This window comes from Diabrotica virgifera, chromosome 1 (assembly GCF_917563875.1).
Source record: "Diabrotica virgifera virgifera chromosome 1, PGI_DIABVI_V3a".
NCBI lineage: Eukaryota > Metazoa > Arthropoda > Insecta > Coleoptera > Chrysomelidae > Diabrotica > Diabrotica virgifera.
The window spans coordinates 242,445,850-242,908,717 of record NC_065443.1 but is presented as its reverse complement, the minus strand read 5'-3'; the positions used below and the strand labels follow the sequence as shown (position 1 = coordinate 242,908,717).

Genomic DNA, 462,868 nt, shown 5'->3' with positions numbered 1-462,868 from the left:
GTTCCCTTAATTTTCCTAACTGTCGAGTTAGTTGGGTTGAATTTGTCTGTCTGTAGTAAGTTGCATGTCGTAAGCTAACGTATTTCAACGTGTAATAATCATGTTTCAACAATTTTTTCTTTAATTCTGGATCGTGTTACGGGGGAATTCCCCTATTTCCCAGTAGTTTTCTAAAGATAACGTGGAATTGCAGCTATGCTGGTATTGGATAAATGTGAAGAATTCATGAAAATACGATAATTATTGTTATGTCACTTTTCTGAGGACTGTTCGGAGGTTTTCTGAAGACTAAAATACGATGCTTCTATTTTGATCACGAATTCATATGCAACACGCAAAATATGCATGAAGAAAATGAGTCTGTCTTCTTTCATTAATAGATATTTTCATTCACTTGACCGTGAATTATAGTGCAGCCGATATGTGAAACAATTGTGCATTTAATGATCTTCTTCTTCTTCAAGTGCCATCTCAGCGACGGAGGTCGGCAATCATCATAGCTATTCGGACCTTGGAGACGGCTGCTCTGAAAAGTTCGTTTGATGTACATCCGTACCATTCTCTCAGGTTGCGCAGCCACGATATTCTGCGTCTCCCTATGCTTCTTTTTCCTTGAATCTTTCCCTGCATAATGAGTTGGAGCAAGTTGTATCTCTCTCCACGTGTAATATGTCCGAGATATTCCAATTTTCTGGTTTTAATTGTATTTAAGACTTCCATTTCTTTATTCATCTTTCTCAGAACCTCTTTGTTTGTGACGTGTTCTGTCCACGATATTTTTAGAATTCTTCTATATAAGTACCCACATCTCGAATCATTCCAGTTTTTTCATTGATGCCGCATTCAAGGTCCAAGCTTCCATTCCGTAAAACAGAGTCGAGAAAACGTAGCACCTAGCCAACCTTATTCTTAGCTCTAACCTTAGATCTCTTGTGCAGAGCACTTTTCTCATTTTGTTAAAATTCACTCTAGCCTTTTCTATTCTAATTTTAATCTCCTGGAAGTAATCATTTGTGGAGTTGATCATTGTTCCAAGATATGCATGTTGGTCTACTTGTTCGACGTTGGTTCCGTTTATGAGGAGATTCTCGTTATTTTTTGAGTTTTAGATATTCTCATAAATTTTGTCTTCTTGATGTTCATTGTTAAACCGTATTCTTGGCTATATGTCGCTATTCTGTTAACCAGTCTCTGAAGATCTTCAATATTTTCGGCTAAGACGACAGTGTCATCCGCATATCTAATATTGTTAATGGGAACTCCGTTCACCTTTATTCTAGCTGTTTCACCCTCAAGAGCTTGTTTTAGGATCTCTTCCGAGTAGGCATTAAAGAGAACTGAAGACAATACGCATCCCTGTCTCACCCCACGTCTAATTTCAATTTCATCTGACAACTGTTCGTTAACACGTACTTTTGCTCGCTGCTTATAGTATAAATTAGATATGATCCTGAGGTCATTGTAGTCTATCTTCTTTAATTTCAGGACATTCATTAATAATTGTTCATGTCGTACTTTATCGAAAGCTTTATTATAGTCAATAAAACAGACATATATATCTTGATTGACGTCTAAGCACCTTTGTATTAGGATATTAAGTGAGAAAAGAGCTTCACGCGTTCCTAGGCCTTTGCGAAACCCAAATTGTGTATCAATAATATCTATAGTATTTTTACTACAAAAACGTTATTACGTAGGTCAAAATTTTTGACGTAAGAGAACTGTCAAAACATTATAGTGTGACTTTTCATTATTGCTATGTTTATTATAAACACGGCAATAATGAAAAGTCACATTCTAATGTTTTGACAGTTCTCTTACGTCAAAAATTTTGACCTACGTAATAACGTTTTTGTAGTAAAAATACTATATGTCAAATTTATGATATATTCGGTTATGGATGACTTTCAGTAGCAACTTCAGCACATGGGACCAAACAAAGATCGACGTTAACCATTCTTTGCCTTTTACAAAAATGGCGGGGATTCAAAATGGCGACTATACATTGTGACTAATAGCACGATAACTTTTGAACGAGACTTCAGATTTCAACCAAATTTGGTATATAGGTTCTTTTTACTTTATCGTACTATATACGCAGTATAGTATAATGGATAAAGTTATAGGATTGTGCAAAAAAAAAATTCAGATTTCACTTTTTTTCGACGTTTTGAGTTCCCCTGAGTCTAAAAAGCAAATAAAAAAAACATGTCGGAAGTATGTACGTACAGTATTTCTCATGATCATCTTTCAGTGCGTCACAGTTTTTCGATTTCTTTCTAACGCATTAAATTGTATGTGACAGAAAAAAAGGCACGTCGGTGATTACATTTCGTCGGTGACATTTTTATAACATTTATTCTAGTTATTCTAGTTGTCGATAGATGGCGCCATAATAAAAAAATAATTTTTGTTTAATTAGATAATAATATTACAAATATAATCTGTATAATTTATAAGACTATACAAATCAAAGAAAATACCATTTTATAAATGCAAGAAACACATTTGATTTGTTTTTATATATATATATATATATATATATATATATATATATATATATATATATATATATATATATATATATATATATAGTGGCTAAAACACCCCCGTGGGGGTAGCGCCGCCTTTACAGGCTCTCTTCTCTTTATTAAACTGCATTACATATCCGGTTCCAGCTCCTTCTGTCTCTTGCTTTTTCTTCTGCATTTATAATACCCATGCCCTCTAGATCTCGCTTCACCTCTTCCAGCCATTTGGACCTCGGTCTTCCTCTTCGTCTCCTTCCGACCGGAGACCACTTTGTCACTATGTTTATTATCGCTTCTTCTCCTGCTCTCCATACATGCCCAAGCCATCTCAATCTTTGTCTCTTTATTCTCCTGACCATATCTTGCCCCTTCAATTCCTCATTTATCTCGTTATTTCTTCGACTCCTGCATTCACCCTCTGCTGTTTTTATTGGTCCTAATATTGCCCGAATTATTTTTCTCTCAGTTTTTCTCAAATTTTCTTCTGCTCCATACATTAATTTCGGTCTAATTAACGTTTCATAGAGCCTTAATTTAGTAGTTTTTGTTAATATTTTGCTTTTTATCATTTTTTTGTTGGCTTGGAATGCTCTATTTATTGCCAATGTTTTCTCTTTTATTTCGTTTTCTCTTGTTCCATCACTTGACAGCATGACTCCTAGGTACTTATATTTACTTACTTCTTCAAATTTGTATCTTCCCACTTTAACCTCTCTATTGGTAGGATTTTTCCCTAATCTTAAAATTTTTGTTTTGTTTTCGTTAACGCGGCACCTGCCACGTGGCTTTGCAAGGCATCAACTGCCACGTGGGTGCTCACAGCACCCCTTAAAAATTTTCTGTGATCTACTTGTTTATAAACAAAATAATGTGTTGAGTTACACAAGAATATAAAAAAACATGTTTTATTAACTTATTAGCTACTAATATATTATAAAAGTTAAAAAATAAAATTAAAAAGGTGTTATAAGCAAATTAGCAAGTACCAACCCCTAATAAATGAAGTGATGTAAAATATCTAAGATAATTAAAATTTATTGAGTATAGAGAATATATTAATAATTTAGATCAGTTATTACAATAAAAAATGTAGATCTGACCTGTTTATCAAAAACATAAAAAAATTTTACTGCCAGATGATGACACCCCAATTCGAATTTAGAGCTACAATTTCAGAATGACACTAAATAACCACTTCAAACACAAACAGATCTATGCTATATAATATTATTGAAAGCTACTATGACGCACAGGACGGTTAACAAATTTGAAATACCAAATATTTGATGAAAATGTGTTATGGGGTGCTGGTAGCACCCCACGTGGCAGGTGCCGGGTTAATACTCAGACCCACTGTTTTTCCTTCTTGAATGAGTTCCTCTACCATTTGCGTTAATATATCTCTTCTCTTTGCCATTATCACAACGTCATCGGCATATGCTACAATTTGACCTCCTCTATTTCTGAGTGTACCTTTGTTCATTTATCTGGTAATATATTCTATTGCCATGTTGAATAGTGTTGTGGATAAACCATCACCCTGCTTCACTCCTTTGTTTGTTTCGTATGTATATCGTATCTATTGTGGATTTTCCTTTCCTGAATCCACATTGATATCGACCTATCTTATTCTCTGCTGCTTCCTGTAATCTTCTTTGTATTACGGTTGACAATACCTTATATACTGTACTCAGTAATGTTATTCCCCTGTAATTTTGACATTCTTGTTGGTTTCCCTTTTTATGTATCGTTATTATTTGGCCTGTTTGCCATTCTTTTGGCATTTTTTCTTCTTTCCAGGTGTTTACTATCAGTTTGTGTATTTCCCTGTGCAACTGTTTCCCTCCTAGTTTTATGAGTTCGCTGTTTATGTTTTCTTTCCCGGGTGCTCTTCCGTTTTTGTTATTTTTAATTATTTCAATTACTTCTTCGAGTGTTGGCTCCTTCATTCCATTATTTTCCCACTCTTCTTCCATTTCTGTAATCTCTTCTGTTTCATTTTCTGCCAGTAACTCCTTGAAGTGTTCCATCCAGACTTTCATATATGGTTGATCTTGTGTTACTATTTGCCCTTATTCATTTTTAACTCCATTTACTTTTGGTTTGAAACCTCTGTTCTGTTCTCTGATTTTTGTGTAGAATTTCTTGGTGTTCTGAGTCTTACTTTCCGCCTCAATTTCCTCCAACTGACTTTCCATGAATTTTCTCTTTTGTTCTCTTATTACTTTGTTGCTTGCCTTTCTTTTTGCTCGTACATGTCTCTATGTTCATTTTTGTGAGTCCGCATCCACTGATTTCGTGCTTTTACTTTTTCTTCAACTGCTTCTTTAGATTCTGTATTGAACCAGTCCTTCTTTCTTGTAATTTGCTTCGTCGATAATGTAATCTCAGCCGTGTGGTTAACTGCTTTTTTAATATCACCCCATATTTCTTCGACATCATCTCTTTCCTTATTCAGTGCGGCAATTCTTTTACCTATTTCATCTTCATACTTTTGTATCTCTTTTGCTTCCTTCAATTTTTCGGTATTCCACCTCTTGTTCCTCTCTTTCTGCCTTCTCATTACTTTCATCTTTTGTCTCAGCTTTGCTACCACCAGGAAATGGTCTGAGTCTCCGCATGCACCTCTGTAGCTTCTCACATCCATTATACTTTATTGTCTTCTTTTCGATATTAATATGTGGTCTATTTGTGACTCTGTTTTTTGGTCTGGAGAAACCCATGTGACTTTGTGTTTTCTTTGATGCTTGAACATTGTACTGCTGATAGACATATTATTTCCTGTCGTCATATTGCATATTCTGTGCCCGTTGTCATTCGTTTTCTCATGTATTGTATGTTTGCCTGCTATTTGCTGTATATAATCCTCCTTTCCTATTTGTGCATTAAAATCGCCCAATATTAATATCACATCTTCTTTTGGTATTTTTTCTAGCTCTTCTTCCATAGTGTCGTAGAAATGATCTTTTTCCTCCTCTTTCGCATTTTCTGTCGGTGCATAAACATTTAGTAGGGATATGTTTGCCTGTTTAGCTTCAATCCTTAGGTAAGCTATTCTTTTGTTTATTAGTCTGACTTCCATTATTTTGACTCTCATATTTCCAATTAGTATGAATCCTACCCCATGTTGTCCTTGCTTTTCTTCCCCTGAGTATATGAAAGTACTATTCGGTTGATCTATTTGTCCTTTTCCTTTCCATCTAATTTCCTGCAGTGCTGCTATTTCCACCTTATACTGTATCAGAACTGATGTAATTTCTTCCAGTCTTCCTGCTCTAAGTAATGTTCTTATATTCCATGACGCTATTCTTATAACACCTCCCTCTCTTTTTTTCTTTTTTGTATTACCCTTTCTTTCTTTCTTTCTTTTTGCTAATCTTGCTTGTTCTCATATCCTTTTGTATCATTGCCTTGTCCATTTTTCGTGCCGTTGTCGTCATAATGTGTTTCCGTTCCAATTCTAGTTTTTTAATGTTTGATTTTCGTTTACTTTCTTTATTTTTTCTCTTGGATCTAGTTCTGTGTCTACGTTTGGTGATCTTTCACTCACTGTTCTCGTTTCAGTTTTATTCTTTGTAGTCTCTGCCATATTATCATCTCTAAAATCTTCGGAATCGCTGTTCCATCTTTTGACCTGGTCTATATCGTACTCGTCTCCGTTAATTATCAACTTATTATATTTTATCTTTGCGTTGTACCCTTTCATCATTGCCTCTTTCATGTGTTTTAAAAGTGTTTTGCGTTGTTCGATTATGGTTTTTGGATAGTCTTCATTAACAAACCATTTCGAGCCTTTTAATTTCCATGTAGCTTTAAGAATTTCCGTTCTTGTATTCCCACTTCTTAGCTCTACCAGGACTGGTCTTTCAGAATTTCTAGTTTTGTCTCCTATTCTTCTAATTTCTGTGACTTCTTGGTTGGCTTTGCAAGGTATTTCCATTTTGTTGATGATGTCTTGTACTTTGTTTACCAGTATTTGTGTGTCCTCATCGCTTGTTTCTTCAATGCCGTGTATTATCAGGTTTTTTCTCTTCATATCCCTTTCTATTTGTGCTATTCTATTTTTATGTTGATGCAGCTCTTGTTTGAGTAGTTCATTTTCATTTTTAAGTTCCTGATTCATATTTTTTAGTTGTTCCAGCTCACTTTGGATCCCATCTAATTTTTCTTCTATTCTCATTCCTCTATCTTCCATTCTATCTAGTTTTTCCCGCAGTTCCTTTATAAATTCCTCCATTTCTTCTTAGTGAGGGTTTCCACAAGTTCCGCGTCTCCCGTACAGTTCGTGTTAAAGACCTGCTCAATCCAGCCCCAACCCGTACGAGAGCTAGCTTACCTTGCTTCTTTCTCACTTTTCTTTATTTCGAATAATTCTGGAGCCGCCTCTGTATTTTGGCGTTTGCCCTGTCAGCGACAGTTCTTATCAGAACTTGTTTTTGTTCTCGAATTAAATAAAATATAGATGTAAATAAATGGTATATCCTTATTGTAGAAATGGACAATATATGGAAATTAATTAAATAGTCTATTAATTTTCAGAACTTACTTTGGTAATCACTAATCAGAAGCCTGTTTGTTCACTTAAACACTGGTGTTAATCACTTCAATTAAATGACTTTGTTTTCGCTAAAAATAGCCAATTTATTACGAGTGTAACTTACGAGTTTTTATTCCAAATTGAAAATAAAATGTAACAACTGTCAGATTTAACTAAAATGTCATGTTAGAATAAATGTCATAAATGTGTATTATCACGGACTTCCCTTTTTCCTATAATTTGTTACGCACTGAAAAATGATCATGAGAATGATAATACGTACGTACGTATGTCGCCACCGTCCAGCAAAAACTACCGGACCGATTTTGATGAAATTCGGTATGAGTAAGTTTAAGAGAATTTTTGTCGAGAAACAAAGCTTTTAAAAAAACCTCTCAAAGGCGGGCCGAAATAGGGGGTTATTTAGGGCCCATTTTTGCAAATTTTGACCGAAATGAATGAAATTCAACTCAAAGTAAGCTAATTGATAGGTAAATAAAAATACGGAATTTGACATTTTCAAATTCAAAATGACGGCCAACATGGCCCCGACCGCCCACCCGACACATTTCCGTACCTATCTAAAAACTTGTTTAAGATAAGTTTAATTTGAAAAAGTCGTTATATAGCCTAAAGATGGGGCTATAAGAAGGATGTTATCGTTTTTCATAAAAAGTTACGGGCTGCTTATATTTAGGGGGTCAAAATTTGACATAAATTTGAACTAGACTTTCTCAAAATGGCTCCAAGGAATTTTTTATTTTTTGATATATTTTTGATATCCTATCAGTAACTTGAATGGCATTAGTCAGATTTCTTAACTCGCCATAGGAGGGGAGTTATCAATTTTTTATAAAAAAAATATTCGAGTGCCCGTAACTTCCTTCTTAATAGAAACTAAAGTTTGAAATTTTGCAGACATACATCGTACTTTATTATCTATTATCACAATAAATTTTACCAAAAATATGGCTTCCGGTTGAACCGGAAATTAATAAAAAATCTTAATTTTTTTATACGCCCTATATATTTTTACATATTTTGAAAGAATGCAAAATTACCTTTCCAATGACATAAAATTCATTGCTGTAGCTCAAAAACTCGAAAAGTTACGGTAAATAGAAATTTTGCTATAATCTTATGTGTGTCCTCTCTCACGCGATCATAGCAGAGCATTATTGTAGGGCAGTCAATGTTTGGCTCCGAACTCCATCCTACTACATTGATGTACTTGATATTTTCACAGTAAGTAGGGAATAGCTCAAGAAACAAAATCTACCCTATGGCGCTTTTTATCATGGGGTGGTTCCGACTTCTTCAAGGGGGTGGAAAATTTGTTGGTCAAAATAAACACGGAAGTGGCTAAAGAACCTATTTCTAAGCAAAAACTGGTCTATACTTTTAAAACTGGTTCTATGCGTAGTTGAAAATTGGCCATTTTCATTGAAAAATGACACCTTTTAGGACGGATTTTTTGTGAATACCTTAAAAACTATGCATCGAACTAAAAACACTATATAAAACATTTTTCAGATTATAAATAATAAAGAGATTCGTTCCTTCGTAAATGTTCTATTTATAATACAAAAAGAGATACGGTAGGTGAAAATAGTTTGTTTTTTGGTGCATACTCAAATTGGTGTATTCAACTTGAAATAACAGAGGAACGGTAGGTTTTAGGTGTATAATGGTACCAACACCTTTTGTAATGTTTGAAAAGGCCTTTAAAACGAGCACCGTTAAATGTCGGTTACATACAAACTAAGCGAGATATGGTGCAAAAAAATATATGACTAATGTACTTTAAGGAAAAATTAAAAGTATATACATTTAACTCCCCATCCACCATAATTTAAATGCATTGTTTTTCTTTTGCAATACCTTGTGTTATTTCTACGTTCAAAAAGTTGAACGGGTTTAAAATGAATGGTTTTTGTAAAAAATGTGATCAAATTATAGAATGAATTTTTAAATTTTCTTAAAAATCTTCCTTTTTCTCCATGTAATTCGAAAATAAAAATATTTCACCCCTGAGAAGTGGTGGGAACCTCCCCCATGATAAAATCGCCATAGTATATAGGATAGACTTTGAATTAGGAGATTGGGCTACTCCCAAAATTTCATTAAAATCCATGCAGTAGGATAGAATTCGGAGATAATATTTTATTCTCAATCTCGCACATTGACTGGCTTAACAATAATCTATACATCTATAGTGTGTACCCGAAATATGGCATCGAACATTTTCTCAAATGCAGGAATTAATGATGCGTAGAACCATAAAATACTTTCAAGTACAGAAGGTGTTTCTAAAATATCAAAATAACGAGTAACTTTGTTATTTTTATAGAATGCCAGTATCTAGTACTATAACGATAATAGATCGGTACGATAAAGTTCCCGGGCGGCCCTTCCGTCCAGCGTTTTTGATGTATAAGATCGAGGTCTTGCACCGGAAGAATCGGTTTACCAGAAGTTGTGTTTTTCTTGATTTTTATGTGAAAATATGCTGTTTTTTTTCAATTCTTTCACCCTGTACGTATTAACTTTTCAAAAAGTTAATACCGCCATTGAAAAGAGCAGAAAAATATTTTTTAGGAAATATTTTTTTTTAGTTATGTTAATTACCATTTAATAAATGCAAAACGTATCTTCACATGTACCTATATGCGGCAGATTCGTGCAAATATTATAAGAATTATTGTGCATTTAATGGTAGAAGCATATAATTTGGACCACATAATACTACACATAAAAAGGTTCAAATTTAAATACGAGGCCATCTCAGTTTTTGTTCCTTTTACAAAAATGGCGGGCATTCAAAATGGCGACTATACATATGTGACTAATAGCACGATAAATTTTGAAAGAAACGTCAGATTTTAACCAAATTTAATATATAGGTTCTTTTTTTGATGAATAATATCGAGGTCTTAAACCGGAAGAGTCGGTTTACCAGCATTTGTGTTTTTACTGTTTTTTTTTTATGTAATAATATGTTGTTTTTTTTTTCAATTCTTTCACCCTGTATATATAAATTTTTCAAAAGGGTAATAACGCCATTGAAAAGAGTGTAAATATATATTTTAGGAAATATTTTTAACTTTTCAGTTGTGTTAATTACCATTTAATAAATGCATAACGTATGTTCACATGTACCTATGGGCGGCAGATTCATTTTGAATGCCCGCCATTTTTGTAAAAGACTAAATCTGAGATTGCCTCATATCTAAATTTGAATTTTTGTATGTGTAGTATGTGTGGTCCAAATTATATGCTTCTACCATTAAATGCACAATAATTCTTATATTATTATTTGCACGAATCTGCCGCACATATGTAGGTACCTACATGTGAAGATACGTTAAGCATTTATTAAATGCTAATTAATGTAACCAAACAGTTCAAAATATTTCCTAAAAAATATTTTTACGCTCTTTTCAACGCCGGTATCACCTTTTTGAAAAATTAATATATACAGGGTGAAAGAATTGAAAAAGAAACAATATATTTTTACATAAAAAAAAACAGTAAAAACACCAATTCTGGTAAACCAATTCTTCCGGTTCAAGACCTCGATATTATTCATCAAAAAAAGAACCTATATACCAAATTTGGTTGAAATCTGACATCTCGTTCAAAAGTTTTTTTTTGAAACGTTTATTCAACAATCTGTTAGTTATAAAAATTCTAACAATAAGTGTCTTTGGGGTTTGAATTAAAAAATATTGACGTTAAAGAGGTCAGTCCAATGACTGGACCTCTAGTATGGAACAAACATGACATTCCGATAATATGCTACATACATACATACATTTTACATTTTTTACAAACAATACATATATCTAAAATATAAACACAATTACGGTGATGTATAAAACTTATTTATAAATAAGGTCTAGTGGATTTTTACGTTTTAGTCTGTGAGTTTGTTGACTATTATCAAGCAAGTTTATTGCCAGGGCATTTGGATGGCTTTCTAGGCGTTTTATGTACCGAACACTGCACTGAACTATCACTTCACTGATCGTAGGTACTTCTAGATCACAATAAATGTCTTTGTTTGACACGAACCATGGGGCGTCTGTTATAGAGCGTTACACTTTGGATTGTAATCTTTCCATTATGGATATGTTGGATTTTGCTGCTGTACCCCATAGCTGGATCCCATAGGTCCAGACCGGTTTGAGTATTGTATTGTATACCAACAGTTTATTACGTATAGACAACTTCGATATTCTGCCCAGTATCCAATAATGTTTACGAAATTGTAAATTTAACTGTTGGCGCTTTTTCCATATATGTGTTCTCCATGTCAAAGTTTTGTCCACGTGCATACCAAGGTATTTAACGCTTTCGGCTTGTGGACTTGCTTTGTTATTTATTTCTATATTAGGCGATATTTTACGACATTTTGTAAATATGATATGTTGTGATTTTGATTCATTGATCTTTATTCTCCATTTCTTTGTCCACTTTTCAATGTTCCTAATATGCCTTTGAAGAGATTCGGTAGCTGTTGCGGGATTTTCATCTGTGACTAATATAGCTGTGTCATCTGCGAATGTTGTAGTCGTTACATTTTCGTTTGTTGGTATGTCGTGTGTAAATATGAGATAAAATATAGGACTCAGAACACTACCTTGAGGGACTCCAGATCGTATAGGGTAGATTTTTGATGTATCTGCTTCATGCTTGACACGGTAGTACCTTTCTTCTAAATATGATTTTAGTATAGTAAACATTGAATCAGGAACGTTCATTTTTATTTTGAAGAGCAACCCTTCATGCCAGACTTTATCAAAAGTCTGACTGACGTCAAGAAAAAGTGCAGAACAGTACTTTTTTTCTTCAAAAGTTTTATTTACTATATCAACGACTCTATGAACTTGTTCTATTGTTGAATGCTTCTCTCTGAAACCAAACTGGTGATCCGGAAAAAGATTATTATCAGCTATTATCTTCATTAGCCTGGTCGCTAATAGCTTCTCAAATAGTTTAGCTAGTACCGGTAAGAGACTAATAGGACGATAAGAGGTATGTTCGTGAGGTGGTTTACCATGTTTATGGATAATTATTATATCAGCAATTTTCCATTGCGTTGGTACAATTTTGAGCCTTAGTGCGGCGTTGAATAGTTGTGTTATCATAACTACACCTTTATCTGGCAACTCTTTTAAGATAGTTCCTGTTATAAGGTCATAGCCAGGAGCTTTTTTGGTATTTAATCTATATTGAATAGTATTTTTTACATCTCTTTTTGTTACTGGTTTAATTTGCTCACTTGGCTGTTGGATTGTTGCTAGACTTTCTTATATAGCCTCATCTTCTTCAGCACTGACAGAGGGTAGAGGTTGAAAAACTTCTTCAAGATATTTTCCAAATGCCTCTGCTTTTTCTTGATCTGTTCTGGACCATGAGCCATCTGGGTTTCTTAATGCTGGTATGTGTTTACTGGGTTGTTTTAATTTCCTGGTGGCCTTCCAAAGTGAATAATCGGTATCTGCTGCTGGTGTTAAATTTTGAAGATAATTTTCGATGTAGGAGTTTTTGTGCTGTAGTATTGTATTTTTCAGCTGTCTTGCGGCTCTATTGTAGTTCATTTTGTATTAATGCTGTCTTGTGTTTTGCCATATCTTTCTTAGTCTCCTCTTTTCTTTAATTTGATTTCTTATATTAACAGGATTGTTTCTTTTATTCTGTGTATCTTTACATTCTGCAGTGGCATTCCAAGCAGCTTCTTGAAGAAGTGTTGTAAATTCGTATACTGCTAATTCAAGTTTATGTTTTGTTTTGAGAAAAGTATTAAGGTTTATTTTTTTATGTATTTCTTTCCTGAACTCATTCAAGTCGGTTTTATGATTGTGCAGTTTTGCTGGACGTTCCTTCTCAACAAATCTTGAATTTAGCGTCGCTATTACGGGGGTACGGTCTGAAGCGATTTCATAATTTGGTACAATATTTAGATAGCCTTCTCCAAAACCTTTGCTTACAAAGAAGTCAAGACAGTCCGGAAGTCTAGTAGGGTCAGTGGGCCAGTAAGTAGGTGTGTAACTAGATAAGTGTTTGAGATGTAGTTCCTGCATCACTTGAAAGAGGATTCTACCTCTACCTGGTGGAGAAAGTCGAGAGCCCCAACTCACATGTTTTGCATTATAGTCAGCACCGGCAAAAAATCTATTACCTAGTGAATTAAAATAATTAGTAAATTATTCTTTATTCGGTGGATAGTTTGGTGGAAGATATGCTGCAGATATTGCTATTTGTCCAAGCCAATCTTCTATGATAATACTTGCTGCCTGCAGGTGTGGCTCTTTTATGTTACCAAGATGATAGTGTTTAATCCCTTTTCGAATAATAACGGCTGCACCTGCTCTAGCATGCCTTTCAGCATCAGGGTGTGGTGCATTATAAATTATATATCCATAAAACTTAAGGCTGTGGTTGCTTGTTAAATGTGTCTCTGATATTAGCATTACGTCAATATTGTTTTCTAACAGGAAATATTGCAATTCGTTTTTATGATTTGCTAGTCCATTTGCATTCCAGAGTCCTACGTACCTTAAGTAACTTACCCATTTGTTTTCAGAGAGAGTGCATGTTTGAGTTCTTCTCAGTTCTCTGATTTCGTGTGTAAGTTCATTTATGGTTTTTTGCTGTTTTTCCAAACTTTATTGAAGAAATAAATTTTGTTGTTGCAGGTATATGTTTTATTGATTTAGATATGAATAGATATAATTTGTAGCTATATTTTTTTATGTAGCTTGTGCATATGTTAATCCAGTTTTTGGTTGGTTCGGGCTTGACGTAGGTCTAGGGCCAATATATTGCTGCGATGTAGATGGATAAATTGATTCGGTTTTTTGGAATTCATTTTTATTATTATTGTTGTTCGTGTTCTTTGGAAATCTCTTATTTAATAATTCAACGTAGACTTGACAGCCTTTATAATTCGCAGGAGGAGCGCCCCCACATAGAATACATTTTCGTAAGAATACATAGAATACGTTCAAAAGTTATCGTGCTATTAGTCACATATGTATAGTCGTCATTTTGAATGAATGCAATTTTTGTAAAAGGCAAAATCTGAGATGGCTTCCTATCTAAATTTGAACCTTTATATGTGTAGTATATGTGGTCCAAATTATATGCTTCTATCATTAAATGCACAATTCTTATAATATTTGCACGAATCTGCCGCACTATTAGTGAACTTAACGTAAACCTAGTACCTGAATTTAAGAACTTCAGAGGGCTGTAGCTCGAGAATAATAGATTTTCATACCTAGGTGCCATGGACTTTTTTAATCTACTCACTGAGGACTATCATTGACCAAAATTTCGTTTTTGACCGAGACCACTTTTCCATAAGGAGTGTTGCGGGGTCCTTTTTCATACACATTTCCTAACTGAAACCTATCTGAAATTAAAACCCTATATCAGAACATGTGAATCGTCGACAATAAAAAATAAAGTGTGTTTATTTTTTGTGCCCAATAAGGGGAGCCCTTTTGTGCAGGTGAGTGTATATTATACAGATGAAAAAATTGTGTTACAATATAATAGCTTATTTAACAAAATCATATAAAGTAAGATATCTATATAAATCTGTCAACATGGAAGTAAACCACAGGAGAAACAACAGGCTTTACTGTAAATTGTAAATTTTCTTTAAGTATTCCATCGACGTTCGTGGGTATCGTATCGCGCTACTGCATCCTCACCAGTCCGTGAACGATAACGTGTAATGTACTTACCGCTACCGTTAACATTTTTACTTGTTCTTTTGTTTTCTATTCTAATTATCGACTTTTGATATTAAATATAATGCTACTTAACGTTATTCTGAAATGACTTGTATGTGATTGTTAACAGAAAGGAATACGTGACCTAGTCTTAAAGGTAAAGTACAAGGCTAGTTTTAACTAAGTTGTTGTTTGCTAGGTTTATGTTTTTAATTATTTGTTTTGATCAGTACTACATCAGTTTTTATTATGAAAAGTGCAAGAGAATGTATGATACCTTAATTTGGGTTTAAAATTTTGTAGCGCCAAAACGGCGCCTATATAGGCAAACATTTTTATTAAATAGGCAGAAATCTTAACAAATAGGTAATTATAAAAAAGCAAATAAAGTATACAATTAACTTGTAAATACAATGCTAAATTAACAAAAATATTATTTACCCAAAATAACATTAGCAACAGGATAAATAATTCACTAAATAATTATTAATTAAAAAAAATTTAAGGCATTCGGGGGAGTATCCCGACAGAAGTGAAAACTTCTGGCGAACTAAGCGCCTTCGCCTTCGGGTACACACTCTTTCTAATTCAATACTTTTACTCCATCCAAAAAGTGCACAACGCCCCTAAAGAAGTTTTCATTTCAAAAATTTATTTCGTCGAAGAGATGACGGTCGCTAATTAAATACTTTCGACCCATCCAAAAGTGCACAACATACCTAAAGAAGCTTTCAGTTCAAAAATGTATTTAACCAAAGTGATACGGTCGCTAATTTAAAACTTTTTTCCCATCCAAAAGTGCACAACATCCCTAAAGAAGTTTTCACTTCAAAAATGTATTTCGCCGAAGTGATGACGGTCGCTAATTAAATATTTTGCCCATCCAAAAGTGCACAACGTCCCTAAACAAATTTTCACTTCCAAAATTTATTTTGTCGAAGAGATGACGGTCGTTATGACGGTCGCTAATTTAATAATTTTTACCCATCCAAAAGTGCACAACGTCCCTAAAGAAGTTTCACTTCCAAAATCATTTATTTCGTAGAAGAGATGACGGTCGCGATGACGGTCGCTAATTTAATACTTTTTCCCCATACAAAAAGTCCACAATACCCCCTATGTGGTTCAGTGGTAAGAGCGCCTACCTTGGGATCGAAAGGTCCGAATGGTCGTGAGTTCGAATCTCACCAGGGTAGAGAATTTTTCGTTTATAAATTAATAAATGAAAATAGTTTCTATCCTTGTGGGATCGGTACTCACCGGAGGGACCGCAGACGTTCGGATACAATTAGCGTCTCTTTGCAAAGATAACGTCGACTTTGCAAAGTAACAAGACACTTACTCAACACACAAACTACACATTACACTTGGTATCTAATTGTAAAAATCCATACAGTACCATCACCATGCCAATGGTCATTAGTTGTCGAGGCGTTAGCTAAATTAAAAAATTAAAAAAAAAGTGCACAACGTCCCTAAAGAAGTTTTCATTTCAAAAAATGTTTTTTTCGTCGAAGAGATGACGGTCGCTAATTAAATACTTTCTACCCATCCAAACGTGCACAACGTCCCTAAAGAAGTTTTCACTTCAAAAATTTATTTCGCCGAAGAGATGACGGTCGCTAATTTAATACTTTTTCCCCATACAAAAGTGCACAACGTACCTAAAGAAGTTTTCACTTCAAAAATTTATTTCGCCGAAGTGATGACGGTGGCTAATTAAATATTTTCCCCATCCAAAAGTGCACAACGTCCCTAAAGAAATTTTCACTTCAAAAATGTATTCATCGAAGTGATGACGGTGGCTAATTTAATACTTTTTCCTTATCAAAAAGTGCACATCGGCCCTCAAGAAGTTTTCACTTAAAAAATTTATTTCGTCGAAGAGATGACGGTCGCTAATTTAATAATTTTTATCCATCCAAAAATGCACAACGTCCCTAAAGAAAGATTTCTTCCAATAGATGACGGTCGCGATGACGGTCGCTAATTTAATACTTTTTCCCCATACAAAAAGTGCACAAGGTCCCTAAAGAAGTTTTCACTTCAATAAACAATGTAAACATTTCAAATGTTATTATTAATATTTATAACTAAATGTTTTTCAATCTTTTTGATCTTAAAACTATGTCTTCGATCTCTTACAAGATAGATCTCGAATAAAAATTTGATATTTTGCAATTATGTATAACTTTAGACACTCTATCAAGATAGCTATCAAAATGACAGTGTTGCCATTGAAGAAAATCAACGATGACGCTATATCTCTAAATTGGGACACCCTGTATACATTATTATTTTATGTAAAAAATTTCGATTTGGAATACTAATTGACAGATCTAAGCATTTTTCAAAAAAACAAATAATATTTGAACTATTGAATTTATTCCAAATTACAGACATAACTTTGTTATTTTTTATTATCTTGTAAATGGTAGGGAATAAAAATTTGATATTTTGCAGTTATGTATAAATTTACACACTCTATAAAATACCTATCAAAATTACAGTGTTGCCATTTAAGAAAATCAACAATGACCTCATATCTCTAAATTGGGACACCCTCTATACATAATTATTATATTTAAAAAATTTCGATTTGAAATAGTAATCGAGAGGTCTGAAAATTTTTCAAAAAAACAGTTAGTGTTAGAGCTATTGAATTTATTCCAAATTACAGACTCACTCTGTATTTACACAACAAAACATTAGTAACAGAGTAAATTTTCAACATTAATATCACGAGGGAGTGAGAATAAATTGGCAATAATGCAACAATTTTTTGAAAACTTGTTAGCTAGCAATAGACACGAGAATGGAAACAAGATTCAAAAACAAATTGGGGCATTATTTTCTTATTAATTCTTACTATTGTATGATATTCGACAGATTATTTTTTAATACTTACATGCAAAATTCAATTCTTTGTAAATAAACATTCAGTGACATTTATCCCAATTAGGTGACACACATTTATTTATTAATTGTTTAACTTATCAAAGTGAACAGCAGAGTCTAGCAAATATTCAGACGAAGATATCAATAAAGTATTAGTTAAAATTATTTATACATAAGTACAGATTTATTCATGAAACAATCTTACCAAAGTAAGTAAGTAACACTCGAGCGCTTAAAACGGTATAATAATAATCTGATTGGACAGAATTAAACAAATTATGAAAAATCTTACTACACGATTGAAAGTTAAAATCATTAAAAAATAACCAGTATAATAATGTAGGTAGAATATTCCCGGTATAATAATAATCTAATTGAACACGTGATACACGTGATGAAAAATCTTACTACACGGTTGGAAGTTAAAATCATTAAAAAATAACCAAATAAATAATTGTTAATTAAGAATTAAATATCGTAAACACTTAAAATTTTATCATTAATGCTTTTCAATATTTTCGGTCTTAAAACTATGTTTTCGATTATTTATGGTAGGGGACACAAAGCGGGGATTTTTGTAGTTACTCGAGCGCGTCAGATTATCACATGGGGACAAACCTTGTACCCTGTAAAGATACCTCTACCATATATTGGCTCTTCATACAGGGGAGTTCGTTAAGGGGGTCCGAAAAAAAATATATCCTTAGAAAAGCTCGCAATCGTCAGATTAAGATAATCTAAGTTAAGTACATGCAAAACAGTGTATATTTCAAAATCCTAACGATTTGAGCGGGGCGTAAGGAAATGGGTGAGTCACAAAGTTTCACAAAAAAAGAGAATATTTCGCGAAATGAACGTCAGATCGAAAAACTAAAAAATACGTGCTTAATATTTTTTTAAATCTTCGAATGATACCAATCACGACCTCCCACGGAGAGGGGTGGGGTAAATTTAAAATTTTAAATACGAACAACGCGATATTTCGCGAAATGAACATCAGATCAAAAAACTGCAAAATAAACGTATTCAATATTTTTGAAAAATCTCTCGATTACTACGATACACGACCCCCCACGGAGGTGGGGTAGGGGGTTACTTTAAAATCTTAAATAGGAGCCCCATTCATTACTGTAGATTTGAATTACTTGGGTAAAAATAAGTAACTTTTATTTGAGAAATTTTTTCGAATTATGGCTAGAATGCGCTATAATCGGAAAAAACGATTGTTGGAAATGAAAATTAAATTAAAAGATGGAAAATCCCCCACTTTATGTAAAACTTAACTTTTTTGGTTTTAGGACCTAATCTGCAGTATCTGCAAATTTAGCATACTTTCCTACCCTACTATTAAAATTAATTTGCACTTTGGAGATGGATTTTCTAGATGTAATTCGGGCATATTTTAGGCCGGTAATTAGTCCTGTCGCCAGGGGGGTACAACGGCCTCCTTAATTCAGATGGACTTACCCAAGTTTTTTTATGTATTTTGACCCGTAGAACACAAATTTTTTGGGTAACAGTTGATCCGGATGTCGATAAGATTGTTATATACAAAGAACTTGAGGAATTACATAACAGCGATTTTTCACAAAACAAAACATTTTTTGGATTCTTTGGGTGATTCTCAGCAAAAAATAGTCTTACAACTTTTTTCATAGGATGCATAGTTTTCGAGATAACGCGGGTGAACTTTCAAAAAATCGAAAAAGTGCAATTTTTGAACCCGAATAACTTTTGATTAAAAAATAAAATAGCAATTCTGCTTACTGCATTTGAAAATTCAAGTCAAATTCTATCGGCTTTGATTATTTGCAGTGCTAAAAATTTAGTTTTTATTTGTTAAACATAAACACATAGTGTTTCCAGTGCCCAATGCATGCGTTTTAATGTACGTACGTCGAAAAAATGAAAGAATACCCATGAACGAACATATAAAACAAGCTGTATTTTCCTGTCACCGTGTCACAAAGAAAATTGTCCAGTGCAAGTACATGTAACAATAATTATTACATGTACTTGCGCTGGCCAATTTTTTGTGTGACACTGTGACAGGAAAATACAGCGTGTTTTATATGTTCGTTCATGGGTATTCTTTCATTTTTCCGACTGTAATCTACGTAGAAATTGTATGTATGCCCGCCTACTCGTTCGATTTCAAATGAGAAATGCATTGAAAACACCATTCAATCACTATGTGTTTCTAGCTTTGTTTAAAAATAAAAAAATTAATTTTTAGCAATAAAAGTAATTAAAACTGATAGAATTTGACTTGAACTTTCAAATTCGTTAAGCAGAATTGCTATTTTATTTTTCAATCAAAAGTTATTCGGGTTCAAAAATTGCAATTTTTCGATTTTTTGAAAGTTCAACCGCGTTTATGTCGAAAATTATGCATTCTATGAAAAAACTTGTAAAAACATTTTTTGCTTAGAATGATCCAAAAAATACAAAAAAATGTTTTGTTTTGCGAAAAATCACTGTTATGTGATTCCTCAGGTTCTTTGCTTATAACTAGAGTCCGGATTTCTAAGCATAATGCTTATGGTAAATAATACAAGCAGGACTATTTTCTTTTTAAATATGAACGAAATATGCAAAAATAAGTCATTTTGACAGCCCTTTTTTATGCTTTTTTTGCTTTTTTTTAATTTTATGCCTTTTTTGAATTTTTGTGCTTATTTGGTGCTTTTTATATACTATTATCATTTTTTGCATTTGCGAACAGCGTAAATTTAATTTTGATCTATATAGTACAATTGTGGACTCTGATCTCCCATTAAATAAATTGCAAAATGAAAGTTTTAAATCATTTTTGGAAAAGCAGCTACTATCGATGACATGTGCCGGATGAAAGTACTCTGCGAAAAAATATGTTAATTGCATTTACAATAAAACCACAAAAAAAAAATAAAAACACTCGTGGAAACAATTACACCTGCTTTCCTGTGGACGAGACTACGTATATTTTTGGAAGATACGTGGCTAATTTAATTATAGGCGTACTTCACGAAGAAATATTGACGAAGGGTTATTTAGTGTGCAAAAAAGAACTAGAAGCAACAAATAACAATACAGTTCCAAGATTCGTAAATGACGCTTTAACAAATTTTTATCTTCCCGAGGCTGTGCCCACCAACAAAATATTATTAATGCTTTTCGACGCTGTACCATAATATTTATGATCAAAACAGAATCAAATCTTAAAGTGTTATATACAAATCTAATTCATTGTACGGCCTGAATCGTGTTGCTGAGACTATACGGCTGCAATTTTCACTTGTTAATGAGTTGATAAAAAATGAAAAAAAAAAGAATGTGTGTGTACTTTGTACGCACGTAAGAAGTTCTTCTACAGATACTTCTCAGAAGATACTTCTACTACATATTATGTGATTTTTAAGACAATACCAAAAATTTAAAGAAATAAAAGAATAAAACGCACACAAACCATTGAAAAATGCCACAAAGAATAAATGATTTCTGAACGATAATAATTGTTGGCAAAAATTTTAAATACGCATTTTCTGAAAAAAAAGTTATATAACAAATATACTTACAATCATAAAATGCATAAAAAAATAAAAACTTGCACCGGGAATCGAACCCGTGAATTTCGTGGCGCTTTGATTCGTACTAGACTCACTCGTCCAATTCCACATTATTTGTCATGTGGAAAAATAGGGTAACTGAACGTTTCACTGTTTGACAGTTTTTTTGAATATAATTAAATTATGTAGTTTAAATTTTGTGGAAGAAAATATTAAAATGTAACAAAACAGTAAGAAAACAATATATTAGATGAAGATTGGTAGAACTTTTGTTGGTAATCAAATTAAGTATGTAAATCAAAACATTACATACCAACTAAATAAATAAATCTACGCCAAAAAATCATAATTTAAAAATAAAAATCGGACCTAATTTGGGATTTCTCTCTAAAATCCCCATTCTTGAGAAAATAAATGTACAGTAGAGCGTCGATTATCCGAACGTCGATCAACCGAACTACCGCTTATTCGAACTATCGACTCCCGCGTCCCGCACTCGAATACCGAGCAAGCGTTAGTAATTGACGCTTAAAATATCTTCAATTTTCTTCAATATTTTATCCAAAAATAATTATGTTGTTGCAAAGACTGCACTTTTTTGTTTAGTTGCTAGTTGTCATTATCAAGATATAAATAAATATGTAAGTAGGTATATAAATATGGCTTTTATTCACTTGTGGATAAATATGTATGACTATATGTGTCAATATATTGTAGTTCGACTATCCGAACAAATCGGTTTTCCGAACGCCCATGTCCCCCAATTAGTTCGGATAATCGACGCTCTACTGTATTTCAACCTAATCCAAATGTATAATTACAATATGATTATAATAAAAACTACTTACCAAATTAGAATGAGTTTTCCGTGTCCAAAATAGTCCAAAAGTTCAAAAATATAGGTATATGAAAACTATTTAAAAAGGCAGTATAACTATTAACTAACTTTTGTTTGTTGTTTCTTTTCACACAAATTTTAAAACGCAACAACCATAAATAATCTAACTTCAGCTGTGCCACAGCCGCCATATTCAATAATTTTTGACATGTCATTTGAACATCCAATCAGAACAAAGTTATAATGCGCATGCGCCGGGATCATAGGTTTTAACATATAAAAATTCACCCTCATATCGCCGGTAAAGAAGTATAACTTCAAAAAATCATTAAAGCTCCTTTAACGGTGCAACTTTTTAGAGACAGATTCCCTAACACTCCATTACCATCGGAACTAGTGCTAATTCGGTGGGGTAGATGGCTAGATGTAGCTTTATACTACGCCGAATATTTCGAAAATTTTAAAAGCTTCGTATTGGAACTTAAAGAGACTGCTAGCAAATCGATAAAATATTGTCAAGATGTTTTAGGTGAAACATAATTACAAAACAATCTTGCTTTTATCAAAAGCAACTTTTGTTCTGTGAGTGAAACAATAAAATATTTGGAGAAACAGTAAATGTCATTAGTTGAGTCGATCCAAAAATAAATAGTTTTAAAAAAAAGATGGAAGGTATCCTTGGAAAAATTGGTCAGCTAATATAAACAAAATTCAAAGATGTAAAGATGTATTAACAAAAAACGAAGGATTTCAAAAGATGAAGTAAATATTTTCAAGACTAAGTTTTCACTCTAATGGCATATAAAAAAACATAATGCTATTATACACTCCACCAGAATGAAAACAATGGGAACCTTCTCTGGTTAGAATGGTTGGTGGGGTGTAGAATAGCATTATGTTGTTTTATATGCCATTAGAGTGAAAACTTAGTCTTGTTGTAGCAGTTGCCGCTAGGGCATCTATGCCATTTCGTTCGTTGCAATCCGGGACTGCACGCTGGGGTTTGTTTTGGTTGGATCGGGGAGAGCAGCATATGTGCCTCCTGATGAGAGACTAATAAGTTTCGAAACCGGTAGAGGTGCTTGCGGCACTCTCTGATTGGACTAGAATATGGTTCGGCTGTATTTTCGTTTTGCAACGAAATTGAAAATGGTTATTCATTTTTTAAATATTTTCAGTTTTAAATTGAGAACACGTTGAAGATATAAATATGGATCCGACAGTAGTTGCAAAGTATATAATACAACCTGCCATATCCGGACCTGTCATATCCGGACCTCCTCATATCCGGATGGTTCTGCCGTCCGCATCTACCGAAATCTACCGAGAAAGGCAGTCCTGCTGTTGGACAACGCACCCTCTCATCTTGACCCAAAAGAACTAAAAGATGGCGAAATAAAGTGTCTTTTTTGCCACCAAATGCGACATCCCTCTGTCAGCCTATGGATCAAGGTATTATAGAATCTATAAAAGGTGCCTATCGACGAAAATTATTGACAGCGTTTATTACTGGAATGTATAAAGGAGAAAACGTTTCAAAGACTATAAAATAAGTGTTCTTGATATCCGGATTTTTTCATATCCGGATCGGTCTGTCGCCACATTGATCCGGTATTGACAGGTTTTACTGTAGTTGCAACGATAACCAGTGTGGACGTTGAAAAAAGCTTTTAGATTTTTAGATATACAAAAATGTTTTAAGTTATAGGTGCCGAAACTTTGCGATGGAACATTTAAATGAGTAATTAGTTATTTCATGTTTAAAATAAAAATGATATATTTTCCTTCATCTAAAGCGTACCGATAAAAATTAGGTTAAAGGATTTTTGTTTCAGTTATCTATTTTTGTCTGTCAAAATTTATATGCTTATTTTCATGCTTTTTTTGTATAATTAAATGCTTTTCGTAAAACTTTTATGCTTTTTAAGCGCTTTTTTTGCGTTTCTTTATGCTTTTAAATCCGAACTCTACTTATAACAATCTTATCGACATCCGGATCAACTGTTACCCAAAAAATTCTTGTTCTACGGGTCAAAATACATAAAAAAAAACTTGGGTAAGTCCATCTGAATTAAAGAGGCCGCTGTATCCCCACTGGCGACAAGACTAAATAGATTGGCTTAATTTTTAGTTCTTAGGAAATTGTCCGATCCGAACGTTTAGCAACATTAGATAAAACGAAAAACCTTCATTCTTCTCAAAACCATATTTAATTTTTCTTTAATTAATTGCGATAAAATCTTTTTTCACAGTTTTCGTTCAAAATTGCTATCATGAAATTGTCTCGGTACCTGCCGCCTACATCTGTCATTAAATTTCATCCACAATAATATACTAGAAATTGTTGTTTAAGCCAGCTTATTTTTTAAAATACATTACACATAGCAGTTTTGCTTAATTTGTTGTCTGAATGTAATCTCCTTCTGTAATATTTTTGTTATTTACAGAAATATACCCGCATCAACCACTAGTTGATTTCTGATACCTGCGTTAATCTATGGTTCAGTTGAACCGGGTTCACGGGTGACTCCGGTTCTGTTTGGAATGCATTTCTCATTGCGCGTTGATGTCAGTGCTCGTTCTACAGCTTTCGAGAAATGCCAATAGATGGCAAAAGGTAAAAACTGTCGCCATTTTGAACTACCCTTTTTATGCTGTTTTTGAATAAAGTTAAATTTAAGTATTTATAGTCAAATAATCATTTTAATAATTATAAATAAATATTATAAAAACACAAATAATGTTATCGTTTATCGTTAGGCTTAATATAATAAAATAGGATATATTTATATTATGACAGCGTTTCCTGTTAATACAACGCATGCGTAGTCCATGAAATCATCTGACTGAGTTCTGAAATCTTTGAACGGCCGAATTCCACCGTTCAAGCCACGGTTATTAGACTTTATTACGGTTGTCTTGTCCGACGGTGGTGGGGAGACTTATATTTTTGACTTTACGTCACAAGAGTTTACATTCCCATATTTTTAAATGATTTTCAATCATTGAATGTGTGTTATTGTGTATATATGTGTATTATTTGTGTTATTATGAAATAATTAGACAAAGAGTACACATTTTATCTTATACCGGGGGTGAATCTTAAAAAGGGCCATAGGAAACTCAATGTAAAATTCTGAATTGTAGAATTCCTGCTTCCCTAATTATTTTACATCAAAAGTCATGAGAAAATACTTGTAGAGAATTAAAATCTGTATTAAAATCAAAAGTTAAAATTGTTCTACGATTTAAATGCATTCCAAAATTTTGAAAAATATGATACATTTGCCACAATAGGTATGCGTGTAAAAGTAAGGCCACACGTTACTATTTAACTGACAGTGCTCACACCATTGACTGAATAAAAAAATCTTTATTATTAATCCTTTCTCCGCAACTGAGGGTATCTTATCAACTGTATTGTTTGTAAACAATAGATGATAAAATAAAAATATTGACAGTTCAAAAATGTGAACATTATTGCATTGTGTGTAGCCTAAGTTTGGGCTGAAAACTAAAATGTACCTATTACATTTTTACAAAATTTTGGAATATGTTTAATTACGTAGACCAATTTTAACAGTTATCTCCAATACAGATTTCAATCCTCTACAAATAGTTTCTAATGTGTTTTGATGTAAAATAATTTTTAGGGAAGCTGGAATTCAACAGTTCAGAATTTTACATTGAGTTAATGCAAAATTTTGACGCATGTCAAAATTCTCAATGTGTTTTAATTGTATTCATTTTTTTCGAATCCTGAGAAAACTAATAAATATTTTTGAAAAATTTAAACTCAGAATGAAAGACTACATTATTACCGAGGGCTGAAAGTCCCTGACAACTTGTATAATGTTTATTTTAATAAGTTACAGGGCTGAAAATAAAAGAGAAGTGTGATATTTAATTTCAAATATTTCATTCAATAGAATATGCTTGTTTATTCTAAGGGGCTTTCCGCCCTCGGTAATAATGTAATCTTGCATCCTGCGTTTAAATTTTTCTAAAATACTTGGTTTTCTCAGGATTCGAAAAAAATCATATTACGATTCAAATGACAGTAAATTCTCGTGACGTAATCTCACCCTTAATGTTCATTGGTTAGTCGATTTAGGCAACCGTAGTAATGTCTAAGAACCGTGGTTCAAGCATCGTTCAAGTTTAAACTGCCATCGGTTGAACGGGAATTGAGAAAGACGATTTTGACTTTAAACTGACGTTTACTAGAAGTTCAGGGCCCGGATTACGTACACTCGATACGCATCGTATCCGCCATGTTTTCCCATAAGGCGCTACAGTAAAACATGGCGGATACGATGCGTATCGAGTGTACGTAATCCGGGCCCTGGTTAAACTGGAGTTGAACTCGATATGAGAAATTGGCCCTAAGGGTTATTAGTTTGGTCTGATAATTTATTCTTGTTATTTTTCTTTTGATTCTATTGATCTTTTTATTTTTTCTTTTGTTTTCTATTCCAATTATCCACTTTTGATACTAAATATAATGCTACCTAACGCTAATCTGAAATGACTTTTATGTGCTTGTTAACAGAAAGGAATACGTGACTTATGTAGTTATTAAAGGTAAAGTAGAAGGCTAGTTCTAATTAAGTTGTTGTTTGCTACGTTTATGTTTTTAATTATTTGTTTTAATATTTCTATCTAGTATACATCCTACATAAGTTTTTATTTTGAAAAGTGGAAGAAAATATATGAAACGTACAATAATTTAAGTTTGAAATTTTGTAGCGCCAAATAGCATAATACCAAACACACACCACATACTTCCATAATAAAGAGAGATTGATTATAAAAGATTTGAAACTATTATAATGTTTAAGTCATTGAAACTTGCGCAAACTTGCGAAACACCAACTTCCATAATAAAGTTGGACGGATTATAGAATAAATAACTTCGATTTTTAAGCTCGAATTTATATGCAACAAAAATTAAAAAAGAGTTGTATACACGTATGGCCAAAAATTTTAATTAAAAAGGCACACATCTTTACGTATGGGCAATATAGACAAATTGCAAAATACACATGGTAGGGGAGCAAAGTGTGCTAAATGTGCAGTCACTCGAGCGCTTTGGGGACCTATCGGGTTGTGAAGAGGGGTCCTAAAACCAAAAAAAGTTAAGAAAAGTTTTCCATTTTAGTGGAAACTTTCCATTTTTAATTTAATTTTCCATTTCCAACAATCGATTTTTAGATTATAGCGCCATCTATCCATAATTCGAAATAATGTCTCGAATAAAAGTTACTTATTTTTATGTAAGGAATCCAAATCTGCAATAAAAAATAGGAGATCCCATTTAAGATTTTAAAGTAACCCCCTACCCCAACCCCGTGGGGGGTCGTGTTTGGTGCCATTCGATAGATTTTTCAAAAATATTGAATAAGTGTCAGTTTTTCAATCTGATGTTCATTTCACAAAATATCGCGGGATTCGTATTTCTTCTTCTTCTTTCTCGAAACTCCTTATGCCCCTCAGGGGCGTCGGAGGTTTTATTCATCCTCTATCCATATCTTCCATTTCTTGCGGTCCTTTCCTAACTCTTTCATTTGTTGAAATGTTTTTCCTTTTTCCTGTCCAATTTCTACAATCTGATCGATCCATCTCTTCCTTGGCCTCCCTTTCCTTCTTTTACCATATCTTTTTGATTCCATCACCTACTTTGGTAGTCTTCCTTGGTCCATTATGTTAATCTGTCCATACCATTTTAATTTTCTTTTTTGGATCTTGGTTATTATCGATTCCTGTTTCAGTTTTTGTCTAATAACTTCATTCCTTATTCTGTCCAATTTCGTTTTTCCTGCTATTTTTCTCAGCTGCTTCATCTCCGCTGCGTTTATTGTACTGTCTATTTTTGCATTGTGTACCCATGTTTCACTTGCATATTAAAGTTGGTACAGATATTGCATTGCATACCTTCAGTTTTATTTCTTTATCTATTTCTTCCTTTTCAAATATTGTTTTATTTAGTGCATAGTACATCTTATTTGCTTTTTTCGTCCTGTATGGGATTTCTTGATCTAGCTTTCCATCCTCTAATATTATTACTCCCAGGTATTCAAACGTCGCGTCGAGACTGTTTCTATTATTTCGTTTTTGCACCTAAATATCGTTTGGTTTACTTTTTCCCTTTTTTTTGGGCTACTATCACGGTCTTCGTTTTCTTTACATTTACCTCCATTTTCAAATTTCCTATTTCTTCCACCCAGATATCGATTAATTTTTGCGTTTTCTTTTTATTGTCTGCTATTATTACTGGGTCATCTGCATATACTAATCCCTCCTTTCTCACTGGTACTAAATTCCTGTACCCTATTGTTGACTGTAATTGCCTTGCCTTTCTTTTAGCGCTCTTCATTACTCTATTAATAATAGGTCTGGATCCCGCGTATGAAAAAAAAGTTGATTAATAGCAAGCTGAAAATTTGTTAATAGCTTAAGGGTGTCTAGTTGGACAAACTTTGATATATGGAAACACTGGAACAGGGGAAGTTTTAATTGTGGAACAGGTTAAAAATTTGGAACGGTCAGACCACGAAAACGGCACATGAATTTTGTCCGACAGAACAGACTTAAACTCTTCGAACAGAGATTAAACTCTCATGCAAAAATCAGACTGCTATTTATCACCAAATGGGCGTTTTAATGAGTGGAACATGTAAAATATGTCAAATGACAGGAATTGTGACAGGCGATAAATAGCAGTCTGATTTTTGCATGAGAGTTTAATCTCTGTTCGGAGAGTTTAAGTCTGTTCTGTCGGACAAAATAAATGTGCCGTTTTCGTGGTGTGACCGTTCCAAATATTTAACCTGTTCCACAATTAAAACTGCCCCTGTTCCAGTGTTCCCATATATCAAAGTTTATCCGACTAGACACCCTTAAGCTATTAACAAATTTTCAGCTTGCTATTAATCAACTTTTTTTTCATACGCGGGATCCAGACCTATAACTCTATCCACTACTAATATAAACAAAACTGGGCTGTCCCCTTGTTTTATTCCTCTCCTTAGGTTTCTTATTGGCGAACTGTTTGCATTTATTTTTACTTTAGCAAGTACGTTTCTATATGTACTTTTTACCACGCTTACTATCTTTTGCGGGATTTGCAGGTCTTCAATTACTGACCATATTACTTCTCTATTTATAGAATCAAAAGCAGCTTTAATATCTATAAACGTAATATATAAGTCTTCTCCTATTTCGTTTTTCCTTTCAATTATATTTCTCAGTATGTATATATTATTTGTTGTTCCTCTTTCCTTGCTAAAAGCAGCTTGTTCTTCTTCTAGTTTTCCTTCCAGTTCTTTCCTGAGCTTCCTTTCTGTTATTCCGGCGGGATTCGTATTTAAAATATTAAATTTACCCCCCACCCCTCTCCGTGGGAAGTCATGTTTGGTATCATTCAATAGATTTTTGAAAAATATTGAGTACGTACTTTTTAGTTTTTCGATCTGATATTCATTTCGCGAAATATTCGCTTTTCTCTTGTGAAACTTTGGGACTCAGCCATTTCCTTACGCCCCGCTCAAATCGTCAGATTTTTGAAATATACACTGTTCTGCATGTACTTAACTTACCTTATCTTAATCTGACGATTTCGAGTTTTTCTAAGGATACATTTTTTCGGCCCTCCCTTAACGAACTCTCCTGCATTAGGAGTCAATGTATGGTAGAGGTACATTTTCAGGGTACAAGTTTTCTCCCCATGTAATAATCTGACGCGCTCTAGTAACTGCAAAAATCCCCGCTTGGGCTCGTCTACCAAATAAATTAATAACTAAATGCCTGTTATATATCTAATAATTAAATCTTATAACCGGATTTGTTTGTTAATTGATGGAAATTCGTTATATCTAACAATAAAACACTGAAAACGTTTGTTTTCAATACTTCGACAAATAAAAATGTATTTCAAATTAATATCACTACAGCTCTTTCGGCAGAATGTTTTTCTCAATTAAAAAGTATAGTAAAAACATATGACTTGCTGCAGGTATAATTTTTTGTATTTTATGTATTTAATCAAAAACTGTATTTTTAATTTTTTACAGATTTTTCTGTAAGGTGCGCCACATTTAAAAACCAGAAAAACTGCGTTTTGGGAGTTGTTGAGGATCAGCCTTTTATCCTGTTAAGGTTTTTCTTATAGATTATATTAATTTGAAATAACTGGTTCCTTTAGCATACTTAAAAGTTAGGTGAGACACGTTCAAACCCCCCAAAAAACCAAAAAAACCCATAAAACACCCACTTTTCAGGTGGTTTGAAGGTGTTTCTTCCATTTCTGAACATCACAAAGGACTGTTACGTCAAATAAGAAAAACCTTGACTTGATTATGTTCAAGTCTATAAAATGGAGAAAATCCCCAGAAACCTCTAAAAAACATTTTTTTTCTGGGTTTTAAAGGTGGCGCACTGAAAGGAAGTGAAGAAAGCCATGAAGGTTGGAGTGTAAATTGCGCTGGTTTGAACTTTTCGAAGTAAAAATTAAATACGTGTTGACAGTTTGAAAGAACAATTTTTACTACTTTTTATTGACAAATTTGCCGTTTGCAACGTAATTTAAATGTTTAGAATTCAGACACGCACCTTACGCAAAAATCGGAGAAAAATTAAGAATATAGTTATAGTATAAAGTACAAAAAATAAAAAAAATTAGACCTGCAGCCTTTTCCAAAATAAAGGTATACGCTTTAATCAAAAAACTTCATTTTATATTTCAATAAAAAAAATTTTAGGTTATGTACAGTACACTCAACGTACGGTTTTATAAAAAATAAACATGTTTTATAAAAGTAACCTACGCGTGTACATTTTTTGCAATATTAAAATTAATTGCATCCCACCTAAAAAAAATAAAAACGAAAAATGACGTTTTTGACGGTGGGGAAGGGGGAAGGGGTAATGGGTTATAATTATGCTGAGTATTATTTTTTTAATGATATAGAATGTAAAAAAAATGTTTCTGTGAGTGAGTGCATTTTGACTATCTTAACGGGGGATACCCTTAAATTTATTGGACAGCTTGTATATTAGTGCACCCTACGTAACCTACATCTGAATCTTATGTTTGTGCGTCACAGTGTTGCCATACTTTTTTGTTAATTTCTTTCATAATTTTAATCACCGGAACTAAAGATTTAAACTCGGCTTTTCAATACGCTGCGATTGATGTGTCGATTTCTGCGACTATAATATAGCACTTCCGGTTAGAACCTTTTAACCGGAAATGATATAAAAACCAAAATTCTACAATTGTTCTCAGACGGACAGACAGCCTAGGTCAAACTTCTCACCTTTAGTACCATCCTTGGATTATAAGCTTTCATTTGACACCTCATTTGTCATTCTACCTGGTATAATGACGGGGAAGTTGAGTTTACAGACAGACAGACAGACAGACGGACGGATGGACAGATGGAGGTAGATAATTCAACGTTTTTACATTGTTTCTCAAAATTAGTGAAAACAACAACATAAAAAATTTTACTTAATTGGTATTTCGAAACTATTATTTTAAATGCAACTTTATACAGGGTGTCCAGAAACTCTACCCACAAGCGAAGACAGGAGATTTCTCAGATAATTTTAAGACAATTTAACCAAATTCACCTTATTCGAAAATGCTTCCTAAGGGAGTTAGAGCTCTTTGAAGATGGCGTCTTGTCATTAGTTTTTCTTAAATACCTCCAGAACGCTTCCAGTTAGAAAAACGAAAATTGGTAAACATATTTATCTTCCAGAGATAAATCAATTCGATCCATTGTGAATTTCTAGTACCAGTCATAGGCGTCCGTTTTGGGAGGGGGAACGGTTATTTTATCGCATAACTTTTTTATCTTTAACATTGAAGCATTTTTGATACTAGATTATTAAATTGTGAGGTGTTCTAGTACTAAAAGGTACTCTTGCTTTAAGTAGATAGGACACACCGTTTTCTAGAAAAATCGATTTGAAAATTTTTCGTTTTCTAAATTAAAAAAAAATTTTTTAATTTTTTTCAAAAAAAAACGGTGTATTTTACCAATTTAAAGCGAGAGTAACTTTTAGTACTAGAATACCTCATAATTTAATAATCTAGTGGAAAAAATTTTTAAAAATTGAAGACAAAAAATGTTTTGCAATAAAATAACCGTTGAGCTACCCAAAACGGATGCATATGACCGGTAATATCAATTCGCAATTAATGAAATCGATTCATCTGTAGAATTTAAATAAAATGACCAGTTTTCTTTTTTCTAAATAGTTTTTTTTTATTTTTTTATTGATATTAAAAAAACGAAAAATTTTAAAATTGATTTTTCTAGAAAATGGTGTCTCCTATCTACTTAAACTAAGAGTAACTTTTAGTACTATAATACCTTACATTTTATTAATCGAGACTCAAAAATACTTAAAAATTAAAAACAAAAAAGTTATGCGATAATATAACTGTTCCCCTACCCAAAACGGAGGCCTGTGACCCATATTAGAAATGTGCATAATGTGCAATGGATGGAATCGATTTATCTCTTGAAGATAAGTCTTCTTCTTCTTCTTTTTGTATAGACATGACTCCGTCTGTTTTTTCAATGTGCCTCTAGTAAGTTGTCGTTCCATCGCTTTCTTGGTCTTCCCACTGATCGTCTTCTTATTGGGGAACCGTCTCTCGCTGCCCTGACTATCCTATTTGTTGTCATTCGGCTTATGTGGTCATTCCATTCTATTCTTCTGTTTCTTACCCAGTTATTAATGTTATACACCTTGCATCTCCGTCGTATATCTGTACTCTGTCCCATATAGTCTTACCATCGATTTTTCGAAGGGTTTTCATCTCCGCTGTTTCGAGCAATCTTTTGTCCTCTCTGTGTCGGGTCGTGTTTCTGCCGCGTATGTCATTATTGGTATGATGACTGTTTTGTAAATTCTGCCTTTCATTTCTTTTCCGATATTTTTATTTCTCCATATTGTGTCATTCAGGCAACCTGCGGCTCTGTTTGCTCTATTCACTTGATCTTCCACTTCTGTTTCGAGCTTTCCGTAGCTAGATAGTGTGATGCCTAGGTATTTAAACTCCATCACTTGTTCTATTATCTGACCTTCCAGCTCCAATTTACATCTTATTTTATCTGCTGTTATAACCATGCATTTTGTCTTTTGTGAGGAAACTAACATGTTAAATTTTCTTGCGATTATGTTGAATTGGTGCAACATACGTTGTAAATCATCTTCACTTTGAGAGATTAGTATTGCATCGTCCGCATAGCAGATAATTTTAAGTTGTTTTTATCCCATTTAGTATCCATTTTTAGTTCTTATTTTTTATTATTTCGTCCATGATCATGTTGAACAATAAAGGACTCAAGGAATCCCCCTGTCTTATCCCATTGCCGGCTTCAATTGGGTCAGTTAATGCATCGTCCACTTTTTTGGCGTTCTGGAGATATTTAAGAAAAACTTATTACCAGACGCCATCTTAAAATAGCTCTAGCTCTAGCTCTAGCTTCAAATAGCTCTAGGAACCATTTTCGGACTAGATGAATTGGCTTAAATTGTCTTAAAATTACCTCAGGAATCTCCTGTATTCGTTTGTCGGTAGAGTTTCTGGACACCCTGTATAATGTGATAGTATGAAAAAATAGAGGATATGGCAACGGTGTTTCATGTCAAGCTCGGATCCAATGCCAAAATACGCACATAAATATTAGGGTGCACTAATATACAATCTGTCCAATTTATTTATCCCAACCATAAGTGGAAAGTTTGATTTTCCACTGTCGACTTATGTGTCATGTGTCACTTAAAATTGATGGCATGGTGCTCATGCGTTTTCTTTAAGAGGATCGGTACGTATTTTCGGCTGCAATGCTATTCAAATGGGGATTCATTTTTGTCGAATCCTGAGAAAACTAATAAGTGTTTTTGAAAAAGTTAACCGCAGAATGAAAGATTACGTTAATAGCGAGGGCCGAAAGTCCCTGATAACTTCTATAATGTTTATTTTAATAAGTTACAGGGGTGAAAAACTAAGAGAAAATTTAGTGTGATTTTTAATTTCAAATATATCATTCAAAATAAACTTTTTATTTATTCTAAGGGACTTTCGGCCCTCGGTAATAATTTAGTCTTTCATTCTGCGTTTAAATTTTTCAAAAATATTTATTGGTTTTTTCAGGATTCGAAAAAAATAATCACAATGTCGTGGTAATATTTTCCAAATCTATCTTTGTCTTACAACGCACTCAGCCGAATATAATATTGTCAGCATATGCTAGTATATTGTCAGCAGCTGTATATTTTCAATCAGACACAGACAATCAGTGACAATTTTAAATATTTGACATTGCATCGGGAATATGTTGAGTTTTGATTAAATATTATTGATTTAAGACGTGAACTTAATAAAAAGTTATTTATTGTGTATATTATTTGTGGATGATCCAATACAAGCAGATAATACATCAGGATAATATATTCTGTGATCCAAGTATTTTGTTGTTAAAGATGTTCCAAATTGTAAGCGTTCCATAACAATATATTATTAAAAAATCACTTTAAGGCCGGCCATTGGTAATGTTACAAGTATAGGCGATCCCATCACCTTTATAAAGTACACCACTCATAATCTAGAGCATATATGTATACCGAAAAATGCTTAACCTACTAACAATATATCTCGCTAATTACAGCCATATTTTTGCTACCCTACCTGTTGTGTATTGTTTATAAAAAAATGTGAAAGTTTTGCTTTTTTCTCAATAAATATAAGAGCGTTTATATCTAAATTACTCAAGTATTTAAATGAATTTCATGATAAAAGTCCGTTTAGCACTAGCCTATATGTAACGGAAGGATGTAACGTTAAAAAAAGGTGAATTAATAAAGTACTTTTTGCGTGGTGTACTTTTAAAATAAATTTCTGGAATTAATAGAAATTGGCATGTGAAACGTAAATCTTGTACATATAATACACAAAAAGTATAGGAATCTGTAAGAATCTAAGCTCTGTTAATGTAGCAATTATGTATAAGATGGCGCTACGAAAAAAATTAAATAAACATCAAAAATTCAGGAGCGTAATGGCCCGTTTGAAACTTTCCTTATTAAATTTCGGTACTTGACAAATATGAGTTTATTAGGGGGTCCGGACAAATAATCCCCGGACAAATAATCCCGGACAAAAAATCCCCACAAATTATCCCCGGACAAAAAATCCCCACAAATAATCCTCACAAATAATCCCCACAAATAATCCCCGGACAAATAATCCCCACAAAAAATCCCGGACAGATAATCCCCACAATTTTTTTTTGACAAAATATCCCCGCAAAAAATCCCGGACAAAAAATCCCCAAGAAATATTTTTGCCCAATAAAGTTGTCAAATGAATGCTTATAATCCAAGGATGGTACTAAAGATGAGAAATTTAGACTGTCTGTCCGTCGGTACGTCCGACCGCGCATATAACTACTCCGTCATTATGCCAGGTAGAATGACACATGAGGGGTCGAATGAACGGTTATAATCCAACAATGGTACTACAGATGAGCAATTTGGTCCGTCGGTCTGCTAGACCACGAATATAACTCCTCCATCACTGTACCAGGTAGAATGACAAATGAGGTGTCGAATGAAAGCTTATAATCCAAGGATGGTACTAAAGATGAGAAATTAGACCAAGGATGTCTGTTCATCGGTCCGTCCGACCGCGAATATAACTACTCCGTCATTATGCCAGGTAGATTGACAAATGGGGTGTCGAATGAACGGTTATATTCCAACGATGGTACTAAAGATGAGCAATTTGGTCCATCGGTCTGCCTGACCGCGAATATAAGTCTTCTGTCACTGTACCAGGTAGAATGACAAATAAGGTGTCGAATGAAAGCTTATAACCAAGGATGGTACTAAGGTTGAGAAATTTGACCAAGGCTGTCTGTCCATCGGTCCGTCCGACCGCGAATGTAACTACTCTGTCAATATGCCAGGTAGATTGACAAATGGGGTGTCGAATGAACGGTTATAACCCAACGATGGTACTAAAGATGAGCAATTTGGTCCATCTGTCTGCTTGACCGCGAATATAACTCCCCCGTCACTGTACCAGGTAGAATGACAAATAAGGTGTCCAGTGAAAGCTTATAACCAAGGATGGTACTAAAGATGAGAAATTTGACCAAGGCTGTCTGTTCATCTGTACGTCCCACCGCGAATGTAACGACTCCGTCATTATGCCAGGTAGATTGACAAATGGGGTGTCGAATGAACGGTTATATTCCAACGAATTTGGTCCGTCTGTCTGCCTGACCGCAAATATAACTCCTCCGTCACTGTACCAGGAGAATGACCAATAAGGTGTCCAGTGAAAGCTTATAACCAAGGATGGTACTAAAGATGAGAAATTTGACCAAGGCTGTCTGTTCATCTGTACGTCCCACCGCGAATGTAACGACTCCGTCATTATGCCAGGATTAATGACAAATGGGGTGTCGAATGAACGATTATAATTCAACAATGGTACTAAAGATGAGCAATTTGGTCCGTCGGTCTGCTTGACCGCGGATATAACTCCCCCGTCACTGTACCAGGTAGAATGACAAATGAGGTGTCGAATGCAAGCTTATAATCCAAAGATGGTACTAAAGATGAGAAATTAGACCAAGGATGTCTGTCCATCGGTCCGTCCGACCGCGAATGTAACTACTCCGTCATTATGCCAGGTAGATTGACAAATGGGGTGTCGAATGAACGGTTATATTCCAACGAATTTGGTCCGTCTGTCTGCCTGACCGCAAATATAACTCCTCCGTCACTGTACCAGGTAGAATGACCAATAAGGTGTCCAGTGAAAGCTTATAACCAAGGATGGTACTAAAGATGAGAAATTTGACCAAGGCTGTCTGTTCATCTGTACGTCCCACCGCGAATGTAACGACTCCGTCATTATGCCAGGATTAATGACAAATGGGGTGTCGAATGAACGATTATAATTCAACAATGGTACTAAAGATGAGCAATTTGGTCCGTCAGTCTGCTTGACCGCGGATATAACTCCCCCGTCACTGTACCAGGTAGAATGACAAATGAGGTGTCGAATGAAAGCTTATAATCCAAAGATGGTACTAAAGATGAGAAATTAGACCAAGGCTGTCTGTCCATCGGTCCGTCCGACCGAGAATGTAACTACTCCGTCATTATGCCAGGTAGATTGACAAATGGGGTGTCGAATGAACGGTTATATTCCAACGATGGTACTAAAGATGAGCAATTTGGTCCGTTGGTCTGCCTGACCGCGAATATAAGTCTTCCGTCACTGTACCAGGTCGAATGACAAATAAGGTGTCGAATGAAAGCTTATAACCAAGGATGGTACTAAGGTTGAGAAATTTGACCAAGGCTGTCTGTCCATCGGTCCGTCCGACCGCGAATGTAACTACTCCGTCAATATGCCAGGTAGAATGACAAATGAGGTGTCGAATGAATGGTTATAATCCAACGATGGTACTAAAGATGAGAAATTTGATCCGTCGGTGTGCCTGACCGCGAATATAACTCCTCCGTCACTGTACCAGGTAGAATGACAAATGAGGTGTCAAATGAAAGCTTATAATCCAAGGATGGTACTAAAGATGAGAAATTAGACCAAGGCTGTCTGTCCATCGGTCCGTCCGACCGCGAATGTAACTACTCCGTCATTATGCCAGGCAGAATGACAGATGAGGTGACGAGTGTACAGTGAACGGTTATAATCCAACCATGGTACTAAAGATTCACTCACGCATTTCGTTTCCGAAAGTTGCACTTTCACGCACGACGTGCGGGAAAGTAAAATACCTTGTAATATTGCATTATAATATATTATAATACATGCAATAAACTAATATTGAAAGTTTGTTTTTAACAACCTTGTCAAATAATTGATTTGTGTATTTTCACTTCTAAATAAAAATCGATATAACTCTATTTTTTGTGGCTTTTTCCAAACGTACGGCCCTAGAATAAATATTATTCCTAACTCGTGCGGAAAGTGTGTTCCTCGCACTCGAATGCCTGCCCGAACTCCGCTATCGCGTCGTTCGGGTCAACGGCAGTCTCGTACGTGAAATTATCACTTTCCGCACTAGTTAGGAAAATAACTATTTTATGATGTCGATATTTTCCAAGTTATGGGGGGAAATAGTGACAGTTAGAGGTTAGAGTTAGAGCATAACTATTGAATTGTCTCGTTAATTATGAGTTTTACGACAAAAATGTAGGTACCTATAATACAAAAATAGAACTTAGTAGATAGAATTAACTTTTACATAATTTTGAATTTTGATCTCTTTCATTTTTTTACGAATATTTAAAATTGTTTCAAATATAATTTCCTACAATTATTTCTTTTTGACAATTTTTTTCGTGCGGTTGATATTTTCCGAGTTAGCGGGAATATATTAAAAAGGGGTGGGGGAGCATAATTATTGAATTGAATCTTGTTTCCGAGCTGCCCCAAATTTTATAATTCTAACCTTTAGGGGAGGTCAATAGTGGTGTAAATTTAAAATTGCGACTGAATTCCGCTGAAGGGTTAGCCGTCATATTGATTTTAAAGGAGAACCGTTGATGCTAAATGCCTCCACCATTTTCAACTTTTTTGCTCTACTGCTCATTATTTATAATAGTTCCCAGGTAGCAAGACTGTTTAACGCGCTCTATCTGAATCTGCGTTCCATTAGTGTGCAGATGGGTTATAGGTATAGATAGGGCTATTATAGCAATCGCTATTAAACCGGTTTTTGGTACGAAAATAGTGATTAGCAATTAAATTTAAGCATGAATTGTAATTTCGATTACCAAATATCGATTTCCAATTGTGAGTTCTTTAAAAAATCGTGCATGCAGCACTCTGCTTTGAATAACCCTGTTCAAAACATCCTATTTGTGATGATAATTGCTTGTCCTGAAAACGATAATCTTGATTGTAATACAAAAAAACCTATTCATTTTTGTAATTTCAAAAGTATTTGGTCATCATTATCATCAATGGCGTTATAACTCTTCGAGACTCTGCCACATTTTTTATTATTTAAAATCAATACAGCTGCCCACGATGTGATATTTGATACCGTTCACGTTATCAACACCAGTAATAAAAATTTAATGTGTTTCTCGGTCGATGATCGAAATGCCACATCAGCGACTTGTTAATTATTGTGTTTTGACTGGAATAAGAATGTGAATTTTAACCGAATTTAACGTGCATACAAATTGCACATACAATTTTTTTTGTTTATGCTTATTTTTTATTATAATAAATATGTTGATTTTCACCCATTCTTGAGCAAAAATTTGGTTGTTTTGACTTCTGAGTAATACCAAAAAGTCAAAAATCGTTATAACTGAAAAAACTCGACAGATTTATGCTCGATAAACTCATAATACTCATAAAGCTAATAAAATATTTTTGATCTTTTCGTTTCACATGATTCACTGAGCGTTGGCTTATTTTTTAATATTTTTCCTTATTTTTTTTTAATTCATTGAATTATAGCGTTGATTGAGATATTAGAGGCCGTCCAATATATCAATCAACGATAATAGTGAATATGCTTATTTAATTTAAAAATAAAATAATTCTATCCTCTTCTTCTTGCTGTGCCTGTCCGTGACGAATGTTGGCGATCTCCATGGCATGGCAATCTTTATTTTATCTGCAGCAATGCAGGAAAGCTTCACATATGTTGAGTTGAACCAGGTTCTGAGGTTCTTTAACCAGGATGTTCTTCTTCTTCCTGGACCTCGCTTTCCAAATATTTTTCCTTGGAGAATGGCTTGTAGGAGGGCATATCTGGATTCATTTCGCATAATGTGTCCAAAGTATTCCAACTTTTGAGATTTGATGGTCTCGGTTTTTCCCCATTCTTCTGTAAGGACCTCCTCATTTGTGACCCGATCAGTCAATGGGATTTTAAGAATTCTATTATAAGTTCAAAAAAAATTCAAAAAAATATGCTTTAAATATTTATTTCAAACTCTAAGCTCACCCCACCTTAAGGATAGCTATGACACGAATTTGATAGGCAAGCCATGCAAGTCGTTTTTGTCTATGTATGAAATTTAATAAAAAAATGTCTCATCCGGAAAGCAGATGGGTGCAGGTCGACCTATATTCGGATCTTAGACTATAACGTATATATAGTTTCGTAGAGTTTTGCTATCAGTCGTTGATGATTTGCTGATGAACGCTACTCGTGTTATTTCTTTCCGTTCATGTTCACAAGAGCATGTGTTAACAAGTAATTAGACTTCGTAAGTCCTAGGTTTTCATCCAAAGTAATCGAAAGTAGAACTGGAAGTCGATATTTTAACTCTTCGTGTAACTTTGCGTCGATTCATATACGATTTTACTAATTTTGGATCATATTCATTTACATTCATACCATACTTTGAGTCACTTTAAAACAGATACTTGCGGTTGCAACTCTAAAACTGAAGTCCGATGTTAAATTACTCATCTTTAATACCATCCTTGTGTTATAATCTTTTATTCGAAACCTCATTATTTGTCATTATATCTGTATTAATACGGAGGAGTTGTATGTAGGAGGACAGACGGAAAGACACTCATGAAACCGGAAGTATATATTTGTTCTCGCCTTGCGAAGGCTCGTCGAATAATATATCACTTTTACTATTCCGGTGACTTTAAAACAGTATTTCCGGTCCCATTTGTAAAACCGGAAGTACTTGGTCAAATTTCTCACCTTTAGTACCATCCTTGGATTATAAGCTTTCATTCGACACCTCATTTGTCATTCAACCTGGTATAGTGACGGAAGAGTTATATTCGCGGTCACACGGACCGACGGACAGACAGCCTTGGTCAAATTGCTCATCTTTAGTACCATCCCTGGATTATAAGCTTTCATTCGACACCTCATTTGTCATTCTACCTGGTACAGTAACGGAGGAGTTATATTCGCGATCAGGCAGACCGACGGACCAAATTGCTCATCTTTAGTACCATCGTTAGATTATAATCGTTCATTCGAAACCTCATTTGTCATTTTCCCTGGCATGATGACGGAGAGAAGTTACATTTGCGGTCGGACGGACAGATGGACAGGCAGCCTTGGTCAAATTTCTTATCTTTAGTACCATCCTTGGTTATAAACTTTCATTCGACACCTTATTGGTCATTCTACCTGGTACAGTGACGGAGGAGTTATATTCGCGGTCAGGCAGACCGACGGACCAAATTGCTCAACTTTAGTACCATCGTTGGATTATAATCGTTCATTTGAAACCTCATTTGTCATTTTCCCTGGCATAATGACGAAGAAGTTACATTCGCGGTCGGACGGACAAATGGACCGACAGCCTTGGTCAAATTTTTCATCTTTAGTACCATCCTGGGTTATAAGCTTTCATTCGAAACCTTATTTGTCATTCTACCTGGTACAGTGACGGAGGAGTTATATTCGCGGTCAGGCAGACCGACGGACCAAATTGCTTATCTTTAGTACCATCGTTGGATTATAACCATTCATTCGACACCTCATTTGTCATTCTACCTGGCATAATGACGGAGTAGTTACATTCGCGGTCGGACGGACAGATGGACAGACAGCCTTGGTCAAATTTATCAGCTTTAGTACCATCCTTGGATTATAGGCTTTCATTCGACACCTCATTCGCTATTCTACCTGGTACAGTGACGGAGGAGTTATATTCGCGGTCAGGCAGACCGACGGACCAAATTGCTCATCTTTAGTACCATCCTTGGTTATAAGCTTTCATTAAATGTTCTAAACATTAATTACATTTTCATTCTAAATTAGACAATTAGACAAATTTGAGTGATATAATTGTTCTTCCCTGGTATAATTTTATAATATTGGGACATGAGAAGTAGGTAACAAACTATGATGAACCAATATGCGAAATAGATTTTTCCAATACTTTTGGTTTAGATTTTACCACGAGATACGAGCACAGTATTTATCCGAGTAAAATTTTCAGCGAGAACCCGTCCTTAAACCTCCTAGAAAATGAAAAGTTCGCACCTCATATATAAAACGATTTCGAGTCATCTTAGCGAGACCGCACCTGCATACCTCTCTGTACTGAAACTAAACTATCAGCTGACTATAAAGTCTGGAGTCCGCGCTTGGCTTAGATATCTATTGCGTTATTTCTCCGATAGAGGCAGCATCTCTCGGGAAAGAATCTTTTCTCTCTGTTGCACTGCGACTTGGGGACCTCTCTTTCATACAACGGCCGGCCTTAACACTTTTCTTCTTTTCTCGATTGATTATTAGTCTTTGTTGTACAAATAAATTATTACAATCACTGAATACATAGTTAGTGAAAAAATTATCACATTTATTAAGGGCCAGTTGTTCAATCAATGGTTAACTCATGGATTAAGTAAACCATGATTAAATTTAATTCGAAGATTATTTCTAATTAAGTTGTTCAATGCAGGTTAACTTTCGGATTTATTAAACCCAAATACTGAAGCAGTGGCAATGATACTAGTTATTAATTAACGGCTTGGAACAAATTTTATCATGAAAATTGTACCGAAAATTGTGTTCTGTGGTATAAACGGTGGCGTTCATGACTTTTGACGCAGTGACGCTCCCATGTCAGTGATTATTTTCGTGTTTTAAATTTAAATTTCAAAAAATGGTATAAAAACAATGAACTGTCAATACGGATGGAATAGGCAGGAAGACAATTACATAGAGTTATATATTAGCATAGAGAGAGTGTCATTCAGAGCGAAGTGACGACACCATCTTTTTTATTTGGATTAGTGCTGTTTCACTCTTACGCATAGTAAAGCTGCTACAGTTGTCCTCCTCTTCCGTGCCTATATTCACACTGAATGTCATCATAGATTTTCGATACAATGTGTTAGAAAGAGATGCAGCAAACCAGTCCATGAGATCTTGTCGTCAGGAAGCGCGGAAGGTAGGTTCCCTCTATGTTAATATATACCTCTATGGACAATTAATGCAGCCACGATACAAGAGAGAGGTCCTAGAGAGAGACAGGCAAGGTGCTGGAGACTTTGACAGCCCGTGTAATTTGAGTTGCCTATATCAACTTAAACGGGGAAATATAAAAGTAAAATTCTAAATATAAAAAAAAAGTAACATAAAAACATAATCAAGGACTTCTTCACTTTATATAAAACAGTCAGTAATTTAGTATTTAAATAGTTTTAAAATTATTTAACTCCCAAATACTTTAGGAAAGTAGGTATTTGTTTTGATAAATACAAATAACAATTCTGAAAAGTATTTAAACTGATTTAAACACCAAATATGGTAATCTGTACTCTATTTACTCTGTAAATACAAAAAGTATTTAAATTTTGAAATATGTACTGCCAATCAGCCCTGAAAATTAAAATATGAGGTCCATTCAACGAACTGTCAATACTGATTTAATCGGGTCCATTTATATAGGCAACTCAAATTACACGGCCTGTCAAATTCTCCAGCACCTTGTCCGTTTCTCTCTAGAACCTCTTTCTTGTATGTTGGTGGTAATCTCGCTTCACTATTTGAATGGGACAGGGCCATTCCATCCGTATTGACAGTTCATTGTATAAAAATAATAAAACAAAGGGAAATATTAGAGCCATAGATAAATAATATATTAGTATTACCGGATTAGAGCTTTACGGCTGATGAAGAAGAAATATTAATATCTTTTGTTAAAAAATATAAACATATTCTCGAGAATAAGAAAGTGATGCAGTTACAAATTACGGGAAAAAATAGCCCAATAGGCCAAACTAGTTTGTCCTAAAATCGGGTTTGGCCGGTAATTTTATATATTTGTTAATTAACTATTATAAATAGTTTGCCTATTTGTAGGATGAGCTATCCTGTCTCTTATACGATCAACAATCATAAAAACTGTTTCCTTTGCTACACGAAATCTATTCAAAAACTCATTATCTGACCACTTATGAAAATTATTTTCTTTTACTCGAAAAACAGGATTTTTTCGTAGAGGAAAAATTTTATTAACAACAGCTAAGAACTCTTCGTCTTTTGTGATATCTCCATCTTCAAAATCAAAGACACCATTATTAGCAATAGCCAAAATTATGTTTTATGTAGACACTAAATTATAATAAATTATTTTAAATCTTATCCACGATTTAAAAGTAGCAATACCAACACAATATAGTACAATAACTATGGTTGTTTTAATCTTTAATTTTCTTGACAATATTTAATTTAAAACCAGAAAATAAGGTTACAAATCTCTAGGTAACACCGTTAATCCTTCGTTTTTGGACGATTAAGATAATCTCTGGTTAACAGATGGTTAAGTGTTAAACTTGCATTGAACAACGCAATATTACTTTTAATTGAAGATTATTTTTAATCTGAAGATAATCTCCAATTGAACAATCGGGCCTAACTGAATTAATAATTTCCAATTATAAAATTAACAGTTATCCAAGAACATTCAAAACCCATCTCTTTAAATTAATAATGACATTTTCAAGTAGAATGACATTCTAGTAATGTTTACATATCCATACCAGTGTGAATTTTACTACATGTAATTTGCCGTGTAAAGACAGAAAAATTAGGGATACACGTAAAATATTTGCGAATTATGTACCCATAGCCTTAAGGTTCTTCTATTTAAGGTACAAACTCATACAGTGCCTAAAATGATTAGCAAATTTTACCAATATCGGCTCTTAATTTACCTCGATTAAATTTAAAAAAAGTTTGCGTATAAATAAAATAAACTTACCTATTTGTTTCCCAGTGGAAACATTAGCTATTACTCGAATCTATCAACTACTCAAAATTGAAAATAATATCGTCATAATAATAATAATTTGAAATGTTTGTCTCGGTAGTGGCGTTCGTGGTTGGCTGATCTTTTTTCTTATGCAATTATATAACCGTTGTTTTTTCCTTGCTAATAAAGATAAATACCAGCCAGACCGTACTAATAATTACTTAGGTGGTTATAATTAGTGCAAAAAGTCTGGGTATATCTATATAAATCTGTGCACTTGCTTTTGAGACGCCATTATGATTATAATTTTAAATGAAATCAGAATATGCTTAATTACAGCACTTAATATATACCTAGGATCTAAGTTTTAAGAGAGAACCCGGTTTTATGGATTTTTTAGTTATATCACGCAATAGGGAACTTGCACATTTTTTTATTACATAATAATGTTCAGTTTTGTATAAAAATGAGATTTCCAAAATTTCACTCTTCAAAACGTCATAATAACTTAGAAGTACAAATTTAAAGTCTTCGGTATTTTAAAGTAGTTCGAACGGCCCGTGACGTCACCTAGTTTTACATTAGTTATTATTATGGTTATATTTCGCTGTGTCTAGGTAAACGCTAACGTGTACGCAAATAAAAAAGTTAGGTACATACACGCGAATTAAACTTCATCAAGCCAGTGACGTCATTATTTAACGTACGCAGTGACTGTATATTTTGGTAAATACATGCTATTTTGATATGTTTAGTGTTTGTTTGATAGAAAAATATTTGTTAAGAGGAAACAGTTGCGATCAACAGGTAGCGAAAACGCGTTCCAAGATTGCGGCTGTAATTTTGAATATTTTTTCGAGATATTTGGCACACGTATTCGTAATATAATAAAGAATGGCGGTACAGAGCCCAATTTGAAAAATATATTAATATGTGGAAATTACTCTGTAATTAAATACAATATTAAAAAATCGAGCCTGTACCGCCATTAAAAAGAACAAAAAATACACTTTCTTCAAATAAACTTTTTTATCCGATGCCTAGATTTTGTGTCATTTTGGAACTACTAAAAATTTTTATTTCATTAGAAGTTCCAAAATGACACAAAATCTAGGCATCGGATAAAAAAGTTTATTTGAAGAAAGTGTATTTTTTGTTCTTCTTAATGGCGGTACAGGCTCGTTTTTTTAATATTGTATTTAATTACAGAGTAATTTCCACATATTAATATATTTTTCAAATTGGGCTCTGTACCGCCATTCTTTATTATATTACGAATACGTGTGCCAAATATTTCAAAAAAATATTCAAAATTACAGCCGCAATCTTGGAACGCGTTTTGGCTACCTGTTGATCGCTACTTTATCACCTTAAGGGAAGGGAAGCAGAACTATTCACATGTTTCAAACTTACTTGTAATAAATCAATGTATATAATAAAAGTATATATTTAGGTTAGCAAAATAAATATATGTATTTAGTTGACATGACACGTACAAAATATTGCTAAAATAATTTTTATACGAAGTTAATTATTATAATCAACTATTCTAAATGGGAAATGAGCCACAATTTAACTAAAAAAAGATTTTATTAACGTTTCGACGTCCAAATCGGATGTCATTGTCGAAATACAAAAATTAGTCAGATTAAATAAATTATTAGAAAAAATTTTTTACTAAGCAAGAACATTTTTGTTTAATTTAATAATATTTTAATATTTAATATTTAATATATTATATTAAGCTTTAGGTCTTCCTTTTATTTTAATTTTGGACGGTAATACTAAATATTGTATATACTAAATTGTAACATATTGTACTATATTGTAATACTAAATACTGTATTTCACTTATAACTACAAAAATATATATTAATTTATAGTCTCTTAACTTTCTCATACTGTTTTAAAATTTTGTTAAACTCATTAAAACAACTAAATAATTGTCCACACTGCATAGTTAATTTAAAAACAAACACTAAACAAATAAGAAATAGGAAATCTCTTTACTAATCAATATTTAAATTAAAGTATAAACACAACGCAATTAAACAAATTCCAACACTCTGACACTAACTTTTTTATTTGCGTACACGTTAGCGTATACCTAGACACAGCGTTATATTTAGGTATATTCTTCTTTGCCTTCTTTAGTTTATTGGGCTCCACCTACTTGGGTATTTGGCCAGCTCGTCGCAGGGTAATAAAGGAAAAATATTTATATTCTAATGACATTTATCGTATGTCGTTGTAATAATATATACCAGTTTGTTGAGATTGGAGTTTGATACAGTTTTTGAAGGAAAGAAAAGAAGGTTTACTATTGAAAATAAAACCATTTTGTAAAAGTAAAAATTTTCTATGAATAGTTCAAAGGAACAAAAACACTTTTAACGTCACATAACTGTATTTTTTACTGACGTTTATAATGTCTAATTAATTTTGTTTACTTTTTGGTGTAAAATGTAAATGCAAAACCATATGACGTCACGACGCGTTTCTTGCTGGCTGGAATAATTTGAATTTTGAATCGTCTTTAGGGGAAAAACGAAAGACAAACAAAACTTTTTTATCATTGATACATGTTTTAAATTATGTTCTGTTGTGATTTATAACATTTTTTTCCAATTTTAAATTTTATGCAAGTTCCCTATTATACAGTGAGGGACAAATTATCGACTAAATTCATTTTTTTCGAGAATAGGCCACTTTGGAGAAAAATCCAGAAACAGATTGATTATATTTTTATAAATTATGATCGTTTGTCATACACAGAGTGTTTCTAAATAAGTGTCACAAACTTTAAGGGGTAATATACATGAATATAATATAATATACATGAAAAAGTAGTAAAAGTTTGCTGGAATAACGTATGTCCGCAAGTGCTTCCTTTCCGAAATACGGGGTGTTTAAATTTTTCTTACAAACTGACGATTTATTTCTTGCTCTAAAACCTGTTGAGATACGAAAATGAAATCTGGTGGGTTTTTAGAGGTTATTGATCATTTTGGACATACAATTAAGAATTTTATAATCACCATTGGCGCGCATAAGGGTAATGGGTTGAAATTAAAAAAAGTAAGCCTCTGAGATATTGCAACTTAAAAATCATTTCTGAGTTCCTCGTTCAATTTATGATCTTTCCTTCCCAATGAAAACCTCACTTATAAAGTACTCGACATAAGTTTCGGTATGGAAACTTATTTCGAATACTCTGTATATAATACTAGTGACGCCAACCATCTGGGTGTGATGACTAAACTGGTGATTTTTTAAATGATCCTTTTTAAATGATCAATTCTCTACCAGTAATATAAACAGTAAGATAATTATTTATATAGGGTGGCCAAGAAAAAATAAGACTGCCGTTGACCCGAACGACGCGATAGCGGAGTTCGGGCAAGCAGTCGAATGTTGGAAAGACACTTTCCGCATGAGTTAGGAACAATAATTTTTCTAGTGCCGTACGTTTGGAAGAAAGCCACAACAAATAGAGATATATTAATTTTTATTTAGGAGTGAAAATACACAAAAAAATAATACGTTCTTTAACAAAGTTGTCAAAACCAAACTTTCAAAATTGGTTGCCATTATTGGTTTCGATGACGACGATTTAAAACCAGTGTTATTGTCTACTGATTTGACTTTTGAATATACGCTGTGAGCTCGTACGTAGAAGGGATATTTACAAATTCGCGAGCGCCAGTAGTGACAAGTCTGTAAACGATTACTGGAAATTTGACATAAATGTCAAAGTGATTAATTTAAAATTAAAATTAAAAACATTAATTATAAAAAGTATTAGTTTGTCAAAGTTGTGTTATATATTTTTACCTTAAATATACAATACGTTTTAAATACTAAATTTAAGTTTTTTTAATGTTCCGTAATATCTAATTATAAATTAATATATTAATCTTACCGCCATCTATACGATAATTGTGAAAGTATCCGAAGTAAGAAATTCATATTTTATCAATAGAACGTCAATATGATTAGCAAAATCTTAAAAAAATCGATTATAATTTAATTACTTTTTTGCGTTGTAAATATTAAGCGATAACAATTAAATAATAAATTTAAAAATTACCAGTGAAAGTTGATTAGTAATCCGCCAGGAGCGACACCAGCGAAGCTCACAGCGTATAATGTCAAAGTAATTTTATCTCATCGACTTATCAGTAGTAATTGCACAAGAGCTCTAAAATTATTGAATTTTTCCGGAGTGACACTTTGACAGTTTTAATTTCACGAGCCAAAGGCGAGTGAAATTATGTCAAAGTGTCACGAGGTCAAAAATTCTATATTAATTTTAGAGTTCGAGTGCAAATTGTTGCGATTATTTCATGAATAAAACTGTTCAAAACCAAAATTTGATTGTAATTTATTTATGTAAGTACCAATTAGTACAATTAAACACAAAGTTATTATTTTGACGATTGAAAGTCATCACTTTTATAATTTTTAAAACATTAAATTAATTTTCATTAATGTCACTGAATGTATTTTTTCGTAGCAACGAAGGGCATCTGACGTAATATACTTAACGACGGGCAATTATCAAAAATTATCGATTTAATTCAGATTTCTGTAGCTTTCTATTGGTCAGAATCTCCTATGAATGAAATAATCAAAAATTATCAATTTAATTCAGATTTCTGTAGCTTTATATTGGTCAGAATCTACTATGAATGAAATAATCAGTAGTAATTTCACAAGAGCTCTAAAATTATTGAATTTTTCCCGAGTGACACTTTGACAGTTTTAATTTCACGAGCCAAAGGCGAGTCAAATTATGTCAAAGTGTCACGAGAGCAAAAATTTTATATTAATTTCAGAGATCGAGTGCAATTTGTTGCGATTATTTCATGAATAAAACTGTTCAAAACCAAAATTTTATTGTACTTTATTTATGTAAGTACAAATTAGTACCATTAAACGCACAGTTTTTATAAATATTTGACGATTGAAAGTCATCACTTTTATAATTTTTAAAACATTAATTGTCATTAATGTCACTGAATGTATTTTTTCTTAGCAACGAAGGGCATCTGACGTAATATACTTAACGACGGGGAATTATCAAAAATTATCGATTTAATTCAGATTTTTGTAGGTGAGAATCTCCTATGAATGAAATAATCAGTAGTAATTGCACAAGAGCTCTAAAATTATCGAATTTTTCCCGAGTGACACTTTGACAGTTTTAATTTCACGACCCGAAGGAGAGTGAAATTATGTCAAATTGTCACGAGGGCAAAAATTCGATAATAATTTTAAAAATCAACTGCAATTTGCTGCGACTATTTCATGAATAAAACTGTTCAAAACCAAAATTTTATTGTAATTTATTTATACAGTATGTCCCTGTAAGTTGTATCCATATGGAAAACTTTTTTATTAATAATTTTACAGAAAAAAGTTATTCTTCATAAAAAGCTCTGCGTGGTCCAAAATCTAAGATTTATCCATCAAATATCAATTTTTTTAAATATTATACGAAGTATGTCAAAAAGTTTGAATTTCACTCAAGAGTAAAGTAGCTTTATTTTTCACAATATTGAAAATTGCTATTATGAAAAGTTGTTTGGAATTAAAAACTATATTCTAATATGCAATTACATCCTTCTAATTCTTCTAATTGAAAAAAATTTTTTTTTGAAAAATTATGGATAATCAACATTATTTTCAGTTATTTCAATTCTGATAAATCTTTTATTATTAATTTTACGAAAAAAAGTCACTCCCAATAAAAAGTTCTGGATAGTCTAAAACCTAAAATACAACTATCTTATATGAAATTTTATCAATTTTATACGAGGTATGTCAAAAAAGATAAATTTAGATCAAAAGTAAAGTACCTTTATAGTTCAGAATATTTCAATTAAAAGGATGTAATTACATAATGAAACATAGTTTTTAATTCTAAATAGCTTTTCATAATAACAATTTTCGCTATTGTGAAAAATAAACGTATTTTACTCTTGAGCGAAATTCATATTTTTTGACATACCTCGTATAAAATTGATAAAATTTGACATAAGATGGCTGTATTTAAGGTTTTAGACCAAGCAAAACTTTTTATTAAGGATCACTTTTTTTCGTAAAATTAATAATAAAAGAGTTATCTGAATTAAAACAACTGAAAATAATGTTAGTTATCCAAAATTTTTCAAAATTTTTTTTTTTTCAATTAGAAGGATGTAATTGCATACTAGAATACAGTTCTTAATTCCAAACAACTTTTCATAATAGCAATTTTTAATGTTGTGAAAAATAATTCTACTTTACTCTTGAGTGAAATTCAAACTTTTGACATACCTCGTATAATATTAAAAAAATTTGACATTTGATGGTTAAATTTTAGGTTTTGGACAAAGCAGAGCTTTTTATGAAGAATAACTTTTTTTCGTAAAATTAATAATAAAAAAGGTTTCCATATGGATACAACTTACAGGGACATACTGTATAAGTAAAAATTATTTATGTAAGTACACACAGTTGTTATAAATATTTGACGGTTGAAAGTCATCACTTTTATAATTTTTAAAGCATTAATTGTCATTAATGTCACTAAATGTATTTTTTCGTAGCAACGAAGGGCATCTGACGTAATATACTTGACGACGGGATGTTACCAGTAGTAATTGCACAAGATCTCTAAAGGCTATAGCGGGATAAGATGGTCAAAAATGCCCCCGCACCGATCAGCTCCGCTACTTATTTTTTCGATAAAGGATATAAAATTATGCCCTCATGCAAATTTTTAGCTTCCCAGAGGTCCTAAAACGTCTTAAATCAAGAAAAGAAGAATTTTTAGGTTTTATTTTTTTGTGAGCGCAATGTTAATTCAAAAAATTTGAAAAAATTCAAGAAGTTGTCTCTTTCGAATACAAAACAACCTAATTTTTTTTAGATTTTTGTAATGAAAAATGAGCCCAGGAAAAATTTTTGAAATTTTCAAACAATTTTTAGGTTATGATAATATGATTTGGCCAACGTTTAAATAGTATTTTTTTGTGTACTTTTTGCCGTTCTTTTAAATGGCAGAGGCAGAATTTTTAATATCTGAGCGGAAAGAACGAAAAAATCGAAAAAACCGTTTTTGGCTGTCTCGAGATGCGTCTCGGGACAGCCAATTTTAGGATTTAGGATCCTGACCACAACAACTGAAATAAAACTAAAATTGTGAATTTTGTCATAAAATTTGGTATGTGGGGTTATAATAATATTTGGAACAACTTTTCCAAATAACTTTTATCGATATCTGTAACGCGAAGCAAATCGAATCGCATATCGAAAATTCACCCTGTTTGTAGTAGGTCGCGTTTAAAATTTAAAGTTCAGTTGACTATTTTAAAAATTGTGAACCATCACCCTGTATGACTGTGCAAAATTTCAAATCTGTATATATTTTTATAGCCGAAACATAGAGGTGTCTTCATCTTAAATGCGACACACTGTATCTTATCAATTTGATAATTTATTGCAACTAATATAGTCGTATTATTTATATATTCAAAATATACAATCAAAGTACTGACTAATTCACTAATTTTATCATAAAAAATTCAAATTGATTGCATTGAAGTATTGAACCAATTATTAATGTGTATTAATAAAAAATAATGTTTATATAATTATGTGTAATAATATAATATAATATCCTAAGTGAGTTTTATGTATGGAAACCCTCAATTATCTCGGAAATAGCTTGCACGATTTTTATGGATTTTGGTGGGTTGGGGTTTTCTAATGTGGCCGATATTATAGTAATACTTACATTGTTGTCAGATCTTCCGTTTTTCTGAAAATCTAATTAACTTTCTTATTTCAAATAAAACACCCTGTATATTTTTTGCGTTTTGAAGTCCTTAAGAAATACTGATTATTTTCCATGTTATATTCCCTATACCTAAAGGCCGTAATTTCGGAGTTATTGCTACATTTATTTTAAAAAACTTTTTAAACAAATTATAAAAATCAATCTTTTCGGCCTGCGTAGACATTATTTACGTTCTTTGGACCATTGGGAACAAAAAAGTTCTCTTGTAATTTTTCTATAAAGTTTTCATTTTCGAGTTATAAATAATTTAAAACTGAAAAGAAATCGAATAATTACGATTTTCAAGGTTAAATAACACAAATCAAAAATATTATTTTTGAAACTGCCAAGTATAGAAATTCAAGCTAAAGCCTTATTTTATCAGTTACCAATAAGTAATTATTTAAGCTAGTTTTATTCTAAAATATTGTTTTTTAGTTGTTAATGCATCCCGATCGCCCGTCCTCTCATATGCGCTTCATTAACATTTAAAAATCAATGTTTTAGAATAAAACGTGCCAAAAAATTTTATAGCGAGCCCCTGGAAGAAGGGTTTTGGGTACTCCGCAGTTTCAAAAATAATGTTTTTTATTTTTGTTTTTAAAACTTGAAAATCGTCATTATTCGATTTTTTTCAGTTTTAAATTGTTTGTAACTCGAAAACGATTAACTTTAGAGAAAAATTACAAAAGACTTTTTTTGTTCCCAATGATCCAAAGAACGTAAAATAATGTCTACACGGGCCAAAAAAATTGATTTTTATAATTTCTTTAATTTTTTTTTAATAAATGTAGCAATAACTCCGAAACTATGGCATTTAGGTATAGAGAATATAACATAAAAAATAATCAGTATATCTTAAGGACCTTGAAACGCAAAAAATATACAGGGTGCTCTATTTGAAATAAGAAATTTCATTAGATTTCCAGAAAAACCGAAAATCTGACAACAATGTAATTATCACTGTAATATCGGCTGCATTAAAAAACCCCTACCCACCAAAACCTACGAAAAACGTGCAAGTCGTTTCCGAGATACTTAAGGATTTTTAAAACTCACTCTATTATAAATATTATAATAATTATTATAATAATATTATATTAATAAGTATTAATGGGTTCAATATTTCAATGCAATCAATTTGAGTTTTTTTTTTTAAAAAACTGTGCATCGTAAACTACATTAATTGAACAATTTGATTATCCAGTGGCGTAACATCATACCAGGTAACTGTTATTCTTTTATCACTTTATCCACAGAGTCCTACTAGGACGTCTGTTGCATTAATAAAATTTACGTGTAGTGGTTTTGGCATCCAGGACCACTCACAAAAATGACCTCAAATAACTCTCAAATAAATTTACAAACTAACGTAACAATGAATAAGTCTTATGTCGCCGCAACCTTAACTAAACCTGCACCTCCATCGTTTCCTCATAAAAATCAAGCCCTTGTCTTACATGCACTTGCATCTCGAATTTCTAATAATCGTATTTGTATTTATTTAACCTCCGTTGCAGTAGTCGACGAACTTCTGAGTACCCACCAAAGTATTACCATAAACTCAATAGTTGTCCCTATCAGACGACTTATTACTCCAGCTAAACGTATCCTCATATCAAATGTATCGCCCACAATACCGCACCTTATAATAGAAAAAGCACTTAAAGATATCGGATTACAAATAGCTTCTCCTGTATCATTCGTGAAATGTGGCTCACTTAGTGATGATTATGCCCACATAATGAGCTTCCGAAGAGTCTCTTATGTTATTCCTGATAACGAAAACTTTTCAATTCAAACCTCTATCTTAATAACTTACGACAACACGCCAAATAGAATATTTGTGTCTACTGACAAATTAGAATGCTTCTTATGCAAACAAGCTGGCCACACTGCTGACGCTTGTACAAATGCTCCAATCACAGTAACTCATACCGAACTTTCTACACCCGCTACCCCCGTATCTCTTCCCACCGATATATTATCTCCAACGGAAAGCAGTCATATTGAAACTAATTTACTAAATGCAACTTCTTCCGAAATTCCAAGTACTTCAACACAAACTGACATTACAGAGTCACCACCCCTCCTAACACACGGCCATAAAAGACCCATATCTACTGACAGCAATGCAAGCACCCCACTTCAAATTTCTCCGGTCACTACACCGGATCTAACTAACAACCAAATGCCTCCACCCTTGCTTGTCAAAACTAATACTCCCTGTAAACGCAAAAAGAAAAAATCCAAAACAACAATAACAGAAGAACATAAACTAACAGTCAGTTCACTTAATGCAGTTCAAGGCATCTACAAAAATAATTCATCGGAACTAACTCTTACCGAAACTCAGTTTACAGCTTTCCTAGAAATTACATATGGCATCCCAGATCCACTTAAAGAAGCTCTTAATTTCACTTCTAACATTGAAGGATTACTAAACGATTTATCACTTCTCCATTCAAAATCAACTGAGAGGTCTTTTAAAAACCGCATTACTAGACTACAAAAAAAAATTAAACGACAACTTAATCCTGATGACAATGACAATATGAGTGCCTCGTCTGACTACCAAACTGAAGATGAAACCACCTTTCCTATTTCTGAACAAGCTCTTCCATCTTCACAGTTTTCTACCTCTCAAGCTAACTAAAACTCGCTTTCAAAATAATTCAATGGAATTGCGATGGATTTTTTCCTCGCTTGGAAAGAATCCAGCAATTAGATGCCGAAGAACAACCTGAAATCATATGTTTACAAGAAACTAATTCCAAATTATCCAAACTTCCTAAACTAAAAAATTTTGAAGACTATCACTATGTTCGAACTGACTACAATAGAGCCAGTGGTGGAACCTCAATTTTTGTTTCCAGCGAACTATTTTCATCTCACCTCTCTCTCACCACCGAACTTGAGGCTATCGCCATAACCGTATGGTGTCCAAATAAGCTCACTATTTGTAGTGTATATATTCCACCCAACCACTCACTAAAGGAAATTGAACTTCTAGACCTTATTTATCAGCTTCCTACACCGTACATTCTAGTAGGCGATTTTAATGCTCATAATTCTATGTGGGGATCCAATCATACGTCAAATAAAGGCAAAACTATCGAGAATGTAATTAACTGTACAGGCTCTTGCATATTAAATACAGGTTCTAATACACATTTAAATTTTTCCTCTGGGACGTTTTCTTCGATAGATCTTAGCTTTAGTGATCCCAAATCTGCACCTTTACTAACTTGGAAAGTCTCTGATGACTTTTATGATAGCAATCATTATCCTATCTTTATATCATCTAATATTCCCAATACTGAACAAACTCTGCCCAGAAGCTACTGGCGACTTAAAAATGCTGACTGGACAAGTTATACATCCCAAACAGATATCGCATTTCCTTCTCTCATACTATCAGATAATATTGATAATAACATATCATTAATCACAGACATCATACTTTCAGCTGCCAATTTGCACATTGGCAAAAGTACTATGTCACATAAACAAAAAAGAGTTCCTTGGTGGAATACCTCATGCCAAAGCTCTGTAGAACAACATAAAGTGGCACTAAAAAATTATCGAAAAAATAAAAACCCCGAAAATCTCACAACATTAAAAAAAGCTAGAGCCAAGTCACGGTTCATTATAAAACAAAGTAAAAAATCTTCTTGGAAAAACTATGTATCTTCTATTAACGAAAATACCAATCCTACTGATCTCTGGAAAAAAATACGCCAAATCCAAGGCATCAATACAAACACTAAAATCTCTAGTCTTATCTCAAATAATATTACTATCAGTGATAATCAAGAAATTGGCGAAACCCTAGCAAAACACTTCGATACAAAATTTAAAAGCAAAATAAATTCTTCTTTACTTGAGCCATTAGTCAACACCCTTCCTCCATGCTCTTCCGAAACAGTTAAGGATATTACTTATCTGAATTCGGCGTTCTCTTACGTAGAACTTACCTCGGTCATTAACACTTTCAAAAACACTGCTTCTGGCCCCGACGATATTCCCTATATCTTTATAAAAAAACTATCCAACTTAGGTCTCCTTAAACTTCTTGAAACGTTTAATTTAATCTGGTCATCCAACAAATTTCCCAACCAGTGGCGAACCTCAATTATAATACCCATTAAAAAACCTAACATAGCTCGCTCGTCACCCAGTGCTTATAGACCAATATCACTCACTTGCACCATGTGCAAAATCTTAGAAAAAATGATTAACAAAAGACTTATATGGTTCTTCAACAAATATAACATAATTCCCAAAGAACAGTCAGGTTTCCGACGAAATCGCTCGACTCAAGATAATCTAATACTTCTCCAAAGTCATATTTCTGATGCTTTCAACAAAAGTCAGGAAGTCGTCGCTGCTATATTTGATATCGAAGGCGCCTTTGATACTATTAGCAGGCAATCTATACTGAACAAACTAACCTTTTATAATATTAAGGGTAACATATTCAATTTTATACAAAATTTCTTATCACTTCGATCGTTTAGAGTGTCTGTCAATGGTATTTTTTCATCAGTTCACACTCAAACCGATGGGGTACCACAAGGATCAGTATTAAGCCCAACTCTTTTTAATCTAGCAATAAGTGATTTATGCTCTAATATACTTTCCCCCATTAGACATGTCTTATATGCAGACGATCTAATAATTTACTGCCACGGACGATCTATCTCTACAACTTCTAAGCTCATTCAATCCGCAGTAGATATCCTCATTAAGAAAACAAGCTCCATAGGCTTATCATTATCATATACAAAATCAAAAATAATAAAATTTAGTAGACGACCACCATCACCATCTCCTAGTATTACGATTGACAAAGCTTATCTTCCCTCTGTCAGAGAATGTAATATACTCGGTTTAACGTTTGACTCACGACTTACCTGGAAGCAACATATATTAGAAATAAAAGGTGAAGCTCACAAAAGACTAAATATTATCAAAACTCTTTCACACTATCAATGGGGTGCAGATGAAAATTCTCTTCTGAAGATATATAGATCTGTTATTCGTTCCAAACTGGATTATGGTTCTTACATATACATCTCTGCTCCTAAAACATATATTAACCTCCTAAATTCAATACATAACACAGCTCTCCGCATTTGTATAGGAGCTTTCCGATCTAGTCCCGTAGAGAACTTATATTGTGAAGCAAATGAACCCCCTCTTTGGATTAGACGGGAGCAGCTGCTGCTGTCCTACGCAGTATCTGTTTCTTCTAATCCCTCTAACCCAGTATATCCTCTTTTTGTATCATCCGCGAATAAACTGCATGACCACTCTAAATTACCTTCGATAAAACCCGTCCCACTAATTTTGGCGCAGTTACTTGATGACATTTCTCTATCACAAATAATTCCACTTCTCCCAACCCCTTATCCTCCTTGGTCTATAGTCATTCCTCATATTAACACATCACTCTCAAGATACGATAAATTTACAACTCCGAGGGAACTCATTAGGAACAGTTTTAAAGAAATAATCTCTACAAAGAAATACGACTTAGTTCTGTATACTGACGCTTCAAAAAATGATACAGGGGTAGGCTGTTCTGTTACAACGTCACATAATCTTATCACGGCATCCCTTATCCCCCCTTTTTGTAGCGTTCATACTGGCGAATTATTCAGCATACTTCAAGCTATCAAAAACATTTCTCTATCAAATAAGCAAGTTGCTATATGCACAGACTCTCTAGCCTCAATCCAGTCTATCCAAAACATATTCACTGATCATCCTATCGTCCAAAAGATCCATGACCATTACCAACGTATCCTTTCCCAAAATATAACAGTTACTCTGATCTGGCTACCATCTCATATTGGGATAGAAGGTAATGAGCTTGCAGACCACCATGCCAAGATTGCCTCAACATCATCTGTTATCGCCGATAACATCCAAATTAGCAAGGATTTAAAAGCTTACATTAAAAGAAGAACAAGAGTCCGATGGCAACAACACTGGGACACCAACTGCTCAGCTTTACATCAAATTCAACCGCTAATCGATAGTCCTCCTATTTTTGGACCTACAAGTTTGTCTAGAAGAGATCTTGTCGTGGCAAGACGACTCCGTATCGGGCATACAAAATTAACACATGGTTACCTAATGTCATCCAGCAACCGACCTAATTGTGAAAGCTGTCAATTACAACTGACAGTGAATCATATTCTCACCGAATGCCTCCAATATTCTGCCAGAAGACTATTTTTTCACCTCAAAGACAATATACGAGACATACTAAATAATGCGGATCAAATCAAGTGCGCCATAAAATTTCTAAAAGACATTCAGTTGTATTATAAAATATAATTTTCATTGTACCATATTTTTTTGCATTTTGTAACATATTATTTATTGTAATATTGTTGTAACCGTTCTTGTGCAAGTGGCCTTAGTAGCCGAGCACATTAATTTTAAATAAAAAAAAAAAAAAAAAAAAAATCAATTTGAACTTTTTATGATAAAATTAGTGAATTAGTCAGTATTCTCATTGTATATTTTGAATCTATAAAAAATACGACTATATTAGTTGCAATAAATTATCGAATTGATAAGATACAGTGTGTCGCATTTAAGATGAAGACACCCCTAAGTTTCGGCTATGAAAATATATACAGATTTGAAATTTTGCACAGTCATACAGGTTGATGGTTCACAATTTTTAAAATAGTCCACTGAACTCTAAATTTTAAACGCGGCCTACTGCGAATCCACAAACAGGGTGAATTTTCGATATGCGATTCGATTTGCTTCGCGTTACAGATATCGATAAAAGTTATTTGGAAAAGTTGTTCCAAATATTATTATAACCCCACATACCAAATTTTATGATAAAATTCACAATTTTAGTTTTTTTTTTCAGTTGTTGTAGTCACGATCCTAAATCCTAAAATTGGCTGTCCCGAGATGCATCTCGAGACAGCCAAAAACGGTTTTCTCGATTTTTTCGTTCTTTCCGCTCAGATATTAAAAATTTCGCCTCTGCTATTTAAAAGAACGGCAAAAAGTACATAAAAAAATACTATTTAAAAGTTGGCCAAATCATATTATCATAACCTAAAAATTCTTTGAAAATTTCAATAATTTTTCCTGGGCTCATTTTTCATTACAAAAATCTGAAAAAAATTAGGTTGTTTTTTATTCAAAAGGTACAATCTCTTGAATTTTTTCAGATTTTTTCAAGTAAAATTGCGCTCACAAAAAAATAAAACCTAAAAATTTTTCTTTTCTGGATTTGAGACGTTTTAGGACCTCTGGGAAGCTAAAAATTTGCATGAGGGCATAATTTTATATGCTTTATCGAAAACATAAGTAGCGGGGCTGATCGGTGCGGGGGCATTTTTGGCCATCTTATCCCGCTATAGCCTTTATCGAATTTTTCCCGAGTGACACTTTGACAGTTTTAAGTTCACGACCCGAAGGGGAGTGAAATTATGTCAAAGTGACAATAACAATTTGATAATAATTTTAGAGATCGAGTGCAATTTGCTGCGATTATTTCATGAATAAAACTGTTCAAAAACAAAATTTTATTGTAATTTATTTATGTAAGTACAGATTACTGCAGTTAAATACACAGTTGTTATAAATATTTGACGGTTGAAAGTCATCACTTTTGTCACTTTTAAAACAGTAATTTTTATTAATGTCACTTAATGTATTTTTTCGTAGCAACGAAGGGCATCTGACGTCATACTTGACGACGGGATATTATCAAAAATTATCACTTTAATTTTTATTTCTGTAGCTTTCTATTGGTCAGAATCTTCTATGAATGAAATAATAAAAAATTATCGGGTATAATATCACAAGGCAGTGAGAATAAATTGACAATAATGCGACAGTTTTTCGAAAATTTGTTGTCTGGCAATAGACACGAGAGCCCGCAGGGCTCGAGTGGCTAAATGATAACAAATTTGAGAAAAAATGAAGCATTATTTTCTTATTTATTCTTACGGTCGTGTGATATTCGTAAGATTATTTTTTAATACTTACATATAAAATTCAAGTCTTTATATAAAAACAGTCAGTGACATTTATCCCAATTAATGTGACGCAGATTTTTAAACTTGTCAAAGTGAAAAGCAGTTAAGCAAATAATTAGGTGAAGATATTAATAAAATATTAGTTAATTTATTTATAAATAGAGTTTTATTCATGAAATAATCTTACCGAAGTAAATCGAAAGCTAAAATTTGCCTATTTGTGTTCTCCTCGTGAAAATTTGACATTAGATGCAGAACTAAAAGTATATTATGGATATTTTCTTAAATGTGACAGTTGTCAAAACTAAGAAACTGGTTGTAATTAAACAAAAACAATCTACTTAAAAAAATTCTCACTGTAATTTTCTACAGTAGAAAATTACCGATGAAATAATGATCTGATTGGACAGAATTAAAAACGTGATCAAAAATCTAACTGTACGATTGGAAGTTAAATCCATTAAAAAATAATCAGTAGTAATTGCACAAGAGCTCTAAAATTATTATCGAATTTTTCCCGAGTGACACTTTGACAGTTTTAATCTCACGACCCGAAGGGGAGTGAAATTATGTCAAAGTGTCACGAGGGCAAAAATTCGATAATAATTTTAGAGGTCGAGTGCAATTTGTTGCGATTATTTCATGAATAAAACTGTTCAAAACCAAAATTTTATTGTACCTAAGTTTATTTATGTACCTAAGTACAAATTAGTATTACAATTAAACACACAGTTATTATAAATATTTGACGGTTGAAAGTCATCACTTTTATAATTTTTAAAACTATATTTGTCATTAATGTCACTGAATGTATGTTTTCGTAGCAACGAATTGCATCTGACGTATTATACTTGACGACGGGATATTATCAAAAGTTATCAGTTTAATTTTTATTTATGTAGCTTTCTATTGGTAAAAATCTCCTATGAATGAAATAATCGCGTTAATTTCAATAAAACACGAACACAATAAGATACGTTTGAAATAAGTTAGTAAATAATATATAAATATTAGTTTGTTGCATGTATTATAATATATTTTAAAGCCATATTGCAAGGTATTCTACTTTCGGAAAAGAAATGCGTGCGGGAAAGTGGCTGTTTTAGCATGGCCGTAGAAAAAATCATTTATTTTTTAATCCCATACAAGCTGTAGTCAAGAAACGCCTGCATATTTCGTAAAAATCGTGTTTTAATTAATCATCGAAATCATTAAATTTTACGTCACCCCAATAGGTACATGTTATTAATGCTGACCAATTTTGTAATATCTTGAGGATCAATATTGTTTGATCAAACATAGGTGGTAATAAAGTTCCTATTCCAATTCATCCATTTTATTTATCTTACGTTATGTTGGGATGCTGAAATGTTTGTTTTTATTCCAAAGTTTATACAGGGTGTTTCTAAATAAGTATGACAAATTTTAAGGGTTAATTCTGTATGAAAAAATAATGACAATTTAATGCGATAATATTATGGGTAATAATGCTGGAAAAATAATGCTGGTATCTTTGTTAGTATCTTTTACCAATTTTGTAATAAATGCCATAAAAAGTTTCCGTGTAATTTGAATTCCAGTGGCTTTTGATTAAAATTCAGTAATTCCCAGCCGTTGTTTAAAAAATCTATTTAATATATTTTTTATTATTTCAGATGAGAACCACTAGAAATTAGAATGTAATAAACTAAAAATGCCGCAAACTCTTCTGAGGGGAGTTGCTCATCAGAACTACCAAGAGTATAATAATTATCCTTGTACTAAAATCCACAATGGACAAAATGGGTTTATACCCAATGGCAAGGCTGGGCAAAACGGACATTACAACTATAAAGCATATATCAAAAATCACAACGGCTATGCCAACGGTTACAACAACCTTAATGGTCGTACTATTCAAAAAGGACCCATAAAAGAGAATGGACTTAATTCCAATGGATGCAGCTCAATTTTTCAACCACATAATTATTCAGGTGAGATTGATTTTATAGCTTATTTATTGATTTATTGTACAATAAATAATAATACTGTATAATAGTTATTTATGAAACAGTTCGTGAAGTATGCTTTTTGCGAACGCACGCGATGTTTAGAGCACGAGCGACAACGGAGCGAGTGCTGTACATCGCGTAAGTTCGCAAAAAGTACTTCACGTACAGTGTCATACAATATTGTATCTACGATAAACAAATAAAAAAACTGTAACTCTTCGTCACTGGAAGTCATTTCTATTCTACAATTTTTAGAACTTTGACATTTAAAAATTCTAATTTTTTTCAAACCACAAAACTGTCAAAATTGTTGGTGTAATTTATTGCTCATTATGTCATCACCATGACAACGCGAAAGTTAAGGATATTTGATTATATGAAAGTGTGTCAAAAACAGTGCGAAAAAGTAAATTCCATTTAAAACACATTGTTACTTCACGCACACTTTAAACCCTTCACGTACTGCTATCTATAATTGCAGTTTTCACAAACTAAAAACTTATTCATAATATTAAGGCATAGAGTAGATAAAGGATATTTTAGTAACCAAAGTTTACGTATTTTTTTGGCATGGGAAAACAGCACCAAATTAACAAAATACTGGTAGTTTATGGCATGTGGCATGCAATTTGATTAGGATTTATTTTAAGGTTTATACCATTTTCATATTTTTTCTATGCCTTATTGTCATAATATACCAGGTGAGCAAAAGAAGCGTGACGGTAAAATATTTTGCGAAATTTACATCGGATCGAAAAGTTTCTTCTTCTTAAGGTGCCGAGACCGTTTGTGGATCGTTGGATCTCATGTTGCCCAGCATATTAACAATCATTGTCTTATTTACAGCCATACGAAATAGTTCAGTGCTAGTTTTCCCAAACCATTGGCGTAGGTTTTTGAGCCATGAAGTTGTACGGCAGCCCACACTTCTTTTTCCCATTATTTTACCTTGCATGACAAGGTGTAGTATGTCATATTTTTCTGGGTGACGCATTATATGACCAAAGTATTCCAATTTGCGCCTTTTAACCGTGTTCACTACTTCGCAACTTTTATTCAAACGTTGTAAAACCCTTTCGTTTGTGACTCTTTCTACCCAACTGATCTTCAGAATACGGCGGTAGACCCACATCTCAAATGCTTCTAGGTTTTTCAAAAGCGATTCTTTCAGGGTCCATGCTTCAACCCCGTAAAGTAGTACTGGGAATATATAACATCGAACCATTCTTATGCTAAATTCCAAATTTAGATCATGACTGCACAGGATTTTCTTTAATTTCATAAAACTTATTCTTGCTTTGGAAATTCTACTTTTTATTTCTGTACTAGGGTTCCAGCTTTCATTAATATGAGTACCCAGATATATAATATTACTTACTCGTTCAATTGAGTCATTACCGATTGTTACGTTATAGTTATTAGTATTTACGGCTGCCTGTTTACTAATAACCATAAACTTTGTTTTTCTTGCGTTGATTTTGAGTCCATATATCGCGCAGAATGCCACCATTCAGTTCAATTGATCCTTCAGTGATTCCTTGAATTCAAGAAGATGTTCAATTGATCCTGTCAGTATCAAGGTGTCATCTGCGTATCTGATATTGTTCATAAGCATACCATTAATGAGTATTCCCTCTTTTGCGTTTTCCAACACTTCATTTAAGATTGTTTCAGCGTAAAGATTAAACAACATTGGTGACAATATACAGCCTTGTCGAACTCCACGCTTGATTTTTACTTCTTCAGAGCACTGATTCCCAACCCTAACACATGCAGCCTGGCCCCAATACAAATTTGCGATTATCCTAATGTCCATACCGTCCAGACCAGTAGTTTTGAGAATATGTAGCATTTTTTCATGACGAACTCTATCAAAGGCCTTTTCAAAACCAATCGCGCACATGAAAACGTCATGATTTATATCTCTGCATCTTTGAATTAAAACTTGGGTTGCGAATAGTGCATCACGCGTTCCAAGGCCACAGCGAAAACCGAATTGAGTGCTTGAGATTCTTTCCTCAATTTTTCTATATGTTCTTTGATGAATTATTCTGAGAAAAGTTTTCAATACATGACTCATTAGGCTGATGGTGCGATAGTCGCTGCATTTTGTGGCTCTGTCTTTTTTTGGTAGTACAACAAATGAGGATTTAAGCCAATCTTTAGGAATTTTTCCGCTTTCATAGATTAAGTTGAATAATTTCGTATGTATCGTAATGCCCTCGGTACCTAAAAGCTTTAGTGTTTCTACGTAAATACCATCTGGTCCGATCGCCTTGCCGTCTTTTGCGTTCTTTATAGCGTATTTCACTTCTTCCCTAGTTATTGGAGGACCGCTCATGTCATCTAGTTCGCTTCTTTCATCATCGAATAATTCCTTTATATATTCTGTCCATCATATTAGTTGACCTTCGATATCGATTATAATTTTTCCATTTTTATCTTCGATTAGTGGAGAATTACATTTTTTATTCAGTGCTGCAACTTCTTTCAGTTTTTTGTGCATATTGAATGCGTCATACATACGCTCGTAGTTCTCAATTTTTTTACATTGTTGTTTATGCCACTCTGATTTAGATGATCTTATTTTTCTTCGAATCATACACATAGCTAACACATAGCTAACAAGTCAAAGAAAAAAAGTGATATTGTGCCGATAAGTGCTTTTGCCCTGGGGGTGGTTTTCACCCCCTCTTGGTGGTGAAAAAATATTTGTCCAAAGAAAGTCAGGAAATGGATAAACTGGCTAATCTTAAGTAACTTTTGTTCTATAGAGTTTTTTCACTAAGTCAATACTTTTTGGGTTATTTGGCAGTGAATATGTTCATTTTTTCAACAAAATAACCACGCTTTTAGACGGTTTTTCGCAAATAACTCAAATAGTAACTATTTTGTCGAAAAAACGTTTTTAGCAAAAATATAACCTGTAAAAATTTTTAAAAAATGGTGTATATATCACATATCCACACCTAGTAGAAGCAGAGTTATAGCTAATGAAAAATAGGTTCATATTCGTCAAATTCCAAATGAAATAATTTAACGTGAAATAGTAAAAAATGAAGCACATTTCGGGGAAAACTTATTACAACTTATTTAAAGTGATTAAAAATAGCTTCATTTTTGTTTTATAAAAAAAATTTCTAGCATCAAAATTAAACAAGTTACGCTCAAAATAAAGTTAGTCCCTTTTGGTTTTGGTAAAAAAAATCGAGAAAATCCCCCCCTAATTAGTATCTTAAATGAACTTAATCGTTACGACTTCACAAGTTTCTTGACTCGTGTATATATTGTTTATATAATCTGTAAGTTTCATCGGTTCAAAGTCCTTATTATTGAAAGGGCTGTAGTTAAAAGGGGTTGAACGAGTCACTGATCACGAATCTATGCAAATTTAGAAACACCAAATCTTAATCAATTTTTGTCTAACAGAAAAACAAAAAAATACATGATATTCAGAAAAGCAATGCTGACTTTTTTTTTCGAGATTTTTGGTATCTCTAACAATTTTTAAGTTATTTTGAAAAAAAGCATATTTTTCAAAATTTAAATTTTTAAAAATTTTATTTTGAAACCAAATTTTTTCAAAAATAAGCACTTTGAATCGATGAAACTTACAGATCATATAAACACAATATAAGTAAAATAATTTGTGGAGCGGTAACGATTAATTTCATTTAAGTTGCTAATTAGGGGATGGTCTTCCCGATTTTTTTTTTGCAAAAACAAAAGGGACCAACTTTATTTTGAGCGTAACTTGCTTAAATTTAATGCTAGAAACTTTTTGTAAAAAGAGAAATAAAGTTTTTAAACAGTTTAAAAAAGTTAAAATGGGTTTTCCCCAAAAAGTGCTTAATTTTTTGGATATTTCACGTCGAAATATTCTATTTGAAATTTGGTGAATATGAATCTATTTTTCATTGGCTAAAACGCTGGTTCTACGAGATCCAGAGACCTAACGCGTACACCATTTTTTTACTTTCTTATAGGCTATATTTTTGCTAGGAACGTTTTTTTCGACAAAATACTTACTTTTTGAGTTATTTGCGAAAAACCCATAGAGGTATATATTAACATAGAGGGAGTGTAGCGATCACGCTACCAATTAAATTACTTTAATTAAAATTGGATTAAAATATACCCCTCTACAAAATCCTTGGGTGACGCCCGCGAAGATCCAACTACGATTTTTCGGTGCACAGGCGCGCCAATAGAAAGAAAATCGATGATTGTCGATTTCTAGTTGAGTTGGTCACGAACTCACAAAGAGGCAACACATCGTCATTACTTAGGTGACGGAGTTTGGGCAAAATTGGGAAAATATATAACTAAAAGACCTCGAACATCAGCCAATAACCCATATTTAGCAGTAGTTATATCTGGAGACTTATTTACAAGAAAGGAAAAAGGTTATAATACCGCCGATGTGTTGCTTTGCTCAAGTGAGTATATTGATATATTTCTCTTTATTTCTTCATTATAAAATCAAATTCACCATCCTAGATATCTCGTTCGTTATCTGTAGATATTAATTTCAGTTAAGAAATAATTTAAATGTCACATTATAAGTTATATTACCGTAAGGATATTCATTTCCATTTGCAAAGGAACAGTCAAGGCCATATGTTTTAGTGCTAAAGTTAAATTCCAGTTTCTCATTAGACTTTTTGCTCTAGGTTTTTTTTGAGGTAATAATATAAAAAAGTTTTAACGAATATCAGACATGTCATGCGCATGTCCCTGCCATGTCTGATTTGATGATTTGGATTAGTTTCAGTTTGACATGACATATGTATACCTAACCTGAGTTTTTTTGTTTTGGTTTCCAGTGCAGTGACTCTGTGCTGTCTACACATAGTGTTATAAATAATGTAATTAAATTGATAAAATTTATTTTAGATTCCGTCCCGTAGCTACTTGTCACATAGACACTTAGCCTAGTCAATTTATATAGATTGTATCATCATTTAATGTGCCATCATATAAATATGTGCCAGTTACTGTAAGCAGCTATGGTATGGGTTACCCCTAGAGTTACTTTTGATTGGATTGGATAGTACCTATTTCACAACATCCAGGATTGGATTTATCACCACAGCAGCCCACTAGTTTTTGCCGTGCCAAGAGGAAATTCATTCCTATCTGGACCTTTTTAAATAGGACTTGTGGTTAAGATAAGTTGTTTAATCTTATTATTTACATATTTTGGGTACTCTATAGTTGCTTGCACTGTAAACTTCTTGTATGCATACAATTGAGGTAAACTAGGTACATATTTCTTGATAGATAGGGTTTTAGGTCGTTGGTTTTTTTTTAATTTAATAGAAGTAGTAGTTTCCAATAAATAAAATTAGGTCTTGTTCAATAATCATTATAAATAATAATTGTAGCTTAAAAATTTGATAGGGAAGGGGTCGTTAAAGGTTTGTCGCGGATATACATTGTATATAAAGAGTAACTGACCAACTCATTTATACAACTCATTTATATCACTCATTTATAGAACTCATTTATATCACTCATTTATATAACTCATTTATATAACTCATTATATATTTATTTATTAGTGTTTTTGCTAGGTGAGATCTTTATTATTTTTGGTAACCGTAGCGTTCTTGTTGTGGATCTCACTCTAGCGTAGTTCAATTTAGGAAATAATTACTAACTTTTTAGTTGTAAGGACTTAGTGCTATTCCAACGGACTTTTGATTTGGATTTTGATTTTAATACTTTTGCTTGGCCAGTGATAGTGGATAATTGCTTGTTGAGTGGCCTTTGCGGTCCTATTTTATCTTTTCCCCATCCACTATCACTGTAATTACGTTGCGTTATATGTAAAGTGTTAACATTTAATATTTATTATTAATATATTTGTATGTATTAAGGTTGGTGTTTTATTTCAGTCTGTATTACCAGTATATAACATAGCAAGACAAGATCAGTATTTAGTATTTTGTATTTCAGGTGGTTGTAACCAGTGTCATAGAGTTCCCATTGTTCATTACTTCAAAATCTCGAACCTGTCCAACTTCTTGGTTCTGAGAGCCGAGTTGTTCGTTCGAGTTGGCGCCCTTTTTTCTTCTTCTTTCTTTGTTGTAACTCGATATTATTTTATCTCTAGCATTCTTACCTATTTTTCTTCCATTTTTGTATTAACAGTCTCATTTCCTTCCTAGTTACTATCATTTCATTACCAAATTTTCTTCTCATATCTCTAAAGCCAATATTCGGTGTATGGAAGCTAGCCCGAATACTCATACTTGAGATTTAGTGTCTCTCTGCCCTTTTGATTTTTTTTCCTTCCTGAGCTAAGCCCCTCTTCTTGTCTTCTTAAATCTCTTATCATTTATTTTACCCATCTTTATTCAGTTCTTCTCTTCAAAAATCTCTATACCCAGAGTATAGAGGTTTCAATTGGCGCCCAACGTGGGCGCGATATTATCTTGATGATATTCTAGTCATTACTCCTGATTTCGACACTCATATCTCTGTATTGCAACAGTTGTTTCAGCGTCTCAAAGATGCAAATTTGACTATTAACTTAGATAAAAGCAGCTTTTGTCGTGATTCTATTAAGTTTTTAGGATATGTTGTAGATTCTCATGGCTTACATACTGACCCTGACAAGGTGTCAGCTATTCGTGATTTTCCTGTGCCTAAAAATACCACCCAGGTCCGTCGATTGTTAGGAATGGTGGGCTATTATAAAAAGTTTGTTAAGTCTTATTCTACCTTGTTGTCCCCTATTACTGACTTACTTCAAAATAGGAAAAAGGGACAAAATATTGTGTGGACTCCTGAAGCTAATGGAGCTTTCATTAAAATCAAGGAGGCTCTCACCAACTCCCCAGTTATGGTAGCCCCAGATTTCACTAAGCCTTTCTATTTGATGACTGATTGTTCAAACACAGCATCTGGTGGTGTACTCTATCAAATTGTCGATGGAGAGGAACACCCTATAGCCTATACAAGCAGGAAATTAAACAAAGCCCAGAAAAATTATACTACAACCGAAAAAGAGTTGTTAGCTATAATTACGGGCATTGAACATTTCAGATATTTTCTGGAAGGTCGTTCGTTTACGGTCATAACTGACCATAGTAGTTTGGTGTGGTTACAGAGTATGAAGAACCCATCTCCTCGTTTGGCTAGGTGGATTTTAAAATTGGCACAATATGATTATAAAATTGTTCATCGTAAAGCTGCAGGTGTAGTAGTCGCTGATGCACTATCTAGAACTTTTGATATTAACTTGTTAGATTTATCTACTCTACAACCAGATGACTGGTATCGAAAAATGTTGTATGATGTCCAGAATGTTCCAGGTAAATTTCCTGATTTTAAAGTTGAGCATGGTGTGTTGTATAAACATGTGTTAAGTTCTATGGATGCCCTTACTGGAATGTCGGAATGGAAGATAGTCGTTCCAACAGCAAATAGGGCAGAGGTTTTGGCCACTTTTCATGACTATCCTACTGCAGCTCATTTTGGCTTCTACAAAACTTTCTGTCGTATATCTGAACTGTATTACTGGCCGAAGATGCGTCAGACTATTCGTAGTTATCTCGCTCGATGCAAAATTTGTGCTACGTGTAAGTCGACAAATCTTCCACAACCAGGTTTAATGGGTAATTATCGACGGATTGATTTTCCATTCCAACTTATATCTTTAGATCTTATTGGTCCTTATCCTAGGTCGTATAAAGGTGCTCAATATGCCTTAGTAGTTGTTGATTACTTTACAAAATTTCCTTTGGTGCATACTATGTCTAAAGCAACTACTTCAGCCATTATCAAGTATCTAGAGAATGAAGTTTTCCTAATTTATGGTGTTCCACAGATCGTGTCTTGCGATAATGGACCCCAGTTCACAGCCAAGGCTTTTCGTGATCTCATGTCTAAATATAATGTACAAAAGATCTGGTACAATGCGAACTATCATCCTCAAATTAATCATACTGAAAGAGTAAACAAATCTATCGTTACTGCTTTAAGATCATATTCATTTCCTGATCAGAGAGCTTGGGATACTCATATCCACTCTATAGTACAAGCTATCAGGACTTCTTCTCACGAAATAACCAAATGTCCTCCATCGTACTTAATGTTTGGTCGTCATGTTCCTCTTTCTGGTGATTATTTTGGTAAAATCTCAGAAAATGCCACTAATTTTCCTGCAATATCAGATAAGTTACACCGCTTAGAAGATATTCAGCATCTTCCTGACATATATACGGATGTTCGCAAACGTTTGAAAGCATCTTATGACAGAAATAAGTGCCGTTATGACCTGAGAAAGCGAGCCTTATCGTTCAGAGTCGGAGATTCCGTTTTGAAGAAAAATTTTGTCAAGTCAGATAAAGTGAATTTCCAATCTGCCAAGTTGTGTCAAAAATACATACCTTGCACTGTTATTAAGGTTATCTCCCCTTTGATTTATGAGTTGAAGGAAACTTCCACCGGCAGGAAACTAGGAAGGTTTCATGTCAAAGATTTACTTGAGGATAAGACTGTAGGTCCACATAACTTGTCTGACAATTCAGATGGTTCATCTTCAGATGAAGATTAAATTGTGAGGGCCAGTTTGATATTTATGATCTGTTTATCTATTCTGTTTACCTGGTTAACATCTGTTGTTATGCCTTTTATCTTATTTTATCTTATATTATCTTATCTTAATGTTGGTTAATATCTTAGTTTATGGACTTGTTCATTTTGCTGTTGGTTGTCTCTTGAAAGTCCAAACTATATATCATAGGAGTGCAGGATGGATAATGGGAATTTTCCCCATCTTGAATTCTGGGTTAAATAGATATTTATAGGGATAGTTAGGAAACCGTTTCTATAATATTTTCTTTGATTGACGGTTGCATGAGCTCGTGGACCATGGCCATAAAGCTTATGCATTCACTTACTTACTGTGTCAGGGTTTAGCGTGGGTTCAGGACTGATCACCCTGGACTTGGGCATTTCACTTGGCTCAAAAATATATTAATATCTATAAGTTGTTCCTAGAGTATCTCTTAGGTTGAAATTAGAATGTGTCATGTAGAATTGGATCGTTCTGATATTCAGCAGTAAGTCAGTTTGTTTAACTTGGTTGTCATCTCCTATGCTGTTATCTTTTAAATGATTTGAGTTTTAACATATCTTATTACCGTAAGTTTGGTTACCTGTCTCTACCACTTGCTTGGATTAGTGGCTGTGAGTATGTGAGTTACCTTATTTGTCTCCCTACTGAGCATTATGTTAGTAGATGTTCTTCTGCCTTAAATATGAAAAGGTAGATGTGAGTTTATCTTTACCTTTACCTGAAGTGAGTTTATCTTTACCTTTAGTTTGAGTTTATCTCGTACCTTTACCTTGATGCATTTATCTTTATCTTTACCTTGAGTTTATCTCATACCTTTACCTTGATGAGTTTATCTCTTATCTATATCTTGATTGAATGTATATCTTATCTTTATCTTGATTATTATAAAGTCCTAAGAATCTGTCCTTCTCTGTGCTTGTCGTGAGTAAAGAATTGGACCACGTCAATAGTACAGTTTAGGTATTACACTTAGGATTTTTATTACCTTTTACCTTTTGTGCATACCCTCTACCACGAGTAGATGCGGGCTTGCCAGTATTTTTACCTTTTAGCATACCCTATACTATGCGTATAGTGCGCTTGCTAGTATCTTTACCTAGATTGTGTCTTCCTATCGCTACGAAAGCAAGTAGACGTTATGAATTATCTTTTACCTTGAGTTTTAGATGTTGATATCCGGAACCATATCATATATGTTTAGGTTTGTAGTAATGTAGTTTCAACTAGTCCTGATGAATTCGTCCCTCATTGAACTCTTGGGTGATTAATAGAATCTGTTCGCTCTAGTGTCAATGTTGGGTAAAGTTAATAGGATGCGTTTAGGTTAATTGTTGTTTATGGTTCTTAGTTATATTGTGTTAAGGGTTGTTAATACACACCTGTAATTTAGTTTTAATCATGGGTTTACTAACACTTGAGAATGTAGATAGTAAGTAGTGTTAAGAGTTAACTTACTCTATAAGGTTGTATAATTATATTTAGAATGTTAGTGATTAACGCGTAATTATTTGTTTTTCTCTATCTTTGGTTTTACTAAATTAAAGTAAATTATCTTGTAGAATAACTTATGTCAGTCAGTTACGTATGTCGGTTAGTTACACATCCTTTCTATGTTCTATACTTTCTGCAAATACCATTAAAGATATCTCGCGTGGCCTCTATACTGTCTGTATGACTTCGTCCTGATTTTTGTTCTGTCTCCTCAGCAAATAGTATGGCTGTTGAGCCTACCATAATTATGGTTTTATACCACAACGTTTCTCCTTTACCGTGTCCATCCTCAGGTTCGCCTAGCGTCAGTTAGTTCTGGAAAATAAAAAAAAGGAAACTTGTAGAGTTTTCCTTTTTTTGCTGGAGAAGAGGGAGAATGTAGCGATCACGCTACCAATTAAATTACTTTAATTAAAATTGGATTAAAATATACCCCTCTACAAAATCCTTGGGTGACGCCCGCGAAGATCCAACTACGATTTTTCGGTGCACAGGCGCGCCAATAGAAAGAAAATCGATGATTGTCGATTTCTAGTTGAGTTGGTCACGAACTCACAAAGAGGCAACACATCGTCATTACTTAGGTGACGGAGTTTGGGCAAAATTGGGAAAATATATAACTAAAAGACCTCGAACATCAGCCAATAACCCATATTTAGCAGTAGTTATATCTGGAGACTTATTTACAAGAAAGGAAAAAGGTTATAATACCGCCGATGTGTTGCTTTGCTCAAGTGAGTATATTGATATATTTCTCTTTATTTCTTCATTATAAAATCAAATTCACCATCCTAGATATCTCGTTCGTTATCTGTAGATATTAATTTCAGTTAAGAAATAATTTAAATGTCACATTATAAGTTATATTACCGTAAGGATATTCATTTCCATTTGCAAAGGAACAGTCAAGGCCATATGTTTTAGTGCTAAAGTTAAATTCCAGTTTCTCATTAGACTTTTTGCTCTAGGTTTTTTTTGAGGTAATAATATAAAAAAGTTTTAACGAATATCAGACATGTCATGCGCATGTCCCTGCCATGTCTGATTTGATGATTTGGATTAGTTTCAGTTTGACATGACATATGTATACCTAACCTGAGTTTTTTTGTTTTGGTTTCCAGTGCAGTGACTCTGTGCTGTCTACACATAGTGTTATAAATAATGTAATTAAATTGATAAAATTTATTTTAGATTCCGTCCCGTAGCTACTTGTCACATAGACACTTAGCCTAGTCAATTTATATAGATTGTATCATCATTTAATGTGCCATCATATAAATATGTGCCAGTTACTGTAAGCAGCTATGGTATGGGTTACCCCTAGAGTTACTTTTGATTGGATTGGATAGTACCTATTTCACAACATCCAGGATTGGATTTATCACCACAGCAGCCCACTAGTTTTTGCCGTGCCAAGAGGAAATTCATTCCTATCTGGACCTTTTTAAATAGGACTTGTGGTTAAGATAAGTTGTTTAATCTTATTATTTACATATTTTGGGTACTCTATAGTTGCTTGCACTGTAAACTTCTTGTATGCATACAATTGAGGTAAACTAGGTACATATTTCTTGATAGATAGGGTTTTAGGTCGTTGGTTTTTTTTTAATTTAATAGAAGTAGTAGTTTCCAATAAATAAAATTAGGTCTTGTTCAATAATCATTATAAATAATAATTGTAGCTTAAAAATTTGATAGGGAAGGGGTCGTTAAAGGTTTGTCGCGGATATACATTGTATATAAAGAGTAACTGACCAACTCATTTATACAACTCATTTATATCACTCATTTATAGAACTCATTTATATCACTCATTTATATAACTCATTTATATAACTCATTATATATTTATTTATTAGTGTTTTTGCTAGGTGAGATCTTTATTATTTTTGGTAACCGTAGCGTTCTTGTTGTGGATCTCACTCTAGCGTAGTTCAATTTAGGAAATAATTACTAACTTTTTAGTTGTAAGGACTTAGTGCTATTCCAACGGACTTTTGATTTGGATTTTGATTTTAATACTTTTGCTTGGCCAGTGATAGTGGATAATTGCTTGTTGAGTGGCCTTTGCGGTCCTATTTTATCTTTTCCCCATCCACTATCACTGTAATTACGTTGCGTTATATGTAAAGTGTTAACATTTAATATTTATTATTAATATATTTGTATGTATTAAGGTTGGTGTTTTATTTCAGTCTGTATTACCAGTATATAACATAGCAAGACAAGATCAGTATTTAGTATTTTGTATTTCAGGTGGTTGTAACCAGTGTCATAGAGTTCCCATTGTTCATTACTTCAAAATCTCGAACCTGTCCAACTTCTTGGTTCTGAGAGCCGAGTTGTTCGTTCGAGTTGGCGCCCTTTTTTCTTCTTCTTTCTTTGTTGTAACTCGATATTATTTTATCTCTAGCATTCTTACCTATTTTTCTTCCATTTTTGTATTAACAGTCTCATTTCCTTCCTAGTTACTATCATTTCATTACCAAATTTTCTTCTCATATCTCTAAAGCCAATATTCGGTGTATGGAAGCTAGCCCGAATACTCATACTTGAGATTTAGTGTCTCTCTGCCCTTTTGATTTTTTTTCCTTCCTGAGCTAAGCCCCTCTTCTTGTCTTCTTAAATCTCTTATCATTTATTTTACCCATCTTTATTCAGTTCTTCTCTTCAAAAATCTCTATACCCAGAGTATAGAGGTTTCAGGAGCCTACCTTCCGCGCTTCCTGACGACAAGATCTCATGGACTGGTTTGCTGCATCTCTTTTTAACACATTGTATCGAAAATCTATGATGACATTCAGTGTGAATATATGCACGGAAGAGGAGGACAACTGTAGCAGCTTTATTATGCGTAAGAGTGAAACAGCACTAATCCAAATAAAAAAGATGGTGTCGTCACTTCGCTCTGAATGACACTCTCTCTATGCTAATATATAACTCTATGGAAAAACCCTCTAAAAATGTGGTTATTTTGTTGAAAAATGAACATATTCACTCGCAAATAACTCGAAAAGTGTTGACTTGGCGAAAAAGCTCTATAGAACAAAAGTTACTTAAAATTAGTCAGTTTACCCATTTCCGGACTTATTTTGGACATATATTTTTTCACCCCCAAGAGGCGGTGAAAGTCATCCCCAGGGCAAAAGCACACATCGGCACAATATCACTTTTTTTCTTTGACATGTAAGCTATATGTTTGCCAAATTTCATGTCAATCCAAGCTGTTCTTTAAAATTTAGAGCAAAAACCGTGAATGAATGGACTAACTGTTTAGCTTTTTGTATTCTGTCAGATTAGCATTCTTATATTTTCTTCTTGCATCCATTAAATTCAATATCTCTTCTGTCATCCACTGTTGCTTATTCCTACGCTGATTTTCCATTAAATGGTCTTCTTGGACTTTTTCCAATGTTTCTTTTCATGACTGCCAAAATTATTTTTCTGAATTTTTATTTCCCAATTTCTGAAACTGATCTTCTAATTTATCGGTTACTATTTCTTTCACTTCCGCATTTGAAAGTTTATCTTTGCTGATCCTAGGAGATATTTTGGGTTTTTTAATCTTTTTAAATTTAAGTAATACTTTAGCTGCTAGTAAGTTGTGGTTGGAGGGTACATCCGCTACTGGATATGTTTTGGAGGATAAGATAGCATTTCTATATCTTTTTGATATACAGATATAATCAATTTGATTTCTTACTATTCTTCCACAAGTGTCCATAGGAGATTTCCAGGTGTAAAGTCGTCGCTTAGGCAAGTCAAAAAAAGTGTTGGATATTACTAATTGTTTTTCTACGCAAAATCTAATCATTATCTTTGAAATCTAATCTATCGAAAAACTAAAAGCTACTTAATAACGATTAGGTATTAATCTCGATGTGAAAACACAAATTGTAAAAACAATTTTTTTAAAATTTAATTTATTACTTCATAAACCACATTAGAGAGGTTACTTCGCAAATCACAATATGTTTTAAAAATCTATAGAAAGACATGGTAGGGGGCTCCCCTACCATGGGAGATTATCTCCCATGGTAGGGGAGCTCAAGCGGGGATTTTTGCAGTTATTCGAGCGCGTCCGATTATCATATGGGGAGAAACCTGGTACCCTGCAGATGTCCCTCTACCATATATTGTCTCTTAACACAGGCTCGTTAAGGGGGGCCGAAAAAAAAAATCTATCCTTAAAATTCTCGAAATTGTCAGATTCAGATAAGGTAAGTTAAGTATATGCAAAAGAGTGTATATTTCAAAAATCTGACGATTTGAGCGGAGCGTAAGGAAATGGGTGAGTCAAAAATTTCACAAAAAAAAGCGAATATTTCGCAAAATAAACATCAGATCGAAAAACTGCAAAATACACTTTCAAAATGTTTTTGAAAAATCTATCGAATGATACCAATCACGACCCCCCACGGAGGCGGGGTGGGGGGTTACTTTAAAATCTTAAACTGGGCCCCCAAATTTTTATTGCAGATTTGGATTGTCTACATAAAAATAAGCTACTTTTATTCGAGACATTTTTTCGAATTATCGATATATGGCGCTATAATCGGAAAAAACTATTGGTGGAAATGGAAAATTAAAATAAAAAATGGCAAGCGCCATTTAGGAACCTAAGGAAACTAATAATCACAACCCAATAGGTCCACATAACGCTCGAGTGACGGCAAATTTAGCATAATTTGCTCCCCTACTATTACACGACCCCCACAACGACTTTCTAGGGGTGGGACGGGAGCAATTTTGAAATATTAAATGGGAACCTTCATTTTTTTTGCTGATTGCAAATGTTATTTAGGACATTTTTTTTCGAATTCTCGAATTAACTTCTGAACATACTTCATTTTTACAAATTGAAGAGTCTCAGATGCAGAATCAACCAATTTAATAAAAATTAAAATGGTAAATAGTAATTTAAATCTGAGACTTTTAAAGTTCTTTCTGGTACATCCTTAATCTGCGACTTTTTCAATTAATAAGACCGCAGACGACGAATATAGAAAACGAAAAGGAAACGATCACATTTCGCTTTCATTCGTCTAGGAAGAAAGGACAGAAGAGGAACTTTCAGTACTCAAATCCGAGTAAAGAGAGAAAAATAAAAATGATAATTGATGGTTTTGCTTGTTTTCGATTCAGAGGGTTGCACACCAGCTAGACAGGCACTGTTTCTACCATTTCAGGCGTCCTCAGCAGCGTTCGTTAGCGTGCATTCCTCTGAATCGAAAAACAGCTGGACCATCAATTTAAAGGGAATCTGAAAGATAATTCAAATTCCCCATTAGGACGCGATACAGCGACATCTCCTAACAAATTGAAGAGTCTCAGATGCAGAATCCACCAATTTCATAAAAATTCTGCATCTGAGATTCTTCAATTTTTTAGGAGGTGTCGCTGTATCGCGTCCTAATGGGGAATTTGAATGATCTTTCAGATTCCCTTTAAATTGATGGTCCAGCTGTTTTTCGATTCAGAGGAATGCACGCTAACGAACGCTGCTGAGGACGCCTGAAATGGTAGAAACAGCCTGTCCAGCGGGTGTGCAGCCCTCTGAATTGAAAACAAGCAAAACCATCAATTATTATTTTTATTTTTCTGTCTTTACTCGGATTTGAGTAATGAAAGTTCCTCTTCTGTCCTTTATTTCCATGACGAATGAAAGCGAAATGTGATCGTTTCCTTTTCGTTTTCTATATTCGTCGTCTGCGGTCTTATTAATTGAAAAAGGCGCAGATTAAGGATGTACCAGAAAGAACTTTCAAAAGTCTCAGATTTAAATTACTATTTACCATTATAACTTTTATTATATTGGTGGAATTCTGCATCTGAGACTCTTCAATTTGTTAGGAGATGTCGCTGTATCGCGTCCTAATGGAGAATTTGAATTATCTTTCAGATTCCCTTTAAATTTATGGTCCAGCTGTTTTTCGATTCAGAGGAATGTACGCTAACGAACGCTGCTGAGGACGCCTGAAATGGTAGAAACAGCCTGTCCAGCGGGTGTGCAGCCCTCTGTATCGAAAACAAGCAAAACCATCAATTATTATTTTTACTTCATTTTTACTAACGCTGATCTTGCTTTACTTATGCGTTACTTTATGTCAATAGAGTGGTCCCAGCGGCGTGCTGGAACTTTTCAAGCGGCCCGGTGATTTTATAGAAAAGCGGCCTCCCATCCTCATTTTACCTTCTATTATCAGGATGTTTTATTCGTTATTAAAAAAAAACAAAAATATAAATTATTTTTGAATCAAACATAAAACTTCGAATTCAATGACGTTTTTAATTTGCTATATTTTTTCATTTAAGAATAACAATCTTACAAATAATAAATGGCATGTATGACAATATTGTATGCAGTAACGCAGAAACCATAATTTCCTGAATAAATATAATATGAATTTGATGTAATTAAGATAAAAGTAAAATAAAATTTTGAGAATTTTTCAATTATGTATTAAGCTCAATTTTAGTAAATTAATTATACAAGAGAGTTCAAGTGCAAGTAGGGTGCAAATACTTTAATTTAAAAATATTTAAAATGTTAATACAAAGCAATAATCTAAATATTATTTTGCGATTATTTTATAAAATAATTACTTAACTCTTGATCAATAATTTCCGCATTATAGTAGATTTTTGAGCAAATACGTCGATTATTCCATCATTTTTAAACTCATACAAAGCTTCTTTTTCTATAGCCATTAGCATAAAAGTGATCTTGTGTTAAAGTACTTCTTAACCGATTTTTTTTATGTATTTCAATGTTGAAAAGCTTTTTTTGCAAGATACTGGTGTCACTGAAAGAGTTAATAAATGCTTTATATTATACTATTTAAATTTGGATAAGCACACAGCACACTGATATAAGTTGTACTTATGCAAAACAGCGTAACAGCAAGCTATTCAATCTTTAAACTTTTTAGTACCACACGGAGGTGAAGTTTTCACGATATCAACATTGTCATTTGTTACTTCATGTTCATTACCACTTAAATTAATAATATCATATTATCATCCTTCATATTTTCTGTAGACTTAATATATTCATCATGAACTCGATCTTCTATCTATAATCTCATTATGTATTTTGCAAAATCCTATTTTTAATACAATCCATTCATCAGAAAAATCCACGAGTTCTTCTCCAATTGCAGTCGCAGATATGGTAGGATAAAAATTTCTAAATTTTTCAGTATACCATTTTTTATTGTATCAAAATTTTTAGGATGTAGAGTACTTAGATCATAATAAAACGATTTGATTTGTCTTGATCAAATCGTTTTTTGATACTTCCAATAATTCAGTCAAAAATGTGCAAGACGTTTTTCCATTTTTTATTCTGCAGAGTACATACCTACATGTTTGAAGGGAATTGGAAAACAATTAAATATACTTGTAGGTATGTATGAAAATCAGTAATATTATCTGTAGCAATCTATTTATGTATATAGACTGTAGAGTCTTATTCATTTACTTAAGCTGTATTTCACAATTAAAAAAATATTTTTTATTATTAATTTTTTTTTAAATGTTTTATTAATATTATTAGCAAAATTGACATCCGATTAGAAATTAAAAAAATATTTTTTTTATTACATCTAAAAATTTTTGTGAAAACCTATTTGACCGGCCTCAAGAAGCCGCGGCCTCTCGGTGATTGCACCGATTCATTTATATGGCCAGCACGCCACTGAGTGGTCCCATTTGCTGCTTATGTTGGTACTAAGGTATACGCAGCTGTTTGCCCTGGCAATTGACTGGTGATTAAACACAAGTCGTGATTTTAATATTTTCCGTTTAACCCTAGATGGACCAAGGAGGGTTAAAAAGTATCCACAACATTACATTACATTCGATTTTCTAAATACCTTTATTCCTAAAAATCTCAAATAATTAATAGTTATCAGCGTACTACTGCCCTATTAGATGGCACAATTATTATCATTTCTATAATTTAATTCATTTCCTCATACTTTTATAAAAACTTGATTGACAGTGGACTATAAATAATCCTCTTGAATACCTTCAACACCGTCCCAAAATGGAAAGGGACGATATCATTCATGTGTCAAATTACCAAAGTCTAAAAGAAAAAAGGGCAATAAATGGGCAAAAACAACCATAGCTTGTTCAAAATGCAAGTATGTATGCGGTAAGCACAGCAAGAAGTCAAAAATGTTTCTGTATCCTACGATGATGCCAATTCCACTGAAGCCGAAGACTCCGGGTAAATTATAAATTCGTATCTTTTAACTGTTCCACTAACGACTAGGAATAATATAAAAGTGTTATTTTTAAATTAGTTTAAATAAAGAAGCACGTTTTTGATTAATTTATGTGTGGACATTTATTGACCCTCCTTGGTCCTCGTTGTTTCCACTAAAAGATTGGTGCTGCGGGTGTTAGGTACCATGTACTTTGTATTTGTCGTATTTAGATCCAGTCCATATTCTCTACTTATATCTGATACTTCTTCTTCTTCTTTTTTTAATAGGACTATGTCCTGTTTCTTCTGTTACAGTCTCTGCTGCGATCCGGAGCACCAGCTCTCGTACCATCGTTTTTTGGGTCTTTCTATGGGCCGCTTGGTGTTGGGCTTCTGTGTCTTTGCCCATTTCGCCATACGCTCAGGATCCATCCGACCTACGTGGTCTCTCCACATGAACGCCTACGTCTTGAACGCCTAGCTCTCTCAATGTGTTTTCGTTTCGTATTCTATCTCTGAGTGTGATACCTCTTATGGATCTTAGGGTTTTTATCTCTGCTGCTCTCATTATTTGTTTGGTCTTTGTTGTCTCAGCCCTTGTCTCAGCTGCGTATGTCAGTACGGGTCTAACGCATGTCTTATAAATACGGACTTTTCTTTCGGTGCTCATATATTTATTCCCCCAGATTATATCCCTCAGGAAACCAGATATTGTCGCTGATTTCGTTGCCTGTTATTTTGTTTCTTATAACAGATGCCTGTCGCTAGATATTTCCACACCCAAGTATCTACAATCCATTACCCGTTCGATTATATGGTCCACTACTAATTTACATCTAATTGGGTTCTTGGATATTACCCAATCATCGATTGGGTTTTCTCTGTGGATAGTATCAGGCTATAATTTTCGGCGGTAATTGTAAATTTTTGTTGTAGGCCTTGTGTACAGTAAGGGAAAAAACCCTTACTGTATAATATAATATGAATCGAAAAAAATGTATATAATTTTAAGTAATTTAGGTTGTTACAAAAGATATTGTTTCTACATACACAAAGCGAAGGTTGATTGACGAAGTTTGTTTGTGTAGCCTCGCAGAGACTCACGTATAGCTTACTTCCAAAGTCCGAGTTGGAAGAAGAGATAAAAAGCCCACATAGGGATTAATTTCAGCATTATAGTATTGTCATTATTCATAGTAAGATTAAGATCGTTACTATGCTAGTGAGCCGTCCTACGAGAAGGTTGTCCTGAAAGACTACCCCGCGAAACAACATCTTAGTAACCTTATGTTGATGGATTTTGTAAATCATAAATAAAATTATAAGTTAGAGTCGGTGTTTCAACTCGACATACCAACCCTGCAACGTATCATGGCAATCTACCAACTTAACAGTTGTAAGGCATCTTCGTTTTCGGCTATTAAGATTGCATCATCTGCGTAGCAAATTATTCTTGTGGTTCGGTTACCCATTTTGTATCCTTGATTCATTTTGTTAACACTACCTTATAACTTCATCCATTATTAAATTAAATAGACATGGACTGAGGCTGTGCCCTTGTCTAATGCCGACATTGATTTTAATTTCTTCCGTGAGCCCGTGTGTGGTTTATATCTGATACGTGCGACATTATTATTTGTAAACAATCCAAGCTATCTTCAAAAACTGCTGCATCATCGGCATATCTAATATCGTTTAAACGCACTCCGTTGACTAATCCGCCTTCCTATAGTTCTCTCAGTGCTCATGGGGATGAGTAGATATGATATGGAGATTGTGCACCATCTTTGAACCGAATTGAAACATAAGCTGTTTTTAATTTTAATTTTACTCATATTTTTAGTAAACGGAATCAACATTAGTTGGAATTTTTACTATACGAATAGACAGAATGTGACTGCATATTGTAGAGTCTCTTTCGTCTTCTTTGTTTGTCGTCTCCTTGCATTAGAAATTGAAAAAAGCAGAGTTTAAGAATGTTACCAGAAAATGGTTTCACGGGGCGCGCGACTTTTCCCCAACACGACTCTACCTTATCGGCAGAGTTTACGAGAAATGTACGGTAAATTAAAGCTGTAATTACAAAGAAAGAAATATGTATGTCTGTGTACTCACTTTATCACGCTTAAAGAATTACGGGATCTGGATTTCAATGCATATTTTTTTTATAATTCTCGTATGAAAGTTACGCGTGAAGTTAGTCGTATTGATGACAGTTGGGGAAACGTCCGCGACCCGTTTCACGAGAAGTTTAAGATTAATTGTTTGTTTCACGAGAAGTTTCAGATTAATTGTTTAGATCTGGGACTTCTCAGTTCTCTTTAATAGATGTCGCTTATTTTTGCTTAAATATACAACTTGGTTTCGTTCGATTCAGAGCAGGCTTGCCATGTGTAGGGATTTTTCCCGAATCTAGGGATTTTTGGAGCTTAAGTGAAGAAAGGGATTTTTCTTGATTTATCTTTGAAATCTAGGGATTTTTAAAGTTTGGCATATTTTTAATTTTTATTGCTGCCGCCACCTAGCACACAGTGGTTAAAGATGTAGAATTCAAATTTAACGATACAGTTTTCTTCCTTTTATAGGTATATATTTGGTTAAATTGACTGGACAATCCAAAAAAATATAAGAAGAAGAAGATAGGGGTTATTTGACAGCTGACAAATGACAAGTTCTTCTTTTTCCTGACGTAACTGGGTAAATTGTCAAGGACATAGCCCCAAAAAAGAATAAAAAGAAGAAGAATGACGTCATATAATATTAAATTGACAGCTGACAAATGACAATTTCTTCTTTTTTTGTTCTATCACACACGGAATAGCAAACTATTCTTTGTTCTGTGCTTGGGAACTGAGCTAGGGATTTCTAGGGGAATTTGAAGCTCCCGTCTAGGGAGATCCAGAAATTTCATCTGGCAACCCTTTTCAGAAGTGTTCATGTAGCCCCACTGAAGATGTCTGGAGAGACAGAAACGTACGTATGGGACGGTGCACCACCTCTGAACCGAACCCAACTTAAGCTGTTTTTCAATTTTAAAATAAAAAATCTAATGTTATTATTGCATTATTGCAACATAGATATTTTTTCATATTGATTGACGCTAATAATCAAATAAGTTAATAAACCTTAAAAAATTAAAAATAATATACAGGGTAGCGAGAAAGTATAGAAATACGGTAATTTCTCGGAAACCGCTAAAACGATTTTTATAGGTTTTGGTCGGTAAGGGTTTTCTAATACGGCCGATATTATAGTGGTAATTACTGTAGGTTTTCTTTAAAGACAATCGTAATAAAAGTCCGTTTGATGTTTAACAGTTTTAATTAATAAAATAGATGACTAAATTATTGATACTATTAAATTGACGAAATTTAAAAGTGTAAAAGTGTGTAATTGCGACCAAAATCTTGCGTGTTCTTATTCTTACAAAAAAGAAATGTATTTATAGATAACTTGCGTCTAATCAATATAATACCGTCTTAATAGTCTTAATTAGTCTTTTTACGTCTTATTAACCCTAAGAGCACGTCCGTCGCCGATGTGATGTTATAATCGACTGCCTGTATTCATTCTAGTTCCCTACGCTAAAACCAACCCTCTTAGGCTAATCTCTTTTTTCCTGTGAAAGAGCCCAATTAAAATTGGTTCAAAGTATGTACCGACCCGCCGCCGTCTTTTTCCAATAAACTAAAACTATAAAGTTAAAAGTAGTCCGCCACCGTCGCCGTAATCCCCAATTTGTTCTGCACATCTGGGCAACGTCCATATGTGAGACCCTTACCCCGTTCTCGTACTAATAATTAATAAAAATGATATACAGGGGAATTTAAAATATAAGGTAAACTATTTACAATCCTACATTACGTTGTTATCAAATCTTCCGTTTTTCTTGAAATCTAATGAACTTTCTTATTTCAAATGGAACACCCTGTATATTTTTTGCGTTTTGATGTCCTTAAGAAATGCTGATTATTTTTATGTTATATTCCCTATACCTAAATGCCATAATTTCGGAGTTATTACTACATTTATTAAATACAAATTTTTAAACAAATAATAAAAATCAAATTTTTCGGCCAGGCCAGACATTATTTTAGATTCCTTGGATTATTGGGAACAAAAAAGATCCTTTGTAATTTTTCTTTAAAGTTAATCGTTTCCGAGTTATAAACAATGTAAAACTGAAAAGAATCGAATTATTATGATTTTCAAGATTCAATCAAATACACACGTAAAATTTTTTTTGAAATTACGAAGTACGTAATTTCATGCTCAAACCTTCTTTTATCAGCTCCCTATAAGAATTTTTGGCACGTTTTATTCTAAAACATTGTTTTTTTTAATTGTTAATGAAGCACATAATATGAGAGGACGGGATTAACAACTAAAAAAGAGTGTTTTAAAATGCAATAAGCTCAAAATTACTTATCGGTAACTGTAGTCCTGTCGCCAGTAGGGGTCTCCTTAATTCAGATGGACTTACCCAAGTTTTCTTTATGTATTTTGACCCGTAGAACACGAATTTTTTGGGTAACAGTCGATCCGGATGTCGGTAAGATTGTTATAAACAAAGAACTTGAGGAATCACATAACAGCGATTTTTCGCAAAACAAAACATGTTTTTGTATTCTTTGGATCATTCTAAGTAAAAAATTATTTTACAAGTTTTTTCGTAGGATGCCTAGTTTTCGACATAAATGCGGTTAAACTTTCAAAAAATCGAAAAATTGCAATTTTTGAACCCGAATAACTCTTGATTGAAAAATAAAATAGCAATTCTGTTTACCGCATTTGAAAGTTCAAGTAAAATTCTATCGGTTTTGATTATTCGCATTGCTAAAACTTAATTTTTTTTATCGTTAAAAAAGCTATAAACACATAGTGATTTAATGATGTTTTCAATGCATTTCTAATTTGAAATCGAACGAGTAGGCGCGCATACAGAATTTCTACGTATATTACGTCCATTAAAACGCATGCATTGGGCCCGGGAAAAACTATGTGTTTATAGCTTTGTTCAACAAATAAAAACTTAATTTTTAGCAATGCAAATAATCAAAACCGATAGAATTTGACTTGAACTTTCAAATGCAGTAAGCAGAATTGCTATTTTATTTTTTAATCAAAAGTTATTCCGGTTCAAAAATTGCACTTTTTCGATTTTTAAAGTTCAACCGCGTTTATCTCGAAAACTATGCGTCCTACGAAAAAACTTGTAGGAACATTTTTTGCTGAGAATCACCCAAACAATACAAAAAATGTTTTATTTTGCGAAAAACCGCTGCTATTTAATTCCTCAAGTTCTTTGTTTATAACAACCTTATCGACATCCGGATCGACTGTTACCCAAAAAATTCGTATTCTACAGGTCAAAATACATAAAAAAACTTGGGTAAGTCCATCTGAATTAAGGAGGCGGTTGTACCCCCCCCCCCTGGCGACAGGACTACTGATAAAATAAGGTTTGAACGTGAATTTAGGCCCTTCGTTGTTTCAAAAATAATATTCTTTACTTGTGTTTTTGAGTCTAGAAAATCGTCATTTTTCGATTTTTTCAGTTTTAAATTGTTTTTCTACAACCGTGTTAAAAATGCAATTTTTAGCACTCCATAGGAGCGTCAAAAATGCTACTTTAAGGCACTAGTGCTTTAAAAATTTTAAGGCACTGCAGTTAAAAGTGAATTGTCAAATTGTGAAACGTCAAAATATTTATATTTCATTTATTAACAATAATATTAATAGAACAACTTGCGCAATTTGAAAAAGGTGGTTTAAAAGGTTTTTTAAAATTTAATTTAAACTGTATTATTGCATTTTTAACACGTTTGTAGAAAATAGTTATTTATGAAACAGTTCGTGAAGTATGCTTTTTGCGAACGCACGCGATTTTTAGAGCAGGGCCCGGAGCACGCCAAATCGAATTCTATTTTGCTGACGTCACAAAATAGAATTTCATAATGGGAGAATCGACGGTTGCTAGGCAACCTGACGTCACTAAAATAGAATTCTATTTGGCGTGCTCCCATAGCAGAAGCGACAACGGAGCGAGTGCTGTACATCGCGTAAGTTCGCAAAAAGTACTTCAACGCACAGTTTCATAAAAATTTTTATCTACGATAAACAAATAAAAAAACTGTAACTCTTCGTCACTGGTATTCATTTCTATTCTACAATTTTTAGAACTTTGACATTTAAAAATCCTAACTACTTTCAAACCACAAACCTGTCAAAAATTGTGTTGTAAGTCATTGCTCATATTGTCATCGCCATGACAACGCCAAAGTTAAGGATATTTGATTATATTAAAGTGGGCCGAAAAACCCATTGAAAGTGGCGAAAAAGTAAATCCTATTTAAAATACATTGTTACTTCACGCACACTTTAAACCCTTCACGCACTGCTATCTATAATGACAGTTTTCACAAACTAAAAACTTATACATAATATGACATAGAGTAGATAAAACAAGTTTATGTAACGGTATAATATTTTCACTAAGAATTTTTAGACATTCCCCTCGAGTGTAGACAACCAGTTCTACCTTTTACGGGTCATAGGTTTCATGGTTTCAGCAATTAACGAAAATATTGTATTTTATAAATTTATAACGTTTGTAGAAAAAATATTGTATGGTATACCTGTTAAAAAGTACATTTTTAAGGCACTCATATGAATTTTCACATGCGTGCCTTAAAATTGTACTTTTAACACTTATATCATAAATAACTATTATAACTAGGAAACGATTAACTTTAGACAAAAAAAAGACCTTTTTTGTTTTCAATGATTCAAAGAACCTAAAATAATGTCTATCCGGGCCGAAAAATTTAATTTTTATAATTTGTTTAAAAACAATTTTTGAAGTTATACTTCTTTAGGCGCGATTGAGAGTAAAATTTCATAATACTGCGTGCATGCGCACACAGACAGTATGACGGTTAGTTGCTAAATCTTTTAAGTTTTGTATAAATATATCAGTGCAAGAAAAGATGTGAAAGGATATATTAGTGTTTCTGGTAAATATATTTAGTATAATTTTTGTGTCTTTGGATTTGTCTTCCTCAGGAGTAAGATGAGAAAACATTTTATTGTATATTTATTATACTTCACCTTGTCTGTTTGTTACCGTGAATTGTCATTAGGTACGTCCGAACCGATACAGACACAGTCCTCGTAGCGTATTTGGTATAGCATTCGGCTAGAGATCGAGAGGTCTTGAGTTCGAATCCGGAGCAATCCTATACTTTTTTTTATTTTTTTGAAAGCGGTAAGCACAAAATTAGTTTTGTGTGTAAAAAAAATAAAACAAACTGTTTAAAGTATATTTATTTTTAAGAAATCATATAATAGAAGTATAACTTTTTACGTGCGTACAAAGTACACACACATTCTTTTTTCTTTAATAAATGTAGCAATAACTCCGAAATTATGGCATTTAGGTATAGGGAGTATAACATGAAAAATAATCAGTATTTCTTAAGGACGTCAAAACGCAAAAAATATACAGGGTGTTTTATTTGAAATAAGAAAGTTCATTAGATTTCCAGAAAAATGAAAGATTTGACAACATTGTAGTTACCACTATAATATCGGCCGTATTAGAAACCCTTACCCAACAAAATCTATAAAAATCGTTTCAGCGGTTTCCGAGAAATTACCGTGTTTCCATACTTTCTCGCTATCCTGTATATGACTACCTTGCAGTAGGTATCATATTTTTTATTAAAGTTGCCATAAAATTATTTTTATGGTAAGACGTCATGACAATTCTAGTGTGACCGCTCGTTATGATTCTAAATATAGTTCATGTACTCACGGTTTTTTCTCCAAATTTTAAAGAACAGGTTGAACTGACGTGACATTTTGTATACACATAGCTAACATGTCAAAGAAAAAAGTGGTATTGTGCCGATGTGTGCTTTTGCCCTGGACGTGTGTTTCACCCATTTTCGAAGGTGAAAGAATATACGTTCAAAATAAGTCCGGAAATGGATAAACTGACTAATTCTAAGTAACTTTTGTTCTATAGTTTTTTCACTAAGTTAATACTTTTCGAGATTATTTGCGAGAGAATATGTTCATTTTTCAACAAAAAAAACACGGTTTTGGACGGTTTTCTCAAATAACTCAAAAAGTAAGTATTTGGCTAAAAAACATTTTTAACAAAAAATATAGCTTTTAAAAAAGTGAAGAAAATGGTATATGTGTAAGGTCCATAGACCCAGTAGAAACAGAGTTGTAGCGTTTGCAGCTAATAAAAAATAGGCTCTTATTCTCCAACTTCCGAATCGAATACGTCAACGTGAAATATCCAAAAAATTAAGCACTTTTCGGGAAAAACTCATCATTACCTTTTTAAAGTGTTTAAGAAAAGCTTTATTTTTGTTTTTTAAAAAAGATTCTAGCATCAACATAAGCAAGTTACGCTCAAAATACTTCTTACGTGCGTACAAAGTACACGCACATTCTTTTTTTAATTTTCAAATTTGAAAAGAAATTATTTTGTTCAAAATAACTTAAAAATTATTAAAGATACCAAAAATTTTAAACAGTAAAACATGTAGGTTTTTTTTGAATATTTTGGATCTTTTATTTTTCTGGAAGACAAAGATCTGGCGGTTGAAAATTGGCATACACTCATGACTCGTGACTTCTTCAAGCCCTTTCAACTGCAGCCCTTTCAAAAATAATAAGTACTTTGAACCGGTGAAACTTACAGATCATAAATATTATAAACAATAGATAAGTAAAGTAACTTGTGAAACGGTAACGATTAATGAAAAAAAAAGGACCAACTTTATTTTCAGCGTAACTTGCTTATTTTGATGCTAGAAACTTTTTTAGAAAACAAGATTACACCTTTTTTTAAACATTAAAAAACAGGGTACTAAACTCTAAGAAGGTAAGTACCACAAAATTTATTAAAAAGGTAAATATTAAAATCTGTATTGGACGCGTTTTGGCCCAACACGAGCCATCATCAGCCAAGTAAAGGAAAATACATCAAAGAACTGACCCAACAGGAAGAGGAAAGAAGCGATTAAGCCTGGATAACAAATTGTACATATACAAACATTTAAAATAAGGTCGATGTTACATCGATGTTACAATCGATGTTACAAAAATTTATATTATATGTTTGTGTATGTATAATTTGTTGTCCAGGCTTAATCGCTTCTTTCTCATTCCTGCTGGGTCAGTTCTTTGATGTATTTTCCTTCACTTTGCTGATGATGGCTCATGTTGGGCTGAAACGCGTCCAACAAGGATTTTAATATTTAACTATTTAATAAATTTTGTGGTACCTTCTTAGAGAGTACTTTGTTACCTCTAGGCCACATTTGTGAACTATGGTTAGTTCCTTTTATAGTTCATTTTAAAAAACTTGTAATGAGTTTTACCCGAAAAGTGCTTCATTTTTGGTTATTTCACGTTGAAATATTCGATTTAAAATTTGACGAATAATAGCCTGTTTTGCATTAGCTACAACTCTGCTCCTACCAGGTATATGGACCTCATACATTCAACAGTTTTTTGCTATCGACAAGCTATCTTATCGTTAGGAATGTATTCTGGATAAAATACTTACTTTTTGAGTAATTTGACAAAAACTGTTTAAAAACATTTTTTTTTTGTTGAAAAATGAACACATTCACTTGCAAATATCTCGGAAAATGTTGACTTAGTGAAAAAACTCTTAAAAACAAAAGTTCCTTAGAATTAATTATTTTATCCACTTCCAGACTTATTTTGAGCGTATATTCTTTCACCACCGAGAAGGTGTGAAACTCCCCCAGGACAAAAGCACACGTCGGCAAAATATCACTTTATTTCTTTGACATGTTAACTACCTGAATGCCAAATAACATGTCAATCGAAGCAAGTTTTTAAAATCTGAAGGTTTTGCAATATTTTACCGTGAGTGAATGGACTATCATGATAATTCTAGTGTGACCACTCGTTATAACTCTAAACTAGTAAAATGTGAAATTAACAACGCATCAACTGTTTCTGTCCAGCGGAGCTGAAACGTGGAAGCATTTTCCTGGCAGCAAATTTGATTAGAAGTTTTCTACAGTAGAGATCAACAATTATCGTCGATAATAGTTTGATGTACCTATAAAATTACGCGTTAGATTGCAAATTACACTTACTCAAGCTACTTAAACGAATTGCTTCCTATTTGAAGCAATTAAATATAATTTTTAATAAAAAATAATAACTTCGTGTCAAATCAACGTAATATTCGTTAAAAGCTAAATTATATTTATATCTAGCAATTATTTACTGGCGTGTGGGTAACCTGAATGATAGTTTCTTCTTTCTCAGATTTCACTCAACAATTAAGTTAATATCTTTCTAAAAGTAATTATTTGTGGCTCCCAGTTTTCTTAGAAATATCCGAAATTATAAAACAATACGGTATAATACAAACAATAAGGCCGATGCCACATTATGCGTTTTGACCGGATGCGGTGAAAACGCACCCGTTTCCAACGCAACCGGACCGACCTGTCACACTATGCGTTTAGTCTGGTGCAGTTTGTAAGCGCGTACCGATGATTCAAAACGCATCCGTTTCCAACGCAACCGGACCGATCTGTCACACTATGCGTTTAGTCTGGTGCAGTTTGTAAGCGCGTACCGATGACTCAAAACGCATCCGTTTCCAACGCAACCGGAACGATCTGTCACACTATGCGTTTTCACCGGATGCGGCGGAAACGTATCCGGTCAAAACGCATAATGTGGCATCGTGGCACTAAGGGGTGTCAAAATTATTAATTTTGCATCCAAAAAACAAAGTTTGTGGAAGGATGAAAGTAATTCACTCAGGGCTGGACTGGCTCCCAAAACGGCGCCAACCCAAATTCTAAAAAAAGGCGCAACCTTAAACAAAGACGCCAGATCCCCCCTCTTAGGTTTTTCACATCAATCTTTTCTGAAATTATAACGTTTATTCTTCCTACTATTGATAAGCAATTCTCCGTAGGTACTATTTTTATTTTATTTAGATTATTTAATTTATTTTTTAATTTATTTAATTTTATTTATTTGATTTTTTTATTCCATAATCAGTCAAAACATTATTGTTTAAAGACAGGCATCGGAAAGTTTGAGAATATTTTGTGCTACAAAAATGAATAATTCGAACAATATTTGGTTTATACGCTTTAAAGACAGTTGTCGACAATGTTTTAAAAATAATAATATTCTTACGCTTGCTTCAATATATTATACAGTGCATTCGTAAAGTTTGGAAACGGTTTATTATCTCATGACTTAATTATTTTCAGAGTTAAAGCTCGAATAGGTCGATTTTTATTTTTAAATTTTGATTTTTTAAGGTATATCCCATAATAGTGACGTCATCGATTTGGGCGTGATGACGTAATCGATGATTTTGTAAATGGGAATAGAGGTCGTGGTAGCTCATTTGAAAGGTGATTTAATTCTCTATTCAGTAATATAAACATTAACATCATTACTTAAACAGGGTGGCCAAAAAATAACTTTCTAATTAAATTAATTGACGCAAAAAGAAGAATGTGTGTAATTTCATAAATAAACATTGCTTTTCTCTTATATTAATGTCAAACAGCCACCCACCTGCCTCTTAGCAGTTTGGACATTTAATTTAAGCCAAAAGCAATGTTTATTTATGAAATAAACATTTTTTTACATCTTCTGGCACAAGTAAAATATATTTTGAGTTAAATAAATGACATACATTTTTCTTTTTGCGTCAATTAATTTAATTGAAAAATGATTTTTGGGGCCACCCGGTATAAGTAATGATGTTAGTGTTTATATTACTGAATAGAGAATTAAATCTCCTTTCAAATGAGATTACCACACGTCCCCTATTCGATGACGTCACTATTATGGGATATACGTCAAAAAATCAAAATTTAAAAATAAAAATCGACCTGTTAGAGCTTAAACTCTGAAAATAACTAAGTCATGAGATAATAGATCATCTCCACACTTTACGAATGCACTCTATTTATAGATTGTTTTCACACACGTTCACTAAATTAAATGATCTTAAAACAGCAACTGACTTACACGCGTATGACACAAGAAATGCCGGGATATTTTATCTTCCTCGTCATAATTACACTAATTTCAGAAAATCTCCTGAATATGCAGGCTTAGTGATGTAAAATTTCCGGGAAGATTCAAACCCCGGAAAGTTTCCGGGAATATTGGAAATTTTTGGAAACTTATGGAAATATTGCATTTTTATTAAAATTATTATAATAAATTATACAAAGCAGTAGTTATCTTTACTTATTGTTGTGGTATTACGACTACAGAAAAAATCTGTTAAAAATTAAATGTCCAAAAATACTAAAAGTGTATTTAACTTAATTAAAAAAATACTTTGAATATTTGGTACTATTCATTATAATTTAAAAATAAAAAAGTTATTTTATTAAAAAATATTGTTCTGAAGCTATTTCCTTGTGGCATTTTTATGATTAATTATTTATATGGGAAATAAGCCACAATTAAAATGAAAAAAATAATTTTATTAACGTTTCGACGCCCAAATCGGGTGCCGTTGTCAAAATACAAAATATTACTAAAATAAACTAAAGTGTTGTTGCTAAGCAAAAAAATTCTTCTAATAATTTATTTAATCTCACTCATTTATATTGGCAATTCAGACATATATTATACATTTTTAAAGTAGAAGACTTTAAAATCATATTGCCAATATTTATGAGTTGCGTTCCTGGGACGACTTACTGAAAGATAGTTCATTCGATTACATGAAATTAACCCCAACTCAAGAATATCCGTCATAAAAAATTATAGCATGTGATATGTCTTTAAAAAGACAACCAAATGCAACGACAGTAAAATTCTCGCGTTAGAGACTTCATAGTAAATCACAAGGAAAAACCAGGAAAAACCCTGTGATACTATCCCGACATCGTAAGTATTTGGTCTTACATTAATTTACTCTCAAAAAATAATACCAAATTCTGACTTGTAACATGTTTAAATTATAAATAATATTAATAATACTAGATATATAAGTAATACTAAAATATAAAATATGTACTAGCTCGATATTATTGACTTACTAATCTTGGTATTTTCTTTCTATTGACTTCCTCTTTCAGTATGGGTAGCCACATCCTACTGCATTCTACCGAGGAATTTGCGACACAATTGGTTTCATTTAGCATAATTAGAGCCGCTTCTTTGATTTTTCTCTTTTTACTATCTGATTCTTTCAGGACTATACTTGAATCTCTCCACTGAACTCTATGTTCATTATCCCATGCGTGTTGACATATTTGAGATCTCTCAAATTCTCTATTTTTAATATAAGATTGATGTTCACTTATTCTAACGTCTAATGGTCTTGATGTCTCACCTAAATAAAATTGTTCGCATTTGAGGTTACGGCCAGCATACTCAAGCAGAAGACTCCAAAATATTCTACATAGAGCCAGTTTGTCGATGATCCGGGAAAGGTTGCAATTTCACAGGTCAAATTTATTTTTTATCGAACAAGACATCGTAAGTATTGAAGATTTACTTTTCGGAATGATATCAAATTCTGATTTTGATGGAATTATTTTTAGTTTACACATAATTTATGAAAATTCATATCAGAAACAAAGAAATATACATTTAAATAAATTTAATAATCTTTTAGAACAAAATAGTTTACATACTTTTGATAACCTAAATAGAAATAATGACATATTAGCGACAGTTGTCAAACTATCAAATAGACATTTAAATGCAACGGAAAATTTGGTATTGTCAAAAGGTTTAAACTATGCTGTTACTCATCCATCTATTCCAAAATTAGACATAATCAGCTCAGTGGAAAAAATATCCCAGTGTCTACCAACTCATGAAAAAGAACAATATAGGGTACTATGTAAACTTGAATTGGAAAAGTCTAATCAAATTGAACAGAACATCAGCAAAGAGGAAATGAAAGCTTTAAAAACTTTAAGAAATGATGACTCCATAACAATCCTACCAGCGGATAAAGGCAATGCAACTGTAATAATGAATAAAATACAATATGAGGACAAAATTACAGATCTAATTACAAATGGACCTTACAGCAAATTAACGAAGGATCCAACGAAGACACTGGAAAACAAAATATATAGAACTTTATTCAAATTTAAAAATGATCTAACATACTATCAAAGAAAATTAATGACACCTCACTACAGTAAGACACCACATTTTTATGGAGTGCCGAAAATTCATAAAGCGAACATACCACTTAGACCCATTTGTAGTACCATCAATTCTCCTTGTAGTGAACTATCAAAATTCTTATTAAACATTCTAAAACCATTTGCTAATAATGATGACACTTTTATAAAAAATACAAAACATTTTTTAAACAAATTATCAACTATTGAATTTAATCCCAATAATATTTTAGTAAGTTTTGACATAAACAGTTTATTTACAAATGTACCATTAGATAAAACTTTAAACATAATCAAAACGAAATTAGAGAATGATAATACATTGGCAACTAGGACAAGACTAAATGTATCAGCTATAATGGAGTTATTGACATTATGTACCCATAATACCTATTTTCAACTAAACAATGAATTCTATAAACAAAATTTTGGTCTAGCAATGGGCTCTTCTTTATCTCCATTATTGGCTAATATATTTATGGAGGATTTCGAAACTAATATTATTTCTAAACAAAATTTAAAACCCACAGTATGGTGGAGATATGTAGATGATGTGTTTTCAATATGGCCTCATAGATCAGAATTGTTGGATACGTTCCTGAATATTATAAACGATCAAGAAGAGACAATAAAAATCAAGAAGGATATTGGATATGAGACTCAAGTGTATAGAAAACCAACACACACCAACAGATATCTCAATTACAAGTCAAATCACAACATCAACGTTAAAAAGGGAATAATTAAATCCTTATATGATAGAGCCAAAATTACTTGTTCTAACGAAAATTTCTTTTTAGCAGAAAAACAATTGTTAACATCTGTTTTATTAAAAAATGATTATCCTTTATCGTTTATAAATAAGGAATTGTCAAGATTGGATCGAATGGAACAGAACAACTTAGAACGGGATCCTACAACATTCACCAGAAATAATACGAGGAAAATATCAATACCATATATAAAAGGACTATCCGAGAAACTTAAAACAATAGGAAATAAATTCAACATTTCAACAACATTCAAAACAACAAACACATTGAGATCTATTCTATCTAAAACTAAACCTAACAATGATCAAGAAAGAACAAAGAATTGCATTTATAAAATACTTTGTGAATGCGAACAATTTTATTTAGGTGAGACATCAAGACCATTAGACGTTAGAATAAGTGAACATCAATCTTATATTAAAAATAGAGAATTTGAGAGATCTCAAATATGTCAACACGCATGGGATAATGAACATAGAGTTCAGTGGAGAGATTCAAGTATAGTCCTGAAAGAATCAGATAGTAAAAAGAGAAAAATCAAAGAAGCGACTCTAATTATGCTAAATGAAACCAATTGTGTCGCAAATTCCTCGGTAGAATGCAGTAGGATGTGGTTACCCATACTGAAAGAGGAAGTCAATAGAAAGAAAATACCAAGATTAGTAAGTCAATAATATCGAGCTAGTACATATTTTATATTTTAGTATTACTTATATATCTAGTATTATTAATATTATTTATAATTTAAACATGTTACAAGTCAGAATTTGGTATTATCTTTTGAGAGTAAATTAATGTAAGACCAAATACTTACGATGTCGGGATAGTATCACAGGGTTTTTCCTGGTTTTTCCTTGTGATTTACTATGAAGTCTCTAACGCGAGAATTTTACTGTCGTTGCATTTGGTTGTCTTTTTAAAGACATATCACATGCTATAATTTTTTATGACGGATATTCTTGAGTTGGGGTTAATTTCATGTAATCGAATGAACTATCTTTCAGTAAGTCGTCCCAGGAACGCAACTCATAAATATTGGCAATATCATTTTAAAGTCTTCTACTTTAAAAATGTATAATATATGTCTGAATTGCCAATATAAATGAGTGAGATTAAATAAATTATTAGAAGAATTTTTTTGCTTAGCAACAACACTTTAGTTTATTTTAGTAATATTTTGTATTTTGACAACGGCACCCGATTTGGGCGTCGAAACGTTAATAAAATTATTTTTTTCATTTTAATTGTGGCTTATTTCCCATATAAATAATTAATCATTAAAAAATATATTAAAAAGCAGCTATACACTGCATAGCTAATATGCTCTTCACCAGTGAAGCTTTGTCCTGTTAAAGAAGAATCAAGTAAGTTTGCAGCATAGTACACAGGCTTCACTGCCATTTTTTTTTCTAAATTAGATAAGCATTCCTTTTCCTCAAACTTACTGATTGGAAGTCATGGAATATTCTAGGTAAAAATATTTTCTGTATCCTTAAATGCCTCAACAACCTGGGATATTTTAAACATACTGCCTTCCAATAAAGTACCTAATCCATTTCACAATTATTGTTAGAACAACTGCTACTTTTTGCAACTTTATCCAAAATATTTCATTTTCCAGACAGTTCTGTTTAAAATTCCGTGAAAATTTTAAATTTTCTCCCTCTATGATCATAAATATCGGTAAAGCACTTTTAGATGCAATAATGTTTTTTATACAATTAAGGATTAAACCCAATCTAAGTAGTTTTTACAAGAAGTTTTAATGATCTTAGTGTATTGTAGTTTTGAATTTTTTCTTTTTATTTATTATTTTTCTTTTGAAATATTCCCATGCATTATACCTATACTGCAATCACAATAAAAATTCACTAGAAATAAACAAACATTGAACGTTCGAGGAGGACTTTGATGATTTGGAAGATTGTTGGGAAATTGATGATTTGGGAAATCATTATTTACAATATGTATGTATATTGTAAATCCCAAATCATGATTTGCGAAGTTTATACATTGTAAATCATGATTCGGGAGTACTCCTTTTAACATTCAACGTGTCTTAGTTTGTTTATTTCTAGTGCATCTTTATCGTGATTTTAGTATAGTTTAGACATTTTTAGTATAAAAATAATGAAGGTAATGATCAAAACAATGTCCACTTAGCAGTGGTATAGCTTCGTCGGCCATGTGAATTAAATAGCGCTACTTCTATGTAAATTCAAATTACGGCACTGACTCTTATGTCCAAAAGGCTCTTGGAAATATTCTCAAAAGTTCTCGGAAATATTATGGAAAGGTCTCGGAAACATTCTTGAAAATTCTCGGAAATATTCTCGAGGATTTTCCATTCAAAGTTTCCGGGAATATTCGCGGTCAGGAGAATATTTCCATTTTTTATAGGCGAATATTCTCGGAAACTTTCCAATGTTCGCGAATATTCGCTTGGAAATATTCTCGACTCACATCACTATGCAGGCTCCCTACTTTTTAATACACTACCATCTAATTTTAAAAATTTTAATTCTCTAGTAACTTTTTAAAAAAACTTAAAGCAATTTGCCGGCATTTGCATGCCTTTTATTCAGTACGTGAATTTACAGAATGCTTAGCTCAAATTATTTAGAAGATGTCCAATCTGTGGGGCGAATTTTAATTTTTGTATTTTAATACGAGTTATACAATAATTGTTAGAAACTTATTGTTCATTTGTCTTGTACTGTATATTACTTTCGATTGTAACTGTATTATTGTAATGTTTTATTGGGATTTTTCACATACCTAGGCATACCTACAAGTATGTAACAAAGGGTCAATAAAAATATCTATCTATCTAATTGAGGATAAGCCACAATAATTTTACTTTAATGTAAGTTATTTTAAAATAATATTGTGGCTTATTCCCAGTAAAAATAGTAAATTATATTAAGGTGCCACAAAAATAATAGAACTGAAACTTAGAAACTGTGAAACTGAAGCTATTCAGTTTCTAAATATTGTTATATTCTTCTGTACTTCAGTTTCAATAGAAACTGAAGTTACGGGTGAAGTTTCAATAGAAGTTGAAGCTATTCAGTTTCTAAGTATCCCTTTAACTCTGTTGTTATACCTATTGTTTTTTACTTCCTGGACACTCAAATAATTTTTTAAAACCTGAGAAATTTTTCAACTACTTCTATAAAAGAATCTAGTGGTTCAAAAAAATTTAAGAAAAATCATTGTTAGTGGCCACATTCTAATTTTTTTCAAATTTGTAGTGCGCTCTAAAACTCAACAAAATACTTTCGAAAATGGGAGTATTTTAGTTAGTAATTTACGTTATACGAAAATAGCTTTTATTGATGTAATGGTATTTTCTTGAGATAATACTTTAATTTACGTGTTGGTAGTATCAAAATTCGAAAATATAAGTTAAGAGTAATTTAAGAGTAAAAAAAGACATGTTTTGGTTACATTTGTTACTCTTAACTTATATTTAGTGACAAAAAAATCAACTGCTTTTGATTTAAGACCCTTCAATTAGTTAATTCAGGTTATGTGGATCACTCTTTTATAGATTATTCAATGTCATAAGTAGTGATGGTTGAATATCTGTGTTATTGGAAATTTAAAAGTTGTAAATATTGTTGCATTAACACGTTTGGGTTGAAACACGGGTTGATTCAAAGTCTTACAATTTGACCCCGACACCCAACACTGTTTGTTGTACCAACTGGCTTCATTATGTAGAATTCTGGGGCGCAACAATCTCACATGTGTAATGTAGTGAAGGAGCCTAAAAAACTACACTCGTATCTATAGTATAGACCCATTGTTGGATGTATCATTTTTATACTATAACAGATACGGCGGATGTTGATACTTACTAAAGGCGCCCGAATCGTAAAAATGGTCTTCGAGGGTGTCTCACGTCGCATCTAAGCTGTTACCCTGGGTGCCCTTTTCAAACTCCTTCTTTTTGTATAGACATGACTCTGGCTGTTTTTTTCAATGTGGCTCTAGTAAGTTGTCGTTCCATCGTTTTCGTGGTCTACCAACTGATTGTCTTCCTATTGGGAACCGTCTGTCGCTGTCCTTACTACTTTATTTGTTGCCATTTGGTTTATGTGGTCATTCCCTTCTATTCTTCTGTTTCTTACCCAGTTATTAATATTGTCCACCTTGTATCTCCATCGTGTATGTGTACTTCTAGCTCTGTCCCATAGAGTCCTACCATCGATTTTTGGAAAGGTTTTCAACTCCTCTGTTTCGAGCAATATTTTTGTCCTCTCTGTGTCAGGTCGTGTTTCTGACCTCTATGTCATTATCGGTCTGATGACTGTTTTGTAAATTCTGCCTTTCATTTCTTTTGCTAAATTTTTAATTCTCCATATTGTGTCATTCAGGCAACATGCGGCTCTGTTTGCTCTATTCACTTGATCTTCCACTTCTGTTTCGAGCCTTCCTTAGCTAGATAGTGCGATGCCTAGACCTTTAAACTCCATCACTTGTTCTATTATATCTGACCCTCCAGCTCAAATTTACATCTTATTTGATTTGCTGTTATAACACTTGTTAAATTTTCGGGCGGTTATGTTAAATTGGTACAGCATACGTTGTAAATCATCTTCACTTTGAGAGATTAGTATTGCGTCGTCTGCATAGCAAATTATTTTAAATTGTTTTTCTTCCATTTGGTATCCTTTTTTAGTTCTTACTTTTTTTTATTATTTCATCCATGATCAGGTTGAATAATAAAGGACTCAAGGAACCCCCCTGTCTTATCCCATTGCCAGCTTCAGTTGGGTCAGTTAGTTCGTCTTCTACTTTTACTTTTATTATGTTTTTCTAGTAGATGTTTTCGATCGTTTTAATTATTCCTAGATGTACACCTCTTGAGTATTTGAGGTACCTCATTTTCGAACTGTATGCGCTAAACTTTGATTATCTGATACCTGATCATCATCATCATCATCTTGGTGCTACAGCCCTTAGAGGGCCTCGACCTTCTCAAGCTTTCTACGCCATTCTGTTCTGTCCCTTGCTTGCATTTTCCAGTTGCCAACTCCGATCTTCTCGGCATCCTGTGTTACCCCGTCCATCCATCTGATATCTGATACCTGATACCAGTTGTATTTTTTGCGCCCACTGGCTTCGATATGTAAGAGTCTGGGGCGCAATAATCCTATATGTATAATGTAGTTAAAGAGCGCAGAAAATTTCCCCTGTATCTTTTAGGCCAATTGTCGGATGTACCACACTTAGGTACATATATTATAAACAGAAATTGCGAATACTGATACCTACAAAAGGCGCCCGAATCGTGTAAATGGTCTTCGAGGGCGCCGCACGTCACATCTAAGCTATTAACACAAAACCATGGGTGCTTTTTTTGAGCTATGTGATATGAGTTACTTCACATAGTTGGCCTTTAATAATTAATGTGATACCTGATATGAGTTGTATTTTACAAAAAAATTACTTAGGAGAATGTTAGCTGCATTATGTATCTTTGGGTAAAGGGTCAAAAAATTCTTCAGCGTTACGTTAAATGTTTAACAGGTACCTATTATAGATGTTAATGAAGGCAAATGGCGCACCGGCGGGCCAGTCCAGCCGCTTGAATGCACTCAATAAACAGGTACCAGAAGCAATATAAACTGCTCGTCAAAAGTTAAGGATATTGTTATCATTCAAATAATATAATATCGAAAAAATTAGGTTAGTTTTATACAAATAGAAGTAAACAATCCTATTAAATTATTTTTTTGTTGACACAACTCCCTCCAGGCCGAAACCAGATTTTTTGAGTAGTACGGGCATCTATAATAATAACGTATATGTTTCCTGCAACCGATTTTGATGATATACATAGTTATAAACAAATGAAGATCAAAAAACGGTAAATTTTCGCTTTTTTCGTCTATTACCAAAAAGTTAAGCATTTTAAACAAAGAGAGTAAGAAACTCATAAATCGTATAAAAAACTTCAATATGGCGTTCGCTGAATATGTCTACTCTTATTGGTTGCTAACAAAATTGCAAAATAAATAATAAATTTTGAGTTTTTATAAATATTCATAACTTATGTAAAACTTAACTTAGAACCTTCTTATTAGTGCAGTCACTGAAGGTGGATATGAGCTATTACCTCCGATTTCGTTGAACGTCCATCGATTTCCATGAAAATTGGTGAGTGGTAGAGGATATCTCAAGGAACAAAGGTGACATGGTGCCAACTTGCGCTTTTACCCTGGGGGTGAATGCCACCCCTCCTCGGGGGTGAAAATTATTTTATTAAAAATATCCCCACAATTCGTTAGAGCAACAAATTATAAGCAAAATTTGTTATATAAAGTTATTAAAATAAATCAAAACTTTTTGAGTTATTAAAGATTAAAAATTTTAATTTTTCGTGAGAATAATGCATGTTTTTAACCGATTTTTCATAAATAACTCAAAAACTATAAGTTTTTAGAAAAAAGTTATTGTTATCAAAATTGAGGCTAATAAAAAATTAAATAAACTCCTTACTAGAAAAACCTTTCAATGTTAAATATAAGTGAGTTATAGGTAATTGAATGTATATTTCTTTCGTCGAGTACCCAAATCTAAGTATTCAAGCTTAAATACCGGGAAAATGATGCATTTTATAACATAAACTTATTAAACATTTGTCAAATTTCATAGAAATATCTATCAAGTAAGCCCTCGAACAAGTTGAAAGCATTAAAATTTATGCACCAAAAATGTTTCAAAATGTATCTTTTAAAAATTTTTCAAAAAATGTTATTGTATTTTTGTAAATACCTCCGTTAATTTTTAAGATATCAGGTTCACCTAAAATCTAGTTAAAAGTTGATTCCAAGAAATATAAGAAAACGTCAAAATTAATCTTTTAAACGTCTTACTTTTTTAGGAATAAAAGGTTAAATGGCCCCGGTTACATGGTTCTCGCAGCAAAATTGAAATTTTAAACGTTTTTATCTCGGTTATTTTTTATTCTATGGAAATAGTAAAAGGGGTAAAGTATTTGGAACTGAAAAAAGTTAAATTTTGTTATTTTAGATTTTTTACGTATATTGATTATTTTTGGAGTTTTTTCTGATTTTTTTAAAATTCTGATTTTTTTAAATTATATCTTTTTTTTTCAAAAATATGCATTCTAAACCGGTCAAAATTGTTGAAATCATTAACTATGTTAACCTAAAGAAATTCTTGTGAGGAATACTACAAATTGTAATTTTTGTGGAAATGGCATATGTTTTATTTTTCACTTTTTCCTAAAAAAATCGAAAGGGTTCTCTTATTTTCATCATAACTTGCTTAATTTTGATGCTATTAACTTCTTCTGGAGCTCTTTTGTTAGGTATTCCAAAGTACTTTGACAAGTGTTTAACAAATATATTCTATATACTTAATGCATCGTTTTCCCGTTATGTAAGCTTGAATACTTAAATTTGAGTACTCGTCGAAAAAAATATACATTCAATTACGCATAACTCACTTTGAAATAACATTAGTTTAGTTCTTTTAGTAATGAGTATATTAAATTTTTTATTATCTTTAATTTTGGTAATAACAGCTTTTTTACAAAAGCTTATAATTTTTGGTTAATACGTGAAAAACAGCTTCAAAACATGCATTTTTTTTTAAGAAAAATAAAATATTTTATATTTAATAACTCAAAAAGTATTGATTTATGTTAATAACTTTATATAACAAATTTTGCTTAGAAGTTGCCCCTCTATCGATTTCTGATATTATTTTTAATAAAAAAATTTTACCCCCGAGAAGGGGTGGCATCCACCCCCAGGGTAAAAGCGCAAGTTGGCATCATGTCACCTTTGTTCCTTGAAGTATTTTCTGACTACTCACCAATTTTCATGAAAATCGATGAAGGTTCAACGAAATCGGAGGTGAAAACCTTCAGTGACTCCACTAGTGCAGTCACTGAAGGTAGATATGAGCTATTATCTCCGATTTCGTTGAACCTCCATCGATTTTCATGAAAATTGGTGAGTAGTTAGAGGATACCGCAGGAAACAGAAGTGAAATGGTGCCAACTTGCGCTATTACTCTCGGGGGTGAAAATTATGTTATCAAAAATAATCTCATAAATCGATAGAGAGACAAATTCTAAGCAACATTTGTTATATGGAGTTATTAAAATAAATGAATGACTTTTGAGTTATTAAAGATCAAAGATTTTAATTGTTCGGGAAAAAACTACATGTTTTAAAGCTTTTTTTTCATCAATAAATCAAAAATAAGATATTACAAAAGAGTTTTTTTCCTAATTAAGTATTTTCTATAGGAAATAAGTTATTTTCCTAACTAATGCGGAAAGTGATACTTTCACGCACGAGACTGCCGTTGACCCGAAGGACGCGATAGCGAAGTTCGGACAAGCAGTCGAGTGCGGGAAATAAACTGTCCGCATGAGTTAGGAACAATATTTTTTCTAGGGCCGTACGTTTGGAAAAAAGTCACAAAAAATAGAGTTATATCAATTTTTATTTAAGAGTGAAAATATACAAATTAATTCTTTCACAAAATTGTCAAAACCAAACTTTCAATATAATGGGTAACCATGACGACGATATTGGTTTTCATGACGACGATTCAAAACCGTTGTAATTGTCTACTGGTGCGGGAGCACGCCAAATAGAATTCTATTTTGCTGACGTCACAAAATAGAATTTCATAATAGGAGAATCGACGGTTGCTAGGCAACGTGACGTCACTAAAATAGAATTCTATTTGGCGTGCTCCCGCACCTGATCTGACTTTTAAATGTTATGTCAAAATAATTTTATTTCATCGAATTATCAGTAGTAATTGCACAAGAGCTCTAAAATTCTATATTAATTTTAGAGATCGAGTGCAATTTGTTGCGATTATTTCATAAATAAAACTGTTCAGAACCAAAATTTTATTGTAATTTATTTATGTAAGTACAAATTAGTACTGTTAAACACACAGTTGATATAAAATATTTTACGGTTGAAAGTCATCACTTTTATAACTTTTAAAACGTTAATTGTGATTAATGTCACTGAATGTATTTTTTCGTAGAAACGAAGGGCATCTGACGTAATATATTTGACGACGGGATATTATCAAAAATTATCACCTTAATTTGGATTTCCGTAGCTTTCTATTGGTCAGAATCTCCTATGAATGAAATAATCGCGCTAATTTCATTAAAACATGAACAAAATAAGATAAATTTGAAATAAATTAGTAAATAATATATAAATATTAGTTTATTGCATGTATTATAATATATGTATTATAATGCCTTATTACAAGGTATTTTACTTTCCTGCACCCCGTGTGGGAAAATTCACTTTCACACACGCCGTGCGGGAAAGTGCAACTTTCGGAAACGAAATGCGTGCGGGAAAGTGACTCTTTTAGCACGGCCGAAGAAAAAAGTTATTATTAACAAAATTAAGCTAATAAAAATCGAATAAGTTCGTTACTCAAAACACCTTTTAATATTAATAGGTAAGTGAAGGTATATTTTTTTTTTTTCGGTGAGTACCTATTTAAATATATCTATAGTCGGTTCGCTAAACTCAGACGCAACTGGCTAGATATTTTAGTCAATAATTTTTTTGTTTTTTGCCAATTTTGCAAAAATTGGCAAAATTACTAACTATTTAGTGATTATTAACTATTTAGTAAGTATTTTTTGCCAACTTTACTAAAATTGGCAAAATTACCGACTAAAATATCTAGAAAGTTGCGTCTGAGTTTAGCGAACAGACTATAAGTATTTAAGCTTTAATAACAGGAAAACAATGAATTTAACAGCATATCCTAAACACTTGTTAAAGTACTCAAAAATACCTATTCAATGAGCTCTAGAAATAGTTGATAGCATCAAAATTTATGCTCCAAAACTTTTTCAAAATTTATGCTCCAAAACTTTTTACAAAAAAATGGTATTTGTTTTTTTTTTTAGAATAACTAGGTACGTAAATTTTTTTGATATCAGCTTTATCTAAAAACCATTTTAAAGGTAAATTGAAGGGTTATAAAATCGTATTAAACCTAATCTTATAAATCCCTTATTTTTAAAGATTAATGTTAAGGGGCCCCGGTTCATGGTTCTCGCTGTAACATTTAGGCTTTTAACGTTTTTATCTCTAACTCTTTAGGCATTTATTTTTATGCAGTTGTTTTTGTCACAATTTTACATTTTTCATACCATTTTGTTTTCGTTTGCTTCTTTTTTACATGTTTTTTTTTGTGATAGATGTATAACATCACTATCGCTTCTGATTTTACATTGTCTAAAGGGAAAATCTGACAACTTAATAACACTTAATTGTTTTGGACTATTTTAAACCATAATTAGAATAAAATTAGAAAATATTTAAACTAAACCTTAATCCAAAAATAATATATCTAAAAGATAAGATATTTTATACACAATGGCCATTCCATAGATCTTTTTCTTGGGAATATGCCATCTACACAAACAAGCAATTTATAGTAATTCATGGTGAGACTGAGGTATTCAGTTATTACTACCGCCTGCTCTGATTACTTTCGAGGTCGTGTGTAAATAATCCATCACACACACACAAGATACAAGTTCACTGTTAGATGTATCATTTACAACGTGTTTTAATTGTTTAACAAGCAATGGTGTGCGTCTATTGTTTCAATTCTAATCTTTTTCTGTAACAGTTGAGCGCCACTCTGCTATTTTAGTATAAATACGAAAGTGTAACACTAATGATCAGTGTCCATAATTAAAAAATCATCATATTTGTTACATTTACCTAGTAAATTTATGAATATATGAATGCGGAATTTTTATTTGAGCTAAATACTCAACACTGAATTTTCCCAAAATAATATTAGGTCAGTAAAAGAACTTGAATTATTTACTATTTTACTATTTATTCAGAATAATATAAAGAAAGTGAAATACGGCGATACCGTGTAATTTACTGTGTCACCATCGAATTCCATCAAAATTTGGATTTAGGTTTCTCTTACCACCTACTTCACTTTTAGACTTACGTCCAGGGTGGATTTCACTTGAGGGGTGAGAGCCATTCCTGCTCAAGAGTGAAATTCCAATATTTCAACGTGAAATAACATTAAAAATAATATTCTTTATTTGTGTTTTTATAAAAGTTACTAGCATCATTATAGTTACACTCAAAATAAAGTTGGTTCCTTTTTTTAGTAAAAAAAAATCGAAACAATCACCCCCTAATTAGCATCCTAAATGAAATTAATAGTTACCGCTTTAAAATTCTACTTATGTACCTATTGTAAGTATGATCTGTAAGTTTTACTGGATCAAAGCAGGTTTTGAAAAAGGGTTTTAGTTTAAAGATCTTGAACGAGTCATTAATCACGAGTGCATTCAAACTTTGGACAGCCATATCCTAACCAATTTTTGTCTTACAGAAAAACATGACAACAAAATATAAGAAAAGCAAAATCTACATTTTTTTACTCTTCGAAGCTTTTCGTATCACAAATACTTTTTTAAGTTATTTGAAAAAAGACAATTTTTTTTGGGATGCTAGGTGGTGATTTTCACGATTTTCAATTACAAAAAAAAAGAATTAATAATATTTTCACTAATTTAGTTTTATGCAGTAAATTTTATACAAAAAAATAGAACAATGTAAAAATGAGTTCTCCGAGAAGTGCTCCCCCCTTCCCCTGACAAATAAAAAAAAGCCCTGGGCTTGAATCCAAAAGTGAAGTAGATCAGAAAGTGTTCTATTCGCGGTGTGCAAGTACTTGGAGGGGGTACGAGAAACGATCGTGAGCGAATAGTGGAGAAATCACCCGTGTTGAGCTGCCCCCCCCCCACTTGCAAAAATCAAAAAACCAATAGCCCTGATTTATGAGCTATTTATGAGCTTTCATATTCCGCAAACTAAAAATTTTGAGCTCGTTCCACTGAGCAGGAATTTAATACTTTAGTGGGGGGGCTGACTCAGCCCCCCCCACTACTTAAAATAGGAGAGGCAGAATTACGAGCTATTTATGAGCTCTTGAAATTATATAGTTTCGATTTTTGAGCTCATCCCCTTCACCCCCAAACAACCCTTTAATTGATTTAACTTAAGAGAAAACTGCTGAGAAAACTTAAAATATATCGTATTGCGGATATAATTCCTATAGCTTATATAATCTAAGAATAAACTATTAAATCACGTGCATTTCGATTATTGAGCTAAAACCCCTTCGCAAGAAAACTACCCTATCTTCCCGGCTTAAGAGAAAGTTGTACTTAAATTGCATTAAATTAATTATTTGGCGATTACATATCATTTAATCATTCATAAGCTTCCAAATTACGCGCATTTAGATCAGTAAATTGCAATTTATTTTGTATAGTGCAGTCACTGAAAGTAAAAATTAACGATTACCTTCAATTTCGGTGAACCATCATCGATTTTCACGAAAATTGGTCAGTGGTTAGAGGATACGTCAAGAAACAAAGGTGACATGGTACCACCTTGCTCCTTTACCCTGAGTGTGGATACCGCCCCTTCTCGGGGGTGAAAATTATTTTATAAAAAATAACTGCACAAATCAATAAAAGAACAAATTAAAAGCAAAATTTATTATATAAAGTTATTAAAATAAGTCAATACTTTTTAAGTTATTAAAGATCAAAGATTTTAATTATTCGTGAAAAAACTGCATGTTTTGAAGCGGTTTTTCGTAAATCACTGAAAAACTGTAAGTTTCTACAAAAAAGTTAATAGTAGCTTAATTCGTATAGCTTATATTCTAAGAATAAACTCTTAAATCACGCGCCTTTAGATTATAGAGCTACAACCCCTTCGCAAGAAAACCATCCCATATTCCCGGCTTAAGAGTTGTACTTAAAATAATTTAAATTAATTATTTGGCGACTACATATCGTTTAATAATGTATGAGCTCGCAAAATATACGCATTTCAATTATTGAATTGCCATTTTCTTTCTATAGTGCAGTCACTGAAGGTAAAAATCAACTATGACCTTCAATTTCGGTAAATCTCCATTCATTTTCACGAATTGACAATAACAACTTGCGGTTTTAGCCTGGGGTATATGTCACTCCTTCTCGGTGGTGAAAATTACTTTATTAAAAATAACCCCACAAATCGAGAGAGGGACAAATTGTAAGCAAAATTTGTTATATAATATTATTAGTAAATCAATACTTTTTGAGTTATTAAAGATCAAATATTTTAATTTTTGTGAAAGAAAATGCATTCTTTAAAGCGATTTTTCATAAATAACTCAAAAACTGTAAGTTTTTACAAAAAAGTTTTCATCACTAAAATTGAAGCTAATAAAAAATATAATAAATTGCTTACTTGAAAAACCCTTTAATGTTAATTTAAAGTAAGTTATTGGTAATTAAATGTATATTTTTTTCTGCGACTGTTCAAATCTAAGGATTCAAGCTTAAATAACGGGAAAGAGATGCATTTTATAACACTTAGGACTTGTCAAAGTACTTAGAAATACCTATCAAAAATGAGCTCCAGAAAAAGTTGATAGCATCAAAATCCGCTCATCAATTTTCGTGAAAATGGAGATTTACCGAAATTGAAGGTCATAGTTGATTTTTACCTTTAGTGACTGCACTATAGAAAGAAACTGGCAATTCAATAATTGAGATGCGTATATTTTGCGAGCTCATAAATTATTAAAAGATATCTAGTCGCCAAATAATTAATTTAAATTATTTTAAGTACAACTCTCTCTTAAGATTGAGTGGTTTAAGAGTTTATTCTTAGAATATAAGCTATACGAATTAAACTACTATTAACATTTTTGTAAAAACAGTTTTTCAGTGATTTAAGAAAAACCGCTTCAAAACATGCATTTTTTTCACGAATAATTAAAATTTTTGATCTTTAATAACTTAAAAAGAATTGAATTATTTTAATAACTTTATATAATAAATTTTGCTTATAATTTGTTCTTTTATAGATTTGTGCAATTATTTTTTATAAAATAATTTTCACCCCCGAGAAGGGGCGGTATCCACCCTCAGGGTAAAGGCGCAAGGTGGTACCATATCACCTTTGTTTCTAGAGGTTTCCTCTAACCACTGACCAATTTTCGTGAAAATCGATGAAGGTTCACCGAAATTGAAGGTATTCGTTGTTTTTTACCTTCAGTGACTGCACTATACAAAATAAATTGCAATTTACTGATCTAAATGCGCGTAATTTGGAAGCTTATAAATTATTAAATTATATGTAGTCGCCAAATAATTAATTTAATGCATTTAAGTACAACTTTCTCTTAAGCCGGGAAGATAGGGTGGTTTTCTTGCGTAGGGGTTGTAGCTCAATAATCGAAATGCACGTGATTTATTAGTTTATTCTTAGAGTATAGAAGCTATAGGAATTATATTCGCAATACGATATATTTTAAGTTTTCTCAGCATTTTTCTCTTAAGTTAAATCAATTAAAGGGTTGTTTGGGGGTGAAAGGGATGAGCTCAAAAATCGAAACTATATAATTTCAAGAGCTCATAAATTGCTCGTAATTCTGCCGTAAAATGCGATTCAATATTCCTATTTTTAAGTAGGGGGGGGGCTGACTCAGCCCCCCTCTAAAGTATTAAATTCCTGCTCAGTGGAACGAGCTCAAAATTTTTAGTTTGCGGTATATGAAAGCTCATAAATAGCTCATAAATCAGGGCTATTTGTTTTTAATTTTTGCAAGTGGGGGGGCCAGCTCAACACGGGTGGAGAAATCTTGCAATTTTTTTAAATAATTCATATTGTCAATTGAAATTGCCAAATTGACGTATATTTCATACCTAGTGTCATTTCTACACAGAAGAAAAATTATATGTTGCTCATAATATTGATATGATAAGCGATTATTATATACAAGTATTTTTAATTAATTATATTTTGCTTGCAGTACTGCATTTTAATAATTACTTTTATTTACTACATACAATTGTTTACCCTTTAATAACATAACCTAAATCTTAATTTTTCTTCTTATATTTTTTTTGGGCTCTGGCCTTGACAATTATCGAGCAAAAAGGACTAATATAATTGGCCAATATAATTAAAAGTGCGAAGAATGTTGCCGAGTTATCAAACCAGGTGTCGCTTTTCCGAACTTGCACGGTCCCAATAAGTAGAAGTATGTCAATGTTAATATTACTAAATAGAGAATTGAATAACCTTTCAAATGAGGTAGCACATGACCCCTATTCCGAATTTAAAAATAAGGGGCGGGGGAAATAGAAGGGAGGGGTTGACAAATGACAGATGTATGTACCGTAAAAATGTGTCCCCGTTAGATCAAAAATCGGCCTGTTTCTTCATTTGCTTAAAATCTAATAAATACTATCAAACATCGAGGTGGGCTGTTTTCTTTGGCCCACTATGTATAATTATAGTTTCCCGTTTTATACCGCTAACGCTGCTTTTGGAATTATAGCATGGTAGTCTGCTATATCTAGGGCCTACGGTATTCAAGGAAGGTAGCAGGGCCAGTGCTACGCTTCAACCGCCTATTATTACCCCTGGCTTTACCCAAGATACTCATTTTTATTAAGGCTGAGTCGACCTGTGGCCTAGAGACATTTTAAAAATGTTTAGATGTTCTCGCCGGCTTAGACGAACCCCGGCCTTCCTGCGTGGAAGTCAGACTTGCTATCGCTTGAGCTATGCGGGCCCTATCCAATGATAAGGTAGAGTTTATAAGGATTTTTTTCATTCTTTGAAAAGCGGACCTAGATCGGATCTAGATCGTTTATTATCCAGAAACCAAGATACTGGAATCTTGGTACGGGTTCCAGATCCGGATTTAAGGCAGTGGTGGCCCCTGGGCCGAATTGGCGAGGGGCCCCTGGGCAGAATTGGTGTGGGGCCCTACCTCCTACCATTAAACAAATTGTTGTTGTGACTATGGTATGGTTAAAGTCCGGGTACTTTTCGAGATTTTTTAACTGAAAATTCCTTGATTATGTCGGGCATGTCTAGTTGCTTTAAGACATTGTGTTCAATGCTCATTACAAAGAGATGGTTCAAACACTCTTTTCCTATCATAGACCGAAGTCGATTATTAATTAACTTCAATTTTTAGAATGATCTCTCTCCACTGCAGTTAGTTACCATCAGAACTAAATATAAACAAAGTGTCACTACAACGTTTGGAACTGCAGCATTCACATTTTTCTCTTTTAACCGTCGGTACATTTGAAGTTCTTTACTTATATTTGATGAGCCGATTTCCTCTTTAAATGAATTGAAAAATTCTACAAATTGTACTAGTTCGACACCTAGTTTTTTTATCTAAATCATTGCTATAATTGTCGGTAAGCTTCAGTGAGTGAGCTTCAATTTCATTGGGAGCTAAATTTTCCAAATAATGTAAAAATCCAAAATTGGAATGAATGGATTCATATGCCGAAAGCCTATGACTTGAAAAGGAAATGAAGTGATCTATAATAGCTATAAAATTTTGAGTCCTAAATTTATCTGATGATGTCATGTCAGTCTCTAAAATATTCCTTAAAAGAATATAAATTTTTTATTTGATTTAAGTGCCGCCACTCCTGAATTAAAGTCAATACTTGGATCTTGGTGAATACGACTTGTGTTGTTTGTCCTCTTTAAGATTTCATTCCAAAATATTGCAAATATTCCTGTTTTCAGTAAACACACTCGATTATACAAACCATTTGTATCGCTACGAGTTTCAAATTGTTGCCCACCGTCTTTTGAAATTTTGGATAATACTCCTTTAATCTGATTATAACCTTTAACTAGTTCTTTTGCGGCATCACTTCTAGACGACTATCTAGTAGTATTTACTCTTTTTTAGGAACAATAATATTTCTGCCATGGTCGGCGTTTGCTCTCGTTTAAAGACGTTTTTAAACATTCGATTAACAAGTTGTATCTATATTATGTAGAGGAAGTGAAAAATACATAGGGTTCATATAGTCCTTAAAAAAATCAAAGAATTCTATGGCAACAGGACAACACTTAGCTGCAGCTTTAGCAACTAAATTTAGAGAGTGGGCGACACATGGAATCTACAACGCCAAGATATTGTGTTATGTAAATTTTAGCTGAACACCATTGTATTTTCCACTCATAACTGACGCATTATCGTAGGACTGTCCCCTGCAGCTTTTCAAATCAATATCATCTTCTTGCAAGAATGTCTTAAATATATCTTCTGCTTTATGACCGTAATTTGCCAAAAATTCATTTTTAATAGGAGAGAAACCTTCCATATAACGAAATATTACAGTTAATTGATCGACAAAAATTATTCTATGTGAATAATGTGCTGTTTTTTTAAGTTTGGGGATTTGTGGGGGCCCCCAAAATGTGGGGGCCCCGGGCAGCTGCCTAGCCTGCCCTCCTTTAAATCCGGCCCTGACGGGTTCTATCTGTTTGTTATAGATTCGAATATTTGTCGAATATTTGTCGAATAATATCGACATTTGGTGCACGTGTAACAGCCATTACTTTTGTTTTATTTGTATTTATATTCATCCCCAGGCTATCTCCCTCTCTGATTACGACATTCAAAAGTCGTTGCAAACCCATTTTGAAAGGCATTTTGAAAGATCTTTTCGGAATATATATTAAATAAAAATGAAGAAGAAGAAGTACACAGCCCTGACGAACTTTATTGACATTTCTGTTGTTAGACGATTGTCTATTTTGATCGACGCCGTTTGATCCCAACATAGGTTTTTAATAAGGGCCACATTGTTATCGACTATACCATTTTGCGTTGGGGTTTCTATGAGTTATGTATGTTTTACTCGATCAGACGCTTTTTCGTAGTCGATAAATCAGAGAAACACGTCTTTTCGCTGATCACGGCATTTTTGTAGTAATATCTGGAGGCCAAATAATGTCTCCCTCGTACTAAGTCTCATACGAAATCCAAATAGATTGTCGCTCAGGTTTGAAAATTTGGAATTAGGTTCTACTTACCCTCCACTTCAAAGTTGAATTTGTGCCGTTGGTTTGCTTTTACTTGGGGGTGACAGTCACCCCTTCTCGGAGGTGAAAAAACAAACGTTCAATATAAGCCCGGAAATGGATAAACTGACTGATTATAAACAACTTTCATGCTATAGAGTTTTTTATGTAAATCAATACTTTTAGAGATATTTGCGATTGAAAATTTTTATTTTTCAACAAAAAAACTACGTTTTCAAACAGTTTTCCGCAGATAACTCAAAAAGTAAATACTTTATCGAAAAAAATATTCTTAGCAAAAGTGTAACTTATAAAAAAACTAAAAAGATGGTGTATTAGTAAAGACTATAAACTGAGTAAAAGCAAAGTTGTAGCTCATGAAAAATACGTTCTTATTCGTCTAATTCCAAATCGAATATTTCAACGTGAAATCACCAAAACATTAAGCACTTTTCCGGAAAAATCCACTTAAACTTTTTTAAAGTGTATACAAAAAACTTCATTTTAATTGTTTATAAAAGTTTCTAGCATTAAAAATAAGCGAATTACACTCAAAATAAAGTTGGTCCCTTTTTTTGGTAAAAAAATCATGAAAATCTCCCCATATTTAGCTCCCCAAATGAAATTATTCGTTACCACTTTACAAACAGTTAACTTTAATTTTCTATTTTTTATATGATCTGTCAGTTTCACCGGTTTAAAGTGCTTATTTTTGAAAGTGTTATATTTATATTAATGGAAAGGGCTTGAACGAGTCAGTATACACGAGTGTGTGCACACTTTGAATAGCCATATCTTAACCAATTTCTGAGTTACGAAAAAGCAAAATGAAACTAGCGTATTTATAACAGCAAAACCTACATTGTTTTACTCTTTGAGATTTTTCGTACCACTAATAATTTTTAAGTTATTAAAAAAAAAGGAAATTTTTCCAAAATTTTTAGAGGAAACTTTTTTTACTATACAACCAAATTTTTTCAAAAAAAAGCAGTTCAAACTTACAGATCATATAAACAATATACATAGACTTAAAGTAAATGGTAAAGCGGTGACGATTAATTTTATTTAGGGTGCTCATAGTCCATGTGGTGAGACCGCTCCCGTCTGAAAAAAATTTCTGATTCGGTTCCTTTGTGGATTCCTATTCAAAAATGTCCCCTTTAAACAAATCTGAAGGGTGCTGGGCGGAATTTTTGGGCAAAAATTGTTTAAATAATTTTTTTAAACAAATACAAAAGATCATTTTTTTTGCTCTGGAACATTTTTTAGTTTTGGATTTTTAGATTTTTTGGGTCAATCTAAACAAGAAAGGTATCTTGTAATTTTTCTCAGAAATTGATAGTTTTGGAGTTATAGGCGATTTAAAATCTGAAAAATGCGAAAATACGCATTTTCGAGGCTTGAAAACTCATATTTAAATTAGTATTTTTGAGGTTCCCAGATACTTAGATTGAAGACTGAACATTCAGCTTCAAGATTCTGAGGAGTGATCGCGTCTAACTTTAATTAATACCGTTGTTTTTTAATTGTTAAATAGTCATGTTTATCCGATTTTATTGCCGGTGCGGCGCGCTCCATTTCAAAAATCTCCTATATTCCCCCGAAAAATATTTTTTCTAGATTCTTTGTGATATTCTAAATAAAATAAGTTTCTTGCCATTTTTCTCAAAAGTTAATAGTTTTTAAGTTATAAGCGATTTAAAATCCGAAAAATGATAAAAAACGCATTTTCGGATTTTCAATCGCTTATAAATTTAAAACTATTAACTTTTGAGAAAAATGTCAAGAAACTTATTTTATTTAGAATGCCCCAAAGAATCTAGAAAAAAATATTTTTCGGAGGAAAATAGGAGATTTTTGAAACGGAGCGAGCCGCACCGGCAAAAAATCGGATACACACGCATATTTAATAATTAAAAAACAACGGTATAAATTAAAGTTAGACGCGATCACTCTTCAGAATCTTGAAGCTGAATATTTAGTGTTTAATTTAAGAATCTGACAATCTCAAAAATACTAATTTGAATATGAGTTTTTAAGCCTCGAAAATGCGTATTTTCGCATTTTTCAGAATTTAAATCGCCTATAACTCGAAAACTATCAATTTCTGAGAAAATTTACAAGATAACTTTCTTGTTCAAAATGACCCACAAAACTCAAAAATATGTATATGTTCCAGAGCAAAAAAACGTGATCTTTTGTATTTATTTAAAAAAATTGTTTAAACAATTTCTGCCCAAAAATTCCGCCCGGCACACTTCAGATTTGCTTAAAGGGGACATTTTTGAATAGGAATCCACAAAGAAACCGAATCAGAAATTTTTCCAGACGGGAGCGGTCTCACCAGATAGACTATCAATAGAAGAAGATTTTCACGATTTTTTTTTACCGAAAAAAAGTGGCCGACTTTTTTTCAGCGTAACTCGTTTATTTTTGATGCTATAAACTTTTATAGACAACTAAAATGAAGCTTTTTTAACACTTTAAAAAATGTTTATTAGTTTTTCCCGAGAATTGCTTAATTTTTCGGCGATTTTACGTTGAAATATTCGATTTGGAATTAGACGAATAAGAGCGTATTTTTCATGAGCTACAACTTTGCTTTTACTCGGTTTATAGACGTTACAATTTTTTTAGTTTTTTTTAGTTTCACTTTTAGTTTTTTAATTAGGTAAATTTTTAATTGCAAGCATAATAGACGAGCGGCACACCTCTAATTTAAGGCTTAGAAATCGAGAAAGCGACTATGATAGGTGAATGGCACATTTTGGTCACTCTTTATGTTTTCGAGATCGAATCCGAATATGAAGTTTATTTTTATCTAGAATTGGTGGAACATGTTCAAAAATTAAATTTTATGCAAAAATGCGAAAAATCAATTTTGATAATTTTTCATATTTACCTCGCTGTATCTTTAATCGTTATAAATATTTCCTTTTAAAAATTTTACTGTGTCATCTTTGAAGAATTTAGGTAACAATGAGATTTGTTCGAGATGTTTAAACAAATTAAAGGAGAAGTTGTTAATTTTTAAACAATTTGTCGTCAAATTTCGTTTCTGATGGTTATATAATAATCATACTTTATGTGTCTGATGGTGCTGAAAACGAAAATGAGGTTTATTTTGGTTTTTAGATGGGGGAACATTGTCAAAATCGCAATTTTACCCTAAAAATAAAAAAAATGAAACCACGTGTTTTATAAAATTAAAAGTTGCAAACATTTTGTTCTTTCTACTCTATATTTTTAACATAAACTTGATTAAAGAGCTAAATTTTAAATTTTGTTGCTTAGTTTTTGCGATTAAACTTTGCAATTCGGGAATCTGCACCTTTTTTTAACAATTCATAGCTTTTATTATAATAATATAGAAAGATTGAGACAGATCCCATTATCGTTAGAAAGGTAAGAAATATTATACTAAAAAAATTTCAGAAAAAAATATTAAAATAGAACATAGTTGTAGCGAGTTAAACGCAAAAAAACGTGATTTAATTTTTTTTATTTTTAGGGTAAAATTGCGATTTTGATAATGTTCCTCCACATAAAATTCAAAATAAACCTAATTTTCGTTTTCAGCACCATCAAAAACATATTATAGTTTGATCAAAATTAGCCATTCACCACACCATGGTCAATTTCTCGAGAAATAAGCGTTTTCTTTGGGGTGTGCCACTCGTATATAAAGTCACATAACTTTTTTGCTGTTGATTGTTTAGAATTAAAATTTTTCAGAAAACTTCTTCATGAATTATACTTTATTACTGTCTTCTTCTTCTTCTTCTTCTTCTTCTTCTTCTTCTTCTTCTTCTTCTTCTTTTTGTATAGACATGACTCTGTCTGTTTTTTCAATGTGCCTCTAGAAAGTTGTCGTTCCATCGTTTTCGTGGTCTTCCCACTGATCGTCTTCCTATTGGGGAACCGTCTCTCGCTGTCCTGACTACCCTATTTGTTGTCATTCGGCTTATGTGGTCATTCCATTCTATTCTTCTGTTTCTTACCCAGTTATTAATGTTATCCACCTTGCATCTCCGTCGTATATCTGTACTTCTAGCTCTGTCCCATAGAGTCTTACCATCGATTTTTCGAAGGGTTTTCTTCTCCGCTGTTTCGAGCAATTTTTTTGTCCTCTTTGTGTCGGGTCGTGTTTCTGCCGCTTATGTCATTATTGGTCTGATGACTGTTTTGTAAATTCTGCCTTTCATTTATTTTCCGATATTTTTATTTCTCCATATTGTGTCATTCAGGCAACCTGCGGCTCTGTTTGCTCTATTCGCTTGATCTTCCACTTTTGTTTCGAGCCTTCCGTAGCTAGTGTGATGCCTAGGTATTTAAACTCCATTATATTTGTTCTATTATCTGACCTTCCAGCTCCAATTTTCATCTTGGATCTGCTGTTATAACTTGCATTTTGTCTTTTTTTAGGAAATTAACATGTTAAATTTAATTTTATTACTGTGTTGGTTAAAATTACAAACTAAAAAGTTTGTCACTTAACTGTTTTAAGTAAACATGAAACTAACGAAACCTGACGACAAAATGTTTAAAAATTTACAACTCTTCTTTTATTTTGTTTAAAGATTTTGACAAATCTAATTGTTATCTAAGTCCTTCAGTGATAACACAGTAAAATTTTCAAAAGGGAATATTTACAGCGACCAAAGATACAGCTAGGTAAATTTGAAAAAACATCGAAATTTATTTTTGGTATTTTTGCATAAAATTTGATTTTTGGACATGTTCTACCAACTCTAGATAAAAATAAACTTCATATTCGGATTCAGCGACCTCAAAAACATTAATAATGACAAAAATTGGTCATTCGCCTTAAAGTTTATTTTCGTTGCCGGTAATTTTAGGAGTTGCTGTATTTCCCGTATTCACTGTATGTTTGGAGTATTTCCCGCATTAATCTCCTTTATGACTCAATAAAACCTTTATCCTACCCTTAAATTATTCCTTAAGGTAAATATCAATTAAATAGCAATATGTATTCTAATATATTACATCATAAATTAACCTTACAGTTGACATTGGACGATTATAAACAAACACGACAACATCGGAGTTGAATGTAATTGTTTGCAATAATAATAAGCACTTAATAATGTCGTGCTCCGAAAATGTATAAGTTTTAAAATAAAATATTCAGTGGTGTGTGGTCAATACATAAGTGCAGTTAGAAACGACATGCTGTTTAAAAATCAGGAAGATTCGCTGGTCATCAAAGGTCGGTAAAAGATTTACTGTTATTATCGTTTGTTTGTGTCTGTTGTGTTTATAATGTGTGTCTACTTAGATATCTAGACCTCTTCCTTTTAAATGTTCAGCTATTGTATTGTTATATAATTTTCTTAGTGTTCCGATTTTTCGCTTTTTAGTCATAGGCATAGGCTAGTAAATGATCGTTTGTGAGTGTAATTTTCCACGTTACGAAGGTTTTGCTTGAAAATTTGGATCTACAATTCTTATCTTATCTTATTCTTGATCCTCTTATCCTCTAGGTGGACCTATATATGAAGTCTGTAGACCCAGTAGAAGTAGAGTTGTAGCTCATGAAAAGTAGGTTTTTCAAAAATATTCAATATGGTGTCACAGGGCCGCGTTTAGGTCAATTGACGCCCTAGGCAATTCTCTAGTAGCCGCCCTTCAAACATGTACCATTTTTGCCAAAAAAAATTGCAGAAATTTTTATTTAAATAAGAATACACTAAAAATGGATTTAAACTACGATTTTTATATATCTATAACAGAAAAATTGTCATTCCAGTTCGATCACATCAGAGACTTCTTTTCAAAAAAAATTTTTTTTCTTGACAAAATCTACAAAGTGTTAACACGTTCTTGGGTCATACTTGATGGGAAATTATTTTTAATTCTTGACATTTTCGAAAATGACCTTTCAGCGGACACGTTGGCAACTGGGATGCACAAATAAATGTGCAAAGAAATGTCAAAATTAGGGAAAATATCTTTCAGTCCACTTAGTGCAGTTACTGAAGGTTTTCACCTCCGATTTTGTTGAACCTTCATCGATTTTCATGAAAATTGGTTAGTAGTTAGAGGATACCTCAAGGAACAAAGGTGACGTGATGCCAATTTGCTCTTTTACCGTGGTGGTGGATGCCACACCTTCTCGGGGGTGAAAATTATTTTTTTAAATAATACAATAAATCGATAGAGAGACAAATTATAAGCAAAATTTGTTTTATAAAGTTATTAATATAAATCAATATTTTTTGAGTTATTAAAGATCAAAGATTTTATTTTTTCGTAAAAAGCTGTTTTTTGAAGATATTTTTCACGTATAACTCAAAAACTATAAGCATTGACAAAAAAGTTATTATTACCAAAATTGAAAATAATAGATAATAAAAAGCTGAATACACTCCTCAATCAAAGAACTACTAAACTAATGTTAACTTAAAGTGAGTTATGGCTAATTAAATGTATATTTTTTTCGACGAGTACTCAAATCTAAGTATTCAAGCTAACGGGAGCTATATATAACGGGAAAACGATGCATTTTATAAAATATACCTGTTTAGTACTTGTCAAAGTACTTCGGAGTACCAGTAGAAGTTAATAGAATCACAATTAAGCAAGTTATGATGAAAATAAAAGAACCCTTTAGAACTTTTTAGAAAAAAGTGAAAAATAAAACATACGCCATTTCCACAAAAATTAAAATTTATAGTAATCCTTAGAAGAATTTCTTTATATTAGCATAAGTAATGATTTTAACAATTTTGACCGGTTAAGAATGCATATTTTTGAAAAAAAAAGGTATAATTATTTATAAAAATCAGAATTTCTAAAATTATCGTAATTTTCGTTTTCTTTTAATAATAACTCCAATATGTATAACCATATTTTAGTTTTTTCTGTATCAAATATTTTACCTTTTTACTATTTCTGTAGGGTAAAAAAATAACCGAAATAGAAACGTTTAAAGCTTAAATTATGCTGCGAGAATCATGTAACCGGGGACATTAACCTTTTATTTTTAAAAAAGTAAGGGGTTTAAAATATTAAATTCACCGTTGTTTAATAGCCATTAAAATTAACTTTCAAATGGTTTTTAGGCAAACCTGTTATCGTAAAAATTAACGGAGTTATTTAAAAAAAAACATTACTTTTTAAAAGATAAACTTTTAAAAGATAAACTTTGAAAAATATTTGGTGCTTAAATTTTAATGCTATCAACTTGTTCGGGGGCTCATTTTTTAGATATTTCCAAGTATTTTGAGAAATGTTTAATAAGGTTATGTTATAAAATGTATCATTTTCCAGTTATTTATGCTTAAATACTTAGATTTGGGTACTCGCCGAAAAAAATATTAATTCAATTACCTATAACTCACTTTTAGTTAACGTTAAAAGATTTTTCCAGTAAGGAGTTTATTTCATTTTTTTATTAGCTTCAATTTTGGTAATAATTTTTTTGTAAAATCCTATAGATTTTGAGTTATTTATGAAAAATCTAAAAACTTTATGTAATAAATTTTGCTTAGAATTTTTATAGCTCCCATCCACCTTCAGTGACTGCAATAACTCTTCTTTAAATATTAAGATACGTATGCCAATTAGTGATTCTATTGTGGTATCCAAATGACCCTTTAAGTGAATGCATTCGAATGAATGATGTATCTTGATCGTCTTTATTTTGTATCAGATTTTCAGTTTCTTTAATAATTTTTTCATTGCTTAATTTTGCCAAATCTGTTAATAACACGAAAACGTTGATAAAAAAGTCGATAAGATTCCAGACGTCTATTCAGGTCTCTTATCAGAGATTCGATTATAATGAAGAATGTGTGGATGTTCATCTTATCACTAGCTGAAAAGTTTAGTTCATCATCGGCCCACTCGTCAAATTGAATTTTTCTTTTTCTCTTTCTTATTTCTTTATATGTTTTATTTGGGCCCAATTTTTTAGCATCCTTGCGGTAAAGTAATTTGAAAGAGCTTCATACTCTTTAATGACAGAACCCGGATCCATAATTTTTATATACAAATATTTTTTGTACAATATTTTTGTCGCCCTCTCATAATGTGCCGCCCTAGGCAACTGCCTATATTGCCTAATGGATAAATCTAGCTGCCCTGTATGGTGAACAAAAAATTCAAAAAGATTTTATTAGCATAGAGCTGTCGAGTTTTTTAGTTTTATTGACTTTTGACTTTTTGATATCACTCAGAAGTCAAAACAACGAATTTTGTTTGGAAAAAAGCGTGTTAATCAACATATTTATTATTGTTAAACAAAAAATAAGCATAAAACAAAAAATATCTCCACAACGTTACCTCAAGGATTGTCTAAAGAAAATATATACGAAACTCCAGGTAGGTCGGTCAAGTAGTTTTTGAGTTACAATGTCTGCAGCCTTTGAAAAAAACAGTTTTGAGGAAAACACGTTTAAGTATTATCAACTTTTATTTTCAATTTCTTTTTTGTCTGTCAAATCGTAAAGTAGTGCACACCGGAATATGTTTTTGAATCGCGGAGTAATTTACAAAAGAAAATGAGAACAGCTGTTGACCGTTTCTCACTACGCTCAAGCGTGCTGGCGCGAACTTGATGCAAAGCTAGTCAAAGGTGGGGAAGTAGGGAGATAGTGTTGAATATCCCTAGCTTCGACTCGCTTTTTAGAAGGTTCACGCCAAAGCGCTTGAACGTAGTGAACAACGGTCAACAGCTTTTCTCATTTTCTTTTGTAAATTACTCCGCGATTCAAAAACATATATAGGTCTGCAACAATTTACGATTTGACAGACAAAAAAGAGATTGAAAATAAAAGTTGACAATACTTTTTTGTATATATTTTCTTTAGACATTCCTTGAGGTAACGCTGCCGAGATATTTTTTTTATACTTATTTTTTGTTTAACAATAACAAATATGTTAATTTTCACCCTTTTTTTTTCATTGTTTTAATTTCTGAGCGATATTAAAAAGTCAAAAGTCGATAAAACTAAAAATCTCGACTTAGTTACCTCTAGAAACTTATATACTAATAAAATCTTGAATTTTTGTTTACCATGATCCAATGATGAGTTCTGTTGTCCACCGCAAAATTCATTGTTTTTGAGGTGTCTTTAAAAATTTGCCACTGGCTTATTTTTCAAAATTTTTCCTTGCATTTTTTCTTGAGTAATCTATAAATTATACTGAATATGCTTATTTAATCTAAAAATAAAATAATTCTACCATACTTTAAAAAAATGTGCTTGAAATGTTGATTTCAACCCCACAACCCCCCCTTAAGGATAGCTATGACACAATTTTGATAGACAACCCATGCAAGTCGTATTAAATATAAATTTTGTCTATGTATGAAATTTAATAAAAAAAAATGTTTCATCCTGAAAGCAGATGTGTGCAGGTCATCAGGTCAACCTATATTCGGATCTTAGACTATTATGTTTAAATATTATGATCTGTAAGTTTCACTGGATCAAGGTGAATATTTTTGAAAAAAAAATTGATTTCAATTAATTTTTTTTTGAAATTTTGAAATAAAAATGTTTTTATTTAATAAGGTAAAGTAAAAGTAGGTAATCCTGATAAGTAGGTCTTTGAGCAAGTACGTTCATCCCAAACAATGCCCATCTTGCTCCAATCCAGTTGCTCCACGCCATGTAGATTTATCGACGTTCCTGTCTGGGGAATGGGATAGGTACTATACATAAGAATTTCATGGAATCAAGTATTGGGACTATTTCCCACTGGGTAGTAGGACGTAAGAAACAGCATACTGAAATATTATGTTGATTTCTTTTTGATAATTTTGTAACTATTGAAGTTAATACGATATAGCAAATTTTATAGGAACCCTCTCTGTGGCTCAGTGGTAAGAGATCCTACGTTTGAACCCAAGGTTTCGAATTTCAGCTGGGTGGGAAATTTTCCTTAAAAATTTAATTAACAAAAATAATTTCCACCATTGTGAGATTGGTACTCACCTGAGGGACCGCCGAAGTTAGGATACAATAGTCGTTTCTTTGTAAAAACAATGAAGTCGATTTTACTAAGTAACAAGACATTTACTCAACACATACATTACACTATTATCTGATTGCGGTTGACTAAATGATTAATATCTATGCCATTAAACAAAATTGTAGAAAAATACGTTCTAAATGGTATATCCGATATTTTCAAAAAGCTTGTAAGTTCTCTTTCTGAAAGACAATAGCTCTTTAATCTCTACGGAATTTAACCTTCCAAAACTCGTGCGCAGACTCTCGCTACGCACTTTTAAAAATTCGACCATAACTCTCTAATATGCAGTCAAACGACTAAAGTCCCCTAAATGTTGATTTGCATTAGTATAAAAGTATAAAGTTTGCCCTCGAAACGTTGGCTTGTTCGGTAGTCGGTCAGTAATCGTTTATGCGGAATGACAGTCCACGTGCGAGCATTTGTGTACCAAGCTTGTGGTCCAAGTAATGAAGCTTAAAATAGGAAAAAAAACTTGGAATTTTTACAGAATGGATCGATTTGCTTGAAAATTTTAGAATAAGTTGTGGATAGTCCAAGGATCAAAATATATATCATGCCGATAGGCGCTCTTTCCATGCTCTCAGGAGTGGAAATTTTTCATTATATTTTAGTCGCAAGAGTTGGTAAAAACATTTATTCTAAGCAATAAACGTTCTATACATTTTTTTGATAAAATTGATAGTTTTCGATTTATTCGCTATCGAAAGTGTTAGTTTTATATAGAAAAAATCAATTTTTTTAATAAGTTTTCTGCTAATAACTCCAAAAGTTTACGTTTTATCAAAACAACTTTACTTAACAAAAACGTACCTTTTGAAAAAATAAACAAAACCGTTTTTTTAATTTTTTTTTCTTAAGACCAATAGTAATCGAGCTATACTTTATTATATGTTGGCTCTTCTTCGTCAAATGCTAAATATTGTAGTTTCAAAGTCAAAATACTGGGAAAACTATGCATTTTTCGAGGACAACTTGTTCTAACTAATTTAAAGTACTTAAAAATATCTATCCTCAGAAATAAAAAAAGTATCTAGCTTAAAAATTAAGTGACTTGCAATGAAAAGAATTTCAGTCCCTATTTCTTTCAGCGAAAAAGTGATCGCAAGCAACCCCCTACCTAATCACCACTCTAATTAAAATTAGTCTTTGACCTTATTTGGCCTTTTTTGTTTATGTATTATTAATGGGTTCTAGAAGTTTGACGGGCTTAGAATGATCAGTTTTTAAAAAAAAAGAGAGTTAAAAGCGAATAACTAATTTTTGTAGGGTGGAAAAAATGGCATTCTCTTCAGAATAGCAAGATTAGCATCAGAGATGCGAAAAAAAAAATGTTTAAATATGAAATTTTAGCTTATTTATTTCTCAAGAACCTGATTTGCAAAAATTTTTTCTACAGCAGAAATTGATTGAGCTATTGACAATTAAATCTTGTAATAACATGCTAGAACCACCTTTACCAACCCTTTCAAAGTCACCTCTTTTTGCGACTGAGGATTTTAAGAATATTTAATATTAATAGGCTTATAGATCTTGTAAAAAACTACAAAATTATTTTTTACCAAACTTTCTAAGATAAAAATAAAAAAGTTTAGGTTAAAAAATCAATATATTTTTTGAAAAAAAAAACAGGATAAATCCAATTGGAAGCATAATAATGTAAGTTAGCGGTGTTTTTAGTCATTGAACATATTGATTCTTATTTATTTGTGTATTGCTAATAGATAATTAAAATAATTAGTTTAAAAAAAACTGGAGTTAAAAGCGAATAACGAATTTTTGTAGTTCGGTAAAAATGCCATTTTCTTCAGAATAGAAAGATTAGCATCAGAGATATGAAAAAATGTTTTAATATAAAATTTTAGGTTATTTAATTCCCAAGAACTTGGTTCGAAAAAATTTTTTCTACGGCAAAAATTTAGTGAATCTTAAATGAGTATATCGAAAAACATTGATTTTTTCTTTACAAAACTAACACTTTCGATAGCGAATAAATCAAAAACTATTAATTTTATCAAAACAATTTTTGGAACATTTTTTGCTTAGAATGAATGTTTTTATCAACTTTTGCAGTCAAAATATAATAAAAAATTTCCACCCCCGAGATGGGGTGGCAACCACCCCCATGGTAAAAGCGCCTTTCGTAATCATATAGATTTTGATCCTTGGACTATCCACTACTTATTCTCAAATTTTCAAGAAATCGATCCATTCTGTAAAAATTTCGAGGTGAAAAGCTTTGTGGTTCCTGGCCTATTGTGTTTTGAGGCGAATATTGCATACTCTTATATTAGGGTGATAAGGGATATTATAACGTTTTAGAAGGTATTTATAATATTTTTATTTAGAAATAATTTGTAAAAAAATACTATGCGTTCTTGAAAACAGTGATACAAATATAGAAACAAAGATAAGATGCAGAAGGAATATATGTAGGAAGAAGGAGATTGTCAAGGTTGCAGAATATAAGGGACTGGTTTAAATGCAGTTTTATAGAACTCTTCAGAGCAGTGGTAACTAGAGTAAGATAGTGATATCCAATCTCCGATTGGGGGACGGCACTTAAAGAAGAAGTTCTTGGAAAAAGGAACAATAATAGTTAGAAAAGCTTATGTTGGAATTCTTGGCTGAATATGATATTCAGGAACCAATTGAAGAAGAAGATATGGATGAAGTTGTAGTCGACATTTCTGATGATACGGAGCAGGAAATATCTGAACTTAATAAAAGATCTGCCTGGACAAATTTCACTAAAGAATTTAAAAACGGAGTTAGAAATTTGGATCTACTTTTTTTCTGATACCATGTTGAATAGAACTATTGCCGAGTGCACAAATAAAACCATTCAAGTAAACCGGGAACACTATCAATGTGAAAGAGATGCAAAAAACACATATAGAAATGAAGGCTTTTAGGCTATTGATTATGTACTATAGAAAGGAACTACGACGTTAACGGGGTTTTATTATTTCATATAGTCAATGAATCTCTATATATGAAAAAACCGCGGAGTGCTACCATTTAAAGAGGTGAGCTCCCTGGGCACAGGTTACATTAGGGTGAGTTCTCTGCACTTTTGGTACAAACACGTCTACATTAAAATTGTTCCTGGTTAAATTTTCTATCTAAATATAACCTTTTTAAAGTCAACATACTTTTTTTTTACAAAAATACATTCAAAAGAAAAAGCACAAAGAAACCCAAAAGAAAGAAATTTTGTTTTTTGCCCCATAACTTTTGTTCACGGCGATATAGGTATAGACATTGCTTCATATAAAAATACTAACATATTTTCTCTTTAAAATGATGTTTAGAGGTCATTAGGAGTTATAGTTTTCGAAATATGATTTTTCAAATTTCGCTACTCACAGCAATTTTGGGCAATCTTCCTTGTTATTTCGCAAATATTGTTCTGTAACTTTTTTCTACGCAACTGTCGGCATATGCAATGGTATATGTAAGAGGAACAGAAATCCATTACCTTTAAAATGTTCAACTGTATAATGTTGTACGACTTCTTTTATAGAGGTTATCTTTTCAAGATTTTATACTTTTAACGAGTTTTTATATTTTTTACCATTATTTTTTAAATTTCCCATTATAACTTTTTTTCTACATTTAGGTATATATTATATAATAAAAAAGAAAGCTTATTCTGTTTAATTTAAAATGGTGTATTATAAAAAATTCTAGGATTATTTTTGAATAAGATATGCTTTTTCAAAATGTAATAAGTACTTGCAACGAATTTTGATTTTAGGATTATTTTTTTAAATTTCTCATTATAACTTTTTTATGTGATTGTGTGTTATGATTGAATCTTATTTTTTATAGGTAATACTTTGGATCCACTTTACTCGGCCGGGCAAACTTCAAAATATGGATTAATTCCAATATTTACTGTCAAAGCTCCTGCACCACAAGCTTTGCTTGAAAAAATAGCATGTAAATGTACCAATGGATGTACAAAAAACTGCGGTTGTAGGAAGATAGGAATTAGCTGTTCAATATTCTGCAAAGGGTGCATGTGCATGGGTACTAATTGTGGGATCTCTAAGATAACTGAGGTGTCAGAGGAAGATATTGAAGCTAATGCTAACGAAGAGATGGATTTTGATTTTGAAATTTTTTTAAATGTCAACGTTTAAATAATTTTAACTAAAGTGATGATTTCTAAGACTAATGTTTATGTAATTTTTGTAAAAGAAATAATTTTAAATAATACAGGTAAAAAAATATCAAAGAATTACTCGGTTTCCATTATTTAAATATAGATTTTACACCATTCTAAAGAACAGAAAGTAAGCCCTCTTATTGAGCAATATATAGTATATTCATGTACAAGAAAAAAAAGTTATAATGAGAAATTTAAAAAATAATCCTAAAATCAAAAATCGTTGCAAGTAGTTATTACATTTTGAAAAATAATATCTGATTAAAAAATAATCGTAAAAAATGTAAAAAATAACATTTTTTTATATTAGGTATTATATATAATATATAATATATAACATAATATTATATTATATATACTATATAATATAATATTATATAATGTATAATATAATATATAATATAGTATATAATAATATTATTTTATTTTTATATTATATTATAAAAAATCGTTAAAAGTATAAAACCTTGAAAAACCATAATCTCTTTAAAAAAAAAGTCGTACAACGTTATACAGTAGACCATTCTAAAGATAATGGATTTCTATTTGTATTACTTGTACCATTGCATATACCTAAAGATACGTAGAAAACAGTTACAGAACAATATTTGCGAAATAACAAGGAAAATTGCCCAAAATTGCTGTGAACGGCGAACTTTGAAAAATCATATTTCGAAAACTGTAAATCATAATTACTTCTTCTAAACAACATTTTAAATAAGAAATATGTAGATTTTTTTCTGTACAGCAATGTCTATACCTATATGCTCGTGGACAAAAGTTATGGGACAAAAAGCAAAATTTCTTTCTTTTGGGTTTCTTTGTGCTTTTTCTTTTAAATATATTTTTGTAAAAAAAAAGTATCATTGACTTTAAAATGTGATATTTAGATAGGAAATTTAACCAGGAACAATTTTTATGTAGGTATGTTTGTACCAAAAGTGCATAGAACTCACCCTAATGTAACCTGTGCCCAGGGACTAATTCACCCATTTCTCAAAAACGCACCCCTTTAAATGTAGCACCCCGCGGTTTTTTTATACATAGATGTCCATTGACCATATGAAATAATAAAATCCCGTTAACGTTGTAGTTCCTTGTAGCTATCGTATTTTGAATATAATCAATATCCTATTTGATTGGTTTATTATATCAATTATTTATTATAGCAAGCAATTATGTATTAAAACTGGAAGCGAGCATCGAAAGGTTAAACTTGGTGTTTTTAGTGGTTAATAAGAGACATAAATTAAAGAGAGTGGAAATATAGCCTAAAGTCATTATAGTCCAGGGCGCATCTGTTTTGAGAAGGACGTTGAGAGGAAATATTAATATTTGAGTTATCCTCCCACTAAAAATGGTCCGGAACATTGTTTAAATAATCAAAATGTCAAAAGTTCTACTAAGATAAAAGTTGCGTAATTAAATTTACTACAATATACAATTGGCTAAAAATTTAAAAAATAGTCACCCTTGTTGCAAAATAGCAATAATTGCGAAAAAACCATACAAAAACAAGTATTCGCATTTTACGTTTTTCAACCATTCATGCTACACTTAGGACCTTGATATTTTACCCAGAAAAACTTTATGATATATTAAAACAATACTGTAAATTTCATTAAGATCGGTTTAACAAATTTTGCAAAATAAATTTTGCAATCCAGCTTTCGCAAAAAAATTCATTTTTTTTAATGTTGCAGGACTGAAAATAAAGCAGATAGCAAGTTGAATTTTTTTTTGCTTATAGAAGTGTACTGTACCTTTCATTTTCAATTTGCAAAATTAAAATCGATTAATTACCACGACGTCAGGAAATTTTTTAAGTAAACCTTAATTTTTGGTGCTACGCGTAGGGCAACGGTGTTCGATTCACACAAGTTGATTTTCACCAAAATTTCTTCCAATCTTTATCTAATATATTATTTTCGTACTCTATATTTTGTTGTATTTTAATATTTTAATTCCACAAAAATCAAACTAATTTTATTATTGTTTGTAAAATATTGTTTAAACGATTGCATATGTTTAAAAACAATAACCTTTTATTCTCTAAGTTAAAATATATGAACAAAGAAAGTTTTTGCTAAAAAAAGTGTTATTTCAAAGGATAGAGTATGTGTTTTTATTTTGCAATAAACAAATTTATTTATTTATATCGAAATGTAATAAAAATTAAAATGTATCAATCATTATCAAAGGTCACTGGAATGCCCAATCAGAGCAAACTATCCTCTGTCCTGCGCGTAGCACCAATAACTAATGTTTATTTTAAAAAATTCCTGACGCCGCCGTGGTAGTTAATCTATTTTAATTTTGCAAATTGCAAATTAAAGAAACAGTACACTTCTATACGCAAAAAAAAATTTCAACTTGCTGTCTGCTTTATTTTCAGTCCTGTAATATTTTGAAAAAAAGGAATTTTTTTGCGAAAGCTGGATTGCAAAATTTATTTTGCAAAATCTATTAAACCGATCTTAATTAAATTTACAGTATTGTTTTACTGTATCATAAAGTTTTCTGGGTGAAATATGAAGGTCCTAAGTGTAGCATAAATGATTGAAAAACGTAAAATGCGAATACTTGTTTTTGTAAGGTTTTTTTTCGCAATTATTGCTATTTTGCAACAAGGGTGACTATTTTTTAAATTTTTAACCAATTCTATATTGTAGGAAATTTAATTACGCAACTTTTATGTCAGTACAACATTTCTCGGAAATGAATACTTTTAAGGTTATAATCAAAAACCAAGAAAAAAATCGAATTTTTTCTTCATTTTTTGACATTTTGATTATTTAAACAATGTTCCGGACCTTTTTGAGAGGGAGGATAAATCAAATATTATTATTTGAGTTATTTTCAAGCAATTTCTGTAACAAAATTTGAGTCACCTCTCAACGTCCAAATGTACTAATATTTTTACAGATGCGCCCTGGTCTATTAATTTTGTTTAGATACTAATACACATAGTCCTGTCGCCAGGGGGGTACAACGGCCTCCTTAATTCAGATGGACTTACCCAAGTTTTTTTATGTATTTTGACCCGTAGGACACGAATTTTTTGGATAACAGTTGATCCGGGTGTCGATAAGATTGTTATAAACAAAGAACTTTAGGAATTACATAACAGCGATTTTTCGCAAAACAAAACATTTTTCTGTTTTTTTGTTTCATCCTTACAAGTTTTTTCGTAGGATGCATAGTTTTCGAGATAAACGCGGTTGAACTTTCAAAAAATCGAAAAAGTGCAATTTTTGAACCCGAAAAACTTTTGATTAAAAAATAAAATAGCAGTTCTGCTTACTGCATTTGAGAGTTCAAGTCAAATTCTATCGGTTTTGATTATTTGCATTGCTAAAAATTTAGTTTTTATTTGTTAAACAAAGCCATAAACACAGTATTTCCCGTGCCCAATGCATGCGTTTTAATGTACGTAATCTACGTAAAAATTGTCTGTATGCGCGCCTACTCGTTCGATTTCAAATGAGAAATGCATTAAAATAGCTATTTGTATAACAAGGGAGGAAAAGTCACTTTACTCCCATGTTATACATATGGTTTTTCCACCTTCCTCAAATAACAAGTAATTTTTTCATTTTTACTTAATTTATTTATTATGTAACTAAGCAACAAAATGTATTAGAACTAAAACTAACAAGTAGGTACAATATAACTGTCAAATATAAGTCAAATTATTAATGTAATCAAAATAACAATTTACTGTTCTTTGCCATTCTGCAAAATACAGGGTGTTTTATAAATAAACGTTAAAATGTATAAGTAGATACTTAGAGTCGGAAAACTGAAAGAATACCCATGAACGATCACATCAATGACTTATTTTGTATTTGCTGTCTTTTTCTATAACAAACGTTTGTTATTTATAGAAAAAGACAGCAAATACAAAATAAGTGATTGATGTGATCGTTTATGGGTATTCTTTCATTTTTTCGACTGTACGTAATAGAAAATAGATATTGTATAGGGCGTCAATAAGTTATATTTTTTCATGAATGAAATACCATAACGTCACTTTTACTTTTCCTCCCTAGCGAGGAAAAGTACAATTTTGCTCCCGACAATCAGGTCCGTAAAAGTATACTTTCGGTAGAGGTAGGTGGAAAACATCATTCAATCACTATGTGTTTATAGTTTTGTTTAACACTAAAAAATAGTTATTTATGAAACAGTTCGTGAAGTGTGCTTTTTGCGAACGCACGCGATGTTTAGAGCACGAGTGACAACGGAGCGAGTGCTATACATCGCGTAAGTTCGCAAAGAGTACTTCACGCACAGTTTAATACAATATTTTATCTATGATGAACAAATAAAAAAACTGTAACTCTTCGTCACTGCAATTTATTTCTAATCTAAAATTTTTAGAACTTTGACATTTAAAAATTCTAACTTCTTTCAAACCACAAAACTGTCAAAACTTTTGTCGTAATTTATTGCTCATTATGTCATCACCATGACAACGCGAAAGTTAAGGATATTTGATTAATATGAAAGTGTGTCAAAAACAGTGCGAAAAAGTAAGTCCCATTTAAAATACATTGTTACGTCACGCACACTTTAAACACTTCACGCACTGCTATCTATAATGACAGTTTTCGCAAACTAAAAACTTATACATAATATCACATAGAGTAGATAAAATTAATTTTTAGCAATGAAAGTAATCAAAACCGATAGAATTTGACATGAATGCGGTAAGCACAATTGCTATTTTATTTTTCAATCAAAAGTCATTCGGGTTCAAAAATTGCAATTTTTAGATTTTTTGAAAGTTCAACCGCGTTTATGTCGAAAACTATGCATCCTACGAAAAAACTTGTAAAAACATTATTTTCTTAGAATGACCCAAAAAATACAAAAAACTGTTTTGATTTGCAAAAAATCGCTGTTATATGATTCCTCAAGTTCTTTGTTTGTAACGATTTTATCGACATCCGGATCGACTGTTACCCAAAAAATTCGTGTTCTACGGATCAAAATACATAAAAAAACACTTGGGTAAGTCCATCTGAATTAAAGAGTCCGTGTACCCCCACTGGCGACAGGACTAACAATGTAAAGCTGAAATTGTTTCATTTATTGTAATAATAATTACTTGTTCACATATTTTTCTGTAGATATACAAACTTTCAATTTTTTTATAGGAACTAATGGACATGCAAAGGCGTATATGAATGGACTTGCTACAAAATTAGAAGAAAAACAATCCACGCTTTCCAGGTAAGTTTCTTAAACATTTGTACATTTTTAGGAAACTTTCCACTTTATGTCTTTGTTTCTTCTGTAACTTTTTTAACTACGCTTATGTCTGTTATTCATATTTCTGCAGTTTTGTTTTTAATCACAAATTTTCATTTTATTGGCTCTGTAGCAATAGTCAGACGCTTTCGTATTAATGCTAAACTGTAGGTCCTGTAAGTATCTGTGTACACTTAATGATAAACTACAATATAAATGTAGAGTAGCCTTGGGATATAGTACTGCAAAAGAACAACTTTTCATGCCTTTCATTAGAGATTAAGAATGAGCTTCACCGAGGGCTAAGACACCCTCTCTTATCATACTTAAGGCTAATTTATGTTAGGACGGGACATAAACGACACGGCCCGTGGAACAACCGGGCTCAGTACGGGGTCTTGATTACGCTACGACGCGACGCGACGGCTCGCTACCGGCTTCTGCTCGATTTTTTTAATTCGTTTTACTTGTGAGTATCTGGAATGGGCTTAAAATTAATTTTCAAACATGGAATTTGCTAGCGATAACTGTAGCTTTGATTGAAGATTAAACAATGAGAAGTCAATAGACAGTCCACCCAGCATGGATATCATAAATAGCTGGATATTGCTCACACACTCAATTAAATGTTCGTTATTGGTTGTAGAAGTTTCTTCTTCTTATTATTTAGCAACCTCTTCTGGTTTAGTCCTAGACATAGACCTCCTCTTGTGTTTTCCATATTAGCCTGTCTTATGCTACCTGATGCTAGTTTCTTCCTGGTTGTCTTTAATTTCGTCGATCCATTTTTTGAGATCTTGCTATGCCTCTTTGTGCACTTCTCTTCTTTTCACTTGCCACACATCCTGCTCATTTCCATTTAGATTTTGCGAGAGCTTCGATAAGATCATTTACTTTGGTTCTTCTTCTTAAATATTTGTTTCTCATATGATGTGTTAAGCTCTGAGTTGTTCTAAGTCTAGAGAGAGTGGTTAGTAAATGTCATGGTCTACATTTCATAAGTCATGGCAGGAATGATACATATATCAAAATTCTTTCGCTTTAAATTAACTGAGAGTTTTGTACTTTTATACTTTTTTAGAATTTTGAATATTTTAGAATGTAACTATAATATAAGTATTAGTTTATATGGCATTTGGCCACAATTGAGGAGCTCAGAGCAACAGTGGCCTAACTCCAAAAACGAAGTTTCGAGATAAATGCAATCTTTGCATTCGTATTTTCGTTATGCTTATAGGACGGCGGCGTTACAAATTATGTAGCGCCATTTAGCCAAATATAGAGCTGTAGTCCAAGTAATGAAGCTTAAAATAGGACAAAACCTCGCAATTTTTACAGAATGGATCGATTTGCTTGAAAATTTGAGAATAAGTAGTGGATAGTCCAAGGATCAAAATCTATATCATGCCAAAAGGCGCTTTTACCGTGGGGGTGATTGCCACCCCTTCTCGGGGGTGGAAATTTTTATTATATTTTGACCGCAAGAGTTGATAAAAACATTCATTATAAGCAAAAAACGTTCTATACATTTTTTTGATAAAATTAATAGTTTTCGATTTATTCGCTATCGAAAGTGTTAGTTTTATATCGAAAAAATCAATTTTTTTAATTAGTTTTCTGCTAATAACTCAAAAAGTTTTCGTTTTATCAAAACAATTTTGCTTAACAAAAATGTACCTTTTGAAAAAATAAACAAAACCGTTGTTTTTTATTTTCTTTAAGACTAATAATAATCGAACTATACTTTATTATATGTTGGCTCTTCTTCGTCAAATGCTAAATATTGTAGTTTCAAAGTCAAAGGACGGGAAAACTATGCATTTTTCGAGGATAACTTGTTGAAACTAATTTAAAGTATTTAAAAATATGTATCTCCAGAAATAAAGAAAAATCTCTAGCTAAAAAAATTAAGTGACTTATCATGAAAAGAATGTCAGTCCCTATTTTTTTCAGCAAAAAAGTGATAGTAAACAACCCCCTAATCACCACCTTAATTAAAATTTGTCATTGACCTGATTCAATTTTCTTGATTTATGTATTGTTAATAGGTTCTAGAAGTTTGATTGGCTTAGAATGATTAGTTTTTAAAAAAATGGAGTTAAAAGCGAATAAGGAGTTTTTGTAGTTTGGCAAAAAATGCCATTTTCTTCAGAATAGAAAGATTAGCATCAGAGATACGAAAAAATATTTAAATATGAAATTGTAGCTTGTTTAATTCCCAAGAGCTTGATTTGCAAAAAATTTTTTTACGGCAAAAATTGAGTGAGCTATTGACAATTAAATCTTGTAATATCATGCAAAAACCAACTTTACCAACCCTTTCAATGCCACCTTCTTTTGTGAGTGAGAATTTTAAAAGGACTTAATATTAATAGATCTTATAGATCTTAGAGATCTTGTAAAAACCTACAAAATTCTTTTTTAACGAACTTTCTGAGATAAAAAATAAAAAAGTTCGGTTAAAAAATCAATATATTTTTTGAAAAAAAAAAAGGAGAAATCCAATTGAAAGCATAGTAATCTAAGTTAGCGGTGTTTTAGTCATTGGACTTATTTATTCTTCTTTATTTATGTATTATTAATAGATTCTAGAAGTTTGACTGGCTTAGAAAGATTAGTTTTTTAAGAACTGAAGTTTGAAGCGAATAGCGAATGTTTGCAATTTGGTAAAAAATGCAATTTTCTTCAGAATAGAAAGATTAGCATCAGAGATACGAAAAAATGTTTAAATATGAAATTGTAGGTAATTTAATTCCCAAGAAATTGGTTTGATAAAATTTGTTCTACGGCAAAAATTGAGTGAATCGTAAATGAGTACCTACACCATCGAAAAACATTGATTTTTAGATACAGGGTGTCCAGAAACTCTACCGACAAAGGAAGACAGGAGATTCCTCAGATAATTTTAGGACAATGTAACCCAATTCACCTAGTCCGAAAATGCTTCCTAAGGAAGCTATAGCTCTTTGAAGATGGCGTCATGTAATTAGTTTTTCTTAAATACCTCCAGAACGCTTCCATTTAGAAAAGCGAAAATTTGTATACATATTTACTTTCCAGAAATGAGTCGATTCCATCCATTACGAATTTCAAGTACCGGTCATAGGCGTCCTCTTTGGGTAGGGCAACGGTTATTTTATCGCCTAATTTTTTTGTCTTTAATTTTTAAGCATTTTTGACTCTGAATTATTAAATTGTGAGGTATTCTAGTACTAAAAGGTACTCTTACTTTAAGTCGGTAGGATACACCGTTTTCTAGAAAAATCGATTTAAAAATTTTTCGTTCTTTGAATTTCAAAAAAGAAGATTAAAAAAAAATTATTTAGAAAGATGAAAACTGGTACATTTATTTATATTCCAGAGATTAATCGATTTCATTAATGGCGAATTTCTAGTTCCGGTCATAGGCGTCCGTTTTGAGTAGGTCAACAGTCATTTTATAGCATAACTTTATTATCTTTAATTTTTAAGTATTTTTGACACTAGATTATTCGATTATGAGATATTCGAGTACTAAAAGTTACTCTTGCTTTAAGTTGGTAAAATACATCTTTTTTTTTAATTTTTTTTCAACTTTTTTTTTTCAAATTCCCAAAACCAAAAACTTTCAAATCGATTTTTCTAGAAAACGGTGTGTCCTACCGACTTAAAGTAAGAGTACCTTTTAGTACTAGAATACCTCACAATTTAATAATCCAGTATCAAAAATGCTTAAAATTTAAAGACAAAAAAGTTATGCGATAAAATAACCGTTGCCCTACCCAAAAGGGGCGCCTATGACCGGTACTAGAAATTCGCAATGGATGGAATCGACTCATTTCTGGAAAGTAAATAAGTATACAAATTTTCGTTTTTCTAAATGGAAGCGTTCTGGAGGTATTTAAGAAAAACTAATTACATGGCGCCATCTTCAAAGAGCTCTAGCTCCCTTAGGAAGCATTTTCGGACTAGGTGAATTGGGTTAAATTGTCTTAAAATTATCTGAGGAATCTCCTGCCTTCGTTTGTCGGTAGAGTTTCTGGACACCCTGTATAAAACTAACACTTTCGATAGCGAATAAATCAAAAAGTATTAATTTTATCAAAAAAATTTATAGAATATTTTTCGCTTAGAATGAAAGTTTTTTTTAACTTTGCTGTCAAAATATAATAAAAAATTTCCACCCCCGAGATGGGGTGGCAACCACCCCCATGGTAAAAGCGCCCGTCGGCATCATATAGATTTTGATCCATGGTCTATCCACTACTTATTCTCAAATTTTCAAGCAAATTGATCCATTCTGTAAAAATTGCGGGGTGAAAAACTTTGGTTCCTGGACTAGTAAGTTGTGTAGACCCTTGTTAATCCGAAGATTTAATGTTGCTGCTTTTATTGATATATTAAGTAATCTAAAAATGTTCAATTTGTGCTTAGGCCACTGTTGCTCTGAGCGCCTCAATTATTCATTCATTCAGACAGAAGTTGGATCGTGTGCGCACCGTTTGTGTGTCACTTGAAAACACGTACTAACGCGTACTAATCTAACGAAACCGCCACGAACGCTTACCGCACACACGGCGAGAAGTGTTCGGAGCGCATATCTATATGACACGTACCTTTACCAGTGGCGGCTCGTGGCCTTGGAGACAGGGTCGGCAAGGTTTTTTTTGTCTCCTCATATAGGTATACCATCAAACTAAAAGGCTTAAATCATCATAGGAGGTTTTTGTTGTTTTATGTTTTTTTTATTTGATGTACTTGACATTCTCTCTTGTTTCATGGTGTTTCGACAATACGTGTTGATTCTTTTGAGACAAGATTAATCCCGTTTATTTGAGGCAGAAATTGGTGGTAATAAGAAAATTAATGAACAGTTTGATGTAATGAATTGCAGTACTTACTGCATAGAATTATACATACATATTTTGTAACTTATCCCACTCTCTGAAAATATTTGGATCGGTATAATTTTTAAGTAACTAACTTGTTATAATAAATATCTTGGAAATTCTTTGGCGAAGGTAACTTTTAAATTTTGAATCGTCAAAGAGGTCAAAAATTTGCAAACCTTCAAAATTCGGAAATATCAAGCGAATCCAAAACGTCACTGCGTATATATTGGAAACTACTATCATTACGAAAATTTCTGAGATTTTGCACCAGCTTTCGTATTCTATTTTTGGAATTAATAATGTCAGTTGACTGATTTTGAACAACAATGAATATCTTGGGCAAACTTTGTCTTAAAAATATTTAAAAGAATATTAAAAGAGTAATTATTTAATAAAGTTCTCAAGGATTGCTTCACGGATCGAGGTATCGCCACTTTCAAAATCGTTGCCTTCGATAATAAAGTCAAAAATTGCCAAAAGCTGTTCACGAAAATCTGCTACAGATACTAAAACTACAGATATGAGATAATCTGCTTAGATAAAACTAACCGAGATTTAAAATTTCATCGCGTCTGACAAACTGTTCGCTTTTTTTTTCGAAACAAATTTGTTCTAAAGCAGTAATCCGTTTAGGTGAGCTAAACTGGCAAGAAAAGACGATGGTATCATGCAAAACTAAATTCATTTTATGCGCATAATAGTGAGTAAATAAAGCTTGTGATGCAATAGTTTTAACTTTTGCCTGAAGACCATTCAATTCACCACACATCACAGCAACGCCGTCATAAGATTGCCCCAGTTACCCGTGTTGAGCTGCCCCCCCCCCACTTGCAAAAATTAAAAAACAAATAGCCCTGATTTATGAGCTATTTATGAGCTCTCATATTCCGCAAACTAAAAATTTTGAGCTCGTTCCACTGAGCAGGAATTTATTACCCTACTGAGTCAGCTGAGTCAGCCCCCCCCCCCACTACTTAAAAATAGGAATATTGAATCGGTTTTTGCGGCAGAATTACGAGCTATTTATGAGCTCTTGAAATTATATAGTTTCGATTTTTGAGCTCATCCCCTTCACCCCCAAACAACCCTTTAATTGATTTAACTTAAGAGAAAGATGCTGAGAAAACTTAAAATATATCGTAATGCGAATATAATTCCTATAGCTTATATACTCTAAGAATAAACTATTAAATCAAGAGCATTTCGATTATTGAGCTACAACCCCTTCGCCAGAAAACCACCCTATCTTCCCGGCTTAAGAGAAAGTTGTACTTAAAATGCGTTAAACTAATTATTTGGCGACTACATATCATTTAATAATTTATAAGCTTCCACATTACGCGCATTTAGATCAGTAAATTGCAATTTATTTTGTATAGTGCAGTCACTGAAGGTAAAAATCAACGATTACCTTCAATTTCGGTGAACCTTCATCGATTTTCACGAAAATTGGTCAGTGGTTAGAGGATACGTCAAGAAACAAAGGTGACGTGGTACCACCTTGCGCCTTTACCCTGAGGGTGGATACCGCCCCTTCTCGGTGGTGAAAATTATTTTATAAAAAATAACTGCACAAATCAATAAAAGAACAAATTAAAAGCAAAATTTATTATATAAAGTTAATAAAATAAGTCAATACTTTTTAAGTTATTAAAGATCAAAGATTTTAATTATTTGTGAAAAAAATGCATGTTTTGAAGAGGTTTTTTGTAAATCACTGAAAAACTGTAAGTTTTTACAAAAAAGTTAATAGTTGTTTAATTCGTATAGCTTATATTCTAAGAATAAACTCTAAAATCACGCGCCTTTCGATTATTGAACTACAACCCCTTCGCAAGAAAACCATCCCATATTCCCGGCTTAAGAGAGGGTTGTACTTAAACTAATTTAAATTAATTATTTGTCGACTATATATTGTTTAATAATTTATGAGCTCGCAAAATATACGCATCTCAATTACTGAATTGCCATTTTCTTTCTATAGTGCAGTCACTGAAGGTAAAAATCAACTATGACCTTCGATTTCGGTAAATCTCCATTTATTTTCACGAAAATTGGTGAGCGGATTTTGATACTATCAACTTTTTCTGGATCTTATTTTTCATAGGTATTTCTAAGTACTTTAACAAGTATTTAGTACCTAAGTGTTATAAAATGCATCTCTTTCCCGTTATTTAAGCTTAAACCCTTAGATTTAAACAGTCGCGGAAAAAAATATATATTTAATTACCAATAACTTACTTTAAATTAACATTAAAGGGTTTTTCAAGTAAGAAATTTATTATATTTTTTATTAGCTTCAATTTTAGTGATGAAAACTTTTTTGTAAAAACTTACAGTTTTTGAGTCATTTATGAAAAATCGCTCTAAAGCATGCATTTTCTTTCCAAAAATTAAAATATTTGATCTTTAATAACTCAAAAAGTTGATTATTGATTTATTTTAATCACATTATATAACAAATTTTGCTTACAATTTGTCCCTCTCTCGATTTGTGGGGTTATTTTTAATAAAGTAATTTTCATTCCCGAGAAGGGGTGACATTTACCCCAGGCTAAAACCCCAAGTTGTTATTGTCCATCCGTGAAAATAAATGGAGATTTACCGAAATCGAAGGTAATAGTTGATTTTTACCTTCAGTGACTGCACTATAGAAAGAAAATGGCAATTCAATAATTGAGATGCGTATATTCTGCAAGCTCATAAATTATTAAACGATATGTAGTCGCCAAATAATTAATTTAAATTATTTTAAGAACAACTCTCTCTTAAGCCGGGAATATGGGGTCGTTTTCTTGCGAAGGGGTTGTAGCTCTATAATCGAAAGACGCGTGATTTAAGAGTTTATTCTTAGAATATAAGCTATACGAATTAAACTACTATTAACTGTTTTGTAAAAACTTAAAGTTTTTTAGTGATTTACAAAAAACCTTTTCAAAACATGCATTTTTTTCATAAATAATTAAAATTTTTGATCTTTAATAACTTAAAAAGTATTGACTTATTTTATTAACTTTATATAATAAATTTTGCTTTTAGTTTGTTCTTTTATTGATTTGTGCATTTATTTTTTATAAAATAATTTTCACCCCCGAGAAGGGGCGGTATCCACCCTCAGGGTAAAGGCGCAAGGTGGTACCATGTCACCTTTGTTTCTTGACGTATCCTCTAACTACTGACCAATTTTCGTGAAAATCGATGAAGGTTCACCGAAATTAAAGGTAATCGTTGATTTTTACCTTCAGTGACTGCACTATACAAAATAAATTGCAATTTACTGATCTAAATGCGCGTAATTTGGAAGCTTATAAATTAATAAATGATATGTAGTCGCCAAATAATTAGTTTAATGCATTTTAAGTACAACTTTCTCTTAAGCCGGGAAGATAGGGTGGTTTTCTTGCGAAGGGGTTGTAGCTCAATAATCGAAATGCTCTTGATTTAATAGTTTATTCTTAGAGTATATAAGCTATATGAATTATATCCGCAATACGATATATTTTAAGTTTTCTCAGCATCTTTCTCTTAAGTTAAATCAATTAAAGGGTTGTTTGGGGGTGAAGGGGATGAGCTCAAAAATCGAAACTATATAATTTCAAGAGCTCATAAATAGCTCGTAATTCTGCCGCAAAAACCGATTCAATATTCCTATTTTTAAGTAGTGGGGGGGGCTGACTCAGCCCCCCCCCCCACTAGGGTATTAAATTCCTGCTCAGTGGAACGAGCTCAAAATTTTTAGTTTGCGGAATATGAGAGCTCATAAATAGCTCATAAATCAGGGCTATTTGTTTTTTAATTTTTGCAAGTGGGGGGGGGGCAGCTCAACACGGGTGCCCCAGTTTGCCCTACCAATTTATTTTTGATATCAAAAAATTTTAATCTGTTCTTTAAAACACCAAAAATCTATTCTGCCTTATTGCTTTTACTCACGTCTCTAAAACCTAAAAACCTATCATAAATATTACCACGTAACGCGTACCGAACAACAATAATTGATAATTGTGGATGACATGATAATCAGAAGTTTCGTCTACTTCCAACGAAAAGCAAATGGTTTTCTAAATCTCAGATTCAATAACGTTACCTATTCAAAATGTAACTATTTTATTATGTATATTAGTTCATTCTGTATTACGAATACACTTCGAATCAGAAAGTAAATATTTCTAAAACAATTTTATTAATTCTCTATAATTACTTTGATTTTTAACAAATGCTTCGATCCATCATGTCCACTAAATGATAATTCCTGACAACTTAAAAAAATTACAATATCAATTAAACGACGTAAAACGGCGTGATTATTTTTGACAATTTCTGCCGATGATTCTAAATGAAACACCGACCGGCAGACTTAAAATGTGCCGTACCTGCCGCTTATGCCTACGGAGAGAATGTATGTTCGCTTGCTCATCGACTTGTTATTTCGTTGAGTTTTACGTGTAAATCGTATGGATGAGTTGGGTACGGCTAGCCGAAAAGTCAGATCATTTTTTGAGAAGTCTGTTATGCGCAGGGATCGCTTAACGCTCGGATTAATCAAATCCTTTTAAAAACCATGAATAAAATTTAGTCTGTATTATCTGACAGATTTTTTTACTTCACAGATACAAATATTAAAAAAATCTATATCTATAAATGTGTGGGTCGGCACTGCCGAACCTGACCGGCCGCCACTGACCTTTACGATCACTAGGGATTATACCTAAGGCAATGGCGTTTAAAATCATATTCTTGAGGGAGGTGGATTACTCCTCTGTCATTTATAGCTTGCTCATTGCTTGCTTGCTGATCACATATCTGATTGTGGGCGTCAATGTACCTATATGTCCCATTCATTCTAAGGGAAGAGATTTTATGTATCTGACTATACTTTCTCTCTTGAACCCTTCTTCAATACCGTCAATTGTTTTCATTCTTATTTCTCACTCTCATTATATTGTGGCCCAGTATTGTTCTCATTATTTTTCTTTCAAATTTCAGAAAGCTATCTTACTCTTTCTTGTTAATCATCGTTGTTTCCATGTCATATGTAACAACAGGTTTTATTGAGTTCTTATATAGGTTCATTTTTGTTCTCTTACTTATAGTCTTGCTTCTTAGCAGATTTATGTTCATTCCATTCATATATTTTTATGCCTTTAGGATTCTTTTATCTGTTTTCTCTTTTCCAGTTTTCCAAATAGTCACTCCTAAGTAACTAAAGTTGGATACAGTTTCAAATTTATGGTTCTGTGTTATTAGATATTTCTGAGTTGTGTCGTCCTTCCCTATCGCCATGTATTTTCTTTTGTGGTGGTATATCTCTATCCCTATTCTCTTCATTTCCTTATCTAATTTTTCAACTGCTTTTATAAGAGTCATCCTCGTCTTCGCTAAGATAACTAGATCATCTGCATATGCTACTAGTTGAAGTTGATCTGTAATATAATGTTTTTGTTTGCAAATTTTGTCGTCCTTATTATTACTTCCAATGTCAGGTTAAATAGTGGCGGTGAGATAGGGTCACCTTGTTTCATACCTTTGTTTACATTGATCTCCTTTGAAATTGTTCCGTTGGAACTTTTGGTGTGGTGTTCTTTATGTTCAATTTTAGCATAAGTATATGTCTTAATTTTTCTGGAATTCCAAGACTCACTAGCTCCTCCATCATTTTCGTCCCATTGATTCTGTCAGAAGCGCTTTTGAAATTTATGAATATATTTATTAGTAGCCTGATTAAGATTCTATTTTTAATTAACTAATCTTTTGACATTTCGATTTCCACTCCAGAAATCGTTCTCAAAGACAGGAATAAAGAAAATCTAAATCGAAACGTCAAAACATTAGTTAATTAAAAATATAATTGCCATTACACCAATAATTGTGGCTAAATCCCATATAAATATAATACTAAAATAAACAGTAAATACCACCAAGGGCGCCCATATAAAAATTTTTAGGGGGGAGGGCACATTACATTTTGTATATTTCGGATGACAATATATACAGTAGACTCTCTCTATAACGAACACGGATATAACGAGGTTTCGCTTATAACGAGGTACACTAGGTGTCCCATGAAATTCCTATTGAACTATAACGCTCTATAACGAGGCATATTTGGTTAAAACGAGGAAAATTGAAATCGAAGAATACGTGTCTTTACCTGTTTTTAGCGTTGTAATGGTCATAAATAAATAAATGCCCCAACTGCCTGTACATAGAAATGCACAACATCTCTCTTATTATCGAGGCTAGTGCTGTAATAAACTCAGCCACCATAAACTTCTGCCTGTCTATCGACCGATATTAAATATTATAGGAAATTTACAATTTATGACGGCGAAGTCTCATTGTTCACTGTTCAGGTTGACCATCGACACCTAATAAACTACGTAAGAGGCATCAAAACATTTTAATATTATTGTTGATTGATATCACGAGATCCGCTTATAACGAGATAATTAGTCCACCATTTCAGTTCTCGTTATAGAGGGAGTCTACTGTAGTTTAAACTACCTAAAAAAGCTAGTTTGAACCCTGTTTGAGAAATTATTCATACATTTAAATACTAGACCAAGTTTTTAAATGGGAATGTCGTGGGTACCACAAAAGTTGCGCCTCTCTTTAAAACCCGTTTGAAAGGAATACAATCTTGCAAAGCCCTGCCTTCAACTTTGGCGAGTAGACTAACCATGAGTATGTGTCGAACCAAGTTTGTACTTTAAAATCTTAAAAAGAAGCCCCCTTTATTTTTGCAGATTTAGAATCCTTCCTTATGAAAAATAAGTCACATATATTCCAAACATTTTTAGAATCGTTGATAGATGACGCAAACAAATAGCATTTTCCGATTATAGCGCCATCCGTCAACAATTCTAAAAAAAGTTTCGAATAAATGTTACTTATTTTTTGAGGAGGAAACTCAATCTGCAATAAAAAACGGGGATTCCTATTTAAGATTTTAAAGTTAATTCTCACCCCACCTCCAGAGTGTGGAATGAAAAATCCTTTTTGGTGTCATTCTATAGATTTTTGAAAAATATTAAACACGTGTTTTTTGTTTTTCATTTGGAAGTATATTTCTCGAGATATTAGACCGTTTCTATAATTTTGCTATGGTATCACGATATAACGTTTTTTCCGATTATAGCGCTATCTATCCACAATTCGCAAAATGGCTCGAATACAATTTGCTTATTTTTACAAGGAAAATCCAAATCTGCAATAAAAATTAGGGGTTCCGTTTAAGATTTTAAAGTTACCCCCGCTCCACACCCAGGGGTTGAAGTGGTGGACTTGTTTAGTGTCATCGCATAGATTTTTGAGAAATATTTAACACATATTTTTCAGTTTTTCGATCCGATGTTCATTTCGCGAATTATTCGACCTTCCCGCTACTTTTGGGACACCCTGTATATAACACTCATTCGTCATGAAAGGTCACCTGTTTTTTATTTAAATTAAATTGTTCTGTTCATCATAATGTACAATTTAAAAATAATTTACTTACTAAAAAAATACTATTGCAAACTAAAATTTGACTAACTACCTATGTTCAATAAATTTTAAAAATTATTTTTCAATATGAATTTATTTCTGCTTATGAAGATGGTTCTATTCCGTGTACACAAAACTTAATGAAGAAAACAAATATAATCACTTCACAGATTTTGCACTTTATCTTTATAGTGCCAGTTCTCAAAGACAAATGGCTCATTAGTGATTATCGGTCAGAGATCGGATTTCTTGCTGATATGAATTTCTTTGCAGTATTATAAATGATTCATTTAATTTGTAATTTTGGGTGTCGATTACAGTATATGTATATTAGGTTCCCACGTTTCTAATCTCTTTCAATGTTTTCGTTAATAGCATACCGTGACTGTGCGAAATGTGTATTATGCACATTCCATATAGACCGCTGTCGCAGACACAGATTTTCTGTTAAACTATTAATTACCCAATATGTGAATTTTTTTATTAATACATGTTGTTTCCAATTTATCTCTCAAAACTATCCAATAATTTTGTGACAAAAATACGTTTATGTAATATAAATTTAATTTTTGTTCTTTCTCGAAAAGCTAGGGGGGCCACGGCCCCCCCTGCCCGTGTGTATGGGCGCCTATGAATACCACAAGAAACAGTTTCAGAAACTTGCTAACTATAATATAATAAACACACCGATAAGCCGGACGCGTATTTACGTTTCCGTGTTCATTTCAAGACAGGGTAGTTTTGAAGTGCGCACTGGTTTGTAAATGAACTTCGCGCGTAAAATTATTACAAATACGTGTTAGATTGATTGTAACGTTATTTTATTTTATTTGAACTGGTTATCAAAAATGGCTCCTATCTGCAGAATAACAAATATCATTCGTTGGATCTGTCGAAACAAAACAATTTTGTTGCCAAAGTTTCCTTCTATTTTTCTTTATAAATTTTCAAAAAACTCAAAGTAGTACCAAAATATCCTGTAAACTATTATGATACGTATACATTTTTTAGTAATGCACAATAAAACTTTAGCATTCTATTAAAAACATATTTTAGTTTCAGCTGAAAAATTATTGTTCAGCTGTTTGAAAAGCAACAGTATAATTTTATTATGTTGTGACTGACTTGTATATAAAATTACAGCTCTAGGTAATGCACCAACCTTAGTAGCCGTGAATATTAAAGTTACGCACGTGTTAGTTTGATCACATGAATCCATTTGTATCAATGAATCCCATTTCATCACCTAACCCAGCTAAGCAAACTCTTTGCATTTTTGGAGTAACCAAAACACAAATAATAGGATCTTCCTTAACAATCTAATGTTGAGTGCGAGAAGTTCTATCTGTTTTATTTTTAAAATTTCTAATATATCCATACTGTCTCTGCTACCGTAATTTTTTATACAATATCGCCATTGTTAATACAAATAACTTACTTGACGATCAAGAGGATTTTTTTGAGCATTAGCTAACATCACATAAACATTTCCTCACAATTTTCGATACTACTGAATTGATGATATGATTTTGCTGCTGCAGCTGTCATGCCAGCCTCAAAATATGATATAAATAACTGTTTTGTCTCGTCACAGCAACGCAGTAAACTTAAAGACTGAGCCACATTTCTCTATGTAAATGAGTGAAATTAATGTCTATCACAACATTTAAACCTCTTTTTAATAATGGTGAGGTCTTTAAAGCACAGCTTGTTGCTTTCAAAAATTTAATAGATTATACTTATATTTGCCTTACAATTGAAGATTCTAGTTGCTCCTTTTATTCTGTTTTTTGACTTGTTCTTTCTGCTAGCGTGCGAAACTCAAATCGTATATTTATGTAGGATAGCGCCTCTTCATTATCCAATTTGTTTTGGTTTCTGCAGAAAATTTGTTAATAATATAAGTACAAATGTCATCGTAGTTACTGGTATAAGATAACGAACAGTGAATTTTGGATTTATAGTTACTGTTTTCTTTAAATGAGTTTTGTTCAAACAACAGAATTTCAAAATCTTGCGAGATGTTAGTAAAAACACTTTTAAACTGCTCCATCACGTTTAAATTAATTTAAATACACAACAACCCAACCCTCAAAGCCAAGCTGATAAACAGCACTTGCAACGAATATACCTAATTCTATGCACTTGTTTGTAGCATTCCAATGACACATGTTTCGGTACAAACCCGTGCACATTTCGGAGGTTGGCTCTTTCAAATCAACACCTTTTTGGGACTAAATATGTATTACCGTTTCGGTGTCGATTTCAAAACCGCACTGTGTCGAAATGAACACGTAAACGGAAATACGCAAGCCGGACGGGTCAAATCAATTGAAATACACTAGTTTCCCGTGAATAGCATGCTGACAAGTATTTTACTATTTTAGTTCCATGTTGGGAGGAAACGGAGAGGGCACGGGAAGGATACGGGAAAAGAATAGTCACCGACGCGACGAGGCGAGCACGGCTGGTCGACGGGCCAGTCTCCGTCGGCCCGCTCTTTGTACTATAAACTACCCAATGACCTTTATATCACGTGCCCCGCAAGACAGCCGTTTCGTACACGACCCGTCCTAACATAAATCAGCCTAGCGTACTAGTTATTTATGAGCTAACTAGAGTATTCACTGATTTAACTATTGGTCACTCACGTGGTTTAAATCAACAGAAAATGTCAAATAAAATTTCAGTTGATATATCTGTAACAGTTATTTTATTATTGTCTTAAAATGGATCAATTACATATTTACTTAAATGTGCATTTCTCAATCGGAACATGGGCTTCCAAATCAGCAAACCTGTTAATTTTTTAACAAAAATATTCTTATTACTGAAAGTACCTACGTACATGTTAAATCGTTTTTGAATCCGTGTTTGTTATAACTGTGAAATTGTGCCAGATATCTATCAAACAGTGTTACAATTATAAAGAATACTGAACAGGCAATACATGGATACAATATAGGTAAAACCATTTTGAAAACAAATACAAAAATTTGATAAATAGATGTGATTGACAAATTATCTGTGACTTATGAGTGACATAATCAGCTTTCTTCTTCTTCTTTTAGTTTTATGGCCTCCACCTCTTAGGTACTTGGCCACCCACGTATTTGACTGTAATTGGAAGGGAATGCTCTTTTCAAAGGGTCTGGATTTTTCCATATTCCTTTCTTTAAATTCATTGTGATATGATTTTCAAAAAACTATTTTATATTTTAATTTGAAATATTGTTAAAAATTGATTGATCTTTCTTAAGGTTTGTCATTAATATTATGTAGGAGATTTTTAGCCCAGTAAATGAACAGGAAATACGGCGATACCGTGTAATTTTCAGAGGCAACTCCGAATTGCATGAAAATTTAGATTTAGGTTCTACTTACTCTCCACTTCAAAGTTGAAATTGTGCCGTCGGTTGCTTTTACTTGGGGGGTGAGAGTTTCCCCTTCTTGTGGGTGAAAAAACATACGTTCGAGATAAGACCTGAAATGGATAAATTGACTGATTTTAAGCAACTTTTGTCCTGTAGAGTTTTTTACGTAATATAATAGTTTTTGAGTTATTTGCGATTGAAAATGTTTATTTTTCGACAAAGAAACTACGTTGTTTGACGGTTTTTCGCAAATAACTCAAAAAGTAAATATTTGGTCGAAAAAAATTTTCTTAGCAAAAGTGTAGCGTAGAAAAAACCAAAAAAACTGGTGTATCAGTAAAGTCTATCATTCGAGTAAAAACAAAGTTGTAGCTCATGAAAAATTCGTTTTTATTCGTCTAATTCCAAATCGAATATTTCAGGTGAAATCACCGAAAAATTAAGCACCTTTCGAGAAAAACCCATTTAAACTTTTTTAAAGTGTTTATAAAAAGCTTTATTTTAATTGTTTATAAGAGTTTCTAGCATTAAAAATAAGCGAGTTACGCTCGAAATAAAGTTGGCCCTCTTTTTTTGGAAAAAAATCATGAAAATCTCCCCGTCTTTAGTTCCCCAAATGAAATTAATCGCTGCCGCTTTAAAAACAATTTACTTAATAATCTATTTTTAATATGACCTGTCAGTCTCACCGGTGTAAAGTGCCTATTTTTGAAAGGGTGATAGTTGAAAAAGCTTGAACGGGCCACTAATCACGAATGTATGCAAATTTTGAACAGCCATATCTTAACCAATTTTTGTCTTACGCAAAAACAAAATGAAACTAGCATATTTATAATGGCAAAACGTATATTTTTTTACTCTTTAAGATTTTTCTTATCACTAATACTTTATAAGTTAATTTGAAAAAGGAAATTTTTCAAAAATTTTTAGAAATTTTTTTGTACTATAAAATCAAATTTTTTTTAAAAATAAGCACTTCAAACCAATAAAACTTACATATCATATAAACAATACACAAACAGTTAAAATAAATGGTAAAGCGGCAACGATTAATTTTATTTAGTGTGCTAAATAGAGGGAGGTTTTCACGATTTTTTTTTACCAAAAAAAGGGACCAACTTTTTTTTCAGTGTAACTCGTTTATTTTTAATGCTAGATACTTTTGTAAAAACAAGTATAAAGCTTTTCTTCGATATTTTAAAAATGTTTTTCCCGAAAAGTGCGTAATTTTTCAGTGATTTCGCCTTGAATTATTCGATTTGGAATTAGACGAATAGGAACTTATTTTTCATGAGCTACAACTTTGCTTTTACTCAATTTATAGACTTTACTGATATACCAATTTTTTCGTTTTTTATGTGCTACACTTTTGCTAAGAATAATTTTTTCGATAAAATATTTACTTTTTCAGTTATTTGCGAAAAACGGTCTGAAAACGTGTTTTTTTTTTGTCGAAAAATCAACATTTTCAATCGCAAATAACTCGAAAAGTATTGACTTATTTAAAAAGCTTTATAGAACGAAAGTTGCTTATAATCTGTCAATTTATCCATTTCCAAGCTTATTTTAAACACGCGTTTTTACCCCCCGAGAAGGGGTGACTATCACCCCCCAAGTCAAAGCAACCAACGGCACAAATTCACCTTTGAAGTGGAGGGTAAGTAGAACCTAAATCCAAATTTTCATGCAATTCGGAGTTGCCCCTGAAAATTACACTACAAAACGGTCATTTATTGGGCTATTTGTATTGAAATGGGGGTTGGACTTCCTATATTAACAAGTTCCTGATACAGGTCAAATTGATTTGTTTTGTTAATTGGACATTCAAGTAACACACTAACACACATAATCAGCTTTTTTAGTTTGAAAATTGTTAGAGTCACATAAAGTCAATTAAATCCAATTAAATTTCCCAGTGACAAAAATACAATGTGAAAATGAAACAAGTCAAATGTGCCAGAAGAAAGCTAAAGTAGTATATAATTTTAAAGGAATTTTTTAAAATAATACCTAAAACTTTGAATTGTAACTAAAAAAATTAGATATTACCAAACCAATACTAACTCATCTACTTATCTAAAAAACACTTTAATGATTACAAATCGGATCTTCAAGTGCTACTTTCTAACCCTAAATGTATTGTACATAATCAATAGTTTTAAGTACCTGGGATCGGTATTACAGAGTAATGGAGAAATAGATGGAGATGCATGCAGTAGAATTAGGGCTGGATGGATGAAGTGGAAGGAAGCGAGTGGTGTTTTGTGTGACAGAAAAGTTCCAATGAAGCTGAAAGGAAAATTCTATAAAACAGCCATAAGACCGGCTATGATGTACGGAATTGAATGTTGGGCAGTGAAAAAGAAAGAGGAACAACGAATGCATGTGGCGGAGACGAAAATACTTAGGTGGATGAGTGGAGTGACAAGAAAGGATACAATTAAAAATGAGTATATTAGGGGAAGTCTAGGTGTGGTACCAATTGATGCCAAAATGAGAGAGCATAGGTTGAGATGGTTTGGTCATGTTCAACGTCGAGACGTTAACCCTGGAACTGCACACTGGGGTCTGAAAAACCCAGGCGCATGAATCGTTCAATGTAACTTGCACATGTCTGCGTCTTTTGGCGATCCCTTGTACGTAAATTCAGTTAAGAGCCGACTACGTTGAGAGACAGTGGCTGCACCCCTTAAGTTTGTTGTGTAGTTTGCTGTGGCGCTTTTAGTGGAGCTGTGGATACTTCGGACCCCAGTGTGCAGTTAAAGGGTGTTAAAATTTTAAGGTGATTTTTTGTTATTTGCTAGTAGGGCAGGTTCTAAAAGAAAATATTAGCGTCCACTGACAACAAAAGAATTAGAGTGGGAAGCTGAAAACCTGTGGGCGAATGAAGATGAACCTGAGACCATCGAAGATGATTTTGGAGACTCATCAGATGAAGACGATGATTATGTTCCTGAACATCAGTCTGATACTGGTAACGAACAAAGTGACGACGATAATGAAGCCCAATACCTCGCAAGGAAATATCTCCAGTAGACTGGGAAAATTGTTTAGAACATCTTACTGTTTAGAACATCGAGCTCAATTATGTTATGTGTGTCAGAACCAAAGTTGAAGTGCCTGGCTAAGATTAAGAAATAGATATCTTGTAACAACGTTTATGTTTTATTTTAGTTTAAACACAAGTTTTATTTCGCTGGAATTTTGTTAAATTTTTTTGGTCATATCTCCATCTTTTTAAAAAAGTGTAATAAAAGCACAAGTTTATGTTTTTTCACGTTTATCAGATCTAATGAGAAATGATTTTTTTTAATAAACATGTTTTGAAAATAAGATGTTGTTTATTGTTTTGTACTACATACCGCAGAAAAAATAAATAAATAATATTTATTACTAAAAAAAAAACAAATAGGGTTTTCGAGACCCCACTGTGCAGTCTACGTTAGATGAACGAACTATGTGCTGTTCTAGGGTTAATCATCCAATATGAAGAGTAGCTGAAATGCAGTTTCCTGGAAGGAGTAGGACATGTTGGTAAAGGGGATTAATATTGATATGAACCACGATAGAATTGTGTGGAGAAATGCAATTAGAGAAGCCGACCCCGCATAGGGATAAGGCAAAGATAATGATGATGATGAATTATATGATTGTAATTCTTAATTATATTGTCCAATTTTCATATTCTAGGCTCGATCTTTAACGTTTTCAATTTCTCTTCTCGAAAATTTAATTATGAAGATTATTTATTTACACTTAATAGCCATTTAATTAATCTTCTTGAGACAGTCTTCCTGACTAAAATAGACCACCTTCAGTATGTACAAAATCACTGGGGGAGTTATCAGAAATTAGGTATATACAGAAGGTTCAACAATGGAAGGAAAAGTTGGATATTCTATATTGTACCCTCAAATAAGTAGAAAGATAAACAGCAGATTACCTAATAAAATGACAATTTTCACATCGCTGAACTCATAGCAGTCAAAGCCACCTACAAAATATATATATATATGGATCTAAAAGAACTAAACTATGTTATTTACAGACTGCCACAGCGTTGTAAAGAAACTGAAATATAATGTACATAATTTTGCAGAAAATTATACATATCATCAGTTACATCATAGCAATGAAGAGTGAAGATTTGAAATCGGGCAAAAATTTAATATTGTGGTGAATAAAAGCACACATTGGTATAAAAAACAACGAAATAGAAGACGATCTGGCTAAAAAAGCAACAATGAAAGAATCTGCTTTGCAACACTATCAAGGTCCTATGGGAGATTTAATATCTGTAATCAGGTCTACAAAACGGAAAAACGGGCAGGGACCAAACAACAACTTTAAGTACACAATACAACAATATACAAGTATTTAAGTTAGGTTCTTATAAAGTTTTTGGTTATAGTTTTAAATCGAATCTAAACTAGATATTCATTTCTCCTTTTCAGGTGTTGTACTGCTGATCGGCGAAAAAAAGCTTCAAGTTTTTACGATATTAAACGGTCATGTAGGGAGCAAGGTCGTCTTTATGAAGATCTTGATTTTCCTGCAAGTTCTAAGGCACTTTACCACCACAAAAAACCATCTTTAAGTCCTATTGTCTGGATGCGTCCACATGTAAGTTTTTTAGTTTACAGTTTAAGAAATTTTATTTAAATGTCATTTCAAATTTACGCACATGATTTTAAAATAGAATTATGAAACTTTTGAGTATAATAGTTATTTATGATATAAGTGTTAAAAGTACACGTTTAAGGCACGCATGTGAAAGTTTGCAGAATGAGCGACAGTGAGTTCTGCAATTCACATGAGTGCCTTAAAAATGTACTTTTTAACACGCATATCATACAATATTTTTTCTACAAACGTAATTACAGGAAAATATCTACAAAAACTTTTACTTGAACTTGACTGACATTCCATTTTTATATTTTTTTGACATTACATCAAAATTTCATATACGGTCAATACGAACTGCAGTGCCTTAAATTTTTTTTAAAGCACTAGTGCCTTAAAGTTGCATTTTTAACGCTCGTATGGAGTGGTAAAAATTGCATTTTTAACATGGTTGTAGAAAAAATATTTAAAAATTATGCAATAATTATTTTACTATCTTTATTAGAAACTAACCACAGTTTCAATTGAAAATAGTTTTATAATAACATTCAGTACAATTTTAACCCACCACCACTCCCCCGTTACCCTACACCTCAACACGTTATTTTTTCGTTCTTATTATTTTTTTTTTCGATGGCAATCAGTTCGAAATTTTCAAAAAATTCACTCGCATAGCTTTTACAAAACGTGCGTATTTTTTATCAAATCGTAGGTTCAGTGTACATAATATCCTGAAAAAGCGTTTTTAGAAAAAAGCCTATAACTTGTTCTGAAGATGGCTGCAGGTCTATTTTTTTTTAGTTTTGAGTATTTTAAAAATATATATATTTCTGATTTTTTCAGGTGTTTTTTATGGTACCTACATTCAAAAATCCGAAAAAAAACTGTTTTTTGGAGTTTTGAAAGATTTTCTCCATTTTATTCACTTCAAAACATATATAATTAATGTTTTTCTATAGGTTATACATATATAATTTGAAGTAAATAAATTATTTCAGTTTATAGGTGTTTTGCCCAATTCAGAAGTTGTTCAAAACACCTATAAACCCCTTAAAAATCATGTTTTTTCGAAACTCGCAAAAGTATCCCGCACAAACCTTATGGAAATTAGGTCCCAGTGGATTTAGTTCATACTTTGGGAAAATATTCTTTGAAGCATCCTGATAAAAAGTTCTCATGGGCACATCTCGATCGTACGGAGGATTTTCAAGATATAGAGGCACAAACTCGGAAAATTATAAGATTTACCGGTATTCCAATTCCCTGAGTTACTGGTTATCTGGCAACATGTAGAAGTTTGGATTAAATAAAAGTACTAGTAGTCTACGATTTCTTCCTGGCTATACAATGGCGACCTTTACTTTGACCTTGACCTTCAATGGACGTCATCTTCTAGAGTTTCGGAGGTTTTCAGCATTAAAGTGATATAAACAGAATAATCATGGGTTTTTGGGATCGCTAAACACGAATATGCCATCAGAATTGACCTCCGGAGGACGTGGTGGCCAGGGCCACTGCAACGGACGTCATCTTCTAGCATTTTGATGGTTTTCGGCATTTAATTGATACAAATGAAATACTGGAGGGTTTTTGAGGTCGCTAAACACGAATATGCCACCAGAACCGACTTCTGGAACACATGGTTTCCAAGTAAACGGATTATTCATAGGTTGTTGGAGTTGCTGAACACGAATAGCCTATCAGAACAGACATCGGAGTACTTGTTGCCCAAGGCATGTCATGCTTTGGAGATTCGATAGCTTTCGGTACTAAATTAATTTAAACTTATTACTTACAGGTTTTTGGAGCTGCTGAACGTGAATACGTTATCAGATCCGACCTATGGAGCACCTGGTGCCTAAGGCATGTCTTCTTCTGCAGTTTCAACAGGTTTCGGCATTAAATTGATGCATGGGTATTACTCATGGGTTTTTTGGGCTTCTGAACACAAATACGCCATCAGAACAGACACTGGGGTACCTGGTGCCTAAGGCACGTCATCTTCTAGGGTTTCGGGACTTTTCGGTACTAAATTGATGCAAGCGGATTACTCTTGTCTTCTTGGGCTTTCTGAACATAAATATGACTTAGATAAAAGAATCTATAGTATCTAGTGACCACTATGAATAACACTATCAAAATAGAATATAGTAAATCGATCTTAAAATAAATGAAGGAAAAACATTGTCAGATATAAATTTTAATAAAAATCTACAAATAGCAAAAATACGCTTTCTTTGAACAGCAACTCAGAAAACCTTCGAGTACTCGGTGTGTACCAATCCGTTTGCATCAATTTTGTACCGAAATTTAATGCCAAAAACTATCGAAACTCGAGAAAATGAATAACCTTAGGTACCAGGTGCTCCATGGGTCAGATCTGATAGCGTATCAGCGTTCAGCGACCCCAAAAAGCGATGAGGAATCCGTTTTTATAAATTTAATGCCGAAAACCCTCGAAACTCTAGAAGATGACGTGCCGTAGGCACAATGTGATTCGTGGGTCGGATCTGATAGTGTGTTCAGCAACCCCAAAACCCTAAGAGTCATCCATTTGATTCCTTCATTTGATTCATCCGAAACTCCAGAAGATATCTTAGGCACCAGGTGCTTCTGTGTCAGTACTGATCACGTGTTCATGTTCAGCAACCCCAAAAAGCTATAACTAAAACGTTTGTATCAATGTAGTACTGAAGACCCTCGAAACTCCAGGAGCCCCTTTCATTGCCCTTGGAAACCAGGTGCACCGGGAGTCAGTTCTGGTGGCATATTCGTGATTAGCGACCTCAAAAAACCCTCCAGTAATTCATTTGCATCAATTTAATGCCGAAACCATCGAAACTCTAGAAGATGACGTGCCTTGCAGTGGACCTGGCCACCACGTGCTCCGGAGGTCAATTCTGATGGCATATTCGTGTTTGGCGATCTCAAAACCCATGAGTAATCTGTTTATATTAATTTAATGCGTAAAACCCTCGAAACTCTAGAAGATGACGTCCGTTGAAGGTCAAGGTCAAAGTAAAGGTTGCCATTGGATAGTCAGGAAAAAATCCTATACTACTAGTATTTTTCTTTGATCCAAACTTCTACATGTTGCCAGATAACCAGTAACTCAGGGAATTGACATTTACTAACATTTATCATGGAAAGGAATATAAGAAGCATCATCATTATCAGAGAATCATCAGCTACAAAATACATCGGTCAACACCGGCCGTGGGAATACCAAAATATATTCGGTCAAACACATAGCAAAATTTATATTGGACAAATGTACTATGTGCTAGTAGGCTAAAATACTACAGAAAGAAGAAGGAATCAGCTCAGAATCATCTTCTTCAGGTGCCGTCCTCGTTCCGAAGTTTGGCTATCATCAAGGCTATGCGTATTTTTGATACCGTAGATCTAAATAATTGGCAGCTGCTGCACTTGTACCAATCTCTTAAATTCTTCAACCATGAATGTTTTCTTCTGCCAATGGATCTTTTACCTATTATTTTTCCCTGAATAATTAATTGTAGTAGCTGGTACTTTTGTCCCCTCATTATATGTCCCAAGTATTGCAGTTTGCGCTTTTTAATAGTAAGCGCAAGTTCTTTTTCTTTCTGCATCCTTCGCAACACTTCCATGTTTGTCACTCTCTCTGTCCACGATATTCTCAGTATCCTGCGGTACATCCACATCTCGAATGCTTCTATTTTCCTTGTATCGATCTTTTTCAGTGTCCAAGCTTCCATTCCATAGAAAAGAACTGACAGCACGTAACATCTCATGAGGCGAATTTTAAGATTTAAACTTAGCTCTCTTCCGCATAAAACTGTTTTCATTTTGGTAAAAGTAGCTCTAGCTTTTTCTATTCTGATCTTGATTTCTTCAGAGTTGTCGTTGTTTTCATTAATAACAGTTCCCAGGTAATTATATTTTCTAACACGCTCAATTCTTTGATCATGTACGGTTATGTCAGAAAAATTTTGTGGAGATTTCGACACCATCATTATTTTTGTTTTTTTGATGTTAAGTGATAAACCGAACTTTTCGCTGCACTCTACTATTCTGTTTATCAGTGTTTGGAGATCTTCCGGGGTGTCTGCTATTAATACTGTGTCATCAGCGTATCTCAAATTGTTTATTAAAGTGCCATTTATTTTAACCCCTATATCTTGGTCAGCAAGGGCTCTGTTTATAATATCTTCTGAATATAAGTTAAACAAGGTTGGTGAAAGTATGCATCCCTGCCTTACGCCTTTTTTGATCTCGAGTTCCTCGGTTGTTTCCCGTTCTACTCTAATATTCGCCTTCTGGTTATAGTAAATATTGAAGATAATTCTGACGTCCCTTTTATCCAAGTTTTTCTCTACCAACAGTCTCATCAGGTGTTCGTGGCGAACTTTATCGAACGCCTTGTTGTAGTCAATAAAGCACATATATATATCCTGGTTAACATCCAGGCATCTTTGGCACATGATATTAAGTGCAAATAGTGCTTCCCTTGTTCCAAGCCCGTTTCGAAACCCGAACTGAGTATCACTGATGTCAGCGTCTAGTTTTTTGTGAATTCTTGTATGTATCACTTTAAGAAATACTTTTAGTGTGTGTCCCATTAAGCTTATTGTGCGATGGTCGGTGCACAGTTTTGCGTTTGTTTTCTTTGGAATAGTTACAAAAGTTGACAGAAGCCATTCCTTAGGTATTTCTCCTGTTTTATAAATGCAGTTAAAGAGGTCAACCAAAACATTTACTGTTTCATCTTCCACAAGCTTAAGAAGTTCCGATGGAAGTCCATCTGGACCCGGTGATTTGCCATTTTTCATTGTTTTTATAGCATATAGTATTTCTTCTTTAGAGATTTTTGGTCCTTCCTCACCTTGTATGTTACCAATATCATGATCCTCTCTTTCATCGGCAAAGAGTTCTTCTATATAATTCTTCCAGGTTGTAAGCTTTTCTTGTAGGTCAGTTATTATTTGTCCATTTGCGTTGTATAGCACATTGGGATGCTTCCTTTTTTGTATACCTGCCAATTCTTTTACCTTTTTATGTAGGTTAAACGTGTCATGTTTTAATTGCAGTTCTTCAATTTCTTCACATTTTCTTTTGTAAAAGTTTTCTTTCGCTGACCTTATTTCATCTCTAATTTGCTTGTGTATCTCGTTGTATTTTTGTTTGCATTTTCCCTTAAACTGTCTTCGTTCCTCCATGAGACTTAAAATTTTCTCTGTCATCCATTCTTGTCTTTTTGTCGTATTTCCTCTGCTAAGGATATTCTGAGCGGGTTTTATTAGGGCTTCTTTTAAGTCTTGCCACTTGTTTTCTACGTGCGTGTTTGGTTCCTTTGTAGACAACATTCTTAGGTTACCGTTTATCTGTTGCTTTAATTCTTCTTTGATTTTTGAGTTCTGTAAGCGGCTGGTATCTATGTAATCTGGTTTTACCCTTTGTGAAGGTTTCTTAAGTTTAATGCTTACACGCGCTATCAAGGGATTGTGGTCCGAGGAAACATCTGCGCCTGGGTACGCCTTAACCGATTTTATGCCGTTTTTGTATCTTTCATTTATCAACACAAAGTCTATTTGATTTCTAACTATTTTCTGTGCGTTATGTTGAGGTGATGTCCACGTATAAAGCCTTCTTTTGGGGAGTTTAAAAAATGTGTTTGAAATAATCATATCGTTTTCTTGGCAGAACTGTAACATTCGGTCTCCTCTCTCGTTCCTTAACCCGAGACCATAATTTCCTACATATTTGCCGCTTTTTCCTTCCCCAATTTTGGAATTAAAATCACCAAGGATAATTGTGACGTCTCTTGGCTTTATAGATTTTAGAACATGGTTAATTTGTTCATAGAATTCCTCAACCTCTTCATCTGATTTTTCTGCAGTAGGAGCATAGACCTGTATTATATTAAGATTTACAGTTTTTGTATGAAGTTGAAGGAATATTACTCTATCAGACACTGGTGTAAAGTTAATAACAGACTGCATCATTTTTTTTGATACAACAATTGCTACTCCATATCTGTGGTGTGGGTCATTATTTCCTGAAAAATATATCATTCCGTTGTTTGTCGCGAAGCTGCCTGAACTCGACCACCTTGTATCGCTGATACCTAAAATATCGATATTTAACCTTTGCATCTCTTGTATAATATTGTTCATTTTTCCAGGTTCATACATACTTCTGACGTTCCACGTACCAATATTTATTGCATCTTTAAAACAGGGATTTCGCCGGGTTACGACCTGAGAGGCCCTGTTGTCATGAGAATTACCTCTCCTGCCGGATCTTGTTTTCCGATGTCCATGATCAGTACCAGAATTTATTGTACGTTGTACAGCCATGATGATTGTACTAGAGATATCCAATTGGATCTTTAATACAGTGGTTTCTCCTTGCCTTCTGTATCCTTATGCCGTTGATCATTTACTTGATTCATTCGCCTTTGGTGCCAATTTCTTAGCGCCAGGACAAAAGAGTGCCCTTCCACTTACCAACTCATCCGCCCGAAGCCGTTGGTCAGTAAGTGTGGGATTGCTTATACCGGCAATCGCTCGGTGGAGTTTTCGCCATATCTGACTACCCTCACTTAGTTTAGCCTGCAGACCAATGCAGTTGCCCGGGGTGTGGCACGTGGAGCCATAAGTGAGAGTTAGTTGTCTTATGAGGACCAGTTATCAAGAACCATCTCCCGTCTATGACGCTCGATGTGGTCGTTCCGATAAAAGGTGCTACCTCTATAACACAACTTTACACCCCTCAGAATCATAACAGGCTTTTAGTCAAAGGACAGTTGCATACAATGGGACTGTTACTTGGAAATTTGAGCTACAGACTCTGTAGCAGAGAACCTGAAACAATCGACCATATCTTGCATGACTACGAGGCATTAGAATTTAATCGGCGACAGCTTTTTGGAGACTCCAAGTCACTCCAAAAACCTAATGGTGCCCATCCACTAAACCTGTAGAAGCTGGTACAGGTTCCAGAATTCTAGAAGGGGTACCATAAAGAAATGTAAGATGTATAATAAGCCAACTGACTGCAGTAGGACCGGTTTTCAAACGGCTTCCAGTAAAAAAAATAATTTTGTAATATTTATCTGAATTATTGTCAATATGAATGAGATAGGAAAATTATATTATAAGGAGAGTTTTTTTTGTAGGTACTGCCAAAACATCAAACATTTAGCACTCCATAGGAGCGTTAAAAAATGTTACTTTAAAGCACTAGTGCTTTAAAATTTTTAAGGCACTGCAGTTAAAAATGAATTGTCAAATTGTGAAACGTCAAAATATTTGTATTTCATTTATTAACAATAAGATTAATAGTACAATTTGCGCAATTTGAAAAAGGTTGTTTAAAAGGTTTTTTAAAATATAATTTAAACTGTATTATTGCATTTTTAACACGTTTTTAGAAAAAAACTATTAAAATTTGTTAGAATATACAACAATAAAAGTAAGATGTTATTCTATAGTTATGATTTACGTATTGACAGTATAGGTAGTTTTGATGTAATGTCAAGAAAAATAATTATAAAAATGGAATGTCAGTCAAGTTCAAGTAAAAGTTTTTGTAGATATTGTCCTGTAATTGAGAATGAATAAATTATAATTGTTGATATATCAGACGTTTGTAGAAAAAATATTGTATGATATACGTGTTAAAAAGTACATTATTTAAGGCACTCATGTGAATTGCACACAAACTTTCACATGGGTGCCTTAAAATTGTACTTTTAATATTTATATCATAAATAACTATTAAACTGAAATTGTGGTTAGTTAGGCAGGCCGCACATCAAAGAAACATGAAACGTAAATCACGTTTCATGGAAATAAAACACTGCTAAACAAATATACGTCCGGCCATTTATGAAACTCTCCGAAAATAAAAATGTTTTATGAGCATGAATCACACTCGTTTTATTGGTAGGCGGACTTCAAGATTTGTTTACCTGTGTTTTATTTTCATGAAACGTGTTTTACGTTTCATGTTTCATGTGTCACGTTTAATGTTTTTTCGGTGTGCGGCTTGCCTTTTAGGATAAATATAGTGAATATTATTATAATGTGAAAAAAATAGTTTCAGAACAATAGTATGCAATAATTATTTGTTTACAGCATGGTTGTATACCACTAAGTTTGCTGGTTTCAGATTGACGCGTCAGTATCTGCACAATTTGTTATTTATTAATCTTTTATGAATAAATTATTTTTTAACGACCGAAAGTTTTACTCTTAATATTAATAATATTAAAAATAAAACTTTATCAGAAATAATCATCTGGTTACACCATACGTGGCTTCTAAAATTTGCAAGTCAACGAATCGCCGGAGCTAAAAACTAGTTTCAACTCTTGTTAGAGTCTCTTTAGAGAGCTCATAAGTGTTAGTGGTTTAGAGATAATCAAATATGCGCTCTGACAAAAGTTGAAACTAGCTAGAGTGTTTTTGGCGCTCTCTGAACTAACTAAAATAAGACGGCTCTTGTTTTGATTCACAACGAAATGAATATTTATTATTTTTATTAGTTCTACTCCTATTCTGAATATTGGAAACCAATTAGACAGGACGAAAACAACGGGTTCGTTAGAAAAAACATTTCCATGAGATTTTTTTGCATAATTACATTCGTGAGACATCCCAAAATAAGGTTCAAGAAGTCGCCCACAAGAAAAGTGGTCCAATTTTTTTTTACAATTTTTTTTTAATCAAATTGCAAAAATCAATATTTTTGGCACGTACAAATTGTTTTTAGGTTCTTTGGACCATTCTGGACAAAAAAGGTCTCTTGTAATTCTTCTCTAAATTTGATCGTTTTCGAGTTATAAACAATTTAAAATGGAAAAAAACGAAAAATGGCAATTTTCAAGGCTTAATAAATTGGTTAAAAGTTATTGTTATGAAAGTCAGAAAGTGACCAAATCAAAGTTTAAAGCCCCCCTATAAGATCCTAAAAAAAGTGTGTCATTATTTTTTTACTAAGCTGTTATTTTTAAGTACTAATAATGAGCGCCTGCACTTATTAGGCGGCCGTCTATGGTGAGTGCGAGAGAGATGCCATTCCGGCAGTTCAATGGGGAATCTTACTCGCACTCACATTTACAGCCGCGTCAATACGATCTTAGGGTTTATTGTTAATAATTAAAAATAACAGCTTAGTAACATATTTCTTCATATACAAATACTTGGGAACTTTAATAAACGAAACTGGAGACCAAAACAATGAAATAAAAAGACGTATCGAAATTGCCAGGGCCACCTTCATAAAGATGAGAAAATTCTTCTGCAACAGAGATATAAGCATCCCTCTACGATTAAGAATGCTAAGAGGCTACGTATTTAACACGCTATTATACGGTGTAGAGGCCTGGACTCTCAAACAGAACAACATAAAAAATATTGAAAGTTTCTTGCTGTGGTGCTACCGTTGAATGCTGAAGATAAGTTGGGTTGAAAGAATCACAAATCTTGAAGTAATACGAAGGATAGGAAGAGACCCAGAAATTTTGTTAACGATAAAATGAAGAAAACTCGAGTATTTGGGTCATCTGATGAGAGGTCATAAATACGCATTACTTCGGAATATAATGCAAGGAAAATAGAAGGAAAACGGAACCCAGGCCGTAGAGGAATGTCATGGTTACGGAATTTGAGAGAGTGGTTTGGCTGCACCACTAATGAACTTTTTAGGTCAGCTGTAAACAAAGTCAGGGTAGCCTTGATGATTTCCAATCTCCGATAGGAGTGGCACAAAAATAAGAAGAACATATTTCTTCAGGATCATGTAGGGGGGCTTTAAACTTTGATTTAGTCACTTTCTGACTTTCATAATAATAATTTTTAACCGAGTTATGAAGTCTTAAAAATGGCCATTTGTGCGTTTTCAAATTTTAAATTGCTTATAACTCGAAAACCATCAACTTTAGAGAAAAATTACAAGAGACCTTTTTTGTACAGAATGGTCTAAAGAACCTAAAAAGTTTGTCCGGATCAAAAATAATAATTTTTGCAATTTGATTAAAAAAAATTGTTAAAAAAAATTGGGACCACTTTTCGCGTGGGATTCTTGAACCTTATTCTGAGGTGTATTACAAATGAGATTATGCAAAAAAATCTCATGGGAATATTTTTTCCAACGAACCCGCCGTTTTCGCCTTGTCTAAATCTTTGTTGAAATTTTACCGTGCTGTACAGGCGGGTAGTGAGATGCAACCTGATAGATCTCCCTCGGCCTTCTTAGCTCCGGTGATTCGTTGGCTTACAAATTTTAGAAGCCGCGAGTGGTGTAACCGGAAGATTAGTTCTGATAAAGTTTTATTGTTAATATTAAAAGTAAAACTTTCGTTCGTATTTAGCAGATGCGGCCACGGCATCCATTTCATCATAATCTTTCGTTTGTGGATCGAGGCTGACGGCCAGAATTTTAGTGGTTCAGAGAGAATCAAATATGCGCTCTCTGAAGAAACTCTAACAAGGGTTGAAACTAGTTAGAGTACTTTTGGCGCTCTCTGAACAAATAAAAATAAGACGGCTCCAGTGGCGGCCGGTCAGGGTCGGCAGGGTTGGCAGTGCCGACCCACACATTTATATAGATAGATTTTTTTAATATTCGTATCTGTGAAGTAAAAAAAATCTGTCAGATAATACAGACTAAATTTTATTCATGGTTTTTAAAAGGATTTGATTAATCCGAGCGTTAAGTCATCCCTGCGCATAACAGACTTCTCAAAAATTGAATGATCCGAGCCATTTATCTGACTTTTCGGCTAGCCGTACCCAACGCATCGGTAGCTGACGATTTACACGTAAAACTCAACGAAATAACCAGTCGATGAGCAAGCGAACATACATTCTCTCCGTAGGCAGGTACGGCATATTTAAATCTGCCGGTCGGTAGTGCATGGCCAGATCGCATCGGCAGAAATTGTCAAAAATAATCACGCCGTTTTACGTCGTTTAATTGATATTGTAATTTTTTTAAGTTGTCAGGAATTATCATTTAGTGGACATGATAGATCGTAGCATTTGTTAAAAATCAAAGTAATTATAGAGAAAATAATAAAATTGTTTTAGAAATATTTACTTTCTGATTCGAAGTGTATTCGTAATACAGAATGAACTAATACATATAATCAAATAGTTACATTTTGAATAACGTTATTGAATCTGATATTTAGAAAACCATTTGCTTTTCGCTGGAAGTAGATGAAACTTCTGATTATCATGTCATTCACAATTATCAATTATTGTTGTTACGTAGTTACGTGGTAATATTTATGAGAGGTTTTTAGGTTTTAGAAACGTGAGTAAAAGCAATAAGGCAGAATATATTTTTGATGTTTTAAAGAAATTTTTTAAAATTTTTTGATATCAAAAATAAATTGGTAGGGCAAACTGGGGCAATCTTATGACGGCGTTGCTGTGATGTGTGGTGAATTGCATGGTCTCCAGGCAAAAGTTAAAACTACATATTGCATCACAAGCTTTATTTACTCACTATTATGCGTATACAGTAGAGCGTCGATTATCCGAACGTCGATCAACCGAACGACCGGTTATCTGAACTCCTGACTCCCGCGCTCCGCACTCGAGTACCCAGCAAGCGTTAGTAATTAACGCTTAAAATATCTTCTTTCTTCAATATTGTATCCAAAAATATGTTGTTGCAAAGACTGCACTTTTTTGTTTAATTGCTATTTGTCATTTTCAAGATATAAATAAATATGTAGGTACTTATGTATATAAATATGGTTTTTATTCACTTGTGGATAAATATGTATGACTATATCAATATATAGTTCGATTATCCGAACAAATCGGTTTTCCGAACACCCATGTCCCCCAATTAGTTCGGATAATCGACGCGCTACTGTATAATGAATTTAGTTGTGCATGATACGTGTAAAAAAAATAAAGAATATCGTCTTTTCTTGCCAGTTTAGCTCACCTAAACGGATTACTGCTTTAGAACAAATTTGTTTCGAAAAAAAGCGAACAGTTTGTCAGACGCGATGAAATTTTAAATCTCGGTTAGTTTTATCTAAGCAGATTATCTCTGATAGTTTTAGTATATGTAGCAGATTTTCGTGAACAGCTTTTGGAAGTTTTTGATTTTATTATCGAAGGCGAAATTGGCGATACCTCGATCCGTGAAGCAATCGGTTTGAGAACTTTCTTTTAAATTTAAATTCTTTTAAATATTTTTAAGACAGATTTTGTCCAAGATATTCATTATTGTTCAAAATCAGTCAAATGACACTATTTATTCAAAAAATAGAATACGAAAGCTGGTGCAAAATCTCAGAGATTTTCGTAATGATAGTAGTTTCCAATATATACGCAATGACATTTTGGATTCGCTTGATATTTCCGAACCATTCCAAAAAAAGACAACAACATGATACATATCTCGAAAAACGAATAGGTATATCTTGAAATTTTGGATACCCACTAATATATGCAAATAGATAAGTACTCGTTTTCCGAATTTTGAAGATTTGCAAATTTTTGACTTCTTTGACGATTCAAAATTTAAAAGTTATCTTCGCCAAAGAATTTCCAAATTTATTATAACAAGTTAGGTACTTAAAAATTATGCCAATCCAAATATTTTCAGACAGTGGGATAAGTTACAAAATATGTATGTATAATTCTATGTAGTAAGTACTGCAATTCATTATAACAAACTGTTCATCAATTATCTTATCACCACTACCACCAATTTCTGCCTCAAATAAACGGGATTTATCTTGTCTCAAAAAAATCAACACGTATGGTCGAAACACCATGAAACAAGAGAGAATGTCAAGTACATCAAATAAAAAAAAACAAAAAACAACAAAATCTCCTATGATGATTTAAGCCTTTTAAATGAAAGAAGTGAAATAAGTATATTAAAGTGTGTAAATGTATTTTAAATTTCCTTAGCTAAGCGCTTTCGACATAAAAGTCATCTTCAGAGCTAATGGTCAATATATAAAAAGTACCGGCTACTTAGGATTGTATTTGCTTGCATCGCATTAAGAAATTTGGAAGTTTGGTCATCTGTACAACTCCGGCTGATGAAAGTTATGTTTAAATTTTTAATTTTTCTTTAGTAAAACAATAAGAACAACCACTGAGACGATACATACATATAAAATGTTGTCATGGTACAGGTTTTACCCAACCATTTTTGAGTGATAAGAGCTGGCGACTTCTCTTATCACTCAAAAATGGTTGGGTAAAACCTGTACTATGATAAAATTTTATATGTATGTATCGTCTCAGTGGTTGTTCTTATTGTTTTACTAAAGAAAAATTAAAAATTTAAACATAACTTTCATCAGCCGGAGTTGTACAGATGACCAGACTTCCAAATTTCTTAATGCGATGCAATCAAATACAATCCTAAGTAGCCGGTACTTTTTATATATTGACCATTAGCTCTGAAGATGACTTTTATGTCGAAAGCGCTTAGCTAAGGAAATTTAAAATAAATTTACACACTTTAATATACTTCTTTCACTTCTTTCCTTTATTTCAAGTGTGTACAAAACCTATCAGTCTTTCAACCCCTTAAGCCTTTTAGTTTGATGCCATACCTATATGAGGAGACAAAAAAACCTTGCCGACCCTGTCTCCAAGGCCACGAGCCGCAACTGGACGGCTCTTATTTTGATTCGCAACGGAATGATTATTTATTATGATTTTTTTAACCTTTATTTTATAGGAAATCTGTCAGCGACCACGTTTTATCAATAATACCTCTGACGAACCTCACAGAAAGTGTTCCATTGAATCTGGAGAGGTTGGAGACCAAAGATTATTGGCTGCTGTATCTTCTTTAGCATTAACACCAAAGTTGCTGGAACGAGTAGTTCCACCTGATCAAGATTTTGATACGGCTAACTCATATTGTGGAATTTTTCGGTAAGTTCCTGCACACTGTTGTAAATTCTTAGCTAACTATTGACAAATGTTCGATGGAAAGGTCATTATCATTATCATGAGATTGCGTTACAATCTTTCTTTAGTTTTTTCCTGCCTCAAGCCTGTTGCAAATTTCCCTGTCGAATGGTTTTTCCATCACCTCACTCTAATATATTTTAAATCTTCCTCCACATCGTCAAAGATATCTGAGCTTAGGTCACTCCCCTTCCATCTCCTTTCGATCAATTTGTTTAGCATATTCATTTTAGTAGGGTCACTTCCAGCTGTTCACATCAGGTGATCCACCCATCTCAGAAGATTAATGTAATAGTTTTTTTGATATCTGCTAAAAAGTCTATAGAGTCCAAAATTATACACTCCTGGCCAAAGAAATCGGGACACCTTAAAAAGGGTCATATCTGATGTCTCGAATCTCCTAAACCTGTTGTCCGATTTTAGTAATTTTTTTAATAAGTTATAGCCTTATTCTCTAAGAATATGAATGTAGTAATAGTATTGCTGAAGAGGTAAATGTCACTGTATACCGGGTGTAACATTAATACTGTGTTTTTTCCTGAAAGTTCGTAAGACCCTATGGAATATTCTAGCATTTAAAAAATATTGAAATTAAAACTCAATTGCAGCCTTAGCCTTTCTTAACGTGCTGCTTTTTGACTCATTCGGTTATGTTGGATAATGAAAAAGTTAGGTACTTTGACAACTAACCATGTTCTTCATCAATACAGGGTGTTTCTAAATAAGTGCGACAAACTTTACGGGGTAATCTGCATGAAAAAATAATGACCGTTTGATTTATAAACATATGTCTGCAAATGCTTCGTTTCCGAGATACCGGATGTTGCATTTTTTCTTACATACTGAAGATTTATTTATTGCTCTGAAACCGGTTGGGATATGCAAATGAAATTTGGTGGGTTTTAAGAGGCAGTTATTGCGAATTTTTGACATACAGTTATGTATTTTATATTCACCATTGGCGTGGATACGGGTCATATTACCCGGTCATATTACCTGTATGCACGCCAATGGCGAATATAAAATTTTTAGTTGTATGTCAAAAAATTTGAAATAACTACCTCTTAAAACCTACCAAATTGCATTAGCATATCTCAACCGGTTTTAGAGAAATAAAGAAATCGTCAGTTTGTAAGAAAAAATTCAACATCCCCTATCTAGAGATTTAACATATCGCAAAGAAACGGGAAACATTGGGAAAAAAACTGTTTTTTCCGTTTTTTTTCCAACCATTGGAAAAATTGGAAAAAATGGGAAAATTTAAATATTTTTTCATAGAGACTTGAAACGTGAAAAGTATCAATTTTAAACTCGTTTAAATATATTTCGAAATAATGATACCTAAGATATAAGTACAAACATGTATATGGGGTCAAAAGTTATAATTATTATCTAATAATTCAAAGTATGAAAACCGAAACTTCAAACGTAGGAAGCATGTTATTTAACCAAAGCGCTCAGTAGAATATTTTCATCTGAGTCTGAATCTTCAGAAAAAGCATCTGATTCAGACTCGATCTCCGCCTCGTCATCCTGGACAGATAAAACAACATGATCTTTGACAGTCTCTTCTAAAAGTGGATCTGGTCTCGCATCATAAATGAATATCTGTTTTTCGTTTATAACCAAATTTAAATGAATAGCAACAACTTCTGAATTTTATTCTGTGATAATTATATTTATTTTGCTTGTATGTATACAAGTGTAAAGACCAGTTTCTTTCTGAAAAGGCGGAAGATAGAGATCCATTTAAAATTCGGAAGGCAATTGGCATAAGTGCCTGCGATGTACACAAACCTTGTCACCATATAAGGATGAGTACTATTCGCACTATCCCATAAAGAATTTCGATCAAAATAATCCAGTTTTTGTTCTAAATTGGGCCAGATTTGCCACCACCTTCCCTACATTGGGTTTAGTGAATGAGCCATTTCAGAAATATAAGCCTATAGCTTCCATTAGTTGGTCTTCATTCAATTGTTCTTCTTTAAAGCGAGCACCAAGAAGATTGGCTGCAAAATGAATCGGTTTAGAACAAAATTCGTAGCGTTCTACAACATATTTTAGCAAGCTTTCAGTAAGAGAACTAGTCTGGTCAACTTGTTGGGGAATATTTAATATAGTTGGTTCGCTAAATTTAGACACAACTGGCTAGTGATTTTAGTAGGTATTTTTTTTTGTTTTTGGTCAATTTTGCCAAAATTGGCAAAATTACTAACTGTTTAGTAATTATTAACTATTTAATGATTTTTTTGCCAATTTCACGAATTTGGCAAAATTATTTATTAAAATCACTAGCCAGTTGTGTCTGAGTTTAGCAAACCGACTATATTGTGTCTTTTATATACTTAGAGACAAAAGGCACTTCTAATAGATGTATCCGATATTACTAAATTTATCGATGTTGATACGTTATGCAGAATTTGTTTAGTAGGTATATGTAACAAATTTCAATTTTTCCGTATTTTTCCTTTTTTTTTGTTTTTTTTTCCGGAAAAAAACAGGTTTTTTTCCTGCACCCAATTTTTCCGGAAATTTTAAATCTCTACCCCTATCTCGGAAACGAAGCATTTGCAGACATATGTTTATAAAGCAAACTGTCATTATTTTTTCATGCAGAATTAAACCTTAAAGTTTGTCGCACTTATTTAGAAACACCCTGTATTGATGAAGAACATGGCTAGTTGCCGTACCTAACTTTTTCATTATACAACATAAGTGAATGAGTTTTCAGGAAAAAACACAGTATTATTGTTACACCCGGTATACAATGATATTTACCTGTTCAGCAACACTATTACTCCATCCATATTCTTAGAGACTAAGGCTATATAAAAAAAATATTCAAAAAATCACTAAAATCGGACAACAGGTTTAGGAGATTCGACACATCAAAAATGACCCATTTTTAAGGTGTCCCATTTTTTTTTTCGCCAGGAGTGTATTACCTATTCCATTTTTCTTGATGTGCCTATCCGTGACCAATATTGGCAATCATCTTGGCAAACTTCATCATCTCTACAGCAGCGCGAAAAAGCTGCTTAAAAGTTGTGTTGAACCAGGTTCTGAGGATTTTCAACCAGGATGTTCTTCTTCTCCTGGACCCCGCTTTCCATTTATTTTTCCTTGCAGGATGGCTTGTAAGGCCATATCTGGATTCATTTCGCATTATGTGTCCGAAGTATTGCAACTATTGATGGTGGTCAGTATTTCTTAGTTCTTCTTCATTCTTCCGCGGATCTTCTCATTTGTGATTCAGCCATTCCACGGAACTTTGAGTATGATATAGCCACATTTCGAATGCTTCCAATTTTCTGCACATATCTTCGTTCAAGGTCCACGCAGGGCCCCCGTAACCGGGCGTGCAACGCGTGCGTAACCCCAAAGGGGCGCCAAACCAAAGGTTTGGTAAATAAGAAATATTTATTTTAAATGATATAATCATTTTTTATATACAATTTTAATTATTTTATGAACAGCTAGAGAAATCGCAAAAATCAAATATTGTGCTATTACGGAAAAAATAATTATTCCCGTCCTGAAATGTTGAAATTACTCCGTCAGAAATATATTTTGTTGTTCCTTCCTAATTTTTTTCTTTGAAGTAGATTGAATTACGCTTGGCATACCATCCAATGGATTTTATGTTGTAAACTAAAAAGCCACACTCAAAATAGTCAAATAAACATCAGATCACACTCTTTGACGAGTAGAAATATAAATCATTAACACCCATAAAACGCAACTTAGCAGTTTACTCGTACAAAAAAAACTTGCTGGATCAAGCAGGTTACTCCTATAAAGTGCATCTTTTACTCGAATTTATGATAATTGCCCTTAAGTAAACAAACACTCTATGAATTATGATTATGTATTTGATAATACCTTTTCCCTTCTTGTATATTAAGGCCGGTTCTCATTAGTCAACCTCATTGATCAATATTCTTGATTCTATGCTATAGAAGAAAAATAGATTTATATGAACATCAATTCAGCGATATTGTTCTATCATATGGTATTTTAATAAAACTGAAAAGCCTTCCTACTTTTGATAGATCAATGGAAATGATTCTATCAAAGAGAACAATGCTTGACAGTGAGAACTAGCGTTCAGTTGCGTTGACTTGTATTTTGTGGAGTTAAATAGTAAGCATATGATAAGATGACGTTAAATTCTTTGTGAAAACCATGGACATATTATAATTTCGTGAACAATGTCAAATTTTAAATGGAGAGACAACCATATCTGCAAGTTTCTAGAACTATACCAGAGAGAGGAGTGAACTATATAAAAATATAATAAAGCGGGAAAAAAGCTATAAAGCTAATCGTTTTGGAATGGAAATAGAAATCCTGACTCTAAACGATATTAAAAATAAAATTAAAAGTATTCGGACAACCTACAAAGTTGAACTGAATAAAATATTAAAAGCAAATAAAAGTGGTACAGGAACAGATGATCTGTATAAACATAAACCATCATAAACCAAAACGTTTAAGAGGTGTTTCCGTATTTCCGTTGCAAAAGAGAGTCAGAGATGTTCTTGTTTTCCTATTTTTAAGTATGTTTTTTAAATATTTACACCCAATGCGAACGCCAGCATGCACAATTTTCTTCTTTACAGCCATTATTAAAGTTAGCACTTTGTAGACTGAATTCAATATCCTTGAAATAGTGTGAATTTGAATTCTATGTTCAGTTGCATAGAATCAACGCTATTGATCAATGAGGTTGACTAATGAGAACCCGCCTTTAGGCACAAACATTATTTACTGTTACTGGTGAACGGGTGGTTTCCTGCAGTGAAACGTTTAAAATTTTATTTTATATTGAAATTAATAATAATTACGACTATTATTGCAGTATGCGTTGGGTTTATTCTGCCCTGATTTTAAACTTTTGTTTTCGTGTAAAAAATATTGGAGAATCTTTTTTATTTGTTGTTATTTTAAGTGGTGTGGAAATTAAATTAATAATTGTGAAAATGGTAAATGTCATAATCGTTGCATAGAATAATAATAATTCGTTTTAAATATAATCGGGTTTCCTCTAATAAAATCCACAATTTACAATTTATTTTGAAAAAAAAAAGAAAATTAAGACATTATGCCTGCGTAACTTGAAACCATATGGGAAACTTTTTTTTATTAACTTTACGGAAAAATTTATTCTTCATAAAATGGTTTGCATAGTCTAAAAACTAAAATACAACCAAATATCAAATTGTATCAATCTTATACGACTACCTATCAAAAATATGAATTTCGATCAAGAGTACCTTATATTTCACAATATCGAAAAGTATTATTATGAAAAGTTGTTTGAAATTAATTAAAAACTATGTTTTAATATGCAATTACATCCTTTTAATTGAAAATTTTTTTCTCAAATTACAGATACCCAATGCTCTTACGAATTACGCCCATTAATTACGAATAATGTGATAACTGTTTTATTATTAATGATTAATTAATTAATAATAATAAAATAGTTATCACATTATTTTGTAATAAATGAAAATGGCTAAGTATTAATAATAAAAGACTTATCACATTATATCTAATAAACGAAAAGGGCGTTGTTGAAAAGTACAATTATTGTACGATAAAAAGTTCTTTATAAAAAGCTTTGCATGGCCTAAGATCTAAAATTCAACTATTAATCAAATTTGATCAATTTTATATGAGATAGGTGTAAAAAAATACGAGTTTCGATCAAGCGTAAAGTGCCTTTCCAGATCACAATATTTTAATTATAAGGATGTAATTGAAGTGAAAAGTAAACGTACTTTGCTCTTGACCGAAACTCATATTTTTTAACATACGTCGTATAAGATTCCTAAAATTTGATATTTGATGATTGTATTCTGAGTTCTAGATAATGCAGATCTTTTTTGTAAGTATAACTTTTTCTCGTAAAATTAATAATAAAACAGTTTCCCTGGTTCCTAGTTATGTAGACACCCTACTTATATAAAATGTGTTTGAAAACTTTGAAATGACAAAATATTATTGTTTATTTACTTAAATGTACATTTTTAATTTAATATAGGTACAGGTGCTTTATTAATGTAGCAAAAAAATTTAAGGGGAAAGGCGCAAAATGTCGCCTGTCAAAATTTTCAGTGTGTTAATGTATTCATTTTTTTCGAATCCTGTGGAAACTAATAAGTAGTTTTAAAAAATTTAAACTCAGAATGAAAGATAACGTTATTGCCGAGGGCCGACAGTTACTTAGAATATATAAAAAGTTTCTTTTGAATTAAATATTTGCAATTAACCCGGGAACAATCGCGCACTTTTCTGTCTCGTAATCGGTCGCGCGTTAGATTTTATCTAAGAAAACGAATTTAAATGCGAACTTACAACAAATTTTTAGTTTATAGTATTTTTATTTACTTGTTATGTTAGAAATATAATTTCTAACAATTATTAAAGATAATTAATTCTCACCAAAGCCATACATTCCAAAAAAAGAAGATGAAAAAAAAAGAAAAAATCCCAGTGGAAAGTTAGGTTGCAAAATTTTTCATCGAGTTATCACGAAAAAGAAAAAAATGTTAGATTTTTTCTAACGGCGCGACTGCTCCCAGGTTTAAAATCACACTAAATTTTCTCTTTTATTTCCACCCCTGTACGTATTAAAATAAACATTATATAAGCTTTCAGGAACTTTCCGCCTCAGTAATAACGTAATCTTTCATTCTGCGTTTAAATCTTTATATAGTAGATTTAAAGGGCGCTCAAATATGTCCCGCACGCGGGCGCCAGTCAGCCTCACGGAGGCCCTGGGTCCACGATTCAACACCATAAAAAGGGGACAGAGAAGACGTAGCTTGGCAGCATTCTTACTTTTATACCAAGAGAGAGGTGCAAGGTTGTGGCCGTTAAAGAAAGCTACCATCCTGTTCAAGGTGGATCTAGATTTTCCGGTGCGCGCTATTATCTCTTGGTTATTGCCGAGTTGCTTTAACTCTTTCTCCAGGGATTTGGTTGACCTTCTGTTAACTTTTTCTTGCTAATGATCATAAGCTTTGTCTTCTTTACCTTTATATTGAGTCCATATTTTTGATTGTAATACGTGATTTTGTTCATAAGGACTTGTCGGTTTTCTAGGTTGTCCGCAAATTAGGGGTCGCCAAATTCTTGAAAATTTCAAGATCTTGTCTTGATCTTGTCTTGATTTCAAGACAAGATCAAAACAAGAAGTAATTTTAGATTTCAAGACAAGACCAGAAATTTTATGTCAATACCAAGATTTCTTGTCAAGAAAACCAGAAATCTTGAAATATCTTGACTACCTAATAATAAAAACTAGATTTTATTTTAAATAACAAATTTAGTCCATTTTTAAATCGGAATTGATAAACCATGAATTAGGCAGATAACACTTGTTATGGAGTCAACGCCTAGCTGATTTCTTGGCTTTGTTATTGTTAAAGTTGTTCTTGAAAATAGCCTTTCAGCAGGTACATATTATTATTATGTTGCTGCAGTGCCGGATTAACCATTAGGCGGACTAGGCGGCCGCCTAGGGGCCGGGCACTTGATGGTGCCCGCATCTCACACAAATACATTAATTAATATTGGATTATTTAAGCTGTAATTAAAAAAAATTAAAATGTTAAAAAATTAAATAGGGCTAACTGAGACAAAAAAAGAGAATGGTTGATTTATGATTTCCAATCAAACTCAATTTTTTGCTTTGTCTTCTGTCAAATATCAGGAAAATACAACCGACTTCAAGACAAATTAAGCAGTTATCTTCAAAGGCATTTTTATATTCCATGTTCTAATCATTTCCTAATTTGGTAATCAATTTTTCAAGCAAATTTTGCTTAGAAGCTGGTAATTATTTTGGTATGGTACGTTTTTTTTTCAATTTCTACCCACCGATGGGCCTTATAGTCAATTCACTCACGGTAAAATATTGGAAAATCTCCGGATTTTAAAGAACCTTTGGATTTGAAACAAGAGCCATTTGACATGAAATTAGGTATAAGCATAGCTAACATGTCAAAGAAAAAAGTGATATTGTGCCAATGTGTGTTTTTGATCTACGGTTGAATCCACCTCTTCTCGGGGGTGAAAAAATATACACTCAAAATATGTACGGAAGTGGATAAACTGACTAATTCTAAGCAACTTTTGTTCAATAGTTTTTTCATCAAGTCAATACATTTCGAGTTATTTGCAAGTGAATTTCTCATTTTTCAACACAAAATAACACGCTTTTAGAGTCAATACATTTCGAGTTATTTCAAGTGAATTTCTCATTTTTCAACACAAAATAACACGCTTTAGACGGTTTTTCGCAAATAATTCAAAAAGTATTTTATCACAAAAATATCCTTAGCAAAAATATAGCTTTTCAAAAATTGAAAAAATGGTGTATGTGTGCAGTCTGTTGACCGAGTAATCAGTAGAAGCAGAGTTGTAGCTAATGAAAAGTAGGTTCTTATTCGTCAAATTCCAAATCGAATATTTCAACGTAAAATAATCAAAAAATGAAACACTTTTCATGGAAAACTCATCATAACTTGTTTAAATGTTAAAAAAACATTATACTTGTTTTTAAAAAAAAATCTAGCATAATTCTAGCATAAAAAGTAAGCAAGATACGCTCAGAATAAAGTTGATCCCATTTTTTGGGTAAAAAAAACTGGCGAAAATAACCCCCTAAGTAGCATTCCAAATGAAATTAATGCTTACCGCTTCACAAGCTACTTTACTTATGTATTGTGTATATGCTGTATGAGTTTTATCGGTATAAAGTGCTTATTTATAAAAGGGCTGTAGTAGAAAGGGATTGAACAAGTCACTAATAACGAGTGTATGCATTTTTTTATTTGGCTTAATGTCTCGACAACAACTAATGGCCATTGGCATAGTTCAATGGAATTTTCCAATCAGATACCTAGTGTAATGGGTAGTGTGTGTGTTGAGTAAATGTCTTGTTACTTAGCTAAGTCGTACTCCGGTGAGTACCGATCCCACAAGGATAGAAACTATTTTCATCTATTAATTTTTAATAAATGAAAAATTCTCAATCCACGATATGCAAATTTTGAACAATCATATCTTAATAAATTTTTATATTACAAAAAAGCAAAAATGGGAAATATTCAGAAAAGCAAAACCTACATTTTTTTACTCTTTGAGGTTTTTGGTACCACTAATAACTTTTAAGTTATTTTGAAAAAAAGACATTTTTTTCAAAATTTCAAAAAATTTATTTTACTTTAAATTACAATGTTTTGAAATATAAGCACAGTGAACCGGTGAAACTTACAGATCATATAAATACTATAGGCACTTAGAAGTTTTTTCAAGATTTTCATAAATTTTCAAGATTTTTTTGCCAAAAAAAAGGAATCAACATGATTTTAAGCTTTACTTGCTTAATTTTTATACTTGAAACTTGTATAAAAAAAAAAAATTTAATACTTTAAAAAAGTTGTGATGATTTTTCACCGAAAACTGCTTCATTTTTTAGTTATTTAAGTTGAAATATTTGCTTTGGAATTTGTCGAATTAGAATCTACTTTTCATTAGCTCCAGTTCTGCTTATACTGGGTCTACATACTTCATACATACACCATTTTTTTTTAAATTTTGTATACGGTATATTTTTTCTAAGAATATTTTTTCGATAAAATACTTAATTTTGGAGTTATTTGCGAAAAACCGTCTAAAAACGTGTTTTTTTGTTGAAAATGAACATATTCACTCGCAAATAACTCAAAAAGTATTGATTTAGTGAAAAACGCGATATAACAAAAGTTACTTAGAATTCAGCAGTTTATCTATTTCCGCACTTATTTTGAATGTATGTTTTTTCACCCCCAAAGGGGTGGCACTCATACCCAGGGCAAAATCACATCACAAAGACACAATATCCCTTTTTTTGAGAAGTTGTTGCGAAATGTAAAAAAAAGGAAAATGATCTTTTTTACATTGTCGTAATTTATTTTTGGAGTAACTACTTCCCAAAACAACATAAATATCTGTAACTTTGTTTTAAGTAAATGGTCGCTACAAAGCGGCCTACTTCTTATGGTCGCCTAGGGCCCCATGATGCCTTAAACCGTCACTGTGTTGCTGGCGTTCCGAGAAAATCCTTGGCCATTTTCGATAATGATGGGTAGATATTTTCCTGTCTTCTCCACCAATCAAGTATGTATATTCTCAGAATCTTTTGACCTAGGCTCATTTAAGTATTTTTCAATTTCATACTTCCACGATTGTAAGTTATCATAATTAGCTTTTTTTATAAATAGGTAAGTAATATCTAAATCATTCGTTATCTTCTTTTTTCAGACTAAGTACTGGCTCTGGTATTGGATTCTATAGATCAGTGATTCTCAATCTGTGGTACATGTACCACTGGTGGTACATTTCATTACTTGCGGTGGTACACAAAACACAAAAAAAATTAAAATAGTAGTACTTAGTAAGTCTTCATAATACACTATAAAAATACAGAGTGTAACAAAAAAACAGGTCATAAATTAAATCACATATTCTGGGACCAAAAATAGTTCGATTGAACCTAACTTACCTTAGTACAAATGGGCACATAAAAAAAGTTACAGCCCTTTGAAGTTACAAAATAAAAATCGATTTTTTCCAATATATCGAAAACTATTTGAGTTTTCTTATTGAAAGCGGACATGTGAAAATCTTAAAAAAATATATGAAATTTGTGCACCCCATAAAAAGTTTATGAGGGTTTTGTTCCTTTAAACCCTCCCCCCCCCCCAACTTTTGTGTGCGTTCCAATTAAATTATCATTGTGGCACCATTAGTTGATGAATATTTGTCAAATCCACCACATATTTTTTGTATAATGTTAAGTACGATTATTATATAGAGACCCGATAATAATATGAAAATTTATTTATAAATTTCAGATTGAGGTATATTTTTAACCATATTAAAAAAGAATCCACATCTCGATAAAAGGTACCTTATCGGAAAATACTAAGAGGCAAAAAGTTTTAAAAACACTGTGTTCAACTAATGGTACCGCAATAATAGTTTAATTGGAACGTACACAAACATTTGGGGGGTACAAAGGCACAAAACCTCCATAAAATTGTTATGTAAACACATTTAAAAAGAAGCCGCATCTCGATTAAAACTGGTTTATCGAAAAAATACTAAGAGGCAAAAAAGTTTCAAAAACATTGTATTTAACTAACGGTACCACAATAATAATTTAATTGGAACGTACATAAAAGTTTGGGGGGGGGGTTAAGGGAACAAAACCCCCATAAAATTTTTATGGGTGCACAAATTTCAGTATAATTTTCTGTCATAGTAATGCCACATGTCCATTTTCATTAAAAAATCTCCAATAGTTTTCGATATATCGGAAAAAATCAATTTTCATTTTGTAACTTCAGAGGGTTGTAACTTTTTTTGTGTGCATATTTGTACTAGGGTAAGTTAGGTTCAATCGAACTATTTTTGGTTCCAGAATATGTGATCTAATTTATGACCTGTATTTTTGTTACACCCTGTATATGTGGTACCAAAAATAATTAAAAGAACTGTAGGTGGTACATGACTTAAAAAGTTTGAGAACTGCTGCTATAGATTATAGATAATTCTGGGATTTATTAAAGTAGTTCTTTAAATATTTGTTCAAATTTTTGTACTGGCTCTGATTATAGCAGCTTTTCCCAAGATGAAGAGGAAAATACCTCTACTTTATGGCGAGGATTCAAAATAACAACAATAAAGTAAATTAATTGCTCATTGGTAGCGTTTCTATCAATTTTATTATTAAGTTCATGAGCCGATATTTCCAGTTTGTCCAAAAGTAACTTTACTCGAATTACCACCAATGGGAGTGCGCAATATTTTTCCGCTTCGAGAATTGAAGAAAGTGTTTTAAACCTTCTCAGATACTGACAAAATTTACTGATAAGAACTATTCTTTATCTAACATTTTACAATTATTTAGATTTTGGTTGTCATCACAAAATATAGTTTTAAGCATTTTTTCCACTTAAGCCCCATGTTAGCATGTCGAAAGTTGAATGCCATATTGTAGGCACATCTTAATTCTGGCATAGTCATCTTACAATTTATGGCCTCGCAAGCACTGTTAAGTTTAAGTTGCATTTGCCCTGAGTTTTTACTTTTTCTTACAAGGTATTTAATTTTACTTACAGGAGAGTTAAAATTTAAAGTAGTAGAATTTATAGCATTTTCTACTTCAATCTCATCCTCCAAATAATCAAAATCCTTTTCGATTCTAAACTGTTTCGATTTGGCTCAGCAATTTTTATGTAATTCTGAACAGCTAAGCTTAGAATACGTGCGAAACATACAAAATGCTTATTGTAAGCATGCAACTACACATCAATTTTGGGTTCGTCAGGAAACAAATGCAGATCAGGTTCCAGGGCCCCCGTAACCGGGCGTGCAACGCGTGCGGCGCACGCGGGCGTAACCCCAAAGGGGCGCCAAACCGAAGGTTTGGTAAATAAGAAATATTTATTTTAAATGAGATAATTATTTTTTTATATACAATTTTAATTATTTCATGAACAGCTAGAGAAATCTCAAAAATCAAATAATGTTATTACTGAAAAAATAATTATTCCCGTCATGAAATGTTGAACTTACTCCGTCAAAAATATATTACATTTTGTTGTTCCTTCCTAATTTTTTTCTTTGAAGTAGATTGAATTACGCTTGGCATACCATAAAATCGATTTTATGTTGTAAACTAAAACGACACCCAAAATAGTGAAATAAACATCAAATCACACTCCTTGACGAGTAGAAACATAAATTAACACCCATAAAACGTAACTTAGCAGTTTTACTCCAACAAAAACACAACTTGCTGGATCAAGCAGTTTTACTGGTATAAAGTGAATCTTTTACTCGAATTTATGATAATTACCCTTAAGTAAACAAATACTCTATGAATTATGATTATGTATTTGACTTAAGTATCTTTTCCCTTCTTGTCTATGCGTTTATTAGGCACAAACATTATTTACTGTTACTGGTAAACGGGTGGTTTCCTGCAGTGAAAGGTTTAAAAGTGGTGTGGAAATTAAATTAATTGTGAAAATGGTCAGTATCATAATCATTGCATAGAATAATAATAATTCATTTTAAATAGTTATAATCGGGTTTCCTCTAATAAAATCCACAATTTACAATTTATTTTGAAAAAAAAAGAAAATAATTAAGACATTGTGTCTGCGTAACTTGGAACCAAATGGGAGACTTTTTTATTATTAATTTTACGGTAAAAATTTATTCCTCATAAAATGCTTTGCATAGTCTAAAAACTAAAATGCAACCAAATATAAAATTGTGTCAATCTTATGAGTATCAAAAATATGAATTTCGATCAAGAGTACTTTCACAATATCGAAAATTATTATGAAAAGTTGTTCGGAATTAATTAAAAACTATGTTTTAATATGCAATTAAATCCTTTGAATTGAATTTTTTTTTCTCAAATTACAGATACCCAACGCCCTTTTCATTTATTACGAATAATGCATTATTGATTAATTAATTAATAATAATAAAAGATAATAAAATAAGAAAATCTACGGTTTCGTTTTAATTCGAAATTCATTTCAATAATAAAAGAGTTTTCACATTATTTGTAATGACTGAAAAGAGCTAATTATTAATAATAAAAGACCTATCACATTATTTCTAATAAATGAAAAGGGTATTGTTGAAAAGTACAATTAATGTAAGATAAAAAGTTCTTTCTAAAAAGCTTTGCATGGTCTAAAATCTAAGATGCAACCATCAAATCCTATCAATTTTTTTTCAGTTTTATGTGAGACATATGTAAAAAAATAGTTTCGATCAAAACTAAAGAGCCTTTCCAGATAACAATATATTTCAATTAGAATGTTGTAACGTACTTTACTCTTGACCGAAATTCATATTTTTGACATACCTCGTATAAGATTCATAAAATTTGATATTTGATGGTTGCATTCTGAGTTCTAGACAATGCAGAACTTTTTATGAAGAATAACTTTTTCTCGTAAAACTAATAATAAAACAGTCTCCCATATGGTTCCTAGCTATGTAGACACCCTGTATAAAATTTGTTTAGAAACTTTGAAATGACAAAATATAATTGTTATTTATTTAAATGTATATTTTTAATTTAATATGCAGGGTGCTTCATTAATGCTGCAAAAAATTTAAGGGGAAAGGCGCAAAATGTCGCCTGTCAAAATTTTCAATGTGTTTTAAATATATTAATTTTTTTCGAATCCTGAGAAAACTAATACTAATACTAATAAAAAAATTTAAACCCAGAATGAACGATAACGTTATTGCCGAGGGCCGAAAGTCCCTAAAAAGAAATAAAAAGTTTCATTTAAATTAAATGTTTGCAATTATTAAAAATCACACTAAATCTTCTCTTTTATTTTCACCCCTGTAGCTTATTAAAACAAACATTTTAGAAGTTTTCAGGGACTTTTGGCTTCAGTAATAATGTAGTCTTTCATTCTGGGTTTAAATTTTTCAAAAATATTTATTAGTTTTATACATATTATAGTAGATTTAAAGGGCGCTAAAATATGTCCCGCACGCGGGCGCCAATCAGCCTTGCGGGGGCCCTGTCAGGTTCACACCCCAGTGGCAGTGGAGGCCGTGTTAGCACGCAACGCAATAAAACGGTCGCCGTCGACTACGAATATCGGGTAATCAAGAAAACGTCAAGACAAGATTTCTTTAAATTTCTTGATTTTTTTTTTTCAAGACAAGACAAGAAGTTGTCAAGACAAAAATTCTTGCCTTGTCGACCCCTACCGCAAATACTATGGTGTCATTTGCATATCTGAAGTTGTTTAACCGTTACCCATTTAGTGAAATACCTTTTTTAGTTTCGTGCAAATATTCGATAAATCTTCTTTCAAAGTAAAAACTAAAGATTGTATAGGAGACAAAATACAACCTTGCCTCACTCCACACATGATCTTCATATAGTGTGTTCACCTTCAACTCTGAAATTTGAGATCTGATTTCAGTAAAGGTTTCTAATTATTTTCAGATCTTAGTTGTTAATTCATGCTTCTTTTAGTATTTGCATCATCTTGGCGTGATAAACTCGATCAAGCGCTTTCTTGTACCTAATCAACCAGACATGTGTATACGTCGCCATTATACCCCAGGCTGTGGGTGAAAAAACGTGATATATTTCAGGAATTTTTGAAACCTATCAGGTGTTGTAAAGGACGATGCCAGGAATAACTTATACTAAAATGTAACCAAAAATTTTGTGCGGTTTTTTTTATTGCGATTTTCATTTTTTAAATTTGCAATTTTTAAAGATTTTTAATTTTGCAGCTTAGGATATTGATTTTAGAGAAAAACTTTTTAATAGAAAGTTGTAGTAAATTAAAAACCTACAATTTGAGCTATGGTAAGTTTAATTTCGTTTATTGCTTATTGCAAAACAGCCTGCGAAAGGTCCAATAAGGCCGTTTTTTACAATTGCAATATTTATTGTACAAATATTTTTTTTTATTTTTTAAAGCTTTAGAATGAAGATCTTTCAATTCCAAACATAAAAAAAAATTGTAAAGCCAGATTAACTAATTTGTTGCTTAGATATTATAAATTGTTTATCCCAAGAGGTCAAATGTCGAAAGCTATAACTTTTTGAAAAAATCGTGAGAGCTGGTGAAACACCCAATCTCCTTCTTCATATTCTAAGTTATATTTTCATATTCTGATGTAAATAAATGCTTAAAACATTTTTTTAAACCTCTAATTTTTGGGTTTAGAGCTGAAGCGGCCCTGTAATTCCTACGAGTTTTTAACTTAGAGATTATTGTTGCTGAAGACGAAACGGTGATTTATAAAAAAATAAAAAATTTCTACGACCAACTGAAGCTGAGATAATTTTTGGTATTGAAAATAAGGGGGCAAATTTCGTTATAAACATTTAGAGCTGAAGCGGCCCTCTACATCCTATGAGTTTCTAACTTACAGATTATTGTTGCTGAAGACCAAACGAAGATTTATAAAAAAATAAAAATTTTCTACAACCAACTGAAGCCGAGAAAATTGTTTTTTTTTTCTTAAATGGTAGTGCCTTTAGCTATAACAATTAAGAAATTATTTTATAGTCATTGACTAAAGAAAGACTTATATTATCTTAAAATAAAAATTATTATAAAATATAAGTACATTTAGTTATTAAAAATTATTTTTAAAATCGGTGCTTTTGCGAGCGGTCGAATTTTGCAATTCGCCCGGCTCGCTTCAAATCCGCGCGCTGGGAAAATTTTTACGTAAGTTGTATTAAATTTTGACAGAAAACAATTTAATAATAATTACCATTATAATATACAGTCTATTTACCACTGTATTTGTTTTTCTTGATACACTTTTACATGTGAAATCTCATTTCTGAAGAAATAATATTACAAAAATGATAGATATATATGAAATATATAACTTTATTTTTAATTTTTTCATTGTTATATAAATATAATAATAATGTTACTTCTTATTATACAATATAAAACTTTTTCTTTTTGTAGTGACTATCCGTTTTGGATGTTGGCGACCATCATGGCAATCTGTACTTGCACATTATATCGGTACTGCTGCTCTAAAAAGATTTGTAGTTGTTGTGTTGAACGACGTACGTAAATTTTCTAGCATAGTAATCCTTCGCCTTCCTGATTCTCAGTTTCCTTCTACTTTTTCCTGCAAGATTAGTTGCAGCAGTTCATATATTTCGCTGTTCCTCATGATGTGACCGAGGTATTCGATTCTGGCTGTTTTTATTATGGATAACGGCTCTTATTCTTTTTAAATTCTCAACAAAGCACCCTGATTAGTAACGTGGTCGATATACGAGATCTTCAGGATTCGACGATAAAGTCACATTTCAAAAGCCTCAATTTTCTTGTGGGAGGCGTCTGTGAGAGTCCACAACTCAACTCCATACAACAGTATATGAAATATATTATAACATCGTAATAACCTGATTTTTGTGGGTATTGATAAATCATAACATAATGAATAACTTAGCCAATTTTTTGAATGCAGATGTTGCTTTCTCTATCGTACCTTTCATTTTTCTATGCAATAGTCCCAATTTTCATTGACGTTAGTACCAAGGTGGTGTATGTTTTTGTTCTTTCTATTTATTGACCGTTCACACTGGTTCGTCCAAATTGCTGTTTCTTCTTAGAGATCATCATATATTTTGTTTTCTTAGTGTTTAGTGAAAGTCCGTATCTCTGACTGACTTTTGGGATTCTGTTCATTTACTCCTAGAGTGTTTTAGAACTGTCAGCGAATACCACCGTGTCGTCTGCGTATTTTATATGTTCTTGATACATTCTCCGTTAATTCGAATTCCGCCGGCATCAACGTCATCCACTGCTTTTTGAAAGATTTACTTAGCGTGTATGTGAAACAGCAGTGGTGATAGTATAGGTATATCCCTGAAGGACCCCTGTATTTTAAGAATTATCAGTAATCTGTATTGCAATCAAACAGCGTATATCCAAGCAGAGGCAGGAGAATCCGACGTCATCAAAATAAAAGCTGGGGTTTGCCAAATTGCCATGATGGTCGCCAACATCCAAAACGGATAGTCACTACAAGAAGGAAAAGTTTTATATTGTATAATAAGAAGTAACATTATTATTATATTTATATAACAATGAAAAAATTAAAAATATAGTTATATATTTCATATATATCTATCATTTTTGTAATATTATTTCTTCAGAAATGAGATTTCACATATAAAAGTTTATCAAGAAAAACAAATACAGTGGTAAATAGAATGTATATTATAATGGTAATATTTTTAAATTGTTTTCAGTCAAACTTTAATACAAGTTACGTAAAACTTTTCCGAGCGCGCGGATTTGAAGCGAGCCGGGGCCTCGGTTTTTGACCCTTCGCTTCGTTATCGAACGTATTCGCTTCGTATCTGGTTTAGTATACGTAGCGAATAGTTCGATAACGAAGCGAAGGATCAAAAATCGAGGCACGGGCGATTTGTAAAATTCGGCCGCTTGCAAAAGCACCGATTTTAAAAACAATTTTTAATAATTAAGTGTAATTATATTTTATAATAATTTTTATTTTAAGATAACATAAGTCTTTCTTTAGTCAATGTCTGTAAAATAATTTCTTAATTGTTATAAATAAAGGTACTACGATTTAAGAAAAAAGAACAGTTACCTCGGCTTCAGTTGGTTGTAGAAAATTTTTATTTTTTATAAATCTTCGTTTCGTCTTCAGCAACAATAATCTATAAGTTAGAAACTCATAGGATGTACAGGGCCGCTTCAGCTCTAAATGTTTATAACGAAATTTGCCCCCTTATTTTCAAACCCAAAAATTATCTCGGCTTCAGTTGGTCGTAGAAATTTTTTATTTTTTTATAAATCTTCGTTTCGTCTTCAGCTACAATAATCTGTAAGTTAAAAACTCATAGGATATACAGGGCCGCTTCAGCTCTAAATGTTTATAATGAAATTTGCCCCCTTATTTTCAAACCCAAAAATTAGAGGTTTGAAAATGTTTTACGCATTTATTTACATCAGAATATGAAAACATAACTCTTTAGAAGGAGACTGGATGTTTCACCAACTCTCTACGATTTTTTTTTAAGTTATAGCCTTCGACATTTGACCTCTTGGGATAAACAATTATCTAAGCTAAATATCTAAGCAACAAATTCGTTAATCTGGTTTTACAATTTTTTTTATGTTTGGAATTGAAAGATCTTCATTTTGAAGCTTTAAAAAATAAAAAAAATTATTTGTACAATATATAATGCAATTGTAAAAAATGGCCATTTTGGACTTTCGCAGGATGTTTTGCAATAACCATTAAACGAAATTAAACTTACCATAGCTCAAATTGTAGGTTTTTTAATTTGCTACAACTTTCTATTAAAAAGTTTTTCCTTAAAATCAAGATCCTAAGCTGCAAAATTAAAAATCTTTAAAAATTGCAAATTTAACAAATGAAAATCGCAATAAAAAAAAGCGCACAATATTTTTGGTTACATTTTAGTAGAAGTTATTCCTGGCATCGTCCTTTACAACACCTGATAGGTTTCAAAAATTCCTGAATTATATCCTGAAATCGACCTATTTTTCACCCACAGCCTGGGGTATTAATGTCTCTGCATTTTTCGAATAAGACTTTTATTGAGAACAAAGCCTCTCTGGTACAAACAGTATTTATGAACTCAAACTGGTTGGGGAAAATTTGACTTTCACAGAGTTTGTAAATTATATTTAGGAACAATTTTAGAAGATGAGCTCATGACACTTATCATACGGTATTCTTCGTATTTTTGGGCTCTTGGTTTTGCCTGTTCCATAGACCCTGTTAATTAACTTCTTCGTATAGTTCCCGGTATTTCTCTTTCAAATATTCGCAACAACTCCTCCTCTTGCATCGTCATTACCCATGTAAGTTTCTTATACGTAAGCGACGCAATTTACTGTCTAGGATATGCTGAAAATATTGCAACCATCGCCAGGGACAAAGGCTATAGCGGGATAAGATGGTAAAATCTGCACTCGGCTGGATTCTTAGTTGGGGTTGGGCAATCGAAAGTACATAATTCAAAAACCCCCTTACCAAATTTTTAGCTCCCTATGTGACCCCAGGTGTCCCCTATCGAAAAAAATGTGTTTTTTCGAAAAACATTTTTTTGGAGCGATATTTTGCTTTAAAAAATGTGAAAAAAATTGTGAATGTTCATTATTATACCCTAAATCCCACTGATTTTTTTCAGATTTTTGGATCAAAATTGACGCCAGAAAAATGTTTTGAAGTTTTCAAAAAATTTTTAGGTTATGTAGGTAATTTTTGGCTAGCTCGGACAAAAATTTTTTAGTGTATTTTTTTCCGTTCTTTTGAATGGCAGGGATAATTTTGCCATTTTCTCGCCGGAAATTACTCAAAATTCGAAAAAACCCATTTTTTTGGTTACCCCCCTCATATTTTTAGTGTTTACTGAGCGATCTTTTCTTTAAAAAATCTGAAAAAAATTATGAACATACATTGATGCCCAAAAATATACTATTTTTTTTTCAGATTTTTTGGATCAAAATTGAAAAATTTTGAATTTTTCAAAAAATTTTTAGGTTATGTAGGTAATTTTTGGCGAGCGCCGACATAATTTTTTTTAGTGTATTTTTTTCCGTTCTTTTGAATGGCTGGGATAGTTTTGCCATTTTCTCGCCGGAAATTGCTCAAAATTCGAAAAAACCCATTTTTTGGTTCCCCCCTCATATTTTTAGTGTTTACTGACCGATCTTTCCTTTAAAAAATCTGAAAAAAATTATGAACATACATTGATGCCCAAAAATATACTATTTTTTTTTCAGATTTTTTGGATCAAAATTGAAAAATTTTGAATTTTTCAAAAAAATTTTAGGTTATGTAGGTAGTTTTTGGCGAGTGCCGACATAATTTTTTTTAGTGTATTTTTTTCCGTTCTTTTGAATGGCTGGGATAGTTTTGCCATTTTCTCGCCGAAAATTGCTCAAAATTCGAAAAAACCCATTTTTTTGTTCCCCCCCTCATATTTTAAGTGTTTACTGAGCGATCTGTTCTTTAAAAAATCTGAAAAAAAATTATGAACATACATTGATGGCCAAAAACATACTGTTTTTTTTTTCAGATTTTTTGGATCAAAATTGAAAAATTTTGAATTTTTCAAAAAAAATTTAGGTTATGTAGGTAATTTTTAAAGAGCGCCGACATAATTTTTTTTAGTGTATTTTTTTCCGTTCTTTGGAATGGCAGGGATAGTTTTGCCATTTTCTCGCCGGAAATTACTCAAAATTCGATAAAACCCATTTTTTTGGTTACCCCCCTCATATTTTTAGTGTTTACTGAGCGATCTTTTCTTTAAAAAATCTGAAAAAAATTATGAACATACATTGATGCCCAAAAATATACTATTTTTTTTCAGATTTTTTGGATCAAAATTGAAAAATTTTGAATTTTTCAAAAAAAATTTAGGTTATGTAGGTAATTTTTAAAGAGCGCCGACATAATTTTTTTTAGTGTATTTTTTTCCGTTCTTCTGAATGGCTGGGATAGTTTTGCCATTTTCTCGCCGGAAATTGCTCAAAATTCGAAAAAACCCATTTTTTGGTTTTCCCCCCTCATATTTTTAGTGTTTACTGAGCGATATTTTCTTAAAATAATCTGAAAAAAATTATGAACATACATTGTTATGCCCAAAAACATACTGATTTTTTTTTAGATTTTTTGGATTAAAATTTTACTCAGGGAAATTTTTTGAATTTTTCAAAAAAAATCATTTATGTAAGCCATTTTTGACAGACTTCGAAATAATTTGTGTATTTTTTTTTCGTTCTTTTGAATAACTGGGTTAGATTTGCCATTTTCTCTCCGGGACTTCCTCACAATTCGAAAAGAGCCATTTCTTTGTGTCCCCCTATGTGTACACATAAACTCAATTGCATGTCAATAAATAACGATTTTTGATGTCAATAAATAACGATTTTCCGTTATTTTGAATAGCGTGATCAGGTTTTTTGAGAAGAGAAGGTAGCCATTTTGAGAAGAGAATATGCATAAAATACGACAACTCCCTTTGTTGATATTTTTCCTATGGTTTTAGTAGACAACCTTAACCCTTAACTATAGGTACATGGCTACCTTAATTACATTATGTATAGATCAATTCATAGATATTTCTTCGTCTTAGTTGTGTTTTCCGATTTCTCAATTGAAATTACCATATTAATATTACCTTTTGCGTATTTATTAATTAAGTTAAGGTAATTGAAAGTTAATTTTTTGATACGCTAGAGTACCTATTTTAAAAAATATATCAATATTAAAAATATTTAAATATATATATATATATATATATATATATATATATATATATATATATATATATATATATATAGACATTATTAATGTTATTAATAAGTAATTATAAGTAATTAATAAGTAATTAATAAGTAATTATTAAAAACGTTTTCACAGCATGAAATATGCCATACAGTTATAGGCAAACGTTTATTTTCAAGTTAATTTGATTTATTAATTTTACTTTTCAAAGGTGTAAAGTAAATAAAATTATTCGTTAAAAGTTACATTTTAACTAAACACTAAAGTTACTCGGTCAGTAAACACTAAAAATATGAGGGGGGAACCAAAAAATGAGTTTTTTCGAATTTTGAGCAATTTCCGGCGAGAAAATGGCAAAACTATCCCAGCCATTCAAAAGAACGAAAAGAAATACACTAAAAAAAATTATGTCGGCGCTCGCCAAAAATTACCTACATAACCTAAAATTTTTTTGAAAAATTCAAAATTTTTCAATTTTGATCCAAAAAATCTGAAAAAAAAAATAGTATATTTTTGGGCATCAATGTATGTTCATAATTTTTTTCAGATTTTTTAAAGAAAAGATCGCTCAGTAAACACTAAAAATATGAGGGGGGTAACCAAAAAAATGGGTTTTTTCGAATTTTGAGTAATTTCCGGCGAGAAAATGGCAAAACTATCCCTGCCATTCAAAAGAACGGAAAAAAATACACTAAAAAAAATTATGTCGGAGGTAGCCAAAAATTACCTACATAACCTAAAATTTTTTTGAGAAATTCAATAATTTTTTCTAGCCTCAATTTTGATCCAAAAAAATCTGATAAAAAAAACAGTATGTTTTTGGCCATCAATGTATGTTCATAATTTTTTATCAGATTTTTTAAAGAACAGATCGCTCAGTAAACACTAAAAATATGAGGGGGGGAACCAAAAAAATGGGTTTTTTCGAATTTTGAGCAATTTCCGGCGAGAAAATGGCAAAACTATTCCATCCATTCAAAAGAACGGAAAAATACACACTAAAAAAAATTATGTCGGACCCAGCCAAAAATTACCTACATAACCTAAAAATTATTTGAAAAATTCAAAATTTTTCAATTTTGATCCAAGAATCTGAAAAAAAAACCAGTATATTTTTGGGCATCAATGTATGTTCATAATTTTTTTCAGATTTTTTAAAGGAAAGATCGGTCAGTAAACACTAAAAATATGAGGGGGAAACCAAAAAATAGGTTTTTTCGAATTTTGAGCAATTTCCGGCGAGAAAATGGCAAGACTATCCCAACCATTCAAAAGAACGGAAAAAAATACACTAAAAAAAATTATGTCGGCGCTCGCCAAAAATTACCTACATAACCTAAAAATTTTTTGAAAAATTCAATATTTTTCAATTTTGATCCAAAAAATCTGAAAAAAAAATAGTATATTTTTGGGCCTCAATGTATGTTCATAATTTTTTTCAGATTTTTTAAAGGAAAGATCGCTCAGTAAACACTAAAAATATGAGGGGGGTAACCAAAAAAATGGGTTTTATCGAATTTTGAGTAATTTCCGGCGAGAAAATGGCAAAACTATCCCTGCCATTCAAAACAACGGAAAAAAATACACTAAAAAAAATTATGTCGGCGCTCTTTAAAAATTACCTACATAACCTAAATTTTTTTTGAAAAATTCAAAATTTTTCAATTTTGATCCAAAAAATCTGAAAAAAAAATAGTATATTTTTGGGCATCAATGTATGTTCATAATTTTTTTCAGATTTTTTAAAGAAAAGATCGCTCAGTAAACACTAAAAATATGAGGGGGGTAACCAAAAAAATGGGTTTTATCGAATTTTGAGTAATTTCCGGCGAGAAAATGGCAAAACTATCCCTGCCATTCAAAAGAACGGAAAAAAATACACTAAAAAAAATTATGTCGGAGGTAGTCAAAAATTACCTACATAACCTAAAATTTTTTTGAGAAATTGAATAATTTTTTCTAGCCTCAATTTTGATCCAAAAAATCTGATAAAAAAAAACAGTATGTTTTTGGCCATCAATGTATGTTCATAATTTTTTTTCAGATTTTTTAAAGAACAGATCGCTCAGTAAACACTTAAAATATGAGGGGGGGACAAAAAAAATGGGTCCAAAAAATCTGAAAAAAATCAGTGGGATTTAGGGTATAATAATGTACATTCACAATTTTTTTCACATTTTTTAAAGCAAAAAATCGCTCCAAAAAAATGTTTTTCGAAAAAACACATTTTTTTTCGATAGGGGACACCTGGTGTCACATACGGAGCTAAAAATTTGGTTAGGGGGTTTTTGAATTATGTAATTTCGATTGCCCAACCCCAACTAAGAATCCAGCCGAGTGCAGATTTTACCATCTTATCCCGCTATAGCCTTTGCCCAGGTAATGTCAATACCAATGCTCAAAAATCACAGATCATCAACTTTACAAAAAAGACGTATTACAAGGTGCAAGGGATATATTTCCCGGTAAGTATATCTAAGGAAGTTACAATTTTCCAGGAAATTACGACAATTCATCACTGCGTGAAAGAAATAGAAAGACAAAAAAGATCGGACTGTTCGATTTACATCTTCAAAGACAGCCAGAGAGTGCTGATGATACTTAATTTTGTAAGAGTCAATTCTAAGCTAGTATGGGATTGTGTGGGGATCCTAAATAAACTAGTTGACCGTAGCAAGGTACAATAGCCTGGTTACCTTGGCACGAGGGTCCAGTAACAAAAACGGCTAGAGGTAAGGAGAAAGCTCACAAATTTCTTGAGTTGTGGGACAATTCACCAGGACAAAGTCAGGCGAAACAGTTTATTATCGAACATTCGCCAAAATTTACGGCAGACCTAATAAGAAAAAACAGGAACACACTCAAAGCTATAGTAGGTCTGCTAACAATGCACTGTAAGCTGAATAGGCAGTTAATTCTATTGAGATTGGCAGATGATGACTTATGCAGATTCTGTCATACTGTGATATAGGGAAGAACAAACAGAACAGCACATTTTATGTCAGTGTGGCAGCCTAGCAAAAAATATGCGGTTCTTTCAATTAACTGTCAATACGGATTGACAGTATTGTCATTTCATTGGGTCCGTATTGACAGTTCATTGGGTTCTTTGCATTGGGCTAAAAAAGCCCATAAGAAGAGCTGCAAACGTGGAAGGCTCAGTTTCGAGGTTATTAGACCTTTTAAAAACGTTCAGGATAGAGAGTTTAATATTTTATAAAGTTTAAATTTTGCTGCATTTGACGTACCTATATCTAGCTTTTAACTGCCGAGGTTCTAGAAAAAAGTATATAGTAGCAATTAACCACGCATATTTACTTTTTTATTTCTTTGAAAGTATTGTTCTTTTTGACGCTTGAAAGCTTTAATTTTGATGTTAACTCATTTGTAAAATTTTCTGTATTCGTGTTCTCTATTTAAGTTTGCAATTGATTCACACTATATTCATTTATTGCTTCTTCGTTTGTTTCGTTTTTTTCCTCTCTTCTTTTTAATCGATATCCTTCAACATCGCTCCTAGTTCTCTTATTGTAGCTGCCAATTTACATTCTTCATCAAATCAATAATTTCGTTCTCGTTTGGATACCTCATCTAATATTTCTTCTTGAAGCGTGGTTTTTATAAACTCTCAGTTTGTGTTACGATCAGTGGAACCTGCCTGAGTTCTGGCGGGATCTCTTAGTTTACTATCTCAGCATATTTGAAATCTTCTTAAGACATCTCCAAATGTGCACACTTTAATTTTTCAACGGTATATTTATTTTTGGTTTAATTGTTTCTTACTTGGTTTATATGGTTAAAAGCCTTACCATGATCAAACTTTTTTAACTTATTTTGTGTGATAGACTTTGTGCCGTTATAGATGTTTTTTAAATAATTTTTGCAAACTTCCAATTAACTCTAGATGTTTATAATTTTACACACAACTTTTTCAAACTTAGAACAATTTTTTTTATAATCAAAACTGCATAATAAAATACAACTTCTTTTTCAATCATATATACATGGATCCCTCTATCTTCATAGTGGTATTTTGAAACTATTGACTATAGCTCTGAAGCCGAAAGGGCTCGCTAGGAATGAACTTTTACACACTTCAAAAATACTTTTCTTTCCTTGTCGTTCAGTTATTACTAAATTACTCATTCAGTTCCTCACCACAGACATACCCCAAAGATGTGCTGCGTTTGATGAGAACTGCAACATGTGGTTCAATCCTTCTAGATTCTATACTTCATCTAGACAGAACAGACGGAGTTATATATCTTCAAAATATGTACTTTGACTCACGCCCTTGTACACAATGTCGATAACACCAATACCGAATACCTTTTTATCGGTATTGTGTACAAGGGCGTGAATTAAGGTATTCTGAAGAAATATTGTGATTTATTCACTTGATTACTCCGTCTGTTTAGTAGACGGAGTATAGGATAGTTCCTGACCATTTTCAGTGTATTTCTTGTATTGCTGTTAAATCTAGATTTTACTTATCTCGAAGTTATTTCATCGCTTAAGAGGCTACATCAGACCGTCATTAATAATAATTCGAGAGATAGTAGTTGAACAGTTTTTCGAAAGTTCTGCAAACCTTTGGCAACAATGCGTCGGCAGTACATGACACTACCAAAAGACGAAGGCACATTATTCTGATAATCATAAATAGGCGCGCTAAATTTTGCCAACTCAGTCATGTAAGTTGGATTTCATAAGATAAAAAAGTTTATTTGAAGAACGTGTATTTGTTGTTCTTTTTAATGACGGTACAGACTCGTTTTTATAATATTTTATTTAATTATTGAGTAATTTCTACATACATTTCTCAAATTATGCTCTGTGTCGCCATTCTTCACTATATTACTCATATTATATATGTGCCAAATAACTCAACAAAATATTAAAAAGTAAACTAATCTAAAGACTGAAATAGTTTTTGTACACACTTATGAATACAGGTAAATAGGGAGAAGTGTACTTTTGAAGTGTGTAAATTAAATACTTCCTAGCTGAGCGCTTTCGGCTTATAAAGCCATCTTCAGAGCTATGCTACAATAAAAAGGTCTCTAATGAATAATTGATTTTGGAATTCAAAAGTTTAACTTACCTCAAAAGGTTCAAAATACCACTATGAGGAGAGATGGATCCCATGTATGATATAAAAATACTTCTATTCTTTATGCAGTTTTTTAATTGATGGAAAAAATTGGAAAAAAACCTTGTCTGCTTGTTGAAAGATGTTCAACCCAGTTATTGTTTTTGGTGGGAAAAGTTAAAAACATCTATTACAAGCACAAAGGACTTTCACACGAAAAATTACATTACATAAAACGAGTAAACTGCAATTTTGGAATGCGTTTTCCATCTTGATGACGAGCTGATGTAGTCTCTTAGGAATCAAAAGTTTTTTTGTTTTCCCGGTTGTCCGGTTTTTTATTTCAGTAGCTCTCGTAACATATTTTTTATTAGGTAGGGTTGGCGAACCTACGCTTAAGAGACCAGCAACTCCTCTTCTATCCCATGGGTAGGAATCTCTAGTGTCATCTACATTATTAATATGAACATGAGGATTAGTAGGCATTTATAGACAGCTTCTACTGGATATGAATAATATTACCAAGGCCCAGTCACTAGCCATTTACGTTACCCTGTTTCTCTCTCATCTGGGATTGGAACCGGCAATTCGCCTAAAAGGCCATTAAACATCTTATTTTATCAAGATAATCAATTTCTTTTATTTTTCAGTTTCAGGTTCTGGTGTTTTGGTGAATGGAAAGACGTATTTATTGATGATAAACTACCAACTTATAAAGGAAGGCTGGTTTATTTACATTGTGCAAATAATTCAGAGTTTTGGGCGGCTCTTTTAGAAAAAGCATACGCAAAGTAAGTATTTATGCACCTACTACTAAAATATTTTTATTCATAATTATTGGGTATTAATACATATAATGTATTTCTCATTTTAACATAATCCAAAAGCGATTTATTAACTCACACAGCACTGGCGAAGCGTCCATGTAACCACTGTTACCATTGGTAACAGTTAAAAATCTTGCAAATAAATATTTTATGACGATGAATAATTCTATTTACCAATAGAAATATATTATGTGGTAATAGTACCTAACTCAGTAAATAGCCAACTACTCGTAGACACGAAAATATTGGCGAGTTTATGTGACTCAGTTGCACTTTATTATACTGTGTTACCAGACTCATTTCTGGTTACAATAGTTATATACCCACGCTGGCGCTCGGGACCGGCTAGTGACTGAAAATTTTGAAGAAGCGCCGGCATACGCGCGCTGTGTATCAGTAGCGCTCTTACCACATTTAAAATTGGTGACAGTACCTATAGAAAGTGTGCGTGCAGTTAACCATGGATGAGTGTCGCTTCTTAATAGATCAACTACTTGAAAAGTAATTCTCCTTGTATAATTTTGAAGAAAAAAATGAGATTAAAAATGAAAGACCTATTTTAAATAATTTAAAAAAGGAATCAACCAAAGTACTTCGATATTTTAAATTTAGTTGGCACAGTGAAAATCCTTGGTTATATTATGGTTGCAAGAAAAATATACTGTATTGTTGGCCATGTCTTCTGGTTTCTACAGAAAAATGGGTGGACCAGGTTCACGATTTAAATAGTGTTAGATTTTTAAAAAGGAGACATGAACTTTCTCCGTTACCTACATGTAAGATGTATACCCAATTTGATTCAGTTTGGCAAAACAAAAATCAAAAGTTCTCAACCAAGCTTTTAAAGCAAATATTGCTAAACATAATGAGTTTGTTAAAAAAATAGATAGGTATATCCTTAGCACACTTATAATATATACTGTATGTTTTTGGGCCAAACAAGAACTAGCGTTTCGTGGTCCTTTTGAGTGCGACGACTCTGACAATCGAGGCAATTACAGGTAATTGTTAACATTAATTGCCAAAGAAGATCAAAAATTTTGTCAACATCTAGAAACATCTGTTTTTTTCGAGAGTTTCAAGTGATATTCAAAATGATATTATTGAAGCTACACTCACCGGCACAAAATTCCGCCACCCAAAATTTTTGATTAAGTTTGACAATTTATAACTTTATTATTTGCTCCGATTTTCAAGACTCTTGCACCAGTTTGTAGATACATGTATTCATATTGTTTGGTATTATTCCGGTAACAAAAAATTTTGCTTGCATGTCATTGTACAGGGGTGAAAGAAGGCGTTGTATTTTCTCCTAATTTTAAAAAATTCTGTGGAAAAATGGAATAGCTGATTTTGTTTCATAGTCCTGTCATATTTTCCCGGAGGTATCACCAACATTTTGTTTTTTGAATTATCCGAATATCTTTTTTCTTGTCAGAGCTGTACCATTTTTTGTAAATAAAAACACTGATTGACTCATACAATTGAGGTTGGATTGATAAGATTAGAATGGCCCGCATGCAGCCCAGATATCAATCATAATGAGCATTTATGGGATGAATAAAAAAAGCTATTTGCCATCATCCTAGGCCTCCAGAAAATTTGGTACAGTTATGGCCCTGGTAGAGGAATATATTCCCCAGGCAAGGAAAACACAACTTTATTAGATGCTAAACAGATTGCGAGCAGTCGTTGCTGCAAGAGGTGGACATAACCGCTATTGAATTGTTTTGTTTTTTTGTTGAATTTGTATTGTTTTGTTAATTTTAGTGCGTTTGATATTTTTAATTAAATAAACCTTCAAAGCAGTGTTTTTAATTACAGCTCTTACAAGAAAAGAGATATTCAGATAATTCAAAAAACAAGACCTTAGTGATACCTCCAGGATAATACAAAAGTAGTATGAAACAAAATCAGCCCTCCAATTTTTCCACAGAATTTTTTAAACTTAGGAGAAAAAACAACGCTTACATTCACCCCCGTATAATACCATATAAGCAAAAAATTTTTGTTACCGGAATAATAGCAATTGACATCAATATATGTACCTACAAACTCGTGCAAGAATCTTGAAAATCGAAGTACAAATAATAAAGTTTTAGATAGTCAAACTTAATCGAAAATTTTGGGTGGCGGAATTTTGTGCCGGTGAGTGTATATATACATTTAGCCATATTTATCTTCATTTTTTTAAATAAGATTTTTTGCATCTGGTTTTGGTAACACTTCAGAAAAAGTCACGCGTCGCCACTGTCACACAGTCTTCAGTGCCACTAGGTTGCTAGTGTGTATTGAACACAAAAATCTATTGCTAGCAGTTCTGCTTGAAAATTTATTTGAGTATCCATGCAGTGCTGGATTTACATACAGAGTGAGTTTTATGTATGGAAACACTCAATTATCTCGAAAACTGCTTGCACTATTTTTAAAACCTTTTTATATACTTGGGTTGGTTGGTGTCACGGACTCCGCAAATTTTGTAATCCATTTTAAAAATAGTTCTAGGCTACCTAGACACCTGAAATTTTCAGGATAGCTTAGAACTATCTAACAATGCAATATTTTATTGCTATTATACAGGGTGATTAATAATTAGTGGGGTGAAGCTCCGTAGATCCGTTATAGTAATATGTAGCGATAAAACTTAATAACAAAAATTGTAGCGAACTTTGAGCTTCACATTACAAAATTAGTTAGAATGTTACAAGATGTTCGATAACATAGTGGCAGACCAAACTTACGTTTTTTGAAATAGAACACCCTGTATTTTATATTATATTCGAAATCTTCGTAACTTTTCAATTACAAAAATATAAAGGTTTGGTATGTTATACGGGGTATTTACAAAGTTATAACCAATTTTATATGAAAATCGTAACAAGTTTAACTACCTGTATAAATAAAAGCAAGCACAAGGTCAATGGTTTACTGACGTCATATTTTTTTATTTATTGTCAAAATTTTCGTAAATCGTTGTTTTGCTAATTTTCTTTATATTGAATGAAGGGTGAGTCAAAACGCAAGTACATTATTTTCTCAGTACAGTAGAACGTCGATAATCCGGACGTCAAAAATCCGGACCGTCAATAATCCGGATTTGTATCTAGCAAAAATATCTGATTCTTTTAAAATAAATTAAGAACTTCGCTGCGAAAAACCAACTTTTACCGCATTTCAAAAATATTTTACACATTTTTTTACAGCCCAAATAGTGTTTGAATGTTTTTACTGTACATATGGTGCTATTATAAATTAATTACAATACAGTGTTTAAACATAAAAAAAAGTTTTGATTATTTTCACCTCTAGACACTTTACTGTACCTACAAGAGAAAATATAAATTTTTAAAACGTTTGTTGTAGTTTAATGGTCCCAATTAATCCGGATTATTGACGTTCTACTCTAATTTTAAATAGAACACCCTATATTTTATATCATTATCAAAAAGTACCATTACCATACTATAATTTTTGTATAACATTCCCTATGTGTAAATTTATCAGTTTTCGAGATATTTTCATTTTTTAGAGCAAAATTATTAACAATTACGGGTGTAAATCTTTCCAAATTTTAAGTAAGCCATGACTGAATAATTGTCTAAAACTTACAATTTACGATTACTGGTTATCAATCTGTAATCAAAGTTGGCTACAATTTTTGTTATTAACTTTTATTACTATCTGTTACTTATAACGGATCTACAAAGCTTTACCCCACTGACCAATTACACTGTATGGGTAAATCGACTTTTTTTTAATTTCATACTATTTTAAAAATTTGACTAATGCAATGATATTTTGAAGTACGTTAATAAATCGATATCTACAAATTGATGGTGCCTCAGTGGCATTAGACTGCAGATCGAGAGGTCCCCAGTTGGAAACCGGCTGTTGCGTATCTTTTTTTAATTGTTTTAATAACTAAATAAAAGTTTATATTTAAAATTATAATATACCATTTTAAACAACCGTGGTATTATAAAAAATACTATTTTATACTAGAGTAATTTTTGGAATCATAATAATTATAAATAACAGTTAATACACCTACTAAAAATTCATATTTTATAAGTTAATTATTCTTTCCAAACATGTTGTGTCCTTTATGTACAATAACAAAACCGTGATATTATAAAAAGTACTTTTTTATTAGAGTGTAATTTTTGGAATTTTAAGCATGTTATCGATAAATCGTTTATCGTTAAATTATTTTATGTTCTTTCCTATAAATAATAAAAAGGTTTTATTATAAAAAAGTTCTTTTTTATAAAAGTGTAATTATTATAGATTTTGGTAGGTAGGGGTTTTCTAATGCGTTCGATATTATATTGCTAACTACATTGTTGTCAGATCTTCTGTTTTTCTGCAAATCTAATGAACTTTCTTATTTCAAATGGAACACCCTATATACTTTTTGCGTTTTGAAGTCTTTAAGAAATGCTGATTATTTTTCATATTATATTCCCTATACCTAAATGCCACAATTTCTAAGTTATTGCTACATTTATTAAAAAAAAAATTTTTAATTTAAACAAATTATAAAAATCAATTTTCTCGGCCCAGGTGGATATTATTTTAGGTTCTTTGGATCATTGGGAACAAAAAAAGTCTTTTGTAATTGTTCTCTAAAGTTAATCGTTTTCGAGTAATCAACAATTTAAAACTGAAAAAAATCGAATAATGACGATATTTAAGGTTCTAAAACAAAAGTAAAAAATATAATTTTTGAAATTATAAAGTACCTAAATTCAAGCGCAACTCTTCTTCTGATAGCTTGCCATAATATTTTTTGTCTCTTTTTATTCTAAAACATTGATTTTTAATTTTTAATGAAGTGCATATGAGAGGAAGGGCGATCCTGCATTAACATTTCAAATTACAATATTTTAAAATGAAACAATCTCAAATTACTTATCGGTATCTGATAAAATAAGGCTTGAGGTTGAATTTGGGTACATGGCAGTTTCAAAAATAAAATTGTTTATCTGTGTTCTTAAACCTTGAAAATCGTCATTATTCGATTTTTTTCAGTTTTAAATTGTTTATAACTCAAAAACGATTAATTTTATAGAAAAATTATAAAAGATCTTTTTTGTTCCCCATGATCCAAACAACCTAAAATAGTGTTTACCCGGGTCAAAAAAATTGATTTTTATAATTTGTTTAATTTTTTTTTTTTTAATAAATGTTAACTCCGAAATTATGGTATTTAGGTATAGGGAATATAACATGAAAAATTATCAGTGTTGTTTAGGGACTTCAAACACACAAAAAATATACAGGGTGTTCCATTTGAAATAAGAAAGTTCATTAGATTTCCAAAAAAAACCCGAAAAATATGACAACAATGTAATTAGCACTATAATATCGACCGCATTAGAAAACCCGTACCTACCAAAATCTATAAAAATCCTGTAAGACGTTTTTGAGATAATTGAGTGTTTCCATACATAAAACTCACTCTGAATGGGCCCAATGGAGTATAGCCCAGGGCGGCAGAATTCAGGAGGCGGCAAATTTTGGTAAAAACATTACATTATTCGTAATATTTATTAGTTTCATTTCACATTATAAAAATTACAACTCAATTCATTATCATCCAGAATTTCATTTTTTCCCGTTTCCTTTTTATTATTTAAATTTGTATTTAAATAATTACAAAATAATAAATTGCAGATGACCTAAATCCCAAATCTAAGTATTATTAAAATCAGAGTCAAGTTATTGTATTGTAGTTCCTAAATATATCTTCTTTAATTTGATTGTTCTTAATCCAACATAAATTTTTCAACTTTCTTTTCATGAATGTTGTGACATCTCATATAGTAAAAACAATAATAGCCCAATAAATGACCGTTTTGGAGTGTAATTTTCAGGAGCAACTCCGAATTGCATGAAAATTTGGATTTAGGTTCTACTTACCCTCCACTTCAAAGTTGAATTTGTGCCGTTGGTTGCTTTTACTCGAGGGGTGAGATTTACCCCTTCTCGGGGGGTGAAAAACGCGTGTTTAAAATAAGACCGGAAATGGATAAATTGACTTATTTTAAGCACCTTTTGTTCTATAAAGTTTTTTACGTAAGTCAATACTTTTCGAGTTGTTCGCGATTTAAAATGTTGATTTTTTGACAAAAAAACTACGTTTTCAGACCGTTTTTCCCAAATAACTCAAAAAGTAAATACTTTATCGAAAAAAATATTTTTAGCAAAAGTGTAGCCTATAAAAAAATGAAAAAAATGGTGTACCAGTAAAGTCTACAAATTGAGTAGAAGCAAAGTTGTAGCTCATGAAAAATACGTTCTTATTCGTCTAATTCCAAATCGAATAATTCAACGCGAAATCACCCAAGAAAGAAGCGTTTTTCGGGAAAACCTTATTAACATTTTTAAAGTATCAAAAAAAAGATTATTATTTGTTTTTTACAAAAGTTTACAGCATCAAAAATAAACGAGTTACACTGAAAAAAAAAGTTGGTCACTTTTTTTGGTAAAAAAAATCGTGAAAACCTCCCTCTATTTAGCACCCTAAATGAAATTAATCGTTTGGCTTTACCATCTATTTTAACTGTATGTGTATTGTTTATATGATATGTAAGTTTGATTGGTTTGAAGTGCTTATTATTGAAAACATTTGGTTTTATGTTAAAAAAAGTTTTCTAAAAATTTTTGAAAAATTCCATTTTTTCAAAATAACTTAAAAAGTATTAGTGATAAGAAAAATCTTTAAGAGTAAAAAATGTAGGTTTTGCTATTATAAATATGCCAGTTTCATTTTGTTTCTCCGTAAGACAAAAATTGGTTAAGATATGGCTGTTCAAAATTTGCATACACTCGTGATTAGTGACCGATTAAAGCTTTCTCAATTATAACCCTTTCAAAAATAAACACTTTAAACCGGTGAGACTGACAGATCATATAAAAAATAGATAGGTAAGTAAATTGTTTGTAAAGCGGTAGCGATTAATTTCATTTGGGGAGCTAAACACGGCGAGATTTTCATTTTTTCCAAAAAAAAGAGGGCCAACTTTATTTTAACCGTAACTCGCTTATTTTTAATGCTAAAACTTGTGTTACCAATTAAAACAAAGCTTTTTATAAACACTTTAAAAAAGTTTAAATGGGGTTTTCCCGAAAAGTGCTTAATTTTTCGGCGATTTCACCTTGAAATATTCGATTTGGAATTAGACGAATAAGAACGTATTTTTCATGAGCTACAACTTTGTTTTTATTTGATTGATAGACTTTACTGATACACCATTTTTTTGGGTTTTTTATAAACTACACTTTTGCTAAGGATATTTTTTTCGATAAAATATTTACTTTTTGAGTTATTTTCGAAAAACCGTCTGAAAACGTAGTTTTTTGTCGAAAAATCAACATTTTCAATGGCAAATAACTCGAAAAGTATTGACTTACGTAAAAAACTCTATAGAACAAAAGTTGCTTAAAATTAGTCAATTTATCCATTTCCGGTCTTATATTGAACGTATGTTTTTTCACCCACGAGAAGGGGTGACTGTCACCCCCCAAGTAAAAGCAACCAACGGCACAATTTTAACTTTGAAGTGGAGGGTAAGTAGAACCTAAATCCAAATTTTCATGCAATTCGGAGTTGCCCCTGAAAATTACACGGTATCGCCGAATTTCCCGTTCATTTACTGGGCTATAACTGCAACTATGAGAAGCGTAACTATAATGTTCACAATGTAACTTCAATGTTGACAATTATTCTACCTGACGTCGGCGTCAACCCACCGCAGTACCAAGGTAAGCCACCATGGTTGGAGGGGAGCAAATTGGGAATAGTCCAGTAGCGGCAAATCTTCAAATCCGCCTCTGTATCCATGGAGTACAAAAGATTAAAATGGGATATAAGCAGTGGCGTAGCTGAAAGGCCCGCAAGGCGGGGGCCCCGACGTTAGGAGGGGCCCCTTAAAGCGTTCAAGCTTAATACTTCTTCTTCTTCTTCTTTAGGTGCCGTGTCTGTAGTCAGACGTTGGCCGTCATCATGTTTACAATTTCCTGAAATCTCTCTCTATCGGCTGCTACGCTAAATAATTCTTCTACTGTGCAGCCACACCATTGTCTAATATTACGCAGCCATGAAAGTTTCTTTCGACCAATCCATCTCTTTCCCTCCACTTTTCCTTGTATTATAAGGCGAAGCAGATGGTATTTAGATCCTCTAATTATATGACCGAAGTATTCTGTTTTTCTCCTCTTTATGATGCTTATGAGCAGACGTTCCGAATTCATCATTTGAAGAACATCTTCACTGGAAGTGTGCGAAACCCACGATATCTTTAGGATTCGTCGATAACAGCACAATTCGAATGCTTCTATTTTGTTTAGCATTGTGGTTTTTAACGTCCATGTCTCACAACCATACAATAGGATAGACCACACATAACATTTCAGCACCTTCTTTCGAATATTCATCGAATATTTTCCTTGTATTATAAGGCGAAGCAGATGGTATTTAGATCCTCTAATTATATGGCCGAAGTATTCTGTTTTTCTCCTCTTTATGATGCTTATGAGCAGACGTTCCGAATTCATCATTTGAAGAACATCTTCATTGGAAGTGTGCGAAACCCACGATATCTTTAGGATTCGTCGATAACACCACAATTCGAATGCTTCTATTTTGTTTAGCATTGTGGTTTTTAACGTCCATGTCTCACAACCATACAATAGGATAGACCACACATAACATTTCAGCACCTTCTTTCGAATATTCATTGACAGGTTTCTATTACATAAAACTGGTTTCCAGTTCATAAAAGCCTTCCGTGATACTTCGATCCTAGTTATTATCTCTTCATCAGAGTCACAATTTACATTTAACCAGCTGCCAAGGTACTTGAAATGATTTACCCGTTCTAACCCCTCTCCATCAAGAGAAAGCTGACCTTGATCTATATTAATCTTTCCAACTGCCATCCACTTTGTTTTTGAAATGTTGATTTTAAGGCCTCTCCGATAGCTTGCTTCACTGACTAGATTTAGTAGTGTCTGAAGATCTTGTAAATTTTCAGCAAGAATGGCTGTATCGTCAGCGTATCTAATATGGTTGATTACTTCTCCGCCTAGCCTTACTCCCTCTTGTCTGTCATCCAAAGCCTCCCTAAAGATTTCTTCAGAGTACAGATTAAAAAGGGTGGGTGATAAAACGCAACCTTGTCGTACTCCACGTTTTATCGGCAGTTTTTCAGTGCGACTGTCTCCAATTTGGATAGAGGCTACTTAATTGTAATATAAGTATTTCAGCAGTCTTATATCGTAGTGGTCAATTCCTGCTGCCTGCAGGCAATCGAAAAGTGTATCATGTTGCACTCAGTCGAATGCCTTCTCGAAGTCGATGAAACAAACATAAACGTTCTTTCGGAATTCACAACTTTTTTGTAATAGAACGCGCATACAAAATAGTGCTTCTCTAGTTCCTAGACCATTTCTAAATCCAAATTGCTTATTACCCATTCTAGTTTCGCACAGAAGGAATACTCGGTTTTGTATAATACGTAAAAGTATCTTAAGTGTGTGACTCATCAAACTGATTAGTCTAAAATCGCTGCATTTGGTGGGCCTGCTTTTCTTTGGTAATGTTATAAACAGTGACTCCAACCAATCATCTGGTATTTTTCCTTCGTTGTAAATTTTGTTAAAGAAAGTAGTCAAGTAGGTAATGTTTTCCTCATCCAAAAGTTTAAGTAGCTCAACAGGGATTTGATCTGGTCCAGGTGCTTTATTGTTTTTGGCTTGTTGTATTGCTTTTATGACTTCTGACTTCAGTATACTGGGACCTCTGTCTAATTGGTTGTCACAGGTAGTATTTGGAGCATTTTCTCGAGAAGCATCGTCAAAAAGGTCACTGATGTGTCTCTCCCATTCTTTGCACTGTTGTTCGTGATCACAAATTTTTCCGTCTGCGGTTTTAAGTACGTGAGCATTTTTCTGTTTTCTAATTCCGGAAGTTTCTTGTGGAGGTTGAAACTGTCATGCTTTTTTTTGGAGCTCTTCTATTTCTTTACATGAATTCTCGAGCCAGGATTCTTTGGCCTGTTTAATTTTTCCTTTTATGAGTTTGTTAATTTCACGGTATTTGATAATATTTCTATTTTTGTATTTTCGTCGAACTTCCATCAAGTCTAGAATTTCTTGGTTCATCCATTCATTTTTTGCCAACATTGTAGGTGTTTTTAAAGATTCCCTTACGTCCTCTAAAATCGAGTTTTGAATATCGTACCAACATTCGTTAATAGTTCTGTTTTCGTTTGGTATATTTGATATTCTCTGCATTTTACTATTTATCTGCTGTGCTATGTGTTCGCGCGTTTGGGTGTTTTTAAGGGGGTCGAGATATATCTTACTAGGCTTAGTTGGCTTTGTTAGTTTCTTTAATTTAATTTGTATTTTGGAGCAGAGTAAATTATGATTTGAGTTTATGTCGGCGCCGGGGTAAGTTCTTACATCTTTAATATTGTTCCGAAATCGATGGTTTATTAGGATGTAGTCTATTTGATTCCGTACTATTTTACCTTGATGTCCATCTTGAGGGGATTTCCACGTGTAGAGACGCCTTTCTGGAAGTTGAAACCAGGTATTTGTAATGACGAAGTCGTTTTCTTGACAGAATTGTATTAGACGCTCACCTCTTTGATTTCTCTCTCCCAAGCCGAACTTTCCGGTGATGTTTTGTGTCATCTTTTGTCCAACTTTAGCGTTAAAGTATCCCATAATTATTGTTGTTTCGTGTTTCTTTGTTGTTTTTAGCACTTCTTCTAGTAGAATTCTTCCATTTTCTGCTCATCTGCATCTGAAGTGGGAGCATAAACTTGGATGATATTTATATTTACAGGTTTAGCATTCAGCTGTATTAAAATTACTCTGTCTGACATTGGGATGAAGTTAGTCACATATTTACTAATATGCTGTTTCATAATTATTGCTACTCCGTTTCGATGCATATGGTCTTGATTTCCAGAAAAATAAACGGCGTATCCGTGTGCTATGAAATTCCCTGTATTTGGCCATCTTGTTTCACATACCCCCATGATAGTAATGTTTAGTCTGTCCATTTCAGAGAGTAGATTTCTCAGCTTACCGGCTTCATATAAAGTTGTTACATTCCATGTAGCTATTTTATACGGATTCTTCATTTTCATCTTATGTCTGGTGATGTTTTGCTCACAGGGATTTCGCTGGCTAGCGACCTGGGAAGCCCTGTGGTTTAATTTTGTATTTCTTCCCCTGCCGGATCTTGAGTTCCGCAGCCCATGATCAGTAATGTTATTCGTTTCACTAATTGATTTCATGATAACTTTACTAGGGATTATAATGGGGTGGTTTCCCGTTGCCTTCCCCATCGCAGTGTTTTAGCCGTATCAATCTAATATAGTAATTGTCGCCTAAAAGTGTCCGTATTAAACTGTTCCGAAACTTTTTCTCCACCTTAACACAGTAATGAAAATGCTGCTTCCCATTTCCATGTAATAGATTTTATACTAACCCTAAAATCCGGGGTCGCCACTTCCGCCATCCTCGCCGTACCGAAGGCTTCCCTCTCCGCCGTGGCTGCCGTTGTAGTCTTCATCCGTAACCCTGGACAAGGGACCCTAAGCAGGTACTAGTTTCCCGGGCCCAGAAACACCTGGAATCTGTGGGGGGCAGGGATTGATTCAGTTTCCCTGATAGGACTATCCAAGGAGTTCCTACCCACTACCCTTAACACTTTCTAATACTTTCTCTTAATACTTCTACTTTCTTTAAATTGGGGACCAAAACATATTTTCCTAACAAGCATTAAAATAGGGAATTTGGAAGGAAGTAATGAAGCGGGTAATTGACGTAACTCTTACTCTTTCTGTGAATCCCAAAACGGTAATTTTTGTCGATGGTTCTTTTACTAGCTAAATATGATCCTGTTTTAGCTAAATTAATCGATTAAAACAATAACAATAACTTAAACATTACTTGAGTCCTAAAATACAAAACGAAGTTATAAATTTGCTGGCTTAAGAAACTGAAAACAAAGTGAATAATTTAATTAAAAAAAGTTGTTTTTATTCAATAATTCTTGATACCACTCAAGATATTTCCAAAGACGATCAGCTTAGTTTTATTTTCCGGTATGTAAAAATAACTTGCGATGAAAATAATTTACACTCCAAGCAGAAGTTGTTTTTGGGATTTATTCGTATATTAGAACAAAGTGCAGAAGGTCCTGTAAATGAAATTTTAAAATTTATATTATCAAAGCACCTTTCCGTACACAACTGCAGAGGAAAGAGGTATGATGGGGCAAGCGTTATGAGTGGTGTATATTCAGGCGTACAAAGGCGCATAACTGACATTGAAAAAAAAACAGTTTCCTATATTCATTGTGCATCCCATAATCTGAACCTAATGTTGAATGACGCCGTTGCTGGTGTACAGGAGTTGTTTTTTTTTACAATATAATGAAGAGATTATAAAATATGTCTTTTTTGTGCAAGTAATAAAAGATGGTATGTACTATGTACTATTATGACTTTGGATTCATCGCATTTGACAACAAGAAAGGTTATGTGAAACCCGGTGGTCATCCAGACATGATGCTGTTATAGCTTTGCGTCGAGGTTTCCGACAAGTAATGAAATCTTTAACGAAAATTTCACTGTTATCAAAAAACTATGAAAAATTAGAAGCTAATGCATTATTAGAGCATTTGAATAATTTTGAATTTACCGTTAACATTACTATTCAATCTGAAATACTTAACTTTATTCATCTAACATCAAAACTTCTGCAATCTGAAACGGCACAGTTAACGGTCCTTCAACTTTTTGAAAAAACTCGTGATAATCTTCGAGAAATGAGAAATTCGTTTTCCGAAATTTTATCAGAAGGAGCAGGAATACCAGAATAGTGGGGATTGTGAAATTTACGAAGAGCTCAGCTACAACGAAAAAATAACTTAAAGCAAAAAAAGTTTTGAAGTTAATGTTTTCAATGTAAATTTATATACAGTTATGAGCGTGCTACTAACTGGCAAAATAGCTCAAAAGATGGAAAACATATTAAATTATGAGATAAAAAGAAATAAAACTAGTAGAGTTGTTAAATTTAGCGATAGTAACATACAAATTGACATTATATTGATTGTTTCCCGCCTTCAGACGTATCAGACGAGTACGTCAATTAAAATACATATTAATTATTAATTAATTAATTAAATACATATTAATTAAATATCGCGGTGTGCAAGTACTTGGAAGGGAAACGAGAAACGACCGTGCGCGAGTTGCGGAGAAATATTGCAACTATCTTAAATAATTCATATTGTCAATTGAAATTTTCAAATTGACGTATCTTTCATACCTTCTGTCATTGAAGCAGAAAAATTATATATTGCTCCACAATATTGATATGATATGCAATTATTATATAAAGGTAAATTTAATTAATTGTATTTTGCTTGCAGTACTGCATTTTAATAACTAATTTTATTTACTACATACAATTGTTCACGTTTTCATAACATAACCTGAATCTAATTTTTTCTTCTTACTATTTTTTTGGACTATGGCCTTGACAATTATCCAGTAACCAGGACTAATATAATTGGCCAATATAATTAAAAGTGCGAATAAAAGTACAGAGCGTAGAAATAGGGGTCGCTTTGCCGAACTTGCACGGTCCCAGCTAAAGGTGGGAAACAATCAATATAATGTCAATCTATAAGTTACTGTCGCTAAATTTAACACCTCCACTAGGTTCATCTCTTTTTATCTCACAACTTAATATGTTTTCCATTTTTTGCGTTATTTTGCCGGTTATTAGTGTGCCCATCACTGTATAGTATTGCAACAGCTTAATAATAGTTTTGTCGGATTAAGAAACATGAAGGTATACTTTGAGACAAAAAGTTTTCATGTCTATTCCCAAAAAATCAATGAACACTAATTGATGAAGACTTGTTAAAAAGGCCAAATATTGTCATTTACATATACACTAAGCACCAAAATTAACGCACCACCTTAAAAATTGGACATTTTTGATGTCTTATATTTCCTAAACATGTTATCCGATTTTAGTGATTTTTTTAATATGTTATAGCTTTATTCTTCAAAAATATCGATATAATAATATTGTTGCTAAACAGATAAATGTCATTGTATACCGGGTGTAACAATGATAGTGTGTTTTTTCCTCAAAGTTTGGAACACCCTGTGGAATATTCTGGCGTATATAAAATATTGAAATTAAAACTCAACTGTAGCCTTATGCTTTCCTAACATTATGCTTTTTGATTCATTAGCTTATGTTGGACAATAAAAAAGTTAGGCACTTTAACAACTAGCCATGTTCTTCATCAATACAGGGTGTTTCTAAATAAGTACGACAAACTTTAAGGGGCAATTCTGCATAAAAAATAATGACCATTTGCTTTATAAACATATGTCCGCAAATGCTTCGTTTCCGAGATACGGGATGTTGAATTTTTTCTTACAAACTGACGATTTATTTATTGCTCTAAAACCGGATGAGATATGCAAATGAAATTTGGTAGGTTTCAAGAGGTAGTTATTGCGCATTTTTTGACATACAATTAAGAATTTTATATTCACCATTGGCGTGCATACGTGTTATATTACCTGTAATATTACCTGGGTAATAAAGTCTTCAGAGACAGTAAGAAAGTCTTCATCTTGGTTAAAGTTTATGGATTATAATTAAAATTATACTTAAAAAATACAAATAATATTGGTTTTTCTACAACCACTATTCAAAATGCACTTTTTCTACAACCACTATTCAAAGTGCACTTTTCTGCACGGTTTTATGTTAGCAAACTTGATATTTTCTCACAGTATAAGATATTTGACATTAGTGTGCAGAAAAGTGACGTTTCTGTGCCGCAAAGTGACGTTTCTGTGCCGCAAAGTTCCTTTCTGCACAGTTGACTACCTCATTCTGAGTAACGTTATATTCTGTTTACATTCGTGGACTACCGCATTCTGAGTAACGTTATATTCTGTTTACATCCGTGGTTAAACTTTAGACAAATATATAACCTATAAGACAATTATTATATTTAACTATAGCATAGAAACTAAATTATGGATGTTACAACTGTTTTATTTACAATTTTATTCTTATTAAACATTTAATAATTATCAAATAACCAATAAGGATTTAGCAACCTGTGCAAGAGACGTCGAATGAAGTAGGTTTTGTGTAAATCCGTGACTGCATAAATATAATGTCAATAATGTGTAATAATTGTTTAAATTTAAACAAATTAAGGCAGTGCATTAATTTTTTAACTGATTTCTGTGCAATTTATTTAGGTATAAGGAATTTAAATTGATTAGTAGGTATTAATTAAATACAGTTTAAAATTTATCACATAGGTACCTATTATAATTAATCGTCGTTTGGAAATTGTGATTTTTATTTTTAGGAAAAACTGTGCTTGTAGAAAAAGTATAGTGTGAAACACGTGCAGAAAGATAATTTCTCACTCGTTTGAATTGCGGCACTCGCTTGCGCTCGTACCGCAACTTTTCAAACTCGTGAGAAATTAGTATCTTTCTGCACTTGTTGCACAATATACTATTTCTGCACAGTTTTATGTTAGCAAACTTGATATTTACTCACAGTATAAGATATTTGACATTAGTGTGCAGAAAAGTGACGTTTCTGTGCCGCAAAGCGACGTTTCGGTGCCGCAAAGTTCTTTTTTCTACAACCACTATTCAAAGTGCACTTTTCTGCACGGTTTTATGTTAGCAAACTTGATATTTTCTCACAGTATAAGATATTTGACATTAGTGTGCAGAAAAGTGACGTTTCTGTGCCGCAAAGTGACGTTTCTGTGCCGCAAAGTTCTTTTCTGCACAGTTGACTACCTCATTCTGAGTAACGTTATATTCTGTTTACATCCGTGGACTACCGCGTTCTGAGTAACGTTATATTCTGTTTACATCCGTGGTTAAACTTTAGACAAATATATAACCTATAAGACAATTATTATATTTAACTATAGCATAGAAACTAAATTATGGATGTTACAACTGTTTTATTTTACAATTTTATTCTTATTAAACATTTTATAATTATCAAATAACCAATAAGGATTTAGCAACCTGTTCAAGAGACGTCGAATGAAGTAGGTTTTGTGTAAATCCGTGACTGCATAAATATAATGTCAATAATGTGTAATAATTGTTTAAATTTAAACAAATTAAGGCAGTGCATTAATTTTTTAACTGATTTCTGTGCAATTTATTTAGGTATAAGGAATTTAAATTGATTAGTAGGTATTAATTAAATACAGTTTAAAATTTATCACATAGGTACCTATTATAATTAATCGTCGTTTGGAAATTGTGATTTTTATTTTTAGGAAAAACTGTGCTTGTAGAAAAAGTATAGTGTGAAACACGTGCAGAAAGGTAATTTCTCACTCGTTTGAATTGCGGCACTCGCTTGCGCTCGTACCGCAACTTTTCAAACTCGTGAGAAATTAGTACCTTTCTGCACTTGTTGCACAATATACTATTCTGCACAGTTGACTACCTCATTCTGAGTATCGTTATATTCTGTTTACATCCGTGGACTACCTCATTCTGAGTAACGTTATATTCTGTTTATATCCGTGGTTAAACTTTAGATAAATATAGACAAAAGACAATTATTATATTTAACTATAGCATAGAAACCAAATTATGGATGTTACAACTGTTTTATTTTACAATTTTATTCTTATTAAACATTTTATAATTATCAAATAACCAATAAGGATTTAGCAACCTTTGCAAGAGATGTCGAATGAAGTAGGTTTTGTGTAAATCCGTGACTGCATAAATATAATGTCAATAATGTGTAATAATTGTTTAAAATAGTTTAAATTTAAATAAATTAAGGCAGTGCATTAATTTTTTAACTGATTTCTGTGCAATTTATTTAGGTATAAGGAATTTAAATTTATTAGTATTAATTAAATACAGTTTAAAATTTATCACTATTATAATTAATCGTCGTTTGGAAATTGTGATTTTTATTTTTAGGAAAAACTGTGCTTGTAGAAAAAGTATAGTGTGTAACACGTGCAGAAAGGTAATTTCTCACTCGTTTGAATTGCGCCACTCGCTTGCGCTCGTACCGCAACTTTTCAAACTCGTGAGAAATTAGTACCTTTCTGCACTTGTTGCACAATATACTATTTTCTACGACCGGTTAATAAGATGCTCATTATTCGCTATTTTTTAATAGATAATAGCACCCATTACTTTAGCAGTGAGTAATAGTTCATTACTCACGGGCTGAAGTTACTCACGGGTCATTACTCACGGGCTGAAGTTAGATTCAAATGGCGCATGCCATTTTTAATATTAATCGTACATAAACTGCTAATAAAATTACTAAAACTTGTTTATTTAATACAATAATTATTGTAATTTATATCAATATTTAACTTATAAATTTTTTTAAAGAGTTTTAACTGTAACAATCTTAGTATATTTTTTACGTTTATATCTTGTTTGCTAAAAATTTTGACGTTTGTCATTTATTTTAGTGACAGTGATATTACCGTATTTTGTTTGTGTTGATTGGAATTTATAACTAATTGTGTTTCTTTTTTAAGTTATATTGTGTCAGATATGTTATTATAACATATTATACATTGTTTTACATGCATTAGCATTTTAGAAAAGGTTTGAAAGCTTAGGAGGGGGGTCTGGCGCCTTCGAACTAGGTTTGACCTTGGCGCTGTTTTTTAAGCCTCACCGGCTCTTTTCTAGATGCAGTATTAAAAGAGATGTAGTATAAAACGTTAGGTTTATTTCTGTACAAATCTAAACATAAGTAAAAAAATATCAATTAATTAGTCTGAATAAAGTTCTCCTTTGGCAGCTTTAATAACCGCCATTTCCATCTGCACTTTATGGAACATCTGCGAAGAACCTCCTTTGTCAGGATGGTGTTCGAGGCACTTCTGCCTGTAAGCTGTATTAATCTCATGATGGGAAGCATTATTGCGCAACTTAAAGAAAATATAAGCATTTTCTAGCGCTTCAGATTTTGGAACATCAAAAATCTTTTTAGTCATCCATTCCGAAAGAATCCTGGCCATTTCTCCGCCAAATACGCCTCCACTAATACCTCCCATTATCATACCAATTGGACCTGAAAAATAAGTATTTTAAATTTTATATACAGGGTGATTGTTTGAAGTGATAAAGATCAGTAGATCTGCCAAAAAGTGGCTACAAAAATTGTAGCCAACTGTGAGCTTCACATTACAAAATTAGTTAGAATATTACAGGGTGTTCGATAACATCGTGGTAGACCAAACATATTGTTATGACAGTTCCGTAGATTGATCCTACATAGAAAAAGTCCCTTGACGTGAAAGACGAAGTAGTCATGTACGAGAATGTTCTGGATGTCATGGAATAACCCAGAAATGTCTGGTAACGTCCAAAACGTCAGAAATCTATATTAACATATGTGTTTGACATTTTACAGTTCAGTTGTATTTTAGCATATGAAGTTATAATTGTCAGAGAAAAAGTTGTATTTAGTCCAGGAACAAGCTTTTCACCTCGCAATTTTTACAGAATGGATCGATTTGCTTGAAAATTTGAGAATAAGTAGTGGATGGTCCAAGGATCAAAATCTATATGATGCCGAAAGGCGCTTTTATTATGGGGGTGGTTGCCACCCCATCTCGGGGGTGGAAATTTTTAATTATATTTTGACAACAAAAGTTGATAAAAACATTCATTCTAAGCAAAAAATGTTGTGTACATTTTTTTGATAAAACTAATAGTTTTCGATTTACAGTAAAGCGTCGATTATCCGAACTAATTGGGAGACATGGGTGTTCGGAAAACCGGTTTGTTAGGATAATCGAACTATATTGATATAGTCATACATATTTATCCACAAGTGAATAAAAGCCATATTTATATACCTACATATTTATTTATATCTTGATAATGACAAATAGCAATTAAACAAAAAAGTCCAGTCTTTGCAACAAAATATTTTTGGATACAATATTGAAGAAAATTGAAGATATTTTAAGCGTTAATTACTAACGCTTCCTGGGTACTCGAGTGCGGGGCGCGAGAGTCGGGAGTTCGGATAACCGGTCGTTCGGTTGATCGACGTTCGGATAATCGACGCCCTACTGTATTCGCTATCTAAAGTATTAGTTTTATATGGAAAATATCAATGTTCTTCTATACTATACTCATTGACTATTCACTCAATTTTTGGCGTAGAAAAAAATTTTTTACACCAAGTTCTTAAGAATTAAATAATCTACAATTTCATATTTAAAATTTTTTTCTTATCTTCGATGCTAATCTTTCTATTCTGAAGAAAATGGCATTTTCTACAAAACTTTAAAAATTCTTTATTCGCTTTTAACTTCAATTTTTTAGAAACTAATCATTTTAAGATAGTCAAACTTCTAGAATCTGTTAATAATACACAAATAAAGAAGAATGAATAAGTCTAATGACTAAAAACACCTCTAACTTACATTATTATGCTTAAAATTGGATTTCTTCTTTTTTTTCTCAAAAAAATATATTGATTTTTTAACCGTAACTTTTTTATTTTGTATCTTAGAAAGTTTGGTATAAAAGAATTTTGTATGTTTTTACAAGATCTACATGTCTATTAATATTAAATCTTATTAAAATTGTTAGTCACAAAAAGAGGTGACTTTGAAAGGGTTGGCAAAGGTGGTTTTTGCATGCTATTACAAGTTTTAATTGTCAATAGCTCACTTAATTTTTGCCACAGAAAAATTTTTGTCATAGCAAATTCTTGGGAATTAAATTAGCTACAATTTAATATTTAAACATTTTTTCACATCTCTGATGTTAATCTTTCTATTCAGAAGAAAATGCCATTTTTTCCAAACTACAAAAATTCGTTAATCGCTGTTAACTTCATTTTTTTAAAAACGAATCATTCTAAGTCGGTCAAACTTCTCGAACCTATTAACAATACATAAATAAATAAGACCAAATAAGGTCAATGACTAGTTTTAATTAGGGTGGTGATTACGGGGTTGCTTTCGACCACTTTTGCGCTGAAAAAAATAGGGACTGACATTCTTTTCATTATAAGTCACCTAATTTTTGAGCTAGAGACTTCTTTTTTTATTTCTAGAGATAGATATTTTTAAATTCTTTAAATTAGTTTCAACAAGTTATTCTTGAAAAATGCATATTTTTCCCGTCTTTTGACTTTGAATCTACAATATTTAGCATTTGACAAGGGAGAGCTAACATATAATAAACTATATCTTGATTACTGTTGGTCTTAAAGAAAATTAAAAAACACAGTTTTGTTTATTTTTTCAAATAGTACATTTTTGTTAAGTAAGGTTGTTTTGATGAAACGAAAATTTTTGGAGTTATTAGCAGAAAACTGATTAAAAACATTGATATTTTCGATATAATACTAACACTTTCGATAGCGAATAAATCGAAAACTGTTAATTTTGTCAAAAAAATATATAGAACATTTTTTGCTTAGAATGAACGTTTTTACCAACTTTTGCGGTCAAAATATAATAAAAAATTTCCACCCCCAACAGGGGGTGGCAACCACCCCCATGATAAAAGCGCCTTTCAGCATCATATAGATTTTGATCCTTGGACTATCCACTACTTATTCTCAAATTTTCAAGCAAATCGATCCATTCTGTAAAAATTGCGAGGTTTTGTCCTATTTCAAGCTTCATTACTTGGACTAATTATAATTTTGTTCGAGTTCAATAAAGTCATTTATAAGAAGTGTAATATTGGAGACAGCGGTGGGATTAAGAAGAAATTAAGTAATATTGAATGGTAAATACAAGATCCACTGAAGTCGACAAAGATATGGATACGTCCGGGCCCCCATCATGGTTTATAAAAATAAAAGAAGAAGAGAAACAGGAAAAATATAAGCGTAGGGAGGTGAAGGAGAAGCATAGACAAGAAGAGGAGGAGAAGCGTAGAAAAGTGGAGGTAGAAATGATAAATACCTAGTTTACCTCAAATTCACGAATATTTTCAGTTAGAGGTAAGTCAAATTACTGGTAGTATAGAACAGAACCATTTAGAAAATAAACTGGTTGAACAACAAAACGGATTAAAAACTGATTTAACAAACAAAATAGACGAACAACAAAATTATTTACACAATAGACTAGTACAGCAACAAGACAATTTAGAAAATAAAATAAAACAACAACAAAACGATTTGAAATTTAATTTAGAAAGACAAATAGTTGAATTAGAAAGAAAGATTAATACCCATGCTTCTTTGTCTGATACTGTTTCATTTACTCCTGTAGAACCAGAGCAAACAGCTTCATCATCTTCCACATTCCCTGATACAATGAGAAATAGCAAAATTTTAAAACCACCTACTTTTGATGGCCAAACAGCACGGGAAACGTATCGTTTCCAATTTGAAGCTGCAGCCAGAGCACATGGGAAAGAAATGGCTGCTTCTTTGGTAATGTCACTTAGAGGACAAGGTGCAACTGTTTTACAATTTTTTACTCAGGATGTAGTTAGTTATATGTCGCTAGTACAAGCTTTAGAGACAAGATATGGCCAGCAGTATCTAAAGCAGGTTTTCTAGAGTCAACTTAAAGTTAGATATCAAAAACATAACGAAAGGCTGCAAGAGTTCGAAGCCGATATAAAAATATTATTGCATTTAGCGTACCCTCAGGCACCTAAAGATTTGATTTTCTGGAACAAATCGGGATACAGACTTTCATAGATTGAATACATAATATCGAAATGCAGCAGGCTCTCCGATTACAACACCACAACACTCTAAATGGAGCACTAATCTCAGCTCAGGAGTTTGATGCGGCAAAAAGTATTTCCAGATCTCGTCCAAAATTAAAAGAAATAAGATTTAGAGAAAATGAAGAAGTCACAACCTCAGATAATCCAAAATTTTAAGCATACTACAAAATATTCAACAAAGACCTCGAAATAAAAACAGAACATGTTTTAACTGCGAAAGAACTGCGGAACATTTCCAAAATAATTGCAGAAGCCAATCTCAGTCAAACAAAAAACCAAATACCGAGGTCAGGAGGTCGCCTAGATCGACATCCAGAAGCCCTTAACATAGTCCTACAAGAAATACTAGTAGAGATAGGTATCTAAGGAATCGATCTCCCACAACTGACCACAGATATCCAAGCAATGACCAGGGAAACGAATAAAAGTCGACACTAGTGTCGACTGTAGAGGCGTCGGCTGTATCTAACAGAAGCCCCAAATTCACAGTTATACCTTTAATAAAAATGAACAGATTTTATTACTTAAGGGCCACGTTGACAATCAAAAATTCATCTTTATTATTAATACCGGTGCAACAAGATCATTTATTCGCACCGTACTTCTGAAGAGAGAACTACAGACAACTAAAACAAACTTAGTTCTTGAGATAGCAGGTCACAGTATTCCAATTCATGGAGAAACAGTGGCAACCATGATACAATGAGAACGAAGATATGGTCAACAGCGTGACCAAGTCTCGCCCGTTCTGCGCAGTGACGTCAGTGGAGAGTGGCGTTCTTAAAATACAAGGAAGGACTGCTTTAATTTCGTCAGTTTAAATGTTTTTATAATTTTTTTACGATGAATGTGATATTAAACGCCGGATTAAGTATTTTTGGGACCGGGAACTAAATAGCAAGTGAGCTCATCGTTCATTCAGAACTGGTGATATTAAATCAAGGCTTTGGTATTTAAAACTAATTAATGTAAAAGTCTGCTGAGATTATTAAAAACTTCTTTTATTAGCGGATACAGCATGATTTTATTTCGATTGTAATACAAATAAATAAAAGTAGTTTTATGTATCATGTACATATATTTACATTTTATTGACATTTAAAATTAGAAATTAAACATCGTAATATTTTTAAATGGTACCTACATACGTTATTAAAATAAGTCCATACAATTCACAAAAATATGAGGGGTAAAAACACTGATTATAATGATACATATAATCAGCCTATGTAACAAAAACCTTGTCACATATGTAACAATTTTTTTTAAGTCTTTGCAATAATTATATGGTCACTTGTTATAATAATATATGTTTTCGTGCTTCAAAACAAATGAGGTATTTAGTACTTTTGGCTGTTTTTTAAATGCAAAATTATTAATGGGAAAAATTTTGCATTTAAAAAAAGAAAAAGAATATTTAAGCAAAGAAAACAAATGGGTCAAAAATCAAAACTCGCCGTTGAATATAAACTGCATCTGCATAAATCTATGATACAACTAATTTGGACCTATGGTGTTCTCTGGGGTTGTTCAAAGCCATCAAATATCAAGATAAAATAAAGAGTCCAGTCAAAAATAGTGAGAATGATATATTCAACGTGCCCTGGTATGTAAGCAATAAAACCCTACGCAAGGATTCAGCTACACCTTTGGTAGAGGAAGAAATTCAAAGAATCACAAAGAACTACTTTGATGGACTGAGAAGTCATCCAAATGATGAAGAAAGGCTGCTAAACGCTCCTCCCGGATTGCAACTGACCAACAGACCTAATCAATTAAATTTATGATCTAATGTATTTGGGCCCACCCATTGCAACGATGGTTCATGGAGAATTAAAATGAACTATCAGCTAGATAAACTAATGCAAAGCCCAGATATTAGTTTCGTCACTTGGAAATAATGCTAGAAAATCGATCTGTAAAAGTAATCAAGAAATGGAAGCCCAAGGAAATAGAACAAGAGGAAGACCCTATAAAAGATAGATAGACAACATAGTCCTTTCGTTTACATACATCTACCCAAATTTTTGCCATCTTTGGATCGTTTGGAAACCGAAAAAACATAATGTTTTTGTGAACCATTTTACTTTGGTTGTCACTATTGCATAGAGCTATTGAACACCTCATCTTTAAATAACGAAAAGAGTATCTTTCGCTTACAAAAATTCAATGGTAAACCTACACTTCACTAATAAATACTAGTTCGATAATCGAAAGTTTTAAAAACACACAATTACACTATTTAAACCCCTTAAAACACAAGAAAACATTCAAAATAAAAGCAAATGACAACTTCTTACGGCAATAAGCGTGCTAAATTAAAGCCAGATTATGTTTTCACTCTCCACTTACGTCACAACGTCACACCATATAAACACGCCCACTTCACCGTCATGCGCATGATTATATCTTCTGTAGTGGCAACCATACAGGCTGGTAGCACCTTGATAAAACACCTGTTTCTTGTAACTGATGTTAAAGATGAATACGTTCGTGGGATGGATATTATGCAGAATAAATTTATCACAGATCTTCAAAATAAAATTTTGTTTATTGAAAATGAAGAAATTGTCCTAAATTTAAAGACTCGATACCTCAAGTAAGAGTTATAGTGACCGAAGATACAGAAATTCCTCAAAATTCTGAAAGTATCGTCCTGGCGAGACTGAGTCAAAAATCTGAAGGTCTACATTTCGGCGTTGTGGAAAGCGAGGGACTTTTTAATGACGGAATCTTGATAGCCAGGTGTCTCGTTAATGTAGATGAGACGATTCCAGTAAAAGTTGCCAATTTGTTTAAAAATCCTTTTAAATTGAAGAAAGAACAACAAATAGCTTTATGTACGCCAATAGAAAAAGTAATCAAGTGTGAAAAATATTTGAAAAATAATACAGCTTTAAAACACCAAGATGACGCTAACCCCGCGAAACACTTAATCAAAAATGTTGACCACTTAACAACTGAAAATTAGCAAAAGTTAATGAATTTATTAATGAGCACTACGACATTTTTGAATCCGATAAATCTACAGGGCGTACTAGTTTAGTTCAACATAGAATTGACACTGGAGATGCAAGTCTTAGTCGTCAAGCCCCACGGAGATTACCGTTAGTAGCCGGCTTCCTGATATAATAAATCTATTATAAAAAATCTTTTATATCACCAATTTATTTAATTATTGATAAATAATTACTTTCCTTAAATTTTAATTAAAAATTAGAGATTTTTTGCGAAAGCTCGGATTTTCCGAGGAAAATTTTTGTTGGAGGAAATCGGAAAAAATATATCCGTGTAGAATTAATTACGGTGAATTTTTATTTAGGTGTTTTTGGTTAAGTTAAAATCTTCGGATTTACAGAGCAATAATTGAAAAAAAGAAGATTTCGAAGCTCTAATTTGTTTATAAATAAAATAACACACTTTCTGCGGACTTGTCATACCCTAGAGTACCATATAATATGCAATCTTAAGATCGATTCCAGCAATAAAATAGCTGGTAAATAACTTTTCCCAAAAATGGCATTTTTTAGATAATTTGCCCAGACTATCAACAAAATACAATAAACAGGAGGGCCAACACAAATTCCGAGCAGTGTCAAAATGATAAAGTAAATATCACGAGTTGTAAGTAATATGAAATGAATGAGAATTGTTAGGAATTGCGACTGTCATGGTGGAGTCGCTTTTAAATTTCGACCTCGAAATGAATTAGAATCAGGCCCCTGAATTATCTTTACTTTATGTTTATTTTTATTTACTTTTGTGAGTCAGAAGGGACCAGTTCGCTAAAGATTATCACACACAAATTTACACCACTCTGTTTTGCTTTATATTTACGTCTTAAAAGGCATCAGTGGACAGTAATCCGAATTTTAGTTTTCCGCCTCTTTTAACTTGTTAATTATTTAGAAGTTTGAAAAAAATTACCTCAATAAATAACCTAAAAAATCCTAGAAGAATCCATATGGCACAACATGTGGGAAGTAGAAATAGGGGTAGGCCAAAACTGAGATGACAGGATGGTGTGGATGAGGATCAGTGGCAGCTCGTCAGAGGAGGCAAGGGAGGCTCAGCCTCCCCATAAATTTTTTACACACTCTATACTGTTTTGTTTATCATGAATCGCGAAAACAACAATTACTCTCACTATTATACAACGTGTAAATTCCATATTATCACTAATTATCCATACGTACGGAGCATTAGCATTAGAACGCATGATCGCGTCTCAGTTTTATTACATATTATTGTAGGCAGGACCCTCGGTTATCCCGAGATGCATGAACGGAGCCGAGAAGCCCAGCATTCTCCGTTACTAATGCTCCGTGCAGCGCAGCAGGCGTTTAAGGAGACCCGGTCTCCTAACAGTGGCATCTACGGCGGCATCACACGCTGCCCGGAGATACACCAAGGGAGGCAGAGTACTTTCTCAGCTCCGTTGGGTGGTTGGGTGCGTCTCGGGACAACGAATTTTAGGGTCCTGACTAAAAATAATGAAAAATCTAAAAGTGCGAATTTTGTTATGAAATTTGGTATGTCGGGTTATAATAATATTTGGAACAACTTGCTCAAATAACTTTTTCCGATATCTCTAACTCAAAGCAAAATATCGGTAATTTATCGTGTTTTTGAATTCGCAGTAGGCCGCGTTTAGAATTAAAAAAATTCAGTTGAGTATCTTAAAAAATTTGAAGCTTCATTATGTATGGACTGCAAAACTTCAAATCTATATTTATTTTGATATGCATAGGTATCTATTTACAAATAGATGGAGTTGTTAACAAATAAACTACACAAACTTTGGTATTAAACTTTTACTATTAGACTAACTATTTTTAAAATGATATAATATCATGAAATTATGAATTAGGATGATATTATGAAATGTAAATAAAAAATGGTCAAAAGATGGGGCCTTAAATTACATTTTTTTGGCGCCATTTTTTGGTAGTGCAAATTTGTCTAGATATTTTACAGTTAGGTATAGCCTCCCCTATTGTAAAAATCACGAGCCGCCACTGATGAGGATGGGAGAAAAATAGGCGCAGCAAACTGGCAACGGTTGACAATGGATAGGACTGACTGGCGTAATAGACTTGGGAAGGTCGAGGCTCTTTCATAGAACTTTAGCACCATTGATGATGATGATCAAATTGAACACAAAACTCCAACTTACTCTCAAAAATAGTGACATAGTCGGTTCGCTAAACTTAGACACAATTGGCTAGTAATTTTAGTTGATTTTTTTTTTGTTTTTGGCCAATTTTACCAAAATTATCAAAATTACTAACTATTTTGTAATTAATAACTATTTGGTAATTATTTTCTTGCCAATTTTACGAAATTGGCAAAATTACTTACTAAAATCACTAGCCAATTGTGTTTGAGTTTAGCGAACCGACATAATAAATTTCTATAGTCAATAAAATATTTATTTTTAACTAGGTTTAATTCAATAAGTTTTTTGTCGATATTTCAAAATCATATACTTTGGATTTAATGCGTTTTGCTCAGTTGAGCCTCATATATAAAAACAAATATTACCTCCAAGTGCTCCCACAGCTACACCAGCAAATCCTCCACCGATGCCACCACCAACTGCAGCAAATGAATCTATAATATTTTTACAACATCTCTTTCCTGAAATCTCTCCTTCCCACCATCTTCTAATGTTAACTATAGCTTCATATGTCAATTGTATACCTGCTAAAGCTAGAGTTACTACAGCACCACCTGCTTTGTTAACAGTGTCAACAACAAAATCTGCTTTCGATACGATCGTTGTTGGCACAATGTCTTTGATCATCATTAAAAAGAGCTTTTGGCTTTCATATGGAATAACGCTCAAGGCGCGGATCATTCCTGGAGCAGCTTGCAGAGACAAATGTTCTAATTTGACAATTGGATAGCGCTAATCGAAAAGGAACCAAGCGACATTTGACAAAAAATGAGTTAATAGCACCTATAGATAGCCAGATATTCACTTTATATGTGTAAAAAAATCCGTACGTCTACGGAGCTGCTAGTGACATCTGTAGAAAAAAGGTCCAAGCGGCAATCGGTAAATCGGGCAGTTTTCTTTAATATAAAAAGACCTAAGTGGTGGTACTTTGTAATTTTCTTTAGCTTGAAGGTTTAAAGTGAAAATAATAAGTGAAAGATGAGTGAGCGATCCAAATTAATCCTCAAAAAAGCTCTATTAGAGCCAAAATCCATGGAGGCAACTCCCTTTGAAACGAATCGGCTTAAAACAAGCAGAAACAACTTGGTAAGTTTTTTTGGTTAGGTTATTTGTTGGTTTTAAAACAAGTTTTTTATTAGTTTTACATTTACTTTTAAAATAAGTATTATAGGTTTATTCTACACCGATAGAAAATAGTTTTTGTATTATTTTTATTACTTTTAACATGGTAAAAAATATTTCGTGGTTGTTGGTTTCTTTTATATTTTTGCAATAAATGCAACCAAACGACCTGTAAGGAAGTTGATTCCTTTTATAATATTGCAAATATTGTAACCAAACGACATGCAAGGCGATTGGTTCCTTTTATATTATTGAAAATATTTCAACCAAACGACATGCAAGGCGGTTGGTTCTTTTTATATTATTGCAATAATTGTAACCAAATGACCTGCTTGGTGGGTGATTCTTCTTGTAAAAAATCAGTGTTCAGTGTTTTAAATGAGTTATTTATATTTTTAACATTTCTTTTTTATTAATAGGAACCAGATATTACAAAAAAAGAAATAGAATATCCCACTTTGAGTGCAAATGATGATGATGTGAACCTAAGGGTACCAAATTCAGACAAAATAATTGTTCAAGAAGTACTCATCTTACAGAGTCCAGTTGAAAAAATTACTCAAACTGAACCACCGAATGTAACAGGTAGGATTGGTTAACCACACCACATATTCCTTCAAAGTATTTTTTATTTTTTGTTTTAGAAATCGTCAATAATATAAATATAATATGGAGAAAGTTCTAATGACAAAAACATTATTGAAGAAAATATAGAAAATGTATTTGGCACAAGAACAAATAATTTAAACGTTATTGTTGAAGAAGTTCCGTACGTTGAAGAACAATATATTTTACCGCTTGTTAATCACACAACTATGAATAACCACAATGATAATTCGCAGGAGTACCTTGAGGGTGAAAATTCAGATGACTCCGTTAAAGATAGGGACTATACACCTAATGAATCAGACGGGAGTAGTTCAGAAGACGTTGAAAATGGATTTAATGAGGAAGATCACATTAAAAAAAAGTTAATCGAGGAGAAAGAATCCTGGAAAGGCAGACCTAAAAAAGGAAGAAATCCGAAATATCCTGGACAAACATTTCAAACTAAAAAAAAAATGAAAGATTCCAATTTAACTCATTATACTGTTGGAGGAAAAATTAGAGAGGCCAAACAGTTTATTGATTACAAATGTACATGCATAAAAAAATGTGACGAAAATGTAAGCAGAGATGAGAAAGAAATATGTAATAAAAATTTTGGAATTTAGCTTCCTATGATTTACAAACTGGTTACATCGGAGCAACAGTAAAAGAAATGCCAATTAAATGAAAGCGAACAAAGGCAACAGGTAAAACCTATACGAGGAGGTATATGATTGGAGAAAATGAAGTTTGTCGAGATACCTATATAAAAACTTATCAAATATCCTCGAAAAGGGTAAATACTGCATTAAATAAAATACGTGTCTCGGATGTAAAAGATAACCGAGGAAAACATGGACGAAAAGCACCAATACCCGAAGAAACAAAAACCCAAATAATTGAGCATATAAAGAGATTTCCTACTTATATCTCTCACTATTCTCGGTCGGAAAGAGAAACAAAATTTTTGCCATTCGATTTAACACAAAAAAATGTATGAACTTTATCTAGAAGAAAATAATCCAAAGGTTAGTTTTCAATCTTACCAAAATATTTTTTGCATGCATTTTAATCTCAAACGCAAACCTCCAATAAAAGACACATGCAACAGCTGTGACATGTACTTTGCAAAAATTAAAAATACACAAGACGAAAATGAAAAAAAAACTTTGAATGAGTTGCATGATAATCATCTGAAAAAGGCAGAAGACGCTAGAAATCAAATGCAGATAGATTTTAAAGAAGCAACTACTAATCATACTCTGGAGACCCTGTCATATGATATGGAAAAAGTATTAGGATTACCAAAACTTTCAACGAATATAGTTTATTACAAAAGACAATTAGGTATTTACAATGAGGGAATCCACTCTGCTTCAACTAATACTCCATATTGCTTTTTGTGGAAAGAAGGTGTTGCTGGCAGGGGTGCACAAGAAGTGGGTTCCTGTTTAAAAAAATATATCGAACTATATCTCAAAAAAGGTGTCGAAGAACTTATTTTGTGGTCAGATAGTTGCGGTGGTCAGAACCGCAATATTAAAATTGTCCTATTACTAAAAACAACTTTAATGGAACACCCTACGTTAAAGACGATCCAATTAAAATACCTTGAATCCGGACACAGTTTTTTGCAGAATGATACTGATTTTGGACAAATAGAACGTGGAATTAAAAATCAGGTTCGACTTTACACCATGGAAGATTTTGTGAGCGTAATCAAAAGTTGTAAAAAAACTAATAAATTTGTAATAAACCTAATGGAGAGCCAAGATTTTTACTCTACTGGAGACTTGGAAAAAAATATTATAAACCGAAAATTATCTACTCAAAAAAAAAAATAAGTTGGTTAAAAACAAAAATAATCAAATTAGAGAAGTCAAAACCTTTTTCAATTTTTTTATGTGAATCTCATTCATCTTCTGAATTAATGTTTAAAGAAATAGATATTTCAAAAATCGTCCGACGTCAAAACCCATTATCTTTTAATCCAGGAAATTTAAAAGTACTTTATCCGAATGGAAAAGCTATTTCAAAAGAGAAATGGAATGACATTAAGTCTTTATTCCAGTTTCTTCCAAAAGCTGCCCTTCAATTCTACAAAATTAAAACTTAAAGGATTTTGAGGATGATATTGAAGGATTTGGTTCCTTGCCTGACTTTGATTTGGACGCAGAAGAAATTTAATGAAAGACATATTTTAGCAAAACTTACGTTCCTATACTTAAATATTAGTTTTAAAATTTAAGTATTTGTTGTTTGTTTAGAATTTTTATATAATGAGTTTTTTAAAATCTTTTTATTACTAATCTTAAGAATAAGAAAATTAACGCAGATTTTTGTGAAAGAGAGATTAGGAAAACTGTTAAGTTCCTACACTTGAGTATTATTAGTTTTAGAAGTTAGAGTTTTTTGGTTTTTTAAAATTTTTTGATTTTATGAGTTTTAAAAGATTTTCTATTATTACTTAAATTAAGAATGCGAAAATAACCAAAAATGTATTTTTTTTAAGATTAACTAGGTAAAACCATACCTATACTATGAGTTTTATTTTTATAAAGTTTAAAGTTTGGTTGAAATTTTCGAGATTTGCATTGCCTTAAAAGTAAATATATATTTTTACCAAAAATATCGTACTTCTTATTTCCATGCTTCTATAGATTAAGGGTTTTTTGATTAAAAAGTATTTACTTTTTTTTAATAATAAGTATTTTTTTTCTAATATGAACAGTTAGGTAAAATTTCAAGAAAGAACCAATCCATATTTTCTTCATCTCTAAACAGAACCATGAGTCTCTTAGTTCCATTTACACCAGTAAGTAGTTTTTCTGAAATAATTCAAAAAGATCCAACCACCAAAACACTGTCAAAAAACAAAAAAAGTTAACTTATGAAAAAATAATTCAATAGTGGCTAATATTTGCTTTCTAACGCGGTATCATACCTTAAAATGTATTTAATATCTTGGAAGCTACAAGGAAAAACATTTTTTATTTTTGTAACCTCAATTACTCAAAATAATCTTTTGGCGGTTGGTTCCCTATCGATTAGCGCTATCCAATTATGTTTACATCGGGGATTTGATCTTGATCATCTGTCTGTTTGTTAGCGTCCATCATTTCGGCCCAAATTGCACCTAAAAAATATATACAGTGATGAGCGCATTAATAACCGGCAGAGTAACCCAAAATATGGAAATCATAATTAGTCTGAGCAGATTATTGGAGAATAGGCCATATTTGGGAAAAGTTATTTACCAGCAATTTTATTGCTGGAATCGAATTTTATGATCCTATATATTTATAATATGGGTATGCAAAGTCCACAGATAGTGTGCTACTTTTTTTATAAACAAAATGGCGCCCGAAAATCGTGTTTTTTTCAATTTTTGCTCCATAATTCCAAAGATTTTAACTTTACACCAAAAACACTCAAATAAAACTTCACCGTAATTAAATTCTTCATAGAGGCCTGTTTTCCCAATTTATTTCGACGAAAATTTTTCTTGGAAAATGCGGGTTTTTCCAACAAAATCTTTAATTTTCAACTAAAATTTTAGCTTAGTAATTATTTATCAAATTTTTTTTGTGAATTTGATGGCCTTGGCCCAGCCAATTAGCCAGACATTTTGTTATTTTAAAAACAAACAAATTTGTTTTTTCAATCAGAGGAATTTTTTCTGTATTTCTAACTCTAAATAACAATAAACAAACTAACATATTACAATTATTATCTAAATAATACACTGTTTTGGTTGTAAATTTTTTTTGGTACATATTTTTTTTTTATTTTTTTATATCTTTAATTTGTTTTTTTTTTATTATTTTTTTATTATTATTTTTTATTAATTGTTTTTTTACTGCGTTAAGAGATAAACCCGATTCAACATCAATAATTAAATAAGTTGGTGATATAAATGCTCATTTAGTATAGATTATATTTCCAGAAGCCGATGGGAATTGAATGAATAGTTTAGCAACAATTAAATTGTTAATTAAAAATTTAGGGTCGCCATAATAACCACAATAATTTCGATGCATAAGAATAACTATAATTTTTTCATAAAATAGCACTGTACCTATCTAATGTACTTTACAGAATTGAAATAGGACTATTTAAGCGGCCTTAGGAATATTTTAAAATTATAAACAATTTTTGGGTCATAAACAAATAGAATGTCTCGGAAAATATTAAATTAAATTAAATTATGAAAATGGTATTTGAAATAACACGGCAGGATGCTTCTTTTAAAAGAAAAAACGTTTAACTGCGATGAGTGGTTTCTGAGATACAACCGGTCAAATTTTACCGGCATGTACGTCGAGGATATAAACTATAGTATGGTAGTTTCTTTATCCACACAAATTATCATATCTTTAAAAGACTCATAATATATATTATAATAATAAAAACTATCGGTATAACGAGTGAAAAATACCAAAAATACCAAAATTTCAATAAGAAATCAGATTGGAGAAAATGAAATTCAGTTCCAAAAAAATTTCAAAAAAATGCACTTTTTCGGCTTCCCATGGAGCAATTTTCTTAAAAATTTTTTTGTTCCCAAGTAACTCAAATAAAGCCATCTAAATAACGCATTAACAAATGTCAAAGTTTCTTTTTTATTGTTATAATAAATTAATTTGTTTATAAGAAAATAAAACTACATATTTGTTCCAGTTGTAGACTTTTTTAGATAAACTTACCACAAAGTGTACCTTTTAACGTTTAAAATACAAATATTCTCATTTGAAAGTTGTATAATTATTTAAACAACCTTTGTTTAAAAAAATTAAAAATTTTGTAAAATAAATAAATTATTGATTTACTAAAACATAACAAAACCAACTTAGTAATTTAGTAATGCGTTAGTTAGATGGATCTACCCTAGTTACTTGGGAACAAATAAAAAAAAGATGAAGAAAATTGCTTCATGGGAAGCCAAGAAAATGCATTTTTTTAACGGGTCTAGGACGTTTCATCGCCGCCAGTTCATCGCCGCCGTTTCGATGCCGCCAGTTCATCAATTCGGCCGGATTTCGGGGTGTAAAGCTAGTTCGCGTCCGTAGTAGAATACTACACGTGCACCCTGGGTAATGCTAAATGAACTAGCACGATAGGCAGCCAGACAATCTAGAATCTCTAGATCTCCTGGCAAGGAACACATTAAAATAATAAGATATGCCTCCAACCAACAACTTAAAGGGACCTTCTCAGGACCAAGAAACAAAACGACTCGGACCAAGCGTCCGAATATGCCATTTAAATATAGAAGGTATTAGTAGAAGTAAATGTGAGTACCTTCAAAAGGTACTCATTGAAAATAATATCGACGTAGTCGCAATTCAGGAAACCCATGTAGAAAACGAGGAACAAATTCTCGCTAGAGGAAGAATTCATGGTTACGATTTACTGGATGCAACTTACCATCCAGCTTATGGAGTAGCAACCTATGTCCGAAACAAAATAGAAAATGCACACATATGTTCTACATCAGACATAAATAACATTCATACGGTTACCATACAAATTGGCGAAATTACTGTCAGCAATATTTATAAACCCCCGGCAGTCCTGTGGCCTCCGCATGTTATTCACGCTCACCCTCACCCCTCAGTGTATGTTGGAGATTTCAACAGCCATCACGAACTCTGGAAGTATAGACAAAGTGATCAAAATGGCGAGGCTTTGATAAACTGGAGCGAAGGGGCTGGTACGTATTTAGTCTTTGACGCTAAAGATAGGGGAACTTTTCGATCTGCAGTCTGGAGGCGAGAATACAACCCAGACCTATGCTTTGTCTCTACAAACGAAAACAATCAACCCCTGGCAGCTTCACGTACAGTGCTCCCAGATTTTCCACATAGCCAACATAGACCAGTTGCAATAGAAGTTGGCATCAAAATACCAATAATAACATCTTTCCCTCGACGTAGGTGGAATTTTAAAAAAGCAGACTGGGCGACTTTTACTTCAAGATTGGACAAATGTCTCGGATGGATAACCCCAACACGTACAAACTATATGAGATTTGTTGGCGCGGTTATATCTACAGCGAAGAAAACTATACCCAGAGGATATCGTAGAGATTATGTCCCAGAATGGGATGAAAATTGCGAAAAATTGTTTCAAGAATACAACGAAAGCCAAGACCGAGAAATTGCGGACGAACTGCTGCACAGTTTGGATGCAGCCAGACGGCAAAAATTGATGGAAACTGTGGAAAAACTAGACTTTAGTAAATAAAGCAGAAAAGCGTGGTCCTTACTTAGAAAACTTGGTAGTAGCAGACACTCAACCTAGAGACAAAGTACCAATAGTTCCCAACAGAGTGGCCTCCCACATTGGAGCAAACTCAAGGGCACCTAGAGATCGTGACCACACCACCAAAGTAAAACAAGAACTAAAAATACTAAAGTCTGCATGCCCTCCTACATCTGAATACTCTGACGAGTTTACTCCAGAAGAAATTACCTCAGCAATATCAGAAATAAAGTCTGGAAAGACACCCGGCTCCGATAAAATACATCCAGAATTTTTACTCCATTGTGGCAAATATGCTAGGAAATGGCTGGCTGATTTCTACACAGATATATTAAAATCAGGAGAAATCCCCCATTCCCTTAAAAAGGCCTCCATTATAGCCATATTGAAACCAGGAAAAGCAAATGATCAACCCCAAAACTACCGACCGATTGCACTGTTGAGCTGTGTCTATAAACTGTTGGAACGCTTAATCCACAACAGAATTAGTAACACCATATTGGGGGTGATACCTATTGAGCAAGCAGGGTTCAGACCTAACCGCAGCTGCACAGATCAGATCCTATCCCTAACAACACATATTGAAGCAGGTTTTCAAAGAAAGCAAAAAACATCCGTTGCTTTCATTGACCTATCAGCTGCATACGACACCGTCTGGAGACAAGGATTAATCTGCAAACTGATCCGTGCCATCCCATGCCAAAAGGTAACCAAACTCATTGATAGCATGCTCACCGACAGACCTTTTCACGTCACAATAGGCAACTTAAGAAGTGTCCAAATGAAGCTCAGCAATGGACTGCCACAGGGATCTGTTTTGGCACCCTTACTCTTTAATTTGTACATCGCGGACCTACCTAGGACAACTTCGCAGAAATTTGGCTATGCTGACGATTGGTTCATTGCAGCAAGACATATTAACATGAATGTTACAGAAACAATACTAACGGATGACCTTGCTGTTATGGGTGAATATTTTCGCAAATGGAGGCTACGGCCCAATGCAACGAAAACTGAAGTGTGCTGTTTCCACCTGAATAATGCCCAAGCCAACAAAAAACTCTCCGTTCACTTTGAAAACAGACTACTCACTCATAACTCAACACCAAAATATCTTGGAGTGACTCTTGACAGAACCTTAAGTTTTAAGGAACACCTTCATAGAACGGCAGAAAAACTGAAGACGCGAAATAATATAATCCAAAAGCTATGTGGCACCACATGGGGGTCCTCAGCCTCCGTACTCAGATCATCCGCTCTCGGACTCGTATACTCGGCGGCTGAATATGCTTCGCCGGTATGGCTCAATAGCAAACACACGAAGATCATTGACATTCAATTAAACCAGACAATGCGAATGATCTCAGGTACAATTCGACCAACACCGAACTATTGGCTTCAGATTCTGAGTCACATTCCACCGCCGAAACTAAGAAGAAGTCATTCTCTTCTCAGAGAATATCGAAAAATTGAGGCTAACCATCAACTACCCATCCACCATGATAAGCTTGATATCAAAATGAACAGACTGCGCTCCAGATATCCCCCATTGTTAAGGGCCACCTCCCTACATCAGGAACATTTCGACCTCACCAACGCTTGGAGAAGACAATGGGAGAGCGACTCACCACAGGAATCACACCAAATGGCCTGTATCGATCAGAAACCGCCAGACTTTGAACTGCCCCGCAATACATGGACGGCGCTGAACAGAATAAGAACAGGTACCGGTAGATGTGCTGACAGCTTGCATAGATGGGGAAAGGCCCTTACTCCTGAGTGTGACTGTGGTGCGCAACGGCAGACCGTCCGCCACATTATTGAGGAATGCCCCCGAAGGCGGTACCCTGGAGTTTTCGATGAGTTCCTGAATGCGACCGAAAATGTTTTACATTATATTAATACATTAGATGTTCGTTTGTGATACTTCATGTAATGTTTTACATACTTTTTTTAAATTATGTGTTCTTATTGTATCTATGCCATACGATAAATAAATAAATAAATCGCCGGCCGATTCATCGCCGGCCCATTCCTCGCCGACCGATTCATCGCCAGTCAGTTAATCGCTATCCGATATATTTCCGAATTTTCGACAGTTGCATTTATTATTTATTTTTAGTATTAATTATGAATTCTAGGAAATGACCATTCCCGTTGCCATACTTAATCTTTTAATAGACTTTTAAACTTTTATAATATACCCTATTCCACGAACATACGCCTGTTTTGGATTATTTCGACAACGAATATTTTACTGTGCAACATAAGAAGTACGAAAGTAAATGGCGCTAATAATTATTCCAATAAACAACAATGTAATTTGCAATTTACTTTCGTTCTTCTTATTTTGCACAGTAAAATATTCGTTGTCGAAATAATCCAAAACAGGCGTATGTTCGTGGAATGGCCCATATAAAATATATTAAACAAACTGGAACATGAAGTAAAAACCACTTCTATGTAAAAGGTATATTTACTAAATTTTTTTTTAAATCCCAATGGATTCAATAAAATGAGTTCATCAGAACGTTTTCAAACCTATCGGTCCATCATCAGTGAATCTAAAATCAAATAAGCAATCCCACTATTAAAATTGAAAATATGACTGAAATTTTGAAAGTTAAAAAGTGTGGTTATGATTACTTACTTGAATACTTGCAAAATAGCCCCAGAACCAAACAATGGTTGTGATTATAAATAAATTACATTTTGTGCATTAACACGTATCTTAACATAATGTAGATTTATTTATAATCACAACCATTGTTTGGTTCTGGGGCTATTTTGCAAGTATTCAAGTAAGTAATCATAACCACACTTTTTAACTTTCAAAATTTCAGTCATATTTTCAATTTTAATAGTGGGATTGCTTATTTGATTTTAGATTCACTGATGATGGACCGATAAGTTTTGAAAACGTTCTGATGAACTCATTTTATTGAATCCAAATATACCGTTTACATTGAAGTGGTTTTTACTTCATGTTCCAGTTTGTTTAACTATAAGGTATACAGCCAACCCAGGGAACTACCCCTTTTTAGTTGATAAAATATATTATAATGATAATCTTTTAAATTTCACGGTCAACATTTCCAACCAAGGGAAACTGTTTCTTAAATTCGAAAAGAACCCAAAATTTCTGTACAAAAATTTAAGGGAAGTAGAACAGTAAACATAATAATATTTTTTATCTTTTTAGTTGTCATAAGTTTTGAACTGAATTAACGTCGTGTCGTGTCATCTCCCATAATACAAAATCAACTGACTAACTGGCGATGAAACGGACGGCGATGAAACGGACGGCGATGAAATGGACTGGCGATGAACCGGCGGCATCGAAACGGCGGCGATGAACCGGCGGCGATGAAACGTCCCATTCCGTTTTTTAACGTATACTTTTGAACTTAGAGATTCCATTTTCTCCAACCTGATTTCTTATTGAAATTTTGGTATTTCTGGTATTTGTCACTCGTTATAACGATAGTTTTTATTATTATAATATATAGACTAAGAGCCGCTATACAGGTGAAATTTCTTAATCATTTTAGGCACGACGGGACCCTATAACTTAAATAGTAGAACCTAAAAGAAAACGATTGAGCACTGTGCCGTCACTTTTCAGTGGCACATGCGTCTACAGTGGCGCGTCAAACTTTCCACTTATGGACGGGATACATAAATTAAAAAATACCCTCCCTTATTAACAGAATTTAATTTTTTTCATTTTTTTAAGTTTTATGTGATTAATACATAAGATTCATCGTAATTTTAACCCACCACCCCCTTCCCCCTGCCCCCACTATCAAAAACTTTATTTTTCGATTTTATTTTTTTTTATGGGATGCAATCAATTTTAAAATTTCAAAAATTCACAAGCATAACTAAGGCTTTTATAAAACACGTCTATTTTTTATAGACCTGTAGGTTGAGTTTACATAACCTCAAAAAAATTTTAAAATTTTTCTTTTGGAAAAAAGTATATAACTTTTTTTTGGGGATAGCTGCAGATCTAATTTTTTCTTAGTCTTGTGTATTTTATCAAGCACTATATTTTTAATTTTTTTCAGATTTTTCTGTAACGCTGGTCACCTTTAAAAATCTAAAAAACTGTTTTCTAAGGGGGTTTTGGGGGGTTTTAACGTGTTTTTCTGATTTTTAAATATTCTAAAGGACTCAGTTACTTCAAGTTAGATATAACCTATAAAAACAAAATTGATTTGATATATTATGAAGTCTATAAAATAGGGAAAATCCCCCAAAACCCCCCAAAAAACAGTTTTTCATATTTTTAAAGGTGGGGAGCCTTACGGAAAAATCTAAAAAAAATTAAAACTATAGTGTTTGATAAAACACATAAGATTAAGAAAAAATTAGACCTGCAGCTATTCCTCAAAAAAAGTTATACGATTTTTTGAAATAAAAAATTCTTTTAATTTTTTGAGGTTATGTACACTCTACCTATGGGTCTATAAAAAATAGACATGTTTTATAAAAGCCTCAGCTATGCGTGTGAATTTTTTGAAATTTTAAAATTGATTGCATCCCACCAAAAAAAAATAAAAACGAAAAAGGAATTTTTTGATGGAGGGGGCAGGGGGAAGGTAGTGGTGGGTTAAAATTACGCTGAATCCTATATGTTAATCACGTAGAACTTAAAAAAATAAAAAAAATTAATTCTGTTAGTAAGGGAGGGTAACTTTTAATTTATTTATCCCGTCCATAAGTGGAAAGTTTGATGCGCCACTGTGGACGCATGTGCCACTGAAAAGTGACGGCACAGTGTTCAAACGTTTTCTTTTAGGTTCTACCATTTAAGTTATAGGGTCCCATCGTGCCTAAAATGATTAAGAAATTTCACCTATAGCGGCTCTTAGTCTAATATGTTATGAGTCTTTAAAAATGTGAAAATTTGTGTGGAGAAAGAGGACCGAAATAAAAAGGTGTTGGTTAAAAATTACCATCCTATTATATTTACGTATATCTCAGCCCTACATGCAGATCAACTTTGACCGGTTGTATCTCAGGAACCACTTATTTAACGTTTTTCTTTTAAAAGAAGCGCCCTGCTTTGTTTATAACCCAAAAAATTGTTTATAATTTTAAAATATTCCTGGGCCCGCGGCCGCTTAAATAGTCAATTTCAATTCTGTAAAGTACATTAGATAGGTATAGTGTCTTTTTATACAAAAATCATAGTAATTCGTATGCATCATTATTATTGCTGTTATTATGGCGACCCTAAATTTTTAATTAACAATTAAATTGTTGCTAAACTATTAACTTAATTTCCATCGGCTTCTTGAAATATAATCTATACCTTAGGAGATTTGATATCACCAAGTTATTTAATTATTGATAAATAATTACTAACCTAAAATTTTAATGGAAAATTTAAAGATTTTGTTGGAAAACCCCGCATTTTCCGAGGAAAATTTTCGTCGAAGTAAATCGGGAAAAACACGTCTCTATGCATAATTTAATTGCGGTGAATTTTCATTTCAGTGTTTTTGGTCTAAAAATAAAATCTTTGGAGTTATAGAGCAAAAATTGAAAAAACCCGATTTTTGGGCTGCGAAGTAAAGAGAGAAGAAACGAGTAGAGGTGGAAATGATCGGTATAGACGTAGAAATTAACATTACATTACATAGTTTCCCACCTTTAAACGTCTCTGAGGGGGGTATTTTATAAAATTCTCCTGTCACAGTGACAGTTGTCATATTCCTTCGATACGTCTAAAGGTGGGAAACTATGTAATGTAATGTTAATTTATACGTATATACCGATCATTTCTACCTCTACTAGTTTCATCTCTATTTACTTCGCAATGTATTATGTTTCCATCTTTTGCGGTATTCTGTCGGTTATTAGCAGACTCATCACTGTATTTAACTAAAAATAAAATCAATTGCTCCATTAGTTGCATTCTGTTCTTACATAAAAACTAAGATTGTTTTCTTATATCATAAAGTTTTTGTTGGTGAAATATTAAGGTCCTAAGTGTAGCATAAATGGTTGAAAAACGTAAAATGCGAATACTTGTTTTTTATCGTTTTTTTTTTTTCGCAATTATTGTTATTTTTCAACAAGGGTGACAATTTCTAAAATTTTCAACGAGTTCTGTATTGCAGAAAATTCAATTGCGCAACTTTTATGTCAGAACAACTTTTCTCAGAAATGAATACTTTCAAAGTTATAATCAAAAAACGAAGAAAAAAATCGAATTTTTTTTAATACTTTTTAATAGCACACTTTTTAATAGTGTCACACATTCATCACACATTGTTGTCACACACATCATTCTATAAAATTATAAAATGTAGGTAGTAGAAGTTAAACAACAACAACAATATGTAATGCACAAAATAAACGTATTATTTTTTCAAAAAGTATAAATATCCAAATATCTAAATGATGTAAAACACAGAAGCAAGATGGGATAGAAATGAAAGAAATGATAGTATTTAATGAAAGTATCCAATTGAATGCAGGCAATATCAACGCAACGTGAACATCATAATGTGCGTACGCCCCACAGAAAGGGTGTGAAGAACAGGAAATAGCAGCACTATGCTTGTCCTCCCATGGTAGTTAGACCAGGCCGCATCTGTAAAAATATTAGTACATTTGGACGTTGACAGGTAACTCATATTTTTTGCAAAAATTGCTTGAAAATAACTCATATAATAATATTTGAGTTATCCTCCCACTCAAAAAGGTCCGGAACATTGTTTAAATAATTTATAACATAAATTTTATAACATAATTCCTATACATATCAAACAAGAACCTAAATTATTTAAATTTAAAAAATACATAAAAACCTATCTAAAAACCCACTTACAATTATTTTTGGACGCAATGTCTTAATGTATGAACGGCAGCATAATCAGAGTAAAATTTGGGTGTATATTGGTATTATAACTAACAAAGTATTCAGCAGCTAGAGAGGTTTACCGTCCGTCTTGTTCTGTTGCATTATCTCTTCGATAGTTAGGTATGTTACTTCTTAGTTCCAACCTTAATACTACTTTTATGTACAATTGATACAGTTTCGATTGACATAGTACAGTGCAAAACAGGCAACTCTTGCCCAGGCATGGTGCTGAGTCAGTCGATACTAATAATAATATAGGATCTAAATGTAAAATGTTGTACACACATATTTTTGAATAAATTTGAAACAAAATGTCAAAAAATGAAGGAGAAATTCGATTTTTTTCTTCGTTTTTTGATTATAACTTTGAAAGTATTCATTTCTGAGAAAAGTTGTACTGACATAAAAGTTGCGTAATTGAATTTTCTGCAATACAGAACTCGTTGAAAATTTTAGAAATTGTCACCCTTGTTGAAAAATAACAATAATTGCGAAAAAAACGATAAAAAACAAGTATTCGCATTTTACGTTTTTCAACCATTTATGCTACACTTAGGACCTTAATATTTCACCAACAAAAACTTTATGATATAAGAAAACAATACTATGAATTTCATTAAGATCGGTTGAATAGATTTTGCAAAATAAATTTTGCAATCCAGCTTTCGCAAAAAAAATTATTTTTTTCAAAATCTTGCAGGACTGAATATAAAGCAGACAGCAAGTTTAATTTCTTTTTCATATAGAAGAATACCGTACCTTTCATTTGCAATTTGCAAAATTAAAATCGGTTTACCACTGCGGCGTCAGGAATTTTTTTAAGTACACATTTTTTTTGGTGCTAGGCGCAGGACAGCGGTTAGTTTGCTCTGATTGGGCAATTCAATGACCTTTGATAATGATTGACAAATTTTAATTTATTAGTACATTTCGATATACATAAATAAATAAATTTGTTTATTGCAAAATAAAAACACATTCCTTTGAAATAACACTTTTTTGGCAAAAACTTTCTTTGTTCATATATTTTAAGTTAGAGAATAAAAGTTTATTATTTTTAAACATATGCAACTGTTTAAACAATATTTCACAAACAATAATCAAATTAGTTTGATTTTTGTGGAATTAAAATATTAAAATACAACAAAATATAGTATAAGAAAATAATGTATTAGATAAAGATTGGAAGAAATTTTGGTGGAAATCAACTTGTGTGAATCGAACACCGCTGTCCTGCGCGTAGCACCAAAAATTAATGTTTATTTAAAAAAATTCCTACGCCGTGGTAGTTAATGAATTTTAATTTTAAATTGCAAATGAAAGGTACGGTATTCTTCTATACGTAAAAAAAATTCAACTTGCTATCTGCTTTATTTTCAGTCCTGCAACATTTTGAAAAAATGAATTTTTTTGCGAAAGCTGGATTGCAAAATTTATTTTGCAAAATCTATTGCACCGATATTAATGAAATTTGCAGTATTGTTTTACTATATTATATAGTTTTTCTGGGTAAAATATGAAGGTCCTAAGTGTAGCATAAATGGTTGAAAAACGTAAAATGCAAATACTTGTTTTTTTATGGTTTTTTCTCAATTATTGCTATTTTGCAACAAGGGTGACAATTTTTAAAATTTGTAACTAATCCTATATTGTAGGAAATTTAACTACGCATCTTTTATATCAGTACAACTTTTCGCGAAAGTGAATACCTACTTTGAAAGTTATAATCAAAAAACGAAGAAAATAATCGAATTTTTCCTTCATTTTTTGACATTTTGATTATTTAAACAATATTCCGGACATTTTTGAGTGGGAGGATAACCCAATTATTATTATAAGAGTTAATTCCAAGAAATTTCTGCCAAAAAATATGAGTCACCTCTCAACGTCCATCTCAAAACAGATGCGCCCTGGACTAAGTGGCTGAAGGGAAAATCAGATAGATCTGGTGCTGCGTAGAAGTCAACTAAAAGATTATGACATAGCAAACAATAAACCTGATCAATCCTTTTAAAGAAAAATATTGATTGGGATATTGGGATCATCTGCGACAATAGTATGTGGAAAATAAGGTTTAACCACGAGTTATGTCACTATTATAAAGAACCCTCTAGATCAGAGCAAATTACGCAAAAATAGAAAAATTGCGCTGGGCACGTCACCTTATAAGAGTGGATAATGTCTGAAAGGGGGCATCCATAAACTACGTCGTTGAGAAGAGGGAGGGGGGGGGGGCTTGCTTATTACGACGGAATACGACAGGGGGGAGGGGGGGTATGAGTGACCATTCGACGTCGTTTAATATATTGGTAGCTATATTTAAATTTGTCGCTATTGTGTCTATAAAAATAATTTTTTACTAGCTTCTACCAGCATTAAAGTATCAGATATTCATATAAAAACGTATAGTTTTTGATATGAAATTGAAAATAGAACAAAACGTTTACGAATAAATATACCTTTGTTAAAATTAAAAACAATAATTCTATTATAGATACTTTTATCGCATACTTTTCATTTCGTTTTTATTATCAGTCATACAGCGTTAAAATAATATTAGGTAGAACTTTTGTACAGGACAGCAAAACAATAAGACATTGTTCTTTGGGTTTAAACAATCGCTTCTATATACAGAACAACGGCTGGAAGCAAAAAATATTAAATTCAATTTAATATTTGTCAATGTTAGTTCATTTATGTGCTGCATATGTGTGTGAAACAACAGTTCTGAAGAACGAATAGAAATAAAATGGCATCGAAATCAAAACAAAATAAATATCAAGATTTATATGATGCAGTTAAGAAAGCATACCCCGATAAAAGTGGTGTTTTTTGTCAAAATAAGGCTAATGAGTTGTGGAGTGAATTGAAAAAAAAGTACGCAGATATTAATGACCTACATAATAATACCGATTTGGAAATAAAAAAATTATTGGAATCAGCGACAAAAAGGAAGGCTGCGTTTACAAACTTTTTTGTTACAGTAAGTACCTTTTAAATTTATGATTAATGTTAAGAATAACAAATCACAGTAAAAAAATATTTTAGAAATATTAGTTACTCTGGATAAATAAAAATAATTCGTTTTTTCGCCGAGTCTTTTATACACAATTATTATCTAACTAATTAGTATGATTCTTTAAAATGAAAATTTAACTACAAGTAGTGGAATATATTTTCCCGCCAAAAAACTGTAGAACTACATGGATCAAAAGTCCATGGAAAAAAACAGAATATTCGTTCAATATGCAGTCGAGTTCGCCCAATAAAAATTGCTAAATATAGAGAATCTGAAGCTTTGTGTCTTTTGAAAGATTCTGATGAATCTGAATATTTAGAATGGATCGACGTAGAAAAAATTGATCCTGAAGTGACTTTCCCCGTAGAAATTAAAGAAGAAGAAAAAAATAATATGACTAATAATATCAGTGAATGGTTGGGAAAAGAAAAAGACTTTTAAAATTATTTATTTATAAGTAGTAACGTATGTTATAAAGTATATGTGCTTAACTAAATACTGTGTTCATATATTTTTTATTAAATTACATTATTTTTAAGTGAATTATTAATTTTAATTACTTAAGGGGGTAGGCGCAAAATCTTGGTCCAATGCTATTTAAATGTATTTATTTTTTTCGAATACTAAGAAAAACTAATAAAGATTTTTGAAAAATTTAAACGCAGATTGAAAGACTACATTATTGCCGAGGGCCAAAAGTTTCTGAAAACATCTATAATGTTTATTTTAATAAGTTACAGGGGTTTAAAAGAAAATTTAGTCTGATTTTTCATTTCCAATATTTCATTCAAAAGAAACCTTTTGTTTATTCTAAGGGACTTTTAGCTCTCGGTAATAATGCAATATTTTATTCTACGTTTAAATTTTTGAAATATATTTATTAGTTATCTCAGGATTCGAAAATAATTAATGCATTTAAATAGCATTGGACCAAGATTGTACGCGTACCCCCTCATATTTGATAAAAAAAAAACAGAAATAATATTGATTTTTTTTAAATCAATGAAGGGGGGTCGTGAGTTGCAATGACGACGTCGACATGGGGGGGGGGTCGTCTCTAAACGACCGAATTACGACGGAGGGGGGGGAGGGTATTAAAAAGTCCAAATTTTTTACGACGTAGTTTATGGATGCCCCCCAGATCTAGTAGAACTATGGTGGAATGTTGACCAGTAGGAAGACCAAGGAAAGGTGGATAGATAGTGATACTCCATAGTAAAGAGATCCAGGGATAGAGACAACCTATAGAGGGATGCTAGGGAAGCCCGGGGCTGTAGCGCAATAGGAGACAGAGAGAGAGAGAGAGAGAGAGAGAGAGAGAGAGAGAGAGAGAGAGAGAGAGAGAGAGAGAGGAGAGAGAGAGAGAGAGAGAGAGAGAGAGAGAGAGAGAGACGAGAGAGGAGAGAGAGAGAGAGAGAGAGAGAGAGAGAGAGAGAGAGAGAGAGAGAGAGAATTAAAATAAGAACTAATGCTCTTCTTCTTTTTGTTTAAAATTAATGTATCCACATATACTACGATATTTTAATAATTGGATAAGCTTTATAATCATTTATTGAAACCCAAATACAAACTTATATTTTAACAGATAATATTTTAATGGTTGACATTAACCTTGACAGTTGACATCCCGTCCGTCTCACGGGTATGTTCGGTTTAGTATTGGCCATGAGCCGATGGGTAGAGGGGATTTGACAGCTTTCGCCAGCGCTGTTAGTGGCAGTTTTGTGCATTTATCTGATAAATTTAAATGGCGCGCCATGGGTAGAGGAGAGGGGATTTGACGGTTTTCGCCACAGCTGTTAGTGCAGCGTTGCCACATTTAGTAGATTTCTACTTTTTTGGTAGATTTTTGATATTTTTAAAAAATTCTAGTAGGCAATATTTTTTAGTAGATTTTTGGTATATTTCAACATTTTCTTATGACTAAAATAAAATTTGCTTTTTAATAGTATTTACCCCATTTCTAAATTAATTTTTAGACATTTTGTTACAATTTCCCAATGTCATTACCGAAAATAAGATTCAGGGGTGGGATTCTGTGTACAATCTCTAACACCGCCGACCGCTTTCTATCAATGTCAATATATTTGAATTTTTAGTTTTAATTCAAATATTTTCTTGTTTTACAAGTGTCACTTCAGCATCAACTAGCAAAACTAGAAAATAATTCAATTAAAGCTAAAAATTCAAATATTTTCACGACAATTGACATCGATAGAAAGCGAAGTGTAGATATCTACAGTGCACGGAATCTAGCCCCAGGACGTAGATGATGAATATTAAACAGAAATGAAACTGGATTCTGGTGTAACAAACTTGCAGATTTCAAGTAGCAGTGCAATCAGTACCTATTTCAGGTGTTATTGAAGAGTTCTGGTATTCGGTGGTCGGTGAGCCTGTTAGAAGCTAACGATGGAAAACTAAAATAATTATAATATATGTAACTTTGAAAAACAACAAATGTTGTGTTTGCGTGTTTCTAATGTAAAATGCGAAATAATTGTTTGAAGAATGTGATCCAGATATGCAGATGTTAAAATCAGTGGATGACAAAATATTATATACAAATATTAAATATGAAACTGATAAAAATTAATTATAGTTGGTCATTTTGTTCCCCAGTTAAAATATAAAAAAGTTTGGTTTTTGTTTACAGTCATATTAATTTCTAGTTAAACTCCCTCTGTGGCTCAGTGGTAAGAGCGCCTACATTTGGATCGAAAGGTCCGAATGGTCGTGAGTTTGAATCTCACCAGGGTAGAGAATTTTTCGTTTATTATAAATTAATAAAGGAAAATAGTTTCTATCCTTGTGGGATCGGTACCCACCGGAGGGACCGCAGACGTTCGGATACAATTAGCGTCTCTGCAAAGACAATGACATCGACTTTGCAAAGTAACAAGACACTTACTCAACACACACACTACACAAGTCGACTTTACACTACATGATTTATCACGTGATTTATCATATGATTTTGCCCATGACCAGCCGCATGACAATGCTTATGATAAAACACAATGCTTATGGCAATATCATATGACAAATCACACAGTGTAAACATGTAAATTTTACTCCATGACTAAATCATATGACAAATCACATGATAAATCATGTAATGTAAAGTCGACTTAACACTAGCTACCTAATTGGTAAAATCCACTGTACCATCACCATGCCAATGCCCATTAGTTGTCGAGGCATTAGCTAAATAAAAAAAATTTCTAGTTAGTCAGCTGTTATTTTTATTATAAAAAGTCATAAATTATATACAAATATATTAATAAAGTTTATAAAGTTAATAAAGTATATTTTAGTTTTTGATAAGTAGATTTTAGTAAGCTAAGATTTTCTAAATAAAATGTGGCAACGCTGTGTTAGTGGCAGTTGGCACAGTTGGCAGTTTTGTTTTGTGCATTTGATAAACTTCACAAACTGAAATGGCGGGTAATATGGATTTTTCAAAAAAGAAAACAAGATATTGCAGCTGTTGTATTGATTCATGTAAAAATATTGAATATAACAGTACTGGATGCAGTTATTATATTCGGAAACATTGCGTACATGTCCTGTATCAACTAAATCCTTTCCTTTTTTGGTGTTGCTGATTGAAATTGGATATCATGGGAAATAAGACTGAATCCAGTATAATGTTTAATATCCATTTTGATAGAATTCAAACAAATTACAATTCATACAAATTACAAATTTTAATAAGCAAGCAGTAAGCACACAAAAATAAACAGAGGTCATATAAACTTATTCTTTTTCTCAATGGTCTCTTGCGTAAGCAGTCATCCAGTCTCACGAACTTATATATTAAATATTAAAATTATAATGAATAAAATAAAAAAACATAATTAATTTTACTATTAATTCTGTGTATTCGTTTAGTAATCAGGTTACAATAATATTTCAGTTCATAATTTGTGTCTTTCTAGATAAGTATCTATTTTTCTCGTTTTGTATATTTCACATACATAAATTTTATCAGAAAAGTATAAGTTTCAAACCGCGAGATAGCGCTACCGTCGAAACTCACAGCCAATAGTAATACATAGTCAAACACCTTCCCTCAAAGGTCCATTCTATGGGGGGGTTTGAATAGACGACCTGATTTTGAGCTGTTGCCTTTTGGGGCTAAGATTGTTTGAAGTATTTATAGATGTTTTTGGGGGCTTAATAATTCCTAAGTTTTCAGTACTGTGAGGATCGTGATGGTGGTCATGATTCTGTTTATTTTTTGTTATGTCACTGCCATTTGGGTGTGTGTTTACATTGTTCTGTTTATGTAGATTATTTTGTTTATGTCTTACGACAATGTTTTGCTTTTGGGTATATAGATTATCGGCTTGAGCTAAGTCAGGGTAAAACTCAGGTTCTAGTAGCAGCTCACTAGCTTGGGATTTTGTTATTGAGTGTTTCATTTGGTTTGTATTGCGCCTAACTATTCTACTGTTATACTCTTTTCTGACCCAGTATGATCTTGGTTCCTTAGCTTTTTCAATAACCACTGCTTTGTGCCATATTTCATCCCTTCTACTTTTCACTACTACCTTATCACCCTTTTTAAACTCAGTTACTGCTTTACGTGCTGTTTTATCATAATGTATTTTCACCTTCCCTTGTTGTTTGCACAGCAATCCATATGTTGTTTTCTGTATCTGAGGTTTTAATTGTTTACTAGTTATGGGTAGTTGAGTCCGTAAAGTCCTGCTTTGAAGAATCTGGACCGGAGAGGCATGCAGTGCAATTATTCCTGTATTGTTATATTCCATTACAGATTCACGAAAATCAGTGTTTGTTTCTACACTTTTCCTTAATATTTGTTTTGAGATGCTGACAGCCTTTTCTGCAAGACCATTACTTTGGTGCCACTCTGGAGTACATGTTGCAATAGTTATATCCTTTTCACGGTAATAATTCAAACATTTCTGTGACACAAAGGGTAAGTTGTCAGCAATTAAAAACTGTGGGTATCCAAATTTACTGAACAGATCTTGGAATGCACTGATTACAGAATTTGAAGTCTTATCTTTTAAAATGGCAAGATCTATCCAATGGGAAAGATAGTCTATAGTTACAAGATAGTATTTAGCTCCGAACTCCACTATATCAGAGGCAACTTTATTAAATCGTAACTTAGGTACAGAATGAGGTAACATGGGTTCCTTGAAATTCTTGGGTAAGTACTTTTCACATGTTCTACATTCTTTTATGAATGTTGTGATGTTGTCGTTAAGGTGGGGCCAATAAAATATTTTTCTTGCCTTATTTATGGTTTTGCTTATACCTAGGTGTCCTTTATGCATTATTGTCATGTAATTCTTTCTCAGAGCTGTAGGAACTATAATTTTGTCCTCAAGGAAGACTATACCAGCTTTAACGAAGATGCTATCTTTTAGCTTATAGTATGGTCTGCAATTTGCTGGTAGCATATTCTCTTTTGGCCATCCATTGAAGTAGTAGTCAAAAATTTTTGAAAGTGTTTCATCCTTACTCGTGAATTCTCTTAATTCAGATCGTTTCTCAATACTCATTGGTAGATGTTTGCTCACAGAATGTACCATTTCAATCATTTCAGGGTCGTTTTCCTGCACTTTTAAACTAGCACGTGACAACATGTCTGCGAAATGGATATTTTTACCTGAAACATATAATGTATTCAAGGAATACTTCAGAAGTTTCAACCTTAATCATTGTAATCTCACAGATCCAATTTTACATACAGGTTTTGCCATAATAGATATAATTGGTTTATGGTCTGTCTGTACATCAACAATAGATTTATAAATGAAATCATGGAACTTTTGGGTGCCATAATGAACTGATAAAAGTTCTTTCTCTGTTTGGCTATAGTTCACTTCGTGATCATTCATATTTCGAGAAGCGCAAGCTACCAGTTTTAAAATTTTATTCTCATGTTCTTTTAAGTTTTCAAAACACTTTTGTTGTAATGGGAGCCATTTAAATTCTACGTCAGATTTTAAAAGTTCACATAAAGGTTTAATATGCTCTGCCATGTTCGGGATGTATTTTCTAACATAAGTAAAGCTTCCAATTATTCTTTGAAGTTCAGTTTTGTCTTTTGGTCTTTCCAAATTACAAAGAGATTCAACCCTATCTGGGTCTATTTCCATACCTTTCTCTGAGAATACTTGTCCCATAAATTTTACTTGCTTCTGGCAGTATTGAAATTTTTCTTTATTGAATTTGGCACCGGTTTCTTTGGCTCTTTTTATCACTTGTGCAACTGCTTTATCATGTTCCTCTTTATCTCGGCCAACTACTATCATGTCGTCATGTAAGATCTGAACATTTTCTAAGTCTCCAATATTTGTTTCAACTTGTTCCTGGAATAAGTCTTGGGAGTTTGAAAGCCCATAAGGCAGAACCACATATCTGTAGATACCAAAAGGTGTAGCAAAACTACATTTCCAAGAGGAGTTCTCATCTAATTCTAAGTGGTGATACCCTTCAGCCAAATCAAATACAGTGAATATTTTTTTCCCAATCATATTGGAGCACACTTCTTCAATGGTCTTGACTGGTTGTGGTTTTCGTATAATTTGACCATTAAGGTTTTGTGGATCTAGACATAATCTCAATGTACCATTACTTTTTTCAACAATTACTATACGGTTTATGCTGGCACGAGGGTCTATCTCATCCACTTTTACTATGGCTTTCCTCTGCACTAGCCTCTCAAGCTCGTTTTTTAGAGGATCTTTTATGGCGAATGGAACCTTTGTGGGTGGATAACTGACTGCTTCGAAATTTTTTGTAGTAGTTATCTTAAATTTCCCTTCAAATCTTCCATAGCCAGAAAATATTTCATGATGCTCTGCTATGAATTGATCTTTCTCAAAATTGTTGTTACATTTTTTAATATTTACCCTGTTTATTCGTGTTAAAAGACCAAGATCAACACAAGCCTGCCCACCTATCAAAATTTTGTTAGCTCCTTCAACAATTACAAAGTTTTCATATATATTTTTGGTCTTATACTTACAATGAAGGCTTACAATACCAATAGTTTTTGCCTGAGTGCCTTCAAAACCCTTTACAATAAATTTATTTTTACATACCTTAAACTGCTTGTTAATCCTTTTAAAAAGTTTGTTTGGTATTACTGAAATGTCAGCCCCTGTGTCTAGCTTTACTTTAAATTTGGAATTCTCTACTTCAACAATCTCATCCCAAAGGTCCCGTAACTGATCTGAAACATTAACATCATTTATCACTAAACTAGAACTACTATCACTATCACTGTCGGATTTCTCTTGGTTGTCCACATTCTCTACATTTCTTACTCTACAAGCAACTGCAAAGTGGTTCAAGATTCCACACCATGAACATGATTTTCCAAACGCTGGACACTTCCTTGGCCCATGCATTGTTTGACAGCGCCTACATTTAAATTTGTCTTGCTGTTTTCTGCTTGTATGTTTATCCTTGGGAAACCTCTTGATAGCATGAATTTCTGCAATGCTCTCTTCTTCAAACATTTTGTTCTGGTTCTTACTGATTTCACTTGCACGGCAAATTTCTATGGCTTTGTTTAACTTTAGCTTGTCGATTCTTAGTAGAGCTTCTCTTGTGACTGTATCACGAATGCCCATGACAATTCTGTCTCTTAGAGCTTTCTCCTCAGTTGTTTCATCTGGGTCTGTTACATTAAAATTACAAGATTTCACCAGGTGCTTTACTTCAGTGAGGTAATGCTCAAAAGACTCGCCCTCTTTTTGGTTTCTGCTTAAAAACTTGTATCTTTCAAACACTTCATTGGCTCTTGGATTAACATATACCTCTAGCTGTTCCATCATGTATTTGTAGGGCTCAGCAGTTCCATCAGGGATTGCAATTGTGCACATTATTCTAGCGGACTCGGCTCCTATTATATTTCTGAGGATTGCCAGCTTTATATTATCGGCAGACTGATCTTTCCCTGTGGCTACTAGATAATCTTCAAATGAGATTTTCCAAAACTTCCATGTGATAGCGGCATTCTGCCCCTGTAAGTCGAAATCTGGAGGCAATTTTACAGGTCCATGTATGTGTGACTGTGCCATGTTTAAAATTAATGTATCCACATATACTACGATATTTTAATAATTGGATAAGCTTTATAATCATTTATTGAAACCCAAATACAAACTTATATTTTAACAGATAATATTTTAATGGTTGACATTAACCTTGACAGTTGACATCCCGTCCGTCTCACGGGTATGTTCGGTTTAGTATAGTAATACATAGTCAAACACTTTTTATATAGATATTACTCTGTCTGTTTTTCAATGTGCCTCCAGTAAGTTGTCATTCCATCTTCTTCGTGGTCTTCCACCGTGCTCTTATGTTAAGTTTGAGACGCCCTGTAGGGAGGACGAGGTACAAATGGGAGTATTCGAGGTGTGCAAGTACTTGGAAGGGAATTGAGAAACGATCGTGCGCGAGTCGCGGAGAAATATTGCAACTATCTTAAATAATTCATATTGTCAATTGAAATTGTCAAATTGACGTATATTTCATACCTTCTGTCATTGAAGCAGATAAATTATACAGGGTGTCCCGAAAAGAATGGTCATAAATTATACCACAGATTCTGGGGTCAAAAATATGTTGATTGAACCTCACTTACCTATACACAATAGTGCACACAAAAAAAGTTACAGCCCTTTGAAGTTACAAAATGAAAATCGATTTTTTTTCATATATCGAAAACCCTTCGAGATTTTTCATTGAAAATGGACATGTGGCATTATTATGGCAGCAACATCTTAAAATAAAATTAAAGTGAAATTTGTGTACCCCATAAAAATTTTAAGGTGGTTTTGTTCCTTTAAACCCCCCAAACTTTTGTGTACGTTCCAATTAAATTATTATTGTGACGCCATTAGTTAAACAAAATGTTTTTAAAACTTTTTTGCCTCTTAGTACTTTTTTGATAAGCCAGTGTTTATCGACCTATTTTGAATATTTGTCGAATCCACCACATATTTGTATATGGTTAAGTACGATTATAGAGACCTGTTAATAATCTGAAAATGTATTTATGATTTACATTTTTAGGAATATTTTGAAAAAGAAGCCATATCTCGATAAAAGGTGATTTGTCAAAAAAAGACTAAGAGGCAAAAAAGTTTTAAAAACACTGTGTTTAACTAATGGTACCACAATAACAGTGTAATTGGAACGTACAAAAACATTTGGGGGGTTTAAAGGAACAAAACCCCCATAAAATTTTTATGTAAATATATTAAAAAAGAAGCCGCATCTCGATAAAAACTGGCTTATTGAAAAAATACTAAGAGTAAAAAAAGTTTTAAAAACGTTGTGTTTAACTAATGATACCACAATAATGAATTAATAGGAACGTATACAAAAGTAAGGGGGGGTTTAAGGTAACAAAACCCCCATAAAATGTTTATGGGGTGGACAAACTTCACTATAATTTTGTTTTAAGATGTTACTGCCATAAGAATGATACATGTCAATTTTTAATAAAAAATCTCTAATAGTTTTCGGTATATTGAAAAAAATCGATTTTCATTTTGTAACTTCAAAGGGCTGTAACTTTTTTTATGAGCACATTTGTACTAAGGTAAGTTAGGTTCAATCGAACTATTTTGACCGCAGAATGTGTGGTATAATTTATGACCAATCTTTTCGGGACACCCTGTATATTGCTCCACAATATTGATATGATATGCAATTATTATATAAAGGTTAATTTAATTAATTGTATTTTGCTTGCAGTACTGCATTTTAATAACTAATTTTATTTATTACATACAATTTTTTACGTTTGCATAACATAACCTGCATCTTATTTTTTCTTCTTATTATTTTTTTGGACTATGGCCTTGACAATTATCCAGCAACCAGGACTAATAATTGGCCAATATAATTAAAAGTGCGAATAAGAGTACAGAGCGTAGAAACAGAGGTCGCTTTGCCGAACTTGCACGGTCCCAATATATCGAAATCGTATTGTAGTCTTATGTTTTCTGAACATTTTGTTTTTTAAATGTCCCTGATATCTTTAGAAATAAAAAATAGACGGTTTTGTAATTTAACATGTGTTTTAACCGAAACAAAAGTTTGAGACACCTTGTAGGGAGAAAAAGGCACAAAGGTGAGTATACCTCGATAATTTGTTGTAGTCTCATATTTTGTGAATATTTTTTTTAATTCCTCTGATATCTTTAATAACAAAGAAACTAGACGATAGTATTCTTTAATATGTGTTTTAACTGACGACATGCGTCACATCACATATGTGAAACATAGAAAAACATATTAAAGATTAATACCGTCTAGTTTCTTTGTTATTAAAGATATCAGAGAAATTAAAAAAATAAAATATTCAAAAAATATGAGACTACAACATAATATCGGGGTATACTCACCTTTGTGCCTTTTTCTCCCTACAAGGTGTCTTAAACTTTTGTTTCGGTTAAAACACATGTTAAATTACAAAACTGTCTATTTTTTTTGTTTCTAAAGATATCAGGGACATTCAAACAACAGCATGTTCACAAAACATAAGACTACAATATTATTCTGATGTATACTCACATTTGCACCTCGTTCTCCCTACAAAGTGTCTCAAACTTAACTCAAGAAAAACATATTTTTTTCTTCCACCCGGTATAAGTACAAAAAATAAGTTTGAGTAAACCTTTGCACAATTGTGTAAATACTAAAGAAAAGGCTAAAATAAAAAAAAATAGCGGAATCCGTCTGTTCGCGAAAAAATCAACTATGAAAATCAGCACAATTTTCTATATCCTTAACTTTTGACGAGCAGTTTATTAAATTCGTGCGGCCTACGTTGTAAATCATCTTCACTTTGAGATATTGCGTCGTCTGCATAGAAGATTATTTTAAGTTGTTTTCTCCCATTTGGTATCCCTTTTTTGTTCTTACTAATATAATGCATCCTGTTAAATTGAATAATGGCTTCTATCTTATCAAACTGGTTTTCATTTTTAAAGCGAATGATCCATATAAATAAAAATAAAAAATACGAAGTCAAAATTTGATTGTTTTATTGAATATACAGTACAAATAAGGTACCTACCTAGAACCCGTTTAAACTTTTTATCCGAATCAGCCCTCTTTGTGTCCTCTGCTAACCGTTTGGCATACTGACTAAACAGAGATGCTATTTCCATAGTTGACATTAGCATCTTCATATGCGGTCCTAGTTTATCGGTTTCCTTATACACTGTTTCTTCTTCTGTTAAATAAAACAAGACTCTTGCAAATGTCTCTTGATCATCTTTGAACACAGTACTTAGTTCAGTTATAATTTTTTTCGGATCAATTGCCATGGCGAATAGATAGATATCTAGAACAAAATGTGCATTAGTAATGTATGAAATCGAATTTATTGGTAGAAGATTAGTTTCAGATACTACTGATTCTAATTGATATACAAATCCTTGTCAGAAAATAAAAAGTTACCGTAGTAGTTAAAATCTAAATGGATCTGATGCTTAGACTAGAATACGCTGATGAATCTGATAAACCTATGAATGATCAATGGGTCTCTTGAGCTATCGACTTTAAAATCGACCTATGAATAGAGAGATTTTGCACCTCTTATTTTGCAATTCCGTTATGGTTATCGTTATACTACGTCTGCGCAGTAGCGAATAAATGATCCGTTATCGTTATTAAACATAAGGGATTCCGTAATTTACGGAGGTTTAAAGTAGTGCTTATCGTTATCGTTATATTAATGGTTAAATTGCTTTGTTGCCAGAATGTAAAAAAATCAGTAAAATAACATTTACATAGATTCTAATTTTGATTACCTATAAATTAAAATATCAAAAACTGTTCAAGTATATGCTTAACATTACAATAACGTTGTGCAGTGAGGTTATGTTTAAATAACGATAACGATGACACAAAAAACATACTTGACAGGCTGCAAAAACTCTGCTTTTTAACGTTGCCGTAATCGTTATGCTTAATAAAGTTAACCATAGCGGAGCCAAAATCATCGGTTATTTTAAGAGGTGCAAAATCTCTCTAATAAGCTTATGTCTCGGTATTTAAAGTCCTGTAGCCCTGTTTTTCGTTATCCTTTATTCTTACTTTCCCTTCTGTCGATATTTCTGCCTTACTTATTTTACTCCTTTCACTGTTAAATCCTGTATTATTTGCTCTTGTTTTTTTTTAATATTTGTATTTCTGTCATTATTATTTGCTCTCTATAGTACGGGATCCGAATAGGAGGTCGAAATGTACCCATCTGCTTGCCGGATGAAACATCTTTTTTATTAAATTTCATACATAGACAAACACGACCAGCATGGGTTGCCTATCAAAATCCTGTCATAGCTATCCTTAACGGGGGGCGTAGGGGTTGAAATCAACATTTTAAGCACATTTTTGTGAATTCTTTTTTTGAAAGTATGAGAGAATAATTTTATTTTTAAATTAAACAAGAATATTAAGTATAATTCAAAGAATATTAAAAAAAAATCAAGAAAAAATATTGAAAAATAAGCCAACGGTGGCAAATTGTTAAAGACACCTCAAAATAAAAAAATATGAAAAAAATATTTTTAAGAAACGCTTTTCTTTGGTTACGAGTGACTAAAATTAAACATATTATAAAAGAATCAACTAAAAAGCAAAAAAAAAAAAATTGAAAAATCTAACACATTCGTCAAAGAAAAGCGTGGCGCCTATTCATCGAATAAACGGTTTTCGCCCACGCTTTTCTTTAACGAAAGTCGTGTTAGACTTTTTCAATTTTTTTTATTTTTTGCTTTTTAGTTGATTTTTTTATGTTTAATTTTTTTCACTCGTAACTAAAGAAAAGCGTTTCTTGAAAATATTTTTTTCATATTTTTTTATTTTTTACTTTTTAGTCTTACACTTTTCAAACATTAAAATATATCGTTATGTTTATCAAAATATGTATAAAACATATGATGTACAAACATGAAAAGTAGTCGGAATCGGCAAAAAATTTGAAACTTTGTTGTTTATTTATGAAGCATAAACAATTAACGTAAAATTTGAAATTACGTATAGTTCATATAATTAGCTACAATCCATAAAAGTTTCAAGTTTCTTCATTGTAAGAAACAAGAGAATTTAAGCATTTTTCGTTAAAATCGTTCTTTTATTTAAACAATTAATAAACAAAAAAAAATTTTATTGACTATTCGTGTATTGTTCCCGCGAATGCATATGTCTGCAAATTTTTAGTCATTTGCATTGAAGAAAAGGCAGTCAAATTAACTTCCAAAAATTTGACCCAAACGATAGAACTAAAGAAAAGTGTTTAATTAAATAATACGACAAAACGAATTCTACTGTTAATTGCAGCACAAAACGTCTCTACCGGCGGTTTTTCTAAGACTACGATAAAAACACGAATTTTTTCAATTCGAGTTTTGGTTGAAGTTTTGTTTCGTATCGTATTGAAATTTGACACGAATAAACGCGGAGATATATATAAAAAAATATATGAGCGTTCAAAATTTGAAATTTTATTGTTTATTTATGAAGCATAACGTAAACAATTAACGTAAAAAGTGAAATTATGTATAGTTCATATCATTAGCTACAATCCGTAAAAGTTTCAAGTTTCTACATTGTAAAAAACAAGAGAATTTAAGCATTTTCCATTAAAATTGTTTTTTTTTTATTTAAACAATTAATAAACATAATTTTTTATTGAATATTCGTGTATTTTTCCCGCGAATGCATATGTCTGCAAATTTTCATTCATTTGCATTAAAAAAAAAGTCAGTCAAATTAACGTCTAAAGATTTGATGCAAAAACTATTGAAGTAATGAAAAGCGTTAAAAAACAATGAATTTTGCTATGGAAATCAGAATTTATCATTAGATCATTGTAGACAAAAAAATAAAAAAGATTTTATTATTCTATTATTTTATGTTTCTCGAGGTAACGCTGTCAAGTTTCTTTTAGTTTTAATGATCTTTGACTTTTTAGTATCACTCAGAAGTCAAAACAACGAAATTTTTTACAGAAAAAAGGGTTAAAATCAACATATTTATTATTGTTAAAGAAAATATAAGCATAAAACAAAAAATATCTCAACAGTGTTACCTCAAGGAATGTCTAAAGAAAATATGTACAAATTCCAGGTGAGTTGGTCAAGTAGTATTTAAGTTACAATGTCTACAGTCTTTGAAAAAAGCAGTTTTGAGAAAAACGCTTTTAAGTATTGTCGATTTTTTGTCTGTCAAATCGTAAAGTGATGCACACCGGAATATGGTTTTGAATCTCGTGGTAATTTACAAAAGAAAATGGGAACGGCTGTTGACCGTTTCTCACTATGCTCAAGCGCGCTGGCGCGAAGATGCTGCAAAGCGAGTCGAAGGTAGGGAGATAGTGTTGAATATCCCTATCTTCGACTCGCTTTGCAGCAGATTCGCGTCAGCACGCTTGAACGTAATGAACAATGGTCAACAGCTGTTCTCATTTTCTTTTGTAAATTACTCCGCGATTCAAAAACATATTTCGGTGTGCATCATTTTATGATTTGACAGACAAAAAAGAAATTGACAATAAAAGTTGATAATACTTTAAACGCTTTTTCCTCAAAACTGCTTTTTTCAAAGGCTGTAGACATTGTAACTCAAAAACTACTTGACCGACTCACCTGGAATTTTGTATATATTTTTTTTGACATTTCTTGAGGTAACCCTGTCGATATATTTATGTTTTATGCTTATTTTTTATTTAACAATAATAAATATGTTGATTTTCACCCTTTTTATGCAAAAATAATCGTTGTTTTGATTTCTTAGTGATACCAAAAAGTCAAAAATCGTTATAAAAAAAACTAGACAGAGTTATCTCGATAAACATATAAGCTAATAAAATCTTTTTGAATTTTTTGTTTACCATGATCCAATGATAAGGTCGGATGTCCACCGCAAAATCCAGTTTTTTTTTTTCGAGGTGTCTTTAAAAATTTGCCACCGTTGGCTTATTTTTTAATATTTTTCCTTGAATTTTTGTTTGAGTATTCTTTGTATCATATTGAATACGCTTATTTAATTTAAAAATAAAATAATTTTATCATAAAAAAAACAGCAAATCCTGTATAAAAGGTATATTTAAAATCCCTAAAAAGGGCTACATCACAAATACATAACTAGTTTTCGACTGGTTTACCAGTCATCATCGGTGCCTAAAATGAATATAACCAGATAAAATAATGCAAAGATTGAAATTTTGACTACGGTTAAAAAGCTGTCGGTTATACTCAAGTAAAGTTGATACATCCTAACCACCAAAATATAGTTTTACAAAAATATGAGGGTCAGAGCCCTATAAACATGATCCGTTAAGGAAACATCAGTTTAAAATGCCAAATAAAGCATGGATGTTTTAAATATTCTCAAAATGCCCCAGGTAACATCTGTGCTGTAGTGTGACTTGATTACATGGTGGAAGACAGGCAGCAAGTGACAGTGACAAAGAGTTTGATGTAGACAGTTCCACAGGAAGTTGAAAAATTAGCCTGTCATATTTAAAAACTATGGTATATAGATGTTAAAACTAGAAATGATGTAACAACACACTCCATTGTGAAAATTGTCATTCAAAACTCAGTAAACTAGATTTTGTAATTAAATGTCTTAAGACATTTCACACTTCAGTTACCCCCATTGTGATTTTCTCTTTAAACTTATATAAATACTAACAACTGTCAATAAATCTGTGTAATGAGGTTTGTCTACCTCCACTGACAGTATACGTAAACAAAATATTTAATTACAAAATCTAGTTTACTGAGTTTTGAATGACAATTTTCACAATGGAGTGTGTTGTTACATCATTTCTAGTTTTAACATCTATATACCATAGTCTTTAATTATGACAGGCTAATTTTTCAACTTCCTGTGGAACTGTCATTTCTGTCCTGTCAACGTTCGGAGGTCTACATCCAACTCTTTGTCACTGTCACTTGCTGCCTGTCTTCCACCATGTAATCAAGTCACACTACAGCTCAGATGTTACCTGGCATCCATGCTTTATTTGGCATTTTAAACTGATGTTTCCTTAACGGATCATGTTTATAGGGCTCTGACCCTCATATTTTTGTAAAACTATATTTTGGTGGTTAGGATGTACCTATCAACTTTACGTGAGTATAACCGACAGCTTTTTTAATCGTAGTCAAAATTTCAATCTTTGCATATCTCTCTCTTTTCCTCCTCCTCCGTTGTTGTTGTTGAGAGAGATCTCTCTCTTTTCCTCCTCCTCCGTTGTTGTTGTTGGAGAGAGACTTTTTAGGGATTTTAAATATACCTTTTATACATGATTTGGTGTTTTTGTATTACATGGTATACAGCCAACTGCAGGAAAACTTTTTCCTTGTGGATTTTTAATTTTATCATACTTTCAAACAAAATTCACAAAAATGTGCTTGAAATGTTGATTTCAACCCCTACGGCCTCCCCTTAAGGATAGCTATGCCACGATTTTGATAGGCAACCCATGCTGGTCGTGTTTGTCTATGTATGAAATTGAATAAAAAAGATGTTTCATCCGGCAAGCAGATTCTCGACCTCCTATTCGGATCTTAAGTGGACTTTACATCAACAATAAATTGAGCAATAAATTGACCAAGTTATTCAAGGCCAAATTTGACGTGTTCTCAAAGCACAATTTGACATCCATATTTGTTCGTTATTAACTTGACGTCAATAAATTCGTGAATTTCTTGAAAGCAAAATTTTCTTGTCCTCAAAAAAATTGAAGGGACTTGGAATAAATGTTGTAAAAATGTCAATATTTTCAGTAGTACCATGCAATGATTTTTTTATTAGAAGCTTTTGAATGTCGTTTGTTTCATTGTTTCTTTGTTTGAGTAAAGTGTTTGATTTGAAACAGAATAGAATAGAACAGATTAATAAAATAAATAAAATAGAGAGATAGATTAGAATAGATATATAGTATAGTATAAACTTGAAATAGAATAGAGTAGAATATAATAGAATAGATGTAATATATATGTAGATACTTACTAATAAAGTATTTGATTTAAAACAGAATGTAACAGATTAAATGAAATATATAGATAGATTAGAATAGATATATAGTATAGAATAAAGTAAAATATAATATAATAGGTGAAATGAGTGTGAAAAGCAATAGTTTTAAGTACCTAGGATCGGTATTACAGAGTAATGGAGATGCATGCAGTAGAATTAGGGCTGGATGGATGAAGTGGAAAGAAACGAGTGGTGTGCTGTGTGACAGAAAAATTCCAATGAAGCTGAAGGGAAAATTCTATAAAACAGCCATAAGACCGGCTATGATGCACGGAACTGAATGTTGGGCAGTGAAAAATAAAGCGGAACAACGAATGCATGTGGCGGAAATGAGAATTCTTAGATGGATGAGTGGAGTGACAAAGAAGGATAAAATTAGAAATGAGTATATTAGGAGAAGTCTAGGTGTGGCACCAATTGATGCCAAAATGAGAGAACATAGGTTATGATGGTTTGGTCATGTTCAACGTCGAGACGTTAATCACCCAATACGAAGAATAGCTGAAGTGCATATTCCTGGAAGGAGTAGGAGAGGAAGACCAAAGAAGACGATAAGACAGGACATGTTGGTAAAGGGGATTAACATTGATATGACCCAAGATAGAATTGTGTGGAGAAATGCAATTAGGGAAGCCGACACTGCATAGGGATAAGGCAAAGAGAATGATGATGATGATAATAGGTGTAATGTGTAGATACTTATATAGAATAGGTTTGAAATAGAGTAGAATATAATAGAATAAAGAGACTATATACCTACATAGATACATCCCTAATAGCACAAGGATGTCCTTCACGGACTTTAGGGAGGTTAGTTTTCGTCCAAGGAACGTCCTATTTTGGTCCAAATGTCGCGCTATCGAATGTCCGTTGGACGTCCACTTAAGGTCCGAAGGGACGTACATTGGACCTTAACAGGATGTCCTATTTTGGTCCAAATGCCACGTTGCCAAACGTCCAATGGACGTCCACCTAACGTCAGAGGGGACGTTCAGTGAACGTCAATTGGACCTTCATAGGACGTCCCAGTTTGGTCCAATGTCTTGCTGCCGAACGTCCATCTAACGTCCTGAGAGGACCTCCGGTGGACGTCTAGCATCGATATTTAGACCTGTGGAGAATGTATGGTGGGAAATAAAAAATATATTTTTAAGGAACTTATATTACATCTTATATTAAATTACAATTATTGGATATTACATTATTTACATTAAATTACAATACACTTCTCCAAGAAATTAACGCACCACCTTAAAAATAGGGCATTTTTGATGTCTCGAATTTTCTAAATCTGTTGTCCCATCTGAGTGATTTTTTATAATATAGCCTAGGCTATAGGTTACATCCTTAAGCTTGTCATGCACTGGGAGCTATACTGTAATATATGTATATTATATCATATCGCTCTCTATAGTAATGAGTGAGCCTGCAGACAGCATAGATATATAATACTCTAGATTGCGTCCTCCGATCTTAAAATGGGTGACGGTTGCGACAGAGATAAATGAGCCTATTTGGTCGGTAGTCTCTTTCTAATTTAAGGGGAATATCGACGACGTGACTATCCCACTTTATCGAGTAATATTTGTTGACAGTTGGAGCGGGTGGAGACGAGAAATGGTCTTTGGTCTTCGGACGTGAGTAATCGTGGTTCGAATCCCATACCAACTTTACCTTTTTTATTTTTATTTACTCAATATTGCGTTTATTAGATATTTTTACATCTGAAAAATGGAGCTAAGTAAATCTAGCAGATAATAAATGTACCTATGTATAGTAAGTTAATATTGGAATACATATTTGTGAACTGCATAGTAAAATAAAAGTCATTCGTTATTAATATAAATTCGTCCTTATTCGAATGATGTGAATAATATTTGTTTTGCTTCTACTTTTTTAAAAAATTGTAACAATAGTTTCGTAAATAAAAATAATGTCTAATTACTTATAATTGAATCGGTCATTTCAAAAACAGCAAAGTCCACAATTTTGAGAAACTAACTTTTTGAGAGGAATAGACTCCTTTAAGATAAACGTTGTGTGCAAAAACGACACCAGTCCAGTAAAAACATTAGGAACAAAACTACAATATAACTCTGAATTTTGATGTCATCCATTTCATCCATCTTTCGACTATATTTAAGTTTTCTTTGCTCTTCTCTAAAATTAGGAATATGTGACTCGTGTTGTTTTTGAAATGACCGATTCAATTAATAAATCGATGGTAATTATGTTGATATTAATTATTGGTAATTTTTTACGAATATTCTTAATTACTTTATACTATTCTACCATTAACTTATTAAAAAAATAACATTGGCTTTTATATTTTTAAAAATCTATAGGTACCTACACAGTTTTTCTTATTTGTTATATATTTCTTTGCATAGATTTATTTTAGAGATGTAATAATATCTAATCAACGCAATATTGATTAAATTAAAAATAAAAAAAGTAAAGATTGGTATGGGATTCGAACCAGGATTATCCACGTCCGAAGACAAACGACCAGTTCTCGTCGCCATCCGCTCGAACTGTCAAACCATCTAAAATACTCGACGACCGAGTAGGATAGTGACGTCGTCAATACTCCCCTTGAATTAGAAAGAGACTACCGACCAAATAGGCTCATTTATCTCTGTCGCAACCGTCACCCATTTTAAGATCGTAAGGCGCAATCTAGAGTATTATAAATCTATGGCAGACAGGGAACTTTGACAAAATAGCATAAATTTTAGGTTATGTTTGTTTTTACAAATTAAATGTAATTTTTTGAGTAGAGTTAAGATGTTAGATTATAATTTGAGAAAATTCTAAATATTATGTATTAAGTATAACAAAATCAATTAATACCTAATCCAAGTATGTAATACATATTATTCATTTACAAAATTAAACAAGTTGTAAGAAATAAAATAGTTTTTTTTAATCCCTATTTTGCATAATTAAAGTTATCCACCAGAATAATATTATCTGTGAAGCGTGAAATTGGTAAAAAGTTCCTCTAGTTTTGTTACTAAACTGTTTGGTTTGAAATTTAGGATGGCAGAATTTCAATGTCATCAAAATCTTTTATTTGTTGACAGCAGAAAAGTAAAAACAAACACTGTAGCCTTAAAAGTTACTAAAAATATAACCAAATTGCAGAAAAAATTGCATGAAAAATAGGACATGTTCTATTTAGCTGCAACTTATTCTTGCAGCAAGGAGTTGCAGCTTTTCTGTGCAATTCGCGTATGACACGATGCAATTTCTATTGCTGCAAGAAATTGTGCAATTAATTGCGCAATTAGTTGCATCGTGTAAAGTGGCTATAATGGTTCCGTATGTGCAGGCTCACTCATTACTCATTACTATAGAGAGCGATTTGATATAATATATATTACAGTATAGCTCCCCGTGCATGACAAGCATAAGGAAGTAACCTATAGCCTCAGGCTATATTATTATAAAAAAATCACTTAGATGGGACAACAGGTTTAGGAAATTCGAGACATCAAAAATGCCCAATTTTTAAGGTGGTGCGTAATGCACTGTATATATAGGTAAACTTATATACAGGCTGTAACAAAAATAAAATTTTTGTGTTTATTTAGTTGGCTATCTATTATAGTGTACAATCATCTAGAATATTTTGAACAAACTAAAAACACGAATATATCATCGAAAAATTAATAAAAAGGTCTTAAAATGCTTGGTTAGATATTAAGATCTAGTTAAAAAGAAACCAAAAACTGTATATTTTCTACAGAACGTAGATTATGAATTTTTAAGCCAGCTAATCCCATTTATTATACAGGGTGTCCCGAAAAGATTGGTCGTAAATTAAATCACATATTCTGGGACCAAAAATAATTTGAATGAACCTAACTTACCTTAGTACAAATATGCACACAAAAAAAGTTACAGCCCTTTGAAGATACAAAATGAAAATTGATTTTTTCGAATATATCGAAAACTATTAGATTTTTTATGGAAAATGGACATGAAGCAATATTATTGCAGTAACATCTTAAAGAAAAATTATAGTGAAATTTGTGCACCCCATAAAAATTTTATGGGGGTTTTGTTCCCTTAAACCCCCCAAACTTTTGTGTACGTTCCAATTAAATTATTATTGTAGTACCATTAGGGCATGTGGGCTAGAATTTCAAACATCAAAAAGGAAAGAGGCTCTAAACATGAACGTTACAAGGTAGAAGGACTCAAAGAAACAAACAAAAATAAAGAGTATAAAGAAAAGATAAGCATCAAACTAGAAAACAGACCAAAACATGAAAACCCAAATAAGGAGTGGGAAGAGTGCAGAGAAATCATAAAAGAGACAGCTAAAGAAGTGTTAGGCATAGAAGGTAAAGAAAGAAGAACAAGAACGAATGACTGGTTTGACGAAGAATGTCAGATTATAACAGACAGAAAAAACAGAGCATATTTACTGATGCAACAGGGGCACAGAACCCGACAAGCAGAGGAAGAATATAAACAACTACGCAAAGAAGAAAAGAAAACTCACCGAAGAAAAAAGAGAGAATATGTGAACAAAGAACTTCAGGAACTGCAAGAACTAAGTAGATCGACAGAGACAAGAAACATTTATCAGAAACTGAACAAAAGCAGAAAAGACTTCAAACCGAGAACGACGATGTGTAGAGATAAGGAAGGTAATATATTGACAGAACAGCAAGAGATACTAAGAAGATGGACAGAACATTTTACGGAAAAGCTTGAAGGAGATGGGAGTGAGACAAACCCTGATATACCATTAGACCAAGCAGACAACAGAGAAAAGAGTCCACCAACAATAGCCGAGATTAGAACAGCAGTAGACAAATTAAAGAACAATAAATCACCGGAATCAAATCAAGTAGCATCGGAATTACTGAAGGAAGGAGGAGACGCACTACAGAAAACAATACATGTATTGATAACAAAGATATGGTCAAATAAACAGCTACCAGCGGAGTGGAATAGTGGTATTATTGTACCATTACATAAAAAAGGGAATCAGTTAGAATGTGGAAACTACCGTGGAATCACGCTGCTGAATGCAGCATACAAAATAATGTCCAACGTCATTTATGAAAGACTTAGACCACACGCTGAAAAAATAGTTGGCAGGTACCAAAGTGGCTTCTGTAGACAGAAGTCAACAATAGACCGGATATTTGTTCTGTGACAGATCCTCGAAAAAACAGGTGAACATAACATCGACACACATCATCTCTTCATAGACTTCGAAAGCGCATATGACAATATAAACCGAGAATTCTTAATAAAAGCAATGAAAGAATTTAATATACCAACACAACTAATAGAACTGATAAAAGAATCTCTAAAAGTAGAAAGTAAAATCCGGATAAAAAACGAACTAACGGAAACAATAGATGTGAAAAAGGAACTACGCCAGGGAGACGCTCTATCATGCATCTTGTTCAACATTGTACTCGAGAAAATAATGAGGGACACAACAGTCAATACTCGAGGAACAATAATTAATAAAAGCGTGCAAATACTAGCATTTGCAGATGATGTTGACATAATCGCAAGATCAAGAAGGGAAATGATAGAGGCATTCAATCAAATAGAACGAGCTGCACAAAATAGTGGCCTTAAAATCAACCAGAACAAAACAAAATATATGCAGGTAAGTAAAAACACAGAAATAAGGCAGCCACAAAATATAACAATAGGAGAATACAACATTGAGGGGGTAAAAAACTTTACATACTTGGGATCCCTAGTCACATCTGATAATAACGTAGCATAGGAAGTGAAGAGGCGAATATTTATTGCCAATAAAAGTTACCATGGCTTAATTCGGCAACTAAGATCAGACAACGTCGCAAGGAAAACAAAATGCCAAATATACAAAACCCTAATAATACCGGTACTCACATACGGCTCAGAAACCTGGACACTCACTAAAAGAGAGGAAACATTGCTAGCCACCTTTGAAAGAAAAATCTTGCAACACATATATAAGGGCACAAAAGAAAATGGAATTTGGCGAAGAAGGTACAACTTTGAACTATACGAAATATACCAGGATCCGGATATCATAACATTCATTAAAATAGGATGGCTGCGTTGGATGGGACATGTAGAAGGAATGGAAGAAGGCGAAATACCAAACAAAATATTCAAAGAGATGCCAGTAGGAAAAAGAACAAGAGGAAGACCGAAGCTGAGATATTTAGAACAAATAGAAAATGATATAAAAACCTTAAAAATAAAAAACTGGAGAAAAAAAGCACGAAACAGATCAGAGTGGAGAAGAATCCTGGAACAGGCCAAGACCCAGAAAGGGCTGTCGAGCCAATGATGATGATGATGATGATAAAAATTTTATGGGGGTTTTGTTCCCTTTAACCCCCCCAAACTTTTGGGTACGTTCCAATTAAATTATTTCTGCGGTACCATTAGTTAAACACTGTGTTTTTAAAACTTTTTTACCTCTTTCTATTTTTTCGATAAAGCTCTTTTTATCAAGATATGGCTTCTTTTTAAAATGGTTCAAAATATACCTAAAAATGTAAATCATAAATACATTTTCATATTATTAGTCTCTACAATCGTACTTAACCATATACAAATATGTGGTGGATTTGACAAATATTCAAAATATCACGATAAAAACTGACTTCAAAAAAGTACTAAGAGGCAAAAAAGTTTTAAAAACATTGTGTTTAATAGTACCACAATATTAATTCAATTGTAACTTACACAAAAGTTTGGGGGGGGTTTAAACGAACAAAACCCCCATAAAATTTGTATGGGGTGTCGGGTGTCCAAATTTCACTATACAGTGGAACCTCGATTATCTGTCTCTCTATTAACTGTCACCTCTGTTAACCGTTTTGTAAGAGAGACTAAAAACTTTTTTTACAGTCACCTCCTGTTTTCATATGATATTTTTTGACATGTTTTGTAGTAAATTCAATTACCTATTTACTACAAAACATGTCAAAATTTATATGTGAAAACAGAGATGACCTTAAAAATGGTTTTTCGTCTCCTACAAAATTCATGAAAAAGCAGATAGGAGGTATTGTCACATCACCGACGATATACCAGAAGTATATGTGGCCATACCAAATAATACATCCTTGATAAATATAAACATTTTTATTGCACAAAATCTTGTCATATATTTTTTTTCCATAATCATCACTAGGATGATGATTCATTTGTATTGAATTGTACATTGCAATTCTCTGATGTTTGGGAAAAAGGGCTTAAGTCAGAATTGCACATCGATAATGTTTTGATGATTTCTGGACCAGAAAAATCGGCTCTTTTTATTGGTACATACAGTTTAAGTCTGCAACACTTTTTTTATGGTCCAGAAATCATCAAAACATTATTGATGTGCAATTCTGACTTAAGCCCTTTTTGCCAAACATCAGAGAATTACAATCTGGTCATAACTGACCAATGAGCAAATTTAATTTAACCTAAATTACTACTGTTCCTTAAAATGAAGAGCTTACCCCATAGCGTCTCTTATCTAATCTAACAAGATCGTGCACTATTCTAACATACACAGGCACACAAGCACTACGCTCTGCTTTTCACTATCACCTATCACTCAAACTAGTTCAAAAGGCTTTGTCCTCTTCAATCTTCTAGTTTGTCCAGTAGTAGATATCGAGGCGTGTGGATTTCCTCAATATTCTCATACTTATGAAGTTGTTGTTGCTCATGACTTCCTGCTATCTTCTTGATGACTATATTATCCAGGTTCCATTCCTAGGTCTTGATATTTGTTTATAAAGTAATATCTTATTATGCATCGACAATGTGGAGTTTCTTCCAACTAGTCAATACACTTTTTATATGTAGCTTTCTTTTGCCTTTCATAGCCACAACAAGGCTATAATACGTTTCCTTCCTGGTTTTTTTGTAGACCACTTTCAGCTGATTCTAAAAAATTAAAATGAATGGTAATTTTCTATTCTTTACAATTAAAAATCAAAAGAAATAGGTATGTACTACTATTTACAGGTAATAATATGCATAAATAATTCGTTTCCTAAAGAATACAGAAAATTGAAAACGTTTTTATAATACTTACATAATTGTTTAAACAAAAGAGACCCAGCCAGAGCAAAACGCAAAACTAACAGACAGAACTGCAAAAAAAAAGCCACTAATTTCCATTTTCCCACCCCCTTATCTTATATGCATTTTCCAATCAAAATTTTTAGGTTGTCATGAACATGAAAGACTCAACCTCAACAAATAATAATAAACAAAAAGCTCTACTTCCACTTCCCGCCAAATGGACACAGGTTGGTGACACTGAATTCACGCCAAATAAATGAAAATATAGAACAATTTTCTTTTTCTTCACGTGAAGTTTATAACGAACAAACTTAGATGTCAAAGTGTGCTTTAACACGTCAAATTTGGCCTTGAATAACTTTGTCAATTTATTGTTCAATTTATTGTTGATGTAAAGTGGACTTTAGACTAATACCCATTCTTTATTTCTAACAAACATTGTACTCTATCGCATCGCATCGCATTGTAATCGTCGGCAATACCCTATCGCATCGCATCGCATTGTAATCATCGGCAATACCCGATGCTATATGCAAAACAGTAAAATCAGACAACAGTGCTGTAATAAAAGGCACTGGTATTTGTAGTTTTGTACTGCATAGTATGTGCTGAGGCATGAAAGTCCAGAAAACGTTTTATTTTAAGAGGCTACAGTAGCGATCAACAGGTAGCAACAAACGCGTTCCAAGATTGCGGCTCTAATTTTGAATATTTTGTCGAGATATTTGGTACACATATACGTAATATAATAAAGAATGGCGGTACACAGCCCAATTTCAGAAATATGTTAGTACGTGGAAATTACTCTATAACTAAATAAAATATTGAAAAAAGGAGCATGTACCCCCATTAAGAAGAAAACAAAAATAAACTTTCTTTAAATAAACTTTTTTATCCCATGCCTAGATTTTGTGTAATCCTGGAACTACTAAAATTTTTTATTTCTAACAAGAAATCGAACATATTATAACTAAATAACTAATTAGGCAACATAGAGAAATTATCACTGTTATTTTGACAAACCTGCGTCAGATTTTCTCTAATCTGTTCTGTCATCTTTATCGATATCTGTTCAGTGCAGTAGTCTGTTAATTTAAGAATTCGTTTTTGTTGTTTAATGGAAACAACAGGAAAGTAGTGTTTATTGATAGGTAATTTATTACATATATTTGTTGTTGTTGTATAAGTTGTTGGCCTCTTTGAAAGAATAGTTTGTGGTTAATTGTGAGTTTTAGTTATATGTAGGTAGGTAAGTATATTTTACGTAAAAATATTTCGAATTCTAATGCGAGTATATAATGTTTTAGGAGGATTTTTTATTCTAAAAATATTATCAATAGTTTAACAAAATGGAAAAATAAATCAAACGAAAAATAAAGTGAAACCTTCCAAGAAAAAGTCCATTAAAAACCGTGCCAAAATTATGCGAAAATCGAAATTTGTTTCGCTTCACAACAAAAAATGATTTTTTATTATTGGTTTATTATTAGATATTTCATGCAAACACCTTTCTAAATACCTACCTTAACATAAAATTTTCACCCATTTTTATAAATATCTATTTATTAATAATAAAATCGTTTTCTACTACTTCCATTTAGCGCGACTATGATATTGTCAAAATATTAATCTTAGATAATGTCAAAGATTACCACTGTTGTCAAAGTTTATGATACTATCTCCCGAAGTTATATTTTGTTGCTACCTGTTGAGTGTTGATCGCTACTGTTTACTCCTTAATATTATTTTGTTTCATTGATAAGTTATATCTGGCAATTTTTTTTTTCAAGGTTTGTCTAATAGGTAGATTTTTTTATTAATTTATCGTGAAAATAAAATTCAAGTCTATATCAGAAAATTTTTTAAAAAAACAAAAATTCGTGCTATAACGGGTTACAAAAAAGATGGGGTGGAGGTTTTCGTAAGTAGCATCTCGAATAAATTAGTGCCTTCACTTACTGGATCTATATTGTCTATAAAGATCAACAAATATCAAAACAGGATATGTATATTTCTATAAACAATATTAGAATGGAGAATGTTAAACTTAAAAATTTGTATATATTGATAAAAAGATAATTCCAATCAAACCGCTACTTCAACACTATCTGACAACGCCTTAAAAACAATGGGTTCCTAGAAAATTAGTTTCTCCAGCAAATTATCTGTAATTGGGTAAATACACTTGTGACTATAAATAATATATTATTTTATTTGTCTAAACGCACAAGCTATGACAATACAGATTTGATACGCCAATATGTCGGTAAAGTTATCATATCCATTTTATAAAACCGTATTCAGACTAAGATAAACAAAAAAATTATTGCTAATTATGTATTTGATGTTCGAGAAGGAGTTTTTAAAAAAGTATTTTATTTTTAAAATATAAATTATAACTATTTTCGAAATGTGAAACAACAGAAGTGTTAAACAAAACTGAACAAAGTTAAGCAAAAGTTGAATACAAGTAACAAAAAGCTATATTGATATGAAAGTCTCTCTATTTATAAGGTATTATTGTGCAGATTCTAGTATCCTAGAATCTGCAGAATCCAGTGGCGTAACTCCTCCCTCACTGAGACCGAAAAATAATAGAGTTATTTTTGGGATGCTGGTTGCTGGTTGCTGGATCTTCTTCTTCAAAGCCGAAATCTTCTTATAATTCTATTTCATTCTCGTTCCGTTGCTTTGGTCTTCTTTGTTTAATAATAATATATAGAATTATCAGGATTAGGATAACTGCTATGACTGAGGTTGTCACTAATGGAGTTGTATGCAATGTAGTGTTTGTTTCTCTTATTGGTACTAATTGTTTCGCGATATTATTAATTGCGTAAAGATTTTCAAAATCAATTTTGGTAATATTATGGCTTTGGAATTTTTTCGTAGATTTTCTGTAGAAAAATATTTTATTTTTGGTAAAACTAGAGCTCTCCCTCTGTGTATTTTGATATTATTATTGAATTTCAATTGATTGATTGTCACTTCAAAATTTTCTGGTATACTGATGAGAGATCGACTGTGGACTTCGAAAATTTGGTCTCTCTTGCACTTTGATTGGACTCGTTCAGATGTGGATGGCATTATCAATACTTCATTATTGGTTACTTGTTCGATAATGGATTCTTGAAGAGTGACTTCTGTGGTAAAACATTGGGTTGAACTTTGACCATTGAGGAAACGTAAGGTACAATTGTCTTGTAGTATGGTGTCTTCTTTACAATAATATATTTCTTCTAAAATTGGGCATTCGTCTTTTTGTAGGTGCATTTCGTCGGAGGTTCGTGCCAAATAAGGGTATGTGGGAGTATACATTTTGTTCTTTTGGATTATTGGGTATATATGATAAAAATCAAGGACTTTTGGTTTTAGGATAGGAATGTGAGTAGCAAAGATCAGTTTTGAACTTGAAAAAGTTACTTGTGTCCCTAATAGCATGTAATATGTTAAAATATTTGTAAATTTTGGGATTTGAGAAGGTTGATAAATACTGTGCAAATTCACTCATGTGAATTTGGGCACTCATGTGAATGTGAATCGGCATTCAATCATGTCTTGAATTTCCTTACTTGAAATAATTGAACTATGCAATGAGTTTAATTTGGAGAACATAATTCCGTTTGCGATATTCTCAATAAAATCTATCATATTTTGGCAAGCTAAATTTATCTGACTTATGGTACCTTGAAAAGTAATATAGTTTCCTAAACTATTTATAGTGTTTTGGATTTCTAACTGGAATTTCTGTAAGTTACGTTGCAGTTTTTCTTCGTTTTGCCAAAGTGTGGCTAAAGATTTGTTGTAGTGACCGATTAGTTTTTTATACAAAGATATTTGTAAGTTCGTCTCATGGATAATATGTTTTTGATTATTTTCCAGGACTTCTATCGCTTTATCATATCTATCTCCGTCATCTGAATCTAAGTTTCCAAATAAATATTTATTAACTTTACCTATGCCATCAATTAGGCCTCTTTTTGATCGAATATGGGGATAGATATTTTCTAATTTTTTGTCTAATGTATTAATTAAAACTTCTGGATATTTACAGTTTTTTGTATAAAATGGGGTATCATTAGTTAAATCTATTTTATGCTTTATTTTAATCGTAAAACCTAGGGCGTTCCGAGTTTGTATAAATAATATCTGTCCTTATTACATAATTTACTTATGGCTTCGTATTCTTCGTTGCAATGATATTTCTTGAAGTCTGGTCTAGAACATTTTCATGATTATATATGTTTCTTTTGTTTTCATTATATCTTCTATATGTTCTTCTCGTATTTTTGTTACATCGTCTATATATTCTTCTTTTATTTCCATTATACCTTCTATCATTATTATTATAATATCTTCTTCCATTATCGTTATATTTACCATAATTTTGATTATATATTCCTGCATTATAATTATTATACCCTCTATATGTTCTGCTTTTATTTCCATTATTTCTTCTATGTTGATTTTTGTTGTATCTTCTGTTCTCATTATTATACATTTCTTCTCTTATATTATTACTCGTCATTTTGTGATGATATAAATTAATCGGTATCATTACATTGTTGTTATAAATTAGTTTATTAGTTAAATCTATAACTAAATTCATTCTCATCATATCTTCTAATCCTAAGATTCCATCAAAATATTCGTGAAAATCATATAGGATATAATTGATATAAAAGTCACTTCCGAATTCTGGAAATGCTGGTATTTCGGCTTGATATTTGATAGTCTTACTATTAAGAACAGTTTTTATATCTACATTTGACTGGTAGATGCAATTAGGAAAATATTTGTTGGCAATACTTGGTCGTAGAAAGGACCTGGCACTACCGGTATCAATCAATAATTTTATTTTTGAATTTCCTACTTCAATATATGGTAGGGGATTATTGAAATATATTTCTGTTGACGGTTTTCTTTCCAATGCTTCCATATAAAAATTTTGATCATTAACTCAGGATTTCTAAAATAGGCAAATTGACTACCATGTTGAGGTTCTCTTGAATTAATATTTTCGTTTTGATAATTATTTGTGTATAGCTCTTCAGCTATAGTATCAGGAATTCTTCTTGGGAAATAATTTTTTCGATAATTATTGTATCTATTGGAATTTGATCTAGCGTTTGAATTCAACGTATTTCTGGATGCTATTTCCATCGGTTGTGGCTTAGGCAACCTATCACTAGAAATTCGGTTGGGCCTGAAGACATTACTTTCTGGTCGAAAATTTGTGGAACGATTCTGAGATGTGGAATGATTTTCAAAATGTCGGGTTCCTGAAGGATTTTGGTTTTGACAACCTTGATTACGATTAAAATAATTAGAATTGAAAGGGTTTTGATTTTGATAAGTAAAGTTTGGATTTGTTTGGTTTTGATGTGTGGGGTTCGAACTTAGGGGTCGATAATAGTTGTGAGGCTGAGTTTGCCTGTTAGATTGATTAAAAGAATTGGGTGGCTTAAAATTATGATTATTTTTTGGAAAATTATTACTGGAATATCCATATAAATTTTCAAAATTATGAGACTCGTCGACATATGCAATGGCATCTTCAAGAGAATTTGGTTTCTTAAGGTGCATATTATTTTTAAGAACACCTGTACATCCCGCAATAAAAGTGTTTAGTGCGATCTTGTCACAATGGTTAATTTGGCATACTTTATCTGCAAGTTCTATACTAGTATCGTTACTTATTTTTTGGGCTACATTACTTCTTAAGAGTTGTATCCTTGTTCCAAAATTATGGAGGCTTTCATTTTTATATGGTTTTGTTCGTGTCAGTTCTTGCATTAAGCAGTCTAAATCACGTCTATCTGCGAAACATTGTTGTAATGCTTTCTTTATACTATCCCATGTCGTTAATTCCATGCGATTTCCTACTAGTGCTTCTGCTTTTCTAACTAGTTTATCCTGTCATCATCATCATTCTCTTTGCCTTATCCTTATGCGGGGTCGGCTTCCCTAATTGCATTTCTCCACACAATTCTATCTTGGGTCATATCAATGTTAATACCCTTTACCAACATGTCCTGCCTTATCGCCTCCCCCCAGGTCTTCTTTGGTCTTCCTCTCCTACTCCTTCCAGGAACCTGCACTTCAGCTATTCTTCGTATTGGGTGATTAACGTCTCGACGTTGAACATGACCAAACCATCTTAACCTATGCTCTCTCATTTTGGCATCAATTGGGGGCACACCTAGACTTCCCCTAATATACTCATTTCTAATTTTATCGTTCTTTGTCACTCCACTCATCCATCTAAGCATTCTCATTTCCGCCACATGCATTCGTTGTTCCTCTTTCTTTTTCACTGCCCAACATTCAGTTCCGTACATCATAGCCGGTCTTATGGCTGTTTTATAGAATTTTCCCTTCAGCTTCATTGGAATTTTTCTGTCACACAACACACCACTCGCTTCTTTCCACTTCATCCATCCAGCCCTAATTCTACTGCATGCATCTCCATCTATTTCTCCATTACTCTGTAATACCGATCCTAGGTACTTAAAACTATTGCTTTTCACAATCATTTCACCATCCAAAGATACCATTTTATTTGTAGTAGCTCCATCTTTAAATGAACATTCCAAATACTCTGTTTTTGTCCTACTAAGTTTTAAACCTTTTTCCTCCAGAGCTTGTCTCCACTGTTCCAGTTTTTGTTCTAAGTCTCTTTCACTATTTCCTACTAACACGACATCATCAGCATACATTAAGCACCATGGAATGTTACCCTGTAGTTTCGCTGTTATCTGGTCCAAAACTAATGAGAATAAATACGGACTAAGCACAGAGCCTTGGTGCAATCCTACTTTCACATGAAATTTATCAGTCTCTCCCACACCTGTCCTAACACTAGTTGTTACTCCCTCATACATATCCCTCACAATCTTTACATATTCACCAGGGACTTCTTTCTTATTGAGTGCCCACCACAGAATCTCTCGAGGGACTCTATCATATGCTTTCTCAAGATCAATGAATACCATATAAGCGTTTGTTTCTTTACTCCTGTATTTTTCCATCAACTGCCTTATAATGAAAATTGCATCTGTTGTTGATCTACCCTGCATAAAGCCAAATTGATTCTCGGATATTTCGGTCTCTTCACGTATCCGTCTGTCAATTACTCTTTCCCATATTTTCATGGTGTGGCTAAGCGGTTTTATAGCCCTGTAGTTTGTACATTGTTGTATATCTCCCTTGTTTTTGTAAACAGGTACCAGTATACTGCTTCTCCATTCGTCTGGCATTTGCCCGACTTCCATAATTCTATTAAATAGACCTGCTAGCCACCTTGTTCCTGTCTCTCCCAATGCTCTCCATACTTCCCCAGGAATATCATCTGGTCCTACCGCTTTTCCTTTCTTTATTTTTTGAAGCGCTTGAGCCACTTCCTCGTTGGTTATTTTGGTGACCATTGCTGCTACTGTCTCCGTTGCCTCTACAGGCTGTCTGTCAAATTCTTCATTTAATAAGCTGTCGAAGTACTTTCTCCATCTCTTTTTGACATCCCTTTCGTGAACTAGTATTTTATTATTTTCATCTCGGATACATCTAATCTGATTAAAATCTTTCGCTTTCTTTGCTCTCTGTTTGGCGATTTTATATATCTTCGTTTCGCCTTCCCTGGTATCAAGTTGATCGTATAGGTTTGAATACGCTTCTGCTTTGGCTTTTGCTACTGCTACTTTCGCTTCCTTTTTCGCCACCATATAGTTTTGAAGATCTGTATCGAATCTAGTTTCTTGCCACTTTTTATATATAATTTTCTCTTCTCTTTTATTTTTCCTTGTACTTCGTTTGACCACCACCAAGTCTCTTTATCCTCAAACTTTTTTCCAGACGTTTTCCCAAGTATTTCAATAGCAGTCTCTCTAATACTACAGGCCATTTTTCTCCAAATTGTATTAGGGCTTCCGTTCACATTCCAACATATTTTTTCTACTATTCTTCTCCTGAATAGACCTTCTTTCTCATCTTTCAGCAGCCACCACTTGCTTTTTTGTGGTCCTCCCCGATATTTTTGTTTAGTTTCGCTTTTTACTTCGATGTCCAGAACAAGCAGCTTATGTTGTTGGCTTACTGTCTCACTAACTATTACCTGCAGTCGGGATACTAGTTTATCCTGTATGTATTCCAAAATATGTTTATTTAAATCTGCATCCTTATATATGTTACAGTTCAAGTTGATTATCCAGTTGGAGTTGACTCCAACTAGTTGGAGTCGACTCTAACGGCTGGTTTCAGTTAAACTTGATTATAAATATAAAATGAAGATTTATATTCAACATTTACTAGTAAAAGTAGACTCCAACTAGGAAAAGTATACTCTTCCCAATGCCATTTAGTAAAAGTTGATTCTGATTCACACAAACAGCCGATTCTAGAAATTAAATGTTACTGAATATGTTCAAATTAGTCTAGCCTGTATCGTCGCCCCCGTTAGGTAAATTATTCCAGTTCGATTTTTTTTGCACAAACTTACTAAAAAAGAGGTCCTCTTCGACCAAACAAGATACTGAAAACATTTTTGTTATTATTTTATTACTAAGCGGTTATTTTTAATTATTAACAATGAGCGCTAGGAGCGTATTGACGCAGCTATCAATGTGAGTGCGAGTGAGTTGCACCATTGCACCATTTTGACATTTAAAAATTCAAACTTCTGTCAAAACTCTTTTTGTAATTTATAGCTCACATGTCATCACCATGACAAGTCGAAAGTTTTTCTTCTTGTGGTGCTTTCTCCTTTAGTGGAGGTTAGCGGCTACACTGGCAAATCTGTCTCTGTCCAATGCGGCTCTAAACAAAGATGTTGAATCAAGGCCGGTCCAGTTTCTGATATTTCTAAACCATGAAATCTGGCGCCTACCGGGACCCCGTTTTCCTTCACTCTTACCCTGGATGATCAGTTGCGTGAGGCGGTACTTTTCGTTTCTCATTATGTGTCCCAGGTAGCTAACTTTTCTGACTTTAATGATTTTTAGCAGTTCGCTATCTGTACCTATTCTCCTCAGAACATATTCGTTGGTGGTGTGGGTTGTCCAAGGTATTTTCAAGTCTCTTCTATAAAGCCAGAGTTCAAAGGCGTCCAACTTGTTCATCAGTGTTGTGTTGTGTCCAGGCCTCCGTTCCATAAAAAAGTATTGACCACACATAGCAATGCAGAAAATGACATCTAAGGCTGATATTAATGCTACTGTTACAAAATAAGCTTTTCATTTTGATAAACCCCTGTCGGGCTACCTCTATTCTCGCTCTTGACTTCTTGTTTTTAATCAAGTTGATTGTTGAACCAGCAACCAAGATATTTGTACTGGCTTACGTATTCAAGCTGTTGGTGTTTCACATATTTATTGGAAGAGGTAAATTTTTGTCCCTTGATATTCTTATAACTTTGGTTTTCGCAGTATTGATCTTCATCCCCATTTTTTCACAACTCTCAGTAACCCTATCCAACAGTATCTGCAGACTATGGTCCGAATCAGTCATTAATACTGTGTCATCTGCATAGCGGATGTTATTTACTCTCTGACTATCCTGATTCCTTCTGAAGGGTGCGATAAAGAGTTCGCAAATATTACCTCAGAGTAGACGTTAAAAGTATGGGTGATAGCACACAACCCTGTCTAACACCTCGTTGTATTTCAATTGTCCTTGACGTATAACCATTGGTCTTTATGATTGCTGTCTGATTCCAATAAATAGCCTCTATAATTGTAGAATCTCTTTTGTCGACTCCGATGTCATTCAATCTTTCTATCAAGGTATTGTGCTTCACCCTATCGAACGCATTCTCAAAATCTGTGAAACAGATAAAAAGGTCTGCTTGCTGATCTTTGTATCTTTGTGCCAGAGTTTGAAGACAGAATATTGCTTCTCGTGTCCCCATACCTTTCCTGAAGCCAAATTGTTCTTGACCGGTGACCTCATCACATTTTTTATAATCTATTCTGTTCTGTATGATACGCAAGAAAAGCTTCAGAATGTTATAATAATAGACTTATAAGGCGGAAGTCCTGGCATAATTTGGCGTTCTTCTTTTTAGGCAGTGGTATGAAGACTGATTGAAGCCATATTTTAGGGATAGTCCCTGTATTGTAAACATTATTAAATAGTCCAAGAAGAAGGTCTAAGTTTTCCTCGTTGATTAACTTCAATAGCTCAGCTGGTATTTCATCTTTTCCTACAGATTTGTTGTTTTTTAGTTGACGTAGAGCATATTCCAGTTCGGACTTTAGTATTGGAAGACCTTCGTCGTTTTCGGTATTTAATGTAGGAGGTTCTCTGATGTCATAGAAGAGTGAAGAGTTCCTTTATATAGTCTTCCCACATGTTTATTTGCTCTTCAGGGCTTGCAATCAGTTTGCCTTCTGCGTTGATTAGATTATTTGGTCCTTGTGAGTATGTCGTGCCTGTGAATTCCTTGAGTTTCTTATACATATGGAAGTCATCATGTTTTTTATATAAGTTTTCGATTTCTTCACATTGTTCTGTTATCCATTTTTCTTTTGCAATTTTTATTTTTTGTTTAATGGTTCTATTTAATACTTTGTACATTGCTTTGTGCTGTTTGCATTTTCTTCTTTCATCCATTAAATCCAATATTTCCTCTGTCATCCATCTTTGCTTCCGTGGTCGCTGTTTTGTGAGCATTTCAGTTTCCGTTGTAAGGGCGTGTCTGATTTCCTCCCGAAGGCGAAAGTTAAGGATGTTTAATTATATGAAAGTGTGCTAAAAAACAGTGCTAAAAAGTAAAACCCATTTAAAATACATTGTTACTTCAGACACACTTTAAACTCTTCATGTACTGCTATCTATATTTACAATTTTCACACAATAAAACCTTTACATTTTTACATAATATGAGATTTGCTTAAACAATTATTCGACCGCGGTACCGCGTGACACCCTGTGTATTTGTTATAAGGATTGTTATTCGGATGTATTTCTTTGAGTAAGTTTGTGCAAAAAATCGAATCAGAATAATTTACCTAACGGGGCGACGTCACAGACTATACTAATAAGTAGTTAAAACGGTCAAAACAAAGAAACGCACACTCATCAAAAATGCACTTGAGATTCTCGTATAATCAACATTTACTGAATCGATCCAGGAAGAGTCAACTCCAACTAGTAAAAGTTGATTTAAATTTTTAAAATCAACTTTTACTGCTCGTTTCAGGAGTCAACTCTAACTGAGAATCAACTTGAACTGTAACATATACACTATATGTTCGCATTAATTCATCGCATCTTGAGATAAATTTGTTCAGGTTATTAGAATCTCCGTCGTAGGGTTTAATATTTTTTAGTTTTGATTTGAGAAAATCCCAATTAAGTGGAGTTTGTGTTTGAGCTTGAGCTGCAGTAGCCATATTGTCAGATAAAATATAAATTCAAAATATCTAACAAAATTGTGGGTAAGCAAATATGTAAATAAATAAAAATATATATGCAATATAAATATTTTTCAAATATTTCAAAAAATTATTCAATAAAATTCAATATTTGCAACAGTATAAAAATATATCAAAAATGTACCAGAAATGTATCAAGAATGTATTCTTTTTCAAAATTCAAAAATTAATCTATCTTTCCTCACAAAGAACTTTTGCTTCTTCTGGAACTCTGCTTCTCGCTGGATACCACTGTAGGGTAGAGATTCTTTCGATACGCGCTGCGATGTAAAACACCAAAGACCGAAAAAGTTTTATCACTGTATGCGTAAAATTGTCTTTCCCGATCCCGCACGTATCCTACTGACTGCGCCAATTATGTATTTGATGTTCGAGAAGGAGTTTTTAAAAAAGTATTTTATTTTTAAAATATAAATTATAACTATTTTCGAAATGTGAAACAACAGAAGTGTTAAACAAAACTGGACAAAGTTAAGCAAAAGTTGAATACAAGTAACAAAAAGCTATATTGATATGAAAGTCTCTCTATTTATAAGGTATTATTGTGCAGATTCTAGTATCCTAGAATCTGCAGAATCCAGTGGCGTAACTTGCTGCAACCGTTTTCGAGAAACACGTAATGCTAACTTTACGGTAAATCTGACATAGTCATAGCTATGGGTCATCATCATCATTATCTTGGTGCTACAGCCCTTAGAGGGCCTCGACCTTCTCAAGCTTTCTATGCCATTCTGTTCTGTCCCTTGCTTGCATTTTCCAGTTTCCGACTCCGATTTTCTCGACATCTTGTATTACCCCGTCCATCCACCTCATCTTTGGTCTACCCCGTCTTCCCATTCCCACGGGTTGTGCTGTTAGAATCTTTTTTATCATGTTCGATTCAGGGGCCCGGGCTACATGTCCTGCCCACTGCAGGCGGTTTCGCTTAATTATAGTGATAATGGGTCTATTGAATAAAAAGAAGTATTTGCTTTTACTTCCTCGTATTTAAGTATTTACTTAATGGTAATTGAATAAATCATTAAAGAAATGACTTTATTCAATTAGTATTAAGTAAATGCTTAAATACTTGTAAGTAAAAGCAAATACTTCTTTTTATTCAATAGACCCAATATCTTTTCCACCAAACTTATGCTTGTAGAGATTCTGCAGTTCAAAGTTATATATTCATATTCTGTTCGCACAGACTGCTCCGAATATCTTGCGTAGAACCTTTCTTTCAAAAATCGATAGAGCGGATTCATCTGTTTTAGTTAGCGTCCATGCCTCTGATCCATATGTGAGAACGGGGACTCAATGTTCTTTTTGAGCTGGATGTGAGAGGTGGCATTTGGATTTTTGCAGATAAAATTAAGTGACAACTTCAGTAATTATAATTGACTTATGCTCCTTCTCAAATATGCCCGGAACATTAATAAAAAATTAAAATATTTAAAAATTTCGAAAAACATCGATTTTTTTCAAATTTCATTGCTTATAACTTTAAAACGATTCATTTTGGAACAAAGTCGTAGAAAAATAAAATAAAGATAATTGAAATTTGTATGATATACGACTAGTTTAAAATGTCTTAAATTATTACCCTTTCTGCAAAATAGCAATAAATACAAAATAAGGGGGCAAAATAAGATGTTTTTATTCAATGTTTTTCAACCACTTTGGTTCCATTTAGAACCTTCGTAATTCGCTTAGAAAATTCTTACAACATACTTAATCCATCCACCGAATTTCATTAAAATCGATATAATAGATTTTGCATAATAATTTTGCAATCTAAATTTTTTTTTTAATTTTAAATTTTTTAAAAACTTTCTGAACAAAGAGTAGATCATTTAGAAGTTTGCTAATTTTTAACATATCAAGAGGTGCTCTTCCTATCTAATACACTTTACAGAATTAAAATCGGATTATTTAATCGGCCTCAGCACTGTTTTAAAGTTATAAATAATTTTATATATAAGGTCGATTTTTATATTAAATTATAATTTTGTGGCATATTATTATTGTGGTTTCAATTTTATCAATCAAAAGCAAAATAAAAATTAAATTAAATTTTTTTTTTAAATAACGCGGGCAAATAAATTTGATACACCCTGTATATTGAGCTGTAGATATTTCTTAGAATGTAGTTTGGATGTAAGTAGATTTCTCTTTTAATGAGCTTTCCGATGAACCATTAAAGACTTTTGTGAATAATTAAAGTGAAAATAACGATGTATTTAGATTTAAAATGGAAAAAGATTGTTTAGGGTATAGGTAATTATAAATTTCTCGAAATTGATAATTGAAAAGAAAGTTGGAATTTTAATATCTTTATTTCAACACGAGTATATGTTGTAGAGTTTCTCCGAAAGTAATTAGGATTGTCGGAATAATTTTGAAAATGACTGTTGTGTTTGTCGAATGGAAAAGTCGAGGTGTCTGATGTTTGGCAATGTGGAAGGGGAAAAGTAGTTAGAATGATTGAGGAGTTTGAAAAAGAAATTATTATGTTTTTGGCATCGCTAAGAAGCGGTTCGACGTGTTAAGTGGATAGATAGTTAGCAGATACGAGTGGCTGTTTGATAGTGGCGAATAGTGTTGAAAAGTGGAACGAGAGACAGATCAAATTGAGACGAAATACCTCTTTGATTCTGTATTATTGTGAGAAGGAGAGCAGAGAATTTTTGGAGTTTTGTTTGAATCGAGTACGTGTCAAAAGAGACCCGGCTTGTTGGAGAATTGGTGCTGGTATGCTGATAGTTTTGAAGCTGGACAACGGAGAGAGGCTTTGATGAGTAGCCTTTAACATAGTCAACGAGGGAGAGCTGTTTGGGGTCACGAGAAGACATCCGAGTGAGAGAAGCAAAAGGTCAGTCAATTTATGTGAAAGAGATTTTTATGTTCGGGAACTAAATTTTTGAGAAAAAAGCATATGAATTAAAATTCCAATATTTCAAAATATAAATAGTAAATATAGGTAATCTTGCGAAGACATAAATTTGTTTTGTTTAGTTTGTTTTACCAAAGTCATCGGGAACAAACCGATAAATTGTTTTTTTTTAACTATAATAAATTTAAGTGGTAAAAATTTCATTCGGACATCTGTGTCCACAGGTTTTTAGAGTCGATAGATTTCAGAGTATTGATTTTGATAAATAAAAGACAATTCTGTATATTTATTTTAATATTTTGCTTTGTTTCTTTTCCCTATTTTATCCCGATTAGGATCAACTCAGAGATACTGAACCCACGAGAGAAGATAAGTATAACGTGAGATAATTTGGATTTTTTTTAATAGTATAAAAAAAGGCACCCTGAGATTTTTTATTCAATTTTTATGTATGATTTGCGACAATTAAATAATTAATCAAATAAATAATAATTAATATAAAATTAATAAGAAGCAGATCGTAACAATATGTATATCATACTAGTGACGTCATCCATCTGGGTGTGATAACGTAATCGATATTTTTTTTAAATGAGAATAGGGGTCGTGTGCTAGCCTATTCGAAAGGTTGTTCAATTTTCTATTCATTAATATAGACATTAACGTAATTATTTATACAGGGTGCCCAAAAATTTCTTTTTTAAATTAATTGAGACAAAAAGAAGAAAGTATATAATTTATTTATTTCGAAATACATTTTACCTAAAAACAGAAAAAATGTTTATTTGATAAATAACTGAAAAATAAATTTATTCCAACTCAAACGTCCTCACTCTATTTGTTTATAAACCAAAAAATTGTTTATAACTTTAAAATAAATATCGCTTAAATAATCCAATTTTAGTTCTGTAAGTGCATTCGATAGGTAGAGCGCCTCTTTATATGTAAAAAAATTAGCAAACTTCTAAATGGTCTACTTTTTGTCCAGAAAGTTTTTAAAAATTTTTAACTTTTTAAAAAAAATTAGATTGCAAAATTATTATGCAAAATGTATTAAGTCGATTTTAATGAAATTTGGTGGACAATTTAAGTAGGTTGTAAGAATTTTCTAAGCGAATTACGAAGGTTTTAAGTGCAACCAAAGTGGTTGAAAAACATTGAATAAGAAAAGGCTTATTTTGCCCCCTTATTTTGTATTTATTGCTATTTTGCAGAAAGATAATTTAAGACATTTTTAACCGCACGAATATGGTACAAAATTCAATTATCTTTATTTTACTTCCCCACGACTTTTTTCCAAAATGAATCGTTTTAAAGTTCTAAGCAAAGAAAATGGGAAAAAACGATGTTTTTCGAAATTTTTATATATTTTAATTTTTTTATTAATGTTCCGGGCATATTTGAGAAGGAGTATAAGCCAATTATTATTGTTAAAGCTGTCACCTAACTTGATGTGCAAAAATGCGAATGCCACCTCGCACATCCAAAAATAGACGTTTTTTCACAGATCCGCCCTGGTCTATTTGATAGACCATAATAACACCTGTTTGCAATTATTATTCGCCTTTTTTCCCCCTGATGTGTTATTATTGGGGTTAACCGATGTCCCTAGATATATGAAATCTGACCGCTTCGAAGATTCATAGCTATGGTCATTCAACAAATATACGACTTTCTTGGATTAGCTCGACAACGAATATTTTACTGTGCAACATAAGAAGTACGAAAGTAAATGGCGCTAATCATTATTCCAATAAATAACAATGTAATTTTCAATTTACTTTCGTTCTTCATATTTTGCACAGTAAAATATTCGTTGTCGAGATAATCCAGGAAAGTCGTATATTCGTTGAACGGCCCATATATTTCGGCAATGAAAAGGGCTATCTAGTCCACCTTCAAGGCATATTTTATTGACAATAACTCCTGTTGACTGGTATATTGACAAATCTCAAAAAAAATGCCCCATCATTCACTAGCACAAAAGACAGTTAGAGAAAAAATGGAGAGAAAAACTTTAGAAATAGAAAAGTGAATCCCCAGGAATTGATTTAATTTATTGCTGAAGGTTTACGCTAAGAAACAATTTATTGCTGCAATCCGAAACACAATGTTTATTGTTTATGCTAACTTTATAGTAAAATTTCGTAGTCGTAGGTAGAGGCAATGTAATAGATTTTGACAAGAGCTATGACCTTGGAAATAACACGTAAACTTGTGTACTGACTCAGCATAACTCATAGCTCTTGTCGAAATCCATTACCTCTATATATCCGCAATCAAAAGTGCTACATGGCCCATCTTGCTAAAAATATCGGACAAAAACATTGAAATAAATAAAAGTGAACCGATAGGAATTAATTATTGCTAATTTATTGCTGAAATTTTTTGCCGCGAAATAATTTATTACTGCAACTGTTTCCAAAAAATAATGATCACTGAACCTATCTTATAGACAAGGCGAAAACTGCGGGTTCGTTGGAAAATGTATTCCCATGAGATTTTTTTGCATAATCACATTCGTGAGACATCCCAGAATAAGGTTCAAGAAGTCGCCCACGTGAAAAGTGGTCCAACATTTTTTTTAATAAAATTGCAAAAAATCAAAATTTTTGGTCCGGATAAATTTTTGTAGGTTTTCTGGACTATTATTGACAAAAAAGATATCTTGAAATTTTTCTCTAAAGTTGATCGTTTTCGAGTTATAAGCAATTTAAAATTTGAAAAATGCGAATATGGCCATTTTTAAGACTTAATATCTCGGTTAAAAATTATTATTATGAAAGTCAGAAAGTGACAAAATCAAAGTTTTACATGATCCTAAAGAAATTTGAATCATTAATTTATTACTACGCTGTTATTTTTAATTATTAACAATGAGCGGTAAGATCATATTGACACGGCTGTAAATGTAAGTGCGAGTAAGATGCACCATTGACTGCCGGAATGGCATCTCTCTCGCACTCACCTTTGACAGCCGCCTAATACGTGCATGGCGCTCATTATTATTACTTAAAAATAACAGCTTAGTAATAAAATAATGACAAAAATTTCTTCAGGATCTTGAAGGGGGGACTTTAAACTGTGATTTAGTCACTTTCGAACTTTCATAGTAATAACTTTTAACCGAGTTATTAATTGTTAACCTTAAAAATCGCCATTTTTCGTTTTTTTTTTAATTTTAAATTGCATATAACTCGAAAACGATCAACTTCAGGGAAAAATTATAAGAAACCTTTTTTGTCCAGAATAGTCCAAAAATCTAAAAAACAGGTCGAGGCCGAAAATATTGATTTTTGCAATTTGATTAAAAAAATGGTAAAAAAATTTGGACCACTTTTCAGGTAGGCTACTTCTTGAACCTTATTCTGGGATGTCTCACGAATGTGATTATGCAAAAAAATCTCATGAGAATATTTTTTTCCAGCGAACCCGCCGTTTTCGCCTTGTCTATTACCGTCTTATCTCTTTGCTAATTTTTTTTTTTTTAATAATGTTCAACTTATTAGGTTCAATTTTATAAATAAACCTTCAAAATAATAATAATAAAAAAATATTATATTAGAGTATTTGCACTGTACCTACTTGAAACCATGCATAATTAAAAAAAAAATGCTAATTTATTTTACTTACTCGCTTGTGTTATATCCGTTATATACCAGGTCGTAACAAAACACTGTTTAACGGTAAGCAAAATACACTCAAACACCAACCTCCACCATCCAAACTGTGGGATTTCCAGAATGCACACATCATTTTTGATCAAAATGGAGATGCAAATATAAATAACGGTTATATTAATATTTCTGCGATAATTGTGATAGATGAGATCTAATCTGGTTCACTAGGTAGAGTTTCTGAAAAGCGTTGATTGCTCCGAATCTGTAAATTACCTTAAGTGCGCACATTGACTTTTTCTATATACGTTTTGTATATACGTATAAGTTTTGTATATTAATCGAAATGCCTGATTTTCTCTTACTTATTACTTAGTCTTTTTGATGTTATTGATTATTGAAATTAATATTATAATCACAACTTTTCTATAATTCCCCGTTCGCTCAAATCTTTCTCTGTGAATTCGTTACACGTAACTCAAAATAATAGAATGCAACCAAACCATTCTCTCAGGTTCTTCAACCAAGAAACGCGTCTCCTCCTACGCTTCTCCTACTCTCTATTTTCCTTGAATTTTGAGTCTCAAGTCTCAGTCTTAACTAAGTTCTGAACTCCGTCTGTTCCAGGAGATTTCCAGTTATGAAGCTCTTTGATGATATTTGAGACCTCTTCAGTAGTTAATGGTTCGTAGTTAGCTGTGACGTAGTGGTGACAGTTGTGTGTCGTATCTTCTATCCAGCCAGCATTGTTGTTAAGAGCAGCTGGTGTGGAAAGTTGATTTCCCCAAAACTCATGAATCGCTTCTTGGCTTGGGTAAGACTTGTCGACACTTTCTACGGTGGAGTTGAGTTTTCGGTAGAACGCCTTCTCAGAGTTCTCAAAAAGTGCATTGTCACATTTTCGGTTGTTACTAACTTTATACCTTCTTAATCGTCCTGAATAGACGGAGAGTTTTTGTTTTAATGTATCCAGACACTGTTGGGCTGTGTTATTTTCTGGATCGTATCTCGACTGTCTTGCAGTCTTCTTCTTCTTCTTCTTCAGCCTGTGTTCGTCCACTGCTGTACATAGGCCTCTTCCATTTGCTTCCATCGATTTCTACTCTTGGCAATTCTCATCCACTGTTTGCCCGCGACTTGTTTGATATCATCTGCCCACCTCTTCTGCGGTCTGCCTACTCCTCGCCTGTTCTCTCTTGCAGTGCTCCGCATTATTTCTTCAGCTCTCTTAATGACTTTTCTACTTGTTACACCTCTTATATATTCTGTGACTTGACCAATATCTGTAAGAGGTAATTCAATTTTTCCAAGAAGTATTTTTTCCCATGGTGCAATTCTGTTACCAGTCCTTCCGTTATTAGTACCCCGTCGTGTTCTGATCTTAACGCCCATTACATTAGCAATGGCTGTTGCTGGACAGTAGATTAGCATATGCAGATATTCCAATGTGTGGGCTTCTACGACATAATTGGGTAGGACTTCAGTGTTCACAATTTGTAACAGCGCACCTAGTTTCTTACAAGAGTTTATTCGTGGTAGCGGTGGTCTGCTAAGTGGATTTGTTCCATTAAACTCTTGTACGGCACGAGACATTTCGTTTGCTAGACTATCGCGTAACTCGTTGTTTACCTGCTGTGTATTGTCAGGTTGAGTTTCTGGTATGGGAATCTCAGGAATCTTCTCATCAAGGATTTCATTAGGGACTTAATCTGAAACTAGCTCTTGGTTATTAATCTCCCGTTCGACTTCGCTTTTGATCGTATTGCGTCTAGTTTCTGGGATAAGTTTGTTTTTTATGATTACCCGGTATTGATCTGATATTCTTTGCTCCGATAGTTGAATATCTGGGTACTCACTGCAAAATTCGGCATACAGCTGTTGTCTGTAGCCGATCGTTTGTCACCTTATAATAGAAGCGCAAAATGCTTTCGTTAATGGACATAGTCCATTTCATGCGCTGCTTCGGTCGTCCCGCTTAAGTGAGCGCCAGCTGATCTTCCAGCGCAGCACCTTCGGCGGGTGGAGCTCTTGTTGTTGTTTGGCTCGCTTGTGGCAAAGAATACCCCAACCAACTGTTGGGTGTGTATTCTTTGCTTGTGGTTGTGGTTGGGCTGTAGCTGATTGTATGACAGGGGCCCGCCTCCTCAACACCCTGCCACCGACGACCCGCATGCTGTCACGTCCAGCGCCGGCTCCAGACGTGCCCTGGCGATCCCCAGGCAGCGATCCTAAACATAAATCAATATTCTCCATATTAATGGGTGTGCATTTTATACCTACTGCCAGGTGTCAGTTTTTGTTCCACGGCAAGTATCCCTGCTACTCTCTGGGTATTGGCTCTACGAATACCCAGAAAGCATCCCCCATTCGCAGGGGGGCGCGCCTGATAGAAAATCTGACAAAAAACTCCCACAGGTTATTATTATTATTATCCAGATTTAGCCATACGGCTCACACTCCCTCTAAGGGGAAAATTGACTCATCTCAGATACCTACGGTATCAAAAGGATTGAGCTCTGGTGGGACTCTTTCCGTGTTTTCGAGCCCTAGGTGACTTGGTATGCTGGAGTTTCTCCCAGAAATTTTCGTACGCATCTGGCCGTCGCAAGTAGTACAGCTTTCTGCATGGTCTTATAAAGGTGTTCATTTAGACCCAACTTTTTTATGCTTTCGAGGAGGGTCTTCGGAATGACTCCAGTAGTAGAGATAATAATTGGTATCGTCTGGGTACTTTGCATTCTCCATTCCCTTCGTATTTGAATTTCCAGATCTCTGTACTTGGCGATCTTTTCAGTAAATTTACTACGTAAATTATTATTGTTAGGTATCGCCACATCAATTAGTGTTGTCTGTCTTGTTAATTTATTAACTAGTACGAGATTTGGTCTATTATGTGCCACTGTTTGGTCTGTGAGCACAGTGCGATCCCAGTATAGCTTGTAGTTGCCATCCTCAAGCATATACTCAGGAACGTATTGAAAATAGGGGAGATGATCCGTTTGGAGAAGTCCCAGCTTGATAGCTATCTCTTGATGAAGGATTTTTCCCACTGCGTCATGCCATTCCTTGTATTCAGTTGCAGCAAATGCCTGGCAGCCCCCTGTAAGATGTTGGATGGTTTCTTGGGCTTGACATCCATATCGGCATCTGTCGTTTTGAACCTGAGGGTCTTTGATGATATATTTCAGGTAATTTCTGGTTGGTATAACCTGATCCTGAATGGCCAGTAATGAACCCTCCGTTTCAGGGAACATCTGTCCTGATGTCAACCAATAGTTCGACGCTGTATTGTCGACATAGTCTTGGCTGACCTCATTGGGATGTCGCCCGTGCAGAGGTTTACCCATCCAGGTGCGCAGTTTTTCGTCTTTAGTGAGGTGGTTTATGCGCATTTCTGGTTCCCTCAGTTTGATCGGTGTTGTGTCATCTACTGCGCAAATAGCTTGATGTAGAGTAGATGTCTCAGCTTGCATCTGAAAATAAGTTCTTAAATTAGCAATTTGTTTATCTAATTACTCACCTATATCCATAAGTCCTCTTCCTCCTAGATTCCGTGGTAATGTCGATCTTTCTACTGCACTTTTAGGATGGTATTTTTGTGCCTTTGTGAGGTATGTTCGTACTTTTCGCTGAAGATTTTCTATATCTGTTTTTGTCCACTTAACAATACCAAATGAATAGCTAAGTGCGGAACAAGCGTAGGTGTTTAGTGCCTTAAACAAATTTTTACTGTTAAGCTGTGAACGAAGCGCTGTTTTATCCTTCGTATAAACTCAGTAGTTATTTCAGTTTTCATTTGCTTATGGTCAATTTTCCACGCCTGCTTTACTCCAAGATATTTGTGTATATAGTTTTCACCCATGGCCTCGATGTTCTGGCCATTTTGCATATCGAATCCACCGGGCTGTACCTTTCCTCTGACTATATTCAAAACACGGCACTTGTCTAGGCCGAACTGCATATTAATATCATTAGAGAATGTTTCTATTATTTTTAGCATCTGCTCTAGATTGTCTCGAGTAGAAGCCATTAATTTCAAATCATCCATGTACAACAGATGATTAAGCTTCGCTACTACAGTACTGTTGTTTTTAATGCTAAAACCTGAGTCAGTGGAGTTGAATAGCTGTGATAGAGGGTTCATAGCCAAACAGAACCACAATGGACTCAGCGAGTCTCCCTGAAACAGGCCCCGGCTGATTGCGATATTTTCCGTTTCGATATTGTTTTCACCAGGTATTTGGAGGTGAATTTTAGTCTTCCAACTTGTCATTATATGCCTTAAAAAAGTCACTATGTTATCATCGACTTTGTATATTCTTAATATATCTATAAGCCATTCATACGGCACTGAACCAAAGGCCTTTTTGTAGTCAATAAAGGCAGTAAAGAGGTTCCTTTTTTTGGTGAATGCCTGGTTAGAAATGACTGAGTCGATGATAAGTTGTTCTTTACAACCCATAGAACCCTTAGCGCATCCTTTTTGTTGAGGCTCTATGATATTGTTTAGAGCACAGTGTTGGTAGATACGCCGGGTTATACAGGATGTGAATAATTTATACAAAGTTGGAAGACAAGTAATTGGGCGGTACTTGGCTGGATCTTGTGTGTTATTTTGATCCTTCGGTATTAAATAAATGGTTCCCTGAGTTACAAATGATGGTATTTCCTGCGGGTTAGAAATAACATGATTAATTAATGTTGATAAGCACTCATAAATGCTCCAAAACTTCTTAAGCCAGAAGTTCTGGACTCCGTCTGGTTCAGGAGATTTCCAGTTATGAAGCTCTTTGATGATATTTGAGACCTCTTCAGTAGTGAATGGTTCGTAGTTAGCTGTGACGTAGTGGTGACAGTTGTGCGTCGTATCTTCTATCCAGCCAGCATTGTTGTTAAGAGCAGCTGGTGTGGAAAGTTGATTTCCCCAAAAATCATGAATCTCTTCCTGCTTGGGTTAGACTTGTCTACAGTTTCTACGGTGGAGTTCAGTTTTCGGTAGAACGCCTTCTCAGAGTTCTCAAAAAGTGCATTGTCACATTTTCGGTTGTTACTAACTTTATACCTTCTTAATCGTCCTGAATAGATGGAGAGTTTTTGTTTTAATGTATCCAGACACTGTTGGGCTGTGTTATTTTCTGGATCGTATCTCGAGTGTCTTGCAGTGCTCCGCATTATTTCTTCAGCTCTCTTAATGACTTTTCTACTTGTTACACCTCTTATATATTCTGTGACTTGCCCAATATCCCTACGCAGTAATTCAATTTTTCCGAGAAGTATTTTTCCCAGGGTGCCATTCTGTTACTAGTCCTTCCGTTATTAGTACTCCGTCGTGTTCTGATCTTAACGCCCATCACATTAGCAATTGCTGTTGCTGCACAGTAGATTAGCATATGCAGATATTCCAATGTGTGGGCTTCTACGACATAATTGGGTAGGACTTCAGTGTTCACAATTTGTAACAGCGCACCTAGTTTCTTACAAGAGTTTATTCGTGGTAGCGGTGGTCTGCTAAGTGGATTTGTTCCATTAAACTCTTATTATATTAAACGTTATTATTATTATTATTATATTATTATATCGTATATACATCTTTTACGGGGCCTTCCTCTTGTTCTATTTCCTTGGGGCTTTCATCTCTAGTTTACTTTTACACCTTGATTATCTGGCATTATTTCTAAGTGACCAAGCCAGTTTAGTCTTTGAGACTTTACAAATCTAACAATATCTATGCTCTGCATTAGTTCATCCAGCTCGTGGTTCATTTTAATTCTCCACGAACCATCGCTGCAATCTGTTGCTACAAATATCTTCCTCGGTATTTCGAGCTCAAATATTCTCAGTAGATTTTCATCAGTGGTTGAGAGGGTCCACGTTTCACATCCATATGTGACAACAGGTCTTATTACTGTTTTGTAGATTCTAAGCTTAGACTCACGGTTCAGTAACTTACTTTTCATTAAGTCTTTATATGCATAAAAACACTTAATACCACTAAAAACTAAGAATCCTTGCTTGTATTTCTTGACTGTTGTTATTGTCATTTATTATTGAGCCTAGGTAGGAAAAATTGGAGGCTTATTCGTAGGTATGGTTGTCTACCTTCAGAGTCTCATGTTAATTCGACTTTGTGCACTCCATATATTTTGTTTTTCTATATAGACCAAACGTAGCAGCTTCCCTTTTAGCTCTATAGCTTTTTCGCTTAATAGCCTTTTGTTGCTTCTTATTATGGCAACATCATCCGCATAATATGCGCATATTTGCGTAGATCTTGTATTAATGCAGGCAGCCGTTGGTTTCCAATTTTCAAACAACAGCTTCTAAAGTTAAATTACCAAAAATGTAATTACACATTACACAAGAGCTCTAAAATTATCGATTTGTATTACGAGTGACACTTTGACAGTTTCAATTTCTCGACATAAAGGGGAAGGAAATTATGTTAAATTGTTACTAGGGCAATAAAAATCGGTAATTTTAGAAACTCGAGAGTAATTCGGTAAGATTATTTTATGAATAAAACTGTATTTTTAAATCATTTTAACTAATATTTTATTGATATCTTCATCTGAATATTTGCTAAACCTGCTAAACCTGCTCATGGTGTTCACTTTAACAAGTTGTAAAACATTAATTGCGGTTTATGTCCGACTGGTAGGTATATTATTTGAGAAATAATGACATGATTTCGAAGTCAGTTAAATATGATATAATGCCCTAGGGTGTTATTTTGAAAAATAACGCCCTTGGGCGTTAAATTTAAATAACTAGTTAAATACTGTCAAGCAGGGCTGCTTTATCCATTAGGCAATATAGGCAGTTGCCTAGGGCGGCAAATTATGAGAGGGCGGCAAAAATAGCGTACAAAAAATATTTGTATATAAAAATTGAAACCGAATAACATTTAAGTACATCGTATATCCATCAATGGAATATACGTTGGCATTCATTTCTAGAAAACAAATTGCATTTTCTTAACACTGTTTATTCAAAAAGGACAGAAGTTGTAAATTTAGGGATTATTGTGCCATCGGCAGCACCGCAAAGGCGTCGAGCGCACTGTTCTATAATCTTTTTTATACTCAATCGTTTTTGGTTATTCGTGGTTGAAAATTTTCCGTTTTCATTGAAAAATGTCGCCTTTTCGGGCGGTTTTTTGCGAATAACTTAAAAATTATGCATCTAACGAAAAAACTATATAAAACATTTTTGTAGCTTATGAAAAATCAAAGGTCTTCTAGTGATAACATAATAGTTCCTTTATAGGTCTTCTAGTGATAACATAAAAAGAGATATGGTAGGTGAAAATACATTTTTTGTGCATGCTCAAATCGGTGTGAGAACAGAGAAATTGTCGCTTTTAAGGGTATAATGGTATCAATATTTTTTGTAAGTACTGCCTGAAAAGAGCTTTAAAACGACCGCAATGTTAAATTTCGATTACATTCAAACTAAGCGAGATATATGGTGCAACAAAAAAGGATGACTAATTTATTTTAAGATACAATGCGAAGTATGTATATTTTAACCCCTCATCCACCATATTTAATTGCATTGTTTTGCTTCTACAATACCTTTTACTATAGTGTTATTTCTATGTTCAACAAGTTGGACGGGTTTAAAATGTATGGTTTTTGAAAAAAATAAGATCAAATTATAGAGAGCATATTTAAATTTTTTTAAAAATCTTCCTTTTTTCCCTGTAACTCGAAAATAATAATGAGATACCGTAATAAAAGAAAAATAAAATTGTTACCTAAAAAAAACCTACATTTTAATTTGTAAGGTATTTTTTTCACGTATCTCTTATCACTTTCGAATTACATGGAGAAAAAGAAGATTTTTAAGGAAATTTAAAAATGTGCGCTATAATTAATTTCATCTTATTCTTTTAAAAAACCATTTTAAACCCGTCCAACTTTTTGAATATAGAAATAATACCATTGAAGGTATTGTAGAAGGAAAACGATGCATTTCAATTCTGATGGATGAGGGGTTAAATATACTTTTTTTTCTATATTTATATATACTATTTCTTATTTTATACTCATTTTTACTTAAAATACATTAGTCATAAGTTTTTTTTGCACCATATCTCGCTTAGTTTGAATCTAACCGACATTTAACAGTTCTCGTTTTAAAGGTCTTTTCAAGCGCTACAAAAGTTGTTATTTTAAGCGCTGTTATTTTAAGTTGAATACACAGATTTCAGCATGCACCAAAAAAAAAATCTTTTTCCACCTACCATCTCTTTTTTTATTAAAACTAGAAAGATTTATGAAAAAGTGAATCTCTCTGATTTTTCATAAACTACAAAAATGTTTTATGCTTCTTTTCATGAGCATTTTTCAGTGCTTCACAAATGATAGAAAAAAAGGTAAGTCCGTGATAATACACATTTATGACATTTATTCTAACATGACATTTTAGATAAATCTGACAGTTGTCACATTTTATTTGCAATTTGGCATAAGAACAAATCAATTGAGTTTATTGCATTTATAAAATGGTATTTTCTTTGATTTGTATAGTCTTATAAATTGTACAAATTATATTCGTAGATATATTATATAATTAGTAAATATTTTTTTTTCGATTATAGCGCCATCTATTGACAACTAGAATAAATGTTATAAATGTCACCGACGAAATGTAATCACCGACGTGCGTTTTTCTCTGTCACATACAATTTAATGCGTTAGAAAGAGATCGAAAAACTGTGACGCACTAAAAGATCCTCATGAGGAAAAGCATATATTGTATAGTTTTTTTCGTTAGATGCACAATTTTTACAGTATTCCCAAAAACAGTATCCGAAAAGTGTCATTTTTCAATGAAAATAGCAAATTTTTAACCACGAATAACTCAAAAAGTTTTCAAAAAAATTTATAAAACAGTTTTTGCTTAGAATTAAGTACTCTGGTCACTTCCAGTGTTAGTTTGATAAAAAAAATTCCACCCCCGAGGACGGGTAAGAACCACCCCTAAGTTAAAAGCGCTATAGGATATAGGGTAGACTTTGTATCTTGAGTTATTCCCTACTTACAGTGAAAATATCAAGTAAATTGATGCAGTAGGATGGAATTCGGAGCCAAATACCCTCACTGACTACACTAATAGATACCTACATCATTCATAATACATGAATGCATTCACTTAGAGGGTCATTTGAATACCACAATAAAATCACCAATCACCAATAATTGACATATCTAAATATTTAAAAAAGAGTGGATTGAAAGATATTTTCCCTAATTTTGATATTGCTTTGCGCATTTATTTGTGCCTCTCAGTTGCCAACCAACGTGTCCGCTGAAAGGTCATTTTCGAAAATGTCAAGAATTGAAAATAGTCATGAAAATATTTTCCGATCAAGTATGCCGCAAGAACTTCTTAACAATTTGTCAATTTTGTCCATAGAAAGTGACGTAACAAAGGCGATAAATTATGACGATATTATAGATGATTTTTCCAAAGAAAAATCAAGAAAGAAATCTGATGTAATCGAACTGGAATGACAGTTTTTATATATTCTTATTTAAATAAAAAAATTGCTCGCAATTTTCTTTTCCGAAAAAATGGTACATGCTTGAAGGGCGGCTACTAGAGAATTGCCTAGGGCGTCAATTGACCTAAACGCGGCCCTGCTGTCAAGTTGACAAATAAAAACCTAAGTAAAACTATGGTTACCACAATTACGTTACGACTATTGCTGCTAAATGTACTTATTTGAAAACTAATTAAGTCAAAATTCATTCAAATTTTTTGCATATAAAGAAGAAGTTAGTCGGACATTAAACGTTGAAGGCACCACGGGTATTATAGATAATAACGCTTTCTATCAACGTATATACCTCAAGCGTTATTATCCTTATAATACCCTTGGTACCTTAATAACTATAATGTCACTGAATACTTATTTAATTTTAAATTTGGGTAACAACGAAGGACATCTGATCCTTGCTCCTTGACGACGAGAAATTATGAAAAAAAATTATCATAGTCTGGGCTGTTTATCGGAGAATAGGCCATTTTTGGGAAAAGTTATTTACCAGCAATTTTATTGCTGGAATCGAATTATAAGATCCTATATATTAATAATATAGGTATGCAAAGTCCTCAGATAGTGTACTACTTTTTTTATAAACAAAATGGCGCCCGAAAATCGTGTTTTTTTCAATTATTGCTCTAGAACTCCGAAGATTTTAACTTTACAACAAAAACACTCAAATAAAAATTCACCGTGATTAAATTCTGCATAGAGGCGTGTTTTTGCTGATCTGCTCCGACGAAAATTTTCCTCGGAAAATGCGGGTTTTCCCAACAAAATCTTTAATTTTCAAATAAAGTTTTAGATAAGTTATTATTTACCAATAATTAAATAATTTGGTGACTTAAAAGTCTTCTTGGTTTAGATTATAGTTCCAGGAGCTGGTGAAAATTAAACGAATATTTTAGCAACAATTCAATTGTTAATTAATAATTTACGGTCGCAATAATAACCAAAATAATTATGATACACTGATCAAACTTTGAAATCTTATAAAGATGAGATGCCTATTTAACATTTTGTCGACAAAATATAAATTTTTTATTTTTTTGCATAATCTTTAAATGTTTAAAAAAAATAGTTATAAACAAATTAACGTTTCTCAGAAAGTTTTTATTATATTATAATTTTAAAAAATAGCTAAAATGCGCATTTCAAATATCTTGAAAATGAATGCTTTAAAACTTTTTTGCAACCATTTGCAAAAAAGTTATGAAACAGCAAAGTAAACATACGATTACTACGGTGTTAATAATTTTTTTTAATTTTTTCAAAGCGTAGAAGTGAGTTTAAAGTACAAGCTAATTATTTATAAAACAATATCGATTATCAGCTTAATGGTTATATTTTAATTAAAGATTATAAATATATTTTTTTGTAATTTATACGCGCGAAAGTAGAATAATACAGTACCGTAGCTACCCGCCCACATACACAACTCGCGCGAGTTTAAGCTTGTCAGTCGCTTCGAGTGAACATTTTATCTCCGGCTCTGTATCAAGCCTACTTTCGCGCTAAAAATTACAAAAAAAAGTATTTTTAATCTTTGATTAAAATATAACCATTGCACTAATTTTTGACATTCTTTGTGAGTAATTAGATTGTACCATAGACTCACTTTTAAGCTTTGAAACAATTAAAACAAATTATAAACAATGGAGATATCGTATATTTATTTTGCTGTTTCCTAACTTTTTTGAAAATGGTTGGAAAAATTTTTTAAAGCATTCATTTTCAAGACCTATGAAATACGCATTTGAAGTATTTTTTAAAATTAGAATATAATAAACAATTTCTAAGAAATGTTAATTTGTTTATAACAATTTTTTTAAACATTTAAAGATTATGCAAAAAAATGAAAAATTTATATTTTGTCGACAAAATATTAAATAGGCATCACACCTTTATAATCTTTCTAAGTTTGATCGATGTCTCATGATTATTTTGGTTGTTATTGCGACTGTAAATTGTTAATTAACAATTAAATTGTTGCTAAAATATTCATTTCATTTTAACCGGCTTCTGAATTTATAATCTATACCAAGAAAGCTTTTATTTCACCAGGCTATATAATTATTGATAAATAATTACTGGCCCAAAAAATTTATTTGAAAATTCAAGATTTTGTTGGGAAAACCCACATTTTCCGAGGAAAATTTTCATCGCAGCAAATCGGGAAAAACATGCCTCTATGTAGAATTAAATTGGGGTGAATTTTTATTTGAATATTTTTGGTGTAAAGTTAAAATCTTCGGAGTTATAGAGAAATAATTGAAAAAAATACGATTTGTCGGCGCCATTTTGTTTATAAAAGAAGTAGCACACTATCTGTGGACTTTGCATACCTATACTAATAATATATAGGATCTTATAATTCGATTAAAGCAATAAAATTGCTGGTAAATAACCTTTCTTTGTACTTTACTAATTAGACCAACGTATTATAACTATTTTTTTTTTCAAAATTTAAAGATTATACAAAAAAAAGAAAAAATTATATTTTGTCGATAAAATATTAAACAAGGATCTCAGCTTTATAATCTTTATAAGTTTGATCAATGTATCATGATTATTTTGGTTATTATTGCGATCGTAAATTGTTAATTAACAATTGAATTGTTGCTAAAATATTCTTTTAATTTTCACCGGCTTCTGGAATTACAATCTATACCAAGAAATATTTTATGTCACTAAGTTATTTAATTATTGATTAATAATTACTTACCTAAAACTTTATTTAAAAATTAGTTTTTGTTAGGAAAACCCGCATTTTCCGAGAAAAATTTTCGTCGGAGCAAATCGTGAAAAACATGTCTCTATGCAGAATTTAATTGCGGTGAATTTTTATTTGGGTGTTTTTGTTGTAAAGTTAAAATCTTCGGAGTTATAGAGCAATAATTGAAAAAAATACGATATGTCTGCGCCATTTTGTTTATAAAAAAAGTAGCACACTATCTGCGGAGTTTGCATACCTATATTATTAATATATAGGATCTTATAATTCGATTCCAGCAATAAAATTGCTGGTAAATAACTTTTCCATGAATTTTGCTAATTAGCCCAGAGTATCAGTAGTAATTGCACAAGAGCTCTGAAATTATTGAATTTTTCCCGAGTGACACTTTGACAGTTTTAATTTCACGAGCCGAAGGCGAGTGAAATTATGTCAAAGTGTCACGAGAGCAAAAATTCTATATTAATTTCAGAGGTCGAGTGCAATTTGTTGCGATTATTTCATGAATAAAACTGTTCAAAATCAAAATTTTATTGTAATTTATTTATGTAAGTACCATTAAACACACAGTTTTTATAAATATTTGACGATTGAAACTCATCACTTTTATAATTTTTAAAACATTAATTGTCATTAATGTCACTGAATGTATTTTTTCGTAGCAACGAAGGGCATCTGACGTAATATACTTAACGACGGGAGATTATCAAAAATTATCGATTTAATTCAGATTTTTGTAGCTTTCTATTGGTCAGAATCTCCTATGAATGAAATAATCACTTGTAATTTACAAAAGAGCTCTAAAATTACCGATTTGTATCCCGAGTGACAATTTAAGTTTTAGTTTTAAGTAAACATACAAATTTCTTTAAATAATTTTTCTTACACGACAAACAAATCGTGAGAGACGACACTTTTCAAAATCAGAATTAATAAAAACCAAGCTCTGACCTTCAGTAACAAGTGAAAATCTGAAAGGTCTTCTTACTTTACCCCTGAAGGATAATTTATCTATGGTCGGTTCGCTAAACTCAGACACAACTGGCTAGTGATTTTAGTAAGTAAGATTTTCAATTTGGTAAAATTGGCAAAAAAATAATTACTAAATAGTAATTAATTACAAAAATAGTTAGTAATTTTGCCAATTTCGGCAAAATTGGCAAATAACAAAAAAGTACCTACTAAAATCACTAGCCAATTGTGTCTTGAGTTTAGCGAACCGACTATAGACACTATAACTTCTTTCGAGTATGTACATATTAGATTTAAGGGGATAGTATGGTTTGAAATCAACATTTCAAGCACATTTATGTGATTTTTTCTGAATATATGGTACATTTATTTTGTTTTTAAAATTCTTCTTCTTCTTTTTGTATAGACATGACTCTGTCTGTTTTTTCAATGTGCCTCTAGTAAGTTGTCGTTCCATCGTTTTCGTGGTCTTCCCACTGATCGTCTTCCTATTGGGGAACCGTCTCTCGCTCTCCTTACTATTCTATTTCTTGGCATTCGGCTTATGTGGTCATTCCATTCTATTCTTCTGTTTCTTACCCAATTATTAATGTTGTCCACCTTGCATCTCCATCGTATATCTGTACTTCTAGCTCTGTTCCATAGAGTCCTACCATCGATTTTTCGGAGGGTTTTCATCTTCGCTGTTTCGAGCAATATTTTTGTCCTCTTTGTGTCGGGTCGTGTTTCTGCCGCTTATGTCATTATTGGTCTGATGACTGTTTTGTAAGTTCTGCCTTTCGTTTCTTTTCCGATATGTTTTTTTCTCCATATTGTGTCATTCAGGCAACCTACGGCTCTGTTTGCTCTATTCACTTGATCCTCCACTAATGTTTCGAGCCTTCCATAGCTAGATAGTGTGATGCCTAGATACTTAAACTCCATCATTTGTTCTATTATCGGACCCTCTAGCTACAATTTACATCTTATTGTATTTGCTGTTATAACCATGCATTTTGTCTTTTTTTGGGGAAATTAACATGTTGAATTTTCTGGCGGTTATGTTATATTAAATTGGTTCAGCATACGTTGTAAATCATATTCACTTTGAGAGACGAAAAACTTAAAAAACGACTAATTTACCGACTTATCCCCCACCTCCCCCACCCCAAATCCGACGCTCAAAATGGTGTAACTTTTAGTGAACAATATGTGGACCATATAGAACAATTTGGTGTTGGAGGATAACTTTCTCTTCGGATGTCTAGGTTATACCTTTTTTTGGATCAACTGTATCATACTTTTAAATAGACAGCTTGGTTTCATTTCGATTCAGAGCTGATCATGTAACCCCTCTGATGAGGTCTTGAGAGATTGAAACTTACGGAAGGAGATGATTGATCATCTCTGAACCAAAAAGAAAGATAAGCTGCCTTTCCTGAATTTTATTATTACAATGTTTGTTTTTTTTAAGTTTTAATGCGATGCACGGTTATTATATTTTGGAAATATTGATTCTTCTTGTAGTACCTATCCTTTTCGGATGTTGGCAAACATCATGGCAGTCTGTACTTTGCACACTGTTGCTCTGAAAAGATTTGTGGTTGTTTTATTGAACCACGTGCGTAGATTTTTCAGCCAGGAAATCCTTAGCCTTTCTGGTCCTCGTTTTCCTTCTACCTTTCCTTGTAAAATTAGTTGCACCAGTCCATATTTCTCGCAAACACACCCAAACGCGCGAACACAGAGCACAGCAGATAAATAGTAAAATGCACAGAATATCAAATATACCAAACGAAAACAGAGCTATTAACGAACGTTGGTACGATATTCAAAACTCGATTTTAGAGGACGTAAGGGAATCTTTAAAAACACCTACAATGTTGGCAAAAAATGAATGGATGAACCAAGAAATTCTAGACTTGATGGAAGTTCGACGAAAATACAAAAATAGAAATATTATCAAATACCGTGAAATTAACAAACTCATAAAAAGAAAAATTAAAAAGGCCAAAGAATCCTGGCTCGAGAATTCATGTAAAGAAATAGAAGACCTCCAAAAAAAGCATGACAATTTCAACCTCCACAAGAAACTTAAATATACCTCCGGAATTAGAAAACAGAAAAATGCTCACGTACTTAAAACTGCAGACGGAAAAATTTGTGATCACGAACAACAGTGCAAAGAATGGGAGAGACACATCAGTGACCTTTTTGACGATTCTTCTCGAGAAAATGCTCCAAATACTACCTGTGACAACCATTTAGACAGTGGTCCCAGTATACTGAAGTCAGAAGTCATAAAAGCAATACAACAAGCCAAAAACAATAAAGCACCTGGACCAGATCAAATCCCTGTTGAGCTACTTAAACTTTTGGATGAGGAAAACATTACCTACTTGACTACTTTCTTTAACAAAATTTACAACGAAGGAAAAATACCAGATGATTGGTTGGAGTCACTGTTTATAACATTACCAAAGAAAAGCAGGCCCACCAAATGCAGCGATTTTAGACTAATCAGTTTGATGAGTAACACACTTAAGATACTTTTACGTATTATACAAAAACGAGTATTCCTTCTGTGCGAAACTAGAATGGGTAATAGTATAGTATAGTTGATCCAAAAGATAGCATAACCCAGACATAAAAAGTGAAAGTTATCCTTCAACACCAAATTGTTCTATATGGTCCACACAATGTCCAGAAAAAAGTCACACCATTTTGAGCGTCGGGTTTGGGGGGGAGAGGGGGGAGAAATCGGTAAATTCGTAGTTTTTTAAGTTTTTCGCCAATATTTCTAAAACTATGCGGCTAAGCATGAACAACCTTGTATACAAAATTGTTCTACATTAAATTTGAAATAAAAAAGGCCCTATGCATAATCTTTCTAAAATGAATGGTTCCAAAGTTACGGAGGTAGTATAGTATAACTGGTACAAAAAAAGGCCTAACCCAAACATCCAAAGTAAAAGTTTTCCTCCAACACCAAAATGTTCTATATGGTCCACATATTGTTCAGTAAAAAGTTACACCATTTTGAGGGTCCGGTTTGGGAGGGAGATGGGAGAAAAGTCGGTAAATTAGTAGTTTTTTTACGTTTTTCGTCAATATTTATAAAACTATGCTTTAGTGTAAACAATGTTATATACAAAAATGTTCTACATGAAATTTAAAACAAAAAATGTTCTATGCATAATTGTTATAAAATTAACGGTTCCAGAGTTACGGAGGGTGAAAATATTTAACTTTTTTGGGCAATATTTATGATATAACTATACCAAAAACCCAGACATCCAAAGTGAAAGTTATTCTCCAACACCAATTTGTTCTATATGGTCCACATAATGTTCAGAAAAAAGTCACACCATTTTGAGGGTCGGGTTTTGGGGGGAGAGGGGGGAGAAATCGGTAAATATAAAAAGTATTGAAAACCTCCACTTTTCACCCTCCGTAACTCTGGAACCGTTGATTTCATAACAATTATGAATAGAACCTTTTTTGTTTTAAATTTTATGTAGAACATTTTTCTGTAGACCATTCCTTACGCTAAAGCATAGTTTTAGAAATATTGACGAAAAACTTAAAAAAAACTACTAATTTACCGACTTCTCCCCCATCTCCCCCCCCAAACCGGACTCTCAAAATGGTGTAACTTTTTACTGAACAATATGTGGACCATATAGAACAATTTGGTGTTGAAGGAAAACTTTTACTTTGGATGTCTGGGTTAGGCCTTTTTTTGGACCAATTATACTATACTACCTCCGTAACTTTGAAACCGTTCATTTTAGAAGGGTTATGCATAGGGCCTTTTTTATTTCAAATTTAATGTAGAACAATTTTGTGTAGAGGGTTGTTCATGCTAAACCGCTTAGTTTTAGAAATATTGACGAAAAACGGAAAAAACTACGAATTTGCAGATTTCTCCCCCCTCTACTCCCCAAACCCGACGCTCAAAATGGTGTGACTTTTTTCTGAACATTATGTGGACCATATAGAACAATTTGGTGCTGGAGGATAACTTTCACTTTGGATGTCTGGGTTTGGGTCTAACTTTACCATACTATAATAAGCAATTTGGATTTAGAAATGGTCTAGGAACTAGAGAAGCACTATTTTGTATGCGCGTTCTATTACAAAAAAGTTGTGAATTCCGAAAGAACGTTTATGTTTGTTTCATCGACTTCGAGTAGGCATTCGACCGAGTACAACATGATACACTTTTCGATTGCCTGCAGGCAGCAGGACTTGACCACTACGATATAAGACTGCTGAAATACTTATATTATAATCAAGTAGCCTCTATCCAAATTGGAGACTGAAAAACTGCCGATAAAACGTGGAGTACGACAAGGTTGTGTTTTATCACCCACCCTTTTTAATCTGTACTCTGAAGAAATCTTTAGGGAGGCTTTGGATGACAGACAAGAGGAAGTAAGGCTAGGCGGAGAAGTAATCAACAATATTAGATACGCTGACGATACAGCCATTCTTGCTGAAAATTTACAAGATCTTCAGACACTACTAAATCTAGTCAGTGAAGCAAGCTATCGGAGAGGCCTTAAAATCAACATTTCAAAAACAAAGTGGATGGCAGTTGGAAAGATTAATATAGATCTAGGTCAGCTTTCTCTTGATGGAGAGGATTTAGAACGGGTAAATCATTTCAAGTACCTTGGCAGCTGGTTAAATGTAAATTGTGACTCTGATGAAGAGATAATAACTAGGATCGAAATATCACGGAAGGCTTTTATGACCTGGAAACCAGTTTTATGTAATAGAAACTTGTCGATGAATATTCGAAAGAAGGTGCTGAAATGTTATGTGTGGTCTATCCTATTGTATGGTTGTGAGAGATGGACGTTAAAAACCACAATGCTAAACAAAATAGAAGTATTCGAATTGTGGTGCTATCGACGAATCCTAAAGATATCGTGGGTTTCGCACACTTTCAATGAAGATGTTCTTCAAATGATGAATTCGGAACGTCTGCTCATAAGCATCATATAGAGGAGAAAAACAGAATACTTCGGCCATATAATTAGAGGACCTAAATACCAAGGAAAAGTGGAGGGAAAGAGATGGATTGGTCGAAAGAAACTTTCATGGTTGCGTAATATTAGACAATGGTGTTGCTGAACAGTAGAAGAATTATTTCGCGTAGCAGCCGATAGAGAGAGATTTCAGGAAATTGTAAACATGATGACGACCAACGTCTGAATACAGACACGGCACCTAAAGAAGAAGAAGAAGAAGATATTTCTCGCTGTTCCTCATAATATAACCGAGGTATTCAAATTTTTGCTATTTTTATTGTGGTCAACAGCTGTTTTTCTTTTTGTATTCTTAAAAAAACACCCAGATTAGTAACGTGATTGGTATAAGATATCTTCAGGATTCGACAATAAGGCCACATTTCGCAAGTCTCAATTTGCTTGCAGATGGCGTCTGTGAGAGTCCACGACTCAACTCGGTAGTATAAGAAAGATGACATCGTAGTAACCTGATTTTTATGGTTATTGGTAACTCATGACATTTGAATAGCTTAGCCTTTGAAATGCAGATTTTTCTTTCTATATCCTACATTTGATTTCTAAGGAATATTAAATAACATTGTAAAATACTTATTTTATATACCTGAATCGTATAATAAAAAATGTGTAATACACACACCGGCAAAATTAGCCGAACACCTTAAGAGCAAACAGTAGCGATCAACAGGTAGCAACAAACGCGTTCCAAGATTGCGGCTCTAATTTTAAATATTTTGTCGAGATATTTGGCACACATATTCGTAATATAATAAAGATTGGCGGTACAGAGCCCACTTTCAGAAATATGTTAGTATGTGGAAATTACTCTATAACTAAATAAAATATTGAAAAAATACGCCTCTACCGCCATTAATAAAGACAAAAAAATAAACTTTCTTCAAATTAACTTTTTTACCCTGTGCCTAGATTTTGTGTCACATTGGAACTACTAAAAATCGATTTTTTTATAATAAGATATCGAACGTCACTGACTTGGCAACATTTCGCGCCTATGTGTATAAAAATTATTGTTTTTGATAGTATAAACGTCACTGTCAGTGTCGAATTACCGACGGACTGTTGCCTCACTTTTGAAAGTTCGCAGAACTTTCGCAATCTTGGACTGCATTTGTTGCTACCTGTTGATCGCTACTGTGTGCTCTTAAAAATGGGACATGTTTGATGTCTTGTGTTTCCTAAATCACAGGTCCGATTTGAGTGATTCTTTTAGTATGTTATAGCCTTATTATTTAAGAATATCGTTGTATTAATATTGTTGCTAGACAGATAAATATCATTTTATACCGGGTGTACCAATCATACTGTGTTTTCTTCTTAAATTTTGGAACACCCTGTGGAATATTCTAGCACATGTAAAATATTAAAATTAATACTCGATTGTAGACTTGCGCTTTCTTAACATTTTCCTTTTTGATTCTTTTACTTAGGTGAGATAATAAAAAAGTTATATGCGTTAACAACTATCCATGTTTTTCATCAATAAATCCTCATAGTAGGGGAGGAAAGTATACTAAATTTGCAGTTACTCGAACGTTATGGGCACCTATTGGATTGTAAAGAGTATGTGCTAAAATCAAAAAATGTTAAATTAAGTTTTCCATATAAATTGGGGGGCTTTTCATTTTTTAATTTAATTTTCCATTTGAAACAATCATTTTTCTTCGATTATAGGGCAATCTATCCATAATTCGAAAAAATGTGTCGAATAAATGTTGCTTATTTTTACGTAAAGAGTCCAAATCTGCAATAAAAATTGGGGGCTCCTATTTAAAATTTTAAATAATTAAATCCCCTACCCCACCTTCGTGGAGGCTCGTGAAACCCCACGGAGAGGGGTGGGGGTAAATTAAAAATTTTAAATACGAACCCTGCGATATTTTGCGAAATGAACATCAGATCGTAAAACTGCAAAATACACCTATTCAATATTTTTCAAAAATCTACCGAATGGCACCAAACACGACCCCCCACGGAGGTGGGGTGGGGGGTTACTTTAAAATCTTAAATAGAAGCCCCCAATTTTTATTGCAGATTTGGATCCTTGACGTAAAAATAAGCAACTTTTATTCGCAACATTTTTTCCAATTATGGATAGATGGCGCTATAATCGGAAAAAACGATTGGTAGAAATGGAAAATTAAATTAAAAAATGGAGAGTCCCACACTTTATGGAAAACTTAACTCAACTTTTTTTGGTTTTGGCGCCCACTCTTCACAATCCAATAGGTCCCCAGGACGCTCGAGTAACTGCAAAGTTAGCATACTTTCCTCCCCCACTATGAGGATTTATTGATAAAAAGCATGGCTAGTTGTTAAAGCCCATAACTTTTTTATTTTCCAACATAAGCAAATTAATCAAAAATGTTAAGAAAATGTTAAGAGAGAAAATGTTAATTATGCTAGAATATTCCATAAGGTGTTCCGAACTTTAAGAAAAAACACAGTATGATTGTAACACCCGGTATAAAATGACATTTACTTATCTAGCAACAATATTATTACACCGATATTCTTAACTAATAAGGCTATAGCATACTAAAAGAATCACTCAAATCGGACAATAGGTTTAGTAAATTCGCGACATCAAACATGTCCCATTTTTAAGGTGTTCGGTTAATTTTGCCGGTGTGTGTATTTTTGCATAGTACACTCAATAGTGACATTTTTGTTTTCAGACTCTATGGATCTTACGAGCAACTGTTATATGGATCCACTACAAGAGCTCTACAAGATTTAACAGGCGGTATAGTTCAAAGTTTTGGTTTATCACATCAGGATCGATTTCTTACATTTCAAGTATTAAATAGTGCAGTTCCAAGGTCTAGTCTATTGATAGCTACTATTACACAGGTAATGATAAAAATATTGTACACATGTTGTTCTGAAGCTATTTTCTTGTGGCATTTTTACAATTTTAACTATTTATAATGTTCAACAACATTCAAAACAACCAACACATTGAGATGTATTCTATCTAAAACTAAACCTAACAATGAACAAGAAAGGACAAAGAATTGTATTTATAAAATACCTTGTGAATGCGAACAGTTTTATATAGGTGAAACATCAAGACCATTAAACGTTAGAATAAGTGAACATCAATCTTATATTAAAAATAGAGAATTTGGTAGATCTCAAATATGTCAACACGCATGGGATAATGAACATAGAGTTCAGTGGAGAGATTCAAGTATAGTCCTGAAAGAAACAGATAGTAAAAAGAGAAAAATCAAAGAAGCGGCTCTAATTATGCTAAACGAAACCAATTGTGTCGCAAATTCCTCGGTGGAATGCAGTAGGATGTGGATACCCATACTGAAAGAGGAAGTCAATAGAAAGAAAATACCACAATTAGTAAGTCAATAGTCGAGTTAGTACATATTTTATATTTTAGTATTACTTATATATCCATGTATTATTGATATTATTTATAATTTAAACAAAATTATAGTAAAGTCACAATTTGGTATTAATTTTGAGAGTAAATTAAATGTAAGACCAAATACTTACGATGTCGGGATAGTATCACGAGGTTTTTCCTGGTTTTCCCTCGTGATTTACTATGAGATCTCTAACGCGAGAATTTTAATGTCACCGTTGCATGTGGTTGTCTTTTTAAAGACAGATCACATGCTATGATTTTTTTGTGACGGATATTCTTGAGTTGGGGTTGATTTCATGTAATCGAATGAACTATCTTTCAGTAAAGTCGTCCCAGGAACGCAACTCATAAATATTGGCAATATCATTTTAAAGTCTTCTACTTTAAAATGTATCATATGTATCTGAATTGCCGATATAAATGAGTCAAATTAAATAAATTATTAGAAGAATTTTTTTACTAAGCAACAACATTTTTGTTTATGTTAGTAGTATTTTGTATTTTGACAACGGCACCCGATTTGGGCGTCGAAACGTTAATAAAAATAATTGTTTAATAATATTATGGCTTATTTCCCATTATAAATAGTTAATATTGTACACAGTTATTGGTAGTAATTATGGCGAAGAACAGTGACAATTAAAATGAGTAAACTGCATTATAAATGTAATCCTATTTGCCACTTCAGTAGAAAAAGGTTCCCTTAAATTCTCCCTGTCGCATTACTGACTTGATGTTTATATCCATGTTTTCTTGTCCATTGTCGTTTTTCCATTTTCCTTTGTTCTTCAGTTATCAACGTTAGGATTTCCTGTATTCTCTTTTTTACAAAGCTTTACCGTCTATTATGTTTAGTTACTTAACATTATGCATTCACATATCTTCTCATCTTTTCTGCTCTCATTTGTTGATATTGTTTTTTTTATTCAACGAAAACAATCTTAGGGACAAAAAATCCCCGGACAAATAATCACCGGACCAAAAAATTTCCACAAAAAAACCCCAAGAAATATTAGCTGCCGAAGGGTTCTCTAAAAGTTTTCCCGAAATTTTACCAAATTTTGAATTCCAATTCCATGCCGAAAATTTCAAATTTTAGATGACAAAAAAATGTGAGGTTTTTCAAAAATCTTTCATAGCTGCTTGGGGAGAGGTCAGATGGGAGAAGGTCTGTAAAACGGCATAGAAAAAGGTGGAAAGATGCAGTCAGAGAAGATCTGGCGAAAATGGGAGTGAGACAATGGGAAATAGTGGCAAAGGACCGACAAACATGGAAGGCAATAGGAAACGCGGCAAAGACTCTCGAAGAGTTATAACTAACGACATTGATGATGATGACTAAATATTTTTGACGTTAAATTTACAGAAACAAACAGATTTTTTTGTATTACAATCAAGATTATCGTTTTCAAGACCAGCAGTAGTTATCATCACGAATACGCAATGTTTTGAACATAGTTAATTCAAAGCAGAGTGAGCAAAAGATTTAAGCGAATAATTACAACATGATTCCTACATCCACAGCCTTAGCTCATTCTTCATATCTTCCACAATTTAAAAAAAAACTCACACTCTTTTGTCATGTAAAATTTGAAGTTTTCATGGTTAATGTTAATTGATGTTCATTATCTTCGTACCGAAAAGCGGTTCTATCCATAAGTAACCTTTCAGACCAAGACACTGGTGTTTGACATCGGTATCCGCCACCGTGCAGCGAAGCATTGTTTTAAATAAACGACGTACCCGAGTTAATAGGGAAAAAACATGAAAAAATGTTAAACAGGGTTTTGAAGGTGCTAAACGGTAGATAAGAAATAATTGATGATGATTCCGTGAAGACGTACAGCTAATTTTTCTTCTTCTTTTTTTTAACAGTTACAAAGAATGAAAAGCTCAGTGTTTTGACTATAAAACGTTTATTGTTAATTTTAGAGAAAAATGTTTTAAATAAGTGTTGTAGATCTTAAAAAGTTCTTTAATTTGATAGTACTCATATTAATATACATAAACAACTGACCTATATAATTGCAAAATACCCTCTTTTTGGCACTAATTTATAAATATTAATAACTTGACTTTTTGCATAATGATATACAGGGTGTCCCGAAAAGATTGGTCATAAATTATACCACAGATTCTGGGATCAAAAATAGGTTGATTGAACCTCACTTACCTATATATGTGCCCTATATACAATAGGGCACACAAAAAAAGTTACAGCCCTTTGAAGTTACAAAATGAAAATCGATTTTTTTTGGAATATCAAAAACTCTTAGAGATTTTTTATTGAAAATGGACATGTGGCATTCTTATGGCAGCATCATCTTGAAAAAAAAAATTAAAGTGAAATTTGTGCACCCCATAAAAATTTTATGGGGGTTTTGTGTTTTAAACTCCCAAAACTATTGTGTACGTTTCAATTAAATTATTATTGTGACACCAATAGTTAAACACAATATTTTTAAAACTTTTTTGCCTCTAAGTACTTTTACGATAAGCCAGTGTTTATCGACATATTTTGAATATTTGTCGAATCTACCACATATTTGTATATGGTTAAGTACGATTATAGAGACCTGTTAATAATCTGAAAATTTATTTATAATTTACATTTTTAAGTGTATTTTGAAAAAGAAGCCACATCTCGATAAAAGGTGACTTGTCAAAAAAAGACTAAGGGGCAAAAAGTTTTAAAAGTACTGTGTTTAACTAATGGCACCACAATAATAGTTTAATTGGAACGTACACAAACATTTTGGGGGTTTAAAGGAACAAAACCCCCATAACATTTGTATGTAAATATATTAAAAAAGAAGCCGCATCTCGATCCACTTCATCCATCCAGCCCTCATTCTACTGCATGCATCTCCATCTATTTCTCCCTTACTCTGTAATACCGATCCTAGGTACTTAAAACTATTGCTTTTCAAAATCATTTCACCATCCAAAGATACCATTTTATTTGTAGTAACTCCATCTTTAAAAGAACATTCCAAATACTCTGTTTTTGTCCTACTAAGTTTTAAACCTTTTTCCTCCAAAGCTTGTCTGCACTGTTCCAGTTTTTGTTCTAAGTCTCTTTCACTATTTCCTATAACACTACATCATCAGCATACATTAGGCACCATGGAATACTACCCTGTAGTTTCGCTGTTATCTGGTCCAAAACTAATGAAAATAAATAAGGACTAAGCACCGAGCCTTGGTGCAATCCTACTTTCACCTGAAATTTATCAGTCTCTCCCACGCCTGTTCTAACACTAGTCGTTACTCCCTCATACATATCTCTCACAATCTTTACATATTCGCCAGGGACTCCTTTCTTATTGAGTGCCCACCACAGAATCTCTCGAGGAACTCTATCATATGCTTTCTCAAGATCAATGAATACCATATGAGCGTTGGTCTCTTTATTCCTGTATTTTTCCATCAGTTGCCTTACAATGAAAATTGCATCTGTTGTTGATCTGCCCTTCATAAAGCCAAATTGATTATCGAATATTTCGGTTTCTTCACGTATCCGTCTATCAATTATTTTCTACCTCTCCCATATTTTCATGGTGTGGCTAAGTAGTTTTATAGCCCTGTAGTTTGTGCATTGTTGTATGTTTCCCTTGTTTTTGTAGACAGGTACTAATATAATGCTTCTCCATTCGTCTGGCATCTGTCAAACTTCCATAATTCTATTAAATAGACCTGCTAGCCAAGTTATTCCTGTCTCTCCCAATGCTCTCCATACTTCCCCAGGAATATCATCTAGTCCGACTGCTTTTCCTTTCTTTATTTTTTGAAGCGCTTGAGCCACTTTCTCGTTTCTTATTCTGGTAACCCTTGCTGTTACTGTCTCCGTTAACTCCACAGGCTGTCTGTCAAATTCTTCATTTAATAAACTGTCAAAATACTTTCTCCATCTCTTTTTGACATCCTTTTCGTGAATTAGTATTTTATTATGTTCATCTCGGATCCATCTAATCTGATTAAAATCTCTTGCTTTCTTTGCTCTCTGTTTGGCTATTTTATATATCTTTGCTTCGCCTTCCCTGGTATCAAGTTCATCGTATAGGTTTGAATACGCTTCTGCTTTAGCTTTTGCTACTGCTACTTTCGCTTCCTTTTTGGCGACCATATAGTTTTGAAGATCTATGTCCGATCTGGTTTCTTGCCACTTTTTATATAATTTTCCCTTCTCTTTTATTTTTCCTTGTACTTCATTTGACCACCACCAAGTCTCTTTATCCTCAAACTTCTTTCCTGACGTTTTCCCAAGTATTTCAATAGCCGTCCCTCTAATAATAATGGCCATTTTTCTCCAAATGGTGCTAGGGCACCATGTTCCAACATATTTTTTCTACTATTCTTTCCCTGAATATACCTTCTTTCTCATCTTTTAGCATCCACCACTTGATTTTTTGTGGTCCTCTCCGATATTTTTGTTTAGTTTCGCTTTTTACTTCGATGTCCAGAACAAGCAGCTTATGTTGTTGGCTTACTGTCTCACTAACTATTACCTTGCAATCCTTGCATTCACGTATGTCTTCTTTCCTTATTATGAGGTAGTCTATTTTGGATTGATGTTGTCCACTTTTGTAGGTAATAAGTTGAGTTTCTCTCTTTTTAAAGAATGTGCTAACAATCGCTATATCCAATGCTGTTGCTAATTCTAGCATGTCATTTCCAGCTTCATGTCTAGTTCCAAAGCCTAATCCCCCATGTATTGTTTCATATCCTGTCTTGGCTTGGCCCACATGCGCATTGAAACGTAGCACAACGTATAGCTTCTAATATTTAACTATGTGATTTAATAGTCTTCTTTCAATTTAGTTTAGTTTAATATTTTATAAATTCATTATTTTTAGGAAAAAGAACCAAAAAGACAACTCAGGTTACGAAACGGACTCATCACGCAGCACGCTTACAGCATCACAGGCTTAGCCAGAGTACGAGGAGTCAATGGAGAAGTTCCACTAGTCAGATTGAGAAATCCCTGGGCAAAAGGAGAATGGACTGGCCCTTGGAGTGAACGTTCATGGGAATGGGATGGGCTATCCAATAGGGATCAGGATCTATTAAGCATAAAGGTCACAAATGAAGGGGAATTCTGGTAAATTATTTAATTTAAATATTGTTCAGTATTGAGGTTATTTTTTAAATTTTTTATTATACAAATATGATTTACTGCTTCAGTAAGCTATTTTGTAAAGATATGTGCTCTTTTTTGTCTCTATTTCTATTAGTCCATTCTTTCACGGTTTTTGCTCTAAATTTTAAAGAACCGGTTGGATTGTCATGAAATTTGGCACACGAATAGATTACATGTCAAATAAAAAAGTAATTTTGTGCCGATGTGTGCTTTTCCCCTGGGGGTGAAAAAATATGTCCAAAATAGGTCCGGAACTTTTGTCCTATAGAGCTTTTTCGCCAAGTCAACACTTTTCGAGTGAATATGTTCATTTTCCAACAAAATAACTACATTTTTAGACGGTTTTTCGCAAATATCTCAACAATTAAGTATTTTGTCGAAAAAAACGTTCTTAGCAAAAATATAGCCTGTAAAAAAGTAAAAAAAAACGGTGAAAGTGTTAGGTCTCTGGACCTCGTAAAACCAAAGTTATAGCAAATGAAAATTAGATTCATATTCAACAAATTTCAAATAGAATATTTCGAAGTGAAATATCCAAAAGATTAAGCACTTTTTGGGGAAAACCCTTAATAATTTTTTTAAAGTGTTTAAAAAAAGCTTTATTTCTGTTTCTATAAAATGTTTCGAACATTAAATTTAAGCAAGTTACGCTCAAAATAAAGTTGGTCATTTTTGTCTTGGCAAAAAAAATCGGGAAGACCACCCCCTAATTATCAACTTAAATGAAGTTAATCGTTGCCGCTCCACAAATTATTTTACTTATGTTGTGTTTATATGATCTGTAAGTTTCATCGATTCAAAGTGCTTATTTTGGTAAAGATTTGGTTTTAAAGATTTTAAAAAATTTTAATTTTGATAAATATGCTTTTTTTTTAAATAACTTAAAATTGTTAGAGATACCAAAAATCTCGAAAAACAAAAAAAGTCAGCATTGCTTTTCTGAATATCATGTATTTTTTTGTTTTTCTGTTAGACAAAAATTGATTAAGATTTGGTGTTTCTAAATTTTTCATGCATTAGTTATCAATGACTCGATCAACTCCTTTTAACTGCAGCCCTTTCAAAAATAAGGAGTTTGAACCGATGAAGCATACAGATCATATAAACAATATCGATGCTTAAGATGTGATACCGCGTATCTGCAATTTTTGACAAAATGAGTTTTATTGCTTATTGCATGTAAAAAATACTCTGTCATATTGTGGTGAAAGCGCTAATTTGACCTATACAGTTTGAATGAGTAACGTGATTAGTAGTGACATCTGGTATAGGTAAGCTGAATATCTTTTAATGTGACAGCGCGTGAGCGCGTATCTGAATTAGTTGACAGTAACGTGCTGTGGTAACATTGTGTTGATAAAGGTATGTACTTACAAAACCATAATTTATTTATAAAGAAACAAAAAGCATCATAAAATATGTTCAAAGTTGCAGACAGATGTTGTCGAATTGTGGTATTATTTAAAAACCTTTGTTATTTGCATCATAAATCAATAAACTTCGGCGTTAGAACAGGAAAACAGATACGCGATATCACAGTAACCACTTTTTTGATAAATAGGTATACCTTCAGATACCTGAAATCACTAAAGCAGTATACGAGTATAATATTTTTTATAAATAGTAAATTATTGTCCAAAGACTTCTGTTTATTTTAAATTTATTTCATTATAATTCGATTAAATATTTTAGATTACTGTTTTGTTCCAGATTAAAATGAGTACCTCTAGAGGTCGTCAAATGGTAACAAATGCAAGAAATGACGTAATAGTTCACGTTTTAAACAATAATATCAAGGACACCATTAAGTGTGCCATAAAAACAAACAATGAAGAAGCCACAGTATTGGAAAATACCGATGCGGATGAGCTGGGACCTATACATTATTATCTTTGAAACAAGAGGTTGCCGCAGCCAATCTGCTTTTATTGGGGGAGTCTGCAGTAACAAACGAAACGTTTTCGACAGACATAAACAATGTTACTGATGGATTGCCAAAGGAATCTGATTTTGAAAAAGTGAGTAACTGGCTAAGGAATATTGACAATGAACGTTTAGATTGTGACGCAATATTAGAAACGGTTTCCAATGAAATTTCGACAAATGAGCTCTCCAGGGACAAAACACATCTAGAAGAATTAAGAAATGACGTTGCACTAAACCACGAAGGTATTTTAAATGAAGTGATGTCGAGCTCATCGTCTGTAATTGCTGATCAGATTGATGAATCGTGGTTGCCAGAAAACGAAAATAAGTCAGATTACTCAACTAGATCGGAAGAAGGCAAACAACAAGAAGGGGAAGATTTAGATTGTGACGCAATATTAGAAACGGTTTCCAATGAAATTTCGACAAATGAGCTCTCCAGGGACAAAACACATCTAGAAGAATTAAGAAATGACGTTGCACTAAACCACGAAGGTATTTTAAATGAAGTGATGTCGAGCTCATCGTCTGTAATTGCTGATCAGATTGATGAATCGTGGTTGCCAGAAAACGAAAATAAGTCAGATTACTCAACTAGTTCGGAAGAAGGCAAACAACAAGAAGGGGAAGAACCAGTAGCAAGAGCCGATAATGACGGTAACAACGAAAATAAAAAAGCTCGAAAAAGAATAGCAGATATCAACGAATGGCACGATATTAAAAATAAAAGACTAAGACAACACGGAAAAAAATATATTGGCTGGACAAGGGTTGGAAAGACAGCGAAAAGAGGAACACCTAGAAATGAAAAACAAATGGGACCAGTCTGCTTATCCTCCGTATGTAAAAAATCCACAGTAAGGCAGTGTCAAGATTTAAATGAAGAGGACCGAAAAGAACCTTTCAACAACTTTTGGAACAATCTCACATGGGACCAGAAAAAAATCTATATCGCTTCTCTGGTTTGCAAAAAAGAAAAAAACAGAAATACAAAGAAAGAGACTGAAGAATCAAGGAGGAAAAATACATTAACCTACACACTTAAAACATTAGATGGCAAGATTTTGACTGTTTGCAAAAAGTTATTTTTGTCAACGTTTGCTCTTACAGAACATTATGTATTTAACTGTTTGACATCAGAAACAAAGCATGGAATGATAGCAGCTTCAGAGGTAAATAATGAGAGAAGGAGAGAGAAGAGAAAAATAGCAGAGATCCAAAAAGAAACTCAATGCAATAAGTCCAGTAACAGCGCCAAAGATGTATTGCGTAATTTTTTAGATTCTCTTCCGAAACTCCCTGCTCACTATCGTCGCAAATCTACAAGTAAATTATATATTGAGCCTATTTTTGGAGACAATATGAGCAAAGTATACCAGGAATATTCCAGAATGTGCCGTGAACAAAATAAGGAATTGAAACCAGTTTCAAGATACACTTTTGATTTAATGGTAAAAGAAAAACATATTTCCTTCCACATACCAAAAAAAGATCGTTGTGATACATGCTGCAGTTATGAAACAAATAATCTAGATGAGAATGTCTATAAGAAGCACATTAACAACAAAGAAAAAGCAAGGCAAGAAAAGGAGAACGACAAACAGGCAGGGCATGTAAAACAATGCATTGTCCTAACACAAGATCTTCAGGCAGTAAAAGTATGTCCCATGTTAAATGCATTGGCTTTATACTATAAAACAAAACTTTGCTGTCACAACTTTACCATATTTAATGTAATGTAATGTAATGTAATAATACTCATCATGTAAGATGCTACTGGTTTACAGAAACAGAAGCTGACCTATCCGCCAATACCTTTGCAACTTGTATCACTGATTACTTGTTAGACCTCTGTCCTGTAAATATTCCTATTATTATTTGGAGCGATGGTTGCACCTATCAGAATAGGAATGCTACATTGTCAAATGCGCTTCTATCTTTTAGTGTCGAAAACAATGTTATTATCTACCAAAAGTATCTTGAGCGTGGCCACACACAAATGGAGGCCGATTCCGTTCACGCTCAAATAGAAAAGACAGTAAAATATAAGTCTATTTATCTTCTAAGTGATTATATCAGACTCACAAAGGAGTCGAGGAAACAAACACCATACCAGACAAAAGAGGTCACTTATGATTTATCAAAAAATTTTCCGAAACTTTAGTATACCCTTCCATTAGACCAGGTCGAAAAGTGAACGATCCAACCGTAACTGATATTAAAGTCATCAAGTATACGCCTGATGGAATCATCCAAGTAAAATTAGATTATTGTGGTGAGTTTATAGATCTACCTACAAGAAAACCTAGAAGTGCAAAAACCAATGTTTCACAACTAGGCCAGTTTAAACCATTACGTAACGCTCCTATCAAAATAACCAACACAAAATATAATCACTTACAGCAACTTAAAAGTGTAATTCCTAAAGACTGCCATGGTTTCTACGACACCTTGCCTCACGAGAGTAAACAGAAGAATTAACAACGTATTTGTTGTTTTATTGATTTTTGTGTTTTCTGCATTTTTTAAATAAATATTTTAAGTCAATAAATTTCTTTCTCCCACACAAATAACAAATTGCAATATTTACATTTGGTAGTGATTACACGTAATCCTCCTCTAACCAACAATTAAACAATAGTGATTCTACGTATCTGCAGCTTTTTGTTAATGAGATTATATTAAAAGAAATGATATACAAAATATTAAAAGAAATGATATATGATGAAAAATATATAAAATAGTATTAAAATATTTAATTCTCACACAACAGAACGTTTTTTGCGTCTCCTGTAAAAAGGGGTTTTTGCAGATACGCGGTATCACATCTTAAGCATCGATATATATGTTACCGGCCAAACCCGATTTCAGGACAAACTAGTTTGGCCTAGGCCAAACTAGTTTGTCCTAACCGCCTTAGGTTTAGGCCTTAGGTTTAGGATAAACTAGTTTATCCTAGGCCAAACTAGTTTATCCTGATATAAATAAACACACTTCAGGCCAAACTAGTTTATCCTAATATAAAGACGCACACTTCAGGCCAAACTAGTTTATCCTGATATAATAAAGATTCACACTTCAGGATAAACTAGTACGGCCTTCTTCTTATTCTTCTTCTTGTAGTGCCTATCCGTTTCGGATGTTGGCGACCATCACGGCAATCTCTACTTTTCACACTGCTGCTCTGAAAAGACTTATAGTGGTTGTGTTGAACCACATACGTAGATTTTTCTAGGTCTTTTTTAGATGCGTCTGTAAATACGATATGATGATTTTTAAAATAATTTTTTATTTCTGAATTAAACATCATATTTCTCGCACGCAAAACGCGCGCAAACGGCTTGCGTAAAGCGAGCAAAACTCGAGCATAAGTCGCGCAAAACGCTCGCATAACTCTCGCGTAAGGCGCGCAAAACGCGCGCATAAAGCGCGTTTATGCGCGCGCGAGAAATATGATAATTCAGACATAGAAAATTATTTTAAAAATCATCATATCGTATTTAAAGACGCATCTAAAAAAGACCTAGAAAAATCTACGTACGTGGTTCAACACAACCACTACAAGTCTTTTCAGAGCAGCAGTGTGAAAAGTAGAGATTGTCATGATGCTCGCCAACATCCGAAACGGATAGGCACTACAAGAAGATAAAGAACGCCGTACTAGTTAATCCTGAAATGTGAATCTTTATTATATCAGGATAAACTAGTTTGGCCTGAAGTGTGCGTCTTTATATCAGGATAAACTAGTTTGGCCTGAAGTGTGTTTATTTATATCAGGATAAACTAGTTTGGCCTAGGATAAACTAGTTTGGCTTAGGCCATACTAGTTTATCCTAAGGCGGTTAGGACAAATAGGCCAAACTAGTTTGTCCTGAAATCGGATTTGGCCGGTAACATGTACACGAGTCAAGAAACTTGTGAAGTCGTAACGAATAAGTTCATTTGAGATACTAATTAGGGGGTGACTTTCCCGATTTTTTTACCAAAAAAAAAGGGACTAACTTTATTTTGAGCGTAACTTGTTTACTTTTGATGCTAGAAATTTTTTTTATAAATGATTTTTTTAAACACTTTAAATAAGTTGTAATGAGTTTTCCCCGAAATGGGCTTTATTTTTGGTTATTTCACGTTAAAGTATTCCATTTGGAATTTGATGAATATGAACCTATTTTTAATTAGCTATAACTCTGCTTCTACTAGGTATAGAAACGTGATATATACACCATTTTTTTTAAATTTTTACAGGCTATATTTTTACTACAAATGTTTTTTCGACAAAATACTTACTATTTGAGTTATTTGCAAAAAACCGTCTAAAAGCGTGGGTATTTTGTTGGAAAAATGAACATATTCACTGGCAAATAACTCGAAAAGTAGTGACTTAGTGAAAAATCTCTATAGAACCAAAGTTACTTAAAATTAGTCAGTTTATCAATTTCCGGACTTACTTTGGACGAATACTTTTTCACCCCCAAGAGGGGGTGAAAAGCACCCCGGGGCAAAAGCACATATCGGCACAATATCACTTTTTTTCTTTGACTTGTTAGCTATGTGTGTGCCAAATTTCATTTCAATCCAAGCGGTTCTTTAAAATTTAGAGGTTTTGCAATATTTTACCGTTAAAGAACGTACTATATACTATTTTTAGTTTACATCCAATTATTCAGCTAATTGTAGGGTTACCATAATTCCGGATTTCGTCCGGACAGTCTGTATTTGAAAGACATGTCCGGATTGGCGTCCGGATATGAGAAATATCCAGATTTTTTTCTTTACTAAAAAAAATGCCCACTTGGCATTGTAAAACACTTAGCCCAACGGTGGGAAATTTCATCTTTATGGGAGTAAATGGACTTTACTACCTAAATAAGAAACCCCAAACACTCATGACAAATGGAAAGAATTATTTGAAGCATTTTCTAAAAGCAACGTTTAATTGTGCCATGTGCATTTCGCATATAGGTATGTACAATGTAGAGGTAGCAACACAGTCAAATTCACATTTTACATTTTTTACAACCCCTTGGATTACCCCTGTCCGGATTTGGCCTTAATAAATTATGGTAACCGTAGCTAATTGTAAGATTATCTCGCAATATACACTCACCAGCAAAATTAACCGCTTACCTTGTATTGCTTTTAATTTGCAGAAACTGTCAATATTTGACAATATTTTATGAAAGATACGATGAAAAACACCTTTGAGGAGAACAAAACAGTAAAAGTTTTGAAAAAAATCGTTAATCAAGGGATGCTTTACAAAAATTAAATGTTTATAAATCTTCGAATAAAATGCAAACAAACATAATTTTGAAAATTATAGTCCAATTTAAAAAAAAATATGAATATTAATAATGGGTGTTGCCGGCATTGGCCCTTAGGACTTCTTGAAGACGGTTCGGCAATCCATTCCTGATATCCTGGATATCCGATTGAGGGATATTGCGCCACTTCCCTACCGCAGCCATCTTGAGCTCCCCGAAGGACTCCCCGAAGGTACTCTTGCTCTAATCCATTTTTGAGGTTTTCCCAAACGTATTCAATTGGGCTAAGATCGGGACTGCGTGCCGGCCATGGAAAAACTTAAATCCTGACCTCATTAAGGTACTCACGGGTGAATCTTGCGGTATAGCAACGGCAGTGTCATGCATTAATCTTAGAACTTCTTCCACGTATCTTTGACTATCAACACTGCCTCTATCGAGCACAACAAGATCCGTACGATTAAGAGATACCTCCCCAAATTATTATTGACCCTTCTCGGTATGCCACTGTTTCGGTTATAGTGCGTGGACCAAACCCTTCATTGTGGCGCCTGTAGACAAGCAGACGTACATCTAAACCTCTTATATAGGTCTATTCTGCTCTGATCTAAGAACCGTATGTTCTTCAATTCCGCCATAGTCTACTTAGCATATTCCCTCGCAACACCAAGTCTAGCTCTACGGTGTTGTGGGAGCAGCTGTAGGAAAGCTCTCAAATTTCTTTCTGTCAGTCTTTTTCTAATGGTACGTTCATTCACACTAATATTTCTCACCTCAAAAAGCCGTGTACGAGTTTAAGGAGCAGTGCAAAAGCGATTTCACAACACGTTGCTGCCCCAATAAAGCGGTCATCTCGAATTGCAGTGCATCGATGTTGGCCTTGACCTGCCTTGAGGGTGTATGAACCTATCTTCCGAAATCGTATGATAGCATCCCGTACAGTATTTCCGCTCCTACGTCATTCGGAGAGCCCAAGATGGCTGCGATAGAGGAGTGGCACAATATCCCCCAATCTGATATCCAGGATATCACGAATGAATAACCGAGCCTGCACCCATTATTGATACTCATATTTTTTAATTAGACTATGATTTTCAATCATATTATATTTGCTTAAATTTTCTTCGAAGATTTTTAAACATTGGATTTTTGCTAAGCATACATTGATAACCAATTTTTTTTTCAAAAATTTTACTGTTTTGTTTTCCTCAAAGGTGATTTTCACCGTATTTTTCATAGAACGTGAACTAAGATTGATAATTTCTGCAAATTGAGAGAAATTCAAGGTGGGCCGTTAATTTTGCCGGTGAATGTATACAATTTTGTCTTTGTTTTTTTCAGTAGCGACGCGTGACTTTTTCTAAAGTGTTACCAAAACCAGATGCAATAAATCTTATTTAAAAAAATGAAGATATGGCTAAATGTATATATAGCTTCAATAAAATCATTTTGTTTATCACTTGAAACTCTCGAAAAAACAGTTGATGTTTCTAGATGTTGACAAAATTTTTTATCTTTTGTGGCAATTAATGTTAATAATTCCCTGTAATTGGCTCGATTGTCAGATACGTTGCCCCCAAAATGACCACGAAACGCTAATTCTTGTTTTGCCAAAAAACATATGGTATTATCTATTATAAGTGTGCTAAGGATATACTTATCTATTTTTTTAAACTCATTATGTTTAGCAATATAATCTACTTGAAACTACTTGAAAGAAACAAATATAATCGTTTAAGTGAAATACGTATAAATATAACAAATCTAATAAATTGAGGTAAAAATAAAATAAAAATCTGTGGCTAACGACTCGCATCCAAGCCATTTTTTCACTCACACACACATATGTTTAGCAATATTTGCTTTAAAAGCTTGGTTAAGAGAACTTTCGATTCTTGTTTTGCCAAACTGAATCAGATTGGGTATACATCTTACATATAGGTAACGAACGGAGAAATTTCATATCTCCTTTTTAAAACTCTAAAACTATTGAAATCGTGAACCTGGTCCACCCATTTTTCTGTAGAAACCAGAACACATGGCCAACAATGCAGTCTATTTTTCTTGCAACCACATAACCAAGGATTTTCACTGCACCAACTAAATTTAAAATATCGAACTACTTTTTTATTCTTTTTTAAATTGTTTAAAATAGGTCTTTCATTTTCAATAATCTCATTTATTCTTCAAAATTATACAAGAAGAATTATTTTCAAGAAGTTGATCGATTACGCAGCGACACTCATCCATGGTTAACTGCACGCACACTCTTTATAGGTACTGTAGCCAAATTTAAATCTGGTAACAGGGCTACTGATATACACAGAGCGCTTACGCCGTCGCTCCTTTAAAATTTTCAGACACTAGCCGGTCCCGAGCGACAGCGAGGATATAACCATTGTAACCACAAATGAGACTGGTAACAGAGTATAATAAAGTGCAACTGAGTCACATAAACTCGCCAATATTTTCTTGTGTCTACGAGTAGTTGGCTATTTACTGAATTAGGTACTATTAACACATAATATAATATATTTCTATTGGTAAAAATATGGGTAAATGGAATTATTCATCGTCATAAAATATCCATTTGCAACATATTTAACTGTTACCAATGGTAACAGCGGTTACATGGACGCTTCGCCAGAGGTTTTTTCTCAATTTTATTTTGTTTTTCTTTGATTCCCAGTCATTAATTTTTTTGGAAACGCTGCCGCTAGCGTAATATTCGAGCTCGAAAAATAAAAAAAACTATCACTTAGATAAATATTGGGCATATAAGTTGTAAAATGTTTCATATACTTTCATATTTTATTTTTTCTTGCCAAAAAAGCCCCAGTTTGGGACATTTTTTTTTATTTATTATTTATACATATGACCTGGCCTCTAGTGACTAATCCAGGTCGTTTTTCCTGATGGGATTACAGATATTTTTTTTTATATTGTTACATTTTTTACTCAACTATTAAATCTATTTTTACAATTAATAATTTGCCATAATCTATTAATTACGTTTAACAAACAAATTTAAATAAACAATTTAAAATATTTTTGGTACTATCAACTCCCTTCTAAGTTATAAAGACAGTCCCTCTATTTTCAGAAGAGAGTTGGTAGTCTTTTTTTTTAATTTCATGAATTATGTATTGAATTATTATTTTTATTTATTTATTTTATATTGAATTATTATTATTATAATTGTAAATATCTATTTTTGAATTTATATTTTATTTTATTTATTTTAACTTTATCTTACTCAACTTCATTAGGATTGGATTATTGGTTGTCTTCTTCTATTATTATAGATTTCTTGTTGTTTTTTAGATATTATTTGTGTGAGATTGTTTAATATTTCAAAATATTCTTCATTTTGTAATATATCTCTTATTTCAATTCTTTCTAATCTTCTTCTCATTTCTCTATGTTCTTCATTTTCTATAGTATTTTCACAATGTAACACTATATGTTCCGGTGTACCTAGTTCTCCACATTCACAATATGCATCATCTTTTAAGTTAAATCTTTACAAATATGTTGGGTACGGTCCATGTCCTGTTAAAAAGTGTATTAAACCTTGTTTTGGATTAAAATAATTTATAATGTTTTCTAATATTGGTATAAAATTGTATAAACGTCTAGATTTTGTTGAATTTTCCCATTCATTTTGTCTTTTTCTATTTATTATTTCTTTTAATTCTCTTTTATTTCTTATATCTAATCCTATTATTTGTATTATTTTTTCATATTTTTCTTTTTTTAGCCAATAATTACATGCTCTTTTTTGTGTTTCTAAATGCATTAGCATTACTCCAGTTAAAACTGTGAGTGCCTGTGTTGCAGTTGTTCCAAATGCTCCCGTCATTCTTACAAGAAATCCTCTCTGAGCTCTATTTAATTTTTCTGCATTTTTTTTATTTATTAATCTATGTGCCCACTGCCCATACACTTGAACCGTACCCTACAATTGATGCAAGTATTGTACTTAGGTATATTCTCATCTGTCGGAACGAAATTCTATATTCCTTCTGTGCTAGACTAGCAATGCTATGCATGATCTTTGTTGCCTTTTCACAGACACAATTCATGTGTTTTGTAAATAATTTTTGTTCGTCTATTATAATACCTAAATATCTTGTTTCCATTTTTCTTTTTATTGTTTTCCCTCTAATTTTTATAATTGGATCTCTTTCTAAATTTCCTTTTATTAAACTATATGTTGTTTTTGAATCTGATATTGTTAATTTTACTTTATTCATCCAATCATTTACTCTTATTAATACTTCATTTGATTTATTTTCTAATTCTCTTCTTGAGTTTGCATCTATGATCAACAACAAATCATCTGCATAAGCTATGCTTCCAAGCACTTCAGGATCTATAGTCAATTGTTCCAACAGTTCCTCTAGCATTACATCCCAGAACATAGGTCCACAAACTGATCCTTGTGGACATCCTTTTGTGATATGTTTTGTCCTTTTTCCTGTTGGACAGCTTAGGCTTGCATATCGGTATTGACAGTAGTTTCTGAGACTTCCGTACAGATTCTTTGGACATCTCATTCTTCGAAGTCTTTCAAAGAATGACGGCCACCAAAGATTGTCAAAAGCCCCAGACACGTCTATAAAGATCATTAAAACATACTTTTTTATGCTTTCGTTTACTATTTCAAATACTCTATTTATTGCATCTTCTGTTGATCTACCTTTCCTAAAACCATACTGACCAGGATGTAATCCAATTTCTGTTCTTATTTGATTTAATTTTTTACATAGTAATTTTTCTTGTAATTTTCCCATTGTATTCAATAAACATACCGGTCTATATGATTTCGGTAAGGCAGGATCTTTATCTTCCCCTTTATGTATTATTATAACTTCTGCTTATTATAACTTTCCCAGTTTGGGACAGCTGACACATCATTTGTTAATAAGCTTTGGAACAACTGACTATATAAAAAAAACAGCCATGCTAAAATGTTCCGGTCAAACTTGACGCTACCTCCCGGACTATCACCCCCCAACTACCCCTTGTGGGTAGTAAATAATACTGATAGTTTACCTAAACCAAGCTTATTTGGAATTGTTTCTGCTAGATTAATATTCGAGCTATCAGAATTAAAAAATATTTTTGAATTACCACAATGTTCTGCTAGAGTTTTACAAATTTATTACCACCCTTGAAATTTTTCAACCTTCAACTACCCCTTGTGGAAAGTCAGTAATTTTGTTAGGTTAAAATTTAATTTGACAAAAATATTTTACTTACAATTTTACTGTACTCTACTCATAAGTGAAATAAGAAAGTGTCCCTGTAAGTTCTTAAGAACTTTGACCACCCTGATAATTTTGCACCCATAAATCTATCTTATTTGGAACCGTTGCCGCTAGATTAATATTCGAGCCAACAGAATTAAAAAAAAAATATTTTTGAAATACCACAATGTTTTGCTAGATTTTTACGACTTTTTTTTGCGACTATACATATGTGACTAATAGCACGATAACTTTTGAACGAGACGTTAGATTTCAACCAAAATTCACCAGAAGTTGTGTTTTTACTGTTTTTTATGTAAAAATACGTTGTTTCTTTTTTAATTCTTTCACCCTGTGTATATATATTTTTCAAAAATATAGTACAGCCATTGAAAAGACTGTAAAAATATTTTTTAGGAAATATTATGAACTTTGTAGTTTTGATAATTACCATTTAATAAAGCATAACGTATATTCACATGTACCTATGGGCGGCAGATTAATTTTGTATGCCCGCCATTTTTGTAAAAGACAAAATCTGAGATGGCCTCATATCTAAATTTGAATCTTTGTATGTGTGGTCCAAATTATATGCTTCTACCATTAAATGTACAATAATTCTTATATTACATATTATTTATTTGCACGAATCTGCCGCACATAATGTACCTTTTTTTTTTTTTTGGGGGGGGGGGGGGGTGAGAATCTTCAAAAGACCGTCTGGGAAGGTGTCCCAGGTGTGACGCTTCACCGCGTGCCGAGGCCGCCTACCGACTAAACTCACCCCCTCTTTCTCCAGCCGACGAGTCTGGAACCGCACTTAGCGTGCATGTCTGACCCGCCGACCTTACTCTTAACTCCCCTCCGGCACTCTCCGCGTGCATTCCACGGGTTGGGCGGCCACCCAGCCCCCCCACCCGCACGAGCATTGCACCAGACCGGTCGGTGAAGCGACCGTCCGGCGCAACCCATGCGCGGGCGAGACGACTGGGGTGCCCCCCCCCCACCACGATGGAACTAGCAAACAGAACCAGTTGGTAATTACGAGTAACGCCAATCATTCCTACTCTCATCAATTCATACACACTCTCGTATCCACTTAGTTTTAGTTAAAAAAAAAAAAGAAAAGAAAGAAAAAAAAAGGAAAAAAGGGGCAGTTGGCAAGATTGGATGTAAAAAGTCCTCCCCCGCCAACTACACCAGGACGTAGCGAACAAAGTATTTACAAAAGAAACACGAATATAACATAACGGAGACAATACACAAAGCACATGGTCTCCTACTGATTATGTCCTAAGCGTGCACCACATTTAATACATAAAATAACGATAGACTTGGAAAATAAAATTAAATAAATAAGTACGCGATAAATTATAAAAATAAGTAAAAAATAATTTAAATTAAAATAAAATAAAAAATAAAATAAAAATAAAATAAAAATAAAATAAAAATAAAATAAAAATAAAATAAAAATAAAATAAAAATAAAATAAAAATAAAATAAAAATAAAATAAAAATAAAATAAAAATAAAATAAAAATAAAATAAAAATAAAATAAAAATAAAATAAAAATAAAATAAAAATAAAATAAAAATAAAATAAAAATAAAAAGGCAGTCAGCGTGGTTTGGGTGTAAAAGGTCCTCCCCTCGCTGACTGCCTACCACAGCCGAAACATAAATAAATAAAATAAATAAATAAATCAGAGACGGTCATCCCGCTTGCAGCCGCCTCTCCTTTTCCTCCTTATGCTTTATTGTCTTTGTGACAAAAGCAATGATCAGATCGAAGTCTCGCTTGCTGTCGATAGCTCTGTCGATTAGCTCGCGAGGTTCGCCCAGAGGAGCTCCCAGACCCAGCTGCAGCTCGGTTCGCCCCGCGTGGTATGCGGGGCATACGAACACGACATGCCGCGCGTCATCCACAACCCCACACTCGGGACATAGATCGTCCTCGGATTTACCAATACGGTGGGTATATTTCCTGAACGATCCATGCTCCGTCAAGAACTGTGTGAAATAGTAATTGACGCGCCGATGCCGACACCCGTACCACCTCACTACATCCGGAATCAGGGATCTCGTCCAGGCCGCCTTTCCGACTTCGGCTGCCCATTCCCTCTGCCACATCTCTAGACTTCTGACTCTTTCCTGTGGTCCTGAAACTATTGCTCCGTTGCCCCTATTGTACATCCGGACCCTTTCCCCGGCCAGGATGTGCACCGGTACAGAACCAGCCACCACCTGTAAGGCAATGGTAGATACAGTTCTGTAGGCACTGCACACCCTGATCAGGGGTTTTCTTTGAGCCCTAAGAAGCATGTCCTTATACTTCTTCATCCGGAGGACCTCATACCACACTGGGGTCCCGTATAATAGAATGGATATTATAGATTGAAGCATAACTGCCCTCTTTTGCGATCCGGGCCCCCCGATATTTGGCATTAGCTTATTTAGTGTTGAGGTCCTTCCCTCCGCCTTCCGACATGCTTCTTGTATGTGTTGCCCGAAGCTAAGTCTATTATCAAAGGTAATTCCTAGGTACCTGACTGTCCTTTGGGGTCTTATTTCGGAGCCTTGATATTCGAATACTATGTCTTCTCTTTTTCTTGGTCCCCTCAAGATAATTATTTCTGTCTTCTCTACTGCTAATTTTAAATCATTTTTCTCAATCCACGCCGCGGTCGTCCTGATTGCTCTATTTACTCTATCTTTTATACCCCAGTTCATATCATCTTCGACCAGTAAGGCTAGATCGTCCGCGTATGCAATCGCTCTCACTCCTCTGTTCCTGTGAATTTCTAGTACCCCGTTGTATAATATATTCCAAAGTAAGGGTCCCAGGACTGACCCCTGAGGTACTCCCGCGGTCATTTCTTTCTTTTTCTTCTTCGATATGCATACGGATCTTTCGGATAAGTAGTCCTTTATTATGTTGGACATGTATTCTGGAGCCCCAAATTCGACGATTCGGTCTATTATGAGGCCCCAATTTGCTGAGTTGAAAGCATTTTTTATGTCCAACAAAACAAGGACCACCCATCTTTTCTTACTTGCCTTAGCCGCGTCCCTTATCCAGGTTGCGGCATCGACAGTCGATCTACCTTTTCTAAACCCGTATTGTTGATTTGACAGAACTGTCTCATCTTCCAGAATGCCTTCCAGTCTCTTCTTGATAAGTCTCTCATAAAACTTACCAAGGCAGTCCAGGAGGCATATTGGCCGATAAGAAGTTGGTGAATCTGGGGGTTTCCCAGGCTTTAGGAGTAGAACCAAGTTCGCTTCCTTTAAGTCCCTGGGAAACTCTTGCCTGTGCAGTAGATCATTACATATTCTTCTGATCAAACCTGGTTTCTCTGTCGCTATAATCTTTATCGCCTCTGGTGGCAGCCCGTCAGGGCCGGGAGCTTTCCCTGCCTTCATTTCCTGACCAGCGGTTTTTATTTCTTCTTCTGTGAACTCCTCGACCATCGTTGGAGATATCTTGGTGAAATTTTGCATTTCCTTGGTGGGGAAGAGGAGTTCAGCTGATTTCATCCGCTGGTCTTCATCCAGTCTATATGGGGCGAGTATCTTCAACGCCTTCATTGTGATCTTATACGCATCGCCCCATATATCTTCATCTAGTGCTTTTATAAGGGTCTGCCACTTTTCTTTTTTATCTTGTTTTATTTTCTTATTCAGTGTTCTCTTCAAATCTTTGTATATTTCTTTGAGCTCGAGGTTGCCCTGGCTTCTGGTGTAATTCCTTCGAGCTCTGAGGCATCTCTCCCGGAGACCTTCTATCTCATCCGTCCACCAGTAGGGGGATTTTTTATTATTTTTCTTCTTCACGGTGGCCAAACTTGCCGCGTTTTGGAGAACTCTTCTCAGTTGGCCAAGGTCAGGAATCTCTTCTTCGTTTATTTTCCTGACCTCCGATAGGTACTTGTTTTTATTAAAGTATGATTATGTATGACCTATCGGCCGCTTTATTCCCCCTTTTGTTTTTACTTCATACTGTATGTAGCGGTGGTAGGTAAATAATTGATCGTCGAGGACATCCCACCCCTGTACTTTCCTGGATAGCCCTTCGCTTGCGAAAGTAACGTCGATGTGTGATTGGCTGACCCCCCTTATGAATGTTGGTTTATCATTATTTAGTACTTGGAGGCCAGCCTGGGCTATCCATTCGTTCCAGAGTTCCCCCTTTTTGTCGTTTATAGGGGAACCCCATAATCTTGATTTCGCGTTGATATCCCCGGCGATCAATATCTCTTTTTCATTTATGGCGGCACTCATTATTTCGTCAACGATAGCTTCGTATCTAATCATAGGGATGTTCGGAGATACATAGCTTGTCAGGAGGCTGAAATCCCTCAGCTTAATGAGGATATGATTTCCTCCCCTGACAATGCCCTGCACTCCCACATCCCTATTTCTAATGAGTACCGCCACGTTCTTTCCATTATCTTGGACCCATCCACCGCCTGTCGTGATCTTAATATTTGGTTCGGGGACGATGAGCAGGTCCGTTTCTAGCTTGCAGGCTTTTGCGTGGACAAGATCGTGCGCTCGGCGCGCTCTGCCCACGTTAACCTGCAATATCCTTATACCAGGTTGATCCCTGGGGGACAATTAGGTTCAGTTCCCTTAGGTCGTGTCTGCAGCGGATTCGCATCTATCTGCTATGTTAAAATTCCTACAAACTAAGATAAATAAATAAATAAATAAGTATATATAAAATAGATAAAATTAATAAAAATAGAATTATTTAATAAATAAAATATATAAGTAGAGAGATAAAATGAATAAGACAAAATAAATAAAATATATAGAATAAATAAATAGAATGTATAAATAAAATTTGTATAAATAAAATACTTTGGTGCTTGATTTCTGGTGTAACTTATTTTCCATGAAACTCCTTGAGAACCGGCCTCCTGTTTCACCGGTGGGCTGTATAGGGGCCCACTCACGTTCTCCAAGAGGCCAACTCTCATCATTTCACTGTTATTTTTATTCTTATACACTTTTTTGGGGTTCCCTTTCCCCTCCCCTGCCGTACACCCACGCACGGTAGGCTGGGCATTGCATCCGGTCCATCCGGTGCCCCTCCTCCTTGCAAGTAAGACAGTACGCAGTGTTGTTACACTGTACCGCTGTATGTCCTGTCTTTAAGCAGTTGTAGCAACAAGCTACCCTGCTCTCACCCTTACAGTCATAGGTGCTATGTCCGTAGTGTAAGCACTTATAGCACCTCGTGGGGGTGTACCTCTCTGAGATGGGGCACCACACCCAGCCTATCACGATTGTATTATATTTTCTGAGTTCTTCAGCATTTGTGGGGCGCACGGCTATGGTGGCGCTCTGCTCCCCATTTCGGTTGGTTCTGAGAATCTTTATATCCACTTCATCTTTCGGAATCCCTGTGTATGCATTTATAGCGTTTTGTAACTTCTCCTCTGTGACCCCGGGATCCATGCCGGTTATGGTAAAGTGGTTTTCTTTCCGTCTAACAGCCATGCTTAAGCCGGACATCCTCGTGTCCATTTCTTTCCTTAATTTGTCGGCAGTTCCTTTCCCCTTTAATTTTACGAGGATGTCCCCGCCTTCCGTTTTCTTTAATCTATCTACTTTCACCCCTATCTTCCCGATGTTTATCTTTTCGTTCATTTCTTTTAGAACATCGGTATACTTCTTCCCCCCTGTTTTAATCAGGAGGGCTTCTTCCTGTTCATGCCTGGCCCCCTTGTCCATTTCTTTTCCTCGAATAACTAATTCCCATATTATATTTTCCCCTCTACCCACGAATTCCAAAGCTTTCCGCACCTCTTCTTTATTGATCTCATTATTTATTATCACTCGTATTGTCTGCGGCGGCGTTTCCCTTTCCTTAATTTGCTTTATGGCCCTCTCGGCCATTTCGTACATACCGTGCTTCTTTATTTTTACAACATACGTAAACCATTCCCTCCTTTCGCTTGCCATGGAACTTTTCTTGACATTCTCTATGTATTCCACGTTCTCTTCTTTACATCCCTCGATGATTTCATATACGTCTTCCCGGATGGTCCGTATGACACTTTCTACCCCTCCTTCTTTAATGTCGCTCTTTGTTACAATTAAGCATTCTTTTTTGGTTATTGTCTCTTGTAGACCCCCCTGTTCATATTTCGTTTTTTCAAATACCTTCTCCTCCCATTTCTTTTTGTATATCTGGCTAAAATTATTTATGTCCCCCCCTTTGTTTAACGCTTTTATTATTTTCTCCGTTTCTTTTTTTTTGTCTTTCTTGTTCCATTTTTATTTTGCACTGTTCGCATTTCAAGTTACCCTCCTCTTGCACCGTTTGATTTTGATTCTGACTCGTTTTATTTTGGATAGAGGTTATTTCTCCAATTAACTTTCTTGCTTTAGCCTTATTCTCCCCCTCTATAGGTCCTTTACCATTTAGGATCTCCAATACCTCTTTCAATTTTCTTTGGACTCTTTCGTTTTCCGTCTCCTCTGAGTATTTTTTGCTTTCTTCTCTCTTTTCTCGTTTAAATTTTTCGTTCATTTCTAGGCTATCGCCTTTCCTTTTTTTGTTTTGCTGTATTTCTTCCCTGTCCGCTTCGTCGAACAGGAAAGCTGTTAGGACGCTCTCTTCTATATCTTGCCAATATGACTCACCTTGCTCTTCTTCTCTCCGTTCTACTTCTTTATCCCCCATTTCCACAATTTCTACTGAGGGGTCTTCCTCCATTTTGTCTCCTTCTTTTTCCTCTTCTTTGTTAATTTCCTTTAACAGGTCATCCCCTACTAGAGTCGAGTGCTTTGGAGGACCCGACCTATTTATCTTTGGCTGTTTTTTGTGCCATTCTAACATTTCCTTTTCGAATTTTCGTTGTTCTTCCTCTTCTGTTCTGCCGTCTTGCGGCCGCTCTTCCCCATTCTCATTTGTTTTCCCGTCTTCCTTATTTTTTTGCCTATAGTCGTCGTCGTTATTCCCTGTACCTTTGTTTGTATTTGTTTGATCCATGTGATTCCCACGAGTGGGGACGTACTACACGTCCGGCGCGGCAGTGCGCCCTTACCGCGCTAAGGCTAGGTTACTTCGGGAGGTCGCCAGGTATCCCGAAGGGATCGTTTGTGATGCTCTAACCCTCGCATCTTTCATATCTTTGGCACGATGCCTTCCACCGTGATAGTGGGGATTATTTTTTTAGGTTTACTCCTCTAGGCTTTTTATCACGGTTGCCTCCGGACGCAGTGGCAGTCTGTATTCGCAGGCTACCTGGAGTTTCCGCATAACTGCTGCCTTCCCTATTATGCGGGATTTGGAAAGGATGTGTGGTGGGAAGGGTACTTTGGTGGGGTAAGACATGGCGGCTACTCGCAGTGGGTATGTCGAAAAAGTTTTTCGAAATAGAGATTTGTGATCGGAGTCCGATGGTAGAGCCCCCGCATGGTGCGTGAGGCTCGCCCATCGACCCTCGACCACAATGCCAGAGTGGGCGAGATTAACTTTAGGTGTTTGAGTAGTCGTAGGGAAGTTGGAGTGTGAAATACAACTGCTGAAGGCGAAGGCGCCGCAACTACTCGCCTCAGTTGCGACGCCTTTTAGCGTCCAGCGGCGGTGTCCGGCGGCCACCCGGTGCACAGTCGCTGGACGCTGGGACTGTTCTTGGTTTCATCGGTCGTGCTCCACTCACAATTTTAGGGACCACGACCGGTTACTCGGCCCTCCCACCGTCGTCGAGGTATAATTACAGCCCCAGGGAGAGCACATAATGTACCTACATGTGAAGATACGTTATGCATTTATTAAATGGTAATTAATATAACTATAAAGATCTATATATTTCCTAAAAAATATTTTTACGCTCGTTTCAGCACCGGTATTACCTATTTGAAAAATTAATATATACAATATACAGGGTGAAAGAGTTGTGTATGTGTAGTATATTATGTGGTTAAAATTATATGCTTCTACCATTAAATACACAATAATTCTTATAATATCTGCCGCACATAGGTACATGTAAAGATAAGTTATGCATTTATTACATGGTAATTAGCATAACTAAAAATTTCAGAATATTTCCTAAAAAATATTTTACGCTCTTTTCAATGCCGGTATTACCTTTTTGAAAAATTAATATGGACAGGGTGAAAAAATTGAAAAAAAAAACAACATATTTTTACATAAAAAATCAGGAAAAACACAACTTCTGGTAAACCGATTCTTCTGGTTCATGAGCTCAGGGCCCCCGTAAGGGCTACTGGCACCTGTGTACAAAAAAAAATTTGGCGCCCCTTAAGGCATTTTGGTTCATGTTTATTTATTTATTTTTTTGAAGGTAGGTAGGTATTTCAGGTAGGTTCTTGAAATAAGGCAAAAACGGAACTTTAGAAGTCATAATAAGTTTTAATAAGTTTTTAAAGAATGTATTTTTCATGAACTGTCGGTCTTGACGGTCCAGTTAGCTGGGGCTCAGTCGATCGACAAGTTTAGTGGATTTGCGATTTGCGGTCGCTGGTTCGAGCCTCAGCTAGGTCATGAAATTTATAAAAGGCCAACGCCGTAGTATAAAACTCAATAGAGTCTACGGCTTGGTCTGGAATAAACTGGCGTCTGATCGACCTATGGAGGAGCGGTACGGGAAGGGATAAGGGCTTCCGGCTTGGTGATACTCCTCCATAGATCCCTACCGAAGGGCGTTGACGCCTAAGAACGGTGTATACATACATTTTTCATGAACTTCAATTTTGCTTTTACTAGGTCTATAGACTTCACGAATTTACAATTTTTTGTTTGTTTATACGCTACATTTTTGGTTAACAATATTTTTTTCGATAAAATAATTAGTTTTTGAGTTATTTGGGAAAATCCGTCAAAAAACGTGGTTTATTTATAGAAAAATAAATATTTTCACTCGCAAATAACTCGAAAATTATTGATTTAGTTGCAAAACTCTATAGAACAAAAGTTGCTTAGAATAAGTCAGTTTATCCATTTCCGGACTTATTTTAGATCTATATTTTTTCACCCCCGAGAAGGGGTATCTCTCACTCCCCTTCAGTTGAAGTGAAGGGAAGTAGAACCTAAATCCAAATTTTCATGCAATTCTGTGGTGACCAGGAAAATTACACGGTGTCGCCGTTCATTTACTGGGGTATGGGTACAATAGAAAAATAAAAAATAGCTATTGTAATAGCGATATTTTCCGAGACTTTGCTGTTGCAAATTCATTAATTACATCAATAAAATTTATATTATCAATAATTTGTTGTCCAATTGATAATTTTGCTAGCCCAGGCAATATTTCTTGAAGCATTGCCCTTAAATGATTTTTAATGATTTTTAACTTCCAGAAAAAGATCGCTCGCCAAAAACTACAGATAGGCAATGTCAAAAGAATTCTTAGTGAAATGCTTACGGCTTACGTTTGAAAGGGTGGAGATTAAATTGTTGTCAAAGTAATGAAAATAACTTTACCGCTTTAATTTCATTAAACAAATAATGATTTGACTCTATATCCTTATTATCCTGACTGTCAGTCATTCTTCAAGAACAAAACAACGTTTTAAATGATCGCTGTGACTTAATTTAAATATGTTTCGTAATCCTGATCCTATTTAATTTCTCAACTTTTGTTTTAAAATAATTTTTTTTTGCAATTTTTTTTTGAAAATTTTTGACCCTGGGTTCTGGCGCCACTCAAGGTGGTGCCCGTGTGCATAGCACACTTTACACATATGGTAGCGGGGGCCCTGCATGAGCTGGATCTTATACATCAAAAAAAGAACCCATATACCAAATTTGGTTTAAGTCGGACTTTTCGTTTAAAAGTTATCGTGCTATTAGTCACATATGTATCGTCGCCATTTTGAATGGCCGCCATTTTTTAAAAGGTAAAATCTGAGATGGCCTTATATCTAAATTTGAACCTTTATATTATGTGTATCATATGTGGTCCAAATTATATGCTTCTATCATTAAACGCACAATTCTTATAATATTTGCACGAATCTGCCGCATTAATAAGCTTTATGTTCTTTACATTTCTATGGCGTCCATATTGTTGACTCTTATACGAGATTCTTGTTCGTGAAAACTTGTAAATATTATAAGTTGTCCACAAATTATATCGTGTCATCTGCATATCTGATGTTGTTTAGGTGATATCCGTGTAGAATACCGTTTTCAGTTTTGTGCAAAGTTTCGATAAATATTCTTTCAGAGTAGAGATTGAAGGTTAGAGGAGACAAAATACAGCCTTGCCTCACTCAACGCATGATTTTCACATATTCGGTGTGTTCACCTTCAACTCTTAGATTTGCGGTGTGATTCCAGAATAGGTTTTCTAATTATTTACAGACCTTGGTTGTTAATTCCTGCATGTCTTATGAGAAGTTATAGTCTGGTTTATTAAAAATATTTACTTTTTAGGATGTCTTTTGAAGATTTTTCACGACATTTTACCCAACTCGACTTGGTTCATATAGGTCCAGACGATTGGATGATGGAAGGCTCGCTACACTCAAAACAACCCTGGAGGGCAGTCCTAGCAAGAAGAAGATGGAGAGCTGGCTATAATGCTGGAGGAGGACCATCGAATGTTGGTAATATTTTTTAGTTTAGTTAATTCATTAGCATTACGATATTGCTGAAATTACTTCTTTGTTGCTTCTTATTTTAGTTGTTCTTATTCTATTTTTATATTTTCTCAGAAATAAACCAGAAAATTGGTTAAATAGATTAGATGGCAATTTATATTTCGAAATTATTTTTAAAATATATATCTAATCAAATTAAATAAATTATATTTAATAGTTTCATGTCTTTAGGGAAAAACAAATTTTATCTTATAACCTAATCTTTATTCTTAAACATATTGAATGTATCATGCATGTATCTTTATCATGTTGTCATCGCTCAATTATATTTCACTTTAAGTTGATAATAAATATTAATATTAATGCGTATGTAACGTTTTTTCCAGTTATTTTTATTTCGAAATAAGATTATTTCGAAACAACAAATTATTTTGAAATATATTTTAAGATTTCGATTAAATATCCGACCAATCCCTGTACAACGGTGATGGGTGATTACTAGAGAGCGGAATATATGCAACACAACATTACCAAAATATGCGCATATATATGCATTACTTTTACTACAAATATGCAGGTATTTTTTTTAAATTTGTCTAAATATGTATGTCTTAATACTCAAAAATAAAACAATATATTAAATATAGATATTTATGTTTAAAAAATTCAACCTACATTTATGTTTAATACTTATTTATTTTTCACATAAAAACAAATGAAATGACATACAAAAACTGATATTATAATTACATTAAGAGTCTAAATTATAGTATGAATTTATAATCAAATATTTTTCAAAATTTTCAACTAGCAACTTTTGCCTTCTATCACTAAAAACGTGTTTGGACACAAAAAAAGTTCGTTCTACATCTACTGATGTTATAGGACAATATTTTAATTTAGGCAGTAAACTAATTTGCCAAGTGGTAAGATCTTCAGAAAAGTTGCCTTCAAAAATACGTACAACTTTCCTCAAACAATCGAAGCCCTCATTTTTTTCTAAAACATTTTTTAATTTATTTCTAATTGTAATCCCTGTATTTCCGGGAATTTTTTGACAATGAGCAGAAAAAGTGTTAACAAGATTAACCGAATCACTTAATTGTAAATTCCTTTGTTCTAATGACTTTATTAGATCTGGTAAAAAACTAAAATTAACTTTTATGAACATAAGTTCTTTTGCCATTTTTACGTTACTTAAAAGTTCTTGACTTTCAGTTACACACTGCGAGTCATTTTGAATATCTAACACAACGTCTTTTATGGCATCAAAATCGGCTTTATAGAAGTAAAAGCGAATTTGTCGAATAAAAACACTCTTTCCAGAAAAATTTCTTTTGTGTGACATGATGCTTTTGTTTGTCAGTTCCTCATTTAAAAAATGAAATGTGAAAATGAATGTAACTTACGATTTTGGAACAGGCCTTGCAAAATACTTTGTCTCCACTTAGCTTTAACTCGGGAAAACACTTTATCCAAGCACTTTTTTGAATGGTAGACATATTTAAATTTAATATATACCAATCACTTCAAAAACACTAAATACGATACAACGTTTACTTTAAACAAATGTTGGCCGGAAACTGACAAAATAAATATTAGACCCTTAAAAGCAGGTAGATACCTACGACTTGCTACGCTAATAAAATAATATTTTTCTGGGAACACCCATAATTGTTAAATTCAGGTAGTAATGGGAAAGTCCAGATAGATAATAATGAGTTATAGATAGATAAATAACGAGCTCCTTCATATCGAAGTTATAAAATTCCAACTAAGAGAGGAAAATTTTAAACTTTTATATAATTTATTTTTAAAATATGCAAAATAAATCGTGTTTAGCTTAAATATGCAATGTTGTGTTTGTTGTCTGAAAATATGCAATATATGCATCTATATGCACTTTGCATATATTCCGCTCTCTAGTGATTACAAAATAAAATATCTATCTATCTATCTATCTATCAGCCTTCTGACATACAATATTGGACATAGGCCTTCCCTTCGCTCCTCCATCTTTCTCTATCATGAGCCATGTGCATCTATTTAGGAAAACAAAATACAGCTTTGAGAAAAGAATAAAACCTCTAATCATCAGCATCCTAATTAAAGATTTTTTTCTTCTTCTAGTGCCGACTCCACAAAGCTTTGGCTATAACCATTGCAAAGTCGTCTATATCTTTTGGTTTTCTTAGAAGCGTCTGTGTGTTTAAACCGGTCCAGTCACGAATGTTTTTCAGTCAGGGTATTTAAGGCCATGAGAACCAGAGTGGCCTAACTGACAAAAACCTTATTTTACATAATCAAGGAAAATGATCAGAGGCTAACAATATTCGATGGTTTTAGTAATTGTACGTCTACCAAAAGTTTTTTCATGCAAAAAAATTTTGTCGTCTACCAGGATCTCTTTTTCCTTTGATCTTACTCTTCATAATCAGCTGCGATAACTCGTACTTATCATTTCTAAATATGTATGTGCCCCAAATGGTGGTCGAAAGTTCTCTGCCTCTTCCCATTCTGTGCAACACCATTTCGTTCGTACAGGGCCGGATTTAAGGGGCAGGCTGGTCAGCTGCCCGGGGCTCCCACATTCTGGGGGTCCCCACAGAGCTCCAAACGTAAAAAAATCAGCACATTATTCACATCGAATCATTTTGGTCAATCAATTACAGTGGCGGATCCAGGGGGGGGGCGATGGGGGCGATCGGCCCCCCCTCTCAACCCAAGTGATTTATTTTTTTTAATTATAATACAGTAAAACTTGTGTTACCGGCCACCTGCCAAAATCGGCCACCTGTACTAACGGCCAGTTTAAAAAATCCCCAGACCAATTATAAGTAGACTACAAAAACTGGCAATACCGGCCACCTTTCTATATCGGCCAATGGTTCTTTCATTTTCAGTGGCCGTTACTGACAGGTTTTACTGTATAAAGATTACAAAAACATTCATTTATTTTTCAAATGGATAATTATACATGTTTTGAAATTACAATATTATATGAATTACATATAAATATATTTTATTAGTATGGGACTTCTCTAAAACGGGCCAGTGACGCCAATGTATTCGGAAATGAGTAATTTATAATTCTTAGGTATACATTAAAAATTAAAAATGATTACAATAAGCATATTTAAACAAATATGTAATGTATATACTGTGAACGCATACCTAAGCATGTCCACCCTCGTATAATTATAAAATCGGTTGCAGATAACGGATTCTTCGAAAATCTCTCGAAAATAGCGCACCCAGCAAAACTATATTAATTTGCCGAAAATATAAATGTATTATGTTCAAACGATTGCTGACCACGAAAAAAGAACACCCTTTGCTTATTAATTTATTAGTCATTAGTGTATTTTGTCTATCGATGCAAGTAACATCTCTAATACTGCTTCGTACAGATCTTAGTTTGTAAATTGTTAGATTGATTAATATTATTTTGAGTTTATTCTTCTTTTTTATATTAATATAGTTTGTGATTTACGAAGAGTTATAAAATGTCAAATAAACGAAAAGAAGCTTCTACCGAGAACTTGAAAAGTAAAAAATTCAAATGTCGCAATATAGCTGATTATTTTTTTAAAAATCAACCTAATTTAGGTGATAGTGATAATATTAATAGTAATGAAGATAATAAATATGTACAAGGTACATCTTATCAGATAGATCATACTATGAGACCTACTGATCTTGGATCAAATTTAAGTTCTGAGAGCATTCAAAACAAGTCATGCGATTTTTCAGTGCGTCCGATACAAATCAACGATGATGCAGTAAATACCAATTCTACTTTCGAGAGTTTTATGGAAAAAGGTATGTCTTATATGCATGAAATATATGTCATATATTATGTATAAGTTTATTCTATATCACGTTTGACAGACGTGAGTATTTATGCACGAGTACGATAGATAGTCATTTATGTCGCGGGATGCAATCATCCACATATAAAATTATGGTAATGAATTAAATTTTAAACTTCATATGGGAAAGTACATCATGTGACACCTCATTTAAAAGCTTTTGAGATAGTGATTACAAAAATGTATAGGTAATACTTGTGCAAAATCTCGGTCCAATGCTTTTTAAATGCATTCATTTTTTTTATAATCCTGAGAAAACTAATAAGTATTTTTAAAAAATTTAAACACAAAATCCAAGATTACATTATTACCGAGGGAGAAAGTCCCTGAAAACTTCTATAATGTTTATTTTAATAAGTTACAGGGGTGAAAAAGAAGAGAAAATTGAGTATGATTTTTAATTTCAAATACCTATATCATTCACAAGAAACCTTTTGTTTATTCTAATGGACTTTCGGCCCTCGGTAATAATGATATTTTATTCTGCGTTTAAATTTTTCAAAAATTCTCGTATTAGCTTTCTCAGGATTCGAAAAAAATGAATGTTTAAAAAGCATTTGACCAAAATTTTGTGCATGTAGGTATTATACAATTTTGTAATCAGTATTTCAAACGCTTTTAAATGAGGTGTCACATGACATGATGTACTTTCCCATTACGAAATAACATTAAAACTATTTTGACATGAATTTGTTTGCATTGAAAAAAGTAAAGTAGTTATTTTGATTTTTTGAAAATTACATTCGGTTAATGCATTATTACATTTCCGAAACTACTGTAAGTTGCTAACTTATAAAGTCTCATTTTGTAGGTTTTTTAAATTTTAATGATAATTCACTACATATTATATTTATTTTTTAAACGCTTTTATTTAGTTCAATAGTTTGCGTCAAATCTTAAGACGTTAATTTGAGTGCCTTTTCTCCAATGCAAATGAATGAAAATTTGCAGACATATGTATTCGCGGGAACAATACACGAATAATCAATAAAAAAAAATTTTATGTTTATTAATTGTTTAAATAAAAAAACGATTTTAATGGAAAATGCTTAAATTCTCTTGTTTTTACAATGTAAAAACTTGAAACTTTTACAAATTGTAGCTAATGATATGAACTATACATAATTTCACTTTTTATGTTAATTGTTTACGTTATGCTTCATAAATAAACAATAAAGTTTCAAATTTTTTGCCGATTCCGACTACTTTTAATGTTTGTACATCATATGTTTTATACATATATTTTAATAAACATGGCGATATATTTTATTGTTTGAAAAGTGTAAGACTAAAAAGTAAAAAATAAAAAAATATGAAAAATTTTTTTAAGAAACGCTTTTCTTTAGTTACGAGTGGCCAAAATTAAAAGTATTATAAAAAAAATCAACGAAAACCCAAAAAATAAAAAAAAATTTTAAAAATCTAACACATTCGTTAAAGAAAAGCGTGGGGCGAAAACCGTTTATTCGATGAAGACGTGCCATGCCTTTTATTGACGAATGTGTAAGATTTTTTCAATTTTTTTTATTTTTTGGTTTTAGTTGATTTTTTTATAATACTTTTAATTTTGGTCACTCGTAACTAAAGAAAAGCGTTTCTTAAATTTTTTTTTTCATATTTTTTTATTCAATTTTTTATTCATTATCAATATGTTATTACAAATTAAGTACTTAGATAAAATGAAATGATTTCATTTATGTATGAAAAATTAAAAATATTTAAATATACTTTTGTATTATCTACATTTTTACGCCTACATGATTATTTTTATTGTTATCCAGATTTAGCCATACTGTTCACACTCTCTCTAAGAGGAAAATTTACTCATCCTGATACCTGAGGTAACAAAAAGATTGAGCTCTGGTGTGACTTTTTCCGTGTTATCGAGACCTAGGTGACGTGGTATGCTGGCTGGATATCTGGCTGGCTAGGAGTATCTCCCAACAATTTTCATACACATCTGGCAGTCGAGAGTAATATGTACAGCTTTCTGCATGGTCTTATAAAGATATTCATTTCGAGACTCAGCTTTTTTATGTTTTCGAGGAGGTTCTTCGGAATGAGTCCAGTAGTAGACATAATAATCGGTATTGTTAGGGCATTTTGCATTCTCCATTACCTGTATTACGTACTAACGGCCACTAAAAATGAAAGAACCATTGGCCGATATAGAAAGGTGGCCGGTATTTCCAGTTTTTGTAGTCTACGTATAATTGGTTTGGGGAATTTTTAAACTGGCCGTTAGTACAGGTGGCCGATTTTGGCAGGTGGCCGGTAACAGGTTTTACTGTATATAGAAATTTAGCCAATCGGCCCCCCCTCTTAATGATGCTGGATCCGCCGCTGATCAATTAACTGTATTTTTTCGTTACATGGAAGGTTTCAGTCCTGTTGAAAGTTTTCTCATACTCTTGTCAAATCACGATCATAAAGCAGAAGATATACAGTATGTCCCTGTAAGTTCTGCAAGCTCTGCATGGTCCAAAACCTAAGATTCAACCATCAGATATAAAATTTTATGAATATTATAACGAGATATGTCAAAAAGTTTGAATTTCACTCAAGAGTAAAGTAGCTTTATTTTTCACAATATTGAAAATTGCTATTATGAAAAGTTGTTTGGAATTAAAAACTATATTTTAATATGCAATTACATCCTTCTAATTGAATTTTTTTTAAATTATGGATAACTTACATTATTTCAGTTCTGATAACTCTTTTATTATTAATTTTACGAAAAAAAAATGATTCTTAATAAAAAGTTCCGCATGGTCTGAAACCTAAAATATAACCATCTTATGCAAATTTTATCAATTTTATACAAGGTAAGTCAAAAAATATGAATTTGGCTCAAGAGTAAAATACCTTTATTTTTCACAATATAGAAAATTGTTATTATGAAAAGTTATTAAGAATTAAAAACCATGTTTCAGTATGTAATTACATCCTTCTTATTGAAATATTTTGAACTATAAACGTACTTTACCTTTGATCTAAATTTATCTTTTTTGACACACCTCGTATAAAATTGACATAAGATGGTTGTATTTTAGGTTTTAGAGTATTTTAGACCATGCACAACTTTTTATTACGAATCACCTTTTTCGTAAAATAGTGCGGCAGATTCGTGCAAATATTTATAAGAATTGCACATTTAATGATGCAAGCATATAAATTGGGCCACATATACTGCACATATAAAGGTTCAAATTTAGATATGAGGCCATCTCAGATTTTGCCTTTTACAAAAATGGCGGACATTCAAAATGGGCGACTATACATATGTGACTAATAGCACGATATCTTTTGAATGAAAAGTCCGATTTCAACCAAATTTGGTACATAGGTTCTTTATGTGATTAACAAGGTCTATGTCGTGAACTGGAAGAATCGGTTTACCAGAAGTTGTGTTTTTCCTGGTTTTTCATGTAAAATTATTTTATATTATGTAAATAATTTATTTTCAATTTTTTTACCCTGTATATATTAATTTTTCATAATGGTAATACCACCATTGAAAAGAGCGTAAGGATATGTTTTAGAAAATATTTTGAACTTTTTAGTTATGTTAATTACCATTTAATAAATGCATAACGTATCTTCACATGTACATTTGTGTGGCAGATTCGTGCAAATATTATAAGAATTTATTGTGAATTTAACGATAGAAGCATACATATAATTTGGACCACATATACTACACATACAAAAGTTCAAATTCAGATATGAGGCCATCTCAGATTTTGCCTCTTGCGGCTATACATATGTGAGTAATAGCACGATAGCTTTTGAACGAAAAGTCCGATTTCAGCCAAATTTGTCATCAAGGTTGTTTTTTGGATGAATAAGATCGAGGTTTTGAACCGGAAGAATCGGTTCACCAGAAGTTGTGTTTTTACTGTTTTTTTTTTATGTAAAAATCTGTTGTTTTTTTTTAATTCTTTCACCCTGTATATATTAATTTTTCAAAAAGTTAATACCGTCATTGAAAAGAGTGTAAACATAATTTTTACGAGAGATTTTGAACTTTTTAGTTATGTTAATTACAATTTAATAAATGCATAACGTATCTTCAGATGTAGATACCTGTGTGCGTCAGATTCATTTTGAATGCCCGCCATTTTTGTAAAAGATAAAATCTGAGATGGCCTCATATCTAAATTTGAATCTTTGTATGTGTAGTGTGTGTGGTCCAAATTATATGATATAACCATTAAATGCACAATAATTCTTATATTATTTGCACGAATCTGCCGCACATAGGTTTATACGTACATGTGAAGATACATTATGCATTTATTAATTGGTAATTAACGTAACTAAAGAGTTCAAAATATTGCCTAAAAATATTTTTACGCTCTTTTCAACGCCGGTATTAACTTTTTGAAAAATTAATATATACAGGGTGAAAGAATTATTAGAAAAACAACATGTTTTTACATAAAAATCAGGAAAAACACAACTTCTGGTAAATCGATTCTTTCGGTTCAAGACTTTGGTCTTGCATATCAAAAGAAGAACCTATACACCAAATTTGGTTGAAATCGGACTTTTCGTTCAAAAGTTATCGTGCTATTAGTCACATATGTATAGTCGCCATTTTGAATGCCCGCCATTTTTGTAAAAAGTAAAATCTGAGATGGCCTTTTATCTAACTTTAAACCTTGCTGTGTGTAGTATATGTGGTCCAAATTATATGCTTCTACAATTAAATTCACAATAATTCTTATAATATTTGTACGAATCTGTCACACATAGGTACATGTGAAGATACATTATGCATTTATTAAATGGTAATTAACATAACTAAAATTTTCAAAATATTTTCTACAAAATAATTTTATGCTCTATTTAATTGCGGTATTACCTTTTTGAAAAATTAATATATACAGAGGGAAAAAATTGAAAAGAAAACATATTTTTTACATAAACAACCAGTAAAAACACAACTTCTGGTAAACCGATTCTTCTGGTTCACCACATCCATCTTGTAAATCAAAAAAAGAACCTATATACCAAATTTGGTTGAAATCTGAAGTCTCGTTCAAAAGTTATCGTGCTATTAGTCACATATGTATAGTCGCAATTTTGAATCCCCGCCATTTTTGTAAAAGGTAAAATCTGAGATGGCCTCATATCTAAATTTGAACCTTTATATGTGTAGTATATGTGGTCCAAATTATATGCTTGTATCATTAAATGTGCAATTGTATCACATATCGGCCGCACTAAAATTAATAATAAAAGAGTTATTAGAATTAAAATTACTGAAAATAATGTTAGTTATCCATAATTTTTCAAAAAAAAAATTTTTTTCAATTAGAAGGATGTAATTGCATATTAGAATATAGTTTTTAATTCCAAACAACTTTTCATAATAGCAAATTTTCAATATTGTGAAAAATAAAGCTACTTTACTCTTGAGTGAAATTCAAACTTTTTGACATATCCCGTATAATATTCATAAAATTTGATATATGATAGTTGAATCTTAGGTTTTGGACCATGCAGAGCTTTTTATAAAGAATAACTTTTTTTCATAAAATTAATAATAAAAAAGTTTTCCATATGGATACAACTTACAGGGACATACTGTATATATAATTCTCTAATGACATACTTGCAAAAAGATGATGTTGATTTTAAAAACTGCAAGAGATTCGACAACGCGTCAGTTATGAGTGAAAAATACAATGGTGTTCAGGCTAAAATTAGAGAACATAATATCTAGGCGTTGTGGATTCCGTGTGCCGCCTACCTACTCTCTAAATTTAGTTGCAAAAGCTGCAGCTGAGTGTTGTCCCGCTGCCATAGCATTCCTTGATTTCTTAAAAGTTATAATTGAATTAAAGGAACATTATCCAAAATTTCAAAAGACGATGAGCAAATATTTAAAACTTGTAGCGATTCAAATATGGTCTGTATAGTCGAATGTGTTTACTGGAAACAGCAATACAGTAAAACCTCAATATACTTACTTACTTACTTAGTCCTAAGCCTTTCTACCTTTAGGTGTAAGGCTGGTGGAGTTGAGTTTGGCATTGTAGTCTCCATGCTTTCCGATCTTGCGCTAGGTTTCTTGCACTTTCCAATGTCAATCCCTTCTTCTCGACTTCTTTCCTGATTTCATCTACCCACATAACTCTTGGTCTCCCTCTTTTGTTTTTCCCCTGCACTCTCGTTTCGAACACTCGTTTTGTTAGCCTCTCGTTCGACATTCTACACACGTGCCCGAACCATCTAAGTTGTCCTTCTACTATTTTTTCATTGATTGGTTCTAGTTTTAGGTTTTGTCTAATTGTTTCGTTTCGTATTTTGTCTGTCCTCTTTCTGTTTGCTATTTTCCTCAGGAACCTCATTTCCATAGCATTGACTCTGGATTTTTGTCTCCCCGTCAATGTCCATGTCTCGCTGCTATACATGATTGTTGGTCTAACTACTGATTTAACGACTGCCGTTTTTACTTTTTCCGGTATCCCTTTTTTCCCAAAAAATGTTGTTTTCATAGTGTTAAATAAGCTTCCTGTTCGTCCCATTCTCTCGTTTATTTCCATGTCTTGTTTACCATTTGATTCGATTATTACTCCTAGGTATTTAAAATATTCCACTTGCTCTAGTTGTTTCCCGTCTAATTCTATTGCGTGTGTCTTCCTCGTATTTGAAATTATCATTGTTTTTGTTTTCTCTGTATTAATTTTCATATTTATGTTTGATAGTTCGAGTTTGGCAAGCGAGGCGAGAGGTCGTGTGGCAGGTGTATTGGCGATAAGGTAATTTCGAATTCGAAACCTATCACAATAAAAACACCGGTTTTTTAAAAGACCTATCGTTATCGATAATCGTTAAACTTAAAAAGCGTTCTTGTGCGAAATAAAAATAAACTTCTAAGTGTATAATAATAATATTTATATTAGTGCTGAGGTTAACATTTAATTTAAAATGGCCAGTGGCGGAACAGGAACAATCCGAAAGGAAACCTATAGAAAGAATGAAGAACTATCTGATAGTGGCGACGAAGAATCTAAGAAGAAAAAATATAAAGAAGATAAATTATATTTTGAAAAGAGTAACCTGACGAGACGAACACCGAATAAAAGCAACGACACAAATGAAGAGATGATAAAAATGATGCGGGAAGTTATGTGGAAAAATGATGAAATGATGGCAGAAATAAGAACCATACGGAAAGACCAAAAAGAAACGATGGAATATATTAAGGAGCTGAAAGAAAAAAACGAAAAATTGGAAGAAGGTTTAAAAATGGCAAACAATAGAATAGAACAATTGGAAAAAGATAGACGGAGAAATAATATAGTATTAAAAGGCCTAACACTAGATGCTACCGACGGAAAGCCTGTAAAGGAGTCAGTAGAACACTTCATAGGAAGAAATCTGAAATTAGAGGTCAGACTGAGAGGAGCGGTGAAGATCGGCGACCAAATCTTTGTAGCAGAAATGGAAAACCTAACGGATAAGATGAGTGTACTAAAAAACAAAGGAAAACTGAAAAATCTACAGGGACAAAAGGTGTATATAGAATCAGATTTAACAAGAAAGGAAAGGGAAATACAAGCAAAAATTAGGAAAATGGCAAAAGAAGAAAAAGACAAAGGTAATACTACGAAGATAGGATATATGAAACTGGAGATTAATGGAAAGGAGTGGAAATGGGACCATAATAAAGAGAAACTTATACTAACTCACAGAAATATCGGGGAAGGGACTTCAAAAAACTAAAAGAAAATAATGAGACCGGACCCACAACAATGACAACCAAGGCAATGAATGGGAAAAGCGATAGGGAAAAAGATGATGCAAAGGTAAACAAGGATGAAAATAGGAAAAAGGGGAAAGCTAGATTGCAGAAAAAAGGAGAGATAAAAATGGGAACATGGAATGTGAGAAGCATCAATGGAAAAGAGGAAGAACTGGTAGAAGATATGATAAGACAAAAAATAGAAATACTAGGAATAACAGAAACGAAGATGAAAGGAAAAGGTCTTAAGAAAATACACAAAGGATATTGGTTACTTTGGGTAGGAGCGGATACAAAAGAGAGAGCAAAAGAAGGAGTCGGGATAATAATTGCACCGAATAGACTACAACACGTTATAGAAGAAACATATGTTAACCAGAGAATATTATCGGTGAAAATTAAACTGATGGACGAAGAAATATGGACAATAATAACAGCCTACGGAGTAAATGAAGATGCAAGAAAGGAAGAGAAAGATAAATTTTTCGAGGAGCTCCAAATGCAAATTGATAATGGGGAAGAAAACATAATTGTAATGGGAGATCTAAACGGTAGAGTCGGAAACAACAACAGCGGAATAGAGGAGTGCATGGGAAAAGAAGGAGAAGAAATGCTAAACAGAAATGGTGAAAGAATAATAGAAATATGTATGGAGAATAAACTAGTTATAACAAATACAAAATTTAAACATAAAGAAGTACACAAATACACGAGAGTACAAGACAGCAGAAACGAAAAATCAATCATAGATTACTTTTTGGTAAGCAGCAACAAATGGAAAAGAGTACAGGATACGAAAGTGAAAAGAGGCTCGGAGATTGGCAGTGACCACCATCTAGTAATAATGAGAATGAGAACAACAGAGGAAAAAGAAGAAAAGAGAAGAAAGGTAGTAAATGAAAAAATAAAAAGTTACAAATTAAAAGAGGAAATATATAAGAAGAAATTCCAAGAAAAATTAGATAATACTTTGAAAGGTAGGGCAAAAAATACAAATATAGAAAAAAAATGGGAATATCTAAAAACCAGCATAATCAAAGCAGCTGAGGAAACTTGCGGGAAAGCAAAAATAGCAAACACTAACATGAGGAGAACAGAATGGTGGACGGAAGAAATACGAGAGAACATAAAGAACAAAAAAGACAAATGGAAAAGATACCTAAGCACAAAACACCCGGAAGATTACGAAGCATATAAAGAAAAAAGGAAAGAGGTTAAAATAGCGGTGAAAGCAGGAAAGGAAAGGTCATGGGAGAGATTTGGACAAAAAATGACAAAAAATTATAGGGAAAACCAAAAACTCTTCTACGGCGCATTAAAACAACTCAGACAAAAGAAAGAGCACACGATGCCGAATATAAAAGACAAGAATGGAAACGTACTAACAGAAGAAAAACAAATAATGGAAAGATGGAGAGAACATTTCAAAGAGCTAACTCATGTAGACAAGGACAACATAGGGGAGATACAAGAAAGGAATGAAGAACAACAAGTGGAATCCATAACAAGAGAGGAATTAGAGAAAGCAATAGAAAGAGTAAAACTGGGCAAAGCACCAGGCAAGGATCATATCACCCCGGAAATGATAAAATTCATGGGGACAGAGGGAATGGATAGCATGAAAGAACTAATGAATGATATCATAAATAGAGCAGAATTACCAAAGGACTGGAAGAAAGACATTATATTACCAATACACAAAAAGGGAGACAAGAGAAACTGTAATAATTACCGAGGTATCACCATATCAAGTATCCCTGGGAAGGTATTAGCAAGAATACTAGAGACAAGAATAAAAACACAAATAGAAACAACTATGGAAGACACACAGTGTGGATTCAGGAAGGACAGAAGCACGCAAGACCTAATATTCACATTAAGACAAGTAAGTGAGAAGGTAATCAAGAAAAATAGAGAGATACATATGTGCTTCATTGACCTGGAAAAGGCGTTTGACAGAATCCGAAGAAAGGACGTTTGGAAGACACTAACAGAAAGGGGAGTCGACAGACACATAATAGAAGTAATAAAGGATATGTACAAAAATAATACAAATACAGTAAGAACCAATAACGAGGAATCCAGAGAATTTTCTACAAGTCAAGGCGTCAAACAGGGATGCGTGCTGAGTCCACTGCTATTCTCAGTGGTACTGGATGAAGCGATAAAGAAAGCCAAGAGAAGAATGAGAAAACTAACATTAGGATACTGGCAAATGAAACAGACTCAACTATCGGAGTTACTATTTGCAGACGACATGGTATTGATAGCAGAAAACAGAGAAGACTTACAGAACAATCTTGAAATCCTAGAAGAAGAAAACCTCAATATAACGGACCTCTATTTAACGGACTTCGGATATAACGGACAAAAAAATCCGGTCTAATTTGAAAAAATTAGAAACGTCTCTGTATTTTACAAAGAGTGTCAAGAACATTTTTAATATAGCATTGTGCGGACACATTTCTAATTATAAAAAAAACAGCAAATTTCAAAAGTTGCTTGGTTGCAACTTAAAAAAAGTAATTTGATTTATTTTAAACCTATTTTTATATAACGGACTTTCGGCATTAACGGACCTTAATTAATGTCCCCCCATTTAGTCCGTTATATCGAGGTTTTACTGTATTTGCAATATTTTGAGATTTCAGAGAGGACAATCAGCAAAAGTTGTATTTTTCAAGATCCAAATATTGACCTTAATTTAGGAGTGGAGGCACTTAGATAACTTCAGCAATTTATATTATTCTAAGGAATATTCGAACGACTTCACTGAATTATGAAACATCTACAGAGACTGAAATGACAATATCAGAGAGATTTAGGAGTCAAAATGTTACTGTTATAGATCAGTTCACTTCCTCTTTAAGTCGTAGGCTTTCTGCATATGAATTCATTCATTCCAATTTTGGGTTTTTACATCATTTGTAAAATTTAACTCCCAATGAAGTTGAAACTCACTCACTGAAGCTTATCGACATTTATAGCAATGATTTAGATGAAAACCTAGGTGTCGAACTGGAATTTTTAAATAGAATTTTTTAATTCATTTAAAGAGGAAACCGGCTCATTAAAGTAAAAAAACTTCAAATGTACCGGCTGCCAAAAGAAAAAAATGTGAAAGATGCGTTTCCAAACGTTCAGGTGACACTTCGTTTATATGTATTTAGTTCTGATGATAACTAATTGCATTGGAGAGAGATCATTGTCAAAACTAAAGTTAATTAAAAATCGACTTCGGTCTATGATGGGCCAAGAGCGTTTGAATCATCTCTCTATAATGACCGTTGAACACTGTCTTAAAGCAAATAAACATTTTCAATTAAAAAATCTCGAAAAGTAGGTACTCGGACTTTGACCATATTTATTTCCATATTTATTTATATGCGTTTATTTTTAATATTTTACTGTCACAAGATACAGTTCTTGTATTTTTTATTATTTAAAAATATATTTATAAAGATAAATCACCATTTTATAAATTTTAAAAGAGAAAACCCTTTAGTTGACGGTATACCGTAGTTTTAACAACAATGGTAGGAGGTAGGGCCCCACACTAATTCTGCACAGGAGCCCCCACTGTCTTAAATCCAGCTCTGCGTTCGTAATGTGATCGTCTATGGTATTTACAAAATTCTCCTAAAATGCCACATCTCAAAAGCTTCCAGCTTTCTCATTAAGTCAACATTAACAGTCCAGGCCAGGGCCGGATTTAAGGGGGGCAGGCTGGGCAGCTGCCCGGGGTCCCCACATTTCGGGGCCCCCACAAAGCCCCAAACATAAGAGGTTCATTTAAATAGATGTTGACAGGAGATAAAGGAACTCGACAATGTATGATAAGTATAAAATGAAGGAGCGTAGGAGTGATAATATAATTGTTCATGGTTATGTTTTTCACCTTCCACCGGATGAGTGTAATGCTTCGTTTGTAAATTATTATCTAGTGTTTGTACACACTACACATTTTAGTCACAGAGGATTTTGTGATTGGAAACATGCAGATAGTAGGCTTATGGATCACGAAATGTCTAAAGCACGCGAAAGAATTGGACGTATTGATACTGAAATAGCAAAACAGGCCGAAGAAATAAAGAATTATTGGAAAATGGAAACACAAAGACTAATTTTAGTGTTAAAAAGTTTATATGTGAACGAGATTTAGCATTTCGCAGCGAAAATGAGTTGTCGAGTTCATCACAAAATGAAAATTAATTGGGAATACTCCAGTTATTAGCTGAATATGATCAATTTTTGAAGCACCATATTTTAAAAGAATATTCAAATCCTGGAAGCTTGCATGTCAACTATCTTTCATCAAGCATATGTGAGGAAATTGTACATCCGATGGGTCAAAACGTATTAAATGAAATATAAGCCAAGAACTTCAAATGTACCAATTGCTAAAAGAAAAGAATATGAATGATGCTTTTCCAAATGTTGAGGTGACACTTTGTTTAGTTCTGATGCGAATTAACTGCAGTGGTTAGAGATCATTAAGTTAATTAAAAATCGACTTCGGTCTATGATGCGCCAAGAGTGTCTGAATCATCTCTCTACAATGAGCATTGTTCACGATGTCTTATACCGCATTTATACTCAGTCCTCTTGGAGAGGGAATTGGGCAGGGAAGTGGGCAGCGTGAATGTGTAAATAGCTCACTAGCGCTGCTGCTCATCATGCTACTGCCATTGCACCTACATACCCAAAGGGTCGGTTTTTGTGGCGGAAGTCAAAGGAGAGGCAGCGCGAATACGAGTGGGTATTTACATTCAGCTACTCTCTCTCTCTCTCTCTCTCTCTCTCTCTCTCTCTCTCTCTCTCTCTCTCTCTCTCTCTCTCTCTCTCTCTCTCTCTCTCTCTCTCTCTCTCTCTCTCTCTCTCACTTGCCACCGGCAAAGCGGCAAGTGAGTAAGGGAGCAAGACGATGCTGTTGTCACATTCCTTTCTTGTGGGTCGTTCGGTAATGAGTTGTGAGGACATTGGCGAGAAACTGATGTGAACACCTCACTCGCGTCGATATCATATTTCGGGCAATATTTCCGTCAACGGCAGCAGCAGTGGCAATAGCTGAGTATAATTCCGGCATTAATGCAACTAGATATGTCCCACATAATCAAGAAATTTTCAATTAAAATATCTCGAAAAGTTCCCGGACTTTAACCATACATCTTACTATTATTTTGAATATATTACTGTAACAAGTTACAGCTCGTGTACTTTTTATGATTTAAAATTATATTTATAAAAGTAGATCAACATTTTTTTAATGGTAGGAGGTAGGGCCCCCACACCAATTCTGCCCAGGGGCCCCCACTGCCTTAAATCCGGCCCTGGTCCAGGCTTCGACACCATAAAGAAGAATAAAGTGGATATAACACTTTACCATCTGATATCGGATTTGCAGATTGATTCTTGTTACTCAGAAATATCCTTAGCTTCAAAAAGCTGCTCTTGATTGCTTCATTCTTGATCTAATTTCTGACTTCGGATTTAGTTCTTCCGTAATCCAGACTCCTAAGATTTCGTTTTGTCCACTGATTCAATATCTTCATTTTTGATTTGGATCCTTGTAATAACTTTGGCCCTCTTACTGGTAATCATGATCTTTGTTTTCTTTATATTTATTGTTAAACCAATGTAACCTTTTTCGTCAATGTAAAAGTTATGATTTCGAACCAACTTACTGAGTAATATGCCAGCTAGAAGGCGTTATTTAATTTTTTTCAGAAATCTAGTTTTATTTGGAAAATATTAAATAGGTACAAACATGCATTTTTAATACCATATTACAAAATTAGACAAAATTAGCAACAGAATAGCGAAAACCGCATGTTAATACCTTTTTTCTATCTCGAGATATCTTACAAAACGTGTAAATTTAAAAACATAACTATTACTGTCACCGGTAAACGAAGTTTAGGAAAAGTATTGTGCTATGGAAACAACAAAGAAACATTTTCCAGCTGTCAACGTATATTAGGTCTTTTCAACGCTTCTCATTTGTTTCGAGCCTCGTTCATATCTCGTATATTAATATTATACACGGATTATACGGCATATGACAGAGGCTCGAAACAAATGAGAAGCGTTGAAAAGCCCTATTACAAAGAAATAAAAACAACTATTTAGTGATGACATAAATGTTCAAATTTTTGCCCATCATTTTCGTTGCAAACATTTACTCTTTCAAGAGTAGATTGAACAGCAGTCTCAATTTCTGCTCTCGATATGCTTTGAATGGCGTTTAGTATTCTCTGTTTAATGTATTCTAGAGTAGTGTATGATGGGCAACAATTTGAATATTTAGGTCATCACTAAGTAGTTCTTTTTGTTCTTTGTTATATTTCATTTTAATAGTATTGTTTCTCTTTATATTGTTGTTTTAATTAATTATATTTTTATACGTTGACATCTGGAAAATGTTATTTTGTTTTTTTCTACAGCACACTACTTTTCATTAACTTAGTTTACCGGTGATAGTAAACAGTTATATTTAAAATTTACACATTTCTCGAGATATCTTGAGATATAAAAAAGGTATCGACATGCGGTGTTCGCTTTTCTATTGCTAATTTAATCTAATTTTATAAAGTATGATTAAAAATGCATACTTGTATTTAATATTTTCCAAAGAAAACTAGATTTCTGAAAAAATTAAATAACGCCTCCCAGCTGGCTTATTACTTATTAGGATGGTTCAAAATTATCTCGCTTACATTGAAGAAAAAGATCTGTCTTCAAGTAGAGTTAAACTTGTTAAATCAAATATGCGCAGAATTTTATGAAGAATACAATAATCGGATTTCCAGTGCCCCTTCATTAGGAAAATTTTGTAAAATTTAGATTTTTTAATTTTTGATATTCAATTACGCCCTCTAGCGGTGGACCCACAATTATGAAAATAATTTCCAGGCTTTTCCTGAGGCAACTTTTGTTATAAAATTTTTTATTTCAAAGCTCTACTATAAACGGTTCCTGAGATATGGCCGAGAGCCATTCTTATTGGGACACCCGTTACATACCGTCATCATAACGGATGTTATGTATAAATTAAAGATAAGCTGTTATACAAATATTTGTGTATGGAAGCTTACTCTGAATACCAGTGGCGGCTGGTCAGGGTCGGCAGGGTCGGAAGTGCCGACCCACACATTTATGGACACATTATAGATTTTTTAAATATTTAAGTTAATCAGAGTTGGTGATATTCGTTTCTGTGAAATAAAAAAAATATCTATGAGATAATACAGACTGAATTTTATTCACTGTTTTTAAAAGAATTCGATCGATCCGATACGTTAAGTGATCCCTGTGCGCTGTGCCTAAGAGACTTTTCAAATTAATGATCCTAGCCATGCACCCGATTGCGATTGTGTGAATTCTTATAAGGCCCGCTTCGGCAAGCCGTCCCCAGATTGACCATTTGCTTGTAATAAGAAGCTATGGAATATTAGCCGATAGGCAACCAATTATACATTTCCCGTTGAATGGCAAGTACGGCAGATATACAATCTGCAGAGCGGTGATCTGCAAACGGCAACAAGACACGTACCTATTACAGACCAGGGCGCATCTGTAAAAATATTAGTACATTAATTTGAAAATAACTCATATAATAATATTTGAGTTATCTTCCCACTCAAAAAGGTCCGGAACATTGTTTAAATAATCAAAATGTCAAAAAATTAAAGAAAAATTCGATTTTTTTCTTCATTTTTGATTATAACTTTAAAAGTATTCTTTTTCGAGAAGAGTTGCGTAATTAAATTTCCTACATTATAGGATTAGTTAAGTATTTTAAAATTGTCACCCATGTTGCAAAATAGCAATAATTGCGAAAAAATCATAAAAAAACAAGTATTCGCATTTTACGTTTTTCAACCATTTATGGTACACTTAGGACCATCATAATTTTACCCAGAAAAACTATATCATATAATAAAACAATACTGTGAATTTCATTAAGATTGGTTCAATAGATGTTGCAAAATAAATTTTGCAATCCAGCTTTCGCAAAAAAATTCATTTTTTCAAAATTTTACAGAACTGAAAATAAACAGACAGCAAGTTGAATTTATTTTTACGTATAGAAGAATACTGTACCTTTCTTTTACATGTAAAAAAATTCAACTTGCTATCTGCTTTATTGTCAGTACTGCAACATTTTGAAAACATTAATTTTTTTGCAAAAGCTGGATTGCAAAATTTATTTTGTAAAATCTATTAAATCGATCTTAATGAAATATACAGTATTGTTTTAATATATCATAAAGGTTTTCTGGTTAAAATATGAAGGTCGTAAGTGTACCATAAATGGTTGAACAACGTAAAATTCGAATACTTGTTTTTTATGTTCTTTTCGAAATTATTGCTGTTTTGCAACAAGAATGAATAAATTTTTTAGAAATGAAAAATTGTTTGTCTCTGGCAGGGCTCGAACCCACGTGCACTGGCGTATGAGGCCAGCGATTATTCCGTTCCGCTACGGCCGCTCACAATATTCCAATTTGAATACATGATGACCAAATACCATATAAATCTTATGCAAAAATATTCCAATTAGAATTCATGATGCCCAAATACCATATAAATCTTATGCAAAATAATTAGGTAGCACACTTGATGCAACACTTCGCTGGAAAGTCCACATTAAAAAGACGAGGGAAGAACTAGGTATGGTATTGTTACAAAAAAAATGTATTGGCTAATGGGAAGAAACTCTGCATTGTCCTCACACAACAAAATACTTCAATACAGACAAATACTAAGACCAGTATGGACGTATGGTTGCCAAATCTGGGGATGTGTCAAGTAATATCCAGATCATCCAGAGATTCCAGAATAAAGTGTTAAGAAACATCGTTGATGCTTCTTTGTATATCACAAATGTCGACCTCTACAAGGACCTTAAGATGGAAGATGTAGACGATAATTCTGAGTTAAATAGTGTAAACCGTTAGTGTAGTTACAGTAAAGTGGTGTGTCGTGTGTTAGTTATAGAGCATAATTGTTAAGAAAAAATAAGAGGACGCCATAGGATTAAGCTTTTAGAATTTATGTATGATTTAGTCATTAAGTTAAAGAAGAACTGATAATTGTTTTTAAATGTTGACCAGATTGCAGTAGTATAAGCACAGCTTGTGTTTAATAATAAAAAAACAAAAAAATATTATAGCAGATATACAGGGGCTGGTTACAAGAACCGATAGAAGAGGGTGTACAGTGTACATGTACATATGTCTTCTTCTCAACTATTGTAGAAAAAATAGATCTCAAAGGATATAAAAAGAAGAAAACTACCAGGTATTATTATGAATAAAGAATTATAAGTCAAGAAATTGAACTAATAACACATAAGGCACTCATCTTGTTAGTGCTGACATATATATTGAAAACACAAACTATATTACAACAGATCATCTACTCGAGGGAAATGATCTTAAGAAAAACGCTTGCCGTAACTTACCGATACATCATTGAAGAAGACGATGTCTTGTAGATGAGATTCTACAGAGGCATGTAATATGGAAGCAAAAACACGGAGGAAGGTTGGGTGCGATGAACAAACAGGGAACTAGAGGAACTATATAATGAACCAAGCAACAGTCGCTTCATAAAAGTACAGAGAGAGATGTATGGGACAAGTGATGAGAAAGGAAAGGAGGAGGATGCCAAGGATCACCTTAAAACGATACTCAATCATGAAAAGAAGGAAAAAAAGACCAAGACAAAATGATTTGATAGCGTAGGTGCAGGATGATCTCAGAAATGAGGAAATTATTGGTTGGGAAGAAATAGTAACAAAAGTTGGGAGGAGGATAGTAAGTCAATTTAGTAGGCAAGGAGCATAATTGACCAAGAAACCACCCCACCTGATAAAAGTTTTGTAATATATATACAGTCGGAAAAATGAAAGAATACCCATGAACAATCACATCAATCACTTATTTTGTATTTGCTGTCTTTTTCTATAAATAACAAAAGTTTATTATAGAAAAAGATAGCAAATACAAAATAGGTAATTGAAGTGATCGTTCACGGGTATTCTTTCATTTTTCCGACTGTAGTAATATATTACGGTATTATATTAATTGTATTTTAAGCCCTGGATATTCAAGGCTTGTTAAGCTTATGCTTCATAAAAATAGATAGACTAAGATTGTTAAGACACCTCTCAACCAATGGGACTGAAAACTAGCCTCCCAGATGAATACATACTTTATCAATGCCTGTGAAAAGTAGTTCAGGTCCTCGATTTTGACCCTTCGCTTCGTTATCGAACGTATTCGCTTCGTATCTGTTTAGTATACGTAGCGAATACGTTCGATAACGAAGCGAAGGGTCAAAAATCGATGTCCTGGACTGATGTAAATGTGTACAAGAGGACGCAAAAAGACTATTGTAACCAAATAACGACGGTTGTCAAGTAGATGAATTAAACAATCTTAAAGCATTTATATAGTACAGTTTTCATAAAGACCAAGGAAATGAGCTATAATATATTTCGTTGTTATTGTTGTCTTTTTATTTATTCGTGTAAAGTATTGGTGCGTTATATTATTTTTTTTTTATTATTTTAGATACAACAGCGATGAATCCCCAATTCCATGTGCAAATTCCTAGAACGTCTTCAAACAAATGCCACGTGGTCGTTTCAATCACTCAATATTATGAAACTAAAGAATTTGATGTGAAAAAGAAAAAAGCTCTTTTTGCAATAGGTTTTGCAGTTTATGAAGTACCAAATTCAATGCAGAGATTAACTTCACATTTCGTCAGCGATCAGGTGAAAATAATTTATATGTTTTATATCATTCCAGCAAAGAGACTTAAAGCATGATTTCAAAGGTGCTTTTCCCCTCTACTAGATCAGAGAATATTCCTGAAGCCTTTAGGAAAACTTTGCACCTCAGTGCAAAGAATATTTTTCTTCAAAATTCCTTATATTTAAACAAAAATTACCAAGACGAAGTAGTTTTCAATCCTAATAGTAAATTATTAATATTGAAAATATTAAAAATATTACTAAAAGATTTTTAAATTGAAAACTTATTGGTACACTTTCCTGGTGACACCTCCAAGACTTCTACAATTTGCAAGTCAAATGGATGCTGCAGTGAAGACGAGAGGGAAGGAATTCTACACTATGCAATTCACATCCCCCGTCTGCAGCTGGTAAAGTTCCAACGGAAAAGTGCACCTAGTTACTCTACGGAGTAATACGACTATAAAATAAAAATGTATACCATTTTTACTCAGTTGCAATGCGAAGGCAAAACAATCTTACTTTTCAATTAGAATACGGAGTCCAGTCCAGTCCCTTGAATCGCGATTTTCGGCTCTTGTTGGAGCCTTCATCGGAAAGAACGTAGGCACTGTTCTCCATATTTTAACTGATTCGTATCGAGAGGTTTTCCCACCCATTGCAACTGAAGTGATGATAGTAGGTGGCTAGCGCCATCTGGCATTGAAAGACGAAGTAGTTTTCAATCCTAATAGTAAATTATTAATATTGAAAATATTAAAAATATTACTAAAAGATTTTTAAATTGAAAACTTATTGGTACACTTTCCTGGTGATACCTCCAAGACTTCTACAATTTCCAAGTCAAATGGATGCTGCAGTGAAGACGAGAGGGAAGGAATTCTACCCTATGCAATTCACATCCCCCGTCTGCAGCTGGTAGGTGGATGTGAATTGCATAGTGTAGAATTCCTTCTCTCTCGTCTTTACTGCAGCATCCATTTGACTTGCAAATTGTAGAAGTCTTGGAGGTGTCACCAGGAAAGTGTACCAATAAGTTTTCAATTTAAAAATCTTTTAGTAATATTTTTAATATTTTCAATATTAATAATTTAATCTTAGGATTGAAAACTACTTCGTCTTTCAATGCCAGATGGCGCTAGCCACCTACTATTATCACTTCAGTTGCAATGGGTGGGAAAACCTCTCGATACGAATCAGTTAAAATATGGAGAACAGTGCCTACGTTCTTTCCGATGAAGGCTCCAATAAGAGCCGAAAATCGCGATTCAAGGGACTGGACTGCACTCCGTATTCTAATTGAAAAGTAAGATTGTTTTGCCTTCGCATTGCAACTGAATAAAAATGGTATACATTTTTATTTTAAAAATTACCAAATTTCAAAATTCGTAAGTCCTAGTTTTCACCCAACGCAACGTGACCGGTGATAGGACCAGAAGTCCATATTTGAACATTTCGTGTAACTTTGCGTCGATTAATATATGATTTCACTAATTTTGAATCATTTTTGCCAAAATTTAATCCATAGCTTTTTAACTAAAAATAAATATTCACGTTAAGTACAAGGCAACTAGCAGCTGTTTCTGGAATCAGCCGAACTAGAATATTTTCTAATCAAAATATCTAAAAAACTAAATATTAGTCTCAGAACTAGTTCATCGGAAAACTAAATATTAGTTTAGTCGCAACATAGGAAGTCCCGTGGGAAATTCTAGCTCGCCGTGATTTGATGGCGGTATTATAGGTTTTTTGGGTCGCTGAATCCAATGGAACTGGTCCGGAAGCCCCAATATGGTGCGTTTAATTGTTATTAACAAATTATGGTAAAATTAGGTATTTTTCGGAAATTATTAGAAGCCCTGTAAATAAATTGATAGTGATAAGGTCTTCTCCGGTGTATTTTTGGTCGCTGAATCCAATGGAACTGGTCCGGAAGCCCCAATATGGTGCGTTTAATTGTTATTAACAAATTATTGTAAAATTAGGTATTTTTCGGAAATTATTAGAAGCCCTGTAAATAAATTGATAGTGATAAGGTCTTCTCCGGTGTATTTTTGGTCGCTGAATCCAATGGAACTGGTCCGGAAGCCCCAATATGGTGCGTTTAATTGTTATTAACAAATTATGGTAAAATTAGGTATTTTTCGGAAATTATTAGAAGCCCTGTAAATAAATTGATAGTGATAAGGTCTTCTCTGGCGTATTTTTTGTCGCTGAATCGAATACGACTACATAGTCGTGATTACTCAAAATATGTTCTTATTTTGTTGATAACAAAATAATTGTTTATTGGCCAAAAAGCTCGAAATAATGCGCTATCTATAGCAAGGTTGTAGTCTTTTTCATAGTATTTTTATACGCTAAATAGATTGCCACAAGTCGTGATAGCGTGAACTACGTTCCGACTTTGTTATTAATAAATTATTGCAAAAATAACGGTTTATGGTACGTTTACTCACGGTTTTTGCTCTAAATTTATAAAAATCACTTGGATTGAGACGAAATTTGGCATACACGTAGCTAACATGTCAAACAAAACAACTGATATTGTGCCGATGTGTGCTTTTACACTGGGGGTGATTTTCACCCCTTTTCTGGGGTGAAAAAAGAAACCTTCAAAAAAAGTCCGGAAGTGGATAACCTGATTAATTCTAAGCAACTTTTGTTCTATACAGTTTTTCACTAAGTCAATATTTTCGAATTATTTGCGAGTGAATATGTTCATTTATCAACAAAAAAACCCACGTTTTTAGACGATTTTTCGCAAATAATTCAAAAAGTAAATATTTAAAAAAAAAACATTTCTTAGCAAAAACATAGACATTAAAAAGTGAAAAAAAAAATGGTGTATGTGTTAGGTCCGTAGACCCAGTAGAAGCGGAGTTGTAGCTGATGAACAACAGGTTCATATTCGACAAATTCCAAATCGAATATTTCAACAAAAAATAACGAAAAAATGAAGCAATTTTGAAGAAAACTCATTACAACTTTTTTAAAGTTTAAAAAAAACTTTATTCTTGTTTTTTGAAAAAGTATCTAGTATCAAAAATAACAAAGTTACGCTCAAAATAAAGTTGGTCCTTTTTTTTGGTAAAAATAACGGGAAATTCACCCCCTAATTATCATGAAATTAATCGTTACCGCTTCACAAGTTGCTTTACTTATGTTGTATTTATATGATCTGTAAGTTCGAAAGGGCTTATAGAACCACCAACAACGTGTTTTTTTTTTTGTTGAAAAATGAACATATTCAGTCGCAAATAACTCGAAAAGTATTGACTTAGTGAAAAAACTATATGGAACAAATGTTGCTTAGAATTAATCATTTTATCCACTTTCGGACTTATTTTAAAGGTTTCTTTTTTCACCCCCAGGGTAAAAGCACAAATCGGCACAATATCACTTGTTTTGCTTGACATGTTAGCAACTTGTATGTCAAATTTCATGTAGATCGAAGTGGTTTTTTGAAATTTAGAGCAAAATCCGTGAGTAAACGTACTATAAACCGTTATTTTTGCAATATTATTACACTAGTCAACAAATAAACAAAAAAAAGTTGCGACTGATGTTAAAATGGCTGTACCGGGGAGTTTAAAGCGTCCTGAATGCGAATTCAAACACCAAAATGTTCCACCACGTATACATTTTGAGTTATCTTTTTCTCAAAGTGCCGCGCATTTCTGCGTAGGCGTCCACAGTACATTGTCTGGTCAGGTGAAATGTTAGATTTGGAGTTATAGAATGCATCAAATATTGCTGTTTATTATAAAAATTCTTATATACTATATACACATAAGTTCAGAACTAGAAACAAAAACTATAGTACATAACTCTTTTGTATACTAACAATTTTGCCATAACACTATTTGGATTAACACAAACACACATTTTATCCTGCATAGTAAAAAACGAAGATAGCTCCTGGTTACGGTTCCTAAATATTATAAGTTGTACTGGCTAGTAAATTCCATTTAAAAAGATCCATTACTGTAATCTAGAACCTAAGGATTAAGCATGTCCTTTGGACAAGTGAAGGTCTGGAACTAAATCATGTAATTCGGCTTGTTGTATGCAATAAGGTGCTATTTCGTCACTTTCGGGAAAATAAGAATTATTATTTTCTGATACATCATCAGATTCACTTTTATCACCATACATTTCCAAATATTTCTCCCAATTTGCCGAGGTTCTGGAACTGGTAAATCTTCTCCATGAAAAACTGGTTATATTGCTGAGGTAATATCTGGAATTCAATTTTATGCTTGCTCTTCCTTGAAAACCCAGGCACTTTTGTCATGCAAAAGTAACAGTCGTTAAAACGGTTTAGAACTATATACTATATAAGTTTAAATGTTTACGTTTACTGATTAAGGATTGCCTTTGGTTTATTCTTTATTTAAATGTTAATGTGTTATTCGTAGACATTAGATATCCAAGTGTTGCCAAATTATGCACAATTTTTAGTAAAAACGTTAATTTGAAAATATCAAGCCCCAAGATATTACAAATGACTGTTAAAAAAAAAATTTGTAAAATACTCACAACTTAAAAATCATAATTCATTTTTTTTTTTTTAAATCATAACTCAAAATCTTACGTGTTAGGAATTTTTTACCATCATAATCATATTCAGAGAGCAAAAATTAACAAAAAACAGCATTTTTCATTCGAGTCGCAAATTGGTTGTAAACTAGTGTTATTAATAACAAAGTCGGAACGTGGTTTAAGCTATCACGACTAGTGGCAATCGATTTAGCGTATAAAAATACTATGAAAAAGACTACTTTGCTGTAGATAACGCATTATTTCGAGCTTTTCGGCGAATAAACAATTATTTTGTTATTAACAAAATAAGAACATATTTTGAGTAATTAGACCAGGGCGCATCTGTAAAAATATTAGTACATTTGGACGTTGAGATGTGACTCATATTTTTTTGCAGAAATTGCTTGAAAATAACTCATATAATAATATTTGAGTTATCCTCCCACTCAAAAAGGTCCGGAACATTGTTTAAATAATCAAAATGTCAAAAATGAAGGAAAAATTCGATTTTCTTCTTCGTTTTTTGATTATAACTTTGAAACTATTTATTTTTGAGAAAAGTTGTACTGATATAAAAGTTGCGCAGTTAAATTTCCTACAATATAAAATTCGTTATAATTTTTAAAAATTGTCACCTTTGTTGAAAAATAGCAATAATTGCGAAAAAGCGGTAAAAAAACAAGTATTCACCTCCATATTTTTTCAATAAAATTTATGATATAAGAAAACAATACTGTGAATTTCATTAAGATCGGTGAAATAGATTTTGCAAAATAAATTCTGCAATCCAGCTTTCGCAAAATAAAAATTAATTTTTTCAAAATCTTGCAAGACTGAATATAAAGCAGACAGCAAGTTTAATTTTTTTTGCATATAGAATATAGAAGAATACCGTACCTTTCATTTGCAATTTGCAAAATTAAAATCGGGTAACCACTATGGCGTCAGGAATTTTTTTTTTTTTTTTTTTTTTTTTATTACTCCAATTTATTTAACAATCTGTTCCGTTAGGAACAATCAGTTAAAGTTATGACTTTCTTAGGCTATGACATGTAGGTAAGAATTCCAATGAAAACTTTCCTTTCTAAATTATCAACAAATGTATAGATAGTACTACTAGTAAAATAAAGTAAAACTTAAAATAGTTCTAATTTATCTAAAATCTATTTGGTAAGTCAGTTGGTTTATAACGCTTAAGTCTGCGAACTTCACCCTCCGTGTTTAATAATTCACTCGCGAAATCATTTGGATGCGCACTAAGTCTTTCTTCATACTTTTCACTGTATTTGCTGATTTCTTCTTTGATGCTGGGAACTTTCAGGTCTCTCTCTATTATTGCGTTGGGGACGTACCATGGAGCGTTTACTATGGTTCTTAATGCCTTATTTTGAAAACGTTGTATAATTTCCAAGTTAGAGTTACTGGCTGAGCCCCATAGCTGTATGCCATAGGTCCATATGGGTTTAAGTATGGCTTTGTATACCACTAATTTATTTTCAATTGACAGTCTTGAATGTCTACCCAGAATCCAGTACATTTGTTGAAGTTTGAGTCCAAGTTGCTTTCTTTTGGTGAATATGTGTTTTCTCCATGTTAGTTTTTTATCTAGATGTATGCCCAGGTATTTGGTTGTATCTACTTGTAATAATTGTTTGTTGTTTATGTATACTGGTGGACAGCTCTCTCTTCGCATGGTAAATGTCATGTGGGTCGATTTTGTTTCATTAGCTCTTAGTTTCCATTTTTTTAACCATTTTTTCTATTTTATTTAAGTGGGCTTGTAAGTTATGCGAAGCTCTTTGGGGGTCTGTGTGAGATGCGATAATACCTGTGTCATCCGCGAATGTTGCGACTGTTGTCAATCTAGTTGTAGGTAGGTCAGCAGTAAATAACAGGTATAGTAAGGGACCAAGTACACTACCTTGTGGGACGCCGGATTTTATTTTAAATAGTTCTGAGCGAGCATCTTGTTGTTTTACTAATGAAAAGCGATCTGTCAGATACGATTTTATAATTAAATAATATTGATACGGAAGATTTTTCTTCAGCTTATGGAGGAGTCCTGTATGCCACACTTTGTCGAATGCTTGGCTGATATCTAGAAAAGCTGCACTACAGTACCTCTTGTTTTCTAGATCATTGCTGATTTGTTTGACTATACGATGTGTTTGCTCTATTGTTCCATGTTTGCTACGAAAACCAAATTGGTGTTTTGGAATTAATCTTGTTTCTTCTATTATTGGTTCTAATCGACGTAGAAACATTTTTTCAAATAGCTTAGATAATATTGGTAAGAGACTAATGGGTCTATATGAGTTCAGTTCTTTGGGGTCTTTTCCTGGTTTTTGTAACATTATGATCTCTGCTACTTTCCACTGATTGGGAAAATGTGCATACGTAAGTATTGCATTAAATATATGTGTTATTGCCATGATTGTTTTCTTAGTTACGTTTTGCAGGATTTTTCCAGTGACGAGGTCATATCCAGGAGCCTTTTTTGGATTAATTTCATCCATAATTACCATTCGGATTTCTTTAGGTTTAAATTTTTTTATTGGGAGATCCATTTGAAAAGGTATATCAAGAAAATTTAAGATTTCATTATTATCTTCGTCGTTTTGGTCCATGTTGTAAGGTTTAAAGACGTTGCTTAGGTGTTCAGCAAAGGCCTTTGCTTTTTCATTATTACTTCTGGCCCATGTTCCCGCAGAGTCTCTAAGCGGAGGTATTTGTTGTATTGGTCTTTTCATTTTTCGTGTAGCACGCCATAGAGAATAATCTGTTGCTTCCGTAGGTGTTAGTTTTTCGAGGTACTCTTGTACGTTCTGATTCCTTATTGTGTGTAGTAGTCTTTTTAATTCAGATGCTGCTCTGTTATAATTCCTTTTATTGATTTCAGTTCTATTGTTTTGTCACTTTTTACGAAGTCTTCGTTTTTCTATGATTTTTTCTTTTACAATAATTGGATTATCACCTTTGGATTTATTATCGGCAACATTGGGAGTTGCGTGCCAGGCTGCTGTTTGAATTCCTTTTGTTAGATTTGCGACGGCTTCATCAATGTTCTGTGGTGTCTTGAGTGGAACGTTTAGTTCAATGTTCTCATCAAGTTTTTGTCGGAATAGCTCCCAGTTGGTCTTTAGGTTGCATAATTGAGGTTCTTGGTATGTTCTTATTACTTTTGCATGTAACGTCAATATTATAGGAGAATGATCTGATGAAAGATCATAGCTGCTTTCAATTTTTAGGTAGTTTGGGTTAATACCTTTTACGATGAAGAAGTCGATAGCGTCTGGTATTTTCGCAGGATCGGACGGCCAGTAGGTGGGCTCTCCTGTTGCTTTGATGCTTAAATTGTTACGTGTGATTGTGGTCAATAATTCTCTGCCCTTAGTGTTTGTAAGTCGAGATCCCCAATGTGTATTCTTGGCATTGTAATCACCTCCACTTATAAATTTGTTTCCGAGTGTTCCTATGAGGATTTTTTTTTTTTTTTTTTAAATACACATTTTTTTTTGGTGCTACGCGCAGGACAGCGGATAGTTTGCTCTGATTGGGCATTCCAATGACCTTTGATAATGATTGACAAATTTTAATTTTTAGTACATTTCGATATAAATAAATAAATTTGTTTATTGCAAAATAAAAACACATGCTATGTCCTTTGAAATAACACTTTTTTGGCAATATCTTTCTTTGTTCATACAGGGTGTTTCATTGGGAAAGTAACATACGTTACCTGCAGAAAGAGGACACTTAGGCGGTCTCAAAAATACCCATACTTAATGGGTCTTACTCCATTAATAACAAAGATACTGAGTGTTTTATCTATTTTGCCATTTTCTTAATTGGTTCATAACTTTTTTACCACACTGTATATTTATTTTATATTTGGCACGCAAATATCGTTTAAGGTGTACAATAAATTAAATTATTGACAATTGTAAAAAATCCAGGTCCGGATTTAAAAAAATTGGAAAAATATTCCAACACAAAAACAACACCCTGTACATTAAATTTTTTTAAAATGGATTTTTCAGTTGAAAATAGGATGAAAAACTAAATTTAGTGGTATACTTTAAATTTTTGGCAAAATGATTATTCTGGTCAAATTTTGAATTTAAATTCTGAAATTTTGTGAATTTCGAGAGCTCTAAGTAGAAAAAAATTGAAATACAGCTTACAACTTGTCAACCGCACTGTATATTCATTTTATATTTAACACGCTAATATTCTTTTAGGTGTCCAGTCAATTAATTTATTTACAAATAAAAAAATCCACGTCCGGATTAAAAATATTTTATAAATGTTCCGACCCAAAAAAAACATCCTGTATATTAAATTTTTTTAAAATGGGTTTTGCATTTGAAAAGTTGCTGAAAAACTAAATTTAATGGTATACTTTGAATTTTCGGCAAAATAACTTTTCTGGTAAAATTTTGAATTTGAATTCTGAAATTATGTGAATTGTGAAGCTCAAAGTAAAAAAAATTAAAATATGATTTAATTTTAATTAATACCATTATTTAATATAAATTGGTAAAATATTAACATTTTGACACATAACAATAATTTTTGATGGTGGTAATTTTGAATAAGTACTTTAGTTTTGAATAGTTATGCTGCACATTTTCTCTCTTTTGTTAGAATTTTTAGATACTTTGTTGATTAAAGTGGTGTATTCTTTATTGACTCTTTATTATTTATTCATTATTTAAAGATGAATATTCGCCATAAACTATTTGTCACAGATAATAAAAAAACACTGAAATGTTTTAACATTTTACCAATTTAGATTAAATAATGGTAATAATTAAAATTAAGTCGCATTTTAATTTTTTCTACTTAGAGCTCTCGCAATTGACATAATTTCAGAATTAAAATTCAAAATTTTATCAGAAAAATCATTTTGCCGAAAATTCAAAGTATACCACTAAATTTAGTTTTTCATCGTATTTTCAAATGCAAAATCCATTTTAAAAAAAATTAATATACAGGGTGTTTTTTGGGTCGGAATATTTTTACAATATTTTTTAATCCAGACCTGGATTTTTTATAATTGTAAATAAAATAATTGATTGGACACCTAAAAGAATATTCGCGAGTTAAATATAAAATAAATATACAGTGCGGTTAACAAGTTGTAAGTTGTATTTAATTTTTTTTCTACTTAGAGCTCTCGCAATTCACATAATTTCAGAATTCAAATTCAAAATTTGACCAGAAAAATCATTTTGCCGAAAATTCAAAGTATATCACTAAATTTAGATTTTTATCCTCTTTTCAACTAAAAAATCCATTTTAAAAAAATTTAATGTACAGGGTGATGTTTTTGGGTCGGAACATTTTTCTAATATTTTTTAATCCGGGCCTGGATTTTTTACATTTGTAAATAAATTAATTTATTGTACACCTTAAACGATATTTGCGTGCCAAATATAAAATAAATATACGGTGTGGTTAAAAAGTTATGAACCAAATAATAAAATGGCAAAATAGATAAAACACCCAGTATCTCTCTTATTAATGGAGTAAGACCCATTAAGTATGGTATTTTTGAGACCGCCTAAGTGTCCTCTTTCTACAGTTAACGTATGTTACTTTCCCAATGAAACACCCTGTATATTTTAAGTTAGAGAATAAAGGTTTTTTATTTTTAAACATATGCAACTGTTTAAACAATATTTCACAAACAATAATCAAATTAGTTTGATTTTTGTGGAATTAAAATATTAAAATACAAGAAAATGTAGTGTAAGAAAATAATATATTAGATAAAGATTGGAAGAAATTTTGGTGGAAATCAACTTGTGTGAATCAAACACCGCTGTCCTGGGCGTAGCACCAAAAATTGATGTTTATTTAAAAAAATTCCTGACGCCGTGGTAGTTAATGGATTTTAATTTTAAAAATGGCAGATGAAAGGTAGGGTATTCTTCTATACGTAAAAAAAATGTCAACTTGCTATCTTCTTTATTTTCAGTCCTGCAACATTTTGAAAAAATGAATTTTTTTGCGAAAGCTGGATTGCAAAATTTATTTTGCAAAATCTATTGCACAGATATTAATGAAATTTACAGTATTGTTTTACTATATTATATAGTTTTTCTGGGTAAAATATGAAGGTCCTAAGTGGATATCAATGGTTGAAAAACCTAAAATACTTGTTTTTTTATGGTTTTTTCGCAATTGTTGCTATTTTGCAACAAGGGTGACAATTTTTAAAATTTATAACCAACACGATATTGTAGGAAATTTAATTACGCAATTTTTATATTAGTACAACTTTTCTCGAAAGTGAATACTTTGAAAGTACATATAATCAAAAAACCAAGAAAATAATCGAACCTTTCCTTCATTTTTTGACATTTTGATTATTTAAACAATGATCCGGACATTTTTGAGTGGGAGGATAACCCAGTTATTATTATAGGAGTTAATTCCAAGAAATTTCTGCAAAAAAATATGAGTCACCTCTCAACGTCCATCTCAAAACAGATGCGCCCTGGACTAAATCGCAACTAGTCGAATTCGATTCAGCGAACAATAATACACCAGAGAAGACCTTAACACTATCAATTTATTTACAGAGCTTCTAATAATTCCTGAAAAATACCTAGTTTTACCATAATTTGTTAATAACAATTAAACGGACCATATTTGGGCTTCCAGACCACTTCCATTGGATTCAGCGACCCAAAAAACCTATCATACCACCATCAAATCACGGAGCTAGAATTTCCCACGGGACACCCTATGTTGCGACTAGACTATACAGTGGAACCCCGATAAGTCGGCCTCCAATAACCCGGAAGTCCGGCTAACCCGGACCTATTTTCATCAGACAAAACAAACATTTTTTCACTTTGATTGAGTACCAAGAAATAAACAATACTGTATACAACTGTACGTAATTTAGATGTACTGTGCATATGTATTTCATATTTTTGCAATTCTAATGTGTATTTGTTTATTATTTATATGTATTTTATTAATTTTTACCATATTCTCCGGCTAACCCGGATTTTCGATAACCCGGATCAGCCGCGGTCCCGATTAATCCGACCAATCGAGGTTCCACTGTATATAACAAAATTAAAAGAATAAATTAAAAATTATTTGCTGTTTAAAATTTTGCCCCTGTTTTCATGTAATAAGCTTTATAAGTACAGTTAGTGAAGTCACTGAAGGTGGATATGAGCTATTACCTCCGATTTCGTTGAACCTCCATCGATTTGCATGAAAATTGGTGAGTGGTTAGAGGATATCTCAAGGAACAAAGGAGACATGGTGCCAACTTGCGCTATTACCCTGGGGATGCCACCCCTTCTCGTAGGTGAAAATTATTTTATTAAAAATAACCCCATAATTCGATAGAGGGGCAAACTTCAAGCAAAATTTGTTATATAAAGTTATTAAAATAAATCAAATCTTTTTGAGTTATTAAAGATCAAAGATTTTAATTTTTCTTGAGAAAACTGCATGTTTTTAACCAATTTTTCACCAATAACTCAAAAAGTGTAAGTTTTTACAAAAATGTTATTATTACCAAAATTGAAGCTAACAAAAATGAAATAAACCCCTTACTACAAAAACCTTTTAATGTTAACTAATAGTGAGTTGTAGGTAATTGAATGTATATTTTTTTCGGCGAGTAAAAAACTCTGATTATTCAAGCTGAAATAACGGGAAACTGATGCATTTTATAACATAAACTTATTAAACATTTGTCAAATTACTTAAAAATATCTATTAAATGAGCCCCAGAACATGTTGATAGCGTTAAAATTTATGCCCCAAAATTTTTTCAAAATTTATCTTTTAAAAATTTTTCCAAAAAATGTTATTGTTCTTTTTTAATAACTTCGTTCGTGTTTACGATATCAGGTTCACCTAAAAACTGTTTAAAAGTTAATTCCAGGTGCTATTTAACCACGTTAAACATAATCTTTTAAACCCCTTACTTTTTTAAAAATAAAAGGTTAACTGACCCCGGTTGCATGGTACCCACAGTAAAATTTAAGATTTAAACGTTTCTATCTCGGTTATTTTTTACCCTATAGAAATAGTAAAACAGGTAAAATATTTGGAATAGAAAATACTAAAATTGGGTTATATATAATTTTTTACGTATATTGAGTAATTTTGGAGTTATTATTAAAAGAAAATGAGAATTACAATAATTTTAAAAATTATGATTTTTTTAAATTATATCTTTTTTTCAAAAATATGCATTCCAAACCGGTCAAAATTATCTAAAACATTACTTATGCTAATAAGCACCAGCTTTTTTTGTGTTATTTGTGAAAGACAAGTTACATTTTCCTACGATTCTTCATAATTATATTTTTCATATGCCCTGGGGGAAAGGGGGTTTAACCCCCAAACCCCCCACCTCCTGGGTGCGCCACTGCCAAGGAGGGTTTGGGACGAACCCAAACAGGTAGGGACGATTGAAACATGGGAAATAAAACATAACATCTTTTAAAATAGAAGCATATTTTAGCTAATTGTTTACCTATATATCCTTTTCAATTTACCTTTGACTGTAATTTGCGTACGATCACGACTGCGAAACAGACAGAACACTAAAAAACTCCGCCATAATGACAAGGATCAACAACCCGTCAGAAGAATACAAAATAGCAAGAAACAAAGCCAACTCAATAAATAAAAAGAAGAAAAATGACCGGTAGAAAATAATTTTAAGCATTAACACAAGAGGACTAAAAAAACCAAAAAGGAGAAACCCTATTTGAAGACAAACAGATCAGCAGAATGGGGGAATAATATGTATTACAAAAAAATGCTATTTAGTATGAAGGAAACACACTGCGATGAAAAAGTAAGGCCGTAGAAGATAACGAAGAAGTAGAAATTTTTACAGAAGTACAAAAACAAATATTAAAATCCTAGGAAACGGAAAATCATCAGGAGAAGATGAAATAGTTGTGGAATTAATAAAATACAGGAGGAGCAGAATTCCATAAACAAATAAACCAGCTAATACAACAAATATGGACAAATCAGACTACCAGACGATTGGAACACAGGCAAAATAACGCAAAAGATGGAAAACATATTAAGTTGCGCGATAACAAGAAATGAAACTAGTGAAGGTGGGAGATTTAGCGACAAAAACCTATAAACTTCCATTCTATTTATTGTTTTCCACCTTTAGACGTATCAGAGGGGTATGCCAACTAAAACTGCCACTCTCCCAGTGGCAGTTGCCAAACTCGTCCGATGCGTTCAAAGGTGGGAAATAATAAGTAGAATATAAATTTATAAGTTTTTATCGCTAAATCTCCCACCTCCACTAGTTTCATTTATTTTTATCTCACAACTTAATGTGTTTTCCATCTTTTGCGTTATTTTGCCGGTTATTAACGCTCTCATCACTGTATAAAAAAAGGAGATCGGGAGGAATGCGAGAATTACAGACCAATGACTTTATTAACCCAGATATTACTACCGTCCTTTTAAAAGGCAGTGTAAATTATGCGTAATTTAGGTTAGTACAGCTACCAACTGATAGATGGCTCTAGATGGAGTGTTTTCAAGAGCCAGCATTCGACAAGTTTTAACGATTTTAGTGCGCGCACATGCTGTAATTGTGAGGTTATCTGTGTAAATTGCCAGGTTTTGGACTACAAAATGGATGCTTATAATTGGAGGTAAGTCTAGAATTAAAAAACTGTTATTTCACGGCATTGGCATGTGGATTATTGTATAATAGGGACTTATGTACGTATATTCTTGGCTCGAATAGTTGTCACGTTGTTTCAAAGGCTCGCCGCTTGGGATTTCATTTTGTTCTTTTAAAAGGACGGTAGTAATTAGTACTACCAACGTGCGTATTGTTTCAGGAGGCCTCTCAAATTGCATGAGCTATTAGAAGAGCTTGATTCTGATGAAATCCCAGTCCCTCCAGATGGTTTGATCATATTTCCCCCAGAAAATGCCAATGATGATGTCACCGATTGCGACTCCGGCGATGAAGAACTAACTACAATAAATAATTTACCGGGTAGTCAGTTGAGAAACGATGTAGAACTTGTTTTTGACAACGCGACTGAATTACCACAAGATTCTGTGAATTCCAGCCTACCAGAAGAAGATTCGGATGATGACAATATACCATTGGCTTTGTTTCTTTCCAAGGAAAAGCTGCCCCATCAATTAGAGAAGAGAATATCTGCACACTGGATTCAAGGAGACTTGTATCAACACCCTGATTGTACTTACTGGAAAACTTAATTTGGACCGAAAATGACTCAGTCGCCGATGGAAATTTTCAATTTGTTTTTTGATGATGAAGTCATCAATTTGGTTACCGAATACACTAACATCTACGCAGGACAAAGAAATCTTTTGAACGACATTACTCAAAATGAGATTCGATGTTTTATAGGCGTTCTTGTATTGAGTGGTTATGTGGTTGTGCCGAAAAGGTACATGTACTGGGAAAATCGTGACGATTCGCACAACGCAATGGTGGTAGCTGCTATATCTAGGGATAGATTTTCCCACATAATGAAAGTTTTGCATGTTTGCAATAACTTGTCATTAGATAAATTTGATAGATTTGCCAAGATGCGACCCCTGTTCGACGTAATAAACAAAAAATTTATACAATTTTCCCCTTTAGAACAACATCACAGCATAGATGAGGCAATGGTTCCGTATTTTGGTCGCCATCCCACAAAACAATTCATCAGGGGAAAACCAATCCGTTGGGGGTACAAAATGTGGGTAGGAGCCCTTCGTCTGGGATACATAGTTTGGTTTTCTCCTTACCAAGGTAATTCCACTACAATACCTGAACAATATAAAGTCCTTGGATTGGGTGCATCAGTAGTTCTATCCTATGCAGACAGATTGAATGAAGTATGGCCTCAAAGGCGATTCCATCTTATTTTTGATAATTATTTTACTTCTATTCATTTACTGCATGAGCTAAAACAAAGAGGCATATTTGGTACAGGCACTGTAAGGGAAAATCGCACCATGAAATGTCCTTTACCCTGTTCATCTATTATGAAAAAAACTGAACGTGGTAAATACGAGTATCGTCTTGATAAAAATACAGGAATAGTGGTTTGCCGCTGGCATGATAATAATATCGTTTCTATTGCTTCCAATTTTGTACCAGTAATGCCTTGCTTCTCTGTAAAGAGATTTTCACAAGCAGAGAAAAAACATATTCAAGTTCCTCAACCAAATATTGTTAGAATATACAACAACTTCATGGGCGGCGTTGATCGCAGTGACCAGAACATCAGTTTATATCGAGTGTCCATAAGAGGAAAGAAATGGTATTTTCCCCTTTTTGCTCATTGCGTTGATATGGCTATTCAAAATGCGTGGCAGATTCACAAAACTCAAGACGGTAAACTGGATCAACTTGAATTTAGAAGATCTATTGCAACTAATATTTTGGAAACTTTTAAAAAAGAAACAAAACGCGGACCTTCTAAGCGGAATTCGAATTCGGTAGCCAATTCAAGATATGACGGTATTAACCACTTGGTTCTTTATGAAGAAAAGTAATCGCGATGTGGATATTGTCACAAAAAAGTCCAGTTTTTGTGTGAAAAGTGCAAAATACCTTTACATCCAAAATTTTGTTTTAAATCCTTTCATTCTTTGTAAATTGATACTAATAAAATATATATGATATCTGGTACCGTATATTACTACCGTCCTTTTAAAAGAACATGTCAAAACTTGACAGGTATCGTCATAAAAAAATATATGATTGTGTTTTTTGGTTCCATATGCTATAATTTCCATGAAAATTCGAAATTAATTCAAAATGTTAACAATAAAAGTTTCAGTAATATCTGGACACCATATTATAACATTTTAGTAAACATACTAAACATGAGACTTAAATCATGCGCTGAACGAATATTAAAAGAATATCAAAATGGGGTTCAGACCGGGAAAACGACGATTAATTCCATACATACAGTGGAGCAAATAATTCAAAAATCGAGAGAATACAACAGAGAAAGGCACCTAATATTCATAGATTTCAAAAGCGCTTTTGATACAATCATTCGGACGAAAATGATGGAGGAGCTAGAGAATGTTGGAATCCCAGAAAGATTAAGACACATGCTGACAGTGAGCCTAAAGAACACCAGACCAAGGATCAGTTTCAACGGAACAACTCCTAAGGAGATCAATGTAAACAAAGGCGTGAAACAAGGTGATTCTATCTCCCCGACACGATTTATTCTTATATTGAAAGTAATCATACGGAGGACAAACTGTGCAAACAAAAACATTATTACGGATTATACAACTTCAACTAGTAGCATATGCAGATGATGTAGTCATCATAGCGAAGACGAAGATGACACTTATAAAAGCATTTGGAAAATTAGATAAAGAAGCGAAGAGAATAGGACTATAGAAAACCAATACAAAACAAAATACATGACGATAGGGAAGGACGACACAACTAAGAAATATCTAATAACACAGAACAATAAACTTGAAACTCTATCCACCTTTAGCTACTTGGGAGTAACAATAGGAAAAGCCGGGAGAGAGAGAACAGAGGAAAGAATTTTGAAAGGCAGAAAACATATAGATTGAATAGAAATCTGCTGAGAAACAAGGCTCTAAGTATCATGTGAACTTATAATGTAAGATTTTAATAAGACCTGTTGTTACATATGGGATGGAAACAACGACGATTAACGAGAAAGAGGAAGAGTGCTTTCTGAAATTTGAAAGAAAAATAATGAGAACAATACTGGGCCACAATTTAACAAGAGAAGCAGAAATAAGAATGAAACAAATGGCGAGATTAAAGAAGAATTAAAGAGAGAAAATAAATCAGATACATAAAATCAACCCATCGCAAATATGGGACATTGCGTCCCGAGAGACTTTTTCGGGACCCCGGGACAAATCGTTAAAAAACGGGACAATCCCGTTTTTTCGAGACGTTTGGTCACCCTACCTTTGTTCCTTGAGGTATCCTCTAATTACTCACCAATTTTCATGAAAATCGATGGAGGTTCAACGAAATCGGAGGTGAAAACCTTCAGTGACTGCACTAAGTGAAATAATAGACGGAGAGCTAGAGCCGAAAAATCATCGTCATAAGTAATATGGAGTTTTTTTTTGTGAAAATGACCATTGTATATTGACAATTATGACCCCTTTCAGGCTGACACCTCAGTGGATACAGGAAGTAGCAATAAGGGATGAAAGGGGAAAGTTAGTGCAGTCATTAAAGGTTTTCACCTCCTATTTTGTTAAACCTCCATCGATTTGCATGAAAATTGGTGACTAGTTAGAGCATACCTCAAGAAATAAAACTGACTTGGTGCCAACTTGTACTTTTACCCTGGTGGTGAATACCACCCCTTCCCGCCGGTGAAAACAATTTTATTAAAAATAACCCCACAAATCGATAGAGGGACAAATTTTAAGTAAAATTTGTTATATCATGTTATTAAAATAAATCAATACTTTTTGAGTTATTGAAGATCAAAGATTTGTCTATTTAAGAAAATATGCGTGAAGTTCCGGATGATAAAAAGAACATATTAATTAATTGTATGTTGGTAAAATATTATTTTTATATTATTTCAATATTTAATTGAATTTTTTCTATCAATATAAACTGAATATGTCCAGAAACTGGGGGTGTCCAATAATGGGTACATTTGACATATTCGAATACACTTTTGCTTTTATAATATCGAAATAATATAAAAATAATATTTTAGTAACCTACAATTAATTAATATTTTCTTTTTATCATCCGTAACTTCACGCATGTGCTCTTAAACAGACAAATCTTTGATCTTTAATAACTCAAAAAGTATTGATTTATTTTAATAACATGATATAACAAATGTTCCTTATAATTTGTCCCTCTATCGATTTGTAGGGTTATTTTTAATAAAATAGTTTTCACCCCTGAGAAGGGGTGGTATCCACCCCCAGGGTAAAAGTGCAAATTGGCACCAAATCATTTTTATTTCTTGGGGTAAGCTCTAACTAGTCACCAATTTTCATGCAAATCGATGAAGGTTTAACAAAATAGGAGGTGAAAACCTGTAAAGACTACACTAACTTTCCCCTTTCATCCCTTATTGCTACTTCCTGTATCCACTGAGGTGTCAGCCTGAAAGGGGTCAAAATTATCAATATACAATAGACACATTTCACATGCCAAACTCCATATTACTTATGACGATGATTTTTCGGCTCTAGCTCTTAGACTATAATTAGCAGAATACAAAACAAAACCCAATTTTAATATAAATGTACATATATCTGTCAATGAGTATATTCTGTCAACATTAACAATTTTGTAATCTTTATCTCCGATAAAGTTAATTATCAGTTTTTAACTCAGAAATATTTCTAACAAATTAGTAATTTTACACGAAAATAAATGATTCTACCGGAATCTCATATTATACATATGTTTACAACAAAGTATTTTTGTTAGTAAAGTTATATATCGGTTTGCTGTTATATAAAAATAGGAGTTAACGGTTTTTACCGTGTTTGGTTTTAATTAGTTATTGTGAGTAAAAATGTTAATATCAAATAATAACATTTATCAGTGGTAGTAGACGTGTTTTTAATAAAGCAGTAATAAAAATACCGGATTTCATAATTTTGGTATTTATCCGGTTTTCGCTCGAACCCCTCGATACTTTGGTTCAAGTAATCTATATCCTAAAGGCGGGTTCTCATTAGTCAACCTCATTGATCAATAGCGTTGATTCTATACAACCGTTGATGCAACTGAACATATAATTCAAATTCACACTATTTCAAGGATATTGAATTCGGTCTACAAAGTGCTATTTTAAAAATGGCTGCAAAGAAGAAAATTGTGCATGCTGGCATTCGCATTGTGTGTGAATATTTAAAAAACATAATTAAAAATAGGAAAACATGAAAATCTCTGACTGTCTTTTGCAACGGAAACACCTCTTAGAAATGCATCCGCTTGGCCGAACCAAAACACATGTTTATACAGATCATCTGTTCCTATACCACTTATATTTGCTTTTAATATTTTATTCAGTTCAAATTTGTAGGTTGCCCGGATACTTTTACTTTTATTTTTAATATCTTTTATAGTCAGGGTTTCTATTTCCATTCCAAAACGAATAGCTTCATAGCTTTTTTTACGCTTTATTATATCTTTATATTGTTCACTTGCACTTGATATTGCATATGCACTCGTCTCGCTGGTATAATTCTAGAAAGTTGCAGATATCGTTATCTCTTCATTTAAAATTTGACATTTTTACGATATTATATATCTATGCTTTTCACAAAGAATTTAACCGCATATGCTGACTATTTAACCCTTAATTTGGATTTGTATCTTATAGGCTACGTCATTTTCAAATATTCAAATTGTCTATCTCTTAAATTATTTACTCACTATTGTCTGTTAATTGTGTTGCCCATACGTCTACTAAACTCAAAAAGCTAATAGTACTGCCATATATAGTGATCATTCAAAGTTAGTCACAATTGTTTATAAAATGGTTGCCTAGTGAACGCCGATTAGAAAAAGGCTGGTAAGTTTTATTCAGTATTAGTGTAAAAATAAGTATTTAGTTTTAATACAGGAGGTGAAGTTGTAGTATGATGATGTGTTGTGCTCATACATATATGAATATTTATATATAAATATCCAAAAGTGACAATACCGAACCATTTCTTAAACTGTATCCTATAATCTACTTTGCCAAAGATACAGCATAAAGGAGCATCTTTGTTTTGTATCCTATAATCTACTTTGCCAAAGATATAGCTTAACGAACCTTTTTTGTTATGTATCTTATAGTTTACTTTGGCATATATTCAGTATTGTGAAATATTTTTGTTTTGTACCTATCCCACACTTCATTTTTAATAATTACATTAGTAGAATTTGTTTTAATGAAACGTTTCAAAATGAATTCAATTAGTTTTATAAGTATAGTGTTTCCTTGGTTTCAGCGAAATACCAATATGACATTATCAAGGTCCGAAAAAATTTTGGCATTACTTCCACTACCTTCATCTGATATGGATGATTCGAGCTATGAAGAAAATGAAAGTTATATGGGCCATTCCACGAACATACGCCTGTTTTGGATTACTTCGACAACGAATATTTTACTGTGCAACATAAGAAGTAGGAAAGTAAATGGCGCTAATAATTATTCAAATAAACAACAATGTAATTTGCAATTTACTTTCGTTCTTCTTATTTTGCACAGTAAAATATTCGTTGTCGAAGTAATACAAAACAGGCGTATGTTCGTGGAATAGGGTATACTAAACTATCTAGAACTCAAAGTTCTGAAACCGATGAAAGTTCTGAAGTCGAAAGTTTACCTTCTGAAGTTCAAGAGATTTTTTATACATTATCAGATACAGATCTATTAGAGTTGATTGTCAACAATACAAACCTTTATTCCGTTCAGCAAACAGGCAAGTCGATAAGCGTTACTAAAGATGAGATAAGTGACTTCATAGCGATACAGATTTTGATGGGTATAGTAGCTATGCCATCATACTTGGACTAATGGAGTGTAAACTTCAGATACGATAAAATATCAGAAATAGTGCCTCTCGAACAATGTCAGAAAATTCGCCGGTATATTCACTTCGCTAATAACGATCATATAAACAACGATCAGTACTACCGAACTCGCCCAGTTTTGGACATACGTAGCGAGAAGAAATTGTTGTATTATAGAAGAAGAAAAACGCCAGAGTATGGACGAGATGATGATCCCTTATAAAGAGAAAAATGCTGGTTGTTCTTGCTCTAACACAATCATTGAAATCAACGGCGCTCTGTGTTATCTATGTCGATAATTTCTTTTCAAGTTTTGAGCTGTTTCACATTCTTCGTCATGATTATGGAATTTTAGCCCTGGGAACAATGAGAAAGGATCGATTAAAAAAATTGTGTTTTAGAAGATGATAAATCTCTGAAGAAAAAAGGAAGAGGGTCGTTTTGTTCAAGAAGTGACAACATTAATAAAATAAATGTTGTGAAATGGTTTGACAACAAAACTGTTTTCCTTGCTATTACATATATATCTTCTACACCTGTCCAAACAATTAAAAGGTATGATAAAAGTCAGCTAGCAAAAATTGAAATCCCTTGTCCCTTTTTCATAAGACAATACAATTATTTTTACATGGGTGGAGTAGATCTGATGGACACGCTGGTAAGCCTTTACAGAATTCCCATAAAAACTCGTCGCTGGTACCTCTCCATATATGCACAAATAAGATATTTGTATAAATAACGCATGGATTATGTATAGAAGTGATAAAAATATTTTACAACACACGTCCAAAGATTATACTCTCAAATATTTTAGACAGTTCATAGCAGAGGCTCTAAACTCTAACAGCAAAGGACAGAAAAAATAAGAGAGTGTTTGCCGAGCGAAACGAAGAAATTAAAAAAAAATTAAAAAGTGCGTTCTGCCGAGACCATCAGAGGAAATACGATTAGATAAAGTTGATCATTTTCCTATTTATGATACCAAAGGCAGGTGCAGGTATTGCAAATCAGGAGAGACACACTGGTCATGTTCAAAATGTTCTCTTAGATTGTGTTTAGTAAAGGATAGAAATTGTTTTAAATATTTTCATAATTGCACATAAGTAAGTTTTACAACAGTTTTGTTTGTTTTTGACTAGAATGAAAAATTAATATCTTACTTTATTACTTTTTGCTTCCATTTTTTATCAAAAAACTAGTTTTAACACTTTTAGTTTCTACTTTTATTGTGAGATTTCACCTACAATCTTAGATTATATCTCTTATAAGATACATAATAAACTTTTGCAATAAATTCGGATATTTGACTATGTATCTTGTGGGATACACTCCATATCTCCTTTATTTATAAAAATAATAATATAAAAATGGTCAAAATGCCTTCTGATATACCATATCACACTACCTAAACAACAATTTCACAAAAATTACTGTTATATCAAGGCTTGCCAAATTAAGGGTTAACCCCACAAAATACAAGTCAACGCAACTGAACGCTAGTTCTCACTGTCAAGCACATCAAGCTGCATTTCTATAGCATAGAATCAAGGAAATGAGGTTGACTAATGAGAACCCGCCTTAAGCGCAATAATATACTGAAGACTTTCTGCTCGCCAGTCATCTCGACGCGCTGCTCACGATTCATCTGACATGCATCAGACTTCTCGCCAGGACCAGTGTTGCCAACCTGAGGGAAATTTCCCTTTTTGCGGGATTTTTTAACAGTTAAAAAGGTAAGAAGAGAAAAAATGAACTCAAAAGGGATTTTTTGTTCCAGTCCAAATAGGGAACTTGCATAAATTTTTAAATTCGAAAAAAATGGTATAAATCACAACAGAACATAATTTAAAACATGTATCAAAGATAAAAAAAGTTTTGTTTGTCTTTCGTTTGGCCCCTAAAGACGATTAAAAATTCAAATTAAAACAGGTGGTCCAAAACGCATAGTGACGTCATATAGTTGTGCATGTACATTCTGCACCAACAAAGTAAACAAAATTGTATATTAAATTAGACACTATAAACGTCAGTAGAAAATACAGTTATGTAACGTCACAAGCGTTTTTGATCGTTTGAACTATTTTACATTGGCTAAGGGTTCTTCTAAACCAAGGCCAGAAAACAGAAAAAAATATATAGATTTTAAATTATCTTCTAAGTTATTATGAGGTTTTACCGCGTGAAAGTTTGGAAATATTATTTTTAAAGGAAACTGAATAATATTACGTAATAAAAAAATGTGTAAGTTCCCTCATAGGTTTGGCATTCGTTTTGACACTGACACTAAGTTTTATAAATATATTTGATAATTTCTATTTCTGATATATTTGAGTGTTTTTAAGATATATTTTTTAAAATTACCGAAGAGGGTTTTTGTAAAGGGCAGTCTGATAACTTACCTATAGTTGATATGTGTATGGTGGCTACATATTTTCAAAAGAGTGAAAATTTTTCCGTCGGAGAAGTTCGGGGAGTTAAAGCAGATAAGTAAGTACATATATTATGTATATTATACGCTGTGAGCTCGTACGTAGAAGGGATATTTACAAATTCGCGAGCGCCAGTAGTGGCAAGTCTGTAAACGATTACTGGAAATTTGACATAAATGTCAAAGTGATTAATTTAAAATTAAAATTAAAAACATTAATTATAAAAAGTATTAGTTTGTCAAAGCTGTGTTATATATTTTTACCTTAAATATACAATACGTTTTAAATACTGAATTTAAGTTTTTTTAATGTTCCGTAATATCTAATTATAAATTAATATATTAATCTTACCGCCATCTACACGATAATTGTGAAAGTATCCGAAGTACGAAATTCATATTTTATCAATAGAACGTCAAAATGATTAGCAAAATCTTAAAAAAATCGATTATAATTTAATTACTTTTTTGCGTTATAAATATTAAGCGATAACAATTAAATAATAATTTTAAAAATTACCAGTGAAAGTTGATTAGTAATCCGCCAGGAGCGACACCAGCGAAGCTCACAGCGTATACTCCCATTATACCTACTAATTTTATACTGTGATTTTATTCTGATTATTATTCTCATAAGTATTTAACGATAAAACTTAGTAGGTACACACTTCCTATTAAGTATAGTGATCAAAAAATGTCATTACAATATAAATATTTTCCCATATTTCGCGACGATGCTGTGGCCAAATACCCAAGTAGGTGGAGGCCAATAAACTAAAGAAGAAGAAGAAGAATATACTTACATATAACCCTCCCACATCACTGATATAACCATATAAAAAACTAATGTAAAACTATGTGACGTCACGGGCCGTCTGAACTACTTTAAAATAAAGAAGACTTTAAATTTGTATTTCTAAGTTGTTATGAGTTTTTGAAGCGGGAAATTTTGAAAATCTCATTTTTATACAAAACTGAACATTATAAAGTAATAAAAAAAAATGTGCAAGTTCCCCATTCTAAAATATTTAGAAAAAATGAGGGAAATTACCGATTTTGTAAACGGTAGGGAGTTTTTTCATAAAAGTGGGAATTTTAGGGTAAGTTGAGGGAAAAAGCTCGCTTAAAGGTTGGCAACACTGGCCAGGACTCAGTCTATACGTTCCCAAAACATTCAACCTGTAACTTTTTTATATGCTATGAGCTCGTAGGTAGAGGGGATAATTAAAAATTCGCGAACGCCAGTAGTGACAAGTCTGTAAGCTTTTACTGGAAATTTGACATAAATGTCAAAGTGATTAATTTAAAACATTGAAATTAAAAACATTAATAGGAAATAATATTAGTTGGTCAAAGCTGTGGTGTATATTTTTACCTTAAATATACTTACGTTTTAAATACTGAATTTAAGTTTTTTTAATATTTCGTAATATGTAATTATAAATTAATCTAAGCGCCATCATCACGATAATTGTATGACTTCTCAATTCCTATAACATGTGCTGTTCTTCAAAATATTTCTTGTAAATTACATCAGGTGCCAATAGATGTTAACTCTATAAAATTACCTGCAAATATAACTCTTGCTGATAGTAGATTTTTCGAACCATCCGAAATTGATATTCTGTTTGGTGCGGATGTATACTATGAGTTAATAAAAGGAGGTATTTACAAATTAGGTAGTAATCTCCCTGTTCTTCACGACACTCACTTAGGATGGATTGTTGCAGGCAGGGCCGGCGATAACGGGCCTGCAAGGGATGCAATGCAGGCGGGCGCCCCTGTTTGGGGGGCGCCAAAATGACCTTTTTTCTGTCGGTGCTATACAAAATACTAATTTAAAAGACACCGAAGGGCGCCTATACTTCTTTTGCAGGCGGGCGCCTTATACTCTAGCGCCGGTACTGGTTGCAGGTAACTTTGTTCAAGAAAGGAACAAACATAAAATATACTCTAACATACCTTATACTCTAGCGCCGGTACTGGTTGCAGGTAACTTTGTTCAAGAAAGGAACAAACATAAAAAAATGCATCATTTTTCTTGCAAACATCTGAACCCATCATAGATGATAACCATTTAGATAAACTTCTAGTAAAATTTTGGGATATGGAAGAAATCTCAACAAAAACTCCTCTATCTCCTGAAGACGAATTAGCTGAACAAATATTTACATCTTCTTGTCAAATCTTAGAAAATGGAAGATTTCAAATAGATATACCCCTAAAGACTCCCACAGAGTTTAAAAAACTTGGCGACTCATTTCACACTGCGAAAAGGCGATTTTTATCTCTTGAGAAACGTCTACATTCAAACCCAACACTTTTAAAAAATTATAAAGCTTTCATAGATGAATATGTACAACTGGGACATGGTAAATATATACCCCTTTCATCAGAAACAATTGCTACCCCGAAATACTTTCTGCCACACCACTGTGTTTTAAAAGACAACAGTGTCTCAACTAAACTTCGAGTAGTTTTTGATGCTTCTAGTAAAACTACCACTGGTTACTCCTGGTAGGGGAGCCCAAGCGGGGATTTTTGCAGTTACTCGAGCGCGTCAGATTATCATATGGGGAGAAACCTGGTACCCTGCATATGTACCTCTACCATATATTGGCTCTTAACACAAGGGAGTTCGTTAAGGGGGGCCCGAAAAAAAAAATCTATCCTTAAAAAAACTCGAGATTGTCAGATTAAGATAAGGTAAGTTAAGTACATGCAAAAGAGTGTATGTATATTTAAAAAATCTGACGATTTGAGCCAGGCGTAAGGAAATGGGCGAGTCCCAAAGTTTCACAAGAAAAAAGCGAATATTTCGCGAAATGAATGACAGATTGAAAAACTAAAAAATATGTGCTCAATATTTTTTAAAAATCTATCGAATGATACCAAACACGACTTCCCACGGAGAGGGTTGGGGGTAAATTTAATATTTTAAATACGATTCCCGCGATATTTCGCGAAATGAACATCAGATCGAAAAACTGTAAAATACACTTATTTAATATTTTTAAAAAATCTATCGAATGGCACTAAACACGACTCCCCACGGAGGTGGGGTGGGTGGTTACTTTAAAATCTTAAATAGGAGCCCCCATTTTTTTATTGCAGATTTGGATTCCTTACGAAAAAATAAGTAACTTTTATTTGAAACATTTTTTCGAATTATTTATAGATGGCGTTATAATCGGAAAAATCGATTGTTGGAAATGGAAAATTAAATTAAAAAATGGCAAGCGCCCACTAAAATGGAAAATGTTACTTAACTTTTTTTGGTTTTACGACCTACTCTTCACAACCCAATAGGTCTCCAAAGCGCTCGAGTGACTGCACATTTAGCATACTTTGCTCCCCTACCATCCCACAATGACATAACCCTTACAGGCTATAAGGTACAGCCTCAACTGTTCGACATTCTAATTAGATTTCGACAGCATAAATATGTGTTCACTGCAGATATACAGAAAATGTATCGGCAGATTATGATTAACCCCCAGCAAACCTTTTTGCAAAATATTCTCTGGCGCGATTCTCCCGACAAGCCTCTTCGTTGCATAGAACTGCTCACAGTTACTTATGGCACTAATTGGGCTCCTTATGAAGCTACTCGTACCCTAAATGAAATTGCTATCAGAGGTAGAAAAAATTACCCTAAATCCACAAACATAATACTAAATCAAACCTATATGGATGACATATTGTATGGTGCTAATTCCTTTGAAGACTTGGAATCATCATATGACCAACTCACTGAGTTACTCGTTAACGCTGGGTTACAGTTACACAAATGGCATTCTAATTCTTCTGGTAGGGGAGCAAAGTATGCTAAATGTGCAGTCACTCGAGCGCTTTGGGGACCTATTGGGTTGTGACGAGTAGGTCATAAAACCAAAAAAAGTTAAGTAAAGTTTTCCATTTTAGTGGGCGCTTGCCATTTTTTAACTTAATTTTCCATTTCCAACAATCGTTTTTTCCGATTATAACGCCATCTATCCACAATTCGAAAAAATGTTTCGAATAAAAGTTATTTATTTTTACGTAAGGAATCCAAATCTGCAATAAAAAATGAGGGCTCCTATTTAAGATTTTAAAGTAACCCCCCACCCCACATCCATGGGGGGTCGTGTTTGGTGCCATTCGATAGATTTTTCAAAAATATTGAATAAGTGTATTTTACAGTTTTTCGATCTGATGTTCATTTCGCGAAATATCGCGGGATTCGTATTTAAAATATTAAATTTACCCCCCCACCCCTCTCCGTAGAAAGTCGTGTTTGGTATCACTCGATAGATTTTTAAAAAATATTGGGCACATGTTTTTTAGTTTTTCGATCTGTCATTCATTTCGCGAAATATTCGCTTTTTTCTTGTGAAACTTTGGGACTCACCCATTTCCTTACGCCCGGCTCAAATCGTCAGATTTTTGAAATATACACTCTTTTGCATGTACTTAACTTACCTTATCTTAATCTGACAATTTCGAGTTTTTTTAAGGATAGATTTTTTTTTTCGGGCCCCCCTTAACGAACTCCCCTGTGTTAAGAGCCAATATATGGTAGAGGTACATCTGCAGGGTACCAGGTTTCTCCCCATATACTAATCTGACGCGCTCGAGTAACTGCAAAAATCCCCGCTTGGGCTCCCCTACCATTCTAAATTTCTAAAAATATGTGACGAATCTCAATCCAAACAACCTTGCAACATTTCTCTAACTGATTCCACAAATAAGGTTTTAGGTTTATCTTGGAATCAAGCCTCTCATATTTTGTCTGTCTCGGTTCCTGAAACGCATTCTGAAACTGTACTCACAAAACGAAAGGCTCTTTCAGTCATTGCAAGCATGTATGATCCTCTTGGTATAATTAGCCCATTGATTGTAATAGGGAAACTATTAATGCAACAATTATGGTTATGGTTGTTAAAGGTTAATTGGGACGAACCATTAAACGATTCATTTACTCACGATTGGAATAAGTTTATTAAATGTTTTCCCAATAGGGCTTTTCATCGATTGTCCTTTGTTTCGAGCTTCTGTCATGTGTTGTATAATCTGTGTATAATATTAATTTACACGGATTATACGACAATTGACAGAAGCTCGAAACAAATGACTGTGAATGAAAAGCCCTATTTAAAGTTATTAAAAATCCCTAGATACATGTTTCTTAACAAATCTGTTAATTATGTTCAAATACATGGTTTCGCTGACAGTAGCATTAAAGCATATGCTGCCGGTGTTTATTTAAGAACAGTTTATAACGACAACTCTGTTTCTTCTGTTTTGCTCACATCTAATAAATCTCGAGTAACCCCAATTAAAACTGTATCACTACCTCGTCTTGAACTCTGCGCTATGGTCCTTCTTGCTCAATTAACAAATACACTTTGCGCAATTTTTGAAAACCAGCTCTCGTTTATAAACTTGTGGTCTGATTCAGAAATTGCTCTGTGCTGGATTAAATCTCACCCTTCTCGTTGGACTTCATTTGTTTCTAATAGAGTTTCTAAAATTCAGATTCTGTCAAAAAACTCCCATTGGAGACATGTCAAATCTTTAGACAATCCAGCTGACATTCCTTTCCGGGTTATGTTAGCAGAACAACTCATAAACTCCAAATTATGGTGGCACGGCCCGCCGTTTCTATTAGATTCCAATCTAAATTTATTAAAACATAATCATGATCCCGAACCCTCTCAAATTTTAGAAAGAAAAACAACCCTTGTGAGTATTCATACACGGGAAACAACACAAAACACATTCTGACAAGAAGTTTTTGAAAAATTTTCGAAATTTTCAAGATTACTTCATTCTTTACCCGTGTTGAGCTGCCCCCCCCCCCCCACTTGCAAAAATTAAAAAACAAATAGCCCTGATTTATAAGCTATTTATGAGCTCTTATATTCCGCAAACTAAAAATTTTGAGCTCGTTCCACTGAGCAGGAATTTAATACCCTAGTGGGGGGCTGAGTCAGCCCCCCCACTACTTAAAAATAGGAATATTGAATCGGTTTTTGCGGCAGAATTACGAGCTATTTATGAGCTCTTGAAATTATATAGTTTCGATTTTTAAGCTCATCCCCTTCACCCCCAAACAACCCTTTAATTGATTTAACTTAAGAGAAAGATGCTGAGAAAACTTAAAATATATCGTATTGCGAATATAATTCCTATAGCTTATATACTCTAAGAATAAACTATTAAATCAAGAGCATTTCGATTATTGAGCTACAACCCCTTCGCCAGAAAACCACCCTATCTTCCCGGCTTAAGAGAAAGTTGTACTTAAAATGCGTTAAACTAATTATTGGAGACTACATATCATTTAATAATTTATAAGCTTCCAAATTACGCGCATTTAGATCAGTAAATTGCAATTTATTTTGTATAGTGCAGTCACTGAAGGTAAAAATAAACAAAAATACCAAGTTTCTTGTAAAAGGTATATATTAAAATACCCTAAATAAGCGTCACAATACAAAACGTTTTCGGATTAAGGAATCCATCATCAGTGTTTAAAAGCCAAAATTTGCATGCCTGAGCCACCAAAATGCATAGGGTAAAAACCCTTTAAATGTAAATAATAAAGATATTTTACATATTTATATAAAATTCATCGGATGTTATGGATAAAAATGGATGTTACCCAGGGCAACACAGGACTCTCCCCACGTGGTTGGAACTTTTTTTGGAGAAAACCTCACATACTGGATTTCAATGGCCAACTCTGAGCTGGCCATTGAAATCCAATATGTGAGGTTTTCTCCAAAAAAAGTTCCAACCACGTGGGGAGAGTCCTGTGTTGGCCTGGGTAACATCCAGGTTTATCTATAACATCCGATGAATTTTATATAAATATGTAAAATATCTTTATTATTTACATTTAAAGGGTTTTTACTCTATGCATTTTGGTGGCTCAGGCATGCAAATTTTGGCTTTTAAACACTGATGATGGATTCCTTAATCCGAAAACGTTTTGTATTGTGACCCTTATTTAGGGTATTTTAATATATACCTTTTACAAGAAACTTGGTATTTTTGTGATTTATGGTATACAGCCAGCTACAGGAAGTTTATTTTCCTCGTGGATTTTGTAAAAATAAACGATTACCTTCAATTTCGGTGAACCTTCATCGATTTTCACGAAAATTGGTCAGTGGTTAGAGGATACGTCAAGAAACAAAGGTGACATGGTACCACCTTGCGCCTTTACCCTGAGGGTGGATACCGCCCCTTCTCGGGGGTGAAAATTATTTTATAAAAAATAACTGCACAAATCAATAAAAGAACAAATTAAAAGCAAAATTTATTATATAAAGTTAATAAAATAAGTAAATACTTTTTAAGTTATTAAAGATCAAAGATTTTAATTATTTGTGAAAAAAATGCATGTTTTGAAGAGGTTTTTTGTAAATCACTGAAAAACTGTAAGTTTTTACAAAAAAGTTAATAGTAGTTTAATTCGTATAGCTTATATTCTAAGAATAAACTCTAAAATCACGCGCCTTTCGATTATTGAACTACAACCCCTTCGCAAGAAAACCATCCCATATTCCCGGCTTAAGAGAGGGTTGTACTTAAAATAATTTAAATTAATTATTTGTCGACTATATATTGTGTAATAATTTATGAGCTCGCAAAATATACGCATCTCAATTATTGAATTGCCATTTTCTTTCTATAGTGCAGTCACTGAAGGTAAAAATCAACTATGACCTTCGATTTCGGTAAATCTCCATTCATTTTCACGAAAATTGGTGAGCGGATTTTGATACTATCAACTTTTTCTGGATCTTATTTTTCATAGGTATTTCTAAGTACTTTGACAAGTATTTAGTACCTAAGTGTTATAAAATGCATCTCTTTCCCGTTATTTAAGCTTAAACCCTTAGATTTAAACAGTCGCGGAAAAAAATATATATTTAATTACCAATAACTTACTTTAAATTAACATTAAAGGGTTTTTCAAGTAAGCAATTTATTATATTTTTTATTAGCTTCAATTTTAGTGATGAAAACTTTTTTGTAAAAACTTACAGTTTTTGAGTCATTTATGAAAAATCGCTCTAAAGCATGCATTTTCTTTCCAAAAATTAAAATATTTGATCTTTAATAACTCAAAAAGTATTGATTTATTTTAATCACATTATATAACAAATTTTGCTTACAATTTGTCCCTCTCTCGATTTGTGGGGTTAGTTTTAATCAAGTAATTTTCACTCCCGAGAAGAGGTGACATATACCCCAGGCTAAAACCCCAAGTTGTTATTGTCAATTCGTGAAAATAAATGGCTATCTACCGAAATCGAAGGTAATAGTTGATTTTTACCTTCAGTGACTGCACTATAGAAAGAAAATGGCAATTCAATAATTGAGATGCGTATATTTTGCAAGCTCATAAATTATTAAACGATATGTAGTCGCCAAATAATTAATTTAAATTATTTTAAGAACAACTCTCTCTTAAGCCGGGAATATGGGGTCGTTTTCTTGCGAAGGGGTTGTAGCTCTATAATCGAAAGAAGCGTGATTTAAGAGTTTATTCTTAGAATATAAGCTATACGAATCATATCCGGAATTTTGTTCGAATGAAATTTGTTCGAAGAAATTTATTCGACGGAAATTTGTTCGAATATATATTGTTCGAACAGAAAGTTGTTCGAAAGAAAGTAGTTCGAAAGGAAATTGGTTCGAAAATAAATTATTCGAGGAATTAGTATCTAGGGAATGGTTTACGTGATTAATACTTAATGACTTAGGTAATCTCTAATATCCGGGGTTACCCAAAAAGGCCACATACCAAAATACCTCTCTCACTCTAATACCCGCAAGTTGGGTTAGGACCGCAGGGTTAGGTCTCCTCCTCTCAGGTAAAATTTGGCCCTTTTGGGATGTCCCCCTAATATCCCTATTGCAATTAGACAGGTAGGAGTTTTATTTTATAAATAAATTATTCTAGGGAATGGTCTACGTGATTAATACTTAATGACTTAGGTAATCTCTAATATCCGGGGTTACCCAAAAAGGCCACATACCAAAATACCTCTCTCACTCTAATACCCGCAAGTTGGGTTAGGACCGCAGGGTTAGGTCTCCTCCTCTCAGGTAAAATTTGGCCCTTTAGGGATGTCCCCCTAATATCCCTATTGCAATTAGACAGGTAGGAATTTTATTTTATAAATAAATTATTCGAGGAATTCTAAAATAGATTCGAGGTATTCTTAAAAACGGTATCCGGAATTTTATTCGAATTAAATTTGTTCGAACAAATTTATATTCTAACAAATTTCTTTTCGAACAAATAACATTCGAACAAATTTCCGTCGAATAAATTTCTTCGAACAAATTACATTCGAACAATTTTCCGAGATTCATACGAATTAAACTACTATTAACTTTTTTGTAAAAACTTAAAGTTTTTCAGTGATTTACAAAAAACCTCTTCAAAACATGCATTTTTATCACAAATAATCAAAATCTTTGATCTTTAATAACTTAAAAAGTATTGACTTATTTTATTAACTTTATATAATAAATTTTGCTTTTAATTTGTTCTTTTATTGATTTGTGCATTTATTTTTTATAAAATAATTTTCACCCCCGAGAAGGGGCGGTATCCACCCTCAGGGTAAAGGCGCAAGGTGGTACCATGTCACCTTTGTTTCTTGACGTATCCTCTAACTACTGACCAATTTTCGTGAAAATCGATGACGGTTCACCAAAATTGAAGGTAATCGTTGATTTTTACCTTCAGTGACTGCACTATACAAAATAAATTGCAATTTACTGATCTAAATGCGCGTAATTTGGAAGGTTATAAATTATTAAATGATATGTAGTCGCCAAATAATTAGTTTAATGCATTTTAAGTACAACTTTCTCTTAAGCCGGGAGGATAGGGTGGTTTTCTTGCGAAGGGGTTGTAGCTCAATAATCGAAATGCTCTTGATTTAATAGTTTATTCTTAAAGTATATAAGCTATATGAATTATATCCGCAATACGATATATTTTAAGTTTTCTCAGCATCTTTCTCTTAAGTTAAATCAATTAAAGGGTTGTTTGGGGGTGAAGGGGATGAGCTCAAAAATCGAAAGTATATAATTTCAAGAGCTCATAAATAGCTCGTAATTCTGCCGCAAAAACCGATTCAATATTCCTATTTTTAAGTAGTGGGGGGGGGCTGACTCAGCCCCCCCCCCCCCACTAGGGTATTAAATTCCTGCTCAGTGGAACGAGCTCAAAATTTTTAGTTTGCTGAATATGAGAGCTCATAAATAGCTCATAAATCAGGGCTATTTGTTTTTTAATTTTTGCAAGTGGGGGGGGGGGGCAGCTCAACACGGGTTCATTCTTTTGTATACATTCAAAGATTTATCGAAAATATGTACTAGAAAATCATCAATAAAATTATCTGATCTCCTTTTGGTTACGGAATTAGATAAAGTCTTGTTTCTATAATAAAAATTATTCAAATGCAATCGTTTGCACAAGAAATTGCTGAATTAAAGTCTAGTAAACCCCTCTCAAACAAACAAATTTTGTCACTAAGTCCATTTCTTAATTCATTAGGGGAATTATGTGTAGGTGGTAGATTAAAAAATGCCGATATTCCCATTTATCAAAAAAATGCTCGTTTATTACCTTCCAAACATCATGTAGTTAGACTTCTGATAAAACACGAACATAATCGACTTGGACATGCAGGAGCCCAAACTGTTTTGTCTAATATCAGATTAAAATTCTGGCCGCTAGATGGTCTCCGAAAACCAAAAGGATAATTCGAAGCTGTATTCTTTGTCATAGGTTAAAGGCACAAACCGCTCAGCAAGTAATGGCAGATTTGCCTAGAGTAAGAATCTCACCTTGTAGACCTTTTGACAATGTTGGCGTGGACTTTGCAGGTCCTATTCCAATTAAAACTTCAATTCTTCGTAAAGCCCCAATTCTTAAAGCTTATACTCGTATAGCTATATTTGTATGTATGGCTACTAAAGCGGTACACAGAACTAGTTTCTTCTTTATCCACAGAAGCGTTTTTACTCACTCTTAAGCGATTTATCTCGAGAAGGGGCATAATCCTTCAAATATTTTCAGTGACAATGCTACAAATTTTCTTGGTGCTCGTAATCAATTAAAAGAATTATACGATTTCTTTCAAAATAAGGAAAATGTAACTCGCATTCAACAATTTGCTTCTGAAACTCAAATAAAATGGACTTTTATTCCCCCTTACAGTCCGCATTGGGGTGGACTGTGGGAAGCCGCAGTTAAATCCACAAAATATCATCTCTATAGATTAATGAATAATACTCGACTTACATTTGAACAGGTAACTACTGTATTATCACAGATAGAAGCTATTTTAAATTCAAGGCCCTTATGTCCCTTATCTAGTGATCCTACTGATCTTCAATGTTTATGTATAGAACCGGCTATAATGTTCTAATGTCCTACTAAGAAATAAGAAAAGTCAATTACCTTAAAGCTACGGCTTCCGACGTCTCAGCAAACACACGAACTGGTTGACATCCCCTGCGATGGCGATCGAGACACCACCTCGAGTATCCGCCACTGTCTCACTTCACCCGGGTCCCAGCTAGTCCGTCATTTAGTGTTCCAAGTCTACACTCTAGACGACAACTTCAGACATAGTTAGTACGGTATTACGCGAATTCGTATTTTTCTCCGCGGATCACCTTGGTATTGAAAAATTCGCACCCGATCGCACCCTTTTCTCAAGGAACCAACCCGTAACTGCCAAGCCAAAGTACTCTTCGTTCGCTTACACACACGCCAAGCAAAAAAAAACATTCCAATCGTATTTTCTCGACCGTTCGTCGCAGCGCACTCCCCGAAAAAAAAAATAACGTTCAAATAAATTCCTCGAATCTGTTTCTCCGGTTTATTAGAAATTAGAAGTTTCAATACCCAACAAAAAAAACCATTAATCTTTTTTCACTGTCCTCCAAAATGTACCGAAGTGGTCCGTCCCTATCGCGTGTCATAAACATTTTTATTACCAGCCGCCGACGAAAACATATCCGATTACGCGTAAGGAATTCGGGACTCCGGCGAATAACATAGTAACTTGGTTGAAGGCCATAACACCCTAGACGTTACAGTTTAACTCCTTGACATTTCCTAATTGGAAGTAGTCTAACAGCTTACCCCGAGGTTGATATTTCCAAGTTACCAGAAAGTAAACTATCCTTCTGGCAACACATTTCCCATATACAACAACATTTTTGGAAACGCTTGTCGGTTGAGTACCTCAACAGATTGCAAAATAGGCGTAAATGGATGTCGTCTCATGAAAATTTAAAGATAGACGATTTAGTTTTAATCAAGGAGGACAACATACCTACCTCCATTGAAATGGTTACGTGCTCGAATATTAGAAGTTATCCCAGGTCGTGACAATAAAGTAAGACTTGTTAAACGTCAAACTTCAAATGGCCATTGTATTCGTTCGATTACAAAGATTTGCCCTTTGCCCCCTATTGTTTAACTTATTTACTGTCTTTGTTCTTAGAATAATAGTTCACTTTGTTTATTGATTTTACTCATCTCTTGATTTTGTTAGAATAATAGTTCACCTTTGTTTATTGTTTCTACTCATCTCTTGATTTTATTTTAATTCTTCTTTTCGCGGCGGGGAAAATGTTGGAATACTTCCAACACATATTTTCTTTTTTCTGTTATATTACTCGTTACTCGTTATAAATTATCGCCACGTTATTAAAACACGCAACTTTACACGTTACTATGTTAATATTATTGAAAAAACAATCTGACAATTCTAAAAATTTAACTTCACAAAAACCATCAAAAAATTACTCTCGATAAAAAATTAGTTATTTAGCGCTTGTTCACGATTAAAGAATATAAATAATGGTGTATTAATTCCAGACAGATATTCCAACTTACTGAACCAGAAATCGAAGAAAAAATTGTATGTATTATTAAATTTATATTTTGTGTAATAAAGATTGACAAGACTCCCGTTACTTTGAAGTAAATACAACCTCAGAGTAAGGAAGACGGTATTAAGTACCCGATTCTTTTACAATATTAAAAACCTGTTTTTTGGTTTCTTATTTGGAAGTGTATTTCTCGAGATATTAGACCGTTTCTATAATTTACCTATGGTATCAGGATAAATCGTTTATTCCAATTATAGCGCCATCTATCCACAGTTCGAAAAAATGTCTTGCATAAAAGTTGCTTACTTTTACGTAACGAATGCAAATCTGCAAGAAAAACTAGGGGTTTCCATTTAAGATTTTAAAGTTAAATCCCCCTCCACCCTACCTCCAGGGGGTGTAGTGGGAGTTGGTGTTTGGTGTCATTGGATAAATTTTTGAAAAAATTATTGAACACGTATTCTTCAGTTTTTCCATCCTATGTTTAGTTCGCGAAATATTCGACCGTTCCCCTACTTTTGGGACACGGTTACATCATAAATTTTAGAACAAGAAGAGCTTTTTATGAAGAATAACTTTTATTTGTCAAATTAAAAATAAAAGAGTTATAAATGAAAATGTTCTTGGTATCCATAATTTGAGAAAAATCTTCAAATATTTTTTTCCATTAGAAGGATGTACACAGACACAATACTGGCTAGTGATTTTAGTCAATAATTTTGCCAATTCGACAAAAAAAAATAATTTTTAAATAGTTAATAATTATTAAGTACTAAATAATTAGTAATTTTGCCAATTTCGACAAAATTCTCAAAAAACAAAAAAATTACCTTATACAATCACTAGCCAGTTGTGTCGATGAGTTTAGGGAACGACTAGGTATACATAATATTTTAATTTTATAGTTTCCATTTGCTATATATATATTTTTATATTTATCATAAATGGGAGGCCGTATTTATACTGGTATAAACCTTTTTAAAACTGTTAATAAATTATTGCTTTTAAAATATTTATACTCAAATTGTATTTTTGAACATCTTATTTATTTTATATAATAATTTAAATTCACTATCAAATGTCATTGATGTTTTATTAATACTTAATTTAAAATTTAGTTTGACATTCACGAAGTGTCAAACTCAAATGTAAATAACCTATGGTTGGCAAATCGACCATTTGAGCTGACGTTTAGTGCATCTGTAGGAGATAACCGGATTGTGACGTCACATTTTAGACTTTGAGGTCGATTATCTCGAAGACGGTTAGATATATCAAAATGCCGTTTTCAGATTTGGATTCAGAAGGCAAAACTACATAAGAATCCATCGATATACCTGCTCTAAGTATTGCAGGAGCGGCAACGCACTAAACAAATACACAGGGTGTCACGCGGTACCATCTCTTTAGCACTCACCATTGACGGCCGCCTAATACGCACTTAGCGCTCATTGTTAATAATTAAAGATAAAGCTTAGTAATAAAATAGTGACAAAAATTTCTGCTGGATCTTGTAGAGGTAGCTATAAACTTTGATTTGGTCACTTTCTGACTTTCATAATAATGGATTTTAACCGAGTTATTAAGCCTTGAAAATAGCTATTTTCGCATTTTTCAAATTTTAAATCGCGTATAACTCGACAACAATCAATTTTAGAGAAAAATCACAAAATACCTTTTTTTTGTTCAGAATAACCCAAATGATCTAAAAAAAAATTGTTCGAAGTGAAAAAATTATTTTTGTGAATTTGTCTAAAAAAATTGTTTAAACAATTTATCGATCAAGGTACTGTCTGGCACCCAGTAGATTTGTTATAACGACCTCTTTTTGAGTAAGTTTGTGCAAAAAATTCGAATCGGAATAATTTACCTAACGGGGGCGACGATACAGCCTAGACTAATTTGAACATATTCAGTAACATTTAATTTCTAGAATCGGCTGTTTGTGTGAATCAGAATCAACTTTTACTAAATGACATTGGGAAGAGTATACTGTTCCTAGTTGGAGTCTACTTTTACTAGTAAATGTTGAATATAAATCTTCATTTTATATTTGTAATCAACTTTTACTGAAACCAGCCGTTAGAGTTGACTCCAACTGGATAATCAAGATTTGGTCATTTTTTAAAGACTCGTAGAAAAAATATTGTTCCTAACGCTTGCAGAAAGTCTGTTTTCCGCACTCGACTGCTTGCCGAACTCCCGCTTCGCGTCATTCGGCAAACTCAAGTCTCGTGCGGAAAAGTATGACTTTCTGCACTTGTTAGGAAAATAACTATTTCCAAAACAAATTCAAATTACGGCGGAATTGAAGTGACCACCGACTTAGCCGGTGGTATCCAATAGATCCAATAGACGCCGTAGGTAGTGATGTTGAAAAAAGAAACTATTCGTTACAAAGTATTCGTTACTTACGAATACCGAAAGTAACGATTACTATACAGAGAGGCAAATCGTTACTTTGATTACTTTGATTATTCTGATTACTTCGTTACTTCGTACCAATCGTATCAGAGCGAGTACCTATTTTGAGTATTGTAACTACAATCGGTTGATATCGGAATCGGACCGGTATTCCACGAGTGTTCGGTATCAGTACAGTTAACTAAAATTTTATCTATGAAGGGCGAAGGCTATGAAGAGTTTTACAGGATTACAGGGCGCTGAGAAGTAGCTGAAACAGAGGGAGGTATGTATAACATTTAACAAAGCATGCACCCAGAAACAGATGTCTATACGATTTGTCGAGGTAGATAATTCACACAATTTCACAGATCTTAGTTCCTTTGAAAATAAAAATGCAACACATTAGATTTTAATAATAAATACACACTATTCTTATTTGCATTTCCTCCCATTGTTCTATTGAAAACTTTTTCCTGTTTCACTGTTTCCCTAAAAATAATTTATTTTTTCCTAAATATCTTGGTTTATGTGTATTTTATTGTTATGATCCAATAATCTAAAAGAATATCTGCCCGGGCCAAAAAAATTAGTAGAATTTATAAAAAAAAAATAATTTTTAATTATTAATTAGTCTGGACAAAATTATTCCGGGCACCCCTTGTTTTCAATAATTTTTAACATAATAAATCCATTATTCAGAATTTCTATCCATTAAATTCGGATCGGTGAAGGTCGTTGCTATATTATCGGATCTTATACTTATACGAAATACTGAGAAATGCGATTCTAGATATGATTACCGGTACTCAAATACAAAAGTAATCATAGTATTCAAAGTATCCTACTGATACTTATACAAAATATGTACTGAGAAATGTGATTCTAGATATGATTACTGGTACTAATACAAAAGTAATCAAAGTAATCAAAGTAACGAATACTGGATATGATTACTTTATACAAAAGTAACGATTTGTAACGAATACTCGAAAGTAACTATAATCAACATCACTAGCCGTAGGTTGAGTACAGCGTGTATTGGAGACCATCGACTAATTGAATATTTTAAGCATCTAGATACAATATTAGGCCTGGGTTCCGCGTACCAAAAAAAAGTTGATTAATAGCAAGCCGAAAATTTGTTAATAGCTTAAAGGTGTCTAGTCGGACAAACTTTGATGTACGGGAACACTGGAACAGGGACAGTTTTAATTGTGGAACAGGTTAAAAATTCGGAACGTCAGACTACGAAAACGTCACATGTATTTTGTCGGACAGAACTTCCGATTGATTTGTTACCCTTTCATTAAACTCTCATGCAAAAATCAGACTGGTATTTATCACCAACTGGGCATTTTAATAAGTCCAACACGTGATAAATAGCTGTCTGATTTTTGCATGAGAGTTTAATGAAAGGGTAATAAATCAATTGGAAGTTCTGTCCGACATAATACATATGTAACGTTTCCGTAGTCTGACGTTCCAAATTTTTAACCTGTTCCACAATTAAAACTTCCCCTGGGCCAGTGTTCCCGTACATCAAAGTTTGTCCGACTAGACACCGTTAAGCTATTAATAAATCTTCAGCTTGCTAATAATCAACTTTTTTTGGTACGCGGGATCCAGGGCTATATTAAAAAGTGACAATTATTGTTTCAGAAACCGTTAGATGTAACAAATCATTCGATAGCGAGAGAAGTGGTTACTTTCTTCACTTTACCATCAGGGGATTATATCGTTGTACCTCAAACCAACATCCCAAATTTAGAAGGAAAATTTTTATTAAGAATATTCACCGATGAACAGAGCGTTATATGGTAAGACGTATAATGTACAATGTATTTTAATAATTATAGTATCCACCATGCTTTATTTCATTCTTTTTTTGACTTTAGGCATCCTTTCCCTCTCACACTCATGTCCCTGTTTTTTACATCCTCAATGCCTTTTTTCTAAGTATTCCTTTTTCTACTCTGTAGAGTAACGCTATGTAAAATTTTATCAGCTTACTTCATATTACATTCATTTTTAAAATACTTTTCTTCTTCATCCTCTTCTTCTTCATTACAGGACAAAGATTAAATATTTGCTGCCTGATCCGGCTTCATGTCACTTCATGTTTTCAAGGGGCACAAATTTAGGATTGGTTTAGTTAGTCGGTTTTTCTTTAATCTACCTATTTACATAAACATAGTTTCAAAAGTTTGTGCATCACCTAAAATTATGTTGATTTTCATAGTTGATTTTTTCATGAACAGTTTAACGGATTCCGCTATTTTTTTTTATTTTAGAATTTTCTTTTGTATTTACACAGTTGGGTAAAAGTTTACTCAAATTTCTTTTTGTGCTTATACCGGGTGGAAGAAAAATTATGTATTCCTTATGTTAAATTTGAGACACCCTGTAGGGAGAACAAAGTACAAGTGTGAGTATGCATTGAAATCGTAATGTAGTCCTATATTTTGTGCACATTTTTTTTAAATGTCCCTGATATCTTTCGAAACAAAGAAAACAGATGATTTTATTCTTTAGTATGTGTTTTAACTGAAACAAAAGTTTGAGACACCATGTAGGGAGTAAAAGATTCAAACATTCTTTTTTTTAATTTCACTGATATCTCTAATAACAAAGAAACTTGACGCTTTTACTCTTTATTATGTGTTTTAACTAACAACATACAATACGTGAGGAGGTCAGGTCTTATCATACACTAAGATGAAATTATTTTCTATATATACTTCAAAATTAACAAAGTGTTCAAAAAAGAATATGTGCCATGTACCTCTCGCTCTTTAAAGAGCCTCCACGTAAACACCAAATCCGTATCTGCTCTCAAGGAAATTCCACCCTATAACATTACAGAGCCTCCATTAAACAATCTCGTCTCTCTTCTGTTGCACTGCGCATACCGCTCACTTATTCGACAAATAATTTTAAGGTGTCGACCAGAATGTTAACTTTATGTGCCCTTCTGTTTTAAAGGTATATTAACTGTTAGTTTTTATTGTTACTTTAATTTTGTTTCAGTTAAAACACGACATGTTAAAGAATAGAACCGTCTATTTTCTTTGTTTTTAAAGATCAGAGACAATCCAAAAACAAAATGTTCAAAAAACATAACACTACAATACGGTTTTGATGTATACGATACCCAAAATGTGATGAAAAAACATACGTTCAACTTCAAAATGAATTCAGAAATAGACCAGGGTAATAAGCTAGAAATAGACCATGTTCGGCACACTCAAAGATCCAGGTAGCTGACTACTTTTTTTAGTTATTGTAGACCTATAGGAAGAAAACCTACCTGTTTCCTGCCTAGAGTTCGCGTCCGTTTTTTAATTATTAACAATTTAGTGCAAAAATCGCGATTTTTTCGATTTTTTGCCCCCTTTCAAAAGCTAAATAGTTGACATAAAATTACAAAATTTAATTTTTTATAACATTAAAAAACCTTCAAAATGCCGATTTTTTAAAGTTAAAAAGTTAATTTGTTGCTTCGCAAACTGCAAAATAATTGAAAATCGTTATTTGTTAATAACTTTTACTAAAACTACCTTAGAACTTTAGTGTTTCACCCAAAGTTCGGTATTGGGCACTTAACAAACCCTCAAAATTTGAGACCGATCCATTAATTAGTTTAAGAGTTATTCTAATTGTTTATTCCAGAGACCTTCATTTTGCAATAACATAAGACAGAAAATAATGAAGATAGGGCAATTTTGAGTATGCCAAATGAAAGTAGAAAACTAATACTATCAAAATGTACTAAAAAACAATAAAAAGATGATCTAATATAGTCAAAAATCCTAATCCCAAATTTGTGAAATTTTGTAGTTTAAAAACATTTAGAATAACTTTAAAAATGTTGTCTGTAGAAAAAGTCATTTTACATATTAGAAAAGCTGGAATTTTACACGAATTTTTAAAAATGTAGTTTAACTGGTGACTAGTCGTGGTAAGTGAAGGGAGAGCTGGGAGCCGACAAATGCATGAGTTCAAAACCTAAAAAAAAGCAACTTAAAACTCACTATCATTTTCTATATCTCGGGATCTACTGAATATATTTTGACCGTTCTTTTTTTAATTTGTATGTAATTTTTCTGTACATTACAAATATGTAATTTGCACACTACATTTATTAATTAATAAACAGTCTAATTTGTTTAAACAATTTTTGAAAAATAATTTCTTCCCAAAAATCCATGATTTTAATCATACTATCCCTATTAATCATAGAAAAAGTTAAGGTATACTTTAATAAATAAATTATCTTCAATAAATAATTATCTAATAAAAATCATTTATTTATTAAAGTGTACTTTTAGTATAGTATAGTTGATCCAAAAGATGGCATAACCCAGACATCCAAAGTGAAAGTTATCCTTCAACACCAAATTGTTCTATATGATCCACACAATGTCCAGAAAAAAGTCACACCATTTTGAGCGTCGGGTTTGGGGGGAGAGGGGGGAGAAATCGGTAAATTCGTAGTTTTTTAAGTTTTTCGTCAATATTTCTAAAACTATGCGGTTTAGCATGAACAACCTTCTATACAAAATTGTTCTACATTAAATTTGAAATAAAAAAGGCCCTATGCATAATCTTTCTAAAATGAATGGTTCCAAAGTTACGGAGGTAGTATAATACAGGGTGTAACAAAAATACAGGTCATAAATTTAATCGCATATGCTGGGACCAAAAATAGTTCGATTTAACCTAACTTACCTTAGTACAGATGTACATGGAAAAAAAGTTACAGCCCTTTGAAGTTACAAAATGAAAATCGATTTTTTCCAATATATCGAAAACTATTAGATATTTTTTATTGAAAATGGGCATGTGGTATTCTTATGGCAGTAGTATTTTAAGAAAAAATTATAATGAAATTTGGACACCCCATAAAAATTTTATGGAGGTTTGGTTCCTTTAAACCCCCCCAAACTTTTGTGTACGTTCCAATTTGATTATTATTGTAGAGCCATTACTTAAACACAAGTTTTTAAAAACTTTTTTGTCTCTTAGTACTTTTTTCAAGTCAGTTTTTATCGAGATATTTGAATGTTTGTCAAATCCACCACATATTTGTATATGGTAAAGTACGGTTATGGAGACTTGGTAATAATATGAAAATTTATTTATGATTTACATTTTTAAGTATATTTTGAACCATATTAAAAAAGAAGCCACATCTCGATAAAAGATGCTTTATCAAAAAAATACAAAGAGGCAAAAAAGTTTTAAAAACACTGTGTTTAACTGATGGTACCGCAGTAATAGTTTAATTGGAACGTACACAAACATTTGGGGGGTTTAAAGGAACAAAACCCTCATAAAATTTTTATGTAAACATATTAAAAAAGAAGCCGCAACTCGATAAAAACTGCCTTATCGAAAAAATACTAAGAGGCAAAAAAGTTTTAAAAGTATTGAATTTAACTAATGGCACCACAATAATAATTTATTTGGAACGGACACAAAAGTTTGGGGGGGTTTAAGGGAACAAAACCCCCATTAAATTTTTATGGGGTGCACAAATTTCACTATAATTTTTCTTTAAGATGTTCTTTCCATAAGAATGCTACATGTCTATTTTCAACAAAAAACCTCTAATAGTTTTCGATATATTCAAAAAAAATCAATTTTCATTTTGTAACTTCAAAGGGCTGTAACTTCTTTTGTGTGCATATTTGTACTAAGGTAAGTTAGGTTCATTCGAACTATTTTTGGTCCCAGAATATGTGGTTTAATTTATGACCTGTATTTTTGTTACACCCTGTATAACTGGTCCAAAAAAAGGCCTAACCCAAACATTCAAAGTAAAACTTTTTCTCTAACACCAAATTGTTCTGTATGGTCCACATATTGTTCAGTAAAATGTTACGCCATTTTGAGCGTCCGGTTTGGGATGGAGATGGGGGAGAATTCGGTAAATTAGTAGTTTTTTTTTAGGTTTTTCGTCAATATTTCTAAAACTATGCTTTAGCGTAAACAATGTTATATACAAAAATGTTCTACAAGAAATTTAAAACAAAAAATGTTCTATACACAATTGTTATAAAATCAACGGTTCCAGAGTTACAGAGGGTGAAAAGTCAAGGTTTTCATTACTTTTTATATTTGTTGGGCAATGTATGATATAACTATACCAAAAACCCAGACATCCAAAGTGAAAGTTATCCTCTAACACCAAATTGTTCTATATGGTCCACATAATGTTCAGAAAAAAGTCACACCATTTTGAGCGTCGGGTTTGGGGGGAGGAGAGGGGGGAGAAATCGGTGAATATAAGAAGTATCGAAAACCTCCACTTTTCACCCTCCGTAACTCTTGAACCGTTGATTTTATGACAATTATGTATAGAACCTTTTTTGTTTTAAATTTTATGTAGAACATTTTTCTGTAGAACATTATTTACGCTAATGCATAGTTTTAGAAATATTGAGGAAAAACTTAAAAAAACTACCAATTTACCGATTTCTCCCCCATCTCCCCCCCAAACCGGACGCTCAAAATGGTGTAACTTTTTACTGAACAATATGTGGACCATATAGAACAATTTGGTGTTAAAGGAAAACTTTTACTTTGGATGTCTGGGTTAGGCCTTTTTTTTGGACCAATTATACTAAACTACCTCCGTAACTTTGGAACCGTTCATTTTAGAAGGGTTATGCATAGAGTCTTTTTTATTTCAAATTTAATGTAGAACAATTTTGTGTAGAAGGTTGTTCATGCTAAACCGCATAGTTTTAGAAATATTGACGAAAAACATAAAAAACTACGAATTTACCTATTTCTCCCCCCTCTCCCCTCCAAACCCGACGCTCAAAATGGTGTGACTTTTTTCTGAACATTATGTGGACCAAATAGAACAATTTGGTGTTGGAGGATAACTTTCACTTTGGATGTCTGGGTTTGGGTCTAACTATACCATACTATTTAACTTTTTCTGTGATCATTACTGATACTATGATTAAAAAATAAATTTTTGTGAAAAAAATATTTTTTTAAGAATTGTTTAAACAAATTAGACTGTTTATTAATTAATAAATTTATAGACAAATTGCATATTTCTAATGTACGGAAAAATTACATACCAATTAAAAAAAGAAAGATCAAAATCCATTGAGTTAATCCGGAGATACAGCAAATTATATTCGTTTGAAATTGCTTTTTTGGTATTTTAACTCGCTGGATTTGTAGGTTCCCCGTAGTAATCGTTTGCATTACATTTTTGAAAAATCGTAGAGGGTGCTGTGAAGGTATAATGTTTGTGCCAATTTTTTACGAAAAAATACAAATCCCTTTCTTTAAAATGGCATTAATGAGATTCCTTAATTATTATAAACAAATTAGCTGTGAATTAAAAAAAAACATATGGCTAACTTTGTCCCAAATGAGCCCAGGCCAAATTTTTTTATTTGAAAATTCGTGTTAAAATACTATATTTTCGAATATTATAAAAATATTGTTTCTACGGACAACATTTTTAAAGTTATTCTAAATGTTTATAAACTACAAAATTTTAAAAATTTGGCATTAGGATTTTTGACTATGTTAATCATTTTTTATCTTTTTCTAATACATTTTGATACTATCACTCTTCTACTTTTATTTGGCATACTCAGAATTGCTCTATATTCATTATTTTCTGTCTTATCTTATTGCAAAATAAAGGTCTCTGGGAAAAACAAATAGAATAACTCTTAAATTAATTAATGAATCAGTCTCAAATTTTGAGGGTTTGTTAAGTACCCCAATATCCAACTTTGGGTGAAACACTAAAGTTCTAAGGTAGTTTTAGTAAAAGTGATTAACAAATAACAATTTTCACTTATTTTGCAGTTTGCTTAGCAACAAATTAACTTTTTAACTTTAAAAAATCGGCATTTTGAAGGTTTTTCAATGTTCTAAAAACTAAATTCTGTAATTTTATGTCAACTATTTAATTTTTGAATGGAGTGCAAAAAATCAAAAAAATCACGATTTTTGCACTAAATTGTTAATAATTAAAAACGAACTCGAACTCTAGGCAGGAAACAGGTAGGTTTTCTTCCTATAGGTCAACAATAACTAAAAAAGTCGTCAGCTACCTGGATCTTTGAGTGTCCCGAGAAAATCCTTATTACCCTGGACTAAATTTGATAAACTGACTAATTCTAAGCAACTTTTTTTTCTATAAAGTTTTATAAAGGTGCCGGTGGAGGATGGCGTCTATGCGCAGTATTGTAGTCGGTGTATGAGAGAGAAAGTATTCGAAATAATGAAATATCAAATAATACAAATTTTCGCAGCTTCGAACTTATTTAGGAAAAGTAGGTATTACCGAAGACTCCGGAGACAGAGTCGAAAGCTCTACCTAGTTAAATTTCCTCTTGAATTAATCAGAAATTCCAGCCACACTCTGTAGTGCGTGAACTTTTTACTGACTGCTGATGAAGAAATCTTACTATATTTTATAAATTTTAGGGAAGTAAATGAAGATAATATGCTTATTAGAAACATTGCATCTGAGTTTGTGGATCATTCGGGTTCATCCGTCGCGGTAAGTTTTTATAATTATTTTTAATATTTTTGACCACAATTTTTATATAGCCACTTATACAGGGTGTAACAAAAAGGGGGGCATAAATTAAATCACATTTTCTGAGACCAAAAATAGTTCGATTGAACCTAACTTACCTTAGTACAAATATGGGCACATAAAAAAGTTACAGATCTTTGAAGTTACAAAACGAAAATAGATTTGTTCCAATATATTGAAAACTATTTTTTATTGAAAATGGACGTGTGGCATTCTCATGGCAGAAACATCTTAAAAAAATAACAGTGAAATTTGTGCACCCCATAAAAATTTTATGGAGGTTTTGTTCCCTTAAACCACCCCAAATATTTGTATGCTTCAATTAAATTATTATTGTGGTACTATATTAGGTAAACACAATGTTTTTAAAACTATTTTGCGTCTTAGTACTTTTTCGATAGGCCAGATTATATTGAGATATTTTGAACATTTGTAAAATACACCATATTTTTAAATGGTTTTTTTCTTCGTTGATGACCTTTGGGAACAGCGCCCATCTAGCCAGCAACACTTTTTAAAATCAACGCCTAACCAAACCTACCATACACCAAAAACATTACCAATCTAATCCAACAATTTTAAATGGTTAAGTACGGTTATGTTCTTTTCTGGATATACGTAATGACCTTCTTATCGCATTCATTTCCACTACTTCAATTTCCAGAAAAGAACATATCAGAAATGAAGACATTAAAAATCGAATGGGAATAGAAGGAACAATAATGAAAGATATAGAGAGAAGACAACTGATCTGGTATGGACACGTAAACAGAATGAATGACGAGATACTTCCAAAACAATGTCTGGAATGGCAACCTCCTGAACATCGGAAGCGAGGGAGACCGAAAGTTAATTGGACCACCGGCATCCGGAAAGCGATGAGCGCGCGAGACCTCAGGGATGACCTGTGGCAAAATAGGAAGGAATGGAATTTGGGAGTCGGACAACGCCGCAAGACGTTCTAAACCGATCATATATATGTTACAGTTCAAGTTGATTATCCAGTTGGAGTTGACTCCAACTAGTTGGAGTCAACTCTAACGGCTGGTTTCAGTAAAAGTTGATTATAAATATAAAATGAAGATTTATATTCAACATTTACTAGTAAAAGTAGACTCCAACTAGGAAAAGTATACTCTTCCCAATGCCATTTAGTAAAAGTTGATTCTGATTCACACAAACAGCCGATTCTAGAATTTAAATGTTACTGAATATGTTCAATTAGTCTAGGCTGTATCGTCGCCCCCGTTAGGTAAATTACTCCGATTTGAATTTTGTGCACAAACTTACTCAAAAAGAGGTCCTTATAACAAATCTACTTATAACAAATTCACAAAAATAATTTTTTCACTTCGAACAATTTTTTTTTAGATCATTTGGGTTATTCTGAGCAAAAAAGGTATTTTGTGATTTTGCTCTAAAATTGATTGTTGTCGAGTTATACGCTATTTAAAATTTGCAAAATACGAAAATGACCATTTTCAAGGCTTAATAACTCAGTTAAAAATTATTATGAAAGTCCGAAAGTCACCAAATAAAATTTTAACGACCCCCCTACAAGATACTGAAGAAATTTTTGTTATTATTTTATAACTAAGCGGTTATTTTTAATTATTAACAATGAGCGCTAGGAGCGTATTGACGCAGTTATCAATGTGAGTGAGAGTGAGATTCACCATTTTGACATTTAAAAATTCAAACTTCTGTCAAACCACAAAACTGTCAAAACTTTTTTTGTAATTTATTGCTCACATGTCATCACCATGACAAGGCGAAAGTTCTTCTTCTTGTGGTGCTTTCTCCTTTAGTGGAGGTTAGCGACTACACTGATAAATCTGTCTCTGTCCAACGCGGCTCTAAACAAAGATGTTGAATCAAGGCCGGTCCAGTCTCTGATATTTCTAAGCCATGAAATCTGGCGCCTACCGGGACCCCGTTTTCCTTCAATCTTACCCTGGATGATCAGTTGCGTGAGGCGGTACTTTTCGTTTCTCATTATGTGTCCCAGGTAGCTAAATTTTCTGACTTTAATGATTTTTAGCAGTTCCCTATCTGTACCTACTCTCCTCAGAACATATTCGTTGGTGGTGTGGGTTGTCCAAGGTATTTTCAAGTCTCTTCTATAAAGCCAGAGTTAAAAGGCGTCCAACTTGTTCATCAGTGTTGTGTTGTGTCCAGGCCTGCGTTCCATACAAAAGTATTGACCACACATAGCAATGCAGAAAAGGCATCTAAGGCTGATTCTGTTACAAAATAAGCTTTTCATTTTGATAAACCCCTGTCGGGCTACCTCTATTCTCGCTCTTGACTTCTTGTTTATAATCAAGTTGATTGTTGAACCAGCAACCAAGATATTTGTACTGGCTTACGTATTCAAGCTGTTGGTGTTTCACATATTTATTGGAAGAGGTAAATTTTTGTTCCTTGATATTCTTATAACTTTTGTTTTCGCAGTATTGATCGTCATCCCTATTTTTCCACAACTCTCAGTAACCCTATCCAACAGTATCTGCAGACTATGGTCCGAATCAGTCATTATTACTGTGTCATCTGCATAGCGGATGTTATTTACTCTCTGACCGTTTATCCTGATTCCTTCTGAAGAGTGCGATAAAGAGTTCGGAAATATTACCTCAGAGTAGACTTTAAAAGTATGAGTGATAGCACACAACCCTGTCTAACACATCGTTGTATTTCAATTGGCCTTGACGTATTACCATTGGTCTGTCTGATTCCAATAAATAGCCTCTATAATTTTAGAATCTCTTTTGTCGACTCCGATATCGTTCAATCTTTCTATCAAGGTCTTGTGCTTCATCCTATCGAACGCTTTCTCAAAATCTATGAAACAGATAAAAAGGTCTGCTTGCTGATCTTTGTATCTTTGTTCCAGAGTTTGAAGACAGAATATTGCTTCTCGTGTCCCCATACCTTTCCTGAAGCCAAATTGTTATTGACCGGTGACCTCATCACATTTTTATAATATATTCTGTTCTGTATGATACGCAAGAAAAGCTTCAGAATGTTATTTAATAGACTTATAAGGCGGAAGTCCTGGCATAATTTGGCGTTCTTCTTTTTAGGCAGTGGTATGAAGACTGATTCAAGTCATATTTTAGGGATAGTCCCTGTATTGTAAACATTATTAAATAGTCCAAGAAGAAGGTCTAAGTTTCCTCGTTGATTAACTTCAATAGCTCAGCTGGTATTTCATTTTTTCTTACATATTTGTTGTTTTTTAGTTGACGTAGAGCATATTCCAGTTCGGACTTCAGTATTGGAAGACCTTCGTCGTTTTCGGTATTTAATGTAGGAGGTTCTCTGATGTCATAGAAGAGTTCCTTTAAATAGTCTTCCCATATGTTTATTTGTTCTTCAGGGCTTGAAATCAGTTTGCCTTCTGCGTTGATTAGATTATTTGGTCCTTGTGAGTATGTCGTGCCTGTGAATTCCTTGAGTTTCTTATACAGATAAGTCATCATGTTTTTTATATAAGTTTTCGATTTCTTCACATTGTTCTGTTATCCATTTTTCTTTTGCAATTTTTATTTTTTTGTTTAATGGTTCTACTTAATGCTTTGTACATTGGTTTGTGCTGCTTGCATTTTCTTCTTTCATCCATTAAATCCAATATTTCCTCTGTCATCCATCTTTGCTTCCGTGGTCGCTGTTTTGTGAGCATTTCACTTGCCGTTGCAAGGGCGTGTCTAATTTCCTCCCGAAGGCGAAAGTTAAGGATGTTTAATTATATGAAAGTGTGCTAAAAAACAGTGCGAAAAAGTAAAACCCACTTTTTAAGGGTAAAACCCACAGACACACTTTAAACCCTTCATGTACTGCTATCTATATTTACAATTTTCACACAATAAAACCTTTACACTTTACATAATACGAGATAGAGTAGATAAAATTATTTTTGTGAATTTGGTTAACAAAAATTGGTTAAACAATTTTTCGACCGCGGTACCGCGTGACACCCTGTGTATTTGTTATAAGGATTGTTATACGGATATATTTATTTGAGTAAGTTTGTGCAAAAAATCGAATCAGAATAATTTACCTAACAATGGCCACGTTACAGACTATACTAATAAGTAGTTGAAACGGTCAAAACAAAGAAACGCACACTCATCAAAAGTGCACTTGAGATTCTCGTATAATCAACATTTACTGAATCGATCCAGGAAGAGTCAACTTCAACTAGTAAAAGTTGATTTAAATTTTTAAAATCAACTTTTACTGCTCGTTTCAGTTGGAGTTGACTCCAACTAGTTGGAGTCAACTCTAACTGAGAATCAACTTGAACTGTAACATATATAAGTACGGTTATAGAGACCTGGTAATAATATTATGAAAATAATATTCCCATTCTAAATAATTAATTATTGAGATTTTACAAATGTTCAAAATGTCTCGATAAAAACTGGCTTATCGAAAAAGTACTAGAGGTACCCCAATAGTAATTTAATTGGAACGTATACAAATATTTGAGGGGGGAGGGTGTTAAGGGAACAAAACCCCTATGGAATGTTTACGAGGTGCACAAATTTCACTGTTATTTTTTTTTTAATATAATCTTGCTATAAGAATGCTACCTATTCATTTTCAATAAAAAATCTCTTTAACAGTTTTCGATATATTATCGATATATATTCGATTTTATAAAAAATCGTTTTTCATTTCAAAGGCCTGTAACTTCTTTTATGTGAACATTTGTACTAAGATAAGTTAGGTTCAATCGAACTATTTTCTGCCCCAGCATATGTGATTCAATTTATAACCTGTTTTTTTGTTACATCCTGTATATCTCTTAATATTATTTTCATTATTAAAGGGAGATGGTAAAGCGCCGATAAATAAAATGCTGCTGAAATATTCATCTGAAATCGATGCTAGTCAATTACAAAAAATCCTGAAAACTCACTGGAAACTGTATTTGTCTGAAAAACCAAGCTTAGAACTGTGTAAGAGTTTAATCATGCTAAGAGATTTTAATATTAGTGGGAAAATTAATCTGGCAGATTTACCGACATTGTTGCAAGTTTTACAATATTGGAGGGTAAGTTTTATACTTACTTTTATTTTATTAACCAACAATCAAAGTACCTCAGCAAACCAAGCCGAAAAAAAGAAGCACTTGAAAAATCTAAAAATCACTGGAAACTATTTTGTAATTGTAATATCTGGGGGAAGTTAATAGAAAACGCGTACCATCTCGAAGAGGTATCGAAATATTTAGTGCGCCATGGTTTTTTAACCATGGTAATTTTTAATCATGGTAATTCATTTAAGAAAAAAAAACGATTTTTTTATATATATTTCAAATTGTAGATGGAAATTGTAGATGGAAACTACAAATCAGCTTAGCACTTCCTCAACATTAAGGGGGGAAATATTCCTCATTTTTGAAATCCCGATGCTAAATTTAGTCCATTCTTTAACGGTAAAATATTGCAAAACCTCTAAATTTTAAAGAACCGCTTGGATTGACATGAAATTCGGCATACACATAGCTAAGAAGTCAAAGAAAAAAAGTGATATTGTGCCGATATGTGCTTTTGCCCTGGGGGTGGTTTTCACCCCCCTTTTGGGGGTGAAAAAATATTTTTCCAAAGAAAGTCAGGAAATGGAGAAACTGGTGAATTTTAAGTAACTTTTGTTCTATAGAGTTTTTTCACTAAGTCAACACTTTTCGAGTTATTTGGCAGTGAATATGTTCATTTTTTCAACAAAATAACCACGCTTTTAGACGGTTTCTCGCAAATAACTCAAATAGTAAGTATTTTGTCGAAAAAACAATTTTAGCAAAAATATAGCATGTAAAAAATTTTTAAAAATGGTGTATATATCATGTCTCTACACCTAGTAGAAGCAGAGTTATATCTAATGAAGAATAGGTTCATATTCGTCAAATTCCAAACGGAATACTTTAACGTGAAATAACCAAAAATGAAGCACATTTCGGGGAAAGCTCATTACAACTTATTTTAAGTGTTTAAAAAAAGCTTCATTTTTGTTTTATAAAAAAAATTTCTAGCATCAAAATTAAACAAGTTACGCTCAAAATAAAGTTAGTCCCTTTGGTTTTGGTAAAAAAATCGAGAAAATCACCCCCTAATTAGTATCTAAAATGAACTTAACCGTTACGACTTCACAAGTTTCTTGACTATTGTATATATTGTTTATATAATCTGTAAGTTTCATCGGTTCAAAGTCCTTATTATTGAAAGGGCTCCAGTTATGAGGGGTTGGACGAGTCACTGATCACGAATGTATGCAAATTTAGAAACACCAAATCTTAATCAATTTTTGTTTAACAGAAAAACAAAAAAATACATGATATTCAGAAAAGCAAATCTGACTTTTTTGTTTTTCGAGACTTTTGGTATCTCTAAGAATTTTTAAGTTATTTTGAAAAAAACCATATTTTTCAAAATTTTAATTTTTAAACATTTTACTTTGAAACCAATTTTTTTTTAAAATAAGCACTTTGAATCGATAAAACTTACAGATCATATAAACACAACATAAGTAAAATAATTTGTGGAGCGGTAACGATTAATTTAATTTAAGTTGCTAATTAGGGGGTGGTCTTCCCCATTTTTATTTGCAAAAACAAAAGGGACCAACTTTATTTTGAGCGTAACTTGCTTACATTTAATGCTAGAAACTTTTTGTAAAAACAGAAATAAAGCTTTTTTTAAACACTTTAAAAAAGTTATAATAGGTTTTCCCCAAAAAGTGCTTAATTTTTTGGATATTTCACGTCGAAATATTCTATTTGAAATTTGGTGAATATGAATCTATTTTTCACTATAACTCTGCTTTTACGAGATCCAGAGACCTAACGCGTACACCATTTTTTTTACTTTTTTATAGGCTATATTTTTGCTAAGAACGTTTTTTTCGACAAAATACTTACTTTTTGAGTTATTTGCGAAAAACCGTCTAAAAATGTGGTTATTTTGTTGAAAAATGAACATATTCACTTGCAAATAACTCGAAAAGTGTTGACTTGGCGAAAAAGCTCTATAGAACAAAAGTTACTCAAAATTACCCATTTCCGGACTTAGTTTGGACATATATTTTTTCACCCTCAAGAGGGGGTGAAAACCACCCTCTGGGCAAAAGCGCATATCGGCACAATATCACTTTTTTTCTTTGACACGTAAGCTATACGTATGCCAAATTTCATGTCAATCCAAGCGGTTATTTAAAATTTAGAGCAAAAACCGTGAAAGAATGGACTAATAATTAGATTTAACTTGTGCACCAAGCAAGTCCACTCTGCATTCAGAAGGTGCACTTCACCTTCTAGAATATTCTAGATCATAACCATTCTTTTAATAACCAATCTCAAACTCTCCATATTCAAAATAAAGTCCTTAAGCTATCCTTATTAGAATCTATGAAAATTAATAAATTTAAAAATACGGATATTATTCTGAATGACCAACTTGAGACAAACAGCTCTCCACTCGGTCCACTCCTCAACTTCTTTAGTTAAAGAGTATAAAGTGTAGACGCATATCGAGGGTTTAGTGTCAAACAACGTTATCTATATTTTTTGTGAAATTGCGATATATCTATAATCGAGTTCACCGTTTTCGACTTCATTTAGTAACAAAAACCTGTATCTCTATCTACAGCAGATTACAAAATACATTAAACGTTAAGTACCAATTATTGTGAAAAAATTGTTCATGTCAAAAACATCTAAGAGGTGATAACGTTATCTCACAGTGAATTTCGTGATACATCAAAAACAGTTATCGACTGTTAACGTTTATTGACACTAATATTTTAAGCTGTAATTGTAGACAGCGTTATTATTATAATTCGTATTTGTTTGAAAAACGTCATTTTGATACTGGATAGCTAAATACATTTGTTTATTTTCGATATTGTTCAATTCTATCATCTGATTACTCATTACATGATTACATGATTTCAATAATCTGATTACCCATTACATTTTTTAGTTTTGCCAAAGTTAAAAGAAAACATAAATATATGTTATTTTCTTATTGCCGGTTATGTATATATTTGTCGTAATTATTTAATATTTTGATTTTGTCAGTGTTTAACAGAAAAACGTCCAGTCGTAGCACAAAACTTTGTATGACACGAAGCACTAGCGGGTCGTGGATCTTCTGAGGTAGCCTCTTGCCTTACAAATAAAATGAAAAGTGAAGTTACTGGGAAAGACTTCGCTTTTATGTCTGAAACTTGTTCGGGCCAAAATGTTGCTGTTTGCTGTTGAAACACTAAATATTTCAAATATCGACCAGTTATTTTTTGAGCCCGGATATTCCCAAATGGAACGTGGTATGGTCCATGCCCATATCGAAAACGCGAGTAAAGGCTTGGAAATTTATGATCCATAGGGATGGTATATGTACAGTGATTAAAATGGCTTTAAATAAATCAAAATACGAAGTAGTTGAAATAGATCAGGAATACATTTTGAATTTTAAAGAACTTCAAATTCAAATTATTAAAACTAAAAAAACTGACATTGAAGGAAATGTTGTCAAATGGTTGAACATAGTTTGGCTACAATAATATTATAAAAGAAGACACTGCACACAGTTATTTCAAATATAATTTTAAATCAGACAACTTTACGAAATTAAAAATACAGAAAAGGCAACTTCGAACATTTTCAATTAACAAACTTGTGCCAAGAAGAAAATATGACAAGCCGTTAACGATTAATAATAAAAAGTTAACAGGTTTAGTAGAACTCTGTAAGCAAAAATTAAAGACCAATATCACTTCTTTTACTAGAATATTCAAGGAAGGGGTGATGATCATAATGAAAATGTTTCAGCAGATGAAGACGTTTAACCCGCGAGTAGTCGAGCGGTGAGATAGAATCTCGATTTTTATCCTTTTTCGCGATAACTTGATGAAAAATTTTGCAATTTTGAAAAAATTTCGTAAGTGCCTCGAGGAAGGGTGTAGTAATGCGTAGGAATTTTTTTTTCTTCTTCTTCTTTTTGTGGAATTTATGGCTTTGGGGAGAGCCAATTACCTTTAACCCGCGAGTAGTCGCGCCGTTAAATAGAATCTCACATTTCATCCTTTTTCGTAATACAGTAAAACCTGTCAGTAACGGCCACTAAAAATGAAAGAACAATTGGCCGATATAGAAAGGTGGCCGCTATTGCCAGTTTTTGTAGTCTACATATAATTGGTTTGGGAAATTTTTAAACTTTCCGTTAGGACAGGTGGCCGATGTTGGCAGGTGGCCGTTAACACAGGTTTTACTGTACAGTAAAATTTGTCAGTAACGGCCACTAAAAATGAAAGAACTATTGGCCCATATAGAAAGGTGGACGGTATTGCCAGTTTTTGTAGTCTACAATAATTGATTTGGGAAATTTTTAAACTGGCCGTTAGGGCAGGTGGCCGATGTTGGCAGGTGGCCGTTAACACAGGTTTTTTTAATAAAATTGTTAGAAATATATATTTTCAATATAAAAAGTAGATAAAAATAGTACAAAATAAAAATTTGTTTTAAATTCGTATTTTGAGATAGAATCTCACACGAGACTATCGACGTTAAAGAAGTGAGCGCGACTACTCCCGGGTTAAAGACGGTACCTATAAGTATTTAGACATTTCATAAGTTTAATATTTGTATGTTATTAGAAAAATAAAGTTTTTTATTTAAATACACTTATAAAACATTTTTTATAATACAGGGTTAGTGCTGCATTGGATATCCTGAAAATTTTGAAAATATCAGCGAATTTAAGTTAAAGGATATCCTGAAAAAAGGAGAAATATCAGTGAAATTTTCACAACATTTTAGGGAAATTACATTTTCACCCAGCAGTGTTAACCCTGTAGTAAAAGTATTATTATCAGGTGCGACGTTAACGGTTACAAAAAATATACATATATCGGTAATATCAAAAAGCGTTATCAGGTCATTATTAGAAAAAAATTCTATTTTTTTCTCTGTAGAATAACAATAACCTGTAATAATTTTTACCATATGTCAAAGAAACCATAGTAATACTATATAAATTTACAGATTTCTATTGTAATGTATTTTGCCTCCGTAATCACAAATTTGTTGGCCGATATTACGTTTCAAAACAGTTTTTCGCATTTTCTGCCACTTTATGTTTTTGTAGTTAACGTTGTTTCATACTAAACCCTCGATATAATATAATATAATTGTTCAAGCCATTTAAATATTGTATTAATTTTAGTTGTCTCTGAGTCTGAGGCTCCACCCAGGCAGGGACGCGCCGTCCATACGGGCAAGGTCGTGCGGCGCACGACGGCGCCAAGGCGTTAAAGGCGCCCTTTGACTCGGCAAAGTTAAATAAATATCCAATTCAAAACTAAATATTTTTTGAAGCAAAAAAACATTGCAAAAAATAACTTAGTCCACTCATTCCCAAACGTTACTATTTCGTTACGTATATTATTAACTATAGGTACCGATTTCTGTAGCTTCAGCCGTTCTAGCTAAGCAATTATTTGAAAAACAACACATGTCCATTTTTCGAAAATTCGACTTTATGTATTGTTCTTATAGAATAGTAGTTTATTTCTCCAGTTCACACATTTGGTTAACATTGCATAGAAATTTTTGATAGTTTTAGAAAAACAACAGATGTCCATGCGTTTTTTTGTAAAAACAACACTAACTTGTCCCATCCTAGTCAACGGTAGTTGTAAGTGTATAATATGATCTTATCCTTAAATTTATCAGTTGTGTGCATTCTTTGATAGTAATAATGTGATGTTTGTTTCTTTTGTATTAGAAATACAAAACGGGAAATAAGCCACAATTAAACTGAAAAAATAATTTTATTAACGTTTTTATTTTTTTCATTTTTTCATTTTAATTGTGGCTTATTTCCCATATAAATAATTAATCATAAAAATGCCACAAGGAAATAGCTTCAGAACAACATTAAATGTACAACACAATACCCTCTATTTTCGAATATATTTTGGTAAGTTTGTACAATTATTTTGATATCCACACATTCCTTCCAATGAATGTCTTAATAAAAGTAAGATGAAATAAATTAAAGCTGGGCAGTTTTACTTGATTTTCCAAAATTTTCATTTTTGGAGAAGTGTTGTGTTTCAAATAAACGCTTCAATTGCTTAAGATCTAGAATGGGTCAGGAACGGCTAGAAAATCTTACTATTATTTCTACAGAATCTGAGTTTTTAAAGGATCTGAATAATGAAAATCGAATTAATGAATTTGTCAAAGGTAAACAAGAAAAGTTCAATTTCTATAAGAAATATCCGTTGGTTTTCATCATAATAAGTACATTTGTTTAAAAAATCGCAATATAGATATGTTTCATTTTTTGATCTTCAATCTTTTTTAATAATTTTAAGTAATGCTGTATAACTTTAACATAGTTTTTATTCTGTTCTGTTTTATTATGCAATATAGTTTTAAAAAATTATTTTTAACAACTACTAGACTATTAGAAACAACAGAGATGAACATACTTCGACGAATATCAGGCAAAAGTCTGTTGGATAGGGAGAGAAGCTAAACCATAAGAAGATCATGCAATGTAGAAGACATAAAATGGATGGTGACAAAACGGAAACAGGAGTGGAATGAACACATTAGTAGAATGGCAGAGGATAGAATAGTACGAATAGCACGAGATAAGTCACCAAATTGACGAAGAATTATTGGCAGACCAAGAAAAAGATGGTGCGATAATCTAAACAATTTAGGAGGCAAATATTGAAGAATAAACATGCTTTAAAGTCTCCATACAAGAAGGAAGAAGAATATATTATTTTTTATAACAGTACTGTGTACTTATTATTCCCTTCAAAAAAAATCTGGGTAGACGTATAAAACTTTCATAGTTTTCCACGTTGAAATGTGGAGTGATTGATATTTCTACCCTGGTAATTTTGATCAAGGCGCTTATCAATATTTTGCACGACAGCGCCGAAGTTACTTGGCGCGTCCCTGCACCCAGGCACCCAGTATTCTAAACCGTTAATTTATTAGGAGGTTCAAAGGTATCCTTTCACACGCAGACAGACAACTATTTAATTTGTTTAGAGAATTATGTCATGCGATTAAGCGTTGTGATGAGTAAGCAAAACTTTTACGATAGGCACGAGGGGGACAGAAATTAGCCGTTGATGTGCCGGGAAAGACAGATTATATAGAGAAGTCCAATAGATATCGGCGATGAACGTTTGACATTTTCCGTGTTGTCGGTAATAGAGTGTTGTAATAGACGGCGAATTAAAAAGCCGAAGATGAGACACGCGGTAATCGTTTGACATTCCGAGCCGCGCAATAAAAAACACATTTTAATTATTCTTATAATTAACTATTTAGATGGGAAATAAGCCACAATTAAATTGCAAAAAATAATTTTATTAACGTTTCGACGCCCAAATTCTTGTTGTTCAGACCCATTTAGAAATATACTGTTTTTCGCTATTAATTTTTGTGCAACCTTTTAAGCTAACAGAGCTGATTTTTAGGTCAATAGAGGCTTTTAAAATAAAGAAACTTTTATTTAATTTTCGAACCCGGGGTTATTTGTTGACGACGCCGATGGGTAGTTTTTAAGCCGTCCCCCACAATAATATATTATAGTAAAATCACATAATTGAGAAAGGAACTGTGTCGAAACTGCTATAGTGACATTAATTTGTAATAAATTTTGTGGGAGTATTGATAACAAATTTTAGTGTTTCATTGTTAGATAATTCAATATAAAATTAAATACAAATAATTTGCAGATTTCTGCCCTTAGAAATACGACAACAAATGATTATTTTTATTGCTCCTATCTACCAAAAAACATCAATTTTATTAAATTTATCTTTGTTTTAGTTAGCTTTTCAAAGATTTGAAAAAAGTCATCACTGCGGTAAAACTTCCAGTTATCACCTGAGGGCATTATTATGGGAAGTTGGGTGCACTGTCAGTAATAAAGTGTTAGAATGTTTAATTCTAAGGTTTGCCAAAGACCGAGTATTAACTGCAGAAAATTATATCATGGCTTTAGTGCGGTTACATCTTTCTCATGGTAAGTAATTAATAATTTAAAATGAAATACTTCATAGTTTAATTTTAGCCATGAATAGCTGTGTGTTTCTCCTTTTTCTGTTCGCGCTTTTTCAAGTTCAAAGCTTGGCTATGATGAGTAGGTATTATTATTTCTGCTTTACACAGACACACTTACGCATTAATGAGTTCACCAAATGTAGATATACCTACTCTAAGAAATATATTATAAAATAAACATAAATGGTTGTTTATATGCCCCTAGCAGCAATGTCTGGGTTGTTTTTTGGATAAATTTTTTGCATGATAAGTGTATTCTAATGCCAGGTTAACAACAAGGGGGACAACGGATCTCTCTGTCTCAGTCCAGAATTTACGCAAAAAGCGTTTGATATTCTCCCCCTATTCTCACTTGTGCAAAGGAATTACTTACCTACACACATTTGCGTTACCGCAGTTAGTTTCTTGGGTACGCCCAGCTCGACCATTGCCTTCCATAGTGTTGGACGATTAATTGAATCATAAGCCTGTTTGAAATCTATACAGATCTGATGGACGTCTTGATTATACTCCCAATACTTTTAAAGCATTTGTCTAATAGTAAATATTTGATCAATAGTCGATCTTCCAGGTGTGATACCACACTGGTAGTCACCAACTATTTCTTATTTTATAGGTAGTATTGATTAGTGAATATTAGAGGTTGATTTTTATCTTTAAATTGTGATTTTTTGGCATATATATCGTACTAGTGACATCTTCCATCTGGGCGTGATGCCGTAATCGATGATTTTTTTAAATGAGCGTAGGGGTCGTGTGATAGCCCATTTGAAAGGTTATTTAATTCTATAACATGAACGTTAACATAATTATTTATACAGGGTGTCCAAAAAAAAATTTTTAATTAAATTAATTGAGACCAAAAGAAAAATTTGAGATTTAATTCAAAATACATTTTAATGCTGTCAGAAAACAGAAAGAAATATTTGTTTGACAAATAAATATTGTTTTTCGCTTAAATTCAATGTTAAAGCTGCCACCCACCTGTCTCTTAGCAGTTTAAACATTGAATTTAACCGAAAAGCAATGTTTATTTGTGAAATACACATTTTTGCGTGTTTTCTGACAGCAGTAAAATATATTTTGAATTAAATAATTTGCTTGCATTTTTCTGTGTCAAATATTTAAAAAAAAATTAAACACCCTGTATAAATAATTGTTAATGTTAAAACCCCTGCAATGAATAACGTTGTAATCAGCATTTATAATATTCTTCAGAAATGATAAAAAAAGATATCTACCAATTTCTTTGATTTCTTTTTTTATATGCATGTGACATTTTTTCAGTGTAAGAAGTAAGTAATTATATAAAATAGAATAAGGTCTACTTTTTTTGATTAGAGTAGAGGATAGGTTTTTGAACTGTGGCAATTACAGTTTTTGATATAAATATAAAGTTCATCGGATAATCTTGTAACTGCACTTACGATATTATTATCTGACATACGTAGTAGTAGCTATAGTGTAGTAGTATACGTGTAGTACCTATACCTATACCTGCACATAATTATCGGAAGAGTGCGGTGAATAAAATTGTAACAGTTACGCGGCGAATAAAATTGTAACAACTGTAGTTACTCTGTTATTCTACAAATAATTCAAATATTTTTGTATTTACGGTATTACTTCATTCGGAATCTTTCTTATAAATGCAGTTACAGCCACACCGATCATATTGGCAGATATAGCATATTTAATGGAATTTAAATAAGCATCCAGAAAATAAGAGTTATTTAATTCATTAGCAAATAATATATCAGTTAAAATTTTAAATCCTAATAACAATATTAGTAGTCAATCAATGTTTTGATTATATCAAGTAGGTGGCATTGAATATCTGTGTAACTGAGACACGCACCGAAAACTGCAAAGTAAACAGAAAATCAGTTATAATTCACGGTCGTGTTAAGTAAATAAGAAATCATTACAAACAAATAGACATTTGTTGTACAACATTAGTTGTACTTACGAAAAGAATGAGGGAGATTATTCTAAGAAAGACATTGATAATGTTCAGACGACGCAACTAACATCAGATACCAACTGAGTACATAATAGTTACTGTTGTTACTTAGTGAATAAATACATATATCTATGAGTACTTAGTGTCTTCCAGTCAATCAACCCCCTTGTAGGGGTTGCTACCCTTATAATACCATACATAAAAAGTTGTAGGTACAAGAAGAACACTGTAACTCAAAATCGACAAAAATATTAAATACGTTATTCTATGCAGGGGTCGACATTACTGAATAGAGAAAGGAATACCCTTTCAAATGAGCTAGCACACGACTCCTATTCTCATTAAAAAAATCAAAAATCATCGATTACGTCATCAGGCTCAAACTGATGACGTCACTATTATGATATACATGTCAAAATATCATAATTCAAAATCGACCTGTTTCGGGATTTATCTCCAAAATAGCCCATTCCCGAGAAAATGAATTTTTCCAACCTAAACGTCCTCACTGTATACCTATATATTATGTTATATAATATGTTCAACACAAGCAAATTTTTTGCTTGTACCTCGACAGTTTCGTATTATTACGTACCAGTTAAGTGTAATTACAATAAAATCAAGAAAAATAAAAAAGATTTAAAACATATTCTTGATTAATATTGATTATATTATTGACTTATTGATTATTATTGAATTTATATTTTTACAGACAGGTATCATAATCTGGATACAAAAACAAAGAGCAATCCTCTAACTTTAGAAGAGGTGAGTATTTATCTTTATTTATATTTGTTTAACACCGTACCACATATGGAAAATCAATAATAATCAGGAGGAGTAAACTCAAAAGACAGATTCACGCCCAATAATGTCACTAGAAAAATCACCAAATACATATTTTTTGGTAGATCATGTCGGCCTTCGACGGTAATCCATACATATTATACAGGGTGTTTTGTAAAGAATGGGCCATAGCTTAACGTCAGGTTCCTGAGGCTAAAATAGGCCGATTTAAGCTAACTTACCTTAGTACAAAGTTTATAATAACCGAGATACAGGGTGTCAAAATTAAACTTTTTTTTATTTATTATTGAATATTTCCTGACAGGCATGAGATATCAACACGAAATTTGATATGTGGGGGTTTTTTGGGACAAGAAAACTAAATTCCTTACCAAAAATTATGTGTTGCCCAGAGGGCGCCACATACGCCTTTCAGCACTCATTTAATACGTTCAATTTTTTTTATCCGTCACTCCGTATAATTTTGACATCTAAAATTTTTATTCCCCTATTAGTTTTACTTAAAAAAAGGTATACTTCTTTCATCTCCCTAAACTCAACCGTTTTCGAGATAAACGCATTTTAAATCTGCGGTGCAACATAATTTTTAGCATAATATCATTGTAGTTATACCAGAAAAATAACTTAAAACCATAAAATTATCCAAAAATGTATCGCAAATTTCTTCAAATGGAATTTGCGATGCCATGACATAAATTTGAAAATTGGCACAATTATTATGGTTTTAAGTTATTTTTCGGGTGTAACTACAATGATATTGTAACAAAAATAAGAAAACTTCTGTTGGAGTGAAAGTAAAAAGAAAGATATACTCCAACAGAAGTAAGGAAAAAAAAGAAGAAAAGAAAAGACTAAGGTAACTAGTTGGGGCCTCTTATGAAAATAAAAATGAAGGGGCTTCAGCGGTTGAGCCGAAGTAGGAAAAATAAAAAATACTACTTTGCAGTAGTGAAGAAAGGGGAATTAGAAGGGATAATAAGTAGACGTGGGAAGAGACAGAGGCAAACTGAATAGAGATGGCTAGCTATAGATGCAAGAGAGCAACTTGACACTCAAGGATGGATACGGCTCGTTTGCATGCCTGTCGAAGAACAGTAGCTCTATGTAGATAGTAATAATGACTAAAATATGAAATAATAAAATAAGAATAATGTACTGAAGAGGAATGAAGATGAATAATTTCTAAAGACGAACAAGATAAATAAATCTAACAAATCATGGGCGCCATGAAAATGATCTTCGATCATTCTCCCAGGTATCTTATACTGCTGTCAGATATTAAATATATCAAACCTGTAATAATGAACATAAAGGAATAATAAAAATAAATGATATACAAAATAAATAAACATATTTATTAAAAATAACTACCAGATTTTTAACAATCTCTGAGTTAAGCAAGTTCATATTATGCTGTGACTCTAAAATGACATAAGTTATACAAGAAGATATATATATTTTAAAGATAACAACAATAATGTTATCTGTTACAAACTTAAATATAAGTACCTCTTACTAACATATAGGGTACAAAATTACATAAGTCTTCTACCAAATGGTTATAGTACGCCTGCTACGTACAACTAAAGGAAACCGACGAAGATGAAAATAATACAAATAAATAGGCCCAAGCCTCACTAAGAGAAAATACAATACTGAATAAAGCAAAATTAAATATACAAATGAATAAACGTTATAGAAGTGAAGTTAAGAAAAATACCGACAAAATGACCTAAATTAACCGAGCAAATGCAATGAAATAAAGTAACGACGAAGTAACCGAACAAACGAAATAAAGCGAATAAATACAATATTTGGGAAACAAGCAAGTAATGTTACAAAATAAATTTACCCGAATTACATAAACCAATATCAAAGCAATAATAAAGTATTAAAAACCTAATTTTCTCTAGGCTTATTCCTGTGCACAAGAAGTTACTGTAGATACAAAGTTTGGGAACCAAATAATCTAATATACAAATACATATGTCAAAAAAAACAGAGGTAACCTAAATCTGGAAAAAAACATAGTGTATTTAACAGATAGTCTGAAATATAAAAAAAACCAATAGTTACTAAAACTCCTCACTAAATGTTCCCAAACGAGGTTGCGGTTGCATCCTAGAAAATGAGCATCACTATGATGCACCTCCATGCCCCCCGTAGGCCCAGGTGGCAGGACGAAAAGGAGCTGGAATGTCCCCCAAAAAGCTTGTTCCCAAAACATACTCCCAGTTTGACTTGGCGGTAGCTGCAATAAGGTCAAGGTGGCTTCCCTAGGTAGTCAAGGTGGGTACGACATCACATGAGGGTTAGTTTTCTTCCAAATGGCTAAAAACATATACTTCGTTTGATTTCTCATATAAACCGGTAAACAAAAGTAAAGAGAAGAAGAAATAATCGAGGAAAACTTTTTAGAAGCAATAACATAAAAAAACAACCATTAAAAATGGAACAAACACTAATCTCAGGTAACCTTGAACTATTTTGAGTTTGAAAACATGAACAAATAATGGCATTGCATTTGAAATAGGAATATAAAATATGACTTATCTGAAATAACATGAGATTAAGATAGTAATAGCCATCTACATACATTTTATATACCTTAATGAAATGGTATTGAACCAGACAAAGATAGTTACATGACAATTTATAGATATATTATGAAAATTTATAGATATATTGGATGTTCAATCGGTTTAAAACGTACAGGGAAATGGTAATTATTTCCAATATTAATTTGAGGACTTCAAAAATGTTTGGTTATGTAAAACCAAAAACCCCATTAATATAAAGATCGATATAAAGATAATATAAAGATCGAAATAATCTACATCCTTCACCTAAGGGACTGGCTAAGAACATTTAACAATGAACCAACTATTTCATATATTCAAGGTTAACTAAAAAACATTAGTAGAAAAAACGATTTACCGGTTAATTTTTTATTCCTCTTCCACTGATGGTACTCCCATCCTTACTCCAGGAAACCCGTACTCCAGGAAACAAGTGGTGGTAACTTTTTACTATACTTCCAAACTTAGTTGAAATAAAAATTAATTTCGAAGAAATTAACCGCCATTTACGGTACTAACCACCAACACCAACCTGTCAACCTCGCAGCCACCGGCCAAGTGCCTCTCATTCCTCCCACAGTCAGCGAGGAAAACGTCAAACTCTCACGGAACACGAATTAAACGACAAGGAACGGTTCAACAACTATGTTCCGTACAGTGTGACGTCACATGAGAAGTCCTTTACGATAAATTAAAGAATTTAAATGGGAGGTCAAGAGAAAATAATTATTTTTTTAAAAATAATTACAGCGCTAAAAATGATAATATAACGGGTGGACCGTTACAATCCCCTCCTACTCGGGAAAAAAAAATTTTTTAACCAAAAAAAAATTTTTTTTTTAAACTTCAAAATATTAACAACTAAATTTACAATAGTCTAACAATCCACGTTGATTCGCAAGATTACTTCTAAATATAAACTAATGGTCAAGGAAAAATAAATCAATACATGACTCAAACTCATACTAAAATGTTACTATGTTACTCTCTGCTACCAAATATTAACATATATTGCTCAAAAGTCAAAACAAAACTAAATATTGTACTTAAGTTCATAATAATAACTGAGTGTCGAATTGGGCACTAAAACCAAAATTGAACTATCCATGGACATCAGATTTATAAAGGGTATATCCAAGAACGGAACAACCAGGAAAAGGTGTGAGCCAATTCGAACCATATCAAAAGTAAATGTACCAAAGTGAATAAAAAAAATCAGTAACTAAAATAGGTAAAGAATTGAACACTTTATCCAAAACTGAACTAACAATGGACACCAGATTCATAATAGTATATCCAGAGAAGAACAATCAGGAAGATTTATGGAACAATTCTCACTAATGTCAAATAATACCAATAATAAACATACCAAAGGAATCCAAAACTCAATAACCAAAATAAATGTGGAATCGGACACTTAATCCAAAGTCGAACTATCAGTGGACACCAGATTCATAAAAGGCATATCCAAAGAAGAACGACCAGGCAAATTTATGGACCAATTCACACCAATACTAAACCACATAACAGATCAGGTCTACGTACACCCACATCCGGTAATACGAACCTATCCAACTAAATACACAAAATAAATGAAGAATCGGACACTTATCCAGAATCGGACTATCAATGGACACCAGATTTATATAGGAGTATATCCAAAGAAGAACGATCAGGCAAATTTATGGACCAATTCTTACTAATACTAAATAAACTAAATTATTGGATCCAATGGTAACTAATACTGAACAAAATAAATAAATTAGGTCTACATACACCCTCATCCGGTAATATGAACCTATCTGAACTAAGTAATCCAAAATAAGTCAGAAAAAAATTACTAACAGACTAAGTAACAGAGATGTAACCAAACTAAATCAAAGGTAAGATAAATACCTAAAGTATTCTAGAAAATACATAACTTAATTCATGCTGGTATTCGCGAACTATAGCATGTTGCTACAACAGATGTATGAGAATAACCAGACACAGATAAGGTACTAATATAAGAATAAGTAAGAAAGAAAACAGAATGAATAGTGAACTTACAAGGTCTATGGCACTATGATAAATAATAGGAAGAAAAAAAAAAAAAAAAAAATATGATAAGTGATAGGGAAAAAAAATTGACGAGAACGAGCACAATTTTAAATAAAACTGCAAATTCATGCGTTCTCACATGCGTACATAGAATTATTCAGGAAATATTCCAGAATCTGAATAACAAAACTAATGCCTAAGGAAAGAAGTGGGAATATACTCAAATGAACAACTCATCTGTCTAAACACTCCAAATACTGACTTAACGAACCTACTATGTATAGGGATGGCCTAAGCATTGATTTATAAACAAGTGCGCAAGATATTTATCCATGTTTACTCATCAACTCAAAGTACAAACATACTATGAAGCAAAAGGCCTAATATGAACTAAATACTTCCCTATTAAATTGTAAAAAAACTGAAATAAGTAAACTGATTACAGAAAAATGTTTAGGAAATGTAATGATGAAAAGACATCTGCCTACTCTGCCATGAGGACATAGATTACGAAACCGGACAGCAGTGATCAGTTGCTGAATTTCGAACCCACGTATTCACCAACTTTGAGCATCAACAGACTAAGTAGTTTCTAAGAAGAAATATGAAAGACTCAAGAATTCATACATACTTACATCAAAATTCCAAACTAATTCCAGAATCATACTGTGTAGGATAGAAGGATATAAATTATTATAAAGTGTTTAAGATATTGGAGACAAATAATGTTAATAGAGTAACCCAATAACAAATTAAAAACCACATCTTTCCAATATGGCAAATTCAATAATAAGATATAACTATGATCAAAAAAAAAATTAGTAAGTAACCAAATATTCCAAATAATATAACACATAACCTGAGATAAGTAGTGCATAACATACAGTTCCATAATAATATCCATATTAAACAAGAGTACCTACTTGTATGAGCTTACCTGTCCAAATAAGTATATAAATATATAATAATTCAACAACCCTTCTAACTTAAGGGGTTAGGTGTGCAAAAACTAAACAAAAATACAAGTGAAGTTCTGATTAATTGTATAATCCTACTGACAGGATTAGCAATTAATAACATTGACTCATAATAATAATTACAATGCACCATGCCTAATACCAAAAAAAAAATTAAATTCATACATAAAGTACTACATAATAATTAAATTAATAAGTAATAAATTAAAAGTCATCAACAACAAAGCCAAAGATGAAATCAAGCAATGTATGTAGGTACCTGCATTATCAGATGGTAAAAAAAATTAGACTAAAGTTTCTAACCATACTAAAGATTGAGCTAAGCTAAAGACAAACAGAAGAAGAGATTAGCCTGAACACCACTGTTAAGGTAATCTTCTTCTGAACTTAATAGAAAAATAGTATCAATGTTTCTAACTAATAAAGAATTTATATTAAAATCTCAACCTAAAGTATCTGTCTGATTTATATAAGCGGTATATAGTACCCATGTTGATATATTATTCTCAAAATTAACAAAACTAGAAGCTGAGATGGATAATGGAACTACTTAACTATACAATTTATCATTGTAATGTTTAACACTACCAATTAAAGAAAATAAATTATGGATGAACATCTGTAATCATCTGAACCATGCGAATTCAATGTATCATGTGTAGAAGCTAATGTTGTGGACTGATTGTGCTTTGTGGTGTGTGCCTGTCTTACCAAACAACCCAAATATCCAAAATAACAAATATAAAATATAATCTAAAGTTTGTAAGACAAAGATACATATGGAGAAAATATTAGCGACACACCAACAAATCAAAAATGCCAGCAAAATATATAAATAATCAAATCAATAAAGTAAATAAAATACCTAAATACTGAAAATAATTTCTAGTTAGGTGTAAAATATAACCACACTAGAAAAAAAATATATGCATATAGTCAATAATTAATTGTACGTGCAAACATACTACCATTGGTAGAAGGACTAAAAATCCATAATAATAGAACATAATGTCAGTCATGTATACTCATTCTAAATACACAAATAAGTTTCCAATAAAAATACAAAATTCAAACTAAAATATGAGCTGTACCACTAAAACTAAAAATGAGGTATCGAAAATAAACTAATCAAAACCAAAAGAAGCAGTATAAGTCTACCTGTTTATTATTAATAAAAATTAAAGACAAAAATAAATCAGAAATAACATATATACAAAGATATCAAAAAGTTAATAAAACAGAAAATTCCAATAAAAGAAAATTGAACTAAAAGAACTACTGTCTTAGAACCATAAAACGGTTGGCACCACGCATTGGGCAGCCAGTGTAACAAAAATAAGAAAACTTCTGTTGGAGTGAAAGTAAAAAGAAAGATATACTCCAACAGAAGTAAGGAAAAAAAAGAAGAAAAGAAAAGACTAAGGTAACTAGTTGGGGCCTCTTATGAAAATAAAAATGAAGGGGCTTCAGCGGTTGAGCCGAAGTAGGAAAAATAAAAAATACTACTTTGCAGTAGTGAAGAAAGGGGAATTAGAAGGGATAATAAGTAGACGTGGGAAGAGACAGAGGCAAACTGAATAGAGATGGCTAGCTATAGATGCAAGAGAGCAACTTGACACTCAAGGATGGATACGGCTCGTTTGCATGCCTGTCGAAGAACAGTAGCTCTATGTAGATAGTAATAATGACTAAAATATGAAATAATAAAATAAGAATAATGTACTGAAGAGGAATGAAGATGAATAATTTCTAAAGACGAACAAGATAAATAAATCTAACAAATCATGGGCGCCATGAAAATGATCTTCGATCATTCTCCCAGGTATCTTATACTGCTGTCAGATATTAAATATATCAAACCTGTAATAATGAACATAAAGGAATAATAAAAATAAATGATATACAAAATAAATAAACATATTTATTAAAAATAACTACCAGATTTTTAACAATCTCTGAGTTAAGCAAGTTCATATTATGCTGTGACTCTAAAATGACATAAGTTATACAAGAAGATATATATATTTTAAAGATAACAACAATAATGTTATCTGTTACAAACTTAAATATAAGTACCTCTTACTAACATATAGGGTACAAAATTACATAAGTCTTCTACCAAATGGTTATAGTACGCCTGCTACGTACAACTAAAGGAAACCGACGAAGATGAAAATAATACAAATAAATAGGCCCAAGCCTCACTAAGAGAAAATACAATACTGAATAAAGCAAAATTAAATATACAAATGAATAAACGTTATAGAAGTGAAGTTAAGAAAAATACCGACAAAATGACCTAAATTAACCGAGCAAATGCAATGAAATAAAGTAACGACGAAGTAACCGAACAAACGAAATAAAGCGAATAAATACAATATTTGGGAAACAAGCAAGTAATGTTACAAAATAAATTTACCCGAATTACATAAACCATTATCAAAGCAATAATAAAGTATTAAAAACCTAATTTTCTCTAGGCTTATTCCTGTGCACAAGAAGTTACTGTAGATACAAAGTTTGGGAACCAAATAATCTAATATACAAATACATATGTCAAAAAAAACAGAGGTAACCTAAATCTGGAAAAAAACATAGTGTATTTAACAGATAGTCTGAAATATAAAAAAAACCAATAGTTACTAAAACTCCTCACTAAATGTTCCCAAACGAGGTTGCGGTTGCATCCTAGAAAATGAGCATCACTATGATGCACCTCCATGCCCCCCGTAGGCCCAGGTGGCAGGACGAAAAGGAGCTGGAATGTCCCCCAAAAAGCTTGTTCCCAAAACATACTCCCAGTTTGACTTGGCGGTAGCTGCAATAAGGTCAAGGTGGCTTCCCTAGGTAGTCAAGGTGGGTACGACATCACATGAGGGTTAGTTTTCTTCCAAATGGCTAAAAACATATACTTCGTTTGATTTCTCATATAAACCGGTAAACAAAAGTAAAGAGAAGAAGAAATAATCGAGGAAAACTTTTTAGAAGCAATAACATAAAAAAACAACCATTAAAAATGGAACAAACACTAATCTCAGGTAACCTTGAACTATTTTGAGTTTGAAAACATGAACAAATAATGGCATTGCATTTGAAATAGGAATATAAAATATGACTTATCTGAAATAACATGAGATTAAGATAGTAATAGCCATCTACATACATTTTATATACCTTAATGAAATGGTATTGAACCAGACAAAGATAGTTACATGACAATTTATAGATATATTATGAAAATTTATAGATATATTGGATGTTCAATCGGTTTAAAACGTACAGGGAAATGGTAATTATTTCCAATATTAATTTGAGGACTTCAAAAATGTTTGGTTATGTAAAACCAAAAACCCCATTAATATAAAGATCGATATAAAGATAATATAAAGATCGAAATAATCTACATCCTTCACCTAAGGGACTGGCTAAGAACATTTAACAATGAACCAACTATTTCATATATTCAAGGTTAACTAAAAAACATTAGTAGAAAAAACGATTTACCGGTTAATTTTTTATTCCTCTTCCACTGATGGTACTCCCATCCTTACTCCAGGAAACCCGTACTCCAGGAAACAAGTGGTGGTAACTTTTTACTATACTTCCAAACTTAGTTGAAATAAAAATTAATTTCGAAGAAATTAACCGCCATTTACGGTACTAACCACCAACACCAACCTGTCAACCTCGCAGCCACCGGCCAAGTGCCTCTCATTCCTCCCACAGTCAGCGAGGAAAACGTCAAACTCTCACGGAACACGAATTAAACGACAAGGAACGGTTCAACAACTATGTTCCGTACAGTGTGACGTCACATGAGAAGTCCTTTACGATAAATTAAAGAATTTAAATGGGAGGTCAAGAGAAAATAATTATTTTTTTAAAAATAATTACAGCGCTAAAAATGATAATATAACGGGTGGACCGTTACAATATTATGCTAAAAATGATGGTGTATCGCAGATTTAAAATGCGTTTATCTCGAAAACGTTTGAGTTTAGGGAGATGAAAGAAGTATACCTTTTTTAAGTAAAACTAATAGGAGAATAAAAATTTTAATGTCAAAATTATACAGAGTGGGGGATAAAAAAATTGAACGTAATAAATGAGTGCTGAAAGGCGTATGTGGCACCCTCTGGGCAATACAGATTTTTTTGATAGGGAATTTAGTTTTCTCGACCCAATAAACCCCCACATACCAAATTTCATGTTGTTTTATCATACCTGTCAGGAAATATTCAATAATAAATAAAAAAAAAAGTTTAACTTTGGCACCCTGTATCTCGGTTATTATAAACTTTGTACTGAGGTAAGTTAGCTTAAATCGGCCTATTTTAACCTCAGGAACCTGAGGTTAAGCTATGGCCCATTCTTTACCAAACACCCTGTATTATACTAATACGTTGTTAGAGTTCTAAAAACAAATGTTGTTTATACAGGGAGTTTCATTGGGAAACGGAAATACTTGAATGGTGAATAGAGGTCACTCAGGCGGTTCTAGACATACTACATTTATTACCTCACCGATTTTTATAACCAAGTTACAGGGTGTTTTATCGATTTTGCTCATTTTTTTCTGGACCATAATTTTAGAACCCTGTATATTTTTTGGACATTTGGTACACATATGTCTCATTTAGAACCCAAACCATCCAACTGCTAATCACAAGAAAAAATCCAGGTTCGGACTAAAAAAATTATAAATTTATTGTGACCTTGAAACAACACCCTGTATATTGAAATTTTCAAAATCCGTTGCATATTTGAAAAGAAAAAGTTTGAAAAACTAAGTTTAATGGTTCTATTAAATTTTTTGGCCAGACGATTTCATGACTTTAATTTTGAAATTATATTGAAATTTTGAAGAACTCGCGAGATTTAAAAGCAGGTATTATTATCTTTTAATAATAAATTATTAAAGTTAATGAACAAATACTCATTTTGAAAATAATCATACTTATTTACTACATTAGAACGATCCATTTACTAATTACAAGAAAATCCAGGTCCGGAATAACAAAAAAACATAAATTAGTTGTGACCTTGAAACAACACTCTGTATATTAAAATTTTCAAAATCCGTTTACACATTTGAAAAGAGCACAAAAAAGAGTTTATAGGTTCGCTTTAGTTTTTTGCGCAGCGAATTTAATGACTTTAATTTTGAAATATATATTGAAATTATTTAGGACGCTGAGTTCAGGTATAACTTTTAATAATAATTTATTAGAGTATGACTAAATAGATACTCATTTTAAAAATAATCATTACTTATTTAATACATCAGACCAACCCATTTACTAATCACAACAAAAATACAGGTCCGGATGAACAAAAAAATATTAAAGTAATTGTGACCTTGAAACAACCCTGTATATTGAAATTATCAAATCCGTATGCACATTTGGAAAGAGCTAAGTTTAATGGTTCGCTTACATTTTTTGTGCAGACAATTTAATACTTTAATTTTGAAATTATCTTGAAAGTTTTAAGGACTCTAACAAAAATTTTGATATAATTTTAAAAGTAATGTCATTAATAAATAATTGTCTGCGCAAAAAATTGAAGCGAGCCATTAAACTTAGTTTTTTTGCTCTTTTCAAATGTTCAAACGGATTTTGAAAATTTCAATATACAGGGTATTGTTTATTTTAATGACTTTATGTTTTTTATTAATCCAAACATGGATTTTTCTTGCGATTAGTAAGTGGGCCTTTTCAATGTAGTAAATGATTATTAATTATTTTTAAAATTAGCATTTCTTCATTAACTTCAACAATTTATTATTAAAAGTGCTTTAAAAACCTGCTTTTTAATTTCAGAATTCTTAAAAATTTTAATATATTTTAATATCAAAATTAAATTCATTAAATTTACTGCGCAACAAATAAAAGCGAACCTATAAACTCAGTTTTGTGTGTTCTTTTCAAATGTGCAAACGGATTTTGAAAATTTCAATATACAGGGTGTTGTTTCAAGGTAACAATTACTTTATGTTTTTTTATTAATTCGCACCTGGATTTTTGTTGAGATTAGTAAATGGATCGTTCTAATGTAGTAAGTATTGATTATTTTTAAAATGCGTATTTGTTCATAAACTTTAATAATTTATTATTAAAAGGTAATAATACCTGCTTTTTAATCTTAGAGTTCTTAAAAATTTCAATATAACTTCATAATTAAAGTCATGATATCGTCTGGCCGAAATTATTTAAGAGAACCATTAAACTTACTTTTTGTGCTCTTTTCAAATATTCAAACGGATTTTGAAAATTTCAATATGCAGGGTGTTGTTTCGAGATCACAAAGAATTTATAAGTTTTTTTAGTCCGGACCTGAATTTTTCTTGTGATTAGTAGTTGGATTATTTGGGTTTTAAATGAGACATATGTGTACGAAATACCAAAAAAATATACAGGGTGGTTCTAAAGTTATGGGTCCAGAAAGAAATGGGCAAAATCTATAAAACACCCTGTAACTTGGTAATAAAAATCGGTGACGCAATAAATGTAGTAAGTATATGTAGAACCGCCTGAGTGACCTCTATTCACCATTCAAGTATTTCCGTTTCCGAATGAAACATTATGTATAAAAGCAGACAAAATCTAAAAATTAAAGAAATAACGCAGAAAACACAAAAAATCGCCGATATAACTTAACCTATGAAATACCAATAATGTCAAAACTTCATAACAGTGGAGTAAACTTACCTGAGGTTGAACCAATTACAAACAAGCATTACGGCGCCGGCGCGGTAAAGAATTACTCCTTATAGTTTAAAAACAGGGTATAATGGCAGAGAACCGAAATGTTAAAATATGTACTAGGTACTGAAGAAGGGAGAAATGGAAAAAAGAGAAGAGGGCGTGAGAGATTGGAGATAAAAAGGGATCGAGAAAGTGCAGGGAAATAACCAAGTTTTTGGAAGTCAGGGGCATACAAGACCTGTAGCGCTCTTGTAATTATCATATTTATGTGCTATTGGTCATGTGAATAGAGCAAATAGAGCCGCAGGTTGCCTGAATGACACAATATGGAGAAATAAAAATATCGGAAAAGAAATGAAAGGCAGAATTTACAAAACAGTCATTAGACCAATAATGACATATGCGGCAGAAACACGACCACACACAGAGAGGACAAAAGGATTGCTCGAAACAGCGGAGATGAAAACCCTCCGAAAAATCGATGGTAAGACTCTATGGGACAGAGCTAGAAGTACTTGTACAGATATACGACAGAGATGCAAGGTAGGCAACTTTAATAACTGGGTAAGAAACAGAAGAATAGAATGAAATGACCACATAAGCTGAATGACAACAGAGTAATAAGGACAGCAAGAGACGGTTCCCCAATAGGAAGACGATCAGTGGGAAGACCACGAAAACGATGGAACGACGACTTACTAGAGGCACATTGAAGGAACAGACAGAGTAATATTTATACAAAAGAAGAAGAAGAAGAAGAAGAAGAAGAAGAAGAAGAAGAAAAAGATGTGCTATTGGATGTTATTATTATGTGCTAGCTGATGCCACCTTTATTTTCTGAACTTCAACATTCTAAAATCTAACTTTTTTAATGCACCTCTTTAAAAAAATGTAATACCTAGCTACATATATAGTACGAAATCAAACTATAGCCTTATCAAGGAATACAAAACTTTACGAAAACCTCCAAAAAAATAAAGGAAGGATGAAAATTTGGGAATAGGTAGTTGAAATTGTCTATTATTATATAAGAAAAAGTTTCCAATTCTACATCCCCTCCAATTTACAAAAATGGAGGGGAATACAATGAAAATTTACATTCAAAACAAGTCCGGAATTGGATAAAATGACTAATTCTAAGCAACTTTTATTCTATCTAGTTTTTTGACTAAGTCAAGACTTTTCGAGTTATTTGCGAGTGAATATGCTTATTTTTAACAAAGAAAAACATGCTTTTGGACGGTTTTTCGCAAATAACTCAAAAAGTAAGTATTTTATCGAAAAAAATATTCTTAGCGTAAATATAGTTATAAAAAAGTGAAACAAACGGTGTATGTATGAAGTCCGTTGACCCAGTAGAAGCAGAGTTACAGCTAATGAGAAGTAGGCTCTTCTTAATTTTAAAATCGAATATTTCAACGTGAAATAACCAAAAACTGAGCACTTTCAGGGGAAAGCTCATTACAACTTTTTAAAATGTTTAAAAAAAGGTATATTTTTGTTTTTTAAAAAAACTTCTAACCTTAAAAGTAAGTGAGTTACGCTCAAAATATTGTTGAACTCTTCTATTTCTCGTTAAAAAAATCACGAAAATCACCCCCTAATTAGCATCCCAAATAAAATTAATCGTTACCTCCTGACAAGTTACTTTGCTTATGTATTCTTTATTTATGATCTCTAAGTTTCATAGTCTTAAAGTGCTTGTTTTTGAAAAGGCTGTAGTTAAAATGGCTTGAACGAGTCACTAATCACGAGTGTATGCAAATTTTCAAGTCATAACATAACCAATTTTTGTCCACCAGGAAAACAAAAAAATCCAAAATATTCAGAAAAGCAAAATGTACATTTTATTACTTTTTGAGATTTTTGGTATTACTAATAATTTTATTATGTCTATCTATCTATCAGCGAGGTTCCTACAGCCTCTGCCGCTTCTCGCATTTCGACCGCCATCGTTTTCTGTCCATCCATTCGTCTTCTTTGATGGCTCTATCCTTCATGATGTGCCGTACATTTTCTTCCCAGGCAACTGAAGGTCTTCCCCTTCTTCTTCTTTGGTGTGGTATGTAATTTAAAGCTTTCTTTGGCCATCTATCTTCATTCATTCGTTTCACGTGACCATACCACACTAGTTGTCTAGTTTCAATTTTATCTACACTGGAATATACAGTATGTGTCCTCCTTCTAATATCTTCATTCCTGATGTGATCTTTTTTAAATATACCACACGCTCTCCTTAGATAATCCATTTCTACTACTTCTATTCTTTTCCTATCTTTTTTTGTCATCTGCCAAACTTCTGCCCCATAAGTCATAATAGGCTCTACCAAGGTACGATAGATTGTCAATTTCGTTTCTTGCCTTATCTCTTTAGACCACAGTAGAGAGCTCAGAATGTTTACCGCTTTTTTGCCCTGTTGCGTTCTCTTTTCGATGTCTCTTTTGGTAGTGCCTTCTTTAGATATTATAGATCCGAGATATTTATATTCATTACATCTTTTCGTGGTTATAATTTCTAACTCTGGATCTTCTTCATCATCCCCTATTTTAAGATACTCTGTCTTTGACATATTCATATTGAGGCCCCATTTTTCATATTCTTTCTTTAGTTTTCTAAACATGTAGTCCATGTCTTCCTCATCATTCGCTACGACTACCTGATCATCTGCAAAAACAAAGTTATTAGACATTTACCACTGCCTATGTCTATTCCCATTCCGGATACTTGTTTCCTCCACTGCTCTAGCGATGATTGAATATATGTTTTAAATAAAGTCGGAGACAGACAACATCCTTGTTTAAGCCCCTTTGATATAGGGAATGATTCAGATATAAAGTTTCCTTCTTTAACGACACTTCTTGCATTTTTGTATATATTTGCGATAGCATCCACATACTCTCTACTGAGACCTACCTTCGTCAATGTTTGAAACAGTTTTTTCAAAGGTACCGTATCGTATGCCTTCTCCAAATCTACAAACAATAGGTGGGTAGATAGATTCCTTGCCTTCCGTTTTTCTATTACCTGCTGCAGAACGAATATATTATCAGTGCACGATCTTCCTGCACGAAATCCACTTTGTTCTTCCATGTCTTCGTATTCTGATTCTATTCTTTTCTTTATTATTCGACCGTACAACCTCCCTACTGAGCTGGTAACAGTTATTCCTCTATAATTAGAGCATATGCGTTTATCTCCTTTCTTGAATAGAGCTGATGTATCCAACATTCCAATCATCAGGGATATTTTGTCCTTTTAAGCATTTATTAAATAGTTGAACCAACATCTCATGTAATATGTTTGGTCCGTACTTTACCAACTCAATTGGGATGTCTCCAGGTCCTGCTGCTTTACCGTTTTTAGATCTTTTGAGGGCTTCGCTTAACTCTCCGGTTGTTATCTCAACTATTTGTGTATGTTCGGCTAATTCTTCCATTTCGATCTGTTGGAATTTACATCTATCTTCTGTCAGTAAAATCTCATAATGGTGTTTCCACTGTTTAAGATCTATTAACTTTATGTTAGATTTTTCCTTTCCTTCCCTCTGGAGAGACTTTATTACCTTCCACGCTTGCCCAACTCTTGTTCCACCCATATACCTATCCACTTCTGCGCATTTTCGGTCCCACATCTCATTTTTACTTTTCACTACTTCTCTTTTTACATCTCGATTTAATGCTGCATATCTCTTGTGATCTTCCTCCTTTCTTGTTGACATCCATTTCTGATAAGCAGTTTTCTTCTTGTTTACTAACGTTTGCATATTCTCCGACCACCATTCTGTATTTTTTATTTCATGTTTGTATTTATACCCCAAAGCTTCACTTGCAGCCTCATGAATGTATTTTTTAATTTGCTGGTATAATTCTTCCGCTGTTATATTTTCTCGTCCCACATTTTGTAATTTTGTGGCCAGTCGTAATTTATATAGAAATTTCGTTGAGTCTTCTTTCAAGCTTTCTAGGTTATATTTATGAGATCTTACTTCTTGTCCCTTTTCTATATTCTGTACCTGAGTATTATTGTTTTTGCGATAGTTAACTATCACGTTGGCCATAAGTAAACGATGATCGGATCCACATTCTGATCCACGGTATACCCTTACGTCAGTGGTTTTTAGCTGGGAAGTTTGACGTTGAATTACATAGTCGATTATCGAGCGCAGATTCCTAGTAGGTTGTATCCATGTAAATTTGTGGATGTCTCTATGTTGAAAAAATCCATTCATAATTCATTTTATTATGTTATTTTGAAAAAAAAATGAAGTTTTTTTCAAAATTAGAAAAAATTTTTATTTTCAAACCAATTTTGTTCAAAAATGAACAGTTTGAACCAATGAAAGTTATAGATCATTATAAAGAATATATCAGGAAAGTAACTTTTGAAGCGGTAACGATTAATTTTATTCGGGATGCTAATTAGGGGGAGATTATCGCGTTTTTCCAAAAAATAAAAGCGACCAACAATATTTTGAGCGTAACTCACTTTTAATGTTAAAAAGTTTTTTTAAAAAAATAAAAATAAACCTTTTTTAAACACTTTAAAAAAGTTGTAATGAGTTTTCCCAAGAAAGTGCTCCGTTTTTTGGTTATTTTACTTTCAAATATTCGATTTTGAATTGGACGAATAAGAACCTACTTTTCTAGCTACAACTCCGCTTCTACTAGGTATACAGACTTTGTGCGTACAGCATTCTTTTCACTTTTTTATGAGCTATATTTTTACTAAGAATAGTTTTTTCGATAAAATACTTACTTTTTGAGTTATTTGCGAAAAACCGTCCAACATCATGTTTTCTGTTGTTAAAAATGAACATATTCACTCGCAAATAACTCAAAAAGTATCAACTTAGTGAAAAAACTCTATAGAACAAAAGTTACTTAGAATTACTCTACTCATTTTATCCAATTCCAGACTTATTTTGAATGTATATTTTTTCACCCCCGAGAAGGATTATTATTCTACATTTTTGTAAAATGGGGGGGATGTAGAATTGTAAACTTTGTCTTATATAATAATAAGACAATTTCAACTACCTATTCCCACATGTTCATCTTTCCTTTATTTTTTTTGGGTCAGATTGTTCTTTGATCGGGCTACTAATCCTATTTCTATGAGCGTATGGGTTTAAAATCTATCAGTAGGGTGCTAACCTGGCTGTAGACCAGGTTAGCACCTGGCAGTGGCGTAACTAGGGTGGGGCGGAGGGGGCGGTACGCCCCGGGTGTCACCCGCTCGGGGGTGACACCTGAGAGACCTGATTAAAAAAAATAAATCGTTAATTTGTAACTTTACCCACTTTACAATCAAAATACAATTCGATATTATTTTGTGAATACACGAAGCCGAGAAAAGTCGAGGTTAAAGAGGCATTTCTTGGATTTTTACCCGTTAAAAGAAAAAAAGCACTTGATCTAAGTGACGAAATTCTCAAGAATCTTGAAATTAATGATTTATATTATTATGAAGCATCTTTCACAGGGATACGATAATGCAGCTCTTATAAGCGGCATACAAAGTGGAATCCAAGCTAGTATTAAATACGTAGGAGCAAAATTTCCCAATTTTTTGCGTCAAAAGTCCTGAAAAAACTAAGTATGTTTGAAAAATTTACATGCAGAATGAAAGATTGTATTATTATCGAGGGCCGAAAGTCCGTGAAATCTTCTATATCTTTATTTGAATAAGTTACAGGGGTGAAAAAAAAAAGAAAAAGTGTGATTTTTAATATGAAATATCCCATTCAAAAGAAATTTTTGGTTAGTCTGAGGGACTTTCGGCCCTCGGTAATAATGTAATATTGCATTCTGCGTTTAAATTTATCAAAAATACCTATTAGTTTTCTCAGGATTCCAAAAAAAAATGAATGCAATTAAAACAAATTGGCGCGAAATTTTGCGCCTACGCCTTTAAAGCAAAAAAACAAAAAGGCCATTTTCGTTGGATGTATTGATCATTCAACTAATTTATGTGGCCAGCACTCTTTTGCACACAATACATCCTGAGTAGTTAACCTTTTTCGTAGTGGCAATAGTTGCGTAACTGTAGGGGCAATTTTTTTCTGCTTCCACTAGCCTGCTGGGAAGTGCTTATTAAACACAGCAAAGCATCTGTTAAACGACTATTCACAACGCGTTGGAGTGCTCACTATGCTGCAGTTAAAGTATTGGCAGAATAAGTATAGTTTTGTTGCTGTAATTGAGGAATTATGTCATCAACATGAAAATTTAGACACCAGAGGTCTCCACATAAGCTGTGTGTAATTTGACATTTCTTTGTAATTTTTTTTGGGAATGATGTTCTAAGAGAAATAAATTTTTGTCAGATTGAATTGGAAAGTAAAGGCATAACCGTTGATTAATCAGGGATCAAAATAGCTGCACTTTGTATTGAAGAAAAACGTGGTCATATTATATGAAATAATAGATTTTGTCACGAAAAAATAAGAATACGACGACATCGACATTCCTACCAAAAAACGAATTATACGTCAAAAACGAATGGATAGTGACTTAGCTACCGATACAGGACTCACATTGCTTCGAACCGAACTTCAAAAGGATATGTTGGACTGTTTTGCCGCATAGAATAAGCAAGGAAAGAGAACTTTTCCACACAGTGAAATTTAGAAAAACATCATACCTAGGCCACATACTGAGATATAAAAAGTACCAATATGCTCAACTTACAGTGAAAGGAAATAACGTGGGATAGAGAGAACTAGGAGAAAAACGAACTGTGGTACAAAAATCATTAAATTTAAAATGGGAATACGCTGGACATGTAGCTAGGAGCGATCTAAACAAATGGCACAGAACAATTCTAACCTGGAGACCATACCAACACAAAAGACCCAGAGGCAGACCTCCTATGAGATGGACAGATGATCTGAAACGAACTGCCGGGAAAAATTGGCTACAAGTAGCGTGCAACAAAAAACAATGGAAAAAAGGGTTGAAGAGGCTTATGTTCAGAGGTGGACGTGACTGGCTAGACAAAGAAGAAGAAAAAGAAGGAAGAAAAACACTATCGTGGAGCAAAAACATCCAACAATGGACAGGGCTAAATTTTGAACAGCTAATACGAACAGCTGAAAACCGAGAAGAGTTTTCAATAATTGTAGTAGCCAACCTTCATTGAAGAGAGGGCACTTTAAGAAGAAGCACTGTTTTGACCTATTCAATTTTGAACTCGAAACCAAATCAAGGTCTATTATTCATGGTGTGACTGCATTCAGTTAACAGTTGAAATTAGCTGTTTCAACTTTTTTTTTGACTTTACCATGAAGAGGTATCAGAAGCAGACCTCTTGCTAGAAATACCAAGGTTCAGAAGACATTTACAAGCAGCCAATATTACAGCCTATATAATATGGTTAGCTGTACGTAGACTTTTTAAAATTCATTGTGGAATGGAATTTCATCGAATCTCTCCCAAAATTACAGGTAGCATTAAAATTATATACTTATAAAAAATAAACTTATAACCATTTGCTTATCGGTTGCTTTATGTGAGAGAAGTTTTAGTAAGCTAAAATTAAAGCAAGAATTACTTTCGAGCAACAATGGCGCAAACAAGGCTTTCGGTTTATTATCTATACTTAATTCTTATTTTTTTCATTATTCAAAACATACGTGTATCAGATTTTCGTTGATTTTAACAATCTTTATTTTTAGGATTTGGGGTGACATCCGAGATTATCGCCCCGGGTGTCACCAATGCTAGCTACGCCACTGGCACCTGGTCTACATATGCATATGGCGAAACCGACATATTAAGACCGAGATGAAATCAAGAATTTATAAAGCCAGTGTAAGACCAATAATGACATAATATGCATCAGAAACAAGACCCGATACAGCCACAACACAAAGACTACTCGAAACGGCAGAGATGAGAGTAGGTACTGAGAAGAATTACAGGAAATACGCTGAGAGATCGAAAGAGGAGTGAAGACATTAGAAGACAATGTCACGTACAGTATATAAACGAATGGACACTAAATAGAAAAAAAGAATGGAATAACCACATAAGTAGAATGGGGAGACACGTGTGGTCAAAATAACAAGAGATAAATCACCAATCGGTAGAAGAAGTATCGGCCGACCGCGCAAAGGATGGGGGACAACCTTCCATAAAGGCATCAATCGGCCAATGAATAAGCAGAATTGCTTATAAAAAGAAAGAAGAAGAAGAAATAAAACTAATAATTCGAATAGATTTGTGCTAGAAGAAAGTTTTTAACAAGTTTGTTTTTGCGAAAAATCTTAGTAAACTAGTACTTTATTTTAATTTCTATATTATACATTTGTTTTTTTATTTTCAGATGATCCTAATGACCATTTACTCCTGAAACATACGTGTAGACAAGACTTTAACCAAAACCTAATGGATATGAGAGTAGACATATTTGGTTAACTGACTATATTAAGAACCAAAGAAATTGTGTACAAGATTCTTATGTTAAACGATTTTATTTGTTGTTTTTATTTACAAATATATTTATCTTTATTTATTTACACCAAAAGTTTTTTTTTTATTTCCTTGGAAAATGAGTTAAAAACTGGAATGTTCTAGATGTCAGTGAAATGTTCAGAAATGTCTCATGTTTCGCAAGGTTTGGAACGTCAAAAAATGTATATAACCAGGATGTTAACAGTTCAATGGGTAGGAGTAATTGAGTGTTAAATAGATCTGTCATTCAATGAGAGTTGGTAATAATAACTATTGTAATATTATTTGCTATTTTGAGTAAGACTGATTAGAAAGACGCATAACATCGATGACAGCGGTGGGATAAAAGAGATATTAAGTAATTATTGATAGTTAATACAAGATCTTCCAAATTTGGGGGAAGCGTAGGCAAAAGGAGGAAGAGGTGAAAGGGACGCGTAGACAAGAAGAATAGAAGAAGAAAGAGAGGCGTAGAAAAGTGGAGGTAAGTTTACTCCGAGTTACAGATAAGTCAAATTACTAGTAGAATAGACAAATTAGAAGAACAAAACTATCTAGAAACTAAAATAGATCAACAACAAAATGATTTAAAATCTAATTTAGAAAGACAAATAGGTAAGTAAGAAAGAAAAATGGGTACTGAAAATATTCCAAATCTTATATTGTATTAATAACGTACCGAATCTGAACAAACAGCCTCGTCATCTTCAATTTTTAAACCAGGCGCAATTAGAACTAGAGACATTTTAAAACCACCCACATTCGATGGTCAAACAGAAGCGTAAACTTATTGTTTTCAATTTGAAGCTCCAGCTAGAGTAAATGCCTGAACTGAGTAAGAAATGGCAGATAAAGTTCATACCAAACCCTTCTTTCAGTGCGTCATAGATTATCGGATTCTCTCTAACGCATTAACTTGGAAGTGACAGAAAAATAAGTACATCCGTAATTATTATGCATAGAACTTAGAAAATTATGTATTCTTTGATGGGTATTTGCATATTAAAGCGACTTATAGTTGTATCATTGGTTGGCGATTACAATACTCTAAATAGATAACCAATCAATGATGCGAATAAAGATAATTGGACACAAACACAAAAGTAATCGATCGTAACAGTACTTTCACAATGTTACCGGGTAAAATGACAGTTATAATTCTAGGTTAGTATTTTTCAACGACGTAAATATAAATATTTTATGTCACTGGTATTTACGGGCATTGTAAAGTGAAATTTTATTTTATATTTATTTATTGTTTCATTAAAATATTTTAAATATTAATATTATGGCAAATATTTGTAAAAATATTGATATTTATCTTATATATAAAAATCAATTGCTGTGCGTTAGTCTCGCTAAAACTCGAGAATGTGTGGACCGATTTGGCTAATTTTGATGTTGAATTATTTGTGGAAGTTCAGGGAAGGTTTATACGTTTTTATATTGTCATTTTAGTAGCCACCAAAATTTTTACAGATATATGTATAAAATGCTCTTTTTACAGTGTTTGTTGCCATACTCCTCCGAAACGACGTGACCGATTTTTATGAAAGTTTGCAAATATACTCGACCGGACCGGGAGTAGGTTGCTATCTATATTTCATACCCGTGCGTCTTAAGGGGGCTTGCCTCCCTTATATTTATTTCTATTTTTTCAGACAAACTCTTTTTTTAAATTTTATATGATGTGGAACGTAAAGATACATACAACCCTAAATTTTCACTTTTCTACCACTAACCGTTATTTTTTAATGGTCATTTAAATATTTTACATCTATATAAACAAAAGAAAGTCGTGACAGTTACCAACACATAACTCGAGAACGACTAAATAGATTTTTATGAAATTTTCCACGTATATTTGACCGTACCGAGAATAGGTTGTTATGTATTTTTCATATCCGTACGTCGTAACGGGGCCTGCCCCCCTAAAATATTTTTTTATTTTTTTGGTCAAACTGTTTTTTCTTAATTTTGTGTGATGTGGAAGGCAAAGGTAAATACAACCCTAAATTTTCACTTTTCTATCTTCGACCGTTATTTTTTAATAGCCATCTAAAATTTTGCATCTTATATATAAAAATCAATTGCTGTGCGTTAGTCTCGCTAAAACTCGAGAATGTGTGGACCGATTTGGCTAATTTTGATGTTGAATTATTTGTGGAAGTTCAGGGAAGTTTATACGGTTTTATATTGTCATTTTAGTAGCCACCAAAATTTTTACAGCTATATGTATAAGATGCTCTTTTTACACTGTTTGTTGCCATACTCCTCCGAAACGACTTGACCGATTTTTATGAAAGTTTGCAAATATACTCGACCGGACCGGGAGTAGGTTGTTATCTATATTTCATACCCGTGCGTCTTAAGGGGGCTTGCCACCCTTATATTTATTTCTATTTTTTCAGACAAACTCTTTTTTTTAATTTCATATGATGTGGAACGTAAAGATACATACAACCCTAAATTTTCACTTTTCTATCACTAACCGTTATTTTTTAATGGCCATTTAAATATTTTACATCTATATAAACAAAAGAAAGTGGTGACAGTTACCAACACATAACTCGAGAACGACTGAATAGATTTTTATGAAATTTTCCACGTATATTTGACCGTACCGAGAATAGGTTGTTATGTATTTTTCATATCCGTACGTCGTAACGGGGCCTGCCCCCCTAAAATATTTTTTATTTTTTTAGTCAAACTGTTTTTTCTTAATTTTGTGTGATGTGGAAGGCAAAGGTAAATACAATCCTAAATTTTCACTTTTCTATCTTCGACCGTTGTTTTTTAATAGCCATCTAAACTTTTGCATCTTATATATAAAAATCAATTGCTGTGCGTTAGTCTCGCTAAAACTCGAGAATGTGTCGACCGATTTGGCTAATTTTGATGTTGAATTATTTGTGGAAGTTCAGCGAAGGTTTATACGGTTTTATAATGTCATTTTAGTAGCCACCAAAATTTTTACAGCTATATGTATAAAATGCTCTTTTTACAGTGTTTGTTGCCATACTCCTCCGAAACGACTTGACCGATTTTTATGAAAGTTTGCAAATATACTCGACCGGACCGGGAGTAGGTTGTTATCTATATTTCATACCCGTGCGTCTTAAGGGGGCTTGCCACCCTTATATTTATTTCTATTTTTTCAGACAAACTCTTTTTTTTAATTTCATATGATGTGGAACGTAAAGATACATACAACCCTAAATTTTCACTTTTCTATCACTAACCGTTATTTTTTAATGGCCATTTAAATATTTTACATCTATATAAACAAAAGAAAGTGGTGACAGTTACCAACACATAACTCGAGAACGACTGAATAGATTTTTATGAAATTTTCCACGTATATTTGACCGTACCGAGAATAGGTTGTTATGTATTTTTCATATCCGTACGTCGTAACGGGGCCTGCCCCCCTAAAATATTTTTTATTTTTTTAGTCAAACTGTTTTTTCTTAATTTTGTGTGATGTGGAAGGCAAAGGTAAATACAATCCTAAATTTTCACTTTTCTATCTTCGACCGTTGTTTTTTAATAGCCATCTAAACTTTTGCATCTTATATATAAAAATCAATTGCTGTGCGTTAGTCTCGCTAAAACTCGAGAATGTGTCGACCGATTTGGCTAATTTTGATGTTGAATTATTTGTGGAAGTTCAGCGAAGGTTTATACGGTTTTATAATGTCATTTTAGTAGCCACCAAAATTTTTACAGCTATATGTATAAAATGCTCTTTTTACAGTGTTTGTTGCCATACTCCTCCGAAACGACTTGACCGATTTTTATGAAAGTTTGCAAATATACTCGACCGGACCGGGAGTAGGTTGTTATCTATATTTCATACCCGTGCGTCTTAAGGGGGCTTGCCACCCTTATATTTATTTCTATTTTTTCAGACAAACTCTTTTTTTTAATTTCATATGATGTGGAACGTAAAGATACATACAACCCTAAATTTTCACTTTTCTATCACTAACCGTTATTTTTTAATGGCCATTTAAATATTTTACATCTATATAAACAAAAGAAAGTCGTGACAGTTACCAACACATAACTCGAGCACGACTGAATAGATTTTTATGAAATTTTCCACGTATATTTGACCGTACCGAGAATAGGTTGTTATGTATTTTTATTATCCGTACGTCGTAACGGGGCCTGCCCCCCTAAAATATTTTTTTATTTTTTTGGTCAAACTGTTTTTTCTTAATTTTGGGCGATGTGGAAGGCAAAGGTAAATACAACCACAAATTTTCACTTTTCTATCTTCGACCGTTATTTTTTAATAGCCATCTAAAATTTTGCATCTTATACAGCGTGTCTACTTGAGTTGGAAACATATGGGAAACTTTTTTATTATTAATTTTACGAAAAAAAGTTATTCTTTATAAAAAGTTCTGCATGCCCCAAAACCTAAGATTCAATTATCAGATATCAAATTTTCTCAATATTATACGAGGTATGTCAAAAAATATGAATTTCGGCTAAGGGTAAAGTACCTTTATTTCTCTCAATATCGAAAATTCTTATTATGAAAAGTTGTTTGGAAATAAAAACCAAGCTCAAATATGTAATTACATGCTTCTAATTGGAAAAAAATATTTTCCAAATTTTTCTCAAATTTATTGATACTAACTTCGTTTTTATTCATTACACATACGATAACTCTTTTATTATTACTTTTACGAAAAAAAGCTATTCTTTATAAAAATCTCTGTATGTCCTAAGACCGAAGATTCAACCAACAGATATGACATTTTATTAATTTTATACGAGTTATGTCAAAAAATATGAATTTCACTCAAGAGTAAAGTACCTTTATTTTTCACAATATTGAGAACGGTTATTAAAAAAGTTGTTTAGAATTAAAAACTATGTGTCAATATGCAATTACATCCTTCTAATTGAAATACTGTGAAATATAAAGGTGCTATAATATTGAGCGAATGTCATATTTTTTGACACACCTCGTATAAAATTAATAAAAGTTGATATATCATGGTTGTGTCTTAGATTTTAGACCATGCAAAGTTTTTTATGAAGAATAATTTTTTTTCGTAAAATGAATAATAAACGAGTTATGATATTTGTAATAATTAAAAACGATGTTGGGTATCCATAAAGAGAAAAATATTTTTTTTTTCAATAAGAAGCATGTAATTGCATATTTTATCTTAGTTTTTAATTCCAAACAACTTTTTATCATAAGAATTTTCGATATTGAGAGAAATAAAGGTACTTTACCCTTAGCCGAAATTCATATTTTTTGACATACCTCGTATAATATTGAGAAAATTTGATATCTGATAATTGAATCTTAGGTTTTGGGGCCTGCAGAACTTTTTATAAAGAATAACTTTTTTTCGTAAAATTAATAATAAAAAAGTTTCCCATATGTTTCCAACTCAAGTAGACACGCTGTATATAAAAATCAATTGCTGTGCGTTAGTCTCGCTAAAACTCGAGAATGTGTGGACCGATTTGGCTAATTTTGATGTTGAATTATTTGTGGAAGTTCAGGGAAGGTTTATACGGTTTTATATTGTCATTTTAGTAGCCACCAAAATTTTTACAGCTATATGTATAAAATGCTCTTTTTACAGTGTTTGTTGCCATACTCCTCCGAAACGACTTGACCGATTTTTATGAAATTTTACAGCTATGTTCGACCGGACTGGGAGTAGGTTTATGTCTATATTTTATACCTCTACGTCATAAGGGGGTTGCGTGTGACGTCATAACTCTCACAATAATGACGTGAAAAATACGAAATTAATTCGGTGTACTCCTTGCTTCCGCATTTATTCCGAACAGAACCTTACTAAATTTTTTTTTCTAGCTCAATCGGTGTCCAAAATACAATATCTTAAGCCTTAGAAATATTCTGACGACAGAAGAAGAACGAGCAACAAATTTCATCGAAGAAAAGTGCAACTGTTTAACTTTTGGACTTAATTTGGGCAAAATATGAATTTCTTAATTTTTCGAAACTTTCAAAAAATATCTCTACCGAACTTTTCTAACGAACGGCAAGCAGAAGAAAAGTTCTGAGCACACGAAAAAAACAAGCAGCAAATTATAAAATTTTATTTAATTTTAATTAATTTTGTTTCATTTTATTAAATTTTAATTATTTTTATTAGATTCTATTTATTTTTTTTAATTTTATTATTTTTTTTTTAATTTATTTATTATTTTTATTTAAGTTTATTCAGTTTTATTTATTTTTATTAACTTTTATTCAATTTTATGAAATTTTGTTTCATTATATTTAATGATATTTAATTTTAATTTTATTTTATTTTGATTAATCAACACCTATATAGTTGGACAACCCCGAAACCAATTATAAATACAGGGTTGTTTTGAATGTAAATAAAATAAAGCTGTTATATTCATTATAAGAAAAACAAATTTAAGATTGCAACTGTTGCACTGCAAACTTTTTCTAACTAAACTTTATTACTTTATGTGTAATTCATTAAAAAAAATAATAAAAACTCATTGACATCGAGCATTTTTTGTTTATTAATTACGAATTCCTTTTGTTTATTTTAAGTTTATTGTTTACAAAAGTTTGTTGTTATCTATTGAGGCAGTACGAAGTCTGCCGGGTCAGCTAGTATAAATATAAATATTCTTACAACTGTCAGATTTGGCTAAAATGTCAAGCAATGATTCGCGACATTTTTAAAATCCTTTATGCTGTCAAAATTAATAACGTACTGAAAGAAGGGTTTGATAAAATTCATATTTGGTAGTGTTTCTTTGAGGTCAGGTAGCAAAGATCTTGCAATTTCTTCCCAAGATGCACAAAATCAGCTGGAAGTTCCATATCAAAAACGTGACGAAAGCTTGCAAGAATTTGAAGCCAATATTATAAGATTATTTCATTTGGCGTCCCCTCAGGCATCTAAAGATTTGTTATCCCACTATAAATACAGTCAAAACCCGCTTATTGGAATGGCCTTCGTGCCAAGCAAAAGTATTCCTATAACAGGGATATTCTAATAACCGATCATATGTGCATAGTAAAAACGTTTTGGGATCTCAAATTTTTATTCCTTAAGCCGGGATATTCATTTAACCGGTATTCTAATAAGCGGGTTCGACTGTAATAGTAGAATTTATATTATAAGGGACTTTTCAAATTGCTGATTGCCAATACATTTTCTTTTTGAAGTATAATATTCGACCCTATTAGGTACGACCGTCACCATAGCCGTCACCGTTAGGTCACCATAGCAAACGAAGTTTTGAAACCAGAAAAAGACCCAATAAAGAAAAAGGATTGGATGACCGATAAAATACTAGACCTTATTCAACAAAGAAGAAATTGGAAAAACAAAGACTAGATTCGGTATAGAGAGATATATCGACAAATAAGATACGAGGTTAAGCGAGCAAAAGAGGACTGGATGGAACAAAAATGTCGTGAAATGGAAGAACTACAAAGAAAACATGACGAGTTTAATATACATAAAAAGCTTAAAGAAATTACCTACACTCAGAGAAAAAGAACTCCTCACTTTATGAGAAACTCCAAAGGTAACATAATTCTCGACTTGGATGAAAAAAATAAAGAATGGACTAACTATATAAAAGAGCTCTTCCTGGATACGAGGCTACCACTTAACACCACAAAGTATACGAACACTGGTCCTCGTATTTTAAAAGCGGAAGTAGAGAAAGCCTTCAAACAGAGCAAAAATGGGAAATCTCCAGGCCCTGACCAAATACCATCAGACTGGCTCAAACTTCTGGATGACGATAATGTCTCACAATTAACAAACATTTATAACCATATATACGAGACTGGAATGATGCCACAGCTATGGTTGGAGTCTACATTTATTCCACTCCCAAAAAAACCTAATACATCATTATGTAAAGACTTTAGACTAATTAGTCTCATGAGCCACTCTCTCAAGCTACTGCTTAGATAATTCTTAATAGAATCAAGCAGAAATGTGAAGAGACAATGGGAAACAAACAATTCGGTTTCAGAGAAGGATTGGGAACAAGGGAAGCTTTGTTCTCAATGTTAACATTACTTCAACGATCATGGGAAGTACAGAAACCAATTTACGTCTGCTTTATAGATTTTGAGAAAACGTTTGATATAGTTCAACATGATAGGTTGTTTGAATATCTAGAAATGATTGGAATAGATGATAAAGATCTGAGACTTTTACAACATATATATTGGAATCAAGAAACTTCTGTTCTGGTAGACGGCAAAGAAACAGACAAAATTTGCATTCAAAGAGGTGTCAGACAGGGTTGTGTGTTATCCCCAACTTTGTTTAACGTATACTCAGAAATAATTTTTAATGAAGCCTTGGAAGGACAATGTGGAGTTCGAATCGGGGGAGAAACTATTAACAACATCAGATATGCAGACGACACCGCGATCATGGCTGAAAATATCGAAGATCTTCAATTCCTTATTGATCGAGTCACTAGAGAATGGTCCAATAACGGACTTAACATAAATGCAACAAAGACAAAGTTACTTGTGGTTAGTAAACAAGACGTCGGCCCTATGCAACTAATTGTCAGTGATGAATCTGTAGCTGACGCTTGAAGTGTTCTGTATTTACTGAATAATTATTGAAAAACACTATAAATGCTAATGTATTTATTGCTATAGTGCAGTGGCGGCTTTTCTTTATGTGCTGCTGAGCTGCAGAACTACCAAACAACCATAGCAAATCTTAATTATTAAAGAATAATTAATATAGTTTTATTTCAAATCTGCCATATTATCATATTAAACATCAACTGTTAATAATAATTCACCAACAACGATGATTAATATTATTTTTTTTACGTATTTACTCCTCTAGTGAAACCGTATAATTTTTTTACGTATTTGGTGCTCCAGTGAAGCAATCTTTTTACGTATTTGCTGCTCCAGTGAAGCCGCGTCGATAACAACCGAAACACTGGCAGCGGTAAAATGCATTTATTAGGCAAACGGCGATCTTAGCCGATGTGCTTCGGCAATCGGCTGATTAACGGCCTCGGAAATGTGTTTGCGAGCTGCAATTCACGACAGTTATTCGTGACCGTTGCATCTGTGCCGTGTTTAGAAATTCTTAGGTTACAATTTTGTTTAATTTGTTTTGTTCGAGCGTGTTTAAAACAATGGAGTTTCAATTTAAATTAGGCGTAAATAAATTTCAAAAACTTCACTATCAACAACAGTTGATTATAAAAGAACGTGGCCGTCCTATGCCTGATCTTAATATTGAAGTGTCCGGTAAAAGCCGTGGAAAAACATATACGCGTAAATTTAATAAAGACATGTATCTACGAAATCAGTGGATTTGTGGATGTTCCGAAAAAAATGCTTTTTTCTGTTTTCCGTGTGCATTTTTCGGCGCAGATAAAGAGGAAAAATTGTGGCGCGAGACAGGAGTGCGGGATCTAGTGCATTTAAGTGAAAAAATAAAGAAGCATGAAAACACGCAAACTCATATGAACAATGAAATGCGATTTGCATTATTTGGGAAACTTAATATACAGGCCCAACTTGACTCTGCTTATTGGATAAATATACAAAAACACAATGAAGAGGTGACGAAAAACAGGTATGTTTTGTCAAAAATAATTGACTGTATAAAATTCTGTGGGGCTTTTGAGCTCGCCTTACGAGGACACGATGAATCTGAAACATCAGATAACCCTGGAATTTTTCGTGGTTTAGTGAATTTTTCTGCTGAACTTGATAAAACACTTAGTGAACACCTTACAAATGCGACAATTTTCAAAGGTACCTCAAAAACAATACAAAATGATATTTTGGATTGCATGCTAGAAGTATACGCTGAGGAGATTTTAAACGAAATCAATGAAGCCCCATTTTTAGCAGTGATAGCTGATGAGACAACGGATGTTTCTATGAAATTTCAAATGGTCATTGTTTTTCGTTATGTAAAAAACGGTGCTCCAGTTGAAAGGTTTTGGACTTTTTTGCTTCCAGAAAAACATGATGCTGAAACCTTAGCTAACACAATTTTGAATGTTTTAGACCCAATATTAAAGAATAACAAAAATAAGCTCATTGCACAAAGTTATGACGGAGCAGCTGTTATGAGTGGGATACATGGCGGAGTGCAAACAATAATTAAGAGAAAATATGAAACTGCTCATTTTGTGCACTGTTACGCCCATCAATTGAATCTAATAATGTCAAGAGCATGTTCTATTAATTCCCAAGTACGCGTATTTTTTGGAGATTTACATGATATACCTGGATTTTTTAGTCATTCACCTCAAAGAATAGCTGTCTTAAATCAAATAGTTGGAAAAAATATTCCTCGTTCAATCCCTACACGCTGGAATTTCAATATTCGTACAGTAAATGTCGTTTACGAATATAGAGACTTTATTATTGAGTGTATGGAGCAACTAGAAGAAGAGTCAAATGCTATTACTTCCAAGGAAGCAAGAGGACTTAGACGTATTCTGGAAGATCAAAATTTTACTTTCTGGCTGACTGTTTTTCATTATATTATGCCACATGTTGACGTTTTGTACAATAATCTTCAAAAAAAGAACATGGACCCAACCGAAGCACAGAAAGCTATACATGTTTTTGAGCAAAGTATTAACAATGTCCGAAATAAAATAGACCCTATCATACATCAAGCTTCAAATTTAAATGCGGCGCCTAGTGTCCAAAAAAGGAAACGCCCAAATAACAGCCAACAGGATCACCGTATTGCCTGTCTAGAAGTTTGTGATGTTATTATAAACAATGCAAAAGAACGGTTTGCATATACAAATCATCTAGTTGCCGCAACACTTTTATCTTCAGAACATTTCGAAAAATATAATAATAAGTTTCCTGAAAATGAATTGGATTTAACTTGTACAGCTTATAACTTCTTTGATAAAAACCGTTTGCGAACAGAACTGTCAGTTTTGTATTCCAATATCGAGTGTAGAACATTAAAAGGTGCAGTGCCTTTACTAAAATTTATAATTTCTAATAATTTAGAGGACACATTAACAGAAACCAAAAAGTTGATACAAATTCTGGTGACTACGCCAATGACCACAGCAGAAGCTGAACGTAGTTTTTCAACTTTAAAACGGATCAAAACATTTTTAAGAAATTCAATGCGCGAAGACAGATTAACAGCCCTTTCCACACTCTCGATAGAAAAAAAGTTCATCGCTTCAATACCGAACTTTAACGATAAAGTAATCGAAAAGTTTGCGACAAAAAAGGACCGGCGTATTAATTTCCAATTTAGAAAAATGCAATAAATGTAAGTTAATCAGATTTTTATAGCATGTCGTTATTAGTTACTATTAATTAGTATTAAAGCTAATTTTATTGTTTGTGTTTTCGTATGTTATTCTATTTCTATTATTTTATATTGGCCGTGGTTCATGCAGCACACCCTATAGCAGATGTCACGAGCCGCCACTGCTATAGTGACAAAATTGTATGTAGTGTACTACCCTGAAGACGAATGAGTACTGGTCTTTCCCCTCAGTCGGGGTGATGATCGCACGCATCCACGATGCGCTCTGACTCAAATTAAAATTGGGGGTGAGTGGCGCGTACATGCCCCCCGCCTTGAAATACATTTCAAATATGTCAACACAAATTATGCAAGTACATATACAACATGAATGAAGGAAATACATATAAATAAGATAAAATACATAAATGAGATAAAAAAAATGGTTATGAGAATAACGCAAAGTGTTCAATATAAGTGAAAACTTAAATGTTCGGTAGTGAAAATAACGAAAGTCTTCAATATAAGTAAGCTTAAATGTTCGGTAGTGGTGAAATGTTCTTAACCGCGCGTTTGTATTCGCCGCGAGCTGTTTTCACTGACACTACGCGAGTCACACCATCTTGTCCTGGATGAATGGCAGTCACACGGCCTAATGGCCAACACAGAGGTGGAAACCGCATGTCCTTGATTAAAACTAATTGTCCCATTTGTATGTTAGGTGAAGGGTCAGAAAACCATTTCTGACGTTGCTGCAACTCTCCCATGTATTCTTTGGACCAGCGATGCCATAGGTGCTGGTGCATCATCTGAAGATGTTGATAACGAGACAATCGGTTTGTAGATACGTCCGTCAGGTCTGGTTCAGGCAATGCAGTGAATGGTCTGCCGATGATAAAATGAGCTGGTGTAATGGGATTTAAATCATTGGGATTGGAGCTAAGAGGTGAGAGTGGTCGGGAATTTAATACTGACTCTACTTGAATTAAAAGTGTTTGAAATTCCTCAAAAGTGAGTATGTTGTTTTTCATTGTTCGGCGTAAATGCACTTTCATTGATTTTACGCCCGCCTCCCAAATTCCCCCGAAATGTGGAGAATTTGCCGGAATGAATTTCCAAACTATTTGATCGTTAGCGCAGAATGAAGCTAGCTCAGCCTCATTATTGAGTAAAAAATTTGAAATTGCATCCAACTCACTCTTGGCTCCTGTGAAATTAGTGCCATTATCCGAAAATAATTGCAAGGGCCGGCCTCTTCTAGTTATAAAGCGCTTGAGGCAGGCAATGAATGCTTCGGAAGTAAGACTTGTGGCTATCTCCAGATGAATAGCCTTGGTTGTAAGGCATATAAAGAGGCAAACCCAAGCCTTAAACGTCTTGCACCCCCGACCCTTCCTATCCTTTAGGAGAAAGGGCCCAGCGTAATCCACGCCAGTTGAATGGAAGGGAAACGTTTGAGTAACCCGCTCCTTGGGTAGATCACCCATTATAGGGGTTTGAAAAGAGGGTTTTGCCCTGAAACATGTTATGCAACTATGCACTGTTTTGCGAGCAATGTTGCGGCCGGAAATGGGCCAAAACCTGTCCCTAACAGAAGAAAGTAAATGGTTGGGACCTGAATGAAGAAGCCTTTTATGTTCATCAATGAAAAGTAATTTTGTAAAATGCGAATCTTTGGGAAGTAGAATAGGATGGCGTTTTTCGAATGACCATGAGGCATGTTTGAGTCTACCTCCAACTCGCAAAATACCCATGTCGTTAAAAAACGGCGAAAGAAACTTAAGAGTACCCTTTTTTATTGGGCATGATTCTCTCAACAATTTTATTTCTGAACTGAAATATTCAGCTTGAATTATCTTTGAAAGAATGTTCAACGCATTTGACAGTTCTTCACTGCTCAATGGCCCGTGGCACTTATCGTTACTGGTTTGAGGTTATGAATAAAACGTAAACAAAATGCCATAGAGCGATGAAGTCTAGAGAAATTTGAAAATCGTTCAATATCTATTATTGCAGTACCTCTTATTGTAGTTTGTAGCACTTGAGGGGTTTTTATTTCAGGAAGTTCCGTTTCCTTGAAAACGGAAGCAATGGGCCAATTCACTGAGGGAAGAGAAAGCCAGTCTGGACCATGCCACCATAAAGAAGATGCAAATAATGAAGTTGGAGTGACACCTCGTGACAATAGATCTGCAGGGTTCGAAGATGAATTGACGTGGTACCAATTTTCACATGAAGTTTTGCTCTGAATTTCAGATATCCTGTTTGCAACAAATGTTTTTAGTGAAGAAGAGGATATGTTTATCCAGCCCAAGACTATTGTAGAATCCGTCCAATGAAATATGCCACTGAAAGATATGGTGAGCGCCCTCTGAATATGATGGGACAATTTGGCGGCTACAAGAGCACCGCACAATTCCAATCGAGGAATTGTAAGAGCCTTGATTGGACTCACCTTGGATTTGGTACAAAGTAGATGAACATGAACATTGCCTTGAATGTCAATTGTGCGAATGTATGCACAGGCACCATAAGCCTTCTCACTTGCATCGCAAAAAGTGTGGAGTTCAGTTACAACAGGGTTGTTACATCTTATATGTCTAGGAATCGTAAAGGAATTAATATGATTGAGCTCATCACGAAGATTTACCCACACTGTGTGGATATATTCTGGGACGGACTCATCCCAAGATAACCGTTCCGTCCATAGTTTTTGAAGAAGAATTTTTGCTATTATGACACAAGGACTTGGTAAACCTAATGGATCAAAGATCTGTGAGACACTGGATAAAATTAGGCGTTTTGTAACGGTTTTGGAAGAGTTGCCTAATAAAACCTCTGAATTGTAGGTTAGGACATCTGACGAAGATGACCAAAATATGCCCAATGTTTTTGTATTTTCCTTGGAACCTAAGTTCAATGTGTGTAATTGCACATTGGAATCTGAAATATGTTTAAGGGCTTGAGGTTCGTTAGATATCCACTTCCGTAATTCAAAACAACCTTGTTTGAGGATTGAAGATACATCTTTGCAAATATTGGACAGGTCTGTTAATGAATCAGAGCCTGTGAGTAGATCGTCTACATACAAGTCGTTTTGGATGACCTTGGAAGGGACTGGATATGAATTCATATTTTCTAAAGCCAATTGAAAAATTGATCTTATGGCTAGATATGACGCTGAAGATGTGCCATACGTAACCGTATTTAATTGAAATTCCAAAAGAGGATCTGAAGGTTTTTCTCTCCACAGAATTTGTTGAAGATTTCTTTGTGGAGGATGAATTGAAACTTGCCGATACATTTTGCATATATCAGCTGAAACGACATATGTATGTTGCCTGAAACGAAATAAGATGTGAAAGAGATCATTTTGAATGGTTGGTCCTACCATTTGTATATCATTTAAGGACCAGCCTGAAGATGAAGAACAAGAATCATCGAATACAACCCGTAATTTGGTTGTAAGTGAATCTGCCTTTAATACGCCATGATGTGGCAAAAAGAACTGTGTTGTATTATTCGACGGGTCTACCTTGGACATGTGCCCTAACTCTTTATACTCTCTCATGAATGAAGTGTATAACTCTCGAAGCTGTGCATTCCGCTGAAGTTTACGTTCTAGACCATGAAACCTTTTAAGTGCAATAGATCTTGAGTCACCTAGTCTAGAAATAGGTTCTTTCAAGGGTATTGAGACCACGAATCGACCTTCGTTGTCTCTGTAGTGTGTAGAAGTAAACATATCTTCACAAGATTTCTCTTCTGGAGACTGAATTAAGTCAGAACACTCCTCTATTTCCCAAAAGCGAGCAAGCTGACTTTGTATGTTTAAGTTTTGTGAATAACTTGGAGAAGAACTGGATCGGTCTGAAAGAAGGGGCTTTGAAAGTGGACCACTAACTATCCAACCAAACTTAGTTTTATGAAGAAACGGACCTGAAGGTTTAAGACGAATCTGTCCTATGCATAATGTTTCCCAAAACAACTCAGCACCTATGAGAAGATCAATTTGTTTGGGAATGTGAAAATCAGGATCTGCTAATTTATGACATGTAGGTATCGAAAGAGATACTGGATCAATAGGAGCTTCGGGTACAACATCGCATATTTCTGGAGCTACCAAACAGACTAAAGGAGCAGTAAATGGAGTGTTTTTAGACACAATTTGAATTTGACAAACAGCCTGAATTTTGGATTCCACCTTGAATGCCCCTGAAATCGTAATATTTGTAGGCTTTCTTGGTAGTGCAAGTTTATGGCATAAATGTGAACTAATGAAATTAGACTGGCTCCCTGGATCTAAAAGTGCTCTGCAATCATGACGATTTCCCTTTGAATCAACTACCTCTAACAAGACAGTGGATAGAAGTACCTGTTTTGAACTTAAATTAAATGTAAATAGAGACTGTTGCGTATTGGTGTTAGATGTAGAAGATTCGGAAACGTGCAACAGAGAATGATGCTTAACAGTACAATTTTTGCAATGACCAAAGTTACAATTGTCTACTTGATGCCCCCGATTTAGACAGTTAACGCACAAATTGGATTTTTTGACTAAATCGGTTCGTTCAGGCACAGACAACCTTAGAAACTTTGTACATGTATAAATTTTGTGATTTGGAGCATCGCATGATGCACAAGTACGATTTGAGATGTGATAACTTCTCTGAACATGAGAATTAGATCTATTACTAGACTCTGCTGGTGGTTTAGAAGTTTGTCCCTTTACGTTTTGGCTTGAATTTGCCTCTGTAGGTTTTTCCTCCATTCTTTTGAGCATTTTTGCCTTTTGTTTCAAAAATGTGAGAAAAGCTTCCAACTTAGGAGTATCATTCATGAAATCCTTTGATTCCCATTCTCTAATTGTCACTGGATCAAGTTTAGTGAATACCAAATATATAATTAAAGTATCCCATGATTCTGTATGCTGTCCTAATGACTTTAAAGACCTTAAGTGCATCCTCACATGATCTACCAAGTGGCTTAAACTCTTTGAAGATTCCTTTTTTACAGGATGAATATCGAATAAGGCCTTGGTATGTACATGCAACAATGCCCTCTTGTCAGTATATTGGTCACACAATAAATCCCAAGCTATCGGAAAATTGTCATGTGTGACCTGGATATTGGCGATAACTTCAAATGCTTCACCCTTCAAAGCTCTCTTTAGATAGTGAAATTTCTGTACATTACTAATGGAAAGGTTGCTATTTATCAAGCTATCAAAACTATCGCGAAATTGGAGCCATTCACCTGTCTCTCCTGAATATATTGGCAGATTTAGGGCCGGTAATCGTACTTCTGATGAGCTAGGGAATCTGCTATTTCCCGGATTGGAAACCGAAGCTGAACCTACATTATCTGTACTATTTTCCTTGGCAAGACCTTGCGCTTTTGAAATAATTGAATAAAAGTCGTTTTCAAATGCCTTGCGCTTGTCATACTCGCCTTGTAAGTCTTCTTCTTTCACCGAGCATTCAATGCCTACCTGAAGCTCCGAAAATTCCGCGAGTAGGCTTTCAATATCCGAAAGTCTGTTTTTTAAGACTCTATCGTCTATTGAATCGATTTGTGTCATGCATTTTTCTACGTATATCTGAAAATTTGCTAGTCGCGCTTCTAAGCTACCTCGCTTGACACGTAATGTTTTTAAATGTTCCATTTTATTTATTAACAAAACAAAAACAACAAAAATTATTTAAAAGTGCAAATAGAATTTAACTAAAATAAAACCGAATACTAAATATGACTGTACTATATAAATATGCGATATAATGATATTGTGTAATTATTTTTATAATATAATAAATATTATATTTAATAATATATGTAATATTATTATTTAATAATATATGTAATATTATTATTTAATAGATAAGTATAGCGTAAGATAAATAAAATGAAATATGTAATTGAATTAAAATTAAAACATGTTAAAATGTATTTAAATTGCTTTCATGAATAATTGAAAAATGGTATAGGAAAACGATAAATAAGGATTATATTATTAGCTCTGAATATTTGTATAATAGGTACCTGACCAGAGAATCTTTGTCTGTTCTCGCCTCGATGTGGTCGTTGCGATCGGCCAGTTGAAGAATCGAAGAATCCTACCATGCAGATGAATGATGAATCGTTTGATGGCTGCGTCTAGAGCGCTCGCTTTTTCGGCTTAGCTTGGCGTCACTTATCGAAACACAATGCTTTTAAAAGAACTAATCTTATTATTATTAATTGAACTGTAGATCTGGTTTATTACGAAGGAACAAAATTGTAGCTGACGCTTGAAGTGTTCTGTATTTACTGAATAATTATTGAAAAACACTATAAATGCTAATGTATTTATTGCTATAGTGACAAAATTGTATGTAGTGTACTACCCTGAAGACGAATGAGTACTGGTCTTTCCCCTCAGTCGGGGTGATGATCGCACGCATCCACGATGCGCTCTGACTCAAATTAAAATTGGGGGTGAGTGGCGCGTACAGAATCAATAACAAAAGTTAACCATTTTAAATACCTAGGATGTTGGATAAACGAGACACTAAATCCGGATGAAGAAATTAAAACTCGTATAGAAATTGCAAGAGGAGCATTTATGAAACTTAGATCTATTCTGAGCAACTCTCAGCTGAATTTACAACTAAAAATCAAGTTCCTAAAATGTTTATGTGTATCCTGTATTACTATATGGATGTGAAACCTGGATCATGAAGGTTAACATGATGAACAAATTAGAAGCCTTTGAGATGTGGTCGTATCGTAGAATGCTCAGAATATCTTGGGTTCACGCATTTCAAACAGAGAAGTCTTAAACAGAGTAGGTCAAGGCGAAGGTGACTTAATGAAGATGATAAAAAAGAGAAAACTTGAATATCTGGGGCATATAATGAGAGGTAGCATATACAGGATGCTGCAGTTAATACTCAATGGAAAGATCGACGGAAAAAGATGAATTGGTCGAAAGAAATATTCATGGCTCCGAAACCTTCGTCAATGGACTGGCTTATCAGCAGATCAATTGTTACATGCCGCACAAGATCGAGAACGATATCGGCAAATTGTTATGGAAGCTACCCACGCCTAAAAATTTGGGCACGGTACTTAAAGAAGAAGAGGTACGACCGCCCATACGTACGCAACAATCGCCAGAATCATGTAATATGCGTCATTTCACACTTTTGTATTCAAACAACTGCCAGCAATGCAAAGGCAGTTCATCATAATCATACATCGCCAAGTGGAACAAAGGGCACCTTGCGGTGTTTCAAGTAGCATGAGGAATGATGGTGAGGTTGTTAGCCCCACGCATCATCTGTTGAGTTCCGTCCAATTTTGTTTACTAGTTTTCTCCATTCTCATCTGTTTTTGCCATCTTTTTTGCATCGTTTCATGTTAAATTATTTTCTTTGATTTCTTTCTGTATTGTTCTTTTCCACGTTATAAGATGGTCTACCCTTTCTTCTTTTGCCTTGAGCATTGTAATGTAGATCTTGTCTAGCAATACAGTACAACCTGTCATATCCGGACCTCCCCATATCTGGACGGTTCTGCGCCGTCCGGATCTACCGAAATCTATCGAGAACGGCACTCCTGCTGTTGGACAGCGCACTAAAAGAAGAACTAAAAGATGGCGAAATAATGTATTATAGAATCTATAAAACGTGTCTATCGACGAAAGTTATTGACGGCGTTAATTACTGGAATGTATGAAGGAGAAAACGTTTCAGAGACTGTAAAAGAAGTAGTGGTCTTGATATCCGGATTTTTTCATATCCGGATCGGTCTGTCGCCACATTAATCCGGATATGGCAGGTTTCACTGTATTTGTTGCTGGTTTTGGTAAGGTGTGTCCTATCCACTTCCATTTCCGTTTTTTTATTGTATGTTCTATCCTTTCTTCATTTGTTATTCTCCACAATTCGTCATTAGTAATTTTGTTTGGCCAAAATATTCTCAGTATAATACGTAGACACCTGTTAATGAAGGATTGTATTTTCTGAAAAAATTGTTTATGGTGTTTCCATGTTTCTGCTCCATATAACAGGACAGACTTTACATTAGTTTCAAATAATCGTAGCTTTGTTCTTCTGCTGATGTTTGTCGAGGCCCATATCTTGCGTAAAGAGTTGCAAGCCTTTTGTGCCAAGTTTATTCTTTGTTTTATGTCCTTTTCTGTGCTTCACGTTGTGTTTACCAGATTGCCCAAATAACAGAAATCTTTTACTTCTTCTATTTGTTTCCCTTCTAAATATATATTGCTTCCGTTCGTTTCCCCATTTGATAATATTTTCGTTTTTTTTGGGATTTATTTTTAAGCCGGTTGTTTTTGCTATGTTGTTCAATCTGGTAATTTTGTTTTGCATGTGTTATCTGTTTGATATTATGAGGCATATGTCGTCAGCAAACTCTAGATCCTCTAGTTTTTTAAGTGGTAAACATTGTATACCTGTTTTTTTATTTTCAGTTTGTTTCATTATCCAACCTATGACTATTATAAACAACGTCACTGACAAGACACACCGCTGTCTTACTCCTTTTTTTGGTGCTTATTTGTTGGGATAGTTCCCCTTCATGTTCAAATCTAGCAAAACATTCGTCGTAGAAAAGCCTTATTACTCTTATATATTTGTCTGGTATTCCATAGAATGTTAATATCCTCCACATCATATTACGATTTATTGGATCCAAACACTTTTTCGAAGTCTACAAAGTTGATATAAACTTCCTGATTCATTTCCGCTGATTGTTCCAGGATGATTCTTAGGGTAGGTATTTATATGGTCAATACAGGAACTGTTCGGTCTGAATCCTATTTGGTTAATTCTTACTTTTTCATTTATGGGATCTTTAATTTTCTCCAATATCATCCTGGCCATTATTTTGGTAGCTACAGTGAGAAGACTGATTGGTTTCCAGTTTTCGCATAGTGTGAGATTTCCTTTCTTTGGTAGCTTTATTATAACTCCTTCACCCCAATCTTTTTGGTATCTTTTCCTCGATCCAATTTTTTTTAAATAGTAAGTAGTACATATCCACTGAGAAGTTTAAGTGTGATTTTATCAGGTCTGCGGGAATTCCATCAACACCAGCCGCTTTGTCGTTTTTTAAAAGGTTTATAGCATACCTCATTTCGTCCTTCGTCAATTCATCTTTTTTAACGATTAATGTTTCGTGTCTCTCTGTTTCTTCCATCTCTATTTGTGATTCAATTCCTTCTTCATAGAGTTCTGCGAAGAATTGTGTCCATCTTTGTGAGATTTCTTTTTGAGTTACGAGTGTTTCTCCTTCTTTTCCCATTAGTTTCGCTCTTTGCTTGCTCTTACCCCCTTTAATTTCTTTTGTTATTGACTAAACTGTCCTTGTGTCATGTATTCTCGCTGCTTCCTCTGCTTTTTCTGCCATTTGTTCCATAATATACAGCGTTTTATCTGTTCTGGCTTGTTTTTTAACTTCTTTATTTTTTCTATATATTTTCCCTGCATTTCTTTTCGTTTTATTGGGTTTGTTGGTCTGATCAATTCGGTTTTGATTGCTCTTTTTTCCTTGATTTTTGTTTTAGTGTCCAGCGTTATCCATGGTTGATCGGCTTTCCCCTTGTACCCTTATCTCTTTCCCTGCTTCCATGTACGCGTTTTTATATATTTCCCATATACCTTCAATGCTAGATTTTCCTACTTGTTCCAAGTTTCCCACATGCCTCTCCAACGTTTCTTAGTATTTGTTTGATATGCTAGAGTCTCTTTCTATGTTTTTTGCTTGATTTATAATTAGCTCTGAGGCTAATTTCTATTTTTGCTCTCACTAATTCGTGGTCTGATGCACAGTCGGCTCCTCTCATTGCTCTCACATCTTGTAAGGAATTTTTCCACTTCTTTTCAATGAGAATGTGGTCAATTTGGTTCTTAAATTTCCCTCCTGGTGACGTCCATGTTGTTTTATGGATATCTTTATGTTGGAATAATGTTGCCCCAATCATCAAATCATTTGTCGAGCAAAGTTCTATTAATCTTGTGCCATTGTCATTCCTTTGTCCCATGTCATGATTCCCCAGTACATGTTCCTTTCCATTATTATTAGATCCTACTTTGGCGTTCCAATCCCCTAAAACGATTTTTATATCCCGTTTGTATGTTTTTTGTATTTTTGCTAGAAACATATACATCTGGTCGTAGAACTCTTCCTTTGTTTCATAGTCTTGTTGATTTGTTGGAGCATACACATTAATTATTATTAAGTTTCTAAATTTGCTTCGAAATCTTCCCCATATAATTCTCTCAGAGACATTGTCCCACTCCACCAAAGCTTGGGCCGATGCTTTATTTAACATTAATGCCACCCCTTTTTCTTTGTCTGAGTTTATATCTTCTTTGCCAGAATAGATGACAGTATTTCCACACTGTAATTGGATCGTCCTGACCCATTCCATCTAGTTTCACGCTGATCCCTAGTATGCTTATGTTGTATCTACCCATTTCTGTTGCTATCTGATGTGCTTTACTTATTGCCGATATTGTTCGTACATTCCAACAACCTATAAATATGTTTTCCCTTGTATCAATTTCCCCTTCTATTGATTTCCAAGTTTTGTTTCTGTTTCTTTTTTCTTGCTATTTACTCTATTTCTCCCCACCTTGTCTATTTTATTTGTTTGCAAAACCATACTCATATCCATTTCGCGGATGTTGTCTCCGTATGTTGTTCTGGTTTTATTCTTAGTTTTTTGCTGGATGGGTTACTTTCATCATTTTTTCTCTTTGGTCATTTTCTGTGTGGGGATATATCACTCATTGTTCTGGCTCTAGTTTTATCTATGGGAGTTTATGTAATATTTTCCTTTTTTAGTTCATCCGTTGGGATATTCCATGTTTTGATTTCTTCTATTCCGTATTCATCTCCGTTTATTATTAGCTTGTCATTTTAATCTTCGCATTATATCCTGTTGTTCTTACTTCTTTCATGTGCTTTAAAAGTATTTTTCTTTGTTCCAAGATAGTTTTTGGGTAATCCTCATTCACGAACCATTTTGTTCCTTTTAATTTCCCGCTTGCCTTTAGGATTTCCATTTTTTACTTCCACTTGTGGCGTCCCCTCAGGCATCTAAAGATTTGCTATCCCACTATAAATAATAGTAGATTTTATATTATAAGGGACTTTTGAAATTGCTGATTACCAATACATTTTCATTTTGAAGTATAATATTTAGATCCTATTAGGTACAACCGCCCATACGTACGCAACAATCGCCAGAATCATGTAATATGCGTCATTTCACACGTTTGTATTTAAACAACTGCCAGCAATGCAAAGGCAGTTAAAGGCAGCTAAACCAATGTGATTCTGTATCTTCTGACTATACATTTTGAGATTAATAAACATTAATCGGGGAATTATACAGAATTATGTAGGACTACTTTTTTAATGTATTTTTACGAAATGGTGATTATTTCAAGTATATTTTTACTGTTTATTCATTAACAAATTTTATGCATTTATTGTTATCAAATCTTTAGTCAACTTTTTCTTACATTAATACATACTTGAAAAAGAAGAATGTGCTTTACAGCAATAAAATTAATAAACTAGAAAACGTTTTGCAGCGTTTTCAATATACGCGTTCTTTTTGACTTTCACTGCCGGCCAAATATGGTTGTACGTACATGGCTCACTTGTCCCGGAATTATGAATACGAATAGATCCAGTCTGATCCTTATACCTATGTATTACGACCCTACGATAGTCTGAGAAAACAACTGTAAACATAAAAATCCCTAAATATAGACTTTTTATTTTACCCTATGACCAAGTTTTCAGTATTTGGAACCACTGTACGGTGCAACCAGATCCTTTATTCGAACCGGATTTCTGAACAGAAATCTACAGC

At 33.0% G+C, this 462,868-nt stretch overlaps 5 protein-coding genes and 1 long non-coding RNA gene across 8 annotated transcripts; 3 read left to right on the top strand and 3 right to left on the bottom strand.

The window, feature by feature from the left end:
* Nucleotides 1–14,752: 14,752 nt before the first annotated feature.
* LOC126883081 (calpain-9-like) lies at nucleotides 14,753–439,778 on the top strand. 3 transcript variants are annotated; one of them, XM_050648311.1, is made up of 16 exons: nucleotides 14,753–14,970; nucleotides 62,369–62,686; nucleotides 133,258–133,333; nucleotides 153,533–153,701; nucleotides 167,415–167,614; nucleotides 195,293–195,433; nucleotides 304,359–304,533; nucleotides 309,922–310,166; nucleotides 333,063–333,235; nucleotides 355,438–355,643; nucleotides 396,155–396,312; nucleotides 402,965–403,040; nucleotides 407,914–408,138; nucleotides 415,945–416,140; nucleotides 418,854–418,909; nucleotides 439,578–439,778. In XM_050648311.1, exons 2-16 carry the CDS (start codon nucleotides 62,407–62,409, stop codon nucleotides 439,602–439,604), a joined length of 2,403 nt encoding a protein of 800 aa, XP_050504268.1. In that variant the 5' UTR covers nucleotides 14,753–14,970; nucleotides 62,369–62,406; the 3' UTR covers nucleotides 439,605–439,778. The 3 variants fall into 3 exon arrangements, with proteins under 3 accessions (XP_050504268.1, XP_050504274.1, XP_050504273.1); XM_050648316.1 differs by lacking the exons at nucleotides 14,753–14,970; nucleotides 62,369–62,686 and adding an exon at nucleotides 119,019–119,149; XM_050648317.1 differs by lacking the exons at nucleotides 304,359–304,533; nucleotides 309,922–310,166.
* Nucleotides 213,282–283,616, bottom strand: LOC126883093 (uncharacterized). Its single transcript, XM_050648326.1, has 5 exons — nucleotides 283,408–283,616; nucleotides 251,429–251,698; nucleotides 227,246–227,318; nucleotides 222,835–223,193; nucleotides 213,282–213,643 (listed from the first exon to the last, which is right to left on the bottom strand). The coding sequence occupies exons 2-5, from the start codon at nucleotides 251,679–251,681 to the stop codon at nucleotides 213,342–213,344; spliced, it is 987 nt and encodes a 328-aa protein (XP_050504283.1). The 5' UTR covers nucleotides 251,682–251,698; nucleotides 283,408–283,616; the 3' UTR covers nucleotides 213,282–213,341.
* Nucleotides 223,195–227,239, top strand: LOC126883102 (uncharacterized). Its single transcript, XM_050648348.1, has 2 exons — nucleotides 223,195–224,179; nucleotides 224,239–227,239. Exon 2 carries the CDS (start codon nucleotides 225,175–225,177, stop codon nucleotides 226,024–226,026), a length of 852 nt encoding a protein of 283 aa, XP_050504305.1. The 5' UTR covers nucleotides 223,195–224,179; nucleotides 224,239–225,174; the 3' UTR covers nucleotides 226,027–227,239.
* On the top strand, nucleotides 311,491–314,682 carry LOC126883090 (uncharacterized). The gene is made up of 2 exons (XM_050648321.1): nucleotides 311,491–311,567; nucleotides 311,916–314,682. The coding sequence occupies exon 2, from the start codon at nucleotides 312,392–312,394 to the stop codon at nucleotides 313,871–313,873; it is 1,482 nt and encodes a 493-aa protein (XP_050504278.1). The 5' UTR covers nucleotides 311,491–311,567; nucleotides 311,916–312,391; the 3' UTR covers nucleotides 313,874–314,682.
* On the bottom strand, nucleotides 420,283–428,036 carry LOC126883106 (uncharacterized). Its single transcript, XR_007697501.1, has 2 exons — nucleotides 421,886–428,036; nucleotides 420,283–421,279 (listed from the first exon to the last, which is right to left on the bottom strand). It is a non-coding gene; the product is annotated as an uncharacterized LOC126883106 (long non-coding RNA).
* Nucleotides 439,779–450,385: 10,607 nt separating the features above from the next.
* On the bottom strand, nucleotides 450,386–456,646 carry LOC126893220 (uncharacterized). The gene is made up of 3 exons (XM_050663194.1): nucleotides 456,238–456,646; nucleotides 455,057–455,853; nucleotides 450,386–450,457 (listed from the first exon to the last, which is right to left on the bottom strand). Exons 1-3 carry the CDS (start codon nucleotides 456,644–456,646, stop codon nucleotides 450,386–450,388), a joined length of 1,278 nt encoding a protein of 425 aa, XP_050519151.1.
* Nucleotides 456,647–462,868: the final 6,222 nt, after the last annotated feature.

What these genes read in the sequence shown, in the direction of transcription:
- LOC126883090 (XM_050648321.1), top strand. Translation starts at nt 312,392, where the DNA reads ATGTCGAGCTCATCGTCTGTAATTGCTGATCAGATTGATGAATCGTGG.
- LOC126883081 (XM_050648311.1), top strand. Translation starts at nt 62,407, where the DNA reads ATGCCGCAAACTCTTCTGAGGGGAGTTGCTCATCAGAACTACCAAGAG. An exon ending in GATGAACAGAGCGTTATATG is followed by an intron (nt 396,313 to 402,964) that starts GTAAGACGTATA and finishes TATAAATTTTAG; the next exon opens with GGAAGTAAATGAAGATAATA. An exon ending in AAGTTTTACAATATTGGAGG is followed by an intron (nt 408,139 to 415,944) that starts GTAAGTTTTATA and finishes TCTTTGTTTTAG; the next exon opens with TTAGCTTTTCAAAGATTTGA.
- LOC126883102 (XM_050648348.1), top strand. Translation starts at nt 225,175, where the DNA reads ATGTATGAACTTTATCTAGAAGAAAATAATCCAAAGGTTAGTTTTCAA.
- LOC126893220 (XM_050663194.1), bottom strand. Translation starts at nt 456,646, where the DNA reads ATGGAACATTTAAAAACATTACGTGTCAAGCGAGGTAGCTTAGAAGCG. An exon ending in AATATATTCAGGAGAGACAG is followed by an intron (nt 455,854 to 456,237) that starts GTGAATGGCTCC and finishes AACTTGATCCAG; the next exon opens with TGACAATTAGAGAATGGGAA. An exon ending in CCGAAGCTCCTATTGATCCA is followed by an intron (nt 450,458 to 455,056) that starts GTATCTCTTTCG and finishes ACAAACTTCTAG; the next exon opens with ACAGGCAATACGGTGATCCT.
- LOC126883093 (XM_050648326.1), bottom strand. Translation starts at nt 251,681, where the DNA reads ATGGCAATTGATCCGAAAAAAATTATAACTGAACTAAGTACTGTGTTC. An exon ending in CAAATCCCCGATGTAAACAT is followed by an intron (nt 223,194 to 227,245) that starts AATTGGATAGCG and finishes TTAGCGCTATCC; the next exon opens with AATTGTCAAATTAGAACATT. An exon ending in AGCTGTGGGAGCACTTGGAG is followed by an intron (nt 213,644 to 222,834) that starts GTAATATTTGTT and finishes CTTATTTTTCAG; the next exon opens with GTCCAATTGGTATGATAATG.